The following is a 576,716-nucleotide window of genomic DNA, read 5'->3' as shown; positions in this document are numbered from 1 at the left end:
TGTATCTACCTCCCTGTTTCTCTTTATAGTATGATCTCTATGTTATCGTGTATTGTTTCTACCTCCCTGTTTCTCTTTATAGTATGCTCTAGTATCCCTGTTTCTCTTTTTGATCGCTTATATAAGACATAAGCAATATTTTGAAAGATGTTATAACAAACAATTACACAATTATCATTGTGTTCAACTAGTATCCCCCCCCCCCTTAAAAGCATTTAAAACAGTTAAAAGATTCATTATAGGGGTATGAACTCACCTTATGTGGTTGATTCAAACTAATATGCGCGTAAGGATGAGAAGTTCCACGAATCAAGTCCCGAGACACAAACGAGTCCTAAATGACATATATTGGCATAAATATAGTGTTTAGAACCAACCAAATGCAAGGAAACACCTTAAGGGACTAGGAAACACTTTGACCAAGTGTTGGAATCACATGTGATTCATCGAAGGGGAGTGTACGCCCACTTTGAGGAGTGTGTGGCCATGGGTGTGCGGCCAGGGAGTGTGCGGCCGCACACTCATGGTAATGAGTGCACAAAAGTGTTTTCCAAAGGTAAGGATGCTTGTGGGACAATTGTTCACCAAGTGTTGATGCTAGAAATGAATTTTGAAGGCCCCTTAAGGGTGTTTTTCTGGGTGTACAGCCACACATGGGTGTGCGCCCGCACACACCTTGTGTTCATGTGTTCTGGGCATTTTTAAGGTGTTAATCTAGTGTTCTTAAATAGATCTAAGCATAGGGAAGAAAGTACTTACGATCTGGAGGCTCAAGAAGGCTCAAAATCACCAAGAACAAGTGTGTGTTCTTGGTGTTCTTGGTGAAACGGATGAAGATTTGAAGATCTAGCCAAATATGATTTCCAATGGATGAAATCAAAGGGTGTTACTAGTTTAAAAGGATTAACAACAAATCAAGGGAAGAACACTTACAATCTTGAAGATCTAGGATGAAAATCGGATGGTAGTAGAGAGAGAAATCGAGTTCTTGGCTTGGGAGGGTGAAAAGAGTTAAAGGAAAGCTAAGTCCCACCTATATGCACGAGAGTGTGCTGCCAGGAGAGGGGTATGCGGCCGCACACCCAAGTGTACGGCCGTACATTCCTCATGTTGGAGTGTAAGGCTTGATTTCAAGGTTAGAAGTGTACACGACCCAATCCTATACTCAATGCTTGAATGTATTGAGATTTGAACCTTTATACAGACCCTAAACAAGGCTAAATGATAGTAGAAACGAGTCTGACACTCAGTTGAGTTGATTGGCTGGGCTTTACAAGGCAAAAATTTTCGGGTTGTCACATCATCCCCCCGTTAGATGGAATTTCGTCCCGAAATTAACTTTTTAAGCAGTACTACTAGGGTTGCACTCGTCTGATTGGCAGAATACCCACTCGTAGACCTGGCAACTTTTCCCTAATGTCCATGATAGGATTCATATTTGGTCCATCTATCATTACCTTGTGTATACAAGTCGTATATAATTAGGATTAGTAAGACGGTCGGATGTGCGACTCTGTCCCAAGTCCACAACCAAACAAGGAACAACAGATAGAGCGGAAGCACACATACTAGATCTGTGTAATCATAATCATATACCACCCTCGCGTATATACTGAATAGCGATAGGTGGGCTGTATTCGTCCTTAGCCTTTGTGCTTGAACTTGGTCTGCTGGACGAGTGGTATTTGGAAAGGCCTCCTGAACCTACGACGGCAAGGCTTCGGAGGGCAAAGTACTCTTCACACGAGTACTTTAGGGTTTAGAATACGAAAGACAAAACTGAGGTTTAGGTCGGACTGTCGTTACGAATGACGAAGATTTTGTGAACTTGATGGTCGAGGCGATAGGAACATGTGAACTTAGTATGGTGAGGACCATGCCAAGTCATGACGAACGATAGCAATACAATCTTTACTGAACAAAGTTTTGGCCGATTTGAAAGAAACGTTTGTTATACGATGATGTACTTCCCTAGTGTGCTCGAAAATGTTATGAATGTTCTAGTGCTTTCTGTTTTCCTCTTGGTGCTAACACTTCTACGTATCGCACCGCGATGAGCGAGTACATACCGTGAAAGTGTTTTGATAACTAGTGTCGATACTTTATACTACGATCCTCCTTGGTACCACTATGATCGCCTGTCATATACACGTTATGAATAATTAAGATAAATATGACGGTCGACTGAGTAACTCGGCCTCAAATCCACAACCAAACAAGGAACAGGAATTAAGGCGGAATCACTCACTCTAGGTCTGCAAAATCTTAGCTATGCACAACCCTGATGTACGTACTCAGCCATCATAGTTCTCTGAATGGATCTTTTAGTTCTCTTGAATAATGTGACTTGTTTCTATAAGTGAGTTATTATAATTACTTTTAAGTGTTTTCCCCAAATTTTAATCTTATATATTTATAAATTAATTTTTAAAGTAATTACTATTTCGAAAACGTATCGCTGCTTGCTGACGACTCCGGGGTTGATTCTCCTGCGGTGATCATCATAATCCGTCTATCCGCTCCTGAGTTCTTTGTTATCGTGCAGTCTCTCTGGTAGTGTCCAGTGTCACCACAGCCATAGCAGGCTTGGTTTTCTTTAACTTCGGGGACTTGGGAGATCGATTGAGCCGACGCCCTACAGAAACGGACTGTGTGTCCTTTTCTGTGGCAGTTCAGACACTACATTTCCCGACATACTCCGGTATGATGATAGTTGCACTTTCGACACTTCGGGAGAGTTCCACCATATCGACTGGCAGGTGCTGGAGTAGCAGGTGTTGTGGCGGCGTACATAGTACTCGTTTGTTGCTCTTGCGGGGGTTCCTGTGTTGTTTGCTTCTTCTTCCTCTTGTTCCTCGACTTTCATTTATATTCCTCTCCCTTCGATGGCTCGGGAACAGGGACTTCTACACCATGGCGGACTCCATGGTCGATGAGCCGCTGAGCCAGGCGTTTAGCACTATCGAACGTGGCTGGGTTAGAAGACAGTACATCTCCTTGGATCGGGGTAGTTAGACCCCAGATGTATCTTTCTATCTTCTTGCTCTCCGGGGTAACCATCCCGGGGCATGGTGCTGCTAGGTCGCTGAACCGGTCAGTGTAGGCCACTATGTATGAGCCGACCATCTTGAGCTCCCATAGTTCTTGTTCCAGCTTTTAAACTTCACCCATCGGGCAATATTCTTCCAACAATAATTCTTTTAGGTTCTCCCAACCTATTGAGTTAGCCACTGATAGGGTCAGTGACTTAACATAGCTATTCCACCATGTTAGGGCTCTGTCTGAGAAGGTGCAGGCAGCAAACTTCACTTTGCTCCCTTCTGGGCACGAACAGATTTCGAAGACCGAATCTGTTTTCTCGAACCATCGCATCGGAGATATGACTCCACCATTTCCATTAAAGGAATTGGGTTTGCAGTTCATGAAGTCTTTATACGAACACTCCCTTGGGTGTCCGTGAGTAACTCCAGGGTTGGTTAAGTGGGTACCTCTACCAGATCCGAGGGTACCACTTTCACCGAAGTGAGATAGAGCAGTTGCCACTGCGGAGGATATTGCTGCTTGGAGAGCAACATGATCGAATTGTGGCGTTGGAGTTGGAGTTATCGGAGTAGTGCGACAGTTTGATCTGCGAGGAGGCATCTTTGCTAAAAGAATACAAAGATGAGATGGAATAAGTCTAAGGCAGTGGACATAAGTCGAAAGCTGAAAAGACAAGGTTATCCTAGTTCTGAGTGTATCGGGTCCTGACTTCCATAGGGTTCTTGGAAACAATTCATAACCGAGTCTATACCTAATAAACTTTATGAATTTGGAATGGTTATCCTCGAATGAATATCTGTTACCAGCTGCATGTAAGAAAATAATCCTAACACATAATGTGAGTAATGTTTCCACTAACTCATTAAGTTAGACAAGATTATTATTTATTAATGTGACGCATAAGACGTTGTGGCTACTTCAGCTGATCCTTCTTTGAAAGCTTCTCATGAGGAAGTGTTTACATCTATCTGGGTTTGTCGTTCGAGAATGGAAGTGTCTAAAGAATCTATGAGATTTAAGTGAAACATTATGGGGTGATCCTTACAGAGTCCTCCTATAATTACACAATGTATACAGGTTGTATATAATTTAAGATTAAGTAGACCTTCGAATAAGTGATCCTACTCCAAAACCACAACCAAACAAGGAACAAGTAGTGAAGCGTAGATCACAAATTCTAAGTCTATAAAAATTCAATTATATATAACCTTGGGAGTATACATTGCAAGATTATAGACCTATCCGAAAGGGTCTTTTAAGTTATCACGTAAGTTATTTATACAGTGCCTAAAATACTCCTATAGTATTTTAATGAAATGTACTTGGTATGTTTTAAACTTGTTATCGTGTTATAGCATCATAAAATACTCCCATAGTATCTTATCTTTATGTTCTGATCTAGAATTCTCTTGAATAGAGTTAGGTAAGTTTTAAGACTGTTGCAACACCACATCACTCCCAAACACATGTCGGTCACATCTCGAATGAATATAGTTGATCATGCTATATTGATCCTAGATATGATTACATAACTGCCCAGGTTTGGCCACAGTGTTCAACCTTTAACTTCTACTGTTCTGTTCTTCTTGTGATACTTGTTCTAGTATGTATATATGTATAAGAAAGTATGTATACTTTTATAAGGTATCATTATATATTAAAAATATATTATTATCCAGAGCACTTCGTCCCCATTGTATTTATAGTTGTATATCTTTTATCGGTTGATGTACTTAGTTCACTACAAACAATGCTCTGATACCAATCTTGTTGGGTTTTGAGCATTCTAACACTCCTAAGTGTACATGCAACCCTAAATACCTTGGATCTATGTTTTCTCTATTATACATGCAAATATGAATATTCCAAGGTATTACCCTATCTAGCATACAATCCTTGATACTTGGGTAATATAACAAGTTAGAATACATACCTTTTAATGAAGCTTGAAGTCTTGAACTTTAAGAGCTTAGCCCCAATAGTGTGGAAGCCTCAAGTGGAATCACAAATAACCAAAACACCTTGGAAGACTTTAGAGAATATGGATACTTGGCTCACACTTATGAAATCGGTTATTGCCCTCTTTAGTGTATCCACACTAGCCACTAGCCTGATTTCATGAACCATAAGACCCTTTATATAGTGTGGAGGATTAGGGTTAAACCCTAATACCCATGACCTTTCATTTCCTAGGATCCATGGGTTAAAGCTCCATGGACTATCCATGAAGACTTAGCCCAACCTAAATGAACTTGGCCCACTACACATATATATCTAAGAGTCCATATTTAATTAGTTCCTTTTGATCACTTAATTAATTATAAATTAATTCTTGATCAATACTAATTAAATAATATGATTATATATTAATATATTAGAACTTATAATATATTAATATAAATCATAAATATACTATTCTCAAAAGACTATCCATATAAATTGTGCCGGTGAAGTGCAACCCAAATGGACCATGCCGGGTCGGGTCAAGTACATACCAAATATAGTTATGGACTTTGACATTAATCCAACAGTCTCCCACTTGGATAAGTCTAAAACTATTATTGAGTATGACTTCAAAAACCAACTGGAAATCGTAGCTCTTAAAGCCGCTGTCGAACTCTGATCTTGTCAACGAACTCTGACCTTTGTCAATGATTTGTCCATTAGATAAGGGATCAAATATTCCTCCATTCTAGATATCATATGGACTGAGACATGGATTATAATCATTCTCTCTGTCCATTTGTTGTTTCCCGATTTCTGATTTATGATGACTGACTGATTGAACAAATCAAATCAGTCCTGGCTTGGCCAAGCACTCATATGGCTTGTTCTACTACTTGTTGAATCATACACAAAGGCACGTTTTATAACATCGAGTTACCAATGCGTTTTCGTGAAATCAATGTATAACCAACTCATAGTAACAACTCATATCTCTAGGTTTTAAGAATATAAGTAATTATCGTCTCATGATCACTCGTGATAAAATCCATGAAGTGATTCAAATGAGCGTGGGTTGAATCCAATACTCAGAACTTATGAGCACTCATGAGTGTTGTAGCACCACTTTGTCCACCAACTTGGACCTCTACAAACCAACGCATGACAGTCTTGATTCATATCTACTTCCAACATATGACCGACTGTGGATGGTTTGAATAACTTAATCATTCAGGAAGAGCGACTTAGTTATTCTGGAAGTTAAAACATGCAAAGTGAAACACAAGAATAAATGAATCAAATGTGGTATCAAACCCTATGAATATAAATAAACACTTTTATTTATCACCATACTGATTACTCATTATTCATTGTTTCGGTTTTATCAACTTTATACTTGAATTAAAAACACTAGTTGTCCCATGCTCCAAGCATGTACACTATGTTTTTCTTAATCAATAGCTTTGCCATACACCAAGTATGCACTCTATGTTTTTCTATGATCCTTACTTTGTGAAATAAACCAATTGAACATAATTTCAATGATTCTAATTTCATACTCCCAAATCCTTATCGAAAAATGTGAGAATTTCAAATTCCTATCATTTATCGAAATCTGTTTAGATTTTAAACTTATATGCACTGACCCTCCTGTAATGAATATGTACAAAGTCACAAAGACTTGTCAACAGTCATTATAAGGTATTCCAATGGAGATCAACTCCATGGAAACTAAGTCTCATATTCAAAGTATATTGCTTTGGACATGCTTCTTGCATTAAGTTTTCTAATCTTACACAGATAACTTCCACCTATGGAGACAACTCCATATTCTCATTTTGACTATCACTTCTGAATAAGAGATGCCTCTTTTCAGAATATGTCAATATGGTCCTTCCAAAATTAGCACTATACTTCCAACTGTCCCTGAGCAACCAATCTTTGGTAAACCTCAGATTGTCCTCGACAATTGCTTAATCATTTTAGTCATATCCAATTCTAGACCTTTTCCCTTCTTAATGCCTCTGGGCATTTGGAAAAATTTAGAAATGACAAATATTATAGCACATGTAATCGATCTTGTACCCAAAGTAAATGGGACACGATTCATGATGTTTCACATAAAGACATGGTTCTAGTCTTTTGCCATAATAATTTTTTGTTTGCCATATTCTCAAAATTTGACTATGAACAGGGATGTCGTAATCATAATCGAATTTTGAGAACGCAATATATAGAATTTCCTTAAGTTGAACCAATCCAACATGAAATTCATATATATATATATATATATATATATATATATATATATATATATATATATTCTTGACTAAAGATGATTAAAATCTCAATCTAAGCTTAAAATCTCACTCTAAGCCTTTTAGAATTGACATGAAGTATAATATCCTCTCCCTTAATTATAGCAAAACAACTTTTTCAACCCCTGCAACCTCACGAATTGAAACTTTTGTTTTCTATAATTAACATTGCTAACTTGCAATACTTATCATAATTATCATACTCCCACTAACATGATGATTATTAGCATAACACTCATGCTCCCACTAGCTTTGACATGTATCCAGAAAACAGCTGGACTTCTAGAAGTCAATACTTAATTGACATTCTTACCAAAGTTCAGATTTATGATACTAGATTGCTTTGATAAGACTTTATCAAAATCATACACCTTATCTTAGATAGATCACAGGTGTGTCTAAACAATTTCAGAACTATGAAAAGGGATGCCATAATCATAGTTTCAATTGTTTAGACCTTTTGCCATTTCTCATAAGTCAATGTTAGTGTGCCGGTTAACCACGCACGCTCCACTAACGACTTTGAGAACTGCAAATATCACAATTGCTATCTACTTAAAATCTACTCAGTGAAAGAATTTCCTCACCATCATTTTCATGAATCGGAGAGAAACCTTATGACACTTAGATTTTATGGTGTATGTGTTCTTATCCATGTGAATTTGTTAAACCATAATCACAAGACTAGGTTAGTGACAAATCCTAACTCATATGGATTGAACTTGTGCAATCTTAACCTCTTGCCACCTGGCAGCACAAGGGCCTGCCATTACTTCTAAGTAGTTATGCAAACAACTGAGAACATGTAGAACTCAAATATATATATATATATATATATATATATATATATATATATATATATATATATATATATAGCCAACTTAACTGGAATGGGCACATAAATGTCAACACGATAGGTTATAAACCTCTAGTTGTGTGCTAGTGATGAAATACATGTTTTATTCTTGATTAATTCTTGAAACCCTTTCAGGATCTTTTAGACTCCCACTGTCTCCTTGACCTATAAGACTTTCTTGCCAAATATTCAAGAGATAGTGTGAATTCTAATCAAGACAAACACTTAACACAATTGGCCTAAGTTGGTCTCTGTTTTATCCAAAACATCACAACTTACCAAATTCAAATGTACAAGAGTAGAAAACCTTTTACTCTTACATTTCACTAGTGTTAATAAACCTTCTTTAAGATGTGTCACTCAAGTTACATTTGTGGTGGGCTTGATCAGTGCACAAGAATGTGTACTCGATCCCTTCGTCCTTTACTTGACTCACACATCCATGTGAACAAGTAATTAGTCTTAGTTTTCCAATGCTTGAAAGTTCTCATTCATCATAGTATACAACTTGCATGATTCCAAGTTTCTATCCAACTGAAACTTGGGTGATGAGAATCTTTCATTATTTGGAAAATTTAGACAATACCACAAATGAAAGAATCAAATTCATATTTCCACTCTTGCTATTAATGGAATCATATAAGCAACAATTTTTTTCCTTTTCACAAATGCCATTGTAAGGATATTTTAAAATAAATAAAATCAAAATATTTTTCTTTTATTTTAAAAACTTTGCGGAAAAACTATCCTTACAGTGCAAAAGCACATGAAAAACTTTGTTGTTATCTATTCCTAAGCAATATATCATAACTCCTAAGCAACAGCTCAACATTCTGATCACAGAACCATGCGATCGAGATCCATCTTCACGATCAGAATCAGCATATACATCCTTTAAGTTTCTTCACTTTTCTTTGATTCTTAAAACATCAACATGTGACCCAGTCACATCATGTAACAAGAATCTCAGAATAGAAACTTAACAGAGTTAGATAGTGGACTTTCACTGAAGTAGAGTCAATCTTCTTGACTTGATCAACCTTATGATCTTTCAAGTAAATAGGCTACTTCGCAATCAATGCCCCTTCCTTTGGCAAGAGAAACATAGGGACTCTTTGGGAATGGTACATGGGACTATCGCAGACTTAGCCTTTCTCTTTACCATTTGGTCAACCTAGTTGACTATGGTCAATCCCTTTCCTTGGGAAGAGAAGGCTTTTCTAGATATCCAATGTTACCATTGTCAATGTCCATGGTAGTTTGGGAAGTTGATATACTAATCAAATTTGCTCTCCCAGTGCTCCAAATTATTGCTGATTCAGCAGCACCAAGCAAATAGATAAGATCATTAAGGGTCATGTCATAGTCTGTTTCATAGTAGTCCCAAAGGAATTCACTATGTGACTTAGAAAGTGATTGAACCACCAACTTTCTCAAGAGTTTGAAACCCAACTCTCCCGGCTTGTCAATATGTGACTTCATCTCCAAGATGCGATCACACATAGACCTTGCTTGCCAATAGGGCTTGAGTGACCTTGAAGTTGTGGGTTAGGGAGAATAATTGGAGGAGGTGGAGGAAGTGAAGTTCCAAGAGATTTGGGAGGATCATAGATGTCTGAACCAGACATCTTTTTGGGAGATATTCAAGATAGTTGATCTAAAGTCCTTAATATAACACCCAATATGAAATATTAAGGCTAGGACCTAGCAAACTATTTTATAACTTGGAAGAGGGATGCCGTAATCCAAGCTATAAAATATTTGAAGGTAGGTGAATGACGATTCACCATCTTCCACCAAGATAAACGAAATGTATTATTAGGTTTTAATTGGTTTTGAAACTCCTAGATTCTTTTGAGATTCATTGAACTTTTCAAAGGCATGTTTCAATCTCGAGTATGCCCTTCAGGTTTTGTGACTGGGATGCCGAGGATCACAAAACAAGGTGTGAATAACCATGCAAATATACTTGGTACCCTTAATATTTACCCCTCAATCGATGTGCCGGTTAACCACACACGCTCCACCGATACTATGATAAACATTAAGTTACCCTTTGCCTACCTTGTTAAATCAAGCTAGTGTGCCGGTTAACCACACACGCTCCACTAACTGACTTATGCAAAGTGCAAAGTGTAATTTCATGGGTTAGCACCAAATTCACATTTTCCTAAGTAACTAAGATTGGGTATTAATAAGAGTTTAATTACTTAGTATTTATCATTAATACTTTTAATGAAGGGAGAATTATAGTCCTTGTCCTACCCGTTCGGCTAACGACCCTCCGCCGGTCAAGGAAGCGGTGGGTGAGAGTGGACACCCATTAAACTGCCATTTTATAGGCAGTAACCTTATACCCCCCCCCCCCCCTTATAGACCGGCTTCGTGAATGAGGCCTACTAATGGTAAGACGACTTTACTCTTATACATATATATAAATATTATTAACTTATAATATTATAAAGTATAAGGATTGAATTTTAACTTTTAAAATTCTAAGGGCTTAACTTGGAATTAAAGGATTCATAAGTGAAAACTTTACAAATTCCAAAACTTGAGGGCAAGTTTTTGAAACTATTCAAAACTTTTCATTTCATAACTTATGAGTTTAATGGTTCATTAAAATGAAGACTCTTCATTTTTTATGTAACCTCTTATTCTTTAATAACACTTTTAAAGAAGTGACTCTTAAACAACCATAACTTGAGAACAAGTTATGGAGTCATAATACTATTTAATGAAAAAGACTGTTCATTTTTTTTTCACTTTTATGAGTTTTAAGATTCATAAATGTGACCTCTTATGGTGGTTTCAAAACACTTAAGATTACAACTTTAAAAAAACTTTTGAGCTCCAAAATTTTATGACAAAATTTGTAACTGCTTAAAACATTTAGATCAAACTTTTAAAACTAATAAAATAATCATATCATTTTATCTTTTACTAAATTTGACCTAATTCAACTCATATAGCAAATGATTCAAATTTTACAAATAATTAGTTTTTCACAAAACAAGTAATTATCTTAAAATTTGACAAACTTCATGTTTTTTTTTTCTTTTTTTTTTCAACTTTGAAAATCAAACATTTGCATGAATATAACAGAGAACAACCCATGGCTCTGATACCATTGTTGGGTTTTGAGCATTCTAACTCTCCTAAGTATACATGCAACCCTAAATACCATGGATCTATGTTTTCTCTATTATACATGCAAATATGAATATTCCAAGGTATTACCCTATCTAGCATACAATCCTTGATACTTGGGTAATATAACAAGTTAGAATACATACCTTTTAATGAAGCTTGAAGTCTTGAACTTTAAGAGCTAAGCCCCAATAGTGTGGAAGCCTCAAGTGGAATCACAAATCACCAAAACACCTTGGAAGACTTTAGAGAATATGGATACTTGGCTCACACTTATGAAATCGGTTATTGCCCTCTTTAGTGTATCCACACTAGCCACTAGCCTAATTTCATGAACCATAAGACCCTTTATATAGTGTGGAGGATTAGGGTTAAACCCTAATACCCATGACCTTTCATTTCCTAGGATCCATGGGTTAAAGCTCCATGGACTATCCATGAAGACTTAGCCCAACCTAAATGAACTTGGCCCACTACACATATATATCTAAGAGTACATAATTAATTAGTTCCTATTGATCACTTAATTAAATATAAATTTATTCTTGATCAATACTAATTAAATAATATGATTATATATTAATATATTAGAACTTATAATATATTAATATAAATCATAAATATACTATTCTCAAAAGACTATCCATATAAATTATGCCGGTGAAGTGCAACCTAAATGGACCATGCCGGGTCGGGTCAAGTACATACCAAATATAGTTATGGACTTAGACATTAATCCAACAAATCTGTCACACCGCAAAACCGGAACGACGGAAACGTTCTGGGGTGGAGGACGTCATGTTTAGTATCACATGTCATGCATCATAGTAAGAAAAGTAATAAACAACCATTTCATTAGAAAGAAAGTGTTTACAAAGTATGTTATTCACATAATAGAGAGTACATAGCAAATAACAAAAAGACATGAAGCTATACTGCTCCATCTTCTGAATCCCAGTGCCCGTACCTGTCTACTGGTCTCCTGAGAATACAAGTTATTTTGAAAGAGTAGATCAGCATTTACGCTGGTGAGTTGATAAGATTTTAGTGATGTAAGTAAGTTGTAAGAAAGTTGTTGTAAGTTGTAATGTCTGTTTAGAAACGTTCGCCTGTTCCTCCAGAAAATCCTATATTTCCTGCTTTGATGAAAGATAAGTAAAAATGACTCTACAATCCTTTCTATGAGTACTAAATGGATACCAGTTATATAAAACTCAGAGTAAACAAACAATCGGTTGTGTGTATCCACCCTAAGCCCACAACCAAACAAGGAACAGGAAATAAGGCGGAAGACACACATCCCATTGTTTGTTAGATCATTGTTGTATATAACCCTGGCGTATTCACTTGGTACTCACAGATTTAACTGTAATAGTTCCTTTATAGTTGATGAAAAGATTCTTTAAGAAAACCCTTATTTCTTATAATAAAAATGGCAACCATAGTGGTTCCTTCTATAATCACTTAGTTTATACTAGCTATATATAATCTAATATCGAACAGATAGTTAATTGTGTGAATCTGCCCTAAGCCCACAACCAAACAAGGAACATGGAATGAGGCGGAAAGCACACATCCAACTACCTATCGGATATTAATTATATATAACCTTGATGTATAAACCAAGGTATTATGGAATTAACCTCCTAAGGTCCTTTAAGTTATATTGGTTTAATAAAATGGATTAAACCCTCTACTGGGTAAGTTTCTAGTTTTGTATACCAAAAGTTCTATTTGAAAAGTATGTTTTGTACTAGAATCTGGTGCATTGAATTAGTGTCCTATGACCTGGCCCATACCTGGTACCCCTTATGATTACTTGGTGTATACGGAACATATATATACCTAAGGTCGGATAGACAGTAGGCTGGGTGAATCTGCTCTAAGCCCACAACCAAATAAGGAACAGGAAATGAAGCGGAAAGCGCACATCCTACTACTCGGACCCGATTAATATATATCGCTGAATGCATACACTAAGGAATCATAAAGTTAGCATTATAGGCCTCCTTTCTACTGAATGTACTAGACTCGACTATTGTGGTTGTCGTTTGTAAAATGTAAGTTTTCCCTAGTTTATAACTATCTTGACTCGAAAATAGTTTGCATTAACTTTCAAGTGGAACTGTCACAAAATGAAAGCAATGGGAAATTATAAGTACTCAGTTGTCTTATGAACTGACATTCTGCAGTACTGATTACCTTAAAATATGTTTGTTTTGTTAAGGTCATAATGTGATGAATAGTCCCCATACTATACGCTCTCCCTACAAGAGATTTTCGGAACCAAACGCGACTTCAGCAAACCTGTTGCTGAGCCGTGAAGTAGGCTCACATTAAAGTTATATGATCATGTATACCCAATTTTACTATCACCTTTTGTTTGGAACAATGAGTTAGTGATTCATTGGTATAATTAGATTCTGAAGTGTTCTTATTCTATAGCATCTTAGTAAGTTCGTTCTGTTATTGTATCTTAGTATGTTCTCTTTGTTATAGTATAGTGTATGTCTCTCTGAAGTATTGTATCTACCTCCCTGTTTCTCTTTATAGTATGATGTCTATGTTATCGTGTATTGTTTCTACCTTCTTGTTTCTCTTTATAGTATGCTCTAGTATCTAGTATGAACTGAACCTCTAAACTATACCCCTTATAGTTTACTAGTGTTTTACTTGAACTGTTACTGAAAAGACTCATTTATCTAACTAAGTTATGATTGTACTTTAAAAACGAAGTTTTGTTAAACTATAAAGTAACATAACTTTAAAAGAGTTTTTGAAATGTTTTGATCGCTTATATAAGACATAAGCAATCTTTTGAAAGATGTTTATAACAAACAATTACACAATTATCATTGTGTTCAACTTGTATTCCCCCCCCCCCCTTAAAAGCATTTAAAACAGTTAAAAGATTCATTATAGGGGTATGAACTCACCTTATGTGGGTGATTCAAACGAATATGCGCGTAAGGATGAGAAGTTCCACGAATGAAGTCCCGAGACACAAACGAGTCCTAAATGACATATATTGGCATATATTGGCATATATTGGCATAAATATAGTGTTTAGAAGCAACCAAATGCAAAGAAACACCTTAAGGGACTAGAAAACACTTTGACCAAGTGTTGGAATCACATGTGATTCATCTAAGGGGAGTGTACGACCACTTTGAGGATTGTGCGGCCATGGGTGTGGGGCCAGGGAGTGTGCGGCCGCACACTCATGGTAATGAGTGCATAAAAGTGTTTTCCAAAGGTAGGGGGGCTTGTGGGACAATTGCTCACCAAGTGTTGAAGCTAGAAATGCATTTTGAAGGGCCCTTAGGGATGTTTTGAGGGGTGTACGGGCACACACACCTTGTTTTCATGAGTTCTGTGCATTTTTCAGGTCTTAATCTTGTGTTCTTAACAAGATCTAAACATAGGGAAGGAGTACTTACGATCTAGAGGCTCAAGAAGGCTCAAAATCACCAAGAACAAGTGTGTGTTCTTAGTGTTCTTGGTGAAATGGATGAAGATTTGAAGATCTAGCCAAATATGATTTCCAATGGATGAAATCAAAGGATGTTACTAGTTTAAAAGGATTAACAACAAATCAAGGGAAGAACACTTACAATCTTGAAGATCTAGGATGAAAATCGGATGGTAGTAGAGAGAGAAATCGAGTTCTTGGCTTGGAAGGGTGAAAAGAGTTAAAGGAAAGCTAAGTCCCACCTATATGCATGAGAGTGTGCTGCCAGGAGAGGGGTGTGCGGCCGCACACCCAAGTGTACGGCCGTACACTCCACATGTTGGAGTGTAAGGCTTGATTTCAAGGTTTGAAGTGTACGCGACCCAATCCTATACTCAATGCTTGAATGTACTGAGCTTTGAACCTTTAAACGGACCCTAAACAAGGCTAAATGATAGCAGAAACGAGTCTGACACTCAGTTAAGTTGACTGGCTGGGCTTTACAAGGCAAAAATTTTCGGGTTGTCACATATTTACAGTATAGATTCACAGTGTGAATATACACTGATAGAGGTTTTTTTTAACCTTCTCAGATTCACAATGTGCATAAGAGTAAGTCAGATTCACAATGTGAATCTGAACTGGTCGAGCTTTTTCACATTGTGAATGTTGAAAATTGAAATATTTACAGTTTAGATTCACAGTGTGAATCAACGCTGTTCGAGGTTTTTTTTTAGTCGCTGTTGATATTTATTAATAGAGTACTAAAATTCTAATATTTTTGGTATAATTAGTTTTTTTTTTTGATAAAAATAAACTTAAATATTGAAAAAACTAACAAAATTAAGTGGTGTTTTTTCGAAAAAAAAAATCGTTTTTTATATATCAACATATATCTCTATGGAAAGAGGACGAAAAATCTAGAACAACGGTATATTCGGTTTTTTTTGATAAAAATGTGGCCTAAAAAAATTTTAAACGAAAAAAAGAGGTGAGTTTTTTTGGTAAGGAGGTGAATTTTTTGGTATAATCCGGTGTGTATGCGTCCAATATAAAAGTGTACAACTATTTACTTGGCCGTTGATCATTACGATTTCCGACGCTCATGATTGGTTCATTGGTTTCTTGTTAATTATTGTTCTCTATTGAACCTCACTACATATATATATATATATATATATATATATATATATATATATATATATATATATATATATATATATATATATATATATATATAACAACCTTTTGTTTTTCTGAGACAACTTTTATGACTAAAAGGATGCATGTAAACTTCAAGTCCTAAAATAACAATTATAAACATTCTAAAGTTTCATAGAATATATGTATGAAATTTTCTTACAAAAAGAAAACCATCCACATGTTCCAAAAACAATGAATATACCAAATAATCGTATAATCTAACCATGCATGCAAAAATGGCTTTTATACCAATTGTCGGGTTTAATTCAATAATCGGTTTCGAAAAACACTAGAAACGATAATGTAAGCTTTAAAATGTTGAATAAACTTAATGCAATTTTAACCCACCAATGATCATTTTGTAAACATAGAAAAGATTCCTCTTTGGAGGTTGGATGGTGATGAAGAATGTAGAATAGAAGTCCACCTTAGAAGAGACACCAACAATTTTTCAACTTGAAAAAAATGCTAGTCTTTAACTCTTAAACTTTTAAAACACATATCAAATTTGGCTTAAAAGAGATAAAGATGTGAGTATCACTTTTATCTCCAGTCACTTAACTCCTTAAGAAGAACTAGATAGGAAAGAGGGTGAGAGAAAGTAAAATTTGGATTTTTACAACTATTAATGACAAGGAAGAAAAACTATATTTCATTTCTTTATTTTAACCCTTTGTCCAATGTGTCTTTTACCTTTAATACCACTCATACTTCTAAACATAAAGATATTGAAGGCCCATGTGTCTAAAGGATGTCTAACATCTTATAAGAATCAAAAGTCTTCACTTTTTGTCCCCCTATAGCTAGCCACAGTTTTGACAAGAAGAAGAAGACAAAATTAAATAAAATTTTCTTTTAGGTTTTATAAGATGTAAAACCTTATCCCTTTATCTAATATACAAAAGTCTTTCTTGTTAAATTAATGTACATGAATTAATAATTTTTACCTTATGATATATTTTGATAATTGACATTGGAAATAACTATTTTCATAAAGTAAATAATTTCCAATAAATTATAAGAGTTATTAATATTTTTCAAGCATCAATTCTTATACATATAATCAGTTCACACTGATTTTGATTATGATCAACCTTGAAATATCCATAAAAGAGTTGCATGGAAGGTTGAAACCCATTGGGACTAACTTGGACAATCATAGAAACTCCAACTTTGAATGTTCCTATATTCACTATCATGAATAGAAGTGTCAAGAAAAATATATTCAGTTGCCCATGTGTAAACAACGATTAGCGTAGTAATACCTAATCCGACCTTAAACGCCAAGAAGAAAAGGAAGGAAAATTCTAATACATGTTCTGATATGCTATTCGTTTCTATAAAAGAAAGGACCTAGAAAGAATTCATGGCCATCGTGTCTGGATGAGACTGAAACATGGAGAGAATGACTTGATCATGTATTACGAGTCCATGATACTATCCATAGGATCAAAAGACAACTTGTTCTCGTGAATATATAAGTCCGCAATCACATATACAAATGTATAATACCATTTGAAAATTACTTTCGGTCCTTTGAGTAATTTTCTAAGGATCGAGTACTAACATTTGCAAGAATGTGCAGTGACAAAAGGAAGTAAGAAGACTGAAACATGGATAGGGGTGTCACAACTAGCATTTTTGGCTAGGAAATTTCGTCCTCATGTAAAAATCGACTATTGTAAGAATTGTGCTAAAAGGTTAAGATTTACATTATGGTTCCTAATGAACCAAGTATTGTGATAATGCATAGCATGTATATCTCAAATCTCTCCCAAATCTCTCAATGTATCTCAAATCTCTCCCAAATCTCTCTATGTATCTCAAAACTCTCTCCAATCTCCCTATGTAGTTTTCTTTAGTCAAAATCAACTCAAAATGAAAGGAGAAAACTTGAAAGATCGAACCCATTTTGGAACACACTTTTCATTTTCGGAGTTCTCTTTCTCGATCCGGAACCCTCTTAGTTCGGAACTCCCTCCTGCTTCGAAACCTCCAATTGACTCCGGAATGTGTAGAGCGACTTCGAAACCTTCAGATTTGGCTACATAATTCCTTATCCGGACAATCTCGCATGTTACGGACCAGCCCTCTCGGAAGGCTATCCACTACGGAATGCCTCGCACACTTCAGAACGCTCGCAGCCTCGAAAGAAAAGGACTCTGGATAGGAACTAACTTCGCAACCCTCGACTCCGGAAGATGATGGCGACTCCGGAAACCTGAGAAGCGCTTCGGAACAATGGGTTTGACTTCGGAACTCATGCTTTGACTCCGGAATTCACTATTTGACTTCAGAATTCACCATTTGGCTCAGGATTTTGAACCATTTAGGACCATTTCATCATTTTGAGGTATTTTGACGATGGGAATCCCACCAATCATTTAAAATAATACTTAAGATTTCTAAAGATGTTATTTTTAGTCAAGAGGAGAATAAGATAAGGATGAAAGAGTTTGACTTTGTGATTTGATGTAATTCCCATTCCCCATGCAAATCACAGTAATCCATGCATTACCCACCAAATAACAATGCTTTGAAATTCCAGATTTCCATGCACATCTTTCCCCCCCCCCCCCCATTTTTCTTGTATTCTCTTAAAGCAACGACATAAGGGAGCTTTGAACTTCACCATTTTCTCACTCCTCTCATATTCTCTCCAATATTCCTCTCAAGAGCAAGAACAAGGATCTTGCTAAAGATTAAAATTCTCAAGTTCTGCTTAGAGTTTTTAAGTAAGTTTTTTTTTCACTCATCTAGTATTTGATATAATTTTCACGATAAATTCACATTATTTTTTCCCATAATAAAATGTGAGAAAAACTCTTAGGACAACATTCCTTCCAAGGAAGTTCCTCAACTCATCCAAGAGTTTAAGCTAGAGATCTTCACCCTCATCACTCCAACCAACTCATCAACCAACTCAAAGTGAGCTTCATACCCCTATCTTTTGAATTTTCATTGCTTTTGAGGGAGGATACAAGTCAACGGTCTTGTGAAATCGATGTATATTTGCTTGTCTATAATTGCATGTTATGACATATGTGTTTAGGATCATGAAACTCCTTATGAACCTCTTTATGAATTATCATTCATAAAATCTTATGCCAAAAGTCACAAGGATTTCTCAAGGAAATTGTTTAAACAAAAGGTTGGAACTAATATTTTGAAGATATTAAATTATGAAAATATTGATATCTTGGGCTATTTTCGGCCATATATATATATATATATATATATATATATATATATATATATATATATATATATATATATATATATATATATATATATATATATTTGTTTTGGAACATGAAATAGATTTGAGGAATCATTGAACATCTACATTTCTAAAGGTCCAAAAATGGAATTTTTGGATAGACAATGGCCTTTTTGAATGTTTCATAAATATAAGTATGAAATGAACATTTTAGAAGAAATGGGTCATTCTCAACAATTCACCTAGTTTTGAACTACTTATGACACCTTTTGACTAATATTGGGTTATTTTTGATAATTGTGATTCAAAGTGGATTATTTTCAATAAACGAAAACGATAGATCTAGTCAACGAGTACAACTATCATTATTTATTTAATAAATAATGGATTTCCGCGATTTGCCCAAAAATGTATTAGTATTCTAGTCACACGAATCTTCACAATACCTATATATATAAAGAATAGTGTACGCTTAAAGTCCTGTAAGAGTTATAACCAGAGTCTCCTGGAGGGGGAGCGGGAATTCGTGTATAAATCTATACGGGGTTGACACCCCACACCTTCGCTGTTCGCTACAGCTAGACCGGCCACTCTAGGGTGACAAATGTCTTCGAATCTGGCGCCTGAAGAACGCCTGGACAGGCACTCCGTCATATTAGTATGTCTATAACGACTCACTTAGAATATAACAGTATGATTTTAGAAATTTATACAAGTTACACCTCTCGATTATAAACAACTATTGTTTGGATACTATAAACGAAGCTTTCACCACACCAGTCTTAGGGTTTTAAGACCAGCATTTTATATATAAGAAAATATAGGATTCTCTGGAGTAAACGATTTGATATGATCTCGAAATCGATAAACTAAAACACTCACTCAACTATATGTAGTAAGAAAACAAAGCTTTCACCACACTAGTCTTAGGGTTTTAAGACCACCATATATATATATATATATATATATATATATATATATATATATATATATATATATATATATATATATATATATATATATATATATATATATATATATATATATATATCAGAAAATATAGGATTTTCTGGGGTAAACGATTTGATATGATTTTCAAAAAAGATAAACTAAAACACTCACTCAACTATACCTACTAAGGAAACGAAGTTTACAACTACATTCTTTTAAGAAAACATGGGATTTTCTGGATACTACTTATTGTTCCGACTCAAAAGAACTATTGTCAAATACAGCTTGCCTTTATAAATGTTAGGGATTTCCAAAAATCACTCTTTTTAAAGACGAATAAAAAGTAATGACGTGCATGCATATATTCACGATTTTCCGAACAAGACTCCAAACGATTTCATAGAAAATATCAGATTTTCTGAAAGTACAACAAGAACAATTCTAAACAAGTGTAAAAACTATTTTATACAAAATTGCTTATGAACTCACCAACTTCTTAGTTGACGCTTTTCAAAACGACTTGTATTCTCAGGGATCTAGTAAGCAGGTAATCATCCGATCGAGGACTGGCGTTGCTGCATTATGCTATTTCTACTTGTGTTGTTTCATGTTTAACTTTTGAACAGAACAAGTATTGTAAACAATGTAAGTTTAATATTAATGTATAATGTTTGGATTTGCTATGTTTCATTTATATTCAATTGTTATGATACTGCACATTGAAGTCATCCGCCTCCGGACGTTTCCGCCGTCTGGTCCGAGGGTGTGACAGATTGGTATCAGAGCGTTGTTTATAGTGAACCAGTGTATCTAGCCATACAAGATATACAACTATAAATACAATGGGACTAAAACACTCTAACTAAGAATATATTTTTAAAAAATTAGTATAAATATATACCTACATGCATACGTGCTAGGAGTAGTGTCATAATAAGTATGTTATAAAAGTAGTGATGAGCTGAACACTACGAGTAGGCACTGGGATATGTAATTAGACTTTGAATAAATGTATCCTGATCAACTACATTTATCTGAAGTGTAACTAGCATATGCTGGGAAATAGTCGTGGTGGACGGCAAGTCTGGAGCATAACAAAGGAAGTCCAAAATCAAACATAAACAATTAAAATACTATAGGAGTATTTTAGGATCCCATAGAACCTCCCACACTTAAATTCCCCTACATAACCCTCATGCCTCCATGATCCCTCAGACCACACAGTTGAAATTCCTCACCAAGACCTCTACTACCCTACTGCGATAACCGACGGGTGGGTTGAGGAGAGCCTAGAGTGAATTTTTAAGAACACCAAGAAATGGACTAAGAAGGGGGAGGACTCTGATAAAGGGCCAGACAAGGATGAAGATGCTAGAGAAATTCTCAACAAATCATACCCTATCAAAGGTAAGCAAGATACCTTTCACCTCTTCCTCCCAACATACGTAAGCACCCAATGTAAATACTCTTGGAGTAGACATACCTAGTAATAAAATATTGACCATGCAAGTACAAGTTTCCTAACCAATATCTACCGGATTCAAAACGCGATGCCGTCAGGGGGAAATCCAAACTGCACGCCTGATAGCCGACAATCCACCATAGATATGCGCCGTGTTCCGATCTCCAACACTCTCACAAATCAAGCATCACCTCCGTTTGGACCACAAGTAACTCGATTTGACTCCCGGTGTCCAACTCTCTGTCATGGATTAATGGAGACTGTAGACAAAGCCCGATACACGACAATGTAAATCCGATCCCCCACAAGTAACAAGAACACCATTCCAAAGTCTTACAAAACCCACAAGTAGGACCAGAAAACTATGCGGATCATCTACACTCCTTGAAGGAAAAAGTGGTCATATGGAGACCACAACTCATTGTAATCAAGGCTAAGATAGCCTTAGCAGCGTAAGGAACAAAAAGGGGCACTCATAACACAAGTGAAATGGCCAAGCACTTTGTGCACCATATCGGTATAGGAGAATCACCGCACTACTCGCCTTAGGTTCATAATGTCTTTAATCGCAACCAGTAGTAGTAAACCAAGAGGAGTACGCCCTCCAAGAACCCATACAACCAAATCTGCTAACTATATTGCTAACTATGTGCTATTTTGATAGACTTAACGTCATACAATATATGTTTCTACTCTCTACCATAACTACATCATGGGGATGTAGGTTGACGCAATTAGCATCATACACCCACACGTTATGATTATATGAGTAAACTCAATTGGAATTAACCACGATTACTTACAAGCTCACTTTTCGCATGCAACAGAATCATGTCTTCTCATGGATATAACCAGTACCTCGATGATACACCGGTCCTACGAATAGATTCCGCCACTTTCCAAGCCACCGTAACAGCTGCCGTGGTAGCTGTCATGGCATACCTCAATGCCAATAACGCATGCGAAAATGGAAGTAGTGTTGGTAATTTCAACTGTAATAACAACCAAGGAAACCAACGAAGGACAACTCACCAATGCACTGTAAAACCTAAACCTAAGAACAAGAAATGAAAGTTCGGGAACGAAAAAGGAGGCAATTCGACTCAGAGGCTTACCAAAAGGCAATAAGCGAGAGCACTCCCTACCCCTACTAACCCTACTCCTCCCACACCGAGAAAATCATATCTTGGAAACTTTCCACACTACAACAAGTGAAATTACCATCATCTTGGAACCTGCAATGAATTACGTTGCAATAGGTTCAACAAGCAGGGACACATCGCCCGTTTCTGTAGGACCTCGGTCCAATATATCACTCCAACTCCGGAGGTCAGAATAAGTCTAGTATGTCACAAATGTGGTGCAGTAGGATACTTCAAGAGGGATTGCCCAACAGAGAAGCATAACGGAGAGCCGGAGGATTTTGACAATTAAAAACATGATGAAGCAACAAGAATCCCTATCGGGAAAATTTTGGTACGTTACAAATAACAAAATTTAAGCATCAAATCTTTTTCACAACAGGTGTTGTCAATTAAAACATAATCCCCTATCCGAACAAATTACAACAATCACAGAGAAATTTGAAATCCTTCCGGGCGAACCAGGATGGTTCCGTGTAAAAGTTAGGGACATATATAATTAAGATTTTATGAACTAAGAGTGTGTGATTTCGCCTTATTTTCTGTCCCTGGTCCGATTTTGAGTTAGGATAGAACCATGAAGTCGATTATATTTTAAATCCTAATTATGTTCAGTTAGGTCACGCCCATCTATAATAGAAAAACCTAGCAGAATTCAGATTACGGATTCCATCGCTTTATACCAGATCTCTTGACTTACTAGGACACCCAACAAGTAGGAACAAAATAGACGCACTAGTAACAACGAAAACAAAACCTGTAGTGATAAGAACATTAACGTAGAACACCCTGTCATTCCTAACATCCATCCCTTCCCAATCGACGTAACATCTATTATAATAAGGAGTCCCGTGTCATCAATTGGCACGGACTGGCTTGATTCCCACCTTACAAACTTCGAGTACTGCAAAGAGACTTTCCGCCTTACCGAATCGATTAACAAAACTCTTTCAACCTATAATGACAAACCCCCAGCATTCAGGCACAGGAGTACTAAGGTAAGAAACATCACGCTCCTTCCTAACCCCCACAATAAAGATGGAAACAAGAAAAAGAAGACATGCAAAAAAATCCCAAAGGTTTATAACTCCCCCCCCCCCCCCGATAGTCCCTGAATTCGTTTGGAAACCTCAATCATGTGCTAAGCCAAGTTGGAATCAACTCAACTCTTGGAACCATCTCAATAACCAAACCCCCGATTCTACTTAGCACAGTCACAAAAACTGATAGTGTCTGATCTCAAGAACAATATAGTAGGTAAGGAAAGACATCAGACCAAGCTTTTAACAGCAAAAAGCACCTATCTGACTCATAAGGGGGAAAGGCAAAATACCCATAGAACCACTAACTACTAAAGAGCCAAACAAACCCATCCTCAAGGATCGATACTCCCATACTCCCTAACAAAGGCTTGTTTAACCAACAACAAGGAAATGGCGAAGGCCGACCTTTTTTTAGCTCGGAAAACCATAGGAAGAGAACTCCCAAGACAATTTAAGACTCATAAGGTCAACTACATCACACGCAAACTCAACCTTGGTGACCATAGTTCCAAATCTTAAGGCCTAAAAACTTTACTTCTAGGACACCAGGATCCCGATCCCTAGAAGACCATTCAAAAGTCCTTGCCAAGATAGGCTCGATAACCTATAGCATCTGATTATCCTGAGAACTCAGTTTCGTATATTTCACATTCCATGTATTCAACGCTCATAAGTGTCGGACCATCGAAGCTCTAGAAATCCCACTCGTCGAGATCGAGGTAAACAAGAACCCGCACCCCGAAGAGAAGCATGTGTAATAGTCATTGGCAAAGCTTGGGATACCCACCTGTCTCTAATCGAGTACTCATATAACAACAGCCACCACCCGAGCATAAGAGTTGCACCCTTTGAGGCCCTGTGTGGCCGGAAGTGCAAATCATCCTCTGTTGGGATGAGGTGGGAGACACGCAACTGGTATAAGGGAAAACGCCCAACAACATACTCACTGGACCCGAGATGATTCGAGAGACACCAGAGAAGATAATCCTAATCAGAGCACGACTCCAAGCATCGTGAGACCGACAAAAGGGCTACGCAGATAGTAGGCTAAAGCCTCTGGAATTCCAAGTAGGAGATCGAGTGTATTTAAAAGTCTCCCCTTGGAAATGGATGATACGATTTGGAAAGAGAGGTAAGCTAAATTCCCGATACATCGGACCATTCGAGATCCTTACCCGTATCGGTTCGGTAGCCTACAAACTCAAACTACCCTAAGAACTCAGTAATGTACACCATGTATTCCATGTATCAAACCTAAGGAAGTGTCTATCTGACAAAACCCTCCCAGTTCCACTAGACGAGATTGAAGTGAGCTAGAACCTTCTAATCATTGAGTAGCCTATCGAGACTATGTATAGAGGAGTTAAGCGCACGAAACAAAGCCGCATCCCGATTGTGAAGGTTCGATGGAACGCTAAGCGTAGACCGGAATTCACTTGGGAACGCGAAGGCCCCGATGAAGCAAAAGTACCCTCACTTATTCTCGCCTTCATGATCCTACCTTTCAAAAGAATTTCAGGACGAAATTCCCTCTAATGGGGGGATGATGTTACAACTAGTATTTTTGGCTAGGAAATTCCGTCCTCATGTAAACATCGACTATTGTACGACTTGTGCTAAAACTTTAAGGTTTACATTATGGTTCCTAATGAACCAAGTATTGTTATAATGCATAGCATGTATATCTCAAATCTCTCCCAAATCTCTCTATGTATATCAAATCTCTCCCAAATCTCTCTATGTAACTTAAATCTCTATCAAATGTCCCTATGTAGTTTTCCTTAGTCAAAATCAACTCAAAATGAAAGGAGAAAACTTGAAAGATCGAGCCCATTTTGGAATACACTTTTCATTTTCGGAGTCCTCTTTCTCGGTCCGGAACCCTCTTAGTTCGGAACTCCCTCCTGCTTCGGAACCTCCTATTGACTCTAGAATGTGTAGAGCGACTTCGAAACCTTCGGATTTGGCTCCAGAATTCCTCATCCGGACAATCTTGCATGTTCCGGACCAGCCCTCTAGGAAGGCTATCCACTCCGAAATGCCTCACACACTTCGGAACACTCGCAGCCTCGAAAGAAAAGGACTCCGGATAGGGACTGACTTCGCAACCTTCGACTCCGGAAGATGTTGGTGACTCCGGAAACCTGAGAAGAGCTTCGGAACAATGGGTTTGACTTCGGAACTCATGCTTTGACTCCAGAATTCACTATTTGACTGCGAAATTCACCATTTGGCTCCGGATTTTGAACCATTTCAGACCATTTCATCATTTTGAGGTATTTTGACGACGAGAATCCCACCAATCATTTAAAATAATACTTAAGATTTATAAAATTATTTTAAGTCATGAGGAGAAAAAGATAAGGATGAGAGGGTTTGACTTTGTGATTTGATGTAATTCCCATTCCCCATGCAAATCACAGTAATCCATGCATTACCCACCAAATAACAATGCTTTGAACTTCCAGATTTCCATGGACATATTTTTCCCCCATTTTCTTGTATTCCCTTAAAGCAACGACATAAGGGAGCTTTGAACTTCACCATTTCTCTCAATCCTCTCATATTCTCTCCAATATTCCTCTCAAGAGCAAGAACAAGGATCTTGCTAAAGATTAAAATTCTCAAGTTCTCCTTAGAGTTTTTAAGTAAGTTTTTTTCACTCATCTAGTATTTGATATAATTTTCAAGATAAATTCACATTATTTTTGCCCATAATAAAATATGAGAAAAACTCTTTGGACAACATTCCTTCCAAGGAAGTTCCTTAACTCATCCAAGAGTTTAAGCTAGAGATCTTCACCCTCATCACTCCAACCAACTCATCAACCAACTCAAGGTGAGCTTCATACCCCTATCTGTTGAGTTTTCATTTTTTTGGGGGAGGATACAAGTCAAGGGTCTTGTGAAATTGCTGTATATTTTCTTGTCTATAATTGCATGTTATGACATATGTGTTTAGGATCATGAAACTCCTTATAGAAGTCCAAAATTCGAGATTTTGGTCAAATGCCAAGAACTTAAACTATATCTCACTAACTATTGTTGATTTGAAGTAAAAAATAGTATTTATATGAATTATCATTCACAAAATCTTATGCCAAAAGTCACAAGGATTTCTTAAGGAAATAGTTTAAACAAAAGGTTGCAACTAGTATTTTGAAGATATTAAATTATGAAAATATTGATATCTTGGGCTATTTTTTGCCATATAAATATATATATATATATATATATATATATATATACATATATATATATATATATATATATATATAATATATATATATATATATATATATATATATCATTTTTGGAACATGAAATAGATTTGAGGAATCATTGAACATCTAAATTTCTAAACGACAAAAAATGGAATTTTTGGATAAACAAGGGTCTTTTTGAATGTTTCATAAATATAAGTCTAAACTGAACATTTTAGAAGAAATTGGACATTCTCAACAATTCACCTAGTTTTGAACTACTTATGACACCTTTTGACTAATATTGGGTCATTTTTGATAATTATGATTCAAAGTGGATTATTTCCAATAAACGAAAACGATAGATCTAGTCAACGAGTACAACTATCATTATTTATCTAATAAATAATGGATTTCAACGATTTGCCCAAAAATTTGTTAGTATTCTAGTCAGACGAATCTTCACAGTACCTATATATATATATATATATATATATATATATATATATATATATATATATATATATATATATATATATATAATAGTGTACGCTCAAAGTCCTATAAGAGTTATAACCAGAGTCTCCTGGAGGGGGAGCGAGAAGTTGTGTATAGATCTATACGGGGTTGAGACCCCACACCTTCGTTGTTCGCTATAACTAGACCGGCCAGTCTAGGGTGACAAATGTCTTAATCGAATCTGGCGCATGAAGAACGCCTGGACAGGCACTTCGTCATATTAGTATGGTTATAACGACGCACTTAGAATATAACAGTATGATTTTAGAAATTTATACAAGTTACACCTCTCGATTATAAACAACTATTGTTTGGATACTATAAACGAAGCTTTCACCACACCAGTCTTAGGGTTTTAAGACCACCATTTTATATATCAGAAAATATAGGATTCTCTGGAGTAAACGATTTGATATGATCTCGAAAACGACTACTAAAACACTCACTCAACTATACCTAGTAAGAAAACAAAGCTTTCACCACACCAGTCTTAGCGTTTTAAGACCACCATTTTATATATATCAGAAAATATAGGATTTTCTTGGGTAAACGATTTGATATGATTTTCGAAAACGATAAACTAAAACACTCACGCAACTATACCTAGTAAGGAAACGAAGTTTACAACTATATTCTTTAAGAAAACATGGGATTTTCTGGATACTACTTATTGTTCCGACTCAAAGGAACTATTCTTAAATACAACTTGCCTTTATAAATGTTAGGGCTTTCCAAATATCACTCTTTTTAAAGATGAATAAAAAGCAATGACGTGCATGCATATATTCACGATTTTCCGAACAAGACTCCAAACGATTTCATAGAAAATATCGGATTTTCTGAAAGTACAACAAGAACAATTCTAAACAAGTGTAAAAACTATTTTATAGAAAATTTATTATGAACTCACCAACTTCTTAGTTGACACTTTTCAAAACGACTTGTATTCTCAAGGATCTAGTAAGCAGGTAATTACCCCGATCGAGGACCGGCGTTGCTGCATTATGCTATTTCTACTTGTGTTGTTTCATGTTTAACTTTTGAACAAAACAAGTATTGTAAACAATGTAAGTTTAATATCAATGTATGATGTTTATATTTGCTATGTTGCATTTATATTCAATTTTTATAATACTGCACATTGAAGTCATTCGCCTCCGGACGTTTCCGCCGTCTGGTCTGGGGGTGTGACAAGGGGCCAGATCCTGGTCTTTCATACATTACATAAAATCATATGTGGTCATAGATCAGATAGACAGTCGAACAGGTGGTCCGCCCGAAAGCAATAAATCAAACAAGAACCATGCAATCACGCTTTAAACCAGAGTTCTCAGGCTGTCCAACTTAACCACCTACAATCATTACAAGCATTTCACTAACCAACCATGACACCTAACAGTATCATATAGTCCACAAACAAGACCCTACCAGTATAGCATACCATGACACTAAATTTACTACACTGCTCAAACCAATATTATCATACAATCAATAGGCAAAACCCTACCTGTATAGCATACCATGACACCAAGTGTCCTAAACCGCACATGTATAACATGGAGTTATTCTAGTCAACTAGCATGTCTATACCCTAACAGTACCTCTATCTTATCATGCAAATGATATACATTGTTATATGTGGCATAGTGAGAAACTCACCTGAGTCGCAAAAACAGAGAAACATAACAACACTCTCACTCCTTGAACTGAATCCCGCGAACCGACTAACACCAGAAAACGATAAATCCTAATTCACCACCCAAAACCTCCAATTTTGACCTAAATTCAAACTGGTCAAAAAGTGAACGGTCAAAAAAAGTGAACGGTCAACATGACGTGGTCACCTCTTGGCCACGTCGTGGGTACGACATGAAAAAGTAATCACGAATCTGAACTTCACCACATCCTGGTTTCTGGAAGATTGCTTTTTCTTCATTAAGACCTTAATCCTTACAGATCAAGGCTCATACTTCCAGATCTGGTTCTTCTAAATGACTTAATGGGTAGATTTCCCAACTATATCCATTAGGACCTGACCACAAGACTTGTGTATTATTCAAAACATAATATGACCAAAACGTGTCCATTATTCAAAAGGAACCATGACCTAACACGTTTTCCATCAAACAAGGCTAAGAAATGATCACCAAGCAAGTCTAAGGTTCTATATGTGACAACCCGAAAATTTTATCGTGTAAAAGTCAAACTCAATTCTTTTATTAACTTATATGGCTAAATTATTGTGTCACACCCCAAAACCGAAACGACGGAAACTTTCTGGGGTGAAGGACGTCATGTTTAATATCACCAGACATGCATCATAGTAAGAAAAGTAATAAACAACTAATTCATTAGAAAGAAAGTGTTTACAAAGTATGTGATTCACATAATATAGAATACAAAGCAAATAACAAAAAGAAATAAAGCTATAATGCTCCATCTTCTGAATCCCAGTGCGCGAACCTGTCTACTGGTCTCCTGAGAATACAAGTTATTTTGAATGCGTAGATCAAAATTTAAGCCGGTGAGTTCATAAGATTTAAGTGATGTAGTAAGTAGTAAGAAACTTGTAGAAAGTTATAGTAAGTTGTAGTAAGTTCTGTTTAGAAAAGTTTTCCTGTTCCTCCAGAAAATCCTATATTTCCTGCTTTGATGAAAGATAAGTAAAAATGACTCTACAGTCCTTTCTATGAGTACTAAATGAATACAAGTTATATAAAACCCAGAGTAAACAAACAATCGGTTGTGTGTATCTGCCCTAAGCCCACAACTAAACAAGGAACAGGAAATGAGTCGGAAGACACACATCCCATTGTTTGTTAGGTCATCGTTGTATATAACCCTGGCGTATTCACTTGGTACTCACGGAGTTAACTGTAATTGTTCCTTTAGTTTGATGAAACGATTCCTTAAGAAAACCCTTATTTCTTATAATAAAAATGGTAACCACAGTGGTTCCTTCGATAATCACTTAGTTTCTACTAGCTATATATAATCTAATATCGAACAGATAGTTAATTGTGTGAGTCTACCCTAAGCCCACAACCAAACAAGGAACAGGGAATGAGGCGGAAAGCACACATCCAACTACCTATCGGATATTAATTATATATAGCCTATATGTATAAACTAAGGTATTATGAAATTAACCACCTAGGGTCCTTTAAGTTATACTGGTTTAATAAAATGGATTAAACCCTTTACTGGTTAAGTTTCTAGTTTTGAATACCAAAAGTTCTTTATTTGAAAATTATGTTATGTACTAGAAAACGGTTCATTGAATTAGTGTCCTATGACCTGGCCCATACCTGGTACCCCTTATGATTACTTGGTGTATACGGAACATATATATAGCTAAGATCGGATAAACAGTAGGCTGGGTGAATCTGCTCTAAGCCCACAACCAAACAAGGAACAGGAAATGAAGCGGAAAGCACACATCCTACTATCTGTCGGATCCGATTAATATATATCCCTGAATGCATACACTAAGGAATCATAAAGTTAGCATTATAGGCCCCCTTTCTACTGAATGTACTAGAATCGACTGTTGTGTTTGTCGTTTGTAAAATGTAAGTTTTCCCTAGTTTACAACAATCCTGACTCGAAAATAGTTTGCATTAACTTTCAAGTGGAACTGTCACAAAAATGAAAGTAATGGGAAATTATAAGTACACAGTTGTCTTTTGAATTGACATCCTGCAGTACTGATTACCTTAAAACATGTTTGTTTAATTAAGGTCATAATGTGATGAATAGTCCCCATACTATACGCTCTCCCTGCGAGAGATTCTGGGAACCAAACGCGACGTCAGCAAACCTGTTGCTGAGTCGTGAAGTAGGCTCACATTAAAGCTATATGATCATGTATACCCAATTTTACTATCACCTTTTGTTTGGAACAATGAGTTAGTGATTCATTGGGACAATTAGATCATGTAGTGCTCTTATGCTATAACATCTTAGTATGTTTGTTCTGTTATAGAATCGTAGTATGTTCGTTCTGTTATCATGTATAGTGTATAGTATGTCTCTCTGATGTATTGTATCTACCTCCCTGTTTTTCTTTATATTATGATCTTTATGTTATTGTGTATTGTATCTACCTCCCTGTTTCTCTTTATAGTATGTTCTAGCATCTAGTATGAACTGAACCTCTAAACTATACCCCTTATAGTTTACTAGTATTTTACTTGAACTGTTATTGAAAATACTCATTTTACTACTAAGTTATGCTTGTACTTTAAAAACGGAATTTTGTTAAACTAGAAAGTAACATAACTTTAAAAGAGTTTTTGAAATGTTTTGATCACGTATAAAAGAGATAAGCAATCTTTTGAAAGATGTTTATAACAACATTTACACAATTATCATTGTGTTCAACTTGTATTCCCCCCCCCCCTTAAAAGCATTTAAAACAGTTAAAAGATTCATTATATGGGTATGAACTCACCTTATGTGGGTGATTCAACGAATATGCGCGTAAGGACGAGAAGTTCCACGAATGAAGTCCTGAGACACAAACGAGTCCTAAATGACATATATGGCAAGGATTGGCATGAATATAGTGTTTATAAGCAACTATATGAAAGGAAACACCCATATGGACTTGGACTAAGTGATGGAATCACATGTGATTCATCAAAGGGATGTTTATGGCCAAGAAATGGTGTTTACGGCCATGGAGTTTTGGGCCGTAAACTCATGGTAAAAGGTGCATAAGAGGGTGTTTGAAAGGTAGGGAAAGCTTGTGGGACTATTGCTCTACAAGAGGATGAGCAAAACTAACATTTTAGGAGGTGTTGAGGTGTTTACGGCCACACTAAAAGTGTATGGTCGTAAACTCTCCAAATGGTGTCTTTTTGGGTCTTAAAGGGAAGGGTTCTCAAAGGTGCATGTGTCCCAAAGGATAGCTAGTGTCTAGAAGTGTTTAGGGCTCAATACTTGGCCAGAATTAGGGTTTACGGCCAAGGGAGATTGCTCCTGGTCATAAACTCTCATTGATCTTGGAGATTGGTTGGTTTCAAGGATGTAGATCATGGACTTCTACTAGATAACAAGTGTAAGGAAGGAATACTCACTTTTTGAGGGCCTTTGAGGAGTTTTCGGCCACCAAGAACAAGTGTGTGTTCTTGGTGTTCTTGGTGAAAGATGAAGATCTAACCCAAAAGAGATCATTTTATGGATGGAATCAAAGGGGTGTACTAGTTTAAGAAGAATAAGAACTCAAAAGGTGGAAGAAATACTTACATTTTTGAAGATCAAAGTGAAGAACTCGATGATACTTGAGAGAGAATGGAAGTGTTCTTGAGTTGGAAGTATAATAATGAAAGAAAAGTGAAGGGAAGGAGACTTATAGGGGAGTTTACGGCCAGCCTTGACTTTATGGCCATAAACTCATGTGCTTTGGCGGTGAACTCCTTTTTAGTGGTCTTAAGGATTGAATGTTGCACAGTGTCTCTAGCAGGTACATTCTAACACTCATTCCTTAAGTGTACTAGGCTTAAAACTGTAAGTCCCCAATCTGCTTGTGTATCAATCAGATCCGTTTGATGGTGCAGAATCCTAATCAAACGGATGATGTCAGATCAAATAAAGAAGAAGGAGAAGAAGAAGAAGATGATGATGATGAATCTTGTATGAATTGATATGAATTAAGATCCAGATACAAGATTCACACACACACTAACACACACTAAAGCTCCTCTCTTCTCTCTCACTTTCTCTCTCTAGAACACCTTGGGTTTCACACACATAAGCTCTCCTCTCCTTTCAAGAATTCATTCCACTCCTCACCCCTTACACATATATTTATAGGAAGACAGACCGTAAACCTGATTACGGTCTGACCGTAAACCTGATTACGGTCAGACCGTCAACCTGATTACGGTCACAACAGACCGTAAACACCCCGCCTGGCCGTAAACTTGACCGTAAACTCATAAAACACTATAGAAAAATACAGTTGCCTAGAAAAGAAAAGTATAAACCATAATTTTAGACCCAACAATCTCCCCCTTGGTTTATATCTTTCTTTTCTTAATTGACCCAACAAGCTCCCCCTAAAAAGTAGCTGACTTTTCTTGTCAATCTTCATCGAGAGCTTGGCTTCAGCATTAATCTTCAAATTCTTCACAACTTCAAGACGATCTTGATGAATCTTCAATGGATGACTTCTTCTTGAGCAGTTGGGCTTTTCTGCAGAATTTGGCTTTGAACGCATGGTGGGTGAGGAGGCTTCTTGAAAAGATTCTTGAAAGATAGCGCTTTCAGCTTGAGAATGTTCAGAGAGAACATTAGAGAGAAACAATCTTCTGGATCACTTCAGCAGGTACAAGATAGCATCAAATTTATTGAGGAGGCTTCAATGCAATCTGTGACATAATCTTCAACTACAGCTTGACCTTGCTTCTGGGGTTGAAGGATTGAATGTTGAAAGAATAATCTTCATTTCTTGCTCCTTCAAATGAGAATTCTTCGATGCTCACGGATGAAGCCTTGGCTCTGAAATCTCGATACAGTCTCCATGAGTCTCATCTACACCTGAATTCACTTTTCAAGACAAAACAAAACTAAAAGAAAACTTCACACACAATATTTTTGGATTTTTCATATTTTCTGAAAAAGAAATAAAACAGAAATAACACTATTTTTGGATTTTTAATTTTCTTATTTTTTGTTTGGTTTTTAAAATTTTTAATTCTCCCCTAATATTTTTTAAATTAGAAGAAAACTATGAACAAATTCAACAAAAATAAAAATAATAGCTAACTTTAAGAGTGATTTGGGATCAAAGTTTTTAGACAGCCTTTTATATGTTTATCAGTACCTCTCCCTTCATGAATAGATCTGGTCAATCGCCGGTATTGTGGTCCACTTAAACACGAGAGATTGTGACAAAATTAGGACATACTACAAGTGACAAGACAATGTGATCCTATGTTCCTAGATAATATTCCTTAAGGACCCTTCAGCTGACGACGACCAAAGATATTGTTGTCCACCTAAATTGAGCAGCGAGATCTACAGACAACCTAGTGATTGTTCAATTTTAAATGTACTAGAACATGTTTCCCGCTTCCTGACATACCCCAATAATCAGGAACTTCCAAAGTACTCCTTACTTTAGGTGAGCAGACAATTATTATGAGAGAAGTCAGATTTAGAATGCATATGCTATGCACCCAGGTCGGATCTCTTCCAATCTCGCAGAGGGTGAAACATATGACTAAGCAGATTTAGAGGGATTGAGAAGTAGAACGGTGCATATACTGTGTACCAGGTCGGATGGTTAATCACGTAAAGGAGACAGCATATGGCTAACAGGAAAGAAGAATTGCATAGATAGAAGATGCATAGAAATAGAGTTGCATATGTTGCAGTCCAGGTCGGATGTATTTCAATCACACAGAGGAGGAAACAAATGACTAACAGAAAGAAATCAAGAAAATAATTTCCTACAGACCTACTTTATCGAAATTCCCCAGTCCCCCCATCAATACCGGAATTAAGGACAGAGTCCGTACATCGAGGAAGAGTTAAACCACAATTATAGATACGGATTACTTTAATGTGACCGGAGGATTATCATGTATATCTCCCTGCTCAACTTATCTGAGTGTCGTATTGTCAGGCTAAATGGATCTATCTAGGTCAAGATTTTTCAAGTCTCTAGATTCCATAAGTTCATTAATGCCTAGTCAAGTCCATTTTAATCTCTCGTGCCTACCAGTGCATCGAACATAGAGCCTAGACAATTCATATTCAGTCCCTTACACAGATTCAGATTGCCCGTTATCACTTGATTATATCACTTCCCAAAACATCTCCTACAAGCATATTCCATAACCAACATACTTTTGGATTTTTTGATTTTCTAATTTTTGTTTTGTTTTTATTTCTCCCCCTAAATTTGTGCATAAGAGAGAAACGAATGCAAATGCACAAATTTAAACTATCCTAAAACAAAAATTTGTCTTTGAAGCGAATCAGCTTAAGAAAAACTCAGGAGTATAGAGAAGAAAACTCAAACTGTAAGTCACCGATTGAATTTGCATCCAGAAGGTCTTAGAACAACACGCGTAATCCCAGAACAGATCCGAAAATTCTTCATGTCATTAAGCACAAACCCCATGAGTGATCCCTTCCTTTCTTCCCTTCCCGCAAAGGACACATACTCTCAAACAATGTTCTGAGTGTTGTACAGTTGAGAGATGTCTCCTATCATGTGCCTGGAACAACCACTACCAACAAACCGAAGTCTAATGATATGCCTCCATATCTGCTCCGACACCGAGCGGGATCAGTTGATCTTTGGGACGCAGTCCATTTTGAAACTGGGTCGACCATTGTCATCTTTGCATGGTACTCTCTCCCATGACATATCCTGTTTATCACAAACAGAAGATGAAGAAATATTAGAGTCATTCGGTGATTTGGGAGATTGAACCTTTGGTACCCATCTATAGTTGGGTTTAACCCATTTCTTTTTCGATCCGATGGGTGCCTCGGTACTTGTTTAAGAACTTGAAGCCGATCTTCGAGATGACTTTGACCTAACCGGTCTTGGCTTCACTGGAGCATCTCTTGGATTGGACTTCTTGGCCGACATTCCCTTCTTGACTTTGGGATTTGGATTCTTAGCCTTGTTGGTTTGATTCTTGGCCTTCTGGGCATTCCAGTCGCCAATGTCTGATCGTGACCTTGAGGGGTTTCTTTTGGAAAATCTCCCTCTTTGAGCGTTCTGCCACCCTTCTGTGTAGTAGGGAACGTACGCACGATTTGGACAATTTCTGGCAATGTGTCCAGGTGTTCCACAGTGAAAACATGTCTTTTTCTTCACTGGGAAATTGTTTCTTCCTGCCCCTAGTGGTGTGTCCTTGCCTTGTCTCTTATTGTTCCCACAAGCACACTTGCAGAAAGTCGGCTGTTTCACTTGGTTTGGTGGCCTGTACTTCTGAACAGCAGGTTGATCAGAAGCAATTGAGTTCGAAGCAACAGATTCAGAGTTCAAGGAGACATTGGTTAGTTCAACAGTTTTCTCCTTGTTGTCATCTTCCGTTACTTTACCTGCACAAGAAGTAGAAGCATTAGAATCGTTCAGCTCAACACTTTCTGGCACATCCACGTCAGAATTATCAAAGATATCATCAAATATATCAAAAAAATTTAAGTCATCAGTCTTTGATACAATTTCATTATCAGACACACTCTCTTCAGCTGCTTGCTTGCAATGACTTAGTGGTTGATCTGCAGAAGAAGTAGAAACATTAGTATTTTCAACCTGAATACCTCCTGATATAAATCCATACTTGAGAAATGGCTCTCTGTCCATTTCCTCTTTTGACAAAGGAATATTAGTATAAGTATGATTAAAAGGAGGAGGTACTTTGTCATAACCTAAGCCTTTGGACTGATTCTGTTTAAATTTCAGATTAGTTTCTATTATTGATGCAACTACTTCACTTGACACATCAAATTTTCTAAAAGTAAAATCTGCATTTTCAAATTTGTTTTTCAATGCGTCAAGCTTAGCAGTTACCTCAGCGAGTTGTTCAGTTATATATTTATAATGTGTACTCTTAATATTATACTCTTCCTGAAGTTTTCTAAAGTCTTTGGTTTTAGATTCTAATTCAGCCTTCAGGGGTTTCTGTCCTTTCCTAAGTTGATACATTTCGTATTTTAGGTCCTCGTTCTCTCTACGAAGTAATTCATAATGTTCACGTAAATTCTCCAAGGAAAGTTCATTGACATTGATGTTTGAAGAACTCATTGTTTACCAAAGATATGCCCTTTGACTAGAAATTCAAAAGTCAACCTCAAAAGTCAAATTTAAAAAGTTAAACTTAAAAGTCAAACATAAAAGTCAAACTTAAAAGACAAACCGAAAAGCTAAAATTGAAAATTTAAAGGTTAAATGAGAAAGTCAAAGTTTAAAGTCAAAGGTCAAACTTGAAAGTCAAAGTCAAAATTTTAAGTAAAAAGTCAAAATTAAAAGTCAAAATTTAAAAACTAAAATTTTTGGTTGAAAATGGAATTTTAAAATAAAAGAGTTTGAATTTTTTTGGTCTGAAATTGACAATTTTGCGAAAATAGATGCGAAAAGGAGTGTTTTTGAATTAAAATCGAGGGGAATGGAACAAGAAGCTTGGTAGATCAACTGGTAAGCCGCCTGCTTGTAGACTTAAGGGACCCGGGTTCGAATCCCGGCACCCCCAATTTCGTTTCCAATTTTTTTAAATAGGATGCGAGGATGCTGCTGCGAAGCGAGATGCGAGGATGAAGTGCGAGAACGAAGCAAAGATGCTAGACCGTACACGAGACCAAGGTGCGAACCGGAAACGCTGCTGGACCGCAAACCACCGAGGACCGCAAACTCTGACCGTACACGTGCGAGGACCGGACCGTAAACCTCGGACCATAAACTCTGGATCGTAAACATCGGGCCGTAAACTCCGGACCGTAAACCTCGGAAACCCTAGCTGCTGACCGTACACGCCGCCACCCCCTCGCTGGTTACGACCAAAAACAACGTTTTTCGACTTTTTAGCTCCAAAACTCGATCAAAAACCTTTTTTTATAAAAAAACACGAAGAACAAAACCCCCCTAATTTTCAAAAATCTATCCAAAAACCCAGGAATCCTTCCAAGATAAGATCAAATAAGCTCCAGATCTGGCCAAAATGATTGATACAATCCAAGCTCTGATACCAATTGTAAGTCCCCAATCTGCTTGTCTATCAATCAGATCCGTTTGATGGTGCGGAATCCCAATCAAACGGATGATGCCAGATCAAATGAAGAAGAAGGAGAAGAAGAAAATGATGAATCTTGTATGAATTGATAAGAATGTAGATCCAGATACAAGAGATTCACACACACAAAACTTCTCTCTAGAACACCTTGGGTTTCACACACTTAAGCTCTCCTCCTTTTTTGCCTCCCTTGCACTCCTCACCCTATATATAGTAGACATGGGCCGTGAACAGGTTCACGGCCGTAAACCTGTTCACGACCGTAAACACAGCCATAAACACGTATACGACCGTAAACACCAAGCTGTTTACGGTCCAAGACACAAAAATACATTTTCCAAGAAAAGTAAAGTATAAACCATATTTTTGACCCAACAATCTCCCCCTTGGTTTATAGCTTTCTTTTCTTAATTGACCCAACAAGCTCCCCCTAAAAAGTAGCTGTCTTTTCTTGTCAATCTTCATTGGGAGCTTGGCTTCAGCTTTAATCTTCAAATTCTTCACAGCTTCAAGATGAACTTGATGAATCTTCAATGAATGACTTCATCTTGAGCAGTTGGGCTTTTCTGTAGAATTTGACATTGAACGCACATTGGGTGAGGTGGCTTCTTGAAAAATTCTTGAAAATTTCGCTTTCAGCTTGAGAATCTTCAGAGAGAATAGAGAGAACTAATCTTCTGGATCACTTCAGCAGGTAGAAGATAGCAGCAAATTGATTGAGGAGGCTTCAATGCAACCTGTCACATAATCTTCAAGTGACCTTCACCTTGCTTTTGGGGTTGAAGGATTGAATGTTGAAAGAATAATCTTCCTTTCTTGCTCCTTCGAATGAGAATTCTTCGATGCTCACGTATGAAGCCTTGGCTCAGAAATCTCGATACAGTCTCCATGAGTCTCATCTACACCTGAATTCACTTTTCAAGACAAAACAAAACTAAAAGAAAACTTAGCACACAATATTTTTGGATTTTTCATATTTTCTGAAAAAGAAATAAAGCATAAATTACACTATTTTTGGATTTTTAATTTTCTGATTTTTGTTTGGTTTTTAAGTTTTTTTAATTCTCCCTAAAATTTTTAAATTAGAAGAAAACTATGAACAAACCAATGTCTCCTTGAACTCTGCATCAGTTGCTTCTGATCAACCCGCTATTGAGAAATACACACCACCAAACCAAGTGAACCAGCCGACTTGCTGCTCTGATACCAATTGTAAGTCCCCAATCTGCTTGTGTATCAATCAGATCCGTTTGATGGTGCGGAATCCCAATCAAACGGATGATGTCAGATCAAATGAAGAAGAAGGAGAAGAAGAAGATGATGAATCTTGTATGAATTGATACGAATTAAGATCCAGATACAAGATTCACACACACACTAAAGAGCCTCTCTTCTCTCTCACTTTCTCTCTCTAGAACACCTTGGGTTTCACACACTTAAGATCTCCTCTCCTTTCAGGAATTCATTCCACTCCTCACCCCTTACACCTATATTTATAGGAAGACGGACCGTAAACCTGTTTACGGTCTGACCGTAAACCTGATTACGGTCAGGCAGACCGTAAACAGGTTTACGGTCACAACAAATCGTAAACACCCCGCCTGGCCGTAAACTTGACCGTAAACTCATAAAACACTATAGAAAAATACAGTTGCCTAGAAAAGCAAAGTATAAACCATAATTTTAGACCCAACAAAAACGCAATAGAATGACCCTTAACATGGCTAGAAGGCAATAATTTTTCGGGTTGTCACATCATCCCCCCGTTAGATGGAATTTCATCCCGAAATTAGCTTTCTTAGCAGTACTACTGGGGCTGCGCTCCTCTGATTGGCAGAATACCCACTCGTAGACCTGGCACGTTGCCTTACTGTTCATGATAGGATTAATACTTGGTCCATCTATCATTACCTCGTGTATACAAGTCGTATATAATTAGGATTACTAAGACGGTCGGATGTGCGACTCTGCCCCAGGTCCACAACCAAACAAGGAACAGGAGATAAGGCGGAAACACACATACTAGATCTGCGTAATCATAATCATATACCACCCTCGTTTATACACTGAATAGTGATAGGTGGGTTGTATTCGTCCTTAGCCTCTGTGCTTGAACTTGGCCTGCTGGACGAGTGGTATTTCGAAGAGTTCTGCGGAACATACGATGGCAAGTCTTCGGAGGACAAAGTACTCTTCACATGAGTACTTCGGGGTTTAGAATTCGAAAGACAAAACTGAGATTTTGGTTGGACTGTCGTTAAGAATGACGAAGGTTTCGTGAATTTGATGGTCGCGGAGATAGAATCATATGAACTTAGTATGTTGAGGACCACGCCAACTCATGACGAATGATAGAAACAGACTCTCTACTGAACAAAGTTTGGCCGATTTGAAAGAAATGTATGTTATACGATGATGTACTCCTAGTGTGCTCGAAAATGTACTCTTTGTAAAAGTTCTAGTGCCTTCTGTTTTCCTCTTGTTGTTAACACTTCTACGTATCGTACCGCGATGTGCGCGTACATACCGCGAAAGTGCTTTGATAACTAGTGTCGATACTTTATACTACGATCCTCCTTGGTACCACTACGATCGCCTGGAATATACAAGTTATGAATAATCAAGATGAATTGGACGGTCCACTGAGTAATTCTTCCTCAAATCCACAACCAAACAAGGAATAGGAATTAAGGCGGAATCACTCACTCTAAGTCTGCAAAATCTTAGCTATGCACAACCCTAATGTACATACTAAGCCATCATAGCTTCTCTAAACGAATCTTTCAGTTCTCTTAAATACTGTGACTTGTTTCTATACGTGAGTTATTATAATTACTTTTAAGTGTTATCTCCAAGATTTAATCTTATATAAATTTAAATTAATTTTCAAAGCAATTACTATTTCGACAACGTACCGCTGCTCGCTGACGACTCCGGGGTTGATTCTCCTGCAGTGATCATTAGAATTCGACCATCCGCTCCTGAGTTCTTTGTTATCGGGCAGTCCCTCTGGTAGTGTCCAGTCTCACCACGGCCATAGCAGGCTTGGGTTTCTTCAGCTCCGGGGACTTGGGAGATCGGTTGAGCCGGTGCCCTGCAGAAACGAACTGTGTGTCCCTTTCTGTGGCAATTCAGACACTACATTTCCCGACATACTCTGGTGTGGCGGTAGTTGCACTTTCCACACTTCGGGAGGGTTCCAGCATATCGACTGGCAGGTGCTGGAGTAGCAGGTCTTGTGGCGGCGTACATAATACTCGTTTGTTCCTCCTGCGGGGTGTCTTGTGTTGTTCTCTTCTTCTTCCTTTTGTTCCCCGACTTCTGTCCATAGTCCTCTTCCCTTGATGGCTCGGGAACAGGGACTTCTACACCATGGCGGACTCCATGGTCAATGAGCCGCTGTGCCAGGCGTTTGGCACTATCGAATGTGGCTGGGTTAGAAGACAGCACATCTCCTTGGATCGGGGCAGATAGTCCCCAAATGTATCTCTCTATCTTCTTGCTCTCCGGGGTAACCATCCCGGGGCATAGTGCCGCTAGATCGCTGAACCGGTCAGTGTAGGCCACTATGTCTGAGCCGACCATCGCTAGCTCCCATAGTTCTTATTCCAGCTTTTGAACTTCGCCCAACGGGTAATATTCTTCCAGCATTAACTCTTTTAGGTTATCCCAACCTATTGAGTTAGCCACTGATAGGGTCAGTGACTTAACATGGCTGTTCCACCATGTTAGGGCTCTGTCTGAGAAGGTGCAGGCATCAAACTTTACTTTGCTCCCTTCTAAGCACGAACAGATTTCGAAGACCGAATCTGTTTTCTCGAACCATCGCATCAGAGTGATGACTCCACCATTTCCATCGAAGGAAGTAGGTTTGCAGTTCATGAAGTCTTTATACGAACACTCCCTTGGGTGTCTGTGACTAACTCCGGCGTTGGTTAGGGGGGTACCACTACCAGATCCGAGGGTACCACCTTCGCCGAAATGAGGTAGAGCAGTTGCCACTGCGGCAGATATTGCTGCTTAGAGAGCAGCAGAATCGAATTGTAGCGGTGGAGTTGGAGTTATCGGAGTAGTGCGTCTGTTTGATCTGCGAGGAGGCATCTTTGCTAAAAGAATACAAAGATGAGATGGGATAAGTCTAAAGCAGTGGACATAAGCCGAAAGTTGAAAAGACAAGGTTATCCTAGTTCTGAGTGTATCGGGTCCTGACTTCTACAGGGTTCTGGAAACAATTCATAAAAGAGTCTATACCTAATAAACTTTATGAATTTGGAATGGCTATCCTCGAATGAATATCTGTTACCTGAATAACTGTTACCAGCTGCATGTAAGAAAATAATCCTAACACATAATGTGAGCAGTGTTTCCACTCGCTCATTAAGTTATACCAGATTATTATTTATTAGTGTGATGCATAAGACGTTTTGGTTACTTCGGTTGATCCTTCTTTGAAAACTTTTCATGAACTTGCTCTTGTTTCCTCCTGATTCTTCTGTTGTCTACTATGAGGAAGTGGTTACATCTATCTGGGTTTGTCGTGCGAGAATGGATGTGACTAAAGAATCTATGATATTTAAGTGAAATATTATGGGGTGATCCTTATAGAGTCCTCCTATAATTGCTCAATGTATACAAGTTGTATATAATTCAAGATTAAATAGACCTTCGAATAAGTGATCCTACTCCAAAACCACAACCAAACAAGGAACAGGTAGTGAAACGTTGATCACAAATTCTAAGTCTATAAAATATCAATTATATATAACCTTGGGTGTATGCATTGCAAGATTATATACCTGTCCGTAAGGGTCTTTTAAGTTATCACATAAGTTATTTGTATAGTTCCTAATATACTCCTATAGTATTTTAATGTAATGAACTTGGTATGTTTTAAACTTGTTATCGCGTTATAGTATCATAGACTACTCCTATAGTATTCTAACTCTAATACTTGATCTAGTATTCTCTTGACTAGTATTAGGTAAGTTTTAAGACCGTTGCAACACCATATCACTCCCAAACATATGTCGGTCATAAGATTTAAGTGATGTAGTAAGTAGTAAGAAAGTTGTAGAAAGTTATAGTAAGTTGTAGTAAGTTCTTTTTAGAAAAGTTTTCATGTTCCTCCAGAAAATCCTATATTTCCTGCTTTGATGAAAGATAAGTAAAAATGACTCTACAGTCCTTTCTATGAGTATTAAATGAATACAAATTAAAAAACCCAGAGTAAACAAACAATCGGTTGTGTGTATCTGCCCTAAGCCCACAACCAAACAAGGAACAGGAAATGAGGCGGAAGACACACATCCCATTTTTTGTTAGTTCATCGTTGTATATTACCCTGGCGTATTCACTTGGTACTCACGGAGTTAATTGTAATTGTTCCTTTAGTTTGATGAAAAGATTCCTTAAGAAAACCCTTATTTCTTATAATAAAAATGGTAACCACAGTGGTTCCTTCTATAAACACTTACTTTCTACTAGCTATATATAATCTAATATCGAACAGATAGTTAATTGTGTGAGTCTACCCTATGCCCACAACCAAACAAGGAACAGGAAATGAGGCGGAAAGCACACATCCAACTACCTATCGAATATTAATTATATATAGCCTTGATGTATAAACTGTTGGGTCTAAAATTATGGTTTATACTTTGCTTTTCTAGGCAACTGTATTTTTCTATAGTGTTTTATGAGTTTACGGTCAAGTTTACGGTCGAATATTAATTATATATAGCCTTGATGTATAAACTGCTGTGACCGTAAACATGTTTACGGTCAGCCTGACCGTAATCAGGTTTACGGTCCGTCTTCCTATAAATATAGGTGTAAGGATTGAGGAGTGGAATGAATGCCTGAAAGTAGAGGAGAGCTTAAGTGTGTGAAACCCAAGGTGTTCTAGAGAGAGAAACTAGAGAGAAGTTTTGTGTGTGTGAATCTCTTGTATCTGGATCTACATTCTTATCAATTCATACAAGATTCATCATCTTCTTCTTCTCCTTCTTCTTCATTTGATCTGGCATCATCTGTTTGATTGGGATTCCACACCATCAAACGGATTTGATTGATACACAAGCAGATTGGGGACATACAATTGGTATCAGAGCTTGGATTGTATCAATCATTTTGGCCAGATCTGGAGCTTATTTGATCTTATTTTGGAAGGATTCTTGCGTTTTTGGATAGATCTTGGCAAAATAAGGGGGGTTTGTTGTTCGCGTTTTTCATAAAAACGAGTTTTTGATCGAGTTTTGGAGCAAAAAGGGTGAAAAAACGCTGTTTTTGGTCGTAACCAGCAAGGGGGTGGCGGCGTGTACGGTCAGCAGCTAGGGTTTCCGAGGTTTACGGTCCGGAGTTTACGGTCCGAGGTATACGGTCCGGAGTTTACGGTCCGAGGTTTACGGTCCGAGGTTTATGGCCGGTCCTCGCACGTGTACGGTCAGAGTTTGCGGTCCTCGGTGGTTTGCGGTCCAGCAGCGTTTCCGGTTCGCACCTCGGTCTCGTGTACAGTCCAGCATCTTTGCTTCGTTCTCGCACCTCGTCCTCGCATCTCCCTTCGCAGCAGCATCCTCGCACCGTACTTAAAAATTGGAAACGGAAGTGGGGGTGCCGGGATTCGAACCCGGATCCCTTAAGTCTACAAGCAGGCGGCTTACCAGTTGATTTACCAAGCTTCTTGTTCCATTCCCCTCGATTTTAATTCAAAAACACTCCTTTTCGCGTCTATTTTTGCAAAATTGTCAATTTCAGCCCAAAAATTCAAAATCTTTTATTTTAAAATTCCATTTTCAACCAAAAATTTTAGTTTTTAAATTTTGACTTTTATTTTTGACTTTTTACTTAAAATTTTGACTTTGACTTTTAAAATTTGACCTTTGACTTTAAACTTTGACTTTAAACTTTGACTTTCTCATTTAATTTTTAAATTTTCAAAATTAGCTTTTCAGTTTGACTTTTAAGTTTGACTTTTTAAGCTTGATTTCTTAAGTTTGACTTTTGAGGTTGACTTTTGAGTTTGTAGTCAAAGGGCATATTTTTAAAACAATGAGTTCTTCAAACATCAATGTCAATGAACTTTCCTTGGAGAATTTACGTGAACATTATGAATTACTTCGTAGAGAGAACGAGGACCTAAAATACGAAATGTATCAACTTAGGAAAGAACAGAAACCCCTGAAGGATGAATTAGAAGCTAAAACCAAAGACTTTAGAAAACTTCAGGAAGAGTATAGTATTAAGAGTACACATTATAGATATGTAACTGAACAACTTGCTGAGGTAACTGCTGAGCTTGACACATTGAAAAACAAATTTGAAATTGCAGATTTTACTTTTAGAAAATTTGATGTGTCAAGTGAAGTAGTTGCATCAATGATTGAAACCAATTTGAAATTTAAACAGAATCAGTCCAAAGGCTTAGGTTATGAAAAAGTGCCTCCTCCTTTTAATCATACTTATACTAATGTCCCTTTGTCAAAAGAGGAGATGGATAGAGAGCCATTTCTCAAGTATGGATTTGTGTCAGGTGGTACCATTAATGTTGAAAATACTAATGTTTCTACTTCTCATGCAGATCAATCTTTAAGTCAATCAAAGCAAGCAGCTGAAGAGAGTGTGTCTGATAATGAAATTGTATCAAAGACTGATGACTTAAATTTTTTCGATATATTTGATGATATCTTTGATAATTCTGACGTGGATGTGCCAGAAAGTGTTGAGCTGAACGATTCTAATGCTTCTACTTCTTGTGCAGGTAAAGTAACGTAAGATGAGAACAAGGAGAAGGTACTAAAATAAAGTAAAGAAGATCATTGACACAAGTGGTTTCCTTGGGGACAATTTCTCTCTTAACTGCGCAGGAAGATGAACATATATAAGGACCGCTACTCCAAAGAGTATTACATCTCAAGTGGCCCTTGAGGAAGACCTTCAGAAAACCCCTCTAACTCGGGGAAAGGAATTCAAGCCCATAAAATGAGTCAAGTCTATGATCTTTTTTCCTTTTGGAAGATACAGGAACGTACTGTTGAACAAACCAATGTCTCATTGAACTCTGAATATGTTGCTTCGAACTCAGTTGCTTCTGATCAACCTGCTGTTGAGAAGTACAGGCCACCAAATCAAGTGAAACAGCCGACTTGCTGCAACTGTGCTTGTGGGAATAATAAGAGACGAGGCATGGATACGCCACCAGGGGCAGGAAGAAACAACTCCTACATGAAGAAGCAGACTTGCTTTCACTGTGGAACACCTGGACACATTGCCAGAAATTGTCCAAATCGCGCGTACGTTCCCTACTATGCGCAAGGGTGGCAGAACGCGCCAAGAGGGAGATTTTGCAAAAGAAACCCCTCAAGGTCACGATCAGACATTGGGGACTTGAATGCCAAGAAGGCCAAGAGTTCAACTCCCAAGGCCAAGAATCCAAATCCCAAAGTCAAGAAGGGAATGTCGGCCCAGAAGTCCAATCCAAGAGATGCTCCAGTGAAGCCAAGACCGGTTAGGTCAAAGTCATCTCGAAGATCGGCTTCAAGTTCTGAAACAAGTGCCGAGGCACCTATCCGCTCGAAAAAGAAATGGGTTAAACCCAACTACAGATGGGTACCAAAGGTTCAATCTCCCAAATCATCTAATGCGTGTAATATTTCTACATCTTTTGCTTGTGATAAACAGGACATGTCATGGGAGAGTGTACCTTGCAAAGATGACAAAGGTCAACCCAGTTTCAAAATGGACTGGGTTCCAAAGACCAACTGATCCACTCTGTGTCGGAGCAACTATGGAGGCATATCATCAGACTTCGTTTTGTTGGTAGTGTCTGTTCCAGGCACATGATAGGAGGCATCTCTTAACTGTACAACACTCAGAACATTGTTTGAGAGTATGTGTCCTTTGCGGGAAGGGAAAAAAGGAAGGGATCTCTCATGGGGTTTGTGCTTAACGTTGTGAATAATTTTCGGATCTGTTCTAAGATTATGCGTGCTGTTCTCAGACCTTCTGGATGCAAATTCAATCGGCGACTTACTGTTTGAGTTTTCTTCTCGATACTCCTGAGTTTTTCTTAAGCTGATTTGCTTTAAAGACTAATTTTTGTTTTAGGATAGTTTAAATTTGTGCATTTACTTTCGTTTCTCTCCTATGCACAAATTTAGGGGGAGAAATAAAAACAAAACAAAAATTAGAAAATTTTAAAAAATCCAAAAACATTAGAAAATCAGAAAATCCAAAAATATGTTGGATATGGAATGTGCTTGCAGGTGATGTGATGGGAAGTGATATAATCATGTGATAACAGGCAATCTGAATCTGTGTAAGGGACTGAATCTGAATTGTCTAGGCTCTGTGTTCGAGGCGCTGGTAGGCACGAGAGATTAAAATGGACTTGACTAGGCATTAATGAACTTAAGGAATCTGGAGACTTGAAAAATCTTGACCTAGATAGATCCATTTAGCCTGACAATACGACGCTCAGATAGGTTGAGCAGGGAGATATACATGATAATCCACCGGTCACATTAAAGTAATTCGTATTTAGAACTGTGGTTTAACTCTTCCTCGATGTACGGACTCTGTCCTTTTTTCCGGTATTGATGGGGCGACTGGGGAATTCCGATAAAGTAGGTCTGTAGAAAATTATTTTCTCGCTTTCTTTCGGTTAGTCATATATTGCCTCCTCTGCGTGATTGAAATACATCCGACCTGGATTGCAACATATGCAACTCTATTTCTAGGCATCTTCTATCTATGCAATTCTTCCTGCCTGTTAGCCATATACTGTCTCCTTTGCGTGATTAACCATCCGACCTGGTACACAGCATATGCACCATTCTACTTCTCAATCCCTCTAAATCTGGTTAGTCATATGTTTCACCCTCTGCGAGATTGGAAGAGATCCGACCTGGGTGTATAGCATATGCATTCTAAATTTGACTTCTCTCATAATAATTGTCTGCTCACCTAAATTAAGGAGTACTTTGGAAGTTCCTGACTATTGGGGTATGTCAGGAAGCGGGAAACATGTTCTAGTACATTTAAAATTACACAATCACTAGGTTGTCTATAGATCTCGCTGCTCAATTTAGGTGGACAACAATATCTTTGGTCGTCGTCAGCTGAATGGTCCTTAATGAATATTATCTAGGAACATAGGATCACATTGTCTTGTCACTTATAGTATGTCCTAATTTTGTCACAATCTTTCGTATTTCAGTGGACCACAATACCGGTGATTGACCAGATCTATTCATGAAGGGAGAGGTACTGATAAACGGATAAAGGATGTCTAAAAACTTTGATCCCAAATCACTCTTAAAGTTAGCTATTATTTTTGTTAAATTTGTTCATAGTTTTCTTCTAATTTAAATATTAGGGGAGAATTAAAAATTAAAAAAAAAACAAACAAAAATCAGAAAATTAAAAATCCAAAAACAGTGTTATTTTTGTTTTATTTCTTTTTCAGAAAATATGAAAAATCCAAAAATATTGTGTGCTAAGTTTTCTTTTAGTTTTGTTTTGTCTTGAAAAGTAAATTCAGGTGTAGATGAGACTCATGGAGACTGTATCGAGATTTCAGAGCCAAGGCTTCATCTGTGAGCATCGAAGAATTCTTATTCGAAGGAGCAAGAAATGAAGATTATTCTTTCAACATTCAATCCTTCAACCCCAGAAGCAAGGTCAAGCTGTAGTTGAAGATTATGTGACAGATTGCATTGAAGCCTCCTCAATCAATTTGCTGGTATCTTGTACCTGCTGAAGTGATCCAGAAAATTGTTTCTCTCTATATTTTATCTCTGAAGATTCTCAAGCTGAAAGCGCTATCTTTCATGAATCTTTTCAAGAAGCCTCCTCACCCACCGTGCGTTCGAAGCCAAATTCTGCAGAAAAGCCCAACTGCTCAAGATGAAGTCATTCATTGAAGATTCATCAAGTTCATCTTGAAGTTGTGAAGAATTTGAAGATTAATGTTGAAGCCAAGCTCTCGATGAAGATTGACAAGAAAAGCCAGCTACTTTTTAGGGGGAGCTTGTTGGGTCAATTAAGAAAAGAAAGCTATAAACTAAGGGGGAGATTGTTGGGTCTAAAATTATGGTTTATACTTTTCTTTTCTAGGCAACTGTATTTTTATATAGTATTTTATGAGTTTACGGTCAAGTTTACGGCCAAGCGGGGTGTTTACGGTCTGTTGTGACCGTAATCCTGTTTACGGTCAGCCTGAACGTAATCAGGTTTACGGTCAGACCGTAATCAGGTTTACGGTCCGTCTTCCTATAAATATAGGTGTAAGGGGTGAGGAGTGGAATGAATGCCTGAAAGGAAAGGAGAGCTTAAGTGTGTGAAACCCAAGGTGTTCTAGAGAGAGAAACTAGAGAGAAGTTTTGTGTGTGTGAATCTCTTGTATCTCGATCTACATTCTTATCAATTCATACAAGATTCATCATCTTCTTCTTCTCCTTCTTCTTCATTTGATCTGGCATCATCCGTTTGATTGGGATTCCGCACCATCAAACGGATCTGATTGATACACAAGCAGATTGGGGACTTACATAAACTAAGGTATTATGGAGTTAACCACCTAGGGTCCTTTAAGTTATATTGGCTTAATAAAATGGATTAAACCCTTTACTGGTTAAGTTTATAGTTTTGAATACCAAAAGTTCTTTATTTGAAAAGTATGTTTTGTACTAGAAAACGGTTCATTGAATTAGTGTCCTATGACCTGGCCCATAGCTGGTACCCCTTATGATTACTTGGTGTATACGAAACATATATATAGCTAAGATCGGATAGACAGTAGGCTGGGTGAATCTGCTCTAAGCCCACAACCAAACAAGGAACAGGAAATGAAGCGGAAAGCACACATCCTACTATCTGTCGGATCCGATTAATATATATCCCTGAATGCATACACTAAGGAATCATAAAGTTAGCAATATAGGCCCCCTTTCTACCGAATGTACTAGACTCGACTGTTCTGTTTGTCGTTTGTAAAATGTAAGTTTTCCCTAGTTTATAAGTATCCTGACTCGAAAATAGTTTGCATTAACTTTCAAGTGGAACTGTCACAAAAATGAAAGTAATGGGAAATTATAAGTACACAGTTGTCTTTTGAATTGACATCCTGCAGTACTGATTACCTTAAAACATGTTTGTTTAATTAAGGTCATAATGTGATGAATAGTCCCCATACTATACGCTCTCCATGTGAGAGATTCTGGGAACCAAACGCGACGTCAGCAAACCTGTTGCTGAGTCGTGAAGTAGGCTCACATTAAAGCTATATGATCATGTATACCCAATTTTACTATCACCTTTTGTTTGGAACAATGAGTTAGTGATTCATTGGGACAATTAGATCATGTAGTGCTCTTATGCTATAACATCTTAGTATGTTTGTTCTGTTATAGAATCGTAGTATGTTCGTTCTGTTATCATGTATAGTGTATAGTATGTCTCTCTGATGTATTGTATCTACATCCCTGTTTTTCTTTATATTATGATCTTTATGTTATCGTGTATTGTATCTACCTCCCTATTTCTCTTTATAGTATGTTCTAGCATCTAGTATGAACTGAACCTCTAAACTATACCCCTTATAGTTTACTAGTATTTTACTTGAACTGTTATTGAAAAGACTCATTTTACTACTAAGTTATGCTTGTACTTTAAAAATGGAATTTTGTTAAACTAGAAAGTAATATAACTTTAAAAGAGTTTTTGAAATGTTTTGATCACTTATAAAAGACATAAGCAATCTTTTGAAAGATGTTTATAACAACATTTACACAATTATCATTGTGTTCAACTTGTATTCCCCCCCCCCTTAAAAGCATTTAAAACAGTTAAAAGATTCATTATAGGGGTATGAACTCACCTTATGTGGGTGATTCAACGAATATGCGCGTAAGGATGAGAAGTACCACGAATGAAGTCTCGAGACACAAATGAGTCCTAAATGACATATATGGCATGTATTGGCATGAATATAGTGTTTATAAGCAACTATATGAAAGGAAACACCCTTAGGGACTTGGACTAAGTGATGGAATCACATGTGATTCATCAAAGGGATGTTTATGGCCAAGAAATGGTGTTTACGGCCATGGTTTTACGGCCATGGAGTTTTGGGCCGTAAACTCATGGTAAAAGGTGCATAAGAGGGTGTTTGAATGGTAGGGAAGCTTGTGGGACTATTGCTTTACCAGAGGATGAGCAAAACTAACATTTTAGGAGGTGTTGAGGTGTTTACGGCCACACTAAAAGTGTATGGCCGTAAAATCTCCAAATGGTGTCTTTTTGGGTCTTAAAGGAAAGGGTTCTCAAAGGTTCATGTGTCCCAAAGGATAGCTAGTGTCTAGAAGTGTTTAGGGCTCAATACTTGGCCATCATTAGGGTTTACGGCCGAGGGAGATTGCTCCTGGCCGTAAACTCTCATTGATCTTGGAGATTGGTTGGTTTCAAGGATGTAGATCATGGACTTCTACTAGATAACAAGTGTAAGGAAGGAATACTCAATTTTTGAGGGCCTTTGAGGGGTTTTCGGCCACCAAGAACAAGTATGTGTTCTTGGTGTTCTTGGTGAAAGATGAAGATCTTGAAGATCTAACCCAAAAGAGATGATTTTATGGATGGAATCAAAGGGGTGTACTAGTTTAAGAAGAATAACAACTCAAAAGGTGGAAGAAATACTTACGTTTTTTAAGATCAAAGTGAAGAAATCGATGATTCTTGAGAGAGGATGGAAGTGTTCTTGAGTTGGAAGTGTAATAATGAAAGAAAAGTGAAGGGAAGGAGACTTATAGGGGAGTTTACGGCCAACCTTGACTTTATGGCCGTAAACTCATGTGCTTTGGCCGTGAACTCCTTTTTGGTGGTCTTAAGGCTTGAATGTTGCATAGTGTCTCTAGCAGGTACATTCTAACACTCATTTCTTAAGTGTACTAGGCTTAAAACCCAATATAATGACCCTTAAGAAGGCTAGAAGGCAATAATTTTTCGGGTTGTCATATATTGGGTTAAGTATATAAGCCTTGTAACTAGTGTGTTATGGTTTGGAGGGAAAAGCATTTGGACCGAGTACAGCAAACCTTCGCATGGCTGCAAACCCACTTCGGAGCCGTGAACCCCTTCAGATCGTGATCAGGCTTCAGACCGTGAACCCTCGGTTCACGGCCGTGAACTCCTCGGCCGTAAACACCCTCCCTATATATATGGGTATGATCGATTTTATTCTCATTTCTTCACTTCTAGCCGCAAACTCCATCATTTCTCTCTCAAGTATCATCTCTCAAACCTTCAAATCTTCTTGGAATATTGCTTGGATCTTCAAGGTGTTCATCATTTCATCATCATTCTAGGGATTTCTAGGCTGGAAACACTTGCATCTTCATCATTCTTCAAGCTTGTTGGGCCGTGAACCCTTCATCAGGCCGTGAACTCTCTTGCAGTCTTCAAACATTGCTTCTAACACCTTAATTTGTAAGTTAAACTTGCATATTAGTTCGTTTTCCTATCACTATTATGAGTATATTCATTTATAAGTATACATGTATTTTGTATGAATCCTGTTTAGGACTCGTTTTGTTAACAAGACTTCACTTGTGGAGCTAACGTCCTATAACCAAATCCTCAGTCAAATCTCCAACATAAGGTGAGTTCATACCCCTATAATCTATCTTTTTAAATGGTTTTAAATGCTTTTTAGGGGGGGGGGGGGAATACAAGTAAAACACAACAAATCTTGTGTTTAAAAATGGAATTTTACTTATTTCGTTATCTTGCTGTCAATATGAATGAAAACATGAAACTTGTTAAAATCATGGAAATCAACTTATAAACTATAATAGATATAGTTTATGGAACAAATGACTCTTTTTACAAAATTACTTGTTATTTAAAAGTGGTTTTTATTACTTTATGTAACTAATTAATATAGGATTGTGAACCACTCGATGTACCACTTATGGTACCCGTTAGAATCCTAATTATAACCAGAGTCTCCTTGAGGGAGAGCGCGAGTTGGTGTATAGATCTATACGGGACTAACTATGTATTAGTATGGTTATAATGAATATTCACAATAGTATTAACTAATTATTTACATAAAGATATACTTTTCCTAAACTTTCCCAAGAGATATTAACTATATGATACTCAATATATAAAATAAGGTTAGATAAAATTGAAATCTGATAGACAGTGGAATGTGTGACTTCCACCTCATTTCCTGTTCCTTGTTTGGTTGTGGGCTTAGGGAAAATTCACCCATTCAACTGTCTGTTGGATCTCGGTTATGTACAACTCGTATGTATTAAGTGATCATAGGAGGGTAATATTGTCGCATCAGGTTTTCAGGGCAACCAAGTCTTTAACCAGTTTAACTTATCAACAAAACTAAATATCATTAAATTAAGTATATTAATTATACTTGTGCTTTACGGTCTTGAAACGATTAAGACTACAAATCGGTTTTATAGAAAATATAGGATTTTCTACGGTAAACATCATTATTTTAAAGGTAAACAGTTTTCGATAGAACTTTCTGAAAACGATAACAATTATCACTGAAAACAATATTTCATGATAGAGTACGTGAAACAAGAAACTTATTTACAAAAGGTTTAATACTTATTATTAAACTAGTATAACATAAGGACCTTAAATGGTTAATTCCATAATTCCTTAGTTTATACATCCGAATTATATATAAATAATATCCGATAGGCAGTGGAATGTGTGACTTCCGCCTCATTTCCTGTTCCTTGTTTGGTTGTGGGCTTAGGGCAGATTCACACATTCAACAGTCCATTCGATATTAGGTAATATATAGTTAGTATAAACTAAGCAATTGTTGAAGGAACTATTGTGGTTACCATTCTACTAGGGAATCATTAATGTTAATTCTGTGATTACTTTGATGAATACATTAGGATTATATATAATAAAGATCTGGTAAACAGTGGAATGTGTGACTTCCGCATCATTTCTTGTTCCTTGTTTGGTTGTGGGCTTAGGGCAGATTCACACATTCAACTGTCTAATCGATCTGTATTATATATAATTTGTATTCACTAAATGATCACAGAAGGATTAACTACAGTCATATTACTTATTAAGAAAATATAGAATTTTCTGGAGGAACAGGAAAACTTTTCTAAAGAACCAAGAGTATACTTTTTATAAAAAAATACTTATGACCTCACCAACTTTAATGTTGACACTTTTTCAAACCACTTGTATTTTCAGGATCGTTAGTAGACATGTACTCTCTCTCAGGCGCTGCGAAGACGGAGTTTTATTTTAAGGATTAGACCTTCCAAAGATTACAAAGGACTCCAAGAACGTCCTTTCCAAGGATTACAAAGGACTCCAAAGCATAAAATAAGAACAAAAATGATAAAGGTGGAAGCTTTATACCTTCCAAAGCTCCATAAGATTTAGGACATGCAAGATCTAAAGTAGATACAACCTCTCAACCAATAAGCACACCACCTTCGTCTTCGCAAGATGTATTTTAAGGATTAGACATTCAAGAACATCACAACAACATCAATATCACTCAAGTGGGAGCTAGGGTTTAGAGTTAGGAAGGTCGAGGCTAAAGAGAATGACCTAGACCATGAGTTATAGCCTTTAAATATAGGGGAAACCTAAAAATCTTGGGGTTGGGCTGCAATAGTTGCCACGTCGTGGAAATCCTCTTGCCACGTCGTGGTAACCAAGCTAGACATGATTTTCATTAAATGATGTGGCCACGTCGTGGTGGACTCTTCACCACGTCGTGTCATAAGGTTTTCCTCAAAACCATATCTTTGAAATCCTCGAGTCCTCGTCAGATCAATTTCGGGAAACGGGCGTTACAACTCTCCTCTACTTAAATTAGATTTCATCTTTGAAATCTTTCGTTACTCATTATTCCTAAAACACACCCGAATCCTTAGTGGGTTCTCCAAGTCTACTCCCTTCTGCGAGACTTGATGCAACCCTAAGCACCAAAATCTGCAACAACCATTACCAGGATTTCAAAATCATGCGCATGAGCTATTCCCGAGCGGAAAATTTCAAAGGTAAAAATCTCATCCAACGCAACACTGGATCAAAACCCTAAACTGAAATCCTCTTTTTGACACCAAAATCTGAATCAATCCTGAGCGACAAACATGCGACTCAACGAAGAAACTAGTACCGGCACGCCACAACTATCCATCATCGAGAGGCACTCAATCCTCACACATAATTTGAAGACTCCAAAATGGTGCTTGGCTTCCAGGAAAATGATGTCACCCATTACATCAACTATGCTGGCTAAAAACTCGCAAATCTGATTTGATACCTCCCCCTCCTAACCTTGCGTTGTCTTACTGATAAATGGAGATTGGAATCCACAAAAAACCGTTGTAGCCGTCAACCTCGCATTCAGACGCAAAAGAAAAACCCTAAACAAAAGCCCAAAAAACCAAGACTAAACTAGCCTATACATCAACACGAATCTAATAGCCCTTCCATCTAAACTAAAGAACAACTAAACAAACAATAACAGGTCTGTTTCAACCCAAGTGAAATCTGGTCTCCCCTAATGGTCTTACAATCACCACTATAATGGCCTAATTCAAACAACGGCCTATTTCATCCCAGTGAATGTTACGGGTCAAACCTTAGTCTTATAACACTCCTAGACTTGCCATGGGATCCCTTATGGTCTTTCAAACAATGTGTGACAACCCGTAAATTCCTATCTTGTAAAGTCAATCCAATCAACCAAAAGTCAGACTTATTTCTATTGCCTTTTTAGCCTTGTCAATGGTCATTTTAATGAGTTCTAAGCCCAGTACACTTATGGATTGGATGTTAAGAAGTGTTAGCTTAGTATTAGAGGAATGAAATCGAACCAAAAAACCCATCAAAGGGTGTTCACGGCGGTGAGCCCAAGTGTGGTCGTGAACCCCTCCCATATAAGTACCTTTCTTTCATTTATTCATCACTTCTTCTTCTCTTGGCCGCAAACAACCCCTTTCTGTCTCAAGTATCATATATCAAGAACACCATTTTCACTCTTTTCACCCTTTTTCCTTTGTATCTCCTTAGAATACAACTTAGGATCTTCAAACACTTGCCAAAACACCTAGATCTTCAAGTGTTCTTCAAGTGTTCTTCACTTTTTTGGGCCGTGAACCACTCATCTTTGGGCCGTGAACATCAAGTTAGGCCGTGAACCACCTTGTTGGGCCGTGAACCATCATATTTGGCCGTGAACCACCCATCATTTGGGTCGTGAACCTTTTTGGGCCGTGAACACTTCATGTGTTCTTGGGTCATGATCACACCATAGGGTCGTGAACCCTCCTTCAATATTCTAACTCGCTTCTAGCGCTCTTTTGGTGAGTTATTCTTGCATCCTAGGTTGTTTCCCAATCTCCATTGTAGTTAGATACACTAATTACATGCCAATATATGCCTTTATATGCCATTTAGGACTCGTTTGTGCCTCGGGACTTCATTCGTGGAACTTCTCATCCTTACTCAAATCTTCAGTTGAATCACCCACATAAGGTGAGTTCATACCCCTATAATCAATCTTCTAAATGTTTTAAATGCATTTAAGGGGGGGAATACAAGTTGAACACAATGATATTGTGTAAATATTTACCTGTGATAACCATCACATTAAAGGATTTCTTATGCTTTTATAAGTGATCAAATCAATTCAAAAACTCTTTTTAAAGATGTTAGTTTGCTGTTTATAAAACTTCATCCTTAAAGTACATGTTTAACTCAGTAGATAATTGAGTCTTTTCTACAGGCCAGTAACAGTTCAAACAAACGTACTAGTAAACTATAATAGGTATAGTTTAGAGGGTTACTACTACTATTTCTAGAACAGTGAAACTTACATGAGTCAGTTCAAACATACTATAACTAGAACAATAAGGAACATACTATAACTAGAACGAGAAGGAACATACTATAAACAAGAAGTAACATACTATAACTAGAACATAAGGAACATACTATAACAAGAACAAGATAACATTAATGTGAGCCACTACTTCATGTCATAGCAATATACTTCTTGTGTCACGTTTTGTAACCAGAGTCTCCTGGAGGGAGAGTGTGAGTTTGTGTATAGATCTCTACGGGATTGACCATCCTACACCTTGGTGCTAGCTACAGTGGGACCTGCAGGTCTACGGGTGACAAATGTCATACCCATTTTGACGTCTTTTGACCGTCGTGTTTTATACTAGTCAATCGAGCATGGTTATAACCTCATCACATTTTAACCTTAATTATACTTTTTGGTTTTAAGGTAGTTAGTACTTCAATAGTTATTTTATACAATACTACTATATACTTTCATTTTTCCCATTACATTCATATAGTGATATTCTCACATAAAAGGTAATGCAAACTATTTTCTAGTAAAGATAGTCGTAAAACTTTGGAAAACATACATTCTTACGAGAGAACAAACAAAGAAAACAATTGGGTCATAGTACATTCAGTTAGAAGGGGGCCTATATTGCTAGCTTTATGATTCCTCAGTAGATACATCAGGGATATATATTAATCGGATCCGACAGGCGGTAGGATGTGTGCTTTCCGCTTCAATTCCTGTTCCTTGTTTGGTTGTGGGCTTAGAGCAGATACACACAATATACTGTCTATTCGAACTTAGCTATATATATATATATATATATATATATATATATATATATATATATATATATATATCCTGTATACACAAAGTAATCATAGGGAGTAACAGGTATGGGTCAGGTCATAGCATACAAATTCAGTAAATCGTTTTCTAGTATAAAAACATACTTTTCAGATAGAACATTAAGTAGATGAAACTAGAAAATTATCTGTAAAAGGTTTGATACGTATCACTAAATCAGTATAACTAAAAGGACCTTAAATGGTTAAGTCTATAATCCCTTAGCTTATACATCATGGTTATATATAATTAATATCCGATAGGAAGTTAAATGTGTGTTTTCCGCCTCATTTCCTATTCCTTGTTTGGTTGTTGACATAGGGCAGATTCATACATTTAACTGTCCGTTCGATACTAGATTATATATAGCTAGTATAAACTAAGTGATTATAGAAGGAACTATTGTGGTTATCATTTTTACTAAAGGAAATATATGATTTTCTTAAATAACGTTTAAATCAGATATAAAGGACCTATTACAGTTAACTCCGTAAGTACCAAACGAATACGCCAAGGTTATATACAATGAAGATCTAACAAACAATGGGATGTGTGACTTCCGCCTCATTTCATGTTCCGTGTTTGGTTGTGGGCTTAGGGCAGATTCACACAACCGATTGTCTGTTTACTATGGGTTTTATATAACTTGTATCCATTTAGTACTCATAGAAGGAATTGTAGAGTCATTTTTACTTATTATTCATCACATCTGAAAATATAGGATTTTCTGGAGGAACAGGCGAACTTTTCTAAAGAACTTACAGTTTACTTTACATCACTAAAATACTTATGAACTCACCAGCGTAAGTGCTGATCTACTCTTTCAAAATAACTTGTATTCTCTAGGAACTAGTTGACAGGTACGCGCTCAGGGATTCAGAAGATGGAGCATGGTAGCTTCATGTCTTGTTTTGTTATTTACTTTGGAGTCAATCTTTTGTGAATCTAATACATTGTAAACATTTGATTATTAATGCAATGGTTGTTTGTTACTTTGATTACTATGATGCATGTGTTGTGATACTACATATGACGTCCTCCGCCCCCGAACGTTTCCGCCGTTCCGGTTTGGGGGTGTGACAGATTGGTATCAGAGCATTGTTTATAGTGAACTAAGTATATCAACCTATAAAAGAACTTACAGTTTACTTTACATCACTAAAATACTTATGAACTCACCAGCGTAAATGTTGATCTACTCTTTCAAAATAACTTGTATTCTCTGGGAATTAGTAGACAGGTACGCGCTCAGGGATTCAAAAGATGGAGCATAGTAGCTTCATGTCTTGTTTTGTTATTTACTTAGGAGTCAATCTTTTGTGAATCTAATACATTGTAAACATTTGATTATTAATGCAATGGTTGTTTGTTACTTTGATTACTATGATGCATGTGTTGTGATACTACATATGACGTCCTCTGCCCCCAAACGTTTCCGTCGTTCTGGTTTGGGGGTGTGACAGATTGGTATCAGAGCATTGTTTATAGTGAACTAAGTATATCAACCTATAAAAGATATACAACTATAAATGCAATGGGGCCGAAGTGCTCTGACTAAAATAATATTTTAAAAATATAAGAATATTTTATAAAAGGACATATACATGCTTATACATATATACATCCTAGAACAAGTATCACAAGAAGAACAGAACAGAAGTATTTAAAAGTTGGACATTGCGGTCAAACCTGGATAGTTTTGTAATCATATCTGGGATCAATATAGCCTGATCAACTATATTCATTTGAGATATGACCAACATGTGTTTGGGAGTGATGTGGTGTTGCAACAGTCTTAAAACTTACCTAACTGTATATACGAAGGATTTCTAGATTAGAACATAAAGTTAAAATACTATGGGAGCATTTTTTATACTATAAGACAACAAGTTTAAAACGTACCAAGTTCATTACATTAAAATACTATAGGATTATTTTAGGCACTATAAATAACTTATGTGAAAACTTCAAAGACCCTTCTCGTAGGTCTATAATTCCGGAGTGTATACTCCCAAGGTTTTATATAAATGAGATTTTATAGACTTATAATTTGTGATCTATGCTCTACTTCCTGTTCCTTGTTTGGTTGTGGTTTTAGAGTGGGATCACTTATTCGAAGGTCTATTTAATCTTAAATTATATACAACTTGTATACATTACGCAATTATAGGAAGAGCCGGTAAGGATCACCCCATAATGTTTCACTTAATCTCATAGATTCTTTAGACACTTCCATTCTCGCATGACAAACCTAAATAGATGTAACCACTCCATCATAGCAGTCAGCAGAGGAGTCAAGGAGGAACAAGAAGAGGTTCATATGGAGTTTTCCAAGGAGGGATCAGCCGAAGAATCCAAAATGCCTTATGCGTCATACTAATAAATAATAACCTTGATTGACTTAGTGAGCTAGTGAATACATTGCTCACATTATGTGTTAGCATTATTTCTTTTTCGTACAACTAGTAACAGTTATTCAATTCATAGAAATTTATTCGAGGATAGCTACTTCTGATTCATAAAGTTTATTTTATATAGACTTCCGTTATGAATTGTTTTTCAGAACCCTATGAAAGTCAGAACAAGATACACTCAGAACTAGGATAACTTTGTCATTTAGCTTGCGGCTTATAACCACTGCTATAGACTTATTTCCGTCTCATCTTTGTATTCTTTTCAGAAAAAGATGCCTCGTGGTACACCTGTAAGGCGCGTAGTCAATACCACAACAGAGAATCCACCACCAAAATTTGATCCTGCTGCTCTCCAAGCAGCGATAACAGCCGTAGTAACAGCTACTATAACTTATATCCGCGCAAGTGGTACAAGTGGATCTGGTAGCGGTACCCACTTAACTAACCCCGGAGTTACCCACGGACACCCACGGGAGTGTTCGTACAAGGACTTCATGAACATCAAACCCAAATCCTTTAATGGAAATGGAGGAGTCATTGCTCTGATGTGATGGTTCGAGAAAACAGATTCCGTTTTCGAAATCTGTTTGTGCCTTGAAGGGAGTAAAGTGAAGTTTGCTGCCTGCACATTCTCTAACAGAGCCCTAACATGTTGGAATGGCCATGTTAAGTCACTGACCCTACCAGTGGCAAACTCTATAGGTTGGGAGAACCTGAAAGAGTTGATGTTGGAAGAATACTGCCCTTGGGGCGAAGTTCAAAAGCTGGAGCAAGAGCTATGGGAGCATACCATGGTCGGCTCAGATATAGTGGCATACACTGACAGGTTTAGCGACCTGGCAGCACTATGCCCCGCGAAGGTTACCCCGGAGAGTAAGAAGATAGAAAAGTACATCTAGGGTTTAGCTACCCCGATTCAAGGGGATGTACTGTCTTCTAACCCAACTACCTTCGATAGCGCCAAACGCCTGTCCCAGCGACTCATTGACCATGGAGTCCGCCATGGCGTGGTGGTCCCCGTTCCCGAGCCATCAAAGGGAGGGGACTATAAACGGAATTCGGGGAACAAGAGGAAGGAGCGAACGACACAGGAACCCCACAGGAGCAACAAACAGTTACTGTACACGCCGCCACAACACCCGTCACTCCAGCATCTGCCAGTCGATATGCTAGAACTCTCCCTAAGTGTGGTAAGTGTAAGTACCACCACACTGGAGTATGCCGAGAAATGCAGTGCGTGAATTTCCGCATGAACGGGAACACTGCCCGTTTCTATAGGGCACTGGCACAACCGATCTCCCAAGTCCCCGGAGTTGAACTAAACCAGTCATGCTATGGCTGTGGTGAGACTGGGCACTACAAGAAGGACTGCCCGATAACGAAGAACTCTCGCGCGGATGGACAAATTATGATGATCACCGCAGGAGAAACTACCCCGGAATCACCTGCGAGTAGCGGTACGTCTTCGAAATAGAACAATTACTTTAAAAAGTTAATTTATATTTAATATAAGATTAAAATTGGGGATATTAAAAGTAATTATAATAACTCACTGGTCTGAACAAGTCACAACATTTATAAGAGAACTAAAGATCTGTACAGGTGAACTATGATGGCTTAGTATGTACATCAGGGTTGTGCATAACTAAGATTTTGCAGACTTAGAGTGAGTGATTCCTCCTTAATTCCTGTTCCTTTTTTGGTTGTGGATCTAGGACAAAGTCACTCATTCGACCGTCTTATTCATATTAAATTATACATAACTTGTATATGTCAGGCGATCATAGAGGCACCAAGGAGGATCATAATATAGAGTATCGACACTAGTTATCAAAGCATTTTCACTATTAGTACTCCCTTATCGCGGTACGGCATGGCAGTGGTAATATCAAGGAGAAAATTGAAAGCACTAGAAAGTCTACACAGAATACATTGTTGAGTACACTGGGGATACGCCATCGTATAACAAACGTTTCTTTCAAATCGGCCTAACATTTGTTTCTGTAGAGAGTCCGTTATTATAATTTGTCATAGATTGGCGTGGTCCTCACCATACCAAGTTCATGTGTTTCGAAATTTCATCGCCTTAACCGACCGATCAACGAAACCCTCATCATTCGTAACGACAGCCCGGCCTAGACCTCAGAATCGTCTCCCTCATATTCTTGACCCCGAAGTACTCATGCGAGGAGTACCTTGCCCTCCGAAACCTTGCCACCGTATACTCAGCATACCTTCCCGAACTACCACTCGTCCAACAGATCAGGTTCAAGCATAGAGGCTAGGGACGAATACAGCCCACCTATCACTATTAAGTGTATACGCGAGGGTGGTATATAATTATGATTATGTGGATTTAATATGTGTGTTTCCGCCCTATCTCCAGTTCCTTGTTTGGTTGTGGACCTGGGGCAGAGTCGCACATCCGACCGTCTTACTAATCTTTATTATATACGACTTGTATACACGAGGTGATGATAGATGGACCAGGTATGAATCCTATCATGAGCGTCAGGGCAAAGTTGCCCAGATCTACGAGTAGATATCCTGCCATTCAGAGGAGCACGACCCCAGGTGTACTGCTAAGAAAGCTAATTTCGGGACGAAATTCCATCTAACGGGGGGATGATGTGACAACCCGTAAATTCCTATCTTGTAAAGTCTATCCAATCAACCAAATGTGAGACTTATTTCTATTGCCTTTTTAGCCTTGTCAAGGGTTATTTTAATGAGTTCTAAGCCCAGTACACTTATGGATTGAATATTGAGAAGTGTTAGCTTAGTATTAGAGGAATGAAATCGAACCAGAAAACCCATCAAAGGGTGTTCACGGCCGTGAACCCAAGTGTGGCCGTGAACCCCTCCCATATAAGTACCTTTCTTTCATTTATTCCCCACTTCTTCTTCTCTTGGCCGCAAACAACCCATTTCTCTCTCAAGTATCATATATCAAGAACACCATTTTCACTCTTTTCACCCTCTTTCCTTTGTATCTCCTTAGAATACAACTTAGGATCTTCAAACACTTGCCAAAAAACCTAGATCTTCAAGTGTTCTTCACTTTTTTGGGCCGTGAACCACTCATCTTTGGGCCGTGAACATCAAGTTAGGCTATGAACCACCTTGTTGGGCCTTGAATCATCATCTTGGGTCGTGAACCACCCATCATTTGGGCCGTGAACCTTGTTGGGCCGTGAACACTTCATGTGTTCTTGGGCCGTGATCACACCATAGGGCCGTGAACCCACCTTCAATCTTCTAACTTGCTTCTAGCAATGTTTTGGTGAGTTGTTCTTGCATCCTAGGTTGTTTCCCAATCTCCTTTGTAGTTAGATAAACTAATTACATGCCAATATATGCCTTTATATGTCATTTAGGACTCGTTTGTGCCTCGGGACTTCATTCGTGGAACTTCTCATCCTTACTCAAATCTTCAGTTGAATCACCCACATAAGGTGAGTTCATACCCCTATAATCAATCTTTTAAATGCTTTAAATGCTTTTAAGGGGAGGAATACAAGTTGAACACAATGATATTATGTAAATATTTACCTATGATAACCATCACATTAAAGGATTTCTTATGCTTTTATAAGTGATCAAATCAATTCAAAAATTCTTTTTAAAGATGTTAGTTTGTTGTTTATAAAACTTCATCCTTAAAGTACATGCTTAACTCAGTAGATAATTGAGTGTTTTCTACAGGCCAGTAACAGTTCAAACAAACGTACTAGTAAACTATAATAGGTATAGTTTAGAGGGTTACTACTACTATTTCTAGAACAGTGAAAGTTACATGAGTCAGTTCAAACATACTATAACTAGAACAAGAAGTAACATACTATAATTTGAAGAAGAAGGAACATACTATAACTAGAACGAGAAGGAACATACTATAAACAAGACGGAACATACTATAACTAGAACAGAAGGAATATACTATAACAAGAACAAGATAACATTAATGTGAGCCACTACTTCATGGCATAACAATATACTTGTTGTGTCACGTTTTGTAACCAGAGTCTCCTGGAGGGAGAGCGTGAGTTTGTGTATAGATCTCTATGGGATTGACCATCCTACACCTTGGTGCTAGCTACAGTGGGACCTGCAGGTCTACGGGTGACAAATGTCATACCCATTTTGACGTCTTTTGACCGTCGTGTTTTATACTAGTCAATCGAGCATGGTTATAACCTCATCACATTTTAACCTTAATTAAACTTATTGGTTTTAAGGTAGTTAGTAATTAAGTAGTTATTTTATACAATACTATTGTATACTTTCATTTTTCCCATTACATTCATATAGTGATATTCTCACATAAAAGGTAATGCAAACTATTTTCTAGTAAAGATAGTCAGAAAACTTGGGAAAACATACATTCTTACAAGAGAACAAACAAACAAAACAATTGGGTCATAGTACATTCGGTTAGAAGGGGGCCTATAATGCTAACTTTATGATTCCGCGGTAGATACATCAGGGATATATATTAATCGGATCTGACAGGAAGTAGGATGTGTGCTTTCCGCTTCATTTCATGTTCCTTGTTTGGTTGTGGGCTTAGAGCAGATACACATAATCTACTATCTATTCGATCTTAGCTATATATATATCATGTATACACCAATTAATCATAGGGAGTAACAGGTTTGGGTCAGGTCATAGCATACAAATTCAGTAAACCGTTTTCTAGTATAAAAACATACTTTTCAGATAGAACATTAAGTAGATAAAACTAGAAAATTATCTGTAAAAGGTTTGATACGTATCACTAAATCAGTATAACTAAAAGGACCTTAAATGGTTAAGTCTATAATCCCTTAGCTTATACATCATGGTTATATATAATTAATATCCGATAGGAAGTTGAATGTGTGTTTTCCGCCTCATTTCCTATTCCTTGTTTGGTTGTGGACATAGGGCAGATTCATACATTTAACTGTCCGTTCGATACTAGATTATATATAGCTAGTATAAACTAAGTGATTATAGAAGGAACTATTATGGTTATCATTTTTACTAAAGGAAATATATGATTTTCTTAAAGAACGTTTTCATCAAATATAAAGGAACTATTACAGTTAACTCCGTAAGTACCAAATGAATACGCCAAGGTTATATACAATGAAGATCTAATAAACAATGGGATGTGTGACTTCCGCCTCATTTCCTGTTCCTTGTTTGGTTGTGGGCTTAGGGCAGATTCACACAACCGATTGTCTGTTTACTCTGGGTTTTATATAACCTGTATCCATTTAGTACTCATAGAAGGAATTGTAGAGTCATTTTTACTTATTATTCATCACATCAGAAAATATAGGATTTTCTGGAGGAACAGGCGAACTTTTCTAAAAGAACTTACAATTTACTTTACATCACTAAAATACTTATGAACTCACCAGCATAAATGCTGATCTACTCTTTCAAAATAACTTGTATTCTCAGGGAACTAGTAGACAAGTATGCGCTCAAGGATTCAGAAGATGGAGCATAGTAGCTTCATGTCTTGTTTTGTTATTTACTTTGGAGTCAATCTTTTGTGAATCTAATACATTGTAAACACTTGATTATTAATGCAATGGTTGTTTCTTACTTTGATTACTATGATGCATGTGTTGTGATACTACATATGACGTCCTTCGCCCCCAAACATTTTCGCCGTTCCGGTTTGGGGGTGTGACACAAAGCCACTAATGGTGTATGGGGAACGACCCATAAACACATAGGTCGGTAAAAGACAAATCAAAAATCGCAAACAATACATACATGCCGGATACCTCTTATTCGGTCGAACAAATAATCTACATGATGAATCTTCCGTATAAGATTTCCTAAACAACATCCCAGGAAACACAGAAAAGGAAGGATTATTTTATTAAAAGAGTTCTACCCTTGTAACCGATGTATGAAAGAAAAACACGAATAGGAAAGCTATAAACTGTATTAGACTTCACCTATAAAAAAAGGTAATCTCGTCTCCTAAAGGGAGCAGTTCTTAAGCAACATATCTCTAAAATGTGCAAAGCAATATCTAATTTAGGCATCGGAGAGTAATACCGGGGTTCACCCCTCGGTATGGCTTTTTAGCCTAGTGTTTGTTCATTTCATGCAATGTGATTTCCTAAGCGTTCATTAGACGAAGTCCCAACAGAATAGCTATCAACATGCCTAGAAACTTCACGTAGCAACATTGGCTACATCTGTGGGAGAAAATGCAAGAGCAGCAACCAACCTCATGCCCTCAGTCCGGATCGCCTTTCAGTCCTATCAATCTGATCCTGAAATTCACGAAAATTAATGTAACGACACGAATGACAAGGACAACAATAGCTTCCTCATCCGAACCACCTGTACTACTACCTTCTCCACGGAATAGCCAGCCAAAAGAAGAGATAAATCATCATATATGAGGAAGAGGAAAGAAAGCTAGACAATAAATCCAGTATTAGTAGAGACAAGTAGAAGCTCAAGCACTAGGGGGCGGAACATATTCAACAGACCAACCAAGACGACGACCAAGAATAATGAGCTAGCGGTACAAGCCTTACCACCTTTACTACAATATCTTACAACGACAACACTGACACAACCACATGCACCACCATACATACCATTTCCACCTCCATTCCCATACGCACACTATCAAGCATATTCCCCCCCCCCCTCAACATCAGCAAACATGTACTTTGCAAACTATACCAAGGGACCAAACGATGTCGTATACCTGTCAAATAGCATAGACGACAAATAAAAGTGGCTAGAGGAACCTGCACGGGAATGATAATGTCGGCAGGGTTTTGAGGTCGCACAACTCATTCCTAGCAAAGAAAATAGGAGAGTACCAATTACTAGATGGAACAAACATACCAGAAATTTCAAAGTATGATGGAACGGGGGATCCCGATGATCACATTGAAAATTACAAGTGGGCGATGGATGCTTACTATTTAGACGAAAAGTATTGGTGCATTTTCTTCCCCACAATCTAATCAGGAGCAGCACGATTATGGTACAAAATCTTACTAGCAGAAAGCATACATGATTTTAATAAGTTAATGGAAGAATTTGTCGAACATTTCATTCAAAAATGAAGATACACGGCAGATACACAAGCTATCCTAGGATGTAGACAATGAGAAGGTGAGTCTTTAAGTGCATTCATGTGTCGCTTCACTATAGCCACACTAAACATAGTGGAGAAAGTAGATAATATGGTGATTGTTGCATTCACATATGAGTTACGAATAGGGGTAATGTTCAAGAAACTAGTAAGAAAAAACCCAAATCTATGAAAGATATGATGGAAAGAGTCCATCTCGATATGAAACAAGAATAAGTGGCAACAAAAAAGTTAAAAACCAACGAACGTGAAAAAATTAATAATAATCGCGCACCAGATGCAAGGACCCAATCCTCAGAAAACACGAGGTACCAAAATACGAGGAAAATTCCTCCTAATCGCCTCCCCAACCAAAGTCGTAGCCCCATGATGAAAAGGAATAATGGTCGCAATGAGGTGGCAATAGTTGGTGAGAACAAAAATAATGGGGGAAAAGACACAAGAAAAATCAGGAAATAAGGACCAGAAAAGGTACTGTGAATTTCATGAATCAACTGGGCATGACACCATCGAACACATTATGCTGGGGCGTGAGTTAGAAAATAGGATGCAATCAGGACAACTGACCGAAATGATAAAGGGACTTTGGTCCAAACACCTAGAAAGTATAGCAACCATTAAGCTAAAGGCGAAAGTACCGGGGAAGAATAAGATTTTCATGTTCCGAAAAGCAGACCAACATGAAGTAAATGGGGAATGAGTATACTATAAGTTCACATTTGACGAATGGGACTAAAACAATAACAATCACAAAGGGGATGAACCAACTATAATCAGAGGGTTCATGGGCAATAATTATGTAAATGAAATGTACGTAGACAATGGAAGCTCTACCATCGTCATGTACAAGAATTTTTACAAACAACCACCAAGATATGTGCAGAATAAGGTCGAACCACCTGATAGCCATTTGATTAGTTTTGCTAGCCACAATATGGGGCCAGAAGGTAGGATCACGCTACCATTAACCCTGATAGATCACTACATCGGAATAAAAACCACTAAACTCGTGCGTTTTGTCATCATAAATGCGTCATCACCATACGATGTAATATTTGGAAGGAAGAAAATGCATAAGTTCAAGGCCATAACATCAACCATCCATGGTGTGGTCAAATCTCACACAATGTCGGGAGTAGGAACGATACCGACAAAAAAAGAAGGGGAGGACAAACAGATCAAGTACATATTAAAAATAATACAAACGAAGGTTTCGACAACCTTAAAACGGAGAAGGAAAGTAGAATGTCAATAGTAAAAGGAAATTCGGACGAATCCAAGGGGGACTTTGAGGGAAATCGAAAGGCCAACATCAATACTTTCGAAGGTAACTAGTGTTTAATGTAAGTAGTATCAATGTTGGTGGAACAAGCAACATGGTATGTAAAGAAGAGGACACATCTGTAAATGTAAATGGATTCAAATGGACAATAAGTATAGTAAGAACTAACAATAGGGAACCTGAAGGAATGAAGAAGGGAGGCCAAACCGAAGTTGTAGAAATACAAACTAAAGTAAAATCCTCACTCAAGAATTCGGATAAGGTAAAGGACAACAAGAGGAATGAAAATAAAGACAAGATAGAATTATCGGACCAGAAAGCAAGGCATGGACAAGAAAGTTGGAACAAAAAAGCAAAACGACAATGAAGAATCTACTAGAAGTATATAATGAGGAAATGAAGCAAACAGTCGTAACCATCGAAGATAACTGATCGACGAAGAAACATACCATCGAAGTTCTATCTTGGGGGACTAAGCAACAATGAATAGAGAAGAAGTAAGTTGTATCAGCCAAACCTGCCGATGAAGAGTAAGCACAAGAGGAGCGAGGCGGTAACCTTCCACTTATAAGCATGAGCGGCCAAGTAAAAAGCAATAAGTAGGACCTACAAAGTGCAAGAGTGTAGATAAAAAAAGAGCGATAATCACTCTATTCACGAGAAATGAAAAGAAAGGTGTTCCCATAAATACATTGAGAAATACACTTATTCTTTACAGACAACTCGGTCAGCCGACTAGTCTGCTATAATGCCCAAGTACTACAACTTTACCAAGTCTACATGCTTAGCCCAAGAATACACTTATTCTTTTTACAGACAGCTCGGTCATCCGACTAGTCTGCTATAATATCCAAGTACCACAACATAACCAAGGCTACCTCCTTAACTCAAGAATAGACTTATTCTTCATAGATAGATCAGTTAGCCAACTAGTCTACTATAATGGCCAAGTACTACAACTTGACCAAGGCTACATGCTTAGCCGAAGAATACACTTATTCTTTAAACACAGCTTAGTCAACTGACTAGTCTGCTAGAATGGCCAAGTACTACAACTTAACTAAGGCTACCTTCTTAGCCCAAGAATACACTTATTCTTTACAGACATATCGGTTATCCGACGGGTCTGCTATAATGGTCAAGTACTACAACGTGACCAAGGCTAACTGTTTAGCCCAAGAATACACTTATTCTTCAAAGACAGTTCGGTTAGCTGACTAGTCTATTGAAATGGACAAGTACAGAACATGACCACGACTACCTACTTAGCCCAAGAATACACTTATTCTTTACAAACAGCTCGGTCAACCGACTAATCTACTATAATGGCCAAGTACAACTTGACCAAGGCTACCTACTTAGCCCTAGAATACACTTATTCTTTATAGATATATCGGTCAACCGACTAGTATTCTATAATGTCCAAGTACTACAACTTGACCTAGGGTACCTGCTTAGCCCAAGAATACACTTATTCTTTATAGACAACTCGGTCAGCCAACTAGTCTGCTATAATGGCCAAGTACTACAACTTGAAAAGGCTACCTTTTTAGCCCAAGAATACACTTATTATTTTACATACAGATCGGTAGCCGACTAGTCTGCTATAATGGCCAAGTACTACAGCTTGACCAAGGCTAGTTGCTTAACCCAAGAATAGACTTATTCTTCACAAACAGCTCGGTCAACCGACTAGTCTTCTATAATGGCCAAGTACTACAACTTAACTAAAACTATTATGAAAACAATAAAGGAAAGGTACCCAGACAAAAGTCGAATCATTTTCCAATAGCTAAAGACAGACAACAATACTATTCACAAAGAAAGATACGCACAAAACATAAACAATGATATACAATAAAAGCCACAATAAAAATCAATATCTAAGGCTTGGGTAGTCGCTTCAGCTATTTGAAAATGATTCGATAAACAGTCACAATAACAAGTAAAAAAAAATTACATATACACCGGCTTTTGAATCCTCAACGTCTTCTTCTTTGGTCACAACTGACCACGGAACAATAATCCATGCATAAACTTCATTCCTGAAAATGACCCAAACCCGTTATCCTTTATCCTTGAATAAGTAACTTTGGGATGTCCTATACTCTGAAATCTTTCCATCTGATAATGCGATTCTCCCCCACTTGGAATTGGCTAGACACTGATGACTTCATATCCATACAAAATTCCTAGCCAATAAAGTAACTTTGTCACTTGGTTCTTAACAACCACGCCTAAGATTAGAAGGCGTAAGAGAATCTGAATCCTTCAAAAAATGACCAAAGAAGTCCAACATATGTCTACAATACCAAAACAACAAGCCATCTAATCACAAATAACCATTTAATATAGAAACAAATTTGATTAAAACAATACCATTCAACATATCATCCAGGATTACAATTGAAACAACGAAAAAATGAATAAAAGGCGTTGATGACACCAAAAATGTTGCACCGACCGAACTAAAGAAACCGATAACACAAACCCCAACCCTTGGGAGTCCAGATATCTTGTACCGTCCATCCGGTAATTGCCAAGCTAAAGGTGTTGGATCCAAAACCATCTCAACGGCTCTTAGAGGACAATCATCCTTAACATGAACTAACTGAGTACAAATGAAACACACCCTCGAATCCCTCTAAATACAGTCCTGGTTGTAGTGACCCTCCTGACTGTATCAAAAACATCCAGAAATTGGTGCATGACAAATACCCCAGTGAGCCAAACCACATCGAACGCAAAACTCGTTAGTCTATCGATCTCCTAACTAAATGCTAGTCACCCTGGCCTCTTGATTGCTGCTGATGAGGTGTGAGTCTAATCCTGCCTCCTCTTCTATTGTTGGATCTCCAACTCCATCTCTTTGTCCCTAGCTGCCTCTACTAAACCGGAAAGAGTCTTATGCTAAGAAATGCTCATGAACTCCCGGATCTCCGCCCTCAGCATATCATGGTAGCGATTCATCCACATCTCCTTCATAGCTGCATATTGTGTGCAAAACAAATCTCTCACTCTAAACTTGGCGGTATTCTGAGCCACCGTCTCTATAGTCTGATCAAGTGCCAAATACTCTTGAGCCAACTGTTGAACCTCGATCACTAGCACAAACTATCTCTTGAACTTGGCAACAAAATCCCTCATGATATAGACTCAACTACACCTGGTTTGAGGCTTTCAACAACCTCACGCCACCAATCGATAGCTCGGTCAGCTGACTAGTCTGCTATTATGGCCGAGTACTCCAATGCATACAGATGAAAGGCTCCATCATCCAAAGAAATGAGGAGCTCCACAAGCATCAAAATCCTTGAAGGTAACCTTATGGCCCCATTGAAGTCCGACCTTCAACTAGACCCGTAAAATCCTAAGGTGCTTATCGAATTACGAAATCAAATCATCACTGATTGTGCTAACCAAACCAGATAGATCCTCTATTATGAACCTCGAAACGTATGCAGCGATGATGTTGCAGACATCTCTCTCACTTAGACTTGAATTTTCAACACGAAAGGTCGCCATCCCGAATAAAAAAGATAACAGAAATGAATCAAATTGATGCACAATGCTAATCCACACTATTCATACCTACCGGCAAGTTCCTTGGTATTCCTATAACACTTCCTTGACCCAGGTATGGATCCTGTGCTTTCATTAGTACATGCCTAATACTACCTTCCACACCTATCCATACTCTATCCAACGACTATTCCAAGACTCCCAAGTCACTTCGTATCACTCCACTAATCTCCTATCATGCATGCAAACATCTATCCATATGCATGCTACTACACTTCTTAGACTCTCTTTAGGATTCTTTGCTACTAGCATACTTGCAGTCGAATCAATCCTTCACTAACAATAATTAAATATTTCAAAAAACATATAATAGTACATGTATAAGGAATATGAGGCATCTATACAGATTAGGCAATTCTAGCATGCAGTTACTGAATAGATCCTTAACCTACAATCTAATGGGTTTTGATACAAAATATAAGTTTTTCTTTCACAAAAACCACTAACGGTAGTCTTTAAAAAATAACAAGTTTATTTTTAGTTTATAACAAAACCAAATCATCAAGGATCCATTTATAGAGGTTAGAATGAAATAAAAACAACCTAAGAGTTTTTAGAATGATAACCTTTGAAGCCTTTAAACCCACTTGGTTTTGGGGTGTTGATGAAGATGGAAAGATCAAAGAATATGATCTTCTCTACAAGTATCCACCATCAAGAGTAAGGCACTTAGAATGCTAATTCTTTCTTGTATAAAGTACTTCTTAAGCCTTTAAGTGCTTAACTCAAATAAGCACTAAAGGAGAAGCACTTTAACCTACCAAAGACTTGAATAATCTTCAAAAATAAAGCAAGAGAAGTAGGTCCATGCTACTTACGATTTTTCATGAGAAAATAGGGAAAAAGTGAGTGTTTTAATACATAAATCAACTAGCCAAAAACTCATGCAAGACACTTATTTAAATATCCCATGCAAAATAAATCCTCACCATTAAAAAACTCTAAAGTAATAGCTAGTACAAGGAGCATGGAAGACAAGGCATGGAGGTTGACAAGCAACCTCCATCTTTATTTAATATTTTCAGGCATACCCTTTAAAATAAGAAAGATTCTTTAATTTTTATAATTTCAAAGTTTATAAAATATAAAGTTTGTCTTTAGGAAAAAGACAAAAGAATCCAACTAGTCCAAAAGGTTGTGCATGACTTATTAATTAATACCATATTAAATAATAACTAGTATACTCCCTTATATTATTATTTTCACAAAAAAATAATTATTCCCTAATTAAATACAAGAATTGATATTATTTATTAATAATCACATTAATAATAAACATACAAAATGTGCCAACTTCATAAAGGTGTGACCCTATAGGATCATATATTATTAGAAATGCCACTCAATAATGATTCTTGGGCATATAGATTCAACAATCTCCCAATTGCACAACATTCATTATAGACTGACATAGACGGTAGCTGATGTCTAGCAATGAGCTACTGTGCCTAAGAACATATGAAGGGTACCATCTCATCAACAACCAAATCGATGAGCTCTAAGCTACAATTGTTACTAAAGGTGTGGTATCAATTATTCATTTGTATCAGAAATCATGTAGAACATGAGATATGGATGGCCATCAATCTGTTTCAGTGTTCAACTTTGAGTAAGGCCTTAGATGTTTAACTCTCAACAAATAAAAGGGACAAATCCCATCTTGATTACATACGCCCATCAATTTCGTTCATGTCATACCCAACAGTGGCCCTTATGACTGCCTTTTACGGAACAGCGTTAAACCATGTAAAGGCACAACAATCCCTACACTTCAAGTCCCAAATATGTACCTCAGGTCTAAGAATACAAAGGTACAACCTTCATCAAAACATCACTCTTGACTACGATCAATAAAGCGATTTTGATGTTGGTCAAGTCCAATACTTATTCTCCTAATCAAGTACATATGAAGTTGGTAGCAACTCTTTCTATTCTCATCTCCATGAGAATCCACCAATCCACTCATATTAGTCTTACCTAATAGATGTTCCCACAACTATGAACGATTATGGACATTTAGAATAACCTAGTTATTCAAGGATTTAAACATGCTAATATAGAACACAACAATTATTTAATGAAAGACTCATATCCAATATATCAATTCATTATAATAGATGTTGCTTTTATTGTTCCAATATCCAAATACTAAATTTCAATCAAATGCATATGCTTATATCAACAAGTTACTTTAGCACTAGCTTGACTTTCATGCTTTAGCTAAGGAGCTTTGCTAAGTAGATTTGTCAAACTTGATTTGTATAAACTTTGCGAATACAAACATATTCAGTTGTATATATATATAACTAATATATAAAGAAAACTATTGAGAATGTATTAGATGCTTAAATATGACTTAGATACCAATACTTGCGTAATGGGATTACTCATAGTCATAATGAAATAAACATTAAGCATCTTTGTATGTGGTTATCCAAACCACAATGTACTCTAACTCTGATGCGTAACCGTAATTAAAAACTACATGGAAACACTATCCATGTAAATTTCTAATCATTCATAATGAAAACACGCCCGATTGTGATTAAGAATCATCTGAATCTATTTGGAAGTTTAGCACATGTGTAACAGCTTTAAACATAGCTTTCTTTCACATACTCTGTAGATTAGGAATATGTCTATAGTTCTTGCAAGTACTTTAGAATGTTCCATTAAGTCACACAATGACTTATTCTCGAATCATACTGGTATCATTCCACATGCTCTAAGCATATGACTTATTTGGAATACAATCATATTATCTAGTTCAAAGCATTTTACTAGGATTTTGAGGAGTGTTAAAAATAATGTCATGTGGCATTCAACAAAATAAACTCTCTTAGAGTCTTATATCTTAAGATCTTTAAGATCCTTGACAATCAATGCAGTTTTAATTAATACTTTTAGTTGCCATGATCTATTTATATAGATATTTATTCCAAGAATTAGTATGTCGACTACATATAAGACTAGGAATGTTACTGCACCCCCACTACCTCTGTATAAAACACAAGAGTCTTCTTGATTTATAATTAAATCACACTATGTAATTATCTTATAAGAAAGAAGATTCTTACTTTGATATGTTAGCTTAAATCTAGAAGGATTTTCATTCATGTATGTTTTATCCTTTGAAAACTCACTTACTCTTTATCGTCAAACTATATCGCTGAAGATTAATCAAGCCCATACTTGATAATAAAACATGAATGCATCTCTATGTGTTTTATTAGTTTCTAATCAACTACTACAAAGATTCAACAACAGTTGAAAACTTGCTAGTTCCAAACTATGATGCATTTATCTTATGGATCTTTAGCTCTTAAAGTTCCAAATTTCTCCCACTTAGAAAAAAAACTTTCTAAGCACTTGTATTCTGGAATGAAAATTAGTGGGATTAGGAGAAACTTCATCCTAATCAATCATTTAGGATACTCTACATAAATATAATTAGTAGATGCTAGAGTGGTTAAGCTCATTGTCAAACATAAGCTCCATAACTTCATACCTTTTAGATAAGGACAAACCATTACATCCTTAGTCTAATGAAAATATTTAATCCACTTGTTTGGTTGGAAAATATATCTATTCAATATATATTTGTTGCAGTGAGCATAATTCCAAAATTTTATAAATTAAATAGTTCTTTTAAAACATAATATAATATACTGAAGGGTCTATTTTATCCTCTTGAAAAACTTGTACTATCGACATTCAGCTAGTGGCCAGGAGACCCTATCCCATTAGAGAATACGAAGGCTACCTCGAACATCAAAAGATAGATCCAAGTGACCAGGTGATCTTGTGCCGCAAGAAACATAATAATGACGAGTGAGTGTTTTTGTTGGAATGAGTTGTAAATCAATTCCATAACTCCTAAGATGTTCCAAGCAGACTTGGTTTACAAAACTCAATTTCTTAGCACAATGAAAGTTTAATGATGATTTCATTTTGTCGAAAATCTCAATCTTCACTATGAACAAATTTGAGCAAATCAAAAGTTTCAACAATAATGAATAAAAGTCGTCAGTGAAATTGATTAGAAATCGATCACCAAATCCATTCATGGATTGAAAAGTTCACAAGAGGGAAACAACATAAAAGATCGTCCAAATTCGAGAACGAATGAAGGCATCGCAAGACAGACAAAAGAGCTACGCAGATAAGAGACGAAAGCCCTTGGAGTTCTAAGTTGGGGATCGAGTACTACTAAGGGTATCACCTTTGAAGGGATTAATACGTTTTGGAAAACGTGGGAAATTAAATCCGAGGTATATCGGACCATTCGAAATCCTCACCAGGATTGGCCTGGTGGAATACAAGCTACGATTACCACAGGAACTCAATCATGTTCATCCTACCTTTCATGTGTCAAACTTAAAGAAATGTTTGTCGGATGAGACCCTTGTGATTCCTTTAGAAGAAATTGAGATCAATGAGAACCTCCACTTCGTAGAGGAACCTGTTGAAATCATGGATCGAGAGGTAAAATCGACGAAACAAAGTCGCATTCCCATCGTAAAGGTCCGTTGGAACGCCAAGCGAGGACCCGAATTTAATTGGGAACGTGAGGAGCAAATGAAACAAAAGTACCCACATCTATTTCCCAACCCTTGAATTCCCACTCAAAATGCAAATTTCGGGACGAAATTCCTTCTAACGGGGGGATAATGTGACAACCGACAAATTCAAGTCAAAGTCGACAAGTCAACAAGTCAAAGTCAACAAGTCAAACCGGTCAAACTTAACTAGTACGTGTATGTTAAAACTTATTCTATGTATAAGAAATGTGCATTTGTATGTCAAGAATTCAAGTGTCTCGGAGAATCTATGTGTTTATCAATGTAAAACCCTAAAAAGGGAGTTAAACGCATCGAAATACGACTATGGACCCTTTTGGGGACTTAAAACAATCATAAACGAAGCATAACGGGGTTCACAAACCTTGCATTGCAAGATTATACGATAATAATGGCTAAAATTAAATCTCTCCCAAATCTCTCTCATGATCTCTCACAACTTTTTATAGTCATCCGGGTCATCCCGACCCTTAACTTGGCCAAAAACCGCTTGAATCAGGGAGTTATATCGAAAAACAGCTAAATAGGGCCGAAACCCTCTTAGGAACCGAACCTCTTAGGAACCGAACCTCTTAGAGCCGAACCCTCCTATTAGGACCAAAGGTCCATCAGGACCGAACTGCTCACGACCGAACCGAACTGTCAGAACCGAACCTAGCATCTCAGACCGAACCCTCTTGCACCCGAAAGGAACCGAGCCCTCGGTCCATTTTGGTTCCCTCTCACCTTCGGGCCCGAGCCTTCCCCTTCGGTTCCTTCTCCCACTTTCGGTTCCTCCTTCTCCCTTCTCTCGGTTCTCACCTCCTAAGGACCGAACCTCGCAGGTTCGCTTCTATTGTCCGGTTTTCGACCACTTTCACTTCTTAAGCCCGTTTTTGACGTTTTTGACGGGGATTTTTCACCAAATTCATATTTTTATCATTCTGAACTCCCTAAACTAATATTTTATCCATTTATCAAGGATTTATTAATTACAAATCATTATTTTACATTAAGAGAAATATCTAAGGATATTTACACCACAAGTGGGTCAAGTGTGCCCACTTGCCTCCATGTATCACCTCCTCATTTGCCCAATATTATCCACATCACACAAACCAAGGTAAACATCATTTCAACTTTGCAACTTGCTCCAGCAACATCTATATAAAGAAACCCCTGGAGTAACTTCTTGAATTCCTTGATCATTCCCTTCACTTACACACTTCTCTTACCCCTCAAGAAAGCTTCTTTTCTCTCTACTTCCAACCACTTTTTGGAAGTGTTCTTGAGCTACTACTTCATTTTTTGGTAAGCATTTCATCTAAACTCAAGTGTTATTCCATATTTTCCTAACACTCTTGTATCATCTACCCACATTTTAACACCAAAGAATCGTTCTTAGGATCATCCAAGTTTTCACGTGTTCAATAAGTGTTCTTGACTTGATACTCCTCGTCTTCAACCTTCCACTCTTCAAGAAATCACTCAAGGTGAGTTCATACCCCTACATTTTCCAATTTTCTTTAGTTTTCAGGGGGGGAATACAAGTTAAAACATCAAAACATATTTAAAACTTAACTTGACGGCTTACAATAGAAAAGTTGTGACCTGTTCACGAACTGTTTTACCCAACTTAAACTTAATATTTTTCAAAATTGTTTAATATGCAAATAGTTCAGGTTTATAAATTTAAAATGACTACTTGCACATCTTCATACGAGTTTTCTACAATTTATGGTGATTTTTACAAAACTGCCTATCACTGCAGCAACAAAGTCGGACCAGGTTGTGAAGATGAAAATTTTCACACTAGTTTGACACCAGCAAAAATTATAGGAAAATTTATGAATACAGTAGACTATTTTTGCAAACTCTCAGAGTTTACAGATTCAGTTTTCTACTTAGGTTGATTTTTCTATAAATATTCTAAAACAGTGATAGTTAAGGGTAAAACTGTCAAACACAAGTTTAAGAGTTATTCACACCTTGTAACATGCTGAGCAAGGTGTGTAAGATTTACACTTAGTAGTTTCAATGTCATTTTCTTTGAAATACAAAGGCATGCATATCAAGGTTTCATTAAATCATAACACACAACTGATAAACTATAATAGGTATAGTTCGAACACCTCATTTAACAAATAAATGGTAATACAATCGATTTACAAAACGGGTATTTCATTACAAACAACGTGAACTTGTTAATGAATAAATTTGTAAGACATTCACCTTCGGGGTACTCTTAAGTACCACAGAAAAGTCTTGTAGTTGTAATCAGAATCTCTTGGAGGGAGAGCATGATAGTTGTGTATAGATCTATATTGGGTCTGACAAACCCGCACCTAAGCTGCTTGCAACAGCTAGACCGACAGGTCTGGGGTGACAAGTGTCATAACATTCCGACGCCTGAAGAACGTCGAGTACGAGGTCTTCGAGTTTTAGCATGATTATAACATCTCACTTGGGGAATTAACAAAACACACCGTTCACGGGGATTTAAGGAGTTTTATTTAAATATAAACCACACACACAAGTATGACGATTTACTTACATATACTAAGTCTTGGTTCAGTTAAGACTACAACAAACCTTTAGAAAATATTTGATTTTCTGGAAACAAACTTGTAACAAACTTATATGAACAACATTCATTTTTCACTCATAAATTGCTTATGAACTCACCAGCTTTATGCTGATACTCTTTCAAAAACAAGTTGTATTCTCATGTATTCAGTAATACAGGTAACCACAAATTTTTTTCAGGCAAGACGCTAAGGCGCAGATTTCTTTTGAACTATTTTGACATCATATGTAATTTATTTGGAAACATGTATTTTTTTGCAACGATGTAACCTTTTAAATTATATTTATGATGGTTGTGTGTTACTTTCTTCACTATGGTTATGATACTGAGCATGACGTCCTCCGCCCCCGAACGTTTCTGCCGTTCTGGTTTGGGGGTGTGACATGTTGTTTGTCATCTGGTTCTGTGGGAGTTGAGTCCTACAATACTTTGATGTATGGCCCTTCCGGTTGCACCTTGTGCAACTCATTTCTCTGCACTCTCCATGATGCTGGAAGTTGCATTTGTTACACTTGGGAAGAATTCCTGAATAATGCTTTGAAGCATTTGGAGTGGATGACGCTGGAGCATGTGGTGTGGTGGTAGCTTGTGTTGCAGCATGGACAGACACCGTTTGTTGCTTCTTAGACGATTTCGAGTTTTGTTTTCCCTTTCTCTTGTTGTTTCTCCCCTTTTTGTTATCTTCTTCCTTCTTAACCTCCACTTCCACTATTTTGGCACCCTTCTTATTGCCATGATCATACAGTTTCTTGGCCAGTCTCTTAGCGCTATCAAACGTCTCAGGGTTTGCCGCAATGACATTCCCTTGGATAGGTGCAGCCAATCCCCAGATAAACCTCTCAATCTTTTTCCCTTATGTGGTGACCATTCCGGGACACAGAAGAGATAGCTCACCAAACCGGGATATGTATGCGTCGATGTTGGTGTTTTGAACCATGCGGTTCCACAACTCTTGTTCCATCTTCTGAATCTCACCCCTAGGACAGTATTCTGCTAACATCATCTCCTTCAGCTCCTCCCAAAGCATCGCGTTCGCCACCGGAAGTGTCATGGCCTCTACGTGGCCATTCCACCAGGAGAGAGCTTGGTCAATGAACGCCCAAGCTACGAACTTGACCTTGCACTCATCCGGACATCCGCAGATTTCGAAGAAAGATTCTACCTTCTCGATCCATCTCTTTAGGGCTATTACGCCTCATGTCCCATTAAAGGTCTGAGGTTTGGCGTTGGTGAAGTCCTTGTAGGTGAATGCTCGTGCGGCTCCGTTGTTCCCATTGCGAATCTGTGCAAGCGCTGCAGTGACCGTAGTGGACACTGCTGCCTGGAATGCAACCGAGTTTATCTCAGGTGAGGTCGGTGTTGCGTTGTTTCCACGGTTGGTTCTTTGAGGCATCTTTCTGTCATGGAATGGAAAGATGTTGAGTGCCTATCGTTTTGCAAGTTTGTGATCCTATAGACTAGGGGTATAGTGTGTGTATTTAAGTACTTTCATGCATTAACATAAAACAAGGAAAATAAAACACAAAGCAGATGACACGTTACGATAAAACATAAAGCATTTTCATTAATACTAATAGTTTTGATACATGAAAATTTGCCAGAAGGCATACAGTACATGAGAAAATATAAAATCCGGCAGCGTAACGACTCTATGAGTAGTGTGATCACTTAAACATAGAGTCGGTAGTACATGGCATAGTACGCCTAAGAGAAACTTAATACTAATAAGGTACACTAATCTTGAGAAATATCAAAGGTAGTAGCGAAATCATATCCCAAAATGTTGTACCAATAACTGAGCCATCTCAGTCATTTCTCCGATGATCTCATCCCTCTCTTGCTCAGCTTGCACGACTCGTGCCTCCATAGCAAACAGTTGCTGCCGAAGTGTGGCGACCTCTTCCTCCGGAGAACGATCCTCGCCAATGGGATCCACTGGCGGAGTAGGGTGGTCCTGGTGTGCCTCATCGGTAGGTGGTTCGACAGGGGCCTCATTCGTGTCCCTATATTCCTCCATGTCCTCGTCAGTCCCCTCAAACTCATAGTCAGTATCAGTGTACTCGTCCGGCCCAACGTCATGGGCTCCTCCTTGTTCTTCTTCGGGATCCTCCTCAAGCATCCCTTGAACCACTAGTGCTTGGTAGAAATGCGCCCCTTGTTGATCGTCATCCATGGTGACTGCATGGGGGGTGCGGGAACAAGTCATGTTTTGATTATTCCTATAGTATATTTTAATTATTTAAATTTGAGTTCCCTAGAATTTTTGTAGTGTAAGGTAGGCTCTTGGATTCATTTCCCGCTATGATTACTCCCGAACACATGTTGGTCGTATTCTGAATAAATATAGTTGATCAGGCTATATTTATCCCTAATATGACTACATAACTGCCCAGGTTTAATCATAGTGTTCAATTTCCTCCGGAAGCTTTTATTAGATGTTGTTAGATTATTATCCTAGTATGCGCACATAAGTATGAGATTCTTGTTTTGTTCAGATTTATTTAGTCCCATTGTTATTATAGTTGCATATCATGTATGGTTAGATATGCTAGTTCACTATAAACATTGCTCTGATACCAACCTGTCACACCCCCGAACCAGACGGCGGAAACGTCCGGGGGCTCGTGTGACTAACAATTGAATAATCATCACAATGAATATACATGAATCATAACACGATCATCACCAACATTACATAATACAACTGGCATTGTTTACATCAAGTACATTGTTAAAAATACATAAGTTCACATTGTTAAAAGTACGATAAGTGCTGTTACATAAAACAAAACCCTACACACTTGCATATCTTCCAGCTTAACGATTACCTGAGAATACAAGTTATTTTGAAAACAGTCAACATATATAATGTTGGTGAGTTCATAAGTATGTTTGAGTAAAAGACTTTGTATCTTTCATAAAAACCCAGAAAATCCGATATTTTCTGAAAAAATGTCTGAAAATGTTGTGGAAATCAAGTATAAATGCATGTGCAAATTTCATAGTTATAGTTTATAAAAGAGTAGTTTAGTTTCATTGTATTGTGAATAAATGATAAATGTATATGAATAATTTCCCCCAGAAAATCCGATATTTTCTGATTTATAACAATGTCTAGATTCTTGTATCGTTAAATAAGTTGTTCTGCATTGACACGATCGAAGAGTTTATCTTCGCAAGTTTACTTTTGGTATTGAATCCCTATATGAGCCGTTATAACCATGCATGATAATGACTAGGTCTCCCGTCTTGGTATTTTTCCAAATGCCGGTCTTGCTAAGGATGTTGTCGCCCTAGACTGGCCTAGTCTAGTTGTAGCGAACAACTAAGGTGTGGGGGGTCACCCCATATAAATCTATACACAAACTCCCGCTTTCCTACCATTAAACTCTGATTATAACTACAGGCTACGATTGTACACTCAGAGGTGCCAACCGACAAGTCTCATTAGATTCTCAACCACTTTTTGTACTATGTTTAATGTTTACGTATTTGTGAGATGTTTTTGTATTCGAAAGGTACATGAATAAGTTGACGAAGTTTAATGATTACATAAGGGTATCGTTACGGCTTACTAACACATGAAATTTCCATTTCAATCCCTATTAGCATGAAATTTGGCCACAAAGGCCCAATCACATGTAAAAGAGTAATTTAGGCCCAATAGGCATGTAAATGGGCTACAAAAGCCCAATAAACATGTAATCCATAACTTAGGCTCAAATTAACATGTAAGTGGGCCACAAAACCCAATAAACATGTCATGGAAAACATTGGGCTCAATACACACTTAATTGGGCCCTTAGGGCCCAATGGCCAAGTAATGTGAATATTAGGCCCAATAAATAGTTATCGACGTATTTCGTTCGTTTTTTTGTTCCGTTGTTTGTTTTAGCTCAAGGTTTACTAGATGGATGATAAGAATGTTTCTTTTGTAAAAATGACATTTTTGCCTAATAATCCTCCAATTTTTAATTAAGACCCAAAGTTTTGTAAAAATGACACTTTAGTCCACAATTTATAAAAATTTATAATTTTGTTCCAAATGTCTAGAAACTTACGGTTTTAACCCAAAATGTTATATTTTCACATTTAAAACCTTGTTTCGCAGAAAAATACATTTTCAGCCCCTTGTTTGTAAAAGTTTACACTTTCGGCCTAATTTTTGGAAAACTTTACATTTTTGGTCCAATTTGAAAATAAATGATATTTTCACCACTAAATTTGGTTTATTTACATTTATGACTTAAACTTTGACCAAATATCATTTTTAAGCCTTAAAACTTCATTTTTTTCGCAAATTGGGCCCAAAGGCCGTGAGGCCCAAAAGTTTGGCCCAATAAGCTTAAATTTGCATTTTTGATCCTTTTAAAAGTATGTTTAGCATAAAAATAATTTTTTATACATGTAGGACCTGTTTGGCCCTATTAAAAACAGAATTTTCACTTTTTACCCTTATCTTTTGTTTTCTTGACAATTTTGACCTTTAAAAAGGTTTTTGTTGAATTCTTCTGCATCTTAAACATGTGTTCACTTTTAGCTTGATAATATGATGTATATAGTGTTGTAGTTCATAGATCTTTCCTACATAATATTTAAAATTTTGAGATTCACTAAGATCTAACACATTTTTACCAAATAAGCTAAGAATTCACACAAAACATGCATATAACACATAGATCTACACATTTTACTTGCATTCTCCCCCAAAAATCATATGAAAACCGAAAACAAGGGGGTATGAACTCACCTTTTGCTTGATGTTTTGGTTTTTGAAGAAGAAGTGGAAAAGATGAAGTGATTTTCGGCCCTAGCAACTCCCTTGAGTAGATCTCGAACTTAAGAAGATTTCTAGGAGTATGATCACCAAAAACTTTGTTTAAAAGAGTGATCTATCATGAAGATGGAGTTATAAAACTTGAGTGTGTAAAGGCTTACCAAGAATGATGATTATCTTGTGAAATTCCTCTTGAAACCTAAGCTAAATCTTGAGAATTTTGGAGGAAGAAGATGGATGATCCTTGAGAGAAATGGAGAGAATTTGGTGTAATGTGTGTGTGTGTGTGTGTTTGTTGTCTTCGGCCGAGAATAGAGGAGGAGAGGGGAGAGAGAGAGGTGAGGTGACTAGCTTGGTTGCATGGTGGTTTAAAGCCTAGATGCATGTTGGATTTTATGGAGGTGACACCTCCGAAGTCAACCCCCCCCCTTAATCTCTTCTTTTCCTTTTTTTATACATGGGCCAAGAAGAAAAGTTGGAGAAGATTGGGCCCATTATCTTTAGCTATGATACTTGGATCCTACACATAAAAATTTTCGGCCCATTGGGCTCTTGGAAGCATTCACGGCCCAATTAGAATAAAAGAATGGGCTTATGGCTCACTAATGGTTAATTGGATTAGTTGTGGCCCAATAAGGCCCATTAAGGTTAAAATGAATCATTCTAGACCAAATAGTCCAAAATGTTTTAGATTTATGAATTGGGTCCAATTAGGATCCAATTAGGGCTTCTAGGTCTGATAAAGTTGAATTGGGTGCTTATTGGTCCATTAGGCCCAATAAGGAAATTCTAGTCCAATATGGACTTAAACTGAGATCTTAGGGCTTCAGACTCTTTGATGAACATGAATGGTGAATCTAAATGAGCATTGAGTGAGATTTACTTAGAGTATATGTTTTACAATAGATGAATGGTTACACAGGAATAGAATTTCCTAGCTAAAATGCCAGTAGTGACATCATCCCCCCGTTAGAAGGAATTTCGTCCCAAAATTCTTTTGAAAACTAGGATCATGAAGGAAGGAATAAATGAGGGTACTTTTGCTTCATCTGGTCTTCACGTTCCCACGTGATATCCGGTCCGCGTTTCGCGCTCCATCGAACCTTCACGATTGGGATGCGACTTTGCTTTGTACGTTTCACCTCCCTGTCCATAATCTCGACTGGTTCTTCGACGAACAGGAGATTCTCGTTTATCTCTATCTCATCCAAAGGAACGTAAAGGGTTTCATCTGATAGTGACTTTTTCAGATTTAAGGCGTGGAACACTGGGTGTACGTTGTTGAGCTCGACGGGCAGCTGCAGCTTGTAAGCCACTGGACCAATCCGGGCAAGAATCTCGAATGGTCCAATGTACCGCGGGTTCAAATTTTCCCTTTTCCTAAATCGAATCATTCCCTTCCATGGAGAGACCTTTAATAGCACGCGATCCCCGACTTGAAATTCTAGTGGCTTTCGCCGCTTGTCAGCATAGCTCTTCTGTCGGTCTCGCGATGCCTGAAGTCGAGCTTTGATTTGGACTATCTTCTCGGTTGTTTCACGAATGATTTCGGGTCCTGTAAGAGGACTGGCTGGCGATTGCCCTTTTGCTAGTTTCGTGTCACCCACCTCGGCCCAGCATAGGGGCGATCTACACTTACGACCATAGAGGGCCTCGAAGGGAGTAACCTTGATGCTCGTATGGTAACTGTTGTTATAAGAGAATTTGATCAGAGGCAAGTGGGCATCCGATGATTTGCCGAAGTCAATCACGCAAGCTCGTAGCATATCCTCGAGTGTCTGAATGGTACGCTCACTCTGACCATCCGTCTGTGGGTGGTAGGCAGTGCTCATATCGAACTGTGTTCCCGTTGCCTTCTGAAGAGATTGGCAGAATCTTGAAGTAAATCTGCTATCTCGATCTGAGATAATAGATACTGGCACTCCATGGACTTTCACGACCTCCTTGATGTATATTCGGGTCAGCTTTTCCATCTTGTAGGATTCTTTTATTGGCAGGAAATGAGCGGATTTTGTCAATCTATCGACAATTACCCAGATAGTATCCAATCCATTTGCTGTCTTTGGCAATTTGGTCACGAAGTCCATAGTAATCCTTTCCCATTTCCACTCGGGTATCACTGGTTGTTGTAGTAGTCCCGAGGGCTTTTGATATTCTACTTTCACCTTGGCGCAAGTAAGGCACTTGCCCACAAAAGTGGTTATCTCTGCCTTCATATTAGGCCACCAATATTGCTGCTTGATATCCAAATACATTTTATCTTACCCCGGATGAATAGAATATAGCGTCTTGTGGGCTTCATGCATGACTATCTCTCTGAATCCCCCGGATGAATAGAATATCGCGTCTTGTGGGCTTCATGAAGTAATGGGTTCCGTCGTCTTTAACTTCGAGCTCCTTCTCCATTCCTCGTAGCGATTCACTAGCGACATTCTCTTGCTTCAATGCGTCCAATTGGGCTTCCTTGATCTGTGAAGGCAGATGAGATTGGATGGTGATTGACAGAGTCTTCACACGACGATTTGAATACTCCTTTCTGCTCAGGGCATCGGCTACCATGTTGTCCTTGTCGGGATGATATTTGATCTCACACTCATAATCGTTTAACAGCTCAACCCATCTTCGCTACCTCATGTTTAGTTCCTTTTGATTTAGAATGTGTTGGAGGCTCTTGTGGTCTGTAAATATGGTGCACTTGGTACCATAGAGGTAGTGCCTCCAAAATTTTAAGGCAAAGACAACCGTCCCCAGTTCAAGATCATGCGTAGTGTAATTTACTTCATGCGTTTTCAGTTGTCTGGATGCATAAGCAATTACTTTGTCTCGTTGCATGAGGACACAACCTAAACCATGGTTCGAAGCATCACAATAAACTATGAAGTCTTCGGTACCCTCTGGTAAGGATAGCACTGGAGCACTACAGAGAGCTTGCTTCAAGGTTTGGAAGGCAAACTCTTGCTTTTCGGTCCTTTTGAAGGGTACGCCCTTTTGGGTCAACGTGGTGAGGGGTTTGGCTATCTTGGAGAAGTTCTGAATGAATCTTCGGTAGCAGCCTGCGAGACCCAAGAACTGGCGAATTTTTGTTGGCGTTGATGGAATTGCCTAGTTTTCGATTGCTTTGATTTTGGAGGGGTCCACATGTATTCCTTCCTAGCTGACTAGATGGCCCAGGAAGTTCACACTGCGGAGCCAGAACTCGCACTTGGAGAGTTTCGCATACAACTTTTCATCCCGTAGGGTTTCTAAAATATGTCGAAGGTGTTGGCTATGATCTTTTTCACTTCGAGAGTACACGAGAATATCGTCGATGAATACGATCACGAATTTGTCAAGGAATGGGCGGCTGACTCGATTCATGAGGTCCATAAATGCAGCGGGGACATTTGTTAGACCGAAGGGCATTACGATGAATTCGTAATGACCGTAACGAGTTCGGAAAGCCGTCTTAGGAATGTCCTCATCTCGGACTTTGAGTTGATGATAACCGGATCTCATATCTATCTTTGAAAAGTAACTAGCTCCTTGAAGCTGGTCAAATAGATCATCAACTCGTGGAAGCGGATACCGGTTTTTGATGGTGAGTTTGTTTAATTCCCTATAGTCGATGCACATCCTGAAGGATCAGTCTTTCTTTTTAACGAAAAGAACCGGAGCTCCCCATGGCGAGAAGCTGGGTCTGATGAATCCTTTATCTAGGAGTTCGCTTAGTTGGCTTGATAATTCTTGCATTTCTGCAGGAGCCAACCTATAAGGTGATTTGGCTATTGGAATGGCTCCAGGCACTAGATCGATTCGGAATTCGATTTGTCGTTATGGGGGTATTCCGGAAGATCTTCTGGAAACACGTCCGGGAAGTCACATACCACTGGGATGTTGCGAATGCTTGCTTCCTCTTTGGTTTTATCCACCACGTGAGCAAGGAATGCGTAGTTCTTCCTTTGTAGACACTTTTGTGCCTTGATACATGAGATAAGGCGAAGGTTTGTGTCGGGTTTATCTCCGTAGATTATCTCCGATACCCTTTGCCTCGAATCGACGACCTCTTCGACCAGCTTCAAGGAGCAAGTTTCTTCTCAAAGATTGACCTTAGATCAGGGTACCATCAACTACGAGTTCAAGAGGATATTCCCAAAGATTGACCTTAGATCAGGGTACCATCAACTACGAGTTCAAGATTGACCTTAGACACTTTTGTGCCTTGATACATGAGATAAGGCGAAGGTTTGCGCCGGGTTTATCTCCGATACCCTTTGCCTCGAATCGACGACCTCTTCAACCAGCTGCAAGGAGCAAGTTTCTTCTCAAAGATTCACCTTAGATCAGGGTACCATCAACTACGAGTTCAAGAAGAGGATATGCCCAAGACTGCCTTCAGAACGCGCTATGGTCACTACGAGTTTGTAGTGATGCCGTTCGGCTTAACAAATGCACCCGCGGCGTTTATGGACCTGATGAATCGGGTGTGTCGACCTTACTTAGACAAGTTCGTGATTGTTTTCATCGATGATATACTAGTCTACTCCCGAAGTAAGGAAAAACACAGCCAATATTTACGTCAAGTCCTGGAGACACTGAGGGCGGAGAAATTATACGCAAAATTCTCGAAGTGCGAATTTTGGATTCGAGAAGTGAATTTCCTCAGACATGTAGTCAGCAAGGAAGGAATACATGTGGACCCTTTAAATATTAAGGCAATCGAAAGCTGGGCAGCACCAAGAACACCCACAGAAATCCGACAATTTTTAGGACTCGCCGGTTACTATCGAAGGTTCATTCAAAACTTCTCCAAAATCGCAAAACCACTCCCCACCTTGACTCAAAGAGGAGTGACTTTCGTCTGGGGGGGACAAGCAAGTGGCTGCGTTCCAAAAGCTGAAACGAACTATGTGCAGTGCTCCGATCTTGTCCTTACCGGATGGAACAAAGGACTTTGTGGTTTATTGCGATGCATCAAACCAAGGTCTAGGATGTGTGTTGATGCAACGAGGAAAGGTCATTGCCTACACCTCAAGACAGCTGAAGACGCACGAGGTAAATTACACGACGCATGATCTCGAATTGAGAGCAGTAGTTTTCACCCTAAAAATCTGGAGGCATTACCTCTACGACACCAAGTGCACTATCTTCACTGATCACAAAAGCCTTCAACATATCCTCAATCAAAAACGATGGGTGGAATTGCTAAATGATTAGGAATGCGAGATTTGTTATCACCCGGGAAAAGCTAACGTGGTTGCGGACGCCTTGAGCAGAAAGGAATACTCGGGCCGCCGAGTAAAAGCGTTAACCATGACCATCCATTCACACCTGTCCGCACAGATCAAAGAGGCACAGGAAGAAGCCTTAAAACCAGAGAACGTGGCAGGAGAAGCGTTGAGAGGAATGGACAAAAATCTTGAAGTCAGGGATGACGGAGTTCGTTGTCTCATGAACCGGATCTGGACACCAAAATTTGGTGGATTTAGGGACACTGTCATGAATGAAGCTCATAAAACTCGTTACTCAGTGCATCCCGGCTCAGAAAAGATGTATTTAGACCTCACGAAGTCGTATTGGTGGCCAAACATGAAAGCCGAAATAGCTACCTTTGTGGGCAAGTGCATGACATGCACCAAGGTTAAGGTGGAGTATTAGAAGGCATCGGGACTACTTTAATAGCCAGAGATACCCGAGTGGAAGTGGGAGTGGATTACAATGGATTTCATTACCACGTTACCCAAGACAACGGGTGGACTCGGCACCATTTAGGTAATCGTCAACAGATTAACCAAATCCGCACACTTCCTACCGATAAAGGAGTCAGAAAAAATGGAGATCCTGACAAGGATCTACATTAAAGAAGTAGTGCGACTTCACAGAGTACCGCTATCCATTATCTCCGATAGAGATAGTCGGTTCACGTCATGATTCTGGCAGTCACTGCAGAAAGCTATGGGAACTAGGCTGGACATGAGTACAACCTACCACCCACAGACCGACGGGCAGAGTGAAAGGACCATTCAAACGTTAGAGGACATGCTAAGATCTTGTGTGATAGACTTTGGTAAGGCTTGGGATGTTCATTTACCCCTTATCGAATTCTCATACAATAATAGTTATCATACTAGCATCAAAGTTGCTCCGTTCGAAGCCCTCTATGGCTGTAAGTGGAGATCACCCCTGTGTTGAGTTGAGGTGGGCGATACGCAACTAGCAAGAGGGCAAGTTCCTAACAGCACATTCACAGCCCAGAGATCATCAGGGAAACAATAGAAAAGATCGTCCAAATTCGAGAACGAATGAAGGCTTCTCAAGACAGACAAAAGAGCTACGCGTATAAGAGACGAAAGCCCTTGGAGTTCTAAGTTGGGGATCGAGTACCACTAAGGGTATCACCTTGGAAGGGATTAATACGTTTTGTAAAACGTGGGAAATTAAATCCAAGGTATATCAGACCATTCGAAATCCTTGCCAGGATTGGCCCGGTGGCATACAAGCTACGATTACCATAGGAACTCAATTACGTTCATCCTACCTTTCATGTGTCAAACTTAAAGAAATGTTTGTTGGATGAGACCCTTGTCATTCCTTTGGAAGAAATTGAGATCAATGAGAACCTCCACTTCATAGAGGAACCTGTTGAAATCATGGATCGAGAGGTCAAATCGACGAAACAAAGCCGCATTCCCATCGTAAAGGTCCGCCGGAACACCAAGTGAGGACCCGAATTTACTTGGGAATGTGAGGACCAAATGAAACAAAATTACCCACATCTATTCCCCAACCCTTGAAGTCCCACTCAAAATGCAAATTTCGGGACGAAATTCCTTCTAACGGGGGGATAATGTAACAACCAACAAATTCAAGTCAAAGTCGACAAGTCAAACTCAAAATCAACAAGTCAAACCGGTCAAACTTAATTAGTACTTGTATGTTAAAACTTATTCTATGTATAAAAATGTGCATTTGTATGTCAAGAATTCAAGTGTCTCGGAGAATCTATGTGTTTATCAATGTAAAACCCTAAAAAGGGAGTTAAACGCATCGAAACACGACTATGGACCCTTTTGGGGACTTAAAACAATCATAAACGAAGCATAACGGGGTTCACGAACCTTGCATTGAAAGATTATACGATAATAATGGCTAAAATCAAATCTCTCCCAAATCTCTCCCAAATCTCTCTCATGATCTCTCTCAACTTTTTATAGTCATCCGGGTCATCCCGACCCTTAACTTGGCCAAAAACCGCTTGAATCGGGGAGTTATATCGAAAAACAGCTAAATAGGGCCGAAACCCTCTTAGGAACCGAACCTCTTAGGAACCGAACCTCTTAGAGCCGAACCCTTCTATTAGGACCGAAGGTCCCTCAGGACTGAACTGCTCAGGACCTAACCAAACTGTCAGAACCAAACCTAGCATCTCGGACCGAACCCTCTTGCACCCGAAATAAACCGAGCCCTCGGTCCATTTCGGTTCCCTCTCACCTTCGGGCACAAGCCTTCCCCTTCGGTTCCTTCTCCCACTTTCAGTTCCTCCTTCTCCCTTCTCTAGGTTCTCACCTCCTAAGGACCGAACCTCGCAGGTTCGCTTCTACTGTCCGGTTTTCGACCACTTTCGCTTCTTAAGCCCGTTTTTGACGTTTTTGACGGGGATTTTTCACCAAATTCATATTTTTATCATTTTGAACTCCCTAAACTAATATTTTATTCATTTCTCAAGGATTTATTAATTATAAATCATTATTTTACATTAAGAGTAATATCTAAGGATGTTTACACCACAAGTGGGTCAAGTGTGCCCACTTGCCTCCATGTGTCACCTCCTCATTTGCCCAATCTTATCCACATCACACAAACCAAGGTAAACATCATTTCAACTTTGCAACTTGCTCCAGCAACATCTATATAAAGAAACCCCTGGAATAACTTCTTGAATTCCTTGATCATTTCCTTCACTTACACACTTCTCTTACCCCTCAAGAAAGCTTCTTTACTCTCTACTTCCAGCCACTTTTTGGAAGTGTTCTTGAGCTACTACTTCACTTTTTGGTAAGCATTTCATCTAAACTCAAGTGTTATTCCATATTTTCCTAACACTCTTGGATCATCTACCTACATTTTAACACCAAAGAATCGTTCTTAGGATCATCCAAGTTTTCACGTGTTCATCAAGTGTTCTTGACTTGATACTCCTCGTCTTCAACCTTCCACTCTTCAAGAAATCACTCAAGGTGAGTTCATACCCCTACATTTTCCAGTTTTCTTTAGTTTTCAGGGGGGGGGGGGGGTGGAATACAAGTTAAAACATCAAAACATATTTAAAACTTAACTTGACGGCTTACAACAGAAAAGTTGTGACCTGTTCACGAACGGTTTTACCCAACTTAAACTTAATATTTTTCAAAACTGTTTAATATGAAAATAGTTCAGGTTTATACATTTAAAATGACTACTTGCACATCTCCATACGATTTTTCTAAAATTTATGGTGATTTTTATAAAACTACCTATCACTGCAGCAACTAAGTCGGACCAGGTTGTGAAGATGAACATTTTCCCACTGGTTTGAGACCACCAAAAATTATAGGAAAATTTATGAATATAGTAGACTCTGTTTCCAAACTCTCAGAGTTTACAGATTTAGTTTTTGACTTACGACCATTTTGCTATAAATATTCTAAAATAGTGATAGTTAAGGGTAAAACTGTCAAACACAAGTTTAAGAGTTATTCACACCTTGTAACATGCTGAGCAAGGTGTGTAAGATTTACACTTAGTAGTTTCAATGTAATTTTTGTTGAAATACAAAGTCATGCATATCAAGGTTTCATTAAATCATAACACACAACTGATAAACTATAATAGGTATAGTTCGAACACCTCATTTAACAAAGAAATGGTAATACAATCAATTTACAAAACGGGTATTTCATTACAAACAACGTGAACTTGTTAATGAATAAATTTGTGAGACATTCACCTTCCGGGTACTCTTAAGTACCACAGAAAAGTCTTGTAGTTGTAATCAGAATCTCTTGGAGGGAGAGCGTGATAGTTGTGTATAGATCTATATTGGGTCTGACAAACCCGCACCAAAGCTGCTTGCAACAGCTAGACCGACAGGTCTGGGGTGACAAGTGTCATAACATTCCGACGCCTGAAGAAGGTCGAGTATGAGGTCTTCGAGTTTTAGCATGATTATAACATCTCACATGGGAAATTAACAAAACACACAGTTCACGGGGATTTAAGGAGTTTTATTTAAATATAAAACCACACACGCAAGTATGACGATTGACTTACATATACTAAGTCTTGGTTCAGTTAAGACTACAACAAACCTTTAGAAAATATTTGATTTTCTGGAAACAAACTTGTAAAAAACTTAAAGGAACAACATTCATTTTTCATTCATAAATTGCTTATGAACTCACCAGCTTTATGCTGATACTCTTTCAAAAACAACTTGAACCACTAGTGCTTGGTAGAAATACTCGTCCGGCCCAACGTCATGGGCTCCTCCTTGTTCTTCTTCGGGATCCTCCTCAAGCATCCCTTGAACCACTAGTGCTTGGTAGAAATGCGCCCCTTTTTGATCGTCATCCATGGTGACTGCATGGGGGGTGCGGGAACAAGTCATGTTTTGATTATTCCTATAGTATATTTTAATTATTTAAATTTGAGTTCCCTAGAATTTTTGGAGGGTAAAGTAGGCTCTTGGATTCATTTCCCGCTATGATTACTCCCGAACACATGTTGGTCGTATTCTGAATAAATATAGTTGATCAGGCTATATTTATCCCTAATATGACTACATAACTGCCCAGGTTTAATCATAGTGTTCAATTTCCTCCGGAAGCTTTTATTAGATGTCGTTAGATTCTTATCCTAGTATGCGCATATAAGTGTGAGATTCTTGTTTTGTTCAGAGTTATTTAGTCCCATTGTGTTTATAGTTGCATATCATGTATGGTTAGATATGCTAGTTTACTATAAACATTGCTCTGATACCAACCTGTCACACCCCCAAACCAGACGGCGGAAACGTCCGGGGGCTCGTGTGACTAACAATTGAATAACCATCACAATGAATATACATGAATCATAACACGATCATCACCAACATTACATAATACAACTGGCATTGTTTACATCAAGTACATTGTTAAAAATACATAAGTTCACATTGTTAAAAGTACGATAAGTGCTGTTACATAAAACAAAACCCTACACACTTGCATATCTTACAGCTTAACGATTACCTGAGAATACAAGTTATTTTGAAAACAGTCAACATATATAATGTTGGTGAGTTCATAAGTATGTTTGAGTAAAAGTCTTTGTATCTTTCATAAAAACCAAGAAAATCCGATATTTTCTGAAAAGTGTCTGAAAATGTTGTGGAAATCAAGTATAAATGCATGTGCGAATTTCATAGTTATAGTTTATAAAAGAGTAGTTTAGTTTCATTGTATTGTGAATAAATGATAAATGTATATGAATAATTTCCCCAGAAAATCTGATATTTTCTGATTTATAACAATGTCTAGATTCTTGTATCGTTAAATAAGTTGTTCTGCATTGACACGATCGAAGAGTTTATCTTCGAAAGTTTACTTTTGGCATTGAATCCCTATATGAGCTGTTATAACCATACGTGATAATGACTAGGTCGCCCGTCTTGGTATTTTTCCAAATGTCGGTCTTGCTAAGGATGTTGTCGCCCTAGACTAGCCTAGTCTAGCTATAGCGAACAGCTAAGGAATGGGGGGTCACCCCGTATAAATCTATACAAAAACTCCCGCTTTCCTACCAGGAAACTCTGATTATAACTACAGGCTACGATTGTACACTCAGAGGTGCCAACCGACAAGTCTCACTAGATTCTCAACCATTTTTTGTACTATGTTTAATGTTTACGTATTTGTGAGATGGTTTTGTATTCGAAAGGTACATCAATAAGTTTACGAAGTTTAATGATTGCATAAGGGTATCGTTATGGCTTACTAACACATGAAATTTCCATTCCAAGCCCTATTAGCATGAAATTTGGCCACAAAGGCCCAATCACATGTAAAAGGCTAATTTAGGCCCAATAGGCATGTAAATGGGCCACAAAAGCCCAATAAACATGTAATCCATACCTTAGGCTCAAATTAACATGTAAGTGGGCCACAAAACCGAATAAACATGTCATGGAAAACATTGGGCTCAATACACACTTAATTGGGCCCTTAGGGCCCAATGGCCAAGTAATGTGAATATTAGGCCCAATAAATAGTTATCGACATATTTCGGTCGTTTGTTTTGTTCCGTTGTTTGTTTTAGCTCAAGGTTTACTAGATGGATGATAAGAAGCTTTCTTTTGTAAAAATGACATTTTGGCCAATAATCCTCCAATTTTTAATTAAGACCCAAAGTTTTGTAAAAATGACACTTTAGTCCATAATTTATAAAAATTTGTAATTTTTCCCAAATGTCTAGAAACTTACGGTTTTAACCCAAAATGTTATATTTTCACATTTAAAACCCTGTTCCGCAGAAAAATACATTTTCAGCCCTTTGTTTGTAAAAGTTTACACTTTCGGCCCAATTTTTGGAAAACTTTACATTTTCGGTCCAATTTGAAAATAAATGATATTTTCACCTCTAAATTTGGTTTATTTACATTTATGACTTAAACTTTGACAAAAAATATTTTTAAGCCTTAAAACTTCATTTTTTCGCAAATTGGGCCCAAAGGCCGTGAGGCCCAAAAGTTTGGCCCAATAAGCTTAAATTTGCATTTTTGACCCTTTTAAAAGTATGTTTAGCATAAAAATAATTTTTTATACATGTAGGACCTGTTTGGCCCTTTTAAAAAACAGAATTTTCACTTTTTACCCTTATCTTTTGTTTTCTTGACAATTTTGACCTTTAAAAAGGTTTTTGTTGAATTCTTTTGCATCTTAAACATGTGTTCACTTTTAGCTTGATAATATGATGTATATAGTGTTGTAGTTCATAGATCTTTCCTACATAATACTTAAAATTTCGAGATTCACTAAGATCTAACACATTTTTACCAAATAAGCTAAGAATTCACACAAAACATGCATATAACACATAGATCTACACCTTTTGCTTGCATTCTCCCCCAAAAATCATATGAAAACCGAAAACAAGGGGGTATGAACTCACCTTTTGCTTGATGTTTCGGTTTTTGAAGAAGAAGTAGAAAAGATGAAGTGATTTTCGGCCCTAGCAACTCCCTTGAGTAGATCTCGAACTTAAGAAAATTTCTAGGAGTATGATCACCAAAAACTTTGTTTAAAAGAGTGATCTATCATGAAGATGGAGTTATAAAACTTGAGTGTGTAAAAGCTTACCAAGAATGATGATTATCTTGTGAAAATCCTCTTGAAACCTAAGTTAAATCTTGAGAATTTTGGAGGAAGAAGATGGATGATCCATGAGAGAAATGGAGAGAATTTGGTGTAATGTGTGTGTGTGTGTTTGTTGTCTTTAGCTAGGATACTTGGATCCTACACATAAAACTTTTCAACCCATTGGGCTCTTGGAAGCATTCACGGCCCAATTAGAATAAAAGAATGGGCTTATGGCTCACTAATGGTTAATTGGATTAGTTATGGCCCAATAAGGCCCATTAGGGTTAAAATGAATCATTCTAGACCCAAATAGTCCAAAATGTTGAGATTTATGAATTGGGTTCAATTAGGATCCAATTAGGGCTTCTAAGTCCAATAAAGTTGAATTGGGTGCTTATTGGTCCATTAGGCCCAATAAGGAAATTCTAGTCCAATATGGATTGAAACTGGGATCTTAGGGCTTCATACTCTTTGATGAACATGAATGGTTACACAGGAATAGAATTTCCTAGCTAAAATGCCAGTTGTGACAATATGCAATCGATCTTATACCCGAAGCATATGGGATACGATACGCAATGGAAACGTGATACTTTACCAGTCTCTTGCCATAATATTTTCATATATAGAATTCCTTATGTTGAATCTTTTCAACATAACATTTATATATGTCCTTTGACTAAATTTGATTAAAATTTCTTGATCGAAGCTTTTAGATTTGAAATGAAGTATAATATTCTCTCCCTTAATTATAGCAAAACAACCTTTCAACCTCTGCAACTTTGCGAATTGAATCCTTTTGTTTTCTATAACTAACATTGCTAACTAGCAACAAAATAATCATGCTCCCACTAACATGATAATTATCAGCATAACACTTATGCTCTCACTAGCTTTGACATGTACTCAGAAATCAGCTGGACTTCTAGAAAACAATACCTATTGACTTTCTTTCCAAAGTTTAGATTTTTGATACGAGATGCTTCGATAAGCCTTTATCTATGCTTCTCAACCTTATACACCTTTCCTTAGATAGCTCACATGTGTCTAAACTATTTCAGAACTTACAGCAGTAAGTCCTGATTGTTCAAACTAATTGCCAAATCTCACAATTTCAACTATGAAGAGGGATGCCGTAATCATAATCGAATTTGAGAATGCAGATTACTCAATTGCTATCTTCTTAAAATCTTCTTAGTGAAAGCGTTTCCTCACAATCATTCTCATGAAGCGGAGAGAAACCTTGCCACTTAGATTTTATTGTGCATGTGTTCCTATCCATGTGAATTTGTCATAATCATAATCATAAGACAATGTTTGTTACAAATCCCAACTCATATGGAATGAACTCGTTCATTCTTAATTTCTTGCCACTTGGCAGCACAAGGACCTACCATGTCTTCCAAGTTGTTGAGCAGCTCACCTTTACAGATTAATGTACTTTCATTGATCAAGGTGCTTTTCCCTATATGCAGTCAAATGAGAACTCATAGAACTCACATGCATAGCTAACTTAACTGGAATGGCACAAAAAACAAGAATATGTCAACACGATAGGTTATAAACCTCAAGTCGTGTGCTAGTGATAGAGAATAGGTTTATTCTTGATTAGTTCCTGAAGCTATTCGATACCATTAAGACTCCCACTGACCTTTTGACATATAAGATTCTCTTGTCAAGAAACATTCCTTGACAAACAAATATTCAAAAGTTAGTGTTGGTTCTTATCAAGACAAACACTTCACACAATCGGTCTTAGTTGGTCTTTGTCTTACCCAGGACACCATAATTTACCAATTTCAAATGTACAAGAGTAAGAGACTATTCTAATCTACATTTGATGAGTGTTATAAACCTTCTTAAGATTGCGTCACTTAAGTTACAATCTTGGAGTATGACTCTAAGACTCGATTTTGGTTCGAAGTATGATTCACCTTTTTGATTTAACCATTTCAACAATTCTTGATTCCTCTTCTTAGCCATGCTAGTGTACTAAGGTGTCCTTATAGGATCAATTGTGATATGGTTCTATAATTACTAAGATGATCATAAAACATGATACAAAAGTACTCTCCTTTCTTTTCAGATTGGAGAAACTTTTTATCTTTCTGCTTAATTTATTCTTCTTATTCGTTTTGCCATTCATTGAAACCTTTCCAATGTTTTAGAATTACACCTAATCTTGTAAGCATAACCATATTTACTAAACGTTTAGTAAAACATGACAAATAGCCTTCATTGTTATTTGTGGTGCACCTGACCGATACACAACAGTGCGTACTAGATCTCCTAGTCCTTCACTTGACTCTTTGTCAACGAATTTGTCTTAATTTTCCAAATACGAAGGTTCTCATTCATCATATAAAACAAGTTGTATGATTCCAAGTTTTTGTCCAATTGAAACTTGGGCGATGAGAATCTTTCCTTATTTAGTAAATTTCTAACACTATCACAAATAACATAATAAAGAATCACATCCATTTCATTATTGCTAATTTTCACAAGTGCCATTGCAAGGAAATATAAATAAGATAAAAACAAAATTTATTTTATTCATGAAAATGCGGAAAAACTTGTGCTTACAACGCAATTACAAATGAAAACTATGTTACTAAATATTCCTAAGCAATCTATCATACCTCCTATGCAGCAGCTCAAAAATCTGATCATCGAACTATGCGATCGAAATCCATTTCTTCGTGATCAGACTCAGCATGCTTCTTCCTTTAAGCTTCCTTTCTTTTCTTCGATCCTACAAAACATCAAAATGCAATCTTATCACATCATGTATTAAGAATCTACAAACAGAAACTTAATACAGTTAGATAGTGGATTTTACCTGAATCAGAGTCATACATCTTGACTCTCCCATCTTTGCGATCTCTCAGGTAGTCAGGGCAGCTTCGCAACCAATGAACCTTCTCTTGGAAATAGAAACAAATGGACTCTTTTGGAACAGCACATGGGACAATTTCAGATTCAGCCTTTCTCTTTACTATCCGGTCAAACGGTTTGACCTTGGTCGATCTCTTCCCATTGAGAAGAGAAGACTTTTATAGACTTCCAATGTTGCCATTATCAATAACCATGGAAGTTTGGGAGGTTTATCTAACAGTCAAATTTGCTTTACCAGTGCGCCAAATCATTTCTGATTCAGCAGCAATAAGCAAATAGGTAAGATCAATGAGGGTCACGTCGTCGTCCATCATATGGTACTCTCTAATGAACTCACTATATGATTCGGGAAGTGATTGAAGAACCAAGTCAACAGCCAGCTTCCTTGAGACATCGACACCCAACATTCCCAACTTGTCAATATGCAACTTCATCTCCAAGACGTGAGCACATATGGACTTTCCATCTCCGTGTTTGCTTGCCAATAGGGCTTAAGTGACCTTGAACTTTTCAAGTCGTTGAACATGTGGGTCAGGGAGAATTATTGGAGGAGGTGGAGGAAGTGAAACAAGATTTCCATTTCCACGATCCAATCGTGGAACATCATCTTCTTTTTAAAGCTTTTTCCAAAGGGTTCAGGAAGACCATACTTGTTAGAGTTTGACATCTACAAAAAGGGAGAAATTCAAGTTAGTTGATTGGATCCTTAATATAACACCCAAATGAAATATTAAGGCTAGGACCCAACACAATATTTTATAACTTGGAAGAGGGATACTGTAATCCAATTGAAAACTATTTGCTGGTAGGTAAATAACGATGTACCAATTCCACCACGAAAAACGAAAAAGAATATTTAGTTTTAAATGAATTGAAAATCCTAGATCTTTTGAGATTCATTAAACTTTTTAATGGCATGTTTAATCTCGATTATGCCCTTCAAGTTTGTGACTGGGATACCGAGGATCACAAACAAGGTGTGAATAACCATGAAAATTAGCTCGGTACTCTCGATGTCAATTACCACCTAATCAACGTGCCGGTTAACCACACACACTTCATTGATCAATGATAATCTTACGAGAAACACATTGTCATCCTTCGTTAGTCCCATATTAGTGTGACGGGTAACCACACATGCTCCACAAAATACCAACAAGGTGCAATGTGCAATTTCATGGATTAGCACCAAATTCACATTTTTTCTAAAGTTACTAATATTTGGGAATTTATAAAAATGTTTAGTTACTTCGTATTTCATTATACTTATAATGGAAGGTTGTGTCCTATCCCACCCGTTCGGCTAACGACCCTCCACTAGTCAAGAGTGCGGTGGGTGAGAGTGGACACCCATTCAATCGCCATTTTATAGGCAATTTCCTTAAACACACCTTATAGACCAGCTTCGTGAATGAGGCCTACTAACGGTAAAACTGACCTTTTACTTATACATATATAATATATTAGACCTTTAATTTTATATAGTATAAAGGTGTATTTTACACATTTAAAATACTAGATGGTTTATCTATTACTAAATTAGACTTTTAAATTAATTATACTTAAACCATATTATTATGGATTTATTAATTCTCTTTTAACTAAACACTTAATTAATTTAATAAAATCATAGGGTGTAATTTGAACTTTTCAAAACACTAGGGTTTTAGAATTTCATATTTCAAAAATTAATACCTATTAATTAAATTTTAAATTCCAAAACTTGAGAACAAATTTTGAAACTTTTCAAAATATTAGGGTTTAACTATTTAAATTTCAAAAACTAAAACTTTTTAATTCCAAATTTAAACTATGAAACCTAAAAGGTGTAATTTAAAACTTTTTAAAAATTACTAGGTTAAATATTTGAATCAAAATAATCCTATATTATCCATATTTAACCAAATCCACCAATTTTGATAAGGATATCCATACCAATCATAAAAAATCGATTTTAGGCAAGAAAAACGAGTTTTGGTAGTTATCCTAATAAAAAACTGGCCAAAAAATCGAAAATCCCGGCACCAGACCCTCCAATTCGACTTTTTGATCCTTTGGCAGTTCACTTTTGCATCTATTCAATAGAAAAACGGCCTAGGCTCTGATACCACTGTTGGGTTTTGAGCATAACATCAGTCCTATGGTGTACATGCAACCCTAATTGGTTTGGATCTAGGTTTTTCTAATTTGAACATACAACTATGAATACCAAAGCAATAACCCTATGACTACTATACATATATCGAAAATCACATATGATTAGGGTTAGAATCTTTACCTCTCTTGTAATGTAGTAATAACAAGTTTAATCCTTCTTGATCTTGACTTCTGAAAGCCTTGTGCCCCAAGTGTTGCACCTCTAATGGAGTCACAAACACCCAATGCAAGAAGATGACTTAGGAGAGAGGTGAAATCGGCTAGGGCAACTCAAAGAAGATATTACGCTGAATTCCACATGCAGAGGGGTTTATTTATAGTTGAGGCTATTAGGGTTTTAAGGTGGAAACCCTAACTTCGTTGCTTACGCCTTAAGCAATCCATGGAGCCCTTCTAGAAGGCCCCTTTGGACGAAATCTTTATGGGCTTCCATAGATTTTGTCTAATCCCTTCTATTAGGAATCCATAGCCTAACTAGCAACTATCAGATAATTGCAATATCAGTCCTCTTTATTTAATCAGTCTCTTTTGATCACCAAATTAATATATGATCAATACTAATTAAATAATACGATTTCCAAATAATATATTAATCTTGTAATATATTAACCAAACCATTTTGAGTACCAATTTATTATTCACATAATAATTCTACTCTCTCTCCTCTTGTCATCCTATCAAGTTGCATGAGTGAAGGCAACCCAAAAGGACCATGCTCATAATCAAATCAAGTACATACCAAAAATAGTTATGGGCTTAGATACCTAATCCAACACTTATATGATTTGTATGTGGGTGGGGCCCGTTAAGCGAGTTTGGGCGGGGCCCGTTATACTCAGTGGGCGGGGCTCGTTATATTCAATGGGCGGGGCCCGTTATACGAGTGTGGGCGGGGCCCGTTGTGTGTTTATTTATCTATGGTATGTGGTATTTTGGGGAACTCACTAAGCATTGTGCTTACGGTTTTTATGGATATGGTTTCAGGTACTTCCGGTTCTAAAGGGAAGGGCCCGACTTGATCGCATCGCATCTACCCATGTTTCCACGTTATGATGATTTTGGGATTGTACTCTGATAACTGTTTTCTTATAAAGTACTTTTAAATATTTAGAAAAAGGATATTGAATGTTGACTTGAAGATGATTAATGTTTTGGTTGTATTAAAAATGATATTTTTACCTCATAATATTGGGACGTTACAAGTTGGTATTAGAGCTTTGGTTTGAGGGATTCAGGCACACTCTCAGGTATGTCTGAACTTAAACTGAGGAATTGATAATCTTTTGAAAGAAAGTGAGTTGCTAAAAGGATTTTGAAAAAGGGAATAGATTCCTAAAAGGATTTTATAAAGACAAAGGGGGTGTGATGCATGCAATCAGCCGAGCTCAAGTAAGTGATTCCCAGAATACCCATACATGTTTGTTATGATTATATGTTATGAGAATTGCATGCTAGGATAAGGCAAGGGATACTTTTAGGAATTGCATGATAGCTTGGCCTGATATGTGATGCCTTGTAGTCTAGGGAGCATTGGATGCTATGCTAGATTGGGAATATGTATTGGTATCAGTAATTGTTAAGTGTATACTTTAAAATTGTATACGGTTAGGATCATATAGCCCTGGAATGATTGATTTGGCCTTATTTTCTGTTCCTCGTTTGGTTGTGTTCCTAGGGTAGATCCTTTTATTCGATAGTCTATTTGATCATGTACTGTGTATAATTTGCATGTATAAGGCAACCGCAAGTGAGAGTGGAAGTTCCTAGCAGGAGTTGTAGTATGCGAGTTTGAATGTTCTTTGGTTATTCTACGGATTGAAGTGCTACTGCACGAATGATTCTTGCTTTGTGCTTTATGGAACTCCTAAGTGATGTATGTTAGCTACTAAGTGAATATGTTAAGTCACATGTGACAAAGGTTGAATAATCTCAGAGTGATGGATTTGGCCCTATTGCGTGGCTCTTGTTTAAGTCTAACCGTTGTAGGGATGAGTCTGTTACTCGAAGGATTATCTAAACTTTGTTGCATGTGATTGTATTCATGAGGAGGTTAACTGACATTATGGGGAGTTCTTTAGCAGCTGATGGCAGGGTGAGGTCGGAAACCTAGGAAAGCCTAGGAAGTACTTCAGTGGGTTTAGTTGTGCTGTTTAGTAAGCATTTGGAGTATCAGTTGAGAAGGTGACATAAGGGATTCAAGATGATTCTTAAGGGAAGTATGGATAGGTGTGGAAGGTAGTATTAGGCTCATATTACTGAAAGCACAGGATCCATACTCGAATTGGGGAGAGTCTTTGAGAATCTAGGAAGCCTGTGGGATGAGGATTCTTGAATATTTTCTGATCATTTGGATGCTTGTTTTATCAGAATGGTGATGAGCACTCAGGAAAGAGGTTCAGGTTCGGGTTCAGGCTTAGGTGCAGGTACTGAGCCGATCGATGAGTGGATGCGGGAGTTCATCTCGTCGGAGATTACCCGCGGTATTTTGGAGTGGACTCCTGTGATCTTTGGTTCGGTCAAGGAGGGGATTTTGGAGCTCTTGGATGGTCGTATCGGGTCTTTTCAGATCGAGATTGTAGTAGGACAGTTGGGGGCCCATCAGGAGCTCAAGGCTTGTGGAGCTCTAGAATCTTTTAGGAAGGAGGATCATATTACTAGCTCTTGTCGAAAGGGATCGGTGGTAGGTTATGCATCATGTCTTCCGGGAGATCGATCCCATGATTGGATTGCCACCGAGGTTTCGCGAGCTTTTCGCGAGGAGTTACCCAACATCATTGGTCGTGTCACTGATAGATTGGTTGCCAGGTTTGAGGGTCAGATCTTGGTTGTTCAGGCGGTTGATGGGGTGGTCGAGGTGACTCAGGAGCAGGAGATTGGTTTGGAGAGGCGATTGGGGAAGAGGAAGCAAACTCATGGTCCGACCCAGCTAACAACACCTGAGTAGTTGCATGTTGCCATGTGTAGTGTTAGAGGCACAGTGGGCATGCGATTTTCACAAAGGGTGAAGGAGCACATAAGCGGGCGCACGTTAAGTCTAAATGTGGCAGGTGTGTATCGAAGGGCCATCTCCGCCAAGATTTGACCCTGGAGCTAGAATTGTGTCATCGTTGTCATCATTCTGGCCATATCATGGCGAATTGCCCATGCTTAGTGGTTGGGGAAGCTTGGGCCCCATCGCAGGTGCTTCGGCAGGAAGAGGAGGTCAGGGTTTCATCAGATGCTATTGCGGGTACATTATCTTTTGCTTTCCTCTTGATTATTATCAATATTTATATTGCTTTGGAATCTTGTTTGGGTATGGGTAAACATTATCTTTGGTTTAATGTGACAACCCGAAAATTTTTGCCTCGTAAGTCCAGCCATTCAGTTCAACCGAGTGTCGGACCCGTTTCTTCTATCAGTTAGCATTGTTTAGAATCTGTTTAAGGGTTCTAAGCCTAGTACACTTAAGGATTGGGTGTAGGGTTGTATCAGCTTAAATTCTTCGAGTTGAAATTGAGCCGGAAACTCCATGACAAGGAGTTTACGGCCGCAAACTAGGAGTTTACGGCCGTAAACTATCCTCCATATATGAGAGTTTACTTCATTTTTCTTCATTTCTTCAAGTCCTAGCCGCAAACTTCCATTCTCTCTCAAGTATCATCGAGTTCTTCATCCCCGATCTTCAAAAATGTAAGTAATTCTTCTATGTAGTTGTTGTAATTCTTCTTAATCATGAATCACCCTTTGATTCCATCCATGAAAATCGTCTTTTTGGTTAGATCTTCAAGATCATCAACTTTCACCAAGAACACACACTTGTTTTTGGTTGTCGAAACCTCTTTTAAGGCTTCAAAATCGTGAGTATTCCTTTCATACACTTGCTACCTAGTAGAATCATTAGCCTAAATACCTGGAACAAACGATTTGAGGGTGATCTCCAGGCATTTATGGCCGTAAACTACCTTGTCCGTAAACCCCTTGGCCGTAAACACCCTAGACCGTAAACCCCTTGGCTGTAAACACCCTAGACCGTAAACATCATGGTCGTAAACACCTATGTGTGGCCGTAAACTCCCCTTTGATGAATCACATGTGATTCTAACACTTAGTCCAGGTGTTTCTTAGTCCCTAAGGGTGTTTCCTTGCATGTTAGTTGCTTTAAACACTAAATTTATGCCAATATATGACATTATATGTCATTAGGACTTGTTTGTGTCTCGGGAATTCATTCATGGAACTTCTCATCCTTACGCGCACATTCGTTTAAATCACCCACATAAGGTGAGTTCATACCCCTATAATCAATCTTTTAAACTGTTTTAAATGCTTTTAAGGGGGGGGGGGAATACAAGTTGAACACAATGATAATTGTTTAAATGTTTGTTATATACATCTTTCAAAGGATCGCTTATGTTTTTATAAGTGATCAAAACATTTCAAAAACTCTTTTTAAGTTATGTTACTTTATAGTTTATAAAACTCCGTTTTTAAAGTATAATCATAACTTAGTAAATAAATGAGTCCTTTCAGTAACAGTTCAAGTAAACATACTAGTAAACTATAATAGGTATAGTTTAGGGGTTTAGTTCATACTAGATACTAGAACATACTATAAAGAGAAACAAGGAGGTAGATACAATACACAATAACATAAGAGAACATACTATAAAGAGAAACAGGGAGGTAGATACAATACACAATAACATAAGAGACCATACTATAAAGAGAAACAGGGAGGAAGATACAATACACGATAACAGAAAGAACATACTAAGATACTATAACAGAAAGAACATACTAAGATGATATAGCAGAAGAACAAACCAAGATCTAATTATACCAATAATCACTAACTCATTGTTCTAAACAAAAGGTGATATTAAATTGGGTATACATGATCATATAACTTTAATGTGAATTTACACGGCTTAGCAATATGTTTGCGGAAGTCGCGTTTGGTAACCAGAATCTCTTGCAGGCAGAGCGTATAGTATGGGTACTACTCATCACATTATGACCTTAATAAAACAAACTTGTTTTAAGGTAAACAGTACTTCAGGATGTCAATTTAAAAGACAACTATGTACTTACATTTTCCCATTACTTTCATATTGTGACAGTTCCACTTGAAAGTGAATGCAAACTATTTTCGAGTTAAGATAGTTATAAACTAGCGAAAACTTACATCTTTTCAAATGACAAACAGAACAGTCGAGTCTAGTACATTCAGTAGAAAGGGGCCTACAATGCTAACTTTATGATTCCTTAGTGTATACATCATGGATATATATTAATCGGATCCGACAGGTAGTAGGATGTGTGCTTTCCGCTTAATTTTCTGTTCCTTGTTTGGTTGTGGGCTTAGAGCAGATTCACCCAGCCTACTATCTATTTGATCTTAGCTATATATATATATATATATATATATATATATATATATATATATATATATATATATATATTCCGTATACACTAAGTAATCATAAGGAGTACCATGTATGGGTCAGGTCATAGGACACTAATTCAATGCACCGTTTTCTAGTACAAAACATACTTTTCAAATAGAACATTTGGTATACAAAACTAGAAACTTACGAGTAAAGGGTTTAATCCATTTTATCAAACCAGTATAACTTAAAGGACCTTAGGTGGTTAATTCTATAATACCTTAGTTTATACATCAGGGTTATATATAATTAATACCCGATAGGTAGTTGGATGTGTGATTTCCGCCTTACTTCATGTTCCTTGTTTGGTTGTGGGCTTAGGGCAGATTTACACAACTAACTATCTATTCGATATTAGATTATATATAACTAGTATAAACTAAGTGATTATAGAAGGAACCATTGTGGTTACCATTTTTTGCTATAAGAAATAAGGGTTTTCTTAAAGAATCTTTTCATCAAATATAAAGGAACTATTACAGTTAACTCCGTGAGTATCAAGTGAATACACCAAGGTTATATACAACAATGATCTAACAAACAATGGGATGTGTGCCTTCCTCCCCATTTCCTGATCCTTTTTTGGTTGTGGGATTAGGGCAGATACACACAACTGATTGTTTGTTTACTCTGGGTTTTATATAACTTGTATCCATTTAGTACTCATAGAAAGGATTGTAGAGTCATTTTTACTTATCTTTCATCAAAGCAGGAAATATAGGATTTTCTGGAGGAACAGGCGAACTTTTCTAAAAGAACTTACAACTTACTACAACTTTCTTACAACTTACTTACATCACTAAATTCTTATGAACTCGCCAGCTTAAATGCTGATCTACGCTTTCAAAATAACTTGTATTCTCAGGAAACCAGTAGACATGTATGCGCACTGGGATTCAGAAGATGGAGCAGTATAGCTTCATGTCTTGTTTTGTTATTTACTTTGTAGTCTATGTTATGTGAACCGCATAATTTGTAAACACTTTCTTTCTAATGAAATGGTTGTTTATTACTTTGATTACTATGATGCATGTCTTGTGATAGTAAACATGACGTCCTCCACCCCCGAACGTTTCCGCCGTTCCGGTTTTGGGGTGTGACATTTAAGTTCTCTGTCATTGCCTGGGTTATATCATTAAGAATTGTTATATTCCATTTTGCATGTTAAGAGTCATTAGTGGGTCATATCATGCTGAGCGGAATCCAGTTTGTTTGGTTGTTGTTCCGGTTCTTTTATGGGTCGATTCGGGGGTATCTTTGGAAGGTCTATAGTCATATTAGTTGGTTAATTCTCCAATGAAGTCAGAGTTCAGTCATGTTAGCATTTTTTCTACTAGGATCGACCATCATCAATGGAAGAATCTTTGGGTTCAATCACTACCGTCGCTAGGGAAGGAGCGGTAGCAAGAAGATGGCGGTGGCAACCGTATGAGTTTTTTTGGTCATTGGAAGTTCCAGGGGAATTTTATTATCGCAAGGGTTGAAGATGGTTAGAATTCAGAGATCCTATCGAGGATGGGAAGTTGGAGTGAAGATTCGCCAGTTCAGAGCAAGGGTTATGATCTTTGTCATTAGCATAAAGGACTTAAGGATTTTGTGTGGTATCATAGGAAGCGATTGGGGTTATCGGGCTTGCTCAGATTTTGGGGAGTATTCAACTGGATTTCAAGAGTTGTGCGATCATTAGGATTGGCTAGTAATAGAATGCTAGTTCTTGGTAAGCTTAGGTTGTCACCGGTTCGAGTTATAAGGAGGTAAGATGAGTTAGGAATCCATCAAATTTCTTGGGTTGGGAGAGTTTCGTCGAATCCAAGTGGGGGAGAATCGTTTAGAATTCCGGAAGCTGAATCAGGTGTGAAACTAGGGTGAGTTTTACATCCCAATCGGGAGGTAAGACGACTCAAGTGGTCGTCTGGATTGAAGTTGTGTAAGTTGGGAGTTCAGGAAACTTCCAACAGCTGATTGGCATCTTCTTTGTGGTATAGCAGGCATGTGGATGGATGCAGGTGAAGGTTGTGTTCGAGCCTTGCTTCCTATTCTTGTTTGATGAAGGCTTTGGGGTTCAAAGCAAGACCCGAACACCTGATTGGGATTCAGTTGGATGCAGGTCTGACTTGGGGTGATTTGGGGTTGATATGGTAGCGGTATGGTAAGAACATGGGCGGTAACCATGGCGGGTTAGACGTGTGTAAGACTGCGGGATCACCGTGGCATTCATTGGATTGGCAGATGGTATGGAAGTGTTGTAAGTCTACGATGGGATCGTAGCATTCACTAGATTGAGGTAGACCATCATTAAGGTGGTTGTGAGTATGAAGAAGGATCAACTCGTGCCTTAGGCAAGGCGGACAGTGGGGTCGGAGAGCATCTATCTCTATTATAGGAAGAGGACCATTGGGATCCGAGGCGAGGTTGGGCCTGTGTAGCTCTCGAAGGGGTGAGATCCGTGGGCAAGACCCGTGTGATTATGGAAATGCAGGTGAAACATGGTAGAGAACGGTTAGGTCGAGGAATTAGATTATGGTTTTAGTAGGATGATTATGTGTCCAAGGTGTGGCATAGTGTGGTGCATAGGCTAGGGTAGCCTTATCGGTTAGACTCTCAGGAACCTGGTGGCAGGACCAAGTGTGAGTCTGGTAGTCTCAACGGTGGTTTGGAGATTTAATATCCTGGTCTAGTGAATTGATGCAGTGAATCAAAATATTTCAGGTGAAATGCAAGTGTAAATCTGTGGATCTGCGATTATGAGTGATGTACCGAGTTAGCTATTGATCGAGACTCTTGTGATTATGTTTTGGATTGGTTCCAGCTGTGTGGAGGCTAGCCAAGTGATGGGATTTTGGGATTTTAGCAGTATCGCGTTGGATCGTTAGTTATGGGTTCAATGTTTTGTTCATCATGAGATCGTTTTGATCAAAGCGTTGGTATCCATGTGGTTGGTAAGGAGTGATTTCGAGGAAGAAATCTAATTTAAGTGGAGGAGAGTTGTAATTCCTTGTTCCGAATCATTTCCTAATGCGGGGTGGTGACCGAAGAAACGGGTATCATCAGGCTTAGGGCCTTTGAGAAAAAGAGATTTAGACCCATTTGGGTGTGGGTAATGTGATTTAAATGATCTGGGAGTTCGGTTGGTGTTTTGGAGCCAAGGGGTATTTGGGAAAAGTGTCATTTTGGGATTTTATGGAAATTGGATTTTTGTTCGGGAAGTTTTAAGGCAAGTATGAGTTGAGATAAGTGTAGAGCTTCTTTTTACCTTTTCATGGATATAAGGATCGTCAGAAACTGACTTATAACGAAGAAGTTATGACGTTTTGAAGTTTGGTGATTTTTAGGGTTTAATCGAGTACGCGGGGGTATACATGTGTACGCATGGTATACTAGTGAGAAGGTCAGTACGTTGGACGTACAATGGTGTACGTTGGGCGTACTAAGCAATTTGATCACAGTTGCCCTAATTTAGGGACTTAGACCCAATTTAAGCTCCTTAACTCACCACCAAAACCTATTATCTTCAGCCTCCATCCCTCTAAACCCTAGAATAGAAACCCAAGCCCCTATTTGAGTGGTTTTTGAGCTTTTGGTGGTATTTCATGCTTTTTGGTGTTCATAAAAGAAGATGGAACGTCTTGCATAAGTGTGGGATTGCTTGAAGATTTTGGATCCAGACTTATTGCATCTTGATCTACATTTTTGAGGTATAACGTTTCTATCTTGATGACTCCATGTGTTAGATCTAGTTTAAGGAGTATTTTGGGGTTCTTTTGGTCCTTAGAGTCATCATTGTGAGTATGAGCTACTCCAAGAGCTTAGAATGTTGGATCTTGGCCTTTGGGAGGTCCTTTGTTCATAAAAATGTCATCTTGATGAATTATTGTGGTGCATACATGAGTTTTGGTGATTATTATGGATTGTATTAAGGTTTTGGTCCCATTAAGCCTTACAAAGGAGTAAAGTTTCCAACTTTACATGTTAAGACATCTCATTAGGGTCATATCCAAGTTTGGAAGTCATTGCCTTAACCATTAAGAGCTTATTTGGACCCTAGAAAAGTACGATGGGCGTACGCAAGTATACGCTCAGCGTAATACTGATTTTGTGCATCAGGGACTTGTACTCTATGCTTTGAGGGTGAGTACGATGGGCGTATAATTCTGGTATTAGGGGCGTACTCCCTAGTTTGGCATTTTGGGCTTTTTAAGACTTGGGCCTTGTTAGGCCATTGGAGTTTGGACTTTGGGCCATGGATGGACTTAGGGTTTTCTTGGATGTAGGTCCATGATGGTTTTGGGGCCTAATCAGGTTATTGGGCCATAATGGACTTTTGATGCTTTTGATTTGGGTTTTGGATTGCCATTTTGGATTTTTGGGCTATTTATGCATTTTGGGTTGGGCTTTGTTAATGGAACAAGTAAGAAAAGGGTAAAATGGTATTTTACCCTTTAGGAAGTTGGTTTATGGAGTGGGCCTCAGATTTTGGGTTATCGAGTTAATTATTGATTAAGATTGTATTTATTGATTAGTTGGCGCGAGGTTATCCGATTCCGCGGTCCGCGCAGTTATTTGATTATCGACGGATTGAGGTGAGTTTTCTCACCATGTTTAGCGGGTCGAAGGCACCAATGTCGGCCAATGATCTATATGCTAGAATACTAGAGTGTGTGTGACTCGTGTATGTGTATATGCTTGTATTCTTACTAGGCGGGGCTGGATGGTTATTATGTATGCTATTTATCTTGTTATGCTTATAATATTTGTATGTGGGTGGGGCCCGTTATGCGAGTTTGGGCGGGGCCCGTTATATGAGTTCGGGCGGGGCCCATTATACTCAATGGGTGGGGCCCGTTATATTCAGTGGGCGGGGCCCGTTATGCGAGTGTGGGCAGGGCCCATTACACTCATTGGGCGGGGCCCGTTATGTGTTTATTTATGTATGGTATGTGGTATTTTGGGGAACTCACTAAGATTTGTGCATACGTTTTTTATGGTTATGGTTTCAGGTACTTCCCGTTCGAAAAGGAAGGGTTCGGCTTGATCACAGCGCATCCACCCATGTTTCCGCATTATGATGATTTTGGGAATGTACTCTGATAATTGTTTTCTTATAAAGTACTTTTGAATATTTAGAAAAAGGATATTGAATGTTGATTTAAAGATGATTAATGTTTTGGTTGAATTGAAAATGAAATTTCTACCACATAATATTGGGACGTTACAATCAATTTAATGAAAGATTATAGAGCTACTTCATAAATGACATTATGAGAAAATATTCTTTAACACAGAATACATCGTTTCAGAAAATGAATATGAACATTCATTAAAAAAAGTAAATATAGATTTATTCATAAATTTACAATTGTTACATGTCCCTATAGAATAGGTACAAAACATCTATTGTTTAAATAAAGACTATAACAACACTTGTTATATCTTCAGCACGAAATATCATATGTTTGTAATCAGTTGATTATTTCTTCCAATCATCAACACATAATATCAATTATTTGTGTCACCTGATGTTACACCCCCAAACCGGATGGCGGAAACGTCCGGGGGTGGAACGAGAACACAGTATCACAATAATTGTATACATTGAAACACAAGTACATAAACAACCATCATGTCATATGATTATATCAGTTACATGACCCAAATGTTACTTAGTATCAAAAAAACATTACAAGGTTTGCATGTTATCAAATAAAGTAGTTCCCGTAATGATATTTGGTGTCTTGTCTTCAAAAGTAGCTCCAGTGATCAGAGCTTAATGGTTTCCTGAGATTACATGATGTTTTAAAAGTCATAATAAAGTTTGTGAGTTCATAAGAGTTCAGTTGTAGAAAAATCCGATATTTTTCCTTAGATGAAAATCGTATCTTCATGTTGTAAAAAGTTTTGTATTTGTACGCCTTCAGCGTAAAAGAAGAATGTATATGTGTAGTATGTATCCAAAAGCATTTATATAATAAAAGTTCCCATAACTTCTAAACTTATAAAAGGTGTGGCTTGTCATGTGATTTTTATTATCCAAAAATCGAGTGCATAACTACATAACCATACTTTTAAATGTTGTATATAAGTAAATAACCATACTTATAAATGTAATGTATAAGTAAATAACCATACTTATATATGTAGTGTATAGGTAAATAACCATACTTATAAATGTAGTGTATAAGTAAATAACCATACTTATAAATGTAGTGTATAAGTAAATAACCATACTTATAAATGCTTTTTGCACTAGAATTTCACTATTCAATGTTATAGTGAGCCCCTATAATCGAGCTATCGACTGTAATGCTGCCCGCCACGACGCTTCTTCGGACGTCGTGAAATGCTAAAACAATTGTCACCCTTGACCCGTCGATCGTGGTTGTAGCTAGAAACCATAGGTGGGGGTTGTCAATCTCATATAGATCTATACACAATTCTCCGGCTCATTTAAGATTTAATGATTATAAGGTCGGGACTTAGCGTAATGCTTGAAGAAATATCTCACATAACCTGTCGAAAGTATGTTATTCTAGGTTCTAAATGAAATCGAAGCTTTCCTATGTTCAAAGTGTTGTTCTACATGTATGTTAGGTACCCAGTGTGTAATAGTATTACCCAATGGATAATGGTATTATCCAAGGGGTAATGGTTTTATCCAATGTGTAAACACAAAGTTTTAATCTTTCAAAACTAGACTTTTGGTAAAAATGTTAGTTTGTGTTTATCCAATATGTAATAATATTATCCAATGGATAAAGGTATTATCCACCATACAATAGATCCAATATTAGAAACTTGTGCATATGTATATATTTTCATAAATAGAACATAAACATGCATGTAATAGTATTACCCAAAGGTTAAAAGTTTTATCCATATATTAGATCTAGGACCTTTGTGTAAAGTCATTGTCCAAAATTTATTTTGTTTGCATGGCATGTAACCTCCCCCAAAAGTGTAAAATGAGTGAAAACTAGTAGAAAATGGGGTATGAAATCACCTTTTGTGCTTTTCCTAGAAGATGGCAAGAAATGGTGAGAAAGATGAAGTAGGAAATCAAGCTTTCGAAGACAACACCTCCTTGAACTTCAAGATCTTGCCTAGGGTTTTTGATTCAAGATTATGAGTAAAAATAACAAAAATATGATGATGAATGGTGGTAAATCTCTAAAATTAGGAGGAACACTTACCAAGAGACTTTCAAAAACATTTGGAAACAACTTGGAACTCTTGGAAGCACTTAGAGAGAGTATGTGAAAGTTTGAAGATGTAGAGGGGGTGGGAGAAGGGCCATTCGACCGTAATTTATAAAGGAATAGATGGGGAGGAGGGTGATGAGTGTTCTTGCATGGGGAAGGGGCAAGGTAAGCCCTTTCCATTAAAATAATAAGACATGGTGTTGTGATTATTTTAATGAGGGTAGGGTTCTTTGATTAAAATAATCAAGGTAAGCCTCTTTGATTTCTTTAATATAAAGAGATCATGATTATGTTGGATGATAGGATATGGTGGGGAAAAAGGGGACACCATTTGTCTCATACAGGTATTTATAAAAAATAGACTCTTTTATAAAAGATTAGCATTTTTATAAAAGTGTGGTGTAATATGAGAAATTGGTAAGGTTTAATAACTAATAAAAATGATGTTATTTAACATTATCAATAAAAATATTAAAACCTTATAATTTGACAATTTCCCAATTCGTTATATAAAATATGAGTGTTAAATCGAGATAACTTTCGTTTTCTTGATGTATGAACTTTTTCCAGAACAACCACCGGAGTATCAACTAAATACTAGGTCATATGATGTTTAAAACATGTTTATGGATTTGTGAACACGTAACCATCGTGTCAGGAATATTACCCAATACCCAGAAATATTTGTGTGTTTTATAAAATTGCGACATTACCGTAGTTTATTGTTCGCAATTAAAGCGTTTATTCGATAATTTATTCAAAATAGCATACGCAGCATTATAATATTCGATAATAAATTAGGCATGATACAAAAATCACATTTCTCCTCTTTGACCTAGTATACGCACAATTGACTTTTGTTGACCCTTGTTGACTTTTCTTGACCAAGATTTGACGAATGTTACACCTGAAGTATAACATACTCAAGTGAATGATGGGAAAATAAATAGTTCTATCATATAGATATTTGAAGTCTTGTCCAAGTCATACTTCTTCAACTCAATGAGATGAGAGGAGCAATTCCTCCTTTAGTGTCTAGTTTCTTCTATAATAGAAACAACACTAATCATTTGGTCATTTCTTGATTTCTGGGTTTATGATGTATTTCCCTTAAGTGAATTATAAGTCTATTGAAGCACATAATCTCTTAGACTCACTTTTATTCAATGCTTGAACAAACCTAACAAACTTTCCAGTGTTCTGATTGAATCTGCTTTACCTGATGAGATAGCTGATATGTTTCATAATTAACCAAGACTTTCTGCAAGTCAAGCTTAATTACTCCAGTATGATGTGAGACACATCAACATCAGCACAATAATACTTCCATCAAAGTATCATGATCAGACAGACTGGCTTGCAGAGGTTATTCAGGTATGGGATCTTTCAGTATATATAATTTCTATTTATCCTTAAGGTGGAACCTCAAGATATTATACCAGTTGTAGAAATTATAACCATCAAATGTTACTATCTCTTGAAACTCAACAAGAAATGGATTTTGCAGGGCGTAAAATTATTAACAGTTATCAACAGAATTTAACAAAGTTTCATTTAGTAGTTTCAATATTTAGTCTTTAAAAATTAATACCTTTTATTGTATCTTAAAACATTAATTTATTAAAGTCTAGGATCCAAGTAACGCAACAAGTAAATGGTTAGGTGACATTTATCCATAAACCTAATCAAACTCGGTAGGTAGCGATTACCAATTGCATACGATATGTAACTCCTAGATTATGGGATCCTAAACAACTATTGTTTAACTTGGCATGTTTATCCCATCTATGCCTCGAACCTCTCATGCTTAGGTGACCTTTATTACACAAGATTCCGATCAAGTCATCCTACTTGAAACAACTTTTAGTATTGTAACTAACCAGTGACAAGGTGACCCTTTAGAAACCAGAATCTAGAAAACTACCCCGAACATCATATGACAATCCTAATGACCAGGTGACCCTGTGAAACTAAGACCATACAAATGATAACGAGTGTTCTGCAAAATGAAGGCAATGACTTGCATTTTTATAAAAGGTTTTATATATGTTTTACAATTATAGTTTATAAAAACATGGTCTCATGAATATTCCATGCATCCAACAATTCATGTAACCTTTTGTAAAATTCATATCACTTATTATGAGGTTCTTTAGGTTCCAAATAAAACTTCATTTTACTTTCCATTAGCCACGATCAATTATAAATTAAAATCCATTATTTTAAAGTTTAGTCGTAGATCAGTTTTAAGAACCGGTAATAGTCTTAATAAAGCTTTATTTTATACTTAAAACTTGGAGTTTTGGATGAGTTATAAAATCACTATTTTGAATATCCTTTTAACAATCAAAAACTTATGACTTCATGAATTTATAGAATAAACTCATTTTATTTTATAAACTCAATTTTACGCATCTTATGATAAAAATCATATTTTGATAAACCAAACTTAGATGATCATGTTTATGTTTTAAATCTCATTTGGCATGCTTAAAACATAATATCAACATGTTGCGTTATGTTTAAAACATCAATATCATATATTAAGTTTCGATGAAAAAAAATAATCACTAGTTTTATTATTTGCCGTTATAACACTATTAACCGATTTTAGTATTTTTAATAAAACTTTTATTTATTATAAATACATGGAGTTTATATAATGTTTAAACACTTTTTAAATATTTATAAGTTTTACAATAAAACATTTTTCAACGAAAATCGGTTTTTAACCGCTAATCGGTAAAAATATTTTCATAAATATCAATTTATAAACATCTTATGTTATCTTTTAAATATTTTTTACTCAAACTTCAAGTGATATTATTTTATGAAAAAATGTTATTTAACATGTAAAAGCAATTTTCATACATCAAATATAACATACAAGAATATAAGATAAACATCACAAACATGCGTTAAAACATATATGCATAAACCAACCAATTCTAGTGACATTTTGTGATCCAACACAAAATACCAAGTCCATTCCTAAGGGACTTTTAAGGGACCAAAATCTTCTTGTAATGTTGTTGTTGAAGCTCCCACTTGATGAAACATCCACTGCTTGCAAAGGTAGAAAAGCTTCTTGAAATGTAAATAATTCATCAATGCAACACTTTTCAGAAAAGGTTGCAGAAAGTGTTGCATCAGGAGCAACAGCCCTTTTACAACAGCTATCAGTGACAACTTTAGCGACACTTTTCAGAAAACTATCCCTAACATTGTTGTACACTTATTAAGGACGAAAATCACCTTTTGGTCTTCAAAATATGGCTCAATCTTCATTTCTTGTTACATTTTATACAAATAAGTTTTTTATAATAACTAATCTATTACTTTACAAAATAAACGAAGAAAACTAATCTATTTAATTTATTCCATACCATATGAATAAATCAATATTACAACCATTTTTAACTACACAACCAACACAACAAACACAATGGTCCATGGCTAGTTTATTCACATCATACACATATCAAATATTAACAAACAACTATTTGTTTTTTCTAAGGCAACTTTATATAACCAAAATGCATGAAAAATGCTTATATATAAACAATTTTAACCAAAAAGTTGCCAAAGAAGACAAGTATGGATTTTTCTTAACAAAAAGAAATCCATGCTTGTTTTCCAAAAACCAAATATTATCAAACATAAAAAATCATTCTAAAATATAAAAGATGGCTCTGATACCACTGATGAGTTTTGATACAAAATATAAGTTTGTTTTTTACAAAAACCGGCAACGGAAGTCTTTAAAAATAACAAGTTTATTTTTAGTTTATAACCAAAACTAAATCATCAATGATCCATTTATAGAGGTTAGAATAAAATAAAAACAACCTAAGATTTTTTAGAAATGATAACCTTTGAAGCCTTTAACCCACATGGTTTTAGGGTGTTGATGAAGATGGAAAGATCAAAGAATATGATCTTCTCTACAAGTATCCACCATCAAGAGTAAGGCACTTGAAATGCTAGTTCCTTCTTGTATAAAGTACTTCTTAAGCCTTTAAGTGCTTAACTCAAATAAGCACTAAAGGAGGCGCACTTTAACCGACCAAAGACGTGAATAATCTTCAAAAGAAAGCAAGAGAAGTAGCTCCATGCTACTTACGGTTTTTGGTGAGAGAAGAGGGAAGAAGAGATTGTTTTAAGACATAAAACAACTAGCCAACAACTCATTCAAGACACTTCTTTAAATACCCCATGCAAAGTAAAGACTAACCATTAAAATACTCTAAGGTAATGGCTAGTATAAGGAGCATGGGAGACAAGGCATGGAGGTTGACAAGAAACCTCCATCTTTGTTTAATATTTTCAGCCATACCCTTTAAAATAAGAAAGATTCTTCAATTTTTATAAGCTCAAAGTTTATAAATATAAAGTTTGTCTTTAGGAAAATGTAACATATACGTTTTGAAATCGTGTTATGTAATTTGAAAAGTTAATAATATTATAATATATTATGTGAAATTGCGTGTTGAGTTCTATTAGATAGTTTTTACTAGAAATGAAGTAAAACTATGTTTACAATCACTCATAAAATATTGGAAGTCTTATGAGATTCCAATTAAAAGGCAAATAGTAAAATTTAGCGAAAATATAAAATTTTAAATAAGTAAAATTTTATTATTGAAAGTTGTAAAGAATCTCGTTAGAAACATTTTGGCGAAAACCTCGTCGAAATCCGAGTTATAACGAAGAAGTTATGACCAATCGAAGATCCGCGACAAAACCGACACGACACTGAATGACGTAAAAAGTGAGTTTTTGATAAACTACTTTTCAGCCTTGGTGATCTAAATGAAAGTCGTAGTATTTGTTAAACCGAGAATTTTGATAAAAAGAACGCCAAAATCTGACTTCGTATGAGGAAGTTATGATATTTCTACGTTTCAGCTTAGCAATAGACAGCTAAAAACTCGAATTTTAGATCGAGTGATTTTTAGCCGACACAACATAAACGAGAATTGAAGATCTCGTCAATAGTAGTACAACGGTAAAAAGTCTGACGAAAACGGATGTCGGATGAAGAAGTTATGAATTTTTAACGGATTTTCCTGTCCCGGTCTGTTAAAAATAATAATATTAAAAATAAAGTAAAAGTTAGCCGACGAAGTCTAAACAAAATTTGTAGAGAATAATTTTACCTACGCGAGCATATAAAGAACGTAAAAAACGGAGCCCGTATGCGAAAGTTATAGATTTTAGAAGGTTTGAGCACAAAATCCGAGAATTTCGCTTGGCTGGTGTTCCGCCACGTCACCCCTGTCCGGAACTCGACCCGTGTCCGATGCTGAAAGCCCCGTATCCGACATCGTGAGTCATCCTCGCATGCATTCGACGCGTGCCTAGATGCGTGCTGCTTCCGGATTTGACCGAAGTCGCAGCCAACCAGCGTCCGACGCGCCTCGCAGCTTTGTCCGAAGCCTCGCCCTTCTGCCGCGTGTACCAAGCCTCGCATACGTGTCTCTCTCCCTCGCTGCCACCTGCCTTCGCTGACTCACCCTTCTCGGCCGAACCTTCGGATCTCACCCTATAAATAGGAGGGCTGCGAACCCTCCCGAGTAAAATGGGAAATTAGCCATTTTCACCCCCCCCCCTTTTAATATTTTTATTATTTTGACATCCCCCGAAGCCCCGATATCATTTTTAACACCCGAAACACGCCCCGAAGTGCCCGTGAAGCCCGAGAAATTTATCTTTTCGGTTTGAAGCTCTACCTTCGCAGAGCCCGGTTTTTCAATAAATCTCCCGGTTTTCAACGAATAAAGTGATATTTAGAGCCGAAATGCTGCTCAAATTACTATTTTAACCCCCGGTTATTTCACGGTGAGTTTAAGATATAGGAACGATTGTATGTTATGTGTTGTATGTGCTAGGTGCTTTTCATTGTTATTATTCCGGGTTATTTTACCGTGTTATTTTTATTCGCTATTTTTAATAGCAAAGTTATACCTTTGACCATGTGATCAGTGAAAGGACTTAGATTCACATTGGTACTGGTATGTAGCCTCTGGCCATGTAGAGCATGTCTCCGTAAGAGAATGACTTCTATTCTATGGCATTGGCAAAAGGTTAGACACGGCTGAAAGCCTGAAATCTACCAAAATATTTAATCAGAAAGTGTATGTCTTCTATGCCATTTGGGCCAAAGCTTTATTGATGTATATCAAGTATGGAAATTGTTATGTCTCATTGATTGTGTATTTTTGAATCAAATCAATGATTGATATGGAAAGTTTGTCACATGTTTCACATATGCCTTTGTTGTTCCTTGTTCCTCTTTGCTTCTGCCATATTGAAGTATATATATGGTATAACGTTATATTGTATCTATTATTGAACTCACTAAGCGTCACCGCTTACCCTCTCAATGTTTTAATATATTGCAGGCAATAAGCACCCTGTATAGCTTTATACTGTTGGAAGAATTAAAATAGTCTATACTATTACTTTTGTATTTAAGTTTTAGTATGTATAAAATATACACTATCCTGGGTAGTTTTGTAATAAACTTAAACGTAGTCGGTTTGTATCCAGTCGTTTGTAAACAAGTTATCAATATAAAATATTGTTTTTATGAATATGCAAGTTGCATGTTTTGGGAGTAACTATATTGTCAAGTATGAAAGTGTGGGTCTTTCAATCATGGTATCAGAGTAATAGTTTAAGTGAACTAAATACCACAGATTGGTATTTAGACTTAAACTGTTGGAAGTTCAATATATGAACTGGATTCATAATAATTATATGGATACAAACCATAGGAAATACTTAAGTGGGGTAATGGGTAGTGATAAACCCTAGTATTCTAAGATATTAAGTTACTTCAAAATTTTCAGAGAATTAGTTTAAGTTAACTAGGAATTTTGAGAATTTCTAGACTTAAACATGAGTTGTGAAGTGAAGATGATACGATATGTATCTGGTATACTTTAGGTTGAATACCTAATAGAGACAAGCAATAGAATATTAAGATGAGATATGCCTTATATTCTAATATGTGCTAAATGATAAATGAATATAGCATGCCTTAGAGTGCTTATCTATAATTGTTATTATTCGAGAAAGTTTAAGGTCTGTTGCCGACCTTGGTTTAGAAGAGAAGATTTTTATGTTTAGAATTCCAAGAATTTCTGTATTAGAATTTACATGAAACTTTTTGAAGTGATAAAGAGACTTATGATAGTCGACATCGATAAGTTTGTAGATAGACGATCGGGGGATATCGTGAAATAATATTTACCAAGTGAAATCGTAAATAGTGTATTAATACCAATAGAGTGGTGTTGTACATTCAAAGTATAAATTTGATGAAATAATAACATCTTTAGAAGAATGATGTGCGTTTGAAACACATTTGGACAAGATAAATGTGTTGGTGCAAATCCATGAAGTTGTTCCACCGCTGTCCAGATTGAAGCAGTGATTGTTTATAGTATCGGAAGAACCGAAGATGGTGATAAATACTTCGACAGTATTGAAATTAATGTGGTACAAGATTTAGAAGAATTAAATGAAGATCAAAGGAAAGGCTAATGAAGTTTTCAGACTCAATAGGCCAAGACTTTGTGATGTAGTGTGTAGTTCGAGTAGTAACCCTTTACAAGATGTTCAGACTTAGTATTTAATAATACTGAGTGATGATTCACTTCTATCACATCCTTATGAAAGTTCCATTGTGTGTTAATCCGACTTTAACATACATGATTAGGATGGTGAATTAAGTCATTTAGTAATAAAAGGTTAAGTAACTTACTTGTTTAAGTAAGATATAATGCTTAGTTGAAGAAGCAATACAACCATAGTATCGTATGAGAAGAGATGTTGTAGTCAGGAATGACAGAGAACCAAGTTGAAGCTAGTAGAGCTTGCTGAGATACAACTATAATGTAGACTTATTAGGATAGACTCCTATGAAGTAGACTTAGACTTACTCAGATACAAGAATAACAATGTCATGGAATGATAATGAAATAAACAAATGTGCTTGGTGAATTACATAAGTTAAAAGATGATGCAAGTAGTTGGAGACCGTTTGTCTGTACACTGATAGAGTAAATTTTGGGTGTAGTATGTCTTGCAGAGTAGACACTACCCGAGAAAGAATTTATATGAAGAATTGGATGTAAAATTCTATCGACCTATGAAAAAGTATTAGAATATGCTAGATCGAGCATATGCCTGAGAAGAATCTTAGAAGGCGAGTATAAGTAATCCAAGATATGTTTGATAGAAACGCGAAAACCCTAGTTGAATCTAGGAGAAATTTGAACACATTCATCTGTGATAAGTTGTTTTGTAATTTTGAATGGTGACTTGGAAAACTGCGAGACAATACTATTGGATTAGGTGTCTAAGCCCATAACTATAATTGGTATGTACTTGAATTGATAGCAACACAGTCCTTTTGGGTTGCCCTCAAACCTAGCAATTGGACAAGGAAATTATGAAAGGAGAGATATTGATTTATTATAAGATTAATAAATTAATATAAATGATTTATTAATATGTTAAAAGATTAATATATATTAATTAGAAATCATAAGGTTTAATTAATAGTTAGCGAGAAATTAATTAGAATTAATTTTGGGGTTAATTGTATTAATTATAAAGTCAGGGACTAGTTTGCAATTATCAAATAGTTGAGTGGAAGGTTCCAGAACCCCCTTGGAAGGGGGTGGACGAAATCTATAGGCGAAACCCTAGTGATTTCGTCCAAGGGGCTTGGATAAGGCCTTTGGATTAGCTTAGGCCCCAAGCAAAGGAGTATTAGGGTTTTCCTTAAATCCTAGATCCCTCAGCTATATAAGGAGCCTCCCAGCTCCTAAATTCGGCCACTCCTTCCTTTGTGAAAGCCTAGGGCCGATTTTTGCATACCCTACTCTCTCTCCTTCAAGTTTCCTTCTTGCTAGCTTTTGGGTGTGACTCCATTAGAGGCATTACATTTATGGTCCTAGGCTTCCAAGAAGATCAAGTTCAAGAGGATTAACAGTTGTTTGCTATAACAATTGAAAGGTATGTAATTCTAAAACCCTAGTTTGTTAATTTCGAAAATAGCCTCTCTCCTCTAGGGTTCTTGTTTTGCAATTCAAAGTTATATGTTCAATAGTTAAAACATAGATCCAAAGTAGGTTGCATGTGAACTTAGGAATTGTTTTCTAGTTTATTTGTTTCTCCTAAAACCCTACAGTGGTATCAGAGCCATTGTTTGTTTTAAATTGAATTGCAATAATAGTTGAATTGCAAATTAGGGTTTATAGCTATTAAACCCTAAAGGCCAAAATTTTCGATTTTTAGGGTTTTGGTTCAAAGGGTTTTCGAAAAACCCTAGCCTCCATGAACCCTAATCGAAATTAGGGTTAGGGTTTTGGAAACCCTAGCCTCCTCCCTTGATTTTCGAAATTTGCATGGTAATTTAGGGTTTCTTGTTTTGGGATAATTGTTGCCTTATTGGATAATTGAGAAAAATAAGGAAATTATCCTATCCCCTTAATTTCGAAATCTAGAAGGGATATGGATTAGGATTAAATTAATTGTTTAATTTAATTAGATAATCCTTACAAGATTTAATAAATTAATTAAAAGTTAATTAATAGATAATTATTAAATCTAGTTATTTGGTTTATTTTAAATTTAAATTAATAGTTTACTTTTTTGAAATTTATATAAACCCTAAAGTTTTAAAAAGTTTAAAACACACATTATATATATTATAATTAAAAGTTAAATATTATATTTGTATAAGAATATGGTCAGTCAAATCGCTAGTATGCCTCATTCACGAAGCTAGTCTATAAGGGGGGTTTAAGGAAACTGCCTATAAAATGGTAGTTGAATGGGTGTCCACTCTCACCCACCGCTTCCTTGATTAGTGGAGGGTCGTTAGTAGAACGGATTTGATAGAACAACTACATCTCATTAAAATTATAATTTTAGAAAGTACTAGAACATTATTTTACAAAAATCCCAACTCTAGTTACTTTAGGAAAAATGTGAAAAGTATGCTAATCCATGAAATTGCACATTATGCTTTATTGGTCGTTAGTGGAGCGTGTGTGGATTACCAGCACACTAATAGGCACTAATAAAGAGTAGTAATGGGTATCTCATAATTATCATTTTGGTGGAGCGTGTGTGGTTTACCGGCGCATCAATAGTTAATGATAAAGAGAATGAGGTTACCAAGCACATTTGCATGGTTATTCACATCTTGTTTGTGATCCTCGGTATCCCAGTCACAAATAGAAGAGCATAATCCAAGATTAAAACATGTCATTGAATAGTTTCGATGTATCTCAAAAGGAATTAGGAATTTCACTTCGTTTATTTCGTCTAATGGTGGAATTGGTGAATCGTCATTCACCTACCTTTATGAAATTTACACTTGGATCTCGGCATCCCATTTCTAAGTTGTGAATCTTCATAGTTGGATCCTAACCTTGATATTATATCTTTAGGTTATTATCTTGAAATCTAACTAAAACTTTCCTTCTTTTCAGATGTCTACTCCTGGAAACACTTCTGCTTCATCATCCTCCAACCACAACTTCTCTTTGCTCAACATTTGCTCCAAAGTCGTTATGGATGGCTCTAACTATAACGATTACATGCGTAACATCAAGATGGCGCTTCGATTTGAGGACAAAGAATATGTCCTTGAAAAGGAGCTCAAAGAGCTTGATGATTCTAAAGCTACTCCTGAAGAATATGCTGCCTACAAGAAACAATATGATGATACTACCAAAGTGGCATGCATCATGGTCGCAACCATGTCCCTAGAACTACAGAGGTACTATGAGGACTACTAGCCCTTTGAGATGAACAAGGACCTTATGGAAAAGTACCATAAGCGAGCCCGTCAAGAAAATTTTGAAGTAGTCAAGTCACTCATGGCTTGCAAGATGAAAGAAGGGGAGTCGGTTGTATCTCGTGTGCAAAGAATGCAACGCTACATAAAGCGTTTGGTCAAGCTCAACATTCACTTTGATGAGGAATTGGCCATTGACATGGTCTTGAACTCATTACCTGATTGTTATGGTCAGTTTATCCTAACTTACCATTTGAACAACACTGAGCAGACACTGGGCCAATTGCACAACTTGTTGCAGACAGCTGAAGCAGGGATGAAGGGTAAAAGTATAGCCTCCACTCCTGCAAGTGCCCCTGTCTTGGCTATTGGACATGGAAAGGGGAAAAAGAAGAAAGGTCCTCCTAAGCAAAATTGGAAGAGCAAGGCTCAAGCTGGGTCATCTACAAATGGCCAAAAGGCTAAGCCCAATGCTACCATTCCCCATGTTTCTGATCCAAAGGATGTTGATTGCTTTTATTGCAATGACAAAGGGCACTGGAAGAGAAGCTACCCAAAATATCTGCAGCATATCAAAGATGGCAAAGAGAAGCCATCTTCAGCAGGTATTTACACTATTTCTTCTAATAACTCATTATCTTCTCGTTCATGGGTCCTTGATACAGTATGTGGTTTTCACATCTGTTCTGATTTGCAAGGGCTAAAAGAAAGTGAGGAGATAGAGCGAGGGAGGATAAACTTGATCATGGGAAACATAAAGTCTTCACCAGTAACCAAGATCAGAGTTTATCAACTTTTGCTTAATAATGATGTTAGATTAGACTTATTGAATTTTTGCTATTCGTGTGAGATGCCGAGAAACATTATTTCATTTCATGCATTGTTCAGACAAGGTTTTAAGTATTCTTTTAATGATTTGAATGGTTCAATTTCTGTTTATAAGAATGGTGTTTTTGTGTTTGAAGCTTTACCTTGTGATGGTGTGTATGAAACAGTGACTTGTGTTGATAGCTTAGGAAATAGTGTATTTAATATTGACTTATCTAATAGTGTAGACAAGGCATGCTTGTGGCATTGTCGTCTTGGACACATTAACAAGAAACGCATAGCCCAACTCCAAAAGGATGGAGTGTTGGAATCATTTGACCTAAAATCAGATGATATGTGTGAATCTTGTCTTTTGGGAAAGATGACGAAATCACCATTCACAGGGTCTTGTGAAAGTGGTGAAGGTCTGTTGGACCTCATACATACAGATGTATGTGGGCCCTTCAGATCAACGACAAGGGATGCTAATCGATTTTATGTGACTTTCACTGATGATTATAGTAGATATGGCTATATCTATTTAATCAAACATAAGTCAGAAACCTTTGAAAAATTCAAAGAGTTTAAACATGAGGTCGAAAATCAATTGGGCAGGAAAATAAAGGTACTTAGATCCGATAGAGGCGGAGAGTATCTTAGTATGGAGTTTAACGACTATCTAAAAGAATGTGGGATAGTCTCACAATTAACTCCTCCTAGGACACCACAGTTAAATGGTGTAGCTGAGAGGCGTAATCGAACCTTGTTAGACATGCTTCGTTCTATGATGAGTCGTGCTTCGCTTCCTATTCACTTCTGGGGGTATGCCTTAGAGACAGCCACCCACATCCTCAATCTTGTCCCTACAAAGAAGGTTGCCAAAACACCTCACGAAATGTGGACGGGGAAAGTTCCCTCGTTAGCACATATTAAAGTCTGGGGTTGTGAAGCTTTCGTAAGACGAGAGACTCACGACAAGCTAGCAACTAGAAGTGAGAAATGTGTTTTCATTGGTTACCCAAAGCAGTCTTTTTGGATATTTGTTCTACAGACCTAGTGAAAACGTGGTCTTTGTAGCAAGAAGAGGAGTCTTTCTAGAAAGAGAGCTCATATTCAAAGAGGACAGTGGGAGCACCATAGATCTTAAAGAAATTCAAGAGTTGGCCAATAAAGGAACCTTAGATGACAGGTGCACTCAACCAGAGGAAACAGTTCCTGTTGAACCAGTTGATAACTCATTACCTCTTCGAAGATCCACTAGGGTGAGTGTGCCGCCTGAGTTGTATGGTTTTCATATTACTTCAGATGGTGACACATTCATCGGTGATAGGACGCTAGTAAATTTAGATGAACCAGTCACTTACAAGGAAGCAATGGCAGGCCCAGAGGCTTCCAAGTGGAAAGAGGAAATGGATAGCGAGATTAAGTCTATGTATGACAACCAAGTTTGGAATTTGTTTGATAGTGCACCAGGTCGTAAGACAGTTGGGTGCAAATGGATCTTCAAGAAGAAGACATACATGGATGGAAATGTGCACACATTCAAAGCTCGACTGGTTGCAAAAGGTTTCAGTCAAACCCCAGGGGTTGACTATGATGAGACCTTCTCACCAGTAGCTAAGATTAAATCTATTAGGATATTGCTCGCCATAGCTGCCTTTCATGACTATGAAATCTGGCAGATGGATGTCAAGACTGCTTTCCTTAACGGGAAATTGGCTGAGGATGTTTACATGAATCAGCCAGAGGGTTTTGTTGATGCAAAGTTTCCCAATAGAGTGTGCAAGCTTGAGAAATCCATTTATGGATTAAAACAAGCATCTCGCAGCTAGAATCTTTGCTTACATGAGAAAGTCAAAGAGTTTGGTTTCTCTAGAAGTGAAGATGAGTTTTGTGTGTATATCAAGGCTAGTGGGAGTATAGTAACTTTTCTGGTGTTATATGTCGATGACATATTACTCATTGGTAACGACGTTCCAACCTTGAAAGATGTTAAATCGTGGCTTGGAAAGTGTTTTGCCATGAAAGACCTTGGAGAAGCTGCCTATATTCTTGGGATTAGAATATTGAGAGATAGAAAGAAGAGACTAATTGGACATAGTCAGAGCACATACTTGGATAAGGTACTAAAGAGGTTTAGTATGGAAAATTCAAAGAAGGAAGAGCTACCATTCCAAAGCAATACCAAATTGAGTAAGACTCAATGCCCGAGTACAGATGAGGAAATAGCTGACATGAGTCGTGTACCTTATGCTTCTGCTGTATGATCGATCATGTACGCTATGACATGTACTCGCCCTGATGTGGCATTTGCTTTGAGCATGGTCAGTCGCTATCAGGGAAACCCGGGTAGAGCTCATTGGATAGCGGTTAAGAATATACTCAAGTATTTGCGAAGGACAAAGGACTGGGTCCTTGTGCTTGGTGGCAATGATACTTTGAGAGTAGATGGTTACAGTGATGCCAGCTTTCAAACGGATAGAGATAACTTCCGTTCTTAATCAGGCTGGGTATTTTTACTAAATGGAGGAGCAGTTACTTGGAAAAGTTCCAAGCAAGATACGGTGGCTGATTCTACTTGTGAATCAGAGTACATAGCAGCGAGTGAAGCATCGAAAGAAGCAGCTTGGTTGAGGAACTTCATCGGAGATCTCGGAGTTGTTCCAACCATCCAAGAGCCTATGGAACTGTTCTGCGATAATGAGGGAGCGGTTTCCTTAACTAAGGAACCCAGAGATCATGGTAAAACCAGGCATATCGTCAGAAAGTACCATTCCATCAGGCATAGAGTAGAAGAAGGCCATCTTGTAGTAAAGAGGGTGTCATCTGAAGATAACCCAGCAGACCCCCTCAGCATGTTCATCATATTCAGCATGCTCAGAGCATAGGACTGAAAGATGATATTAGTTTTAGTAGTTAGATTAGTCTAGTTTAGAAACTTGTTACAAAGTAAATGTAATTGACTTTTGGTGATTAAATAATAAAGTATTATTTATGAGTTTGTTTACTGCCTTTTGTCAATTGCTTATTATTGTGTTTCATATTTTTCATGTTTTTACTTCCCGAATAATATGATTATTCAAACTCCACAGTCGCTCATACTTTTGGAAGTAAGTAGTGAATTAAGACTGTCGTGAATTGGATTGCAGATTGTCTAAGGATAGACATAGCAATAGAATTGTTGTAATGTTCATGAGTACTCAGAAATTGAGATTTGAGTATTGGATAAACCCTCTCTCAGAGTATCACTTCATGGAATTCATCACGAGTAATACTGAGACGATAATATCTTATAATCTTGAAACGAAGATATATGAGTTGTAATTTACAAAGTCGGTTATATATTGGTGATACGAAAACGCATTAGTAACTTGGTGTTATAGAACGTATTGTCATGTATAATTTGATGAGTAAAAGATACAAGCATATGAGTCAACGTTTATTCGTTCGTTTTGCCCTAACCGGAAAAACGATATATGTGGGCCCCTCGATGATTTTGGTGTTGACTTATGTGTTGGGCCCAGCCAGGACTAAATTGATGTGTTCAATTAAAAGTCCTACATCATCACAAATCAGAAATCGAGAAACATAGATTCTTGACAAAGAGATTGATTACATTCCATGTCTTATGTCTGGGGATATCTTGCAGAACGAATGATTATATGATCACTTATCTAAGGACACGTAACTGACTGGGTCAGAGTTTAGCAGCAGCTTTTGGAAGCTACAATTTGCTGGTCAAATTTAGAAGACATACTAGCAATCATAGTTACAGACTTATCCAAGTGGGAGACTGTTGGATTAGGTGTCTAAGCCCATAACTATAATTGGTATGTACTTGAATTGATAGCAGCACAGTCCTTTTGGGTTGCCCTCAAACCTAGCAATTGGACAAGGAAATTATGAAAGGAGAGATATTGATTTATTATAAGATTAATAAATTAATATAAATGATTTATTAATATGTTAAAAGATTAATATATATTAATTAGAAATCATAAGGTTTAATTAATAGTTAGCCTGAAATTAATTAGAATTAATTTTGAGGTTAATTGTATTAATTATAAAGTGCAGGGACTAGTTTGCAATTATCAAATTGTTGAGTGGAAGGTTCCAGAACCCCCTTGGAAGGGGGTGGATGAAATCTATAGGGGAAACCCTAATGATTTCGTCCAAGGGGCTTGGATAAGGCCTTTGGATTAGCTTAGGCCCTAAGCAAAGGAGTATTAGGGTTTTCCCTAAACCCTAGATCCCTCAGCTATATAAGGAGCCTCCCAGCTCCTAAATTCGGTCACTCCTTCCTTTGTGAAACCCTAGGGCCGATTTTTGCATACCCTACTCTCTCTCCTTCAAGTTTCCTTATTGCTAGCTTTTGGGTGTGACTCCATTAGAGGCATTACATTTGTGGTGCTAGGCTTCCAAGAAGATCAAGTTCAAGAGGATTAACAATTGTTTGCTATAACAATTGAAAGGTATGTAATTCTAAAACCCTGGTTTGTTAATTTTGAAAATAGCGTCTCTCCTCTAGGGTTCTTGTTTTGCAATTCAAAGTTATATGTTCAATAGTTAAAACATATATCCGAAGTAGGTTGCATGTGAACTTGGGAATTGTTTTCTACTTTATTTGTTTCTCCTAAAACCCTACAAATACTTGGGACGAGTATGAGTAGCTGTGAATGGTAGTAGAGGCCTATACTATCGAAAGCACAGGACTTACGCTTGGATCAGGAAAAGTCACAAGGTTACCAAGAAGCTAGTAAATGATTCCGTTTTATTCATGTGTATCGTTACCTTCGTTTCAGTAATGACTAAGAAGATAATTATCGTTCAAATCTTAATGTCATAAAGAGTGGAGTCCGATTAATATAAATCTACAAAGATAAAGTTGATTGGTTTAGAAAGCCATATATTGAGTAATGACGAAACTTCAGTCAAGAAGGAGATGATCGAGATGGTCGATAGAAATATAACGATCTTCATTAATGAATTGAACAACCATTAACTAGAGATGTTACCTCTTATGAAGGCGATGAAGAATTTAGTTATTTATGGAAGGATTACAAAATGAAATCCGTGATTTCGTAATCAATCGAAATATTCTGTCATTTGACAAAATTGATGTGTATGTCCGAAAGCACGAATTAGAGATACGTGGTGCTATTCTTTCTGTTCCGAAGCATCCACATGTTGATCAAACTCTTTTTGTTTTCTCTATTCCATCAGCTCGATTTATTCGATCTGATTCTAATACAAGAGTTTGGTTCGCCATGTGTCTTGTGCGTTATAAAATCAAAGGTCATTAGAATATGACCATTCGAGTTGTTGTTATATCAAAAGTAAAGACCTTATCTTGGGTTTAGTCTATAAACCAAGAAGGAGCAGGAGTCTGCAATGAGAATTGAGTTTTAACTCAAATATTAGGATCGAAGGCCCAATAGAGAATGATGAGCGGGTGCAGGTTTGAGCACCGCTAGTAACTAAGAAGTTTGAAGAGTTTGACAATCGTTTGGCAAACCAAAAGTTAAATATCGTACATTTTAGATTACCACAGAGGAAGTAAGTTAGGACTCGAATGTTGTGACTAGTAATTTTCTCGTAAACTTTAGATCTGCTCACATTTTATTTGATTGTGATGCCTCAGATTCTTTCGTGCCTTATAAATTCGCACATTCTTTTCAAATTGCTTGTTACGCAATTGTCCAATCATTTCATATTGATAACATAGGAAATATATCATTACTTGCTGATAAAGTCTATAGAGATAATGTCATAGGAATTGAAGGTTATAATCTTCTTGCTAACCTAATTCCTACCTCCTTGCCCAACTTTGATATTATTCTCGGCATGGATTGGTTGTCAAAGAACCACACAAAACTCTTCTGCTACAAAGAGATAATATGCATCCCTATCAAAGAAGAGGATTCTATTTATGTCTACGTTGAAAATAATAACTTCTTTCTTAAAAACTCGTAAATTTATATCGAAGGGATATTCTACTTATCCGGCTAATTTAGTTTATATCTCAAGAAAGGGGAAGAAAATTGTAAATGATGTTTCCATTATTAATGAAAATCTTGATGATCTTCCCGACGAATTGCCTGGACTACCGCGAATAGGCAAGTAAAATTCTAAATTGACCATATGCCTAGTACTACTCTAATTGCCAAAGACTGCTATATAGAATGATAGCATTTGGGTAATTGTCGACCAGCTGACTAAGAGTGCATATTTTCTCGCCATACGTACAACGGTTCTAATGGAGAAATACGCACAAGTTTACTTAGACGAAATCATCGCGAGACATAGTGTGCCACTAAAGATTATTTCCGATCGTGATACTCGCTTCACTTCTCACTTTTGGGCAAGTATGAAACGTGAATTGGGATCTCGAGTTGCTCTCAGCACAGCTTATCATTCCCAGACAGATAGTCAAACGGAGAGAACGATCCAAACAGTAAAAGATATGCTTCGTGCATGTGTCTTGGAGTTCGGTCGTAACTAGGATAAGCACAGCTTCAATCAAAATGCCACCATGTGAAGCATTATATGGTCATAAATGTCGTACGCCATTATGTTGGCGATACATAGGACAGAAGATCCTTGGAGGCCCTGAAATGATTCAATATACCAATGATAAGATTCAATTGGTATGAGAAAGAATGAAAGCGGCCCAGGATCGACAGAAGTCCTATACAGAAAAGAGAAGATGACCCATAGAATTCCAAGTGGGTGATACTGAAGGTAACCCCGTGGAAAGGTATTATGAAATTTGAGAAAGAAAGGAAAACCAAGTCCTAGATTTGTTGGTCTTTTCAAAATCATCCAGAGGATTGGTAAACAAGCATACCGCTTGGAATTGCCTGAAGATTTGACAGGTATTCATGATGTATTTCATGTAAGATATCTACGTAAATGCTTGAGCGTATATGATGAAACAGTTCCGTTATCCGAGGTGAAATTGGATAATAAGTTAAGTAGAAGAGATCGTAAATGAAAGAACGACTAATCTACGTAATAAAGAAGTGAAGTTGGTGCTTGTCAAGTGGAAACACCATCGAGCCCAAATTATACTTGGGAAAATAAGAATGAGATAAGAGCGAAATATCCTCATTTGTCTAAATCGTTGTGATTTCGGGGACGAAATCCTCAAAAGGAGGAGGTATTTGTAACATACACGTTTTGAAATCGTGTTATGTAATTTGAAAAGTTAATAATATTATGAAATATTATGTGAAATTGAGTGTTGAGTTCTAATAGATAGTTTTTACTAGAAATGAAGTAAAACTATGTTTAGAATCACTCATAAAATATTGGAAGTCTTATGAGATTCCAATTAAAATCCAAATAGTAAAATTTAGCGAAAATATAAAATTTGAAATAAGTAAAATTTTATTATTGAAAGTTGTAAAGAATCTCGTTAGAAACATGTAGGCGAAAACCTCATCGAAATCCAAGTAATAACGAAGAAGTTATGACCAATCGAAGATCCGCGACAAAACTGGCACGACACCGAATGACGTAAAAATTGAGTTTTTGATAAACTACTTTTTAGGCTTGGTGATCTAAATGAAAGTCGTAGTATTTGTTAAACCGAGAATTTTGATAAAAAGATCGCCAAAATCTGACTTCGTATGAGGAAGTTATGATTTTTCTAAGTTTCAGCTTAGCAGTAGACAGCTAAAAACTCGAATTTTAGATCGAGTGACTTTTAGCCGACACAACCTAAACGAGAATTGAAGATCTCGTCAATAGTAGTACAACGGTAAAAAGTCTGACGAAAACGGATGTCGGATGAAGAATTATGAATTTTTAACGGATTTTCCTGTCCCGGTCTGTTAAAAATAATAATATTAAAAATAAAGTAAAAATTAGCCGACGAAGTCTAAACAAAAGTTGTAGAGCATAATTTTAACTACGCGAGCATATAAAGAACGTCAAAAACGGAGCCTGTATGCAAAAGTTATGGATTTTAGAAGGTTTAGGCACAAAATTCGAGAATTTCGCTTGGCTGGTGTTCGGCCACGTCACCCCTGTCCGGAACTCGACCCGTGTCCGATGCTGAAAGCCTCGTGTCCGACATCGTGAGTCATCCTCGCATGCAGTCGACACGTGCCTAGACGCGTGCCGTTTCCGGATTCGACCGAAGTCGCAGCCAACCTGCGTCTGACGCGCCTCGCAGCTTCGTCCGAAGCCTCGCCCTTCTGCCGCGTGTACCGAGCCTCATATATGTGTCTCTCTCCCTCACTGCCACCTGCCTTCGCTGACTCACCCTTCTCGGCCGAACCTTCGGATCTCACCCTATAAATAGGAGGGCTGCGAACCCTACCGAGAAAAAAGGGAAATTAGCCATTTTCACCCCCCTTTTAATATTTTTATTATTTTGACATCCCCCGAAGCCCCGATATCATTTTTAACACCCGAAACACGCCCCGAAGTGCCCGTGAAGCCCGAGAAATTTATCTTTTCGGTTTGAAGCTCTACCCTCGCAGAGCCCGGTTTTTCAATAAATCTCCCGGTTTTCAACGAATAAAGTGATATTTAGAGCCGAAATGCTGCTCAAATTACTATTTTAACCCCCAGTTATTTCAAGGTGAGTTTAATATATGGGAACAATTGTATGTTATGTGTTATATGTGCTATGTGCTTTTCAGTGTTATTATTCCGGGTTATTTTCCCGTGTTATTTTTATTCACTATTTTTAATAGCAAAGTTATACCTTTGACCATGTGATCAGTGAAAGGACTTACATTCACATTGGTACTGGTATGTAGCCTCTGGCCATGTAGAGCTTGTCTCCGCAAGAGAATGACTTCTATTCTATGCCATTGGCAGAATGTTAGACAGGGCTGAAAGCCTGAAATCTACCAAAATGTTTAATCAGAAAGTGTATGTCTTCTGTGCCATTTGGGCCAAAGCTTTATTGATGTATATCAAGTATGGAAATTGTTATGTCTCATTGATTGTATATTTTTGAATCAAATCAATGATTGATATGGAAAGTTTGTCACATGATTCACATATGCCTTTGTTGTTCCTTGTTCCTCTTTGCTTCTGCCATATTGAAGTATATATATGGCATAACGTTATATTGTATCTATTATTGAACTCACTAAGCGTCACCGCTTACCCTCTCAATGTTTTAATATATTGCAGGCAATAAGCACCCAGTATAGCTTTATGCTGTTGGAAGAATTAAAATAGTCTATACTATTACTTTTGTATTTAAGTTTTAGTATGTATAAAATATACAATATCCTGGGTAGTTTTGTAACAAACTTAAACTTAGTCGGTTTGTATCCAGTCGTTTGTAAACAAGCTATCAATGGAAAATATTGTTTTTATGAATATGCAAGTAGCATGTTTTGGGAGTAACTATATTGTCAAGTATGCAAGTGTGGGTCTTTCAGAAAAAAGACAAAAGAATCCAACTATTCCAAAAAGTTGTGCATGGCTTGTTAATTCACACCATATGAAATAATAATTAGTTATACTTTCTTATAATTATTATTTTCACAAAAAAAATAATTATTCCCTAATTAAATACAAGAATTGATATTATTTATTAATAATCACATTAATAATAAATATACAAAATGTGTTAACTTGATAAATGTGTGACCATATAGGATCATATATTAACAACAATGTCACTCAATAATGATTCTTGGGCATATAGATTCAACACAATTTAACATGCATAGCAATCCATACACAAATACAAAATCATATGGGTATATTGGGAATCACTTACTTCATGAGCTACAAATGACTATACACATCACATCATTTTTCATATTTTGAAGTTAAATTAGGAAACCGTGTTCACGATATCATGCCAACAATCAAACAAGAACATGGAAAAGTACCGAGCTCATGCTTATGATTCAACTAATTTCTTACTTTTCCTTGAGTAAAACATTCTCTTAAGAAAAGCTTAGTTTAGAAAATCTCTCACTCCTCAGTTTGAGTTCAGACACACCGTAAGGTGCGCCTGAACCCCTAAAACTAAGGCTCTGATACCAGCTTGTAACGTCCCAAAAATTACAAATAGATTTTTCATTTGAAAATAGATTAACCAATTAAAACCTTTAACATAAAAACAATAAGTGACATTCATTTGTTTCAACCCATAGTGTTATCAGAGTTGAATTATAGGACATTGAAAATCATTATCTTGGATACATGTGTATAGTTCCACTAAGCTCTTCTCATGAACAACATGCAAAACATTTTATCCATAGCTATAAGCATAAACATTAGTGATTTCCTTAGTATACCACATATTCCATCATATACACAATCCATCCACACAAAGTCCTCGGCTCTAAACTCGACCTACCTTCTCTCCCTACCACAAGTATACATCACACGGGCCCAACCTAAACATACATAATGGATCCCGCCCACATACATAACAGGACCTACCCACATACATAAGGGGCCCCACCCACATAACGGGTCCCACCCAAATAGTATAACAGGGCCAACCCTAATTCATATAACGGGCCCAACCCAACGTACAACACAAGGCAATGTCAGGTGCCAGATCCTGGTTTTTCATAAAATACATAAAATCATATTTGGTCAGAGATCAAATAAACACTCGAACAGGTGGTCCACCCGAAAGCAATAAATAAAACAAGAACCATGCAATTTCGCTTTAGACCAAGAGTTCTTCGGCTATCCAACTTAACAACATACAACTATTACAAGCATTTCCTTAACAAACCATGACACCTAACAATATCATATAGTCCACAAGAAAGACCCTATTGGTCTAGCATACCATGACACTAAATGTCTTAAACTGCTGAAACCAATAATATGATACAATCAATAGGAAAAACTCTACCAGTGTAGCATACTATGACACCAAGTGTCCTAAACTTCACATGCATAACAAGAAATTATTCTAGCCAACTAGCAGGTTTGTACCCTAATAGTACATCTATCATATCATGCAAAGGATATATGTAATTCATATGTGGCATAATGAGAAACTCACCTGAATTGTAGAATCGGAGAAGCGCAAAAATACTCTCACTCCTTTCACTGATCAATCCCGTGAACCGACTAACACCAAACAAAGATAAATCCTTAATTCATAACCCAAAACCTCCATGTTTGACCGAAATTCAAACTGGTCAAAAGTCAACGGTCAACAAAAGTCAACCATCAAACCATGTCAATGGTCACCACGACGTGGTAACCTCTTTGCCACATTGTTGGCACAACAGGAAAAAATAGTCGCAAAGTTGAACTTCTCCATGTCATGGACCCTCCTTGGCCATGTCATGGTTTCTGGTAGATTTCTCTCTTCTTCATTAAGAGCTTAATACTTAAAGATCAAGGCACAAACTTCTATATATGATTCTTCTTACTGACTTAATGGATAAAGTTTCAAACTTTGTCCATTAGGACCCTACCACAAGACAAGATCTACAACCCTAAGTTTATTAAGCACTTAATATTACCAAAAATTGTGCATGGTTCAAAGTGAACTAGGAACTAACACTTTTTCCATCAAATAAGTCAAAGAGATGGTCACCAAGGAAGTATAAGGTTCAAGAGTTGCTCAAATTCCAAGAACATCCTTTCTAAGGATTACAAAGTACCCCAATGCATAAAATGAGAACACGAATGGTAAAGGTGGAAGCTTTATACCTTCCAAAGCTCTACAATATGCATGATATGCAACATCTGAAGTAGATACAACCTCTCAACCAACACGCACACCATTTTCTTCTTCCCAAGATGTATTTCAAGGCTTAGAACTTTAAGAACATCAAACAAACGTCAAGAACATTCGAGTAGGGGTTAGGGTTTCAAGTTAGGAGGGTAGAGGCTAAATAGAATGACCTAGACCATGGGTTAGAGCCTTTAAATATAGGGAAAACCCTAAAAATCATGGGCTTGGGCTACAACTGCTTCCACGTCGTGGCAACCAAGCCATATGTGATCTCCATTAAATGATGTGGTCATGTCGTGGTGACCTATTCACCATGTCATGGCATAACGTTTTCCTCAAAACCTTATATTTGAAATCCTAGAGTCCTCAACTGATCAATTCCGGGAAATGGGTGTTATAGGAAATCATTTTACCGCAAGTCTTATGATCAATGCAAATCTTGTTTATCAAGATAGATGAGAGTTACAACACTTGGTGATGTGAATATTTGTTAGAATTAGTTAAAACTTATAGACCGTTCAGGTTAACCACAATTAATTATAATAACAACTTCGTTCGGTATGATCATGTTCATTTAAATAAACATAAATCGGGAATCGTTAAGGTGTTTAGAGCTCTCAAATAATGAAATTTAGAATCAACTAGAGAAATAGGATAAGATACTCAGATCCAATATAGATATTGAGCATTTTAATCAATACTATCTTGATTGTCTAAGGAATTATGAAAAAGTTTCATAAGTTGTCTCCACCCAAAACACTTCCACACGTAGTGTAGTTGGAAAGAGAAAAAAATTATTGATAGAATTGGCACTTTATGAGTTGTATTACGCTTTCCAACAGTTCATGGATTTTACAATGAATAGTTTTGCAAGAGTCCTTGGTCTTGCACCAACTAAGAGAGATTATGAAACATTCTCTGAGATGTATAGCAAAGGTTTATCCCATATAAGCACATTTGGAAGTCTACGATTATGAGGAATACGTTCTTCGTGAATAGCTTGACAATCTAGGACTTAGAATAGAGATGTGTTATCTCGTTGGACGTCCAAAAGATACCCTATCTATCTAACTAACTCTCCTATATATATTGTGTGATAAGAGAGTCGGTTAGGCTTTGATAATGAGGTCAGGAAACCTATGTCAACATCCTGTCACTTAATTAACAAACTGTCAACGTAACTAATAATGAGAAATAACGACATGCGAGATGGAAATATTCAAATTACATATGAAAAGTAAAGACTAAAGCATAAAAGACTTGTGAAACTATTTGTATATAGAATTGACACTATCTAGTCATTCTACGAGACCTAACAATCTCCCCCTTTGTGTTAAGAAGTCTTAACTTCTTTTTATCAATTTATTTGAATCATTCCAATGAGAATATTGTGAACAGTTATCCACCATTTCAACATATTCAATAAATACTTTATGTCATTTTTTTTGTTTAATTTTCATATATATGCCCTTGAAAGAATAGTTGGAAGAGTTTCAAATTGGAACATATGTTTATCTCTTAAGTGCATCATATGGTTTCATTGAACACCGTTCTCATTTTCCATGTAAACAACACCCCATGGATCATTCTGAATAAAACCAACCTTAAGCTTTTCCAAACATTCAGATTGTAGGAATGAATTCAGAATAGGCAACCTTTTCAAAACAGTTGTAATCTCCACATCCATCTTAGAGATCTCTTGAATATAGGTTATGATCATTCTTCTCAAGGTTGAATAATGGGTTCATATTTCGTTTGATCTTTAGAAATATAATGTAAATAATGATCCAATCATGAGGATTCATAAGAGGAAGATCAGCAAGAGTGAATTCAAACAATTCATGATTTACTCCTCTTTGAGCCTTGAAAGCAATATTTTTGAACTTGTCAGCTTTAAATGGTTTACCAACTTTCAAACCAGATATCCTCTTCAAGCTCCATATATCATATTAGGGTTTTGACTGCTTCACATAAAACGTGAACAATTTCTTATTAACCGAAGCATTGATCATTGGAACTTTTATAAAATTCTTAAAACATTGAAACAGAAACGCCTTCGTAGTCATCAAAAAATTTAATTGGCTATCATGATTATTACTTACCAGGATAGAAGTATTTGGTTCAAGCCAAAAGATATTAACCTTTTTAATTGATTCCTCTTGTATTATGTCAATAGTCCAAGCAAGCCACAATTCTCTTCTTGAGGCTTCAGGATCTTCTTTGTTTCTCTTTTTAGCATCCTGTTGGTCAAGTTTAATTCTAAGTTCCTTCCACTGATTAGGCTCTTCATCTATTTTACGATGAGCCTCATCATCAGTAGGCTAAATGTCTTTCTTAGAAACAATCTTCATTTCCCTATTTCTGAACGAGAAGCTACATTAACATTTTGTGGAATTGCTTCAGTAAAATCCTTCATCTATTCACATATTGTTCTTTTTCCAATCACAACCTTAGGTGCAACACAATACTTCTTCATTTCACTAGTCTGATAAGGATTTGAAATATTGAAATTAGGAACTTCTTTATTCGAAACTTCATCATTCATAGGCTTTTCAATAGATACCTCTTCTCCTCCTTGTTGCGATGTAGTCTTGCTACTTGAAACACGAGAAATTTGATTAAGCTTTGAAAGAATAGGATGAAGTTACTCATCCGTGATCTCAGAAATATAATCCACATGAGGAGCATCCTTATGTTCAATAATCCAAACAAGACTTTGATTTATTTCAAAATTCCTGTTTTTTAGAAATAATATATCTTCATCCATGTTCACAAGATTTTGAATGAAAATATTTAACTCTTGCTTAAGAAGCTTAATATTCCGAGTCTTCTCAGCAATAGTATCCAATAACTTTGCTTCACCTTGGTATTCATGGCTAAAGTAAGAATTGAATTGGAAACTTAAGTGTGGTGATCTGTATTGGCCTTTTGAAGCATATAAAAAAAACTCTTTATTCTCCTTGACAAGTGAAGCACAAAGTGTTGTAACTTCTGAAACAATACAATTCAGCATTGTGTGAAAAGATTCTTTAACATCCTTTAGACACCCTCCACTTTCTCAGATAGCATTTTGACTCCCGAAACAGCTGCATCAACTTTCGTAGTTGTGTTTGAGATTAGCTATTGTTTGCTAACCAAAAATTCTTGCAGTTTCGGAGTTGAGCTTTTTCCTAACACTTTGATGACTAGTCACCATATTCTTAAAGTATGTAGTTGAAATGTACCGGCATAATGGACAAATGAGGTCAACATCATATTCAAAACTTTGTAATCCCGACGAGTCATCGAATCATTGGAAGTTACATCATCAATATCACTATCCTTATCAACAAACATTATTGCCACATGAGGTGCAACATGTTAATCTAAAACGTCTTGTTCATCAGCAACCATAAAATCAATATTTGATTCATATGGTGACGCTTCATGTCCCAATGGAGAATTAGGGATTGAGGATAGTTTAAGCACTAAATCAAGTGTTGAAACGAGGTATTATACTTTGTAGGATCAAAATCGAGAATCATGTTCTAATTATGTTTAACATAGAGAGAAATGGATGAAGCAGTTTGATCCATGAAATAAATACGATCACCAGAAGTAGCCATTTGATTTTAATTAGAAAAAAGAAGTGAGAGAATCGAATACATGCTTGAAAAAATATTTGAATGTCGTTGAATGTTCTATGAGCGTAAAGAGAAAATTGGAGAAAAATTTGGGTTTTCATAGTTTTGGAAACCTAAGCGGTTCTTTTTGAATTTGAATTGGTGAGAGAGAAAACCGCCTGCTCATACAATTAATGCCAGTCGCTTCACACGCCAACATAAAATCCCATGCCAATCATCACATAAATATGATCCAATAAGAACGCTCCAGCTCATCATCTTGTCCAACAGAAAATTATGGCAAATAATGACAGTTGATAACGACATATTCCCTTAAAACACATCATTTCAATTTGCAGCGGTTTATAATCACTGATCCACCCTTAAATTTTGCAAAAATTAAAATAAAGTCCATTGGAATTACGAACATGATTATCTTCATAAATATAAATTCTTAGAATCGAAACCGAAGTAAAGTAGAGTTTCATCCAATCATGGGTAGAATGATTAGAATCATAAACAACAATTTGTGAAATGCTGGTTCAAGTTGGTTTATGATGAGTTGAGAAACTCTTAGATCGATTAGATCTTCAACATGCTAAACAATAAAAGCAAACAAACACAATAAACACGATATAGAATCAAGTAATGCTTAATGATTCAAATGTAGTCACGCCTCAGCAGAGCTCGATGAAGAACTTCCACTGTAGAGGCGAGCTAGGGTTTTTAGTACAGTGATCGGAATAATACTTAAAGCGATACTAACAAAGGATGCATGCATGCACCTTAAATACTAAACCCTAATAAAATAAACACGGTTGGACAGGCCCAAACCGGATAACAAAACTGGGCTATGGACCGAGCCCAAGGACGCAACCCTACTAGACCCAACAATCTCCCCCTTTGCGTCAAATGGGGCGAGACTTCACTTCGGTCTTCACTTCGGTGGAGGTTGAGTAGTTCGCTTCACAACCTTGAACAATTTTGGAATGATGGCAAAAAGCGTTTGTCTGAATGCCATATACCACCGAAGCATATCTGAGAACAGCTTCTTGTCTGCTTCACTATTTTGATCACACCCATGGATCGGCTCAAGAATGTGCTCCAAACAGGAATTGGAGAACAGATGTTTGTCAGCCAGAGCAAATAAGCATCTTTGACCTTCGCCTCTAACAAACATGACAGTGTGAGACTGTTGATCAATTTTTTCCTTCACCATCAGCTTAGTGTCACCATCCTTCCCAACAGGCTTGATTAAGGGCCTCTTGCGTATAGCAGTGGCAATCTCCTGATCCATCTTCGCCACTTCATGAATGTAACACACTAGCATATGCTTGATGTGATCAATGATAGGCTCATATTTTTTCTGATTGGAGAGTAGGATGTTGTTCATAAGAATCCAATCGTGTGGATTCAGATTTGGCAGATCAGCAAGCGAGATCATATGGACCGAACCATCTGATCCTCGAGTCACATTGAATCTGATGTTAATGAACTTCCCTGCTGCAGTAAGTTTCAGCACCTTAATAGTTGTGATCTTCTTTTTACTCCAGGTAAGGTACTGAGGTTGAGAGAATTCATGATAATATTCAAGAAAGTCTTGATCAACCTTCGTGTCAGGAGAAGGAACCGCCACCGTAGACTCGAAGCAGTGAAAGATGAAGGCTATATGAGTGATTGGCATGTCAAATTGAGAATCTTTAGAATTCTCGACATTAAATGAAAGAATAAGCTCCAACCAATGTGAACTTGGATTTTCAATAACCTCCTGTTGTAGCCTTTCCAACGTCCATAGAGGAAACATCGATTTCCTTTGGTTAAGCAGATTCTCTTCTCTCTTCTCATTCTCCTTATTAAGGGCCGCAGTGACTTTATCCTTAATCTCCTGAGCAGTGGGCTTGGCTTTGAGAGGACTTGGTTTAGGAATCGTTTCTTCAATAACAACATCATCCTCATCATCAGTATCATCAGCAATTCCTTTTCCCCTATCCTACATGCCCGAACCCGAAGCTTCTTTCCCCTTCGGTTCAGTAACCACATTCGGCTGTTGTGGTTTCGGTTTCGGTTGTTGAGGGTTCGGTTGATTTGGTTTCGGTGGTTGAGATGAAGACATCTGCTCTTCTCCCCCTTGTTACGGAGAGACAACGGACTCCGGAACACCCTCTATCCGGTTTAGAATATCCAGAGCAGGCCGTAACTTCTCAGCCAAATGACGGCGAACCGTGATGGTAAGAACGGAATCGTAGGCCTCAAGAAGATGAAGGAGAATAGCATGAACATTACCAACATAGTTTTTAACCACAGACCGCTCCGAACGTAGTGCTTCAAGTTCCTTGTTCGCTTGATTGAGCTTGAGAGTCTGGGTTTTGAGTTGAGTGGTCCTCAGAGCAAGTGCATCCATCACTTTGTTTTCCAAGGCAAGATCTACCTGAAGTTTATTCAAAAGTTCAGAGACAGAAGCTTGATGTTTGATGTGATCAGAGGTGAGGTCCTTGCGAAGCACCTCAAATAGCTCTTTATCTTGTTGACGATATTGAGTGAGGGACTTAACTGAGGAATTGACCTTGTTAACATTCTGCTCTGCAGCGCCCTGTAAAGATTCAAGTAAATTGTTTGCGTTAGAAATTAGTTTATCGAATTTTTCGGTCGCCTCCGTGCAAACTTTTGTTGAAGCATCAATAGCGGAAGTGGCTTTGGTGATGGAAGCTTCGTGTTCCTTGACCCAGGTGGCCATCAATCCTTTTATAGCAGACTCAGAAGAGGAATCCTGAGTAGAGGAGGAGGCCATCAGCTTATCTAGCTTCTCATTCAGCTCCTTGAGATGGCGCTTGGTGACAGGGGCATGATCATCATCGTCGCTTAGCACCCTGTAGGGACTGTAGTAGAAGGTGTCATAATCAACATTTTCACCACCAAGAACAGTATTGGTCTCTGTCGATTGGGTAGGTGATGGAGGTTTGGTAGTAACAGGGGTTTCGGGTGCTGAAGTACGAACCCCCGTATCAAATACGTTGGTCTGAACTCCAGTGGTGGTTGTGGTTGTAGCTTCAGAGAAAATAGGTGTAGGAATGGGAATGGTAGAGGAAGGTTGAGAGGTGATTATTGGGAAAGTGTGAGTTAAGGAAATAGGAATGGAAATAGGCCATTTTCTTCGCAACATCATCGATTATATTCTTCAAGTTATTTACCTTGTTGTCTGCAGCTTCAGATTCAGAGAGAATAGCCTTTTCTGGTTCATCAAATAGCAGCATGTACTACTCAAAGAGGTTTGAAATTGCTACCGTAACTTGACCAGAGATTGGAAATATTTCCTCCACGGAGCCTTCGGTTGTCTTCAGTTTCTTGATGTAGTTATCATCGAAGGTAACATAATAGGTCTCTTCAATTTTCTTTGAACGCTTGTTGAGAACCCTATATGCTTTGGAGGTTAAGGAATAACCCAGAAAGATTTCTTCGTCTGCTTTGACATCAAACTTGTTTCGATGTTCCTTCGAATTGAAGATGAAGCATCTTGAACCGAACACATGGAAAAACTTTACATTAGGCTTCCGGTTGTTCAAGATCTCATAGGGAGTGATAGAGAAACGTTTGTTGAGATAAGATCTGTTCTGTGTAAAACAAGCAGCAGCAATGGCATCAGCCCAGAAATATAAAGGTAGAGAAGCGAAGCTCAGCATGGTTCCGGCTGCTTCACATAAAGATCGGTTTCACCTTTCGACAATTCCATTCTATTGTGGAATATATGGAGCCGAGAAGTTGTGAGTTGTCCCCTTCTCTGCAAGAAAATCTTTAAAGTCTTTGTTCTTGAACTCCAACCCGTTGTCGCTTCTTATGTTTCAAACTATCTTCGGTAGTTGAACTTCTAACTGCTTGATAAAGAGGTTAAGCTTGGGAGTGGCCTCTGATTTCTGCTTCAAAAAGAACACCCAAGTAAACCGAGAGAAGTCATCAACTATTACAAGTATATACATGTTACCACCAATGCTCTCGATTGAAGATGGACCACATAAATCAATATGAAGCAATTCTAGTGGTTCAATAATTTTTGTATTGACTCGAGAAGGATGAGTTTGTCGACTTTGCTTTCCCATTTCACACGCAGCACACGAATGTTCTTTGTCGAACTTCAGAAAAGGAAGACCTCGAACATGATCCCCAAGCACCAGTTTGTTGATGTCTTTGAAATTGAGATGGGAGAGTCTTCGGTGCCAAAGCCAGCTTTCGTTTGAGTGAGCTTTTGTTATCAAGCAAACTGCTGGTTTCCCTCGTATGGCATTGAGATTCAGAGGGTACATCTCTCCTTTTCGCTTCGATTTCAGCAGAATATTGTTCGTCTTCTTTTCAATAATCTCAGAGCCATCGTCATCGAACGAAACTTTTAACCCGGTACCAACCACTAGTTGAGAAACACTGATAAGGTTCTGTTGTAAACCTTCAACGTACGCCACTTTTCATATCGATAAATCGCCATTGGTGATCATACCATAACCTTTGATCGTGCCAAAAGAATTATTACCATACTTGACACTTACACCATCTTGAAGGGACTGAAATTCCCTCAGCTCTTCCTTTCTCCCTGTCATGTGACGCGAGCAGCCACTATCTATGTACCATTCATCGTCAAACTACTCATCACGTATAACCTGCAAAGATTAAGCAGATTTAGGAACCCAAAGTTTCTTGGGTCCTTGTGAGCCTTTTACAGAATAGGGAATTGTAAGAGAAACATCAATTAAAAAGGTTCTTTTTATTAAGGTTGTTTCATCTTTTCTTTTTAAGGTGAAAACTTTGATTTTATCTGATTTGAGTACTTTAGGTTGAGTTTTTGAATTTGAGATTTTGACGTTGGCAGACTTTCGGTTCTCGAAATCGGATATAAACGACGTCTTCTTTTCGTTTTCCGGAAAGAGCTTTCCTTTTCCTTTTCGATCATTATGTGAGTGAGAGTGAGAATGAAAAAGATGAGACTTGGGAGCAGAGTTAAGCTTTCGGTCATTACTCTTACTTGGTTGAGAGCCGAAACTATTATCCCTTTGGTTCCTCTCATTGGTTGGTCTAGGGCCGAAACCACCCTTTTGGTTTCTCTCATCCTGAGGACCGAAACTTCTCTTTTGGTTGCGGTACCTTTGTGGACCGAAACTCTGTTTTCGGTTGTTTTGATTCTGAGGACCGAAACTCTTCTTTCGGCTGTTTTCATTATGTTGAGCGCGAGAAGCTGAGTTTGCGTTTGCTTCTTCCTTTGAGTTAGAGGGCTTTTCATAGAAAACATAATTAGGGTTTTGAGAACGCCATAACTGTTTCCTTCCAGTGAGATTCTTCTTGTATCTCAAATTTCGTTGATGCTTTCGTTCTAACACCTGTTTTGGATTTTTGTGGATGTTGGACTTTTTCTTTGGTCTTTGAGCATGAGTTTCGCTCTTTAGCGAAGAGGTTTTGCTTGACACCATGACCGGTTCGCCTGAAGGAGTTTTGGTACCACTTGTGCTTGGCACATCAAAGCGTGCAGGATCATTAATTGGTTCTGCCACATACCTACCTTTTACTCTCCATGATGTTTTCTTTGATAGACCTTCTGTTTCATTACCGTTATCAATCGGTGCTGACCAGAAAAACTCATCACATCCATCAGCATTATCTTCTGCTACTAATGCTGTCAGTTCGGCTGTCTGTTGCTGAGTAACTCCTTGAACTGCATAAACATGGTTTGCAGTCGTTTGGACCTTTTGATATACAACAGCCTTTTCCTTGAGGACTTTGGTCTTGTCTTTGGACAAACGAGCAAACTCAACAGAATTTTCAGAAATAAGATTTTTGTTGGTTTCGGGTTCGCTCTTGACAAATTCGGAACAATCAACCACATCTTCTACAAATATTTCACTCATATCATCATCCTCATTGAATTCAGAAGTGTTTTCAATATCAATTTTATTTTCTGAACTCAACTTGGCATTCAAAGAGTCAAATTTCTGTACAGTTTCGGTTTTGATTTTTAATTTGTCATTTTCATCCAACAAATTTTTGAGCATGTCCTTATGGTCTTTTGACTTTATGAAGGACTCTATTTTGTCAAGACCAATTTTGTAAGCGGGAGAAATATCATCAGAAGAAACAACGTTTTCAAAGTTATAAGCATCGGCATCGATTTCATCCTCCTTTAACTCAAGGAAGGGTAAAATCATACGATGTATCTTCTTCCCTATTTCACAATCAAGATGCAATTGAGTAATGTTGGAATATAATCGTTTAGCAATTAAACAAAAAACATTTCGTTGTTTTAAAAGCTTTAAATTATCTCTTTGCAAATAAATTGTTTCATCCTTAGACCTAATCAACTCCTTCTCCTTCTGCTCAATCCACATACGCCTTGTCACACCCCGCTAAAGCGGAAATACGGGGCGTGGCAGTACAAAGGGTCTCATAGCAAAAGTTAAAAGACAACACCAACCATAGTATTAAAAATCATTACAAATTTACAATGAGTTTGAACAACTTTTTAAAAGAGATTACAATGTATTTAAAAGTCAACACATGCAAATGCTCCTACAAGTGTTGTGTCTCTACGTGCCTCTTACTAGATGATTCCTGAAAAAGCATGTAAAACGAGCGTCAACTACAAAAATTGTTGGTGAGTACTCACATATTTAAAAATAATATTGGTTTCATAAATCGAAATAAAAATTTTGATAAAAGTTTCCACGAATAAAAATATATTGCCAAAATAAGTAATAAATAAGTTTGCATAAACAAAGTTCGTTGTCATCATGAGAGATAAAGTATGTTGCTCAAATGAGATGCAAGGTTCATATTCTCATGGGAAATAAAGTTCGTTACTAAAACGAGTAAACAAGTTTCATTGCTAAAATGAGTATATAAGTTTCGTTAATAAAATGAGTATACAAGTTTCGTTACTAAAATACGATATAAGATTCGTATATGCATCAAGTTTCCATTCATGAGTTCACAACCCAAGCCTAATGACCGTTCCTGCCCCCATTCCATCATGTCCATGGTTCCCATGATGTCAGTTCATGGAAATATGCACTCGCGGTTCCGGGCGAGTGGGGGCTGTCGACCCCAAATAGCGCTATCCATAAGACCATCGGCTCGAATATGAGTTAATAGGTTGTATCGGTTCTCCGGGGACTTAATCGTACAAGTTCATAACACCAAATTCATAGTACAAGTTCATAATACAAGGTTCATACAACAAAGTTCATATCATATAGTTCACACCCCGCCAAGGTTCATACAACAAAGTTCATATCATATAGTTCGGATCCCTCTCTCCCCATATCTCCTCGTGAGTCGAATCCGGAATGCCCGCCAATGGTATCCAAGTGATTACTTAGTGGCGACTCATCTACCTCCTTACGCGATGCTCCAATTATCATTCATGTCGGTATCGAAACGCTTTTTTTCCTAGTTGTAACTCTAGTAAGAAGACGATGAAGTGGTATCGAGGAATAATTGATATAGGTTTCGACTTAAGATTATTAGTAGTGTGTATCTAGCTGCTAACCTTACATCTAAAGTCAAAATCTACCGAGGAATACTCATTCTCAGTACTAAGTGCATTGCTCCTAGAGTGGCAAGTGATATAACCTATGTGGTTAACCTAGCACTTGATAAGGGATAAGAATATTTCTGAATAAAGGCATTGTTATAAAAGTGCACTTAGTTTCTAAGTGTATCTAGATGAATGCCTATAATATGCAATGCCCGTACGCACACCAAAAAAATTTTGTTTTTCAAAAGTTTAAGTTGAAAATTGTTTTGAACATAATTCTACTATAACCATTCCAGCCTCACATTAACTTTCCTTAATTAAGCATAATTGGCCAGACTATACTTAATTAAAGTCCAATAATGCGTACTCGAATTAGTTATACCAGTAGTATGTTCAGTATTTAAAAAAAACGTTTAGAAAATTTTTGGCTATAGTTGTGGTTCTCCAAAGGAAAACCGGTATTCTCTATAACCTTCGGCTCTGATACCATTTCTGTCACACCCCGCTAAAGCGGAAATACGGGGCGTGGCAGTACAAAGGGTCTCTTAGCAAAAGTTAAAAGACAACACCAACCATAGTATTAAAAATCATTACAAATTTACAATGAGTTTGAACAACTTTTTAAAAGAGATTACAATGTATTTAAAAGTCAACACATGCAAATTTTCCCATGATGTCAGTTCATGGAAATATGCACTCGCGGTTCCGGGCAAGTGGGGGCTGTCGACCCCAAATAGCGCTATCCATAAGACCATCGGCTCGAATATGATTTAATAGGTTGTATCGGTTCTCCGGGGACTTAATCGTACAAGTTCATAACACCAAATTCATAGTATAAGTTCATAATACATGGTTCATACAACAAAGTTCATATCATATAGTTCATAGCACAAGTTCATAAAATAATGTTCATAGAAATTGTAGCATGCTTTCCACCCCAAAACATTAAAAACGTAAAATATGGGCTATGAATACTCACAATATGCAAAATATAGCAACCAAGTTTATACGAGTCAAATAAATACAATGAACATAGATAGTTTAAGACATGCTTTCCCACCCCCAAAACATTTAAAAGAAACCGAAAATAGGGGAGTCGTGAATACTCACAATACATTGAGATGATGCTATTGGAGCCTTGAACTACGTTCCACGTGTATCACTCCCGATTCCTACAATAATGGTATTCGCTAGTGAGTCTCTAATCGAAATCTAACACTAGTATACTTACTACTACAATAGAATTATGCCAATATTGTGTCAAAATTTAATAATGATAAGTTACAAAAAAAATTTCTGTGAAAATTAAATTTCAATGAATCAATTGTTATATAACAATTTAAGTGGAAAATTATCATTATTGAAATGTTAATATTTAACATTTTAAGAAGTGTTCTAATGATTAAATATTCAAAAACTAAATCAATTTAGTTCTAAATTTCCCAAACTTTGTATTTCAGTTTTAATTGAAGTCAAAGACCTTAAGATAAATTTTCTTGAATTTTTGATTTGTCTAACTATTTTTCACCATTTAATTCCTTGAATAATCATAAAATCATGGAAAAATAGTAAATTATCATGAAAAATTCTTATAATTTTTGTGTAACTGTTTTATAGTGTACATAATCTGGGAAAATTATTAATATGTGTTTTCAAAAAATTTAACACAATTTTTATGATTTTTGTACATTTAAGTGTATTAAATCTTGGGAAAATAGAAGAAAAATAGCATACAGAAGATAAAAATCATCAAAATTTTTATTTATCATCCTAACATATTATAAGAGTTTCTGGTAAATTTTTATTAATTTTGGATGAGTAAAACTATTTTTCCTGTTTTTAATCCATTATAAACACAAAAATCATGGAAAAATAGATATACATTTTGAAAAATTCCCAAAATATTTTTCTGAGTCTTAAATACAGGGTACAAGCTGTGAAAAATAAGAAATAATATTTTCACATTCCCTAAAGTGGTTTTATGTTTTATTAGAGCTAAATAAAAAGAAAATTAAAAACCATACTAAACAGTAACAAAAGTCATTGAAACTTCATGGGGAATGTTTATTAACTTAAAGGATCATCCAAGAATTTTTCTAGAACTTATTTACTAGTATAAGTATTTTATATGATTTAACACTCTATTTTCTTATTATTTTCATATAAAAATAAAGAAAATATATATTGAGCTGAAAATTTCTAGAATGCATCTTCATACAATTTAATAACAATGAAAAATTGTTTTCTTATTTTTGATGTTGAAAACCATGCCTTAAGGCTCAATAAATTATAGAGAAAACTTGGTTCTTGTGATTTATGTAAAGATTATTGATGTTACTATGACAATTTTTGCAACATGTTACAAAGACTTTTGAATCAAGATCTTTTTGTACCTATTAATACATGATATTAAGAGTTCAAAATAATTTTTGAATGACTTTTAGTGATGAATAAGTCCTTTGAACATGCAACACAAAACAAATGTTCATAAGGAAAGTGCTGTTTGAGCAACAGTTTTGTAAAAATTGGTAAAAATCGAAATATTAGAATTTTCCAGTGAGGTCAGATGGGTTTGAAAGCTAACTCAAAATATTATATTTCAGAAAAAGAATCACGAATTTTGGTTAAGAAATGAGTGAGATATGGCAGTTTAAATTCAGGTAAAGAAATCTGGCAGATTGCATGCATGATGATTGGTTAGAAAAGTGAGTTTTCATCATTTCCTTGAGTAAATATTTTGAAGTATTTTAAATATATCATGATAAACTCATATTTTAGTCATGTTTCCAGAGATCAAAAGATTAAAACTTATCAAAATGTATACATGCATTTATGAACAAAATTTTGTTTCTCGAAAACTCTTAACTTGATTTTGATGTTTTAATCCTTAAAATCGATTTTTGCACTAAGATCATGAACATGCAACCTTGTTTATACTACATGCATGGTGTTAAAACACATCCATCATGTTCTAAAAACCATTTTAATAAAAATAAAACAAGTTTGAAGAAGATGAAGAAGGAGAAAGTGTAAGAAAAAGAGCAAAACTTGAAGGAAAAGTGAAGTAGAAATCGATTTTACCTTCAAGAATACCACAAGATGATGAAGATTTCGAGTTTGAGGAGTGTTCTTGGGTTTGTTTTCTGGAAAATTTCATGGTTCTTAGAGGGAGGAAGAGAGAATGGAGTGGTGTTTGGAGAGAAAAATTAGAGAGAAGGTAGAGAGAGTTTTCTAGAGAGAGAAAGAAGAGAGATGTGTGTGTGTTGGAGAATGAGAGTGTGAGAGAGAGATACGGGGAGAGAGGGATCCGAATTTTTTTAGTATAATACCCCTTTCTCATTCATTTTCTTTTATAAAATTTAAGTTCTTTTATAAAATATCTCAATTTTTATATAAAATGTGCACTAAAATCAAGTTTTTATTCATAAAACCTTGATTTATAAATTAAGGGTAAATGTTAATGAGTTAAATTTTATTTTCCTTGATTATATTTCCCTGAATTAATTGTTTTAGGATAATATTATGAGTTTCATAACTATTTTTATAGAATTCTTGATGTCAAATTTTATAAAATTTAGGTTTTACGGTTTTTAGGGTTTTGAGAATTAATAAATCTTTAGATATCAAAATCAATAGAATCTTTGAGACTTCAATTTATCTTATGGTATTATAACTCTTTTATAGTTATAAATAATATTTGTAACTTATTTTATCGGTTTATTGGCATTCTATGTAGTGGTTTCGGGATTCAAACGAAATTGAGGAAATCAAGTATACTAGTCCTAGTTTTCAACTCTGACTTAAGTTTCTATGAGGCTCCAACCTAATTTCTACTGCTAGGTCAAGTGCATAATGTGTGTATATGTTTCATGAAAAGGTGTTTGAGTCAAAGAGTGACCCAAATATGGATAGTCACTACAGTTAAGTAGTAGTAGAATTCACATATCAATGTGAAATCTAAGTACACTATCATCCGATCCTACTTGTTTCCAAGTTTCTAGTAGGTTATAACTTAGCTTCTAGTTACTAAGTCTATTATGTGTCTTGCCTATATGTGCAACTAAATTTATTCAAATCTAGAACCGACTCGAATTTTGACGGTTGTCACATTCTCCCCCGGTTGAAAGAATTTCGCCCCGAAATTCAATTCGTGACGTGTTCTATTAGAACGCAGTCGAATACAATTATATAGCTGGAGAGGTGGTGACTTGCAGTGTTCTTTGATTATTCCGGGTTTATTTCCTCAAAGGAAGAACCCAATTCTTTAGCTATAGTCAAATTAATGTTTCCTTAATTTGAGTTCTACAATTTAGATTGCGAGAAATTAGGATCATGGAAATCATGATCCAAACATGGCGACCTAGTCGAAAAAGATCATCTAGTTAGATATTATCTGAATTAAGAGAGCTATAAGTTTTGCTGAAGCACTAACTGCACTGAGCGTTAAATCCGCATTGATCCTTAAGTCGCGTTCTAAATTAGCACTAAGTGTAAATTCGCCATCTAATAAAGAAGGGATTAAGAACAATTTATTCACTTCCGGGTTGGCTACTAAATATGGAAAATATATATAATCTGAAATAAGAAGGGGTAGCACGAATGAAAAAGAAGCGATCGAGGGTAAGTTCCTAAAGATACGCACTACGGGTAAGCAACGAAGTTTTGGTACCTCTCGAATGTAAAGGCTATTTAAGTGTCGTCTATAAAATAAGTTACGAAACGATCGAGGATTTCCGAAGCAATATTTACTACCACGATTACTCTTACAATAATAAAACCTTATTCAAAAAATAAATATATTTAGAAAGTCATTTTTGCAAATGGAGGCGATGAAAGTTTATGAGAAATTAAATCATATTGTGTAGATAGCATTTTAAGTGCTTAGAAGTGATAAAAATCTCACTGTTATCAAAATGTGTGTTTAGAAATGATAATTAATCTCACTATTATGAAAATGTGTAATAATTCCAAGATAGTAAAGATACATGTGTGGCGATCCAACAAAGTAGTAAAATAATATAGAGATTAATTAAGGTTAAAGGTTTAAGTCGTCATTAAAGGAATTTGTATAGAAATATTTGTATTAAACTTTTGAGAAATTGTCCAATTGTCTAAGTCAGGACAAATTCAAGTTTACGAGGAGTCAGAATACTTATGAAAACAAGTTTGAGAGTTTAGGAACTCACTGAAAACTGCAAAGTAAAATACTATTTTAAGAAAGGTGTGAAAATGTTAATCTTTGAAAATAGTGCATTCATAGTTTAGTGTTTCTACAAAAACAATCATTTAGAGAATAGATAATCGTAAAATTCAGAACTTTTGATGTATTTAAAGAAAAAAAGAAACATAAGGAAATATATCCTTCACATATATGTTCCGGATATAGAAAAATTATAAGCATAAGAGTATTCATCTTGTGTATTATTTATAAGGAAAAATACAATGAAACTTACATTTTAAATCAAATTTCCGAATTTGGAATGAAAGAGCGAATGCAAATAAGGATTACTTGTTTACTGTAGATTTCAAAATAAAAACAAGATGTATATGATAAAAGGCGTAATTGAATATATTAAAGTTGACTAAATCAAAAGTATGCCTTACGACTATATACGTATTAATCGCTCAAAACGAAAGGGTAGACTTCTAGTGTTTATGTATACGAACATGATACTAGGAGAAGCAAAATAGACAGAAACAAAGTTAGACAATGTATTATGTTACTATTATGGGCGTGTGAGATCTAAAATCAAAAAGAGAGCGAAAAATCAAGTTCGGGGGAAAGAAAAAGGAAAGTAGCGGCGGCAATGATTGTTATTGTTAAAATTATAAGAACAATACATATAGGTAGATTTAAAACCAGATTGAGATATATTTCAAACTTAAATATTTGATGTATGTTGATGATTAAATAGACATGCGGGAGTTTTAAAGTGTTTCCTAAATTTTTATGAGTTATCTATTAAGTTAAACTCCATTTGTGAATAAGAAGAAACACTAAAACTTGTAATTGAAAAATCTGACAACTTTGACCTTTTAGACTGAAGTTTAACCGTAGTTAAAATGGATAAGGTAAAGAATCAATATATTTAGAAGAGTAATTATACGTTGTTGAGAGTGAATCACTAGAAATTTAACATTGAACACTATGTTTTGCAATGCAGTAAACATCTAGAAACTTTATAGATTATATAAATAATTTGTAATAAAATATACAAATATGGTAAGTTTTAAAATGTAGGCATTAGTGATGTCTTGTAAAAAAATTCTGAAGTGAAAGGTTGTAAAAATACTATGTTGGGTTTCAAGAAAACACATTTAAGTAAAGTACAATGCCTTAATGAGAAAGTGGCCAAAAGAGCCAAAACAAAACTGGTTCGAAAGATCCGATGAAACTTATTCATATAATATGAACTTCAATGTCATATGTTTAAGTTTTCTAGCATAGCGTTTAAACACTTTTATAAAAGAAAATGTTTCAATATTTTTCGAAAACATGTCAAAATGGTAAGCAAGGTTGAAAATGGTTTATATGCCCTTAAAAGCACATCTATCCATTGAAATGGATTTGAAATAGCAATGTTAAAACCAATATTGGTTAAATTGAGTTTTGAAGAAAGGTGTTAAGTTAAAGCAAGTTGTCAAAAGATTTTTAGCGAGAATATGGATTACACTGTTAGGAAATGTCTACTAAGTTGAATGAAGTGGTTATAAAATATTTTATTGATGATAAATAAAACCGATGAAGCAAAATAACTTTTCGATGGAAGATTAAGAAGTAAGGAATAAGTATGTTAGTGTAGCTAATCGTACCTAAATACTAAGGCGAGTACAAGGCGAGTATAAGGCGAGTACCGATGTCTTTTTCCCAAGATAAAGGACAAGAAGAATTGTTTGAAAAATGTTTTATGGCGTCAATGCAGTTTACGACCTTTTATAGAGGTCAAAGGGGCATCCTATGTTATGTTTTAAGCTCAAGGTGGAAACAACGTAGAGCTAAATCATAGCGTAGTAATAAGGTCTCACGTATGGGTTAAACCTCCGTGTCTCCTCGTGAGTCGAATCCGGAATGCCCGCCAATGGTATCCAAGTGATTACTTAGTGGCGACTCATCTACCTCCTTACGCGATGCTCCAATTATCATTCATGTCGGTATCGAAACGCTTTTTTTCCTAGTTGTAACTCTAGTAAGAAGACGATGAAGTGGTATCGAGGAATAATTGATATAGGTTTCGACTTAAGATTATTAGTAGTGTGTATCTAGCTGCTAACCTTACATCTAAAGTCAAAATCTACCGAGGAATACTCATTCTCAGTACTAAGTGCATTGCTCCTAGAGTGGCAAGTGATATAACCTATGTGGTTAACCTAGCACTTGATAAGGGATAAGAATATTTCTGAATAAAGGCATTGTTATAAAAGTGCACTTAGTTTCTAAGTGTATCTAGATGAATGCCTATAATATGCAATGCCCGTACGCACACCAAAAAAAATTTGTTTTTCAAAAGTTTAAGTTGAAAATTGTTTTGAACATAATTCTACTATAACCATTCCAGCCTCACATTAACTTTCCTTAATTAAGCATAATTGGCCAGACTATACTTAATTAAAGTCCAATAATGCGTACTCGAATTAGTTATACCAGTAGTATGTTCAGTATTTAAAAAAAACGTTTAGAAAATTTTTGGCTATAGTTGTGGTTCTCCAAAGGAAACCGGTATTCTCTATAACCTTCGGCTCTGATACCATTTCTGTCACACCCCGCTAAAGCGGAAATACGGGGCGTGGCAGTACAAAGGGTCTCTTAGCAAAAGTTAAAAGACAACACCAACCATAGTATTAAAAATCATTACAAATTTACAATGAGTTTGAACAACTTTTTAAAAGAGATTACAATGTATTTAAAAGTCAACACATGCAAATTTTCCCATGATGTCAGTTCATGGAAATATGCACTCGCGGTTCCGGGCAAGTGGGGGCTGTCGACCCCAAATAGCGCTATCCATAAGACCATCGGCTCGAATATGATTTAATAGGTTGTATCGGTTCTCCGGGGACTTAATCGTACAAGTTCATAACACCAAATTCATAGTATAAGTTCATAATACATGGTTCATACAACAAAGTTCATATCATATAGTTCATAGCACAAGTTCATAAAATAATGTTCATAGAAATTGTAGCATGCTTTCCACCCCAAAACATTAAAAACGTAAAATATGGGCTATGAATACTCACAATATGCAAAATATAGCAACCAAGTTTATACGAGTCAAATAAATACAATGAACATAGATAGTTTAAGACATGCTTTCCCACCCCCAAAACATTTAAAAGAAACCGAAAATAGGGGAGTCGTGAATACTCACAATACATTGAGATGATGCTATTGGAGCCTTGAACTACGTTCCACGTGTATCACTCCCGATTCCTACAATAATGGTATTCGCTAGTGAGTCTCTAATCGAAATCTAACACTAGTATACTTACTACTACAATAGAATTATGCCAATATTGTGTCAAAATTTAATAATGATAAGTTACAAAAAAAATTTCTGTGAAAATTAAATTTCAATGAATCAATTGTTATATAACAATTTAAGTGGAAAATTATCATTATTGAAATGTTAATATTTAACATTTTAAGAAGTGTTCTAATGATTAAATATTCAAAAACTAAATCAATTTAGTTCTAAATTTCCCAAACTTTGTATTTCAGTTTTAATTGAAGTCAAAGACCTTAAGATAAATTTTCTTGAATTTTTGATTTGTCTAACTATTTTTCACCATTTAATTCCTTGAATAATCATAAAATCATGGAAAAATAGTAAATTATCATGAAAAATTCTTATAATTTTTGTGTAACTGTTTTACAGTGTACATAATCTGGGAAAATTATTAATATGTGTTTTCAAAAAGTTTAACACAATTTTTATGATTTTTGTACATTTAAGTGTATTAAATCTTGGGAAAATAGAAGAAAAATAGCATACAGAAGATAAAAATCATCAAAATTTTTATTTATCATCCTAACGTATTATAAGAGTTTCTGGTAAATTTTTATTAATTTTGGATGAGTAAAACTATTTTTCCTGTTTTTAATCCATTATAAACACAAAAATCATGGAAAAATAGATATACATTTTGAAAAATTCCCAAAATATTTTTCTGAGTCTTAAATACAGGGTACAAGCTGCGAAAAATAAGAAATAATATTTTCACATTCCCTAAAGTGGTTTTATGTTTTATTAGAGCTAAATAAAAAGAAAATTAAAAACCATACTAAACAGTAACAAAAGTCATTGAAACTTCATGGGGAATGTTTATTAACTTAAAGGATCATCCAAGAATTTTCTAGAACTTATTTACTAGTATAAGTATTTTATATGATTTAACACTCTATTTTCTTATTATTTTCATATAAAAATAAAGAAAATATATATTGAGCTGAAAATTTCTAGAATGCATCTTCATACAATTTAATAACAATGAAAAATTGTTTTCTTATTTTTGATGTTGAAAACCATGCCTAAAGGCTCAATAAATTATAGAGAAAACTTGGTTCTTGTGATTTATGTAAAGATTATTGATGTTACTATGACAATTTTTGCAACATGTTACAAAGACTTTTGAATCAAGATCTTTTTGTACCTATTAATACATGATATTAAGAGTTCAAAATAATTTTTGAATGACTTTTAGTGATGAATAAGTCCTTTGAACATGCAACACAAAACAAATGTTCATAAGGAAAGTGCTGTTTGAGCAACAGTTTTGTAAAAATTGGTAAAAATCGAAATATTAGAATTTTCCAGTGAGGTCAGATGGGTTTGAAAGCTAACTCAAAATATTATATTTCAGAAAAAGAATCACGAATTTTGGTTAAGAAATGAGTGAGATATGGCAGTTTAAATTCAGGTAAAGAAATCTGGCAGATTGCATGCATGATGATTGGTTAGAAAAGTGAGTTTTCATCATTTCCTTGAGTAAATATTTTGAAGTATTTTAAATATATCATGATAAACTCATATTTTAGTCATGTTTTCAGAGATCAAAAGATTAAAACTTATCAAAATGTATACATGCATTTATGAACAAAATTTTGTTTCTCGAAAACTCTTAACTTGATTTTGATGTTTTAATCCTTAAAATCGATTTTTGCACTAAGATCATGAACATGCAACCTTGTTTATACTACATGCATGGTGTTAAAACACATCCATCATGTTCTAAAAACCATTTTAATAAAAATAAAACAAGTTTGAAGAAGATGAAGAAGGAGAAAGTGTAAGAAAAAGAGCAAAACTTGAGGAGTGTTCTTGGGTTTGTTTTCTGGAAAATTTCATGGTTCTTAGAGGGAGGAAGAGAGAATGGAGTGGTGTTTGGAGAGAAAAATTAGAGAGAAGGTAGAGAGAGTTTTCTAGGGAGAGAAAGAAGAGAGATGTGTGTGTGTTGGAGAATGAGAGTGTGAGAGAGAGAGATATGGGGAGAGAGGGATCCGACTTTTTTTAGTATAATACCCCTTTCTCATTCATTTTCTTTTATAAAATTTAAGTTCTTTTATAAAATATCTCAATTTTTATATAAAATGTGCACTAAAATCAAGTTTTTATTCATAAAACCTTGATTTTTAATTTATAAATTAAGGGTAAATGTTAATGAGTTAAATTTTATTTTCCTTGATTATATTTCCCTGAATTAATTGTTTTAGGATAATATTATGAGTTTCATAACTATTTTTATGGAATTCTTGATGTCAAATTTTATAAAATTTAGGTTTTACGGTTTTTAGGGTTTTGAGAATTAATAAATCTTTAGATATCAAAATCAATAGAATCTTTGAGACTTCAATTTATCTTATGGTATTATAACTCTTTTATAGTTATAAATAATATTTGTAACTTATTTTATCGGTTTATTGGCATTCTATGTAGTGGTTTCGAGATTCAAACGAAATTGAGGAAATCAAGTATACTAGTCCTAGTTTTCAACTCTGACTTAAGTTTCTATGAGGCTCCAACCTAATTTCTACTGCTAGGTCAAGTGCATAATGTGTGTATATGATTCATGAAAAGGTGTTTGAGTCAAAGAGTGACCCAAATATGGATAGTCACTACAGTTAAGTAGTAGTAGAATTCAAATATCAATGTGAAATCTAAGTACACTATGATCCGATCCTACTTGTTTCCAAGTTTCTAGTAGGTTATAACTTAGCTTCTAGTTACTAAGTCTATTATGTGTCGTGCCTATATGTGCAACTAAGTTTATTCAAATCTAGAACCGACTCGAATTTTGACGGTTGTCACACGCCTCTCCTCACTCTTCGATGATACCCTGCTGATTTGATCAGTTAGGTTAGAGTTTGTGACGCGAGTTTTGAGTTAAACTACCACTTATAATAGAAAATTTATATTTTAATCCATTTACTTCTTTTTCATAGTTTGTGATGGGAATTTGTAATGAAACAAGAATAGATTTTACCTTCTTGATGAACTCATCGCATTCGTTGATCTGCTCACTGACAGGTTTCGCTGCAAAACGCCTGTTTTCTTTCTCAGCATACAATCTTTGGCGAAGTGATTTTTGCCATCTTTCGCATTCGTTGATGAACTCGTCCTCCTATTCATTCTTTTCTGACATCTTTCTCAGCATATAATCTTTGGCGAAGTGATTTTTGCCTCCGCAGTAGTGACAATTAATGCCCGAGTCACCACCAAGTTTTACTTCCTTCTTTGGTTCTTCGGTCTGAGAAACACTCTTCGGTTCCTCCTTTGCTTTCTCGGCACTGTAGCTACCTTGCCAGTTTCGGTTCTTATTTGTTGGGAACCTTCTTTTGATGAACTTCTTGGGATTTGACACCATCAAAGCATACTCTTCACTTGTTAGATCATATTTAGAAAGATCCAAATCTTCTTCTTCTTCAGCAGCATTCTTTCCTTTGGAGATTAGGGCCAAGGAACCCATGCCAGATATCACATTCGTTTCTTTAGTCACGACACTCTCATGTGACTTTAATATTCCCACCAGTTTTGCTAGAGAATAAGTCTTGAATTGTACATGAACCTTCATAGTAGACACCACAGCCATCCATTCAGGTCTAAGGCCATTCATGAATGTCACCTTCTGTTTAATGACTTTCCTTTCAATCCCATGCTTTATCATCTTACTTAGGAGATGATTAAAGTGATCGAAGGCTTGAATAAGCTTCTCTTCGGGCTTCTGCTTGAAGTCACCAAATTCTGAGAGCAACAATGTTTGGATTGAATGCTCAAGATCTTCATCCGTAGAATACAATTCCTTCAATCTGTTCCATATTTCTTTTGTCGTTGTGCATGAGCTAACTAACCGAAATGTGTCCGATCGTAAAGCAAACCTAATCATTCTTAAAACTTTGATGTTGCACTGAAACTTTTCCTTCTCATCTTGGGGAATGTATTTCACATCACTGACGAGTTGATTGTACTCCTTTTGAGTTTTAACAATTCTTGAAGTACTTGAGTGAGCGAATGGACCTATAGTAATCGCCTCCGAGATCAAGTCACCATTGTCTTCTGAGCCAATCACGTAGTCTTCAAAGTGATGCGTCCAAACCTCATAATCTTGAAGTACTTGAGTGAGCAAATCAGTCCTGGCTTGGCCAAGCACTCACATGTGTCATCGCTAAATCATCGAGGGCCCCACAGATATCGCTTTTATCCCGAAGGTAAAAGGAATGGATAAACTACGACTCATATGGCTTGTTCTACTACTTGTTGAATCATACACAAAGGCACGTTTTATAACATCGAGTTACCAAATGCGTTTTCGTGCAATCAATGTATACCTAACTCATAGTAACAACTCATATCTCTAGGTTTGAAGAATATAAGATATTATCGTCTCATGATCACTCGTGATAAAATCCATGAAGTGATTCAAATGAGCGCGGGTTGAATCCAATACTCATAACTTATGAGCACTCATGAGTGTTGTAGCACCACTTTGTCCACCAACTTGGACCTCTACAAACCAACCTGTGACAGTCTTGATTCATATCTACTTGCAACATATGACCGACTGTGGATGGTTTGAATAACTTATTCATTCAGGAAGAGCGACTTAGTTATTATGGAAGTCAAAACATGCAAAGTGAAACACAAGAATAAATGAATCAAATATGGTATCAAACCCTATGAATATAAATAAACACTTTTATTTATCACCATACTGATTACTCATTATTCATTGTTTCGGTTTTATAAACTTTATACTTGAATTAAAAACACTAGTTGTCCCATGCTCCAAGCATGTACACTATGTTTTTCTTAAACAATATCTTTGCCATACACCAAGTATGCACTCTATGTTTGTGTATGATCCTTACTTTGTGAAATAAACCAATTGAAATCTGTTTAGATTTTAAACTTATATGCACTGACCCTCCTGTAATGAATATGTACAAAGTCACAAAGACTTGTCAACAGTCATTATAAGGTATTCCAATGGAGATCAACTCCATGGAAACTAAGTCTCATATTCAAAGTACATTGCTTTGGATATGCTTCTTGCATTAAGTTTTCTAATCTTACACAGATAACTTCCACCTATGGAGACAACTCCATATTCTCATTTTGATTATCACTTCTGAATAAGAGATGCCTCTTTTCAGAATATGTCAATATGGTCCTTCCAAAATTAGCACTATACTTCCAACAGTCCTTGAGCAACCAATCTTTGGTAAACCTCAGATTGTCCTCGACAATTGCTTAATCATTTTAGTCATATCCAATTCTAGACCTTTTCCCTTCTTAATGCCTCTGGGCATTTGGAAAAATTTAGAAATGACAAATATTATAGCACATGCAATCGATCCTGTACCCAAAGCAAATGGTACACGATTCATGATGTCTCACATAAAGACATGATTCTAGACCAGTCTTTTGCTACAATATTTTTATTTGCCATGTTTTCAAAATTTGACAATGAAGAGGGATGCCGTAATCATAATCGAATTTTGAGAACGCAATATATAGAATTTCCTTAAGTTGAACCAATCCAACATGAAATTCATATATATATATTCTTGACTAAAGATGATTAAGGTCTCAATCTAAGCCTTTAGAATTGAAATAAAGTATATCATCTCCCTTAATTATAGCAAAACAACTTTTTCAATCCCTGCAGCCTCACGAATTGAAACTTTTGTTTTCTATTGTTAACATTGCTAACTTGCAACACTAACAATAATTATCATGCTCCCACTAACATGATGATTATTAGCATAACACTTATGCTCCCACTAGCTTTGACATGTACTCAGAAATCAGCTGGACTTCTAGAAATCAATACTTTATTGACTTTCTTACCAAAGTTCAGATTTCTGATACGAGATGCTTTGATAAAACTTTATCAAAATCATACACCTTTCCTTAGATAGCATGCATGTGTGTCTACACAATTTCAGAACTATGAAAAGGGATGCCGTAATCATAGTCTCAATTGTTTAGACCTTTTGCCATCTGCTTCAAATCTACTTGGTGGAAGTGTTTCCTCACCATCATTTTCATGAATCGGAGAGAAACCTTATGACCCTTAGATTTTATGGTGTATGTGTTCTTATCCATGTGAATCGTCAAAACCATAATCACAAGACAAGGATAATGACAAATCCAAACTCATATGGACTGAACTTATGTAATCTTAACTTCTTGCCACCTGGCAGTACAGGGCCTGCCATTGCTTCCAAGTTGTTATGCAACCAATTGAGAACTTTCAGAACTCCTATGCAAAGCCAACTTTAACTGGAATGGGCAGAGAATATGTCAACATGATAGGTTATAAACCTCAAGTCGTGTGCTAGTGAAGAACCTCAGGTTTTATTCTTGATTAGTTCTTGAAATTATTTTTAGGATCTTTAAGACTCCCACTATCCTCTTGACATATAAGACTATCTTGCCAAATATTCAAGAGATAGTGCAGATTCTTTATCAAGACAAACACTTCACACAATTGGCCTTAGTTGGTCTTTGTTTTATCCAAAACATCACAACTTACCAATTTCAAATGTACAAGAGTAGGACACTTTTACTCTTACATTTGACAAGTGTTTTAAACCTTTCTTTAAGATATGTCACTCAAGTTACAATTTTGGAGTATGACTCTAAGAATTGTTTTGGAACGAAGTATGACTCATCTTCCTGATCTAACCATTTCAACAATTCATGATTCCTCTTCTTAGTCATAAGAATGCACTAAGATTACCTTTAGAGGACTAATTGTGATATGATTTCTAAATCATTAAGATGATCACAAACATGATACTAAAGTACTCTCCCATCTTTTCAGATTTGAGAAACTTTTATCTTTCTGCCTAATTTGATTCTTCCCATTCGTTCTGCCATACATTGAGACTTTTCCAATGTTTCAAAATTATACTTAAACTTGTAAGTATAAACATATTTACTAAACTTTAGTAAATCAAATATTCTTTAACGAGCTTTGTGGTGGACATGACTAGTGCACAAGAATGTGTACTCGATCCCTTTAGTCCTTCACTTGACTCACACATCCATGTGAACAAGTAATTAGTCTCGATTTTCCAATGCTTGAAAGTTCTCATTCATCATACTATTCAACTTGCATGATTCCAAGTTTCGGTCCAATTGAAACTTGGGCGTGAGGAACTTTCCTGATTTGGTAAATTTAGACACTACCACAAATGAAAGAATCAAATCCATTTTCCAATATTGCTGTCAGTGGAATCATATAAGCAACAATTTTCCACAAATGTCATTGTAAGGATACTTCAAATAAATAAAATTAAACAATTTTCTTTTATTTTAAAACTTTGTGGAAAAACTTATCCTTACAATCCTCATGGAAAATTGTTGTTATCTATTCCTTAGCAATATATCATAACTTCTTAAGCAACTGCTCAAAATTCTGATGCGATCGAAATCCAACTTCGCGATCAGAATCAGCATATACTTCCTTTAAGATTTCTCTCTATTCTTTGATTCTTAAAACATCAACATGTGACCCAGTCACATCATGTAATGAGGATCTCAGAATAGAACTTAACAGAGTTAGATAATGGGCTCTACTTGATGTAGAGTCAAACTTATTGACTTTAACATCCTTAGGTAAATTTGGCAGCTTTGCAATCAACGCCCCTTCCTTTGGCAAAATAAACATATGGACCCTTTGGTAATGGGACTATCTCAGACTTAGCCTTTCTCTTTACCATTTGGTCAACCGGGTTGACTATGGCCAATCCCTTTCCATTGGGAAGAGAATGCTTTTTCTGGATTTCCAGTGTCACCATTGTCACTGTCCATAAAGTTTTTTGGAAGTTGATCTTCTAATCAAATTTGCTTTACTATCGTTCCAAATCATTGCTGATTCAGCAGCACCAAGCAAATAGATATGATCATTAAGGTTCATGTCATAGTCTGTTTCATAGTAGTCCCAAAGGAACTCACTATGTGACTTAGAAAGTGATTGAACATCCAACTTTCTCAAGACTTTGACACCCAACTCTCCCGGCTTGTCAATATGTGACTTCATCTCTAAGATGTGATCACACATAGACCTTTCTTGCCATTAGGGCTTGAGTGACCTTGAACTTGTGGGTTAGGGAGAATAATTCGAGGAGGTGGAGGAAGAGAAGTATGACTTCCATGAGCCAAACTCGGGAAGTCATATTCATTAGGAAAGCTTGGTTTGGGAAGATCATTGTTGTCTAAACCAGACATCAACAATGGGAGAAATTCACATAAAGTTGATTTAAGTCCTTAATATAACACCCAATATGATATATTAAGGCTAGGACCCAACAAACTATTTTATAACTTGGAAGAGGGATGCCGTAATCCAAGCTATAAAATATTTGAAGGTAGGTGAATGACGATTCACCAATTTCCACCAAGATAAACGAAATGTATTATTAGGTTTTAATTGGTTTTGAAACTCCTAGATTCTTTTGAGATTCATTGAACTTTTCATTGGCATGTTTCAATCTCGAGTGTGCCCTTCAGGTTTTGTGACTGGGATGTCGAGGATCACAAAACAAGGTGTGAAGTAACCATGCAAATATACTTGGTACCCTTAATATTTACCCCTCAATCGATGTGCCGGTTAACCACACACGCTCCAACGATACTATGATAAACATTAAGTTACCCTTTGCCTACCTTGTTAAGTCCAGGTTAGTGTGCCGGTTAACCACACACGCTCCACTAACAGCTTAAACAAAGTGCAAAGTGTAATTTCATGGATTAGCACCTTATTCACATTTTCCTAAGTAACTAAGATTGGGAATTTATAAGTGTTTAGTTACTTAGTATTTATCATTATACTTATAATGAAGGGAGAATTATAGTCCTTGTCCTACCTGTTCGGCTAACGACCCTCCACCGGTCAAGGAAGCGGTGGGTGAGAGTGGACACCCATTAAACTGTCATTTTATAGGCAGTAACCTTATACCCCCCTTATAGACCGGCTTCGTGAATGAGGCCTACTAATGGTAAGACGACTTGCTCTTATGCATATAATATATTACACTTTTAATATTATAATAGTATGAGAGTGTATTTTAGACATTTAAAATACATGGTGGTTTAATCTATTAATTAAACTATACTCTTAATTTAATTAAATTTAAACCATGTCATTATGGAAATATTAATTCTCTTTTAATTAAACACTTTACTTATCTATTAATAAAGTCCATAAGAGTTAATTGAATTATTCAATAAAAACATCATAATTCCAATTATTAAATTCAAAATTAAAACCATTTAATTAATTGTTTAAGTTATGAACCCCAAGAGTTTTAGAATTCAATTCTTTTTTTTTATCATAAAAAAACTTTTTCCAAATTCCAAAACTTGAGGGCAAGTTTTGTAACTCTTGAAAACTTTTGGATTCCATAACTTATGGAGTTAAATACTTGTTTTATGATGAAACTTTTCATGCTCCATAACTTAAGAACAAGTTTTGGAATTCTTTAAAACATTAAGACCAAGTTTTGTAACTCCATAAAAAACTTTGAATCAATTTTTTTTAAAAACCTTTTCATAACCATAACTTATGGAGGTTTCAAAAAACTCTTTAGATCAAACTTTTAAAACTAATAAAATAATCATATCATTTTATCTTTTACTAAATTTGACGTAAGTCAACTCATATAGCAAATGATTCAAATTTTACAAATAATTAGTTTTTCACAAAAACAAGTAATTATCTTAAAATTTGACAAACGTCATGTTTTTTTTCCTTTTTTTTCAACTTAAAAATAAAACATTTGCATCAATATAACAGAAAACAACCCATGGCTCTGATACCACTGTTGGGTTTTGAGCATTCTAACACTCCTATGGTGTACATGCAACCCTATAAACCTTGGATCTATCTTTTCTCTACTATACTTGCAAATATTAACTATTCCAAGGTTTCATCCTAACTAGCATATTATGAAGCACCTATACTACAAAGTTCTAGTTAGATGACATACCTTTTGATGTAGCTTGAGGTCTTCAAGCTTTAAGAGCTTAGCCCCAATAGTGTGGAAGCCTCAAATGGAATCACAAATCACCAAAACACCTTGGAAGAACTTGAGAGAATATGTATGCACACTAAAATCGGCCCACTCTTATTTTCACACACTTGTGCCAATTTTGTGAGCCAAGGACCCCTTTATATATTATGGAGGATTAGGGTTACATCCATGTAAACCCTAATACCCATGACCTTTCATTTACATAGGATCCATGGGTTAAAAGCTCCATGGACCATCCATGAAAGCTTAGCCCAACCTAAATGAACTTGGCCCATTCCATATATATAAGAGTCCATATTTAATTAGTTCTTTTTTATCACTTAATTAATTCTTGATCAATACTAATTAAATAATATGATTCCATATTAATATATTAGAACTTATAATATATTAATATAAATCATAAATATACTATTCTCAAAAGACTATCCATATAAATTGTGCCGGTGAAGTGCAACCCAAATGGACCATGCCGGGTCGGGTCAAGTACATACCAAATATAGTTATGGACTTAGACATTAATCCAACATAAATAAGGTTAGGGTAAGATCGAATATTTAAAGAACTACGTCAATAGAAAATGACGGCTCTAACAATATAAATCAAAGCGGAAAACCCTAAGATATTCTTCAACAGAAGAGATGTGTATGAATTACACAGTCTCATGCTCTGATACCAATTGATGAGTTGATAAACTCTTAGATCGATTAGATCTTCAACACGCTAAACAATAAAAGCAAACAAACACAATAAACACGATATAGAATCAAGTAATGCTTAATGATTCAAATGTAGTCACGCCTCAGCAGAGCTCCATGAAGAACTTCCACTTTGGTGATGGAAGCTTCGTGTTCCTTGACCTAGGTGGCCATCAATCCTTTTATAGCAGACTCAGAAGAGGAATCCTGAGTAGAGGAGGAGGCCATCAGCTTATCTAGCTTCTCATTCAGCTCCTTGAGATGGCGCTTGGTGACAGGGGCATGATCATCATCGTCGCTTAGCACCCTGTAGGGACTGTAGTAGAAGGTGTCATAATCAACATTTTCACCACCAAGAACAGTATTGGTCTCTGTCGATTGGGTAGGTGATGGAGGTTTGGTAGTAACAGGGGTTTCGGGTGCTGAAGTACGAACCCCCGTATCAGATACGTTGGTCTGAACTCCAGTGGTGGTTGTGGTTGTAGCTTCAGAGAAAATAGGTGTAGGAATGGGAATGGTGGAGGAAGGTTGAGAGGTGATTATTGGGAAAGTGTGAGGTAAGGAAATAGGAATGGAAATAGGACATTTTCTTCGCAGCATCATCGATTATCTTCTTTAAGTTATTTACCTTCTTGTCTGCAGCTTCAGATTCAGAGAGAATAGCCTTTTCTGGTTCATCAAATAGCAGCATGTACTGCTCAAAGAGGTTTGAAATTGGTACCGTAACTTGACCAGAGATTGGAAATATTTCCTCCACGGAGCCTTCGGTTGTCTTCAGTTTCTTGACGTAGTTATCATTGAAGGTAACATAATAGGTCTCTTCAATTTTCTTTAAACGCTTGTTGAGAACCCTATATACTTTGGAGGTTAAGGAATGGCCCAGAAAGATTCCTTCGTCTGCTTTGACATCAAACTTGTTTCGATGTTCCTTCGAATTAAAGATGAAGCATCTTGAACCGAACACATGGAAAAACTTTACATTAGGCTTTCGGTTGTTCAAGATCTCATAGGGAGTGATAGAGAAACGTTTGTTGAGATAAGATCTGTTCTGTGTAAAACAAGCAGCAGCAATGGCATCAGCCCAGAAATATAAAGGTAGAGAAGCGAATCTCAGCATGGTTCCGGCTGCTTCACATAAAGATCGGTCTCGCCTTTCGACAATTCCATTCTGTTGTGGAATATATGGAGCCGAGAAGTTGTGAGTTGTGCCCTTCTCTGCAAGAAAATCTTCAAAGTCTTTGTTCTTGAACTCCAACCCGTTGTCGCTTCTTATGTTTCGAACTATCTTCCGTAGTTGAACTTCTATCTGCTTGATAAAGAGGTTAAGCTTGGGAGTGACCTCTGATTTCTGCTTCAAAAAGAACACCCAAGTAAACCGAGAGAAGTCATCCACTATTACAAGTATATACATGTTACCACCAATGCTCTCGATTGAAGATGGACCACATAAATCAATATGAAGTAATTCTAGTGGTTCAATAATTTTTGTATTGACTCGAGAAGGATGACTTTGTCAACTTTGCTTTCCCATTTCACACGCATCACACGAATGTTCTTTGTCGAACTTTAGAACAGGAAGACCTCGAACATGATCCCCAAGCACCAGTTTGTTGATGTCTTTGAAATTGAGATGGGAGAGTCTTCGGTGCCAAAGCCTGCTTTCGTTTGAGTGAGCTTTTGTTAGCAAGCAAACTGCTGGTTTCCCTCGTATGGGATTGAGATTCAGAGGGTACATCTCTCCTTTTCGCTTCGATTTCAGCAAAATATTGTTCTTCTTCTTTTCAATAATCTCATAGCCATCGTCATCGAACGAAACTTTTAACCCGGTACCAACCACTAGTTGAGAAACACTGATAAGGTTGTGTTGTAAACCTTCAACGTACGCCACTTTTCATATCGAGAAATCGCCATTGGTGATCATACCATAACCTTTGATCGTGCCAAAAGAATTATTACCATACTTGACACTTCCACCATCTTGAAGGGACTGAAATTCCCTCAGCTCTTCCTTTCTCCCTGTCATGTGACGCGAGCAGCCACTGTCTATGTATCATTCATCGTCAAACTACTCGTCACGTATAACCTGCAAAGATTAAGCAGATTTAGGAACCCAAAGTTTCTTGGGTCCTTGTGAGCCTTTTACAGAACAGGGAATTGTACGAGAAACATCAATTAAAAAGGTTCTTTTTATTAAGGTTGTTTCATCTTTTCTTTTTTAAGGTGAAAACTTTGATTTTATCTGATTTGAGTACTTTAGGTTGAGTTTTTGAATTTGAGATTTTGACGTTGGCAGACTTTCGGTTCTCGAAATCGAATTTAAACGACGTCTTCTTTTCGTTTTTCGGAAAGAGCTTTCCTTTTCCTTTTCGATCATTCTGTGAGTGAGAGTGAGAATGAAAAAGATGAGACTTGGGAGCAGAGTTAAGCTTTCGGTTATTACTCTTACTTGGTTGAGAGCCGAAACTATTATCCCTTTGGTTCCTCTCATTGGTTGGTCTAGGGCTGAAACCACCCTTTTGGTTTCTCTCATCTTGAGGACCGAAACTTCTCTTTTGGTTGCTGTACCTTTGTGGACCGAAACTCTGTTTTCGGTTGTTTTGATTCTGAGGACTGAAACTCTTCTTTCGGCTGTTTTCATTATGTTGAGCGTGAGAAGCTGAGTTTGCGTTTGCTTCTTCCTTTGAGTTAGAGGGCTTTTCATAGAAAACATAATTAAGGTTTTGAGAACGCCAGAACTGTTTCCTTTCTGTGAGATTCTTCTTATATCTCAAATTTTGTTGATGCTTTCGTTCTAACACCTGTTTTGGATTTTTGTGGATGTTGGACTTTTTCTTTGGTCTTTGAGCATGAGTTTCGCTCTTTAGCGAAGAGGTTTCGCTTGACACCATGACCGGTTCGCCTGAAGGAGTTTTGGTACCACTTGTGCTTGGCACATTGAAGCGTGTAGGATCATTAATTGGTTCTGACACATACCTACCTTTTACTCTCCATGATGTTTTTCTTTGATAGACCTTCTGTTTCATCAGCGTTATCAATCGGTGCTGACCAGAAAAACTCATCACATCCATCAGCATTATCTTCTACTACTAATGCTGTCAGTTCGGCTGTCTGTTGCTGAGTAACTCCTTGAACTGCATAAACTTGATTTGGAGTCGTTTGGACCTTTTGATATACAACAGCCTTTTCCTTGAGGACTTTGGTCTTGTCTTTGGACAAACGAGCAAACTCAACAGAATTTTCAGAAATAAGATTTTTGTTGGTTTCAGGTTCGCTCTTGACAAATTCGGAACAATCAACCACATCTTCTACAGATATTTCACTCATATCATCATCCTCATTGAATTCAGAAGTGTTTTCAATATCAATTTTATTTTCTGAACTCAACTTGGCATTCAAAGAGTCAAATTTCTGTACAATTTCGGTTTTGATTTTTAATTTGTCATTTTCATCCAACAAATTTTTGAGCATGTCCTTATGGTCTTTTGACTTTATGAAGGACTCTATTTTGTCAAGACCAATTTTGTAAGCTGTAGAAATATCATCAGAAGAAACAACGTTTTCAAAGTTATAAGCATCGGTATCGATTTCATCCTCCTTTAACTCAAGGAAGGGTAAAATCAGACGATGTATCTTCTTCCCTATTTCACAATCAAGATGCAATTGAGTAATGTTGGAATATAATCGTTTAGCAATTAAACAAAAAACATTTCGTTGTTTTAAAAGCTTTAAATTATCTCTTTGCAAATAAATTGTTTCATCCTTAGACCTAATCAACTCCTTTTCCTTCTGCTGAATCCACATACGCCTCTCCTCACTCTTCGATGATACCCTGCTGATTTGATCAGTTAGGTTAGAGTTTATGACGTGAGTTTTGAGTTAAACTACCACTTATAATAGAAAATTTAGATTTTAATCCATTTGGTTCTTTTTCATAGTTTGTGATGGGAATTTGTAATGAAACAAGAATAGATTGTACCTTCTTGATCAACTCATCGCATTCGTTGATCTGCTCACTGACAGGTTTCGCTGCAAAACACCTGTCTTCTCGCTCCTTTGCTTCATCCAGTCCCCCATCAGTGGTATAGCCTCTCATTTGTGACACCCCAGAAGTCACCATTAGACACTTTCCTGCAACTTCCTCTTCTTTCACCAACAAAGCCCTGCCATGAGTAGGCTTCCTCACTTCTTCATCTTTTGAATCAGTGGACCAAACTTCAACACCTCCGAACTCATCGTCAACAATATTTCTCTGTACAATAAGAGCATTCATAGTGTTATTAGATCCAGCTTTCTTCTTCTTGATTTCTTCCAATCGCCGTGTGAGGTTCGCTTCCTCGTCCTCCTCTTCATTCTTTTCTGACATCTTTCTCAGCATACAATCTTTGGCGAAGTGATTTTTGCCTCCGCAGTAGTGACAATTAATTCCCGAGTCACCACCAAGTTTTACTTCCTTCTTTGGTTCTTCGGTCTGAGAAACACTCTTCGGTTCCTCCTTTGCTTTCTCGGCACTGTAGCTACCTTGCCAGTTTTGGTTCTTATTTGTTGGGAACCTTCTTTTGATGAACTTCTTGGGATTTGACACCATCAAAGCATACTCTTCACTTGTTAGATCATATTTACAAAGATCCAAATCTTCTTCTTCTTCAACAGCATTCTTTCCTTTGGAGATTAGGGCGGAGGAACCCATGCCAGATATCACATTCGTTTCTTTAGTCAAGGCATTCTCATGTGACTTTAATATTCCCACCAGTTTTGCTAGAGAATTAGTCTTGAATTGTACATGAACCTTCACAGTAGATACCACAGCCATCTATTCGGGTCTAAGGCCATTCATGAATGTCACCTTCTGTTCAATGACTTTCCTTTCAATCCCATGCTTTATCATCTTACTTAGGAGATGATTGAAGTGATCTAAGGCTTGAATAAGCTTCTCTTCGGGCTTCTGCTTGAAGTCACCAAATTCTTAGAGCAACAATGTTTGGATTGAATGCTCAAGATCTTCATCCGTAGAATACAATCCCTTCAATCTGTTCCATATTTCTTTTGCCGTTGTACACGAGCTAACTAACAATTCTTAAAGCTTTGATGTTGCACTGAAACTTTTCCTTCTCATATTGGGGAATGTATTTCACATCACTGACGAGTTGATTGTACTCCTTTTGAGTTTCAACAATTCTTGAAGTGCTTGAGTGAGCGAATGGACCTACAGTAATCGCCTCCCAGATCAAGTCACCATTGTCTTCTGAGCCAATCACGTAGTCTTCAAAGTGATTCGTCCAGACCTCATAATCCTGAGTGTGCAATATATGAATCCTTGTCGTCGATCCTATGTTGTTGGAAATATTGATTGGGTTAGACTGAGAATCATCCATGGACATGACGATGTTTGTTCAAAAACCTGCTTAAGATCAGACTTGTAAATAACGTTAGGGTAAGATCGAATATTTAAAGAACTACGTCAATAGCAAATGACGGATCTAACAATATCAATCAAAGCGGAAAACCCTAAGATCTTCTTCAACAGAAGAGATGTGTATGAATTACACAGTCTCCTGCTCTGATACCAATTGATGAGTTGATAAACTCTTAGATCGATTAGATCTTCAACACGCTAAACAATAAAAGCAAACAAACACAATAAACATGATATAGAATCAAGTAATGCTTAATGATTCAAATGTAGTCACGCCTCAGCAGAGCTCGATGAAGAACTTCCACTGTAGAGGCGAGCTAGGGTTTTTAGTATAATGATCGGAATAATAATTAAAGTGATACTAACAAAGGATGCATGCATGCACCTTAAATACTAAACCCTAATAAAATAAACACGGTTGGACAGGCCCAAACCAGATAACAAAACTGGGCTATGGACCGAGCCCAAGGACGCAACCCTACTAGACCCAACAGTTTACTTTGAGACCTCAAGGAATCCAAGGGAAAGTATGTGAAATCTGTGAGAGAATTTTTTACAAAGAAGTAGGTGTTGATAGGAACCTGATATATACGATGGTGAAAATGGTATATAATCATAAGTCTAGTTTTTGTGAAGTCGTGGCTCAAGTTGTTTTATACCTAAAACCTTATGGACCCTGAGTGATGTGTGTAATTTTGCTAGAGAATTGAGATTTTGGAAAATAGGTAAGGTTTGTGGTGAATCACGTTACCCATTCTGAAAGTAGGACGATCATCACACCAAATTTTATAACACCGTATGTTTGAAGTTGGTATAGACCTGAAACCGCAAGGATGTTATGCAAAATGTGAGTAAGATATGTACGAAAGAAATTTATGGAATGAAGTTGGTACATTGAAACATAGACCATTTCTTCTATCAATTCGTAGTTTCATGCTAGAATTTGTAAACAAATTCATCGTCAATTCATATTGGTTTAGAAATTATGAAACCTATGTTCAAGTTGGTATAAACCTGAGACATCATTCTTTTCAAGATTAGTTAAGAAGAATCATAGTACCTCTATTATAAAATAGTGACTAAGCAGTCATCTCTAAAATCCAAACATGAGTATAGAAAGGTAGCTTGACGATTTCTGTTAATACAGCCTATTAGGAAGAAATTCTCATAATTGAGAAATTTAATTAAGTCTTCACAAATAGAGAATCTATAAGGCTTTTGACAACATGCTGTAACATGCTTCTAGGGACACTTAACTAATCAATAACATCATGAAACATAAGTTCCCCATCAATTCCTTAGTCGCGTACTAGAACAACAAGTGTTCACTGTCAATTCCTTCAAATGAAAAGTTGAAAGAAAAATCTTTTTGATTTTTTAGAAATTTTAAAGTACAAGAAAATATTTTTGGATTTTTCAAAATTTTAAGAAATGCAAATCTTTTTATATTTTTGAAAATTTTCAAAACAAAGAAAAATATTTCTGGATTTTTGAAAATTTTTCGGAATTTTTTTTAAGACTATGATGAGCTATGATGGCTCGTAGTTCGTCGCATATGAGCAGTAATAAAAATAGTTAAACTACAAACGGTAAATTAACTACAACGAGGTGTGATCTTTCGCAAGTAATCATAGGTGAATAGTAACAAAATTAAGACGCGAAAGAAAATAGCAAAAGCAACTATGACAGGTTCCGACGTCTCTCAACTCATTGCATGATAAAAGAAAATAGAGTCTTATTTCAAGCCCAATCAATGTTCATCTATCACGGCTACGTTCCATATTTTGCATATGGATTTGTTTGGCCATGCTCTTGTGTAATCTCGAGCTGGAAAAAGATACTCACTTGTCATTGTTGATGAATTCTTTAGATTTAGCTGGGTAATGTTTCTACATAACAAGAATGATGCAGCTAATGAGATTATCTCCCTGATAAAACACTGTGAAGTGTTATATGATCTTAAACTCAAACAAATCTAAAGTTATCATGGCACTGAGTTTTGTAATCACATACTGGAAAGCTTTTGTGATGAAAAATGGTTGCTTAGAACTTTTCATCAGTTCATACTCCTAATAAAAATAGAGTTGCAGAAAGAAAAAACATGACACTCATTGAAGTTGGTTGAACTATGGTTAATGGATTTGGTCTCTCTCTCTCTATCTATCTCTCTCTCTCTCTCTCTCTCTCTCTCTCTCTCTTTACGCTAAAGTTTTTAACATTGCATGCTACACTCAATATCAATCAACAATTGTTAAGCGTCATGGAAAAACTTCTTATGACTTGTTAAAAGGTAGAAAGTCTGTCATTTCTTACTTTCATGTTTTTAGTTGTGTTTGTTTTATTTTGAACCAGAAGGACCAACTCTCAAAGTTTCAAACCAAAGTTGATGAAGGAATTTTCTTGGGCTACTTGCTAATCTCTAAGGCTTTCAGGGTGTTTAATCAAAGGAAACAAGTCATTTAGGAATTTATTCATTTGAATTTTAATAAAGACTCTTATTCTAAGGATTCTATTGATCATTCAGGTTCTATTTTGGATGAGCTCGTCTCATTTCATCCCCTATATCCCATGATTCTGATCTTTCATTCACTCCATCTATCCCTGTTTTAAGCCATTCTATTCCAGCAAATCCTGATTATGAAGATAGTTTCTCTCTCTATCTTGAATATGAAGTCTATGTTGATCCTAATGAAGATTCCTCTCACCCTAAGATTGAAGTGAAACTCATCCACGTCTGATTTCTCTAACATTCAAGGTGTTCGTGATCATCCTATTTCTCAAGTCATTGGAGATATTGATGTTGGGGTTCGCACTTGTCATGAAGTGTCATCAAACTTTTTCATCTTCGTAAACTTTATCTCTCGAATTGAGCCCGATAAAGTTGATGATGCACTAAATGACACTGATTCAATTAGAGTAATGCAAGATGAGCTGCATGAGTTCAAAAGGTGCAATTTTTAGACCTGGTTTCCTTGTCAAAAGGGAAAAAAAATTTGGAACTCGTTGGATCTTTATGTAGGGTCACACATTATGATCTGATGAGTCAAACACTCTACAATATCTATCAGCGTCAGCATCAACTACATCGATAGTGCCAACGTACGTAGCTTATCAGCGTCAGCATATGGCATAGTTATTCTTTGTAATCTTTTGTATATTAGGTAATGATATAGATAAGTAGAGAATAGATCACAAATCTGGTATCTTTATGATAAGATCGGTATATATACATCATTAGGGAAAATCCTAATGTTGTACAACACGGCTTGGTGTCGTAATCGTCTTTGTGACAAACCATCTTCTTGGTGAAGACAAAACTCTTTCTTGGTGAAAGAACAATTTAGAGAACTCTTTGTGTCTTTCAATTTTTGTTATTTGTTTTTGTTGATTAACTTTCTATTTCGTCTTTATACTTGAAGTGTATCCAATCCATACAAACCTTCAATTGGTATCAGAGCAGGTTTGTGATACACTCAAGTAATGATGTCAATCTCCCTCACTCCAAAATCAACTGTCTACAACAAGATTCCTCCATTTGATAAACAAATATTTTCTACTTGGAAACCAAAGGCCATGCAAGCTCTCGGTTCATGGACTTTGACATGCTCGATGCCAACAATAAAGGTCCTATCGCCGCCATGCATAAATCAACCAATGATGGTGCTTCTGGTAGTAAGCTGAAAGGGAAATCTGTTCTCGGATACAACAAGGAAGAGAAAAGGGTGATGAATCTTGTTGTAAAGGCGAGAATTGCTATTGGGAACTCACTTCCTTTTTCTATCTATCATTTGGTCCAAAACTGCTCAACCGCTCAAGAGATGATGATCACTTTATCATCAGCCTTTGAAAAGGGAAAGTCTTCAGACGATGAAGGTAAGTGTCTCATGGCTAAGATTGTTGAATCTCACACTGACGATTCACTTGACAGTGTTGAAACCCTTGATGTTAATATTGTTGGATTAGGTGTCTAAGCCCATAACTATAATTGGTATATACTTAAATTGATGGTAGCACAGTCCTTATGGGTTGCCCTCAAAACTAGCAACTAGAAGGATGATTTTGGAGAAAGAGGTTAATTTATTATTTGCTTAATAAACTGAAATAAATGATTTGTTAATATATTGAGAATAATATATTAATTACAAATAGTAATATTTAATTAATATTTAATCAAAAATTAATTAGAATTATTTTTGCGATTAAAAGAATAAATTAAAAGTGCAGGGACTGAATTGTAATTGTTCAATAGTTGAGCAAGAGGCAATCTAGAACCATCGATATGGTGGGGACGATTTCTTGGGGCCTAAGGATTTCTAGAATTATCCCTGGTGGATAAACAGGAAAGTGGATAATTACCCGGTTTAAGATTATCTTGGATTTGGGCTTATCTAGGGATTCCTGACTACACTATATATAGGGAGTAACCCTATGAATTTCGTCCATCTGTTTCTTTTGGAAGACCTAGCTGGAAATCTGATCCTCTCATCTCCTTCTCAATCATTCTTACTTGCTAGTGTTGGGTGTGAGCCATTAGAGGTGTGACATTTGTGACACTTGTTCTCAAAGCCTCAACAACACAAGGAATTTTAATTACTGGAACTATATCTCAATTGATCCTCGAAGAACATCTTAGGGAAATTGTGTGACTAAGAAGAGGAATCAGATATTGTTGAAATAATTCAATCAAGAGATGAGTCATACTTTGTATCTAATCAAGTTTTGGAGCCATGCTCTAGTAACTACAAATCGTATCTTGAAGCTTGTTTCGTACTAATTAGGTTTATAACACCTCATGAAATGTGGAGTAATAATGTTTTCTTACTTTAGCACATTGGAATTGGAAGTTGTGATGTTCTAATTAAAACAAAGGACAAGCTAAGACCAATTCTGTGAAGTGTTTTCTTGTCGAGAATCCATACTAACTTTTGAATATTTGTTTTTGCTTGTCAAGGAATGTTCCTTGAGAGATAAGCTTATATGTTAAGAAGTCAGTGGGAGTCTTAATGATCTTGAAGAGTTTCAGAAGTCAATGGAGAATAAACCTTTTAGTTATCAGTAGCACACAACCTGAGGTTGATAACCTATCGTGTTAATTTGACATTTTCTTGTTTTTGTACTTCTTCTAGTTAAGTTGGCAATGCTTGTGAGTTCTATGGTTCTCATTTGACTGCAAAAGGCAGAGCATGTTGGTCAGTGATAGTACATTGGTCAATGGAAGTAAGCTGCTTAAATAACATGGAAGCGTTGGTAGGCCCTTTTTGCTACCGAAAGACAAGAAATTAAGAACAAGTAAAGTTCAGCCCATGAAAGATAAATTAGAATTTGAATTTGTCATAAACCTTGTCTTATGATTGTAGGTTGGAAATCATAGATTCACATGGATGGGAACACATAAACCATAAAAACTAGATGGAAAAAGGTTTCGCTCTAATTCATGAAAATGATTATGAGGAAATACTTTCGCTAGTAGATTTTAAACATTTTATAAATATCATTATGATTAGTGGTTGTGACAATTGCATTCTCAAATTCGTTATATGATTACGACATCCCTTATCATAGTTCGAATTGTGAGAAATGGCAAGGAACTGTTCAAACGTCTAGGACTTTTGGCTATAAGTTCTGAAAGGGTTCAAACACACACATATGCTATCTAATGAAAGGTGTATAAGCTTGAGAAATCTGACTGAAGACTTATCGACGCATTACGTATCAGAAATATGTACTTTAGTAAGAAAGTCAAAAAGTATTGATTTCTAGAAGTCCAGTTGATTTCTGGATACCAATCAAATCTAGTGGGATCATAATTTGCTGATAAGTGTTTCAATTTGGCAATACTAATTGTAGGAAACAAAGACTTCAAATTTGCAAATTGCAAAGTTTGGGAACTGTTTTCCTACAGAAAGTATTAGGGGAGAGGGCACTCATACTTCGTTTCGAGTTTAAAAGTTTAGATTGAAGTTTTTAATGGAACTTAGTCTTGGACATATATGAATATCGTGTTGAAATGGTTCAACATAGGAAATTCGATGTATGAAAGTATTCTAGCAAGAGACTGATTAGATATCAGGTCTTTATATAAGACATTATATATCGAGTCCCATACGTTTTGGATATTGGATTGTTTACACATGCTATAATATCCACTTGTTCTGATTTTTCTAAATGTCTTGGGTAATGAGAGGGAAAAAGGACTAGAACATGGTGTGACTAAAGTTGTTAAACAACTGTCAAGAACAATCTAAGGTTTACTGAAGATTGATTGCTTGTGGCCAGTTGGAAGTATAGTATTAATTTGGACAGACCATAGTGACATATTTTAGATTGAGATGATTCTTGATCAGAAATGATGGTCATATGGGAATATGGAAATGTTTCCACAATGGGAGTTGATGATTGGAATCTACATGTGAGTTAGGAACTTTAATGCAAGGAAGTTGTTCAAGTAGTATACCTTGAATTTGAGACTTCATTACCATGGAATTGTTTTAAGTAACAAAAGATCCAATGTAACATTTTGTAATATCCTTGGCAAAGTCTCTGTGACTTTGAAGCCTCGACATCACAAAAGGATATTGCATGTGAGGTTGGACTATAACACAATTAGTAGTAACAAAATTTGGAATTGTGAAATGACCATCATTGGAATAATGTCCAATCGATCTGTTCACAAAGGAAAGACCATAAAGAGACATAGTATGCATGTTTATAACATGGCATGACGGATGTTTAATTCAAGTGTTTACTTGATTACTCGAAACATTATATAATGAATAAAGTCTAGTTAATATGGTGATTAAATAATAAGATTTTTTTTATATTCAATAGTTTTGAGACCATAGTTAGTTAGGTTATTATTGTGTTTCACTTCGCATGTTTTACTTCCTGAATAATTGGATTATTCAAACATCCACATTCGTTGGTACTTTTGGAAGTGAGTAGCAAATTAAGGCTGCCATGAATTGAATTGTAGATTGTGTATGGAGATTAGACATAGCAATGGTTTTGCTACAATATTCATGAGTACTTGGAAAAATAGGATTTGAGTATTGGATAAACCCACGCTCAGAGAATTACTTCATGGATTCTATCACGAGTAATTCTGAGACGATAACATCTTATATTCTTAAAACAGAGATATATGAGTTGTTGTTTACAAGTCAGTTATGCATTGATAGTACGTAAACGCATCAACAACTTGATGTTATAAAATGTATTTTTGTGTGTGATTTGATGAAAGTATAGTGCAAGCATATAAGTCGAAGTTTATCCGTTCCTTTTTCCCTAACGGGAAAAGAGATATTTGTAGGCCCCTCGATGATTTGATGTCGACATCTAAATTGCTTGGCCAAGCCTAGACTGAATTGATGTGTTCAATTAGTAATCTGATTTCAATCATCATAAATCAGAAATCGGGAAACAAATCTTGGACAGAGAGTTTGATCATAATCCATGTCTCATGTCCTTATGATATCTTGCAGAACGGAGGAATATTTGATCACTTATCTTAGGACATGCAACTAACTAGGTCAGAGTTCGACAACGGTTTTGAGAGCTACAATTTGCTTATCAAAAATGAACTTATACTGACAACTATAGTTATTAGACTTATCCAAGTGGGAGACTGATGGATTAGGTGTCTAATCCCATGACTATAATTGGTATATACTTAAATTGATGGTAGCACAGTCCTTTTGGGTTGCCCTCAAAACTAGCAACTGGAAGGATGATTTTGGAGAAAGAGGTTAATTTATTATTTGATTAATAAATTGAAATAAATGATTTGTTAATATATTATGAGAACAATATATTAATTAGAAATAGTAATATTTAATTAATATTTAATCAGAAATTAATTAGAATTAATTTCGGGATTAAATCAATTAATTAAAAGTGTGGGGACTGAATTGTAAATGTTTAATAGTTGAGCAAGAGGTAATCAAGAACCATCCATATGGTGGGGACGATTTCTTGGGGCCTAAGGCTTTCTAGAATTATCCCTGGTGGATAAACAGGAAAGTGGATAATTACCCGGTTTAAGATTATCTTGGATTTGGGCTTATCTAGGGTTTCCTGACTGCACTATAAATAGGGAGTAACCCTATGAATTTTGACCATCTGTTTCTTTTGGAAGAGCTGGCCGAAAATTTCATCCTCTCATCTCCTTCTCAATCATTCTTACTTGCTAGTGTTAGGTGTGAGCCATTAGAGGTGTAACATTTTTGACACTTGTTCCCAAAGCCTCAACAACACAAGGAATTTGGATTTCTATTACTATATAGTGATCAAGGCATGATTACACTATCCCTATTTGTGAATTTCGATATATATAGTAGGGTTTCTACTTTGTTGTTTAATTTGTTTGTTCAATTAGAGAAAACGTAGATCAAATTACTTAGTGTTGCATGCACACATAAGATTGTTTGTTATGCTAAAAACCCATCAAATCTTTCTTATGTTGATAAGGATCTCAAGTCAGAATGGAACGACACCTCAATGTATCAGGTAAAGAATCATGTTGAATTTTCTTCCGTTGAACATATCGCAAACATGACTCAATTGATCTCTTACGTTTTGATTAATTTGTCTCAAATAAACAAAAATATGCTCTTAATCTTCAGCTAAGGAAACTCAAGGAAAATCTCTCTTTTCTAGAAAAATCGTTGTTTATATTAAAAATGGAAAACACATGTATCTCGCTGACCAATAACTTTCTTCACACTGAAAAAGAAAAAGTTATTGATCATGCTAAAAGCGTTCAACTTGTTTTAAAAAATCGGGCATCTTCTCACTTTAATGTCACAATAATTATTAATGCTTAGATTCCAGATCAGTGTGAGAAAATTCTTGGAGGTGATATAGAAGGTGTTGTTTCCTTAATCAAAGTTATTGAGCCTAAACAAACCTTCTATAAAGCTGATTGTTTAAAAGAATATTTTAAGTATAGATTCGTGAGTTCTTATTTTATAAATTAAACTTTAATTGATACTCATTGCTCTACTGATTCTAATGGCATTACTAAATGTGTTTCTAAGTTATCTGCTCTTGATCCTTCTCACCAACCTCCACATCATGAGTGTGTTCTTCCCTCCATTAAGATTTTACTAAAGTTTCCTATATGTAATGGTGAAGTTCATTCTGTGAATGAAATTCTTAGCATGTTTCATTAGTGCTCAATTAGCAAATCTAAACCTGAAGATCAATCAAAGTCTTCTACTTCTGATGAATCTTCAATGCATCATGAGCATCATGACAAAGTAATATTTGAGCATACCATTGATGACATTCTTTGTTCCAGAACTAAATCAAGAACTGTTAAATAAAAAAATCAAAGTTTTTCAGACTCATCAGTTGAAAAGAAATCAAAATCTAACGTTAAGGAAAAGAATTCCAGAATCAAAGTTTGTTATCGATGTGGTGATGCCTCTCACAAATTCAGCGAGTGCACATTTGAAAAGAACTCCATTCGCACTGACAACATCATGACTCGCAATGATAAGTGGATCGAAAAGGGAAACTCGTTGAACTGTCTCCCTGATGACTGTTATAATATCTATTCCTTAGTAACCCCTTGTAAATGGGTCAGTGTATATTGTGTACATTTTTTTAGGACTTATTGTGTATTTTATTTTCAGGGTAAAGGTCATATTTGGTATTTAGACAGTCGATGCTTAAGACATATGATCGGATTCAAGTCACTTTTGGAAGACTTTGTAAAGAAAGATGGTCCGACTGTTACTATGGTGATAATGGCAAGGGAGCTACAAAGGGATTTGGATCTATCAAGTGCAACTCCGTTTTTTTCAAGAATGTATCTTATATGAAAGGTCTTTAGCATAATCTCATTTATATCAGTCAACCATGTAACGTTGGCTATGAAGTTCTCTTTAACAAGAGAGAAGGAAAGGTTGTTGATCAAAAGAGTGCCACTGTTCTTTCTACAAATTGACAAAACAATATCTATGTTATGGATATGTTTTCTTCTGATAACTCTCTTATTCGTTGCTTCTTTTCTCATGCTCAATATCATCTAAATTGGCTTTGGCATAAGAGGCTATCGCATCTGAACTTCAAGAACATTTCGAAGATTGCAGGGAATCGGCTTGTAAGAGGAATTCCTAAAGTGCAGTTTGTCAAGGACAGGTTGTGCTCAGCATGTCAAAAAGGGAAGAAAACCAAGTCTTCCTTCAAGCCAAAGTCCCGCTTTTCTATTGTCAAACCTCTTCATCTTCTTCACATGGATCTTTTTGGACCAGTTCAGGTTAAGTCAAGGCTGGAAAGAAATACACTCTTGTCATCGTAGACAAGGTTTACATGGGTTGTCTTTTTTAGAAAGAAGATGCATGCTACTGATGAAATCATTGCCCTCATTAAGCAGTTGGAAGTACTATATGATAACAAAGTAAGGCGATTACATAGTGATCATGGAACTGAATTCAGAAACTCCTTTCTGGAAGATTTTTGCTCAATTGTAAGAATTTCTCAGAACTTTTCGGCAGTTAGCACTCCTCAGCAAAATGGTATTGCAGAGAGAAGAAATAGAACTCTCATTGAAGTTGGAAGAACTATGGTCATTTAAGCTAGTCTTTCCTTGTCATTTTGGGCTGAAGTTGTCAATACAGCTTGTTACACCCAAAACCGGTCTATCATTGTTAAGCGTCATGGGAAAACTGGTTATGAGTTACTGAAAGGAAGAAAATCGGACATCTCTTATTTTCATGTGTTTGGATGTGTTTGTTACATAGTGAATCAAAGAGATCAGCGTTCGAAGTTTGAAGCTAAAGTTGATGAAGGAGTGTTTCTAGGTTACTCCAACGTATCCAAGGCTTTCAGGGTATTCAATTTTTCAAGGCAATTTGTTGAAAAAACAATTCATGGTACTTTTGATGAAGACTCATTCATTCATGATCGAGTTGATCATCCCTCATCAATTTTGAATAAACTTACTTACAGTCCCTCTGATCCCATTCCTGATTTTTTTTCCAAGTGACTCTGAGCCTGTTGTACCGAACGTTGATCAATTAATCAGTTCACAACCTATCTCTAAAGATCAGGCTGCCATCCCTGAAGAAGCTAAACCATCAAATCATGATAACTTTGCTCAAAGTAATACAAACGAAAGTTCAAATCCAAGAATTCTCCGAGATCATCCTGAATCTCAAATCATTGGAGATGTAAATTCTAGAATTCTCACCTGCAACAGAGTCACCAATAACTTCTGCATGTTTGTTAATTTTGTCTCAATGATTAAACCAAAAAATGTCACTGAACATTGAAAGAAGCTGACTGGATCAAGGCTATGTAGGATGAGTTGAATTAATTTCAAAGACATCGTGTGTGGACTCTTGTTCCAAAACCTCAAGGGAATACTATGGGATTGTTATAATAAATAAAGCTACTCTTGTGTCTCAAGGTTTCTGTCAGCTTGAAAGGTTAGACTATGATGAAACTTTTTCTCTTGTTGCTAGAGTTGAAGGAATTCTCCTGTTTCTTGCTTTTGTTTCTTTCAAGAACTTCAAAGTTTATCAGATGGATGCCAAGGCTGCTTTTCTACATGGTGATCTTCAAGAATAAGTTTTTCTAAAGCAACCTATAGGGTTCGAAAGTGAATAATTTCCAAACCATGTGTATCGTCTTGATATAGTTGTCTATGGTTTAAAGCAGTCGCCTAGGGCATGGTATGACACACTAGCAAGCTATCTTCTTTCAAATGGATACAATCGAGGAAAGATTAACAATACTTTGTTCATAAAGATGTCAAAATCCCATATTATTCTTGCCCAAGTGTATGTGGACGATATCATCTTCGGATCCACTGATGAAAAGCTTAGTTCAGAATTCGCAGAGATTATGTCCAGAAAGTTCTAGATGAGCTTGATTTGTGAAATAACTATCTTTTTGGGTTTGCAGGTCAAACATCTAACTGATGGTATTTTCGTTTGCCAAGATAAATATATTGCACATATGATGAAGAAGTATGGATTCTCTGATTGCAAGCTGGCCAAGAATCCAATGTCCTCTCAGCGTCTATCGGCGTTGATCTAAATGGTGATGATGTGAATGCAACTCCGCTTTGAGGAATGATAGGCTCTTTACTTTATCTTACTGCTGGTGGCCCTAACATTATGTTTGCTACTATATTATGTGCTTGTATCAGGCCAGTCCTAAAGAACCTTATCTACTCGCTGTGAAAAGAATATTTCAGTATTTAAAGCATACACCCAATCTTGGGTTATGATATCCTCGCGGCTCTGATGTCAAGCTGGTGGGATACACTGACTCCGATCATGGTGGATGTGGCATCAATCGAAAAGGTACTTCAGGAGGAGCTCAGATTCTTCGAAATACAATGGTAAGTTGGTCTAGCAAAAAGAAGACATCAGTGGCTTGTTCTACCACTGAAGCTGAATATGTTGTCGCTGGAAGGTGTTGTGCCCAAATTCTTTGGATTTAGAATCAGCTCTTAGACTATGATCTAAATTTGTCAAAGACTCTCATTTGTTGTGACAACACCAGTGCCATTCAGATAATAAAAAACCCAGTGCAGCATTCCAAGACCAAGCACATTGACATCCATCATCATTTCATCAGGGACATGGTTCAAAAGGGAAAACTGGAGTTGTTCTACATTCCATCCACTAATCAGCTGGCTGATATTTTCACTAAGGTGTTGGATGAAAAGAATTTGAACAAATTGATTGCATATCTTGGCATGCTTTCGATGATATAATTGTTCTCTAACTTTTAATTTAACATTGCTTCTATTTGCTTGCTAAAAAAACACAAAAAAACAAATGCTACTTTTATTATATTTATAGACGTTTACATAGTATGTTTCAGTTTTCTTTATAATATTTACAAGTATTCTTTTCTCTCTTATACATCTTTCTAGCCTATTTAAGATTTATCCACATCTTCTTTCTTCAGATTTTGCAAGAGCTGAAAGATTTCAACGCTCTTGGTGTTGAGAAAAAAAAGTGGCATCATGTCCTCTTCTTCTTAAGGATTCTCTGCTTCTCCTCCACTCACTTTTATGGATGCAAAGAGCAACCATCAGTCCAGTAAGTCTTGTTTTCATCTATTGACTCATAGTCCAATAAAACCTTGAATGTCCTTGTTTTGATCTTGAACACACGCTGGTTTTATGGATTCAAGTCAGTTAACTTGTTGGTTACAAAGACTGTTCTCTACTTCTCTTTTGCTCTTGATAAATATGAATCTTGGAGTTCATCGGGAATGTTTCAGTGATTAATGGCTTCATATTGAGATGTATTGTATATTTATCTTCTATTATGTTCTCTTTTATAGCTAAATATTCAAGGGGTAGATATCTTGAAAAATGGAAATGCATTTATGACCATTTAATTCCAAAGATTTGATGGAACAAGTCCAACCTACACATATTTCCCTGTTTAAACTATTTTCTTGTTTGACTAATTCTTTTCTTTGTATTCTTATATTGTTTATTTTGTACCATTTTTTAAAGAAAATTTGACGGTGACAACTTTAATCCTAGTATGCAACTTTTCACACATCATCATCCCAAGAAGCATGTTCCTGTATGTAACAAAATCTCTCTAAGTTTCTCATCAGTGAGACCATCTGCTGAGAACATTGTGACAACCGTCAAATTCAAGTCAACAAGTCAAACCGGTCAAACTTAATTAGTATTTGTATGCTAAAAGTTATTCTATGTATAAAAATGTGCATTTGTATACCAAGAATTCAAGTTTCTCGAAGAATCTATGTGTTTACCCATGTAAAAACCCTAAAAAGGGAGTTAAACGCATCAAAATACGACTAAGGACCCTTTCGGGGACTTAAAACAATCATAAATGAAGCATAACGGGGTTCACGAACCTTGCATTATGATATTATACGATAATAATGGCTAAGATTAAATCTCTCTCAAATCTCTCCAAGTATATGAAATCTCTCCCAAATCTCTCCAAGTATGTGAAATCTCTCCAAGTAAGTGAAATATCTCCAAGTATGTGAAATCTCTCCAAGTATGTGAAATCTCTCCCAAATCTCTCCCAAAATCTCTCTCAACTTTTTATAGTCATCCCGACCCTTAACTTGGCCAAAAACCGCTCGAAACGGAGAGTTACATCGAAAAAAAGCTAATTAGGGCCGAAACCCTTCTTAGGAACCGAAACCCTTCTTAGGAACCGAACCTCTTAGGAGCCGAACCCTCCTATTAGAGCCGAACTTGTCAGAACCGAACCCACCTTCTCGGACCGAAGCTCAGTAGACCGAACATGCATGCAGGACCAAAACTCCCTACAACCGAAATAGGCCGAACCCTCGGTCCATTTCGGTTTCATAGCCATTTCGGACCGAGCCTGCCACCTTCGGTTCCTCCCCTCGCACCTTCGGTCCCTTCTCCCTTCTCTCGGTTCCTTCTCCTTCCCTCTCGGTTCTCACCTTCTAAGAGCCGAACCTCGCAGGTTCGGTCCATAATGCCCGGTTTTCGACTACTTTCGCTTCCTAAGCCCGTTTTTGATGTTTTTGACGGGATTTTTTCACCAAATTCATATTTTTACCATTTTTAAACCCCAAAACTCATATTTTATTTATTTTTCAAGGATTATTAATTAAAAATCATTATTTTATAATAAGAGGAGTATTCTACCCCACAAGTGGGTCAAGTGTGCCCACTTGCCTCCATGTGCCATCCTCTCATTAGCCAACCTTATCCACATCACACAAACCAAGGAAAACATCACTTCAAACTTACAAGTTGCTCCAGCAACCTTCAATATATATAGAAATTCCTGGAGGATTTCTTGGCTTACTTGATCATTTCAAACACTTACACTTCTCAAAACACCAAAAGAGCCTCATTTTCTCTTTACTTCCCACCACTTTGTGAAAGTGTTCTTGAGCTACTACTGCACTTTTGGTAAGTATTCCATCTAAACTCAAGTATTATTCCATAATTTCATAACACTCTTGGATCATCGACTCATATCTTAACACCAAAAATCGTTCTTAGGATGATCCAAGCTTCCACGTGTTCATCAAGTGTTCTTGACTTGATATTCCTCGACTTCAACCTTCCACTCTTTTAGAAATCACTCAAGGTGAGTCCATACCCCTACATTTTCCCATTTTCTTTAGTTTTCAGGGGCGGAATACAAGTTAAAACACCAAAACATATTTGAAACTTAACTTGACAGCTTACAACAGAAAAGTTGTGACCTGTTCACGAACTGTTTTACCTAACTTAAACTTAATATTTTTCAAAACTGTTTAATATGCATGTATTTAAGGTTTATACATTTAAAATGACTACTTGCACATCTCCATACGATTTTTCTACAATTTATGGTGATTTTTACAAAACTGTCTATCACTGCAGCATCAAAGTCGGACCAGGTTGTGAAGATGAACATTTTCACCCTGGTTTGAGACCACCAAAAATTATAAGAAAATTTATGGATACAGTCGACTCGTTTTCAAAATACTCAGAGTTTACGGATTCAGTTTTCGACTTACGATGATTTTTCTATAAATATTCTAAAACAGTGACAGTTAAGGGTAAAACTGTCAAATACATGTTTAAGAGTTATTCACACCTTGTAACATGCTGAGCAAGGTGTGTACGAATTACACTTAGTATTTAAAATGTCATTTTATGGAAATAAAAAGACATGCATAACAAGGTTTCATTCAAACACACAACACTTTTGATAAACTATAAAAGGTATAGTTTGAGCGCTTCGTTTGACAAAAAAAACAATAACTCAATCGACTTACAAAACAAGTATTTCATTACACACTACGTGAACTTGTTAATAAATAAATTTGTGAGACATTCTCCTTCGGGGTACTCTTAAGTACCACAGTAAAGTCCTGTAGTTATAACCAGAATCTCCTGGAGGGAGAGCGTGATAGTTGTGTATAGATCTATATTGGGTCTGACAAACCCGCACCTAAGCTGCTTGCAATAGCTAGACCGCCAGGTCTGGGGAGACAAGTGTCATAACATTTCGATGCCTGAAGAACGTCGAGTGTGAGGTCTTCGAGTTTAGTATGGTTATAACATCTCACATGGGAAATTAACAAAACACACAGTTCACGGGGATTTAAGGAGTTTTATTTAAATATAAAACCACACACACACAAGTATGACGATTTACTTACATACACTAAATCTTGGTTCAGTTAAGACTATAACAACCCATTAGAAAATATTGGATTTTCTGGAAACAAACATGTAACAAACAAAAAGGAACATCATTCATTTTTCATTCATAAATTTGCTTATGAACTCACCAGCTTTATGTTGATACTCTTTCAAAACAACTTGTATTCTCAGGTAATCAGTAAAACATGTAATCACAAGATTTCTGAAGTCAAGACGCTAAGGCGTAGATTCTTTTGCTATATTTTGACATCATATGTAATTTATTTGGAAACATGTACTTTTGAAACGATGTAACCTTTTAAATTATATTTATGATGGTTGTGTTTACTTTCTTCACTATGGTTATGATACTGAGCATGACGTCCTCCGCTCCCGAACGTTTCTGCCGTTCTGGTTTGGGGGTGTGACAGATTGGTATCAGAGCTTTGTTTATACTGAACTAAGTATATCGAACCACGTAAGATATACAAACTATAAATACAATGGGACAAAATTCTCTGACGTAGCTTTTCAAAAATACTTTAAAATAAAAAATTAATATTTTTATAAAAGTATTCGCACAATCGCACATACTAATTCAGTATCATAATGGCAATAACATAAAAGTATCAAGACAAGTTGAACACCATGATTCAGCTTCGGGGTATGTAGTCAGATCTTGGATGAATATAGCCTGATCAACTATATTTAGCCAAGGTAGGACCAACGTATGCCGAAGAAGGATCATGATGAGCAACAAGTCTTCAACTTACCAAAAACTTCGAAAATCAAACATAAAAATACTATAGGAGTATTTTAACTCAAAAACCGTAATAAGCACATTATAAATTGCGATAACTAACTTCTTATTCCCAAAAGTTCTTGCGATATCGTTCTTATCCCTATTCTCGTACAGGCGCAATGGCAGGATTTCACTTACCAGGTGATCCCTACTTTCCCAACCAAGGGAATGTCGGTTGGATTATGGAAGACCCGGAGGAAGAACCCGAAGAAGAGCCCATGGAGGATGAGGAACCCATGGAAGAGGAAGAATCCGTAGACGGTGAAGAGGAAGAAGACTCAGATGGAACCGAATCCGAACCCGAAGTTTACAATCCAGACCCTGCCCCTATTCCTCCGCAACACTTCCAGGGCCCGACGCCCCAATGGGCCGAAACTATACATCGATGGAGCCGAGAGCAAGGTCAACGACCTCCCTATGGCATGCAACGAGGTTTCTACGATCTCAGCAGAGGAGGGTCAGCCAACCGAGCCCTCCCTGTCATAGTTCACCGTGTCACACGCCACGAAGAGCAAACAAGAGTTAACACCCGACATCTCATGGAAGTTGGTGCCACCAGCCAAGTCAACTCCGTTCGCATTCACCGGTTGGATGACGACCACGATTGGACTCGAGACCGCACCGAGCTTCTTCGACGGGAAATGGCTGCAACCCGAGCTGAAGTGCAAGAACTCCGAGAACACCGAGCCACTCTAGAAGGACATTTGGCTGAAGCAGAGCACCAAGCGGCGGAATCCAGAACCGAAATGAGGAACTTCGTGTCTACACTTCGTGATCCTCAAAGCTTCAACCGCCGCAAGTAGTGTTGCACTGCTCGCTCCAATTTAATCTAGTTTTGCGGATAAATAATACTATTATTTTCTAGTATTTTATGTCCGATCTCACGATTTAAGTGTTTACACTTCCAGGATCAGTTAGGCAGTCAAAATTTTCCCATGCATTGATGTAGCATAGACCCCTAGTCGGGTCAAATTTTCCCCAATATTGTATACTAAGTTATATCAATGAAATTGACACGCTATTTGCTTTACTACATCAGATTCATAACATGAGCTATTTTCAGATTAAATTTACTGGTGTCCGATTTATGATAGTTTGGTGTATAAATCAAAGTTATATATATGATTAAGACCATGTCGACCTAGAAATGGTGGTTCCGCCTTGGATCCTGTTCCTTGTTTGGTTGTGGGCCCAGGGCAGACCCATTAGATTCGAAAGTTTATTTAATCTTAATTATATATAAATATTATACCTCAAACGATCGTTGGATGGGCCCGGTATGGATTCTATTACAGACATTTCATGTGGATCAAAACTATCAGCATTCATAAAGTCTATATTTCATTATCTATAGACCTCTAGTATGAATGGATCCATACAAAATCTTTACAAGTCGGAATCATGATGCATATAAAGAACTAATAATGTTTAGTTTTAAACTCTCGACTTGTGAGTATTATCAAAGACTTATTGTCTTTTCATTCTTGATATGGCAGAAAATGCCACCTCGTAGAAATCCTAGACGCGGCGGCGCCGCAGGAGCTGCAGCGCCACCACCACCTCCATCACCCCCTCAGTTCGACCCAGCAATGTTCCAGGCTGCCGTGACGGCCGCAGTGGCAGCCGCGATAGCCCAAATCAACCCCAGTAATTCAGGAGGTACGGGTAGTGGTGCCTCAAATTCTAATAACGGGGACGGCCAGGGACGCTCGAGAGAGTGTACCTACAAAGACTTTACTAACGGCAAGCCCAAAACCTTCAACGGAAGTGGAGGTGTCATAGCATTGCTACAATGGTTCGAGAAAACCGAGACCATTTTCGAAAAATTTGTTGCATGCACATTCTCTGAAAGGGCCCTCACCTGGTGGAAGGGCCACGTCAAGGCACTAACGCTTCCGGTAGCTAATTCGATAACATGGGAAGATCTGAAAACCATGTTAATGAAGGAGCACTGCCCCAGGGGCGAGATATAGAAGCTGGAAGAAGAATTTTGGGGTCTCAAATTGACAGGCTCTGACATCCTGTCGTACACCTCAAGGTTCAGCGATCTAGCCATGATGTGTCCCGGGATGGTTCCTACTGAAAGCAAGAAGGTGGAAAGATACATATGGGGATTATCTTCCCAACTTCAAGGAAACATATTGGCCTCGAAGCCAATTACCTTTGACAGTGCCAAGGAACTGGCACAACAACTTATCGACCATAAGGCCAGCCATGGCACTATGACGACCACCTCCGAGCAAGCAAAAGGGGGAAACAACAAAAGGAAGTTCTGGGATAAGAAGAAGGGCCAACCTGCTCAAGACCCTGCCAAGAAACAACAAGTGGTTGATGTGCACGCTGCAACAACAACTACCAACCCAACTCTGATAAGGCAATACGTCGGGAACCTACCCAAGTGCAACAAGTGCAGCTATCACCACAACGGTGCATGCCACGAAATGCATTGCACCAACTGTAACAAAAAGGGGCACACCGCCCGGTTTTGTAGAACTCCGGCCCAACCGAACGCACAAGCTGCCAACGCCGGAGCCTGTCGAACCTGCTATGGATGTGGAGAAGCAGGACACTTGAAGCATAACTGCCCAAAGGCAAGAAACCCCAACTCCGGCGAAGTGGGCAGAGTTCTGGTGATAGGTCATGAGGAAGTTGTCGCAGATCCAACTGTGGTTACCGGTACGTTCCTCCTCAACAATACATATTCATGCATTCTTTTCGATAGTCGCGCGGAGAAAAGCTTCGTGAGCCACCAATTTAAACGCTTGCTTAATCAAACACCACAAAGACTAAAAGACACATTCACCGTAGAAATGGCTAACGGAAAAACAGAGAACACTAACGACATTTACACCGGGTGTACCCTCACCTTAAACAATCACTCTTTCCAAATCGACCTTATGCCGGTCACCATAAAAAGTTTTGATGTTATCATTGGCATGGATTGGTTATGCCCTCACCATGCTGAAATCCTATGTGACGAAAAGGTCGTTCGCCTTAATCTGCCTAGTGGTGAAACTCTCGTTGTCTATGGCGACAAACCTAGTTCAAACTTTCAGATCATCTCTTGTGTCAAGGCTCAAAAGTATCTCCGCAAGGAGTACCACGCCTTCCTAGCCCACGTCGTAGACAAGGAACAAGGAGTGAAAGACATTAAGGACATTCCGGAGGTCTGTAATTTACCCGATGTATTCCCGGAAGACCTTCCAGGAGTGCCCCCTCCTCGACAAGTCGAATTCTGAATCGACTTAATTCCTGGAGCTACCCCCGTAACCAAGTCGCCATATCGCCTAGCCCCGTCCGAAATGCAGGAACTGTCCAGTCAACTGAACGAAGTTCTGAGCAAAGGTTTCATTATACCAAGCTTCTCGCCTTGGGGAGCACCGGTTTTGTTCGTCGAGAAGAAGGAAGGATCGTTCTGCATGTGCATTGACTACCGGGAATTAAACAAACTCACCATTAAAAACTGATACCCTTTGCCTCGAATCGATGACCTCTTCGACCAGCTTCAAGGGGCAAGTTTCTTCTCGAAGATTGACCTTAGATCTGGGTACCATCAACTACGAGTTCAAGAGGAGGATATTCCCAAGACAGCTTTCAGAACGCGCTATGGTCACTACGAATTTGTAGCGATGCCTTTCGGCTTAACAAATGCACCTGGAACGTTTATGGACCTGGTGAATCGGGTGTTTCGACCTTACTTAGACAAATTCGTGATTGTTTTCATCGATGATATACTAGTCTACTCCCGAAGTAAGGAAGAACACAGCCAGCATTTACGTCGAGTCCTGGAGACGCTAAGGGCGGAGAAATTATACGCAAAGTTCTCAAAGTGTGAGTTCTGGATTCGAGAGGTGAATTTCCTCGGACATGTAGTCAGCAAGGAAGGAATCCATGTGGACCCTTCAAAGATCAAGGCGATTGAAAGCTGGGCAGCACCAAGAACACCCATGGAGATCCGACAATTTTTAGGACTCGCCGGTTACTATCGAAGATTCATTCAGATCTTCTCCAAAATCGCAAAACCACTCACCACCTTTTCTCAAAAAGGAGTGACTTTCGTCTAGGGGGATAAGCAAGAGGCTGCGTTCCAAACACTGAAACGAACTCTGTGCAGTGCTCCGATCTTGTCCTTACCAGATGGAACCGAAGACTTTGTGGTTTATTGCGATGCGTCAAACCAAGGTCTAGGATGTGTGTTAATGCAACGAGGAAAGGTCACTGCCTACGCCTCAAGACAACTGAAGACACACGAGGTAAACTACACGACGCACGATCTCGAATTAGGAGCAGTAGTTTTCACCCTAAAAATCTGGAGACATTACCTTTACGGCACCAAGTGCACCATCTTCACCGACCACAAAAGCCTTCAGCATATCCTCAATCAAAAAGAACTCAACATGAGACAAAGACGATGGGTGGAATTACTAAACGATTATGAATGTGAGATTCGTTATCACCCCGGAAAAGCCAACGTGGTTGCAGACGCCTTAAGCAGAAAAGAATACTCGGGCCGCCGAGTAAAGGCGTTAACCATGACCATCCATTCCCACATGTCCAAACAAATCAAAGAGGCTCAGGAAGAAGCCTTGAAGCCAGAAAACGTGACAGGTGAAGCGTTGAGAGGCATGGACAAAAATCTTGAAGTCAGGGATGACGGCATTCGTTGTTTCATGAACCGGATCTGGACACCAAAATTTGGTGGATTCAGGGACGTTGTCATGAACAAAGCTCATAAAAATCGCTACTCCGTACATCTCGGGTCATACAAGATATACTTAGACCTCAAGAAGCTGTATTGGTGGCCGAACATGAAAGCCGAAATAGCTACCTTTGTGGGCATGTGTCTAACATGCGTCAAGGTTAAGGTAGAGTATCAAAAGCCCTCGGGACTACTTCAACAGCCAGAGATACCCGAGTGGAAGTGGGAGCGGATTACAATGGATTTTATTACCAAGTTACCCAAGACAACGGGTGGACTTGACACCATTTGGGTAATCGTCGACAGATTAACCAAATCCGCACACTTCCTACCAATAAAAGAAACTGACAAAATGGAGAAACTGACAAGGATCTACATTAAAGAAATAGTGCGCCTTCATGGAGTACCGATATCCATTATCTCCGATAGAGATAGTCGGTTCACATCACGATTCTGGCAGTCACTGCAGAAGTTTATGGGAACTAGGTTGGACATGAGTACAGCATACCACCCACAGACTGATGGGCAGAGTGAAAGAACCATTCAGACGTTAGAGGACATGCTAAGAGCTTGTGTGATAGACTTTGGAAAGGCATGGGATGTCTATTTACCTCTTATCGAATTCTCATACAATAATACTTATCACACTAGCATCAAAGTTGCTCCGTTCGAAGCCCTCTATGGTCGTAAGTGCAGATCACCCATGTGCTGGGTTAAGGTGGGCGATATGCAACTAGCAAGAGGGCAAGTCCTTAACAGTGCACTCACTGGCCCAGAGATCATAAGGGAAACAACCGAAAAGATCGTCTAAATTCGAGAACGAATGAAGGCTTCGCAAGACCGACAAAAGTGCTACGCGGATAAGAGACGGAAACCTTTGGAGTTCCAAGTTGGGGATCGAGTACTTCTAAAAGTATCACCTTGGAAGGGATTAATACGTTTCGGAAAACGTGGGAAACTAAATCCAAGGTATATCGGACCATTCGAAATCCTCGCCAGGATTGGTCCGGTGGCATACAAGCTACGATTACCACAGGAACTCAATCACGTTAATCCTACCTTTCATGTGTCAAACCTGAAGAAATGTTTGTCTGATGAGACCCTTTTCATTCCTTTGGAGGAAATTGAGATCAATGAGAACCTCCACTTCGTAGAGGAACCTGTTGAAATAATGGACCGGGAGGTCAAATCGACGAAACAAAGTCGCATTCCCATCGTAAAGGTCCCGTGGATCGCCAAGCGAATACCCGAATTTACTTGGGAACGTGAGGACCAAATGAAACAAAAGTACCCACATCTATTCCCCAACCCTTGAAGTCCCACTCAAAATGCAAATTTCGGGACGAAATTCCTTCTAACGGGGGATAATGTGACAACTGTCAAATTCAAGTCAACAAGTCAAAGTCAACAAGTCAAACCGGTCAAACATAATTAGTAGTTGTATGCTAAAAGTTATTCTATGTATAAAAATGTGCATTTGTATGTCAAGAATTCAAGTGTCTCGAAGAATCTATGTGTTTAGCCATGTAAAAACCCTAAAAAGGGAGTTAAACGCATCAAAACACGACTAAGGACCCTTTCGGGGACTTAAAACAATCATAAACGAAGCATAACGGGGTTCACGAACCTTACATTACGATATTATACGGTAATAATGGCTAATATTAAATCTCTCCTAAATCTCTCCAAGTATGTGAAATCTCTCCCAAATCTCTCCAAGTATGTGAAATCTCTCCCAAATCTCTCCAAGTATGTGAAATCTCTCCCAAATTCTCTCTCAACTTTTTATAGTCATCCCGACCCTTAACTTGGCCAAAAACCGCTCGAAACGGAGAGTTACATCGAAAACCAGCTAATTAGGGCCGAAACCCTTCTTAGGAACCGAAACCCTTCTTAGGAACCGAAACCCTTCTTAGGAGCCGAACACTCCTATTAGAGCCGAACTTGTCAGAACCGAACCCACCTTCTCGGACCGAAGCTCAGTAGACCGAACATGCATGCAGGACCGAAACTCCCTACAACCGAAATAGGCCGAACCCTCGGTCCATTTCGGTTCCATAGCTATTTCGGACCGAGCCTGCCACCTTCGGTTCCTCCCCTCGCACCTTCAATCCCTTCTCCCTTCTCTCGGTTCCTTCTCCTTCCCTCTCGGTTCTCACCTTCTAAGACTATAACAACCCATTAGAAAATATTGGATTTTCTGGAAACAAACTTGTAACAAACAAAAAGGAACATCATTCATTTTTCATTCATAAATTTGCTTATGAACTCACCAGCTTTATGCTGATACTCTTTCAAAACAACTTGTATTCTCAGGTAATCAGTAAAACAGGTAATCACAAGATTTCTGAAGTCAAGACGCTAAGGCGTAGATTCTTTTGCTATATTTTGACATCATATGTAATTTATTTGGAAACATGTACTTTTGAAACGATGTAACCTTTTAAATTATATTTATGATGGTTTTGTTTACTTTCTTCACTATGGTTATGATACAAAGCATGACGTCCTCCGCCCCCGAACGTTTCCGCCGTTCTGGTTTGGGGGTGTGACAAACATTGAGTCACCTCCTCGCGCTGACTAACTAGCAATGTCTAAACTTTCTAAGTGAGATTGCCTTATCCAATTAAAAATTTGATAAAAATGCTTGGGCGCTCATTTTTTATTTAAATTATCTCTCACCTGACCCTGTCCCTGGAATCATGTGTGTCGTATGCATCAAGCCTCATGTTCTGCTGACACATTGAGCAAAACCCAAACGCTTACTTGATTGCATAGTTATCAGCGTAAGAGATACTTGTTTGGTCCTTAAATGAAAAAGGGTTGTTCATGTCCCTGACCTCCTAGAATGAGGTATGACATGGTACCATGATGATTGAACCGTGAATCTTTGATTCTAGATTGCAACTTACTTACTCTATGATACGGAAGTTTAAACCACTTCTTGTTGATGAGTTAAATTGTTAATGATTTATGTTGATTTCACCTCAATGTAACTAAAACCATCCATTCTCTCCACAAGTCTTATAATATTGAACTTGATGATTCACTGTGTAAAACCACACACTGATAAGTCTGTGTCGATGCTTAGTCTATGTACCGTATGGTATCACACGCACCAATCCATTCTTGTCCTTATATTCTTCTTTAAAGTTTTATGATTCAGCGTAATGTACCATACGCTGATGGGAGCATGAAAAATTTGTGTCGATAGGTATATCATTGTCCGTGATATGTTACACGCACCTATCCATTCTTGACATTTTTCTTCTAATAAAAGAGATTTATGATTCAGCATATGAAACCACACGCTGGTGAGATCTCGCAATACTATGTCGATGAATGATAGTTTAAACCCACATTATCAAAAGCCATCACAATCCTATGCTACACTACAAAGCTGCATCACTGATACTCTCCTTCAGTTTTGTTCTCATGCTAATGTCAAAAAGGGGAGAACTGGATATTCAACCCGAAGTTAAAGGGAACCGAACTCAATCTAAGGGGGAGTAAAGGGATTCGAGCTCAATCTAAGGGGGAGTTAAGTTGATTGCCGATATATGCTGATTGCAGATATATTCATCCTCGGCTTATCATTTCTTCCTTCATCCGCTGCTCTTCAAAACCAAGCCAGATCTCTTGCCTCATCTGCTTGAAAAAAAATGGGAAGTCACTCTTATTTTCAGGGGGAGTATTCGTTAAAGCTGAAGAGTTAAACATTCATTCTTATTCTCAAGGGGAGCACGAGCTAAAGAATTCATTGAAGATTAGTTTTGACATCATCATATAGGGGGAGATTGTAAGGTCACACCTTATGATCTGCTGAGTTTAACACTCTACACTATCTGTCAGCGTCAGCATCAACTACATCGACAACACCAACGTACCAAGCTTATCAGCATCAGCGTATAGCGTAGTTATTCTATGTAATCTTTTGTTTATTAGGTAATGATATATATAAGTATAGAATAGATCACAGATCCAGTATCTTTGTGAAAATATCGGTTCGTAGCATATATTAGATATAATCCCTTTAATCATGGGATTGATATGTGTAGATTAGTATATATACAACATTAGGGAAAACCCTAATGTTGTATAATACGGCTTGGTGTCATAGTTGTCTTTGTGACAAACTGTCTTCTTGGTGAAGATAAAACACTTTCTTGGTGAAAGAACAATTTGGAGAACTCTCTGTGTCTTTGAATTTTTGTTCTTTATTTTTGTTGATTAATTTTCCCTTTCGTATTTATACTTGAAGTGTATCCGATCCATACAAACCTTCACTTTAGAAATAAGATGGATGAAAAAGGAACTATTACAAGAAACAAGCCAAGACTTGTAGCTCAGGGGTTCACTCAACTGGAGGGTTTGGATTATGATGAAACTTTTTCCCATGTTGCTAGACTGGAAGCTATTATATTTTTTCTTGCTTATGATTCTTAATTGAATTTTGAAGTGTTTCAGATGGATGTTAAGACTGAATTTCTTCATGGAGATTTGGAACAATAATTTTTTCTAAAGAAGCCCCCTGGATTTGAAAGTAAAGAATTCCTTAACCATGTCTACAAATTATATAAAGTTGTCTATGGTTTAAAGCAAGCTCCCAGGTCCTGGTATGATATGATGATTGCTTATCTTCTTCAAAATTGGATAAAAGGGGTGTTATTGACAACACCCTATTCATCAAGAAATCTAGATCAGATCTTATTCTTGCCTAAGTATATGTCAATGACATTATTTTTTGTTTTACAAATGAAGAAATGAACAAAGAGTTCTCTAATGTTATGTCGAAAAAGTTTGAGATTAGTATGATGGGAGAGCAGACCTTCTTCTTAGGTCTACAAGTCAAGCAACTACCAAAAGGCATCTTCGTTAGTCAAATCAAATATATTATTCATATATTGAAGAAATTCTCATTCGCTTATTGCAAACCTGCAAAGACTCCCATGTCTTCCTCTCTGAAAATCTCAGTTGATTTATCACACCTAATGTCAACCCAACGTTATATACATGAATGATTGGATCTATGATCTATCTCACTATTAGTCTGCCTGATATTATGTTTGCAACAAGCATGTGTACCTATTATCAAGAAAATCCAAAAGTTTTGCATCTTGTCGCTGTCAAGTGCATTTTCATATACCTAAAGCTTACACCCAATCTTGGGCTTTGGTATCCTCGTGACTCTGAATTTAATCTAGTTGGATATATTGATTCTGATTATGCAAGTTGTTCTTTATACATAAAGATTACTTCAAGGGAATGTTAACTTTTGGGAAATAGACTGATCAGTTGGTCAAGCAAGAAAGAGTCCTTAATGGCTTATTTGACCGCTAAAGCTAAACATGTTGATGTTGGTAGATGTTGTGCTCAAATTCTCTGGATTCAAAAATAGCTTCTAGATTATGTTTTTAAGCTTTCAAAGACTCCCATATGTTGTGATAATATTAGTGCTATTCTTATCACCCAAAATCGTGTTCGTCACTTCAAGAAAAATAATATTAAGATAAGGCATCATTTCATCAGGAACAACGTGCAAAAAGGAAATATGATATACATTCCAGCTGACAATCAACCCGTTGATACCTTCACTAATCCCCTGGATGAACAAAAGATAGTTTTTTTTCACTAGTTAATTGTGCATTCTCCCTTTGTCTTAAGGTTCTTTTTCTTTTAAGTTTTATTATATGTCTGCGTGTTTTCAATTTTTATGTGTGGCTGCTTCTCATTTACTTCAGTCAAAAAAATCTCAAACATACAAAAAATAAGTTTTTCATTTATTTTTTGTTGAGTGAGTACATTTTTTTACCAAAGGATTATACATTTCCAGCGAAATCTTCTAACGCTAAAATCTTGATGTCTTCATTTTCTGAGCTACATGGTTCAGGATTCCGCCCCATTCATGAGAAAATAGTGACTCTCTATCTTCAAAGCACGTCATGTTACTTTCAAATGTGGAGATGATGTTTGGGGATATTCAGGAAGGGAATCATCACTGATAGATATGTTGAGAAAGAAAGGGTGGCTAGACTTATTTCCAGAGAAGTTCTCTTCGCCATCCATCTGTTAAACAAATCTAAGGACTCATTAAAAAGATAACGATGCTCGTCTCTTTTTTTGTTCATAATATTTTGTCCCTTTGAGTATCTTCATGTTGACTTTCATAACTTGAAGGTTACAAAGATTACAAACCTTAACTAAATGTTTACAAAGACTGCCTTTTATCTAAAATAGCCATTGATGTTGAACTTGAAGCTTGCAATCCATCAAAAATATGTTTTCTTCAAAAAGAAAGAGCATTTCTGCTCTCATTTTTAAGTAAAAGGGATGATAAAATATTTTGAAACAAGGAAAGAATGCAAACATGTTTCGTTACAATAAACAAAATTTGGAGTTAGGTGTTTTGAAAATTGAAAATTTTCAATCAGCATTAAATTCAAAAGATTTGAAAAATCTGCAAAGTTAAGATCTTCCTAAAAAAGATACAATTTACTCTCATTGACTGTTTCCTTTTTAAAATAATCCTTTTTATTTCAATGATAATCTCATCCTTTGGTAAATTGTACCTCTAGGAATTAATGGTGAACTTTAGTGTTCAAGAATGAAACTTTGACTAAGTAATGTTCCTAGAAGCATGTTGTTGTATGTGTCTAAATCTCTCTAAGTATCTCATCAGCGAGACCAACTATTGGGATATCATTGAGTCATCCACTCATGTTGATTGATCGCTATGACTAAATCACCAGTGTGAGATAGCCTGGTCCATTTAAGAAGATTCAGCATATGGCCTAGGTGATTATTGTATGATTTTATTTATCTAACCAAACTCTATCCCTAGAAACATGTTTTCATATGTATAAAGTATCATGATTTGTTGAGTCACTGAACACAACCATGTGAGTCACCCTGATAGCAAATTCTATAGGCTGAGAGATACTTGCCTCGAGCTTAATGATGAAGGGTTTATTATTTCCTTGACCCTGTCTATTACAACCATAGACTAGATATAACACACCATGTACTTGATGTCCCTGACTCATTTCTTTTTTAACCATAGACTGTAATATGACATCAGAAAATCCTTCTCCCTAATGCTTGTGATCTTCTCTATTATAACCATAGTTTATGGGAGGCAATTCTCCAAGATGTCTAGGATCCACTACCCATATAGTGTGTGAGACATGCCAAACGATACTGTTGTATAGGATCCAATGTAATATTGACATTAATGTGTGAGAATCAAAATACTTATGTCAAGGAACTCTTGTATCACACCATATTATGAATGATACATAAAATATCCCACATTACTTTGTTGCAATATGATATGTTATCTCACCATGTTCTGAAGGATTTTCCTAATCATCTTCATTTATCAAAGACGTTCACCAATGGTAACTTTTTCGATAAGAATGGAACCGTCAGTTGGGCATTCCAGAATTAAGGCGTTTCTTTTTCATGATGATTACAAATCACATCATCTGATAAGGAGATCTTTTCTGAAATTATTCATCTTGCAAGTATAAAAGGCATTTATTTCTTCATTCAGTGGTTTACAACTTCTCGATCATGAATTTCTATCACGAAAAAACCTTGAAAAACCCTAAAATCTACAACTATGGCTCCTCTCTTCACCTATATTCCAACTGTTGGTGCACGTAAAGCTTGCAATACTCCATAAACTCTAATTCTAATCAATGCTACCAATGTTGCCTTCTCATATGCTATTCTACATACTTCAGAAACAGTGGGTTAGAGGCTTTTCTTGAGTTTGTAAGAGGTCATCCTTTAAGATATGCTCGATTGCGTTGTTTCATTCTTCTCTAAGCATGTATATGATCCGCAATCAAAAACTATTTGAGGAACAACTGGAAACGAAACTTATGATGTTATCTTCATTATGGAAGCTATCAGGGATGCACTTCATCTTCCCAATCTGGATAAATACTCAAATCTTCCTTTAGAATATCAATGTAAGAAAGTTCTACCAGATTTAGGTTATGATCCCTCGTAACAAGGTAATCGCCCTATCTTTTTTCTTTGATAATGTATTACTACATGGTGGAAATATCTCATGGTCATTATCGGCAAGTGCCTAGGGTAGAAAACTGGAAATATGGACAAGTTGAATATGTTTGAAATACAAATTTTGTATGCAATGATGAAGAAAAAGCATATGGAATTTGCTCAATTGATTTTTGATCATCTTCTCAGCTTAACCACGGGGAAGAAAAGGTCCTCGTATGTTCCTTATCCTCGTTGCTTCTCACTTGTGCGTGAGCATAGTAACTTAGGGTATGTTGGAGATATTGATGATAGTATAGAAAAGTCTTTTATGTCATCAAAGTTGGTTAATGCAACTCCCAAACGTAATATCGATCCTCCAACCACTCAGTGGATTTCTAAGTAGTTTTTGAACTCCTATCATGCTGATTGATGTCCATATACTCCATTAGGCATCCAGGCCATTCTATATCCCTCTGATGAGGATGTTTCTGAAGTTGTGTATGAGTTTAAGGAAGATGAATCTAAAAAATAAGAAATTTATTCAAAAAATAATGAAGATGAAGATGAAGATATGTAAGATTTTGATGCAGACGTTGAATTTCCTGATAGTGAATTCTCCTCAGGAGCCTCATCTCGGTATCCAGCCATTACTATCAAGCAGTCTATAATTCATCGTACTGATCCTATTGTTACATCTGCTGCCATTCAGTCTCCGTCTCGACCTAACAAGCATATTTATTTCAAGTCTTCGTCCTTCTCATCTCAAGGTATTCCTACAAAACCTACCATATATGATCATCATTTTGGGGTTGACAAATATCCTTCCCCTGGTCCACAACATGGGGAATCTCAATCACTGCATAATATCCCAATCCATGCTCAGCCATAAGGGGAGCATGGACCTTCTAAACCAAATTCACAATCTCAGATTCTCTCATATCTTCGAACACTTATTGAGCTTTCAAATAGATTTGGTCAGCGTGCGGAACGCATGGAGTGTGATATTGTTGTTATCAAAAGAGAAGTCGTCCCATCAAAAGCTACCATTCCTCCTAGACAACCACCACCACCTCCACCATCCAACAATAAACAACTACCATAATATCCTCCAATTCCACTACCATCTCGTGCTACGCCTCCATCTAAATATCAACAACCTCCTCCTAACAATGTTATAGCTCATGCACAAGCTCTTTCTTCTCCGAATCCTACCGTGGATGATGATTTCAAAAAGGGGAGAACTCACCTGCTAATATGTTTAATGAAGAAGAAACTGATTCACTTGATGAAGAAGGTTTCCTGGAACTTGATATTCTGGGTGACTTTATACATGCTCATGCATAGCCCATTCCCATCTGAATAGTCTTTCAGTCATGATTACATGCTAAGGGGGAGTCTCGGACTTAGGGGGAGCAACATGTCAAAAGTAACATTGAATCCAATCATGACCGACCCCTATCAAAGAAAAGGAAGTCATCAGCTCTTGCTTCAGACGTTGGTACCTATTCTACTGACAAACAATAAACGGCCCCCAAGGTTACAAAGCTTTTTGAAGTGACTATTGAATGGCATTTATCTATTAAAGAAGCTAGAGGCATTTTGCTGAGCATAATGCAACTACACATAACAATTCCATTTTCAAGCAAGATTCGGCTAAAATTGTTCTGAAAATGGCTTCTGATGAAGGAAGTATGGTTGAATACAGAGCATCGCTTCAACAGTTCAATGCTACAGTTAAAAAGAAGAAAAATGTTGAAAATATTCTTTCAAAAAATGACCTCTCAAAGTATGATGACGTGTTCACAAAGAGAATTTCTCCAAATGTAATTATGAAGGTGAGGTGCACTAAGCCTAAATGGCGGAAGATTCTTACAGTGCATTTGACCAGAAAAGACTCCAAGGGTGAATACCCTAAAATAATTCTTGTATCTGGTCTTGTTAAATATAGATACAATAAGAAGTTATAAATTCAAGGCAATATAAACAACCACAAGGGAATTCATGCATACGAACTGAAGCTTGATCTTATCCCGATGATCAACAAAATTAGGAATCTCAATTTGGTTCCTCTTCCAAATGCAGCTTCTACATTTATAGTACCAGGTGCTTCTAGTGTAATAAGAAAGTCAAAACATCCAAAGTTCCTTTTGCCTTTTGGAACTGTTTATATAAATAATTATATGCCAGTGCGAGTAGATCATATTCAACATCTCTTCATAAGAGAACCAGGGCATGGAATATTCTTTGTTGATGATAAAGACCACATGTGTTTTCAAATATTTGTTGATCTCTACAAAGTTCCTACATAACACTTGTTTCATCTAAGGCTAGAATGTAAGGATAAACCAGAAGCTGATAATTATCACTGGTTTGTGTCTTTTTTGTTCGATAAAAAAACAAGAAGAACTCTTGTGTGATGATTTCAAATGGATTAAGCCAGAGATTATAGTTGAAGCTGATAAAGTTTTCTTTCATGACTTTCAATTCGATTACGTTTTTGCATCATCAGATTGGGGGGGGGGAGAATGTAAGGTTAAACCTTATAATCTGATGTGCTAAAGCTATGTCACATTGATATTTATTGACAGTGTATATAGCCAATGTTCAAGGTCTTTCAATATAGTGTGACAGTTGCTTCTACAACAAGGTTCCAAATTATTTATCTTAGTGATAGGATCTTCTTTTGTATAGTATATATCTTATTGTATTGGAATCGATGATATATATGTATCGTATTTTAGAATAGTCTTACCCTAGTATATAAGTTACACAAGGGTTGAATGTAAAATATGTCGCTTTGTGCATTCTCTCTTTGTGAGAGTTCATAATCAAAATTGGTTTTTAATTACCTTTTGTTCGTCATTCTTTGATGTAATGCTTTTACGTTCCTACAATAATATATAATTCAAAGGAAACGATGTGTTAACTTAGCAAGTGTAACAACTTGGCTTTATTTGGGCAATGATAATGCCCTAGTTCCACTATTGAGTAATGATAACGTCCTAGTTCTACTATTGAGCTAGATGAAGTAAGTCGTGTCCCATATGCTTCTTCTTAAGGGATCGATCATGTATGTACTGGATCTGATGACTGGTATGCCTTGAGCATGACAAGGTCTCGATGGATCAATATTCTAACTTTATCCATTAGGAAGGTCCGAACCACCAAGATGTAGACTTTAAGTCTCAAAGGGACCCAAAAATGTATCTTTCTTAGCTTAATCCATTAAGTCCAAGTCTCCAACCTTCAGATCTGAATCAACATGATGTTTAGATGGATAAAGTTTCCAACTTTATCCATAATAATGTCTCAAACGTTCAAGATCTAAACTTTAATATGACAAAATGACCTAAATGGCCTAGATAACTTGCATGGCTAAAAGGGAAGGCAAAATATCATAACTTTCCTAGTCCATGAGGTCCAAGAAGCATTCTAAACTGATCAAAAGGTGTTGGAGTCCAAATCTAAAACATATAATGTTCTTGGGACCTTGGAGAGTAATAAAGTTGCAAACTTTATTCCCAACTCTCACTCAAAACTCATTAAAATGGACCAAAACACCACATACACTTAGATCCAAGATGAAATGCAATAAAGCTTGGAACTTTATAACTTACAAAGGTCTAGAAGGTAGATGAAAGTTGAGATCTTCAATTGCCAAGCTTCAAGGATCAATCTTGCATGAAAAAATTGTTCCAAAACCACAAAAAGCTCCAAAAAATAATGGATGAGAGAGGAGAGGGGAGGCTTAAATCTTGAAAATTGAGGCTAGGTGTAACGTCCCAAATATTAAGACCAAAAATTTTGATTTTTATATTGATAAAACCATTACCCAAAACAATATCATAAAACCATAGTGAAATCAGAGTGTGTCAATAAACATCGAAGTACATCAGAGTCATATAAAATGCATAACAATGTGGTGTGTGCAATGCAGTCATCCCGAACTCTTCCCCTTCGAACCATAGGTTCCTGAAACATAAACTGAAAACCGTAAGCACAAAGCTTAGTGAGTTGCCCAAATACCACACACCATACATATCAAACATATAATGGGTCCCGCCCGGCGTCAAGCCCCGCTCGGAATAGATCTGTCAGTAAATAATGGGCCCCGCCAGTCATCGGGCCCCGCCCAGCATACATACAAACACATAATCACATGCAAGAATCACAAAGATAATAGTATACAAGATAGTCATCAGGCTTCTCCTGGCATCGGGCCCCGCCCGGTAAACATATAAGAAACCATTCATGCAGAGTCACGCAGACAACTAGCATCCTCATCCTAATAAACCATGCGCTGACATTGGTGTCGTCGACCCGCCAAACACAGTGAGGAAACTCACCTCAAGCTCCTGAATCTCAATAAAATCTCGGATGGCTGATCAATTAATCTAATTAATAATTGGTCCATAATCCTCAGGGTAAAAGTCCATTTTAATAATTGAACCATAATCCAAAACAGGAATCCTAGTCCGAAGTCCAATCCTCAGGTAAAAATCCATTTTACCCTTTCCTCACTTGGCGCAAATTCCGAGGCCCAATCCAATAGTATCAAAAGCCCAATATGGCTCAACTTCCTAATTGGGCCCAAAACCCAACATGGGCATGATTCCAAGAAAGCCCGTAGCCTAGCAATGGCCTAAAGTCATAAGTCCAATGGCCCAACAAGGCCCAAACCCTAAAGGTCTAAAATACAGCCCAAACACGCGAAAGTCAACCGAAAGTCAAACTGCTAAGTACGCTTGGTGTACTCAGACTTACTCTCAGCGTATTCCTTCCGGGGCCAGTACGCGCAGCATACGAGCTGGGTACGCCCCGTCTACTCCGCAAATGACCAACACAACCCATTAAGCACTTAATCGGTTAAGCCATTAAGCCAAACTCTTAGATCTGATCCTAAATGGTCACTTAACCCGTAAAGTTTGCAACGTTACTCCCATGCATGACTTAATGGGACCCAAAACTCAAAAAGAAGTATATTAAGGATCCTAACACATGCATGGACCAATATAACTCATAAAGGTTGCATTTTTATGGACAAGGGACCTCAAAGGTGCTAAGATCTAACATCCATGGCTTCTAATTAGGCCCCTAAGTTGGATCTAGCATAAGGAACCATCAAGTTGAGAGATTTTTACCTCAATTGGCTTGCAAAGATGAAGATGACTTTGGATCTACAAGCTCAAGCCACTCCCAATCAACCTCCAAGTGTTCTTCTTCCTTTACTTCTCCAAAAATACCACCAAAACTCACTTCCAAGCTCAAATCTCACAAATCGCACTTAGGGTTTCGATATTAGGGTATAGGGAGATGGAGGTTGTTCATTAGGGGGTCCAAGGGTGTCATAAATTATTTAAATAGGGTATAAACCCTGAAAATTAGGGTTTGCCCATGCATTACATATGCCCGACGTACTCCCGCGTATGCCCAGCGTACATGGGTGCATACGCGATCCAACCAACGAGCTAGTACGCTAAGCGTACTCATAGAGTACGCCCCGCGTACTGATCTAGGGACTAAAATGCTCCCTTATCAATAATCTTGATTGTTACAATTCTCCTCCACTTGAATCAGACTTCGTCCTGAAGTCCGCTGCCCCAAATAACTCTGGGTACTACTCCCTTATCTCATCATTTGTCTCCCACGTCCATTCTGAACTCTTGCGGTGCTGCCACTAAACTTTCACCAACTCAACAACCTTGTTCCTCAAGGTTTTCGTCTTTTATCAAGAATCATCACCGGTCTCTCGATATAGTTCAGGCGATCATCCACCTGAATATCCTACAATGGAACCACCACGGAATCATCCACCAAACATTTCCGCAACTGAAAGACCTGAAACGTGTTATGGATCTAACTAAGCTCCTCAGGAAGATCCAAGCGATAAGTAACCCGGCCCACCCGGGCCAAAACCATGAAAGGACTGATATACCTGGGGACCAACTTGCCCTTCTTCCTGAATCAGATGAGAGCTTTCCAAGATGTCACCTTCAAGAGAACCATATCCCCAACCTGTAACTCTAGGTCTGATTAGCGCTTTTCGGCGTTGCTCTTCTGCCGACTCTGTGTTGTCTGGAGTCTACCCCGAACCTGCTGAATCAACACGATAGTCTTGAGTACCACTTCGGTACTACCCATGACCCGCTGGCCGACCTCACCCCAACATATCAGGGTCCTACATTTCCTCCCAGAGAGCATCTGAAACGGAGGTCGATCGATGTTGGCGTGACAACTATTGTTATACGAAAACTCCGCCAAAGGGAGATACGTATCCCAACTCCCACCGAAATCCAATACACACGCCCGAAGCATATCTTCCAAGGTCTAGATAGTCCGTTCGCTTTGTCCTTTAGTCTGTGGGTGGAAAGTCATGCTGAAATGCAGACGAGTACCCAACTCTTCATGGAACCTATTCTAGAACCTGGAAGTAAACCGGATGTCCCTGTTTAAAACCATAGAGAACGGTACCCCATGATGTGCCACAACCTCCTTGGTGTATATGTCGGCAAACTTCTCTGCAGAGATACTCTCCTAAATCGAAATAAAATGTGCGCTCTTGGTCAATCGATTCACGATGACCCAAATTGAATCCACTTTGCTCGCTCTTCCGGTGATCTTCAGGAAGATATGCTAACCCATTGGCTCGCTCCTCTCCTAAATCGAAGGAAGCCGCCTAACCCACTATACGCTCGCTCTTCCGGTGATCTTCCTTCATATCCTCAACCTGAGCCTCTCGAATCTCCTCTAAGAATGGAGTAATCATAGTCATCCTCATACAGATATCCCTGATCGGAGCTACGACCGCCTTGTGGCTGAGAGTATCAGCCACCACATTGGCATTTCCTGGATGTTAAAGGATCTCACAATCATAATCCTTCCCCACATCTAACCATCGGCGCTGCCTCGTGTTCAGATTCGGATGATCCATCAAATACCTCAGGCTTTTTTGATCTGTGTAAATAGTACAGCGAACCCTATAGAGGTAATGTCGCCAAATCTTGAGGGCAAAAACCATAACTCCCAGCTCTAAATCATGTGTCGGATAATTCTCCTCATGAGGCTTTAGCTGCCTCGAAGTGTAAGCATTAATGCGACCCCTCTACATCAAAACTGCACCTAAACTCGTGATCAAAACATCACAATAAACCTAGAAATCCTCAACACCCTCCGGCAGGGTCAAAATCGGTGCCTCACACAATCTCAGTCTCAGGGTCTCAAAAGTTGCCTGCTGCTCAGGCCCCTAATGAAAAGTGACAGTCTTCTTCGTCAACCGAGTCAGAAGAACTGCTATCTTGGATAAATCCTAAGTGAACCTTCGATGGTAACCCGCCAACCCAAGGAAACTCTGAATCTCAGATGAAGACTTCAGAACCTCCCATCCCATTATTGCCTCAACCTTGGCCAGATCGACCAGAATACCGTTGTGGTTGACAAGGTGCCCCAGAAACTGCACATCGTGCAACTAGAACTCACACTTGGAGAACTTCGTGTAAAGTCTCTACCTCCTCAGAGTCTCCAATACCTCCCTCACGTGCTCATAATGCAGCTCCTGGGTCTTGGAATAGACCAGGATGTCATCAATGAATACAATCACAGACCGATCCAGCATCGGCCGGCATACACGATTCATGAGGTCCATGAATGCGGATGGAGAATTAGTGAGCCCAAAGGGCATCACCACGAACTCGTAATGACCATAACAGGTCTGGAAGGTCGTCTTCTGCACATCCTCCTCTCTAATCCTCATCTGATGATAACCTTAATGTAGATCAACCTTGGAAAACTAAGATGCGCCCTGAAGCTGGTTAAACAAATCATCAATCCTCGGGAGTGGATAACAGTCCTTCACCGTTAGCTTACTCAGCCCCCAGTAGTACATACACATCCGATGCGACCCATCCTTCTTCTTCACAAACAGAATCGGTGCTCCCCATGGTGAACCGCTCGGTCGAATGAACCCCTTTTTCTAACAAATCCTGCAGTTGTGTAGACAACTCCGACATCTCTGGAGGAGCTAACTGATATGGTGCTTTGGCTATCGGAGCTGAACCCGGAACCAAGCCAATCCTAAACTCCACCTGCCTCTCCGGAAGCACTCCAGGAAAGTCCTCCGGGAACACATCCGAGTATTCCTGGAAAATCAGCACATCATCCATAGTCTACCCTTCTCCCGTGCATCCATAACATAGGTAACATATCCGGAATAACCCTGCTGAAAATAGCGTCTGGCTCTAGTTGTTGAACATAGAATCGGCCCATGTTGGGCACTTTCTCCATGGACCACTAACTCTCCCCCGCTTGGGGTCTGAATGCATAACAACTGATGCTCACAATCAATCACCACCCCATTAAGGCTCAACCAGTCCATCCCTACAATAACCTTGTTCCCGTGCAAAGGAATAGGAACCAAATCAATCGGATAGTGCTCGCCGAACATCTCAAGAACACAGCCCCGATGAACACTCGATACCCAGACAGATCGATCATCTGCAATCTCAACCTCTAAGGGACAATCCAGCTCCCCCGGAGCTCCAACAAACCTCTTGCTAAGCACAAGCTATACAAAAGATCGAGTAGCCCACGAATCAAACAATATCAATGCAGAGATACCGTTCAAGAGGAACGATCCTAAAATAAAACACACAAATATAAGCAGACAAATCAATACAAATAAAGAGATAAGGAGAATATACATACCCATCACCACAATAGGTGTTGCGCGAGTCTCCTCGGCTGCCAGCTGAAAAGCCCTGCTCCTCAAAACAGGTGCATCCGACTTGCCCTGGCGGCCATCAGTAATACATAGAGTCGCTGGAGCGGGTGCTGCAACTGGTCCTACCACTGCTAAGCTCGGGCAATTGGACTTCTTATGGCCCCTCTTATTGCAATGGAAGAAAATCATGTTAGATGTCTGGATGGTGGGGGTAGTAGCAGTGCAATCCCTGCTAATATTACCCGTCTGGCCGCACTTGAAGCAGCCCGAACCACCCACCATGCACGCCCCATCGTGCGTCTTTCCATACTTTCCACAGCGGCTCATGGCCCTACTGGCCTCTCGATCTAAAATCAAAAACCTTGGGCCTCTTTCCCGAACCCTCTGAACCCTGAACCTGCTCCTACTTTCTCTTCCTCTCCATCTCCAAGTCAATCTCTCTCTCTCTTCTCTCTCTCTCTCTCTCTCTCTCTCTCTCTCTCTCTCTCTCTCTCTCTCTCTCTCTCTCTCTCTCTCTCTCTCTCTCTCTCTTCTCTCTCTCTCTCTATCTATCTATCTATCTATATATATCTATCTCTCTGTCCCTCGCTATCATATCATCCAGTGTCTTGCAACTGGATCGGCTCACAAACTGTCGGATATCACTCCTCAGCATCTCATGGTATCTCGCTTTCTTCATCTCCTCGTCTTCCATATAATACGGAACTATCAATTCCCTCTCGCGGAACATCACGGTGATCTCACCCATCGTCTCGGTAGTCTACCAAAGACACTGAAACTCCTGCGCCAACTGTTTGACCTCAATCACAGGTGCAAACTCGGCCCAAAATCTCATCACAAAATCCTCCCAAGTCATGGACTTAATCACCTTGCCTCCCAAGGAATGTCCTACCTCCTCCCACCAATCTTGAGCTCTGTCTTTCAGAAGACAAGAAGCAAGTCTGACATTTTCCCTATCGGGACAACTGCTAGTGTGGAATGCATTAGGGACATCCGCTAACCAACATCTTCTCACGGTCGGGTCCTTTTTCCCGAAGACCTATGGGGCTCCACATGCCCAAAACTCACGGAAAGTCAAAGTGCGAGCTCCCATCATCTCTACCATCTCAGAACGAATTGAGCCCAAACGCTCCTTTAAAACCTCCATGATACCCTCCTTGATCATACCGATGATCACAGGAATCTTCTCGAGTATGGTGCGGGTAATATCAGACAAAATGAACTCCCGTATCTAATCCTCCACCTGTCCGGCTCTAGAACCCGAACCTGAACCCTCACAGGTACCAGAACCACTACTCGGTCTTCCTCGAAGGGTCACCATACTAAAAATAGACCATTCAAACCATCAGAACATACATATATATATAGTCTCAACAATATGTAACTTAGCATATTCGCTTACTAGTTAGCTGAAGTTAATGGAAACTTCTAAAAGCACAGAGCAAGCAGCATTCAAGCATCAAGTAATCGGAACAAGCATAACCTAAACAGGCTATCCTATCACTAACTCATCAGTACTAGCATGCAAGTCTACAAGCTTATACAGTAGGCATATAAAGACATCTCTCCAAGCATTCTATCATTCAAATCCTAAGCAAATCCTTAGCCCTAACTAGCATGTGATTCACAGATTCACAACTCAAAGCATATCATAAAACATGTATGGGTATTTTGGGAAAACTTACTTGAGCTCGGTCGATTTCATGCACCACACCCCTTTTTATTATAAAACTCTTTTATAAAACAATTCTTTTTGAAAAATCTACCAAACCCTCATTTTGAGTTCAGAAACACCCTAGAGCATGCCTGAATCCCTCAAACTAAGGCTCTGATACCAACTTGTAACGTCCCAAAAATTAAGACCAAAATTTCGATTTTTATATTGATAAAACCATTACCCAAAACAATATCATAAAACCATAGTGAAATCAGAGCGTGTCAATTAACATCGAAGTACATCAGATTCACATAAAATGCGGAACAATGTGGTGTGTGCAATGCAGTCATCCCGAGCTCTTCCCCTTCGAACCAGAGGTACCTGAAACATAAACTGAAAATCATAAGCACAAAGCTTAGTGAGTTCCCCAAAATACCGCATACCATACATATCAAACATATAATGGGCCCCGCCCAGCATCGGGCCCCGCCCGACATCAAGCCCTGCTCGGAACACATCTGTCAGTAAATAATGGGCCCCACCCACCATACATGCAAACACATAATCACATGCAAGAATCACAAAGATAATAGCATACAAGATAGTCATCAGGCCCCGCCTGGCATTGGGCCCCACCCGGTAAACATATCTGTCACACCCCGAAACCGAAGGCGGAAACGTTCTGGGGTGGAGGACGGCGTGTACAGTATCACAACAATGCATAATAGTAAAGACAAGCAACAACATCCATTGCATTAGTATAATAATTGTAATACAAGCGTGTTCTATATAGTTTGTAAGACACCAAAAGTATAATCAAAATAAAAGATGAGTCTTGTATGTGCTCCATCTTCTCAAAAGCTTCATCTGTACCTGTCTACTGATGACCTGAGAATACAAGTTATTTTGAAAGAGTTTATCAACATAAAGCTGGTGAATTCATAAGTATTTAGTGTCATTGCTTGTATAAAATGTTTACAACAATATAGTATAATAGCTGACATCAATGTTGACAATAGTATACTCCCTAGAAAATCCTATATTTTCCAGTAAAAGTAGTCTTCTACCAAGACCCGTTTGTTTGCATGTTTGATCCTTTGAAAATGTAAAAGTTTTCCCCAGTGAAACTATCAGTAAGAAAATATAGTTTTAGACTTTATTCATGTAAAGTAATTGGGAAAATAAGATTTTACCCCAGCAGTGGCACTGCCGGCTAAATGAAATAAAATGCAGACTCCAGGTAGTATTAAATGTACAATACACCTCGGGGAGCCTGTTTGGCCTTTAATTCTTAATGTGTAATTAAAGGTTTGAATGTGAACTCGTATGTAACCATGCTGATAGACGATCGAATAACTGATGACCCTCCGAGTCGTATGTAGTGATGTGACATTTTGTCACCCCTTGGCCTTTCGGCTGGGACTGTAGCTAGCAGTCGGGATGTGGGAGTGTCTGTCCCGTATAGATCTATACACATAATGCCCGCTCTCCCTCCAGGAGACTCTGGTTACACTGTGATACCACTGTGAAGTGTCGTATCGAGAAGTAGTATGTCACATTCTAATTATAGTATATTCTCTTGTATATTATATAATGTATTTTCTGGTATAATGTATAGAGTGTTCTCTTGTATAGTATATAGTATTCTCTTTGTATAGTATTTAGCATGTATTGACTCATAACTGTACTTACTCTGGTAGGTGTCATTGTAATAGTAGTAACGAGTAGTAATCCTTAACTATACCTATTATAGTTAAATAGTAATGTTAGTTGCATGCCTTTGATACACAAAGGCACTGAACTGAAGTGAAGACTTTTATATTCAACCCAAATATATATGATATATAACTAAGAATTCAACGACAATCGGACAAATAACAGAATACCCTAAGTCCACAACCAAACAAGGAAGAGGAAATAAGGTGAGCTATCAGTCTTAAGTCCTTCAAGTCTTACATATATAAATATATTTGTATAGATATGGGTTTGAAAATAAAGCAAGTTTAAAAGAGTTTGAAAATAGTTTTGTCATTTAAAGAGTTTGATAAAAGGTTTGAAACGCTTGAAATCCAAAGTTTGATGGTAATTTGAAAGCAATAGCAAATCTTGTAATTTGTTCTAGTTATTAATCACATGTGATTGATACAATAACTATAACAGTTCAACTTGTATCCCCCCCCCCAATAAAAGCATTTAAAATCATTTAAAAGGTTGATTTAGGGGTATGAAATCACCTGCAGTGAGTAACACGAATGGAAGATCGATATAGGATTGTTGGGTGTCAAACGGAATCTCGAGCACAAAGGGATCCTATTTAACATATAATTACATATATGTGAATACATTAGTAGATATCACCACTAATGGTGATAGGGACATGTCTTAAGGACATAAAAACACTTAGAATTAAGTGTTTCCAACTCATATGGTTGCACATAAGGAGTGTAGGGCCCTATAATGGGGTGTAAGGCCACAAAAGTATAGATTTTGTGTGTGTGCGGCCAGAGTGTGTGGCCAAGCCTGTGTGCGGCCGCACACTCACTATGGAGTGTGTCAAAAACGTGGTTCCAAGCCTTTGGGATGTTCTAGTGAAGGTGTTTTGACCATTGCTTAACCGGATTGGGGGTTTGTTGTCATTTTGGACCCTTAAAAGGGTGTGTGCGGTTGCACATGGCGTGTGCGGCCAGGTGTGTACGGCCAGGCCTGTATGCGTCCGTACACCCCCATACAAATGTGTCCAAATCGATTTTCTAAGGCTTGGGTATGATTCTAAGAAGGTGTTTTGGTCGATGCTAAGCTTGGATGGGTGTTTAAGCCCATTTTAGGACCAAAAGATGTGTGTGCGGTCACACATGATGTGTGTGCGGCCGTACACACATGAAGATCATCTAGAATGATGATTTCATGGATCAAACTCGAGGAAAAAGGCTTTCAAATGTGTTGTAGTAATGATCTAAGGATGTTTACTTACTTGTTTTGATGATTGGAGAGGAAAACGTGAAGAACTCTTGAGAGAAAATGTTCCAGCTTTGAAGGAGTGTGAAAAAGGGTGTATGGTTGACTTAGGGTCCTTTATATAGGCTGGAGTGTGAGGCTAGGACGGTGTGCGGTTGGCTGTGTGCGGATGGCTGGCCGCACACTCGGGTGTGCGGCCGCACACACCTTGTTGGGTGTGTTTGGCTCGTTTTAGTGATGCTACACACATTCTCACCCTTCCTAAGACTCATATCAAGGTTATACTAAGCCTCAAGCACTCATATAGACCCAAAACTTCATTACAAAATAGAGAAACGAGGCTAACTTTAATAAAAATGAAGAATGTATAAGTTAGAAATTTCGGGTTGTCACATCATCCCCCCGTTAGAGGGAATTTCGTCCCGAAATTAGAGTTCAAGTAACTAAGTTATTACAAATAACTAAGTAAAAAGGTGAGGATATTTAAGTTTCATTTGATCCACGCGCTCCCATGTGAATTCCGGTCCTCGTTTGGCGTTCCAGCGGACCTTCACGATCGGGATGCGGCTTTGTTTCGTTCGCTTGACCTCTCGGTCCACGATTTCTACAGGTTCTTCCACGAAGTTGAGGCTCTCGTTGATCTCGATCTCGTCGAGTGGGATTACAAGAGTCTCGTCAGAAAGGCACTTTTTCAAGTTCGAGACGTGGAAGGTGGGATGTATATTTACTGAGTTCGCGGGGTAGATTAAGTTTGTAAGCTACGGGGCCGATTCTAGCGAGAATCTCGAAAGGCCCTATGTATCTTGGATTTAGCTTTCCACGCTTTTAGAAGCGTATCAAGCCCTTCCAGGGTGAGACTTTCAAAAGGACCCGGTCTCCCACCTGGAATTCCAATGGTTTCCTTCGTTTGTCTGCGTAGCTTTTCTGTCGGTCTCTAGAGGCTTTCAATCGTTCACGAATTTGAACGATCTTCTCTGTCCTTTCCCGAATGATCTTCGGACCCGTGAGAGTGCTGTCAGGAACTCGTCCTTTAGCTAATTGAGTGTCACCCACCTCAGCCCAACATAGAGGGGATCTGCACTTCCGGCCATAGAGGGCTTCAAATGGAGCTGCCTTGATGCTCGTGTGATAACTGTTGTTATAAGAGAATTCGACAAGGGATAAGTGGGTATCCCACACCTTCCCAAAGTCGATTACACAGGCTCGCAACATATCTTCCAAGGTTTGAATAGTCCTCTCACTTTGTCCATCGGTCTGTGGATGGTAGGCTGTACTCATGTCCAGCCTCGTTCCTAAGGAGCTTTGTAGTGACTGCCAGAACCTCGAAGTGAATCTACTATCTCTGTCCGAGATAAAGGATATGGGAACACCGTTTAGTCGTACAATCTCCTGTATGTATGTTCGTGTGAGCTTTTCCATCTTGTCAGTTTCTTTGATAGGCAGGAAGTATGCGGACTTGGTCAATCTATCGACGATGACCCATATGGTATCAAGTCCACCCGTAATCTTGGGTAGCTTGGTTATGAAGTCCATAGTGATCCGCTCCCACTTCCATTCAGGTATCTCCGGTTGCTGAAGTAAACCTGATGGTTTCTGGTATTCGACCTTGACCTTAGCGCAACTAAGGCATTTACTCACGAAGGTAGCAATCTCTGCTTTCATGTTAGGCCACCAGTATGATTTCTTGAGATCCAGATACATCTTATCTGAACCTGGGTGGACGGAATATCGAGTGTTGTGGGCTTCCTTCATAACCAAGTCTCTGAAGCCATCGTGATGCGGTGTCCAGATCCGGTCCATGAGGTATAAGGCTCTGTCACCCTTGACTTCCAAGTTCTTATCCATTCCACGCACGGATTCTCCCGCCACATTTTCAGGTTTTAAGACTTCGAGCTGAGCCTCCTTAATTTGTGCGGATAGATGCGAATGGATAGTTATTGTTAATGACTTGACTCTTCGACCAGAATATTCCTTACGACTTAGGGCGTCTGCTACTACATTGGCTTTACCCGGATGATAACGAATTTCGCATTCGTAGTCATTGAGTAGTTCGACCCACCATCGTTGTCTCATATTGAGCTCCTTCTGGTTGAATATGTGTTGTAGGCCCTTGTGGTCTGTGAAGATAGTGCTCTTTGTACCGTACAGGTAGTGTCTCCAGATCTTCAAAGCGAACACAACCGCTCCTAATTCGAGATCGTGCGTGGTGTAGTTGACCTCATGTGTCTTCAGCTGTCTCGAGGCATAGGCTATGACCTTTCCTCGTTGCATCAGAACACAACCGAGTCCTTGATTTGACGCATCATAATAGACTACGAAGTCTTCTGTTCCTTCGGGGAGGGATAGTATCGGTGCGGTGCACAAGGCTCGTTTTAGCGTTTGGAATGCTTTCTCCTGCTTCTCTTCCCAGTCAAAGGCCACGCCTTTCTGGGTCAATGTCATAAGGGGTTTCACGATCTGAGAGAAGTTTTGAATGAACCTTCGGTAGTAGCCAGCGAGGCCTAGAAATTGACGAATTTCCGTAGGCCTCTTCGGTGCTGACCAGTTCTCAATGGCCTTAATTTTGGATGGGTCCACGTGGATTCCTTCTTTGCTAACCACGTGTCCTAAGAATTTGACTCTTCGGATCCAAAATTCGCATTTAGAGAACTTCGCATAGAGCTTCTCTGATCGTAAATTTTCCAGGACTTGTCGCAAATGATCGCTATGCTCCTCCTTACTTCGAGAGTAGATAAGTATATCATCAATGAAGACGATGACGAACTGATCCAAGTAAGGACGGCATACCCTATTCATTAAGTCCATGAATACTGCGGGCGCATTGGTCAGTCCGAATGGCATCACTACGAACTCGAAGTGTCCGTAACGAGTTCGGAAGGCTGTCTTTGGAACATCCTCCTCGAGCACTCGTAACTGGTGATACCCGGACCTAAGATCAATCTTAGAAAAGTAGCTCGCCCCTTGCAGCTGGTCAAATAAGTCGTCTATGCGAGGAAGAGGGTAACGATTCTTGAGTGTGAGCTTGTTGAGTTCCCTATAATCGATGCACATACGGAACGATCCGTCTTTCTTCTTTATGAACAAGACTGGTGCTCCCCAGTGTGAGAAGCTTGGTCTTATAAAGCCCTTGCTGAGCAGTTTGTTAAGTTGACCGGACAGTTCCTGCATCTCAGCAGGTGCTAGACGATAGGGCGATTTGGCTACGGGGGTAGCCCCTGGAATTAAGTCGATTCGGAACTCGACTTGACGTTGTGGGGGTAATCCTGGGAGTTCTTCCGGAAAGACGTCGGGGAAGTCGCGTACTACGGGGAGGTCTTTTAAGTCTTTTGTTTTCTGGCTTGAGTCAACGACGTGCGCCAGGAATGCACGATATTCCTTACACAAGTACTTCTGGGCTTGAATACTTGAGATGATACGAAGGCTCGTACTGGACTTGTCTCCGTAGATCAATAAGGTTTCGTTATTCGGTAGATTCAGGCGGACTGCTTTTTCGAAGCACAGAATGTCGGCACGATAAAGACTCAGCCAGTCCATGCCTATGATGACGTCGAAACTCTTGATCGATACTGGTATGAGGTCGATTGGGAATGAATGATTATCTAGTGTGAGGGTACAACCTATGAAAATCTCGTTAGAACACTCTGTCTTACCGTTATCCATTTCTACGATGAAGGTTTCTTTTAGTGTTTGTGGTGATTGTTTAAGTAAGTGTTTAAAGTTTTGGTTTACGAAGCTCCTCTCTGCCCTACTATCAAATAGGATACAAGCATAAGAGTTATCGAGAAGGAACGTACCCGTGACTACTGTGGGGTCTGCCACGGCTTCATTGTGGCCAATAGCAAGTAGTCTTCCTGTTCCTCCTGAATTCCCAGCCTTCGGACAGTTTCTTTTGAAGTGCCCTGTCTCGCCGCACCCGTAGCAAGCTTGACTCACTCCGGCACTGGGAACCTGCGTGATGGGCTTGGGTTGAGATCTGCAAAACCGGGCGGTATGGCCCTTCCGGTCGCAGTTAGTGCAGTGCATCTCACGGCAGGGGCCGTTGTGATGGAAGGAGCACTTGGTGCACTTGGGTAGGCTTCCTGCATAAGTTTTGGCTGATACATGGGCAGCAGGGGTAGTGGCAGCATGGACAGCCACGGTCTGTTGGTTCTTGAAAGAGGACTGAGCTGATTTGCCCTTCTTTCGGTCTCCCCGCTTCCTTTTGTTGTCAGATGTCTTGGTTGATGTGGGGGTAGTTGTTGGGGTTGTTGATGGAGTAGAAGGAGTTTCGTGATCGATGAGCCTTTGGGCCAATTCTTTGGCACTATCGAAGGTCGCAGGGTGTGAGGCTAGAACGTTCCCTCGATATGGGGGTACCAGACCCCAGATGTATCGTTCAATTTTCTTGCTTTCGGCGGGAACCATGTTAGGACATAGAGCCACCAGGTCGCAGAACCTGGCTGTATAAGCCACTATGTCGGAACCTTGCATTTTAAGGTTCCAGAGTTCTTCCTCAAGCTTCTGAATTTCGCCCCTCGGGCAGTACTCCCTTGTCATAAGGTCCTTCAGTGTGTCCCAGCCCATGGCGTTAGCAGTTACCAGGGAGAGTGATTTGACATGGCCATTCCACCATGTCAGGGCTCTTTGGGTGAAGGTGCAAGCAGCAAATTTTATCTTGCTTCCTTCAGGACATGAGCACATCTCGAAGATGACTTCTGTCCTTTCGATCCATTGGGATAGTGCAAGGATCCCTCCAGTCCCATTGAAGTATGTAGGTTTGCAGCTGATGAAATCTTTATAGGTGCACTCCCGTGCACGCGGATGGATTTCACCTTGGCTGGAGTTTGTGCCAGTCCCCGTTCCACTAACACCACCAGAGTTTACTTGAGCCATGGCGGCGGTCACAGTTGCGGTTACAGCTGCTTGAAACATCACCGGATCAAACTGCGGTGGGGGTGGTGGTGGTGGAGTTTGATTTGCAGGCGTGTTTCTGGTTGGACGCTTGCGAGGCGGCATCTTTTACTGAAAATTTATGAAAATGATAATAACAATAAGAATCGATTGTAAGCCTGATGAGAGTGTTTCATGGACTAAATCACCATAGTCTAACTATCAGATAGAGTCATAACAATAGAGTAGGGAAAACACAAGAGTAAGAACTTCCCAATAGATTAGATAACTGCCAAGATTACTGGTATTAATGATATAAAATAAGTTCGGGAAAATGACCTAACAGTAGGTCTTACATCAAACCATAAGGGAAAATGTTGGCAGCCTAGAAGTTTAGTTAGGGTACTTTCAGAGTTAGGAATGTTTACAGACAAGTGCTCTACGGAGCATAGAAAGGAAAAAGGCTATTCCTTAATCAAAAGAGAAGGATGAGTTGACATCTCCTACTGGCGACGGGTAACCCTTGGGCGAACCCTCAGGTCTGCCAGTTGACGTACAACTTCCTGAAGATGTCGTTCATGAGTTCTCTGACGCACTCGGAGTTCCATGACTTCGGCTCGGGATGCAGCAAATTGTTGCTGCAGAGCCTCATTGGTCCTCCTAGTCCTATTCATAGCTTCTTCGAGTTGATGAATACGGATAGTGTTAAGGCCAGAGTTGGCGTCAATTTCCACTACTCGCTCGATAGCGGCATGACCTTGCTCGACGTTCCTAGCAATCCTACGGACCATGATGGGCAGGACTCGGTCAGCTGAACCTCCCTCACTTATATTGTAAAAGCTTCAGTCTCTGTTGAAAGGTAAGGGCTGACCCTGCTCGTCACTCCATCGATTCAAGGTTGTTGCCCACATGGGAGTGGGACCTTGAAATGTCGAACGGGGGTTGGGGTTTGGAGCTACTGGGGGTAGGTTGCTGACTTCTGGTTCAGAGTCGGAGCTATCCGAAAAGCCTTATGCACGGTGATCATCCAAATGGATCGGGTGATCATCTTCTGGCTCTTCATCAAGCCATCCTCCAATGCCTTGGTTTGGATAGTACGGATCGCCGGGAAGATGGAAGTCAGCCATGCTATCTACGCGAGAATAGGGGAAAGAATAGTTAATAGACGTACTAATCTAAGATACTTATAAGATGATCGTTATTAGTTGATTCAATACTTTCATAGTGCATACCAATTACATGCAACCGAAACAGGATAGACCTTCGAATAAGTGACTCTAACTCTAAATCCACAACCAAACAAGGAACGGGAAGTAAAGCAAAGATCACAGATTCTAAGTCTATAGTGCCTTAGTCACATGTAACCGTAGAGTATCCACTTAGCAACTATTGCCCTACTAGTAACGACCTTTTTAGTTCTCACATATGTAGTTCATGGTAATGCAGAATACTCCTATAGTATTCTTGTTCTAATGCTCTTGTAGTAGTGTGGGTAAGTTTTTAGACTTGTTGTAACACCACAATTATTCTTAGGCACATGCTAGTCACTCCTCATAGAATATAGTTGATCAGGCTATATCCCTTAGGTTCGACCATATGTCTCTAAGCCTAATTGTGTTGTTCAACAATCGTAATACTTTTGTTATGTTCTAGTATGATACTGACACTGATATGGGTAAATGTATATATCTATACTTAGTTAAATATTTTATTATTGTTTGGCCTTTAATTCTTAATGTGTAATTAAAGGTAGACTCCAGGTAGTATTAAATGTACAATACACCTCGGGGAGCTTGTTTGGCCTTTAATTCTTAATGTGTAATTAAAGGTTTGAATGTGAACTCGTATGTAACCATGCTGATTGACGATCGAATAACTGATGACCCTCCGAGTCATATGTAGTGATGTGACATTTTGTCACCCCTTGGCCTTTCGGCTGGGACTGTAGCTAGCAGTCGGGATGTGGGAGTGTCTGTCCCGTATAGATCTATACACACAATGCCCGCTCTCCCTCCAGGAGACTCTGGTTACACGGTGATACCATTATGAAGTGTCGTATCGAGAAGTAGTATGTCACATTCTAATTATAGTATATTCTCTTGTATATTGTATAATGTATTTTCTGGTATAATGTATAGAGTGTTCTCTTGTATAGTATATAGTATTCTCTTTGTATAGTATTTAGCATGTATTGACTCACAACTGTACTGACTCTGGTAGGTGTCATTATAATAGTAGTAACGAGTTGTAATCCTCAACTATACCTATTATAGTTAAATAGTAATGTTGGTTGCATGCCTTTGATAAACAAAGGTACAGAACTGAAGTGAAGATTTTTATATTCAACCCAAATATATATGATATATAACTAAGAATTCAACGACAATCGGACAAATAACAGAATACCCTAAGTCCACAACCAAACAAGGAACAGAAAATAAGGTGAGCTATCAGTCCTAAGTCCTTCAAGTCTTACTTATATAAATATATTTGTATAGATATGGGTTTGAAAATAAAGCAAGTTTAAAAGAGTTTGAAAACAGTTTTGTCATTTAAAGAGTTTGATAAAAGGTTTGAACCACTTGAAAATCCAAAGTTTGATGGTAATTTGAAAGCAATAGCAAATCTTGTAATATGTTCTAGTTATTAATCACATGTGATTGATACAATAACTATAATAGTTCAACTTGTATTCCCCTCCCCCCATAAAAGCATTTAAAATCATTTAAAAGGTTGATTTAGGGGTATGAACTCACCTGCAGTGAGTAACTCGAATGGAAGATCGATATAGGATTGTTGGGTGTGAAACGGAATCTCGAGCACAAATGGATCCTATTTAACATATAATTACATATATGTGAATACATTAGTAGATATAACCACTAATGGTGATAGGGACATGTCTTAAGGACATAAAAACACTTAGAATTAAGTGTTTCCAACTCATATGGTTGCACATAAGGAGTGTAGGGCCCTATATTGGGGTGTAAGGCCACAAAAGTATAGATTTTGTGTGTGTGCGGCCAGAGTGTGCGGCCAAGCCTGTGTGCAGCCGCACACTCACTACGGAGTGTGTCAAAAACGTGGTTCCAATCCTTTGGGATGTTCTAGTGAAGGTGTTATGACCATTGCTTAACCGGATTGGGGGTTTGTTGTCATTTTGGACCCTTAAAAGGGTGTGTGCGGTTGCACATGGTGTGTGTGGTTGCACATGGCATGTGCGGCCAGGTGTGTGCGGCCAGGCCTGTGTGCGGCCGTACACCCCCATACAAATGTGTCCAAATCGATTTTCTAAGGCTTGGGTATGATTCTAAGAAGGTGTTTTGGTCGATGCTAAGCTTGGATGGGTGTTTAAGCCCATTTTAGGACCAAAAGATGTGTGTGCGGTCACACATGATGTGTGTGCGGCCGTACACACATGAAGATCATCTAGAATAATGATTTCATGGATCAAACTCAAGGAAAAAGGCTTTCAAATGTGTTGTAGTAATGATCTAAGGATGTTTACTTACTTGTTTTGATGATTGGAGAGGAAAACGTGAAGAACTCTTGAGAGAAAATGTTCCAGCTTTGAAGGAGTGTGAAAAAGGGTGTATGGTTGACTTAGGGTCCTTTATATAGGCTGGAGTGTGAGGCTAGGAGGGTGTGCAGTTGGCTGTGTGCGGCTGGCTGGCCGCACACTCGGGTGTGCGGCCGTACACACCTTGTTGGGTGTGTTTGGCTCGTTTTAGTGATGCTACACACATTCTCACGCTTCTTAAGACTGATATCAAGGTTATACTAAGCCTCAAGCACTCATATAGACCCAAAACTTCATTACAAAATAGCGAAACGAGGCTAACTTTAATAAAAATGAAGAATGTATAAGTTAGAAATTTCGTGTTGTCACAATATCAGAAAACATTCATGTAGAGTCACGCAGACAACTAGCATCCTAATAATAATAAACCATGGGCCGACATTGGTGCCTTCGACCCACCAAACAAAATGAGGAAACTCACCTCAAGCTGCTAAATCTAAATAAAATCTCGGACTACTGATCCAGAAAAATTCCCGCGCTACCTCCATCTAATAATATCCAGTTTATAATTGGTCCATAATCCAAAACTGGAATCCTAGTCTGAAGTCCCACCCTTAGGGTAAAAGTCCATTTTACCCTTTCCTCACTTGGCCCGAAATCCGAGGCCCAGTCCAATAATATCAAAAGCCCAATATGACCCAATTTCCTAATTAGGCCCAAAACCCATCATGGACCTGATTCCAAGAAAGCCCATAGCCTTGCAATGGCCCAAATTTAGAAGTACAATGGCCCAACAAGGCCTAAACCCTAGAGGTCCAAAATATGTCCCAAACCCACGAAAGTCAACCGAAAGTCAAACTACTGAGTACGCTTGGTGTACTCAGACTTACACTCAGCGTACTCCTTCCGGGGCCAGAACGCGTAGCGTACGAGCTGGGTATGCCCCGTGTACTCCGCAAATTACCAACCCAACTCATTAAGCACTTAATCAGTTAAACCATTAAGCCTAACTCTCATATTTGACCCTAAATGATGACTTAACATGTAAAGTTGGCAACTTTACTCCCATGCATGACTTAATGGGACCCAAAACTCAAAAAGAAGCATATTAAGGATCCTAACACATGCATGGACCAATATAACTCATAAAGGTTGCATTTTTATGGACAAGGGACCTCAAAGGTGCTAAGATCTAACATCCATGGCTTCTAAAGTAGACCATAATCTCAAATATGGCTTAAAGGACCCAAAATGCACAAATAAAACCCTAAGTTGGATCTAGCATAAGGAACCATCATGTTGAGAGCTTTTTACCTCAAATGGATTGCAAAGATGAAGATGACTTTGGATCTACAAGCTCAAGCCACTCCCAAGCAACCTCCAAGTGTTCTTCTTCCTTTACTTCACCAAAACCACCATCAAAACTCACTTCCAATCTGAAATATCACAAATGGAAATTAGGGTTTCGATCTTAGGGTATATAGAGATGGAGGTTGTTCATCAGGAGGTCTAAGGGTGTCATAAGTTGTTTAAATAGGGCATAAACCCTAAAAATTAGGGTTTGCCCCTGCATTGTGTACGACATGTGTACGCCCAGCGTATGTGGGTGCATCCACGATCCAAATAACAAGCCAGTACGCTAAGTGTACTTATAGAGTACGCCCCACGTATTGAGCAAGGGACTAAAATGCGAGAATTTACATTAAGGGTTAAAAAGGAACATACCAATAATCTCGAGTGTTATACTAGGGTTCTCCCAAGGTGTTCTATATATGATGGAGGCTAAGAAACTACCCTAAAACATGAATCCTTACCTTTAAATACCTTAAAAACCCTAAAAATTCGTGGGCTTGGGCTGCACAGTTCTCACGTCGTGAGAATATACTTCTCACCTCGTGAGAACGGGTTTTCACCCAATTTCATTCCCAGTTCAATCAATCATAACTTCTTTGTTTCTACTCCGTTTTCGGCAATAATTATATACACGAAAAGGTATTGATGAGACCCACAATCCTATCTAATTATTTTTTACTTAATATATGTCGAACTAAAACCATAATCCATGCAAGAAGCCCGGAATATTACTTTTCCCATTTTACCCTTTTTCTTCAAAGCACAATTCGAAGGCTTTAATCACTTAACCAACATTATCAACATCGAAATAGGTATAAACCCTATTCCTTTGAAGCCCAATGCCTTTACTCGATCCATTTATTGTCCACAATCTTGAATTAAGAAACTTCTCGACACAGGATGTTACAACTCTCCCCTACTTAAACTGGATTTCGTCCTCGAAATCCGTCTTGGTTAGGATCTATGAAAACAATGCCAACCTATTCCATAAGCTCCATCTAACCATTTTTAAATCAAGGCATAAACTCGAGAGGCTTCTTGGAAATCCACGGCTGCCAACAAACAACCCAATAATTTGAAAATACTCAACCGCAACAACTATCTTTCTCTCTGTAACTGAAAAAGCCAACTTCCAGTGAAAATCACCTAACCTGGGAACTCTCAAAACTACAACCACAGCCCAAATCCATTAATATACTCCCCGCAACTGGGAACCCATCAGTCTAAACTTTAGAAACCATATCCTAAGGCTGATGATCATCCATTCGTTGTACCTACCCCTAGTTCCCGAACTAGGAACGCCACCAAATCATGCAGAAAGAGTACTCAAAACATCCCGATCGCAAATTTCACCCAATCCCAAATCCGGAAATTTTGCCCAAAACCTTAAATACACACTTGACTTCCTGACAAGTCATCACCAACACGCTTCTTCCACGAGCATAATGATGGTCAAACCAAGAATCTCACGTTACATCCAAATCCCTCATCAGCTCAGGTGTACATCCACCTGATAAATCACTCGATACATTATCAACGATCCTCATGACCCAAAGTTTCAAATCCAAAACCCATCTCTGGTAATCCCGATCCTAATAATAGCCCATACGCAAATAGAGACCCATAAATGCAACCATTCAACAAGAGACTTCTGATGCACAACTAATACTCCCAACAAACTTTTACTGTCCACATGATCCAAACCAGCTAGTCACTGAGTCTCCCGACTCTAAAAACACACAAACGCCCAAACATGCCAATAAAACTAACGATCCGAGACCGAAGAGTCTCAATCAAATGACTACCGGGTCCCACCCATATGATTCATACAACCATTGGTTCACGATACATCGTGTCACCATCTAACCACTAGGACAATAAGCTCATGATACCATGCAGATATTTCCATCATTCCATCACTGACTTAAATACTTGTGACCAGCACCACAGGGGTCTAAAGTACTCAACCATCAACCCACCAACTTGTAGTATCCCAATCAATATACATCTCAACACAACACGAGCCATACCTTCTATAAAACATAATTCCTTTCACAGTACAGGCTGCTTACCAACGCAAAATCAGACGAAAACATGGTTGCACAAAACCAACAAATGAGATAGGCGATTGCACTCTTGCTCCAATTCAAAGGCTACTAACCAAATAAGAACCACACCAATAAATTTGTACCAAGTGTTCTCATGTTGTCTTACTCCGCCTACATATCCCCAAGGGAAACACCTAGCCAACCACAGATCTACTGCATTCCTTCTTCCTCACAACCTTACCTAGAGGGTGTGGTACCATTAGATCTAACCAAAATATCGAACCTCAACCGCTAACAGATCACCCTCATGAATGGCCAAAACAAAGATCCACACCTTGATTGAAACTAACCAGATCCTACCAATATGTAACTTAGCTCCATGAAGATTCAAAAAAAATCAAAAATGCTGTCAAAACCCTGGTCAACTCAATCCAGATACCAACCCTACCAACGCGATTTATCAAAATTAGATTATGCGCGGATCCAAATCCACACCTGAAAAACTAAACAACGCTTCCCCAACATCTGAATTTCCAATAACCATGGACATCTGCCAAACTTGGTCCTGCTATGAACAATAATTCTGCAACCAACAATTGAGGGTACCCATACCTAGAAACCAAAATGTATAATGTACAGATTTTGACGATGAACGGAATGACCAACGATAGAGAATACATTGACAACAAATCCAATGACCCAATACACTAATGAACAAAACCCATGTGAAACTAATCATATCAAACTCTGAAGTTGATTTACCGATCAACAACTGCCCAGCCTAGACTGTGGATAGCAATCTATACAACGAGCTAACAAATCCCTCAACAACCGATCCTCAACCTGAACGACCCAAACGCCTCTTGACCTATTCATTGGCATTCCCGAAAGAAACCATTATATGCAATGAGCTCCATGTCCACAGCTTTATTCCATGAAGACAACTCATGCAATCCTGAGCACATACATCTGATAGCAACTTGCTCTACGCCCCCATCTTGACCAAATCTTGAACCAAAGTCTCGCATACCCAAACCGCAGATCCCTATAACCCATTCTTCCGAAACCATAAACTTGAATAGATCATTGATCCTCCAAGCAGAATACCTATTTCTCCCCCACTTAGGGTTTGAACCACCACCAACTGACATTGCAAACAGACCAAAACTCAAACCGGCTCAACCAGATACATAGCATCCCTAGCCCTTGGAATGTATAACACAATGCAAGATGATCTTCCACATAAAGACCAAGCAAACTCAAAGAGATTTTGAATCTCAGATGGACACCTCAGAAACTCCCAATCATAACCGCCTCTAACATCAAGAATCCCATGTAGATGCACAAGCAATAATTCTGACAGCCCATTCATAGCACCAATTCTCTATCTAGAAACAAATGAAATACCACTCACCTCTTCCACAAATCCCCAACCATCAATTCATCGCGAGGATCATTCATAAATACAAGAGACATCATTCTCATACTCAGGATACATTAGAGATAGCAAAAGTTTTCGCTCCCGATTCACTTCCCTACTCACCTTAAACAATCAACTAGCACCTAACCTAACTAACTTCAAAGAAATCAAACCCTTGATCTCATCTCAAGGAAAACTTACCATAAGAATCCACTTGTGCATTCCCACACTGCCATACTTATCGTCAAAAACTGCAACTATGTAACCACCTACATGCCAACTCTGAAAATCACATGTCTGCTTTCTCTTTCCTCCGAACATAGAAAGTTGGATCATAACTCCCATCATGGATAGTGACATCCCAATCCATCTGCCAATCACTCATCCTCCGGATTCAATCCTTGATTCGATCATCACAATCACTTCTTTCTTTAGTCTCGCGACTCAGCTGGCACTACCTCAAGCAAAGCCCTCGAAACCTCAAAATCAACTAACTCACCTAGGTCAGCACCATTCAAACCCCAACTGACGTGGCCACTAAGGCCCAAACAATCACCAAACCCGTCCTCAGCTTGAACAACCATAACCGATAAACTTAATAATACAAAAACACATTACCATGAATCATGGTACCAAACCATACAATCTACCCTCAATCAGCTTCTTATAATCCCCAAAAAATTTCTTCGACTCGAGTACGGATCCTGTGCTTTTAGCAGTACGGGCCCAATACTACCCTCCACACATATCCGTACTTTACTCAAGAATCGTTGCAGATCCTCTAAGTAACTAATAGCTTGCCCGAACAGGACCCTAGCTTTATTGCGAGCCAAAAATATTCATAAATTTCCTCCCTCCAACACCAGACCGTGGACATTTCGTCCGAATTCCTTCAATCCTACCAGCCATTCCTTTCGGGACCCCGGACAAGGAGGGAATAAAGGCAAGCTTTGAAGAGTGAGAGTGGAACTTTACTGTTCCTCGGTAGGGCTAAAGGGAGGATGCTGGTGTTACACAACACCGCACACGAAAGCGAAGCCAGGCCTACAGCTTTCAAAGAGCTATAACCAAGTTGCTATTTCGAGGTTAAGGAAATGAATTGTAAGTCGCGTAATCCCCATTCCTCCCTTGCAGTCGGGGTAAAAAACGTTGTCATTTATGGACGGTTTATCAAGATACAACCAAAGACGGTTGGCCGAGAAAGACCAAAAGAAGACTTCATGTCCACTACTATCCGATCCAATCACATATACCTGCTCTCAACCAAGTACACACTGCTAATCTTCCTAAATTCTCCTTCTAGGATCACTCTTCCGAAGATGCTCATACAAGCAAATTCTAACATTCTTCCTAGGCTTTCCTAGGGTTCCCTTCACACCACTCTCCGCGATCAATTATAGAAAATACTCCCTATAATACCTTCTAACTGCCTCACGAATACAATTACATGCCTCAAGCACTAGATAATTCTTTGACTGCAAGGTCTCACACTACAACAGTTAGACTCAACCAATATTTCACTCTTATTGAAAATAAACGAAAAATTGGAATTTGTCCTTACAACGCATGAAATGAAAACTATGTTTCTAGACATCTCCTAAGAGCAATAGCAATATATTAAATTATCCTAACTTCTATGTAGTAGCTCCAAATTCCGATCATCGAACCATGTAACTGAAGTCCATTCCCACGATCAGATTTAGCTCAGTCTGCTTAAGCTTCCTTCTTTTTCTTAGATCCTGAAATAACATCAAAATGTGATCATAACATCATGTATTAAGAGTCTATGAATAGGAACCTTTTAAAACAATGGAGTTAGATAATGGATGTACCTGAAGTAGAGTCACACAACTTGACTTCACTATTTCTGAGATCTTTCAGGTACTTTGGGCAGCTTCGCAACCAATTTCCCTTCAATTGGAAATAGAATCAAATGGACTCTTTGGGGTTAACACATGGAAATGTCTCAAAACTAGCCTTTCTCTTTACCATATGATCAAACTATTTGACCTTGGCCAACCCCTTTCCATTGGGAAGAGATATATTTTCTGGACCACTATTGTCAATGTCCATGAAAATTTTGGAATCAGACCCTTTAAGCATTTCTGCTTCAGATCTGTTCTTAAGCATTTCTACGTCAGCAACCATCAACATTTGGGTCAGATCAATTAGGGTCACTTCGAGGTTCTTCATATAAAAGTTCTAAATGAACTATTTATATGACTTTGGAAGCTAAAGAAGAACCAAATCAATGGCTTGCTCCCTTGGGAAAACGACAGCCATCCAATCCAGCATGTCAATGTATGATTTCATTTTCAGAACAAGCACACACAGTTCCATCATTTTTCGATCTTGATGGCTTGCTCCCTTGGGAATTTCCATCTTGATGTCTACATGCTAATAGGGCTTGAGTAGTTTTGTATCTTTCAACTCGAGGAAAACGTGACATTGGGAGAGTCAGTGGTGGTGGAGGTGGAAGGGTTGAAGAAGCATGGCGTCCAGTTCCATCATTTTTCGAAAAAGGGAAGATACTTTCACCTTGATCAGAATGTGGAAGATCATCTTTAGAAGGAAGAGAAAAAACATTTCCAAAAGAATGAGGAAGACCATTATTATCTTCATAAGACATCTAAAGTGGGAAACAAGAGAATTCAAGTTAGTTGATTTAATCCTTAATTATTAACCCAAAATTTAAATTAAGGCTAGGATCCATATTTTCAATTCGAACTTTGAAGACAGATTTCGTAATCAAATTTGAATCTATTTTATTTAGGAAAGGCTTTTACCAATTTCAATCTTATAAAACTCCTAGATCTTTTGAGATTCATTGATTCTTATCAATGACATGTTTAATCTAGGATTATGCTCTCACTTTTGTGATTGGGATGCCGAGGATCACAACGAGATGTGAATAACCATGCAAACCCGCTTGACAACCTTGATGTCATTTATCATCTCACATTGATGTGTCGGTTAACCACACATGCTCCATCAACAATGATAATTTTCAAGATGACCATTATCTCTCTTTATAGTCCCTATTAGTGTGTTGGTTAACCACACACGCTCCACTAACGACATATAAAGAATGATGTGTGTTTTTCATGAATTAGCATACTTTTCACATTTTTCCTAAAGTAGCTAGATTTGGGATTTAATAAAATAATTCTAGTACTTTAATAACATTATACTTTTAATTGAGATTTAATGTCCTATCAAACCCGTTCAGCTAACCACCCTCCACCATACAAGAGAGCGGTGGGTAAGAATGGATACCCAATGGCGGTCATTTTATAGGCCGCTTCTTTAAACTCTCCTTATAGTATGGCTTCGTGAATGAGGCCAACTATAGATATGACTGGCTTGTTCTTATACATATAATATATATTAAACTTTTAATGATATATAGTATAAGGTGTATTTTAAAACTTTTCAAAATACTAGGTTTAAAATTTAAATTTCGAAATTAATATTCAATTAATTAAATTTAAAAATTAAACTAATTTTGATTTAATATTTATCTTTTAATTAACCATTAATTAAATTAATTTAAATCATATAATGATTAGATAATTATTTACTATTAAACTATTAATTAAATATTTTGAATTTGATCCTAATCCTTATGGATTAAATAATTATCTTCAATTAAATAATAATTCAAATTCAATCCTCATCCTTAGGGATTAAATAATTATCTTTAATTAAACAATGATTAAAATTTTAATCCTTATCCTTACCCTACTAGATTTTCGAATTTTAGGGTGTAGGGATAATCCAATTTTAATTATTCTAGTTTATCCAATTAAAACAATAATTATCAATTAGAAAACCCTAACAACCTACCAAATTTTCGAAAATTAAGGGAGGAGGCTATGGTTTCGAAAACCCTGGCTCAAGTCAAAATTCATAGCCTTTTAAGGTTTAATTTCTATAAACCCTAATTTGATATATTTAACTATTATGCAGATCAATTGAAACCAATTAGGCTCTGATACCACTGATAGGTTTTATAGGTAACAAAAATTCCATATGGCGGAAAAACTTAACACTTAAGTTCACATGCAACCTATAAAAGATCTATGTTTTCTCTATTGAATGTTATAACTATGAACATCAATAAACCCTAATGAAACCCTAGGTATTTCGAAAATAATAAAAGTGATTAGGATTTACATACCTTTTGGTTGTTATTGTAAACAACTAAGAATTCCCTCTTATAGATCTCTTGGAAGCAAGCACCACAAGTGTCGTGCCTCTAATGGTTCACACCCAAGCCAGAAACTAGGAGGCTTAAGAGAGAGGAAAGGGGAGGAATGAAATTTTCAGCTTTCTCTTCAAAGAAGGAGTGGCCAAAATTCTAAGGGATATGGTCCTTTATATAGGGGTACAAGGAAACCCTAGATAACCCTGATTTGAATATTAATTAATAATTCAAATCTGGTATTTATCTCATTCCTTATATATCCACATGGGATATTCTAGAATCCCTAGAATATCCCTTCAAAACCGTCCAACCCTAATGGTGGAAGGTTCTGGAGCCTTTTGTTCAACTATTAAACAATTGCACTTTAGACCCTGCACTTTTAATTAACTCCATTAATCCCAAAATTAGTTCCAATTAATTTCTGACTAATTATTAATTAAATAATACATTTTCTAATTAATATATTATTCTAATAATATGTTAATAAACTATTTATTTCAATTTATTATTCATATAATAAATTAACATCTCTCTCTCTCTCTAAAAGTTATCATGTCCAATTACTAGGTTTGAGGGCAACCCAAAAGGACTGTGCTACTATAAATTCAAATATATACCAGTTTTAGTTATGGATTAGACACCTAATCCAACAAGAGAAACACTACATTAAGGACATAATTTGGAACCCAAAATGACATTGCTTGAGATGATGGAGGATGTACCTAGAAAATACTCAGTTGAAGTGTCAAAGGGGAAATGTCATAGAGCTAGGGTAAGGGCAAGGGAAATGATATAAGGTAAACTAGAGGAACACTATGCTAAGGTATGGGATTATTCCAATGAAATCCTTAGATCTAACCCTGGAAGCACATGCAAAGTAGGAGTGACAGTAAATCCAGATGGCAAGAACTATTTTCAACATTTTTATGCATGTTTTAAGGCATTCAAAGATGGTTGGAATAGAGGGTGCAGACAGGTGATTGGATTAGATGGATGTTTCCTAAAGGGACAAATAAAAGGGGAGATTTTTACTGATTGGAAGAGATGCTAACAATCACATCTATCCAATTGCATGGGTTGTAGTGAACGCTGAGAACAAAGACAAATGGACTTGGTTTTTACAACTTTCGGTTGATGACTTGGATGTTGATTGTGGAAGGGGTCTAGGTTTCATTTCAGATCAACACAAGGAAAACTTAAATAGGTTACAAACTTTTTCATTTATTCATTTATATTGACTAACCAATATTAATGTTTTATTTACTGGTTTCAGAGGCTTATAGAATCTGGGAAAGCTATCCTTCCACATGTTGAACATAGGCAGTATGCAAGACACATTTACGCTAACTTCATGAATACTTATACAGGTTTAGAGTTGAAGAACTTGTTATTGGCTACAGAAACTAATACTGTTGAAGGGGATTTTGTGCTAAAATGGAAGAAATTAAGAAAATCACTTTGAATGGGTATGCTTGGTTGATGTCTAGGAATCCAGAATCTTGGTGTAGGGCATCTTTTCACAAGGGTATGCATGTGAGGCAATGGAAAATGGCATTTCTGAGTCCTTAACTCCATGATCAAAGATATTAGGAAAAAACCACTTCTAACAATGTTAGAGGAAATCTAAATCTATGTCATGGCTAGGTTTTATTTGTTAGATGATAAAGCTTCTACATGGACAACTGAATCTTGTCCAACTATCTTAGAAAATATGAAGGAGTTTGGAAAAAGGATGAGGTAAATACTTACCATTAAGTTGTTACTTTTAATTATTTATGTTGTGCTTTATACTTAACATTAACTTGTTTTTAATTTTTATTTCTAGGAACTTGAAAGTGATAGCAACTGGAGGATCTGTATTTGATACAATGTATGGATGTGCATCTTACAAAGTGGATTTAGAAGCACACTATTGCACATGTAGACTATGGGAGATATCTAGAATATCATGTGTGCATGGTCAAGCAGCAGTAAACTACACTCACATGAATCCAACTGCTTTTCTAAGCATTTGGTTCCGAAAGGAGAAATTTGTGGTTGCATATACCACAAATATATCATCAGTGGATGGCAGCAACATGTGGGCACCCACTGAATATATAAAGCCATTACCTCCATTGATAAGGAGAATGCCTGGTAGGCCAAAAACCATGAGAAGAAGGCATGTGTCTGATGTACATGATTCCAAGTCCCCAACTTTTAAAGTTATAGTTTGTAGGAATGTTAGGTGTAGCAAGTGTTTATAATTGGGCATAACTTGAAATCTTGTAAGAATGAGCAAGTGAGTAGGGACTATGTGCCACCTAAAAAAACAGGAAGGCCAATGAGGGATGGAAATGGAATACCAAACAGGGATTGAGAGGGAACTTCAAATCAAAGTAAATCTAAACTTATAGTGAAAAGAAACATGAAGAGAAACGGGGATGGAAGAAGGATCCTCAAATCAAGCAACTGTTGAAGCAACTACAAAGCATGATTTTCAAACTATTGGGGTTAATGCAACAATTCAGAATGATGTTCAAGCAAGTGAAAATGTTGAAGCAACTGCACAGGATCAAGTGCAAGGGGTTAATGCAAGTTTTTAGGATGATGTTCAAGCAACTGGTGATGTTCAAGAAACTGTTGATGTTCAAGCAAGTATAGATATTCAAGCAACTTGTGAAAATATTGAAGCAGGTTCTGATGTTTAACTAAGTGTAGATGATGTTCAAGAAACTGATGATGTTCAAGTAAGTAATAATGATGTTTAGGAAGTTTTACAAGAGGATGATCATTATTAGGAAAAACCAAGATGAAATGTTTTAGGAGGGCCCCCTAGAAAATGCAATCCAACCTCCAATCATTGCTTACAATGATGATGTATTGATGTTGTAAGAATGTGTATATGAACCTTGTGAGATTGTACAAGCTTTGGAAAGGGTAAATGTGATGCTTGACCCTATGTTACCAGTGGAAATGGTATGCCAAATTCCATTTTAATTTCCTTATAAATGCCTCATTTGTGTTTTAATTCATAAATGCATCATATGATCCAGGAAATAGATGTTAATAAGATTGAAGATAACTTGGAAGGGGATGTGGATGTGATACCTGAGGTATGCCAACCTCCATTTTTAATTTCTTATAAATGTATCATTTGTGTTTTAATTCATAAATGCATCATATGACACAGGATATAAATATTAATGAGATTGAAGATAACTTGGAAAAGGATGTGGAAGATAACTTGGAAGGGGATGTTCAGGATGTGATACATGACCCTGTGCCACCAGTAGAAATGGTATGCCAACCTTTACTTTAAATTTCTTATAATAATGTGATTTAAAAAGGGTAATTAATTGCATCATGTGTTACATGGTGTAGATGTTAATGAGATTAATGATCACTTGGAAGGAGACTTAGAAGGGGATTTGATACCTGACCTTGTGCCACCAGTGTAAGTAGAGAATGACTTCATTAAAGCTACACAAGTTGGGAGGCCTAGGAAAAGGAAGTTTTATGAGAGAATTGTGAAGATCAAGCTCAAGAAGGCAGTTTATGAAAAGGATGGAGAGGGTTCTAGTGTGGAGAAACCCTATAGTTTGGAGTAGGAGTATTTAGGAGGGGGTATCATGGGCACTATGTATTTTTCTTGCCCTTTTTTTTAACATTGCATCAACTTTTGGTAACACCAACCAATTGCAAATCAACATCTAGTATTCAGGTAGGCCTTTTTGAACATTGATAGTTAATGGCCATTTGTAACATTGTTGAGCAATTGGATGTTTGGTTCTAATTGTAATACCTCCTTTTATGTGAGTAACAATGCAAGTATTTAAAGTACGTTGCCTTTACTTGTCATTTCAGTTTAAGCAAATTGCCATAAGTTAATTATTTAAAGTACGTTGACTTTACTTCTCCTTTACCAAAACTACATTGTCATAACTACATTATCATTGCAGTGAATCACTATAATGTAATACCAAACAGATGGGTCATAAATAGCATTGGATTACCAGTAATATACTTTTATATAAACATTACAAACCGAAATCAACAATTAACCAACTACTTCTTACATCAAACTACAACACCTTTACAATAACTACTTTTACTCCAATGCCTTAACCCTACCAAAATACCAACATTACAACAGCTGCCTTAACCTAGGGAAATGCATTAAAATACAATGCCAAATATAAGAATTACACCAACAATCACCATCATCACCAAAACAAACTTCAGCAACATGATCACCTGCAGTACACCATTGGCAACAATTTTGTTATATGGTTCCCTTTCATTATCATTAAAATCCAACTCCTTTGTGTCAAACCACTTGAAATATTTACACCCTTTTTTGGTACCCTGCCAACAAAATCTTCATTTAATAACTCTTGAAAGATAACAAAATGGAAATACAAAATCTCTTAATTTTACCTTATAGTTAGGGCATGCTTTGAACTTTCTTCCTGGGTTATTTTCGGTTCTTGAAATTAAGTATTTCATTTGATCACCACAATCACACTTGGTGTGATAACTACATTTGCCGATAGAAGATGTTGAAGATGTCACACCCCGCTAAAGCGGAAACACGGGACGCGACAGTATAAAGGGTCTCATAGCAAAAGTTAAAAGACAACACCAACCATAGTATTAAAATTTATTACAATTTACAATGAGTTTGAACAACTTTTCAAAATAAATTACAATGTATTTGAAATATAACACATGCAAATGCTCCTACAAGTGATGTGTTTCTAGGTGCCTCTTAGTAGATGATTCCTAAAAAAGCATGTAAAATGAGCGGTCAACTACCAAAATAGTTGGTGAGTTCACAAGTTAAAAATAATATTGGTTTCACGAATCGTAATCAAAGTGTTGATAGAAGTTTCCATAAATAAAAGTACATTGCTAAAATGAGTAAATAAGTTTGCATAAACAAAGTTCGTTGTTATCATGAGAAATAAAGTATGTTGCCAAAATGAGATGCAAAGTTCATATTCTCATGGGAAATAAAGGCCGTTGCTAAAACGAGTAAACAAGTTTCGTTGCTAAAATGAGTATACAAGTTTCGTTGATAAAATGAGTATACAAGTTTCATCGCTAAAATGAGTATACAAATTTCGTTGCTCAAACGAGTATACAAGTTACGTTGCTAAACTGCGATGTAAGATTCGTATGTGCATCAAGTTTCCATTCATGAGTTCACAACCCAAGCCTAATGACTGAATCATGCCCTATTGACTACTATGTGTATCGCAAACATAGTGTATAAGATGGTAAAATGCACTCAAGCGAATCGTGCGAGTGAGGAGTTGTCTACCTCCTAATAACGTTATCCATAATGACCATGGGCTCAAAAGAGTTAATGAGTTGTGTCAAATGATTCCAGGGACTTAACCGCGATACAGTCCTCATGAATTAAAGTAACATACACATACATGCAAAATATAGCAACCAAGATTATACAAGTCAAAATAAATACAACGAACATAAATAATTGAGGACATGCTTTTCCACCCCAAAACATTTAAAAACCGAAAATAGGGGGAGGCGTGAATACTCACAATGCATTGAGATTATGCAAATGATGCCTTGAACTACGTTCCGCTTGTACCACTATGGATTCCTACAACGACGTTACACACTAATGAGTCTCTAATCGAAATCTAATACTAGTATACTTAACTTTTACAATAGAATTATGCCAATATTGTGTAAAAATTTTGATATTGATAAGTTACAAACATTTTTTTGTGAAAATTAGATTTCCATGAATCAATTGTTATATAGTAATTTAAGTGGAAAATTCTCATTATTGAAATGTTAAATTTTAATATTTTAGGAGGTGTTCCAATGATTAAATATTCAAAAAGTAAATCAATTTAGTTCTAAAATTTCCCAAACTTTGTATTTTAATTCTAACTAAAGTCAAAGACCTTATGATAAATTTTCTTGCATTTTTCATTTGTCTAACTATTTATCACCATTTTAATTTCATGAATAATCATAAAATCATGAAAAATACTAAACCATTAATAAAACTTACCAAACTTCTGATTTTGGTTCTAACTGTATTAAAAGAGTTCCAGATACGTTTTCATGGATTATAGATAAGTATAGCCATTTTTCCTATATTTAATTCTCTAAATCAATACAAATTCATGAAAAATAGAAATAAGTTAAGAAAATTCCCCAAACTTTGTGCACCACTGTTATGCAACATATATAATCTGGTAAAAATATAAAAACTGATTTTCAAACTGTTTAACATGATTTTTCTGATTTTTGTGTATTTATTCCATCAAAAAAGAGATAAATAGAAAACAGCTTCAAAAATTCCCCAAACATTTTGTACTAGTGTTATTTGATATATAAAAGCTGGGAAAAATATAAAAGTTGGTTTTCAAACATTTTAGATATTTTCTTTGTTTTATTCACTTAAATAAGCATTAATTCATTAATAATTACTAAAAAGTTAAGGAAAATTATCAAACTCTTTTTTAAAATTCATATACAGTATAAATAAGCTGGGAAAAATACCAAATGTGATTTTCATATACTGGAGTCCGAGTTTTGGATTTATGTGTATTTAACCTTAGAAAAATAGAACAAAATAGTAAGGTTGTGCATGGGTCGGTTTGGGTCAGTTTTGGACCCAAACCCAGCCCAGCCCATAAATGGTCGGTTTTTGGTTTTCAGAACCCAATAGGATTGGTTTCTGGTTGGTTCGGTTTCTTGGGTTCTGAGGTCGGTTTGGGCGGTTTTTCGGTTTCTTGGGTTCAACCCATACACTCACGGGTTCTGGGTTTAAACCCATGGGTTTTGGGTTTTAACCCATTTTCCATAAATGAAGCAACAAGTTAAATACTTCAAAAAACACCAAATTTAAGTTAAATACTTCAAAAAACATGAGTCGTACAATAAATAGTCTATTACAAGTTACAACCAAAAACCGAAATAGTCTATTAAAACCAAAACACAATCAAGTATGGGTCGGTTTCGCGGGTTGGATGGGTCGGTTTCTTGGGGTGGTTTGTCGGTTTTAAGTATGGGTCGGTTTCTTGGGTTGGATGGTTCGGTTTCGGGGTAAAAACCGAAACCGAACCTGATTTTTCGGTTTTTAAAAAATTCAAACCCTAACCGTCGGTTTTGCTTCGGTTTCGGCTTTTTTGGTTTCGGTTTCGTCAGTTTTAGTCAGTTTCTCGGTTTCTTGGTTTGGGTTTGCTCACCCCTACAAAATAGCATAAAGAAGAAAAAATCATACAACTTTTTATATAGCATCCTAATGTCATATAAGATGTTCTAGTAAATTTTCATGAATTTTGGATGAGTAAAACAGTTTTTCCCGATTTTAGTCCATTATATACCCAAAAATCATGGAAATATATAAATACATTATCAAAAATCCTCAAAATATTTTTCTGAGTATTCCACATGATGTAGAAGTGGCAAAAAATCGTATATGGGCTTTTCACACTATTTATCGTGGTTTTATGATTTATTGGAACTAAACAAAATAAAATTCAAAAATCCTATCAAACTGTAACCATAATCGATGAAACTTAATGAGAAGCGTTTATTAGCTCGAGTGGTCATCCACGAATTTATCCAGGATTTATAGACCTACATAAGTATTTTATATGATTTATGGCCTTGTTTCCTTGTAAAAATTACAATAAATCAAAAAAATGAAAACAACTTTTGGGATTTTCCAGATCTACTTATTTTCTTATTGGGATTCTGAGAAAAATTTGTTTTGAAAAGAAAATGAGATTTAGATTTTTTTGTGAATAAAATCCTTTACATGCACTATTAACAATGTACTTTGATCATCAAGCCTTTAAGCTTGATGTTCATCACATGCATCACGGTTTGAAGACCATGCATGGACATATTTTGTTCATAGTGATGTTTTCAAAGGAAAACTTGGATGCATGTGGTGAATGAACATTTAAAACTAGTAAAAATCTGTATTCTAGGGTTTGACATAGGCTTTGGTCCTTGGATTTCACCATCAAACAACATTCATGTTGTTTTTGGGTGAAATCTTACCACCATCATCATCAAACTCGATATCCATGGTTATGAAAATGAATGTTCATAAAGAACGGTGTAGAATAAGAAGAAAGTGCAAGAAAACTTGTAAAACTTTAAAGAAAAGTGAAGAAGAATGATAGAGAGATTGAGGTATTTTACATAGACTCCGATTTTGAGCTTCAAGAACACCCATGAATTTTCAAAATTTCAAGATTAAAGGTTGTTAATGACTGATTTTAGAGAGTGTTTTGAGAGAGAGAGAGAGAGAGAGAAAGAGATAGAGAGAGAGTCTTCTTGGAAGGTGGAAGAAGTGGTGGAGTGAAGTGTAAGAGAAAATTAATGAATATGTGGGTGTCCAAGTAAGAGAGAGAGATAGAGAGAGAGAGAGAGAGAGAGAGATGAACGAATTTCTTGGAGAGAGATAGGGTTTTAAGTGGCTTTGAAAGCTTTAATTTGAATAAATATGGCCTCTTAATCACTTTTATAAGATCATCTTTAGTTTTTATAAAAATTCTTAGTGTATTTACAAGGTTCAATTGTATTTTTGGTAATGACCTCAAATTTATTTTCTTGGTTATATTTTCCTGAATTTAATTATTTAAAATTGATATTGTAAGGTTCATAATTATTTTCATATTATTTTTGATGTTAAAGTTTATAAAATTTGGTATTTAGGATTTTTAGGGTATTTCGGGTTTTGCTAACCTTTGAATATCAAAATAAATTGAATCTTTGAGACTTCAAATTATTTTTGTGTTTCCTAACTCTTATTCAAGTTAGAAATAATGTTTGTAATTTATTTTTATTGGTTTATTGGCATTTCTATGTAGTGTGTCACAACTAGCATTTTAGCTAGGAAATTATGTACTCATGTAAACATCATCTATTGTGATACATGTAATTCTTGTTTGACATCATGCACTATACTCAATCAATGACAACTAACCTAATCAAGATTCACAAATAAAGTTCAAAACTCTATACAAAATGTTTCAATAGTCAACTAAGGGTTGAAAACCTTAAGAATCCCGGTTCAAGTTTATGATTGGACAAGGATTTTCTGATTGGGCCTAATGGACCAATAAGCATCCAATTTGTCTATTTTGGGCTTAGAACCCTTAAATGGGCTCTAAATGGACCCACATTTACAAAACTTAATATTTTGGGCCATGTGGGCCTAAAATGGATTAGTTTACCTCCAATGGGCCTTGTTGGGCAAAAATAAATGATTTCATTTACCCTTATGGGCCATATACCCATTCCTTTATACCATATTGGGCCGTGAACCACCTTAAGAGCCCAATGGGCCGAAAAATATTATTAGGTCTCTTAAAATTCGAACAAGGCGAAGGTTGAGCCCAAATTACTTATTTCTCATCTCTCTAGCCCATATCTCGGCCCAATAGAAAATATATACATAAATGTGTAAAAAAAAGAAAGAAAGATAGATTAATATCATGACAACACATAATTATCTAACATACATCTAGATAATCACATGTATCCAAGAAGTTTATTAACCACCATGCAAAAAATCTTTCTTCTCTCCTCTCCTTATTACTCTCGGCCAATACCAACACCCCACCACCTTCATTTCTTTTCAAAATTCTCTCAAGAATCCTCTCAAGAACACTCCTCTTTTCCTCCAAACTTTCGAGTTTTGGTGTGTGTCTTCAAGAGATTTTCATTTAAATCATGAATCCTTGGTAAGTCCTTATATATCCAAGTTCTACAACTTCATTTTTATGTTAGAACACCCCTTCTAAACAATTGTTTGTGATCATACTCTTAGAAACTTCCTAAGTTCGAAAATCACTCAAGAAAGCTTGCTAAAGGCCAAGATCTCTCCATTTCTTCTTCAAAACTGAGAACAACAAGCAAAGGTGAATTCATACCCCCTTGTTTTCGGTTTTATCTTGTTTTTGGGGGAGAATACAAGTCACCATGTGTTAGATCTATGTATTTATGCATGCTTATGTGTGTTTTCTTGATTTAAATTGTGATTATGTGATGCAACACTATAGATCTCGAAAATCTATAACCAAAAGTAGTGGTTTTGTAAACTAAACACTTCATATAACTTACTATAAAGATGAATGTGATATACATGTAAAGATCCTTAAGGAACTTAACAATCTTGAAAAAGGGACCATTTTTGGCACATAAACAAAAAGTTGAGGTTTTTAGTTTATTTCGACTTTTATAAGGGTCCTAAGAGTCATTTTCTTTTTAAAAATGGGTCTTTATGATATTTATGACTTTAAAGGGGCTAAAAGTAAAATTTTTCGCATAATGGGCCATAATATGGGCCATTACGGTTTCCTTGGGCCTAAAATGTAAAAATCTTGATTTTTATGGATAAAATTGTCATTTCATACAAATTTGAGCTAAAAATGTAAATTTGTGGAATTAGGGGCATAAAATGGCACTTTAATAGAAACGGGGCCAAAAATGTTCTTTTTAAAAAAATTGGGCCGAAATTGTCATTTTTATGAAAAATGGGCTGAAAATGTAATTTTCGTAGAAATGGGTCGAAAACAACAAAATTTATATATTTGGGCCAAAAATATTCATTTAGATGTATTTGGGTCAAAAATGTTAACTTATATTTAGTTGGGCCGAAATTGTAAATATTTATGAATTTTAGGCCGAAAGTAAAATTTTAACCAAAATGGACCACAAATGGTCATTTTATTTGAATTAAGCCCATAAATTGAAGACTTTTAATCTTAAGGGATCTAAAGTGTCAGATTTTCCAAAAATGTGACTAAAATGTATATTTTCGGTCTAGTGGGCCAAAAGTGTCACTATTACAAAATTTTGATATTTTTGTTGTCTTGGTAAACCTCGAGCTAAAACAAACAACGAAATAATAACGAATGGACGAAATACATCGATAATAATTTTTATTGGGCCTAATACTCTCGTTACATGGCCAATGGGCCTTAAGGGTCCATTTAAGTGTATATTGGGCCTAATATTCTCCATGACATGTTTATTGGGCCTTGCGGCCCATTTACATGTTAATTTGGGCCTGAACTATGGAACACATGTTTATTGGGCCTTAGTGGTCCATTTACATGCCTATTGGGCCTAAATTACCCTTTTACATGTTTATTGGGTCTTAGTGGTCCATTTACATGCTAATTAGGCTTGGACTGAAAATCACATGCTTAGTGAATCTTAGCTAAACCTCAACATATTTATTGAACTTCATATATTCATATACATACTTTTAGATTTGAAAACTTAAAACATACACGTAAACATTATACTTGGTGAGATACATTACTCGTGAACAAGTTGAGAATCTAGTGAGATTTGTCGGTTGACATCTTTGAGTGTATGATCGCAGCCTGTAGTTATAACCAGAGTTTCCTGGAGGGAGAGCGGGAGTTTGTGTATAGATCTATACTGGGTGACCCCCCACGCCTTAGTTGTTCGCTACAGCTAGACTAGGCCAGTCTAGGGCGACAAACCTTACCTACATCAGACTGGCGCCTGAAAACGCCAAGACAGGCGAATTAGTCATTATCAAGCATGGTTGTAACGACTCACTTAGAGACTAACTTCATCAAAGATTTCGGTATATTTATACAAATCTTGACTATACAAAAAACATACATCGATACACGGTCTTGGGATTTTATGATTACGATACTTTTGTAAGCAGAAAATATCGGATTTTCTGGGATAAATACATTTATACACTACCATCTACTTACAACAGAAAATACAGGATTTTATCTGGATTACATTTTTGTTTATCTATACATTCCAAAAGCAGCAAACACACATGCATTAATACTTGATTTTGACACATTACTTTCAAACTACTTTATAGAAAATATCGGATTTTCTGGTGTTTTACGAACCATACAAAACTTTTCATTCAAACATGCTTATGAACTCACCAACATTATATATGTTGACGTTTTCAAAATAACTTGTATTCTCAAGGACTCGTTAAGCGGAAGAATCAACAAGAATATGGGATTTTGTTTTGTGTACTCTTAAACATCATACATTGAATGTTTTGGTCATGTAATTTAAAAGATTATACTCGATGTAAACAATGGCAGTTGTATTATATTATGCAAGGTGATGATGATGTTATCTTTCATTTATATTCACTGTAATTATATTTCAAGATGAAGTCATGCACAAACCCCCAGACGTTTCCGCCGTCTGGTTCGGGGGTGTGACATAGTGATTCTGAGATTCAAGCAAAATTGAAGAATCAAGTATACTAGTCCTAGTTTCTGTTGGATTAATGTCTAAGTCCATAACTATAATTGGTAAGACTTGACCCGACCCGGCATAGTCCATTTGGGTTGCATAGCATCATGCATTTGGATAGACTATAATGAGAGAAATAACACTTAAGGTTGGTTAATATATTATAAGTTCTAATATATTAATAAGGTTATTTAATTAGTATTGATCAAGAATTAATTTGGAATTAATTAAGTGATCAAAAGGAGACTAATTAAATATATGGGTTGATTGTGTAAATCATTCATTCTTATATATGTGGGCTTGTGATCCAAGATTCCTTATGTTGGACTAAGTCCATGGGGTGACCCATGGATACTCCATGGAGGTTAAAATCCATGGAGCATAAGGAATGGGTAAAGTTATGAGTTACATGGTGTAACCCTAATAGCCACCATATAAAAGAATCCCATGGCTCAAGAAATCGTGCACTAATGTGTGAGTGTGAGGGCTAGACGATTTCAAGGAGTGTTCAAGTTTCTCTCAAGTTATTCCAAGTGTATTTGGTGTTGTGTGAACCATTTGAGGTGTCACACTTGGGGCACTAGGCACTCAAGCTTAATTAAGACATTCTACATCAAAGAGGTATGTATTCTATCTTGTTATATTTATTATTTTGTATGCTAGATTAGGATAATACCTTAGATGTTCATAATTGTATGTATAATAGAGAAAACATAGATCCAAGGTATTTAGGGTTGCATGTACACTTAGGAGTGTTAGAATGCTCATAACCCAACAGTGGTATCAGAGCCTAGGCTTGTTTTCTTGTTATACTTGCAAAAGTAGCTGAAAAATCGAGTTGGATGCATATATTCGATTGTTTTGGCTGGAATTGGACTAGGAACATTACCCTAAGATGTTTTTGGACTTATAAACTTGTTTTTGATGTAGTAATGTTCATGCTAATCCAATTTCTAAGATAATTGTCATAATTTCAAGATTTGTATTAGTTTCTATGTTCATGCTAATTTCTTGAAGATTGATGATTTGAATTATCTTGTTCTTATGAGGTTCTTAGATTAATAGAAAAGTTGTGTGAAATAGTTGTTTTCAATCCATTTTAATCTAAGAGTTGATTCCAAAGTGTGTTTTTGTAACTTGTCCTCAAGTTATATGAAAAGTCACATTTAAGAATCATAAAACTCATAAAAGTTGGCAAAGGTTACAAAATGAAGAGTCTAGTTCTAATTAAATGGTTTTATGACTCCATAACTTGTCCTCAAGTTATGGAGGTTCAAGAGTCTCTTCATTAAATTAAAAAAAAAAAGTGTAACCTTAATTAGTTCCATAAGTTACAATAAAAAAAAATTATTTTTTTTTATTAATTAGTTTAAAGTCTTCCATAACTTGTCCTCAAGTTATAGAACTTGAAGAGTTTTTTTTTTTAATTAAAACTACTTTAAACTCATAAGTTATGGAATTAATTAGTTTTGAATAGTTTCAAAACTTGCCCTCAAGTTTTGGAATTTGAAAAGTTTTCACTTATGAATACTTTAATTCCAAGTTAGCCCTTAGAATTTTAAAAGTTAAAATTCAACCCTTATACTTTATAATATTATAAGTTAATAATATTTATATATATGTATAAGAGTAAAGTCAGTCTTACCGTTAGTAGGCCTCATTCATGAAGCCGGTCTATAAGGGGGGTATAAGGTTACTGCCTATAAAATGGCAGTTTAATGGGTGTCCACTCTCACCCACCGCTTCCTTGACTGGTGGAGGGTCGTTAGTCGAACGGGTAGGACAAGGACTATAATTCTCCTTTCATTAAAAGTATTAATGATAAATACTAAGTAACTAAACTCTTATTAATACCCAATCTTAGTTACTTAGGAAAATGTGAATAAGGTGTTAATCCATGAAATTACACTTTGCACTTTGTTTAAGCTGTTAGTGGAGCGTGTGTGGTTAACCGGCACACTAACCTGGACTTAACAAGGTAGGCAAAGGGTAACTTAATGTTTATCATAGTATCGTTGGAGCGTGTATGGTTAACCGGCACATCGATTGAGGGGTAAATATTAAGGGTACCAAGTATATTTGCATGGTTATTCACACCTTGTTTTGTGATCCTCGGCATCCCAGTCACAAAACCTGAAGGGCACACTCGAGATTGAAACATGCCTTTGAACAGTTCAATGAATCTCAAAGATCTAGGACTTTCAAATCCAATTAAAACCTAATAAATTATTTCGTTTTTCATGGTGGAAATTGGTGAATCGTCATTCACCTACCTTCAAATATTTTATAGCTTGGATTACGGCATCCCTCTTCCAAGTTATAAAATAGTTTGTTGGGTCCTAGCCTTAATATATCATATTGGGTGTTATATTAAGGACTTAAATCAACTTTACGTGAATTTATCCCATTGTTGATGTCTGGTTTAGACAACAATGATCTTCCCAAACCAAGCTTTCCTAATGAATATGACTTCCCGAGTTTGGCTCATGGAAGTCATACTTCTCTTCCTCCACCTCCTCCAATTATTCTCCCTAACCCACAAGTTCCTAAAAGTTTAAGGTCACTCAAGCCCTATTGGCAAGGCAAGGTCTAGGTGTGATCACATCTTGGAGATGTAGTCACATATTGACAAGCCGGGAGAGTTGGGTGTCAAAGTCTTGAGAAAGTTGGTGGCTCAACTACTTTCTAAGTCACACAGTGAGTTCTTTTGGGAATCCTATGAAACAGACTAAGATAAGACCCTTAATGATCTTATCTATTTGCTAAGATCAACTTCCTAAAACGCTATGGACATTGACAATGATGACATTGGATATCCAGTAAAGCTCTCTCTTCCCAATGGAAAGGGATCGGCCATAGTCAACTCGGTTGACCCAATGGTAAAGAGAGAGGCGAAGTCTGAGATAGTCCCATTATCAAGGGTCCATAGGTAACTATTGCCAAAGGAATGGGCATTGGTTACGAAGCTGCCAAATTTACCTAAGGATGTTAAAGTCAATAAGTTTGGCTCTACTTCAGGTAAATTCCATTGTCTAACTCTATTAAGTACATGCTGATTCTGATCGCGAAGATGGATTTCAATCGCATGGTTCGGTGATCAGAATTTTGGGCTATTACTTAAGAGTTATGATATTTATATTGCTTAGGAATAGATAACAACAAGGTTTTCATATGGATTGTAAGGATAAGTTTTTCCGCAAAGTTTTAAAATAAAAGAAAAAAGGTTTTGATTTTATTTATTTTAAGTATCCTTACAATGGCATTTGTGAAAAGTTGTTGCTTATAAGATTCCATTGATAGCAATATTGGAAAAATGGATTTGATTCTTTCGGTTGTGGTAGTGTCTAATATTACCAAATAAGGAAAGATTCTCATCACCTAAGGTTCAATTGGACCGAAACTTGGAATCATGCAAGTTGTATAGTATGATGAATGAGAACTTTGAGCTTGGAAAATTAAGACTAATTCCTTATGTGAATAAGGAAAGGACTAAGGGATCGAGTACACATTCTTGTGCACTGGTCAAGTCCACCACAAAAGATCAAGAAGACTATTCGTCATGATTTACTTAAGTTCAGTAAATATGGTTATACTTATAAGTTTAAGTATAAGTCTGTAGCATTGGAGAAGTTTCAATGTGAGACAGAACGAATAAGAAGAATCAAAGTATGGCAGAAAGATAAAAGTTTCTCAAATCTGAAAAGATGGGAGAGTACTTTAGTATCATGTTTATGATCATCTTAATGATTAAGATACCATATCACAATTGGTCCTCTAAAGTCATCTCTTATGACTAAGAAGAGGAGTCATGAATTGTTGAAATGGTTAAATCAAAAAGATGAGTCATACTTCGTTCCAAAACAATTCTTAGAGTCATACTCCAAGATTGTAACTTGAGTGACATATCTTAAAGAGGGTTTGTTAACACTAGTCAAATGTAAGAGTAAAAGGTTATCTACTCTTGTACATTTGAAATTGGTAAGTTGTGATGTTTTGGATAAAACAGAGACCAACTTAGGCCAATTGTGTAAAGTGTTAGTCTTGATAAAGAATCCGCACTATCTCTTGAATATTTGACAAGGGAGTCTTATATGTCAAGAGGACAGTGGGAGTCTTAAAGCTCTTGAAAGTTTCAAGACTTAATCAAGAATAAAACCTAAAGTCCTTCACTAGCACACGACTTGAGGTTTATAACCTATCGTGTTGAAATTTTTGTGCCTATTCAAGTTGGCTTTGCATAGGAGTTCTGAGAGTTCTCAATTGGTTGCACAACTACTTGGAAGCAATGGCAGGCACCCGAGCTGCCAAATGGCAAGAATTTAAGATTGCACAAGTTTAATCAATATGAGTTTGGATTTGTCACTAACCTTGTCTTGTGATTATGGTTTTGACAAATTCACATGGATAAGAACACATACACTATTAAATCTAAGTGTCATAAGGTTTCTCTCCGATTCATGAAAATGATGGTGAGGAAACACTTTCACTAAGTAGAATTTAGCTAGATAGCAATTGTGATATTTGCATTCTCAAAGTCGTTAGTGGAGCGTGTGTGGTTTACCGGCACACTAACATGGACTTGTGAGAAGTGGCAAAGGTCTAAACAATTGAGACTATGATTGCGACATCCCTTTTCATAGTTCTAAAATTGTTTAGACACACATGTGAGCTATCTAAGAGAGGTGTATGATTTTGATAAAGTTTTATCAAAACAATCTAGTATCAGAAATCTGAACTTTGGTAAGAAAGTCAGCTGATTTCTGAGTACATGTCAAAGCTAGTGGGAGCATAAGTGTTATGCTAATAATAATCATGTTAGTGGGAGCATGATAATTATGACAAAGGTTGCAAGTTAGCAATGTTAATTATAGAAAACAAAAGTTTCAATTCGTGAGGTTGCAGGGGTTGAAAAAGTTGTTTTGCTATAATTAAGGGAGAGGAAATTATACTTCATTTCAATTCTAAAAGCTTAGATTGAGATTTTAATCGTATTTAATCAAGGATATATATATGAATTTCATGTTGGAATGGCTCAACATAAGGAAATTCTATATATGGGTCCATTATTTGCGTTCTAAAATTCGATTATGATTACGGCATCCCTTTTCATAATCTGAATTTTGAGAACTTGGCAAATTGAAATGGAAATATTATAGCAAAAGACTGGTTTAGTCTTTATGTGAGACATCATGAATCGTGTCCCATATGCTTCGGATATAGGATCGATTACATGTGCTATATTCATCCTTTCTAAAATTTTCCAAATGTCTGGGGCATTATGAAGGGAAAAGGTCTAGAATTGGATATGACTAAAATGATTAAGCAATTGTCGAGGACAATCTAAGGTTTACCAAAGATTGGTTGCTCAAGGACAGTTGGAAGTATAATGTTAATTCTGGAAGGACCATATTGACATAATCTGTAAGGAGGCAACTCTTGTTCAGAAGTGATAGTCAAAATGGAATATGGAAATGTTTCAAAGTTAGAAATTATTCAATCTGTGTAAGATTAGGAAACTTAATGAAAGAAGGATGTTTCCAAGGAGCTGATCTCCTTTGGAATGCTCTGTAATGATTGTTGTCAAGTCTTTCTGACTTCGTGCATAATCATTAAGAGGATCAATGCATATAAGTTTAGAATCTAACAGATTTCAGTAAATGGCATGAATTTGGAATTCTTGCATTTGCAGTAAGGATTTGGGACTGTGAAAAGAGGATCATTGGAGTGATGTTCGATTGATCTATTTTACAAAGTAAAGATCATAGACAAACATAGTATGCATACTTGGTGTATGGCATGACTAGTGTTTAGAAAACATAGTGTACATGCTTGGAGCATCGGACAACTATTGTTTTAAATTCAAGTATAAAGTTGATAAAACCGAAACAATGAATAATGAGTAATCAGTATGGTGATAAATAAAAGTGTTTATTTATATTCATAGGGTTTGATACCATATTTGATTCATTTATTCTTGTATTTCACTTTGCATGTTTTGACTTCCAGAATAACTAAGTCGCTCTTCCTGAATGATTAAGTTATTCAAACCATCCACAGTCGGTCATATGTTGGAAGTAGATATGAATCAAGACTGTCATGGGTTGGTTTGTAGAGGTCCAAGTTGGTGGACAAAGTGGTGCTACAACACTCATGATTGCTCATAAGTTCTGAGTATTGGATTCAACCCGCGCTCATTTGAATCACTTCATGGGTTTTATCACGAGTGATCATGAGACGATAATATCTTATATTCTTCAAACCTAGAGATATGAGTTGTTACTATGAGTTGGTTGTACATTGATTGCACGAAAACGCATTCGGTAACTCGATGTTATAAAACGTGCCTTTGTGTATGATTCAACAAGTAGTAGAACAAGCCATGTGAGTCGAAGTTTATCCATTCCTTTTACCTTCGGGATAAAAGCGATATCTGTGGGCCCCTCGATGATTTAAAGATGATACATGTGAGTGCTTGGCCAAGCCAGGACTGATTTGATTTGTTCAATCAGTCAGTCATCATGAATCGGAAATCGGGAAACAACAAATGGACAGAGAGAATGATTGATAATCCATGTCTCAGTGCATATGATATTAAGAATGGAGGAATATATTATCCCTTATGTAATGGACAAGTCATTGACAAAGGTCAGAGTTCATCGACAAGGTCAGAGTTCGACAAAAGCTTTTGAGAGCTACGATTGCTGATCGGTTCCTGAAGTCATACGCAATAATAGTTTTAGACTTATCCAAGTGGGAGACTGTTGGATTAATGTCTAAGTCCATAACTATAATTGGTAAGACTTGACCCGACCCGGCATGGTCCATTTGGGTTGCATGGCATCATGCATTTGGATAGACTATAATGAGAGAAATAACACTTAAGGTTGGTTAATATATTATAAGTTCTAATATATTAATAAGGTTATTTAATTAGTATTGATCAAGAATTAATTTGGAATTAATTAAGTGATCAAAAGGAGACTAATTAAATATATGGGTTGATTGTGTAAATCATTCATTCTTATATATGTGGGCTTGTGATCCAAGATTCCTTATGTTGGACTAAGTCCATGGGGTGACCCATGGATACTCCATGGAGGTTAAAATCCATGGAGCATAAGGAATGGGTAAAGTTATGAGTTACATGGTGTAACCCTAATAGCCACCATATAAAAGAATCTCATGGCTCAAGAAATCGTGCACTAATGTGTGAGTGTGAGGGCTAGACGATTTCAAGGAGTGTTCAAGTTTCTCTCAAGTTATTCCAAGTGTATTTGGTGTTGTGTGAACCATTTGAGGTGTCACACTTGGGGCACTAGGCACTCTCTACATCAAAGAGGTATGTATTCTATCTTGTTATATTTATTATTTTGTATACTAGATTAGGATAATACCTTGGATGTTCATAATTGTATGTATAATAGAGAAAACATAGATCCAAGGTATTTAGGGTTGCATGTACACTTAGGAGTGTTAGAATGCTCATAACCCAACAGTTTCAACTTTGACTTAAGTTCCTACGAGACTCGGACCTAACTTCTACTACTAGGTCAAGTGCATTATGTATGTGTATATGATTCATGAAAAGGTGTTCGAGTCAAAGAGTGACCCGAATATGGATAGTCACTACAGTTAAGCAGTTTTAGAATTCACATATCAATGTGAAATCTAAGTACACTATCCATTGTTTCTAATTGTTTCCAAGTTTCTAGTAGTTTATAACTTAGCTTCTAGTTACTAGTTCTAGTATGTGCCGTGCCTATACGTGCAACTAAGTTTATTCAAATCTAGAACTGTCTCGAATTTTGATGGTTGTCACAGTCTCCCCCGGTTGAAAGAATTTCGTCCTAAAATTCAATTCGTGACGTTAACTATTAGAACTCAGTCGAATACAATTGTATAGTTGGAGAGGTGGTTACTTTGAGAGCTCTTTGATTATTCTGGATTAATTCCTCAACGGAAGAGCCCAACTCTTTAGCTATAATAAAATTAGAGTTTCCCTAATTCGAGTTCTACAGTCTAGATTGTGGGAAATTAAGATCATGGAAATCATGACCCACCCATGGCGACCTAGTCGATAAAGATTATCTAGTTAGATATTATATGACTTAAGAGAGCGATATATGTTTTGCTGAAGCACCAACTAGATTGAGTGCTAGGTCCGCATTAATCCATAGGTCGCATTCTAAATCAACACTAAGTGTAAATTTGTCGTCTAACAATGAAGAGATTAGGGACAATTTTCTCACTTTCATGTGGGCTACTAAATCTGGAAAAGATATATTCTAAAATAAGAAGGGGTAGCACGAATGAAAGAGAAAATATCAAGGGTAAGTTCCTAAAGATACGTACTAAGGGTAGGCAACGAAGTTTTGGTACATCTCAAATGTAAAGCCTATTTAAGTGTCGTCTTCAAAATAAATTACGAAACGATCGAGGATTTCCGAAGATATAATTTCTACTACGGGTACTCTTACCATAATAGAACCATAACTGAAGAATATAGTTAGAGAGTCGTTGTTTCTAATGAAGACGGTGAAAGTATATGATATTTTAAATCACATTATATAGGTAGCATCTTGAGCGTTTAGAAATGATAACTAATCTCATTGTTACCAAAATGTGTAATAATTCCAAGAGAACGAAGATATGTGTGTGGCGATCAAACGAAGTAGTAAAATAATAAAGAGATTAACTAATGTTAAAGGTTTAAGTCGTCAATGAGAGAATTTATATAGAAATTTTTTTTTGAAAAATTCTCCAATTGATTAAGTCAAGACAAATTCAAGTTTACGAGGAGTCAAAATATTTATGAAAACATGTTTGAGAGTTTAGGCTCACTGTAAATTGCAAAGTAGAATGCTATTTTAAGAAAGGTGTAAAAATGTCGATCATTGAAAATAGTGCATTCTTTATTTAGTGATCCTACAAAAACAATCATTTGAAGGATAGATAATCGTAACATTTAAAACTTTTTATATTTTTAAAGGAAAGAAGAAACATAAGAAAATGTATTCTTCACATATATTTTCTGGATTTAGAAAAATGATATGCACACGGGTAGTCATCTTGTGTATTAATTGTAAGGAAAATACAATGAAAATTGTGCTTTTAATCGAATTTTTAAATTCAGAACAAAAGAACAATGAAAATAAGGATTACGCGTTTACGGTAGGTTTCATAATAAAAACAAAATGCATATGATAAGAGGTGTAGTTGAATATATCAAGGTTGACTAAATCAAAATTATGCCTCGTGACTATACATGTATTAATCGCTCAGGTTGATAAGGGTAGACTTCTAGTCTGTATGCGTATGAACATGATACTAAGGGAAGCAAAATAAATAAAAACAAAGTTAGACCATAAATTATGCTATTTTTATGGGTATGCGAGATCTCAACCCAGATAGATAGCAATAAATAAAGTGCGGGGGAAAGAAAAGGAAGGTAGCAGCAACAATGATTGCTATTGTTTTAAGGACAATATCCGTAAGTAGATTTAAAACTTAGGTTGAGATATATTTCTGAAAGACCCACTTCCTACTTAACAATATCATAACGTCAAAAACATGCTACACGCATATTTATAATTTACATTTGTGGTCTTATTACAAAAGACTGGATACAAACCGACTATTAAGATTTTTACAAAGTTTTATATATTACATAACTTCCCAGGAATTTATACACTAAGTACAAAAGTGATAATATTAACTATTCTACATCTTCTTACAGTACATAACTATATTGGATGCTTATCACCTGTAATAGTTAAACATTGAGGGATAAGCGGGTGATGCTTAGTGAGTTCAATAACAGTTACAATATAACGCTATGTCATATATATATATATATATATATATATATATATATATATATATATATATATATATATATATATATATATATCAATATGACAGTAGCAAGGAGGGACAAAGAACAACAAAAGCATATGTGAGTCATATGACAGACTTTCCATATCAATCAATAATCTGATTCAAAGATTTACAATCAATGAAATACAACAATTTCAACATGATATATATCAATAAGACTTCAGCCCAAGTGGCATAGAAAATAAACAATTTCTGATTATCATTTTGCTAGAATATACAGGCTTTCAGCCCTACCTAGCCCGATGTCGATACCAAAAGTGATACGAGACATGCTCTACATGGCCAAAGGCACAAAGCCAATACCAGAAGTGATGTGAGACATGCTCTACATGGCCAAAGGCATAAAACAAGAATAACACAGAAAAGCACATTGAACATATAACACATAACATATAATTGTCCCTATAGTGAACTCACCGTGAAATAACCGAATGATAAAATGATAATTTGGGCAGCACTTCGTTCCTAAAAATGACTTTGTTTGATGAAACCGGGAATTATAGTTGAAAACCGGGCTTTTGTGGGTAGAATTTCGACTGAAAATATTATTTTCTCGGGCTCTTCGGTGCGCCGGGACTTGCTTCGGGTGTTGGGGTAGTTCCCTAGGCTTTGGGGAGTGTTACGGTAATTTGAGAGAGAGTAGAGGGTGAAAGAGAGGCAAAATTGTAAAAAAATTCGGAAAACCTCACTTCCTTTTATAGTGGTCCGAAGCACCTAACTACGTTGGGCGTACTGGCTTCTGATGCTCTACGCTGAGCCTAACTCCTCGGTACATCGGGCGTAGAGTAAGACGTGGCTTCTGATCGAAACCCGGGCCTCGGACGTGGCTGAGTTAGGACACGCGTCCATCATGCGAAAGAGCTAGGTGGCTGATACGTGTCTTCGTAGTACGCTGGGCGTACTTCTCCGGTCCAGCCTCGTAATTTGTGCCATAAACTTCAAAATTTCATATCTTTCGCATACGAGCTCCGTTTTTTACGTTCTTTATATCCACGCGTAGGTGCGATTATACTCTACAACTTTCGCTTAGATTTTATCGGCTAATTTTGACTTTATTTTTAATATTATATTTTTAACGGACTGGAATAGGAAAAGTCCGTTAAAAATACATAACTTCTTCATCTGACATCCGTTTTCGTCTGTCTTTTTACCGTTGAACCACTATTAACAAGATATTCGATTCTCGTTTAAGTTGTGTCGGCTAAAAATCACTCGATCTTTATTTTGAGTTTCGGGCTGTGTACTGATATGCCGAATCTTAAAAAAATCATAACTTCCTCATACGAAGTCAGATTTGGACGTTCTTTATATGAAAATTCTCGGTTTAACGAATACTACGACTTTCATTTAGATCACTAAAGCTAAAAAGTAGTTTATTGAAAACTCACTTTTTACGTCATATGGCGTCGCGTCGGTTCTGTCGCGAAACTTTAACGAATCATAACTTCTTCGTTATAACTCAAATTTCGATGAAGTTTTCGCCTAAATGTTTCTAACGTGATAATCTACAACTTTCAATAACATTATTTTTACTTATTTCCAACTTTATCTTTTCGTTAATTTCAATAGTTGACTTTTGATCGGAATCTCATAAGACTTCCAATATTTTCCGAATGATTCTAAACATAGTTTTACTTCAAGTCTCATAAAACTATCTTGTTAGAACGCAACGCTCGAAATCATATATTATATAATAATATTTACTTTTAAGCTATCAAGCTTACAAAACACGATAATTATACATGATTATAAACGTGTATGTTACAAATACCTCCTCCTTTTTAGGATTTCGTCCCCGAAATTACAACGATTTAAACAAATGGGGATATTTCGCTCTTATCTCATTCTTATTTTCCCAAGTATAATTTGGGCCTCGATGGTGCTTCCACTTGACAAGCACCAACTCCACTTCTTTATTACGTAGATTACTCGTTCTTTCGTTTACGATCTCTTCAGGTTCTTCTACATATCTTAATTTATTATCCCGTTTCACCTCGGATAACTGAACCGTTTCATCATATATGCTTAAACATTTACGCAGATAGCTCACATGAAACACATCATGAATACCTGCCAAATCTTCAGGCAATTCCAAGCGATACACTTGCTTACCAATTCTCTGGATGATTTTGAAAGGACCAACAAATCTAGGACTTAGTTTTCCTTTCTTCCCAAATCGCATAATGCCTTTCCATGGGGATACCTTCAGCATTACGAAATCACCCACCTGGAATTCTATGGGTCATCTTCTCTTTTCTGTATAGGACTTCTGTCGATCTTGGGCCGCTTTCATTCTTTCTCGTACAATTTGAATCTTATCAGTGGTGTCTCGAATCATTTCAGGGCCTCCAAGGATTTTCTGTCCTACATCACGCCAACATAATGGAGTACGGCATTTACGTCCATATAGTGCTTCATATGGTGGCATTTTGATTGAAGTGTGGTAACTGTTATTATATGAAAATTCGACAAGAGGTAAGTACTTATCCCAGTTACCACCGAACTCCAAGACGCATGCACGAAGCACATCTTCTACTGTTTGGATTGTTCTCTCCGTCTGACCATCTGTCTAGGGATGATAAGTTATGCTGAGAGCAACTCGAGATCCCAATTCACGTTGCATACTTGCCCAAAAATGAGAAGTGAAGCGAATGTCACGATCGGAAATAATCTTTAGTGGCACGCCATGTATCGCAATAATTTCATCTAAATATACTTGTGCATATTTCTCCATTGGAGCTGTTTCACGCATGGCAAGAAAATGTGAACTCTTAGTTAGTCGGTCGACAATTACCCAAATTCTATCATTCTGTCTCGCGGTCTTTGGCAATTTGGTAATAAAATCCATGGACAAATCCTCCCATTTCCACATGGGGACATTAATACCTTCTGGACTTTCGTATGGCTTTTGGTGTTCCGCTTTGACTTGTAATCATATTAAGCATTCCTGCACGTATCTTCCAATGTCTCTCTTTAATCTAGGCCACCAATAATCAGCCCGTACATCATAGTACATTTTATTGTACCAAGATGTATTGACAGTTTAGACTTATGGGCTTCATCAAAAATCTTCTGTCTTAATCCACCAATCTTTGGAATCCATAGCCGATTCTTAAATACTTTCAGTCCATGTGGATCATCAAGTAAAATATCAGCATAATGTACCATCCCTTCCTTCTTCACATTTTCTGGCTTTAAGGCTTCTACTTGCCATTTTTTAGTTCACCAAGAATAGTGAACTTTACGGTAGTGTGGGTAATAACATAGCACACACTATTATGATAAATCTTCCTGCTAAGTGCATCGGCAACTACATTGGCCTTTCCAGGATTATACAGGATTTCACAGTCATAGTCTTTGATCGGCTCCATGGCTCGCTGTTGTCTCATATTCAAAGTTTGCTGATTGAATATATACTTGAGACTTTTGTGGTCAGTAAACAATTGACATTTTGTACCAAAAAGATAATGTCTCCAAAGTTTTAGAGCAAATACTACTGCAGCGAGCTCAAGGTCATGGGTGGGATAATTCTTTTCATACTCTTTCAGTTGTCTTGAAGCATAGGCTATTACTTTACCACGCTGCATCAATACACAACCGAGTCCCAACCTTGAAGCATCGCTATACACGGAAAAATCATTATCACCTTCTGGGAGTGATAAGATCGGAGCATGAGTCAAAAGATCTTTTAGAGTTGAGAAAGCTTTTTCTTGGGCTTCACCCCATTCAAACTTTACTTCCTTTCGTGTAAGACTTGTGAGAGGTACAGCTATGCGTGAAAAGTCTTTAATGAATCTCCGTTAATACCCCGCGAGACCCAAGAAACTGTGAATTTCAGAAGCAATACAGGGTGCTTCCCAATTCTGAATGGCTTCAATTTTGGTAGGATCTACTGATATATCGTCGCCAGAAATCACATGGCCGAGAAATTGAATTTGACGAAGCCAAAATTCACATTTGAGAATTTAGCATATAGTTTCTCCTTTCGAAGAAGTTCTAATATTTCACGAATATGAATGGCATGATCAGCTTTAGACTTGGAATAGATTAGAATATCATCAATGAATACGATGACAGATTTATCGAGCATTGGACGGCATACCCGATTCATCATATCCATGAATATAGCAGGAGCATTTGTCAAACCGAATGGCATGACAAGGAATTCAAAATGCCCATAACGAGTACGGAAAGCAGTCTTCGGTACATCCTGCTCGTGTACTTTCAACTGATGATAGCCAGACCTCAAATCTTTGAGAAATAGCTAACACCCTGAAGTTGATCAAACAAGTCATCTATGTGAGGTAATGGATACTTGTTCTTGATAGTTACCTTATTTAGCTCGCGATAATCAATACACATTTGCATCGATTCGTCCTTCTTCTTGACAAATAATATTGGAGCACCCCAAGGAGAGGTACTCAGTCGAATAAATCCCTTGTCAAGTAATTCCTACAGTTGAATCATCATTTCCTTCATCTCAGCTGGTGCAAGACGATAAGGAGTCTTTGCAATCGGGGCAGCACCAGGCACAAGGTCAATTCGGAATTCTACTTGCCTATCCGGAGGAAGTCCAGGCAAATCATCGCGAAAAACATCAGGATATTCATTAACAACGGGAACATCATTTACAGTTTTCTTCTCCTCTTTTGAGATATCAATTGTATAGGCCAGATAAGTAGAACACCCCTTCGATATAGATTTTAAGTCTTTGTTCACCGTAGACATAAATAGGATTCTCTCCTTCAATAGGAATGCGTACCATCTTTTCATAGCACAAGAGTTCTGCACGGTTCTTTGACAACCAATCCATGCCGAGAATAATATCAAAGTTGGGCAAGGAGATAGGAATCAAGTTAGCAAGAAAATTATAACCTTCAATTTCTATGACACAATCTCTATATACTTTATCAGCAAGTAATGATATACTTCCCGTTGTATCTACATGAAATGGTTGAGCGAGTGCATAGCAAGCAAATTGAAAAGAACGCGCAAATTCATGAGACACAAAAGAATCTGAGGCACCAGAATCAAATAAGATGTGAGCAGGTCTAGAATTGATGAGAAATGTAACAGTCACAACATTCGGGTCTTCGCGTGCCTCCTCTGTGGTAATCTGGAATGCACGGCCTTTAGCTTTTGGCACCTCCTCCTTTTTAGTTGGAGTACTCTTTGGTTGTTGAACAGAATCTTGACTTCTCGCCGGTTGTTGAATAGAAGCTTGAATTCCCGCCATTTGGCTAGTAAGAGTAGGGCAGAAGCGCTTCCTGTGGCCAGTAATACCACAAGCAAAGCATGTAACATTCTTCATCGGGCAAACGGGCTTCATGTGGCCCATTTCTCCACATCCATAATAGATCACCGATTCTTTTTCTGTTCTGCATTGGCCCTGGTGATTCTTTCCACATTTTTGACACGATGGTGACTGAAGAGAAAAATATTGTAACCTACCGCGGCCACGAGAGGCATTATGAGATGGTACTTGTTTTCCAGGATCAGATCGAATGGATTGAGCTGATGGAATAGAGTAAACAGGAACAGTTCGATCAACACGTGGATGCTTCGGAACAGAAAGAGTGGCACCACGTATCTCTAAGTCATGCTCGCGCTTTCGGGCATACTCAACAGCTTTATCAAATTATAGAACATCTCGATTTCTGACGAAATCGTGGATTTCATATCGTAATCCTTCCATGAATAATTGAATTTTATTGTCTTCAGTTGGAATATACTTTGTAGCATACCGTGCTTTTTGATTGAATTGAGTTTCATATTCATTCACAGTCATTCCTCCTTGCTTAAGTTCGAGGAAATCTTTCTCCAGTCTTCCCCTCATGTCTAGAGGACAATACTTTTCTAGCAAGCGAGTTCTGAACATCTCCCAAGATAAATTCTCATGGTCATACTCGTTGAGAGCTTCAAATGTTGCTTCCCACCAGACCAAGGCTTCTCCGTTGAACATTGCGGAAGCATAATTAACCTTGTCTTCATTAATCACATGAGAGATACGAAATACTTTTTCTGTGTTCTGGATCCAGGTAAGAACAACAATGGGATTAAGGGCACCTGAAAACTCCATTAAATGAGGGACGTTTCGCCTTCTCTCTTGAAGATTCTTCGGTGGCTTTCTCTTTACCCTTATCATTATCCTTTTTGTGTTCTTCGAGAGTCTGCCGAATAACACCAGTAAGTTTACCCAAGAATCGCTTCTCACGAGGGGATACTGGAGTATCTCCTTCATCAGGATGAGGATCTCTACCCACTTCTGGTGTATGGCTACCCTCCTGTTCAGCCATTGTTCTGAAAATTTGGAGTAACATAGTATTTTAGAATATTAGGATTTATTATTACCTAATACTTTACTTAAGGCTTTCCTATGGTTTCTATCCATATACCCACAATGAATCCGTTCATATATTGAATTTATGACGGTTTAAGTCTAAATACCAATTTGTGGTATTTAGTTCACTTAAAGGACTGCTATGATACCATGATTGAAAGACCCACTTCTTACTTAACAATATCATAACGTCAAAAACATGCTACATGCATATTTATAATTTACATTAGTGGTCTTATTACAAAAGACTGGATACAAACCGACTATTAAGATTTTTACAAAGTTTTATATATTACATAACTACCCAGGAATTTATACACTAAGTACAAAAGTGATAATATTAACTATTCTACATCTTCTTACTAAACATAACTATACTGGATGCTTATCACCTGCAATAGTTAAACACTGAGAGGGATAAGCGGGTGACGCTTAGTGAGTTCAATAATAGTTACAAAATAACGCTATGTCATATATATATATATATATATATATATATATATATATATATATATATATATATATATATATATATATATATATATATATATATATATATATATATATATATATATATATATATATGACAGGAGCAAGGAGGGACAAAAAACAACAAAAGCATATGTGAATCATATGACATGCTTTCCATATCAATCAATAATCTGATTCAAAGATTTACAATCAATGAAATACAACAATTTCAACATGATATATATCAATAAGACTTCAGCCCAAGTGGCATAGAAAATAAACAATTTCTAATTATCATTTTGCTAGAATATACAGGCTTTCAGCCCTACCTAGCCCGATGCCGATACCAAAAGTGATACGAGACATGCTCTACATGGCCAAAGGCACAAAGACAATACCAGAAGTGATACGAGACATGCTCTGCATGGCCAAAGACATAAAACCAGAATAACACAGGAAAGCACATTGAACATATAACACATAACATATAATTGTCCCTATATTGAACTCACCGTGAAATAACCGAATGATAAAATGATAATTTGGGCAGCACTTTGTTCCTAAAAATGACTTTCTTTGACGAAACCGGGGATTATACTTGAAAACCGAGCTTTGTGTGGGCAGAGTTTCGACTGAAAATATTATTTTCTCGGGGTCTTCGGTGCGCCGGGACTTGCTTCGGGTGTTGGGGTAGTTCCCTAGGCTTCGGGGGGTGTTAGGGTAATTTGAGAGAGAGTAGAGGGTGAAAGAGAGGCAAAATTGTAAACAAAATTCGAAAAACCTTGCTTCCGTTATAGTGGTCTGAAGCACCTGACTACGTTGGGCGTACTGGCTTCTGATGCTCTACATTGAGCGTAACTCCTCGGTACGCCGAGCGTAGAGTAAGACGTGGCTTCTGATCGGAACCCGGGCCTCGGACGTGGCTGAGTTAGGACACGCGTCCATCATGCGCAAAAACTAGGTGGCTGATACGTGTCTTCGTAGTACGTTGGGCGTACGTACGAAGTACGCTGGGCGTACTTCTCCGGTCCAGCCTCGTAATTTGTGCCATAAACTTCAAAATTTCATATATTTCGCATACGATCTCCGTTTTTGACGTTCTTTATATCCACGCGTAGGTGAGATTATACTCTACAACTTTCGTTTAGATTCCGTCGGCTAATTTTGACTTTATTTTTAATATTATATTTTTAACGGGTCGGGATAGGAAAAGTCCGTTAAAAATTCATAACTTCTTCATCTGACATCCGTTTTCGTCTGTCTTTTTACCGTTGAACCACTATTAACAAGATCTTCGATTCTCATTTAAGTTGTGTCGGTAAAAATCACTCGATCTTTATTTCGAGTTTCGGGCTGTATACTGATATGCCGAATCTTAGATAAATCATAACTTCCTCATACGAAGTCAGATTTGGACGTTCTTTTTATGAAAATTACCGGTTTAACGAATACTACGACTTTCATTTAGATCACTAAAGCTAAAAAGTAGTTTATTGAAAACTCACTTTTTACGTCATATGTCGTCATGCCGATCCTGTCGCGAAACTTTAACGAGTCATAACTTCTTCGTTATAACTCGGATTTCGATGAGGTTTTTGCTTAAATGTTTCTAACGAGATAATCTACAACTTTCAATAACATTATTTTTACTTATTTCCAACTTTATATTTTCGTTAATTTCAATAGTTGACTTTTGATCGGAATCTCATAAGACTTCCAATATTTTCCGAATGATTCTAAACATTGTTTTACTTCAAGTCTCATAAAACTATCTTGTTAGAACTCAACGCTCGAAATCATATATTATATAATAATATTTACTTTTAAGCTATCAAGCTTACAAAACACGATAATTATACATGATTATAAACGTGTATGTTACAATTTCAAACTTCAATCATTGATGTATGCTGGTGATTAAATAGACATGTGGAAGTTTTAAAGTGTTTGCTAAAAATCATGAGTTATCTATTACGTTAAACTCCATTTGTGAAAAAGAAGAAGCACTAAAACTAGTAATTGAAAATATAACAATTTTGACTTTTTAGACTGGAGTCCAACAATGTTTAAAACAGATAAGATAAAGACTCAATATATTTAGAAGAATAATTATACATTGTTTAAAGTGTGTCACCGGAAATTTAAAAGTAAACACTAAGTTTTGCAATGCGGTAAAATCTAGAAACTTTATAGATTATATAAATAATTTGTAATAAAATATAGAAATAAGGTATGTTTTGAAATGTATGCATTAGTGATGTCTTATAAACACATTTGGAGTAGAAAGTTGTAAAAATATTATGTTGGGTTTTAAGAAAACACATTTAAGTAAAGTATAATGCCTAAATGAGAAAGTGGTCAAAAGAGTCAAAACAAAAGTGGTTTGAAGATTCGATGAAGCTTTTACACATAATATGAACTTCAATGTCATATGTTTAAGTTTTATAGCATAGAGTCTAAACACTTTTATAAAAGAAAATGTGTCTAAGTTTTTCGAAAACATGCCAAAATGGTAAGAAATGTTTAAAATGGTTTATATGCCCTTAAAAAGCACATCTATCCATTGAAATGGATTTGAAATAAAAATGAAATAGCAAGGTTAAAACCAATATTAGTTAAATTGAGTTTTGAAGAAAAGTGTTAAGTTAAAGCAAGTTATCAAAAGTAAAGTTGGTTGTTTTTAGCGAGAAATATAGCTTACATTGTTAGGAACGGTCTACTAAGTTATATGAAGTGATTACAAATTATTGTACTTACGGTAGATAAAACCAGTGAAATGAAATAGGTTTTTGATTGAAGATTAAAAAGTAAGGAATGGGTATATTAGTGTAGTTGAGCGTACCTAAATACTAAGGTGAGTATAAGGCGAGTACTGGTGTCTTTTCCCCAAAATAAAGGACAAGAAAAATTGTTTGTAAAACGTTTTATGGTGTAGATACAGTTCCATGCCTTTTATCGGGGTCAAAGGTTATGTTATAGGTTTGGCGTCTGGCTCACGTTCGTAGGAGGATGTAATCATTTATAACGATATGAATGTTAGTAATGTCGCTAAGGCCCAAACGAATGTATGAAAATAATAAGGTTCGAAGGAGGATTTGAAATTTGTAGGAAGGATTCGTACAACGAAGTAGTGCGGTGTTTGATCGGGTCATGAAAATTTAAGGTTAGATGTTGGGTGTGAAATATGTTACTAGTTTGGAAAGTGTAAGATGATAGTATACTTGTGATAATCACCAGTGCATCTGGGGCCTCGAACTAAGCCTTGTAAGTTTTTGTCATAAGGGGAATGGTTTGTGCTTGAATTAGGATATTCGAAGTAAATATGGTAGGGTAAGAACTACATAAAGAAAAACTTTTGGGTCAAAGGGATATCCTATGTTATGTTTTAAGCTCAAGGTGGAAAAAACCTAGAGTTAAATCGTAGCGTAGAAAGAAGGTCTCACATATTAGTAATAATAGGTTAGACCTCCGTGTCTCCTCGTGAGTCGAATCCGGAATGCCCACCAATGGTATCCAAGTGATTGCTTAGTGGCGACTCATCTACCTCCTTACGTGATGCTCCAATTCTCATCCGTGTCGGTATCGGAACGCTTTTCCTATTTGTAACTCTAGTATGAAGACGATGAAGAGGTATTGAGGTATAGTTGGTATTGGTTTCGACATAGGATTATTACTAGTGTCTATCTAGCTACTAACCTTACGTCTAAAGTCAATAGCTACCAAGGAATACTCATTCTCGGTACTAAGTGGATTGCTCCTAGAGTGGTTAGTTATATAACCTAACTGGTTAGCCTAGCACTTGATAAGTATAATAATATTTCTAAATAAAGACATTGTGATAAAAGTGCACTTAGTTTTTAAGTGTACCTAGATGAATGCCTATAATATGCAATGCCCATACGCACATCGAAAAATTGTTTTTTTTTCAAAAGTTTAAGTTGAAAATCGTTTTGAACATAATTCTACTATAACCGTTTCCAGCCTCGCATTAACTTTCCTTAATTAAGCATAGTTGGCCAGGCTATACTTAATTAAAGTCCAATAATGCGTACTCGAATTAGTTATACCAGTAGTATGTTCAGTATTTTAGAGCGTTTTGAAATTTTTTAGCTATAGTTGTGTTTCTCCAAAGGAAAACCGGTATTCTCTATAACCTTCAGCTTTGATACCATTTCTGTCACACCCCGCTAAAGCGGAAACACGGGACGCGACAGTATAAAGGGTCTCTTAGCAAAAGTTAAAAGACAACACTAACCATAGTATTAAAAAGTATTATAATTTACAATGAGTTTGAACAAATTTTCAAAATAAATTACAATGTATTTGAAATATAACACATGCAAATGCTCCTACAAGTGATGTTGGAACATCCCAAAAATATAGTCCAAAAATTTCATTTTAATTCATTAGTAAAAACCATAAATATCATCCATCACTATAGTTAAATAGTTGTAGAACTCACATATCAATATGAAATTTAAGTACACTATCCATTGTTTCTAATTGTTTCCAAGTTTCTAGTAGGTTATAACTTAGCTTTTAGTTACTAAGTCTAGTATGTGTCGTGCCTATACGTGCAACTAAGTTTATTTAAATCTAGAACTGTCTCGAATTTTGATGGTTGTCACAGAAGACGAAGCCATGGGGAAGAAGACGGATGATGCGTGAGGAAGAACACCAAATGAAAAGGGAATGAAAGTATTTGGGACGAATAACGATTTTGGGTATATAAAGAGTGAGGCTTACATGCTAAACCAATGACAACGGCTACCATTGAGTCATTGACTTTTCATAAAGTGTCAACACAAATAATGGCAAATAAGTACAAAAAAAAAAGGGTTAAATCAAAACGAGTGTATATAAATAATGATTTTTATGGTATTAACGCTATATTTTCTAAAAAAATTAACTTTGTTGGATAAATCATAAGAAAAGGAACATATGGTTACACTTAACCCTAGTTTCAATACTTATTCAAATCTAAGTTCAATATGGCCCTGATGATAATACATATACAACTTGATCGAAGCGGTCATGCAGTTATATGCTTTTACTCGTAGTCATATACCATTTGCGTCATTTCAATCCAAATTTTAATTAAAATACAAGACAAAAGTCATCAATAGTGACAATTAAAAGCAAGCAAAAACAAGCACAATATTTCCCATTTTAGCAGACTTCACATATCAGCTACCGACCACAAGTAAGCTTCTCTTTCTGTAGCTTGTTTCTCATTTTGTCTATTGAACATTTGCTTCTCAAATCCTGCAAAACAAACAAACATCAATTCAAAAATAAATTCAATTAATGAAAATATTAAAAGTATAGCAAAGTACTTTGATTTTTTACTAATGATAGCAATATGTATTATGTAACAAAAAAAAGTACATTGCTGATATAAGTTAAAAAAAAAAAAAAAAAAAAAAAAAATTGACTAACCGTTGCTGCGGTCAACCCCATCCCAGTGTCGTCCTGGTCTGATATTATAGCGATTTGGTGCAGCCTCAAAGCCTCTCTTCAACCAGCTGTGATTAGGGACTTGTTGAGGAACTATAAACCCTGATTCTTTCATCCTCTCGTTGTCTCCTATATCTGGAAGAATCACTTCTGATTGCTTCTTCTGAAACATTACACAAATAATATCAGTTCAGTCGGTTGAATTTTAATTAGGGTTTAGGGTTTAACTTAATGACCTTCACTAGATGTGCCATGGGGTCACCCCATCTAACTCTGTCCTTCAGCATATTATCAAGATCCGGATCATCTCTGAAGAAATAGAAAAAAAAAAAAAAAAAAAAAGATGCATCCAGTAAGGGTGTGTATGTTTTTTATAGTAAAATGTTAATGTTTGATTGACAATTAATTTGATTAGTTTTTTCTTAAAATGTAAAATATCTCAAAATATAATAGAGATAAATAAGAACATGCAAACATCCTTGATCTTACTAGTCTTAACAGTCGGACATGATTTTCAGATTTGTTGTTCAGTCCATTGATATGTATTATGATTATAAAAGATGTAGAGATCTCCAATAAGAATCTTTAAGATGTGTTGTACATGAAATATAATTAAAGCTTTTAAAAATAGACATTATTTACCTTGTTCTTGCAAATGGTTTAGCCTTCTCAAGTTCCAATTCCTGCAGCCTTGCCTCTGCTTCCCGTTTCTGAGCCAAACCCTTGCCCCATTCCAGTTTTATCTCCTGTTCAAAATACTTCTGTTAAATAAGAATACAACTTAAGTAACATTATGTATTAGAAATATAATAATTGCACCATAATTAACAAATCAACTACAGATTATTATACAAGCAGGATTCCTTCTTATTTGTTTAGTGTTCTTATCAGTTGTTTTCCGTGCTTAAAATTTTTTTAGTATACTTCAATAACATAATGTTAAAGATTAAAATTAATTTTGCACTATTTTAAGTCTGTTTAGTACGTGAAAATAATTCTACAACAACATGAACAGAAATGCACAAACCAATTTGAGAATTGAGACATTTCAAAATATAAAACTTTATACATGAAAACTAACAGTGGAGTACCTTTGGCTTCTCATCTTCCTTTTGAAGTGCTTTGATCTGGTCCTTTGTCAGGCGTTCCCCTGAAATAAAATAAAATAAAATAAAAAAAAACCACAAGTGGAATTAAAATTTTATTTTTAACAAGAAATAGTCAAAAACATTGTATTGTATAGTGTATACAAATAGTATTTAGGAATTTAAAACTAACCAGTTCTCTTATCACGACGTACGCCTTCAGCATTTCGCCCACTTATAGAAGGATCCATTTTCTGAAACCTGCAAGTAATATAATTCAGCAAGTGGAGAGGGGTAATTCTGACCTTCTACAAGACAAGAGTTTGATTGGGACAAAAATGTAATTTTTTTTGACCCATCTAAAAAAGTGGGCCAGGGACTAGCTCACAATCTCTCATATGTGCAAAAGACGTTAATGCCCTCCACATTCTCATCATCGAAAATAGCCCTTAAAAGATTATTTAATCCCTTCCAGATCTATTAAGTGCACTTTCAATACTAAGGATACGGAGGGTATCAATGTCTTTTGCACAGACGAGAGCGAGTCCACCTTTATTGTGGGACAAAAAAAAACCCATTAGCAAATAACAAAGAAGAGATATGATTACCTCAACCAATCTTCCTTTTTTGTTTTAGCAATTTCTTCTTTTATATCTTTACCACTGACTAAACCAGTTTTTGGCCTCTCCGATTCCTTGATAGGTTTTCTAGGGGGAGAAAGATCTTCATTTGGACGATTATGCCCCCGTCGAGGAGGAGAAATATCAAACTCTCGGCTGCGGCCCTTCCGAGGAGGAGAAAGATCGGGATCGGATTCCGGTTCCGGTGTATCATTCCGGGCCCTTCGTTTACGGGGTGGGGACATGTCGGAATTCAATTCCGTTATATGTTGGGATTCTGATTCCGGTTCCGGTGTATCATTCCGGGCCCTACGTCTACGTGGCGGAGAGATGTCGGAATTTTTAGCAGTATCAGACACGGGAACCCAACCGCTTCCATCTTCAGAAATAGCACCAAAAGGGCGCCGGCTTTTAAGTTGCTCTAATCTTTTCATTCGTTTCACTTCAATATCTTCATCAACTTGTGGCTTCTCTTCATCTGTACATTACAAGGGTGATTATAATTGGGTAGCAATGTACATTTATTTATAAAGCATCTTCCTATTACATTATTGTACTTTGAAAATCTACCAATTATATTTATAGCAATATCATCTAAAGACAAAGCAATTTGCATTGCTATGAATATAATTGGGTAAATTCATCAAAGTACAATACATTTACAAGAAAGAACTGAAAGTACATGTTATTTCTACCTTTTATTTTAGTACTTTATATTGTGTTAAATGCAAGAAGTAGCAATATAATTTCATTTGATTTGTTTACTATAGCCTCCTACTTCCATTTTTTCCTGTTACAACATTGTACTTTAAAAAATCTACATATTAAACTAAAGCACCATTATCCAAATACAAAGCAATTTTTAATTGGGTGGATTTTTTAAACTATAATGTCCTAAGAAGAAAATAAACTGAATGTACAATGCTATAATCGGGTTGTTTTGTTCAAAATCCAATACCTTAATAAGAAAAGAAGTGAAAGCACCATGTTGTTATAGAATGAAAATGGAAGTAGGATGCTATAATACACAAATAAATGAAAGTACACATTTGGCCCTTTATATTTTAACAAAGAACATTAAAATCATAGGTGAAGAAATCTACTGAACAAGAAATTTTATTGGCATACCTTGTGACTCATCATCTTCTTCTTCAACCTGAAATGGCTTTTGCCAAACAGGATCCTCATCAACAACAAGAACACCATTCATATCAGGCTTAGTTTTCATCTTCTTTTTCTTTTTCTTCTTCTTCTTCTCCTCCTCCTCATTATTTTCGTATCTTTTTAAATACTCCTTGAGTGAACTGGACCCTGAAGATGGCGCTACCATGGTTGTTCTTCAAGCCCTGCTCCCAAAAAAAAACATTATGTTTTATGTTTTAAGGTTCAATCATATAAAATATGTAATAGAGCTTGTTTCTTTTCTCTTTTCCATCAAGTGTTGTCAAGAATCAAGATAAATGATGGTTGTCTCGAGAAAAGCATTGTATTAACAAAGGTTGTTTCTTTTTTGGACCGGATGAACCAACCCTCTGAATGATGGTAAGTGACCATTTTACCCTTCTGTCCAGACGTGATGGTGAACAAAAAATGGTTGTTCATTGGAGAACTGTCATGAACCTAGTCTCCTTGGAGCAAGATCACATACTTTAAAAACTGATACAAAAATCTGTATATTACTGACTCAGAAAACTTAAACTTAAGTGCAAGAGTATATATGAAAGCAGTGACAACACTGAGTCATTAAAAGATGCTGAGTGTATCAAATTTCAGCCAAGGGATCTTTGTCTGTAGATGGGAAATTACAAGCTGTCTATGACTACAGTTATATATGTTGAGAGCAATATAAAACCTACACAAATTGTTCTACCTTCTTGCTTTTACCATGTTTGAAGACAGATTCGGTAATAACATTGTCATTTTGTTAACAAGTCTATCGCCTTTCAAGTCATATATGGAAACCCTAAAACAGATAAACGAAAATATAAATGCCAAATCCAAAATCCAAAATCGAAAATGATGAGAACGATGACAACAGGCGACCGGTCGGTGGTAGAGGGGCAGATGAATGTATAACAGAAGGTATGAGTATTATCGGGATAGAAAGAGACGGGAAGATGTGAAGCATCAGGTCGGTGAAACAGGGAGGCGACGATGGCGGGGATGTCGGAGGCGGTGTCGCTGGCGGGGCAAGCAGCAGCGGTGTCGCTGACGGGGCTGGCAGCGTTGTCGTTGGCGGAGGGTTGAAGATTGGAGTGGGAGGGAGAAGGGGCGGTAATGTCGTGGAGTAGATTGAGAGCGAGAGAAGAAAAGAGAAACGAGAGAAGAGAACGAAGAGAAACAGAAAAGACCGTACCTGATCGGCGGCGCTGGTGATGTGGAGCGACGGAGGCTGAGCAAGGACCGACGTCGGCCGGAGGGATGGCCGGTGTGGAGAGACTGACGGGTGGAAGGATGCAATCGATGAAAGGAAACAAACATCTTTGACAGATAATAAATGCCAAAAAAAAGCCTTTCGTAGAAAAGAAAAGAAAAGAAAAAGTGTCATGACCTAAGTTTTTTTTATTGATTCATATGGCTTGTTTCACTTATACCCTGCTCCCGAGTTCATTAGAGGAAAGAAAAGAAAAAGAAAGGAAGAACAAGGAGAGAAAAGAAAAGAAAGGAAGCGAAAAGAGTAAAATATTCCGTGCTCCCGAGTTCGAAAGAAAGGAAAATAAAATATTCATTTTAGGTGCTCCCGGGTTGAAAGGAAAAGAAAAGAAAGTAAAAAAAAGACAATTATACCCTTCATGTTATTAAATAAATGGTTGTTCTTTGTAGGTATTCTTCTATATGAAATGTTTTATCGGTACACTGCCTTCAAACATAATATCATTCAACCCAATCATAATATTATTCAACCCAATCAGATTTTAAGTTTAGCTATTATCAAACATAATATCATTCTTGAAACCGAAAAGAATTTGAATGTAATCCAGGTAAGCCTTCAAGCCAAACAGTTGATTTATAGATTATTGCATAGAGATCCAAAAAATGTTATTTAAATTACTTAAGTACAATGTTCTTGTGGTACACATCATTCACAGATTTTGTCAAAGGAATTGGTTGAAATACATTTTTTAAGCAGGGGCAAAACAGTCATTCTGATACAATGTTATGGAGGCATCTCAATGACAAAGAACACCCTGCCCAGGAAGTTAAATTTATGCAAACCTACAATAACTATGGTTGATTGACAATTATCCATTCCAACCACCATTTGAGTGTACAAACTCACACTATCATAATTCCAACACACCATCAAACCAAGAACAAACAGTTGACTAAGAAGAATCAACAAGAAATCATGTTCAATTTCGAAAAGAAACCAAGAACTAGCTGTAAAGATGCAACATCTCAAGGACAGAGTAACAACACAGACTAACAAAAAAAAGGTGAACAGAGAATAGAAGAATAACAAAAAAAAAATGAACACAAGAAGAACAAGAACTTTCGTATCAGTTTGTAACAGAGAACAAGGCAGAAGGCGATCAAGAAGGTAGAACAGAAGACAGGGAACGTATCCCTTTATTATTAGGTTAAGGGTATTTTCGTCATAATGCAACTTTTTATCTTCCATGCGTTTCTTTTTTTCCAATTCCTCCTAATTTGGGAGGAAAGTTTGGAACGATACAAATCTGCTCAAATTCCTTCTCTTCTTTTCTTCTCTTCTAAAAAAAACTAGGGAGCGCCAATCTTCTCTGTTTTCCTTCCAAATCCTCTGACTTTCGTTCTCTTCTTTCGTTAAGTGATACTCGGGAGCAGGGTGTTATTTCCATTTAACATTATTGGAGTTGAGTTGATTGCTTTTTGTGTATTTATATTGACCACTCAATAAGCATCTAACCCCTTCTACTTTTTGTGTATTTATATCTGTTTTCACAGGGGTGCAAGGGGGAGAGAAGAATGTTGGTGGTACGAAGGCTGGTGGTGAAGATTTGCATGTAGATGCAAAGGTTGTTTGGAAAGGTGTTTTCTTCGAAAATTCCAATAACAAAACCAATCATGTCAACTGCTGAGCCAGTTACTTCGACTATTGTAACAACAATGCCAATTTCAACGAAGCCAATTTCAAGACCTATTTCCAAAGGAATTGTGATTGGGGAAGGTGGCAGCAGTTCGAATCCTAAGGAAGTTGTGAATAATCCCTCAGTTAAAGACAAAGGCAAAACGATTGTGGTCGAAAAGTCAAAGGAGGAAAAGAAAGCTGAAGCAGAGGTTGAGGTTGAAAAGCTACGAATTGTGCAATCTTTAATTCTGCATGCCAAACCATGTTCTATAACCACTACAATTGGTATCAGAGCGGGTGTTCTTGATTGGATCAAGAATTGATCCTTGATGGCAATCTTGATTTGGTGATTCATTTTTTGATCATTGATCTTCGTGATTTGGAGAGTTTGGATTCTAGAAATCGAATTCATCTTTGATTCTACTCATAATTCGATTTTCTTCACTAGAATTCAAGTGATTTTTACTTTCTCTCTCTAGAAAACCCATTTAAAATCACTTTCTCTCTCTAGAAATCTTCAAGTTTTTGTGATCATGGTGAATTTGCCTTACAATTCTTGGATTGTGATCGTTGAAGATATCAAATACAAAGTCAATAAAGATCAATATTATGGGTTGGTGTTAAACAAGTTGATTTCATTGGATTCTATGGTTTCTTATGGAGGTTTGAAGGATGTTCATGGAAGATTGGTATTTCAACCACTTTCAAAGATTGAATGCTTGTATGATCTTTTCATTATCATGTTAGTTCGTAGTGATAACCAAAAAGAAGGAGAAGAAAGAGATTTGTTTAATAAAAGATACATTTCTCTTGTTGAAAACCCAAGTGATCTTAATGATCTTAAGTTTGTTGAAGATGTTCTTGATGGTGATCATCATGTTCTTGATGTTCGAGAAAAAGAAGTTCAATGTGATGTTCTTGATGTTCTTGAAGTTCATGATAAGAAGATTCAAGTTGATTCTCATGATGAAATTTTTTTTTTGCTCGATTGGAGTTCAAACCGATGATATTTTGTGTTCTTGTGATTCGTTTGAAGGAATGATTCCTTATCGGAAGCCGGTGATCCAAGAAATTCACAAGTATCAAACTCCAAAAGATTTGATTCAAACTCACAAAGTTCAAGTTGTGGAAAGTGGGTTTGTTCATGAAATCAAGTCTTCAAGATGCAAAAAAATGAGAAAGAAAAAGAAGAAGAAGATCAAACGTAAAAACAAGCGGGTTTACTCACAAAAATCGTCAAATGTTGTGAAGCCGAAATCCGTAAAACAAATTTGGGTTCCAAAGCAACAATCTCCAAATGTTGCATTGAATTTGAAGTCAAAACCCAAATGTGTTGGTGGTTCTTTTGAAGATGTTCTTGGATCGTTGAAGAACACGAAGAACGAGTTGTACATCTCGCATAATGGGTGGTACAATGTTCAAATTTGAGATTTTCTCATTCCAACAAAAGAACCAAGATCTTCTAAATTTGATTCGTTCGTTGAAAATGGAACACGATTCGTCAAAAAGGTATCTCAAATTCTCAAATGGATTCCAAAACGTCCATGATTTCGATTCATTCTTTGCGTTTTTCATTTTTGATCGATTTGCCTCATTGGATCTAATCTGTTTTAACCCAATTGTTGATCCAATTATTTTTTATGAGATCAAGCCAATACAAACATGATTTTTGTTTTGATTAAATCGTGAGCCCAAAATCCAACTTGTTACTGTTCATCTGATCTATTTTTTTTTAATCGATATAGATCTCGTTACTGTTCATTGGATACAATTTGAGTCCAATGTTATTATTCACTGTTCATTTTTTGTATCACTTAGCCCAAGTCACTCTCGTTGAATATTCCAATTCACGATTTTTGGTTTCACCATCTCAATTTTCTTTCATTGATTCTGATTGTTGATTTCCACTATCAATATCATTATAATAGATTGATATTTGGATAAAATGAACATCGAAGTGGATACTAGGTAGAATCGATTTGATGATTACCGTGGTCAACGAAAAGAAAAGTCAAAATTGAAGGTTCTACACTGAGATGCGAACTGGAATCGAAATTTATTTGAAAATTGCTTTGTTCAATTACTGGATACTGAATTGAGATCGAATGGTGGATTTCGGTGTGTTGGTCGATGTCAATGTTGATTTTAATCGATGGTACTCAGATCGATAGTGAAAGCTTGTTGTGTGATGTTCTAAGGATATTCGATTTCAAATATTGTTACTGGAATTGATAATCGATTGATGAAGTTTTGGTGTCGAAATTGGTTGATTGGGTTATTTGATTTCGAAATCAGGTTCAATTTGGTGTTAATTGTTGATTTCGATTTTGGTTGGAGTCCATTTCTGCATTTGATTTGGAGATTGTCGACTGATGAAATACAAGTCAACCTGGAAAGTCAAAATTGGTTATTTAGCTTTCGTTTCAGTGACTGATGATTCGAAATTGTGATGGATTCGATGGTTGGTGTTGCTTGGTAAGGTCGAAATTGATTCTGAAAACTTGATTGAGTTTGAATTCGTTGGACTATTGGGTTAATAACGAATCGACTGGGGAAGAACAGATGGATTGACTGTCGACGGTTTGAAGGTCAAACAGCCTTCATTGTGGAATTTTGGAATCGATTTCAAAGGAGTAATAGTCGAATGTTTGAGAAATCTAAAAATCGATATTGGGTAGATGATTTGTATTTTGGATTCACAGAACGAAAGTCGGAGTCGAGAATCTGATAACGAAGAGTTTGGAGTCAGAGTATTAAGGTTCGAATGGTTGATTTGCCTCACTGAACTAACGAAGTGAAGAAGATGCAAAAATTTCGTTAATCAGTGTGAAAATTTTTCGTTAGATCGGTGCTCTAATTGAATCTAACGAAGAGGAGAGAGAAAATTTTGGTGCTGTGAATTCGTACGAAGGGTGCTCTGATTGAACGAAGAGGAGAGAGAAAATGGGAAGATGATTTCGTACGAAATTTCATACGATGGGTGCTATGGATTTCTAACGAAGTGATGAAGAACAGACATTCGTTAATATGGTGCAGTGAAGTTTCGTTCATATGGTGCTGGATTCCTACGAATTGGGGAATTGGGGAAGAAACTCAGAATTTTCGAAAATGACCCCTGACCTTACGAAAGTTTGACATCTTTTACAAAACTTGGTACGAATAAACAAAGTTTTGTATGTTTTGAATGAAAAAGAAGAATTTTCGACATTGGCCCTTGAACTTTCGAATGTTTGGCAACTTTGACAATTGGGGTTATTTTTCGAATGTTTTGAAGAAATAAGACAGAAATTTCGAAGTTAGCCCCTGAAGTTTCGAAAATTTGGCAAATTATACCCAAATTCGAAAATGGGCTGAGATAATGAAGATTTTACAGTTCTGGTCCCTGCAGTTTGTGCGAATTTACGCTTTATGCCCAGTTTCGCAAATGGGGTAGAGTTTCGCATATTTGACTGTTTTTGGCGCAACGGGTCCCTGCAGAATTCAGAAAGTGACGATTTTAACCCGGATTTTGGAAAATCTTGCAACTTTCACCGAAAAAGTCAAAAAATTTCACAAATTGAAATTTTTTTGAGGCTTTTTCGTGATTGTTTTTCCGTGCAAGATTTTTGGTGATTCATTTTTGGTACACATCAAGGGGAGTATTGTGAAGTTTATTCCTCAGGCACTTCTCACCCTTAATGGGTTTTATAATCATTTTTTGATTATAAAAAGGGGGAGAATGATGGGTATTCGAAGCTTCTCGGGTTTGTCGAATATTCATTTGTGGATTTGAAGATCGGTGTTACTTCGAGGGGGATTTTGGTCTTGATCGCGCTAGCTCGTTGGAGACTAAAGCCGGGACATCCAATCCTAACTTTGAGGGGGAGAATGTTAGGGTGCAAAGTCACTCTTGGATGTAGTGTTTTAGGCTTACCCTCTTGTATGTGTAAATGGGTTGAGTCTTTCCTATAAATAGGAAGTGAGTGACTCCCATTATGTAAGGAACCATTTGGAGTGTTAGACTAGAGAGAGAAACTTTGTACAAACCCATTTGTATATTCTTTCTAGATCTAATATGAGCTTACACAAATTTATTTACTCATTGTGTTCTTGATTTTACTTGATGATTCACTAGATCTTTTCTAATTCCGCACATGCCATCATAATCAACACCACTACAATATTGTAGTTTTAAATGTTTTTCATTTATTTAACTATTTAATTATTTCTACCATAGTTTTTCATTTATTAAATGTTTATATACTAATTTTTAGTGATAATCTTAATTTAAAATATTTCCTATTCAAGTATAATATGTTTAAACACTATTAATTAAATGAGGAGATTGTATGAACATTTTAGATAGATAAGGATAATAAGTTAAATTTATAAATAAATAAAAAAAAACTATGGAAAAAGCTTAACCATCGGAGAGCCCATTTAAATAGAAGTCAAAATATTAGATTAATGATGTGGCAAAAATATTAAGTGATAGGATAGGTTAACCATTGGAGATGCTCTAAGAATAACCAAATTTTTTTTTTCAAATCTTTAGGTAACTATGTTTTTTTTTCATATATGTTTCACTATTAAACATGTTTGATCTGTTCAAAATATAGTAATATGATTGGTAATTACCAGTGATATTATCGTATTATAAAAGTTCAAACAAGTTTGTCGGTTAAATGTATACGGAAAAAACATGATTACCTAAATGTGGACAAAAACCAAAGTTTCTTATTCGTTTTGGTAATATTAGGTTATTTATGCTTAGTGCACTAGTCATAAGACACGCTGATGTGACATGGAATCGGGTCATCGGGTCTTGGTGTTAGATCTAGATTGTAGATCTGAAGTAGGTGTAGTTAGTGAGTTCCCGACTTGATTCCTAGTTGTCATCATATAACAAAACCATTAGACCGCCTCAATGGGTCTTATGGCTACTTGTGATTAGCATAAAGAGCCTAATATTACCAAAACCGGTAACGAACTTTGGTTTTTGTCCATATTCAGGTAACCATGTTTGTTTCCTATACATTTGACCAGTAAACTTAGTTGACATGTTCGTAATAGGGTGATATCACCGGTAAATGCTAGTTATATTACTCTTTTTTGAACATGTTAAACAAATTTAATGGTCAAACGTGTACGAAAAAACATGGTTTCTAAATGTGGACAAAAACCAAAGTTTGTTACTTTCCTAGGTCATTAACCGAACACACCTAAGTTGTAACACCCGTTCTTTTTACACACATTAAATATTATGTTTTGGGAATTTTAATATATATATATATATATATATATATATATATATATATATATATATTGTAACGCCGCATTTCTCGCTTTGCATAATTATAAAAATTTGTATTTACGTCAGTCGACGATTGTAACCTTTTATGAATAAGTGAAATGAATTATTCAAGTATATGTGAGGAAATTTGACAAATATTATGTGTATATAATAATCGTAGGGCTGAATAAACGTTTAAAAATAAAAGATTATTTAGCATAAATAATCTAAATGAAGTCGTAGAAACCGTAATTACGAGTCTGTCGATATAAAGAAGAGAACTAAATATATATTTTATATATTTTCGAGATATAACTCCCGAAAATAATTGTCTAAATATATTTTACGACGTTAGTTATCGATTATAAGTTTGGATAGAACGAATTAAATGATTTGGATAAGATTTTTTTATAAAGGGTATAATGTTTTTATTAATAAATAGTTAAGGGACTATAGTGTAACTTGAAGGATATATTATGTTAATACATGAATAACTGAGGGACCATAAATGTAATTATAGTTGATTTATGAATTGCAAATGATCCAACCAAACCAACCACCAACATACGTGTAAGAAATATAAGAAAGATCCAACCAAACCAACAACCAACATACGTGTAAGAAATATAAGAAAGGTCGTACATACTTTATTAATTAAAAATAACACGTGTTGTTTAAATATGTGATCGTACAACTTCATTTAATAAAAAAAATATACGTGTTAGTTTTACAAGATGACTAAGATAATTATAATCATACATACGTGTCCAAATTTATGTTACGTGTTGATTTTGATAAGATTGGGGATCACGTTTCATCATGGGTATAAATAGGATGATTTTTTTTTATATTTCGCAACATACAATTCACATAAATTTAGAAAGAAAGACTAGAAGATATTTTGAAAAAGGGAAATTTCAGCTAATAAGAGATCGGGAAGTTACTCTCAGAACTAATTACGATCTGTAATATACACTTCTTATATCAAGTGCGTGCATAGTTACTTTCAACTTACACATAGATATGAAGTATTTAATATAAATTACGTACTATGTGTGCATATTATATGTGTTCTTGATATCTATGCTGGATGAACAAAATATACATGTTTTATTTGATTAAAACTGTATATGTATTTTATACATATAATTATGATGGGTAAAGATGAGTAGATGTTATAGATGATGAAATAAATGATGAGCGATGAATTAAAATGATGAGAGGCCTCGATGTTTAAGCTGACTTAGTCATCTAACGGAGTATAGATGACGACCACGGACTATTCTAGACAGTCTAGTGGAACGCTGGCAGGCTCGCAACCTGTAGGTGTTTGTGAACGATGTGTTCACCAGTGTACTCCATCCCCCTCATGGTTGCCTTACTGACATATATTGCTGAGGAATCCTGTAAGTCCCCAATCTGTTTGTGTATCAATCAGATCCGTTTGATGGTGCGGAATCCCAATCAAACGGATGATGCCAGATCTAATGAAGAAGAAGGAGAAGAAGAAGAAGATGAATCTATGATGTATTCAATAAGATTGATTCTCCAGCACATAAGATTCTCTCACACACACTCTTCTTCTCTCTAACTTTCTCTCTCTACAATATGCTCATCACCCTCTCTTCACCCCTAACACCTATATATATATATATATATATATATATATATATATATATATATATGGGGAACATGGGCCGTGAACAGGTTCACGGCCGTGAACCAGTTCACGACCGTAAACATAACCGCAAACACATATCACATGACTGAAAAATATATTTTCCTAGAAAAGTAAAGTATAAAACAATATTTTAGACCCAACAATCTCCCCCTTGGTTTATAGCTTTCTTTTCTAATTGACCCAACAAGCTCCCCCTAAAAAGTAGTTGGCTTTTCTTGTCAATCTTCATTGGGAGCTTGGCTTAAGCATTAATCTTCAAATTCTTCACAACTTCAAGATGAACTTGATGAATCTTCAATGAATGACTTCATCTTGAGCAATTAGGCTTTTCTTCAGAATTTGACTCTGAACGCACGTTGCGTGAGGAGGCTTGATGTACTGGTTCTTGAAAGATAACGCTTTCAGCTTAAGAATCTTCAGAGAGAACATCAGAGAGAACGAATCTTCTGGATCACTTCAGCAAGTACAAGAATAGCAGCAAATTGATTGAGGAGGCTTCAATGCAATCTGTCACATAATCTTCAAGTCAGTTTCATCTTGCTTCTGGGGTTGAAAGATTGAATGTTGAAAGAATAGTCTTCATTTCTTGCTCCTTCGAATGAGAATTCTTCGATGATCACGGATGAAGCTTTGACTCAGAAATCTCGATACAGTCTCCATGAGTCTCGTCTACATCTGAATTCACTTTTCAAGACAAAACAAAACTAAAAGAAAACTTAGCACACAATATTTTTGGATTTTTTTTATATTTTTTGAAAAAAAAATAAAACAGAAACAAAAATATTTTTGGATTTTTGATTTTTTCTGAACAAGAAATAAAACAGAATATTAGACTATTTTTGGATTTTTAATTTTCTGATTTTTGTTTGATTTTTGATTTTCTGATTTTTTTTTTTTTGATTTTTGATATTTTTAATTCTCCCCCTAAATTTGTGCATAGAGGAAAACTATGAACAAATTTAACAAAAACAAAAAATATTTGGGATCAAAGTTGTGAGACAGTCTTAACTTGTTTATCAGTACCTTCGCTTTCATGAATAGATCTGGTCAATTGCCGGTATCGTGGTCCACTTAAACATGAAGGATATTGACAAACTTTCTAAATAAACCATTCAGCTGACGACGACCACATGTATTGTTGTCCACTTAAATTAAGCAGCGAAATCTACAAACAACCTCTAAATGGTTCAATTTTAGTTGCACTAGAACGTGTTCCCCACTTCTCGATATACCTTGATTATCAAGAACTCCTTACTTTAGGTGAATAGACAATTATTAAGGAGGAAGTCAGATTTAGAAATAGGTGCATATGTTGTGTCCCATGTCGGATCTCTTTCAATCACGCAGAGGGGACAACATATGACTAACAGAGATAGAGGGACTCAGAGGTAGAATATTGCATATGATGTGTTCCAGGTCGGATCATTTCAATCACGCAGAGGAGACAACATATGACTAACAGATAGAAAGAATTGCATAGATAAAGAGGTGCATAGAAATAGAGTTTCATATGTTGCATTGCAGGTTGGATCTCTTCCAATCACGCAGAGGAAGCAACATATGACTGACAGATAGAAAGCAAGAAAATAATTTCCTACAGACCTACTTTATTAGAACCCCGCAGTTGCCCTATCAGAACCAGAATTAAGGACATAAGTCCATACATCAAGGAAAAGTTGAACCACTGTTCTAGATGCGTATTAATTTAGTGTATCCTGTGGGTTCCCATGTTTATCTCACTGCTCAATCTACCCGAGCGTCGTATGGTTAGTCCAAACAATCCTATCTAAATCCACACTATCAAATTCTTCGTGCCTACCAGCATATTGAACACAGAGTCTAGACAATTCAGATTCAGTCCCTTACACTAGTTTAGACTGCCCGTTTATCACTTTCTTGATATCACTTCCCTATAAACATATAAGAAAATAAAAATTGTCTAAAAAATTGTCTTCAAAACGAATCAGTTTAAGATAAACTCAAGAGTATAGAGAAGAAAACTCAAACCGTAAGTCACCGATTGAATTTGCATCCAGAAGGTCTGAGAACAGCATGCATAATCTCATAACAGATCCGAAAATTCTTCACATTGTTAAGCACAAACCCTATGTGTGATCCCTTCCTTTCTTCCTTTCCCACAAAGGACACATACTCTCAAACAATGTTCTGAGTGTTGTAAAGTTGAGAGATGCCTCCTATCATTTGCCTGGAATAGCCACTATCAACAAACCGAAGTCTGATGATATGCCTCCATAGCCGCTCCGACACAGAGTGGGATCAGTTGGTCTTTGGAACCCAGTCCATTTTGAAATTGAGTTGACCTTTGTCATTTGTGCAAGGAACTCTCTCCCACGACATATCCTGCTTATCACAAACAGAAGATGTGGAAATATTAGAAGCATTAGGAGATTTAGGAGATTGAACCTTTGGTACCCATCTATAGTTGGGTTTAACCCATTTCTTTTTCGATCGGATGGGTGCCTTGGGACTTGCTTTTGAGCTTGAGGTTTGCTGTCGAGATGACTTTGACCTAGCCGGTTTTGGTTTTGTTGGAGCATTTCTTGAAATTGGCTTCTTGGTCGACATTCCCTTCTTGTTGTTGGGAGTTGATTTCTTGGCCTTGGGAGTTTGATTCTTGGTCTTTTGCGTGTTCCAGTCGCCATTGTCTGAACGTGACCTTGAGGGGTTTCTTTTGGAAAATCTCCCTCTTGGCGCATTTTGCCAGCCTTGTGCGTAATAGGGAATGTATGCGTGATTAGGACAATTTCTGGCAATGTGTCCAGGTGTTCCACAGTGAAAGCAAGTCTGCTTCTTCACGTAGGAGTTGTTTCTTCCTGCCCCTGGTGGCGTGTCCTTGCCTTGTTTCTGGTTGTTCCCACATGCACACTTGCAACAGGCACTCTGTTTAGCTTGAATTAGTGGCCTGTACTTACCAACAGCAGGTTGATCAGAAGTAACTGAGTTAGAAGCAACAGATTCAGAGTTCAAGGAGACATTGGTTTGTTCAAAAGTGTTCTCCTTGTTCTCTTCTTCCACTACTTTACCTGCACAAGAAGTAGAAACATCAGTATTTTTCATCTCAACACCCTCAGTTGGCCCTGATTGTTCAGTCTTAACTGAAGCTGAAGCAGGGGGTTGGCCATACTTAAGGTGTGCTTAATTTTCAATTTTTTTCCTTAGTTAGAGGGGTGAAAGTGTAGTGATCATTGAAAGGAGGTGGAACATCATGATACCCTAGACCATTGTTTTGATTATCTTTAAATGTTAATTGTTTTTCTATCATGGACACAACTACCTCACTTGACACATCAAATTTCTTAAAGTTGTTGGGGTGCAAAGTTATTCATGTTTGACTTTGTAATGTGTTGGCTTTTGTAAAACCCACTTGCATGTGGTGCATTAGCCTTTTGACCCATGTGTTAGAGAGAGTGAGAGAGAGAGACATGTAAACACCTCTATATAAGGTGGGTTTAGTCCACTTGTAGAGGTGTGCTTGAGAGGTGTAAAAGTGAGTGTGTACGTGTATGTTACTTATGTAGACTAGATCTAGATCCTTTTTTGTAACACAATACATAATCAATACATCTCTTGAACACCCAAATCACCATGTTCATTGTGCAATCTTTAATTCTGCATGCCAAACCATGTTCTTTAGTCACTACAATTGGTATCAGAGCGGGTCTTCAAGATCAACGTGATTTTTGAAGAACGATTCTCGGTTTAGCAACATTTCTCACAATTAAAGCATTGTTGGTGAGTTGTCTCTATTATCTCTCTTTATTTCATTGAATCGTGCGTTACGTTTTTTATTTGTGATCATTTGACTCATTGGATCATTTTTTTTTTGAAAAACCCATTTGTTGTGATCCAATTATTTCTTTTTGATCAAAGCCCGATCTAATCTCATATTTGTGTGATTGATTTGATTTTAAATATGCAATAGTCCAAATTTTGATTCAGATCTTGTTCAAAAATTGAGTCCAGTTATCATTCGAAGTCCATAAATTCATTTGAACCAAATTCGAATGTTACTATTCATATTATTAAATTGATTATCATTCAAGCCCAAGTGATCATAATATGATACTGTTCACAATTCTTGAGCCCATACGTTTTTGTTATTTGATCCAACATCTTGAAACGAAAAGCCCATTCATCAAAATCATATATACTATACGATCGTTCACTGTTCGTCGTTATGTGCATATACAAGTTGTACATTGACACTCCAAGCGTTGCTTCATCGTTCTTTACCGATTTTGATTGATCACTTTCATCGTTCTTAAGTTCAGATTTAGTTTTATCGATTTTAATCGATCGATTGGTTTTGAGATTCGATTTCAAATGAATGACATATGATGAAATCGATTATGATCAAGTCATATTTGAAAAACGTCAAATTGTATCTTTGATGTTGATAAAGTCGATCAATAACACTTGAACGAGATGAAGAACTGTTGTTTGAACACTTTTTGATCTGAAGTTGGACACTAGAAACATCGATTTCGTGTTTTTGAAATTGGACACTAGAAGACTTTGATGACTTGATTTCGATAATTTGGAGTCAAAGGATTTTAAAGAACGAACGCTAGACTGGGTTGGTGATATTGGGGCGATAATGAACGAAAGGTGTGTGTCGACTGGGAAGCTAAATTGATGTGGATGATTTCAATGATCGATGGAAAGTAACGAAGGGTTGGTTGGATCTGATTTCGAATATTGTTGTTTTTGGATTGATGTTGACGAAATAGATTGTGATGTTGATTTTGGAATCAAAGTTCGACTGTATTGGTGATCGATTTGGGATAATTTGTTTTCGATGTAGTTTGTATCGGGATTCAATAGTCGAAGCTTGGTTGTTGAATGGGTTGTTGGAATCGACGATGTTAATGGCACGAGATATAAAAATCAAATGGTTGATTGATTGGAGTAATGAACGAACAGAAGGGTTAAACGAACGAAAGTTTTTGGTTTGGGAAGAACTGAATGATTAAGAAGTTACTGTTCACGATTAAGCGTTCGTATGCCTTCAATTTTGTTAATCAGTGTCAAAAAGTTTTGTTATTTTGGAGATGAGGATTTCTAACGAAGTGATGAAGAATTCGTTAATATGGTGAAGATGCAGTTTCATACGAAGAGGAGAGAAAAATTTTGGGTATGAAGGGATGAAATTTCGTACGTTTGTATGAAATTTCGTATGTTGCTATGAATTTTTCGTTTGATTGGGGAAGATGAAGCTTCATACGAAGGGGAGAGAGAAAGAAAAAGTTTCATGCGATGAAACGAGATTGGGGAAGAAGAAACCCAAAAGTTACGAAAATGGCCCCTAAACTTTGGACAGTTTAACACCTTTTCCAAACTTTCGTACGAATTGGCACAATGCTTCGTATGAATTGAAAAAAAAATGTCAAAAATAGCCCTTGAACCTTCGAATATTTGGCAACTTTGACAATTAACTGAAGTTTCGAATTTGTGACACTTTTCACCCAACTTCGAAAATTGGCTGAAGTTTCGTATGTTTGGGGTAATCTTCGTATGTTTGGAGAACAAGAGGCTGAACTTTCGAAAATAGTCCCTGAGGTTTCGAACATTTGGCGGTTCATACCCAAATTCGAAAAAGGACTGATTTTGCTGAGAAAGTGAAGAAAATACATTTCAGGCCCCTGCAGTTTATGCAAGTTGACGCTTTCTACCCAGCTTTTGAAAAGGGGGAGAGTTTTGCATTTTTGGTTGTTTTGGGCGCACCGGGTCACTGCAGAATTTTGAAATTAACAATTTCTACCATTTTTTGAGAAATTTTGTCAAAGGCGGTCCGTGAACGAAGCTAAAAATTGAAGATTTTTTGGGTTTTCCGGATTAAAGCACAAAGTTTATGTCACATGTTAAGGGGGAGTTTTGACACGAAAAATTCCGAATAGAGCACGTTCTCTTTCCTTGAAGGTTTTATAATCAAATTTCGATTATAAAAAGGGGGAGAAATTTATATGGAAATTCGAACTTGAATTTTTCATATTACGCGGATTTGAAGACCGAAGTGATCTTGAAGTTTTGAAGCTTACGAAATGATGCAATTGGAAGTTCGGAAATGATTTATTTTCGAAATGGGTTTGGAATTATTGAAGATTTTTGGGATGTGTTTTTATGCTCAACTTTTGGGTGATCAATTTGGAGTTTGAGAAGCTCGTGATCATTCGTTGATGCTCGGTTTGTATGGTCTCACATCCTAGAGCCCAAATTGAAGAATCATGGAAGAATTGAAGATTGAAGTTCGTTTCGATATGTGTCACCTTTGAGGCTCGAACCGCGTAGTTTCTTGATTTTAGATGATTTGAAGTGGGTCATCCATTCCTAACTTTGAGGGGTAGAATGTTGGGGTGCAAAGTTATTTATGTTTGACTTTGTAATGTGTTGACTTTTGTAAAACCCACTTGCATGTGGTGCATTAGCCTTTTGACCCATGTGTTAGAGAGAGTGAGAGAGAGACATATAAACACCTCTATATAAGGTAGGTTTAGTCCACTTGTAGAGGTGTACTTGAGAGGTGTAAAAGTGAGTGTGTAAGTGTGTGTTATTTATGTAGACTAGATCTAGATCCTTTTTTGTAACACAATATATAATCAATACATCTCTTGAACACCCAAATCACCATGTTCATTGTGCAATCTTTAATTCCGCATGCCAAACCATGTTCTATAATCACTACAAAAGTTGAATTTAGCATCTTTATATTTTGCTTTTAATGCATCAAGTTCGACAGTCACAGTATCAAAATCTTTCTTAAGATATTTATAATGAACACACTTGTCACTATATTCTGCCTGTAATTTCTTATAATCATTTGTTTTGGCCTCTAATTGATCTTTCAATGGTTTCTGGCCTTTTCTAAGTTGGTACCCTTAGTATTTTAGTTCCTCGTTCTCTCTACGTAGTAATTCGTAATGCACACGTAAATTCTCCAAGGAAATTTCATTGACTTTGATTTTTGAAGAACTCATTGTTTACCAAAAATGCCCTTTGACTAAAAACTCAAAAGTCAACCTTAAAAGTCAAATTTAAAAAATCAAACTTAAAAAGTCAAACTTAAAAGTCAAACCGAAAAGCTAAATTTGAAAATTTGAAAGTTAAACGAGAAAGTCAAAGTTTAAAGTCAAAGGTCAAACTTGGAAGTCAAAGTCAAAATTTTAGGTCAAAAGTCAATTTAGAAAGTCAAAAATTAAAAACTAAAATTTTTGGAAGAAAATGGAATTTAAAAATAAAAGGAAATTGATTTTTGGGTTAAAAGTGTTAAAAATGCGAAATTAGGTTTGAAATGGAGTCCTTTTGAATTAAATTTGGGAGGAGAAAACCATCTAGCAAGCTAGATCAAAGGGAAAGGGCGCTTGTAACGCCCGTAGATCCGGGCTAGTCAATTTAGAGATAATAGGGGTCGAAAACGACTTTTTGACAAAAGATTATTTAGAATAAATAATCTTAACCAAGTTGTAGAATACGTCTCAAGGGTTCCGTACATATAAAGAACGTTGAAATCCGAGTTATAACGAAGAAGTTATGGTCCGCCGAAGTTTTACGGCAAAACCGGCACGACACCGGGAGACGTAAATAGTGAATTTACGATGGAGAAATTTTTAGCCTTAGAAATCTAAACAAAAGTTGTAGTATACGTTAAACCGAGAACATACAAAAAAAAAGAACACCCAAATCTGACTTCGTATGAGTAAGTTATGAATTTTCTAAGATTTGGCTTAGCAGTGCACAGCCCGAAACTCGAATTTTAGATTGAGCGGTTTTTGGCCTACGCGACCTAAATGAGAATTGAAGATCTTATTAATAGGAACTCAACGGTAAAAAGACAGACGAAAACAGAGTCCGTATGTAGAAGTTATGAATTTTACGCGGACATTTAACAGTATAATCTCCTCGTACTGTTAAATTTAAGATCCGTCGAGAATTAGCCGACGAAGTCAAAATGAAAGTTGTAGATCTTATTTTTACCTACGCGTGGATATAAAGAACGTAAAAAACGGAGGTCGTATGTGAAAGTTACGGATTTTAGAAGTCGGAAGTGTGCTGTGCGAAAATGGGTGATGTGGCACAATCTTGGCCATTGCTTTCTCCCCAAGTCTTGCCACTAGATGGTGACATGTGGCACCAAGTTCAACCATTTTTCACCCTATAAATAGAACCTCTCCCACCCTCATTTTCTTCACACCTTTCCCATTCTTTCTTCTCTTTACTCTCTCTCTAGAACCTCTCTCTAGCCCCGAAACCCCCCGAAAAGCCTAGGGAACCTCCCTAGCACGAGGCGGAAGCCCCGGAGTGCTCGACGGCTCCGAGAAGAAGAGCTTTTCGGCTCGGGAACGCTGCTCCAAGCAAAGTCCGGTTTTCTATAAAACCCGCTGTAAGTGAGCTACGCCTACGCTATTTTTAATATAGCTTTTATTTAATTATAGTAACGTTATTAGGAACTTATAATAAGTACTTGGGCTATTATTATGGGTTATATAAGTATTGTTAAACGCTTATATAATAGTAATAATAGCTAGACTATTAATTAGTCTCGGCGAATAATAGACTAAACTCTAGTGGTAATAATACTAGGTTTCGTCGAAGGAAATTATTTTTAAGAAGCGAAGCGCTGTCTGAGTTCGGAATCACCACCTTTTCAAGTGAGTGCATGGTCCCTTTCAGCTTACACATAGATATGAAGTATTTTATATAAATTACGTGCTGTGTGTGCATATTATCTGTATACTTGCTATCTATGCTGGATGAATGATTTTATACATGTTTTAAATGATTTAAACTGTATATGTATTTTATATCTACAAAATGTGTTGGGTAAAACATAGGTAGATGAATAGTTGCTGTGTGACAAAATAAAATAATGAGAGGCCTCGATGTAGATGTTATTGATGATCCAGTCATCTAGCGGAGTATATATGACGACCACAGACTATTCTAGACAGTCCAGTGGAACGCTAGCAGGCTCGCAATCTGTAGGTGTTTATTTGAACTGTGTGCTCACCAGCAGTACTCTATCCCCCACATGGTTGCCTTATTTGACATGAATTGCTGAGGAACCCCCGAAACATGTGTTGTCACCCCGATGAAAGTCCTTAGACTAGGTCCCTTGTGTTAGATGTTTTAGGGACGTAAAGTGAGGATAACGGGAACGGGTAATCGGGTTTGTTTGGTTTGATAAAATTAATAAACTTATTTATTGTGGGTTGAAAACCCTATGTACTCACCAGATTTCCCAACCTGACCCACTGAGTTTATTTATATCACATGTGTTGATATGAAGTCACATTACACTAAGAGATTAAGGAGATATAAATCACTAGTGATAATGAATGTAAGTTCTGTTTATGCTTATGTTTCTGTATTGACGATGACATCCCAAATGTTTTAAAATGAATAAAAATACTTTTCTTCGGAAATGCTTTGATAACGTATTTATCATGTTTTACTGGGAACAAATTCCACAACATTTTTATTAAAAGAGATACTCTGATTTTTATAAAGCATAAACAAAATCGGTCTTTTCTGGCCCTGAAAATGGGGATGTCACAGCACTGGACTGATGAATTAGGGGGACCTGGCTTCGAAACTCGGTTGCCCCAAAAATCCCTCCCTTTTTTAATAAGCACTGAACGAGAAAGAGGCTACTGCTGATCGAGACCAAGGCTGCTGAACGAGCAAGTGGGCCGAACACATGCTGGGCCGAGGTGTTGTTGGGCCGCAAACTGCGAGAAACCCTAGCCGCAAACGCCTATTCGGACTCGGGGCCGTAAACGGGCTTACGGTCGTAAACCCTTCAATGGTCGTGAACACTTCAATGGCCGTAGACCCTTCAATGGTCGTGAACATTGCTTCAGATGACGTGAAAAACAACGTTTTTCACCACTTTTTGCTCCAAAACTCGATTAAAAACTCGTTTTTATGAAAAACGCGAAGAACAAACCCCCCTTAATTTTCAAAGATCTATCCAAAAAGGCAAAAATCCTTCAAAAATAAGATCAAATACGCTCCAGATCTGGAAAAATTGATTGATACAATCCAAGCTCTGATACCACTTGTAAGTCCCCAATCTGCTTGTGTATCAAAAAAATCCGTTTGATGGTGCGGAATCCCAATCAAACGGATGATGCCAGATCTAATGAAGAAGAAGGAGAAGAAGAAGAAGATGAATCTATGATGTATTCAATAAGATTGATGCTCCAACACATAAGATTCTCTCACACACACTCTTATTTTCTCTAACTTTCTCTCTCTACAATATGCTCATCACCCTCTCCTCACCCCTAACACCTATATATATATATATATATATATATATATATATATATATATATATATATATATATATATGTGTGTGTGTGTGTGTGTGTGTGTGTGGGGAACATGGGCCGTGAACCAGTTCACGGCCGTAAACACAACCGCAAACACATATCATATGACTAAAAAATACATTTTCCTAGAAAAGTAAAGTATAAACCAATATTTTAGACCCAACAATCCCTAAGCAGTATTGTCATCCCGATGATGATCCTTAGGCTAGGTCCCTTAATTTAGATGTTTTAGAGACAGAAAGCGAGGATAACGGAAATGGGTAATCGGGTTGATTGATGTGATGAGATTAATAAACTTAGTTATTGTGGGTTGAAAACCCTATGTGCTCACCAGGCTCCCAAGTCTGACCCACTCAGTTTCTTGTATTACAGGTAGTGGCACAAGAGCATATATGTGATGATCTGATGAGGGATTATGGATTATAGGCCGGTAGAAATAAATAGAATGTTCTAAGGCCTATGTTGTTTTTGTTTATGCTTTTGGGAACAAATTCCACAACATATTTCTTCAAAAGTATACTCTGATTTTTAAATAAAGCGTAAACAAATCGGTCTTTTTTTGCCGTGAAATTGGGGATGTCACAGTTGGTATCAGAGCATTAGTTTAAGCGAACTAGGAATTTGTAGGATTTCTAAACTTAAACTTAGAATGCTAAGCGATGATTGTGAGATGAGTGTCTGCTATATTTTAGACACGAGCACTAGCTTATTTTAGGAAAGATGCCTAAATTGCTTTTATGTGCTAAATGATTTATGTTATAGATATAAAGATGCCTTATATGCTATTATTTGATCGGATCTATGGTCTATTTCCGACCAGATCTGGAAACTTTATGTGTTCAGAATTCTAAACGTATAATTACGGTATTAGAACTAGCATGTAACTTTTCGGAGTGACAAGGAGGATTAAACGTCAATCGTAAACAAAGATCTAAATTCGCCTACTTTGGTGTATAGATCGACATGGTGACAACATAAAGCGGAAACGCTAATGGAAATGTTAACCATCGGCATGTGATTGAGCGTGCACCAGAGGTAGCGGCTGCACCCGAGCCAATCACTATGGCAGGAGTACAAGAAATGATTCAAATGATGTTGGATCGCCAGATGGAAGAGACAAGGCATCTACTTCAACAGAATATGGATGAACCTACTATGCCTGTTGAACAGCCTGAACTGAATGAGGGACAGTCAGAAGAAGGAAACGATAGTAGAACCGTTGGCCAAGCTGAACCGCTAGTGGTTGGAAGGAATAACCAATATGGAGGGATTGACAGGGATGGGCGTATGTATAAGAACTTCTTGGGTGCTAAACCACCGAGTCTTTCCGGAAGCCCGAAACCAATAGAGATTATGGACTAGATCTCCGAAATGGAGATGATGTTTGAAAGCTTCAACTGTAGCGACAAACAGAAGACCGTCTTTGCAGTCAGACAACTGAAGACCGGGGTTTTGAGTTGGTGGAAGTTGTTGGCAGATACGATGCGGAGGGTATCAATGTCTTTTGCACAAACGAGCGCGAGTCCCTATTCTACCTTTATTTGTGGGACAAAAAAAAACTGAAATTTATGTCCTATTAGCAAATAACAAAGAAGAGATATGATTACCTCAACCAATCTTCCTTCTTTGTTTTAGCAGTTTCTTCTTTTATATCTTTACCACTGACTAAACCAGTTTTTGGCCTCTCCGATTCCTTGATAGGTTTTCTCGGGTTAGAATGTTTTTTTCTCGGGGGAGAAAGATCTTCATGTGGACAATTATGCCCCCGTCGAGGAGGAGAAATATCAGAATCTCGACTGCGGCCCTTCCGAGGAGGAGAAAGATCATATTCGGTTCCGGTTCCGGTTCCGGTTCTGGTGTATCATTTCGGGCCCTTCGTTTACGGGGTGGGGACATGTCGGAATTCAATTCTGTTATATGTTGGGATTCTGATTCCGGTTCTGGTGTATCATTCTGGGGCCTACGTCTACGTGGCGAAGAGATGTCGGAATTTTTAGCAGTATCAGACACGGGAACCCAACCGCTTCCGTCTTCAGAAATAGCACCAAAAGGGCGCCGCCTTTTAATTTTCTCTAATCTTTTCATTCGTTTCACTTCAATATATTCATCAACTTGTGGCTTCTCTTCATCTGTACATTACAAGGATGATTATAATTGGGTAGCAATGTACATTTCTTTATAAAGCATCTTCCTCTTACATTATTGTACTTTGAAAATCTACCAATTATATTTATAGCAATATCATCTAAAGACAAAGCAATTTGCATTGCTATGAATATAATTGGGTAAATTCATCAAAGTACAATACATTTACAAGAAAGAACTGAAAGTACATGTTATTTCTACCTTTTATTTTAGTACTTTATATTGGGTTAAATGCAAGAACTAACAATATAATTTCATTTGATTTGTTTACTATAGCCTCCTACTTCCATTTCTTCCTGTTACAACATTGTACTTTAAAAAATCTACATATTTAAGCATTATTAAACAAACACAAAGCAATTTTTTTGGGTGGATTTTTTAAACTATAATGTCCTAAGAAGAAAATAAACTGAAAGTCCAATGCTATAATCGAGTTGTTTTTTTTTCAAAATCCAATACCTTAATAAGAAAAGAAGTGAAAGCAGAATGTTGCAATAGAACGAAAATGGAAGCAGGATGCCAAAATACACAAATAAATGAAAGTATATGGTTATTTTTCACATTTGGCCCTTTATATTTTAACAAAGAACATTAACATCAAACGCGAAGCAATCTACTGAACAAGAAATTTTATTGGCATACCTTGTGACTCATCATCTTCTTCTTCAAGTCGAACTGGCTTTTGCCAAACAGGATCCTCATCAACAACAAGAACACCATTCATATCAGGCTTAGTTTTCATCTTCTTTTTCTTTTTCTTCTTCTTTTTCTCCTCCTCCTCATTATTTTCGTATCTTTTTAAATACTTCTTGAGTGAACTGGACCCTAAAGATGGCGCTACCATGGTTGTTCTTCAAGCCCTGCTCCAAAAAAAACATTATGTTTATGTTTTAAGGTTCAATCATATAAAATATGTAATAAAGCTTGTTTCTTTTGTTTTTTTCCATCAAGTGTTGTCAAGAATCAAGATAAATGATGGTTATCTCGAGAAAAGCATTGTATTAACAAAGATTGTTTCTTTTTTGGACCGGATGAACCAACCGTCTGAATGATGGTAAGTGAACATTTTACCCTTATGTCCAGAAGTGATGGTGAACAAAAAATGGTTGTTCATTGGAGAACTGTCATGAACCTAGTGTCCTTGGAGCAAGATCACATACTTTAAAAACCGATACAAAAATCTGTATATTGCTGACTCAGAAAACTTAAACTTAACTGCAAGAGTATATATGAAAGCAATGACAACACTGAGTCATTAAAAGATGCTGAGTGTATCAAATTTCAGCCAAGGGATCTTTGTCTGTAGATGGGAAATTACAAGCTGTCTGTAACGACCCAAAAACTCCTTGTTAACGATGTTAGTCTTCCGTTATAAAGGCTTAAGCCGGATGTGTGTTTTCGCACGGGATTATAATAATAATAATAATAATAATAATAATAATAATAAGGAGGTTAATTTAAATAGTAATTAAATAATTAAAAAATATTTAGTTAGTATTGTGATTTAATTAATAGTTAAAATATATAAAATGTTTTTAAGTGATATCATGATTTAGTTAATAATACTCAAAGTTTTAAAAGAGTGTTTATGTTATATGAAAATGTTAAAGGATTATAAAGAAAAAACAACAATAAAATAAAATCATATTAAATATTATTAGGGTTATTAATGAAATAAGTATCAAAGAAAAGGGACTAAAGTTGAAAATTTTGCAATTGAAAAGGCTATGAACGTATACACTTAAATTACGTGCGTTTCCATCTTTTCCGTCTGTTTCGTGTCGTTTGGGCTGCCGTGGGTTAGACTTAAGGGATACGCGATTGCTTTGTGGAGTTGCTGCATCACATCGGCAATAAGGAGAGAGATCAGAGAGAGAAACCAAGGGCCGGGGCGTGTTCCGGCAAGGGTTACGTTTTCCGCCGGCCTACTCCTGCAAACCAATCACCATCTCGTGTTCTGCTACATCTCCGACGAAAAGGAAACAAGAGAGAGCAGGAATAGAGTTACGTGACAAGATGAAGAGATAGAGAGAGAGAGAGAGAGAGAGAGAGAGAGTTCAGAAGAGAGTTATTTGTGGCTACTATTCTTAAAAGTTTACTGTCGCTTGGATTTTGATTGTAACAAAAAAACCCGAGAGAACGCCAACTGGTAATTTTTATCCTATCGCCTTTCCTTGTGAATTCGACTACATGTGATCTTCCCGTTTTTCTTTATTTTCCTGTTTATAAACCTTGCTGTTGATTTTATTTTTATCCAATCAAATGTATTTCTAAACCCAAATTGCATACAGATCACCTACATGTAATAATCGAAGTGTTTCCATGGTTTTATCTTCCCTTAGCCTTAAGGAATCATGAAATATTGAGGCTACTAATTTAGTGCACCAAGTTCCCTTTACTTTGTTGCCTGCAAGTTTGTAACTTTAATAATCCCTTTCTCTTGATTTACTATGATGCCCCACTCCATCTTTTGCTAGTCACAAGGAAATGATATGTAATTAACGTAGGTGAGTTGTGGCTTCATACGAATCGTACCCAGACATAATACATATGTAGGCTACTAGTGCAGTGGTGCTATGCAATTATGATAAGAATTGAAATGGTTTATACTTGTGATTGATAAGAACTAAATGAATCTGTAAGTCATGGTTATCATTGATTCTTAGTCAACAAGTGAGTTGGAGCCATTCAATTAAAGACCATTTAGACGATATTATACTTATTTCTTTTACTTGTTTCCATCGTGCATTAGGGATTAAAACACAAAACAAGACAAGATTATTAAAAGCACGTTGAACATTAATTATTTAAATATCATAAGTGCTTAACAATTAGGAAATTCTACTTTATGATCTCATAAATGTAGTAAAATTATGAAAAAATGGTTATTAAGGTGTAAACGCTATTAATTTGCTATTGCTTTTTATTATAAGTAGTTGGTTAATTAATATTAGTTATGTAAATCAATAAAATGGAAATATGAGTATATTTACATATACTATATATGTTTAGGTTCTTGACGACATAACAAGATTACGAGGTGACGGCTAGGACAACCAAATATATCGAAAAAGATAAGGTGAGTCGATAGACTTTTCATAAACCTTGTACATAGTCGAAAACTACTTTTCGGAAACGGCTCGATTAGTCAAATTAGAATATTATTAATTTTTGATTATGCCTATATGTGCAGTATGAGATATGTCATTGTTTTGCCTTCTGTGACACTTGCATGCTTAGTAAATTTGGTTGATATGCCTATCTTGGTACTTGATACGATTAATTGCAACTATGATATGCTATATGAAATATTTGATATTTGACTATGACCTTGTTGAGTATCTTCTTGGTATAAATGTTTTGAATCTTGATTATGATAATACAAATATTGCATGCTTGTACTTGATTTACGATCGATTATGCGGGGTTATGCATAGAGGGCAAGGGTAGAACCTAGCACTTAGCATGAAATCCTATTCAGATACCTTCGAGCCTGGTTGGTTAAAAAATACCTTCTAGGAAAAGAGCTTAAGCCAATTAAAGAGTTGCTCGGTCTTTCTAGAGGCCCGTGTGACACATGGTACACGAACACTTCGGTGTTCATGGACTGGAGTGATGTTGGCCATTCGATCGAGGCCGGATCAAGCATCACGTGGGATTCGGGAGGTGTATCGTGAAATTGGCACCGTTTGAACCAATCCTAAACGACATCGCAGGTCCTCGTGTCTTGCAGGGCGGAGTAGCGAAAGTGGAGTCTTGGGGTCGGTGTGACGGGCGGGAGTCGCGGACCACCTAAAGCATTTGGCTGGCCAAGCACACAAGTAGCGAACGGGTTTTTCCCTTGGGGTTAGGTATCATTATGAGACTACCTACACCTATACGATTATGATATATTCCTTTGATATGATGATATACGATTACGATATGATTATGCATGAAATACAATTGACGTCACACAAATGAATGATATGTGAATGGATGATACAAAGTTGAATAATTGAATTTTATGTGAAAGATGATTGATTATTGATTGATATGGGAATTTTGTTTATATGATTTGAATGATTGACCCGTTAGGGGATGGTATGTTTTCCCTTTGATTGTGTACAAACTCCTATTGGCTCACGAAGCATTTGCTGACACTTGTTTCTTTGCTTTGTGCCTTTATGATTGGTACAGGTAGCTTAGAAGCTTGGCTTGGTGAGATGGGGTCATTTTTGGGTAGTTTATCCTTAGAATAAAGATGTCACTTGGAAACGTTATTTAATTTTTGATACTTATGCTTCCGCTACAATTAAATATTTTTGATATTTTGGTTTTGAATTGAACGTAACGTTGTGGTTTGAAATGTTTTTGAAATAAACAATGTTTTCAGTCTTCCGTTGCATTTTCCGTTAAAAGATTTTAGAATAAATGAAAAAAAAATTGAGCAAAAATCATGACGTTACAAGTTGGTATAAGAGCCATGCTGTGAGTGAACTGAATACAAATGCCAGTGTTCAGACTCACAGTTTGGTTGGCTCAATTAGGACCTTTAGGTACTTAAGGGGGGGAGAGTGTGTGTTGAGCGTTGTAGGATAGCTGCTTATATACTTTCCCTTCCTAATATTTGTATATGCATCTAAAAAAAGAGAAAACGCTTTATAAATTAGGATAATGTCGAACACTAAGGAGAATGTGAATGCTGGAGGAGCAGGCGGCAGCCAGAACAACCGCACTCCCGGGACACCGCCGTTCATGTTTCAGACCCCACCCATTAACCGGAAGCTACGAGCCCAACTATCGCAGAGCGCACGCAGCACAACGAGTGCCGCCATCATTGCTGATCTTCAGGAGCAGCTCCAAGAGCGGGATAGGACGTTGGAGCAGATGCGACAAGCGATGCATGCCGCCAGACTATTCCCAGTTGATGGTGACAACGAGGGTAGAGATCCATCGTTTGATGACGAGGCACATAGTCGTTCGGTGCCAAGGCAGGAGTTCGTTGGAGCTGTCAGACACCGAGGGAGTTCATTCAAAACCTTCATGGACTGTAAGCCGCCTACTTTTGAGGGAGGCGAGAGTGTTGTGGCGTGCCTTCGTTGGATTAGGAAGATGGACCAAACCTTCCGATCTGGTGAATTTACTGAGGACCAGAAGGTGAACTATGCTGTGCGAATGTTTGACAAGGAAGCACTCGAGTGGTGGGACACTATTGACGCACGACTCACTGAGGCCACTCGGAGGGCAATGACTTGGGCGATTCTTAGTAAGAAGGCGAAAGATCGTTTCTGCAGTAAAGGTAGCATACAACATGCCTAACGAGAGTTTTTGACTCTGCAGAAAGGTAGCATGACAATTGCTAAGTATAACACTACCTTCACTGAGAAGTCACAATTTGCTACTGATTACTGCCCGACCGAGGAGAAGTTGATTCGTCACTATGTCGAGGGGTTGCCATTTGAGTACCGTGCAGTTGTGAGATTGAAGACCACTTTAGTCGAGGCCATGGATGAGGCCCGCAAGATAGAGAATGATATAGCCATTCGGGATCGTACCACAGCAAGGTCCGTGGAAAAGCGCAAGTGGGAGGCTTCATCTGAGTCCTCAAAGAAGAAGGGTCACCTAGATCAAAAGAGTGACAAGCCAGAGTACTGCAAGAAATGTCACTCTTCACATAGAGGTCCATGCAACGGTAGTACCGTGAGCTGTAGACGTTGCGGTAAAATGGGACATCGTCATGAGGATTGTAAGAGTACTGAGCTGATGTGCTACAACTGCAGACAAATGGGTCATATCAGTGCCCAATGTCCAAATCCCAAGGGTGAAATGGGTGCTGGTGGGAAGAAAGATGAAGCACCAAAGGTGAAAGCTCGTGCTTTTAATATGACAACTGATGAGGTAACTTTCAGAACTTTCTTAGTTACTTCTATACATGCTTATGTGTTATTTGTGCTTGTGTGTTATCGGTGCTTGTGTGATATCTGTGATCTTGTGTTATCTGATGCTAGTATTAGTAAATATTTGGTATCATTTCATTTATGTGCTCATATGTAGTATACAACGAACTCCAAAAGTTTTGAAGTTAGATATTATGGTATCTGTTTTGAACCAGTCGTAACACGGAAAATTTTTGATATGTGTATTATCTCTTTGGGTGAACACAATTTTCCTATGACATTGATTCGTTTGGGGATTATAATTTGATGAGGCGACTTAGGAACAAAACGATGCAATTATTTAGAGATTCCGAGGACGGAATCATTTTAAGGAGGGTAGAATTGTAACGACCCAAAAACTCCTTGTTAACGATGTTAGTCTTCCGTTATAAAGGCTTAAGCCGGATGTGTGTTTTCGCATGGGATAATAATAATAATAATAATAATAATAATAATAATAATAATAAGGAGGTTAATTTAAATAGTAATTAAATGATTAAAAAATATTTAGTTAGTATTGTGATTTAATTAATAGTTAAAATATATAAAATGTTTTTAAGTGATATCATGATTTAGTTAATAATACTTAAAGTTTTAAAAGAGTGTTTATGTTATATGAAAATGTTAAAGGATTATAAAGAAAAAAAACAATAAAATAAAATCATATTAAATATTATTAGGGTTATTAATGAAATAAGTATCAAAGAAAAGGGACTAAAGTTGAAAATTTTGCAATTGAAACGGCTATGAACGTATACACTTAAATTACGTGCGTTTCCATCTTTTCCGTCTGTTTCGTGTCGTTTGGGTTGCCGTGGGTTAGACTTAAGGGATACACGATTGCTTTGTGGAGTTGCTGCATCACATCGGCAATAAGGAGAGAGATCAGAGAGAGAAACCAAGGGCCGGGGCGTCTTCCGGCAAGGGTTACATTTTCTGCCGGCCTACTCCTGCAAACCAATCACCATCTCGTGTTCTGCTACATCTCCGACGAAAAGGAAACAAGAGAGAGCAGGAATAGAGTTACGTGACAAGATGAAGAGATAGATAGAGAGAGAGAGAGAGAGAGAGAGTTCAGAAGAGAGTTATTTGTGGCTACTATTCTTAAAAGTTTACTGTCGCTTGGATTTTGATTGTAACAAAAAAACCCGAGAGAACGCCAACTGGTAATTTTTATCCTATCGCCTTTCCTTGTGAATTCGACTACATGTGATCTTCCCGTTTTTCTTTATTTCCCTGTTTATAAACCTTGCTGTTGATTTTATTTTTATCCAATCAAATGTATTTCTAAACCCAAATTGCATACAGATCACCTACATGTAATAATCGAAGTGTTTCCATGGTTTTATCTTCCCTTAGCCTTAAGGAATCACGAAATATTGAGGCTACTAATTTAGTGCACCAAGTTCCCTTTACTTTGTTGTCTGCAAGTTTGTAACTTTAATAATCCCTTTCTCTTGATTTACTATGATGCCCCACTCCATCTTTTGCTAGTCACAAGGAAATGATATGTAATTAACGTAGGTGAGTTGTGGCTTCATACGAATCGTACCCAGACATAATACATATGTAGGCTACTAGTGCAGTGGTGCTATGCAATTATGATAAGAATTGAAATGGTTTATACTTGTGATTAATAAGAACTAAACGAATCTGTAAGTCATGGTTATCATTGATTCTTAGTCAACAAGTGAGTTGGAGCCATTCAATTAAAGACCATTTAGACGATATTATACTTATTTCTTTTACTTGTTTCCATCGTGCATTAGGGATTAAAACACCAAACAAGACAAGATTATTAAAAGCATGTTGAACATTAATTATTTAAATATCATAAGTGCTTAACAATTAGGAAATTCTACTTTATGATCTCATAAATGTAGTAAAATTATGAAAAAATGGTTATTAAGGTGTAAACGCTATTAATTTGCTATTGCTTTTTATTATAAGTAGTTGGTTAATTAATATTAGTTATGTAAATCAATAAAATGGAAATATGAGTATATTTACATATACTATATATGTTTAGGTTCTTGACGACATAACAAGATTACGAGGTGACGGCTAGGACAACCATATATATCGAAAAAGATAAGGTGAGTCGATAGACTTTTCATAAACCTTGTACATAGTCGAAAACTACTTTTCGGAAACGGCTGGATTTGTCAAATTAGAATATTATTAATTTTTTATTATGCCTATATGTGCAGTATGAGATATGTCATTGTTTTGCCTTCTGTGACACTTGCATGCTTAGTAAATTTGGTTGATATGCCTATCTTGGTACTTGATACGATTAATTGCAACTATGATATGCTATATGAAATATTTGATATTTGACTATGACCTTGTTGAGTATCTTCTTGGTATAAATGTTTTGAATCTTGATTATGATAATACAAATATTGCATGCTTGTACTTGATTTACGATCGATTATGCGGGGTTATGCATAGAGGGCAAGGGTAGAACCTAACATTTAGCATGAAATCCTATCCGGATACCTTCGAGCCTGGTTGGTTGAAAAATACCTTCTAGGAAAAGAGCTTAAGCCAATTAAAGAGTTGCTCGGTCTTTCTAGATGCCCGTGTGACACATGGTACACGAACACTTCGGTGTTCATGGACTGGAGTGATGTTGGCCATTCGATCAAGGCCGGATCAAGCATCACGTGGGATTCGGGAGGTGTATCGTGAAATTGGCACCGTTTGAACCAATCCTAAACGACATCGCATGCCCTCGTGTCTTGCAGGGCGGAGTAGCGAAAGTGGAGTCTTGGGGTCGGTGTGACGGGCGGGAGTCACGAACCACCTAAAGCATTTGGCTGGCCAAGCACACAAGTAGCGAGCGGGTTTTTCCCTTGGGGTTAGGTATCACTATGAGACTACCTACACCTATACGATTATGATATATTCCTTTGATATGATGATATACGATTACGATATGATTATGCATGAAATACAATTGATGTCACACAAATGAATGATATGTGAATGGATAATACAAAGTTGAATAATTGAATTTTAAGTGAAAGATGATTGATTATTGATTGATATGGGAATTTTGTTTATATGATTTGAATGATTGACCCGTTAGGGGATGATATGTTTTCCCTTTGATTGTGTACAAACTCCTATTGGCTCACGAAGCATTTGCTGACACTTGTTTCTTTGCTTTGTGCCTTTATGATTGGTACAGGTAGCTTAGAAGCTTGGCTTGGTAAGATGGGGTCATTTTTGGGTAGTTATCCTTAGAATAAAGATGCCACTTGGAAACGTTATTTAACTTTTGATACTTATGCTTCCGCTACAATTAAATATTTTTGATATTTTGGTTTTGAATTGAACGTAACGTTCTGGTTTGAAATGTTTTTGAAATAAACAATGTTTTCAGTCTTCCGTTGCATTTTTCGTTAAAAGATTTTAGAATAAATGAAAAAAAATTGAGCAAAAATCATGACGTTACACTGTCTATGACTACAGTTATATATGTTGAGAGCAAAATAAAACTATAGTGGTGTTGATTATGATGGCATGTGCAGAATTAGAAAAGATCTAGTGAATCATCATGTAAACTCAAGAACACAAGGATTAAATAAATCTGTGTAAGCTCATATTAGATCTAGAAAGGATATACAAATGGGTTTGTACAAATTTCTCTCTCTAGTCTAACACTCCAAAATGATCATCCTAAATATGAGTGTCACTCACTTCCTATTTATAGGAAAAACCTACACAAATTGTTCAACCTTTTTGCTTTTCCCATGTTTGAAGGCAGATTCAGTAATAACATTGTCATTTTGTTTAACAACTCTATCGCCTCTCAAGTCATATATGGAAACCCTAAAAACAGATAAACGAAAATATAAATGCCAATCAAAAGTTAAAACACACCCTAACCCTAAAACTCAAAAGTTAAAATCGAAACCCCTATGAACAATAGAATGGAGGATATATACTTAACTGAGAACTTAAAGAATCAAGATGATTATACCAAAGAATCAAAGGCTGCTCCCAAGATGGAGAAGAAAAAGACTCGCGATACTGAAGAAAATAAATGCCAAGGGTAAGGTAGTGTCTGCTTTTGAAGTGGTAAAATGTATTTTTCCATGCCTTCATACAAAGGGGCTGTTTGGCCGGATCTAAATTTAAGAGGTAGGAATTTCTAGGAGGGTCTGAATTTCTAAAAGGTCTGAATTTTTAACATGCTGTTTGGTTGGAACCTCTATATTTTTGTGTTGGATGGTAAAAATGACCATTTTACCCTTCTGTATCATTTATTTCAATTACAACATTGTACTTTCACCATTTACATTTTTCTTATTAAGACATTGTACTTTGAAAACTATAATCAATTCTAGCATTCTACTTTCAATTACAACATTGTACTTTCAGCATTTTCCTTATTAAGAGATTGTACTTTGAAAACTATAACCAATTCTAGCATTCTAATTTCAATTTAATCTCAAAAATCAGAGGATCAAACATACATTACTTTACAAAAGTCACAAAATCAAACATACCTTTACTTCACAAAAATCACAAAATCAAGATAATTGACCTGTGAGGAAAGGAGGCCATTTTCTTGTTAAGAGGAGGAATGAGAAGTATAGAATTCAAAGTAATTGAAACAGATCCATGAGAATACAACAACACCTCGTTCATGCATTAGCTAATTTTGTATCAATCTAAATCATTAGTTAATTATAGTGCAATAACCAAATAAGAAACAAAAAACATCCACCACTAATCCACACACAAAATCTGCAAATCACAGGAGAAATGAGCAAATCATAAACAAAAAATGATCTAATCTGAATCCAATCCTACATCAGGTCATTTGGGCTATTGAACGAAAAAGAAAATCGAAAATAAAAACCCACAAATCCAAAATCCAAAATTAAAAATGATGAGAACAATGACAATAGGCGACCAGTCGGTGCTAGAAGGGCAAATGAATGTATAACAGAAGGCATGAGTATTGCCGGGATAGAAAGAGGCAGGAAGATGTTGAAGCATCAGGTCGGTGAAACAGGGAGGCGACGATTGTGGGGATGTCGGAGGCGGTGTCGCTGGCGGGGCTTGCAGCAGCGGTGTCTATGGCGGGTCTGGCAGCGGCAGTGTCGCTGGCGGGGGGAGGCAGGCGAAGGGTTGAAAATTGGAGTGGGAGGGAGAAGGGGTGGTAGTGTCGTGGAGTAGATAGAGAGCGAGAGAAGAAAAGAGAAACGAGAGAGGAGAACGAAGAGAGACAGAAAAGACCGTACCTGATCGGCGGCGGCGGTGATGTTGAGCGACGGAGGCTAAGCAAGGACCGACGGAGGCCGGTGTGGAGAGACTGACGGGTGGAAGGATGAAATCGATGAAAGGAAACAAACATATTTGACAAATAATAAATGCCAAAAAATCCTTTCTTAGAAAAGAAAAGAAAGGAAAAGTGTTAATGACCCTCATATATGTTTCACTGTTAAACATGTCTCATCTGTTCAAAATATAATAATATGATTGGGTAATTAACGGTGATATTATCATATTATGAACATGTCAAACAAGTTTATCAGTCAAATATATAAGAAAAAAAATGATTATTTGAAGGTGAATAAAAACTAAAGTTTCTTATCCGGTGTGGTAATATTAGGTTCTCATGCTTAGTGCACTAGTCATAAGACACACTGATGTGACATGGAATCGAGTCATCAGGTATTGGTGTTAGATCTAGATTGTAGATCTGAAGTAGGTGTAGTTAGTGAGTTCCCGACTTGATTCCTAGCTGCCATCATAGAAGAAAACCATTAGACCGCTTCAATGGGTCTTATGGTTGCTTGTGATTAGCATAAAGAGCTCAATATTACCAAAACAGGTAAGGAACTTTGGTTTTTGTCCATGTTTAGGTAATCATGTTTTTTTTCTTACATATTTGACCACTAAACTTGATTGACATGTTCATAATAGGGTAATATCACTGGTAATTATTAGTCATATTACCCTATTTTGAATAGGATAAACAAGTTTAATGGTCAAACGTATACGAAAAAACATGGTTTCTAAATGTGGACAAAAACCAAAGTTTGTTACCTTCCTAGGTCATTAACCAAACACACCTAAGTTATAACACCCGTTCTTTTTATACACATTAAATATTTTATTTTGGGAATTTTAATAGTGTGTGTATATATATATATATATATATATATATATATATATATATATATATATATATATATCTTTATCTACATCTATATCTATCTTTATCTTTATCATCATTATATACTTATAAATGATGCATTTTTCCTTGAATCTCATGCATTTGAAACCCCCACAAAAATTTGCAAACACCTCATACATTTGAAACCTCCTATTTTAATGAATACCACTCAAATGTCTTTTAATAATGATTAACAATTCAAAGGTTTTATAAATTATATAATATATTTAATAAACAATTAATGGATAGTCTGCTATAAAAAGGTCAATCTCTTTGAGTAGACACACAAATACAAATCACATACAAAATTCACAAAGAAAACAAGTTTAAAGGTTTTTGTGTTGGTTTAAGGGCTTTGGACCATTTTTCGAGCCATGTTATTATGTTGAAGTTTTTAATTTTTAAGTTTGTTATATACTAATTCTTTTTTATATTTTCTTGGTTTCAGTATTCTTTTAAGAATATCATTGTATGTTGTGGTTGAAATTTTGATGTAAATCAGATTAGGTTCATGTTATCGATCATATGTTATTGAAGGTGATATATATAATATTTAATTAACTATTGTATACATGTTTGTATGTTCGTGTTGCTTCAAAACAATAGACACACAAATACAAATCACATACAAAATTCACAAAGAAAACAAGTTTAAAGGTTTTTGTGTTGGTTTAAGGGATTTGGACCATTTTTCAAGCCATGTTATTATGTTGAAGTTTTTAAATTTTAAGTCTGTTATATACTAATTCTTTTTTATATTTTCTTGGTTTCAGTATTCTTTTAAGAATATTATTGTATGTTGTGGTTGAAATTTTAATGTAAATCAGATTAGGTTCATGTTATCGATCATATGTTATGGAAGGTGATATATATTATATTTAATTAACTATTGTATACATGTTTGTATGTTTGTGTTGCTTCAAAACAATAATTAATTAAAAATCATGGATATGTCATATTATCCACGTAAGTCTCTTTTAAAATGCAAATTATCTATCTTATCACTTTATATTTTAGTGTATGTTTAACATTTTAATTATAATAATAAGTGTTTTTTAAAAGTTTTTTTTCACTTATTAACAATAATAAGTGGTTTTAAAATTAACGAACAATAATTATAAATAATAAAATCAAATTATAAAAATCATATATATGTGATATTATCCATGAAAATCTCTTTTGAAATGCAAATTGTCTATCTTATCACTTTATTATTTAGTGTATGTTTCACATTTTAATAATAATATTAAGTGTTTATTAAAAGTCTTCTTTAACTTATTATTAATAATAAATGGTTTAAAGTTAATGAATAATAACTTTAAATGATAATAACATCAAATTATAAATTACATTTGGCTACAAATAAATTGTATTTTAAATGAACATCATTATTGAAATTAGAAAATGATCGCATAAGTAAAAATATAATTAATCAATCATAATAATTGTTAAAAATAATACTAAATAGATAATTATAATTAATTCTATTAATGAGGAAGGTGGGTTGATGTCAATAAATATTATTGTTCAAAATAATTAAGATTATATATATAAATTAGTGTAAAAATATTATCTCAAAGTTAATGTTAATAATATAACCATTTTAAACATATATTTTTCAATATTTTAACAATATATTTTAACCTGCGTTACACAACGCGCGGGAATTCGTCTAGTATACTTATAAAGGAAGCATTTTTCCTTTCACCACATTCATTTGAAACTCCCATGCATTTTTTTCTTTCACCACATTCATTTGAAACTCCCATGACTTTTCAATTTCTTTCTAATAATGATTATAAGTTGGTTAATAAGGTTAAATAAATATCAAATCTAAAATGTAATCATATATAAACTAAATTTAAATATTAAAAGAATATCTTTACTTCTACTTATAAAGTTATGTTTTTTAACTTTTAACATATTATACTTAATTTATTAGTTTTAATATATTTTTGAATGCAAACCATTATAATTTTAAAACTACAACTTTTGAACAATTTGTATAAAATATTTTAATTATTAATTTAAATATAACATTATAGGGTCAACTTAAATATAAATTTTAGTTTAACTTAAATAACCCAAAGAATATTTTGTAAATAGTTAAAAGTGATAAATTGTAACGTCTTTCTGATAATGATTATTAGTTGGTTAATAAGGTTAAATAAATATCAAACCTAAAGTGTAATTATAAATAAACTAAATTTTAATATTAAAGTAATATATTTATTTCTACTTATAAAGTTATGTGTTTATCTTTTAACATATTATACTTAATTTATTAGATTTAATATGTTGTTGTATGTAAACCATTATCAGTTTAAAGCTACAACGTTTGAACAATTTTGACAAAATACTTCAATTGTTAATTTAAATATAACATTACAGTGTCAACTTAAATATAAATTTCAGTTCCACTTAAAAAATCCAAATAATATTTTGGGAAAAGTTAAAAGTGATAAATTGTAGTGCTAAATGCAAAAACTAAATTGTAATCTCAATTTAACTAAAATATTTCCTAAATATATTTTTATAATCATTAAAAATTTTCAAATAAGTAGCTTAAAATAACTTACAATAACAATAGTTTAAAATAATTCTATATAAATGATTATATTGTTACCTTTAAAATCAAAAATCAATGTTTGATGTTTTAAATAATTATAATGATAGAAATTAAAATGTTAAACAAATAAACTTTAAAAAAATAATTAACAATAACAATAAACCTTATATTATATTTAATTTTATTCATGAATGACTTGCAGGTAGAAGTCATTCAAACGATTGACATTATGCAGCTATAATAGATGTATATATTATCATATAATTTAAAATAATCAATATATTATATTAATTTAGTATATGGATTGTTATAACAAATTTAACAACAACGTTATTATTATATTTTAAAAAAACATATATTTGTATGGATTTCAACTATATAGGTGTTTCTGCGCAACGCGCTAGCATTCGACTAGTATATCTTATAAAGCTAGCATTTTTCCTTGAACCTCATGCATTTGAAACTCCCAAGGCTATTCAACTTATATTTTTTACTTAAACCATATTCATTTGAAACCTCCTATTTAAATGAATACCACTCAAAAGTCTCTTAATAATGATTAACTATTCAAAGGTTTAATAACTTATATAATATGTTTAATAACCAAATAATAGATAATCTACTATAAAAAGGCCAATCTCTTTGAGTAAAAACACAAATACAAATCACATACACAATTCACAAAAAAAACAAGTTTAAAGGTTTTTGTGTTGGTTTGAGGGCTTTGGACCATTTTCGAGCCATGTTATTATGTTTAAGTTTTTAATTTGTAAGTTTGTTATATACTAATCCTTGTATATATATATATATATATATATATATATATATATATATATATATATATATATATATATCTTGGTTTAAGTATTCTTTTAAGACAATCATTGTATGTTGTGGTCGAAATTTAAATGTAAATTAGATTAGATTCATATTATCGATCATATGTTATGGAATGTGATATAAATAGTATTTAATTAGATATTGTATATATGTTTGTATATTTGTGTTGCTTAAAAGAAATAATTAATTAAAAATCATGGATATGTCATATTAGCCATATTATTCATGTAAGTCTCTTTTAAAATGCAAATTGTCTATCTTATCACTTTATATTTTAGTATATGTTTAACATTTTAATTATAATAGTAAGTGATTTTTAAAAGTTTTCTTTCACTTAATAATAATAATAATAAATGGTAAATTAGAAAAATCATGGATATTTTATATTATCCATGAAAGTCTCTTTTGAAATATAAATTGTCAATCTTATCACTTTATTATTTAGTATATGTTTCATATTTGAGTAATAATATTTAGTGTTTCTTAAAAGTCTTCTTTAAATTATTAATAATAATAAGTGGTTTAAATTAATGAACAATAATTTTAAATGATAATAACATCAAATTAAAAATTATGTAACGTTAGCTACAAATAAATTGCATTCTAAATGATCATCATTATTAAAATTAGAAAATAACCGCATAAGTAAAAAATTTAAATTAATCAATCATAATATTTTTTTTATAAATAATACTAAATAGATAATTATATTTAATTCTATTAATGAGGAAGGTGGGTTGATGTCAATTTATAATATTGTTCAAAATAGTTGAGATTATATATATATATATATATATATATATATATATATATATATATATATATATAAAATTTAGTGTAAAAATATTATTTCAAAGTTAATGTTAATAAATAACCATTTTAAACATATATTTTTCAATCTTTTAACAATCTATTTTTAACCTACGCCGCGCAACGCGCAGGAATTCGTCTAGTATACTTATAAATGAAGCATTTTTCCTTTCACCACATTCATTTGAAACTCCCATGATGCATTTTACTCAAACCATAGTCATTTGAAACCTCTTATTTTAATGAATACCACTCAAAAGTCTCTTAATAATGATTAACCATTCAAAGGTTTTATAACTTATATAATATGTTTAATAAGAAATTAATGGATAGTCTACTATAAAAGACCAATCTCTTTGAGTAGACACACAAATACCAATCACATACAAAATTCACAAAGAAAACAAGTCTAAAGGTTTTTGTGTTGGTTTGAGGGCTTTGAACCATTTTTCGAGCCATGTTATTATGTTAAAGTTTTTAATTTGTAAGTTTGTTATATACTAATTCTTTATTTTATTTAATTTTTCTTGGTTTAAGTATTCTTTTAAGACAATCATTGTATGTTGCGATTAAAATTTTAATGTAAATTAGATTACATTCATGTTATCGATCAGATGTTATGGAATGTGAGATAGATAATATTTAATTAAATATTGTATATATGTTTGTATGTTTGTGTTGCTTCAAAGCAATAATTAATTAAAAATCATGGATATGTTATATTATCCATATTATCCATGTAAGTCTCTTTTAAAATGCAAATTTTCTATCATATCACTTTATATTTTAGTAAATGTTTAGCATTTTAAGTATAATAATAAGTGTTTTTTAAAAGTTTTCTTTCACTTATTAATAATAATAAGTGGTTTTAAAATTAACGAACAATAGTTATAAATAATAAAATCAAATTATAAAAATAATGGATATGTGATATTATCCATGCAAGTCTCATTTGAAATGCAAATTGTTAATCTTATCACTTTATTATTTAGTATATGTTTCATTTTTGAATAATAATATTAAGGTTTCTTAAAAGTCTTCTTTAACTTATTATTAATAATAAGTGGTTTAAAATTAATGAACAATAATTTTAAATGATAATATCATCAAATTATAAATTACATAATGTTAGCTACAAATCAATTGTATTTTAAATAAACATCATTAATGAAATTAGAAAATAATTGCATAAGTAAAAATTTAAATTAATCAATCATAAAAATTGTTAAAAATAATACTAAATAGATAATTATAATTAATTCTATTAATGAGGAAGGTGGGTTGATGTCAATGAATATTATTGTTCAAAATAGTTGAGGTTATATATATATATATATATATATATATATATATATATATATATATATATATATATATATATATATATATATATATATATATATATAAGTGTAAAAATATTATGCCAAAGTTAGTGTCAATAACATAACCATTATAAACATATATTTTTCAATATTCTAACAATATATTATTAACATTCACTGCGCAACGCGCGAGAATTCGTCTAGTATACTTATAAAAAAAACATTTTTACTTGCACCACATGCATTTGAAACCTCCATGACTTTTCAATTTCTTTTTAATAATTATTATAATCTGGTTAATAATGTTAAATTAATGTAAAAACAAAATTCTAATAATAGAAGCATAAATCCAATCACCATATTGATTTGAAACTCCCATGTCACAATTCCAAGCACCATATTGATTTGAAATTCCCACGTCTTTTCATATTCTTTATATTAATGATTATAATGTTAAATAAATGCAAGGGCTATATAAACATTGTTTGTGAAGTTCAATGATATCTTATATATATATATATATATATATATATATATATATATATATATATATATATATATATATATATATATATATATATATATATATATAAACATGTTAGTTTGTCACTTTGATCTTGTAAAATCTCATTTTGTCACTTTCATATAGCTCATATTATAATGTTTGTTTTTTCAGTAGTATCTTCAAGGTCGATGACACACCTGAAGCTAAGTTTTGCGGTTCGTAAAAGAGAAAAGGTATCTTTATATTTTTGATGATTGTTTTGGATTGTTGGGTTATTTACAAACTCACTTAGTTTTCTATAAAATATTTTTGTACCTTTGTGTTTGTTCATATATCTTTTTGAATAGCTGATTGTAACACATGTTTCCTGGATTGCATCGTTTTAAAGCATCAAGTAGTCAAAAACTTGGTTTTTGGGAAAACCGAGTGTCACGACGTGACAAATGGAGTTGAGGAATATGCGTTTGGAAGAGCAGTCACGACGTGACAAGGGCTGTAGCCCAAGCCCATGATCTTTTAGGGTTTGCTTCATATTTAAGCACCCTAAACTTAAATTTAGGGTTCACTTCTCAACCTCCATCTCCCTTAAACCTCAGAAACCCTAACCCTAGTTTATCTTGGAGGTTTTGGCTCATTTTGAGTGGTCTTGGTGCTCTTTGTTGAAGAAGATGGTCCCTTTGGTGCGTTGTTTCAGCAATCAAGCCTCTTCCTCACCACCTTGTATTGTTTATGGACCTTTATAAGTCCTAAAGCTCTTGCCTTTTTTCACTTAATCATGCTACATCTAAGTTTTATTCACGTTTCTTCATGATTGGGTTGGGTAGCATGCATGAGATCCATAAAGTTAGCAAATTTATAGATCATTGAGGCCTTTTAATTAACATATGTCTCAGATATGAGGATTTGTGGTGGTTTGGACTCCAAGCATGAGCTTTGGCCTCATTTTCCTTATTTTGACCTAAGATGGGTAGAGGACATGCATGAAGCATGCAAGTCCGTAAAGTTGTCATTTTTATGGACCTTTGGAGTCCCCTAAAGCTTATGGAAAAGTTAGGGTTGATGAATTAATGGATTAAAGGTCTCAACCATTAGGATTTTGCTTCAGACAGTTGTCACGACGTGACCAGGAGAGTGTCACGACGTGACGAAGGGAGGTCCTTCGACTAAATTGTCTTGATGTGTTCACGACGTGACCATGGAAGGTTCATGTCATGGCGTCGACTGTTGGACTATCCGTGACCGAGTAGCTGAGTTGGAGCGTGGGCGAGTTGGAACCTGGTTGAGTACATTCTCACGACGTGACCAAGGGTTGATCACGATGTGAGGGTCAACTGATGGCATTGTTGGTTGTTGAATTTGACTTTGACCGTTAACTTTCGGCATGGGTTGACTTTTGGTCAATTAAGGGTTTTAGTTTTTAGAGTGAGAGGGTACTCTTTATTGCTGTTAAGACCATGTAGGATCAGTCTTTGTTGGGTGAGAGTTGTGGTGTTTAGCTGCTACTTGCGAGGTGAGTCTCCTCACTATACTTGCATGTGTGGTAGTATATGCTTGTTGACCAACAGGGTCTTATTTTGTTTATTGTTGTTATATATGAATCGATTTGTTGATAACTCCTAGACTATTGTGAGTCAATGGAACTACTGATAGTCCCCATGGTTGCTAATAACCTATGAGGTGTGTTGTTAATCCACAGGGCGTGCTGTTATGTAACATCCCGAAAATTATGACATAAATTTTTTTTGTCTTTAGATTAATAAATCATTAATACATATCTTTTCCATAAAACTAGAGTAACTAAGTTTTAGCAAAACATCAACAAATCAGAGTAATTCATAGAAGGCGGAAACATACGGTGTGTGCTCTGCAATCATCCTGAGCCCTTCCATTTGAAAACCAGAGTACCTGAAACATAAACTGAAAACCGTAAGCACAAATCTTAGTGAGTTTCCCCAAAATACCATACAACATACAACCACATATTATCATGCACATACATATAGTTGCCATGGGCTCCCCCATGGTCTTTATCTAGTATGTCATGGGCTCCCCCCATGGTCTTTACCTGGAATGTCATGGGCTTCCCCCCATGGTCTGACATCCAACTGCCATGAGCTCCCCCCGAGGTCTTCCATGCAAGTACCACAGAGACAACTAGCATACCACATAACACGTAATGGGCCCGCATTGGTGCCTTCGACCCATGGATAAAGTGCGAAGACTCACCTCGCACTGCTGAATCATACAGAAACACCCTTGGCTGCTGGCTGGCAGATCCCTGAACTATCAACAACAAAACAACACCCAATTAATAATTGGGTTCCAATCCATAACCACAACTCCATACCTGGGGTAAAAAGACCATTTACTCCTAACCTAGCCTTGTCCAAATCTAAGACCCAAACTTACAATCTAAAAAGCCTAAAGGCCAATTAATCAACCAATGGCCCAATTTTCCAAATTGGGCCCAAACCCCTTACATGGGACTTACCTTAAGGTCCAACCATTCTTTCTAGTCCAAAACACTTTGTATTCCGATGACCCATTAATGACTCAAACACTCAAGGCCAAAATACCAAAAAAATCACTCGTAGCCCAAACCATCGCCCAATTTTCCAAATTGGGCCCAACCCCTTCGTGGGCCTTCTCAAAATCACTATCATACCAAAACCTGATGGCCAAACAGGGCCCAAGACAACTAACCCCAACAGATGGCCCACACCAAAGCCCAATAAGCAAAACTTCCCCTAACTGAGTACGCGGGGCGTACTCAGCTGTACGCTAAGCGTACAGGTTGTTTGCCTTGTACGCTGCGCGTACAGACTTGTACGCCCATCGTACTCCTCCATGAGCCAAAACCTCCATTAAGCTCTTAATGCTTGATCCCATAAGTCCAAACCACATATCCACTTCTAAATGAGCGTCCGATTCCATAAAGTCGCTGACTTGGTGACTTTGCATGCCCCAAGAAGACCCAATCTCAAAGTGTAGCATTCTACTTTCATGAAAAGGACCCAAACTCCAACATGGATGGTTTTAAACTCTAAAGGTGCCAACTTTATGGACCTTGAACCTCGGACACACTAAAAGGGGCAACTCAAAGCTCCTGGAGTGGAATCAAGACCACTAGATCTCATTCTTGGGACCAAAATGAATCAAAACTCATAAATGATAGATCTAAGACATCAAAGATCAAGTTCAAATTTTTTTACCTCCAACAAGCTGGAAATGAGACACATAATCAAGATCCATAAGCTCTTCCTTGATTCCCATCCTTGCACCAAACTCCATCTTCTTGGAAATGGACCAAACACACCAAAAATGGACACCATGAGCTCAAAATGCCACCATGAATGCTAAAGGACGATTTCTAGGTTTTTTCGAGGGTGGGGACTGACTTAGAAATGAAGAAAGAGGCTAACATTATGCTTATATAGGGTACAAACCTAAAATTAGGGTTTTCAACCTGACCCTCGTACGCCCAGCATACCTCCTCGTACACCCATCGTACGAGGTCTCGCACCCCGACCCAACCTCGCACCTACATTGCACGTCCCTCCAGATACGCCTCACGTAACCTCCCTCGCCTCGGTACGCCCTGTGTACCACCTTGGTACGCTCCACATACTAGGGTTTTCCCCAAACCCTAAATAATCCGAAGATCTTAACTTCCTCGATACAACTCCGATTTCGACCATCCTTATATCCATGAAAAGGTAACGAGACGCTTTACACTATTATCAAATCGTACTCGCCTTAAGATATCCCGATAGATTTCCACTTTCCATAAAATCCCGAGCTGACAAATTACCGAACTGCCTTTGATTCCAAAACACAAACTGAATACCCGAAACATCTGAATTACATTATCCAACTCCAACTCGGTCCAAAACTCAATTCCTCAAGGATCCGAAGCCTGGTAATACTCATTCCCTGATCACCATCCCCAAGATGGGAACAATTCGAAACAAGGCGTTACAACTCTCCCCCATTTAAATTAGATTTCACCCTCGAAATCCTTCTATGCCATCTCCGGTACGCCCTACAATTTGAGCAACACAGACACAACCCCGAGCATACTCCTACCTTCCCAAGGCAACCGAAACCGACCCTCGCATGGCTCTACAAACCTGAAGAAGAGCGAACCTTAAACCCTTACGGAAAACCACCTCTACCTTTCCCGAAACCCGAAACCTCAAATTGATCTGACTTCCCGACATACCGCCCATACTGAACCACTATCATACCATTTCCTCATGAATACGAGACTAGACAAAATACTTCCAACCCTGATTATCTTGATGCTTACATAGGTACTGATCAACAACTACAAAACGCTACACTTGACAGAAGGCTCATATATTCGTTCGAGTAGAAGATTCCTCCCTGTAGCGGTTAGACTCATACAAGAGCTGCGCAACCGGGTCCAATCAACCACTCTGAGATTATTTAATCCCACTGCGAGTGACTTAGCATATGCCCCGAATCACAAGCGACTCCACACACGAATCCCAAATCACTGAAACCACTCTGACTTATTTTGTTGCCACCTAGATGCTTCCCAAAAGCAGTCGAGACCTCCCTGGTCCCAACTTGCCTGCCAACTATCTGAAACACCGGACTCCTACCCGATTACTGAGCCAAAAGACACACAAACACACAGTAGCCCTACGCGACTCCCAAGAGAAACCTTATCTGGTGATAATAGCCCAAACCACCTCGTCACCAATCCTACTACTAAAAGAATGCCACAAGATCAACTGCAGTCTCATATCATACTCGGTCTCCAAAGACCTACGTTCTCCTGATTCCAAACATGATGTGGCCCTCCCACAGACAGAACCAACCCAAGACACAACACAATGGCTCGATTTGTCATCAAAACTAAACCCATTCATTAATTACCCTTGAACCCTGCGATCGATGCCCTTGGCATATAGATACCCCAATTCTTATTCCATTGAAACGACATCCTGCACAAAAAACGTGCGATACCCGACTCGAGATATTACCCAAAATCAGTTTAATACTCCCCTCACAACCTGGGATTCATGAATTTACACTTGCATTTCACACCACAACCTTCCGATTCCCGTCGACCCCTCACCTGAACGATAAATAATTACTCCCAAACCAGCTCTGAGACTACCAGTTTCGCACCTGATCCAACCAACAGGTTCCCAAGAGTCCAAACAACAAGGCTACCCAACCTAAAACCCCTATGCGTCACACACTGATCCCCCACATGATCCTGCAACTCAAGATCCAAAACCTTGACCCAACGGTCTTTAACAGGACCTACCTGAACTACCATAATCACATGGGCCTCACCCACGGGCCCCACTCATCAAGAGCCACTCAAGCCCGACTCTGCCTCGGACCCCAATGGCCCTCAACCTAGAACTGTCACACCCCGAAACCGATGGCGGAAACGTTCCGGGGTGGAGGACGTTATGTGTAGCATCAGAACCAATAAATAATAGCAATCATAGCAACACAACCAGTACAATGCATACTAAAATAAAAATGTTTACATCAGTTCTGAAACCTGTTTGAATTACATCATATAACTTGTATGAATATAAACATTAAACTCTTATTGCTTCAACTCTTCAAAAACCCAGCAGGTACCTGTCTACTGATTTCCTGAGAATACAAGCAGTTTAAAAGAGTATCAGCATAAAGCTGGTGAGTTCATAAGCGGTGGTTTGTAGTGAAAATCGTTGATGAGTTCGGAAAATATTTGAATAGTTTCAAGAAAATCCGATATTTTCCTTAGTGAAAACATAGTGTTATCAGTTCTGTAATAAACCATGAATATCTGTATGTTTCCAAGAAAATCCGATATTTTCTTTAGTGAAAACGTAGTGTTATCAGTTCTGTAATAAACCATGAATATCTGTATGTTTCCAAGAAAATCCGATATTTTCTTTAGTGAAAAGGGTAGCGTTATCGATTTCGTATAAAACCATGAATGTTCGTTACTGAAAACTGTAGTGATATGAGAGAATACTACCTCATGTGACTAGCTAAAACTAATCATGAAGTAAAAGTATTTTATATATGAGACCATTGCATAATCGGTTCTGTTTGAAAAACCCTGGCCTTAGCCAGATTACATAGTGTGTATCAGTTCTATTTAGTAAAAATAGAACTGTTGAAGAGCGTTAAGTTGTAAACTAAAGGTGATTTATACATATTTTGAGGCGTATAACCATGCTTGATATGACTAGAGACCTTTCCAACGTTCTTCAGGCGTCGAGTTAAATGACATTTTGTACATCTCAGGCGTGCCCGCCTAACTGTAGCTAACAGTCCAGATGTGGGATTGTCAGTCCCGAATAGATCTATTCACAAATCTCACGCTCTCCCTCCAGGAGACTCTGGTTATACAGTGGTAGGATTTATCCCTGTACACCTAAGGGTACAGTAGTGAAGTAGCGCCTCACAGTATCGTACAATCTAGTTTACATGCAGTGTAGTAGCCTTCTACCGTAGTGAAAATCCGAATGTATACCGTATATAATGATAATTACAGTTATGAAAAACCATGATAAAGTGGTGATGTAACTGTAAACTATTTCTGTCTTCGTGCATATGTTTAATAGTGAAAGTTTCTGTACTCGTGATGTTTAGAAAAATCCCAAACTATGCCGATTATAGTTTGCATGTATAGTGATTATCGTGTCCGGAAAACTATGAAATTTTTTGTGAAAATGTCCCTTATGCTCAACATAGTACAAAAGGGTTAAAGTATGAGATTTGCATAAGTTTTGAAAACATTTATGATTAGCTTGTATTCCCCCCTGAAAACATTAAAAGAATACGGAAAATGTAGGGGTATGAACTCACAGTTGTTGCGTGAAATCGTTGACTGAAAATGAAGATCCTCGAGTTGTTGCACGACACTTAATGAAATCCTATTATCAAATAAATACGTATATGTATCTAAATTAGCGATTTCGTTAGATAACGTGTTAGAGGTATACTTGAATTCGGTTGAGGAATGTTACCGGGACTTGATCGAATCGAAGAAGATGAGTTTTCAGCCAAAAACACCACTTAAAAGGTGTTTACGGTCGAAGAGGAGTTTACGGTTCTTGAAGGCTTGGACCGTAAACTCAAGAACAGAGTTAACGGTTTCTGAAGTTTGGACCGTAAACTCAAGAACAGAGTTTACGGTTTCTGAAGGTTGGACTGTAAACTCAAGAACAGGGTTTACGGTTCTTGAAGGTGGATCGTAAACTCAAGAAAAATGGTTATGCTTGCTGATTTTGAAGAGATAGCCGTTTCCAGGCGTTCCCAAGTGACTCCAAACGTGGTTTCTCGATGTTTTCCGAAGCTTGAAGGCGTTTTGAGTGTTTACGGTTAAGATTCTTAGAGAGAGAAGGAGAGAGTTTTTGGCCAGAAATTTTCTAATGAAGGTGGAGGCATCGTATTTATAGGGGTGTTGTGGGGGTCCACTCTTCACTGACCGTAAACAGGTTTACGGTCGTAAACGAGTTTACGGTCGTGAACTAGTTTACGGTCGTAATCTTCACTTAGACCGGAAATGTTGATTTTTCGAGATTTTTGGGTTTCCGCGCGATTTTTGGTTCTGACTCGTAAATAATTTAATTAAATATAACTAGATTATTTTCTAAACCAAAAAGTTTGACGGAAAAGTTAACAAATTCGAAATTTTATGAACGAAACTCGCGTAATCGGAAACGGACAAAGTCTCGGGTTGTCACAAGAACAGAGAATAATTCCCCGACCATCCTGGCCGGCGCGCCCAAGGCATGAACTAATTCTTCTTCCACGCTCGTGACCATATCTATTCTCTAATAATAGTTTACCTTGAACTGATGAATGCTACGATCCCATCGTAGTCTTACAACACTTCCAACCAACCATGGTTACTACCCATGGCCTTACCATACTCAAACCATCACTGTACCACTCTTCCTGAGCCAAATCCTGCAACCAATCAGGAGTTCGGGTCACACATTCGAATCCCAAAGCCTACTATAAATAACAATAGAGATGCCGACCTGCGGTTGGGATTTCCTGAACTCCTACCAACACAACCTCAATCTGACCAACCACTTAATTCTCCCCCACTTTGACTCGACAAAGCTCTCTCACCTATTAATCCTTATGGATTTCCGATCCATGTCCCTCAAAAGTATGAACCGCCCATACTTTGTGCTAAACAATACTAGCGTTCCATTGCTAGCCAACTCCATGATCACCCAACTCCTGAAACCCTGAAGGATAATCTTGAAGTCTTAACCAACCTGATAATCCAGATCACCTCCCATGACACCATTCCTAAGTCCTTATGTTGGCGACTAAAACTATAACCCTTTCCCTGAACCGACGAATCTTTATCCCAACTTCCAAACTCAAAGAATCATTGAATTCTAACTGACTACAACCCATGCGAGTATAAAGCTCCTCTGACACTTTGGATGACCAAACGACCCATGCAACTGACACTACCATCTTCCTGCCACCGCTCCCCTCCTAGCAACAGCAGTGCTTGAACCCAAAAGTTCTTCCATAGGCAACCGCCGCTCCTACCGAAACAAATACTATAACCACTGAACCCTGAAGATTACTATAGAACTAACTCACTAAATCCTGACCATATACCTTCCACACAATTCCCCTGAACCGATCTTGACCAAACCCAGAATATCAACCGAACACATTAGAACCCGCTACACAAGATACAACCCCTCAATAACCCACTAATAATTCATGGCATGCAAAAGACATAAAACAATTCTCGAAGATATAATCCAACGATAACATAGTAATAAAGCGAAGATAACGCTTACCTAAGTCAATCAAAAATTCCAAGCAACATGAAAACTGATAACAACCAAAAAGAACACAAAAGATAACATGCCCGCAAAAGCACCTGCCGAAGCACAACCTCCCCTGACTGACACTGCAATTAACGGTTCCTACCTTAACCCTTACGGCTTTCAGAGATCCGCAAGGTAGCCGGGGCAGGTGCACTCACTGCTCCTCCCCTCCTCAGCGGACAGACGACCCTCTTGTGGCCCACTTGGTCGTAGAGAAAACATAACGGGCTCCCCCCCTCGAGGACAATCCTTGTTGATATGATCAACACTACCATACTTGTAGCAACCCATACCCCTGGTACGATAAACTCCATCGTGTAGTTTCTCACACGTGCTGCACTGACCCCGACCCTGCTGGCCCCTCAATCGCCGATTCGAAGTCTTGGTTCTCTTCCCGGGACCCTCCCCTGCCTGCACCTGATCTGGCCCCCTCTTCCCCAGGTGCTTCAAATCGATCTCTCGCTCACAAAAATATAGAGTGCGAGCTCCAACGATAGCCATAACCTCAGCACGGATCGCACCCAATCGCTCATCCAAGATCTCTAAGATCCCCTCCTTGACCGCACAAAAAATCACAAGAGTCTGCTACAAAATACCGTGAGTAATATCCGATGAGATGAATTCCCACATCTGCTTGCTAATCGACTCAGTACCCTCACCTGAGCCGTCACCAGAACCAAAACCTCCTCCCTGAGTGCTCATCACCAAACTGAAATATAACATGCCACTGATCAGACATACCCAAGAATCCTCTTCCACAGGCTTCTCATTTTCTCTAAGACTCTCCCTGGTTCGAGTATGGACCCTGTGCTTTTAGTAGTATGGGCCCAATACTACATTCCGCACTTATCCATACTTTCCTCAAGAATTATCATGGATCCTCTAAGTCACCTTCTCAAACTGATGCACCAAAACTCACTAAACAACGCGACTACAACCGTTGCAGCACTCCCTAGGCTCTCCTACGTCCTCGACCTCACCCTGCCATCAGATGCTGAGGAACTCCCTATAATTCCAGTCATCCACCTCATGAATACCATCATATTCACTTAGTAGCTGACTCCCATCATCCAAGAGTTCCACAAAGCACAAAGCAAGCAGCATTCGTGCAATAACACTCCAATCCATAAAACTATCATAGAACATTCAACCCACACACCACCACTTATGCTAGAAATTCCACCCTTACTGTTGGTTGCCTTATGCATGCAAATTATACACAGAACAAGATCAAATAGACTGTCGAATAACAGACTCTACCCTAGAACCACAACCAGACAAGGAACAGGAACTAAGGCCAAATCAATTATTCTAGGGCTATAAGATCCTAACCGTATACAATTTTTAAAGCATACACTTAGCAATTACTGATTCCAATAGATATTCCCATATCGGCATAACATCCATTTCACTCAATGCAACAAGGTATCACATATCAGGCCAAACAACCACGAACTAATCAGCGCTAGCATGCAAGTCTACCAGCTCCTATAATATACATACAAAGGCATCTTTCCTAGCATTCTATCATGCAAGAGCTGAGCATATTCTTAGCCCTAACTAGCATGCAATTCATAAATTCATAAATCAAATCATAACAGACAACATGTATATGTATTCTGGGAAAACTTACTTGAGCTCGACTGATTGCATGCACCACACCCTTCTCTTATCTTAGAAAACAATTTTCTTGAAAATAATTTTCTTTTTTAAAACTTTACCAATCCTCAGTTTGAGTTCAGACACACCCGGGAGTATGTCCGAATCCCTCAAACCACGGCTCTGATACCAACTTGTAATATCCCGAAAATTATGACATAAAATTTTTTGTTTCAAATTAATAAATTGTTAATACATATCTTTTCCATAAAACCAGAGTAACTAAGTTTTAGCAAAACATCAAAAAATCAGAGTAATTCACAGAAGGCGGAAACATGCGATGTGTGCTTTGCAATCATCCCGAGCCCTTCCAGTTGAAAACCGGAGTACCTGAAACATAAACTGAAAACCGTAAGCACAAAGATTAGTGAGTTTCCCCAAAATACCATACAACATACAACAACAGATTATCATGCACACACATGTAGTTGGCATGGGCTCCCCGCATGGTCTTTATCTAGTATGCCATGGGCTCCCTCCATGGTCTTATAGGGAATGACATGGGCTTCCCCCATGGTCTGACATCCAATTGCCACGGGCTCCCCCCGGGGTCTTCCATGCAAGTATCACAGAGACACCTAGCATACCACATAAAACGTAATGGGCCGGCATTGGTGCCTTCGACCCATGGATATAGTGAGAAGACTCACCTCGCACTGCTGAATCATACAGAAACACCCTTGGCTGCTGGCTGACAGATCCCTTAACTTTCAATAGCAAAACAACACCCAACTAACAATTGGGTTCCAATCCATAACCACAACTCCATACCTAGGGTAAAAAGACGATTTTACACCTAACCTAGCCTTGTCCAAATCTAAGACTCAAACTTACAATCTGAAAGGCCCAAAGGTCAATTACTCAACCAATGGCCCAATTTTCCAAATTGGGCCCAAACCCCTTACATGGGCCTTACCTTAAGGCGCAACCATTCTTTCTAGTCCAAAACACTTTGTATTCCGAAGGCCCATTAATAACTCAAACACTCAAGCCCAAAATACCAAAAAAATCACTGGTAGCCCAAACCATGGCCTAATTTTCCAAATCGGGCCCAACCCCTTCGTGGGCCTTCTCAAAATCACTATCAGACCAAAACCTGGTGGCCGAACAGGGCCCAAGACAATTAAGCCCAACAGATGGCCCACATCGAAGCCCAATAAGCAAAGCTTCCTCTGACTGAGTACGCGGGGCGTACTCAGCTGTACGCTAAGCGTACAGGCTGTTTGGCTTGTACGCTGCGCATACAGACTTGTACGCCCAACGTAATCCTCCATGAGCCAAAACCTTCATTAAGCTCTTAATGATTTATCCGAATAAGTCCAAACCACATATCCACTTCTAAATGAGCGTCTAGAACCATAAAGTCACTGACTTGGTGACTTTGCATTCCCCAAGAATACCCAATCCCAAAGTGTAGCATTCTACTTTCATGAAAATGACCCAAACTCAAACATGGACGGTTTTAAACTCTAAATGTGCCAGCTTTATGGACCGTGAACCTCAGACACACTATGAGGGGCAACTTAAATCTCCTGGAGTGGAATCAAGACCACTAGATCTCATTTTTGGGACAAAAATGAACCAAAACTCATAAATGATAGATCTAAGACATCAATGATCAAGTGTAAAGCTTTTTATCTCCAACAAGCTAGAAATGAGACACATAAGCAAGATCCATAAGCTCTTCCTTGATTCCCATCGTTGCACCAAACTCCATCTTTTTGGAAATGGACCAAGCACACCAAAAATGGACACCATGAGTTCAAAATGCCACCATGAAGGCTAAAGGACGATTTCTAGGGTTTTTAGAGGGTGAGGGCTGACTTAGAAATGAAGAAAGATGCTAACATTACACATATACAGGGTAGAACCCTAAAATTAGGGTTTTTAACCTGACCCTCGTACGCCCAACGTACCTCCTCGTATGCCCAGCGTACGAGGTCTCGCACCCCGACCCAACCTCGCACCTACGCTTCACGTCCCTCCAACTACGCCTCGCGTAACCTCCCTCGCCTCAGTGCGCCCTGCATACCACCTTGGTACGCTCCGCGTACTTGGGTTTTCCCCAAACCCTAAATCATCCGAATACCATAACTTCCTCGATACAACTTCGATTTCGACCATCCTTATATCCATGAAAAGGTATCGAGACGCTTTACATTATTATCAACTCATACCCGCCTTAAGATATCCCAACAGATTTTCACTTTCCATAAAATCTCGAGCTGACAAATTACCGAACTACACTTTGATTCCAAAACACAAACCGAATACCCGAAACATCCGAATTACATTATCCAACTCCAACTGGGTCCAAAACTCATTTCCTCAAGGATCCGAAGCCTGCTAATACCCATTCTATGATCACCATCCCCAACATGGGAACAATTCGAAACAAGGCGTTACATGTTAGCCACTGGGGCCGCTTATAGTCTTCAGGGTTGTTGATAACCCGTAGCTCATTGTTATGATGTGTTGTATGTGATATTTGGGGAACTCACTAAGCTTTGTGCTTACAGTTATAGATTAAATATTTTGCAGGTATTCATCAGACGGCGAAGCCATGACTGCACACACACACACAGAAGATTCTGCGTTGTCTTCATTATAACTCTGATTTCTAACTAATGGTTTATGAATAAAAGATTTATCCTTAATGTAACTTTATTAAAAATGGATGTTATATTATTTTAAAAATGAAAATTTTAGCCTGGATTTTTTGGATATTACAAGTTGGTAGCAGAGCCCTAGCTTAATGGGTTTGGATGAACACTCGTGGGTTTCCAAACTCAAACTATGGAACTGAGAGTTTTACTAAACATTTTTGGAAAAGATTAATTTCAAGAGAAGAAAAGAGAATATGTGATGTGTACAATCAGCTGGAAAAGTGATTTCCCAAAATATCTATACTTGCTTATTATGTTGTATTTGACTTGCTGTTATATGTGTTATAGTATGATGTGGATGCTATAAGTTAGGATACGAATCTATTCAGGGATTGCATGCTAGAGTTCCTACTTGGGAGAGATGACTTCGTATGTGATATATGAGCTGTTAGAAATGAAGGATAGTGTGTAAGCTAAGGATCCTCAGGAATTGTGTATTAGAATTGCCTGATCTTTATGATGACTTGTTTCTTGTTGATTTTTTTACGCGAATGAGGCTTTCTTTGTGCTATGTGAAACTTATATTGATGTTACTTAGATATTTAGCTAATATGTTAAGTTACATGCTACAAGGATTAAATAGTTTAGAATGTTTGATTTAGCTTATTCCACAACTCTTGCTTGAGTCCAACCGTTGTAGTGTAGGATCTTTTCAGTCAAAAGAATGTTTAATCCTTGTTGCATGTAATTGTGTTCGTAAGATAGTTAGTTGACATTGGTAGAAGTTTCTTTCGCAACTGATAGTGGGGTGGGGGTGAATATTCCTAGTGATCTCAGGGGAGTGCTAGAGTGTACTGATGTGAGCACTTGTGAATGAGGAAGTGTACGTTGGGAATCTAGACAGTTTGTGAGGGCTTTTATAAGCTTTTGGATGTGCTGATACACCTGAAAATGACAGAGTTTCTAGAAAAGCATTCTAGTGCGTGATCATGAATGCGAAGAATCCTAGAGAGAGAGAGAGAGAGAGAGAGAGAGAGTCTAGGATGAGCGGTAGTATGTGCCTGTGATGGCACATGTATCTGAGATTGATAGTGGTCTGATGTAGTGACTTAGGGACTTTGAGACACTTCTTGGAACACATACAGATAGGTGTGGAAGGTAGTATGGGCCCATACTACTAATAGCAGAGGATCCGTAACGGGATCATGAAGGGTCAAAAAGGTTTCTAAGAAGCTAGTGGAGGGTTGATAATATGGTATAACACTAGCATTAATTGTAGTTGTCCCAGTCGCTGTCAGCCTGTCGACTATGATAGTGTTGTATGAGACCAGTAATCATTTGGTCCTTAGTTTCTATGGCGTTTTGGGTCTAGTTGGTGCTATAAGAAGGTGAAGTTTGATTCGCAGTAAATCGTCTCTGTGTCGCAACGAAGGGATGTTTGAGATTCAATGGTTCTTGTGATTCGATGGCCAAGGTAAAGGCCATGTCACATGTAGAATATGTATTGCAGATCCTTGAAGTTCAGGTGTATCCGAGAGCGGGGCATCGAGTGGTTCTGTTTTTGGACTAGAGAGAGTTCTGTAGTTATGTTGGGTTTGTCTAAGCTATGTTGTAAGCATCTATATGGGATTATTGAAGTTTCAAGAGGAGGATGAGGTTATGGATCAACTATCCAAGTGTAAGGTTTTCTGTGTATAAGTTCAGTTCGGAAGGTGCTTAGTTTATCTAGTGATGTTCTGATCATTTTCGCCAAGTTTAGTTGGCGATGTTGGGGGAAAGGACTCTAAAGTCTACATCTGAGATTCCAAGTGTTCTTGTTCGAAGGATCATCTTGTGTTGTTTCATGCATTCTGAGAGTCATGTTGAGTGTGTTCAAGGTTAAGCCAATATGAGGCTTTGGTGTTGCCGACATCAATCGATGATGGTCTGAACCCTAAGTAGGGAAGAACTTGACATTTTGCTTGGAGGATCATCGGTCGGTCCGATTTTATGGTTTCATCGTGATGGTTCAGAGTAACCTGCATTTCAGGAAAGTTAGGTTTTGGTTCAAGGTTTATGACTGGCTGGGGAAAAAGAAAGGGGTTATCATAAAAGTGTTCATGGTTAGGAAATTTGTTAGTGTGTTCTTAAGGATCTATTGGCATCCTCCATGGTCACGAAAAATTTAAGGTTTTGTTGAATCGTGGGTGCAGAGCAAGTTGCCGTTAGGTGTGTGTAATGTCCTCGCAGCTGGAAGCTAGCGGGTAAGGAATTTGTTGTGGTAAGTAGTTCCTTTGTGGTAGCTCCGGGGACCTGGATAAAGGAGCTTAAACCACTCTAACTGTGTAACGGGTATGGGAAGCATGGTTAGCCCACGATATGGGTTTGTCATTTTTGGTTGATTTGGGTAATAGTGGATCGGTCTCAAGGTTCGTTGAGGTTATTCGAAGGTTTCAGGTGGTATCATCTGAGGGTGCATTTGATTTGTCAACCCTTAGTCAAACTTAGTAAAGTTTGTATCCCGACCTCTATGTATATGTTCTGTAACACCCAACCCATCAGGTATTTCTATTATTAGCACAAAGTATTAAATTATTGCAAAAATGGTCCCTACACCGGGCGTACTTGGGTCATACGTTGGGCGTAGGTCATTAAAGAGTTTGAGCGCTATATAATGTCATTATCTGCCTTGAGGCCCTCCCACCTTCAGCCTTCATTCTCCCATTCAACTCCTTGCAAACCCTAACCATCATTTGTGAAATATTGACCGCATTTTGGTGTTTAGTGTTCATCTTTGAAGGAATAAAGTGCTTGGAAAGCTAGTGAGAAGTTTTGAGCCTTGTAGATCTGAGTTTTTCACCTTTCAAGCAACCTTTAGAAGGTATAAAGTTCTGAACTTGATGAATGCTTCACTAGATCTTGTTAGTTCTTGAGTTTTGGTGCATTTTGGTCCCACAATCTTGGTATATATGAGTATGACCTACTATAGACCAAATAAGTTGTCCTTTTCAGATGTTTTTGAGTGTTTGTAGTCATAAAATGTGATCTTGATCTCTTTCTCCAATCCATGCTAGAGTTATGAAGCTTAGGTTTTAGGTAGTAAGTTAGGGTTTGGATTTTGAGCACTTCTAGTCACGAAAAGTCATAAAGTTGGAAACTTTATGATTAATGAGGTTATTTGGGACTAGATCCGAGTTTTGAACGTAAGGTCTTAATGGAATAAGCACTTAAGGAGAATATTAGAAGATGACCGAGTATGAAGGGCGTACCAGGGGAGTACATATAGTGTAGTGCTTTGGAAGCCTGTAATTTGGGGAAGACACTCTCTATACCATGCATAGAGATGGAGTACACATGGTGTACTCAACTTGTGTTGACTTCTTAACTTTTGAATTTGACCTTACCATGGATTTTAACCAAAGTATGAATTAACGGCACTTTGGGTAATTTGAATAGTAGTTTGTGATTGGGTCCTTGTTATTTGTATAGGTGATATTTAGAGGCAGTATTTGAAGCGGTGATATGTTCATCTATTTTTCAGATTGTGAGGTGAGTTTTCCTCGTAGTACTTGTGGGTCGAAGGCACCAATGTCGGTCCACTTGGTTATGTATCCTAGTATATAGGATGTTGCTATGTTGTAGTGCTATGTTAGATTAGTATGTTGTTGTTACATGATTTATCTATTGCATATGTCGACATAGTGTGGTTTGGGTTGAGGCTTTACTTCTATGTGCGTAAGCCAACAGACTGGGGCATTCCAGTCCGAGGACTGATTAGGTCGAGGCAATCCAGTCCGAGAACTATGATCCAAGGTTAATGTAGTCTGATGACTGTGGACCCGAGGGTAATCCAGTCCGATGAATGTGGACCCAACATGCATGAATGTATATGTTCTGTTGTGTGAGGTATTTTGGGGGAACTCACTAAGATTTGGCTTACAGATTGATTTTATGGTTTCAAGTACTTCAGAGGACAGGGAAAGGCAAACGCTTGATCGTGCACTTCATCTTGGATTTTATGTGTTTTTATGATTTTGGGATACTCTGATTCATGATAGTGACTTTTGAGAACTTATTTTGTAAAACCTATGGATTTTTGGAATGGTTTTAAAAATGAAAATTTTTCCTTGATTTTTGGGATGTTACAAGTTGGTATCATAGCCCTGGTTTGAGAGAATTGGATAAACATTCATGTGAATCCAGACTCAAAATAAGGATCTGCAAAAGTTTTCAAATTATTTTTAAAACTGTTTTCAAAAGTAACCAAGGAGGGATGAGATGTGCGATCAACATGAGCAAGAAAGTATTCCCCAAGATACCCACATTGTTATTTGCTGATGATGATTATGATAGAATTGCATGCTGGTTGTAGGCTAGGGAACTTCAGGAATTGCATGATAGTATTTCCTAAATGATGATGCCTAATAGCCTAGGGTATTTTCTTGTATGCTAGATGGAATTGATATCATTACTATAGTTGCTTAGTGCATGCACCATAATGGTACATAACTAAGATTTATAGCCTGAGAATGTTTGATTTAGCCTTATTTCTTGTTCCTTATTTGGTTGTGGGCTTAGGATAGAATCAAGTATCCGACTGTCTATGAAATCCAACGTTACGTATGATTAGCATGCGCGAGTGGCTGCAAGGTTGGTGGAAGTTCCATGAGTGACAGTTATCTAAAGAAAGACCTAGCTAACGGTCGCTACTAGGATTAAGTGCTAGGCCTGGGCCCTCACCCTCAGACCTTATCCAATAATTGGCTCCGGTCTATAACAGGCCAAAACAGTACCAACCACTCCCCAGAGCGACATGTATAGTGCTCAGAGCACTGCTCTTCGGTGGTTGTACACCAATATCAGATAACCGCTAGTGGTTCACGATCCGCCAATAGGATGTCTCCACGTCCTGGTTGTCCAGACAAGATAAAAAGTACTGTCAGGAACATGCTCCCACAACGAAAGCTATAAAAGAGATCCTTCTTCTCAAGAAGAAGGGATTGTCTCTCTCTCTCTCTCTCTCTCAAACTAAACCCTAATTCTCTCATATAACTTCTAACTAGACCATTGGGGACTCGTTTACGCACCCCCTCCCGGACGACGACTAACGTCGGCTCTTTCTTTGCTATGATTCTCAGGCTTAACTCAGGAGGAACCACCACAAACGGTGTTAAGCTTGAAGACATATCAGAACATTTGGCGCCATCTGGGTGTGTACCCAGAGTTACACAACCTGAAAACGACCCTAGACGGCGGAAATGACGGGAAAGACACATGCGGCGTCCGACGGGGGAGAAACAAGCCCACTCAGATCAATGTCATCGCTCGATGGCACACAACCATCTGCCTCAGACAGACAATCCTCCACCCATATGCCAACAACACAGACGCCATGTCCAATAACAAGAACCACAATGGAAGCAATCGCCTCCCTATGGTGACCGTCGCTCGTCACAACAGAGCAGTCGGTTACAATCGCAACCGTATCGCCTCAGTCGACAGTGGCTCAACAGTCGCAACCATTGACCTAGCAGTACTAACTGTCGACTCAGCAGTCGCAACCGGCGGTTTATCAGCCGCAATCGCAACCGCAACAGGCGGGGATGAACACTTGGTCCCCATGGACCATACTATCTTCCACACCATACCCAATGTTAAGTTATTAGTTCTCTGAAATAACAAGAATGTCGCATATCCTGTTTTTTGCTCAACAACCTCTGATGTTCAATCCCTATTTCCAACAGTCGCATAGATCCAACCACCAAACACCGTTGTCGCAAGAGTCTAACCCTCAATTGTCATCGGCGTAACAACTCAACACCTTCGTTCAACAGCCTCAGGGGTTATTTCTGTACATGCTCTAACAGATAGAACAAAGATCATAACTGCAGCAAAGCACACAATCGAGCTCCTAGTAGCAACCATACATCTTGCAAGAAGCAATGTACAATCAAGCATACGGGAACCCGTATTACGCACAACAGTTTGCGATGTACGGTGGTTTTACATACTCTCGCATGGAAAACCTGGTGAGAAGCACCAGTTCTGCATTTTGCCAGGAGCTCTTGCTGTATGAGATCCCACATTCGGCGATGATACCAAATTCCCCAAGTATGACGGAACAACTGAGCCCTATGAGCACATCGGCGCTTATGAGTGGACAATGACTTCAATAAGGATGGACAAGCGGTTAATGTGTACGTATTTCCCTGTTATGTTATCTGAAAATGCCGGAAAGTGGTTCAAGGTGCTGCGACCGGGCAGCATCGTGAGTTTCGTACAGCTAAGATACCTTTTCCTCAACAATTTCGTGCAACTGAGGAAGGGGAAGGGAGATGCAAACTCCATAATGGCATGCAAGAAAAAAGGAGAGTCGATACGGGCATATTACGATAGATTCACGCTAGCAACACTCAACGTCCTAGGACATAAAGAGTTCCTTGTAATTGGCGCCTTCGCCCAAGGTCTACTCCCCGACCCTTTGTTAGAGAAGTGCAGGGGACGGTACCTCAGTCAAGAGACGAGCTCAAATACAGAGTCAAGAAATACCTCTAACAGATCAAAGGTGAGGAACGGAAGGAAGCCAACCTAAAGGTCGCCACAAACGCGTATATCAAGCAAGAAGAAGCAAACTCCCACGTAAGCCCCAATCATCAAGATCACCATGAAAGAAGCCATGACAGAAGCCACGACAAGCACACCCGGCACTCAAGACACCCATCTTGTATATTTCACCCTTTTGGCAAAGATGAGCCCAGAGCGACCAGGATGAGGTGCATGCGGTTGAGAAAACACCTCCAAAGGTGGACAAAGAGAAAAGGAAATAATATGAGTACCACAAGAGCAAAAACCACCATACCGACGAGTGCATGGTTTTGAGGACGTAAATGGATGAAAAACACCTAACGGGCAACCTCACAGCAATTGCAAAGGACTTGAGGTCCAAGTTCGGCGTTGACCACAGGAATACCCGAGATCAGAAAGATGCCGAAAAACGCAAGTTAAGGAGGAGATCCTTACCATCACGAGGCCCTATAAGAGGAGTGGGTGCTGCGAAACGGATGCTGACATCTAGATACTCCCTAAAAACATCCTCAATATTAGCTTTTCGTCAAAGGACCCAAGGATTCCAGGCTGGAACCCCATGGATTCACTCTTGATAACTGCCCACAAACATCAAATACAAATTAACCGTATCTATATAGACAATGGCAACGGTACCGACATCCTTTATGAGCACTATTTCCAATAATTACTGGCCTCCTGAAAGGAAAGCTTAACACCTCCAAATTCTGATCGCTTGACAGGGTTTACAGGACACAGTATGCGGCCGCTAGGAACGATACATCTCCCTCTTAATATAACCAGCCATGACGGGAGAGTCAGGGTCACATGTGTGATAAAGTTTTCTGTAGTATGCTCCTCAGCAAATCACGACATCCTGCTCAAGCGACCGACGCTTTCCTAATTACGACCCATACCATCGACAATCCACGTGATCCATGCATGGATCATGAAAGCCCAGTAGGTGGTTTGGGCTCAATGGTTGAGTTATGCATGGTAACCCTCAAATTAGATTAGGGTTGCATGAAGGCTATGGAAACTTTTTTAAGGCTTCTTAAGTGCTCAAAACCATTACTTTTTTCTTCATAAAGTCTCCTAGCCGTTTTTGATATTATTTGGTGGATTAGGGTTACACTTTAATGCTTCTTATGGCTCCTTAATGAAGCATGGGTGTTTTTTTTCATTCTTAAGTGTGTTAGACGTTTTTTGTGTTGTTTCATGAGTTTCCTTAATTTTCATGTACTAGATTTGATTAGTGGTTGGTTGGTTTGCTTGTAACCACTAAAAATGTAATAAGGCTTCATATAAGCCACGATTTTGCATGTGTAAGAGATACACACAAACTTTAATCAAAAGAACCTTTTGTTCACTTTGAGATATTGTTATAATTCACTACTTATCATTGTGTGGACGTGTTCTTGACTTGATACGAATTCAATCCAATAGGTCTTGGATTGTTTTCATCGGTATTCAACTTAATAAGTCTTGAGTTGTTACTAATCTATCCATTTCTTTCTATACACGTATCATTTGTGGTTTCCACTCTATCTCAATTTACCTAAACACTACCCTATTCACTAAATCAATCCCATATTCGTATCATATGTCGTATCAAAGCCCAAAAGATCATGCTGAGGGATTGTTGATTTAAAGCTAGAAGTTCCTGCGAGACCAGAAGTTCTTGTCAGAGCTATAAGTTTTTGTTCAAAAAAAAGTTTCCTGCCAAGTTGTTCAAAAAAAACATGTTACGTAAGTTACTTATTGAAGAAGACGAAGAAATAGATGAGAAGACCTACATCTACAATGTTGAATTCTTTTATGAACCAGAATTTGACATTGACAAGATTACACTCTCCAACTCTGATCCGTAAGTAGAGGATGAAGATTCAGGTCCTATCTACGACACTGATGGGGAAGAAGAAATAGAGGAAGAGAAAATTGAAGAAGATGAGGAAGAAGATTCCGGTCCCATCTACGACACCGATGGGGAAGGGGAAATTTTTGAAAGAATCAATTTCGTGGTTGGAGACGAAATTGTTGAAACAATAGTGGAAGAAATCAATTTTGTTGATATGGCCAAAATTGTTGAAAAAATGGTGATTTTTTTTAACAACAAAAATCATTCCAAGAGCTCACAACCTCAAGAACCAATGAATATAAGTTCTACAAAAATTCAGCTTCTCATATCTTTTATGAACATGATTCCTTTTCTAAAGATCCTAAAAAAAATCCAAATTGGAAGCTTCATTGATCAAGAAGGTTTATTCGTTTTTTATATTCATGTTCGTTTCAAAGTGTGGGAAATTTTTACATTTTGGAGACCATGGAATGCTTATATTTTGCATTTTGAAGGCCTTTATGAGAGGAGGAAGTATGGTGAGAGGTTGGATTTTACTGATCATGATCTTACCAATGATGTTTCTGTTTTGTCTTCATTCATTGATCAAAAAGAGAAAAAAGACTTGCATATTACTTTTGATAAAAAGTTTTGTGCAATTGAAGATGGAGACTTTTCATTCGTGACTCAAAAACAACAAGACCAATTATTTTTGGATGATGGCAGAATTTTGTACCCTCGAAAAGACGATATGAAGATTTCCAAAAAAAGACGTGTTCATGATGGTAGCAATCAATCACGAAAAGAGGCATTGTATGGCAATTCTTATGCCAATTTTTTGAGTTGTCCACAAACAAAATACATTTTTATTAATTCTTCATTCATTGTTCAAAAACATCAAGAGCGATGGTGTGAAGTTTGTGGTGAAACAAAAAAGAAGGATGGTATCTATCTTTTTACAAACCATCTTTCTAACAGTAAAGAAGAAGGAATTAATCGATATAAAGATCCAAGTCCCAAGTATTTACGTGGGAAGGAGCTCGTGGTGTTTGGACTCATATTCTTTTGCCCTAACATTGGGGCGTACTACTCATCACCTTGCTGATGTAAACCATGATCCATTATTTCAACTGACTGCGATTGACATTTAAATTATTACTGGGTTAATTTGCACTGTCCTAATCTTGTTCATGGGAATATACGAAGGTGGTTTTTGATCCACAAATGGAAGGCATGGTTAGGATTGATTTCAGTGAATTCTTTGAGTTGTTTGAAGAAAGGAGCTTTTATATGGGGGGGGGGGGGGAGATGCCCAAAAGGCATTTGAGAAGATTAAAGAGTTGTTGTGTGCTGCTACTGTTTTGGCTCTTCTAGATTTTTCTCAACCGTTTGAAGTTGAGTGTGATGCAAGTGGAGTTGGTATCAGTGTTGTTTTGATCCAAGCTAAACGTCCCATAGCTTATTTTTCAGAAAAGTTAGGAGGTGCTCGTTTAAATTACTGCACTTATAACAAGGTGTTATATGCCATTGTTAGAGCATTGGATCACTAGAGTCATTATTTGTGTGCAAATAATTTCATTTTTCATTCAGATCATGAATCTTTGAAGTATATTAATGGGCAGCAAAAGTTGATCCCAAGACATGCCAAGTGGGAGGAGTTGTTCTTAAAATCCTTTCATTTTTCATGCAAATACAAGGATGGCAAGAGCGATATTGTGGCGGATGCCTTATCAAGGCGTTATACATTATTGACATTTTTGGATGTTCGTTTATTGGGGTTTGAGACCCTAAATGATTACTATGAATCCGATGTGGACTTTGGAGATTTGTTTTTAAAATGTGCAGGTGGTCCTAATGGTGAATTTGTGATGCAAGATGGCTTTCTATTCAAAGGCAATCGCCTTTGTATCCCAAAACATGTAATACGGGAGTTGCTGATTTGTGAAGCTCATGGTGGTGGTTTCGCTGGTCATTTTGGCGTTACTAAAACTTTGGAGGTGCTTAAAGAACATTTCTTTTGGCCTAAAACGTTGGGGGATGTAACCAACATAGTGGGCAAGTGTGTTGCATGTCACATGGCGAAATTTTTTTTCTAGCATAGTGTTTACACTCCTTTTCCAATTGCTATTCGTCCTTGGGAAGATGTATCCATGGATTTCATTGTGTCTTTGCCAAGAACTCGAAGGGTGGTGGGGGGGGGGAGGATTCCATTATGGTGGTGGTAGATAGGTTTTCGAAAATGTCATAAAACCAATGATGCATCTAATATGGTTGATTTGTACTTTTAAAAAGGTGATTCGTTTGCATGGTATTCCTAAAACTATTGTTTCTGATAGGGATTCCAAGTTTTTGAGTTACTTTTGGAACACTTTGTGGAGGAAAGTTGGTACTAAGTTATTTTTTAGTACGTCCCGTCATCCACAAACGGATGGGCAAACGGAGGTGACTAATAGAACTTTGGGTACTTTGTTGAGGAGGTTGGTTAGCAAAACTCAAAAAGATTGGGACATCAAACTTGCACATGCTGAATTTGCCTATAATCGTTCTCCTACTTATGCTACAGGTCACTCTCCTTTTGAAGTGGTGTATGATGTGAATCCTTACATGCCTTTCGATTTGATTCCATTGCCAAATGGTGAATTGGTTCACAAGGATGCTAATGACAAGTTGAAGGCCGTAATGAAACTACACCAACAAAATCCTGAGAAGATTGAAGGCGTGAATGAGGTGTACAAACAGAAGACCAACAAGCATAGGAAACCACGTGTCTTTCAAGATGGTGACTTGGTGTGGGTGTACATGAGGAAAAACATTTTCCTAACAAAAGGAAAAACAAGTTGATGCCAAGAGCTGAAGGTCCTTACAAAGTAGTGTCACGTGTCAATGATAATGCTTATAAGGTGGATTTGGTAGGATACCATGGAGTGCATGCTACCTTTAATGTGGGAGATCTTTCACCTTATCTTGATGATGATGACCTTGATGAATTGAGGTCAATTCCTTTCAAAGGGGGAGGGGATGATCCGTGCATGGATCATGAAAGCCCAAAAGGTGATGGATTAGTGATTACTAGTGGGTTAGAAGGGGGTTTAGGCTCAATGGTTGGGTTGTGAATGGTAACCCACAAATTGGATTATGGTTGCATGAAGGCTAGGGCAACGTTTTTAAGGCTTCTTAAGTGCTTAAAACTATTACTTTTTTCTTCATAAAGTCTCCCAGCCGTTTTTGATACTATTTGGTGGATTAGGGTTACACTTTAATGCTTCTTATGGCTCCTTAATGAAGCATGAACGTTTTTTTTTCAGTCTTAAGTGTGTTAGACGTTTTTTTTTTGTGTTGTTTCATGAGTTTCCTTAATTTTCATTTACTAGCTTTGATTAGTGGTTGGTTGGTTTGCTTTTAACCACTAAAATGTAATAAGGCTTCATATAAGCCACGATGTTGCATGTGTAAGAGATACACACAAATTTTAATCAAAAGAACCTTTATTCACTTTGAGTATTGTTATAATTCACTACTTATCATTGTTGGGACGTGTTCTTGACTTGATACGAATTCAATCCAATAGGTCTTGGATTGTTTTCACTGGTATGCAACTTAATTGGTCTTGAGTTGTTACTAATCTATCCATTTATTTCTATACACGTATCATTTGTGCTTGCCATTCTCTCTGAATCTACCTAAACACTACCCTATTCACTAAATCAAGCCCATATTTATATCACCACAACACCGTGATATTTAGCACGAAAAATGGATCGGCCACTATCGTTGCCTTTAGCCTATGCACAAGCCATTACCTTCAGGCCCTCGCTGCCCCAGGGCTAGCCTGAACCCCATTAGACGAACAAAAAGGGGGCAAGCAGGCGAGGAGAGCAAGACAACAAAACCCGAAGTCGTAAGTCCAGTAGGTGCAAGCACCCCTGGGAACCGAGCTCCTCTAGCGGGGTCACAAGCCAAATGGAAACAAGCAAAATGGCAAGCCACAACGAAAGTGCATCGATTACCTTGACCTAAATGAGGCAGTTCTACCCCATGACACCACGAGAAGGAAGACGATGCCAAGTCCATGCAAGTTCATTCTAAAGGGGAGGAGTATCCAACCTTCGGATGACCAAGTAGAAACCATTTTGAATCAGATCAAGATTCGAGAGTCCCTCATAGAGAACGAAACAAAAGACAAAAAAGGACTTGGAACAGGCCTCTGCCAGGCATGAGAAACTGGAGTAGAACTCTGTCCAACCCCCGATGAGTCTATATCTACCAACAACAAGGTTAGAGATCAAAAGGGCCAAAAATACCAAAACGCAGGGCAAGAATTGACACAATCCAACGGGGATCCAAAAGTTGAGCAGACCCCCGAAAGAAAGTCCCAGACACCGACACCCCAAACAGGCTGCCCTTAGCCCCTTTCAACCACCAAATCAAGAAGGTACCGACCGAAGCTCTCTGGGGAAGAGACGTCGAAGCATAATAGACCAGCAATGCCACGGAGAGCCACAATCGACTCAAACATTCGCCAGACTACTTCTTGTGCGACCCCTTTCCAAGCAACCCCCTAGACGATAAAAGGACCAACGCTAAAATCGAGCGACTGCGCAATAGAGAAGGTGAAACCAGGAAAAGAAAGGTAATTACCTATTGATTCGACCTGATTTTCTGGGGATGTTCCTCGGTGGTTCTATGCATTCCGGTGAATCTACAAGGTCACAAGAGGGAGAAGCCATCAGCCGTTCTCCGGGAGGAGGTCCAAGGAAAACGCTCCGACGATCAAGTCAGTAGGTAGACTTGGATTGTATAGAGTGAACTGATAGAGAAAACTACTCTTCCAGGTGTTGGAGGAAGTCTTTTATACTGAGGTCCCCTGCCAGTCCATATGAGACAGGAGTGATAGAATCGACAGGATCGGGCGCACTGATTGGAAAATCATGCTCCTCGTTCTATCAGAGCCAATGATTGATTCATGTGGTAATGCGCTGAGCATACCCTTTATCGTCTGGATCTTTTATGCTTTGTCGCGGAGTAGAAGGCGCCCCTGGCGGGGCTGGACGTTCTTTGCGTGCGCCCTATCCTTAGGGGGTGCCCGCGGGCGCAAGATTCCATCGGGTTGGCTACACCGGTTGTAATTATGCCTTGGGGTATTCTTAGAACGTCTGAGCGCAGCTTCTGGCCCGTGCTGGAGGGCACGTTATCAATTCCCCTAGTCCAGTAGTCGTAACATTGCTCGACTAGCTATGATGCTTTGGACTTAACTATTTTGTACACGCATCGATTCTAGATTCAATCGACGCTTCGATTTTTCTGGTGATGTGACCGCCCATCATGGCATTGTATTTTGAATATTTGCTTTTCCTTATTCCTTATAAGGGTGATGATTTCCTTATCGGCTTATGCTTCTTCTTTTGTCTTCCCTTATTCTTTTCTTTAAGAATTCCTCCACCTTTCCCATCTATTTTAATGGTTGTTCAACCTGGTATCATTCCTTCCGATTCCGAGTTCAAACTTCTCTGGGACACTTACGGTTTCTCCTCGGCCGATGTTGTGGAGTTTCTGGTGGTTGACTCAATGATCCTTTCTCTTCCTGCTGGCAAGGTCAACATTTATTTGAAGACTTTTGACATCGGTCCGCGCCTTTCTCTTACTGACTTCCGGGAGGAGCTTCTCCAAAAGAACGGTTGCAGTGTTCAAATGCTTACCCAGTACACCGTTAACAAAATGGTGGCGTTCGAGATGATCTGCTGAGCCAATGGTGTGCTTCCTGATTCCTTCGTCTTCATGTTCTTTTTTCGGTTCAGCACTACTGGCGACAAGTATATGTTCTCCGCTCGCCGCGGTGGTCACGTCATTTTCCCTGACGGCAAAACCCCTAAGAATTGGCAGGACAAATGGTTGTGGTCAACTAGGAATGAGTGCGCCGTGGACACTATTGGGCGAATAACATCTCCGATGAGCCCTTCCTGGAGGCGTATTCGGAGTATTCAGAGGTTATGCTTGTCTGAGGAGTATTCAGAGGTTATGCTTGCCTTCTGAAGACCATGCTAACGTTGACCTTCTGAAGACCATCCAGGTCCTGACTGAGGAGTATTCGGAGGTTATGCTTGCTGGTGTCGGGATGAGCCCTTCCTGGTGGCGCCGGGAAAAGATGCCCATCTTTTACATTGTTATTGATGGTAAGCAGCTTTGTTCTATTCTCCTCCTATCCCCCCTTTTTTCTTTACAAAAAGATCTTGATTTGAGAAAATGGTTGTCGCCTCTCTTCTGAAAACCTTCTCTGCAAGGTGTTGAGTCCCCATTATCCATGGATTCTGTCCTGCAGAAACGGTACCAAGGGAAATTAGAGCATCGGGATACTAATCTCTTCGAGGCTCTCCTGCCACCATGCCGTGCTGACCGACTCGCTATGAACCCTGCTCTAGTTATGTTGGCCTTGGAAGGTTCTTCAGTGACCGTCGGTGAGCGGCCTCTGGTTGCTTGGCCTATTACCACAGCTACGTTGTCTCTGATTGTTGACTCTGGTCTTACTGAAGTGGTTGAGGATAACAAAGTGATGGGTTTTGAGCATCCTAACACTCCTATGGTGTACATGCAACCCTAGAAACCTTGGATCTATGTTTTATATGAATACATGTAAATTTGTTTTTCCAAGGTTCATAACCTATCTAGCATGGCATGGGATACTTTAAACATAAAAGCTAGAAGAATTACATACCTTTTTCAATAGTGAGTTGATTCCTTGGAGTTTGAGAGCCAAGCACCAATAATGTGGATGCCTCAAATGGAAATCACAAATCACCACAAAGTTGGAAAAACTATGAGAGTGTATGTTTGCTTATAGAAATCGGCCATCTTCTTACACACACCCAACTAGTGCCATTTCAAGCATTATAAGCTCCTTTATATAGTGTGGGGAATTAGGGTTACATCCATGTAAACCCTAATACCCATGACTCTTCGTTTCCAAGGATCCATGGGTTAAAAGCTCCATGGACTATCCATGGACTCCCATGCATGCCAAGCCCATTCCAAATGAGTATTAGCCCACACTTATATAAATACAAGAGCCCATATTCAATTAGTCACCTTTTTGATCACCAAATTAATTCTAAATTAATTTATGATCAAATACTAATTAAATAATATGATTTCATATTAATATATTATAACTTATAATATATTAACAAATCATAAACATACAATTCTCAAAGGTTTAACCATACAAATAGTTCGGGTGAAGTGCAACCCAAATGGACCATGCCGGGTCGGGTCAAGTATATACCAAATAAAGTTATGGACTTAGACACCTTATCCAACAGTCTCCCACTTAGATAAGTCTAATAACTATGTTTGCCTATATGACTTCAGGAACCAACCGGCAATCGTAGCTCTTAAAACTCTGTTGAACTATGAAGCGCCATTTTAGATAAGTGATCATATAATCCTCTGTTCTCAAGATATCAGCCGGTCAAATACATGGAACAACGTCGTACTTATTGTCCAACAGTTTTTGTTTCCCGATTTCCGATTTGTTTGACATTGAACTAAATTGAACACATCAATTAGGTTCTGACCGGGCCCGGTACATGGGTCAAAACAAAATCATCGAGGGGCCCATATATCGCTTCTAATCCTCCAAGGACTAGAAGGAACAGATAAACTTCGACTCATATACTTGTTTCTACTACTTGTTGAATTATACACAAAGGCACGTTTTATAACATCAAGTTACTGATGCATTTTCGTGCAAGCAATGCATAACCAACTCATAGGCCACAACTCATATCTCTAGGTTTGAAGACTTATATGATATTACCGTCTCACGATCACTCAAGATAAATTCCATGAAGTGATGCAAGTGAGCGTGGGTTTATTCCAATACTTAGAACTTATGAGCACTCATGAATGTTGTAGCAACCATTGCTATGGCTAAACACCTTTAGTCATTTACAAGCCCAATTCATGACAGTCTTAATTCATACCTACTTCCGACGTATGACCGACTGTGGAAGTTTGAATAAAGTAATTTATTTTGGAAGTCAAAACATGCAAAGCTGAAACAATAGTAAATAATTGACAAAAGACAGTAACACCTTACTCATAAATAAACACACCTTTTATTCATCATTAAATGTCGATTACATTTTACAAGTTTCAGAAATAGCTATCTAATCTGTAAAACTAATATCATCCTTCAGCCCGATGCGCCTCGCATGCTGTAAATGCCTAACCCTCGTCAGTCCCTTCGTGAGGGGATCTGCAGGATTCTCTTCTGATGATACCCTCTTTGCCATGAGGAGTCCTTGTTATATCTTATGTCTTATGAAGTGATATTTTCTGTCAGTGTGTCTGGATCTGGCATTATCTCTCGGTTCCTTGGCTAAGGCAACCACACTATTTTTGTCACAGAAAATCTCCATAGGCTCCTTAATAGCTGGTACAACTCCAAGGTCTCCGATGAAGTTCTTCATCCATATCGCCTCCTTTGCTGCTTCACTCGCTACTATGTACTCTGATTCACAAGTCAAATCAGCTACCGTCTCCTGCTTGGAACTCTTCCAAGTGATTGCCCCTCCATTTAGGGTAAAGACCCAGCCCGACTGAGAGCGGAAGTTATCCCTATCAGTCTGAAAGCTAGCATCACTATAACCTACTACTCTCAAGTCATCACTTCCACCAAGGGTAAGAATCCAATCCTTAGTCCTCCACAGGTACTTGATAATATTCTTTATCGCAGTCCAGTGAGCCTTGCCAGGGTTCCCCTGATATCTGCTGACCATGCTCAAAGCGAAGGCCACATCAGGGCAGGTACAAGTCATAGCATACATGATTGAGCCAACAGCGGTAGCATATGGTAATCGACTCATCTCAGCTATCTCAGCCTCTATACTCGGGCTCTGAGCCTTGCTCAGTTTGACATTGCTTTGGATCGGTAGTTCTCCTTTCTTGGAATTCTGCATGTTGAACCTTTTCAACACCTTGTCCAAGTAGGTACTTTGACTAAGTCCAATTAGTCTTTTACTCCTGTCTCTTAATATCCTTATCCCTAGGATATAGGCAACCTCTCCTAGATCCTTCATAGCAAAACACTTCCTAAGCCAGTACTTCACCTCCTGCAAGGTTGGGATGTCATTTCCTATGGCATTATGTCATCCACATACAACACCAAGAAGCTAACTATACTCCCACTAGCTCTGACATATACACAGGACTCATCTTCACTTCTCGAAAAGCTAAACTCTTTGACTTTATTATCGAAACAAAGATTCCATCTGCGAGGTGCTTGTTTCAATCCATAGATGGATTTCTCAAGCTTACACACTCTATTAGGGTACTCTGTGCTGACAAAACCCTCTGGCTGACTCATGTAAACATCCTCAGCCATCTTCCCATTGAGGAAAGCGGTTTTGACATCCATTTGCCATATTTCATAGTCATGAAATGCAGCAATGGCTAACATAACCCTAATTGAGTTAATCTTTGCTACTGGTGAAAAGGTCTCATCATAATCAACTCCCAGAGTTTGAGAAAAACCCTTTGCAACCAGTCGCGCCTTATAAGTGTGTACATTACCATCCATGTCGGTCTTCTTATTGAAGATCCATTTGCACCCGACTGTCTTACGACCTGGTACATTGTCAACCAAGTTCCAAACTTGATTGTCATACATGGACTGTATCTCGCTGTCCATAGCCTCTTTCCATTTACAGCCTCAGGGCCTGCCATGGCTTCCGTGTAGCTGTTAGGTTCATCCATATTATCAGTGTACTATCACTGATAAGTGTATCACCTTCCGCAGTAATATGGAAACCATTGTAATGCTCAGGTGCATTCCTAACTCTCGTGGAACGCCTCAGAGGTACAGACTCGTCAGTCGGATCAACATGAGTTTCCTCCTCAGGTTGATTGCTAGGACTTGAGGTTCCTTCACCACTTGACTCTTGAAGTTCTTCAAGGTCAATTTGCCTCCCACTGTTTCCTTGGCTCATGAACTCTCTTTCACGAAAGACCCCTGTCCTTGCCATAAATACCACCTTCTCACTGGGTCTGTAGAAGAGGTAACCAAAGGATTTCTGTGGGTAGCCGATGAAAATACACCTCTCACTTCGAGGTTCGAGCTTATCGTGAGTCTCGCGCCTCACAAAAGCCTCGCAACCCCAAATCTTGATGTGGTCCAAGTTGGGAACTTTCCCAGTCCACATCTCATGAGGTGTTTTGGCAACTTTCTTTGTAGGGACTAGATTAAGGATATGGGTGGCAGTCTCTAAGTCATACCCCCAAAAAGAGATTGGTAGCGAAGCTCGACTCATCATGGAGCGAACCATGTCCAACAAGGTCCCCCCATGGACTCGGCGAGTCCACTGTCCAGACAACTCAATTTTTCGATTTTTTTCACAGTTTGCATCAAGTATTCAAGAAAACAATCCTAGGCTCTGATACCACTGATGGGTTTTGAGCATCCTAACACTCCTATGGTGTACATGCAACCCTAGAAACCTTGGATCTATGTTTTACTATGAATACATGCAAATTTGTTTTTCCAAGGTTCATAACCTATCTAGCATGGCATGGGGTACTTTAAACATAAAAGCTAGAAGAATTACATACCTTTTTCAATAGTGAGTTGATTCCTTGGAGTTTGAGAGCCAAGCACCAATAATGTGGATGCCTCAAATGGAAATCACAAATCACCACAAACTTGAAAAAACTATGAGAGTTTATGTTTTCTTATAGAAATCGGCCACCTTCTTACACACACCCAACTAGTGCCATTTCAAGCATCATAAGCTCCTTTATATAGTGTGGGGAATTAGGGTTACATCCATGTAAACCCTAATACCCATGACTCTTCGTTTCCAAGGATCCATGGGTTAAAAGCTCCATGGACTATCCATGGACTCCCATGCATGCCAAGCCCATTCCAAATGAGTATTAGCCCACACTTATATAAATACAAGAGCCCATATTCAATTAGTCACCTTTTTGATCACCAAATTAATTCTAAATTAATTTATGATAAAATACTAATTAAATAATATGATTTCATATTAATATATTATAACTTATAATATATTAACAAATCATAAACATACAATTCTCAAAGGTTTAACCATACAAATAGTTCGGGTGAAGTGCAACCCAAATGGACCATGCCGGGTCGGGTCAAGTATATACCAAATAAAGTTATGGACTTAGACACCTTATCCAACACAAAGATGGTATTATTTTGTATGTCCGGTAGGCCATGGCCAAGAGGAGAGCCATCTTGGCGACAAGAGAGGCCTCCTCTGATATTTTCAACATCAGGAGGCGTGTTCAGTCGAGATGGAACTTTACCCGTCTATTGAGGTTGATCTCCTCCACTTCGGAGGCGGTCGTGGTGATACCCGATGATGATGTGTACTAGTCTGAGGGGCGTCTATGTAGCCCATAATTCAAGCTCAATTTGTTTCAGAGTCCAAGCTCAACCTTACTTCTTCTGGAGGCTTCATTGGAGCTTCGCGTCATCAGACTCCTCCAAGAGAGGTTTCCAGGGCCAAGCTGGCCCCTTCGTTCTCGCCTGGAATCTTCATAATGACTCTTGATTGTCTGTATGTGCCAATGCTAGGGAGTTTTCCTGCCATGCTTTTCTGCCTGCTGCAATCACTGATATGGATGTGATGGGTAGCCCTGCACTGTCCCACAATATCCCATACACTGCTGCATAGGCCATTTTACTTAGTCGCCGACTCCCGACGTATCCAACTTCTGAGTGAGATGGAGGAGATTTATGCTAGCTATGCTGCTCGGGAGGCTGAGTACAAAAACTGATGTGTGTTAGAATTTATTACAAACACAAACGATTATGACATTCAAATATGTAAATGAACACAAGATCTAATTAATGTCTGTTTGGCTCGATTAGTCTGAATGAGTACACGAGAGAAAAGAGTACAAGTGAATTCTGCAAGTGTTCGAATGATACTGTACTCTATGCACCTATCCTATTTATAGGATACATCAGACTCATAAAATTACAAGGACTAAACATTAACGTATCGAAATAACAATGCCTTAAAAAATAGATAGAGTGTCGAAGTCATGCTGATTTCGACACTTTACAGACTCAGACAAATTCGACTCCTCATTATTTACGTTCGACCCCTACAATGTCCCACTTAGTCAGAGAACTCGAAATTATGCAATCAACTTCATCGTCTGTAAAAGCTCCCTTCTGATCTCCATATACCATAAAATGGTTTTTTGAATCTCAGCCTTGTCTTCACAACCATTCTTCTTGCAGTTATTGATTCGAATAAGGAGATCTGTATAGTGAGAGTTTGTGTACCTCTCAATATCACAAACTTGGAACAAAAACTTGGTGATTTACCATTTCTTTTTCTTTCCAAGAAATACAACACCCAACGGTTGATGTATAATTTCTCCATCTTCAAACTCATTGATATTCAACTTTCCTTTTAACAAAGGCCGAGGAACTTTCGATTTCTTATTTATAGCAATTTCAAGTTCGATATCAGTGACTGCTGTAACAACCCGTTGCTTTGAATTAATAAAAGTCTAGACTACAACTATGTACAAGTAAATTCACAACCTAACTTGTTGTTATAGGAACATTAAATGCCAAGAGTGCATGCTTATTTAAATTTAAGCTAAATTAGTGTGTTATAAATAAACATAAGTTGAAAGACTAAGGGTTTAAAACATAAATAAACCTCATATATGTGTTTTCGCCCAAAGTAATTAAATAAATATAGGGTTTACGGTTTGGAAATGTTCCAAGCTGGTGTTTTCGTTGACCAAAATCCGAAAACACCCCATTCTAGAATGCCAAATCCGTAAAAACCCCTTCTAGAAGACCCAATTCCGAAAACCCTTTTCACCTTGACCTTAAATCCGAAAACTCCTTTCCATTTGACATTAGGGGCGAAAACCCAATAAGGAGGCCCATTATGAAGCGTAAACCCTCTTCCTTGTGGACAATAAGGAGTGAAAACTCATTACTTGGAGTTAATAGATCCGAAAACCCCTTAATATATATTGTTCATCCGAAAACACTCCTAAATATCTTGATATCTTATCCTTAATTCAACTTCCCAATGTGATTTGATTCAACCTCCTCATTTCTTCATTTATCACATCCAGTAAAAAAGAACAATCCCATTCTCTCTCAAATAGAAAACCACATTTCTTTCCTCTCATGCTTAAAAGTTAACAACTCCACGAAAAGCCTTCTTTCATATAACTATAGCTATAAGTTTGGTAAGCATTCTCCATTGATTTAGTAGTTACTCAACACATGAATTCTTAACTTTTCAAATATTCACACATTAATATGTGTTTAAACATTAGGATACGGTTATTGTTTCGTGTCCTAAATCGAACTTCACCGTTTCTATTATGTTATCAACCTCGTTATCACACTCGAGGTGAGTTCATACCCTTATATTTTCATAACTTTTTCTATGTTTTAGGGGGGGGGGGATACAAGTAAAACACAAGAAACTTGTGTTAATATACAAATTATTGTTTTATATTTTATTACGTTAAGGTATCTTTACGTAGAAATATCAAACATGCGGAACAACGTTATTACAAAATTTATAAACGGTTACATGCAAAACACGTTCAAACGAAAGAATTATTATTTTCAACGGAATAATATCTTTTAAACTATATTAAGCATAGTTTGAGAAACATTTACATCATTTTACCCTTTCAGGGCAAATAAACGATTATATAGAAAAACGATTATTTTTATACATTATAAACATAATGAAAGGAGTAACAATTTCATGTATGAATATTTCCATTAACAAAACACTTATCTCGTTGGAAATTTGTGAGTCATTAACAAACACCCCATTCTAGAATGCCAAATCCGTAAAAACCCCTTCTAGAAGACCCAATTCCGAAAACCCTTTTCACCTTGACCTTAAATCCGAAAACTCCTTTCCATTTGACATTAGGGGCGAAAACCCAATAAGGAGGCCCATTATGAAGCGTAAACCCTCTTCCTTGTGGACAATAAGGAGTGAAAACTCATTACTTGGAGTTAATAGATCCGAAAACCCCTTAATATATATTGTTCATCCGAAAACACTCCTAAATATCTTGATATCTTATCCTTAATTCAACTTCCCAATGTGATTTGATTCAACCTCCTCATTTCTTCATTTATCACATCCAGTAAAAAAGAACAATCCCATTCTCTCTCAAATAGAAAACCACATTTCTTTCCTCTCATGCTTAAAAGTTAACAACTCCACGAAAAGCCTTCTTTCATATAACTATAGCTATAAGTTTGGTAAGCATTCTCCATTGATTTAGTAGTTACTCAACACATGAATTCTTAACTTTTCAAATATTCACACATTAATATGTGTTTAAACATTAGGATACGGTTATTGTTTCGTGTCCTAAATCGAACTTCACCGTTTCTATTCTGTTATCAACCTCGTTATCACACTCGAGGTGAGTTCATACCCTTATATTTTCATAACTTTTTCTATGTTTTAGGGGGGGGGGATACAAGTAAAACACAAGAAACTTGTGTTAATATACAAATTATTGCTTTATATTTTATTACGTTAAGGTATCTTTACGTAGAAATATCAAACATGCGGAACAACGTTATTACAAAATTTATAAACGGTTACATGCAAAACACGTTCAAACGAAAGAATTATTATTTTCAACGGAATAATATCTTTTAAACTATATTAAGCATAGTTTGAGAAACATTTACATCATTTTACCCTTTCAGGGCAAATAAACGATTATATAGAAAAACGATTATTTTTATACATTATAAACATAATGAAAGGAGTAACAATTTCATGTATGAATATTTCCATTAACAAAACACTTATCTCGTTGGAAATTTGTGAGTCATTCGTCTTCATCATACCTACCAAAGGTATCCATGGAAGTCTTGTTTTATAACCAGAGTCCCCTCCCGGAGAGCGTGATACTTAGATCTATACGAGACATATGATCCCGCACCCTGACTGTTAGCTATAGCACGACCGACAGGTTATGAGTGACAAACATCATATCATTTCGACGCCTGAAGAACGTCGAGGCAGGCAATTCATTAATAGCACAGTTATGAAAACTCACATGATAAACGACAATACGTTATTTTTACGTGAAATCGATATTATGTTTATTTTACGTAAATACCAGCTCTTCAAACGGTTTTATTCACGAAAAAAACTACATGTTATTAAATTAAGTATGACATTTATACTTGTACTTCTGGTCTTGGAACAATATAAGACTACAGTCCAGTTTACAAATATGCTTTATGGAAAATATAGGATTTTTCGGGATAGATACGATTAGTTTACAGATAAACATTTTACAAATCAACTTTATGGAAAATATCGGATTTTCCAGGTTAAACACTCTCAATTTACAAACAAACGAGTTACTACTCATTTTATAGAAAATATCGGATTTTCTAGAAACAAACGTGATTTCATCTCATTCAATGGAATACATTTATTCATACAAATGCTTATGAATTCACCAACTTAAATGTTGACACTTTCTCTCAAATAACTTGTATTCTCAGGAAATCTGTAAAAACAGGTTAGCAACAGTTTTTGAAGATATGACGCTAAGACGTTAAACAAAACTTTTGAACATCATATTGTAATTGACTTTTGGAAATATGTAACGCATACAATGATGTAACTTTTCAATTATGTATATGATGGTTGTGTTTACTTTCTTTACTATTCAATAGTTATGATACTGCACATGACGTCCTTCGCCCCCAAACGTTTCCGCCGTTCAGGTTTGGGGGTGTGACAACTGGCAAGTAGTCATAATAGCTGTCGAGGAAGGCTTTGATGTGAGCAAACCCAATGACAAAATCATATTTGTTGGTCTCTGTAATCTTCGCCACATCAACCGCACTCGAAATCTTTGTGACCGAGATTAAGTCATTCAAGTTCTTCAAAGGAAAATCTGCTATTGTGAACTCACAAACAATGTTATTTACCCATACAACAACATAACAAAAGTTTTGTAGCAGACCTTCGAACAGGCTATCTCGACTGATAGTCATCACTTTAACTATCTTCACCGCAAGCCACATTTCCTCTTCATTCTTCCCCAAGATTGCATGAAAGTGAATCTTCAAACTTTTAAACTCTTCTTTATCATTAAAGTTGTCTGCAATCTTGAATTGCGAAGAAGTAAACAACATATGGTAGATAAGGAAGTCAGGCTGATTAAAATCAGTGTTCTCTATGTCGTATCTCTTCTTGGGAATCTTTTGAAAATCATCATTTGATCCAATAGCTACAATGTCTTCAATTGTTTCGTAACACCACTGCTTATTGGGGTCACCCTTGTTCAAGCCAGGTGGGTCATTTGCTCTTCGCCTTAGTATGCTATTGATATGCCTTTGCTTTTTGATTTCTAAGGCTTGTTGGCTTTTCTTTTCTTCATCATATGGAGTAACAACAATAGATTTCCCTCTTTCTTTAGGATCAACATTCGAAGTTGATTTTGTAGGGACTGAAATTGATATTCCTGCTCCTTCATTTATTGATATTCCTTTTGACACCGTTTTCGTTGTTGTTGTAGTAGTAGTTGAAGTAGAGAAAGAAACTATCAGATTCATCATAATCAATGTTGGTATTTGAGTACTTATGACTTTACCCACAGCTGCCCCTGAATCTTCATTTGCATCTTTCGACGGATAACTACCACCTTCTCCCCCTTACGACACTTGCACTGTACGAGGAGCATTAGTTGGAAGTCGAAGAAATAATCTCCTGATAGGATCTAGTTTAGCTTTGATGTTTTTCTCGATAGTCAAAACCATTTGAGAAATGAATTATTGCGTGATTGTTGATTGTGACAGATCAACCTTTGATAGACTTTCCTTGATACCAGAGAAGAAATCCTCCATCTGGTCAAATACCTTTGTATCCTTCTCTGACTTCGTTGCAATCTGTTTGTATACTCGTTGTGAAATTCTACCATTTGAGTAACAGAACCAACAATCACATCAACTTTGACATGTAACAACTTGTGGTTGTCCTACACTTTCTTCACTTCATATGAAAGCAAGGACTTCATCTCAGTAACCTTATCAACAAGAGAAAGCTTCGTTGCTATGACTTTTTCCATGAGAAGTGCATGACGTTCTTGAGCAACATCACGAAGCTGTTGAACTTCAGAATCATAAATCTTGGAATGAAAAGCCATTATTTCTGCTTGTTTATTCTCAATTCCCTCATTCAAATCTCGCAAACAAGATTCTTGAGCATTTGTCATATACTCCACTTTCACCCCAGTCACATAGTGCTTTCCTCCAGTATCTGTTGTAACTTGAAGAAGAAAATTGATTTTTGAATTTAGGATTTTGAATTTTTTACCAGACATAATCAATTCACCGGGAATATTTTATTCTTCTGGGTTGAATTAAATATCAGCGAATGAAACCATGGCATCGTCATCATTAGGTTCCTCGTCTTGATTCACTTTCTCAGGCTCAGTGGATTGAGATGAGAAAAGAGTGATGATTGGTTCTTGTATGATGCTAGAAAAAGTTGGTGAGATAGTCGAAGCTAGAATAGAAGTAGGAACGGGTGATGATGGTGGTGGTAATGTTATGGAAGGTTTGACTGTACTTATCCCCTCATCCATGATGACATTTGCATCCTTATTAGATAAGTCCACAGGGATGTATGGAATTTCGACCTCCTCCCTACAGGACTCGGTATTCGAAACCCCAGATGGGTTGACAAAGTCTTTTCAGAGATAGTAGTGGTTTGTTGATCACTCAAATTGATGTTTGTATCCGTATTAGATACATTTACATTGACATCAGAATTCCCTGTCTCCTTGAAATTCAACTCGATAGGAGAATCCCTTCGACGTGAACCAATATACGAATCCTCGAAGTGAACTTCAGGCCTTTCACTTTCACTATCATTTGTGGTTTCGACTACGAGTCTTTTCTTGTTTAACTTTCTAGCCATGCCCATAGCTTGACGTTTCTTGGAGGCTGTTGAACTAGGAGCCGAAACCTCACGAAACATAACACCTTTCCTTGTAAAATGGGGCCTCGTGATTTTCTTCAAACCACCCGTAGAAGAAGCAATATTCGAGGGTTCATCAAAACTTGGTTCAACATTTTCAACTACTGGCTTAATGCTTTCGAATACATGCTCAGTAGTAGTAGCTTTGATTGGAGAATGAGAAGGCTTCTTTGCTGGTTTCTTAGTTTGCTTAAGAACCCCAGATTTCGATGGTATAGTTTATTTAACAAATTCATCCTCCACAATGAGTGGTTTTTTGACTTGTTTCTTCTTCCGTTGAACCTTTGAAGCTTTAGAAGTTCCTTCTGCCCCTTTTGTGGAAGCACCCCAGTTTGAATAGATGAATCAATCGATGCTAAATATTGCACAAAAAGTTGATTTTTGGGATCTACGAGCCTTAGCATCGCATCCGGAATGCGAGCAACAGTGGGAAAACACTAGCATCATCGACAAAAATCCTTGGAGCAGCCATTGTTGAAAACTCAACAGTTTCGACACCAGATGGAATTAGAATATTCTCTTGTTCATAAACTTCTTGTAAAATCAAGCTCCAAAATCGAGCACTCGACACACCATTTTTGAGATTCGTATTTGAAATCGATGTTCCAAATTCCTCCCATAAATTTGAAGCATAATCCACATTTAGACTATAGATTACTGAATAGACTTCAAGCTTGGCTTTGTCGAGACCAGGGCTTCTTCGTGTTAAACATCGTAGCACAATCCCAAAAAAAAAACTACACATACAAAGAAGAACAGACTTCTTACAATGACTTATTCCATTGAGAGGTGGTTGCTTCCCCATTTCGTTAAACATATGGACCACCTAATCATTTGTGACTTCATATAATGTACCTGAAACTGGTAACTTCAGAATTTGGGCAAATTGATTTCGAGTGAGCTTCTTGTTCTCTGAACTCAACAACTAAAATGTAACCACCTTAGTGGTTTATTTTGAAGACAACAGTGAAAGAAGCAAGTGAAAGCCATTGCATCGGAATTGCAAACGAAGATGATAGAGTTGTCGATAGTACAAAGTTGTTCAAAGTTTGAACAAGCATCCGTAATTCCTCTGGATACTGATCAAGTGATAGAACAAGACGAAGATTAATGGTCTGGATCTTCATCATCGGTTGCAAGACTTCTTCATCATTAGTGGTTGTTTAAGCAGCATTGTGTTGAGAAGCGGCCATTGCAAAGAATTTTGGAGAAAGATGGAAACGATGAACAGTTAGGGTTCTTGAGGTTTGATCAGAGAGCATAAAGTTTGATAAGTAAATTATCAACTTCCTTTTATAGTCGATGTTATTTTTGAATTTGAACCGGTTTCCATTAAGAAATAGCCATGTATTGTGTTGGTTACTTAACTGACACCGTAAAAATCGCCACGTCAGAAAAAGTGATCATCACGTTCTCCTTGATTCCCGTGAAAATCCCGAACCGTCACGTCAATATGATCTTTCGTTATTCCCAAGTGAATAAGAATCGTCACAATTTTCGTGCCTCAGATAAGTATGCCATGTGATTCAACACCATGATAAGAACAATCCTTCGGCATGGAGGTTGGTCTCATTCGCTTTGGGATTTGGAAGTGAAATCATATGCCAGACTTTGAAAGATCTTAGTTTTGAGTTGTAAGACCCAAAAACCTCAAGGATTTCAGTGCATTCATGTGCCAAAGAATGAGATAGAAGCAATTAAAACAAAATGTAGATATTGTGATATCAAAGTTTGTCACAACCAGGAAATTCTATGTTTATGTAAGCATTAACAATGGCAACAATTGTACCCATGACTTGAAAACAAGTGTGATGTTTATTCGATGAAAACAAACTTCCATCAAAATACAATTGAAAAGCCTAAAAACTCTATACAAACACTTTAAATAGTCGACTACAGATTGGAAACCCTAAAAATCCCGGTTTAAGTCCATTATGGACTAGGATTTTCTTATTGGGCCTAATGGACCAATAAGCCTCCAATTTGACTATTTTGGGATTAGAAACCTTGATGGGATCTAAATGGACCCACATTCATAAAACTTAGCATGGGCCATGAGGGCCTAAAATGGATTGTTTTACCTACAATGGGCCCAATGGGCCGAAAAGTAATAATTTGGGCTTTGTAATTTCAAACTAAAAAAATTAATGGCCGAAAACTATTCAACTCTTTCTTCTAGCCCAAACTCTCGGCCCAACATCACTTAACAAAAAAAAGAGAAATTGCATGGGAAAGAGGTTGACACCTCATTTTTACATATGGGATTTCCATACTAATTATACCTCATGTATCTAGATTATGATCCTAATCCATCATGCAATAACCCACTTGGAAATCCTCCCCTCTCTCCCTTTATCTCTCTCGGCCAAGAGCAACAAACACACACACATCCTCAAACTTTTCCTTCAAACTCTCTCTAATATCTCTAGAACACCTTCCTTCCTCCACCAAAATCTCGTGACTTGGGTTGTGCTTCAAGGATCTTCACAAGTTTTTCAACCATTGGTAAGTTGTTATTAAAAACAAACATCTATCTTCCATCTTAATGTTAAGAACTCCTTCTTACATAGCTTTACTTCATGATCTAACTCTTAGAAACCTTCTATGTCCGAAAATCACTCAAGAAAGCTTGCTAAAGGTCAAGACTCCTTCCATTTCTTCTTCAAAACCGCAACCAAAAACCCAAGGTGAGTTCATATCCCCTTGTTTTCGGTTTTTACTTGTTTTTGGGGGGAGAATACAAGTGTTATGTGTTGATCTATGTGTGTTTGCATGTTATATGTGATATCCTTGGTTTGTGTTGTGAAAAATCATGTTATTATTTGCTATACTTCGAGATCCATAATAAAAGTGTGAAAGATTCATAAACAAGAACATAACTAACAACATAATACAAAGATCTAAGAGTCTTTATGGTTAAAGAAGTGAAAAACAAAGCCAAAGATTTTATAAGGGTCATTTTTGCAAAAACAACAAAGATTTGGTTAAAAGATGACATTTTCGGTTTTTATGAGGGTAATATGGTATTTATTTAAATAAAATCTGATTTTATGAAAATAATACTTTTCAAGGGGTCAAAAATATAAATTTAATCCTATTGGGCTTAAAATTGGGCCTCACGGATATTTGGGCCCAAAATTTCGAAAATGAAGATGTTTGGGGTTGAAATTGTAAATTTATTAAAGTATGAGTCTAAAATATAAATAAACTATTTCAGGGGCTGAAAATGATCTTTATTGCAAAAAGTTGGACTAAAATGCAAAGTTTTTGGAATTTGGATCTAAAGTGTAAACCTTACGGAATTTGGGCCAAAAGTGTAAATCTTTTTCAATTAAGGGCCGAAAATGTCAAATAATATATTTTGGGCTGAAGTTGTAATATAAATTATAATTGGGCCGAAATTGCAAAGAAAATGGTTTAAGGACCAAAAATGTCATTTTTCATTAAAAAGGACTAAAAATACTAGTTTTATTAAGAAAGGGCTGAAAGGGTAACTTTATATGAAAAAGGGGCTGAAATGGTCAAATAAATATTTTAAGGTCAAATATGTTGATATTTAAACAATTGGGCCAAAAATATTAAATTATAGCATATGGATTTTTAACGATATATATATATATATATATATATATATATATATATATATATATATATATATATATATATATATATATATATATATATATATATATATATATATATAACCAAAGTTTCGTTATAAATCAAACGTCAAAGTATTTTTAACATTGCGAATAAACATTTAGCATACAACAAATACCTACACTACGAACTGAAAATCGATAAACTACAAATGATTCAATGATTGGGCCTAAAATCTTCGGGTCTTTGTGGCCCAATATCATGGTTATTGGGCCCAATATAATCAAAACATGTTTATTGGGCCTTGGTGACCCAATTACATGCCTAATGGGCCGTTATCAGCTTTAACATGCTATTGGGCCTTAGTGGTCCATTTGCATTGCTAATAAGACCCTAAACATTCATAATATGCTTAATGGACTATAACGTGTGCGTAGCATACTCGACAATCTATAATAATATACATAATTAGTGGACCACCATTGTCCTCTTTCATGTTTGTTAGGCTTACTTCTTATTCACGTAAACATCATTCGGGTTGTAAAACAAGGTTATTCAATTTCATTGGGATTTAGTGAGAAATAACGGGTGGCACCAATAAATGTCGGCAGTAGCCTGTAGTTATAATCAGAGTCTTCTGGAGGGAGAGCGAGAGTTTGGGTATAGATCTATACGGGGATGACTCCCCCACACCTGAGCTGTTCGCTACAGTTAGACTCGGCCAGTCTAGGGTGACAAAATCTTGATCAAAACCGGCGTTTGGAAAAATGCCAAGACAGGCGAATTAGTCATTATTATGCATGGTTATAACGACTCACATAGAGATCCATTACCATCTAAGTATTCATGGGAAATCATATTCATACACTGTAACGATGCAATGTGATTTATACAACAATACAAAACTATCATACTATTTAAATTGGAAAACGTCGGGTTTTCTGGGGAAACGACATTATTCACTTCTACATACAACAACTACAATACAAAGAACAATTATGAAGAACATTCGCTTTTACATGTTTTGAAATCACATACGTATACACTTATGGGATCATCACATCTTTTTCGTAAACAATTTTTGTTACAGAAAATATCGGATTTTATGGGTTTTACAAACAATACAAACTATTTTATATCAAACATGCTTATGAACTCACCAACATTATATATGTTGACCGTTTTCAAAATAACTTGTATTCTCAGGTAACTGTTAGAATGAAGAATCATCAAGCGTGTTTCTAAAATTTCTTTTGTGCAATGTCAATCGTTAAAAAATTTATGTTCTGTGATGTTGTGATGTTAACAATGTACTTGATGTGAACAAGGTCAGTTGTAATGTATTAATGCATGGTGATGTTTATGTTATGTTTCATGTATATTCATTGTGATGATATTTCAATTTAAGTCACATGAGCCCTCGTACGTTTCCACCGTCTGGTTCGGGGGTGTGACAGGTTGGTATCAGAGATTTGTTTATAGTGAACTAGCATATCTAACCATACATGATATGCAACTATAGACACAATGGGGCTAAATACATCTGAACATAGTAAATAAAACACTTACCTATGTACGCGTTTTAGGATAACATCATAATACTAAACAATAAAAGTCTTTGGGGGATTTGAACGTTGCGATTTAACCTGTGCAGTTATGTAATCGTATTGGGGATCAATGTAGCCTGATCAACTACATTCATTCAAAGTACGATCAACATATGTTTGGGAATAATCGTGATGGTCAATAAACCGAAAACTTACCATCTAACTATCCAAATAGGTTAGAGGAACTAAACTTAAGAAAATAAACACTGTAGGAGTATTTTAAGAATACTATCCTTATACACCCCAATGCACACACTTTTCACACCTACACTTCCCACGCAGGCGATATGGCAGGAATGCAGCAAGACGACCCCTACTATCAAGCTCTAGTAGTCTATGGGGAGATTGAGGTGGGTCTAGATGACAATCCTGAAGAAAACCCTGAAGGAGGCCCTGCAATGGGTCAGGAGGTGGGACCCGGAGTGGAACTGGAAGAGTACGTGGTAACTGATTACGAATATGACGAATCTGACCGGGTGTCAGATGAAGGAAAGGACGTTAAGGAGACACCTAGTAAGCACCACCCATCAGAAGCCCTATCAGACCCACACACGATTCAGGAAAGTGATACAGACTACATACGCTCTCTTGAGAAAGAAATAACCAATCTCAAGCGCCAACTCTTTGCGGCCGAAGCTAGAACCGTTCGAGCCGAGCAAAGGGAAGAAGTAATCACCCAGGAGGTGAATGACTGGCTGAACTCCTGATACGCCAGCTTGACGATTAAGTGTCATCTTCATCATAACTGATAGAACGTACTCTACTACTTGCTATTATAGGTTCTACAGTATGTAGAACCAGCCGTATCTCCTACTAGTATTGTGTTTCTATGGATATTATGTCGTAATACTGTCGGATCGTACATTTTCCCCATGGAATGTACGCCCTTCAGGAAAATTTTCCTGTATCAAAAATGGCTATTTCTAGTAAGAAATGCTATGTGTTTCAATATGGGGTTTCACTTATGTGCACAAACAAACCATCGAAACCATTAGATACTCAAGAACCTTGAAACCAAAATAACCTATGAACTCTATGAATAAGACTTAATATTCCTGACAAGGTTACAAATTACCTACTATCATAAACACACCATAGGGATATAGATCGAAACATTATGAATCATACGACAGAACGCGAAAGTTACAGAGTACCACCGGAAATGACCGTCGTTACTTACGATCCTGCTTATCATCATGCAACAGAATATGTCATTCCACAGAAATAACAAGCACACCCGTGAAACACCACTCTTGCAGATGGACTTTACTACATTCCAAGTTGCTGTCACCGCCGCAGTAACCGCTGCTATGGCACAACTCAACGCAAACAACACCAACAGAGGTGGAAATAGCGTCGACAACACCAGTCGAAGTAACAACCCCAAAAACCAACGAATGACAGCTTATTAAGTGTGACAACCCGAAACTTTTTCCGTTTCTGTTATTTGATTTCCGTTAATAAAATTTGAGTTTTATTAACCTTCCGTCGAACTTTTGATCTAGAAAATCCATGGTTTTATATAATTAAATTTATATATACGAGTCGGAACCAAAACCGCACGAAACTCGAATTATTCTCGAAAAACATGTTCACGGCCTGCCTGGAGTTCACAGCCGTAAATCTGTTTACGACCGTAAACTCATTTGCGGCCAGCGTCGGGTGGACCCCACCCACCGACCACAAAATCCCCTATAAATATCAGACCCCCACCCTCAATTGAACACTTTTGACCGGAAACTCTCTCATTCTCTCTCTAGAACCTCTGACCGTAAACTCCTAAAACTCCCCTTTTCTTCCGAAAAACACCAAAAATCATCACTTGGGGTCGATTGGGAGCATCTGGAGCACGTTTTACGCGAAAACAAACACCCTTGTTCTTGAGTTTACGACCAACCTTCAAAGGCCGTAAACCTGTTTACGGCCAATCTTCAAAGACCGTAAACCCTTGTTCACGGCCGTAAACAGCCTGTCGACCGTAAACTCCGTTCACGGCCGTACACACTTCTTAAGTGGTGCTTCTTGGCCGAAAACCCACTTTCCTCGATTCGATCAAGTCCTGGTAACATTCCCTAACCGAACACAAGTGTTTTTCTAACGCTTTACTTAACGAAATCGCTAATTTAAATGCATACGTGTATTTATTGATATTAGGACTCCGTTAAGTGCCACGTACAACAACCCGAGGATCTTCATTTCAAATCGACATTTTCACACAACAACTGTGAGTTCATACCCCTACGCTTTTATGATTTTTAATGTTTTCAGGGGGTGGGGAATACAAGACAAACACAAATGATTTTCAGAAGTTTTAAACTTATGGAATTGATACAGTCAAATTATTTCCACGTTTTATAAAATATTTCCATACTTTATCCCTTTTGTACTCTATGGAGCATACGGGACACTTTTTGGAAATTTAATTGCATAATATCCAGAACGAGAAACAAATCAATCACATAACATTTCAAGCAAACTATAATAGGTATAGTTTGGGGAATTCAATACATAGCTTTTCTGATTCAGATTGCATACACATGAAAACATATAAACTACGACGGATTTAGTTTATGATATACATATTACAAGGGTACAACATTTAATAATTATTTAAGTATAATTATTACCTTATACAGTATACAATGGATTCAGATACCAGAGAACAATATAGAACCATATGTAAACTAGTTAATACAGGATTGTGAGACAACTATTCATTTGTACCCTTCTGGTACCGGTTAAACCCTCAACATTTAGTGTAACCAGAGTCTCCTGGAGGGAGAGCGTGATATTTGTGAATAGATCTATTCGGGACTGATAATCCCACACCTAAACTGCTAGCTACAGTTAGGCAGGCATGCCTGGGGTGACAAATATCATACCGTACGACGCCTGAAGAACGTCGTAGAGGTCATAAGTTATATCAAGCATGGTTATACGACTCACAACAGTATTAATTAACTTTTGTTTACGGGATTTCATTCTTCATTAGTTTTATTTAAATAAAGAAACTACTATACATACTGGTGATAGCCAGGGTTTTCCAAACAGAATATGCTATACATATTGGTGGTAACCAGGCATACAAACTGATATGTTATACACTACTACGGAATACAGTATTCAAACATATATGTTAGAAAATATTGGATTTTCTTGGGAAGCATGCAAACATTTGTCATAGTAAATGATAAGTTTTTATTACAAAAACATGCTTATGAACTCACCAGCTTTATGTTGATACTCTTTCAAAACTGCTTGTATTCTCAGGAAATCAGTAGACAGGTACCTCACACAGACTTCGAGAAGACGGATCGTATAGAGTCTCATCTTTCACTTTTGTATATGCTTTTGATGTATAAAAACAAGAATCAAACAAATGTAAACCTTTTTCATATACATATTCAATGTTTGGTTGTGTTTACTATGATTGCTATGATACAATTGTTGTGATACTATGCATGATGTCATCCACCCCCGAACGTTTCTGCCGTTCTGGTTTGGGGGTGTGACAGATTGGTATAAGAGCTATTGTTTATAGTGAACTAAGTATACCGAACCTTACATGGTATACAACTCTAAACACTAAGGGACTGAAGCACTCTGAACTAAAAGTATACTTTAAAAATATAAGTATTTTATAAGAAGTATACAAGTATGTATATGTACCAGGAACAGTAACATAAGTAGAACAAAAAAAAAGTATTTTGGATGTTGGACACCGCGGTTAAACCTTGGCAGTTATGTAATCATGTCTAGGATCAATATAGCCTGATCAACTATATTCATTCGAGATATGACCAACATGTGCTTGGGAATGACTGTGGTGTTGCAGCAAGCCTAAAACTTACCAAGTATGTACACATCAGATATCGATTGAACAAAACATTCAACTTAAAATACTATAGGAGTATTTTAGCTAGAGTCGAACACAGTATAGAGAATTCATTCCAAGTGTTGCTACATATTTCTTCTTAGCGATAGTTTACTTGCATTAGTAACCTTTCTCTAATTATCGCTTAGTAGAACACTTTACCTATCAGACTGAGAAATATTTCTGTGTTATATCTCTTGATTCTAAAAATTCTAGAGGACTTATCATCCTCTTTTTCTTCATTACTTTTTAGAACAAGATGCCTCCCAGAAAGAGACCCAACAAGAAGAACAACGATCCCCCAACTGATCCAACGCCACCACCTCCACAGTTCGATCCTGCCATGTTCCAAGCAGCAGTTACAGCCACCATGACTGCAGCAATGACGCAAATAAATCAGGGCAGCTCTGGTGGATCAGGAGGTGGACCAGATCCCCAAAATCTTGGTGGAGGCCAGGGACACCAAAAGGAGTGTTCCTACAAGGACTTCATGAATGCGAAACCCAAATCCTTCGACGGAAATGGATGAGTCATTGCCTTAACTCGATGGTTCGAGAAGATCGAATCCATTTTCGAAATTTATGCTTGTGCGGAAGCTAATAGGGTGAAGTTCGCTGCCTGTACCTTCACCGACAGAACACTGACCTGGTGGAATGGTCGAGTCAAATCCCTAACCCTGTCAGTGGCGAATGATATGGGTTGGGAAAGTTTAAAGGAACTCATGCTCGCAGAGTACTGCCCAAGGGGCGAGATGCAGAAATTGGAGCACGAGCTCTGGAACCTGAAGATGAAGGGTTCCGATATTGCCACTTACACAACTAGATTCTGCGATCTGGCTCTTCTCTGTCTGGGGATGGTCACCCCGGAAAGCAAAAAAGATTGAAAGGTACATTTGGGGATTGACGCCCCCAACTCAAGGGAACGTGTTGGCTGCTAATCCTACCACATTTGATAGCGCCAAGTGTCTGGCGCAGACCCTGATAGATCACGGGGTTGATTTGGATAAGGTAACAGCTGCTCCTGAACCACTGAAGGAGGGTGGTGGGAAAAGAAGTTCTGGAACAAATGCAAGGGGCAATCTTCTCAGGAGCCCTCCAAGAAACAACAAACCATAGCAGTCCACGCTGCTACTACCCCTGCTGCAAATCCCACGACTCCAACAACCCCCAGCCGCTATGTTGGAAACCTACCCCTGTGCAACAAGTGCAACTATCATCATCATGGACAGTGCCGGGAGATGTTGTGCAACAACTGTGGTAAGAAAGGACACACAACTTGATTCTGCAAAACACCAGTCCAACCAACCAATCAGGCTCCTAGAGCAGGCGCCGGTCAAGCCTGTTATAGCTGTGGGGAGGTTGGGCACTTCAAGAGAAATTGCCCCATGGCAACAATAGCTGGCAACACAGGGAGAGTGCTGGCGATGGGCCAGGATGAGGCAGTTGCTGATCCCACAGTTGTTACGGGTACGTTCCTCTTTGACAACTCTTATGCATGCATTCTTTTTGATTCTGGTGCGGAGAGGAGCTTTGTTAGTCATGCATTCAAACATCTACTTAAATGTAAATCCCAACCTTTAACCGAAACATTTAGCGTCGAGATGGCTAACGGAAAGAAAGAAAGCACTAACGACATATTCATAGGTTGTACCTTTACCCTAAACGATCATTCCTTCCCCATCGATCTTATGCCAGTCTCTATAAAAAGCTTTGATGTTATCATTGGTATGGATTGGTTGAGCCCCAATCGTGCTGATATTATTTGTTACGAGAAAGCCATCCGTCTCAATCTACCCTCGGGCGAAACTCTCATAGTTTATGGTGATAAACTCAGCTCAAACCTCCGTATCATTTCCTGCATCCAAGCCCAGAAATATCTGCGAAATGAATGCCATGCATTCCTAGCCCATGTCGTTAACGAAAAGCAGAAAGCTAAAGACCTCGAGAGCATCCCCGAAGTCTGCAACTTTCCTGATGTCTTCCCCGAAGATCTTCCAGGAATTCCTCCCGAGCGCCAAGTCGAGTTTCGTATCGACTTAGTCCCCGGAGCTACTCCTGTAGCTAAATCTCCATATGGTCTAGCGCCGGCAGAAATACAAGAGTTATCCAGCCAGCTGATCAACAAAGGATTCATAAGACCGAGTTCCTCACCCTGGGGAGCCCCAATCTTATTCGTGAAAAAGAAAGATGGATCCTTTCGGATGTGCATTGATTATCGAGAACTGAACAAGCTTACCATCAAGAACCGTTATCCCTTACCCAGAATCGACGACCTCTTCGATCAACTTCAGGGAGCTAGTTACTTCTCAAAAATAGACCTAAGATCAGGGTACCATCAGTTGCGAGTTCATGAGAATGATATTCCCAAGACAACATTCCGAACTCGTTATGGACACTACGAGTTTGTAGTAATGCCCTTCGGTCTAACCAACTCACCGGCGGTATTCATGGATCTGATGAATCGGGTGTGCCCTCCTTTCCTAGATAAGTTTGTAATCGTGTTCATCGATGATATACTCGTCTATTCCTGAAGCGAAGAAGATCATAGACAACACTTGAGGCTAGTGTTAGAAACACTAAGGACAGAGAAGCTCTATGCGAAATCCTCTAAGTGCGAATTCTGGACCCGAAAAGTAGCTTTCCTTGGTCACGTGGTAAGCGAGGAAGGCATACACGTGGACCCTTCTAAAATCAGAGCGATTGAGAATTGGTCAGCACCAAAGACGCCTACAGAAATCCGTCAATTCTTGGGTCTTGCTGGCTATTATCGCAGATTTATCCAAAATTTCTCCAGGATCGCTAAACCTTTAACCACCATGACTCAGAAAGGTGTACCCTTTTGTTGGGGAGAAAAGCAAGATACTGCGTTTCAAACATTAAAGCAGACCCTATGCATGTCACACCCCAAAACCAAGAACGGCAGAAACGTTCGGGGGTGGAGGACGTCATGTATAGTATCACAACAATGCATAATAGTAAAGACAAGCAACAACATCCATTGCATTAATATAATAATTGTAATACAAACGTGTTCTGTATAGTTTGTAAGACACCAAAAGTATAATCAAAATAAAAGATAAGTCTTGTATGTGCTCCATCTTCTCAAAAGCTCCATCTGTACTTGTCTACTGATGACCTGAGAATACAAGTTATTTTGAAAGAGTTTATCAGCATAAAGCTGGTGAGTTCATAAGTATTTAGTGTCATTGCTTGTATAAAAATGTTAATAACAATGTAGTGTAGTAATTGATTTCAAATGTTTTGTAAATAGTATACTCCCTAGAAGGCCCTATGTTTTCCAGTAAAAAGGTAGTCTTCTACCAAGACCCGATTGTTCGTATAATTGCTCTTTTGTAAATATAATGTTTTTCCCCAGTGAAATTATCTCTATGAAAATATAGTTTTAGACTTCACTCTTGTAAGGTGATTACAAAATAAGCGTAATAGGGGAAATTAATATTTTTCCTCAGCAGTGATACTGCTGATCGTAAAGTAATAAAATACGGACTCCAGGTAGTACTAGATGTACAGCACACCTCGGGGAGTCTAAAGTAATGAAAATGTAGACCCCAAGTGGTATTAAATGAATAATATGCCTCGAAAAGTCTATTTGTGCCTTAAATTATTATTTAGTTAATTTAAGGTTTGAATGTGAACTCGTATGTAACCATGCTGATCGACGGCTGAATAAAGGATGACCCTCCAGGTCATAAATAGTGAGGTAGCATTCTGTCACCCCTTGGTCTTTCGGCTGGGACTGTAGCTAGCAGTCAGGATGTGGGAGTGTCTGTCCCGTATAGATCTATACACACAATGCCCGCTCTCCCTCCAGGAGACTCTGGTTACAAAGTGATACCACGATGAAGTGTCGTATCGAGAAGTAGTATGTCACATTCTGTTATAGTATTCAATGTTTGTATAGTGTATAGTATATTCTCTTACATAGTGTATTGTATATTCCCTTATATAGTGTATACAAAATAAGCGTAATAGGGGAAATTAATATTTTTCCTCAGCAGTGATACTGCTGATCGTAAAGTAATAAAATACGGACTCCAGGTAGTACTAGATGTACAGCACACCTCGGGGAGTCTAAAGTAATGAAAATGTAGACCCCAAGTGGTATTAAATGAATAATACGCCTCGAAAAGTCTATTTGTGCCTTAAATTATTATTTAGTTAATTTAAGGTTTGAATGTGAACTCGTATGTAACCATGCTGATCGACGGCTGAATAAAGGATGACCCTCCAGGTCATAAATAGTGAGGTAGCATTCTGTCACCCCTTGGTCTTTCGGCTGGGACTGTAGCTAGCAGTCAGGATGTGGGAGTGTCTGTCCCGTATAGATCTATACACACAATCGATGGGTTTTGAGCATTCTAACACTTCCTAAGTGTACATGCAACCCTAATAACCTTGAATCTATGTTTTCTCTATATACATGCAAATTTCTTTTTCAAGGTTATTTCCTAACTAGCATGGCATGGGGATTACATAGAACATAAAACTAGTAGAAATACATACCTTGTTGTTGCTTGGATTCCTTCAAGACTTTGTGAGCCTAGCACCCCAAATGTTGTGCCTCAAATGCTTCACACAACACCACAAGACTTGGAATAACTTGAGAGAATACTTCTAGCACTCAAAATCGGTTATGCCCTCTCTAGTAACACTAGGTCACGATTTTACTAGCCATAGGGTTCCTTTTATAGTGTTGTCACAATTAGGGTTTACATATGAATGCCCTTAATTGTCATGACTCTTGATTTCTCATGACCCATGGGTTTGTAACTCCCATGGACTATCCATGGAGCTCCATATGGTTATAACCAAACCCATAAACCATGGATCATTAATCCACCATAAAAGAATTGATGATTGTCATAATCAACCCTATATATTTAATTAGTCTCACTTTGATCACCAAATTAATACTAGATTAATACTTGATCAATACTAATTAAATAATACTATTATTAATATATTAGAACTTATAATATATTAATAATCATAAGTGCCTTATTCTCTCATCTAGTCTATCCAAGTATTGCAATGCCATGCAACCCAAATGGACCATGCCGGGTCGGGTCAAGTACATACCAAATAAAGTTATGGACTTAGACACTATATCCAACAGTCTCCCACTTGGATAAGTCTAATAACTATATTTGCAAATATGACTTCAAAATCCGACTAGCAATCGTAGCTCTTTCAAAGTCTCTCGGAACTGAGATGATGATGATACGCCATTTAAGATAAGTGATCATATAATCCTCTGTTCTCATGACATCAGCCGGACAAACACATGGAACATGGTCTTACTTATTGTCCAGCATTTGTTTCTCAATCTCTGATTTGTTTCGACATAGAACTAAATTGAACACATCAATTAGGTTCTGACCAGGCCCGGTACATAGGTCAAAACCAAATCATCGAGGGGCCCAGATATCGCTTCTATTTCTAGAAGGAACATATAAACTTCGACTGATATGCTTGTACTAAGTACTTGTTGAATTATTCACAAAGGCACGTTTTATGACATCGAGTTACCAATGCGTTTTCGTGCAATCAATGAATAACCAACTCATAGTCAACAACTCATATCTCTAGGTTTGAAGATTTATATGATATTACAGTCTCACGATCACTCGAGATAAATTCCATGAAATGATGCAAGTGAGCATGGGTTGGATCCAATACTCAGCCCTTATGAGTACTCATGAATGTTGTAGCAACCATTGCATTGTCCAAAGCACTTTTAGACAAATCATACAAGCCAAATTCATGACAGTCTTAAATCAATACTTACTTCCAAAGTTTGACTGACTGTGGATGGTTTGAATAATAACATAATTATTCTGGAAGTAAAAACATGCAAAATTGAAACATAGTAAACAATCAACACAAGATAGTAACACCTTACTCATAAATAAATAACAACTTTTATTTATCATCAAATGTCAATTACATTTTACAAGTTTCAGGAATCTAATTATTGAAACTAATATCATCCTTCAGCCCAATGTGCCTCGCATGCTGTAAATGCTTAACCCTGCTCAGTCCCTTCGTGAGGGGATCTGTCGGGTTCTCATCTGATGATACCCTCTTAGCCACGAGGAGTCCTTCTTCTATTCGATGTCTGATGAAATGGTAATTTCTGTCAATGTGCCTAGATCTCCCGTGATCTCTTGGTTCCTTAGCCAAAGCAACCGCACTTTCGCTGTCACAGAAAATTTCCATTGGCTCCTTTATAGCTGGTACAACTCCAAGGTCTCCGATGAAGTTCTTTAGCCATATATCCTCCTTAGCTGCTTCACTTGCTGCTATGTACCCTGATTCACAAGTAGAATCAGCTACTGTCTCCTGCTTGGAACTTTTCCAAGTAATTGCCCCTCCATTTAGGATAAAGACCCAGCCTGACTGAGAGCGGAAATTATCCCTATCAGTCTGGAAGCTAGCATCGCTATATCCTTCCACTCTCAAGTCATCACTGCCTCCGAGGGTAAGGACCCAATCCTTAGTCCTCCGCAGATACTTGAGAATGTTCTTTACTGCTGTCCAGTATGCCTTGCCAGGGTTCCCTTGATATCTACTGACCATGCTCAAAGCAAAGGCCACATCAGGGCGAGTACAAGTCATAGCATACATGATCGAGCCCACAGCGGAAGCATATGGTATATGACTCATTTCAGCTATCTCAGCCTCTGTACTCGGACTCTGAGTTTTACTCAGCTTGGCATTACTCTGGATTGGTAATTCTCCTTTCTTGGAATCTTGCATATTGAACCTCTTCAGCACCTTATCCAAGTAAGTACTTTTACTAAGTCCAATTAGTCTCTTACTCCTATCTCTCAATATCCTTATCCCTAGGATATAGGCAGCTTCCCCAAGGTCCTTCATAGCGAAACACTTCCCAAGCCAGGACTTAACCTCCTGCAAGGTTGGGACGTCGTTTCCTATGAGAAGTATGTCATCCACATACAACACCAAGAAGCTAACTATGCTCCCACTAGCCCTGACATACACACAAGTCTCATCCTCACTCCTAGAAAAGCCAAACTCCTTGACTTTCTCATCAAAGCAAAGATTCCATCTGCGAGATGCTTGTTTCAATCCATAAATGGATTTATCAAGCTTACACACTCTATTAGGGTATCTTGTATCGACAAAACCCTCTGGTTGAGCCATGTAAACATCCTCAGCCAACTTTCCATTAAGGCAAGCGGTTTTGACATCCATTTGCCATATTTCATAATCATGAAATGTAGCTATGGCTAACAATACTCTAATAGACTTAATCTTAGCTACTGGTGAGAAGGTCTCATCATAGTCAACTCCCAGAGTTTGAGTAAAGCCCTTCGCAACCAGTCGCGCTTTGTAAGTATGTACCTTCCCATCCATGTCGGTCTTCTTCTTGAAGATCCATTTGCACCCAACTGTCTTTCGACCTGGTACATTGTCAACCAAGTTCCAAACTTGATTGTCATACATGGACTGAATCTCGCTGTCCATAGCCTCCTTCCATTTAGCAGACTCAGGGCCTGCCATGGCTTCCCTGTAATTATTAGGGTCATCCAAATCTATTAGTGTACTATCACTAATAAATGTATCACCTTCAGTGGTGATGTGATAGCCATAATAAAAATCAGGTGTGTTCCTCACCCTTGTGGAACGTCTTAGAGGTACAGACTCATTTATCGGATCAACAGGAGTTTCCTCCTCAGGTTGGTCGATAGCATTTGAGGTTCCTTCACCACTTGACTCTTGAAGCTCTTCAAGGTCAATTTGCCTCCCACTGTCCCCATGGCTTATGAATTCTCTCTCACGAAAGACTCCTTTTCTTGCTACAAAGACCACATTATCACTGGGTCTGTAGAAGAGGTAACCAAAGGATCTCTGTGGGTAGCCGATGAAAATACACCTCTCACTTCGAGGTTCAAGCTTATCATGAGTCTCACGCCTCACGAAAGCTTCACAACCCCAAATCTTGATGTGGTCCAAATTGGGAACTTTCCCAGTCCACATCTCGTGAGGTGTTTTGGCAACCTTTTTAGTAGGGACTAGATTAAGGATATGGGTGGCAGTCTCTAAGGCATACCCCCAGAAAGAGATTGGTAACGAAGCTCGACTCATCATGGAACGAAACATATCCAACAAGGTTCGATTGCGTCTCTCAGCTACACCATTCAACTGTGGTGTTCTGGGAGGTGTCAATTGTGAGACAATCCCACATTCCTTAAGATAGTCAAGGAACTCAATGCTAAGATACTGTCCTCCCCGATCGGATCGGAGCATCTTGATGTTCCTGCCCAATTGATTCTCCACTTCTTGCTTAAACTCTTTGAACTTTTCAAAGGTTTCTAACTTATGCTTGATTAAGTAAATATATCCATATCTACTGTAATCATCAGTGAAAGTCACATAATAGCGATTAGCATCCCTTGTAGCAACTCTGAAGGGCCCACACACATCCGTGTGTACAAGGTCCAACAAACCTTCACCCCTATCACAAGTACCTGTGAAGGGTGACTTTGTCATTTTTCCAAGCAAACAAGACTCGCAACTATCATCTGACTTGAGGTCAAATGATTCCAAGACTCCAGCCTTTTGGAGTTGGCCTATGCGCTTCTTGTTAACATGTCCAAGACGACAATGCCACAAGGATGCTTTATCCAAGCTATCTGAAGAATCAATATGCAACACATTATTTCCTAGATTGTCTACAACATTCACGGCTTCATATACACCATCACAAGGTAATGCTTTAAAGTAAAATACATCATTGTAATAAACATTAACAACACCATTTTTATTATCAAATGAAAAAGAAAAACCTTGTTTGTACAAGCCATGAAAAGAAATAATATTTCTCGCCATTTCGGGCGAGTAACAACACTTATTCAAATCTAACATTAACCCATTATTAAGCAATAAAGAATAAACTCCTATCTTGGTAACAGGTGATGCTTTCCTGTTGCCCATGACTAAGTTTATCTTCCCGTGCTCCACTTGCTCACTTCTTCTTAGTGCCTGCAAATCAGTACAAATATGAATACCACAACCTGTATCAAGCACCCAAGAATTAGCATTAGAGGAGTTATTAGACAATATTGTGTAAATACCTGCATGGGTGGGTTTAACCTTCCCATCCTTTACATCTTGCAGATATTTAGGGCAGCTTCGCTTGAAGTGTCCCTTATCCTGGCAATAGAAGCACTGTGCTTCCTTTGGGTTTGAAGAAGGAGTAATGGGACCTTTCTTTGTCCCACTTGAAGAGGAACCATCAAGAGTCTTACCCTTGGTACCCTTCGAAGGGCTTTTCCTCTTCTTACCCTTTCCCTGCCCAATAGCCATAACAGGGGCTGTTGAAGGAGTAGAAGTAGCAACCGCTTTACCCTTAAGGCCATTTTCAGCTGTCCTTAAGAGTCCTTGAAGTTTGCTAAGTGTGACTTCCTCCTTGTTCATATAATAAGTCATACGAAACTGATCATAACTTGGAGGTAAGGAATGGAGAATGATGTCAATCGCCATTTCCTCAGGAAAGTCAACATTTAGCTTCAACAACCGGTCAACGAACCTTTGCATCTTCTGCAAGTGACCGGTGATGGGTTCACCATCCTTCATCCTTGCGGTTATCATGGAGGAGATGATTTCATACCTCTCCTGACGCGCGCTCTGATGGTACCTTTCCATCAGATCCAGGTGCATCTCATAGGGGTAGAATTCTTCATAGGATTTTTGAAGTTCAGGAGTCATGGTGGCCATCATGATGCATGCTACTTTAGTAACATCCTTTTCACGTGGAACAAACTCCGCAAACTTTTCAGGAGTAGCAGTGGCTTCATTATGATGTTTCTGATCCACTCATTGAAATTGGATCCATCAAAGATGACCTTACCACACAAGGTCATAAGGGAAAAGGAGCCTGTTGGGTTTGAGCCAGAAGCATTGTTGGAAGACATCTGAAAGGAAAGAAAGACAAGTTTCATTAGATTAGGAATCCTTAATAATTCACCCAAATGAAATATTAAGGCTAGGATCCAACAAACTATTTATAGTTGGAAGAGGGATGCCGTAATCCATACTATAAAATATTTGAAGGTAGGTAAATGACGATTTACCAATTTCCACCATAAGAACGAAATATTTTATTATTAGGTTTTATTGGTTTTGAAACTCCTAGATCTTTTGAGATACATTGAACTTTTCAATGGCATGTTTGAATCTCGATTGTGCCCTCTTAAGTTTGTGACTGGGATGCCGAGGATCACAAACAAGGTGTGAATAACCATACAAATTGACTTGGTACCCTCAACAATATTACCTAATCGATGTGCCGGTTAACCACACACGCTCCACCGATCTATAATAAGGTCAAGTTACCCTTTTCCACTCTTACTAGTCCATGTTAGTGTGCCGGTTAACCACACACGCTCCACTAACGACTTGGTAAGGTACAAAGTGTAATTTTATGGGCTAGCACCAATTTCACATTTTCCTAAAGTAACTAAGATTGGGAATTTATAATGTATAGTTACTTTATAATTCATTATACTTTTAACGAGTATTTAAAGTCGTATCCTACCCGTTCGGCTAACGACCCTCCACCGATCAAGGAAGCGGTGGGTGAGAGTGGACACCCATTAAGTCACCATTTTATAGGCAACAACCTTATACCCCCCTTATAGGCCGGCTTCGTGAATGAGGCCTACTAACGGTAAGAATGACATATTCTTATACATATCTATATAATAAAATTATAATAATAGTATAAGTGTTGATTTTTTAAACTTTTTAAAAATCTAAGGTTTAATTTGGAATTAAAGTATTAAAGTGTAAGACTTTTCAAATTCCAAAACTTGAGGGCAAGATTTGAAACTATTCCAAGTCTCTTCAATTTGTAACTTATGAGTTTTAATGGTTCATAAAAATGAAGACTCTTCATTTTATGAAACCTCTTTAGTTCTTTAATCACAATTTAAAGAAGTGACTTTTGGTTATCCATAACTTGAGGACAAGTTATGGACACCATCATAGCCATTAAGATCATGAATTAAACACACATGGAGGTTACACATAATTCCTATGATCTTCTAAACTCATATGAACACAAATTCATGTCAAGCAATTTCAAGAAAATCATATAAACATATACAATACTTGAAAATTGATAAAAGTCATGTAAAATGGATTAACATAATCATTATCATTTTGAAAAACAGATTTTACAAGTCCAAAACAGATTTGGATAATGATCTTAATCCATTCTCAGCAACAAAACTCGAAAAAACTGCCCAGCACGCTACTACTCGCCGAGTGCATTATTCTACTCGTCGAGTAGGATGAGTTTGTTCATGGACTCGGCGAGTCCTCCCCATGGACTCGGCGAGTCCAGTCGTCAAATGCAGAATTTTCGATTTTTAAGTAGTTTTGCATCAAGTATACAGAAAACAATCCTAGGCTCTGATACCACTGATGGGTTTTGAGCATTCTAACACTTCCTAAGTGTACATGCAACCGTAATAACCTTGAATCTATGTTTTCTCTATATACATGCAAATTTCTTTTTCAAGGTTATTTCCTAACTAGCATGGCATGGGGATTACATAGAACATAAAACTAGTAGAAATACATACCTTGTTGTTGCTTGGATTCCTTCAAGACTTTGTGAGCCTAGCACCCCAAATGTTGTGCCTCAAATGCTTCACACAACACCACAAGACTTGGAATAACTTGAGAGAATACTTCTAGCACTCAAAATCGGTTATGCCCTCTCTAGTAACACTAGGTCACGATTTTGCTAGCCATAGGGTTCCTTTTATAGTGTTGTCACAATTAGGGTTTACATATGAATGCCCTTAATTGTCATGACTCTTGATTTCTCATGACCCATGGGTTTGTAACTCCCATGGACTATCCATGGAGCTCCATATGGTTATAACCAAACCCATAAACCATGGATCATTAATCCACCATAAAAGAATTGATGATTGTCATAATCAACCCTATATATTTAATTAGTCTCACTTTGATCACCAAATTAATACTAGATTAATACTTGATCAATACTAATTAAATAATACTATTATTAATATATTAGAACTTATAATATATTAATAATCATAAGTGCCTTATTCTCTCATCTAGTCTATCCAAGTATTGCAATGCCATGCAACCCAAATGGACTATGCCGGGTCGGGTCAAGTACATACCAAATAAAGTTATGGACTTAGACACTATATCCAACAACAATTCCCGCTCTCCCTCCAGGAGACTCTGGTTACAAAGTGATACCACGATGAAGTGTCGTATCGAGAAGTAGTATGTCACATTCTGTTATAGTATTCAATGTTTGCATAGTGTATAGTATATTCTCTTACATAGTGTATTGCATATTCCCTTATATAGTGTATAGCATGTATTGATACTCAATGTAGTACTTATGTAGTGACTCTTAAATGTACTGACTCTTGTATGGGTCATTGTAATAGTAGTAGTGAGTAGTAATCCCTTAACTATACCTATTATAGTTAAATAGTAAGGTTGTTTGGATGCCTTTGTTACACAAAGGTACTGAACTAAAGTGAAAGCTTTTATATCCAACACACACACACACACACACACACATATATATATATATATATATATATATATATATATATATATATATATATATATATATATATATATATATATATATATATATATATGATATATAAGTAAGAATTCAACGACATTCGGACAGATAACAGGATACCCTAAGTCCACAACCAAACAAGGAACACGAAATAAGGTGAGCTATCAGTCCTAAGTCCTTCAAGTCTTACTTATATAAATATATGGGTGTAGATATGAGTTTGAAAATAATGAAAGTTTAAAAGAGTTTAAAAGCAGTTTTAACATTTGAAGAGTTAAATAAAAGGTTTGTAACACTTGAAAATCCATAAGTTTGATAGAAATTTGAAAGCAGTAGTAAATCTTCCTGTTTGTTCTAGATATTAATCACATGTGATTAAAGCAATAACTAGAAATGTTCAACTTGTATTCCCCCCCATAAAAGCATTTAAAATTATTTAAAAGGTTAATTAAGGTGTATGAACTCACCTGTAGTGAGTGGTTTGGATGGAAGTGCCGGCTAGGATGCTAAGTGTTAAGTGAGGACTTGAACACACACACGGATCCTAGTTAACATGTAATGATACATAAATGTATCTAATTAGTCTTTTAAAAACTAATTTGGTAATCCTACATGTGTTTACGGTTTTTGGTCATTTCCCCATGAGTTTACGGCCGTAAACTCATGGTAATTGGCACATTTGTGTGTTTGAAGGTCTTATACCCCTCAAGGAAGTGTTCTAGGTTTGAATCAAAGGCTTAGGAAGGGACTAGGGCTCAAAATGGCTCATCTTTGGAGTTTACGGTCCTTGGACCACTCCTTGGGAGTTTACGGTCGTAAACCCATGTGTTTACGGTTGTAAACCCATGAGTTTACGGCCGTAAACTCATGGTTACTCCTACCATTTCGTGATTTGGGGTTTCTAGCTCATGCATGAAAGGTTCTAGTCCAATATCCCAGCCCTAGAAGGTGTTAGTGGCACTTAAACACCACTTGATGGTGTTTACGGTTCAAGGATATCCCTTGACTGTAAACACATGTGTTCTTGGGGATTTTTGATGTTTTCCAATGGATTAACAAGTATACTAAACAAATAACTAGTTAGGAGGAGTGTACTTACTTATAGGAAGCTTGTAAGAGTGTTTAGGGCCCAAGAACACTAGTGTGTGTTCTTGGTGTTTTGAAGAACACTTGAAGATCTAAGTAGAAATGAAGAATTCATGGATGAAATGATGTATAAACACTAGATAAGGTGTTATAACAACAAAACAAGTGAAGAAACACTTACATTTTTGGAAGATTTGGAAGATGATCCTATGATAGTTGAGAGAAAAAGTTGGGTGTTCTTGAGCTAGGAAGTGAGAAGTCGGTAAAATGAGGAGTAAACTCATGCTATATGCATGAGTTCTTGGTCAAAGAGGTGTTTACGGTCCAAACTCCCCAATTTTGGCCGTAAACACCTTGTTATGGTGTTAATTGTTTATTTGCTACACATCACTTCTAAACGATACTTCCATTTATTTGTTCGTTTGACGAAAATTAAAATAAAAACAACCAAACAGACTTAAAACCGGCCAAAAATGTACTGAAATGAATTTGACTAATATTTGTAGTGCTTGACTGTAGAGTTTATACAAATGAAAATTTCGGGTTGTCACAATGCAGCACACCCATCCTGTCTCTGCCCGAAGGGACGGAAGACTTCGTTGTCTACTGTGATGCATCCAATCAGGGCCTAGGCTGTGTGCTCATGCAGCGAGGAAAGGTTATCGCCTATGCCTCGAGGCAGTTGAAAACCCACGAAGTCAATTACACAACTCACGATCTAGAGTTGGGAGCAGTGGTCTTTGCGTTAAAGATTTGGAGACATTATCTCTACAGAACCAAGTGCACTGTCTTCACCGACCATAAGAGCCTACATCATATCCTTCATCAGAAAGAGTTAAACATGAGGCAACGACGATGGGTAGAGCTACTCAGTAATTACGAGTGCGAAATACGCTATCATCCCGGCAAGGCCAATGTTGTAGCAGATGCCCTCAGTCGAAAGGAGTATTTAGATCGTAGAGTGAAGGCACTGACAATGACCATCCATTCCCAATTATCCGCGCAAATCAGAGAGGCTCAGCTGGAAGCCTTAAAACCAGAGAACATGCCGGATGAAGCCCTGAGAGGAATGGAAAAGAACTTAGAGGTCAAGGTAGACGGAGTTTACTATTTCATGAACCGGATCTGGACCCCGAAGTACGGTGGTTACAGGAAGGTTGTCATGAATGAAGCTCACAAGACTAGATACTCCGTTTTCTCCCAGATTCAAATAAAATGTATATGGATCTCAAACAACTTTATTGGTGGCCGAACATGAAAGCAGAAATCGCTACCTTCGTGGGCAAGTGCCTGACTTGCGCCAAGGTGAAGGTAGAATATCAAAAGCCCTCAGGTCTACTTCAATAGTCGGAAATACCTGAGTGGAAGTGGGAAAGGATTACAATGGATTTCATCACCAAGTTACCCAGATCTCCGAGTGGGCACGACACCATCTGGGTAATTGTCGATCGACTGACTAAATCCGCCAACTTCCTGCCAATCAAGGAAAACTTCAAAATGGAGAGGCTGGCACGAATCTATATTCGAGAAATAGTCTGCCTTCATGGTGTACCTGTATCCATTATCTCCGATCGAGATAGCAGGTTTACCTCAGGATTCTGGCAATCGATACAGAAAGCTCTTGGAACTAAGCTGGATATGAGTACGGCTTATCATCCGCAGACAGATGGCCAGAGTGAGAGAACAATTCAAACATTGGAAGATATGTTGAGAGCCTGTGTCGTCGATTTCGGCATGTCATGGGACATTCATTTACCCTTGGTCGAATTTTCCTACAACAACAGCTATCATACCAGCATCAAGGCTGCACTGTTCGAAGCCCTCTATGGCCGTAAGTGCAGATCCCCTCTATGATGGGCTGAAGTGGGTGACACGCAGCTAGTCAAGGGTCAAATCCCAGACAGCACTCTCACGGGTCCTGAAATCATCCGAGAGACGACCGAAAGGATCATACAAATCCGGGAACGATTAAAAGCTTTAAGAGATAGACAAAAGAGATACGCCGATAAGAGACGAAAACCCTTGGAATTCCAGGTTGGTGACCGTGTTCTTTTGAAGGTCTCACCCTGGAAAGGCATGATACGCTTCGGAAAGCGTGAAAAGCTGAATTCAAGATACATCGGACCATTCGAGATCCTCGCCAGGATCGGTCTCGTAGCATACAAACTCCAGTTACCTCGAGAACTTAGCAACGAACATCCTGTCTTCCACGTCTCGAACCTAAAGAAGTGTCTGTCCGACGAGACACTTATGATTCCTCTCGATGAGATCGAGCTAGACGAGAGCTTACACTTTGTAGAGGAACCAGTTGAAATCATGGACCGGGAAGTCAAACGAACGAAACAAAGTCGCATCCCGATAGTGAAGGTTCGCTGGAATGCCAAGCGGGGACCTGAATTCACTTGGGAGCGTGAGGATTCAATGAAATAGAAGTACCCTCATCTTTTTCCAAGTCCATAAATTGTATCTCTATTCTTGAATTTCGGGACGAAATTCCCTCTAACGGGGGATGATGTGACAACCCGAAACTTTTTCCGTTTCTGTTATTTGATTTCCGTTATTAAAATTTGAGTTTTATTAACCTTCCGTCGAACTTTTGATCTAGAAAATCATCTGGTTTTATATAATTAAATTTATATATACGAGTCGGAACCAAAACCGCACGAAACTCGAATTATTCTCGAAAAACAACATGTTCACGGCCTGAATCGAGTTCACGGCCGTAAATCTGTTTACGACCGTAAACTCGTTTGCGGCCAGCGTCGGGTGGACCCCACCCACCGACCACAAAATCCCCTATAAATATCATACCCCCACCCTCATTTGAACACTTTTGACCGGAAACTCTCTCATTCTCTCTCTAGAACCTCTGACCGTAAACTCCTCGATTGGGAGCATCTGGAGCACGTTTTACGCGAAAACAAACACCCTTGTTCTTGAGTTTACGGCCAACCTTCAAAGGCCGTAAACCTGTTTACGACCAATCTTCAAAGACCGTAAACCCTTGTTCACGGCCGTAAACAGCCTGTCGACCGTAAACTCCGTTCACGGCCGTACACACTTCTTAAGTGGTGCTTCTTAGCCGAAAACCCACTTTCCTCGATTCGATCAAGTCCTGGTAACATTCCCTAACCGAACACAAGTGTTTTTCTAACGCTTTACTTAACGAAATCGATAATTTAAATGCATACGTGTAGTTACTGATATTAGGACTCCGTTAAGTGCCACGTACAACAACCCGAGGATATTCATTTCAAATCGACATTTTCACACAACAACTGTGAGTTCATACCCCTACGCTTTTATGATTTTAAATGTTTTAAGGGGGGGGGGGGGAGGGGGGGGGGGGAATACAAGACAAACACAAATGATTTTCACAAGTTTTAAACTTATGGAATTGATACAGTCAAATTATTTCCACGTTTTATAAAATATTTCCATACTTTATCCCTTTTGTACTGTGTGGAGCATAAGGGACACTTTTTGGAAATTTAATTGCATAATATCCAGAACGAGATACAAATCAATCACATAACATTTCAAGCAAACTATAATAGGTATAGTTTGGGGAATTCAATACATAGCTTTTCTGATTCAGATTGCATACACAGGAAAACATATAAACTACGACATATTTAGTTTATGATATACATATTACAAGGGTACAACATTTAATAATTATTTAAGTATAATTATTACCTTATACAGTATACAATGGATTCAGATACAAGAGAACAATATAGAACCGCATGTAAACTAGTTAATACAGGATTGTGAGACAAATCTTCATTTGTACCCTTCTGGTACCGGTTAAACCCTCAACGTTTAGTGTAACCAGAGTCTCCTGGAGGGAGAGCGTGAGATTTGTGAATAGATCTATTCGGGACTGACAATCCCACACTTAAACTGCTAGCTACAGTTAGGCAGACATGCCTGGGGTGACAAATATCATACCGTACGACGCCTGAAGAATGTCGTAGAGGTCATCAGTTATATCAAGCATGGTTATACGACTCACAATAGTATTAATTAACTTTTGTTTACGGGATTTCATTCTTCATTAGTTTTATTTAAATAAAGAAACTACTATACATACTGGTGATAGCCAGGGTTTTCCAAACAGAATATGCTATACATATTGGTGGTAACCAGGCATACAAACTGATACGTTATGCACTACTATGGAATACAGTATTCAAACATATATGTTAGAAAATATTGGATTTTCTTCGGAAGCATGCAAACATTTGTCATAGTCAATGATAGGTTTTTATTACAAAAACATGCTTATGAACTCACCAGCTTTATGTTGATACTCTTTCAAAACTGCTTGTATTTTCAGGAAATCAGTAGACAGGTACCTCACATAGACTTCGAGAAGACAGAGCGTTTAAAGTCTCGTCTTTCACTTTTGTATATGCTTTTGATGTATAAAAACAAGAATCAAACAGATGTAAACCTTTTTCATATACGTATTCAATGTTTGGTTGTGTTTACTATGATTGCTATGATACAATTGTTGTGATACTACGCATGATGTCATCCACCCCCGAACGTTTCCGCCGTTCTGGTTTGGGGGTGTGACATCAAGGCACTCCAAACCCCAAACCTAAGAGCAGGAAGCGAAAGTCTGGGGGTAAGAGAAAGGGGCAGCGAACCCAAGAATCCTCAAAGAAACGACGTGTTGTAGCTGTCCCTATGGCCATGACACCTGCTACATCGACACCAGCAAGACCATATGCTGGGAACCTTCCGAAATGCAACATGTGCAATCTCCATCATCAGGGAGCCTATCTAAAGCCGTATTGTAATAGATGTAACAAGAAAGGACACACCACCCGGTACTGCAGATCTCGACCATAATAGAACTAACAGCCAAACAACAACAACAAAAACATCAACCGCAATGCTGGGGTTAGCCACACCTGCTATGGGTGTGGGGGAACCAGACATTTCCGCCAGATCTGCCCCAACATTTATAACCAAGGAAATGGAGGAGCGGGAAGGGTTTTGGCTATGGGTCAAGGTGAGAAAATTCAAGACCCAACGGTTGTTACTGGTACGTTCCCACTTAACAACTCTTTCCCCTCGCATCTTACTCGATAGTGGAGCTGAGCGAAGTTTCGTTAGTAACAAATTCGAACATATACTAAAACAACAGTCCCAGAAGCTAAACGAAGCCTTCATGGTGGAGATGGCTAATAGGAAAAACCAAATCAACCAAAGAAACTTATGTAGGGTACACCTTAACACTAGACAACTATTCATTTCAAATAGATTTGATACTAGTAAATATTAGGAGTTTTGATGTGATAATCGGCATGGTTGGGTTAAGCCCCCACCATGCTGATACTATGTGTCGCGAGAAGGTCGTTTGCCTTCACCTCCCTAATCACGAAACTCTAATAATCTATGGTGATAAACCTGGCGCCAATCCTCGTCCTATCTCGTGCATCAAGGCATAGAATTGCCTGCATCAGAAGAACTACGTTTTCCTCGCTCATGTTGTGGACAAGAGCAAGGAAGAAGTAAGCATACAAGGTATTCCAGTAGCATGCGCTTTTCCGGATGTATTTCCCGAAGAACTTTCGGGAATACCCCAGAGAGACAGGTCGATTTTCGAATCGACCTCATACCGGGAACCACATCAATTGCCAATTCACCCTATAGGTTGGCTCATGCGGAGATGCAGGAATTGTCAAGCCAATTAAGTGAACTCTTGAGCAAAGGATTCATCAAACCCAACTTCTCGCCATGGGGAGCTCCGATTCTTTTCGTTAAGAAGAAAGACGGATCCTTCAGGGTGTGCATCGACTGTAGAGAGCTGAACAAGCTCACTATCAAGAATCGCTACCTACTCCCTCGGATTAACGACCTATTTGACCAACTCCAAGGAGCTAATTACTTCTCCAAATAAATCTAAGATCCGGTTATTATTAGCTCCGAATCCGAGAAGAGGACAATTCCAACAACTGTTTTTCGAACTCGATATGTCTATTTCAAATTCGTTATGATGCCTTTCGGTCTAACGAATGCCCCCGCGACATTCATGGACCCTATGAACCGAGTTTTCCCAACCATCCCTAGTCAAACTTTTATTATTCTCATTGATAACATACACGTCTGCTCGCGAAACAAGAACAAACACTGTCAACACTTACGACCGGCTTGGGAGGCATCGAAGCCGGAGAATATCGTGAAGGAAGCATTGCGTGAATTGGATAAAACTCTCGAAGTCAACAAGACGAAGCTTATTATTACAAGAGTCGGATTGGGCACTATCTGGGTGATCGACAATAGGGTAACCAAATATTCCCATTTCCTACCAATAAAAGAGTCCTATAAAATGGAAAGATTAACCAGGATATATATCAAGGAGGTAGTGAGACTTCATGGAATGCCAATATCTATCATCTCGGACCGAGATAGTAGATTCACTTCACGCTTTTGGCAATCACTTCAAAAGGCTATGGGAACACAACTCGACATGAGCACTGCTTACCACCCACAGACGGATGGTCAAAGTGAGCGAACCATTCAGACGCTTGAAGATATACCTCGAGCATGAGTGATAGACTTTGGAAGGTCGTGGGATACCCACTTAACTTTAATTGAATTTTCGTACAATAACAGTTATCACACAAGCATCAAAATTGCTCCTTACGAAGCGTTATACGGTCGCAAATGCATGTCACCTCTATGTTGGGCTGAGTTGGGTGACTCTCAGATAGCAAAGGGGTAGGCACCGAACAGCACTCTAACAGGACCAGAGATTATCCGCGAAACAACTGAGAAGATAGTTCAAATAAAAGCTCGACTACAAGCATCGCGAGACCAATAGAAGAGCTACGCTGATAAACGACGAAAGCCTCTGGAATTTTCAAGTCGGAGATCGGGTGTTATTGAAGGTATCTCCCTGGAAAGGGATGATTCGTTTTGGGAAACGGGGGAAACTAAACCCATGATACATTGGGCCATTCGAGATTCTAGCCCGAATCGGCCCAGTGGCCTATAGACTGCAGCTACCTGCCGAGCTCAGTAGCGTACACCCCGTGTTCCATGTTTCCAATCTGAACAAGTGCTTATCCGATGAAACTCTTGTCATCCCATTGGCAGAAATCGAAATCAACGAGAAACTCCTGTTCATCGAGGAACCAGTTGAAATCATGGACAGGGAAGTGAAGCGTACTAAGCAAAGTCGCATTCCGATTGTGAAGGTTCGATGGAACGCAAAGCGTGGACCGGAATTCACATGGGAACGTGAAGACCAGACGAAACAAAAGTACCCTAACTAATTCTCGCATTCTCAAATCTAGCGTCAAAAAGAATTTCGGGACGAAATTCCCTCTAACGGGGGGATGATGTCACAACTAGGAAATTCTATGTTTATGTAAACATTAACAATGGCAACAATTGTAACCATGACTTGAAAACAAGTGTGATGTTTATTCAATGACAACAAACTTCCATCAAAATACAACTGAAAAGCCCAAAAACTCTATACAAACACTTCAAATAGTCAACTACAGATTGGAAACCCTAAAAATCCCGGTTTAAGTCCATTATGGACTAGGATTTTCTTATTGGGCTTAATGGACCAATAAGCCTCCAATTTGACTATTTTGGGATTAGAACCCTTGATGGGATCTAAATGGACCCACATTCATAAAACTTAGCATTTTGGGCCATGAGGGCCTAAAATGGATTGTTTTACCTACATTGGGCCCAATGGGCCGAAAAGTAATAATTTGGGCTTTGTAATTTCAAACTAAAACAATTAATGGCCCAAAACTATTCAACTTTTTCTTCTAGCCCAAACTCTCGGCCCAACATCACTTAACAAAAAGAAGAAGAGAAATTGCATGGAAAAGAGGTTGACACCTCATTTTTACATATGGGATTTCCATACTAATTATACCTCATGTATCTAGATTATGATCCTAATCCATCATGCAATAACCCACTTGTAAATCCTCCCTTCTCACCCTTTATCTCTCTCGGCCGAGAGCAACAAGCACACACACACATCCTCAAACTTTTCCTTTAAACTCTCTCTAATATTTCAAGAACACCTTCCTTCCTCCACCAAAATCTCGTGACTTGGGTTGTGCTTCAAGGATCTTCACAAGTTTTTCAACCATTGGTAAGTTGTTATTAAAAACAAACATCTATCTTACATCTTAATGTTAAGAACTCCTTCTTACATAGATTTACTTCATGATCTAACTCTTAGAAACCTTCTAAGTCCGAAAATCACTCAAGAAAGCTTGCTAAAGGTCAAGACTCCTTCCATTTCTTCTTCAAAACCGAAACCATAAACCCAAGGTGAGTTCATACCCCCTTGTTTTCGGTTTTTACTTGTTTTTGGGGGGAGAATACAAGTGTTATGTGTTGATCTATGTGTGTTTGCATGTTATATGTGATATCCTTGGTTTGTGTTGTGAAAAATCATGTTATTAATTGCTATACTTCGAGATCCATAATAAAAGTGTGAAAGATTCATAAACAAGAACATAACTAACAACATAATACAAAGATCTAAGAGTCTTTATGGTTAAAGAAGTGAAAAACAAAGCCAAAGATTTTATAAGGGTCATTTTCGCAAAAACAACAAGGATTTGGTTAAAAGATGACATTTTCGATTTTTATGAGGGTAATATGGTATTTATTTAAATAAAATCTGATTTTATGAAAATAATACTTTTCAAGGGGTCAAAAATATAAATTTTAGCCTATTGGGCTTAAAATTGGGCCTCACGGATATTTGGGCCCAAAATTTCGACAATGAAGATGTTTGGGGTAGAAATTGTAAATTTATAAAAGTATGAGTCTAAAATATAAATAAACTATTTCAGGGGCTGAAAATGATCTTTTTGCAAAAAGTTGGACTAAAATGCAAAGTTTTTAGAAATTGGATCTAAAGTGTAAACCTTACGGTATTTGGGCCAAAAGTGTAAATCTTTTTCAATTAAGGGCCGAAAATGTCAAATAATATATATTGGGCTGAAGTTATAATATAAATTATAATTGGGCCGAAATTGCAAAGAAAATGATTTAAGGACCAAAAATGTCATTTTTCATTAAAAATGAATAAAAATGCCAGTTTTATTAAGAAAGGGCTGAAAGGGTAACTTTATATGAAAAATGGGCTGAAATGGTCAAATAAATATTTTAAGGTCAAATATGTTGATATTTAAACAATTGGGCCAAAAATATTAAATTATAGCATATGGATTTTTAACGATATATATATATATATATATATATATATATATATATATATATATATATATATATATATATATATATATATATATATATATATATATATATATATATATATATATATATATATATATATATATATATATATATATATATAACCAAAGTTTCGTTATAAATCAAATGTCAAAGTATTTTTAACATTGCGAATAAACATTTAGCATACAACAAATACTTACACTACGAACTTAAAATCGATAAACTACAAATGATTCAATGATTGGGCCCAAAATCTTATGTCCGTGCTATTGGGTCTTTGTGGCCCAATATCATGGTTATTGGGCCCAATATAATCAAAACATGTTTATTGGGCCTTGGTGACCCAATTACATGCCTACTGGGCCTTTATCAGCTTTAACATGCTATTGGGCCTTAGTGGTCCATTTGCATTGCTAATAAGACCCTAAACATTCATAATATGCTTAATGGGCTGTAACGTATCCGTAGCATACTCGACAGTCTATAATAACATATATAATTAGTGGACCACCGTTGTCCTCTTTCATGTCTGCTAGGCTTACTTCATATTTACGTAAACATCATTCGGGTTGTAAAACAAGGTTATTCAATTTCATTGGGATTTAGTGAGAAATAACGGGTGGCACCAATAAATGTCGGCCGTAGCCTGTAGTTATAATCAGAGTCTTCTGGAGTGAGAGCGAGAGTTTGTGCATAGATCTATACGGGGATGACTCCCCCACACCTGAGCTGTTCGCTACAGTTAGACTCGGCCAGTCTAGGGTGATAAAATCTTGATCAAAACCGGCGTTTGGAAAAATGCTAAGATAGGCGAATTAGTCATTATTATGCATGGTTATAACGACTCACATAGAGATCCATTACCATCTAAGTATTCATGGGAAATCATATTCATACACTGTGACGATGCAAAGTGATTTATACAGCAATACAAAACTATCATACTATTTAAATTGGAAAACATCAGGTTTTCCGGGGAAACGACATTATTCACTTCTACATGCAACAACTACAATACAAGGAACAATTATGAAGAACATTCACTTTTACATGTTTTGAAATCACATACATATACACTTATGGGATCATCACATCTTTTTCGTAAACAGTTTTTGTTACAAAAAATATCGGATTTTCTGGGTTTTACAAACAATACAAACTATTTTATATCAAACATGCTTATGAACTCACCAACATTATATATGTTGACCGTTTTCAAAATAACTTGTATTCTTAGGTAACTGTTAGAATGAAGAATCATCAAGCGTGTTTCTGAAATTTCTTTTGTGCAATGTCAATCGTTAAACAATTTATGTTCTGTGATGTTGTAATGTTAACAATGTACTTGATGTGAACAAGGTCAGTTGTAATGTATTTAATGCAGGGTGATGTTTATGTTATGTTTCATGTATATTCATTGTGATGATATTTCAATTTAAGTCACACGAGCCCTTGGACGTTTCCGCCGTCTGGTTCGGGGGTGTGACAAAGTTCATTTGATACGAAAGCAAAATGATCCCAGGAAAATATCTCTTCTTTAGACATCAAGAGAGATGAAGAACTGCTTGTGTGGTATCCCGTGAATTACAATTGAATACTCGTTGATAAGCATCGAAGGGCTTCTTTTGCATTGGTTTCGAAGGCGGCTTCAATTTTTGCACAGTGTCACAACTTAACATAAGTGTGATCCAATTGAGCAAAATTACTTGGATGACCAGTGTAGTCAAGAACAAGTATGGCTGGTGATTATTATATGTGACAAAGGTTCGGAAAAAATATTAAGACTGAAATATCATTCCAAAAAAAAAAATTAAGTACCGGATCTTTTTGGGCAAAAACGTCTTGGTGTTAGAATATTTTATCAAGATCACTCAATTCTAATGGAATGAGATTTTGAATATCGAAATGGTACAAAAACAAATGTTTTGTGAAAATCTTGAACACTGATGTTCACCATCAATTCCTTGATAGTTAGGTTCTTTAGGTTTCACCATCATCACGGAAGAATGACTGAAGATCATAAACACAGATATTTGACATATTTACATTCTGGTGGTTTCGACCAGAGATGTCGAGGATATGTAGTGAAGTGTGTGACTGTGAAAGAAATTTTGGTGAAAAAGATTTGGTTATAGAACTCATTGTACCTCTACTATAAATGTGGACTAAGCAGAAGACTCTCGACTCAGTCAGGAGAAGAGTAATGTAGCTCTTTGACTAATGTGAATACATCTTGATTGGGTAGGTACTTCGTATGAAAATTTCATTAAGGCTTCAAACACACAGAGTCATTAAGGCTTTGAGGACAACATGCAACAACATGCTTCTTGGGACACTTAGCTAGTACATAGTTTCGAATAATACCTGTTCTCTTGAAGAATGTGATCATTTGGCATGCAAAATTGCATCATGTTGTTACAATGAGACTCCATCGATAATAGTTTTGTATTTTTGGATTTTTAATTTTTAGAAAGCAAACAAAAATAAGAAAATCTTTTTGAATTTTTGGTTTTTAGAAATCAAATACAAAAATAAGAAAATCTTTTTGGACATTTGGATTTTAGAAATCAAACACAAAAATGAGAAAATCTTTTTGGATTTTTGATTTAAAAAAAAACAAAAATAAAACTAAATGAACGGTAAAATATTACTTAGTGATGTTCGACCCATAGTCTAGCAGTCATCAATCATGGATTGTACAACAAATATTTTTCATCAAATGCTTGTGTTCTGAACGATTAAGAGAGAAGTCGAATGCGAAGGCAGTTGAACGCTGAACGTGAATATTAACCTCTGAATAGAACACAAACAGTCGAAATTGAGTTAAAACATACAAAAAAAATACCTACTAGTCGAAAGTAAGGTAAAATGTATGTTCGAGTCAGATTCAAGAAGAATGTGGAACAGAAGATGCGTCCATCATTCCTAGACCATTCAAAATCCTTAAGAATGATTTTTCATCTAAAGGTTTTGTGAAAATGTTAGAAATCTGATATGTTGTTTTGACAAAATGGACTTCAATGTTTCCATCTTCAACGTGGTCTTTGATGAAGTGATAACGAAGAGCAATATGTTTTGTTTTCGTGTGATTGACCGGATTATAACAAATTCGAATTACATTTTGGGAATCACAATACAACGGTATTTTCTTCATGTTGATTGCATAGTCTCGCAATTGGCGTTGAATCCAAATTACTTGTGATGTGCATGCAGCAACAACATGATATTCTGTCTCAACAGTTGAAATAAAACACTGGTTTGCTTCTTTGATTACCAACTCACAAGCTTCCCATCCAAAAATTGACAGCCTCCAGTTGTGCTTTTTTGATCCAATTGACATCCACCTAGGTCCGCATCAGAAAATGCTTGGATAGAGAATCCTGTCTTCGAAGGATACCACAATCCTAATGAAACTATTCCTTGGGGTATAAAAATATATTTTTAAGTGGAGTAAGATGAGGTTCTCTTGGGTTCGATTGGTACTTGGCACAATTACACACAATAAACATAATATCAGGTCGACTTGCAGTTAAATACAAAAGCGAACCTATCATGCTTCTATTCGTCGTTAAATGCATGGCAAGATTATCCAACAAAGAACTTAAGCTCGTGCCAACTACCATAGGTACTTTGACTTTTGTGTTATTCGTCATGCCAAACATTTCAAGTATGTTTCTCTTTATTGATAAGAATGCCTTCCCTATTTTGAAGAATATGCAAACCTAAAAAATTATTGATTTTACCCATCATACTCAATTCGAATTGACTTTTCATGAGTTCCTCAAATTTCTTAGGAAATGAAGGATCTGTCGAACCAAAAATAATGTCAATGACATAAATTTGAACGAGCATCAGATGATCCCCTACTTTCTTTCAAAATAAAGTAGGATCAACTGATCCTTGTTTAAATTTAGCGATTTTCAAAATTTTTGTCAAAGTTGCATACCAGGCATGAGGTGCTTGTTTCAACCCATAGACTGCCTTGTCTAAAATATAACAGTGATAAGGATACTTATCGTTGATGAAACCCTGTGGCTGTTCGACGTAAATCGTTTCTTCCATAACACCATTGAGGAATGCACATTTGACATCCATCTGATAGACATCGAAATCCTTGTGAGCTGCATAGGCAAGAAAAATTCGTACTACTTCGATTCTTGCGACATGAGCAAAGGTTTCCTCATAATCAATACCTTCTTGTTGAGAATAACCTTTTACGATTAGTCTCACTTTATTTTGAATGATATTGCCTTCCTTATCAGTTTTGTTTTTGAAAATTCATTTTAAACCAATTAATGAAACATCTTCAGGTTTAGGAACTAATCACCAAACCTTTTTTCATTCGAATTCAGCAAGCTCAGATTGCATTGCAATAACCCAATCAAAGTGTTCTAATGCAATCTTTACTGTTTTTGGTTCTAATTTCGAAATGAAAACATTAAACATATAGAATTCTTGATGAACATTCAAAACCTCATTTCTGGCTCGAATCTGGGCTCGAGTCAAGAATCCAGAATTTGGATCACTAAGAATCTATTCTCTAGGATGATTTCTGGTCCATTTGTCTATTGGTGGAAATGAAAGATTAAAGTCTAAAGGTGCATCTTCAAGGATGTCATCAACTTCTGATCCTACTCCTACAATTGAGATATTATCAACTACATAATGGAATTCATTATCTTGATCATTACCGTTAACATGATTCGATCCACTTGGCTCCCCCTCGACTAATGGATTTGAGATGTGATGCTCCCCCTTAACATCAACATGGATATGCATACACGCCCCCTCGACTTGAGCTTCAGGTGTCATATGCTCCCCTTCAACATGCGAATCATGACTTTCATTTTGAGATTTCGAGATCAAGTGCTCCCCCTCCACTTGATCACCAGTCGAAACAGGTATTCTTTCGACATTTTCTCTTGAAGTTGATGAAGAATGTGCTTCATTTTCTTAATTTGTGACTGTCGAATCATCAAAGAATTTCGATGCCTCAGGAACTTGATTATCATGAGCATTGATCTCTACATTGATTACCCTATCAGGAATACCTAAAATTAAATCAAAATCAATATCAAAAGAATTCATTTGTCCAGATTCAATATTTGATTAAGCAATAATAGGATTTTGAACGAGAGACTGTTCAACTCTTTTGACATAATAGTCATCGAATGTGATATTGAAAGTTTCTTCTAGATTCCTTGTTTGTTTTTTCAACACCCTATAGGCTATAGAGTTTTGAGAATTGTTGAGAAATTATTCTTTTATATCAGCTCAGATACCGATTGTTGAAAATATAAAAATCTGATCACCACAACAAAAGGCTCGGATACCAGTTACTGTGTGACAGATATTTAAGTTAAAGATATAAAATGTAAATATAAATAAAGAATAATAATTGCGGAATAAGTATAAATATGAAAGCTATAATAATATGAATGACTGTATTTAAATGACGTAAAGCTATAAATAATATAAATGACTGTATTTAAATGACATAAAGCTATAATAAAGTATATAAGTATATAAATATATATCAAGTAGGTTCGTCAATAAATTGACTGAACTGGACTGATGGAACGACTGGTCGATATTTGGACTCTTGGAATGACTGGTCGATATTGGGACTCTTGGAACGACTGGTCGATATTGAGACTCTTTGAATGACTGGTCGATATTGGGACTCTTGGAACGACTGGTCGATATTGGGACTCTTGGAACGACTGGTCGATATTTGTTCAAAGATCAATCCGGTATTTGATAAGTAACAAAAAGTTCATTCAAAGCTCGGTTTTTATGTAAAACAGGTGTTTACATAAAAGTACAAAATACATGAGTTTATGTATTTGTATTTGAGGTGTTTTTGGGTAAAAACATGCACACGGGTCGTGTAAGATAAGGCACAAGTAACACGGGTCGTGTAGGAAGCTTTAGGAGGGTTTTGGAGGGTTTTCTTGATGAGGATCCTGAACACGGGCCGTGTTGGATTTAAGCTTGGATTAACACGGGCCGTGTTGAAGTACCAGAGGCAAACAGATGAGTACACGGGCCGTGTCTAATATAAGGCATGCTAAACACGGGTCGTGTTCACGCAGGAGTCAATTTCGGGATTTTTGTAATTTGAAGGTAAGTTTTGTTTGTGATGTTTTGGCTAAGGTAATGGTGTTATGGTGTTTTGAGGATGTTTTCTAGGTTGTTTAGAGGTTGGAAGGAGGTTGATATAAGGTGGTGAAAGTTTTATGAAGATGATGATGAATAGTGATGGGTTTTGTTGTTGATCTTAATGCAGAAGGTTTTAAGGTGTTTTATGGTTGTGTTTAGGTGTTTTGATGTAAGGGAGGTGTTTTGTGGTGTATGGTGTGATGAACAAAGATGGTGAAGATGAAGAACCTTGAGTTTCAATGAAGAATATGAAGATGGTTGATGGTGTTCTTCATTTAGCTTGTTGATGATCTTGGTGTTCTTCACTTCATTGTTGTTTGATCTTTTTGTTCTTCACTTTCTCCAGGGATGAAGATTGAGATGGTGTGGTTTTACAAAGGAAAACTCACTATAACATATGAATCTCTCTTACTCTCTTCTATTCTCACCAACACTAACACACACTGCATACACATGTATATATATGAGAAACAAATATCTTCCAGCACTTGATTTGTTAGTGAAAGAGTAATGGCTGGTGATGCAAGTTGTGGTAGAGGTCTAGGAGCAAAAAACGTGTGATGGGGTTTTGCTTCTCATATCCTTTGCTTTGTTGACTTTTCTTGGTTTGACTATTCAACATTGTTGACTTCTCAGTCGCACAGCTAATTTTCTCGTCTATGCGTTTTCGTCATTCGCGTGTTTTCGTATTTTCCGTTTGATCACGAATTTATGCAACCTGAAATAACTGATAATATTTGTTAGATAATACAAAAACAGCTCGTCTTATTTCAGTGATGGTCACATACAAGGTCACATAAAAAAACATTTTTCAACAATTTCCCCCTATGTGATCATTGCTGGAATATGGACAGTTATGATTTACTCATATTGACAGTTTAGAACTTTTGAAGATTCGAGATAAAAGATTTGTCAATAGATAAGATATATAAAACATAGTGATTGTTTTGAAAGGTTGTGACTTGGTTTAACATATATTATGTAAAATATTTTCAGAAATTTGTTTCCGAATCAAAGTCTCGGGTTCGGTTATCAAAGGGTAGCCATATATGTATCTAAAGAAATTTCCTAAGATTTTATAGCATCATTAACGACGATAAGTGGTCTAACAGGTCGATTCAGATGAACGCTCATAGGTATAGCTCACACTTCACTTGGGTGTTTGGTTGTTCTGGCAGCAGAACAAGTTAATGATCACTAAAAATGAGTGATATCTCTCTCTGACAACTCACATTCATATTGGAGGTGTTCAACTATGCTTTTCCTAAAAGTCACATAAGACTGGTTTCGGCATTACTCAGCGGGTTTCTTCATTCATGCCATTAAAGTTCACTCTCTCTCCATCGAGAAATACATGTAGAGGGGTTTAGCAATTTGCATAGTGCAGTTTGCATCTAAGAATCTTCAGTGATGAAGGCTACAATATCCCGAGAAATCCATTGTTGTTGCAGCTTCTTCTTTGATGGTATCCTGTTTTTTGATCAATATCGATTTATTGTAAAAAAGATATTTTGTTTTAGCGTCGAGAATTTGCTACGTTTGAGAAAATTGGGTTTTTTTGAGAGTATCTGTCTTGCGGGATTAAGATATCTTCTTTTGTGAAAAATGGTTAAAAACAGATCACGGGATCTTATGATGTTTGTTTTGAAATAATCATTTGGTTGAAAAGTTTGTTTGAAAATACCAAATGTAGAATATTTTTGTTTTCTTTGGTATTTCTTCAGTGAATGATTTGGCTTTTTTGTTGATTCGTCTTTATCTTGATTCATCCTTGACGATTGGATGTGGATAGATCTTTGTTGTTCTTTGATAAGTGATTGTTGAAGTCCTTTTCGTTTCATCTTTTCTTGTTGATGGATCACGGGATCTCAAGACTTCATTTTTGGTTGGCTTATATCTAGGTAGGGATTGGTGGCATAAAAGACAGTTTGTCTAGTATGTAAGAAGTGAATGTATCGTCCCTGGTCATTTTGATATCTAAGCAAAAATGAGACCGTGACAAGGTATAATCGGGTATACCTTATAAGCAATAGTGACACACCTAAGCTCACAAGAAATGAATTCCACAGTGATATAGATTGACGAGGCACAAATTCTCACATGGGTTTTTGTTTTCATCTGAACCTCCTTACCTTATGTCCCTTGATTGTTTAAAATTGTCAATAATGAAATGAAATCGAAGGAAATAAAGTTATATACATTATGAAAAGTAGGAGATTTGAACCTTCACTCCAATTGAGAATCAATATGACTTAAAATCTTCATCGAGCATAAGCATCTGAAAATTAAGTCAAGAGACGATTAATCACAAGGTTCCATAAAATCTTATTATGGCAATTCTTTTATTATATTTTTGAAGATGTGTTTTTCTGAATGTTTTTGGAAATATTGGTTATTTGAATGTTTTTGGTATTTTTGAAAAGAAAGCAATTTTCAATTGTTTTTGAATTTTCTTTTTGAATGAAAGTAAACACACTTTTGTACAAACAAAAAGTAAAGGTTTAAGGATGGATGTTATCTGGATTTAACATTCGTAGATGGCCTAGGAAGTATTGAAACTTTGTTTCATCGAGAGGCTTAGAGAAGACATCAGCAATTTGATCTTCGGAGTTGATGAAGTGTAGTTCGATATGACCCTTTTGAATGTTGTCTTTGATAAAGTGATATCGAATGTCGATGTGCTTTGTCATGGAATGGTGAACGGGATTGTGAGAAATGGCAATTGCAATGGTTGAGTCACAAAATATGGGAATTTGTGAGATTTTGAAGCCATAGTCACGCAATTGAGTTTGCATCCATATGACTTGTAAACAACAGCTGGCGGCAGCGACATATTCAGCTTCTGTTGTTGATGTGGACACACAAGTCTGTTTCTTTGAAGTCCAACTCACTAGTCTACCTCCTAAGAATTGACAGCTCCCAGATGTACTCTTCCTATATAGCTTGCATCCTCCGTAGTCTGAGTTGGTGAAGGCGTTCAGCTGAAAATCAGATTTAGGTGGATACCAAAGGCCAAGTTTGGGAGTGCCTTTCAGGTATTTGAAGATGCGTTTCACAGCATATACATGGGATTCCATACGATTTCCTTGGTATCTAGCACACACACACATGTAGAAAACATGATGTCAGGTCTGCTGGCAATGAGGTATAAGAGTGATCCGATCATTCCACGATATATTTTTCTGGTCAACGGGTTTGCCATTTAAGTCTGCATCGATTTTGTATCCAAAAGCCATTGGGGTTTTTGCGGTATTGGATTTGTCCATTGAAAAGCAAGTGAATAGGTTTTTGACATAATTCTCTTGGTTGATGAAAATGCCATCAGTTGACTGTTTGATTTAAAGTCCGAGAAAAGTAGTCATCTCCCCAATCATGCTCATTTCAAATTTTCTCTTCATTAGATCTGCAAACTTAACACTTAAAGATTCATCAGTAGAACCGAAAATAATGTCATCAACATATATTTGTACGATTAACAGATGTTTATTAAAGATTTTACGAAAGAGGGTTTGATCGATTGAACCTCTTTTAAAACCCGATTCTTCGAGAAAGGTTGATAACGTGGCATACCAGGCTCGGGGTGCTTGTTTCAAGCCATAGACAGCTTTCTGCAATTTAAAGCTGTGATCTGGAAATTTAGGATCTTCGAAACCTGGTGGTTGTTGGATGTATACTTCGCGATCTATCTCTCCGTGTAGGAATGCACATTTAACGTCCATTTGGAATACTTTGAAGTTCTTATGTGCAGCATATGCAAGAAAGATGCGAATTGCTTCAAATCTAGCAACTGGAGCATATGTTTCATCGTAGTCGATTCCTTCTTGTTGTGAATATCCTTTGACTACAAGACGTGCCTTGTTTCTACAAATGATTCCTTGATCGTTAGTCTTGTTTCTGTATATCCATCTTGAACCTATAAGAGTAACATCGGGTGGAGTAGGAACAAGATTCCATACGTTGTTTCTTTCAAATTCTGCTAGCTCTTCTTGCATAGCTTTTACCCAGTCAGGATCTTTTATAGCAGAATGTATGGTTTTGGGTTCAGTCATGGATAAGAAGACTCCAAATAAACATTCATTTGTGGATGCGGCTCTAGTCTGAATGCCTGAGTTGGGTTCTCCGATGATTTGATCTATAGGATGATTTCTGGTCCACTTTATCAAGCGATTCTCTTCCGCTATAATAATTGGAGTTTTGGTATCCCATTGTTCTTCTCCGGGGGTTTCATATTGGAATAGGTTTGAAGGTTCCCCCATAAATGATGCATCAGGATTGTTTTGGCTATTTGGGGATGGGGTATTCAAAGGAGGATTTGGTGTTTGTTCCAAAGAGGAAGTATGTGTTGGTGGTTCCCCCTCGAATTGATCTGCATCATTTTGGTTTGTTTGTGGAGTTCCTTCAGTGGGTGTTCCTGTAGGATCAATTGAAGTAGTTAGAAGTTCATAATTGTAAGCGGTTTTTGGTTGTTCAAAAAGTAAATCAAGATCGATTTCAATGTCTATGTCAGGAGAAGGTGTTTGTTGAATTGGATTTTGAAAAATATTATCAATCATTTTAGAACCAAAATGTTCACGATCCAATTTCCTAACATAAAATTCATCGAAATGAACATCGGTACTTTCTTCAATTACTCTGGTACGTCTGTTCAGTACTCGATAAGCAGCTGAGGAAAACGAGTAACCAAGGAAAATTCCTTCGTCCGACCTTGATTCAAATTTTGAAAGGTGATCTTTATTGTTCTTTATGAAGCATCGACAACCAAAAATATGGAAAAATTTGATGTTTGGTTTTCGGTTGTTAATGACTTCATATGGTGTTTTATGAAGATGTTTATGGATTAAGGAACGATTTTGAGTGTAGCAAGCTGTGGCTATTGCTTCTGCCCAAAAGTATTGTGGCAGATCAGCGAAGATAAGCATTGATCTTACAGCTTCACATAGAGTTCTATTCCTTCTTTCGACAACACCGTTCTGTTGTGGAGTGTATGTGGCTGAGAAGTTATGTTCAACTCCTTTGTCTTTGAGAAATGAATCTAGAGTCTTGTTTTTGAACTCTAAACCATTATCACTTCAGATTCTTCGAACAGGTCTTTTGAGCTTCAGTTCGATTTGTTTGATGAAGTTGATCATCTCTTCAGGTGCTTCTGATTTTAGTCTTAAGAAAAAGACCCAAGTAAAGCTCGAGAAACCATCAACGACAACAAGAATGTACTTCTTCCCTTGTATGGTTTGGGTTTTGGCAGGGACACAAAGGTCTATGTGCAACAATTCTAGTGGTTCGGATACACTAGATTCTGAGATGCTTTTGTGAGTTGATTTGGAAAGTTTTCCTTTTTCACATGCAGCATAAAGAGTTTCGTTATCGAGCTTCAGAAGTGGTAGCCCTCGAACAAGATAATCGCCGATCAATTTGTTGATGTACCCAAAGTTTAGATGGGAAATGTGGCAGTGCCATAACCAACTAATATCTGCTGGGGCTTTAGATAGAAGACATATATCGGGTTTACCATAGATAAGATCCATGTCAAGTGGATACATATTTCCGGCACGGTCAGAATCAACTATAACATCTTTGGTTTTGGCGTCCATGATCAAGCTTCGTTGTTTGGTGAACAGAACTTCAAGATTGTTATCACACAGTTGAGAAACACTGATGAGGTTCTGTTTCAGGTCATCGACGAAGGCAACTTTCTTTATGGTGAAATTACCATTTGTTATGTTTCCATAACCCTTGATTTTTGTTGTCATGTTGTTGCCGAAGGGAACATCTTGATTGGTTTGTGTAGGTTTGAAGTCACGTAAGTAGTTCCGGTTTCCTGTCATATGCTTGGAGCAGCCACTATCGATATACCATGTATCATCATTGGGTTCTCCAGCATTAAGTACCTGCAATCAGACAGAAGGTTTAGGTACCTAAATCTGAATGGGTCCTGGTTTGTCAGTTGTTACGACATATTCCTCAGTCTCAATTTCATTGATATTGTCAGAATCATCTCTGATATCAACAAAAGTTTCTTGAGAACCAAGTGTGGACTTCTCAATCATGTTCAAAATCCTAACTTCACTTTTGGTTAAGGTCTCATTTACAATATTCACAAGATCACCAGCATTCAAATGTTCATTAATATTTACAATCCCATGCACATACAAATCATTTGGAACTTTATCATAATATGCTATCTCGCTTTCACAATCATAAGTAGTTTCGTCTATTTGTTCTCTTTTGAAAGCAAGAAAATGAAGTAGTTTACGATGCTCTTAACAACAAATCTTAGCAGAATGATGAAGTTCAGTGATTTTAGCATACAATGTCCTGGCAGAGTTACAATAAATGGTGCGTTGTTTAACAAGCATAATGTTGTCCGTACGATAATATCTCTATCAATAAACAAATTTGTGATTCTTAAATCTAGAGATTCTATTACACCATTATTTTCTTCTAATTTGTGTTTAGCTTCATAGTAAAGGGACTTGGACCTTTCTGCTTCACTACTCATGGAGATTAAGATGTCATTAAGATAAGAACATGTATTATTAAACTCAGATAAAACATCATTATAAGAAGATGAAGGAATTTTAAATAAGTTAATAAGATCACGTACCTTAGCAGTCATCCGTGATTTCGTCGAGTCAGTGGACACGAAACGCCGACTAGTAATCTGTTCCTCTTCACTCATCACATCCGAAACAACTTCCTCCTTTTCATCTTCCCCCAACTTTGCATGCATCACCCCATGAGTTGGATTTCGAATCTCATCATCATCTGATCTTGAAGACCATATTTGATAAGTGTCTTCTTCCTCATTACCTCCTCTCGCCATCAAAGAGACTCCCTTAGTTCGAGCATGAATCTCTTCCATCTTCTCAGCATAGAGTGCTTCATCTTTGATTATCTCCTTCTTTTCTTCCTTCTTCCTCGGCATGCAATCCTTGGATAAATGATTTAACCCATTGTAATAGTTACAATCGTAACCTAAGTCACCTTTCAACTTTAATTCCTTATTCTCAACCAAACTCTTTACATATTTCTTCTCCATTTCCGATTCAACCTTCACACTTTTTCCTATCGAACTATTTCCTTTAACCTCATTATTGTTCTTGAATTTCGGATTAAAAGGCTTCTTGAAGATTTTCTTCACTTTGTTGTTCGAATAGTAAGAGATTGCTTCATCATCAGAGTTAACCAAGAAACCTTCATCATCATTTTTGGCTCCTTCATCAGATTCGACTTCTGATTCCTTTGTAGTCACTTTCGACATCAGTGCTAAGGGTCCTCCCAAACTCAATTTGATTTCTTCAACAATTTCATTAATTTCACTTTCGTGTGCTTTCAGTACATGGTACAAATTTGCCAATAAGTAACCATCAAAACTTTCTTGAGTCTTAATCATCAAGCTGATGTTTCTCCACTCATTTCGTAAGCCCATAAGAAAAGTGAGATTGAACTCCAGGGACGAACGAGTCACTCCATATCGATAACATTAAAAAATAAGTTCATTTAATCGATCATAGTAAGATTTGATTGATTCATTATCCTTCTGCTTGAACTCTCCCAACTCACAAGAATTATTTTACAGAACTTTTCTTTGTTTTCTCATTACCTTGATACTTCTCCTTCAAGGTATCCCAAATCTGCTTGGCTGTAGAACATCCACAAACATAGTTGTAAACTACTGGTGGTAGAGCACCACATAGTTCACGTAGACATTTCTTATCATTCGCCTTCATCTTCTTTTGATGGATCACATCAGATCTTTATCAATTCCATTCGGATAATCTTTCATTCTATCAGCCAATTGCTCATAGTACTCTGGAATTAACATTGGAATCTTAGTTGATAATCCAAGCAAGTGAGAGAAACTAGACACCATGTTCATGTTGAAGTTCGCCATTGTTGTAAACAATCGATCAAGACAAGTTTCCTGATTCAACTTGCAAAAATTTTTGAATCAGAAGGAGCGATTAAAAAAATGAAAAACTCGAGAAAACTTCAATCGATTGATTGAATCCTGCTCCGATACCAATTGATGTGTATTAGAATTGATTACAAACACAAATGATTGACATTCAAAGATGTATATTTGGCTCGATTAGTCTGAATGAGTACACGAGAGAAAATAGTAAAACTGAATTCTGCAAGTGTTCGAATGATGCTCTACTCTATGCACCTATCTTATTTATAGGATACATCAGACTCAAAAAATTACAAGGACTAAACATTAACGTATCGAAATAACAATGCCTTTAAAAATAGATAGAGTGTCGAAGTCATGCTGATTTCGAAACTTTATATACTCAGATAAATTTGACTCCTTACTATTTATGTTTGACCCCAACAAACACCGAATCTCCGAGCTTGAGAAGGACATATGTAGCTTCAATAAAAAATATAATCTTTTGGCCTGGGAGAAAGCCGCTGCTAAAGAAATCCTGACTTCATTGGATGCTAAGATGGATTCCTTGGTGCAGGCCAATGAAGGGCTAATGACTCAAAATAAGAGCCTTGAACGAGACGCCGTTGATTGTGATACGCTTATCGAGGAAATTCAAGCTGAAGCGGAGGCTCTGCTTGAATTGTGCGTATTATGGACAAATTAATCGAGCATCCAAATTTTACCAGCAGAGTCATCCAGATTCTACATGTTGCCTTTGTTGCCGACGAGGAGTCTAGCCGTGTTGGGTTGAAGGCGAAGATAGACTATGGAGCTCATGATCCTAAAGCTAGTGATTCTCGGTCCAGCCATACTACCAGTCTTAATGATGCTTTGCTCGCCTTTGCCACGATAAACTACGCTTCTATTCTGGGCTTGGGTCATCTTGACATGGCCAGGACACGACAACTTTGTGTGTTAGATGACGCTGGTGAGCATACAGATGATGCTCTGATTGGGGCAGCAGGTGGTGACGGTGCAGGAATAGATGGTGGTGGCGGTGCAGGAGCTAGTGGTGGTGATGAAACAGTTGGCGGTGACGATGATGTTGTTGGCTCATAAGGTACATTGTACCGTGTACAACCCTTCGGGGTGTGAAGAACTTGTGAAGCTTGTTTTTTACCCTTTTCGTTTGTGTTTGTTTGTTTTTATGGATGTAGCCCTTTGCGGCATGAACTGGTGGTAGCCCCTCGTGGCCTTGGTTGTAATGAATCTTTTATCTTTTGATGATCTTTCGATGTATGACACTTCTTTATGTGTGTTGTAATTGTTTTTTGCTTGTTTGTTTTGCCTTTGCAATAAGATGCATGTTTTGGATTTTCTAAATGTCTTTTTAGATGACGTAAGCGTGTGTCGAGCCTATATCGCTTGTTTCGTTCTATCTGGCTTGCGGTGGTGTGAAAACGGACTCTCTGAGTGAGGTTCATCAAGTTTCCACCCTGTCAAGAATGCGTTTGGCCCGTGTTTTTTCTTAGTTTTCTCATAATCCATTAAGTGCTTAAACGTTTAGGAGCCATTTTGAGCTCTAAGGCCGAGTATGCTGAGTATTTAATTTACATGGGCTAGCCCTGCCCTTTGGGCGAGATACATTGAGTATCTAAGTATTCCATGGCTGTTCTGAGCCTTCCTAGTTGCAACATATTTCTTTTAAGCATAAGGTAATTGTTTAAGAATACACCGAGTATCCGACGAAAAATGACTATTTCTGAGTCCAATGAATACATTGAGTATTTAACGTAAGATGGATACTCTGAGCTCAATGAATACACTGAGTATTTAAAATAAAGGTGGCTGTTCTGAGCCTAATGAATACGTTGAGTACTGAATATGCAAGTGATACACTAAGTATTTTAATCTTACAAAAGGTATGCTAAGCCTTGGGATACACTAAGTGTTTAACTTAAAGGTGGCTATTCTGAGCTTACTGAATACATTGAGTATTTAAATATGAAAGTGATACACTAAGTATTTTAATCTTGTAAAAGTTGCGGTAAGCCTTGAGATACATTGAGTATTAGTTGCCATTTTGGGTGATCAGTCCGGATGGTGAGTTATCACAAAGTTATTTGTTGTTTATTTTTGAGTAGGATTTTTATTTGTGTTTCCTTTCTCGGGATGGTGATGCTATTGACTGCCTTCCTTGGGTGATGGGTACCTTTGTTTGGTTTTAGCCCCGCAGGAATCCTCCCTAGAAGTGGAATTTCTTTAGGTTCCTAGCGTTCCATGTTCTAGGGATTGGCCTCCCCTCCATCATCTCGATAGTGTAGGACTCGTTGCAATATGCTTCGATTACCTTGTATGGTCTTTCCCACATGGGACCTAGTTTCCCTCGTGGCTGGCCATGGCTTGCCGCGTTTCTTCTCAAGACGTAAAGTAGTCGACCACAACTACCAGGAACTTCACTTTTCCAGGAGCTTCTGGAAATGGTCCGACAATGTTGATTCCCTATTGGTAGAAATGCCACGGACTGGTGATGCTCGTCAGCGGCGCCGGGGGAACTTCTTGAACTGGGGAGTAAGTTTGGCACTCTACACATGTTTGTGTTATTGTCATTGCGTCTTGATGGATGCTTGGCCAGTAAATGCCCATTCGAAGTATTTTCCCCGTGAGGGCCTTTGCTCCTTCGTGCACGTCGGCTGGCCTGGCGTGTGTTTCTCGAAGCGCTTCGTTTCCGCTAGCTTCGTCTATGTACTTTAACCATGATTTCATGAACCCTTTTCGATATAGTACCCCATCTATGATCGTATATTGTGGTGCTTTGATTCTTAATTTTTGGCTTCTTCATGGCTGTCGGGCAGAACACCATGTTGCAGATATACGATGATCGACGGTATCCAACTATGTCATGATGGGGTCATTGTAACACCAGCAAAATTTAGGTCAAAAATAAACTGTTCAATAACCTTAATTGGGATAAATGAAGTGATAGAGATCGTATCTAGGTTTCCAAAAATATAAAGAACACTAAAATCCGAGTTATAACGAAGAAGTTATGACCAATCGAAGATCCGCAACAAAACCGACAAAACACCGTTAAGCGTAAAATGCGAAATTCCGATAAAATACTTTTTAGCCTCGGGTATCTAAATGAAAGTCGTAGATATCATTAAACCGTAAACATACATAAAAAGAACGCCCAAATCTGACTTCGTATGAGGAAGTTATGATTTTTCGAAGTTTCGGACATAGCAGTAGACTGCTAAAAACTCGAATTAGAGATCGAGCGACTTTTTGCCAACATGACCTAAACGAGAATCGAAGATCTCATCAATGGTATTACAACGGTAAAAAGTCTGACGAAAACGGACATCGAATGAAGAAGTTATGGATTTTTAACGGACTTTTCCTGTCCCGGCCTGTTAAAAATGTAATATTAAAAATAAAGTCAAAATTAGCCAACGAAGTCTAAACGAGAGTTGTAGAGAATAATCTCACCTACGCGTGGATATAAAGAACGTCAAAAAAGGAGCTCGTATGTGAAAGATATGAATTTCTGAAGTTCGAGGCACGATTTTCGACGTTGTGTCAGAATTTGTCAGTGTTCACGACGTGAACACTAAAGTTCACGACGTGAACAGTCTGAATGACCCTTCCAGAGCAAGTTGACAAGTGATGCATGCCATGACGATTCGGGACCAAACTCACGACGTGAGTTATGCAAAACTCACGATGTGAATGTTAAAATGGTGGCTATATATAGAAATCTAAGCCTTCCGACTTTGGTTGCTCAACCCCATCCTCTCTCCCACTTCTACTCTGTGTTAAGCATCCCGAGACCACCCCGAAGCCCCGAAACAACCCTAGCACACGACGCAAGGCTCAAAGTCCCGTAGTTACCGAGGAACTTGCTTCTTTCTAGTCGAAGTATTGCCCGAGTTTAGTCTCGCCTTCTTCAACTCACCACTTCTATCAAGTGATTTCATACCCCCATTTCTACGCTTTTAACTGATTTTAAATGCTTTTGAACTCTTTACAGGGGGGATACAAGTAAACACACGGTCAACCCCATGTGAAAACATCTATCTTTCATTATACATTTCAGATTTGTTTTTAATAACTATCATATGGATCATGTCTAACATACAAAACATCTTACCTTACTTTACCCTCACGGGATAAAACATAAGTATAAATATCATAAGCTCTATTTATACGTTAGCATCATATAAAGGGTAACAACTTTCGTTATGACATCTTTTATACATACAAGAACATCCACCTTTTATTATGCCTTTGTTAACATTGTGAAAAAGGATAATCATTTCAGAAACAAACATATACATTTTAATACGGGACTTAATTGAGAATTCGTGAGGCATTCATCTTCAATATACCTTTTAAGGTACCACTAGAAGTCCTGTTTATAACCAGAATCTCCCGTCCGGAGAACGTGACAAGTGTGTATAGATCTATACGGGACTAATGATCCCGCACCCTGACAGCTAGCTACAGTCCCCGGGGTGACAAGTGTCATCTCATTTCGACGCCTGAAGAACGTCGCTACAGGCAAACTATGATAGTACGGTTATAAAAACTCACTGGATAGACAATTATTATGGTATTACGTTTTAATGGGGAAAAGTAACAAATGCAGTTTTTTTCACATTCAAATACAAATCTTCTTGTAGTTTTGTTTTATAATAAGACTATACATCATCTTTTGAGCATGTCATATTTGCTTACAGGTTACGGTCTTGGACATTTGAGACTACATTTCACTTTTAGGAAAATATAGGATTTTCCTGGTTCAAATACATACAGTTTATACAACGATCTTTCATACTCATATCATACATTTGTTATAAAATATCGGATTTTCTGGAAAACATACACGAACTTTCGAATGGCATACATTTTATCAAAACACTACTTATGAACTCACCAACTTTATTGTTGACACTTTTTCTTTGAAATAACTTGTATTCTCAGGAAAACGCTAAATCAGGTAGCAACTACTTTTGAGGACTAACGCGCTGGCGTTAGTAACATATTTTGGATCACCATATTGTATTTGATATTTAAACATGTAACACATACAATCATGTAAACTTTTCAAATACATTTATATTATGGTGGTGTGTACTTTCTTTACTATTCAATTGTTATGATACTGTACATGACGTCCTCCGCCCCCGAACGTTTCCGCCGTTCAGGTTTGGGGGTGTGACAGATTGGTATCAGATCGTTGTTTATAGTGAACTAAGTATATCAAAACCATTTATTTTTGATATACAACTATAAACACAACTGGGTAAAAACACTCTGACTGAGAGTTATACTTTTAAGATGAAATTTTTATAAAGTATACACGCATACATCATATAACAGGGTCAGTATCATGATGAAAACTATATAGAAGTATTATAGATGAGTTGTGCACTACAGTCATGCCTTGAGATTTGTAATCGGAACTGGGATGAGTATAGCCTGATCAACTATATTTGTCCGAGAGCCGACCAACATATGACAAGGGATAGCTACAGTGGACAACAAGTCTAAAACTTACCAAACTTATAAACCTTAGAATCAAACATAACATTTAGAATACTATAGGAGTATTTTATGCATACAATAGTTTAACTTTGATGTTCAACCTTATGTGCCTTAGTTCTAGACAATTCTTATATCCCTATTCTCGCACAGACACTATGGCCGGATTCCATCTACCAGGGGATTCCTACTACCCGAACCAAGACAATAGAGGATGGGTAGAGAATGATCCGGAAGAAGAAGTCAAGGAAGAAATGCACGAAGACTCCGACTCAGATCCCGAAGACAATAACCTACCCTTAGCGGCTTCGATCCAAAATCCTAATCCTCGACCGGAATTTCATGGCTCGACACCTCTATGGGCAACCAACCTGAATAGGTGGAGTCGCGAACAGGGTCAACCCCTTCCATACAATGGAGACCGAAGCTTCTACAATCTGAGCGAGGGAAGCTCAGCAGACAGAGTCCTTCATATATTGGTTCACCGAATTTCTCGCATTGATGAACAAGGAAGGACAACCATCCATCGAACTGAGGAGAATGATGCGAACATTGGAGTCAATACAGTTCGCATCTGACAGTTAGGATTAGCTCATGGAAGAATCGTAAATCAAAATGAGGCTTGGCAGAGAGAGCTAACTGCAACTCAAACTGAAGTTAGGGAACTTAGAGCATGCCAGGCAAGGTATGAAATGCGTATGCTCGAGATGGAGCGTCAGTTGGCAGAACCAAAGGATCACCAGAACAGTTCCCGTCACGAGTAGAGGATACTCTACTCGCTCCTTCTTTTGGTTTGTGGAATAACCTTCGTACGTAATCCATGAAGTACTCTTTTCATGTAAATATTCCCGTCTAGCAATTACCGTTTCACTAGATCTCTAAGCTGTCAAGTTTTTCCATGTGTGGTATATTGTAGACCTACTTCAAGGTCAAATTTTCCGAATTCAATGTAACTTCTATACCAACTATTATGACAGACTTCTTGTTTCTTCTAAAAAGATCATCATTATCAACCCATGCTTTGGGCTGTGTAAACAGTTCGTGTCATAAACTGCTATAGCAACTCACTACACTGTCCCTGTCGATCTAAACTATTGTTGTTCAATGTTATTGAGCTCAACAACACCGGCAAAGTCTTGCCACCATTTCATCTGTAACCCTATAGCTGGAAATGCCTTCTCGCTATTCAAACAGAATCAAGCCTTCAATAAATCCAACTTTTCTATCACCTACACTCTTTAGAGAAAGAGACCGTTACAATAGAATAACAAACCTTTACAACTTCAACTAAGGTGTGACAACCGTCAAAATTCGATTCGGTTCTAGATTTGACTAAACTTAGTTGCACGTATAGGCACGACACATACTAGACTAAGTAACTAGAAACTAAGTTATAACCTACTAGAAGCTTGGAAACAATTAGAATCAATGGATAGTATACTTAGATTTCACATTGATATGTGAATTCTACAACTACTTAACTGTAGTGAATATCCATATTTAGGTCACTCTTTGACTCGAACACCTTTTCATGAATCATATACACACATCATGCACTTTACCTAGTGGTAGAAATTAGGTCAGAGTCTCATAGAAACTTAAGTCAAAGTTGAAGACTAAGACTAGTATACTTGATTCCTCAATTTCGCTTGAATCTCGGAATCACTACATAGAATGCCAATAAACCGATAAAAATAAATTACAAACATTATTTATAACTATAAAAGAGTTATAATACCATAAGATAATTTGAAGTCTCAAATATTCAATTTATTTTGATATTCAAAGTTTATTAAACTCCAAAACCCTAAAAGCCCTAAAACCTAAATTTTATAAAGTTTAACATCAAGAATTTTATAAAATTAGTTATGAAACTTATAATATTATCTTAAAATAATTAAATTAAAAGGAAATATAATAAAGGAAATATAATAAAGGAAATAAAAATTTAAGTCATTAACATTTACCCTTAATTTATAAGTCAAAAATCAAGATTTTATGAGTAAAAACTATATTAAGGTGCATATTTTATAAAAATTTGGTGTTTTTATAAAATAATTAGAATTTTATAAAAATGGAAGAGTGAGGGAACCTCTCTCCTCATCAAAATTCGTCCCCCCTCTTTCCTAGGCACCCTCTTCCCAAAATTTTTAATCATTCACTTCACCCTCACACTCCATCTTCTCTCTCACTCTACCCCTCATTCTCTCTCACACTCTTCATCACCACCACTCCATTTCTCTCTTCATTTCTCTATACCCACGAAATTTTCCAGAGAATAAGTCCAAGAACACACCTCAAACTCAAAATCTTCATCATCTAGTGGTGTTCATTAAGGTAGAACACGATTTCCTTTCATTTTCCTCCATGTTTTCAAGGTTTTTCTTGCTTTTCCTTCTTCTTCTACACCTTTCTCTTAGAAAATTTGTGTGAATATTCATTCACTTCAGTTTTGATGATGATGGTGGTAGATTTTCACCAAAAACATCTTGCATGTTACAAAATGGTGAAGATCCATGACCTAAACCTAAGTCAAAACCATGGAAATGCACTTTTCTATATGTTTTGGTGGAAAAACACCACATGCACCCTATATTTTCTATCAAAAACGATTTTTGAACATTTCAAACTCATGAATGATCTTCAAACCAACATGCATGTGATGATCTTCAAGCTAATATGCTAGATCATCAAAGTATGTTGTTAAAAGCTTTCAAATATGTTCATGAAGGATTTATTTCCAAATAAATATCTAAAACTCTTTTTCTGACCAAATCCGATTTTTCCTAGATTCCCATCAACAAAATAAGATGATCTGTAAATTTCCAGAAAATAATTCATTTTTCTAGAATTATTATAATTAATGCAAGAAAATAGGGCAATAAATCATATAAAATACTTTCTGGGGTCTATAAATCCTAGTTAAATTCGTGGACGACCCTTATGCTAAATAATGATCCCTCATTAAGTTTCATCGATTTTTGTTACTGTTTAATATGGTTTTGAATTTTCTTTTTGTTTAGCCCCAATAAATCATAAAACCGCTTTAGATAATTTGAAAAAGTTATATAATAATTTTCGCAGCTTATATTCTCTGTGGAAGACTTAGAAAAGTCTTTTCAGAATTTTTCATAATGTATTCCTATTTTTCCCCGATTTTTGTGTATATTATGGACTAAAAACAGGAAAAATAGTTCTGCTTATCCAAAATTCATAAAAATTTACCAGAACACCTTGTAGTACATTAGGAGGCTACATAAAATTTTTTGATGACTTTTCCCTTCTGTATAATATTTTTCTCCTATTTTCTAAGATTAAATACACTTAAATATACAAAATCGGATTCCAGTAGATAAAAACCACATTTGGGATTTTTCCCAGATTATTTACACTGTACATGAACTTTACAAAATTTTTGGTAATTTACTTTAACTGTTTAATAATTATTCTCCAATTAATGATTATTTAAGAGGATAAAACAAAGAAAAATAGAAAGACTAATTGAAAAATATCTTTTATATTTTTCACAGCTTCTACATGTATAATAAAAGTGTTACAAAAATTTTGGGCAATTTTGGAAACTGTTTTCTATTTATTTCAATTTTTATTAGAATAAATGCTCAAAAATCATAAAATTTGGTTAAACAGTTTAGAAATCAATTTTTATATTTTTCTCAACTTAAGAATGTTTAATAACAATACCACAAAAAGTTTGGGTAATTTTGGAAACTGTTTTCTATTTATCCCCATTTTTATTAGAATAAATGCATAAAAATCATAAAATTGGGTTAAACAGTTTAGAAACCCCTTTTTATATTTTTCCCAGCTTAAGTATGTATAATGACATTGTTATAAAAAGTTTGGGGTATTTTCATAACTGATTTCTATTTTTCATGAATTTGTATCTATTTAGAGAATTAAATATGTGAAAAATGGTTATACATATTCATAATCCATGAAAATTTATCTAGAAGTCTTTTAGTACATTTAGAACCAAAATCTGAAGTTTGGTAATTTTTATTAACTGTTTAGTATTTTTCATGATTTTATGGTTATTCAAGAAACTAAAATCGTGAAACATGGTCAGACAAATCAAAAATTCAAGAAAATTTATCTTAAGGTCTTTGACTTCAATTAAAACTTAAATGCAAAGTTTGGGAAAGTTTAGAACTAAATTGATTTAGTTTTGAATATTTAATCATTGGAACACCTCTAAAATGTCAAATATTAACATTTCAATAATGGAAAATTTCCACTTAAATTGTTATATAACAATTGATTCTTTGAAACTTAATTTCCACAGAAAAATGTTTGTAACTTATCAATATTAAATTTTGACACATTATTGGCATAATTCTATTGTAGTAGTAAGTATACTAGTGTTAGATTTCGATTAGAGACTCACTAGCGAATATCATTATTGTAGGAATCGGTAGTGGTACACGTGGAACGTAGTTCAAGGCACTATTTGCATCATCTAAATGCATTGTGAGTATTCACGCACTCCCCTATTTTCGGTTTTTATGTTTTGGGGTGGAAAAGCATGTCCTAAACTATTTATGTTCGTTGTATTTATTTGACTCGTATAAACTTGGTTGCTATATTTTTCATATTGTGAGTATTCACGCACTCCCCTATTTTCAGTTTTTATGTTTTGGGGTGGAAAAGCATGTCCCAAAAACTATTATTTGAATGTTGTATTTAAATTGATTTGTATCAAACATGATTGCTATTTTATTGCTATGTCTCTCTATGTATGTCTATGCAACACAGAACATGAGAACTTATCGTACTAAGGCCCTTCCCTTATCTCTAACCATTAACTCTTTGAGCCAATGGTCATTATGGATAGCGCTATTAGGAATTGACAACTCCTCACTCGCCCTATTGCTGGAGTGCATGATACCATATTCATCTATGGAACGATAAGCATAGATCTTGATAGGGCTTCAGTCATAGGTTTGGTTGAGACTCATTGTTTGCTCATACACATACAAACTCGTTTCTCGTTATAGCAATAAACTTGTTATTAATTATAGCAATGAACTTTGTTTCTCATTACAACAACGAACTTTTATTACTCAAAACTTATATACATGTTTTAGCAATGAAATTGTTTGCTTCTTGTAGCAACGAAATTGATTGCTCATTTTAGCAATGAAACTTGTTTACTCGTTTGAGTAACGAACTTTATCTTCCATGAGAATATGAATGTTGCATCTTATTTGGGCAACATACTTTATCTCTCATGATGACAAAGAACTTTGTTTTTACAAACTTATTTACTCATTTTAACAATATACTTTTATTATTGGAAACTTTTATCAAAACTTTGATTTCAATTCATGGAACCAATATTATTTTGTTTATCTGTGAGTACTCACCAACTATTTTTATAGTTGACGCTCGTTTTACATGCTTTTTCAGGAATCATCGAGTAAGTGGCACTTAGGGACACTTCACTTTTAGGAGCATTCGCATGTGTTGTATTTCAATTTACATTGTAATTTCTTTTAAAAATTGTTCAAACCCATTGTAAAATTTGTAATGATTTTTAATACTATGGTTGGTGTTGTCTTTTAACTTTTGCTATGAAACCCTTTATACTGCCACGCCTCGTGTTTCCGCTTTAGCGGGGTGTGACAGAAAATGGTATCAGAGCCGAAGGTTATAGAGAATACCGGTTTTCCTTTGGAAAACCACAACTATAGCCAAAAATTTTCTAAATGTTTTTAAAATACTGAACATACTACTGGTATAACTAATTCGAGTACGCATTATCAGACTTTAATTAAGTATAGCCTGGCCAACTATGCTTAATTAAGGAAACGTAATGTGAGGCTTGAAACGATTATAGTAGAATTATGTTCAAAACGATTTTCAACTTAAACTTTTGAAAAACAAAATTTTTCGGTGTGCGTACGGGCATTGCATATTATAGGCATTCATCTAGATACACTTAGAAACTAAGTGCACTTTTATAACAATGCCTTTATTTAGAAATATTCTTACCCCTTATCAAGTGCTAGGTTAACCACTTAGGTTATATCACTAGCCACTCTAGGAGCAATGCACTTAGTACTGAGAATGAGTATTCATCGGTAGCTATTGACTTTAGATGTAAGGTTAGTAGTTAGATATACACTAGTAATAATCTTAAGTCGAAACATATGCCAATTATTCCTCAATACCTCTTCATCGTCTTCGTACTAGAGTTACAACTAGGAAAAAGCGTTTCGATACCGACACGGATGAGAATCAGAGCATCGCGTAAAAAGGTAGATGAGTCACCACTAAGTAATCACTTGGATACCATTGGCGGGCATTCTGGATTCGACTAACGAGGAGACACAAGGAGGTTTAACCCATACATGAGACTTCTCTACTACACTACGAATTTAGCTTTAGGTTGTTTCCACCTTGATCTTAAAACTTAACATAGGATGCCCCTTTGACCTCTATAAAAGGCCACGAAACTACATTGACACCATAAAACGTTTTACAAACAATTTTTCTTGTCCTTTATTTTGAGGAAAAGACACCGGTACTCGCCTTAGACTCGCCTTAGACTCGCCTTAGTATTTAGGTACGATCAGCTACACTAACATACTTATTCCTTACTTCTTAACCTTCCATCGAAAAATTATTTCGCTTCATCGGTTTTATTTATCATCAATAAAATATTTCATAACCACTTCAATCAACTTAGTAGACATTTCTTAACAATGTAAGCCATATTCTCGCTAAAAATCTTCTGACAACTTGCTTTAACTTAACACTTTTCTTCAAAACTCAATTTAACCATTATTGGTTTTAACCTTGCTATTTCAATTTTATTTCAAATCCATTTCAATGGATAGATGTGTTTTTAAGGGCATATAAACCATTTTAAACCTTGCTTACCATTTTGACACGTTTTCGAAAAACTTAGAAACATTTTCTTTTATAAAAGTGTTTAAACTCTATGCTATAAAACTTAAACATATAACATTGAAGTCCTATTATATGTAAAAGCTTCATCGGATCTTCAAACCACTTTTGTTTTAAGACTCTTGACTACCTTCTCATTTAGGCATTGTACTTTACTTAAATGTGTTTTCTTGAAACCCAACACGGTATTTTTACAACTTTCTAATTTAAACATGTTTATAGGAAATCTCTAATTCCTACATTTTCAACATACCTCATTTTCTTTATTTTTATTTTTTTCAAATTAGTTTTATAATTTGTAAAGTTTCTAAAATTTAAAGAATTGAAAAACTTAGTGTTCACTTTTAAAATTCCAGTGACGCACTTTCGACAATGCACAATTATTCATTTAAATATGTTAAGTCTTTACCTTATCCGTTTTAACCATTGATGGACTCAAGCCTAAAAGGGTCAAGACTGTCAGATTTTCAATTACCAGTTGTAGTGGTTTTTTTTTTTCCACAATTGAAGTTTAACTTAATAGATAACTCGTGAATTTTTAGCAATCCTTAGCAAACACTTTAAAACTCCCACATGTCTATTTAATCATCAACATACATCAAATATTTAAGTTTGAAATATATCTCAACCTGGTTTTAAATCTACCTATAGGTATTGTTCTTATAATTTTAACAATAGCAATCATTGCCGCCGCTATCTTCCTTTTTCTTTCCCCCCGAACTTGATTTCTCGCTCTCCTTCTGATTGTAGATCTCGCACGCCATAATATTAACATAATACATCGTCTAACTTTGTTTCTGTCTATTTTGCTTCTCCTGGTATCATGTTCGTATACATAAAGACTAGAAGTCTACCCTTTCGTTTTGAGCGATTAATACGTGTAAAGTCATGAGGCATACCTTTGATTTAGTCAACTTGGATATATTCAATTACGCCTTTTATCATATATATCTTGTTTTTATTTTCAAATCTACTATAAACAAGTGATCTTTATTTACATTTGCTCTTTCGTTCTAAGTTCGGAAACTTGATATAAAATGCAATTTTCATTGTATTTTTCCTTATAATTAATACACAAGATGAATATTCTTATGCTTATCATTTTTTTCTATATCCGAAAAATATATGTGGAGGATATGTATTCTTATGCTTCTTCTTTTCTTTAAATACATCAAAAGTCTTGAATTTTACTATTACATATTCTCTAAATGATTGTTTTTGTAGAAACACTAAATTAAGAATCCACTATTTTCAATTATCGATATTTTTACACGTTTCTTAAAATAGCATTCTACTTTGTAATTTCATTGAGTTCCTAAACTCTCAACTTTGTTTTTAAAAATATTCTGACTCATAAGCTTGAATTTGTCCTGACTTAGAGAATTAGACAATTTCTCAAAAGAGTAATCAAAATATTTTCGTATAAATTCCCTTATTGATGACTTAAACCTGTAACCTTAATTAATCTTTATATTATTTTACTACTTCGTTTGATCGCCACACATGTATTTTCGTTATCTTGGAATTATTACATATTTTGATAATAGTGAGATTAATTATCATTTCTAAACACACATTTTAATAACAGTGAGATTTTTTTATTCACTTCTAAACACTTAAAATGCTATCTACACAATGTAATTTAAAATATCATAAACTTTCATCGCTTCCATTTGCAACAATGACTCTCTAAATATATTTATTCTTCGAATAAGGTTTTATTATTGTAAGAGTAACTGTAGTAGTAATTATAGCCTCGGAGATCCTCAATAATTTCGTAATTTATTTTGTAGACGACACTTAAATAGCCTTCACATTTGAGATGTACCAAAACTTCGTTGTCTACCCTTAGTACGTATATTTAGGAACTTACCCTCGATCGCTTCTCTTTTATTTGTGCTACCCCTTCTTATTTTGGAATATATCTTTTCCAGATTTAGTAGCCAACCCGAAAGTGAACAAATTGTTCATAATCTCTTCTTTATTAGGCGGCGAATTTACACTTAGTGCTAATTTAGAATGCAACTTAAGGATCAATGCGGATTTAACGCTCAGTGTAGTTCATGCTTCAGCAAAACTTATAGCTCTCTTAATTCAGATAATATCTAACTAGATGATCTTTTTCGACTAGGTCGCCATGTTTGGATCATGATTTCCATGATCCTAATTTCTCGCAATCTAAATTGTAGAACTCGAATTAAGGAAACATTAATTTGACTATAGCTAATTAATTGGGTTCTCCTTTGAGGAAATAAACCCAAAATAATCAAAGAACACTTCAAGTCACCACCTCTCCAGCTATATAATTGTATTCGACTGAGTTCTAATAGAATACGTCACGAATTGAATTTCGGGACGAAATTCTTTCAACCGGGGGAGACTGTGACAACCGTCAAAATTCGATTCGGTTCTAGATTTGACTAAACTTAGTTGCACGTATAGGCACGACACATACTAGATTAAGTAACTAGAAACTAAGTTATAACCTACTAGAAGCTTGGAAACAATTAGAATCAATGGATAGTATACTTAGATTTCACATTGATATGTGAATTCTACAACTACTTAACTGTAGTGAATATCCATATTTAGGTCACTCTTTGACTCGAACACCTTTTCATGAATCATATACACACATCATGCACTTTACCTAGTGGTAGAAATTAGGTCAGAGTCTCATAGAAACTTAAGTCAAAGTTGAAGACTAAGACTAGTATACTTGATTCCTCAATTTCGCTTGAATCTCGGAATCACTACATAGAATGCCAATAAACCGATAAAAATAAATTACAAACATTATTTATAACTATAAAAGAGTTATAATACCATAAGATAATTTGAAGTCTCAAATATTCAATTTATTTTGATATTCAAAGTTTATTAAACTCCAAAACCCTAAAAGCCCTAAAACCTAAATTTTATAAAGTTTAACATCAAGAATTTTATAAAATTAGTTATGAAACTTATAATATTATCTTAAAATAATTAAATTCAAGGAAATATAATCAAGGAAATAAAAATTTAAGTCATTAACATTCACCCTTAATTTATAAGTCAAAAATCAATATTTTATGAGTAAAAACTATATTAAGGTGCATATTTTATAAAAATTTGGTGTTTTTATAAAATAATTAGAATTTTATAAAAATGGAAGAGTGAGGGAACCTCTCTCCTCATCAAAATTCGTCCCCCCTCTTTCCTAGGCACCCTCTTCCCAAAATTTTTAATCATTCACTTCACCCTCACACTCCATCTTCTCTCTCACTCTACCCCTCATTCTCTCTCACACTCTTCATCACCACCACTCCATTTCTCTCTTCATTTCTCTATACCCACGAAATTTTCCAGAGAATAAGTCCAAGAACACACCTCAAACTCAAAATCTTCATCATCTAGTGGTGTTCATTAAGGTAGAACACGATTTCCTTTCATTTTCCTCCATGTTTTCAAGGTTTTTCTTGCATTTCCTTCTTCTTCTACACCTTTCTCTTAGAAAATTTGTGTGAATATTCATTCACTTCAGTTTTGATGATGATGGTGGTAGATTTTCACCAAAAACATCTTGCATGTTACAAAATGGCGAAGATCCATGGACTAAACCTAAGTCAAAACCATGAAAATGCACTTTTCTATATGTTTTGGTGGAAAAACACCACATGCACCCTATGTTTTCTATCAAAAACGATTTTTTAACATTTCAAACTCATGAATGATCTTCAAACCAACATGCATGTGATGATCTTCAAGCTAATATGCTAGATCATCAAAGTATGTTGTTAAAAGCTTTCAAATATGTTCATGAAGGATTTATTTCCAAATAAATATCTAAAACTCCTTTTCTGACCAAATCCGATTTTTCCTAGATTCCCATCAACAAAATAAGATGATCTGTAAATTTCCAGAAAATAATTCATTTTTCTAGAATTATTATAATTAATGCAAGAAAATAGGGCAATAAATCATATAAAATACTTTCTGGGGTCTATAAATCCTAGTTAAATTCGTGGACGACCCCTATGCTAAATAATGATCCCTCATTAAGTTTCATCGATTTTTGTTACTGTTTAATATGGTTTTGAATTTTCTTTTTGTTTAGCCCCAATAAATCATAAAACCGCTTTAGATAATTTGAAAAGGTTATATAATAATTTTCGCAGCTTATACTCTCTGTGGAAGACTTAGAAAAATATTTTCAGAATTTTTCATAATTTTTCATAATGTATTCCTATTTTTCCCCGATTTTTGTGTATATTATGGACTAAAAACAGGAAAAATAGTTCTGCTTATCCAAAATTCATAAACATTTACCAGAACACCTTGTAGTACATTAGGAGGCTACATAAAAATTTTTTGATGACTTTTCCCTTCTGTATACTATTTTTCTCCTATTTTCTAAGATTAAATACATTTAAATACACAAAATCGGATTCCAGTAGATAAAAACCACATTTGGGATTTTTCCCAGATTATTTACACTGTACATGAACTTTACAAAATTTTTGGTAATTTACTTTAACTGTTTAATAATTATTCTCCAATTAATGATTATTTAAGAGGATAAAACAAAGAAAAATAGAAAAACTAATTGAAAAATATCTTTTATATTTTTCACAGCTTCTACATGTAGAATAAAAGTGTTACAAAAATTTTGGGCAATTTTGGAAACTGTTTTCTATTTATTTCAGTTTTTATTAGAATAAATGCTCAAAAATCATAAAATTTGGTTAAACAGTTTAGAAATCAATTTTTATATTTTTCCCAACTTAAGAATGTTTAATAACAATATCACAAAAAGTTTGGTAATTTTGGAAACTGTTTTCTATTTATCCCCATTTTTATTAGAATAAATGCATAAAAATCATAAAATTAGGTTAAACAGTTTAGAAACCCCTTTTTATATTTTTCCCAGCTTAAGTATGTGTAATGACATTGTTATAAAAAGTTTGGGGTATTTTCATAACTGATTTATATTTTTCATGAATTTGTATATATTTAGAGAATTAAATATGTGAAAAATGGTTATACATATTCATAATCCATGAAAATTTATCTAGAAGTCTTTTAGTACATTTAGAACCAAAATCTGAAGTTTGGTAATTTTTATTAACTGTTTAGTATTTTTCATGATTTTATGGTTATTCAAGAAACTAAAATCGTGAAAAATAGTCAGACAAATCCAAAATTCAAGAAAATTTATCTTAAGGTCTTTGACTTCAAGTAAAACTTAAATGCAAAGTTTGGGAGAGTTTAGAACTAAATTGATTTAGTTTTGAATATTTAATCATTGGAACACCTCTAAAATGTCAAATATTAACATTTCAATAATGGAAATTTTCCACTTAAATTGTTATATAACAATTGATTCTTTGAAACTTAATTTCCACAGAAAAATGTTTGTAACTTATCAATATTAAATTTTGACACATTATTCGCATAATTCTATTGTAGTAGTAAGTATACTAGTGTTAGATTTCGATTAGAGACTCACTAGCGAATATCATTATTGTAGGAATCAGTAGTGGTACACGTGGAACGTAGTTCAAGGCACCATTTGCATCATCTAAATGCATTATGAGTATTCACGCACTCCCCTATTTTCGGTTTTTATGTTTTGGGGTGGAAAAGCATGTCCTAAACTATTTATGTTCGTTGTATTTATTTGACTCGTATAAACTTGGTTGCTATATTTTTCATATTGTGAGTATTCACGCACTCCCATATTTTCAGTTTTTATGTTTTGGGGTGGAAAAGCATGTTCCGAAAAACTATTATTTGAATGTTGTATTTAAATTGATTTGTATCAAACATGATTGCTATTTTATTGCTATGTCTCTCTATGTATGTCTATGCAACACGGAACATGAGAACTTATCGTACTAAGGCCCTTCCCTTATATCTAACCATTAACTCTTTGAGCCAATGGTCATTATGGATAGCGCTATTAGGAATTGACAACTCCTCACTCGCCCTATTGATGGAGTGCATGATACCATATTCATCTATGGAACGATAAGCATAGATCTTGATAGGGATTCAGTCATAGGTTTGGTTGAGACTCATTGTTTGCTCATACACATACAAACTCGTTTCTCGTTATAGCAATAAACTTGTTATTAATTATAGCAATGAACTTTGTTTCTCATTACAACAACGAACTTTTATTACTCAAAACTTATATACATGTTTTAGCAATGAAATTGTTTGCTCCTTGTAGCAACAAAATTGATTGCTCATTTTAGCAATTAAACTTGTTTACTCGTTTGAGTAACGAACTTTATCGTCCATGAGAATATAAATGTTGCATCTTATTTGGGCAACATAATTTATCTCTCATGATGACAAAGAACTTTGTTTTTACAAACTTATTTACTCATTTTAACAATATACTTTTATTATTGGAAACTTTTATCAAAACTTTGATTTCAATTCATGGAACCAATATTATTTTGTTTATCTGTGAGTACTCACCAACTATTTTTATAGTTGACGCTCGTTTTACATGCTTTTTCAGGAATCATCGAGTAAGTGGCACTTAGGGACACTTCACTTTTAGGAGCATTCGCATGTGTTGTATTTCAATTTACATTGTAATTTCTTTCAAAAATTGTTCAAACCCATTGTAAAATTTGTAATGATTTTTAATACTATGGTTGGTGTTGTCTTTTAACTTTTGCTATGAAACCCTTTATACTGCCACGCCTCGTGTTTCCGCTTTAGCGGGGTGTGACATAAGGGCAATCAAAACAATGACGTAGATTAAATATGCCTGAGGAAAAGCAAGGACGACGTGTACATAGATACCAGGCTATAACAAATAAGTACCACCGAGGATAGGACAGAGAACAGAGGAAACCACTCGGGAAGCATACGAGGTGGTAGAGAACCTGATACGTCAGACTAATAAGTAATAGTTATTATTATCAAATGAGTTGGTAATTTTATTACTCACGCTATGAGATAGGTACGTCACATCCTCCTTCATAACTTGAGATAGTAAGAAAGATACCCTCTCCCAAAACCCATGAAACTAGATCAACTTAAGATTTCAACATCCCTACCCTAAATTGCTGAAACTAAACTTAAAATATGATACCTATTCCAACCCTCAATCACAAATACATCATAAGAATGTAAGTCGAAACATTAGAAACCAAATAACAAAAACAGGAAATTGTACTTATAGAATCCAACTAACAACGATCATAGTTATCTGAGCAACTCGTTTCGCATCATGTATCAGAATCATGTCTTCACATGGAAATAACCGACCAACCAACGAAACACCACTCCTGCTTATTGACTCAGCTACTTTTCAAGCTGCGGTCACAGCCGCCGTGACAGTCATCATGGCACATCTCAACGCAAGAAACACTAGTAAAACTGGAATGGATGTCAAAAATTCAAATGTTTGTGTCAACTAAGGAAACCAACGAATGTCTACCCACAAGGATACTCCAAACCACAAACCTAGCAACACGAAACGAAGGTTTGGGAATGAAAAATGGGGCAGTTCAAAACAAAGGTCTACCAAAAGACAACAGGTAGTGACAGCTCACGCTGTTACTGTTCCTATCACCCCCACACCCACAAGGTCGTACAACGGCAACCAACCTAAGTGTAACCGATGCAACTTTCATTATCACGGACCCTGCCGTGAAATGCATTGCTCTAGGTGCAATAGTAAGGGACACACCGTCCGCTACTGCAGGGAACCAACCCAACCGACCGCTCCAGCCACAAATGTCGTAGTAGACCGAACTTGTTATGAGTGCGGAGCAACGGGGCACTTCCGAAGGGACTATCCGAAGGCAAACAACAAGAATACTGGGGGAAGTGGCCAAGTATTCGCAATAGACCAGGAGGAAGCCGTTGCAGACCCCACTGATGTTACAGGTACATTTTTCCTCGATAGAACATTAACATGTATTTTGATTTATTGTGGAGCGGAAAGGAGTTTTGTGAGTCTTAAATTTAAAAGTCTTCTTAAACAAACACCCCAATCATTAAGCAAAACCTTCATAGTAGTAATAACAAGGATAGACTAAAAGCACTGAAAACACACATGTAGAATGCACTATCCCACTAACGAACACTTTTACTGATCGACTTCACTCTTGATACGATAAGAAGTTCCCATATAGCTACTAGAAACGAATTGGCTTGGTCTTCACCATACCAATTGCATGTGCTATGAAAAGACCCTTTGTGTTAACCACCGACTAATGAAACTCTTCTAACCTATAACGACAAACCCGACACAACTTCCAAATCGTCTCCCATTTCAAAATTCCGTAGCACTCATGTGAGGAGTACTATCTCCTTTACAACCTACCCAAAGTATTCTCGACAGACCACTTAGGAATAAGCACGTATACAGTGAGTCAAGTTGAAACGCAGAGGCTAGGAATAAATACGGTTAACCTATCACTACAAAGTGTGTATGCCACTTGCATACACAAGGCGACGATAGACGGACCAGGTGTGAATTCAGCCATGAAATTCAAGACGAAGATGACCTGTATTACGAGTAATCAATACTAACATTTAGATGAATATAGACAATTAAACCCAAATCCACACGACCTCTACCGATCAAAACAATAGACAGGATAATGAATATCCGATGGAACACCCACGCTAAGAGTTGGAATCAGTAGAGAACAAGAAGATTCAAATGGAACAGGAGTACGCTCACCTTTCCTCAACCATCGATGTCCCATTCAAATGCGAATTTCGGGACGAAATTCTATCTAACGGGGGGATGATGTAACACCAGCAAAATTTAGTTTAAAAATAAATTGTTCAATAACCTTAATTAGGATAAATGAAGTGATAGAGATCGTATCTAGGTTTCCAAAAATATAAAGAACACTAAAATCCGAGTTATAACGAAGAAGTTATGACCAATCGAAGATCCGCAACAAAACCGACAAAACACTGTTAAGCGTAAAATGCGAAATTCCGATAAAATACTTTTTAGCCTCATATATCTAAGTGAAAGTCGTAGATATCATTAAACCGTAAACATACATAAAAAGAACGCCCAAATCTGACTTCGTATGAGGAAGTTATGATTTTTCGAAGTTTCGGACATAGCAGTAGACAGCTAAAAACTCGAATTAGAGATCGAGCGACTTTTTGCCAACATGACCTAAACGAGAATCGAATATCTCATCAATGGTATTACAACGGTAAAAAGTCTGATGAAAACGGACATCGAATGAAGAAGTTATGGATTTTTAACGGACTTTTCCTGTCCCGGCCTGTTAAAAATGTAATATTAAAAATAAATTCAAAATTAGCCAACAAAGTCTAAATAAGAGTTGTAGAGCATAATCCCACCTTCGCGTGGATATAAAGAATGTCAAAAACGGAGCTCGTATGCGAAAGATATGAATTTCTGAAGTTCGAGGCACAATTTTCGACGCTGTGTCAGAATTTATCAGTGTTCACGACGTGAACAGTCTGAATGACCCTTCCAGAGCAAGTTGATGAGTGATGCATGCCATGACTATTCGGGACCAAACTGACGACGTGAGTTATGCTAAACTCACGACGTGAATGTCAAAATGGTGGCTATATATAGAAATCTAAGCCTTCCGACTTTGGTTGCTCAACCCCATCCTCTCTCCCACTCCTACTCTGTGTTAAGCATCCCGAGACAACCCCGAAGCCCCAAAAACAACCCTAGCACACGACGCAAGGCTCGAAGTCCAGTAGTTCCTGAGGAACTTGCTTCTTTCCAGTCGAAGTACTGCCCGAGTTTAGTCTCGCCTTCTTCAGCTCACCACTTCTATCAAGTGAGTTCATACCCCCATTTCTACGCTTTTAACTGATTTTAAATGCTTTTGAACTCTTTACGGGGGGAATACAAGTAAACACACGGTCAACCCCATGTGAAAATATCTATCTTTCATTATACATTTCAGATTTGTTTTTAATAACTATCATATGGATCATGTCTAACATACAAAACATCTTACCTTACTTTACCCTCACGGGATAAAACATAAGTATAAATATCATAAGCTCTATTTATACGTTAGCATCATATAAAGGGTAACCACTTTCGTTATGACATCTTTTATACATACAAGAACATCCACCTTTTATTATGCCTTTGTTAACATTGTGAAAAAGGATAATCATTTCAGAAACAAACATATACATTTTAATACGGGATTTAATTGAGAATTCGTGAGGCATTCATCTTCAATATACCTTTTAAGGTACCACTAGAAGTCCTTTTTATAACCAGAATCTCCCGTCCGGAGAACGTGACAAGTGTGTATAGATCTATACGGGACTAATGATCCCGCACCCTGACTGCTAGCTACAGTCCCCGGGGTGACAAGTGTCATCTCATTTCGACGCCTGAAGAACGTCGCTACAGGCAAACTATGATAGTACGGTTATAAAAACTCACTGGATAGACAATTATTATGGTATTACGTTTTAATGGGGAAAAGTAACAAATACAGTTCTTTTCACATTCAAATACAAATCTTCTTGTAGTTTTGTTTTATAATAAGACTATACATCATCTTTTGAGCATGTCATATTTGCTTACAGGTTACGGTCTTGGACATTTGAGACTACATTTCACTTTTAGGAAAATATAGGATTTTCCTGGTTCAAATACATACAGTTTATACAACGATCTTTCATACTCATATCATACATTTGTTAGAAAATATCGGATTTTCTGGAAAACATACACGAACTTTCGAATGGCATACATTTTATCAAAACACTACTTATGAACTCACCAACTTTATTGTTGACACTTTTTCTTTGAAATAACTTGTATTCTCAGGAAAACGCTAAATCAGGTAGCAACTACTTTTGAGGACTAACGCGCTGGCGTTAGTAACATATTTTGGATCACCATATTGTATTTGATATTTAAACATGTAACACATACAATCATGTAAACTTTTCAAATACATTTATATTATGGTAGTGTGTACTTTCTTTACTATTCAATTGTTATGATACTATACATGACGTCCTCCGCCCCCGAACGTTTCCACCGTTCAGGTTTGGGGGTGTGACAGTCATGGTGTGTATCTGGTGCTCGTCTATGTTTCTTTCTTTGAGCACTTCCACCAAAACGTTCTTGGACAACTGCCCACAGAACGTTGATGCCTGTTTGCTGAGGGTGTCTTCCCTCCTGTTCTCCCCTCTCGGGATTTGCTTAATGGTGAAAATTTTAAGCGGTTTGATGAGCTTCTAAACGGCTTTCACATACTTTTCGATCTGCTAGTCCTTTTCTTCAAACTCTCTGTTTACTTGATTGGCCTCCAAACTTGAGTCTGTCAGGGTTGTCACTGCATTCGCTCCCATCTGCTTTTCCAATCTTAGGCCGACCAACATGGCCTCATATTTGGCTTTACATATGAGTTCCGAGAGTTCTCAATTGGTTGCATAACAACTTGGAAGCAATGGCGGGCCCTTGTGCTGCCAGGTGGCAAGAAGTTAAGACTGCACAAGTTCAATCCATAAGAGTTTGGATTTATCACTAACCTTGTCTTGTGATTATGGTTTTGACAAATTCACATGGATTGGAACACATACACAAGAAAATCTAGGTGTCATAAGGTTTCTCTCTGATTCATGAAAATGATGGTGAGGAAACGCTTTCACTAAGTAGATTTTAGGTAGATAGCAAGTGTGATATTTGCATTCTCAAAGTTGTTAGAGGAGCGTGTGTGGTTAACCGGCACACTAACATGGACCTGTGAGGAATGTCAAAGGTCAAAACAATTGAGACTATGATTATGGCATCCCTCTTCATAGTTCTGAAATTGTTTAGACACACATGTGTGCTATCTAGGGAAAGGTGTATGATTTTGATAAAGTTTTATCAAAGCATCTCGTATCAGAAATATGAACTTTGGTAAGAAGGTCAATAAAGTATTGATTTCTAGAAGTCCAGCAGATTTCTGAGTACATGTCAAAGCTAGTGGGAGCATAAGCTTCATGCTAATAATCATCATGCAAGTGGGAGCATGATAATTATAATAAGTGTTGCAAGTTAGCAATGTTAATTATAGAAAACAAAAGGTTTCAATTGGGAAAAAGTTGTTTTGCTATAATTAAGGGAAAGGAAATTATACTTCATTTCAATTCTAAAAGCTTAGATTGAGATTTTAATAATCTTAAGTCAAGGATATATATATATATATGAATTTTATGTTGGAATGGCTCAACATAAGGAAATTATATATATGGGTCCATTATTTGCGTTCTAAAATTTGATTATGATTACGGCATCCCTCTTCATAATCTGAATTATGAGAACTTGGCAAATAGAAATGGAAATATTATAGCAAAAGACTGGTCTAGTATCATGTCTTTATGGATCGTGTCCCATATGCTTCAGATATAGGATCGATTGCATGTGCTATAATATTCATCTGTTCTAAACTTTTCCAAAATGCCTAGAGGATTTAGAGGGGAAAGTAGTAGAACTAGATATGACTAATTTGATTAAGCAACTGTTGAGGACAATCTAAGGTTTACCAAAGATTGGTTGCTCAGGGACAGTTGGAAGTATAGTGTTAATTTTGGAAAGACCATATTGACATATTCTGAAAATAGGCAACTCTTGTGCAGAAGTGATAGTCAAAATGAGAATATGGAAATATTCCCATAGGTGAATGTTATTCATTAAATATGTTTAAGATTAGGAAACTTAATGCAAGAAGAATGTTCAAAGCAATGAACTTTGAATATGAGACTTCGTTTCCATGGAGTTGGTCTCTATTAGAGTACTCTGTAATGTCTATTGACAAGTCTTTGTGACTTTGTGCATAATCATTACAAGAGGACCAATGCATATAAGTTTAGAATCTAACAGATTTAAGTAAATGGCAGGAATCTGGGATTCATGCATTTGCGGTAAGGATTTGGGATTGTGAAATGAGTATCATTAGAATTAATGTTCAGTCGATCTATTTCACAAAGTAAAGATCATAGACAAGATTAGTGTGCATGCTTGGTGTATGGCATGACTAATGTTTAGACAAACATAGTGTGCATACTTGGTGTATGACATGACTAGTGTTTAGAAAACATAGTGCACATGCTCGGAGCATGGGACAACTATTGTTTTAATTCAAGTATAAAGTTGATAGTTTGAAACAGTATACAATGAACAATGTGTAATCAATATGGTGATAAATAAAAAGTGTTTTTATTTATATTCATAAGTTCTGAGACGATAGTTGATTCAATTATTCTTGTGTTTCACTTTGCATGTTTTGACTTCCAGAATAACTAAATCGCTCTTCCTGAATGACTAAGTTATTCAAACCATCCACAGTTGGTCATATGTTGGAAGTAGATATGAATCAAGACTGTCATGGGTTGGCTTGTAGAGGTCTAAGACGTTGGACAAAGTGGTGCTACAACACTCATGAGTGCTCATAAGTTCTGAGTATTGGATTCAACCCACGCTCACTGGTATCACTTCATGGAATTTATCTCGAGTGATCGTGAGACGGTAATATCATATAAGTCTTCAAACCTAGAGATATGACTTGTTGCCTATGAATTGGTTATACATTGATTGTACGTAAACGCATTGGTAACTCGATGTTATAAAACATGCCTTTGTGTATGATTCAACAAGTAGTAGAACAAGCATATGAGTCGAAGTTTATATGTTCCTTCTTGGATTAGAAGCGATATCTGGGCCCCTCGATGATTTTGTGTTGACCTATGTGATGGGTTTTTGAGCATTCTAACACTCCTATGGTGTACATGCAACCCTCGAAACCTTGGATCTATGTTTGACTAAGATACATGCAAATATTATTTTTCCAAGGTTCTTATCCTATCTAGCATGGCATGGGGAACTTGAATCAAATAAAGCTAGTAGAATTACTTACCTTGTAGTTGTAGTTGATTGCTTGGAGTTTTAGAGCCTAGCACCAATAATGTGGATGCCTCAAATGGAAGACACAAATCACCACAAACTTGGAAACTTGAGAGAATAGTCACAAACTTCTTGAAATCGGCCCTCTTAGTTTACACACATCAACTAGTACAATTTCAAGAACCAAGGCCTCCTTTATATAGTGTGGTGGATTAGGGTTACATCCATGTAAACCTTAATACCCATGTCTTTTCATTTCCATGAGATCCATGGGTTAAAGCTCCATGGAGTATCCATGGACTTTCCATGCAAGCCTAGCCCATTCCAAATAATCATTAGCCCACACTATATAAATACTAGAGCCCATATTTAATTAGTCATACTTTTGATCTCTAAATTAATTCTAAATTAATTATAGATCAACACTAATTAAATAATATGATTTTATATTAATATATTAGAACTTATAATATATTAATAAATCATAGCTTATACTATTCTCAAAAGATTATCCGTAAATTGTTCGGGTGAAGTGCAACCCAAATGGACCATGCCGGGTCGGGTCAAGTACATACCAAATATAGTTATGGACTTAGACACTATATCCAACAGTCTCCCACTTGGATAAGTCTAATAACTATAGTTGCAAGTATGACTTCAGGAACCGATCAGGAATCGTAGCTCTTTAAACTCTGTTGAACTATGAAGCGCCATTTTAGATAAGTGATCATATAATCCTCTGTTCTAGATATCAGCCGGACAAATACATGGAACATGGTCTTGCTTATTGTCCATCATTTGTTTCCTGATTTCCGATTTGTTTGACATAGAACTTAACTGAACACATCAATTTAGTTCTGACCGGGCCCGGTACATAGGTCAAAACAAAATCATCGTGGGGCCCAGATATCGCTTCTAATCCTAGAAGGAACAGATAAACTTCGACTCATATGTTTGCTCTACTACTTGTTAAATTACACACAAAGGCACGGTTTATAACATCGAGTTACCAATGCGTTTTCGTGCAATCAATGCATAACCAACTCATAGGCAACAAATCATATCTCTAGGTTTGAAGACTTATATGATATTACCGTCTCACGATCACTCGAGATAAATTCCATGAAGTGATACAAGTGAGCGTGGGTTGAATCCAATACTCAGAACTTATGAGCACTCATGAGTGCTGTAGCCCCGCTTTGTCTAATATCTTAGACCTCTACAAGCCAACCCATGACAGTCTTGATTCATATCTACTTCCAACATATGACCGACTGTGGAGAGTTTGAATAATATGATATAAACCATAACATAATTATTCTGGAAGTCAAAACATGCAAAAAGAAATAATAGTAAACGATTGACAAGAGATAGCAACACTTTACTCATAAATAACAGCTTTTATTTATCATCAAATGTCAATTACATTTTACAAATTTCAACATTATCTAACTACTAAAACTAATATCATCCTTCAGCCCTATGCTCCGAGCATGCTGGAGATGCTTAGCCCGAGTTAGTCCCTTCGTGAGGGGATCTGCTGGGTTCTCATCCGATGATACCCTCTTTGCCATGAGGATTCCTTCTTCTATTCGATGTCTGATGAAGTGATATTTTCTGTCAATGTGTCTGGATCTCCCATGATCTCTTGGTTCCTTGGCTAAGGCAACCGCACTATTGCTGTCACAGAAAATCTCCATTGGCTCCTTTATAGCTGGTACAACTCCAAGGTCTCCGATGAAGTTCTTTAGCCATATAGCCTCCTTTGCTGCCTCGCTTGCTGCTATATACTCTGATTCACAAGTGGAATCAGCCACTGTCTCCTGCTTGGAACTTTTCCAAGTAATTGCCCCTTCGTTTAGAGTAAAGACCCAGCCCGACTAAGAGCGGAAATTATCCCTGTCAGTCTGAAAGCTAGCATCATTGTACCCTACAACTCTCAAGTCCTCACTGCCACCGAGGGTAAGGACCCAGTCCTTAGTCCTCCGTAGGTACTTGAGGATATTCTTTACCGCAGTCTAGTGTGCCTTGCCAGGGTTCCCCTGATACCTGCTAACCATGCTCAAAGCAAAGGCTACATCAGGTCGAGTACACGTCATAGCATACATGATCGATCCTACAGCTGAAGCATAAGGTATTCGACTCATTTCTGCTATCTCAACCTCAGTACTAGGGCTTTGTGTCTTACTCAATCTGGCGTTACTCTGGATGGGTAACTCTCCTTTCTTGGAGTTATGCATGTTGAACCTTTTCAACACTTTGTCCACATAGGTGCTTTGACTAAGTCCAATTAGTCTTTTACTCCTGTTTCTCAAAATCCTTATCCCTAGGATATAGGCAGCTTCTCCAAGGTCCTTCATAGCGAAACACTTCCCAAGCCAGGACTTTACTTCCTGCAGGGTTGGGATGTCATTTCCTATGAGTAGTATGTTATCCACATACAGTACCAAAAAGCTGACTATACTCCCACTAGCCTTGATATAGACACAAGATTCATCTTCAATCCTTGAAAAGCCAAATTCTTTGATTTTCTCATCAAAGCAAAGATTCCATCTGCGAGGTGCCTGTTTTAATCCATAAATGAATTTCTCGAGCTTACACACTCTACTGGGGTACTCTGTACTGACAAAACCCTCTGGCTGAAGCATGTAAACATCTTCAGCCAACTTTCCATTAAGGAAAGTGGTTTTGACATCCATTTGCCATATTTCATAATCATGAAATGCAGCAAGGGCTAACAGAACCCTAATAGACTTAATCTTGGCCACTGGAGAAAAGGTCTCATCATAATCAACTCCCGGAGTTTGAGAATAACCCTTTGCAACCAGTCGTGCCGTATAAGTGTGTACATTACCATCTATGTCGGTCTTCTTCTTGAAGATCCATTTGCACCCAACTATCTTACGATCAGGTACATTGTCAACCAAGTTCCAAACTTGATTTTCATACATGGACTATATCTCGCTATCCATAGCCTCTTTCCATTTAGCAGCCTCAGGGCCTGCCATGGCTTCCGTGTAGCTGTTAGGCTCATCCAAATTTACCAGTGTGTTATCACTGATAAGTGTGTCACCTTCTGCAATAATATGAAAACCATAATAATGCTCAGGTGCATTCCTAACTCTGGTGGAACGCGTCAGAGGTATAGATTCTTCAGTCAGCTCAACAGGAGTTTCCTCCTCAGGTTGAGGGCTAGGGTTTGAGGTTCCTTCACCACTTGACTCTTGAATTTCCTCAAGGTCAATTTGCCTCCAACTGTCTCCTTGGCTCATGAATTCTCTCTCTCGAAAGAATCCTCTTCTTGCTACAAAGACCACATTATCACTGGGTCTGTAGAAGATGTAATCAAAGGATTTCTGTGGGTAGCCGATGAAAATACACCTTTCGCTTCGGGGTTCGAGCTTATCGTGAGTCTCGCGTCTCATGAAAGCCTCGCAACCCCAAATCTTGATGTGGTCTAGATTGAGAACTTTTCCAGTCCACACCTCGTGAGGTGTTTTGGCAACCTTCTTTGTAGGGACTAGATTAAGGATATGGGCGGCAGTCTCTAAGGCATACCCCCAAAATGAGATTGGTAGCGAAGCTCGACTCATCATGGAATGAACCATGTCCAACAAGGTCCGATTGCGCCTCTCAGCTACACCATTCAACTGTGGTGTCCTAGGAGGTGTCAATTGTGAGACAATCCCACATTCCTTAAGATAGTCAAGGAACTTAGTACTAAGATACTCACCACCATGATCGGATCGAAGCATCTTAATGTTCCTGCCCAACTGATTCTCCACTTCTTGCTTAAACTCTTTGAATTTCTCAAAGGTTTCTGACTTATGCTTGATTAGGTAGACATATCCATATCTACTAAAATCATCAGTAAAAGTCACATAAAACCGATTAGCATCTCTTGTGGCGGTTCTGAAGGGTCCACACACATCCGTGTGTATGAGGTCCAACAAACCTTCACCCCTAGCACAAGTGCCAGTAAAAGATGACTTTGTCATTTTACCAAGCAAACAAGATTCACAACTATGATCTGACTTTAGGTCAAATGACTCCAAGACTCCATCCTTTTGGAGTTGGCCTATGCGTTTCTTGCTTACATGTCCAAGACGACAATGCCATAAGGATGCTTTATCTAAGCTAGTGGAAGAGTTAATACACAATACATTATTTCCTAGATTATCTACAACATATACAGTTTCATACACGCCATCACAAGGTAATGCTTTAAAATAAAGAACATTATTAAAGAAAGCATCAATACTACCATTATTATTATCAAAATAAAAGGTAAAACCTTGTTTATACAATGCATGAAAAGAAATAACATTTCTTGCCATTTCTGGCGAATAATAACATTTATTCAAATCTAATGTAAACCCACTATTTAGCACTAAGGAATAAACTCCTATCTTGGTGACAGGTGAAGCTTTCCTGTTTCCCATGATCAAGTTTATCTTTCCCTGCTCCACATTATCACTTCTTTTTAGTCCCTGCAAATCACAACATATGTGAATACCACAACCTGTATCAAGGACCCAAGACTTAGAATGAGGTGAGTTATTAGACAATATAGTGTATATACCTGCATGGTTGGGTTTTACTTTCCCATCCTTTAAATCTTGCTGGTACTTTGGGCAGTTTCGCTTCCAGTGCGACTTTTCATGGCAATAGAAGCATTAAGCCTCATTAGGGTTAGCAGAAGGAGTGACAAAACCTTTCTTGGTTTTGCTTGAAGAGGAGCCTTCAAGGGTCTTACCCTTGGTACCCTTAGAAGGGTTCTTTCTCTTCTTCCCTTTGCCATGCCCGATTGCCAAGACATTGGCCGCAGTTGGAGTAGGAGTAGGAGTAGTAACAACCAACTTACCCTTTAGACCACTTTTGGCGGTCTTCAAGAGTCCTTGAAGTTTGCTGAGGGTGACTTCTTCCTTGTTCATGTGATATGTCATGCGGAATTGATCATAACACGATGGCAAGGAGTGAAAAATGATGTCTATTGCTAACTCCTCAGGGAAGTTCACATTCAGCTTCAGTAAACGGTCCACATACCTTTGCATTTTCTGCATGTGGCCCGTGATGGGTTCACCATCCTTCATTCTGGTTGTTATCATGGAGGAGATTATTTCATATCGCTCTTGACGAGCACTTTGATGGTATCGGTCCATCAAGTCCTAGTGCATCTCAAAAGGATAATAGTCCTCATAGGACTTTTGGAGCTCGGCTGTCATGGTGGCCATCATGATGCATGCCACTTTTGTAGCATCTCTTTCATATACCTCATATTCAGCAAGCTCTTCAGGAGTAGCAGTTGGCTCGGGTACCTTCAGCTCCTTGTCGAGAACATATTCTTTGTTCTCATACCGAGTGACCATCCTGATGTTTCTGATCCAATCTGTAAAGTTGGACCCATCAAAGATGACTCTCCCACAAAGATTCATGGGAGAGAAGGAGCTAGTAGGGTTTGAGCCAGAAGCATTGTTATTGGAAGACATCTGAAAAGAAGAGGGAATAGATTAGATTAGATATAGAGATAGTCCTTAACAAAACACCCAAATGTAATATTAAGGCTAGGACCCAACACAATATTTTATAACTTAGAAGAGGGATGCCGTAATCTAAGCTATAAGATATTTGAAGGTAGGTGAATGACGATTCACCAATTTCTACCATGAAAAACGAAATATTTAATTAGGTTTTAATTGGTTTATTAACTCCTAGATTCTTTGAGATTCATTGATCTTTCTTTAATGGCATGTTTCAATCTCGAGTGTGCCCTTCAAGTTTTGTGACTGGGATGCCGAGGATCACAAAACAAGGTGTGAAGTAACCATGCAAATTACTTGGTACCCTTAATGTATTACCCCTCAATCGATGTGTCGGTTAACCACACACGCTCCATCGATACTATGATAAACATTAAGTCACCCCTTACCTACCTTGTTAAGTTCAAGTTAGTGTGCCGGTTAACCACACACGCTCCACTAACGACTTAAACAAAGTGTAAAGTGTAATTTCATGGATTAGCACCTTATTCAGATTTTCCTAAAATAACTAAGATTGGGAATTCAATAAAGTTTAGTTACTTTAGTATTATCATTATACTTTTAATGAGAATTTATAAGTCCTTGTCCTACCCGTTCGGCTAACGACCCTCCACCGATCAAGGAAGCGGTGGGTGAGAGTGGACACCCATTAAGTTGCCATTTTATAGGCAACAACCTTATACCCCCCTTATAGACCGGCTTCGTGAATGAGGCGTACTAGCGGTAAGACGACTTGATCTTATACATATATAAATATTATTAAACTTATAATATTATAAAGTATAAGGGTTGAATTTTAACTTTTAAAATTCTAGGGGTTGGAACTAAAGTTTTTAATATGACTTTACATGTTCCAAAACTTGAGGGCAAGTTTTGTAAACTTTCAAAACTTTTCATTTCTCATAACTTATGAGTTAATGGTTATTAAAAATGAAGACTCTTCATTTTTTGTAACCTATGTGTTCTTTTAATGGTTATTTATAAATGTGACTTTTGGTTATCCATAACTTAAGAACTAGTTATGGACTCCATTAAAACACATAAAGATCAAGAATTAATCTAATCAATTATTAGCACATAATTTCTATGATCTTCTAAACTCATATGTTTATGAATGTTCATATCAAAAATTTCAAGAATCGTAAGTACATATACAAAACTTGAAATTTTGATTACGAGCTTTCGAACAAAACTTCGATTTTCAAGTTTTTTTTTTTTTTTTTTTTTTTTTTTTTTTTTTTTTTGCATCAAGTATCAAATAAACAAACCTGACTCTGATACCACTGATGGGTTTTTGAGCATTCTAACACTCCTATGGTGTACATGCAACCCTAGAAACCTTGGATCTATGTTTGACTAAGATACATGCAAATAATTATTTTTCCAAGGTTCTTATCCTATCTAGCATGGCATGGGGAACTTGAGTCAAATAAAGCTAGTAGAATTACTTACCTTGTAGTTGTAGTTGATTGCTTGGAGTTTTAGAGCGTAGCACCAATAATATGGATGCCTCAAATGGAAGTCACAAATCACCACAAACTTGGAAACTTGAGAGAATAGTCACAAACTTCTTGAAATCGGCCCTCTTAGTTTACACACATCAACTAGTACAATTTCAAGAACCAAGGCCTCCTTTATATAGTGTGGTGGATTAGGGTTACATCCATGCAAACCCTAATACCCATGTCTTTTCATTTCCATGAGATCCATGGGTTAAAGCTCCATGGAGTATCCATGGACTTTCCATGCAAGCCTAGCCCATTCCAAATAAGCATTAGCCCACACTATATAAATACAAGAGCCCATATTTAATTAGTCATACTTTTGATCTCTAAATTAATTCTAAATCAATTATAGATCAACACTAATTAAATAATATGATTTTATATTAATATATTAGAACTTATAATATATTAATAAATCATAACTTATACTATTCTCAAAAGATTATCCGTAAATTGTTCGGGTGAAGTGCAACCCAAATGGACCATGCCGGGTCGGGTCAAGTACATACCAAATATAGTTATGGACTTAGACACTATATCCAACACCATGTACCGGGCCCGGTCAGAACTAAATTGATGTGTTCAATTAAGTTCTTTGTCAAACAAATCGGAAATCGGGAAACAAACTGCTGGACAATAAGTAAGACATTGTAACATGTATTTGTCTGGCTGATATCGAGAACAGAGGATTATATGATCACTTATCTAAAATGGCGTATCATCATCTCAGTTCCGCGAGACCTTGAAAGAGCTACGATTGCTGATCGGTTCATGAAGTTATTCTTGAAGATATAGTTATTAGACTTATCCAAATGGGAGACTGTTGGATTAGGTGTCTATGTTCATAACTATTTCTGGGATGTACTTGACCCGGTTGGCATGGCCCATTTGGGTTGCATGGCATCATGCATTTGGATAGGCTAAAATGAGAGAAATAACACTTAAGGTTTATTAATATATTATAAGTTCTAATATATTAATAGTATTATTTAATTAGTATTGATCAAGAATTAATTTGGAATTAGTTAAGTGATCAAAAGAAGACTAATTAAATATATGGGTTGATTGTGTAAATCACTCATACTTGTATAGTGGACTAATGCTCCATGGATTATCAAGTTGGGCTAAAACCCATAGGATGCTCCATGGATGCTCCATGGTGATTATAGAACCCATGGGTCATGGAAATGAAAGGTCATGACAATTAGGGTTTACATGGTGTAACCCTAATTGTAACACACTACATAAGGATCCTTATGTTCACCAAAATCGACACTTAAGCAAGAAAGAAGAGGGCTAGCCGATTTCAAGTAGTGTGACATTTCTCTCAAAGTTTATTCCAAGTGCATTTGGTGTTGTGTGAGACATTTGAGGTATCACACTTGAGGTTCTAGGCTCACAAGGTTTTCAAGGAATCCAAACTACTACAAGGTATGTTTTCTAGCTAACTTTTATGCTCAAAAGTTCCCCATGTATGCTAGATAGGATTATGAACCTTGGAAAAATCATTTTGCATGTATCTTAGTCAAACATAGATCCAAGGTTTCTAGGGTTACATGTACACCTTAGGAGTGTTAGAATGCTCAAAACCCAACAGTGGTATCAGAGCCTAGGCTTGTTTGTTTGATACTTGATGCAAAATAGCTAAAAAAGTCGAAATTCTTGCTGTCTGCACATAGGACTCGCCGAGTCCATGGGGGGACTCGATGAGTCCAAGCGTATCTTCAACCAACTCGGCGAGTCAGTTCTTGCACTCGACGAGTTGGCTAGGCAGAGTGCAAATTTTCGACTTTTGCTGCTGGAAATGGACTAGAAACATTACCCTAAACTGTTTTGGTCTTATAAAACTTGTTTTAGATGGTGTAATGGTCATGCTAATCCATTTTGCAATAGCTATTATAAAAAATTTCAAGTTTTATATGGTTAATTTTATGATTATTGAAATAGATGATATGCATGTTCATGAACTTATGAGTTTAGAAGATCATAGGAATTATTTGTAATTTGCTTGTTAGTTTAATTCTTGATCATTATGTGTTTTAATGGAATCCATAATTTGTCCTCAAGTTATGGATTACCAAAAGTCATTCTTTTAAAGTCCATTAAAGAAACACATAGGTTACATAAAATGAAAAGTCTCTCATTTTAATAAACCATTTAACTCATAAGTTACGAAAGATGAAAAGTTTTGAAAGTTACAAAACTTGCCCTCAAGTTTTAGAACATGTAAAGTCGCTTTAAAAACTTTAATTCCAATCCCTAGAATTTTAAAAGTTAAAATTCAACCCTTATACTTTATAATATTATAAGTTAATAATATATATATATATATATATATATATATATATATATATATATATATATATATATATATATATATATATATATATATATATATATATATATATATATATATATATATATATATGCATAAGAGCAAGTCAGTCTTACCGTTAGTAGGCCTCATTCACGAAGTCGGTCTATAAGGGGGGTATAAGGTTGCTGCCTATAAAATGGCAGCTTAATGGGTGTCCACTCTCACCCATCGCTTCCTTGATCAGTGGAGGGTCGTTAGCCGTACGGGTAGGAAAAGGACTAGAATTCTCCCCTCATTAAAAGTATTAATGATGAATATAAAGTAACTAAATGTTTTATAATTCCCAATCTTAGTTACTTTAGGAAAAAGTGAATAAGGTGCTAACCCATGAAATTACACTTTGCACTTTGCTTAAGTCGGTTAGTGGAGCGTGTGTGGTTAACCGGCACACTAGCTGGACTTAACAAGGTAGGCAAAGGGTAACTTAATGTTTATCATAGTATCGATGGAGCGTGTGTGGTTAACCGGCACATCGATTGAGGGGTAATACATTAAGGGTACCAAGTAATTTGCATGGTTACTTCACACCTTGTTTTGTGATCCTCGGCATCCCAGTCACAAAACCTGAAGGGCACACTCGAGATTGAAACATGCCATTGAAAGTTCAATGAATCTCAAAAGATCTAGGAGTTTCAAATCCAATTAAAAGCTAATAATTTATTTCGTTTTTCATGGTGGAAATTGGTGAATCGTCATTCACCTACCTTCAAATATTTTATAGCTTGGATTACGGCGTCCCTCTTCCAAGTTATAAAATATTATGTTGGGTCCTAGCCTTAATATTTCATTTTGGGTGTTATATTAAGGACTTAAAATCAACTAACTTGAATATCTCCCATTACAGATGTCTGGTTTAGACAACTGTGATCTTCCCAAATCTCATGGAAATCATATTTCTCTACCTCCACCTCCTCCATTTATTCTCCCTGACCCACAAGCTCGAAGACTTGAAAAATTCAAGGTCACTCAAGCCCTACTAGCAATGATTCATAAAGATGGAAGACCTGTGTATTCTCATGTATTAGGAATGAAGTCATACTTTGACAGGTTGAGAAAGTTGGGTGTCATTATCCCAAGGAAGTTGGCTATTGATTGGGTTATTCAGTCACTTCCTGAGTCTTATAGTGAGTTCGTTAAGAACTACTATGTGACAGATCACGACATGACCCTAATAGATCTATCTTATTTGCTTGTTGCTGCTGAGTCAGAAATGATGTGGCGCAATGGTCAAGCAAATATTGGTGGAAGGTCTGTTTCTCAAAATTCCATGGACATTGACAATGGTAACATTGGAAGTCCAGAAAAGCTTTCTCTTCCCAATGGAAAGGGATCGGCCTTGGTCAACCTGGTTGACCAAAAGGTAAAGGGAAAAGCTAAGTCTGTGATAGTCCCGTGTACCATTCCCAAAGAGTCTATATGTTTTCATTGTCAAGAGAAGGGGCATTGGTTGCGAAACTGCCCTAACTACCTGAAAGATCTAAGAGAGAAGAAAAAAATCAAAAGGATTTGACTCTGCTTCAGGTAAGTCCACTATCTAACTCTGTTAAGTTCCTTATTGATGATTCTTAATACAAAATGTGACTCGATTACATTTTGGTGTTTGGCAGGATCAAGCAAAGGGAAGGAAACTTAAAGAAAGTGTATGCTGAATCTAATCACGAAGATGGATCTCAATCGCATGGTTCGAAGATCGGATTCTTGAGCTACTACTTAGAGAGTTATGATAGATTGCTAGGAAATATGTAATAGCATAGTTGTCATTTAAAGCTGCATTGTAAGGAAATTTTTTTTTTCTGCATTTTTATAAATAAATAAAATTTTGTTTTTATTTTAGTTTATATCTTCTTGCAATGGCTTTTATGGAAAATTGATGTTTATATGTTTCTAGCAATAATGGAAATATGAATTTGATTCTTTCATTTGTGGTAGTGTCTAAATTTACCAAATAAGGAAAGATTTTCATCAACCAAGTTTCAATTGGACCGAAACTTGGAATCATGCAAGTTGTATAATATGATGAATGAGAACTTTCAGCTTTGGAAAATTAAGACTAATTCCTTGTTCACATGTATATGTGAGTCAAGTGAGGGACTAAGGGATCGAGTACACATTCTTGTGCACTGGTCAAGTCCACCACAAAAGATCAATAAGACTATTCGTCATGATTTACTACAGTTTAGTAAATATGGTTATACTTACCAGTTTAAGTATAATTCTAAAACATTGGAAAAGTTTCGATGTATTGCAGGACGAATGAGAAGAATTAAATTAGGAAGAAAGATAAAAGTTACTCAAATGTGAAAAGATGGGAGAGTACTTTATTATCATGTTTTGTGATCATCTTAATGATTAAGAAACCATATCACAATTGGTCCTCTAAGGATATCTTAGTGCATTCTTATGGCTAAGAAGAGGAATCATGAATTGTTGAAGTGGTTAAATCAAGAAGATGAGTCATACTTCGTTCCAAAACAAGTCTTAGAGTCATACTCCAAGATTGTAACTTGGGTGACATATCTTAAAGAAAGGTTTATAACACTTGTCAAATGTAAGAGTAAAATGTATCCTACTCTTGTACATTTGAAATCGGTAAGTTGTGATGTTTTGGATAAAACAAAGACCAACTAAGGCCAATTGTGTGAAGTGTTTGTCTTGATAAAGAATCCATACTATCTCTTGAATATTTGGCAAGTGAGTCTTATATGTCAAGAGGACAGTGGGAGTCTTAAAGATCTTGAAAAAGCTTCTAGATCTAATCAAGAAGAAAAAAACCTATAGTTTAGCACTAGCTCACGACTTGAGGTTTATAACCTATCGTATTGACATATTTCTATTTCTATGCCCATTCCAGTGAAAGTTGGCTTTAAATATGAGTTCTGAGAGTTCTCAATTGGTTGCATAACAACTTGGAAGCAATGGCAGGCCCTTGTGCTGCCAGGTGCAAGAAGTTAAGACTGCACAAGTTCAATCCATAAGAGTTTGGATTTATCACTAACCTTGTCTTGTGATTATGGTTTTGAAAAATTCACATGGATACGAACACATACACAAGAAAATCTAGGTGTCATAAGGTTTCTCTCTGATTCATGAAAATGATGGTGAGGAAACGCTTTCACTAAGTAGATTTTAGGTAGATAGCAAGTGTGATATTTGCATTCTCAAAGTTGTTAGTGGAGCGTGTGTGGTTAACCGGCACACTAACATGGACTTGTGAGGAATGTCAAAGGTCAAAACAATTGAGACTATGATTACGGCATCCCTCATCATAGTTCTGAAACTGTTTAGACACACATGTGTGCTATCTAGGGAAAGGTGTATGATTTTGATAAAGTTTTATCAAAGCATCTCGTATCAGAAATATGAACTTTGGTAAGAAGGTCAATAAAGTATTGATTTCTAGAAGTCCAGTAGATTTCTGAGTACATGTCAAAGCTAGTGGGAGCATAAGCTTCATGCTAATAATCATCATGCAAGTGGGAGCATGATAATTATAATAAGTGTTGCAAGTTAGCAATGTTAATTATAGAAAACAAAAGGTTTCAATTGGGAAAAAGTTGTTTTGCTATAATTAAGGGAAAGGAAATTATACTTCATTTCAATTCTAAAAGCTTAGATTGAGATTTGAATAATCTTTAGTCAAGGATAGATATATGAAATTTATGTTGGAATGGCTCAACATAAGGAAATTATATATATGGGTCCATTATTTGCGTTCTAAAATTCGATTATGATTACGGCATCCCTCTTCATAATCTGAATTATGAGAACTTGGCAAATAGAAATAGAAATATTATAGCAAAATACTGGTCTAGTATCATGTCTTTATGGATCGTGTCCCATATGCTTCGGATATTGGATCGATTGCATGTGCTATAATATTCATCTGTTCTAAACTTTTCCAAAATGCCTAGAGGATTTAGAGGGGAAAGTAGTAGAACTAGATATGACTAATTTGATTAAGCAATTGTTGAGGACAATCTAAGGTTTACCAAAGATTGGTTGCTCAGGGACAGTTGGAAGTATAGTGTTAATTTTGGAAGGACCATATGATGGGTTTTGAGCATTCTAACACTCCTAAGTGTACATGCAACCCTAAATACCTTGGATCTATGTTTTCTCTATTATACATGTAATTATGAACTTTCCAAGGTATTACCCTATCTAGCATACAATACTTGATACATGGGTAATCAAATGGATAGAATACATACCTTTGTTTGATGTAGCTTGTCTCCATGAAGCTTGAGTGCCTAGTGTGTTGGGTTATGAGCATTCTAACACTCCTAAGTGTACATGCAACCCTAAATACCTTGGATCTATGTTTTCTCTATTATACATACAATTATGAACATCCAAGGTATTATCCTAATCTAGCATACATAATAATAAATATAACAAGATAGAATACATACCTCTTTGATGTAGAATGTCTTCATGAAGCTTGAGTGCCTAGTGCCCCAAGTGTGACACCTCAAATAGTTCACACAACACCAAATACACTTGGAATAACTTGAGAGAAACTTGAACACTCCTTGAAATCGTCTAGCCCTCACACTCACACATTAGTGCACGATTTCTTGAGCCATGAGATTCTTTTATATGGTGGCTATTAGGGTTACACCATGTAACTCATAACTTTACCCATTCCTTATGCTCCATGGATTTTAACCTCCATGGAGTATCCATGGGTCACCCCATGGACTTAGTCCAACATAAGGAATCTTGGATCACAAGCCCACATATATAAGAATGAATGATTTACACAATCAACCCATATATTTAATTAGTCTCCTTTTGATCACTTAATTAATTCCAAATTAATTCTTGATCAATACTAATTAAATAACCTTATTAATATATTAGAACTTATAATATATTAACCAACCTTAAGTGTTATTTCTCTCATTATAGTCTATCCAAATGCATGATGCCATGCAACCCAAATGGACCATGCCGGGTCGGGTCAAGTCTTACCAATTATAGTTATGGACTTAGACATTAATCCAACAGTCTCCCACTTGGATAAGTCTAAAACTATTATTGCGTATGACTTCAGGAACCGATCATCAATCGTAGCTCTCAAAAGCTTCTGTCGAACTCTGACCTTGTCGATGAACTCTGACATTTGTCAATGACTTGTCCATTAGATAAGGGATCATATATTCCTCCATTCTAGATATCATATGGACTGAGACATGGATTATCAATCATTCTCTCTGTCCATTTGTTGTTTCCCGATTTCCGATTCATGATGACTAACTGGTTGAACAAATCAAATCAGTCCTGGCTTGGCCAAGCACTCAAATGTATCATCTTTAAATCATCGAGGGGCCCACATATATCGCTTTTATCCCGAAGGTAAAAGGAATGGATAAACTTCGACTCATATGGCTTGTTCTACTACTTGTTGAATCATACACAAAGGTACGTTTTATAACATCGAGTTACCAATGCGTTTTCGTGCAATCAATGTATAACCAACTCATAGTAACAACTCATATCTCTAGGTTTGAAGAATATAAGATATTATCGTCTCATGATCACTCGTGATAAAATCCATGAAGTGATTCAAATGAGCGCGGGTTGAATCCAATACTCAAAACTTATGAGCACTCATGAGTGTTGTAGCACCACTTTGTCCACCAACTTGGACCTCTACAAACCAACCCATGACAGTCTTGATTCATATCTACTTCCAACATATGACCGACTGTGGATGGTTTGAATAACTTAATCATTCAGGAAGAGCGACTTAGTTATTCTGGAAGTCAAAACATGCAAAGTGAAACACAAGAATAAATGAATCAAATATGGTATCAAACCCTATGAATATAAATAAACACTTTTATTTATCACCATACTGATTACTCATTATTCATTGTTTCGGTTTTATCAACTTTATACTTGAATTTAAAACAATAGTTGTCCCATGCTCCAAGCATGTACACTATGTTTTCTAAACACTAGTCATGCCATACACCAAGTATGCATACTATGTTTGTCTATGATCTTTACTTTGTAAAATAGATCAATTGAACATCACTCCAATGATCCTCTTTTCACAGTCCCAAATCCTTACTGCAAATGCAAGAATTCCAAATTCATGCCATTTACTGAAATCTGTTAGATTCTAAACTTATATGCATTGATCCTCTTAATGATTATGCACGAAGTCAGAAAGACTTGACAACAATCATTACAGAGCATTCCAAAGGAGATCAGCTCCTTGGAAACATCCTTCTTTCATTAAGTTTCCTAATCTTACACAGATTGAATAATTTCTAACTTTGAAACATTTCCATATTCCATTTTGACTATCACTTCTGAACAAGAGTTGCCTCCTTACAGATTATGTCAATATGGTCCTTCCAGAATTAACATTATACTTCCAACTGTCCTTGAGCAACCAATCTTTGGTAAACCTTAGATTGTCCTCGACAATTGCTTAATCATTTTAGTCATATCCAATTCTAGACCTTTTCCCTTCATAATGCCCCAGGCATTTGGAAAATTTTAGAAAGGATGAATATAGCACATGTAATCGATCCTATATCCGAAGCATATGGGACACGATTCATGATGTCTCACATAAAGACTAAACCAGTCTTTTACTATAATATTTCCATTTTAATTTGCCAAGTTCTCAAAATTCAGATTATGAAAAGGGATGCCGTAATCATAATCGAATTTTAGAACGCAAATAATGGACCCATATATAGAATTTCCTTATGTTGAGCCATTCCAACATGAAATTCATATATATATCCTTGATTAAATACGATTAAAATCTCAATCTAAGCTTTTAGAATTGAAATGAAGTATAATTTCCTCTCCCTTAATTATAGCAAAACAACTTTTTCAACCCCTGCAACCTCACGAATTGAAACTTTTGTTTTCTATAACTAACATTGCTAACTTGCAACCTTTGTCATAATTATCATGCTCCCACTAACATGATGATTATTAGCATAACACTTATGCTCCCACTAGCTTTGACATGTACTCAAAAATCAGCTGACTTTCTTACCAAAGTTCAGATTTCTGATACTAGATTATTTTGATAAAACTTTATCAAAATCATACACCTCTCTTAGATAGCTCACATGTGTGTCTAAACAATTTTAGAACTATGAAAAGGGATGCTGTAATCATAGTCTCAATTGTTTAGACCTTTGCCACTTCTCACAAGTCCATGTTAGTGTGCCGGTAAACCACACACGCTCCACTAACGACTTTGAGAATGTAAATATCACAATTGCTATCTAGCTAAAATCTACTTAGTGAAAGTGTTTCCTCACCATCATTTTCATGAATCGGAGAGAAACCTTATGAAACTTAGATTTAATAGTGTATGTGTTCTTATCCATGTGATTTTGTCAAAACCATAATCACAAGACAAGGTTAGTGACAAATCCAAACTCATACTGATTAAACTTGTGCAATCTTAAATTCTTGCCATTTGGCAGCTCAGGTGCCTGCCATTGCTTCCAAGTAGTTGTGCAACCAATTGAGAACTCTCAGAACTCCTATGCAAATCCAACTTGAATAGGCACAAAAATTTCAACACGATAGGTTATAAACCTCAAGTCGTGTGCTAGTGAAGGACTTTAGGTTTTATTCTTGATTAAGTCTTGAAACTTTCAAGAGCTTTAAGACTCCCACTGTCCTCTTGACATATAAGACTCCCTTGTCAAATATTCAAGAGATAGTGCGGATTCTTTATCAAGACTAACACTTTACACAATTGGCCTAAGTTGGTCTCTGTTTTATCCAAAACATCACAACTTACCAATTTCAAATGTACAAGAGTAGATAACCTTTTACTCTTACATTTGACTAGTGTTAACAAACCCTCTTTAAGATATGTCACTCAAGTTACAATCTTGGAGTATGACTCTAAGAATTGTTTTGGAACGAAGTATGACTCATCTTTTTGATTTAACCATTTCAACAATTCATGACTCCTCTTCTTAGTCATAAGAATGCACTAAGATGACTTTAGAGGACCAATTGTGATATGGTATCTTAATCATTAAGATGATCATAAACATGATACTAAAGTACTCTCCCATCTTTTCAGATTTGAGAAACTTTTATCTTTCTGCCATACTTTGATTCTTCTTATTCGTTCTGTCTCACATTGAAACTTCTCCAATGCTACAGACTTATACTTAAACTTATAAGTATAACCATATTTACTGAACTTAAGTAAATCATGACGAATAGTCTTCTTGATCTTTTGTGGTGGACTTGACCAGTGCACAAGAATGTGTACTCGATCCCTTAGTCCTTTCCTTATTCACATAAGGAATTAGTCTTAATTTTCCAAGCTGAAAGTTCTCATTCATCATACTATACAACTTGCATGATTCCAAGTTTCGGTCCAATTGAACCTTGGGTGATGAGAATCTTTCCTTATTTGCTAATATTAGACACTACCACAACCGAAAGAATCAAATCCATTTTTCCAATATTGCTATCAATGGAATCTTATAAGCAACAACTTTTCACAAATGCCATTGTAAGGATACTTAAAATAAATAAAATCAAAACCTTTTTCTTTTATTTTAAAACTTTGCGGAAAAACTTATCCTTACAATCCATATGAAAACCTTGTTGTTATCTATCCCTAAGCAATATAAATATCATAACTCTTAAGTAATAGCCCAAAATTCTGATCACCGAACCATGCGATTGAAATCCATCTTCGCGATCAGAATCAACATGTACTTAATAGAGTTAGACAATGGACTTTACCTGAAGTAGAGCCAAACTTATTGACTTTAACATCCTTAGGTAAATTTGGCAGCTTCGTAACCAATGCCCCTTCCTTTGGCAATAGTTACCTATGGAGCCTTGATAATGGGACTATCTCAGACTTCGCCTCTATCTTTACCATTGGGTCAACCGAGTTGACTATGGCCGATCCCTTTCCATTGGGAAGAGAGAGCTTTACTGGATATCCAATGTCATCATTGTCAATGTCCATAGCGTTTTAGGAAGTTGATCTTAGCAAATAGATAAGATCATTAAGGGTCTTGTCTTAGTCTGTTTCATAGGATTCCCAAAAGAACTCACTATGTGACTTAGAAAGTAGTTGAGCCACCAACTTTCTCAAGACTTTGACACCCAACTCTCCCGACTTGTCAATATGTGACTACATCTCCAAGATGTGATCACACCTAGACCTTGCCTTGCCAATAGGGCTTGAGTGACCTTAAACTTTTTAGGAACTTGTGGGTTAGGGAGAATAATTGGAGGAGGTGAAAGAAGTATGATATCCATGGGACATCATCTTCATTTAGGAAAGCTTGTTTCAAGAGATCTGGGAAGATCATAAATGTCTAGACCAGACATCTTTTTGGGAGATATTCAAGATAGTTGATTTAAAGTCCTTAATATGACACCCAATATGAAATATTAAGGCTAGGACCCAACAAACTATTTTATAACTTAGAAGAGGGATGCCGTAATCCAAGCTATAAAATATTTGAAGGTAGGTGAATGACGATTCACCAATTTCCACCATGAAAAATGAAATAATTTATTAGGTTTTAATTGGATTTGAAAGTCCTAGATCTTTGAGATTCATTGAACTGTTCAAAGGCATGTTTCAATCTCGAGTGTGCCCTTCAGGTTTTGTGACTGGGATGCCGAGGATCATAAAACAAGGTGTGAATAACCATGCAAATATACTTGGTACCCTTAATATTTACCCCTTAATCAGTGTGTCGGTTAACCACACACGCTCCACCGATACTATGATAAATATTAAGTTACCCTTTGACTACGTTGTTAAGTCCAGGTTAGTGTGCCGGTTAACCACACACGCTCCACTAATGACTTAAGCAAAGTGCAAAGTGTAATTTCATGGGTTAGCACCAAATTCATATTTTCCTAAGTAACTAAGATTGGGTATTAATAAGAGTTTAGTTACTTAGTATTTATCATTAATACTTTTAATGAAAGGAGAATTATAGTCCTTGTCCTACCCGTTCGGCTAACGACCCTCCACCAGTCAAGGAAGCGGTGGGTGAGAGTGGACACCCATTAAACTGCCATTTTATAGGCAGTAACCTTATACCCCCTTTATAGACCGGCTTCGTGAATGAGGCCTACTAACGGTAAGACTTACTTTACTCTTATACATATATATAAATATTATTAACTTATAATATTATAAAGTATAAGGGTTGAATTTTAACTTTTAAAATTCTAAGGGCTAACTTGGAATTAAAGTATTCATATGTGAAAACTTTTCAAATTCCAAAACTTGAGGGCAAGTTTTGAAACTATTCAAAACTAATTAATTCCATAACTTATGAGTTTAAAGTAGTTTTAATTAAAAAAAAAACTCTTCAAGTTCCATAACTTGAGGACAAGTTATGGAAGACTTTAAACTAATTAATAAAAAAAATAACTTTTTTTTATTGTAACTTATGGAACTAATTAAGGTTACACTTTTTTTTTAATTTAATGAAGAGACTCTTGAACCTCCATAACTTGAGGACAAGTTATGGAGTCATAAAACCATTTAATTAGAACTAGACTCTTCATTTTGTAACCTTTGCCAACTTTTATGAGTTTTATGATTCTTAAATGTGACTTTTCATATAACTTGAGGACAAGTTACAAAAACACACTTTGGAATCAACTCTTAGATTAAAATGGATTGAAAACAACTATTTCACACAACTTTTCTATTAATCTAAGAACCTCATAAGAACAAGATAATTCAAATCATCAATCTTCAAGAAATTAGCATGAACATACAAACTAATACAAATCTTGAAATTATGACAATTATCTTAGAAATTGGATTAGAATGAACATTACCACATCAAAAACAAGTTTATAAGTACAAAAACATCTTAGGGTAATGTTCCTAGTCCAATTCCAGCCAAAACAATCGAATATATGTATCCAACTCGATTTTTCAGCTACTTTTGCAAGTATAACAAGAAAACAAGCCTAGGCTCTGACACCACTGTTGGGTTATGAGCATTCTAACACTCCTAAGTGTACATGCAACCCTAAATACCTTGGATCTATGTTTTCTCTATTATACATACAATTATGAACATCCAAGGTATTATCCTATTCTAGCATACAAAATAATAAATATAACAAGATAGAATACATACCTCTTTGATGTAGAATGTCTTCATGAAGCTTGAGTGCCTAGTGCCCCAAGTGTGACACCTCAAATGGTTCACACAACACCAAATACACTTGGAATAACTTGAGAGAAACTTGAACACTCCTTGAAATCGTCTAGCCCTCACACTCACACATTAGTGCACGATTTCTTGAGCCATGGGATTCTTTTATATGGTGGCTATTAGGGTTACACCATGTAACTCATAACTTTACCCATTCCTTATGCTCCATGGATTTTAACCTCCATGGAGTATCCATGGGTCACCCCATGGACTTAGTCCAACATAAGGAATCTTGGATCACAAGCCCACATATATAAGAATGAATGATTTACACAATCAACCCATATATTTAATTAGTCTCCTTTTGATCACTTAATTAATTCCAAATTAATTCTTGATCAATACTAATTAAATAACCTTATTAATATATTAGAACTTATAATATATTAACCAACCTTAAGTGTTATTTCTCTCATTATAGTCTATCCAAATGCATGATGCCATGCAACCCAAATGGACCATGCCGGGTCGGGTCAAGTCTTACCAATTATAGTTATGGACTTAGATATTAATCCAACATAGTGCCCCAAGTGTGACACCTCAAATGGTTCACACAACACCAAATGCACATGGAATGACTTGAGAGAAATAGAACACTCCTTGAAATCGTCTAGCCCTCATATTCACACATTAGTGCACGATTTCTTGAGCCATGGGATTCTTTTATATGGTGGCTATTAGGGTTACACCATGTAACTCATAAATTTACCCATTCCTTATGCTCCATGGATTTTAACCTCCATGGAGTATCCATGGGTCACCCCATGGACTTAGTCCAACATAAGAAATCTTGGATCACAAGCCCACATATATAAGAATGAATGATTTACACAATCAACCCATATATTTAATTAGTCTCCTTTTGATCACTTAATTAATTCCAAATTAATTCTTGATCAATACTAATTAAATAACCTTATTAATATATTAGAACTTATAATATATTAACCAACCTTAAGTGTTATTTCTCTCATTATAGTCTATCCAAATGCATGATGCCATGCAACCCAAATGGACCATGCTGGGTCGGGTCAAGTCTTACCAATTATAGTTATGGACTTAGACATTAATCCAACAGTCTCCCACTTGGATAAGTCTAAAACTATTATTGCGTATGACTTCAGGAACCGATCAGCAATCGTAGCTCTCAAAAGCTTCTGTCGAACTCTGACCTTGTCGATGAACTCTGAACTTTGTCAATGACTTGTCCATTAGATAAGGGATCATATATTCCTCCATTCTAGATATCATATGGACTGAGACATGGATTATCAATCATTCTCTCTGTCCATTTGTTGTTTCCTGATTTCCGATGCATGATGACTGACTGATTGAAAAATCAAATCAGTCCTGGCTTGGCCAAGCACTCACATGTATCATCTTTAAATCATCGAGGGGCCCACAGATATCGCTTTTATCCCGAAGGTAAAAGGAATGGATAAACTTCGACTCATATGGCTTGTTCTACTACTTGTTGAATCATACACAAAGGCACGTTTTATAACATCGAGTTACCAATGCGTTTTCGTGCAATCAATGTATAACCAACTCATAGTAACAACTCACATCTCTAGTTTTGAAGAATATAAGATATTATCGTCTCATGATCACTCGTGATAAAATCCATGAAGTGATTCAAATGAGCGCGGGTTGAATCCAATACTCAGAACTTTTGAGCACTCATGAGTGTTGTAGCACCACTTTGTCCACCAACTTGGACCTCTACAAACCAACCCATGACAGTCTTGATTCATATCTACTTCCAACATATGACCGACTGTGGATGGTTTGAATAACTTAATACTTCAGGAAGAGCGACTTAGTTATTCTGGAAGTCAAAACATGCAAAGTGAAACACAAGAATAAATGAATCAAATATGGTATCAAACCCTATGAATATAAATAAACACTTTTATTTATCACCATACTGATTACTCATTATTCATTGTTTCGGTTTTATCAACTTTATACTTGAATTAAAAACACTAGTTGTCCCATGCTCCACGCATGTACACTATGTTTTTCTTAAACAATAGCTTTGCCATACACCAAGTATGTACTCTATGTTTGTCTATGATCCTTACTTTGTGAAATAAACCAATTGAACATAATTTCAATGATTCTAATTTCACACTCCCAAATCCTTATCGAAAAATGTGAGAATTTCAAATTCCTATCATTTATCGAAATCTGTTTAGATTTTAAACTTATATGCACTGACCCTCCTGTAATGAATATGTACAAAGTCACAAAGGCTTGTCAACAGTCATTATAAGGTATTCCAATGGAGATCAACTCCATGGAAACTAAGTCTCATATTCAAAGTACATTGCTTTGGACATGCTTCTTGCATTAAGTTTTCTAATCTTACACAAATAACTTCCACCTATGGAGACAACTCCATATTCTCATTTTGACTATCACTTCTGAATAAGAGATGCCTCTTTTCAGAATATGTCAATATGGTCCTTCCAAAATTAGCACTATACTTCCAACTGTCCCTGAGCAACCAATCTTTGGTAACCCTCAGATTGTCCTCGACAATTGCTTAATCATTTTAGTCATATCCAATTCTAGACCTTTTCCCTTCTTAATGCGTCTGGGCATTTGGAAAAATTTAGAAATGACAAATATTATAGCACATGCAATCGATCCTGTACCCAAAGCAAATGGTACACGATTCATGATGTCTCACATAAAGACATGATTCTAGACCAGTCTTTTGCTACAATATTTTTATTTGCCATGTTTTCAAAATTTGACTATGAAGAGGGATGCCGTAATCATAATAGAATTTTGAGAACGCAATATATAGAATTTCCTTAAGTTGAACCAATCCAACATGAAATTCATATATATATTCTTGACTAAAGATGATTAAGGTCTCAATCTAAGCCTTTAGAACTGAAATGAAGTATATCCTCTCCCTTAATTATAGCAAAACAACTTTTTCAATCCCTACAGCCTCACGAATTGAAACTTTTGTTTTCTATAATTAACATTGCTAACTTTCAACACTAACAATAATTATCATGCTCCCACTAACATGATGATTGTTAGCATAACACTTATGCTCCCACTAGTTTTGACATGTACTCAGAAATCAGCTGGACTTCTAGAAATCAATACTTTATTGACTTCCTTACCAAAGTTCATATTTCTGATATGAGATGCTTTGATAAAACTTTATCAAAATCATACACCATTCCTTAGATAGCATGCATGTGTGTCTAAACAATTTCAGAACTATGAAAAGGGATGCCGTAATCATAGTCTCAATTGTTTAGACCTTTTGCCATCTACTTCAAATCTACTTGGTGGAAGTGTTTCCTCACCATCATTTTCATGAATCGGAGAGAAACCTTATGACCCTTAGATTTTATGGTGTATGTGTTCTTATCCATGTGAATCGTCAAAACCATAGTCACAAGACAAGGATAATAACAAATCCAAACTCATATGGACTGAACTTATGCAATCTTAACTTCTTGCCACCTGGCAGTACAGGGCCTGCCATTGCTTCCAAGTTGTTATGCAACCAATTGAGAACTTTCAGAACTCCTATGCAAAGCCAACTTTAACTGGAATGGACACATAATATGTCAACATGATAGGTTATAAACCTCAAGTCGTGTGCTAGTGAAGAACCTCAGGTTTTATTCTTGATTAGTTCTTAAAATTCTTTTTAGGATCTTTAAGACTCCCACTGTCCTCTTGACATATAAGACTATCTTGCCAAATATTCAAGAGATAGTGCGGATTCTTTACCAAGACAAACACTTCACACAATTGGCCTTAGTTGGTCTTTGTTTAATCCAAAACATCACAACTTACCAACTTCAAATGTACAAGAGTAGGACACTTTTACTCTTACATTTGACAACTGTTATAAACCTTTCTTTAAGATATGCCACTCAACTTATAGTCTTGGATTATGACTCTAAGACTTGTTTTGAAACGAAGTATGGCTCATCTTCTTGATTTAACCATTTCAACAATTCATGACTCCTCTTCTTAGTCATAAGAATGCACTAAGATGTCCTTAGAAGACCAATTGTGATGTGGTTCTTAAATCATTAATATGATCACAAAACATGATACTAAAGTACTCTCCCATCTTTTCAGATTTGAGAAAACTTTTATCTTTCTGCCTAATTTGATTCTTCTTATTCGCTCTGCCATACATTGGAACCTTTTCCAATGTCTTAGAATTACACTTACGCTTGTAAGTATAACCATATTTACTGAGCTATAGTAAATTATGACGAATAGTCTTATCGATCTTTTGTGGTGGACATGACCAGTGCACAAGAATGTGTACTCGATCCCTTTAGTCCTTCACTTGACTCACACATCCATGTGAACAAGTAATTAGTCTTGATTTTCCAATGCTTGAAAGTTCTCATTCATCATACTATTCAACTTGCATGATTCCAAGTTTCGGTCCAATTGAAACTTGGGCGATGAGGAACTTTCCTGATTTGGTAAATTTAGACACTACCACAAATGAAAGAATCAAATCTATTTTCCAATATTGCTGTCAGTGGAATCATATAAGCAACAATTTTCCACAAATACCATTGTAAGGATACTTCAAATAAATAAAATTAAACAATTTTCTTTTATTTTAAAACTTTGCGGAAAAACTTATCCTTACAATCCACATGGAAAATTGTTGTTATCTATTCCTTGCTCAAAATTCTGATGCGATCGAAATCCACCTTCGCGATCAGAATCAACATATACTTCCTTTAAGATTTCTCTCTATTCTTTGATTCTTAAAACATCAACATGTGACCCAGTCACATCATGTAATGACGATCTTAGAATAGAACTTAACAGAGTTAGATAATGGGCTCTACCTGATGTAGAGTCAAACTTATTGACTTTAACATCCTTAGGTAAATTTGGCAGCTTTGCAATCAACGCCCCTTCCTTTGGCAAAATAAACATATGGACCCTTTGGTAATGGGACTATCTCAGACTTATCCTTTCTCTTTACCATTTGGTCAACCGGGTTGACTATGGCCAATCCCTTTCCATTAGGAAGAGAATGCTTTTTCTGGATTTCCAGTGTCACCATTGTCACCGTCCATAAAGTTTTTGGGAAGTTGATCTTCTAATCAAATTTGCTTTACTATCGTTCCAAATCATTGCTGATTCAGCAGCACCAAGCAAATAGATATGATCATTAAGGTTCATGTCATAGTCTGTTTCATAGTAGTCCTAAAGGAACTCACTATGTGACTTAGAAAGTGATTAAACATCCAACTTTCTCAAGACTTTGACACCCAACTCTCTTAGCTTGTCAATATGTGACTTCATCTCTAAGATGTGATCACACATAGACCTTGCTTGCCATTAGGGCTTGAGTGGCCTTGAACTTGTGGGTTAGGGAGAATAATTGGAGGAGGTGGAGGAAGTAAAGTTCCAAGAGATTTGGGAAGATCATAGATGTCTGAACTAGACATCTTTTGGGAGATATTCAAGATAGTTGATCTAAAGTCCTTAATATTGTTGCATTAGTGTCTAAGCCCGTAACTATATTTGGTATGTACTTGACCCGGTTGTGCATGGTCCTTCTGGGTTGCCTTCACCAAAGCAACTTGACAAGGTAATTTGATATGAGAGAGAGGATATTATGGTTTATCAGTATATTATAAGAATAATATATTAAAGAAGAAATCATATTTATTTAATTAGTATTAGTCATAAATTAATTAGGAATTAATTTGGTGACTAAAAGAGATTAATTAAATAAAGGGGTATAAACTGTCAAATGTGTGATAGTTGGATTTTGGGCTAGGAAACCTAATGGACAAGAGGGGAATGAAAATATGATGAAAGGATCATCATATTTCGTCCAAGGCCCTATTCCAGAAGGTTCCTTGGGCTGCTTGGTGGCTAAGCTGTCCATTAGGGTTTAGACTGAAACCCTAGTAGCCTCCAAGTATAAATATGACCCCTAGGCTATGGAAATCGGCTAGACATTATTCCAAGAGAAACCCTAGGCCGATTTCTAGCATCCTCCCTCCTCTCTCTTATTGCCTTCTTGCTACTTGGTGTTTGTGATCCATTAGAGGAATTACAATTGTGATTCTAAGCTCAAGCAAAGAAGATTCAAGCTATTTGAAGAGGTAAACATCTAGATCTGATGTTGTTTGTTATTTTGATAATATGTATGCTAGTTTAGGGTTTGCAAGACTTGGATTCAAAGCATGTACAATAGAGAAACCTAGATCCAAGCATTAGGGTTTGTATGAGCACATAGGATTGTTTCTTATGCATAAAACCCATCAGTGGTATCAGAGCCTTGATTGGTTTCAATTGTATGTGATGCTTAACTGTTTTGCTTGCTAAAAATCGAGTTTTTTTTGCCTCTGCCCGACTCAACTCGGCGAGTCAATATCTGGACTAGGCGAGTTGTCCCCTACTCGGCGAGTTCAGAGCTGACTCGGCGAGTACGAGCGTCAGACAGAGGATATTTCGGGATTTAGTTGCTGTTTTGACTTGGATACAATGCCTAAATTGGTTTTTGAAGTTAAAATTCGAATTTTATCTTAATTAAATGATTATCCTTGCCAAAACAATAGATAATTTCAAATCTTTTGAATATTGGTTGTTTATATGATAAATATGGATTATTTAAAATTATTTGGTAATTATCTTATGACTAAATAAAGCTAGATCAAATATAGATAATTATGAAATTAATTGTTTAATTTGAATTATGTGTTATTTGATCCCTTATGTTTTGAAAAAAATTCAAAACTTGCCCTCAAGTTTTGAAATTTGAATTTTGTGATTAAAAGTTTAATTTGAATGATTTAAATTTCAAACCCTTAGAATTTTACAAGTTTAAAATTCAACCCTATGCTATTATATTATTACAAGATTAATTAATATATATGTATAAGCATAAGCTAGTCTTATCGCTAGTAGGCCTCATTCACGAAGCCAGTCTATAAGGTGGGTATAAGGTTGCTGCCTATAAAATGGCGCTTAATGGGTGTACACTCACACCTACCGCTTGCTTAACTGGTGGAGGGTCGTTAGCCGAACGGATATGATAGGGCATTTAATTCATCATTATAAGAATAATGGAAATATTAAAGTAACTACATTGTTTTATAAATTCCCAATATTAGTTACTTTAGGGTAAAATGTGAAAATGATGCTACTCCATGGAATTACACTTTGTACCCCTGTCAAACGTTAGTGGAGCGTGCGTGGTTAACCGGCACACAAATTTGGGATTGACATTGGTGACAAAGAGTGGCTCGATGTTTTATCATAGATCAATGGAGCGTGCGTGGCTAACCAGCACATTGATTAGGTGATGAAGACATTGAGTGCACCATGTTGATTCGCATGGTTATTCACAAACTTATTTGCGATCCTCGGCATCCTAGTCGCAAATCTGAAGTGCATATCGAGATTTAAATATGCCATTGAAATGTTCAATGAATCTCAAAAGAAATCTAGGAATTTTCAAATACATTTAAAACTTAATTCTTTTCGTTTTGCATGGTGAAAATTAGTGAATCGTCATTCACTTACCTTCAATATTATTTACTTTTAGATTACGGCATCCCTTTTCTAAGTTGTATATACTGTTGTTGGATCCTAGCCGTAATTTCTCATTTGGGTGTTTAATTGGGGATTCATTTCTAATCAAACTTTGTTCCTTTCTATTTCAGATGTCTAACGTAAACGCAAACAACAACACTTCTGGGTCATTCTCGTTGATGAACCTGTGTCAAAAGGTGACATTTGATGGCTCGAACTTCAATGAGTGGATGAGATACATTCGCATGATAACTCGCTACGAGGACAAAGAATATGTCCTCGACGAGAAGCTAGAGAAGATTAACCCAGAAGAAGCTACTCTTGAAGAGCTGGCTGCCTTTGAGGCCCACGAGCGTGATGCAACGAAAGTTCATTGCATCATGTTGGCCACCATGAACCTCGAACTCCAGAAGTCCTATGAGGACATGTATCCATATGAAATGCATCAAGATTTGCTGGATAGGTACCACCAGAGCGCGAGGCAAGAGCGCTATGAGATCATCACCAACATGATCACCGCTAAGATGGGAAGTGGAGAATCCCTAACATCTCATTTGCAAAGAATGCAAAGGTATGTTGATCGTCTTCTCAAACTTAATGTTAAGTTTGATGAGGATTTGGCTATCGACATCATCCTCCACTCCTTGCCTCCTTGCTACAACCAAGTCAGGATGACCTACCACATGAACAAGGAAGAGGTCACCCTGAGTAAACTCCAAGGGCTCCTGAGGACAGCTGAGAGCAACCTCAAGGACAAATCTGTTGCATCATCCTCTACTATAGTTGCTCCTGTGTTGGCAATCGGCCAAGGAAAGGGTAAGAAGAGGAAGGCTCCTTCCAAGAGCCACCATAAGGGTAAGACCTAAGATGGTTCCTCTTCTAGTGGGACCAAAGCAGGTTCTGTTAAGCCCTCTTCTGACCCCAAGGAAGCAGAGTGCTTCTACTGCCACCAGAAGGGCCACTGGAAACGAAGCTGCCCCAAGTATCTGCAGGATATCAAGGATGGGAAGATAAAGCCCACCTTCGCATGTATGTATTTAATTAAATCTGATAACTCATCACTTGCTACTTCATGGGTCCTTGATACAGGATGTGGTTACCACATTTGTTCTGATTTGCAGGGGCTAAGAAAAGGTAGGGAAGTGGAGCATGGAAGGATAAGCTTGATCATGGGAAACAAGAAGGCTTCACCAGTAACCAAGATCGAAGTTTATTCCTTAGTGTTGAGTAATGGGTTAGGACTAGATTTAAATAATTGTTGCTATTCGCCAGATATGGCAAGGAACATCATTTCTTTTCATGGATTGTTTAGACAAGGTTTCAGATATTCGTTTGAAAATATTAATGGTTCTATTAATGCTTATTTGAATGGTGTCTTTTATTTCAATGCATTACCTTGTAATGGGATTTATGAATCTGTGTTAGTTATTGATAATTTAGGAAATGATGTTTTGAATATTGATTCGTCCACAAGTTTGGACAAAGCATGCTTGTGGCATTGTCGCCTTGGCCATGTTAACAAGAAACGCATAGCCCAACTCCAAAAGGATGGAGTCTTGGAGTCATTCGACCTAAGGGACGATGACGTGTGTGAGTCTTGTTTACTTGGGAAGATGACCAAGTCACCCTTTACTGGCATATGTGAAAGGGGTGAGGGTGTATTGGATCTCATACATACAGATGTATGTTGACCCTTTAGATCCACCACAAGGGAGGCTTGTCGCTTCTACGTGACTTTTACAGACGATTATAGCAGATATGGATATATCTACTTGCTTAAGCAAAAGTCAGAAACCTTTGAGAAATTCAAAGAGTTTAAGAATGAAGTGGAAAATCAACTGGGCAGGAAAATCAAGATGCTTCGATCTGATCGAGGGGGAGAGTACCTAAGTCTTGAGTTTCACGACTATCTAAAAGAGTGTGGAATAGTTTCACAATTGACGCCTCTTAGAACGCCACAATTGAATGGTGTGGCTGAGAGACGTAATCGAACCTTGTTGGACATGGTTCGCTCTATGATGAGTCGTGCTTCGTTACCAATCTCATTATGGGGGTATGCCTTAGAGAGTGCCGCCCATATCCTTAACTTAGTTCCCACCAAGAAGGTTACCAAGACACCTCACGAGATGTGGACAGGGAAAGCTCCCTCGTTAGCACATATCAAGGTTTGGGGTTGTGAAGCTTTCGTAAGACGAGAGACTCACGACAAGCTAGAACCTCGTAGTGAGAAGTGTTATTTCATCGGCTACCCACATAAGTCTTTTGGCTATCTCTTCTATAGACCAATTGACAATGTTGTCTTTGTTGCTAGGAGAGGGGTTTTCAGAGAGAGAGAACTCATAAGTCAAAGAGACAGTGGGAGTCAGATTGACCTTGAAGAGCTTCAAGAGTCAGGAGATGAAGGAACCTCTGACACTGGCATGCAACCTGAGGAGGAAACTCCGGTTGAATCAATTGACCAGTCCTTACCTCTTAGACGTTCAAGTAGAGTTATTGTTCCACCCCAGTTTTATGGTTTCCATATTACTACTGACGGGGATACATTTATTAGTGATGGTACACTAGTAAATCTGGACGAACCTAACAGCTACAAGGAAGCCATGGCAGGCGTAGAGTCTGATAAATGGAAAGAGGCAATGGACAGCGAGATTCAGTCCATGTATGACAACCAAGTTTGGAATTTGGTTGATAATGTACCAGGTCGTAAGACGGTCGGGTGCAAGTGGATCTTCAAGAAGAAGACAGACATGGATGGGAAAGTGCACACTTACAAAGCGCGATTGGTCGCAAAGGGCTTTACTCAAACTCCTGGAGTTGACTATGATGAGACCTTTTCGCCAGTTGCCAAAATAAAGTCTATTAGGGTAATGCTCGCAATAGCTGCGTTTCATGATTATGAAATCTGGCAGATGGACGTAAAAACCGCTTTCCTAAATGGGAAGTTAGCTGAGGATGTTTACATGAATCAGCCAGAGGGCTTCGTCGATGCGAAGCATCCAAATAGAGTGTGCAAGCTTGAGAAATCCATTTATGGATTAAAGCAAGCATCTCGCAGATGGAATCTTTGTTTTGACGAGAAAGTCAAAGAGTTTGGTTTTCTGCAAAACGAGGATGAGTCATGTGTGTATGTCAAGGCCAGTGGGAGTATAGTGAGCTTCCTCGTATTGTATGTCGATGACATACTACTCATAGGAAACGACATCCCAACCTTGCAGGAGGTAAAGTCCTGGCTTGGGAAGTGTTTTGCTATGAAGGACCTCGGAGAAGCTGCATATATTCTGGGAATAAGGATAGTGAGAGACAGAAGTAAGAGACTGATAGGACTCAGTCAGGATACATACTTGGAAAAGGTACTAAAACGTTTTAGTATGGAAAATTCCAAGAAAGGGGAGTTACCAATCCAATGCAATACCAAACTGAGTAAGACTCAGAGCCCAAGTACAGAGGCAGAGATAGCAGATATGAGCCGAGTACCTTACGCTTCCGCAGTTGGCTCGATTATGTATGCTATGACTTGTACTCGCCCTGATGTGGCTTTCGCTTTGAGCATGGTCAGCAGATATCAAGGGAACCCTGGTAGAGCACATTGGATTGCTGTCAAGAATATTCTTAAGTACCTACGAAGGACCAAGGAATGGTTTCTAGTCCTCGGTGGGAGTGATGACTTAAGGGTGCGAGGGTACAGTGACGTTAGTTTCCAGACGGATCGGGATAATTACCGATCACAGTCGGGCTGGGTCTTTACCCTGAATGGAGGAGCAGTGACTTGGAAGAGTTCCAAGCAAGAGACCGTAGCTGATTCAACGTGCGAATCAGAGTACATTGCGGCAAGCGAAGCGTCAAAGGAGGCTATATGGTTAAAGAACTTCATAGGAGACCTTGGAGTTGTGCCAACCATAAAGGAGCCCATGGAAATTTTCTGTGATAATGAAGGAGCGGTTGCCTTGACTAAGGAACCAAGGGATCATGGCAGATCTCGACATATCGACAGGAAATATCATTTTATTAGACATCGGGTAGAAGAGGGACTCCTTGTTGTGAAGAGGGTATCGTCAGAAGATAACTCAGCAGATCCCCTTACGAAGGGACTGAGTAGGGTCAAGCATTTGAAGCACGCTAGGAGCATTGGGCTAAAGGACGATATTAGTTTAGATTAGATAGGTAGGAAACTTGTAATAGATAATTTTATATTCAACATTTGATGATTAAATAAAGGTGTTTTATTTATAAGAAAGTTACTATCCTATGTTGATTATTTATCTATTGTTTCAATTTTGCATGTTTTGACTTCCTGAATAATAAGATTATTCGAACAGTCCACAATCAATCATATGTTGGAAGTAGATATGAAAGAAGATTGTCATAAATTAGTTTGTAGATTGTCTAAAAGGTTTTAGACATAGCAAAGTTTTGCTGCAAAGTTTATGAATGCTTACGAAATATGTTTTGAGCATTGGAATAAACCCGCACTTGCTAGTATCACTTCTTGAATGTTATCATAAGTGATCGCAAGATGATAATATCATATAATCTTAAAACCTAGAGATATGGTTGTTGTTTGCTAGTTGATTATATATTGATAATACGAAAACACATCAGTAACTTGATGTTATAAAACGTATTATTGTGTGTAACTTAGCTAGTAGATAATAAGAGCATATAAGTCGAAGTTTATCTGTTCCTTTTATTCTAAGAGGATAAAAGCGATATCTTGGCCACTCGATGATTTGGTTTGACTTATGTGCCGGGCCCGGTCAGGATGACGTTGATGTGTTCAACTGAATTCTATGTCGAACGAATCAGAGATCGAGAAACAGAATGCTAGACAATAAGTATTGTCTGCATGATATCTAGAACAGAGGATTATAGGATCCCTTATCTGAAGGACAGGATTTTGATCAGAGTGACAGAAGCGTATAAGAGCTAAGATTGCTAATCGGATTCTGAAGACGTATGTGAGATATAGTTACTAGACTTATTCAAGTGGGAGACTGTTGGATTAGTGTCTAAGCCCGTAACTATATTTGGTATGTACTTGACCCGGTTGTGCATGGTCCTTCTGGGTTGCCTTCACCAAAGCAACTTGACAAGGTAATTTGATATGAGAGAGAGGATATTATGGTTTATTAGTATATTATAAGAATAATATATTAAAGAAGAAATCATATTTATTTAATTAGTATTAGTCATAAATTAATTAGGAATTAATTTGGTGACTAAAAGAGATTAATTAAATAAAGGGGTATAAACTGTCAAATGTGTGATAGTTGGATTTTGGGCTAGGAAACCTAATGGACAAGAGGGGAACGAAAATATGATGAAAGGATCATCATATTTCGTCCAAGGCCCTATTCCAGAAGGTTCCTTGGGCTGCTTGGTGGCTAAGCTGTCCATTAGGGTTTAGACTGAAACCCTAGTAGCCTCCAAGTATAAATATGACCCCTAGGCTATGGAAATCGGCTAGACATTATTCCAAGAGAAACCCTAGGCCGATTTCTAGCATCCTCCCTCCTATCTCTTATTGCCTTCTTGCTACTTGGTGTTTGTGATCCATTAGAGGAATTACAATTGTGATTCTAAGCTCAAGCAATGAAGATTCAAGCTATTTGAAGAGGTAAACATCTAGATCTGATGTTGTTTGTTATTTTGATAATATGTATGCTAGTTTAGGGTTTTCAAGACTTGGATTCAAAGCATGTACAATAGAGAAACCTAGATCCAAGCATTAGGGTTTGTATGAGCACATAGGATTGTTTCTTATGCATAAAACCCATCAAATATAACACCCAATATGAAATATTAAGGCTAGGATCCAACAACCTATTTATAACTGGAAGAGGGATGCCGTAATCCGAGTTATAAACTAGTTGAAGGTAGGTAAATGACGATTTACCAATTTCCACCATGAAAAACGAAATAATGTAATTAGGTTTTTAATTGGATTTGAAACTCCTAGATCTTTTGAGTTTCATTGAACTTTTCAATGGCATGTTTCAATCTCGAGTGTGCCCTTCAGGTTTGGTGACTGGGATGCCGAGGATCACAAAACAAGGTGTGAAGTAACCATGCAAATATACTTGGTACCCTTAATATTTACCCCTCAATCGATGTGCCGGTTAACCACACGAGCTCCACCGATACTATGATAAATATTAAGTTACCCTTTGCCTACTTTGTTAAATCCAGGTTAGTGTGCCGGTTAACCACACACGCTCCACTAACGGTTTAAACAAAGTGCAAAGTGTAATTTCATGGATTAGCACCTTATTCACATTTTCCTAAGTAACTAAGATTGGGAATTTATAAGTGTTTAGTTACTTAGTATTTATCATTAATACTTTTAATGAAGGGAGAATTATAGTCCTTATCCTACCCGTTCGGCTAACGACCCTCCACCATTCAAGGAAGCGGTGGGTGAGAGTGGACACCCATTAAACTGCCATTTTATAGGCAGTAACCTTATACCCCCTTATAGACCGGCTTCGTGAATGAGGCCTACTAACGGTAAGACTGACTTGCTCTTATACATATATTTATTATTAACTTATAATACTATAAAGTATAAGGGTTGAATTTTAACTTTTAAAATTCTAAGGGCTAATTTGGAATTAAAGTATTCATGGGGAAAACTTTACAAATTCCAAAACTTGAGGGCAAGTTTTGAAAATATTCAAAACTAATTAATTCCATAACTTATGTGTTTAAAGTAGTTTTAATTAAAAAAAACTCTTCAAGTTCCAAAACTTGAGGACAAGTTATGGAAGACTTTAAACTAATAAAAGAATGTAACTTTTTCTTTATTTTTGTAACTTATGGAACTAATTAAGGTTACACATTTTATCATTTAATGAAGTGACTCTTGAACCTCCATAACTTGAGGACAAGTTATGGAGTCATAAAACCATTTAATGAGGACAAGACTCTTCATTTTTGTAACCATTGCCAACTTTTTATGAGTTTTATGAAACTTAAATGTGACTTTTCATATAACTTGAGGACAAGTTACAAAAACGCATTTTAGAATCAACTCTTAGATTAAAATGGATTGAAAACACATAATCAATTAACTTTTCTATTAATCTAATAAACTCATATGAACAAAGATAATTCACATCAAATTTTTTTTCAAGTAATTAGCATAACTTTTAAACTAATACAATTCGATTTCTTCAGCTAATTTTGCAAGTATAACAAGAAAACAAAAACCTGTCTCTGATACCACTGATGGGTTTTGAGCATTCTAACACTCCTAAGTGTACATGCAATCCTAAATACCTTGGATCTATGTTTTCTCTATTATACATGCAATTACGAACTTTCCAAGGTATTACCCTATCTAGCATACAATACTTGATACTTGGGTAATCAAATGGATAGAATACATACCTTTGTTTGATGTAACTTGTCTCCATGGAGCTTGAGTGCCTAGTGCCCCAAGTGTGACACCTCAAATGGTTCACACAACACCAAATGCACATGGAATGACTTGAGAGAAATGGAACACTCCTTGAAATCGTCTAGCCCTCATATTCACACATTAGTGCACGATTTCTTGAGCCATGGGATTCTTTTATATGGTGGCTATTAGGGTTACACCATGTAACTCATAACTTTACCCATTCCTTATGCTCCATGGATTTTAACCTCCATGGAGTATCCATGGGTCACCCCATGGACTTAGTCCAACATAAGAAATCTTGGATCACAAGCCCACATATATAAGAATGAATGATTTACACAATCAACCCATATATTTAATTAGTCTCCTTTTGATCACTTAATTAATTCCAAATTAATTCTTGATCAATACTAATTAAATAACCTTATTATTATATTAGAACTTATAATATATTAACCAACCTTAAGTGTTATTTCTCTCATTATAGTCTATCCAAATGCATGATGCCATGCAACCCAAATGGACCATGCCGGGTCGGGTCAAGTCTTACCAATTATAGTTATGGACTTAGACATTAATCCAACACCATATTGACATATTCTGAAAAGAGACAACTCTTGTGCAGAAGTGATAGTCAAAATGAGAATATGGAAATATTCCCATAGGTGAATGTTATTTATTAAATATGTTTAAGATTAGGAAACTTAATGCAAGAAGAATGTTCAAAGCAATGAACTTTGAATATGAGACTTCGTTTCCATGGAGTTGGTCTCTATTGGAGTACTCTGTAATGTCTGTTGACAAGTCTTTGTGACTTTGTGCATAATCATTACAAGAGGACCAATGCATATAAGTTTAGAATCTAACAGATTTAAGTAAATGGCAGGAATCTGGGATTCATGCATTTGCGGTAAGGATTTGGGATTGTGAAATGAGTATCATTGGAATTAATGTTCAGTCAATCTATTTCACAAAGTAAAGATCATAGACAAGATTAGTGTGCATGCTTGGTGTATGGCATGACTAATGTTTAGACAAACATAGTGTGCATACTTGGTGTATGGCATGACTAGTGTTTAGAAAACATAGTGTACATGCTCGGAGCATGGGACAACTATTGTTTTAATTCAAGTATAAAGTTGATAGTTTGAAACAGTATACAATGAACAATGTGTAATCAATATGGTGATAAATAAAAAGTGTTTTTATTTATATTCATAAGTTCTGAGACCATAGTTGATTCAATTATTCTTGTGTTTCACTTTGCATGTTTTGACTTCCAGAATAACTAAATCGCTCTTCCTGAATGACTAAGTTATTCAAACCATCCACAGTCGGTCATATGTTGGAAGTAGATATGAATCAAGACTGTCATGGGTTGGCTTGTAGAGGTCTAAGACGTTGGACAAAGTGGTGCTACAACACTCATGAGTGCTCATAAGTTCTGAGTATTGGATTCAACCCACGCACACTGGTATCACTTCATGGAATTTATCTCGAGTGATCGTGAGACGGTAATATCGTATAAGTCTTCAAACCTAGAGATATGACTTGTTGCCTATGAATTGGTTATACATTGATTGTACGTAAACGCATTGGTAACTCGATGTTATAAAACATGCCTTTGTGTATGATTCAACAAGTAGTAGAACAAGCATATGAGTCGAAGTTTATCTGTTCCTTCTTGGATTAGAAGCGATATCTGGGCCCCTCGATGATTTTGTGTTGACCCATATACCGGGCCCGGTCAGAACTAAATTGATGTGTTCAATTAAGTTCTTTGTCAAACAAATCGGAAATCGGGAAACAAACTGCAGGACAATAAGTAAGACATTGTAACATGTATTTGTCTGGCTGATATCTAGAACAGAGGATTAGATGATCACTTATCGAAAATGGCGTATCATCATCATCTCAGTTCCGCGAGACCTTGAAAGAGCTACGATTGCTGATCAGTTCATGAAGTTATTCTTGAAGATATAGTTATTAGACTTATCCAAATGGGAGACTGTTGGATTAGGTGTCTAAGTTCATAACTATTTCTGGGATGTACTTGACCCGGTTGGCATGGTCCATTTGGGTTGCATGGCATCATGCATTTGGATAGACTAAAATGAGAGAAATAAGACTTAAGGTTTATTAATATATTATAAGTTCTAATGTATTAATATATTAATAGTATTATTTAATTAGTATTGATCAAGAATTAATTTGGAATTAATTAAGTGATCAAAAGAAGACTAATTAAATATATGGGTTGATTGTGTAAATCACTCATACTTGTATAGTGGACTAATGCTCCATGGATTATCAAGTTGGGCTAAAACCCATAGGATGCTCCATGGATGCTCCATGGTGGTTATAGAACCCATGGGTCATGGAAATGAAAGGTCATGACAACTAGGGTTTACATGGTGTAACCCTAATTGTAACACACTATATAAGGATCCTTATGTTCACCAAAATCGGCACTTAAGCAAGAAAGAAGAGGGCTAGCCGATTTCAAGTAGTGTGACATTTCACTCAAAGTTTATTCCAAGTGCATTTGGTGTTGTGTGAGACATTTGAGGCATCACACTTGAGGTGCTAGGCCCACAAGGTTTTCAAGGAATCTAAACTACTACAAGGTATGTTTTCTAGCTAACTTTTATGTTCAAAAGTTCTCCATGTATGCTAGATAGGATTATGAACCTTGGAAAAATCATTTTGCATGTATCTTAGTCAAACATAGATCCAAGGTTTCTAGGGTTGCATGTACACCTTAGGAGTGTTAGAATGCTCAAAACCCAACAGGTACATCCATCAACTCATCGACTTTGAGCGGACTGGGTTGGATTCCTTCTATGGCACGGATTACCCCAGGAACTGCACTTCTTCTATGCCAAAGGTGCACTTTCCAGGGTTCAACTTCATTTTTACCCTTTCCAATGTTCTGAGTGTCTCATCTACATCTTTCGGTAAACTTCTTTCGCCGGGGCTCTTTATGACGATGTCTTCAACATAAAATTCAATGTTTTTTCCGATTTGTTTGGCAAAGACGAAGTCGACGAGGCACTGATAGGTTGCTCCAGCGTTCTTTAGACCAAACAAAATTTTAGTGTAACAAAATGCGTCATGGTCCGTATAGAAGGCGGTCTTTTCTTTGTCCTCCTTACTCATTAGGATATGATGATACCCCTTGTATGCGTTTAAGAAGCATGCCGAACTCTAAAGCCGATCTTTAGATCAACAACTACGCATCCTTGACAAAAAAAAAACCGACCCATACTACGAGCTAACCATATCTATAATATCTGATACACAGCCTCAGCAGCTCAAACACTCCTCTTTTCAGATCCATGGCACTTCCAAAAAAAGGAACTATTAACCACAACGAGTTCCTTGCCCATCAGCTTTCACATGCACTGCTGAAGACATAATCATGACAGAAACTTGCTCTACACTTGATCTGACCAATCCTTAAATTCTTCCAGACCAGGAAGGATTTTAGTAGATCCTTGATAAACACAACAAGAGGACTTCCTACCCAGGAGAACTTTGATGTTAGCTTACTTCCTTCTCTCATGCAACAATACCCATGAACCAAAAACCTTGCACTCTTGAATCGTAGGTTCCCTTGACTCATAGTACTTAAACCACAAAATCGAACCGATCAATGATCCTCCAAGAAGAATACCTAGCTCTCCCCACTTAGGTTTCGAACCACCATCCTGTGATGTCTACAACATCGAAGCCTCAGTCTGACTCAACCATATACATACTAACCTTGACTATCGGAATGTATAAGATAACACAAGATGATCCTTCGAATAATAATTTAACATTTGCGAAAATCATCACCGACCGTAAATTACTAAACATAACGAACTCCAAATATAATAGAGTTAATATGCAACATTCATCAATCTATGATGAAAATAAAAGATTTCATATCCCAATACAAAAGAAAACTAGTCAAATCGTCTGTAAACTAAAAATTAAGTGCGCGGAAAATTGTGTTATTTTGTATAAATAATAACATATTCCGAAAGTACATGTCATCCCGATCCCAGAAATTTAAATTTCGTAAAAATCCGATTTCATTTGAAGGAGATATGAAATTTTATCAAAAAAATCAACTGCACACAATGAATGTGTGTCGTAAAAAGTTAAAGGAAAATCAATTGAGTTTTTGCCAAAACTCTGTAAAGGAGAACCGAAGTACTCCTCGATACAAAATCGATAAGACAAAAAAAATACCAAAATAGGAGCCCATATGAGAAATATATGATTTTTGCAAAATCATTAGAATTATAAAAATATAGGATAAATATAAATTCAGAATTAGCCAATGCAACCTAAAGGAAAGTTGTAATACTCGTGGATAACACCGTATGGACATAAAGAACGTCAAAAACAGTGCTCGTATGAGGAAGTTATAAGTTTTACAAAATCAACGTTTTTTAGTGTGCGCGCGACACACACGTCTTCTAGAAGGGGGGACGCAGACTAGCATGAATCGGACATGTGGCAGTAGCCGAATCGAGCCCGATTTATCCCAAGTCCCGACCCCACCAACGACAACCTAGGGTCTACTAATGCACTCTACGAGGGTGAGTTTTACGGCCCTTTTGACAAAGCTTTTCTTAATTTTTTTTTTGGGGGGGGGGGGGGGGGGAATACATGTTAATTATTTCCAAGTATTATAGTTATTATCATTGCATTATAAATATCGTTATCTTTACACAACATATTTTATTGGTACTCTGCTCAGATAATATAATAGTATTGTACATAGTCATTTCTCTACTAAAATTTTAAGGGTAATATTACGCCTGGTAGATACCCTGTCCAAATTTTATGGATAACATTATACCTAGTCGTTATTATGGCCAAATCTCTCGGATAGCATTATGCCTAGTCGTTACTCTGCCAAATTCTCATAGATAATATTTATATATTAGGTAATTATTCCACTCGTTACAAATCAATAATTGTTGTATATTATGTCGTCACTCCGCTCGTTTCAAACAGGATAACTATATCGAGTTGTCACTCTACCCGTTGGCTTTGATAAAATATCTATAATCATAAAGTAATAATAATTATCTAATGCAATATCGAAATTATTCTTACGTTAATACTAGTCACACAGTTGTTAAATGAGACATATTCACTTATCTTAGCTAATTAGTTTTAGCTAAGACTCCTGCCTATAATCGTTTATCATAAATGAGCGGGAGAGTTATATAGAGATCTATACGGGGTTGACACCCCCACCTGCGGTTGCTAGCTACAACCCTGGCAGGGATAACTTTCTAAACTTTATGGCGAAGCATCATGCGGGGAAAACCTCTAGCCAAAAGCTTTATTATGGGAACTCATTGTAACTTTGATATTCACGTCTTAAGTAAACAGTTATAAAGTTTATGTTTGGACGGTATCCAATTAACCTACATTGAGTTTGAAAGTTCAATCTCGGTCAATCTATTCTTAAGAATAGAAGTACACCTTTCCATAAGCATACTACTGAGATAAGAATACCCTAATATTTCAGTAGTATATAAGATGAATGATGAAAGAAATAGAAAAGCAATAATACCTATAATTAGTAGAATACTATTTTCAAATTAAAGGTATCCTAACAATATAAATCACAATACTTATACAACTTAACAAAGTTATGTATAAAAAGTATTTTTCAAAGTATAATATTCAAACCTATGAACTTACTGACATTATGTTGACGTTTTCAAAACTACATGTATTCCTAGAAAACCAATAGATGAAAGCTTGCACTGCCTGAAGTAGCAGTTGATCGATGGAGCTACTGAAAGCTTGTTGTCATCTATGGTTATGTCTAACTATTAAGGCCCCCTTTTTTATTAAAAAGTCTAGTATTTTTTAAAAAAAAAAACAAATTATTTTGGTGTAATGTTTAATCCATAATGGAAGTGATATTTATATTAGGGAAATCTTCGAAAAAGTCTTAAAATTTTACACTAATTTACGGAAAAGTTCAAAACTAAAATTTGTTTACGAAAAAGCATGAATTACCGGTAAAAATAGAGATTGGACCACTTTTTCCCGGTTTACCGATTTCATTACTTACCTGTTTCATTAAAGTCCCATTATTTTACCTAATTTACGAATAAGTCCCAAACTAAAATTTAGTGATGATTTGACCCTTTTCTTCATGTAACATACATTTTATCAGTTTCATTGCTGATTTGGACACCTAGACATTAAATTAGTTGATAAGATGGATACGATAAGTTATATAATGCTACATTTATTGTAAAAATGATACCCATCTCATCGGCTCATTTATGACTATGTATCTAGGTCAGCAATGAAACCAATAAAATGTGTGTTTCCAGGGAAAAAACACCAAGAAATGAGTTGATGTCTGATGAGATGGATATATTGGGTTACATAAGCTTACATAGACAATTTGAAATTTCTTATAAACGTAAAAATGACGAAGTTGTTGCCAGTTTATGTAATTATTGCAGTCTTCGTTGGATGCATTTTATATTCCAAAAAATATACAATGCATCAGGATATCAAGTTTTATGGTAAACATAGCATTATATAACCCAACATATCAATCTCATCGGCTCATTTAATGACTAGGTGTCCAGATTAGCAATGAAACCGGTAAAATGTATGTTACAGGGAGAAAAGTGTCAAATCATCTCTAAATTTTAGTTTGGGAATTATTCGTAAATTATGGTAAAATAACGGGACTTTAATGAAACCAGGTAATTAATAAAACCGGTAAACCGGGAAAAGGGGGTCAAATCACCATTTCTACCGGTAATTCATGTTTTTTCGTAAACAAATTATAGTTTGGGACTTTTTCATAAATTATGGTAAAATTTTAGGATTTTTTCAAAGATTTCCCTTTATATTATATATTGTTTTGTATTGTTCAATGTATGTTCAATGTATGTGATCCAACATTCTAACGTCGCACAGCCTGGTGTTTCCGCCGCTGACTGGGGTGTGACAGATTGGTATCAGAGGTATTGACTATAGTGAGTAGTAGTTTCTTAGGAAATTACGACTATAACCTAGGACTTATACACCGATTACGTTTGTCCTCAAACTTACAAATAAAAGTATTATTATTGATTACACTACTAATTGACTACTTACAGGTGAGGTGTCAAGAACATACTTGCCGCTTTAGGTTGCTGGATTTCAGAATGGCTATATGCTAAAATGATCCTGCCCTCCGACTTTTCCTATGTGGCTGATCCTTACTTTATAGTCTTGAAGTGGATAACGTGAATTAATAAAACACATAAACAAACTTCGGATATAGATTTATATATGTAAACTCTGTTGCTCAATGTGAAACACCTAAGTATATACAACAAAACCCATAGAAACCAAACTCAAGGGTTTAGGTCAAATACGATATCTAAGGTTAGCATAATATATGGGCCGAACCAGAACTAGGCATAGACTGCGCACATATGCTTAACTATTGTTAGACTGATATACAACTAATCTTAAATATAATAGTTGATAGACTAAACTCTCGAGAATCCCATGGAACCTCGAACCCCACTATTTAGACCATCACTAACTAAGATGGATAAATCTTAGGATCCACAAGATTGCCACACGAGTATGGTAGATCTTGGAAACAAAGTAACAAAACCATTTCCAGAAAAAGATCAGGTCGTGCCACATTCTCTTCAATTAAGGACACCCATTTTTCCTAAAAAGCCATCATTTGACCCTCGACAAGGAACTGTACAAGGAAGATGGTTCCTCTGATGCAACTGAAGAGCCAACCGAGTCTCCATAAGAGCCCTATGAGGACCTTTCTGAGTCCTTCGAGGAAGACGATACTACTGAGGAATAGACGAATCCTGCTAAGGAGTAAGTCGGTTACTTAGAGTATGAAAGTAAGAAGGATGAGGTTGACGATGAACTATTTACATAAAGAGGTCGAACGACATTCAAAGGAGGAGTCAGAAGAAGAAAGGCCCAATAATGAGGAAAAGGCTCTACTACCTATCCCTCCCCTCGAGACATAATCTAATTTCGCCATACCTACCCTAGCCACTCGTGCAACGCCAATCAGAACCACACCATCAATGATGAATTGGGAATCATCGAATAAATCACCATGGGCCTATCTAACATGACCCAAAGCTTGGAGGTGGAAGTATAAGATGAAGAGGAATAAAACCCCATGAACAAGTTGTGAAACAAAAATCAATTGGCATAAAGTGTGACAAGTCGAAATTTCTATCTTGTACAACCATTCACTTAAATAGAAGTCAGATTGTTTCTGCTAACTTTTAAGCTATTTGGAGTCAGTTTGAGTGTTCTAAAGCCTAGTACTTCAAGAGATAATTATAGGAAGTATACTTTAGAGTTTATTGTGCATCATTTAAGTCTCAAAACTCCAAGAGTTTGGAGTTTACAGCCCTAACATGGAGTTTACGGCCGTAAACTCTAAAGAGTATAAATATGACACTTAGTCATTTTTGGCTCATTCTTCACCTTCCAAGCTAGAGAAATCGGATTCTCTCCCAAGGATCTTCAAGATTTTCCTTCCAATCCTCACAAATGTAAGTGTTTCTTGCCTTGATTAGTTGATATCCTTCATCATCTAGTGATCTTACGTGATTTCATCCATGAAATCATCCCCTTTACTTAGATCTTCAAGCATTCTTCATTTCACCAAGAACACCAAGAACACACACTAGTGTTCTTGGGCCGTGAACCCCCTTACAAGCTTCTATATTGTAAGTACTCTTACCTTGGCTTGTTATAGGCTTGATACACTTGTTAAACAACTAGAAAACATCAAGAAACACAAGATCATAAGGTGTTTACGGCCAAGGCAATCTCCTTGGGCCGAGGCAATCTCCTTGGGCCGTAAACCCTAATAAGAGGGCCATTATGAGCCCTAGTCCCTTCTAAAGCCTTAGAACCAAGTCTAGATCACTTCCATGAGGAGTATAGGACCTTAAACAAACAAAAGAATCAAGCACACATGAGTTTACGGCCGTAAACTCATGGAGAATGATCATGGGCCGTAAACTCTACAAAGTGGTGCATTAGTGCCACTATTCCTTCCTATGGCTTAAAAACTTGGTCTAGAACCCTTACAACTTGAACTAAGGACCTTGAACATCAAAATGGTAGAAGTCACCATGGGTTTACGGCCGTAAACCCATTAGGGACGCAAACCCTAGGCCGTAAACTCATGGAGAGTTTACTCTTGGACCGTAAACTCAAAAGCAAAGCCCTACAACCCTTAGATGCAACCCTTTGTACTTCTAGCACTTGAATCAAAGTGTTTTACATGTCCTAGGGTGTCTTTGCTTGCTTAATTAGTTGCTTAAACACTAATTAGATACATATATGTGTCATTATATGTTACATAGGATCCGTGTGTGCTCAAGTCCTCACTTGGCACTTAGCATCCTATCCGACACTTCCATCCAAACTACTCACTGCAGGTGAGTTCATACCCCTTAATCAACATTTGAAATGATTTTAAATGCTTTTATGGGGGGGGGGGAATACAAGTTGAAACATTCTAGCCATTGTTTTAATCACATGTGATTAATGACTAGAACAAATAGAAATATTTTCTATTACTTTCAAATTGCTATCAAACTTATGGATTTCAAGCACTTCAAAACCCTTTATTAAACTGTTTTTGATCTTAAAACTGTTTTCAAACCTTTTTAAACTTACATTATTGTCAAACTCATATCTATACTAATATATCTATATAAGTAAGATTTGAAGGACTTAGGACTGATAGCTCACCTTATTTCATGTTCCTTGTTTGGTTGTGGACTTAGGGTATACTGTTATTTGTCCGGATGTCATTGAAATCTTAGTTATATATCGTATATATGTGTTGGATAAAAAAGCCTTCACTTCAGTTCAAGTACCTTTGAGTAGCAGAGGCATACAAACAACATTACTATTTAACTATAATAGGTATAGTTAAGGGATTACTACTCACTATTACTATTACAACGACCCAAACCAGAGTCGGTAGATTCACGAGTATGAACATACTATACATTATACAAGAGAACATACTATACACTATACAAGATGATATACTATATACTAGTACAGAGAAAACATCACTACACTATGACATACTATACCAACATTTGAATACGATAATCACAATGTGACATACTACTTCTCGATACGACACTTAATTGTGGTATCACTTTGTAACCAGAGTCTTATGGAGGGAGAGCGGGCATTGTGTGTATAGATCTATACGGGACAGATACTCCCACACCCCGACTGCTAGCTACAGTCCCAGCCGACAAGGCCAAGGGGTGACAGAATGTTACCTCACTACATATGACACCGGAGGGTCATCAGTTATTCAGCCGTCGATCAGCATGGTTACATACGAGTTCACGTTCAAACCTTTAATTAACCAACTAAGAATTAAAGGCAAACGGACTCCTCGAGGTGTATTGTACATTTAATACTACGTGGAGTCTGCATTTTTTATCATTTTCAGCCAGCAGTGTCACTCCTGAGGTAAAACATTATTTCTCCCCTATTACAGTTATTTTGAAATCATCTCGCATAAGTGAGGTCTTAAACTATATTTTCATAATGATAGTTTCACTGGGGAAAGCTATTACTTTTACAAAAGAACAAACATACAAAGAGTTGGGTCTTGGTAGAAGACCACATTTCACTAGAAAATATAGGATTTTCTAGGGAGTTCGAACTTTTACAAACATTTACAAACAACTACGAAAATTTACACTACGTTGTTACAAACATTTTCATACAAGCAATGACACTAAATACTTATGAACTCACCAGCGTTATGCTGATAAACTCTTTCAAAATAACTTGTATTCTCAGGTCATCAGTAGACAGGTACCGATGAGGCTTTTGAGAAGATGGAGCACATACAAGACTCATCTTTTATTTTGATCATTCATTTTGGTGTCTTACATACTATACAGAGCACGCTTGTATTAAAATTATTCTATTAATGCAATGGATGTTGTTGCTTGTTTACTATTATGATTTGTTGTGATACTGTACATGACGTCCTCTACCCCAGAACGTTTCCGCCGTTCCGGTTTTGGGGTGTGACAGATTGGTATCAGAGCATTGTTTATAGTGAATCGAGTATATCAACCCATAAAAGATATACAAACTATAAACACAACGGGATTAAAACACTCTGACCAAGAGATTATACTTTTAAATAATAAAATATTTAACTAAGTATATATACATCTATTCATACCAGTGTCAGTATCATACTAGAACAGAACAAAAGTATTACGATTGTTGAACAACACAATTAGGCTTAGAGACATATGGTCAAATCTAGGGGGATATAGCCTGATCAACTATATTTTCCGAGGAGTGACTAGCATGTGCCTAAGAACGATTGTGGTGTTGCAACAAGTCTAAAAACTTACCAATACCACTACAACCAGAACATTAGAAACATAACATAAACCTAAAATACTATAGGAGTATTTTGTGTTACTATAATTACTTATGTGCAAACTGAAAAGGGCCGTCTTATAGTTATCATATTTAGTACGTCTACAAACTATTCTTATACCCCTTTTCTCGCGTAGACATCATGGATGGCTTCCATCTCCCCGACGATCTGTATTTTCCCAACCAAGGCAATGGTGGGTGGCTCGATGATGAGCCAGAAGAGGAGCATCCAATCCCTTTGGATGATCACCTCGCAGAAGGTTTTTCGGATGTATCTGACTCCAAGCCAGAAGTCAACAACCTGCCCCAACAGGCTCGAGTCCCAAACCTCAACCCCCGACCAGCATTTCAAGGCCCCACACCCTTGTGGGCAACAACCTTGAACCGTTGGAGCGATAAGCAGGGTCAGCCCTTAGCCTTCAACGGAGACCGAAGCTTTTACAACATAAACGAGGGAGGCTCAGCTGACCGAGTCCTGCCCATCATGGTCTGTAGGATTGCTCGGAATGTAGAGCAAGGTTGAGCAGCCATCGACCGAGTAGCTAGCCGCATCCGGAGCCGAAGTCATGGAACTCCGAGTACGCCAGAGGGCGCATGAGCGACATCTTCAGAAAGTTGTGTGTCAACTGGCAGACTTGAGGTTTCGCCCAAGGGATACCCGTCTCCGGTAGAAGATGTCGACTCATCTTTTCTTTTGGGATAAGGAATAGCCTTTCTTTTCGGTGCTCTTTGGAGCACTTGTCTGTAAATTATTCCTAACTTTTGAAGTACTCTAACTAGACTCCTAAACTGTCAACATTTTCCCTTATGGTTTGATGTAAGACCTACTGTTAGGTCATCTTTCCCGAACTCATTTTACATCATTAATACCAGTAATATTGGCAGTTATCTAATCTATTGGAAAGTCCTTACCCTTGTGTTTCCCTACTCTATTGTTATGCCTCTATCTAATAGTTGGACTATGGCGATTTAGTCCATGAAACACTCTCATCATACTTGCAATTGATTCTTACTATTATCATCATCTCTATAAACTTTCAGTAAAAGATGCTGCCTCGAAAGCGTCCGACCAGAGGCACGCCTGTAAATCAAACTTCACCACCACCACCACCTCCGCAGTTCGATGCGGTGATGCTTCAGGCAGCTGTAATCGCAGCTGTGACCACAACCATGGCTCAAGTAAATTATGGGGGTGCAAGTGGAGCTGGAACGGGCACCAACTCTAGCCATGGTGAAATCCACCCACGTACACGGGAGTGTACCTATAAAGATTTCATCAGCTGCAAACCAACATACTTCAACGGAACCGGAGGGATCATTGCACTGTCCCAATGGATCGAGAGAACAGAAGCAGTCTTCGAGATGTGCTCATGCCCTGAAGGAAGCAAGATAAAGTTCGCTGCTTGCACCTTCACCGAAAGGACCCTGACATGGTGGAATGGCCATGTCAAATCACTCTCACTGGTAGCAGCTAACGCTATGGGCTGGGAGACACTGAAGGATCTGATGGCGAAAGAGTACTGCCCGAGGGGCGAAATTCAGAAACTCGAGGAGGAACTGTGGAACCTTAAGATGAAGGGTTCCGACATAGTGGCTTATATGGCCAGATTCAGCGACCTGGTGACCCTATGTCCCAACATGGTCCCCACTGAAAGCAAGAAAGTCGAGAGATACATCTGGGGTTTAGTGCTCCCGTACCGAGGGAACGTTCTAGCATCACACCCTGCGACCTTTGACAGTGCCAAGGAATTGGCCCAAAGGCTTATTGATCACGAGGTTCCTTCTACTCTAACAACGACTACAATGGCTGCCCCTGCACCAACCAAAACAGCTGACAACAAGAGAAAGTGTTGGGACCAAAAGAAGGGCAAATCAGCTCAACCCTCTTCCAAGAACCAACAGACTGTGGCTGTCCATGCTGCCACCACCCCTGTTGCCCCTGTACCAGCCAAACCATATGCAGGGAGCCTACCCAAGTGCACCAAGTGCAATTTCCATCATAACGGCCTCTGCCGGGAAATGCACTGCACTAATTGCGACCGGAAGGGCCATACCGCCCGATTTTGCAGAGCGCCTCCCAAACCTAACACCCAGGTCCCCGGTGCAGGAGTCAGCCAGACCTGCTACGGGTGTGGCGAGACAGGGCACTTCAAAAGAAACTGTCCGAAAGCTGGGAATGCGGGAGGAGCAGGAAGACTACTTGCTATGGGCCATAATGAAGCCGTGGCACACCCCACCGTAGTCATGGGTACGTTCCTTCTCGATAACTCATATGCTTGTATCCTATTTGATAGTGGGGAAGAGAGGAGCTCCGTAAACCAAAAATTTAAACACTTACTTAATCAAGCACCGCAAGCACTAAAAGAAACCTTCGTCGTAGAAATGGCTAACGGAAAAACAGAGAATTCTAACGAGATTTACATAGGTTGTTCCCTCACGCTAGATAGCCATTCATTCCCAATCGACCTCATACCAGTGGCTATCAAGAGTTTCGACGTCATTATAGGCATGGACTGGTTGAGTCTTTATCGCGCCGATATCCTATGTTTCGGGAAAGCAGTCCGCCTAAACCTACCGAATAACGAAACCTTGTTGATCTACAGAGACAAACCCAGTACGAGCCTTCGTATCATCTCAAGTATTCAAGCCCAGAAGTACTTGCGTAAGGAATATCACACATTCCTTGCACACGTACTCGATGTGACCCAGAAAACAAGAGACCTAAAGACCTCCCCGTAGTACGCGACTTCCCCGACGTCTTTCCAGAAGAACTACCGGGTGTACCTCCCCAACGCCAAGTCGAATTCAGAATTGACTTAATTCCAGGGGCTACCCCCGTAGCCAAATCACCCTATCGTCTAGCACCTGCTGAGATGCAAGAACTGTCCGGCCAACTTAACGAACTGCTCAGCAAGGGCTTTATAAGACTAAGATTCTCACCCTGGGGAGCACCAGTCTTATTCGTGAAGAAGAAAGACCGGTCGTTCCGTATGTGCATCGACTATAGGGAACTCAACAAGCTTACAGTCAAGAATCGTTACCCTCTACCTCGCATAGACGATTTGTTCAACCAGCTGCAAGGGGCGAGCTACTTTTCTAAGATTGATCTATGATCCGGGTATCACCAGTTACAAGTGCTTGAGGAGGATGTTCCGAAGACAGCCTTCCGAACTCGTTATGGACACTACGAGTTCGTAGTGATGCCATTCGGATTGACCAATGCCCTCGCAGTGTTCATGGACTTGATGAATAGGGTATGCCGTCCTTACTTAGATCAGTTCGTCATTGTCTTCATCGATGATATACTTGTCTACTCTCGAAGCAAGGAGGAGCATAGTGATCATCTGCGATAAGTCCTAGGAACCTTACGATCAGAGAAACTCTATGCGAAGTTCTCTAAATGCGAATTTTGGATCCGCAGAGTCGAATTCTTAGGTCACGTGGTTAGCGAAGAAGGAATCCACGTGGACCCCTCCAAAATTAAAGCCATCGAGAACTGGTCCGCACTGAAGACGCCTAAAGAAATTCGTCAATTTCTAGGCCTCGCTGGCTACTATCGCAGATTCATACAGAACTTCTCACGAATTGCGAAACCTCTTACGACATTGACCCAGAAAGGTGTGGCCTTTGATTGGGAAGAGAAACAAGAGAAGGCGTTTCAAACGCTGAAGCGAGCCTTATGCACCGCATCGATACTATCCCTCCCCGAAGGGATAGAAGACTTCGTAGTATACTGCGATGCATCCAACCAGGGGCTCGGCTGTGTTCTGATGCAACGAGGTAAAGTCATCGCCTACGCCTCAAGACAGCTAAAGACACACAAGGTCAACTACATTGTAACGCCCGTAGATCCGGGCTAGTCAATTTAGAGATAATAGGGGTCGAAAATGACTTTTCGACAAAAGATTATTTAGAAGGATTAATCTTAACCAAGTGATAGTATATGTTCCAAGGGTTTCGTACATATAAAGAACGCCGAAATCCGAGTTATAACGAAGAAGTTATGGTTCGTCGAAGTTTTACGGCAAAACCGGCACGGCACCGGGAGACGAAAATAGTGAATTTACGATAGAGCGACTTCTAGCCTTAGCAATCTAAACAAAAGTCGTAGAAAACGTTAAACCGAGAGCGTCCATAAAAAGAACGCCCAAATCTGACTTCGTATGAGGAAGTTATGATTTTTCGAAGTTTCGGCTTAGCAGTGTACAACCCGAAACTCGAATTTTAGTTCGAGCGGTTTTTGGCTTACGCGACCTAAATGAGAGTTGAAGATCTCATTAATAGGAACTCAACGATAAAAAGACAGACGGAAACGGAGTCCCTATGAAGGAGTTACAAATTCTTCGCGGTCATTTAACAGTCTAATCTCCTCCTACTATTAAATTTAAGATCAGTCAAGAATTAGCCGACGGAGTATAAATGAAAGTTGTAGATATTGATTTTACCTACGCGTGGAAAAAAATAACGTTCAAAATGGAGCTCGTATGCGAGAGTTATGATTTTTCTAAGTCGGGAGGTTGATACGCGAGTTTGGGTGACGTGGCACCACCAGAAAGAGGACACGTGGCACCACCAGAAGGCTGCCACATGCACCAAATCGGCGAGTTTGTGTCAAGACTCGGCGAGTCCATCAAATATTTTCACTATAAATAGAGGTGCCGGGTCTTTCCATTTCTTCACACCTCCCAAACTCACTTTCTCTCTCTAGTTTCTCTCTCTAGCCTCCCAAACCCCCCCTAAAGCCTAGGTAAACCCCCTAGCACCCGAAGGAAGCCTTGAGGCTCCCGGAGTCCCAAGCAAAGAGCCTTTCGGCTCGGGAACGCTGCTCCAGCGAAGCCTGGTTTTTGCGAAAAACCCGCTGTAAGTGAGCTACGCCTAACCTATCTTTAGTATAGCTTATGTTTTAATATAGTAATGTTATTAGGACCTTAAAATAATTGTTTGGGCTATTATTATGAGTTATATAAGAGTGTTGCTTAACGCTTATATAATAATAATAATAGCTAGACTATTAATTAGTCTCGGTGAATATTGAGCTAAGCCCTAGTGGTAATGATACTAGGTTTTGTCAAGGGAAATTGTTTTAAGAAGTAACAAAGCGTTGTCCGAATTCAGAATCACCACCTTATCAGGTGAGTGCATAGTTACTTTCATCTTACACATAGATATGAAGTATTTTATATAAATTACGTGCTATGTGTGTATACTGTCTGAATACTTGCTGTCTATGCTGGATGAAACATTTTATACATGTTTTAAATGATATAAACTATATATGTATTTTATATCTACAAAATGTGTTGGGTAAAACATGGGTAGAATAGAGGTGAGATAAATGATGAGCGATGAAAGATGAGATAAATGATGAGCGATGAAAGATGAGATGAATGATGAGCGATGATATATGAGTGATAAAATATGGTGCGAAGCGATGAGCCAACGCGATGAGCCAAAGCGATGACCTAAGCGATGAGCCAAACGATGACCCAAGCGATGGCCCCGTCATCTAGCAGAGTATGGATGACAACCAAAGACTATTCTAGACAGTCTAGAGGAACACTAGCAGGCTCGCAACCTGTAGGTGTTGTGAACGATGTGTTCACCCGGTGTACTCTAAAAACCCATTGACAGGTATTACGAGTGGACTCTTAAAAACGATGTTGTCAATAAACGAGATAAACCCTGGTGACTATGCAGACTTAGTACCGATTCCTTAGGATACTCCTTAGGAATGAATGAACGAGGAATAACTGAATCTTAGGATAGATCCTTAAGAGTAAAGAAGATAATTGGGGATGGGTAATTAGGTTGATTGTTTGATGTTTAACATAATAATTATATTGTTGTGGGTTGAAAACCCTATGTACTGACCAGGTTTCCCAACCTGACCCACTCAAGCTTATTTGTATCACAGGTGTCGATATGAAGCTACTTTACACTGAGGGATTTAAAAGAGATGTAGATCACTAGTGTAAATAAATGTAAGTTGTGTTTATGCTTATGTTTCTGTATTGACAACGACATCCCAAGGTTTTGAAAATGAATAAAAATACATTTCTTCGGAAATGCTTTGATAACGTATTTATCATGTTTTACTGGGACCAAATTCCGCAACACTTTTATTAAAAGAGATACTCTGATTTTTATAAAGCATAAACAAAATCGGTCTTTTCTGGTCGTGAAAATGGGGATGTCACAGTTGGTATCAGAGCATTAGTTTAAGCGAAATAGGAATTTGTAGGATTTGTAGACTTAAACTTAGAATGCTAAGCGATGGTTGTGAGGAGTATGTCTAACAAAATTTAGGTAATACACCTGAATAGACACAACCACTAGCTAATTTAGGGAAAATGCCTAACATGCTTTTATGTGCTAAATGATTTATGATGCTAAACGTCTGATCGGATCTATGGTCTGTTGCCGACCGGATCTGGAAATTTTATGTGCTCAGATTTCTAAACGTTTAATTACGATATTAGAACTGGCATGCAACTTTTCAGAGTAATAGGGAGATTTACACGTCAATCGTAAATAAAATCTTTCCTATCTAAATTCTCGTCACTACACACCAAACGTTTAAATTGGTGTATAGATCGAAATGGCAAGAACCCGAAGTGGTGTCGGGAACGCGAATGGAAACAGGAATCAACCTCCAGTGGTTGAGCAAATACCTGTTGTAGTAGAAGCTGCATCCGAACCAATCACCATGGCTGGAGTACAAGCCATGATTCGGGCTATGTTAGCTGAACAAAGGGAAGAAATGAGGCAGATGTTGCATGAAAATAGGGACGAACCTACCATGCCCATTGAGCAACCTGAGCCGATCCCCGAGCAATCTGAGGAAGGGAACTACAGCAGGACCGTTGGTCAAGCTGACCCGCCGGTGATTAGGAGAAACAACCAAGATGGAGGAAATGACGGACGTGGATGCAAGTACAAGGATTTCATGGCATCCAAACCCCCGAGTCTTTCTGGAAGCCCAACACCGGTGGAAGTTATGGACTGGATCTCCGTGATGGAGATAATGTTTGAGAGTTGCGAGTGTAGCAACAGGCAAAAGACCGCTCTCCCGGTTCCTCTGTTAAAGTCTGGAGTACTGAGTTGGTGGAAGCTACTAGCTAATACGATGCCCAAAGGAGAAGCAAGCAAGATGTCTTGGGAAGATTTCCTGGTGCAACTGAAAATGCAGTACTGCTCTGAGCAGGATCTTCTGGAGATCAACAATGAGTTCCAAAATCTAAAGAAAGGAAGGATGAGTGTCACTGAGTATGCTGCAAGTTTTACGGAGAAGATGAAGCTTGTTCCTTACCTAGTTCCAATTGAGCTCTCCAAGGTCAACAAGTTTGCCCATGGATTACCAGCGGACTTTGGTCCAATGGTCAAGCAAGCAACCACCTTGAAAGCTGCCATCTGGGCTGCTAAGAATGTGGAGACCCAGATAATAGAGAAGGGTCTGGAGAGAGCTGAAGTTGGCGAGAAAAGGAAGCATGAAGGATCTTCAAGGTCCAACAAGGAGAAAAAATTCCTGAAGTCTGGAGGAGGGGGGAAGTGAAGCAAAATGGTGTGATAAATGCAAGAAGAAACAGTTAGGAAAATATGGCGAAGAGGTGATATGTTTCAAGTGTGGAAAGTCTGGCCATTACGCCAACGAGTGCATATTCAACAAGAAGGTATGCTTCGGATGTAACAAAGAAGGGCATATTTCTGGAGACTGCCCAAAGAAAAACGAAGCAGCAAGGCCAAATGCACGACCAAAACCAAGGGCATTTCACATGATCCTCGACGAAGCAGATAACAACGCGAGGAGTCAAGGATGAGGACTTCACATCCGAAGATCAAGTTATGTAGTAGCCATAGTATCGTATGATGTAGCCTGTTAGAGGCATAGTCTAGGGTGAGCTTGAACACCTATGTAATCGTTTCAAGGAATAATATAAGACCTTCGTTTTGCTATCTGATGTGTTAAGTTGTTATGTGATTTTCTTGAATGGTGACTTGGAAAACTGCGAGACAATACTTGGGACGAGTATGAGTAGGTGTGAAAGGTAGTAGATGCATATACTACCGGAAGCACAGGACTCACGCTTGGATCAGGGAAAGTCACAAGGTTACCAAGAAGCTAGTAATTGATTTCGTTTTATTCAAGTATGTCGTTACCATCGTTTCGGTAATGACTAAGAAGATGAGTGTGTTTCCGACCCTAGTGGTCATAACGAATTGAGTCCGACTACGATGAGTATGATACGTGTTTCAGAGAACCAAGTTTGATGTGGCATAAGCCGAAAGATTAAAATAAAAGCGATCGGTAGAGGTATCGCAATAATTGCTTGTAGCTAGAAATGCTACCTTTTAAGATATGATCAGAACATGAAGGAAAGTATATTCCATTCCGGAATTTGACTCTAAGAGACATGAGTCTGAGCGTTGCAACATACGATGATAGGTAATTAGAATATGACACATCGGTCCATTGTAGTAATCAAATAAACTTATCTTAAGTTTCTTAAGAAGAAGAAGGAGTCTCTGATAAAGAGCGAGGTTGTCACATGAAGGTCATGATTAAAGGTCTAACATGAGACAGATACGGGAGCAAGATTGAGCACCGCCTGCAGTCAAGGAGTCCAAGAGTTAGATACTTATTCGAATCAACATAGAAGTTACAGTTATTACCTAGGATGAAGATATAACGTATGGAGTCATTATACAATCCTGTTTCCTTGATGATTCTGGGACGTAATCATCCTAAGGGGGAGATAATTGTAACGCCCGTAGATCCGGGCTAGTCAATTTAGAGATAATAGGGGTCGAAAACGACTTTTCGACAAAAGATTATTTAGAAGGAGTAATCTTAACCAAGTGATAGTATATGTTCCTAGGGTTCCGTACATATAAAGAACGCCGAAATCCGAGTTATAACGAAGAAGTTATGGCCCGTCGAAGTTTTACGGCAAAACCGGCACGGCACCGGGAGATGTAAATAGTGAATTTACGATAGAGCGACTTCTAGCCTTAGTAATCTAAACAAAAGTCGTAGAAAACGTTAAACCGAGAGCGTCCATAAAAAGAACGCCCAAATCTGACTTCGTACGAGGAAGTTATGATTTTTCGAAGTTTCGGCTTAGCATTGTACAACCCGAAACTCGAATTTTAGTTCGAGCGGTTTTTGGCTTACGTGACCTAAATGAGAGTTGAAGATCTCATTAATAGGAACTCAACGATAAAAAGACAGACGAAAACGGAGTCCGTATGAAGGATTTACAAATTCTTCGCGGTCATTTAACAGTCTAATCTCCTCCTACTATTAAATTTAAGATCGGTCGAGAATTAGCCGACGGAGTCTAAATGAAAGTTGTAGATCTTGATTTTACCTACGCGTGAAAAAAAGAACGTCGAAAACAGAGCTCGTATGCGAGAGTTATGATTTTTCTAAGTCGGGAGGCTGATACGCGAGTTTGGGTGACGTGGCACCACCAGAAAGAGGACACGTGACACCACCAGAAGGCTGCCACATGCACCAACTCGGCGAGTTTGTGTCAAGACTCGGGGAGTCCATCAGATATTTTCACTATAAATAGAGGTTCCGGGTCTTGCCATTTCTTCACACCTCCCAAACTCACTTTCTCTCTGTAGTTTCTCTCTCTAGCCTCCCAAACCCCCCCTAAAGCCTAGGTAAACCCCCTAGCGAAGCCCGGTTTTTGCGAAAAAACCCGCTGTAAGTGAGCTACACCTAACCTATCTTTAGTATAGCTTATGTTTTAATATAGTAATGTTATTAGGACCTTAAAATAATTGTTTGGGCTATTATTATGAGTTATATAAGAGTGTTGCTTAACGTTTATATAATAATAATAATAGCTAGACTATTAATTAGTCTCGGTGAATATTGAGCTAAACCCTAGTGGTAATGATACTAGGTTTTGTCAAGGGAAATTGTTTTAAGAAGTAACAAAGCGCTGTCCGAATTCAGAATCACCACCTTATTAGGTGAGTGCATAGTTACTTTCATCTTACACATAGATATGAAGTATTTTATATAAATTACGTGCTATGTGTGTATACTGTATGAATACTTGCTGTCTATGCTGGATGAAACGTTTTATACATGTTTTAAATGATATAAACTGTATATGTATTTTATATCTACAAAATGTGTTGGGTAAAACATGGGTGGATTAGAGGTGAGATAAATGATGAGCGATGAAAGATGAGATAAATGATGAGTGATGAAAGATGAGATGAACGATGAGCGATGATATATGAGTGATAAAATATGGTGCGAAGCGATGACCTAAGCGATGAGCCAAAGCGATGACCTAAGCGATGAGCCAAAGCGATGACCAAACGATGACCCAAGCGATGGCCCCGTCATCTAGCAGAGTATGGATGACAACCACGGACTATTCTAGACAGTCTAGTGGAACACTAGCAGGCTCGCAACCTGTAGGTGTTGTGAACGATGTGTTCACCCGGTGTACTCTAAAAACCCATTGACAGGTATTACGAGTGGACTCTTAAAAACGATGTTGTCAATAAACGAGATAAACCCTGGTGACTATGCAGACTTAGTTCCGATTCCTTAGGATACTCCTTAGGAATGAATGAACGAGGAATAACTGAATCTTAGGATAGATCCTTAAGAGTAAAGAAGATAATGGGGGATGGGTAATTGGGTTGATTGTTTGATGTTTAACATAATAATTATATTATTGTGGGTTGAAAACCATATGTACTCACCAGGTTTCCCAACCTGACCCACTCAAGCTTATTTGTATCACAGGTGTCGATATGAAGCTACTTTACACTGAGGGATTTAAAAGAGATGTAGATCACTAGTGTAAATGAATGTAAGTTCTGCTTATGCTTATGTTTCTTTATTGACAACGACATCCCAAGATTTTGAAAATGAATAAAAATACATTTCTTTGGAAATGCTTTGATAACGTATTTATCATGTTTTACTGGGAATAAATTCCGCAACACTTTTATTAAAAGAGATACTCTGATTTTTATAAAGCATAAACAAAATCGGTCTTTTCTGGCCGTGAAAATGGGGATGTCACATACACCACACACGATCTCGAATTAGGAGCGGTTGTGTTCGCCCTGAAGATCTGGAGACATTACCTGTATGGTACGAAGAGCACTATCTTTACAGACCACAAAAGCCTACAACATATATTCAACCAGAAGGAGCTCAATATGAGACAACGACGGTGGGTCGAACTACTCAATGACTACGAATGCGAAATTCGTTATCATCCGGGTAAAGCCAACGTAGTAACAGACGCCCTAAGTCGGAAAGAATATTCTGGTCGAAGAGCCAATTCATTAACTATGACTATCCATTCACATCTGTCCACACAAATTAAGGAGGCTCAGCTCGAAGCCTTTAAACCTGAAAATGTGGTGGGTGAATCTTTACGAGGAATGGATAAGAACTTAGAAGTCAAGGGTGGCGGAGCTTTATACCTCATGGACAGGATCTGGACACTGAAACACGGTGGCTTCAGAGACTTGGTCATGAAGGAAGCGCACAACACTCGATATTCCGTCCACCCGGGTTCAGATAAGATGTATCTAGATCTTAAAAAGTCATACTGGTGGCCTAACATGAAAGCAGAGATTGCTACCTTCGTAAGTAAATGCCTTACTTGCGCCAAGGTCAAGGTCGAACACCAGAAGCCATCAGGTCTACTTCAGCAATCGGAGATACCTGAGTGGAAGTGGGAGCGGATCACTATGGACTTCATAACCAAGTTGCCCAAGACAACGGGTGGACTTGATACCATTTGGGTCATCGTCGATAGGTTGACCAAATCCGCACACTTCCTGCCCATCAAGGAAACTGACAAAATGGAGAAGCTCACAAGAACATACATTCGGGAGATAGAACGACTGCATGGTGTCCCTATATCCATTATCTCCGATAGAGATAGTAGATTCACTTCGAGGTTCTGGCAGTCGCTGCAAAGCTCCTTAGGAATGAGGTTGGACATGAGTACAGCCTACCTTCCACAGACCAACGGGCAAAGTGAGAGAACTATCCAAACCATGGAAGATATGTTGCGAGCCTGCGTGATCGACTTTGGGAAGACATGGGATACTCATTTACCCCTTGTCGAGTTTTCCTACAACAACAGTTATCACACGAGCATAAAGGCTGCTCCATTTGAAGCCCTCTATGGCCGGAAGTGCAGATCCCCTTTGTGCTGGGCTGAGGTGGGAGACACTCAGTTAGCTAAAGGACGAGTTCCTGACAACACTCTCACAGGTCCGGAGATCATTCGGGAAACGACAGAGAAGATCGTTCAGATTCGTGAACGATTGAAAGCCTCTAGAGACCGACAGAAAAGCTATGCAGACAAACGAAGGAAACCTTTGGAATTCCAGGTGGGAGACCGAGTCCTTTTGAAAGTCTCACCCTGGAAGGGCTTGATACGCTTCGGAAAGCATGGAAAGCTAAATCCAAGATACATAGGACCTTTCGAGATTCTTGCCAGAATCGGCCCTGTAGCTTACAAACTCAATCTACCCCACGAGCTTAGTAACGTACATCCTACCTTCCACGTCTCGAACTTGAAAAAGTGCCTATCCGATGAGACTCTTGTAATCCAACTCGACGAGATCGAGATCAACGAGAGCCTCAATTTCGTGGAAGAACCGATAGAGATCATGGACCGAGAGGTCAAGCGAACGAAACAAAGTCGTATCCCAATCGTGAAGGTTCGCTGGAACGCCAAGCGAGGACCAGAGTTCACTTGGGAACGCGAGGATCAAATGAAACTGAAATATCCTCATCTTTTTACTTAGTTATTTGTAACTACTTATTTGCTTTAACTCTAATTTTGGGACGAAATTCCCTCTAACAGGGGGATGATGTGACAACTCGAAATTTCTATCTTGTACAACCATTCACTTCAATAGAAGTCAGATTGTTCCTGCTAACTTTTAAGCTATTTGGAGTCAGTTTGAGTGTTCTAAAGCCTAGTACTTCAAGAGATAATTATAGGAAGTATACTTTAGAGTTTATTGTGCATCATTTAAGTCTCAAAACTGCAAGAGTTTGGAGTTTACAGCCCTAACATGGAGTTTACGGCCGTAAACTCTAAAGAGTATAAATATGACACTTAGTCATTTTTGGCTCATTCTTCACCTTCCAAGCTAGATAAATCGGATTCTCTCCCAAGGATCTTCAAGATTTTCCTTCCAATCCTCACAAATGTAAGTGTTTCTTGCCTTGATTAGTTGATATCCTTCATCATCTAGTGATCTTACGTGATTTCATCCATGAAATCATCCCCTTTACTTAGATCTTCAAGCATTCTTCATTTCACCAAGAACACACACTAGTGTTCTTGGGCCGTGAACCCCCTTACAAGCGTCTATATTGTAAGTACTCTTACCTTGGCTTGTTATAGGCTTGATACACTTGTTAAACAACTAGAAAACATCAAGAAACACAAGATCATAAGGTGTTTACGGCCAAGGCAATCTCCTTGGGCCGTAAACCCTAATAAGGGGGCCATTATGAGCTCTAGTCCCTTCTAAATCCTTGGAACCAAGTCTAGATCACTTCCATGAGGAGTATAGGACCTTAAACAAACAAAAGAATTAAGCACACATGAGTTTACGGCCGTAAACTCATGGAGAATGACCATGGGCCGTAAACTCTACAAAGTGGTGCATTAGTGCCACTATTCCTTCCTAAGGCATAAAAACTTGGTCTAGAACCCTTCCAACTTGAACTAAGGACCTTGAACATCAAAATGGTAGAAGTCACCATGGGTTTACGGCCGTAAACCCATTAGGGCCGCAAACCCTAGGTCGTAAACTCATGGAGAGTTTACTGTTGGACCGTAAACTCAAAAGCAAAGCCCTACAACCCTTAGATGCAACCCTTTGTACTTCTAGCACTTGAATCAAAGTGTTTTCCATGTCCTAGGGTGTCTTTGCTTGCTTAATTAGTTGCTTAAACACTAATTAGATACATATATGTGTAATTATATGTTACATAGGATCCGTGTGTGCTCAAGTCCTCACTTGACACTTAGCATCCTATCCGGCACTTCCATCCAAACTACTCACTGCAGGTGAGTTCATACCCCTTAATAAACCTTTGAAATGATTTTAAATGCTTTTATGGGGGGGGGGGAATACAAGTTGAAACATTCTAGCCATTGTTTTAATCACATGTGATGAATGACTAGAACAAACAGAAAGATTTTCTATTACTTTCAAATTGCTATCAAACTTATGGATTTCAAGCACTTCAAAACCCTTTATTAAACTGTTTTCGATGTTAAAACTGTTTTCAAACCTTTTTAAACTTACATTATTGTCAGACTCATCTCTATAGTAATATATTTATATAAGTAAGATTTGAAGGACTTAGGACTGATAGCTCACCTTATTTCTTGTTCCTTGTTTGGTTCTGGACTTAGGGTATCCTGTTATTTGTCTGAATGTCGTTGAAATCTTAGTTATATATCGTATATATGTGTTAGATACAAAAGACTTCACTTCAGTTCAAGTACCTTTGAGTAGCAGAGGCATACAAACAACATTACTATTTAACTATAATAGGTATAGTTAAGGGATTACTACTTACTATTACTATTACAACGACCCAAACAAGAGTCAGTACATTCACGAGTCAGAACATACTATACATTATACAAGAGAACATACTATACACTATACAAGAGGATATACTATATACTAGTACAGAGAAAACATCACTACACTATGACATACTATACCAACATTTGAATACGATAATTAGAATGTGACATACTACTTCTCGATACGACACTTCATTGTGGTATCACTTTGTAACCAGAGTCTCCTGGAGGGAGAGCGGGCATTGTGTGTATAGATCTATACGGGACAGACACTCCCATACCCCGACTGCTAGCTACAGTCCCAGACGACAAGGCCAAGGGGTGACAGAATGTTACCTCACTACATATGACACCGGAGGGTCATCAGTTATTCAGCCGTCGATCAGCATGGTTACATACGAGTTCACATTCAAACCTTTAATTAATCAACTAAGAATTAAAGGAAAACGGACTCCCCGAGGTGTATTGTACATTTAATACTACATAGAGTCTGCATTTTTTTATCATTTTCAGCCAGCAGTGTCACTGCTGAGGTAAAACATTATTTCTCCCCTATTACAGTTATTTTGAAATCATCTCGCATAAGTGAGGTCTTAAACTATATTTTCATAATGATAGTTTCACTGGGGAAAACTCTTACTTTTACAAAAGAACAAACATACAAATAGTTGGGTCTTGGTAGAAGACGACATTGCACTAGAAAATATAGGATTTTCTAGGTAGTTCGAACTTTTACAAATATTTACAAACAACTACGAACATTTACACTACGTTGTTACAAACATTTTCATACAAGCAATGACACTAAATACTTATGAACTCACCAGCGTTATGCTGATAAACTCTTTCAAAATAACTTGTATTCTCAGGTCATCAGTAGACAGGTACCGATGAGGCTTTTGAGAAGATGGAGCACATACAAGACTCGTCTTTTATTTTGATCATTCATTTTGGTGTCTTACATACTATACAGAACACGCTTGTATTAAAATTATTCTATTAATGCAATGGATGTTGTTGCTTGTTTACTATTATGCTTTGTTGTGATACTGTACACGACGTCCTCCACCCCAGAACGTTTCCGCCGTTCCGGTTTTGGGGTGTGACATAAAGGCTAGTGCGTGTGCGACAAAGATAAGAATCCACTCCATTCAGCAGCAAATGTCTACCCTAGTACCTTTACAAAGTGCTCTTTTTTAAAATAGTAGACTTACTTAGACAAGTTGTACCCTAAGATTCTTGGATTACAAGTACATGAATTCAGTTTATGCAATAATATAGTGTCGTCACTATATCTCTAAACATAATCTTTTTAGTTTTCCACTCCTAACCTGGAAATTTTTATGATTTTTGTTTGTACACTAAGCCATTTTCTTAGTCATTATCATAGAACTAATCAAAGGCATCAATGACTAACACTATCAATTTTTCTAAATATAATAGGATCTAAACATACCTCAGAGAAGAGTCACTAGAAGGAACCCAAGGCCCCAACAAAACCCAAACCAATAACCATGGGCTCAACAGCCATCAAGGCGTTCGTCGCCTAACGTGCCGCGGATACTCTAGCTAACTTTGAAGCCAATAGGAACGTCGGATCCGGAAATGGTTGAAGAACCGAAAGAGAGAGTACTCAAGGTGGTAACTAAGGTCACCCAAGGGCCCATACTTATAAGAAATTCATGAACTGCTAGCCCAAGCCCTTTTTCGAGATTGAAGGGGTAATTGGACTGACTTGCTGGATTGAGAAGATGGAGTCAGTAATTGAGATCAGCTTCTGTGCTAAAGTTTGCAAGGTTAGATTTGATGCATGTACCTTCGAGGATGTACCATTTTCATGGTGGAATAGCCATGCCAAAACGATGGGTATTAGCATAACTAATGCCATCTCCTGGGATAAACTAAAGCAGCTGCTGATTGATGAATACTGTCCCACAGAAGAGATGAAAAAGATGGAGCAAGAGCTCTGGAATCTTACCATGCGAGATATAGACATTGCATCTTATGCCAACCATTTCAATGATCTCGCTATTTTCAATCCCAGCCTCATCATCCCAGAGTACAAAAAGGTAAAAAATTATATATGGGGTTTGGTTCAGCCTATTCAAGGACTGGTCAATACCTCTAAGACTACTACATATAATAGTGCCAAGAGGCTGGCCTTTAATATGACCAATCAAGAAATCCGCCAGCTCACTATGATTCATAAAGTTGATGAATCGGAAATCGGGAAACAACAAATGGACTGAGAGAATTATTGATAGTCCATGTCTCAGTCCATATGATATCTAGAATGGAGGAATATATGATCCCTTATCTAATGGACAAGTCATTGACGAGATCAGAGTACAATTACAACGTCAGAGTTCGACAGCGGCTTAAAGAGCTACGATTGCCAGTCGGTTCTTGAAGTCATACTCAATAATAGTTTTAGACTTATCCAAGTGGGAGACTGTTGGATTAGTGTCTAAGTCCATAACTATATTTGGTATGTACTTGAACCGATTGGCATGGTCCATTTGGGTTGCATGGCATCATGCATTTGGATAGACTAAAATGAGAGAAATAACAATTAAGGTTTACTAATATATTATAAGTTCTAATATATTAATAAGATAATTTAATTAGTATTAATCAAGAATTAATTTGGAATTAATTAAGTGACCAAAAGGAGACTAATTAAATATATGGGTTGATTGTGTAAATCATCCATACTTGTATAGTGGGCTAATGCTCCATGGATTATCAAGTTGGGCTAAAACCCATAGGATGCTCCATGGTGTTTTTGTACCCATGGATCATGGAAATGAAAGGCCATGACAATTAGGGTTTACATGGTGTAACCCTAATTGTGACAAACTATATAAGCATCTTATTCTTGTCAAAATCGGCCACCAAGAGAGAACTATGTGTGTATGGTGAGGGCTAGCCGATTTCATGAAGTGTATCATTTCTCTCTAAGTTATTCCAAGTGTATTTGATGTTGTGTGAACCATTTGAGGTGTCACACTTGGGGAACTCGACTCTTAAGCATCAAGGAATCAAGCTACATAAAAGGTATGTCTTCTAACTTGTTTTTATTACCCAAGTATCAAAGATTGTATGTCAGATAGGGTAATACCTTGGAATATTCATATTTGCATGTATAATAGAGAAAACATAGATCCAACGTATTTAGGGTTGCATGTACACTTAGGAGTGTTAGAATGCTCAAAACCCTACACCTATCCTACTCCAGTATAAAGTAAGATCAACAACAGGTGTGTCTAACGAAGGTGTTAGCCTTGTTCCAACCGCCATTGGTACTCTTAACTTCGTGCTATTTGTCATTCCAAATTTTTCGAGCAAATTCCTGGTATATTTTTCTTGAATGATGAAAATTCCTTCTCTACTTTGATGAATGTTTAAACCAAGAAAATTATTGATTTTACCCATCATGCTCTTTTCAAATTGGCTTTTCATCAAACATTCGAATTCACTAAACAAAGCAGGGTCAGTAGAGCCAAAAATAATATCATCGACATAAATTTGAACAAGCATTAGATGATTCCCAACTTTCTTTCGAAATAACGTGGGGTCAACTGATCGTTGTTTAAATTTCGATTGTTTTAAGAAACTGGTAAGAGTTGCATACCAGGCTCTTGGTGCTTGTTTTAACCCATATACTGCTTTATCTAAAATATAAACATGATTAGGATATTCTTCATTGATGAAACCTGGAGGTTGTTCAACATAAACTGTTTCTTCAAGTTCACCATTGAGAAAAGCACATTTCACATCCATTTGATAAACATCAAAATCTTTGTGAGCTGTATAAGCCAAAACTATTCGAACAGCCTCGAGTCTTGCGACAGGGGCAAAGGTTTCTTCATAATCGATACCTTCTTGTTGCGAATATCCTTTAACAGCTAATCGTGCTTTATTTCGAACAATATTTCCATCCTTGTCGGTTTTGTTTTTGAAAATCCATTTTAATCCGACAATTGAAACATTTTCAGGTTTAGGAATTAACCTCCAAACCTTGTTTCTATCGTACTCAGCAAGTTCAGATTGTATTGCTACAACCCAATCTGAGTGTTCCATTGCAACCTTAACTGTCTTTGGTTCTATTTTCGAAATGAAAACATTAAACATGCAAAATTCTTGACGAGCATTCAGTAGCTCATTCTTTGCACGAATTTGAGCTCTAGTCAAAACTCCATCTTGTGGATTCCCATGACTTGTTCTTTTGGATGATTTCTTGTCCATTTTTCAATGGTGGATATGCTGGATGAAAGTCCAATGGTGCATCTTCGTATATTTCTTCATTTTCGGATCCTGCAACAGAATTATTATCATTTAGTTCATGAAATTCATCATTTTCATCAAGATTTATGGTTTCAGTATCATCATGCCCCCCCTCAACATAATTGTTATTCTGATGCTCCCCCTCGAAAACATCATTCATACTGCTCTTCTCCCCCTCGAAAGGATGCTCCCCCTCAACAGTTGAAGGTATATTCAAGTGCTCCCCCTCCACTTGTGCATCTAGCATACTTTTGCCATTAGCAGTTGTATCTGATGTGATTGTCGAATCATCAGTATGTTTCGAAGATTCAGGAGTTTGATTATCTGCAGCATGGACTTCAGCTTTTCTTGTTCGCTTATTCAACACTCTGTATGCAACCAAATTATTTGAATATCCCAAAAATATTCCTTCATCAGCCTTAGCTTGAAATTTTGAAAGATTATCTTTGAGATTCATGATAAAACACCTGCAACCAAACACATGAAAGAATTTGACATTAGGTTTTCGGTTATTTATGATTTCATACGGAGTTATATTAAAGCGACGATGAATGAAAGATCGATTCTGAGTAAAACATGTTGTCGAAACTGCTTCTGCCCGTAGATATTGAGGAAGATTCGCATATGTCAACATTGTTCTTGGTGCTTCGCAAAGAGACCTATTCCTCCTTTCAACCACACCATTTTGTTGTGGTGTATATGGCGATGAGAAATTATGCGAAATTCCTTTCTCAGTTAAGAACGAATCAAGCACGTTGTTTTTAAACTTGGAACCATTATCACTTTTGATTTTACGAACAATCTTTTTGAGACTTTTCTCAATTTTCTTGATAAATTCAATCATTGTTTGAGCGACTTCAGATTTTAACCTGAGAAAATACACCCAAGTAAATCGTGAAAAATCATCAACAATACCCAAAATGTACCGTTTCTTGTTGATAGTTTCAACAGTTGATGGTCCACAAAGGTCAATGTGAAGAAGTTCCAGCGGTTCAACAATTTTCGAATCTATTACAATTGGATGTCCTTTACGATGCTGTTTTCCTTGTTCGCAAGCTGCACATAAAGTATCATTGTCAAACTTTAGAACAGGTAAACCTCGAATAAGATCTTCTACTACCAACTTATTCAGATTTCGAAAGTTTAAATGAGATAAACGTCGATGCCACAACCAGCTAACATCAGATGAAGCTTTCGAAAGTAAACAAACTGAGGGTTTCCCAACAATAGGTTTGATGTCAAGAGTGAACATATCGCCATATCTTTTTGATTTCAGCAAAACTTCGTTCGTCTCAACTTTAGAAATGATACTTCCTTCTTCGTTAAACACAACTTGATTGCCAGTGCCCACAACAAGTTGTGAAACACTTATCAAATTATGTTTAAGACCTTCAACATAAGCAACACGATTCACTGTAAATTGTCCATTTGTTACTTTGCCATAACCTTTAACTTGACACTTGTGATTATTTCTAAACTTTACTACTCCTGCATTTTCCAAACTTCTAAAATCTCTCAAAATTTCCTTCCTTCCAGTCATGTGACGTGTCACACCCCCAAACCAGAACGGCGGAAACGTTCGGGGGTGGATGATATCATATATAGTATCATAACAATTGCATCATAGTAAGCATAGTAAACACAACCATTACATTGAATACATATGAAAAAGGTATTTACATTTGTTTTCTTTCATGTTTTTACACATCAAAAGTATAATCAAAAGAAAAAGATGTGACTCTATACGCTCCGTCTTCTCAAAACTCCAGGAGGTACCTGTCTACTGATTTCCTGAGAATACAAGCAGTTTTGAAAGAGTATCAGCATAAAGCTGGTGAGTTCATAAGCGATGTTTTTGTAAAGAAAACCTATTGGTGGCTCTGTGAAAATGTTCGTATGTTTCCAAGAAAATCTAATATTTTCTTTAGTAAAAGTGTGATAATATCAGTTCCATCTATTATCACTTAGTTCATGCGAGCCATGTATAAACCAATATCGAACAGACAGTTGATTATATGGATCTGCCCTAAGCCCACAACCAAACAAGGAACAGGAAATGAGGCGGAAACCACACATTCTACAGTCTATCGAATATTCTCCATACGTAGCCCTGATGCCTAAACTAAGTAATTATAGAATTAACTATGAAGGTTGGTTATTGTATCCTGTTGTAGTATAAGAAAAAGTTAGTTTGTATGTTTAGTTACTATCAATCGTAGTATGAGTGTATTCTTGTACAAAACCTTTGTATAGTATGTTCTGTTTGAAATCCCTGGCTACCACTAGTATGTATAGTAGTCTCATTACTTAAAATAAAACTAATGAAGAATGAAATCCTATAAACAAATGGTTAGTTTATACTATTGTGAGTCGTATAACCATGCTTGATATGACCTAGTGACCTTTACGACGTTCTTCAAGTGTCGGTTAAATGACATTTGTCACCCCAGGCATGCCTGCCTAACTGTAGCTAGCAGTTCAGGTGTGGGATTGTCAGTCCCGAATAGATATATTCACAAATCTCACGCTCTCCCTCCAGGAGACTCTGGTTATACTATGATAGAATTTAATTCAGTACACCTAAGGGTATAGTTTTGAAGTAGGGTCTCACAACTTTGTATAATCTAGTTTCTGTAGTGTTCTCTTGTATTTGAATCTGTTGTATACTGTATAAGGTAATAATTATACTTAAATAACTATTAAATGTTGTATTATTGTAGTAATGTATATCATAAACTAAATCTGTCATAGTTTATATGTTTACCCATGTATGAAATCTGAATCGGTAAAAGTTGTGTATTGAATTCCCCAAACTATACCCATTATAGTTTGCTTGTAATGTTATGTACTTGGTTTGTGAATTGTTCGGAAAACTATGCAATTAGGTTTCCAAGATAAAAGTGTCCCTTATGCTCAGCATAGTACAAAAGGGATAAAATATCTAAATATTTTATAAAACGTGGAAATCGTTTGACTGTATCAATTGCATAAATCTTTAACTTGTTAAAATAATTTGTTTTTGGCTCGTATTCCCCCCTGAAAACATTAAAAATCATAAAAGTGTAGGGGTATGAACTCACTGTTAGTTGTGTACAAGCGTCGAATCAACGGACTGAAATGAAGACCCTCGAGTTGTAGTGTGGCACTTAACGGAATCCTAATAACAATTAAATACATATATGTATCTAAATTAGCGATTTCGTTGGATAAAGTGTTAGAAACACACTTGCTTTCGGTTAAGGAATGTTACCGGGACTTGATTGGATCGATAAAAGTGAGTTTTCAGTCTAATGCACCACTAGGAAGTGTGTATGGCCGTGAATGGGGGTTTATGGTCGTGAACAGGTGTACGGTCGTGAACAGGATCTTGAAGGGTGTACAACCTTTGAAGGTTTGAAGTATGTATGGCCGTAGACTGGTGTACGGTCAATGAAGATTTGCAGACTTGAAGGGTGTACGGTCGTACACTCAAGAACGAGGATGCCGGATTCGACGAAAAACGTGTTCTAGTTGCTCCGAAATGACTCCCAATGACGATTCTTGATGATTTTCGGAAGGATAGGAGTGTTTTAGGGGTGTACGGTCACAAGTTTAGAGAGAGAAGGAGTGAGTGTTCGGCCAGAAAAGTGTAAATGAGGGGTAGGGTCTTGTATTTATAGGGGTTTTCGTGGTCGGTGGTGGGGTCCACTAGACGCTGGCCGTAAACGAGTGTACGGTCATAAACGAGTGTACGACCGTACACGGGTTTACGGCCGTAAACTTAGTCAAGCCGAAAACCGTTTGATTTTTCAAGAAGGTTCGGGTCTTTCGCGTGATTTTTGGTTCCGACTCGTATACAAATTTAATTATATAAAAGTAGATGATTTTCTAAACCAAGAAGTTTGACGGAAACTTAATAAAATTCAAATTTTATTAATGGAAATCGGTTAGTTGAAACGGAAAAAGGTTCGGGTTGTCACATGATGTGAGCAATCACTATCAATGTACCTGCAAACATTAAAAAGTGAAAGAAATTTAGGTACTCATCATATTGCTCGTCACACAGTACCTTCAAACATTAAAAGAATTTAGGTACCCAAGGCTGTTTGGGTCCTTGGTCATTAGTTTGAAAAAGTGAATGAAATTTAGAACCTAAAGCCCAATGTCGAACTTTGGTTTTGAAAGTATCAATTAAGTCAACATCATCAGTTAAAGATATCGAAACATAATTTTTCGATAGTTTTGGACTTTCGCTTACTTTCTTCTTGTGCTTCTCGGTGTGTTTGTCCTTTGAGATTGGTTGCCATTTTTGAACTGAAGTATTTGATTCTTTCGAAGATGAACTTCCAGATGAAGTAGAATTCAAATACTGTTCATAGGCCTTCTTGATTTGATGTTGAGAAAACTTTCCCGATTGATACTTTTTCCCTTTGTCCTCAAGCCAATGATTGATGATTTCCACCCCAGATGAACCTTTTGTGTACAAAACTTTAGTGGCTTTGTATGCAGAGGGATTTGGAAAATTTGGTTTTTGTGGAATAAACTTTGCAGATGTTTTGGATTTATTATTCTCAAATGTTTGATTGTCTGCAAACTTTCGAACATTTTCAAATTTTTGAACATTCTTAAATTTTTGAACATTGTCAAATTTTCGAACATTATCAAATTTTCGAATATTCTCAAATTTTCGATCATTGTCAAATTTTCGAACATTCTCAAATTTTCGAACATTCTTAAATTTTCGAACATTGTCAAATTTTCGAATATTCTCAAATTTTTGAACATTTTCAAATTGACGAACATTAGCAAAATATCGATTTGTTCTATTTGAAGAAAATCTGTTTTGATCGTTTGTTGGTTTTGGAAAAGATGAATTTGAAGTTGAAAACTTTTGTTGGCTTTTTGAATGAAAATTCTTTTGTTGCACATTTGTTTGAAAAGTCTTTGAAGATATTGATTTTAAAAACTTCGTTGAATTATTTTGATAATCAGACGAAATTGGTTGAGCGGGATTTTCCTTTTTATCCGAGCGAGTTGAAAACTTTGTTTGGTCTGATTTAGACACCCCATTTTCAGACATTTTCTTGGTTGGTATTTTTGATTGCTTTTCATTTGACACTATTTGCCAAAAAAAATTCTTTCGTGCCTGTCTTTTTGAAATTCCTTTTTCATTCGAAAATTGTTCAACAAGATCCTTAACTCTTGTGAATTAAGTTTGACATTCTCATTTGTTTCATTAGATTCTTGTTTCAAAATCTCTTTTGTATTTTCTTGTTTTTCATCACATTTTCGTTGTGGTTTTTGTCTTTGAAAAACACACGAATTCTTTGTTAGATTATTTTCGACAGTGCTTTGGTTTGAAAAGAATCCTTCATTTGTTGTTTTCTTGTTATCCTCTTCCACCATTTTGTTGAACTCATGTTTGATATTTTCAACATTTCCAGTAGTGACAAACACTTGATTCGGAAATACAACATCATCTGAACACTTAAAATTTGGATACACTGTCTGTATTGGTTTCCAAATAATGAGCACCTTTTTCAGATAAGACTTTGTTGAAATTTTCAGTGTCTCCAAACACTTGATCAACAACAACTCGTGGAATGGATGTTTCATTCGAAACATTCTTTTCTGTTTCAGAATTGTTCGACATTTCTTCTTCATTCTCATCATCACTACTATCCGTTTGACTGTCTCTTACACTCACATGATCAAAGTCACAAACATTCGAAGTAGATGGTCTATCAGTGTCATCCTCAACCATCGAATCATCACAAATTTCTTTACCTTTTGACTTAGATGTGACATTAATGACAGATAACTGAGAACAATCAATACTTTCCTCCTCTTCAATTTCACTGATCGCTAAAACTATCAGAATTATCATCGATATCAGCAAAATTAGATTGAGATGCAAGCTTTGAATTCTCAGTTCTTTTCAAAATTTTGATTTGTTCACTTTTGTTCAAAGTATCATTGACTATCTCAACAAGTTCATCAGTATTCAAATATTCGTCTATCTTAACAATACCATAAGCAAATCGATTAGCAGGCACTTTATCGAATTCTGCTATGCTTTTCTCACAATCATAGGACAAACTATCAACTTTCTCTCTTTCGAAAACAAGAAAAGGAAACAATTTCCTATGTTGTTCTTTGCTTATATCAGATGAATGATGCAATGAAGTCAATTTAGCATAAAGTCTTTTTGCTGAGTTACGGTAAATGTTTCTCTGAGCAAGTAACATTCCAACTTCATTATCTAGAGATTCCCTATCATTATTCACATTATTCAATTGCAACTCCAGATACTCTACCCTGCTTCTTTTCGAATCTAGCAATTTATGGGTCTCTAGCAACTGGATGTTTAGTTTCTTAGCTTCATTACTAGCAGCACCACAATTGTATCAAAGTAAGCAACAGTATCATAAAATGCAATTATTTGAGAATCATAAGTTTGTAAAAGGAATGTGAAAAGACTGGAGAATAGAACGTACCTTCGTTGTCATCGGTGATTTGTCTCCTGATTTGGTCATGAAACAATGACCGGTCACCATTTCGTCCTCATCCTCTTCAAATTGTGCGAACATAGCCCCATGCGTCGGATTACGCATCTCTTCGTCATCAGACCCTGAAGACCAGATCTGATACGTGCCATCTTCCTGACCTTCACCTCGTACAACCAAAGACATCCCTTTCGCCTTTGTACAAACTTCTTCCAATCTTTCAACATAATAGGCTTCGTCCTTGACCCTATTCTTTTTCTTTTCTTTCTTACGAAGCATACAATCATTTGCCAAATGATTTGCTCTATTACAATCACCCACATTTTTATTATTAATGAAACTTCCTTTCACATCACTCTGCTTCACCTTGGGATTGAAAGGTTTCTTGAAAAACTTTTTAACTCGATTGTACGAGTAAAAAGCAATGGCTTCATCATAATAATTCATTATAAAGCCTTCTCAATCAGAATCATCTTTTTCAACAGCTTCTTTCTCAGACACTTTCGAGACAAGAGCTAAAGGACCTCCCAAACTAAGTTTCGACTCTTCAGCCATCTCATTCACTTCACTTTCGTGAGTTTTCAACTGATTATACAAATCATTCAGAGATGAAGTATCGAAGCTTTGTTGGTTCTTCACCATCATGCTGACACTTCTCCAGTCCTTACGAAGTCCCATAACAAAAGTGAGATTGAACTCTATTGATGACCTTGTGATTCCATAACGATTGCATCTATAGATCAGTTCATAGTAAACTTCAATCGTTTCATTCTCTTTTTGTCTGAACTCTTTCAGCTCCACAAGACACTGCTTAACAGAATTTATCTTCGTTTTCTCACTTCCCTGATACTTTTCCTTAAGAGTATTCCAAAATTCCTTTGTAGTTTTACAACCACGGATGTAATTATAAACAACAGGTGGCAAGGCACCTCGCAATTCTCTCAAACAACACTTTTCGTTGTTCTTCAAGACCTTCTCAAAACCCTAATCAATGGCTGCTGATCCCACCAACACCACTGACGATGCCTCATCTCAACAACCCATCATGGAGATTCAAAGCACCAACTATCAAGTTGAGGATGATGTTTCGTTGTATCCAGAAGAACTCAAGATATTGATTGTTGCTCTTCAACATTCAAGTCTTGCTACTGCTATGTTCAACGCTTTCTATGTGTCGATGTCCTGGTTGTCAATGGCTGGTTCAACTGCTTCATACAGAAAACCTGTAGATGTGATTACATTCAACTTAGTGAATGATAAGAAGGTTCGTCTTTCCAAGAAAATGTTTTGTCAAATTCTTGGAATCCCCAATTCTCCACCGTATCATACTCTCACCAATGCTCAAGTCATTCACATGTTCAACGAGATGGGTCATCAACCCCCACTCACCAAGATTAGTGATTTCAAGAAGTCAAGCCTTCCAAGCATTTGGAACTTTCTGTTTGGTATTTTTCTCCGTTTCTTGACTGGTAGGAGTGTTGGATTAGACAAAGGAAGAATGGAAGTATATGTCATGGTTGCTGGCATTTACTATGATCTTGCAGTTGATTTCTCAACTAAAATGTGGAAAGAGTTTCTGAAGAGTGTGGAAAATACAAATGTGGTACAGGGGATTTCGTGTGCTCGATACTGGAGTTTAATACTTCAGTATGCTTATGAGAAGGAGGGTATTCCAGTTCCTGTTGATGAAGATAAAGCAGAATTTATGAAGTATCACTTTCCGAAGTCAGTGGAAGATGATTCAGAAGTTTTCCCCAATGTTGCTAGAATTCCTGATGGTATGCTTAAGAAGATTGATCCATCAAATTCTTTCTTGGTGGCTTATTTGAGGAATGTGAATCCTTCCATTACAACTGGTGTTTTGTTAGAAAGCACTAATCCAGGTTCATCCAAGAAGTCAAAGAAGTCAAAGAAGGAAGATGATAATGTTGTTCACGAAAGCCCCAAGAAACAAGCTACGTCTAAGTCTCCTAAGAAGATTGCAAACGAAACTGAGAAGCCTAAGGAGAAGGTTGTTCCTAAATCTTCGAAGGACTTGATCCCTTCGAAATCTGGTGTGTTCAAAAGGTTAAGGAATTTCTCTTATAAGAAATGAACTTCATCCGAAGATCAATCTCCTACTATTCGCAAACCTCAGCTTAACCGACAAGGACTGAAAGTTCGTGAGATTCCTGCACCAGTTTCACCATCATCCAAGAAGCAAAGAGCTGAGGATATGGCGAAGCACATCAACAAGAAGAGAAAGAAACGAAAGATGGTGGTTCATGAAGACTCATCAGATAGTAAGATCGTCCCAGAAACACCTTTGGGTTCGAATTCCCCAAAACTCTCACAACCACTAATTCTCACAAATGTTTCGTTGCCAACAACAACAGTTCCACTCGAAATTGTTGTAACCAAATCAGTTCTTAAGAAGGTTCCAATTTCTCCCATTGTTGCAAACGTATCTGATACGGGTGCACATGTTGTGGTGAGTGTTGATCCATCATCTCAATGTATTCCTACTAACATTTCTTCCACCTTTGTTTCACTTCCACCTTTTATTCAACCCATTTCCACTACCACTACTTCACCAACTTTCGATCACGTATTACAACAACCCTTCACTACACTTTTTCCATCACAATCTACCAATACACCAAAACCTAATTCTGATGATGAAACAAATGGCGGAGGTTTCGGAGGAACGTTTGATGATCTTCATTTTGTTGGTGCATGGAAATGCTCCACAAATAATGAGTGTTTATTAGGTTGTATTTTCCCTTTATTGTATTTATGGTGTAAATACTCTCCCTCCTATATAAAGGGAGAGTTGGTCATATCTTATTAAAGCTAGCTCATTTACTTTTCTTAGAGTTACACTTTTCTCACAATGTAATCTCTAGAGAGAGAAAGTGGTGGGTTCTCCCACCCAGGGAGAGTTTCTCTCCCACCATGTTCTTCATGCAATATTATGATTATTCTCTCTTGTTCTTGGCCTTTTTCTTGTGAACTCATAATATGTTCTTGGTGTTCATACTTACAAAAGCACGATTAATCTCGAGATATCCTTCTTCCGCACTCACCGTTCGTTATAAAAATGGGTCTCAACAATTGGTATCAGAGCCGTACCTTGAAGATCTCACGATTATTTCAAGGGAACGACTCCCGTTCGGTGATTATCTTGTGATTTTTCTGTGTTTCTGCAAGAAATTTTTTTCGGGTTTCTTACCGGAATTTTTTTTATGATTTCGTTCTTAGCTCTATTTTCTGGGTGATTCTATCTTAATAAATAAATTGTTGCTGCTGCTGCTCGTTCTATTTATTGCTGGATGAAGATGTTCTTAAAAAGTTATTATTGTTGCTGTTGAAGAAATGAAGAAAAATGGGAGAAGAAATTATTTTTGCGGTCTCCATATTGTTGAAGATATTGTTCCAGGGAGTTCTTTTTCTTGGATGAGAAGACACAAAAATTATGGGCTTATTATATTCTTGAAGATAGTGGAGGAAAGCACTTTTTCTAGAAGTTTCTTTTTCTACAGCATGTTTATTATGATCATCAAAAAGGTATGATATTCATACATTCTACCTTTTACTTGTTGCTGTGAATCTTCAAATTAGTGCATATGGACGTGTTTAAGTGTTTGCATAAAGCATATTGTCCTTGTTACTCTTTTGGGTAAAGAGTATTCCACTATTTGCTCCCTCAAAAAGACAAAAACCATGTGACATTGTCCAATCCCATCACCTTTTGTCCCTAAAAACCCCCTGCACACTCTTCTTTTTGCCTTCCCAAGACCCACCTTTGACTTAGAATGCTTTATAAAAAGATTCCCTTATTAAAATATGAATAAATGGCCTTTGCGGTACCATTTTTAATGAAAAAATAGCAATTTTCGTCACCTGTTCAGCCCTTCTCAGCCTCCCGGACCGCAGCCAAAAACTGCCTACCGGAGTCCCCTTAGAAGCCTACCCGCAGCCACTTCTTAGCCTTGAGCCGAGGTCCTCTCAGGCCTCTATCCGCAGCCGAGGTCAGCAGCCGAAAAACCGCAGCCCTCCCTTACCTTTTTCTGCTGACCGAAGTCACTCAAGACCGCAGCCTCGGATTCCTTCTTGGCTCGGACCGCAGGCGCTCCTACTGCAGCTCGTATCCGCAACTGCCTAGCCTTCGCATACTGCAGCTGGCCTCCTTTGCACCGCATCGCAGCTACTGCAGTCACGCCTTCCATGCGTCCGCACCCAAGTCAGTCCATCCGCGACCAGCGACCAGCGCCCTTCCATCCGCACCCAAGACCCCCACCTTCCCCTTTGATCCGCAATCACCTCCTACCGTAACTACCTCCCACCCTAGCCACCCTCTCTCATCCGCAACCTTCCTCCCTCCTTCTTCCTTCTCCTTCCTTATTCCTCCCCCCTCCTCCCCTCCTTTTTTTTCCTCCCCTCTCATCAGCCCCCCCCCCCCTTTTTTTTTCTTTTTAGCCTTCTTATTTTTTTTAAGCCTCATTTTTTTTTATTTATTCAGTTTTTTTTTGTATTATTTTTTTTTCAGTTAATTTTTTTTTAACGATTATTATTTTTTTTAACACCAATTTTTTTTAACACCATTTTTTTATTTAGCCAATTTTTTTTATTAAAACCAATTTATTTTTATTAAAACCAATTATTATTTTTTACACCAATTTTTTTTTAACACCAATTTTTGCCACAACCGAACCTTGGATTGTCACATTGGTTCATTTCATGCCGGTTATTATTATTGGAAGAATACTCCTACCGCAGTCGGACTTCATATTATTTTTTGTGATGCTTGCACCGCAACGGCGATTGATCAACAAAGTTGTTTCACATTCTTCACTTTATGAGATTTTATGACTTGTCGCTCTTGATTTTTGGTTGACGAATCATGTATCTTGAGCATGTGGACTTTATTCTCTATTGAAGACCACTTCAAGTGTTCCGGCACCGCAGTTTGGATATTTGGATATATTTTTGGCACAACAGATTATTCTCAGCACAACATCAGCAACTATGTCACCCGCTTCCTCATGACCGCAAGAGTATCTCTTTTACTCTGTCTCATTTCTTATCGAGACCCTTCATACATCTAGGGAGAGCTTCTCTATTAGCTCTTGGTATCAGACACTCTCCATCCAATGATTTGTTGATTTTTGATATCCGGTCATTGGTTATCAAAAATAGGGAGAGAATATCATCCGGATTTGGTTATTATGATTGTTTGAGTTTGGACTTTTGAAGACTTCTGAAGACGATTATTTATTTAGTGATGTGATGTGACACTTATTTTTGGTCTTTACGGATCAAATTTTTGGCATTACTCGATGTTTTCCGATTCAGATTATTTATTATTCGGACTCTACCACAGGATGATTTTGTGTTCGCATCCGGTTCAGATTTTATGGTTTCACGAGTTTGGATTTGTGATATGTTGAAGACGAAGATTATTTTGGCAATGTGACGTGGCACTTATTTTTGGTCCTTGGATCAAATTTTCGACATTGCTAGACCATGTTTTTGTACTCACATTATAGTTATCCGGACTTCATTTTATGGATGCTTCACATTTTTAGCAGGTTATTTTTTGAAGAATTTCGGTGTATTATGATTCGAGAACTCGAGATGTTTTTCAGACATTTGAAGCCGAAGTGTTTCTTTTATTGGATCTTTTACTTGCTCATGGTGACCTCCTTCTTCGGGTGATTATGACTGGTTTGAAGATTTGGATCTTATTTTTTCTTCTTCATTGGTTGTACTTTGAAGCCGAAGACCTTCATTGTTAGAGATTCATGGCCAGTTTCAGACTTCACAGACACTTCAGAGTTTCAGAGACATTTCAACACTTGGTTTCATTTTATTACCACACTTGCTTGTCGGATTACTGTATTATAACCTTATATCACTTATTGGTTCTCTCATCATTTGTAAGCATTTAGCGAGAGAATGTTGGTGCATGGAAATGCTCCACAAATAATGAGTGTTTATTAGGTTGTATTTTCCCTTTATTTTATTTATGGTGTAAATACTCTCCCTCCTATATAAAGGGAGAGTTGGTCATATCTTATTTTAGCTAGCTCATTTACTTTTCTTAGAGTTACACTTTTCTCACAATGTAATCTCTAGAGAGAGAAAGTGGTGGGTTCTCCCACCCAGGGAGTGTTTCTCTCCCACCATGTTCTTCATGCAATATTATGATTATTCTCTCTTGTTCTTGGCTTTTTTCTTATGAACTCATAATATGTTCTTGGTGTTCATACTTACAAAAACACGATAAATCTCGAGATATCCTTCTTCCGCACTCACCGTTCGTTATAAAAATGGGTCTCTACACATTTTAATTCGGAAGAAGAAGATATACGAGATCATATGTTGATGTCTGGTAAGCAGTTTAAAATTCTGAACAGGAAGCTTAACTCTATTCTTTAATCATAAGCTGATTCTAGTGCAAAGAATTCGGTTTCGGGAATAGAGGTTGATGTTATGTTGAAGGCAATGGAGCTTCAACTGCAGAAGCAATTGAATGTTATGGATAAAAGTAATGAGTTTAGGGTCAAGGCTCAGACTGATTCGTTTAATAATGAAATCAAAGATCTTCGTTTGACAACAAAAGAACGACATGTTCTTTTTGTTAAAGATGTCAAGACAGTACGCGAAGATGTCAATCGAAAACTTGAGGAGCTGAAGGTTGAAATCTCAAAAGAGATTAATGAGCTGAATTCCAACTATTCGATAATCAAGTCGAATGTTGACACCATAGCGGCTGCAGTGACAAAGATTGTCGAATGGTATCAATCATTATCTCCTCAGTTCGAAGCAAGGGCTAAAGAAGATGCTCAAAATTTCGACAAGATGGGAACTTTAATTGGTGAACTGAAAGAATTAGTTTCCAGACCTGTTCCCACTTCCTTTTTAACTCCTGAGTTTTTAACTCAGAACTTACACAGTTTGGATCAAGCTATTCAGAAGGCTGTTGCTCAAATTTCGAAGTTTGCAAATATGCTACCTACTGGTGCCCCACCTGTTATCACAGGGGTGCAAGGGGGAGAAAAAGAGAAGAAAGCTCAAGTAGGTAAAACTTTGAAGGTTTTGAACGAAGGAAAAGACAAGTCCACAACTGTCGAAAAAGTGATACCTACTCAAGTTTCAACAAAGGTAGTATCAACTCAAATTGTCACTCCAATTGTTTCAAAAGTCAATACAACTCAAGCCATAAAAACCACAACAAAGTTGATAGTGAAAGGGATTATGTTTGGTTCAACAACTGAAGGAGGGAGTTCAAGTTCTTCAAAGCCAAAGGGTCTGGAGATGTAAAAGATAAAGGGAAAGTGATTGTGATTGAAAAATCAAAAGAAGAGAAGAAGGTTGAGATAGAAGCTGAAATGGAGAAACAGAGACATATACAGAGCATACTAAGACTTCGTGAAAGTGATCCACCTGGTATGGATAAGGGAGATCCTAATAAGTTGCATAGTTACGAAAACATTGAAGCCAGAGTGTCATACAATCAAATATATGCATTCGAGAAGAAACTACGAAGGAGTTATTCTATCAAAAATTCTGATATGAATTAACTCGACTTTCCTGTTAACAAAATGATGTTCATTACTGCTCAGTATAAGGTAATAGAGAAGTTTAAGAACGAAAATGAATTTCTTCATATGAAACTTAGGTTTCATGCTGTTGTGGGAAAGGAACAAGAAGAAGTGTGGTCACTCATCAAGATCATAAGGGTGTTGAGTATCACAAAAGATGTAATGTTTGAAAACATGATACAGAACTTTCGTTATCATGTTGTTAGAGAAAACAAGGTTGCATGTGATTTCTCGATAGCATATTTCCCTCTCATGAACTTGAATGATCTTATTCAAGTTGCATTAATTCTGAAAGACATGGATGCTTCTCAACTTCAAGGAACTGATAAGGAAACTTTGAGACTAGGTCTTGGTCATATCAAAATTTTCATAGACAATTATTATGATTTTCTAGCCTTGACTGATGTTGAATTGTCAACGGCACTTGGGAAGGAAGTGAAAGTTTCTATGGAATTGTCGAAGACTTAAGCTGAACTGAACAAATATGCTGATGGGGAGATATGCTTAAAGCCGTTTGGATTGGTATTTGCTGGAAAAGACAAGAATGGGAAAGCTAAAAGATTTTTGTTTCAAGCAAGTGAAGTGGAAAGATATACTACAGCTCAATATACGAACTTCATTTTTCGTATGAATAACTACAAAAAGAACATTGAGGGTGATAAAGCGGAGCTAAAGAAGATGATGAGCTGGTACTCGGAGATACAAAGAATGATGCACTTTGCTGCACAGATTCTCACGAAATGAGAAGTTCGACATGATTACAAATGAGGAGATTGTAGAGTCGAAATGTCTTGTAATATGTCGAAGTCTGTGTATTTGTCTATTTCGTATGTTTTTATGTATTTTCTAAGGCTTCTTTTTAACGAAGCGTAATGACCATCCTTAGTATTTTTTGTACTTTCAGCCTCCTATAAATAGGAGCTAAACATAGAGTTTATAGTAGAGTTTTCCCATGTTTACTATCAGTTTTGTACTCTTGTTCTCTGAAAGTAATATGAGCTGAACCAGACCTTATTTACTTCTCGTGTTCATCTTTTACTCTGATTTGATTCTCATACTCGATTAATCACAACTACAGAAGGTTCCCTCATTAGACCACATCGAGGTTTGGGGTTGCGAGGATTTTGTAAGATGAGAGACTCACGACAAGCTCGAACCTCGTAGTGAGTGATGTATTTTCATCGGCTACCCACAGAAATCCTTTGGATATCTCTTCTATAGACCGAGTGACAATGTTGTCTTCATTGCGAGGAGAGGAGTCTTTCGCGAGAGAGAACTCATATGCCAAGGGGACAGTGGGAGGAAAATTGACCTTGAAGAGCTTCAAGAGTTAAGTGATGAAGAAACCTCAAACACTAGCACTCAACCCGAGGAGGAAACTCCTGTTGAACCAATTGACGAGTCCTTACCTCTAAGGCATTCCGGTAGAGTTAGGTAGGTACCTGAGTTTTATAGTTTCCATATTACTTCTGAAGGTGATACATTTATCAGTGATAGCACATTGGTATATTTGGATGAGCCTAACAACTACAAGGAAGCCATGGCAGGCCCTGAGTCTGCTAAATGGAAAGAGGCAATGGACAACGAGATTCAGTCCATGTATGACAATCAAGTTTGGAACTTGGTTGAGATTGTACCAGGTCGTAAGACAGTCGGGTGCAAATGGATCTTCAAGAAGAAGACCGACATGGATGGGAAAGTACACACATATAAGGCGCGATTGATTGCGAAGGGCTTTACTCAAACTCCTGGAGTTGACTATGATGAGACCTTTTCAACAATGGCCAAAATCAAATCTATAAGGGTTATGCTAGCCATATATGCATTTCATTTATTATGAAATATGGAAAATGGATGTCAAAACCGCTTTCCTTAATGGGAAGTTGGCTGAGGATGTTTGCATGAATTAGCCAGAGGGTTTTATCAATGAAAATTACCCTAATAGAGTGTGTAAGCTTGAGAAATCCATTTATGGATTAAAACAAGCATCTCGCAAATGGAATCTTTGTTTTGATGAGAAAGTCAAAGAGTTTGGCTTTTCGGTGAGGATGAGTCCTGCGTATATGTCAAAGCTAGTGGGAGTATAGTTAGCTTTCTTGTGTTGTATGTGGATGACATACTGCTCATAGGAAATGACATCCCAACCTTGCAGGAGGTTAAGTCCTGGCTTGGGAAGTGTTTCGCTATGAAAGACCTCGGAGAAGCTGCTTATATTCTAGGGATAAGGATATTGAGAAACAGGAGTAAAAGACTAATAGGACTTAGTTAAACTACCTACTTGGACAAGGTGTTGAAACGTTTCAGCATGGAGGAATCCAAGAAAGGAGAATTACCTATCCAGAGCTATACCAAACTGAGTAACACTCAAAGTCCGAGTACAGAGGCTGAGATAACATAAATGAGTCGAATACCATATGCTTCTGCTGTTGGTTCGATCATGTATGCTATGAATTGTACTAGCCCTGATGTAGCCTTTGCTTTAAGCATGGTTAGCCGATATCAAGGGAATCCTGGTAAAGCTCACTGGACTGCGGTAAAGAACATTCTTAAGTACATGCGGAGGACTAAGGACTGGGTCCTCACCCTCGGTGGGAATGATGACTTAAGAGTGACAGGGTATAGTGACGCCATCTTTCAGACCAACATAGATAATTTCCGCTCTCAGTCGGGTTGGATATTTACCCTAAATGGTGGAGCAGTAACTTGGAAAAGTTCCAAACAGGAGACTGTAGCTGATTTAACGTGCGAATCAGAGTATATAGCAGCAAGTGAAGCATCGAAGGAGGCGATATGGATGAAGAACTTCATCGGAGACCTTGGAGTTATACCAGCCGTAAAGGAGCCTATGGAGATTTTCTGTGACAATGAGGGTGAAGTAGCCTTAGCCAAGGAACCAAGGGATCATGGCAGATCCAGGCACATCGACATAAAATATCACTTCATAAGACATCGAGTAGAAGAAGGACTCCTCGTAATGAATGGGGTATCGTCAAAGGAGAACCCAACAGATCCCCTGACGAAGCACTGAGTAGGGTCAAGCACTTGCAGCACGCTAGAAGAATCGGGCTGAAGGATGATATTAGATTTAATGATTAGATATAATTTTTGAAACTTGTAATAGTTAAAATGTAATTGACATTTGATGATTGAATAAAAGGTGTTTTATTTATAAGTAATGTTACTGTCTTGTGTCAATTATTTGCTATTGTTTCATTTTGCATGTTTTGACTTCCAGAATAATAAGATTATTCGAACTATCCACAGTCGATCATACTTTGGAAGTAGGTTATGAAAGAAGACTATCATGAATGGGTTTTTTTATCATTGTCTAAGGTGTTAGACATAGCAAAAGATTGCTACAAACATACATGAGTGCTCTTGAAATAAGATTTGAGTATTGGACTAAACCCACGCTCACATATCACTTCATGGAATTTATCACGGGTGATTGTGAGACGATAATATCGTATAATCTTCAAACCAAGATATATGAGTTGGCGATTATTCGTTGGTTGTACATTGATAGTACGAAAACACATTGGTAACTCGATGTTATAAAACGTGCTGTTGTGTATGATTCAACAAGTAGTTAGTACAAGCATATAAGACGAAGTTTATTTGTTCCTTTTATCCTAAGAGGATTAAAAGCGATATCTTTAGCCCCTCGATGATTTTGTTTTGACTTATGTGTCAGGCCCGGTCAGAACTCTATTGATGTGCTCAATTAAGTTATATGTCAGACAAATCGGAAACCGAGAAACAAACTGCAGGACAATAAGTATGATTATGTTCCATGTATTTGTCCGCATGATATCTTGTAGAACAGAGGATTATATGATCACTTATCTAATGGACGCATCAGAGTATGACAGTGGCTTTTTGAGAGCTACGATTGCTAATCGGATTTTAAGTTGCATTGTTAATTATAGTTATTAGACTTATCCAAGTGGGAGACTGTTAGATTAAGTGTCTAAGCCCATAACTATAATTAGTATGTACTTGACCCGATAGTAGCATGGTCCATTTCAGGTTGCCTTCACCAGAACAATTTGATAGATGGATATTTGAGTAAGAGGTTATTTAGGATTTATTAATATATTATAAGTATAATATATTAATTGATGAATCATATTATCTAATAAGTATTGATCAAGAATTAATTTATTATTAATTTAGTGATCAAAAGAGACTAATTAAATTGATACATATGAGTTGGGCTAATGATCCATGGTTTATTTTGTGATTGGGCTTATGGGTTAATCCAAGAAGTGTTTATCCAAATCAAATGGATGGATCATGGGCTAATGTGTATGGATTAGGGTTACACATGACCCTTGATATTCTACACACACACATACACACACACATATATATATATATATATATATATATATATATATATATATATATATATATATATATATATATATATGTTGTGCTAAGCCCTAAAATTGACCATTACTTGCATTCCAAGAGAGAAATCGGTTTTAGAGTCTCCTTAGCTTCTATCACATCCATCTAATTGTTACTTTGTGTTTGTGACTTGTTTGAGGCACAACACTTAGGGTGCTAAGTTCTCACAAGGCCAAAGTTTTTCTAGCAACATCAACAACATCAAGAGGTAACTCTACAACTTGTTTTATGATTCATATATTAAATTTTGTATGCTAGTATTAGGCATCATGCTTTGGAACCAATGTTGCATGTATAGTTAGAGAAAACTTAGATCCAAAGCATTAGGGTTGTTGTGCACCATAGGAATGTTAGAGTACATAAAAACCAACACAACATTCTCTCTGACCTTCTCCCTTTTCATTTCTTTAAGAAAATTTTCTTTTAAATTATATTTATTTATTTTATCTCGAGCCCGATTAATCCCGAGCCCCGATGCCACCAACACCAGCCCAGGGTCTAGTAAAGCACACTACGAGGGTGAGTTCACTACCCCTTTTTCAAAGCTTTTTATTAAATTTAGAGGGGGTATGTGTTAATTTATTTCTAAGTGTTATAATTATTACCATTGTGTTATAACTAGCGTTATTTTTACACAACATATTTTATCGCTACTCTACTCAGATAATATAATAGTGTTATACCTAGTCATCGCTCTACTAAAATTTTAAGGGTAAATTACGCCCGGTAAATATTCTACCCAAAATTTATGGATAATATTATACCTAGTCGTTAATCTGGCCAAATCTCTCAGATAACATTATACCTAGTCGTTACTCTGCCAAATTCTAATAGATAATATTTATATTAGGTCGTTATTCTACTCGTTTCTTAACAGATAATGTTGTATATTATGTCGTCATTCCGCTCATTTCAAACAGGATAATTATATCATGTCGTCACTCTGCCCATTGGCTTTGATAAGATATCTATAATCATAAAGTAATTATAATTATCCAATACAACATTAAAATTCGTTTTACATTAAGACTACTCACGCAGTTGCTAAATGAGATAGATGCACTCATCTTAGCTAATTAGTTTTAGCTAAGACCCCAACCTATAATCATTAATCTTAAATGAGAGGGAGAGTTATATGTAGATCTATATGTGGTTGACATCCTCACCTGCGGTTGCTAGCTACAACTCTGGCAGGGATAACTATCTAAATTTTACAGCGAAGCATCATTTAGGGTAAATCTCTAGTCAGAACCTCAATTATGGGAACTCATTGTAACTTTGATATTCAGGTCTTAAGTAAAGAATTACATAGGTTAAGTTTGGACGGTATCCAGTTAACCTACATTGAGTATGAAAGTTCTCGGGTAGTCTATTCTTAAGAATAGGAGTACACCTTTCCATAAGCATACTTCTGAGATAAGAATACACTAATATTTCAATAGTACATATGATGAATGATGAAAGAAATATGAAAGCTATAGTACCTATAATTAGTAGAATACTATTTTCAAATTAAAGGTTTCCTAACAATATAAATCAAAATACTTATACAACTTGACAAAGTTATGTATAAAAAGTATTTTCAAAGTATAATATTCAAACTTGTGAACTCACCAACATTATGTTGACATTTTCAAAAACCACATGTATTCATAGGAAACAAAGAGATGGAAGCTTGCACTCCCTGAAGCAGCAGTTGATCGATGGAGCTACTGAAAGCTTATTATCGTCTATGGTTATGCCGAGCTGTCAAGGCCCCCTTTGTTTTATTAGAAAGTATAGTATTACAAAAACATATTTTGTTGTAATATTTACTCCATAATTGATGCAATATTTATGTTATATATTGTTTTGTATTGTTCAGTGTATTTTCAATATTTGTGATCCAACATTCTAATGTCGCACAACCCAGTGTTTCTGGCGCCGGCCGGGGCTGTGGCAGATAATCAACCAAATCTCAAAGAAACTCATAATCTAATATGGACACCTTGAAACCTCCCATAGCATCGCCGCCTCAATATTAGAGAAAATCGACCAGAATACCATTTATTGACGAGGCACCCTACGAACTGAACCTCTCGTAATCAAAGCTTGTAGTTGGAGAAATGATCAACAACCTTATATTCTTCTGAAACTTGAAGAATCCCTTGAAGATACCCAATTTATAGCTCCAAAAATACCCAACATATAAATAGAACCCTCCTACCCAAATCAGTAACATCTCGATACCTCCTCGGATACACCCGATCTTGTCAAATCATGTCACATACCCGACACGCGACATGATCTTCACCTCGACCACCGAACCAAAACGAGTCTAGAACATTCCTTTTCCATGAGATAAAACAATTTAATGCGAACCAAACTTTACCCCCTTGCGCTAGAAACTGATGTGGTGTCTATCTATTGACTTAAAAACATCTAATCTCTTCTCCCTCGAACACGGAAGGCTGGAAGAACATAACCATATCGTAGAAGACGACATACCAAGACTTCAGTCGACCACCTAGACACATGCTGAAATCCCCAAGCCGAGCAACACAATCGCTTCATACTGAACTCCTACGACTCAAACTGTCGCTACTTCGAACAAGGTCTTTGACACCTCTAGATCAACTAACTCGTACAGGTCTGCACCATTCATGTCCGAACTTCTATGAACACTTAGGCCCGAACAAGCATCAAATTCACTATCGTCCAAAGCAACCATAACCAAAAAACCGAAAACACGAGGACGGGCTACAACTAACCCTAGTGCTATACCAAATTATCTGCCAACAATCAGCTCCCTAACATCCTTGTGAATTTTCATGATCCTCGTATGAATCCTATGCTTCCAGTAGTACGGGCTAGGGATGAAAGTGGGTCCAAACCCGGTCCGGATGGACTCGGACCAGGAAAACCCGAAACTAGTTAACGTGATTTTGTAGAATCGGAAACCGAACCGGTATATAGGAACCGGTTCCGGTTCGGTTCCGGGTACGGGATCGGCTAAAGTGGGTCTAGAACCGGAAAACCTGGAAACATCAAAGTGGGTAGTTTAGAACTGGATAAAGTGTGTTTAGAACCGGAAAACCCAGAAAAACTAGAATTTTTGGTAATTACTTACTAGTTAGTGGGTTGAACTTTGAAAATTTTCATATTGATATCCCGACTTTGGGGGACTGTAACTCATTGAATTTGAAACCAAAATTGACAAAATTATAGTATAAAATCATGTACAAACTTTAAACTACACTCTGGAAAAAACCGCATGTCAATCCGATTTTAAACGAATGAGATATGCATGTGTTAACATTTTCACAGAATACAAAGTACAAAAACAAATAGCTGAAAAGTTGAAATTTTTTAGTTTTGATATCCCGACTTCGGGGAACTGTAAATCATTGAATATTAAACCAAAAATGACAAAATTATAGTCTAAACTCATGTACAAACTGTAAAATACAAGTTGTCAAAAACAACATGTCAATCCGACTTCAAACGAATTAGATATGCATGTTTTAAAACTTCACAGAATACAAAAACACTGAAAAACTAAAAACTTTCAGCTTTGATATCTCGACTTTGGGGGACTGTAAGTCAATGAATATAAACTAAAAATGGAAAATTTATAGTCTAATATCATGTACAAACTCTACACTACATGTTGGAAAAAACCGCATATCATTCGGAGTTGAAACGAATGAGATATGCATCTTTTAAACATTTCACAAAAACCGGTTCCGGCCCTAAAAGTGGTTCCGGTTCCTAACACCGGTTCCGGTTTTTAGACCCGGTTTACCCGGACCCGATGGACCCAAACCCAGATTACCCGGAATCCAGATAAAGCCATTCTTTAAAACCGGAACCGGAACCGGTTTTATATATTCCGGTTCTAACGGTTCCGGTCTCGGTTCGATTCCGGTTCCGGTCCGGTTTTCTGGTTCTAAATCTCATCCCTAGTACGGGCCCATACTACCTTCCACACCTATCCGTATTTGTTTTAGGAATAATCCCAAATTCCTAGGTCGCTACACTTGACCATAACCCGATGTACTAACATACACCTATACGCTCAAAAGAGCCACGCTATGCACTTCCTAGAATCTCGCCATAGGATTCTCCTCAACCGTGCTTTAGCTCTGCTAGAAGTCTCTACTAACACCGTTGGCAGCTTCGTGTATGCAAGTTATACAAAATACATTATCAAATAGACGATCGAATAAATGATCCTACCCTAAGCCCACAATCGGACAAGGAATGGGAATCAAGGCTAAATCAAGAATTCTAAGGCTATGCAACCCTAATCATGTACGACTATAAAGCATACACTTAGCATCTAAGAGTATCAATCTAAACTTCAAATAGTATAAAACAAGCAACTCCCTAGGCTACAAGGCATAATAGAGATCAGACAATTCTAACATGCATGTCTTGAAGAGATACTTAGCTTATCCACTAGCATGCATTTCTAACAACCCACATCAAAAAATATATACAAATAACATGGATATTTTGGGAACCACTTTCTTGTTCCAGCTCCAGCTGACTGTACACATCATATTTTCCTTATTAAAACTAAAGTTAGGTCAGAGATCCATGTTCACGATCTCATGCTAACAATCAGACAAGAGCATGACAAGGAACTGAGTTCATGTCTCTAACCCAAAAATTTTCTTATATTCTTTTTGAAAACATTTGTGAAAATTATCGAATCCTAGTTTGAGTTTGGATTTACACAAGTGTTCATCCAAATCCCTCAAACCAGGGCTTTGATACCAACGTGTCCCATCCTAATTTTCAGAATAATTTTTTTTAAACACATATTTTCATAAGATTTTTTCAAAGCAAACCCCTTTATTTGTAAACCGTAGTTCAAATCAAAGTTATAAGGAAAAGTGTCACGAAATTCCAATCGTTAAACTGCTTACGGGTGTGTCTAATTACACCTACACCTTCTCACAAACTGTCAAAGTACCAAAAAAATTAATCCACAACTGTAAGCCAAACCTTAGCGAGATCCCCAAAATACCTCACACAACAATACATATATAATGCATGCACACATGAGCCTACAGTATGACTGGACCACCACGTAAGGCCTACAGTACACCTAGACCGCTCTCCTAAGCCGACAATATACTGGATCGACCCTCGAGGCCTATAATAGTAAATAGCCTCAACCCAACCATAATATGTCGACATATTCAAACAAATAGATAATAAATAGCAAACACATGTAATCATAATAGATCAACCAGACTAACTATCACTATAGCATAACGACGTCCTACACAGTAGGATACATATTGCGGTATAAAGTATACTGAGAAAACTCACCTCGCAACAGACAAAAATTACCATAGCTCACAGAAAGAGAAGGTTAGTTCAATAACCACCTATTCACATAAATCAAGGTCAACCACAACCCAAGGCCCAAGACCCTAAAGTTTGACCAAAAGTCAAGCCTAATCAAAAGTCAACAAAACTCAAAGTATGGTGAAAAAGCACATCATGCTTTCTAAGAGCGCCTAACATTCACTATGGGACAAAACATTCGATTAAATGCACCCAACAAGGTTATATCAGAAATCGCGAAAAAGCGCCCTGCGCCCAGAAGAAACACACCACTCTTAGGCTGAATCCAAAGGGTAAAATGACTTAATCCGATAAGTCAATTCCCCAAATTATACATCTGAATTCCCATAAGGTCCAAATGGATAAAGTTTCTAACTTTACCCATTAAGCCTTTCCAAAATAAACAAGATCTAAACTTTAAGTCCAAAACATCCAAGAATGCACTTTTAACAACTTAATCTATTAAGTTCAAGCCTCCTACTTTCAAATCTGAGATAACATGATGTCAAGATGGATAAGGTTTCAAACTTTATCCATAACAATGCCACAACTTACAAGATCTAGACTTTAATGCACTAAAAGGCTACAGACCAAAAAGCTAGATCTAACAAACTATAAAGAAAGGTGGAAGCTTTTTACTCATAATGGTCCATAAATGAAGTATTGTTGCTAGATCCAACCTTGATCTCTTCACCAAAGCACCTTGCAACAACCTTGATCTTAAAGCTTCAAACTAAGGTATGAGTAATAAGCCTCCAAAAGTGGTTTCAAGTTTAAAATGGGAGAGAGAGAGAGAGAGAGAAAGAGGTCTAGGATTTCAATTGTGGTCGTCTTAGAGGTGATGGAGGTTGAGAAATGAAAACCCTAAGGGCTAATGGCCTCTCAAAAACCCAAAAAATGTGCATCCCACTGGGCATGGTGCTCGCCGCACTTTCTTAGATAACTTCCTGATTTCCAGTTTTCAACTTCAAGTTCAAACGATCACAACTTCTTCGTTCCAACACCATTTTCGGTGATATTTTTATACACACAAAGGTATTGAGAAAACCTACAATCTATCTACTTATTTTTTACTTAAAACATACCAAACTAAAATCATTAATTCATGGAACAAACCTAAAATATCACCTTTCTCATTTTACCCCCTTTTGCTTCAAAGCACAATTCGAGGGATTTAACCACTTAACCAACATTATTAATATCCGATCAAGTCTAAACTATATTCCCTTGAAGCCCAAGACTTTAATTTATCAAATTAAAGCCCGTTATCTGGAAATTAGAAACATCCCGAAACTAGCTGTCACAAAGTGCTTGTTCTTGCATAACCTCGTTGTAAAAGGATTTGCAAGATGATCCTGTTTTGATACTCGATTCACCATGAGGTCTCCATATTTAACTATATGTCGGATGTAAAGCTAATTCTATAGAATGTGCCTCGACCTCACATGATCTTTTGGTTCTTTTATTAAAGCAACCACACCTTCATTGCCACATAAAATTTCTATGGGTTCTTGGATTGATGGAACAACTCTGAGATCACCAATGAAATTCTTCAACCAAATCATTTCCTTTCCACCTTGCTTGTTGCAATGTACTCAAACTCACAAGTAGAATCAACGACCATTTTCTGTTTGGAACTTTTCCAATTTACCGCTCCATCATTTAATAGGAATACCCAACTGGATGGTGAACAAAAGTTATCTCTATCCTTTTGAAATATGGAATCACTATAAGCACTCAGTCTTAACTCGTCTTTGCCAATTTAAACTAAGAACATTTCCTTGGTTTCCTGCAGATACTTTAGAACATTCTTTACTATTGTCCACTGAACTCTGCCTGGATTATCTTGATATCAACTAACCATGCTCAAGCCTTAAGACACATCAGGACGAGTACCATTCATAACATACACGATCGATCCAATAGCCGAATCGTATCACACTCGACTCATAACATCTATTTCTTTATCACTACTGGGACATTGAGTCTTGCTCAATTTGACAGTATGATCTATGGGAAAATCCCCGTTCTTAGAATTCTCCATACTTAAATGCTTCAATATTTTATCTAAGTATGTACTCTGGTTAAGTCCTATTAGACGTTTCTTTCTATACCTATAAATCCTTATTTCAAGAATGTATGTCGCCTCTCCTAGATCCTTATGACATCCCCAATTTTCAGAACTGATTTTTTTCTTGATGATTTGAAAATCATAATATCTTTTATTGCAGAAATTCCCAGTACATTAAAACAATTTGAGTACAAAAGATTGTCTCAAAATAATAAAACTATAAGGATTTCATAATCGATACACAACATATGTTATAGAGTAAAGACCTAACGACCCTAAACACTATTGCAAGTCTTCTCTTCAATCACTCAGCATCCTACTCAAGTCTTTAGCAGTCTAAACGCCGTCTACCTGTGATGCATAAAAAATAAGTGGGTCATGTTGGGAAACATTGTGAGATACATAGGGTTTTCAATCCCATAATGTTTTAGTATTGATATATCTCAAACCTGTAAAACCAATTGTTATCATTAACATATATATATATATATATATATATATATATATATATATATATATATATATATATATATATATATCATATCTATGAAACATTCTACCCCATCCCGTCGACCCTCACATATTGATCCTATACAATGATCTTACGAGATCTAACCTAAAGGTTCAATGTCAACAATAAGAAGACTACGCTGCTTCAGGGATTCCTTGGGAACAAACAAGGATCAATAAAGATAAGAAATGAGGGGAATGGAATAAGTTACACCATGAACCTCTGTTCATAAATACCATGAGACAGTTAAGTCAGGGGTGTTTATCTAGATAATTGTGCCTAGCAGTGGTCTTGCCGTAAGGTATATTACCCCCAGACTCACCCTATCCGGAAAAATAACATCATATATACCTATTAATGGTCTATTACCGACTTACTTTATTTCGTAGTCTACGAAGTTCCCTCAATTACTTCGTGAAAGTAAACACTAGCTCATCAAAAGAAAAGGGAGGGCAATACTATTATAGTACTCCGGTATGCTCTTGTACTCCGCTGTGTAATACTTTCAAAAAGGACTTTGTACATGATAGTACTTTTGGCACATTATAGTACCCTGGTATGAGTAGGACCCATGCCCCACGACACAATAATACCCCATCATAAGTATCACCTCATACATAGAGCTTTGAAAAAGACTTTGTACATAAAAAGTACATCTGTACGACGGACGTACTCCACCAATCATCAATCTCATCACACACGTACTCTTAATAAGATGCTACCCAATATCCAAAATTAATCAAACTAAGCATCCATTAGGGTATAACTAAGCAAGGTTGTAATACCCATAATCATCTCAAAATTCCTGTATATGTAATATCTGTACAATACAGGGTAAAAATCTAACATCTTTTCAACTTAAATCAAGCTAAGCATCCTTTATAAGCCTTATCATTTCACTAGGCAAGATTACCATGCTTCAAATCAACATCCAATACCTACTCTATTTAGGCAACACTATTCTAACCTAGTGCATGCGTTTAACACAGAGTATTAGGTATTAATATACATTTACTTTTTTATAATTAATACTTATATTATTATTATCATGTAATAATTTTATATATAAATCTTATCACATCTAGAACCATATCTAGTTTGCACATCATATATACATCTAATATATATTCCAAGCATTAGGCATCTAATTTACATTTAAACTTTCGATAGATATTTAAAACATTTAATAAATAGTTGTACTAAAATCATGTCCATGAAAGTAATAATGGAATCACCTAACTTAGGTGGAAAATCCCGGGAAAGCTAGCTCCTCTTCTATCTCCTCATCTTATACCTTCCAACATCCTAAATACGAATATTACTTATGCATAAGTATCCGTTCATATTTATACTATATACTGGATTCCTCAAAAATTCCAATGAATACATCGAGATCTATCAACTAAGGAATAATCATGTAAGATCATATCATAGGTAGGTTCCGTTTAGTATACAGGGTATACTGTTTTGAAATCCCATTTTAAACACCTCACTAGATCTAGTCTAGACATCACTTCCATAAGTAGATCAATCAGTATTATGGCATAAGATCACTGATAAATCTTGTTTATAGGTTCATAATAACGATAATGAACTTAAATGTAAGTTATAGTTAAAGCATAACAAGTATAGCTTAACTTACAAAATTTCAAGCGAAAACGGGATCCTAGATATCTCAAAACCCCGCTAAAATGCTCAGAAGTCTGAAAAAAGTCGGACTCAATGAGGTAAATGTCTCAAAGAGAATGAGATTGAATGGTGTGGGAGAAATGGAAGAATTCACATCCTACTTATATGGATTTTGGAGTGGCGCACCGCGTCTGGTGACGTGTCGCGTCTGGTGACGTGCCCGTCTCTTTCGTCCGCATCCACCCTTCTAGAAGCTCCCACATGTCATGCTCTTGTGGTACCACATGTCCCAATCTTTTGGTGTCACGTTACTCGGTCGGTGGAAGATATGGCGCTCTCTTTGCCATGTGGCGCCTCCTGGTGGTGCCACATCATCACTCAACAAGTATTTTTTGCAAACTTCAAAAAATCATAACTTTTGCATACTAGCTCCATTTTTACGTTCTTTATATCCCCAGAATCCTCTCGACGAGCTCTAAAACTTTCCTTTCTACATCAATAGCTAATTCTCACTCTATTTTAAATTCATATATTTTATAGAGATTAGACTGTTAAAGTCCATGTGAAATTCATAAATCATTTATACGAACTCCATTATCGACTATCATTATATTGACGGGTTCATATTTAAGAGATCTTCAATTCTCGTTTACATTGTTTTGGCTAACACTCAACCAATTTAAATTTTGATTTTTGAGTCGCAAACTATTGAACTGAAACTTCGAAAAATCATAACTTCCTCATACAAAGTTAGATTTAGGCATTCTTTATATGAACTTTCTTACTTTTACATTTACTACGACTTTCAATTAGATTGATTTGGCTAATAAGCAACCTATTCCCGATTCGTATTTTACGATGCACTTTGTCGTATAGGGCTGAACGTAAATCTACGAACAACCATAACTTCTTCATACGAAGTTAGATTTGAGAATTCCTTATATCTACGGAATCATCATCGCAACTACTACAACTTTCATTAAGATTATTTATCCTAAATTGTCACACCCCGGCCGTCGGCGGAAACACCGGGCGGTGTAACGTCATTTCTCGTATCATAGTTATCAACTTTCTGAAAACACATGCAATTTAAAATACGTCAACATAAAGTTGGTGAGTCCACAGGTTGTGACTCCATATAAAAGTAATACATTTTCCAAGTTCAAAAGTATAGTTTTGAAAATATCATTTTGACTCTCCAACGTTTAGTATATATATCCTAGGTATAAAATTTTACTTACCAAATAAGTAATTTACCTATAAGTCTTATATACTATGAATATAAGTGTTTGTAATTCAATACAAACGAAAGTTGCTACGTATAAATCTTATTTCAATTCTATACGAGTAAAACCGCTACGTATAAATCTATTTCAATTCTATACGAGTAAAACCGCTACGTATAAATCTATTTCAATTCTATACGAGTATGTGTGTTAGGTATAATTATCTACTTAATATACAAGTATTATACCTACCAGTTTCTTGTACCTAGAGTATAAGTGTTTGGGAAACATATACTTAACATTAATACTTGTATAACGACAAAGTATAATGCTTCTAACAATTTGCTACCATGAGTCCGTAACCGCGGCTATATGACTAGTTTCAAACCTCTGCTTGATGCTACAAGTTTCACATCTTGAGATAAGTTCCACACGCTTCATCAACGTCGGAAATAAACAAACAAAAGGACAGTTCGTCACTCGCACGCGGTTTTGTTGTAGCTAGCAACCACGAGTGGGGTTGTAAACCCGTATCTTATTCATACACGACTTCCTCGCTCACACGGGATTAACGGTTACAGGTCAGAGGATTTTCCCTAAGATTTCCAATCTTAGTTGATGAATACAATAGCTCATGTAGACTTGTCGAGTTCCGTTAGTTCTAGTAGTAAAATCATATTCGTGTCTAAAACCCTAAGTTATTAGACTATGCTTTTAACATTACTCCTAATATTTATAATACTTAGGTAGTAAAACAGCTATAATTAGAATTAAAACCAGGTTTTATCTTGACATAAAACCAATAATAACAACATATAACGTTCCTAGTTTTATCTTGACATAAAACTATCAATAACAATATATAACATACTAAGTTTTATCTTGACATAAAACTAAGAATAACAACATATAACATACCAAGTTTTATCTTGACATAAAACCAATAATAGCAACATACTTTATAACTTAACATATAGAACTTCCGAATATAACTTCGGAACTATATCGCACACAAAATATATATAGAATCCTAAGTATAACTCAAGATCTACATTAATATACTACTATAACAATAACATGCTAACAACTTTACGATAGTTGTATACTTTCAAATATGAAATAACTATATCCCGGTTATTATAACTATCTACGTTGATACTAATATACTATCATATAGACATAATAATAACGTATATATAATATTTAGCATGCGTTTCCCCCGAAATATTAGAAAGTGGTGCCGTGAAACTCACCTTAGTAGCGTGATTTTATGTAATCTAAGCAGAAACGGTCAGCGTACGAGGTCATCGGGGCTCGGGATGCAAGAGGGCTTCAGCAAAGGAGAGAGGAGAAAGAAGTTCAGGTGTAAGAATGGTTGGGGTCGATCTTGCTATTTATAGTAAGATTTTTGGCCCTCACGACGTGAAAAACTCATTGTTCACGTCGTGAGTTTGGATCTTATCTGTTCGTAGACTTGTCATTCGTCTTCTAGCTTCCGAAGGTGGCAAAATGACTCCTCACGTCATGAAATATCAATATTCACGTCGTGAGTTTGGATCTTATCCCCTCCCAGCCTCGTCACACCTTCTAGATCCGAAATATGGTGGTTTGACTCCTCACGTCGTGAGTTTTTGTGCTCACGTCGTGAGTTCAGTCAAATTAGGGTTTCTGACAGAGAAATCTTCGGAAGGCCATAACTTTTGCATACGAACTCCAATAGCTAATTCTAAGTCTATTTTAAATTCATCTTATTATAGAGATTTATAGTGTTCGGTTTATCATAACTTCTTCACGCGAAGTCAGATTCAGACGTTCATATTTATATTAGAATTATCATGAAATACATAGTAAGTTTACTACATTACTAGTTTTAACAAAATCACATTTACATGATTGGTATAATCACATGTGATTGTTATTGACCTACTTTTGACTAGTGTTACATAAATAACCTTCTATCAAAACGTTATTTTTATCGCTTAGTGATAAAGGTCTGTATAGTTTGTAACGGATACGACTAACAATTAATAAAAAGAATATTATTTGTTATAATCACCTAAATCATCTAGCCCTAACTTACGGGCATTACAATCCTTCATATCGAAACATTTCCTAAGCTAATAGTTCACCACTTGTAAAGTTGGAATATCGTTTCTTATAAGGATTATGTCATCAACATACAAAACTAGAAAGGTCATACCACTCCCACTAGCTTTGCCATACTTGCAAGACTCATATTCACTTCTAGAAAATCCAAACTCTTTGAACTTCTCATGGAAACAAAGATTCCAGCTACAACATGCTTGTTTATGTCCATAAATGGACTTCTCAAGCTTGCACACTTTATTAGGATATTTGGCATCTTTAACACCTACTACCTGAATCATATAGACATCCTCAATAAGCTTCCTATTATGGAAATAGGTTTAAACATCCATTGGCCATACCTCATAATCATAAAAGGAAGCTATGGAAAGCATTATCCTAATCGACTTGATCTTAGCTACTGTTGAGAAGGTCTCATCATAGTCAATCCCTTGGGTTTAAGTATAGCCCTTCGCCACCAACCTAGCCTTGAACATGTGTACATTCTCTTCTATGTCGGTCTTCTTCATGAAGATCTATTTGCAACCCACCATCTTCAGACCGGTTGTATGATCAACCAAATTCCATACTTGGTTATCATTCATGGATTGAATCTCGCTGTTTATAGCATCTTTCCATATAGCAGCCTTGGGGCTTGCCATCGCTTCCTTGTAGCTAGTTGGCTTATCCAAATTTACTAGTTTATTATCACTAATAAATGTTTCCCCATCCGCAGTTATATGAATCCATAAAACTCAGGTTGCATACTAACTCTACTACAACGAAGAAGAGGTAATGAATTGCCAATGGACACAACAAGGATTTCATCATCAGGTTAAGCGCTAGTGTATACCAAAGTTTCCTCATCGGTTGACTCTTGAATTTCTTCAAGATCAATTGTACTCCCACTGCCCTCTTTGAGTATGATCTCTCTCTCTCTCTCTCTTTCTCTCTCCCCCCCCCCCCCACACACACACATAAAAGACTCCACTTCGAGCTACAAAGACCACATTTTCACTTGGTATATAAAACAAGTGTCCAAAGGACTTTTGTAGGTAACCAACGAATTTACATTTCTCAGCTCTAGCTCTAGTTTGTTATGCGAGTGAGGGAGGTTTTCCACTCCACAATTCATGAGGTGTTTTGGAAACCCTTTTGGTAGGAACAAGATTTAGGATATAGAAAGTATTCTCTAAGGCATACCCCCAAAATGATATAGGAAGTGAAGATTGACTCATCATGGAAAGAACCATGTCTAGAAAGGTTCGATTTCTCTTCTCATCCACACCATTAATTTTTGGTGTCTTAGGAGGGGTTCATTGTGAAACTATTCCACATTCCTTGAGATAGTCGTTGAACTCAATACTAGGATATTTTCCACCTCTATCAGATTAGAGCATCTTTATCTTCCTATCCAGTTGATTCTCTACTTTGTGCTTAGACTCTTTGAACTTTTCAAAAGTTTATAACTTATGTTTAATCAAATAAACATAACCATGTGTAATAAAATCATTAGTAAATGTCATATAGTAGCAATTAGCATCCCATGTGGTGGATCAGAAGGGTCCACACACATCCATGTGAATTAAGTCCAACAATTCCTCACCTCTTTCACAAGTCTATGTGAAAGGTGATTTAGTCATCTTGCCTAATAAACAAGATTCACATTCATCATATGTCCTTAAGTCAAATGATTCCAACACTCCATCCTTTTGGAGTTGGGCGATGTGCTTCTTATTTATATGCCTAAGATGACGATGCCATAAGCATTCTTTGTATAAATTATTAGAAAAATCAATATTATATACACCATTGCCTATATTATTCACACACATAATAGTTTCATACACACCGTTACAAGGGTAAGCTTTGAAAATAAAGACACCATTCTTATAAACCAAAATTGCACCATTATCATTGTAAAATGCATAATGAAATCCTTCTATAAATAAATTACGAAATGAAATAATGTTTCTCTTCATATCAATAAAAATAACAGCAACTAACCAAATCTACTCTAACACCACTATCAAACATAAGATCATACATCCTGATCCTCGTGACAGGCGTAGTATGTTTATTTCCCATGATCAGGTTCAACTATACATTCTCAACTTTCTTACTTTCCCTTAGTCCCAACATATCAGAACAAATGTGAAAACCACATCTTGTATCAAGGATCCAAGAATTATAAATTTATGTGTTATCGATTTCGATCGTATATATATACCTGGTGAAGATCCAGACACCTTGCCTTTTCCTTCTTTCATTTCTTGTAGGTATTTCAGGAAGCTTCTATTCCAATGCCCCTTTTGGCGATAGTAAAAGAAAATGGCCTCCTTCAGATCATTGACTGGAGGAACTTAATTGTTGGCTTTCCCCTTTGACCCACCACTAGACTCACCAATGTGGGCTTTCCCTTTCCACTTAGGATCGACGATATCCTTCTTTTTCTTCCCCTTTCCATGATGAATGGTCAGGACAGGAGAAACAACAACACTAGTGGGATGAGACTTCTTCATTCCCGCTTCAATAGTTTGCAGCAAATTATGGAGTTGCATCAATGTCGTTTCAGTGTTGTTCAAATGATAACTCAAGATAAACTGATCATAACAACTAGGCAAAGAATTAAGAATCATATCAATGGCCCACTCCTTGTCGAAATTGACATTGAGCTTCTCAAACCTGTCTACGTGTCTCTGCATCTTTTGTACATGAGTGCACACAGATTCTCCTTCTTCCAGCATGCATTTCATCAGGTCCTTGACGACATTATAACGTTCTTGTCTAGCTTTCTTGTGAAACATTTCACCAAGTGCTTGGTTTAGTTCATATGGCCAGTAGTCCTCATAGGACCTTTGCAGTTTTAGCGTCATAGTGGCTATCATGATACAAGAAACCTTTGTATCATCGTCAACATGTTTAGCATTGGCAAAAATTTATTTAGGGGTAGCAGTTTCCATGTCGATTTTAGGATTGGGTATCGAGAACATACTCATTGTTCTCATAATAAGGATTCATTTTCAGATTCCTCATTCACTCCATGTAGATCGGACCAATAAGCTTTTCCATCGACACAATTGACAGAAGAGTGAAGTTTGAACTTTGAGTGGTAGAAGGAGGAGGGGGAGGAGGAGGAGGAAGAAGAAGAAGAAGATCACTATTTCTAGACATCTATATATAAGAGAAAGTTTTAGGTAGTATATTTCAATCCTTAATATATTTTAACCTAAACTTTATATACTTAAGGTTAGGATCCATATTTTTAATTGGTAATAAGAAGAGTGATGTCGTAATCAAATTGCGAATCTATTTTAGGTAGGTAATACACTTTACTAATTTCAATCAAAATGAAATTCCTAGATCTTTTGAGATTCATTTAAGAGCAAATTACACAAATTGTCCCTATGGTTTGGGGTGATTTGCACGTTTGGTCCCTAACTTATTTTTTTAACTCGGAAGGTCCCTACTGTTTGTTTTTGTTGCGCGTTTGGTCCCTGTCTTACCTAAAAAGACTATTTTGCCCTTGATTTATTATTTTATTTAAATAAACACACTCCCAACCCCACTTCCACCTCACTTTACCTTACCTACCTCATTTTATTTAAATAAATTAAAAAATCAAGGGTAAAATAGTCCTTTTAGGTAAGATAGGGACCAAGCGTGCAACAAAAAGAAATTATAGGGACCTTCCGAGTTAAAAAAATAAGTTAGGGACCAAACATGCAAATTACCACAATCATAGGGACCATTCGTGTAATTTACTCTTCATTTAAATATCAATGGTGTGTTTAATCTCAGATTATGCTCTACTTATGTGACCTGGATACCAAGGATCACAAACAAGATGTGAATAACCATGCTAACCTATATGACACCCTCGTTGTCATTTATGATCTCATATTTGACGTGTCGGTTAACCACACACGCTCCATCAACAATCATAAACTCAAGTTTTTGCATCATTTCCACTTTAGAGTTCCAAATTAGTGTGTCGTTTAACCACACACGCTCCATTAATGACTCACAAAGAAATGATGTGCGATTCCATGCATTAGCATACAACTTAACATTTTTCCTAAGTAACTAGATTGGGAATTTTGTTGTGTTCTAGTAATTTATGTTACACTTTTAACGAGATTTACGTCCTATCAGAAACCTTTCGGCTAACAACAATCCACCACACAAAGAAGCGATGACTAAAAATGACACTCATTCAACGATCATTTTATAGGCCGATCCTTATTACTCAATATAGACTGACTTCATGAATGAGGTATAGTCTTAATTTGACTGACGAAGTATTCTTATTTTACATATAGTATTATATATTCTTATACATATATGTAAGGGTGTATTGTAAACTTTTTATAAGAATACAAGGTTTAAATCTTATTAACTTAATTAACTTTTAATTAATTAATATTTAAAACATTTAAGATTTATACTTATCTTTTAATGAAATATTTAATTAAGAGTAAATTACATGAATGGTCCCTATGGTTTAGGGTAATTTGCGCATTTGGTCCTTCACTTATTTTTTTAACTCGGAAGGTCCCTACTGTTTGTTTTTGTTGCGTGTTTGGTCCCGGTCTTACATAAAAAAAACTATTTTTCCCTTGCTTTTTTTATTTATTTAAATAAATACACCCCAACACCACCCCCTCACCTTACCTTACCTACCCCACCATTTTTCCCTATTTAAATAGTAGTCTTTTTAGGTAAGACAGGGACCAAACGCGTATAAAAAACAAACAGTAGGGACTTTCCAAGTTAAAAAAATAAGTTAGGGACCAAGCACGCAAATTACCCAAACCATAGGGACCTTTCGTGTAATTTACTCTTTAAATAATTATATTAAATCTTTTACGAATTAAGTAATTATGTTAATTAGACTTTTAATTAAATAATATTAATTCTTTTTCTTTCTTCCTCAATTTTCAAAATTAGGGTTTATCTAATTACCTAGTTTAAATGTTTAGATTTTAAACAATTAAAATAATCACTTATATCTAGTAATTATCGTACAATTCGAAAAGCAAAGAAAATCCCGAGACCCGATCTGCCAGGCATGACACGTCACACCAGTAGAGTGGTGTGTCATGCCTGCGATTCAACATGTATTTTTCTGTTTCTTTAGTTTTTCACGATGCGGATATAATAGAAAATCTTAGGCTCTGATACCACTGATAGATTTTCTAGGTTACAAAACAAAAGATTTATGCAACGGAATCATAAAACTATTTTATGCGCATATACAACCTAGAGATCTATGACATTTTCTTATTATAGCAACACATTAGAGATCTAATCCACTTATTATTGAAAATAAAATAGATTAGAGTACATAACTTTTGCTATAATCGAATATAAAAACCTTGAATCTTCAATCCTTCATTTGGAAAGAAAGCACTAATGGTGTGCATGCCTCTAATGGTTCACACATAATACCGTAGAAACCCTAGGAATGAAAATAGGACAGAGGAGGGTGGAGAGAAATATGATTTCTTGCTTATGTGGGCTAGGGATCGATTTTTCATTGGTTATGGTCCCTATTTATAGCTGGTAGATCTCTAGGATAACCCCTTATTTGAATAATTAGATATTTAGATTTAATCTATTCAAGTTCTTATCCTTATCAGCTACCAAGAATCTAGGAGGCTTCCAAAATTAATTTTAGAACATCTAAACTATCCAAGCCTATGAAGGGTTCTAGAATTGCTTTCCTTGCATAATTATGAACAATTACATTCATCGCTTGCACATTTAATTAATTCTAATCAATCCAAAATTAATTTCCAATTAATTATGATTAATTCTAAATTAATTTTAATTTATTTATGATTAATTTTCTAATCATATCATAAATTAACAAATAATTTCCTGACCCTCCTAAGGCCATTTCTAGTTATTAAGGGAAACCCAAAAAGGACTTTGATTTTATTCCATAAAGTTATACTAATTTAGTTATAACCTTAGACACCTAATCCAACAAATAGCAATTATTGTCATTCATAATTTGGAAATACAACAAATGCATGTGAAAACTGCATTTTTGAATGGTGAATAAGATGAAGAGATATATATTTGAATCAACTTGAAGGGTTTGTGGTTAAAGGTCAAGAAAACAAAGTTTGTAAGTTGGTCAAATCACTTTATGGACTGAACATGAGAAGTTTGACAACACACTACTTTATAATGGATTTATGAGTGTGATAAATGTGTTTATGTCAAACAATACAAGAATGCTTGTGTTATCATATGCTTGTATGTAGATGATATGCTTATAATGGGTACTAGTTTGAACGTGTTAAATCAAACCAAGAAAATGCTACACTCCTCCTTTTCCATGAAGGGCCTGGGAGTAGTAGATATGATCCTTGGTGTGAGAGTTAAGAGAAGTACAGAAGGAGACACTCTTACTTAGTCCCATTATATTGAAATTGAATTAAAGAAATTTTGGACACTATGATGACAAGCCGGTAGTCATCCCTTTTGATCATTCTAGTCATCTTAAGAAGAATAAATGTGATACTTAGAATATACTCGAGTTCTTGGTGTATTAATGTATATTATGAATTGTACTAGACTAGACTTGGCATTTGTGTAAGTCGATTGAGTCGTTTCTCCCACAATCTTAGGAAAGATCATTGGTATGCATTAGTTCGAGTTCTTATTTATTTAAATCATACAATGAACTATGCATTCCAATACATGAGGTATCCTCCTATTCTTGAAGGGTATTGTGATGCAAATTGGATTTCCAATACTTTTGAGGCAAAGTCCACAAGTGGCTATGTATTTACTCTTGGTGGTGGTGCTATAGCTTGGAAATCATTTAAACAAAATGTGAATACCTATTTTACAATGGAAGCATAATTTGTTGCTTTAGACAAGGTTGTTGAAGAAGTTGAATGGCTTAAGAGCTTCTTAGAAGGTGTTCCTTTGTGGCCTAAACATGTTATTGTCATTTGTATACATCGTGATAGCATGGTTTCTCTCACTAGAGCACAAAATCAAATATACAATGGCAAGTCGAGACACATTAGGCACATACACATTACAATAAGAGACTTGCTGGAAAATGGAATCATTTCCATTAGTTATATAAAGTCAAAGAAAAATATATCTGATCCTTTGACAAAAGACCTTAGTAGAGAGCAAGTTCTCTTCACATTAAGGTGAATAAGCTTAAAGCCAACACAATGATTACCAATTGGCAGAAATCTAACCTAGAAACATTGGAGATCACATGGTCTAGGTTTAATGGGACAAGTAGTTGGGGAAGACTCAAATGGATGCTCACTCATACGATATTTTTTTTCGTTGATGATATAGGGATGAATATTTATTTTTAATAATGTTGATAGCTTTTATAGTATAATAGTATGAATTATTCTAGATTAGAACTACCTGTGTGAGATAGATGTGAGGTCACATTTTTGCGAGTTGAGATGGCTAAGCTCTCTAAAAGTCTCATGAAGAAAGAATTGCTCACGACTGAAATGAACACAATGGTAAGAAATGTACCATGTTTTGTTATGATATGTGTGATACCATTTGTCAAATTCTACTACACAAAGTGGTTAGTTCAAGACTTTAGTTCACTACCCACAAACTAGATTCAAATGATACTCACTAGGAAAGGTTCAAGGTCATCAACACCTTTTTAGATGCATATCATATCTTATGTCCCTTATTTGAATATCAAAGTTCACTTAATTTCTATTCAGATGTGGGGTATACTTGAAGTTTGAATAAACAATGTGGGGTATTGTTGGAACTTTTTTCTACAAATACAAATATGGGACTTGTCCCAGATAGGAAGAAGAGAAAACCTTTTCCCATTTTATAAGACTTTTACCTCTCATTTAATTAAATGGACTAAGTTATGAGTCAAGCCTACTGGGTTTTGCTTGTAGTGGTGGACTAGTCATACTATGCTAGAAAAGAATTGCATATATTACATATTAATGGTCAAAGATTTGGGCCTTGTGGCTCTTGGGATCTTCTTCACTAAAATATTGTTAACTAGAGAATTAACTGCATGCTAGTTTCTAAAAGTTATTTTCGCTTGGTGGTCTACAACCACTATTGGAAGCCTAAAAAAATACTTGGAGTCTAATAGAATTTGAAGGCTAATGAAACATACACACATTCTCTTAAAATTGTTCTTGATATAACATGAGATCATGGTGATTTTCGATATATTCAAGATTTGTTCTTGAATTTATTGTTATATCATATAGAAAGATCCATACCCTGAAATTTTTTATCTTTGGACACTACAATTCACAGGCCTCAATCTACAATTTTTCGTGGTTGTAATGATGTTTTAAACATCAACATTCAAATATGTATTCTGATTTATGAATATTTGATATATATATATATATATATATATATATATATATATATATATATATATATATATATATATATATATATATATATATATATATATATATATATCTTTATACCTTAAAAAGCATTTAGCATGTTTTGTTGAATTTTAAGAGGTACATCCCTTAAAGCATCGTATACAACAAGTTTATGCATTACAAACTCTTATCCCGTCAAAATTATATGCAAAATGAATCAGTCAAAGCTATGTGCAAAAGAATCGGTCAAAGCTAAACCTATATTCCTCATTTTCGGTATCAACTGAATCAGTCAATGAGAAATTCGCTTTATAAATCATCTCCTCTGTTCAACACGTTCTCTTTACCGTCTCTCCTCTCACTAAGTATTCAGAACCCTAAACGCATCTCTCAATCCGCCACCATCACTCTTCTCGATGGTGTTGATGTTTGTATCTGGATCTAGATCTGCTCACCAACATCATAGATTTTTTTTTCTGATTTAGTTTTAACTTGGCTTGCAGGTATAGATGAGATGAGATTTTCATGGGAAAGCATGGTTAGGGTTGTGGCGTCTGATAAGGTCGCACCTACTTCCCCACTCTCCGATAATGAAACCAGTACCAGTCCCCGGAAACAAGCACTGAAGCCCGATTCAGAGAAGAATTAGATCATGTTTGTGTTTCCTTTTCTTTTCCCCGCTTACTATTGTACATAAAAACCCCCATTTTTGATTTTAGAGTTTGTATTTTTGTTTAATATTTTACTTCAATGTGGTCGGTTATGGCTTTATCAATGTTTACAGGTGCATCATTCTTATTTGAAGCAGAAAGGGTATACACAATCAAATTGTCAAAGGTACCCTGTAGAACCTAGAAGTCTTCGAAATGTATAAATGGAGGGAGCTTACTACCCAAAAGAGATCAAGTCTCAAAGACTACCCAATGCGTCAATTATCTTAAGGAAGGAAGGTTAGATTGGTCTTTTCACACAATGATTTTATCATTTAATTTAAATTTAAAACACATAAATGATAAGCTTTTACCTGTTGATCAGGATCATTGCACCTTACATGATGTTAAAGAGAGGTTACTAGCAGGAAAACTCAAAAGGACATAATAAGGTTTGCTTAATTTCATCTTTATGTTTTTACTGTGATAAGCAACTAAGCCTGGTACCTTAAAGCTACTTTCATATTTCCTTCTTAACTTACACCTTCAGTAAGGTATGCATGTCTTTTTACGGTTAGTTTAGATGGAAATATGCCCCTAATTTTATAATTTGTGAGTTTGATGTCTCTTTGTTGGTTGACATTGCTTTTTAAAGGTAAGTAGAGTCTTTATATACAACTGGGACATTGTGGATAATGTGAAAAGTATGTTTTTACAAGCTCTGTTAATATTGGAAATTTAATTTTTGATTTTTTAACATAAAATTTTACTATTAGAATTGGTTTATGCTCAAATCCTTATTGTTCAATATATCTTCAAAATATTACCATTTTTATCACATATGAACCGTCTATCAACATCAATGTTGTTGGAATTGAATTTTTTTTATTTGGTATCAAATACTCTGAAAGTTGCTTTAAATTTGGAAAAGAATGTTGGAAATATACCATTTCTTTCTGTATTTTGATTTTCGTTTTCTAAAGGACAAGATGTCAATACTTTGTTATTTTGTTACAGAAAAATGAAAATGAAGGTGGAAAAGATGCCATGAGGTAACTACTTTCTGCTACAAATCTCAGATTTCCATGCCTAAACTCCCAAGTTGTTCTAATCATTTACTTTGAATTTTGATGCCCTTTATATTGACCATATTCATCATGTGTGTACTTAGGTTTTCTGAATTTAGGTGTATTCGTATGATTTTTAGTGAAAAATGATGTTGTGTTTTTGTTGCAGCAGCAGATGATGAACATAAATAAGAAGGTGGTGGGTTTGTGAGTAAAGGTTTGGATTTGTCTACTTCACTACACCAAATAAGTAAAGCTAGCATCTTTTTTTGCTCTGATGCTTAGAGTCTCTGGTTCGATCTATTGATTTTATTCTTTAGTTATCGATTTGTCTTCTCATAAAAGTTTTCATCTTGTACATGATGACCTATGAAGTCACTGTTGGCTAAATCTTCTTGACCACCTTCACCCCCATCTCACTTCATCTCGCCACCGTTCACAACCACCATCTCTCTTTAACAGCCAACGAAATCTATGTTGCTTCAGGTTTCCAATTTCTCTCAAATGTTCTCAATATCTCCTTTTTCTCATGAAATTTATGGTAACTCAATTTAGGTTCTCTATTTAGATTGTTTCATATAAAAGTTTCTTTTAATATACTGTTTTGTGGCTTACATGCTTTATTGTTGGTGGTTCATGTGTTTCTCCGGTATGTTTGGAGAAGTAATAATGAGAAATCTTCGTTGACAAGGTCTGAGACAGAAGGAAGAGGAAGGACCACATGAAACTATTGGGCTGAATAACAATGAAAATGAGTAAATCTCCATGAACTTTCATCTCCATTAGTCTTTTCTCCTTTTTGTTCATCATTTTACTTTTACACTGGCTATTTTTTATTTGGTTTTAGGTTTATGAAGAAGAAGCAGATCTAAAGAATAAGAAATCCTAGAGAAGAAGCAGACATGTACTCTGAAACTCTGTCTTTTCCTAGGGTTTACCCCAAATGATCAAATCACAGTTTTTTATGTTTGTATAGGAAAAGGAACGGGTTAGATGATGCTTTTACTCAGTTAAAGTTATTTAAGCTGGGATTTAGTTTACAAACTGATAACTAAATAAACATGATTTTTTTTATTTCCATGTTAATTTTGGTTTTAAGAGGTTTCTGCAAATTCTTCATCATTATGTGCATATTGAAAACTACCCATGCTCTTCCTTTGTACGTTTATGTGCTTTGTAAGTTTGTGTGTGTCTATGTATATGTGTTTTATGTATAATGTAAGGTTTGCATTCTCTGTCAAATGATTTTGGCTTGAATATTAAGATCTACAAGGCATACTTAACAGATGTTTTTTGTGTTCAAAGTTCAATTGTATACATGAGGAATACGACGAGTCAATACTTAATAATAAATATAGACTTTAAAACATTTTTTTTTAAATTTTACTATTGATAAGTTACTCTGGATCAGTCATTTAATATTTTTATATTACATGTATGGAAAGGTACTCATGTTTCTTTTCTATGTTGATATGTGACAGTGGATGACATTGTAGAAAGAGGGAGTTGCTCTGAAGTTAGTAGTATCCTTTTTATCTTTTATGCGTGGGAAGAAAAGCTTCAGGAAGAAGTTCACAATAGATTGATTTTCTTAATGTAACAATCGTTGGGTATTTTACCATTTATTTTCTTGGTATTGAATTATTTTATCTTCTTTGTGTGCATCAAATGAAAGAAATAAAGAAGAAAGCATTTGCTTAATTCAAAGAAACGAGAATGCATATTTAAATTTTTATTAATACTTTTGTTGGATTTGAAAGAATAAAGCATTTGTTTAATTTAAAGAAACGAAAAGTAAAGTTGTATATCACCATTGGTCAGGAAAAGTTGAAGGCTACTGCTAAATAAATATATTACAGAAAAGTACTGTAGTGTATTAAAAGAAAATTTTGAAATGTGGTTATTTCGAGACAAAATAACAAAAATAAGAAGAAAAACATGATAGAATAGCATAAGAATTAATAATATAATAAAATATTCATATTCATATATTTGTTTACAATAAAGTACACATTCTTTATTAAAAAGAATAATAAATAAGACAATATTATCGTTTAATAACGTTTTTTTTTGTCTATTATGCTCATGGTAATGTAAACTTTAAGCTTGAACGATAAAACAATGATATGATCATTCACATGTTTATTAATATTATTATTATTATTATTATTATTATTATTATTGCATGAAAAGGAAATATACATTGATTATTTTTTAGTTTTCTATTACTTGGTATGATTTTTCCATAAAGGACAATGTACTTTGATTTTTGTTTTGTTTTCTGCCACCTGTATGGATTTGTGTGTGAAAAGGGCAATGTACTCAATAACTTGTAAACATTTGAATAAATATTTCAGGTACTTTTGAGATGTTTAACATATTTCATTTTAGCCAAGTTTATAAAATATATACAGTTGCCTTATTGAAAGTAACTTGTGTTCCATGAAATATAACATGTTTTCGAATGTAATTAATTTTCAAAACTAATTATTTGCATGACCAACTTTATGTGGCAATATCCATAGATATAATGTGTCAATACAAAAATATCGGTGAAATCTGATGAACAATTCAATGGCAGTGAACTCTATATACCAAATGTGGTCTATAAAGATATGTTGCACGATTAATAATGTAAGATCAATAATATGTTCGTACATATTTGTAAGCAATCTGAACTCTTCGTTTTTTATTCTTACTGATTTCGTGTTTGCTAGCATAACTCTTATTGATAATTATTTAAATGTAGTAAACTGTTTGCACAACAGATTAACCGCCTCTAGAAACTAATTTCTGAAAATACTATTAGCACCTGTCCCTTGGCACGAGTAAACGGCTAGTATATATATATATATATATATATATATATATATATATATATATATATATATATATATATATATATATGCAATTTATTTATGTTTCTGTTTGTTAAATTTCGTATTTGACTACTTTTGTCATAACAATAAGTGCTTGAATTGCATTGTTTTAAAAAGAATCAACTTGAAATAGCTTAAATGAAAAATACATTTTTTTATGAAAAAAATGACTTTTACATACCTAAAACTCAAATATAATGACTTTTACCATCTAAACTTTGAAATGAAGCCGTGTAAAAGATTGTAAGGGTCAAAAATGTTGTAATTAGTCGAAGTATATTTTGCACTCTTCGAATGTTTTGTAATCTATTTTACTAAGGCGTTTTTATTCGAAGCTTAAGTGTCTATGCCTTAGTATATTTTTTGTACGCTTTGTGATTCCTATAAATAGGGATATTTACTAGAGTTAGATAAGAGTTTTTTGCAGACGTGTCTTTGTACTCTGTAAATATTCGAAAGCGTAATAGAGCTGAAACAAGATCATAGTTACATCCGTTGTTCCATCTCGCATTCTTAATTCAATTTTAACTCTGATTCGCAGCAGATGAAGGAAGTTTCTTGGGATATTCGCATAATTCAATCGCATATCGTGTGTTGAACAAAAGAACACGAAAAGTGGAAGAAACTTATAATCTTACTTTTGATTATTACTATGTTAAACAAACTGAAACGCATTTTGAAAATCATCCTATTCTAAATGAAATACAAGATGAATCTGAACCTTCGCACTTGTTGGATATTGATTATGATTTAATTTTTGGTATTTCAGATCATGATGTTGATGTTGAAATTAATGCAAATGATAATCATCTTCCTGAATTAACGAAGCTTACTGATGATTCAACATCAACTTCTCAAGAGATAGGCGAAAGTATGCAAAATAATCCAGTGGAGGGGGAGCACTTGGATTCGAACACTCTAGTTGAGGGGGAGCATTCTTTCAAGGGGGAGAATGAGAGATTGAATGCTGATGTTAAGGGGGAGCATAATGTTGAGGGGGAGCATTTAGAAAACAATGAAAATAATAATGATTTTGATGATGTTTGTTCGATTGCAGGTTTAGAGAATGATGATTTATATGAAGATGCACCTTTGGACTTTGATCCAGCTTATCCGCCAATGGAAAAGTGGACAAGAGATCATCCGAAGGATCAAGTAATTGGGAATCCACAAGAGGGTGTTTTAACAAGAGCTCAAATTAGTGCAAAGAATGAGGTATTGAATACTCATCAAGAATTTTGCATGTTCAATGTTTTCATCTCTAAAATTGAACCAAAGACAGTTAAGGTTGCAATGGAACACTCAGATTGGGTTGTTGTGATGCAATCTGAATTGTCTGAATTTGAACGAAACAAGGTTTGGAGATTAATTCCTAAACCTGAAAATGTTTCGATTGTCGAGTTAAAATGGATTTTCAAAAACAAAACCGACAAAGATGGAAATATCGTTCGAAACAAAGCCAGACTTGTTGTTAAAGGATATTCACAACAAGAAGGAATTGACTATGAAGAAACTTTTGCCCCTGTCGCAAGACTCGAGGCTGTTCGTATATTTCTGGCTAATGCAGCACACAAAGACTTTGATGTTTATCAAATGGACGTGAAGTGTGCATTTTTAAATGGAGAGCTTGAAGAAACAGTTTACGTGGAACAACCCCCAGGTTTTTTTAACGAAGAACATCCTGATCATGTTTATATTTTAGATAAGGCAGTTTATGGATTAAAACAAGCACCACGAGCATGGTATGCAACTCTTACTTCATTTTTGAAGTAATCTAAATTTAAACAAGGATCTGTTGACCCCACATTATTTCGAAAGAAAGTTGGGAATCATCTAATGCTTGTTCAAATTTATGTTGATGATATTATTTTTGGCTCAACTGACCCTGCCTTGTCTAGAGAATTCGAAGATCTGATGAAAAGTAAGTTCGAAATGAGCATGATGGGAAAAATCAATAATTTTCTTGGACTGAATATTCGTCAAAGCAGAGAAGGAATTTTTATTAATCAAGAAAAATATACGAAGAATCTGCTAGAGAAGTTTGGATTGACGAATAGCACAAAGTTACGAGTTCCTATGGCAACTGGCATAAAGTTGAAACCTTCGTTAGATAAACCTGCAGTTGACCTAACTCTTTACAGAAGCATGATTGGTTCATTACTTTATCTTACAGCTAGTAGACCTGATATCATGTTCTCTGTGTGTAATTGTGCTAGGTATCAGTCAAATCCACGAGAACCACATCTCACTGCTGTGAAGAATATCTTTCGTTATCTTAAGGGAACAATTTCGTTAGGATTGTGGTATCCTTCGAAAACTGGGTTCTTTGTACAAGCTTATTCGGATGCAGACTTGGGTGGTTGTAATCTTGATAGAAAAAACACAAGTGGCGGATGTCAATTTCTCGATGGCAAATTGGTGAGCTGGCAGTCGAAAAAGCAAACATGTGTATCAATTTCAACGGCTGAAGCAGAATATGTGGCTGCTGCTGCTTGCACATCACAAATTATATGAATCCAAAGTCAATTGTGTGATTATGCAATTAATATGAAAAAGATTCCATTATATTGTGATTCTCAAAGTGAAATAAGAATTTGTCATAATCCTGTGCAGCATTCGAAGACTAAACATATAGCTCTTCGTTATCATTTCATCAAGGATCACGTGGAGGATGGAAATATTGAAGTACATTTCGTGAAAACAACTGATCAGTTAGCTGATATTTTCACGAAACCTTTAGATGAAAAATCCTTTGTAAAATTTTTAGAAAGACTTGGAATGATCGATGGAAATTTTGTTCCATGCGAAAAAGGAGAATGATGGTTGACCAGGAATGATTCAGAGGCACTGAATAAAAGACAAAGCAAAGTCATTCAGCGTTCAGAGGTTACTGTTCATAGTCAACGCTTCGACCCCTTCAAATTCGTAGATTTATCACTTTTCATGGGTTGATAAAATTTCGTGTATTTGCAACAAGTTCAGTTCGTTTGTCATTTATTTTCGAAAAATCAAAAATACAAAAAGATTTTCGTTTGTTTTGTCATTTAATTTTCGAAAAATTAAAACTCCAAAAATATTTTCCTTTGTTTTGTCATTTTATTTACGAAAATTTCAAAATTCCAAAACTATTTTCGTTTGTTCTGTCTTTATTTTCGAAAAATCAAAAACATCAAAAAGATTGTCTCTTTATTTCGTTCTTTATTTTCGAAAAATCAAAACAACAAAAATATTTTGTTTTTTTATTTCTTTTTTAGTACTTTGTTGCAGATATTCATGATGCTACACAGTGGATAATGCTTACAGTTCTAGGTTCAGGTAAATCTATCATACGAATCTTAAATTTTTTGAATATTTTGAACTAGTTAAGTTGTCCCTAGAAGCATGCTACATCATATTGTCCAGCCTCCATTGATTCAATGTGTGTATACGAAAGCCTTAATGAAATATTTCATACGAAAATTTCTTCCCAATCAGGCTTGTATTCACATTAGTCTCCTGAGCTACCTGACTCTTTTCACAATGAGTTAAGAGTTTACTGTTTTGTCCAAATATAACAGAGGTACATTTCGTGTCTTTCATCCATCTTTTTCATTCAAAAATTTCTTACACGATCACACACGAAGACATATGTTCGAGAGGTCTCTGATCCCACCAATCGAGACTTAGACATATCAAAAATCTTTGTTCATGATCTGACATCATGAGACCGTGATGAAAGTGAAACCCAATTTTCTAAAATTTTAAGGAATTGACGAGGAACTATGTTCCAGATTTTCACGAAACCTTTATTTCAGTACCCAAATTCAAAACTCCAAATCATATTCATTTCGTATAAGTGGTCTTGATCAAACATTCGAAACCCATGATGTTTGTTACCCAACAAGATCCAGCACACATTTTTTTTCCATGAATATGCTTTCCGTGTGAGTTTCATTCGAAATCCAAAGTCACTTAAAATTTTTCAAAGCAAACTTGTCACTGACTACACTGGTCAAACAAGTAATTTCTGTTACAATTTATCACCTTATGTTTAGGATGATATGTAACAAAATTTTTATAGCTACCCATGAAACCTTATAAAAGAAGCCCTTCGATACTTCTCTTCAAGTATTCGATTGTATTTCACGGGAACATACACAAGCTATTGATCATCTCTCTTGGTGATTAACGAAGCAATCTTTTCCTGGGGTTTTATATGCCTTCGTGTCAAATTGATATTTTGACATCACAGTATCCCAAAATTTTCTTATTATTGCTTCTTGTCTAAATTCTTTGGAACACTGCACTCACGAAATCCTTGAGGTTCTGAGTAATACCAACTCAGGCTGATGATTTCAAACATCTGGCATATGACTTCGCTTTTCATCCCAAAAGTGAAAGAGCCTTTCCTCCATCCGAAGGATGCTGACGGTTACTATTCCTTGGCGAGACACGAACAGACTGTGGGAGGAGACGTTTCCTTGTTTCAAGGAGATGTGACAGTTACTTTTTGACACCTGGAAATTTTTTGGCAGACTGATGCGACTTTTAAGATGCCACGTCGGATATCATTAATTGCACATCCCGCTTCAAATTCAAATTCTAGGGTTACATATAAAAGGGGATTCAAGGGTCTATTATCAGTTTACGCGTTCAAAGGAAAATTCCCAATTCTCTCTGATCTTCAAAGCTTTCAAACCCTAATAATGGCGGCTTCTGTTCATGTCGATGCTTACCCTTCTCAAACCACTGAAGATGTGACTTCATTACTGATTATGAAGATTCAAGGAACTAACTATCAATTGGAGGCCGATGTTTCTCAATACCCTGAAGAATTGAAGATGTTAGTTGTTGCTTTAAAGAGTTTTGTTCTGTCAAAGGCTATGTTCAGTTCGTTTTCAGTTCCGATGTCATGGCTTTCTCAAGCAGGATCAACGGCTACATACAACAAAGCTTTTGATGCCATTACTTTTAATTTGGTTAATGACAAAAAGGTGAGATTGTCCAAGAAACTCTTTTGCCAAATTCTTGAAATTCCAAATTCACCACCATATGTTGATTTCTCATTCCCTCAAATTGTCCATATGTTTAATGAGATGGGTTATCAACCACAACTAACTAAGATTAGTGAGTTTAAGAAATTTGGTCTTTCTAGTATCTGGAATTTTCTATTTGGTATTTTTCTGAGGTGTTTAACTGGTAGAACTGTTGGTCTCGATAAAGGACGAATGGAAGTATATGCCATGGTTGCTGGGCTATACTATGACCTTCAAGTGGGTTATTCTACACAGTTATGGAAGGAATTTCAAAAGAGTGTAGAACACACAGATGCTCTTCATGGTATTTCATGTGCAAGGTACTGGAGCTTGATTCTACAATATTTCTACAACAAGGAGGGGATTTTGGTACCCAATGATGAAGAAAAAGTTGTTTTTGAGACATACCACTGTCCGAAGGATGTCACAGATAATGTTGAAGATTTTCCATTTGTGGCTCGTATTCCTGATGCTATGCTAAAACGAGTTGATCCTAAGAATTCAGTCTTGGTGGCTTATTTGAAAAACATTGATTCTACTGTAGAAACTGAGAAATTATTGCCAAGAGAAGAGAAGAAATCCAAGCGTTCGAAGAAGAATGAACCTGGTTCTTCAGAAACGAAACTCCAGGAATTGAAATTTACGAAATCTTCAAAGAAGAAGCCAATTACAGTTGAAGAGCCAGTGGTACACGAAGTGTCTGTTGCTGAGACTAAATCGATTGAGCCTGTTATTGAAGATACTCAAGAGAAAGTGGTCATTCCTTCGAAGACTGGTATTTTTCGAAGAATCAAAATGAAGCCTAAGCATATACGCAAGTCTCCAACACCTAACGTGGTACGAAAACCTCAGGTTACTCATCAAGGTGTCTTAATTCATCAAGTACCAGCACCTGTTTCTCCATCGTCAATGAAACGAAGGGCTGAGGATATGGCCAAACATCTTTCACAGAAGAAGAAGAAGAAGAAGAAGACTCGAAAGCTTATGCTCTCTACTGAATCTACAGAAGATGAAGATGAACAAATTCCTGAAACACCAGAGGTAACTCTTCACAAAGAAAGTTCAACTCCTGAGCAGACAATAGTCATACCACCCGAAGATTCGGTTGCCAAATCAGTTTCTGAGGAGGTACGAACTTCAGGCATCACTGCAAACATATCTGATACGGATGCAAATGTCAATATGGGTGAAGGAGATTCGAAGAAAGAAGATCAAGGTCATCCTACTTCTATTGCCTTCGAAACTATTGTTTCTTTACCTCCACCAATCACTCCGATTACTTCAACCACTGATTCATCTACATTCGAAAATATCATCAATCAACCCTTTACTTCCATTTTTTCTTCTCAATCTACTGATCCACCCAAAATTAATTCGCCTATTCAAGAAACCATTCGTATGGAAACAGAAACTGACAACGAGGGTTTTGGAGGTATGTTTGATGAATTAGAATTTGATGTCGAAGAAGAAGATTTTCCAAATCATATGCTGATGACGATGAAGCAGTTTAAAATTTTGAATACGAAATTGAATTCCATAATTCAATGTCAAGCTGATCTGGGGGGTGATTCATTGGTTTCGAGTTTGGAAGTTGATACGATGTTGTAAATGTTCGAAGCCAAGATAGTGAGTATAGTCTTTGGGATGTTTAGAGACTCGGAGTCGATAATTTTGGAGAAGGTTGATCATATTGATCAAAACAATGAGCTACGCATAAATTCTCAAAATTCGAAGTTTGCAGGAGACTTGAAAGAATTGAAGACAGTTGCCAAGGAAAGACATGTTCTCTATGTTCAGGAAGTTAAGAAAGTCAGGGTGGATGTTAATTTGCAGATTCGTGAACTTCGCGAAGACATGCAAAAAGAGATTGCTAGTGTTCAACAGGATTATGTGTCTCTGAATCAGAAGATTGACATAATTTGTGATGCTGTCACGAAATTTGTCAAGTTGTACGAAAGTTTGAGTCCTCAACTTACTCAACTTTCTACAATGGACAGTAAAAACTTTGTGGAAGTGATTACGTTACTGAAGGAGTTAAAAGATCTATCTGTCAAGCCAGTTTCGTCTTCTCTGATTACTCCAGAATTCTTATCCCAGAAGTTCACCCAATTCGAAGTTATTCTACACAAGCAACTGGCCCCTCTTTCTCGTATATCAAGCCTTCTAACAACAACAGATGCCCCACCTGTTTTCACAGGGGTGCAAGGGGGAGAAAGAAAAGTTGAAGATACGAAGGCTGGTGGTGAACATGCGAAGGTCGTGGGAAAGGTATTTTCTTCGAAGATCCCATCAACGAAGCTAATTGTAGCATCTGCTGGGCCGGTTACTTCAACAGTTGTAACAACTATGCCAATTACAAGACCAATTTCGAAAGGAATTGTGATTGGTAAATCTGTTGATACTAGTGGGAGTGGTTTGAAAACAAAAGAAGTAATAGATGATTCAGCTTTGAAAGATAAAGGGAAAACGATAGTTGTGGAAAAGTCGAAAGAAGAAAAGAAAGCTGAAGCAGAAGCTGAAATTGAAAGGCTAAGGTTGATTCAAAGCATAATGACTCAACGTGCGACTGATCCTAAGGGTATGGACAAAGGTGATCCGTCCAAACACCACAATTACGAAACAATTGAAGCCAAGGTTGCATATAATCATATGTATTCGTTTGAGAAGAAACCAAAGTAGAGTTACATGGTTACGAATACTGATACAAGTCAACTTGACTTTCCAGTGAATGAGATGATGTTCTTCATGCCACAATTTAAAGCAGAAGGAAATTTCAAAGAAAAGGATGATGGTACTCGCATGAAAATTAGATTTCATGTTGTTCTTGCAAAAGCCCCTGAGCAAGTTTGGTCTTTGGTGAAGATCAAGAAAGTTATCAGTATGAAAAAGGAAATGGTGTTCGAAAACACAGTCCAAAATATTAAGTACGTGGTGGCCAGGGCAAATGGAAGTATTTGCGAATTTACAATTGCAGATTTTCCATTAATGAACTTGTATGATCTTATACAAGTTGCATTGATTCTGAAAGACAAATCTTTTTCATATCTTCAAAACACTGAACCTGATGAATTTAAGCTTGGGTTGCTCACATCAAGATTTTCATCGAAAATTATTATGAGTGCTTGGCTCTAACTGATGTGTAGTTAGCTACAGCTAAAGGTATGAAAATAAAAGCTCCAATGGCACCTCTGAAGACTCAAGCAGAATTGAAAAAGTATGCTGATGGTGAAATCTGCTTGAAGCCTTTTGGGTTAGTCTTCGCAGGAAAGGTCAACGCTGGAAAAGCAAAACGTTTCTTATTCCAGGCATGCGAAGTGGAGATATATTCAACGTCTCAATATACAAACTTACTTGTTCGTATGAATAATTGTAAGAAGAACAATGAAGGAGATAAGAAAGAGCTAAAGAAGATAATTTCCTGGTACACGGAAATTCGAAGAGTGATGCTGTATTCCATCCAGCTTCTTACAAATTAAGAAGTTCGACTATGATTACAAAGGGGGAGATTGTAAGGGTCAAAAATGTTGTAATTAGTCGAAGTATATTTTGCACTCTTCGAATGTTTTTTAATCTATTTTACTAAGGCGCTTTTATTCGAAGCTTAAGTGTCTATGCCTTAGTATATATTTTGTACGCTTTCTGATTCATATAAATAGGGATATTTACTAGAGTTAGATAAGAGTTTTTTGCAGACGTGTCTTTGTACTCTGTAAACATTCGAAAGCGTAATAGAGCTGAAACAAGATCATATTTACATCCGTTGTTCAATCTCGCATTCTTAATTCAATTTTAACTCTGATTCATTTTATACTCGATTTGTTGGTTCATCAAAGATCATATGTTGTTGAGGATGCTTCTAATTCCTTTGCAACTTTTTTTTAAAATGCCATCTTTTTGCAAGATAATAATAAAAATTACTTCTAATTCTTTCACCCTCTTTCTAATTAAAATATTAAATCACACATGAAAAAATCAAAGTTTATGGCTAACCTAGGTTACATGAACATTATTGGTCATTTCTATCTATGCCTCATTGTATTCTATCATCCATGCAGTTCAGTTTCAACATTTGAAAAACTAAATATATTTTGATAGTCGATGGCAACTTAAATGATTCAAAGTTGATAAAATGAATTTAAAGAATCACAATCTCAAAAACATCTTATTGAAATCAGAACTGATAAGTTAACCAGAAGCACAACTGGTTAACCTTTACAAACACATGCATCTCAGCAATATAATATGATCTTTCAAAAATTAAAAGAAGCTATAACCTCATCATTTTGTATTAAGTAAACCAATTACATAAAGAAAGGTAAGTTACAATTAAATTTGTATATGGTGAAACAATGCTATTCGACATCTAAAAGGAGAGCATTTCCGAAGGCAACATACAGTGAAACCAACTACCCGAATTAGCCATATTGCACATAATAGGGTCTAGTCAGTTAACAAATAATTATAAAGATGCATCCGATCCCACATGAATCATTTCTTATGTGAATATGCTTACTTGTATAAATAAGATCAAGATAGTTGATAGAATCCAAAAAACAGAAATTACATAATATCCATATTCAAAAGATAGAAAAAAGTATTATGATGCCATATCGTTCTACCCATTGGTCCAATCCAAGACATGGGCCAAGCTACTCATTCTAAGGTAATAGCAGTTGATGAAACAACTCTCCCTTGTTCGTCTACCATCTCTAGTCTCCATCATTCTTAATGCTTTATTCCATTTCTTCAAAGTAGATAGAATAGAAACAATGAAAACAACAAGAATGCATTAAGAAAGTATGTCCATGTTACATAGAAATAGACTTCGGTTCATATAGTAAGCTACACAATGTACTTTCTTTCTTGACCATCATACATTCCTATAATTGGTAAGATTTTCAAAGGTATAATGGTATAATAAAAAGAAATAAAAGTAGGTTGCTATAATGAAAAAAATCAAGCAAAGTATGTTGTTCTTTCTTACATATAACCATTCATTTAAATATTTATAATGAACAACTTGTAGGGACATAATGTAGCAGGAAACAACAAAGGAAAAAAAGTTGCCTCTTTTACATGGACTACAAAAGTAACGTGATCCGCTTTTATACATGCAACTAATCAAGAAAGGTTCAACTGGATTTCAATTTTCAAATATGTATGTCACTTGCAATAGGCATAATAGGTTATAAATTACCAAAACATCCCACCAACTCTCAAAATCTCAAAGTACAATGCCTTATTAAGAAAAATACACACACGTGCACTAGATACATATACATAATCACACACAAAATCTGACATACATTCATATAATATTAGAAAATGAATGTAAGCTGCAATAAAAAACAATTAAATGAAAATACCTTGCTATTTCTTGAAATTATAAGAAAGTGTGAAGCTCTTTTTGTGTCATGCCTCCTAGCTTCAATATGGGGCTTTGATCCACTGTTAGATATGTTGCAGAAATCCCGTCTACCATGAACATATAAGATTAGATTAATGCATTTGGTTATCCATATTATGGTTCTGAAAACCCTAAGTTCTATTTTTTTTTGCAAAACTTAATATTCAATTTTAGTTATTAAATAAACAAATTAGAAATATATTCTTAGAAAATTATTAAAATTCATGTTTAGATGCAAATATTACATGTATTATCTACTAAATAAAGAACATTTAGTTTCTGCTATTATCTACTAAACAAACCACAATTATGATCACTAAAATATCCAAAAACATCATACTAAACATTATTATGCAAAAAAAGAAAATAGAAAATCAAAATTTCAGAATAGAACATACATTTATCTTATCTGTAACCTCAAAGGTGGTGCTTGTCAAGGTTCCACATCTACATATATCATATCTATAACCACAAACTATATAAAAAATATATTTCCAAGAAACATCAAATTAGAAATTCAAAATCAAGGTAAGAACACAAAATAAATGAATGATTGATGCAGGCTTACACCGGGTAAACACGTCTAGCTAGGAAGAATCCTCCAAGGGAAAACTACAATATACAATCCCGGAAAATAGACAAAACCTCCCATATTTTCCAATCTTTATGACATATTTCAAACAAAGTCACCACCTACAACTAGATACATATTGGAATGGTATAACTAACAATTTCAAACTAATATTCCTGGTGATAATTAACACCAAAAATAGAAAAACAAAGTACAAATTGAACATCAATGATCACAACCTAGCTTATTATTTCACTTTGAAGAAGAAGAAAAGAAAAACAAAAGTCATAGCAAAGTCAATGCCATGGGAAATGGAACTGCATCAAAAATGTGAAAATGTAGTTAGAAACCAACATATAAGAAGGAAAAACATACAAAATATATGTAATGAAAATTAATGCGGCCTTCAAGTAGCAATCAGTAATTTCAGCCAAAACTCCTCACTTTAGCTTTCCATTTCACCCTTTTACCTAAATTACATAGAAATAACAAACCTATAAGATACCAGGTAATTTGCCTAAAAAAAGATATACAAAAATTTCTAAAAACCTTATTTCCTCATAGAAAATGTTGATAGGATCTCCAACTTTCTTTAATCTTTCCTTAAATCCCCTACTTTTATTGGAATCAGATAAAGAAGAGGAGATGGCGTCACACTCATATTACGCACACAATCACATTACATATAGTTACATACACATAATTTCTGTTTTTGACACAGGTACCCACAATAACATAAATACCACAACACACATACACTGACACACACCTTCTGTTTTTTGACACATACACACATCACATGACACTTTCACAAACACAATAATACAGATACACATGCTGATAATTCTACAAAATATTAAAAAAAACATACAATATGTGTTCAGTTTTACTTATATGTACACAAACATTTCCCTACACAAAAAGAATTATAAATTGTGAAGATTTATGAGCTACGACCTTTCTAATCATCCAACAGATCATTTTCTTAACTATGAGGTTCCAAAGTTCAAACCTAATCATAAATCATATACACATAAACACAAATAAGAAGCTGAAAGATGAAAAATAACATTTTTAAGGATTTAAAATCATATATGCAGTTCGTTTATATGTGTGCTTGAAGATTTATGAAGGAGATTTCAGACATTTTTTAAGGGGATAAGCGATAACGAATGAGAGAGATATAAAGGTCGACACCAATTTCAAGAAACAAGTGATGAAGCCAATGTGGTTTGGGATGTTATAAAGAGAAACGAAGGGTGGTAGTGGTGAAGATGTAGTTTTTGTTCGATTGTGTGTTGGTGGTTGTTGTATGATGGTCTCCAATTGATGAAATTGGGATGTTAGAGTTTTAATTTTGGTTTTTGAAATTTAAAATGTTGAAATTGGTGTAGATATGCATTTTGATTGGGATGACTGATTCATCCGTTTGTTAACAAACACGGGTAAAAGATTGATATATCGGTTTGTTGATGATTTAAAATTATAATAATATAACATTGATGATTTATTGTACTTTTAGTTTAAATGTTCGAATGTCTTAAAATTATATTATTACTATTACATTCAATCTATTTATAGTAGGAAAAATTTATTTTATAATATAGTATATATAATGTGGATATTTTGGATAGGTAAGTTAGTTTTATTCAAATACTAGGCTACACAACCATGTAATATATTTTTGGCAAATTAAAATAGTTTAGATGATAAGAAAAAACATAATTATTAGTCATAAAATTGCAAACAATTATCTATATATCATAATGAATGTTTATTGATAAGTCTATGGTTTTTATATATAATTAATATCTTAAATGGTTTTAAAATGTAAGAAATTTTCTTTAATTCATAATTAATGAGAAAAACATCAAGATGTACCATGAAACATTAAATTTTAATAGACCAAAGATAACAAAAACAATTATACATGATACTACGTCTATCTATTATAAAAAAATATACAAATAAAGCAATCAGACAAAGTTATATGTCAAGATGCTAATCATTGAGCACAATATCATTATTATATGACTGATCAAGAAATTTTATTGACCACATGTCATCCCATAAATGTAAGGTCAAACCTTATGATCTGATGAGTCAAACACATGATATGCTGATGTATCAGTGTTAGTGTCTATAAGTCGACAGCGCCAACGCCAGCTTCACAAGTTCAACAACGTCAGCTTATATTATAGTTGTCCGATTATAATCTTTTGTATATTAGGCAGTTATTATAGATAATTACAGAATAGATATCAGATCCCATATCTTTATGATAAGACCGGTTCTTAGTATAGATTAGATACAATCCACTCAATCAAGGGATATACATGTATAGATTAGTATATATACTACATTAGGGAAAACCCTAATGTTGTAGAGGTAAAGGTCGAGTAGTTTTCTTTGTGGCTTTGTGTCAGTTGTCTTGGTGACAAACCCGTCTTCTTGGTGAAGACAAAACCTCTTTTCTTGGTGAAAGGAACATTTGCAGAACTTCTGTTTTATTTACTTTCTATTGATTATTTCATTTAGATTAGTTTTGCTTTTCTTCTTCATACTTGAAGTGTATCCGATCAAATACAAACCTTCAATTGGTATCAGAGCATGTTTGTGATAAACTCAAGTAATCATGTCGTCTTCCTTAGTTCTTAAGTCATCTGTTTGTAACAAGATTCCTCTATTTGACCAATACAACTTATCTGATTGGAAATCAAAGGCCATGAATGTTCTAGAGTTCATGGATTTCGATATGCTCGATGTCGTCAGCAAAGGTCCAATAGATGCTTCACATCAATCATCAAAAAATGGTGCATCTGGAAGTAAGCTGAAAGGCAGGCGTGTTCCATGTTATAACAAGGAAGAGAAAAGGATGTTGAATCTTGATGTAAAAGCTAGAACTGCTATTAGAACTCACTTCCTTTTTCTGTCTATCGTTTGGTCCAAAACTGCTCAACTGCTCAAGAAATGATGATCACTCTATCATATGCTTTTAAAAAGGAAATCTCTTGAGACGATGAAATTAAAATGTAAGAGATTGATTGTGTCATCTCGTTGGTGAGGCAAACTTAGGCAAATAAAGCGGCACAAAGTTATGGACAATATCTCTACAACATGCGGAGCCCACAAAGAAACCCACATGCCTTTAAACCAGCTCATATTGCATATGAAGTCTGGAACTCCTGGCAATTAAAATGGAATACAGATAAATACAAGCTAAAATCCAAGCAGAACAAGAAAAATAGGCATAAAGGTGTGGCTGATGGAGTAGCACAACCTACCCATAACGCTGGATCTGCAAATCATTTGAAGATAGCTTCTGATTTGGTAATTTTTTTATGGTACATAAGTGTTTATGTTTATCTGTATATTTGACATTTTATGGTATTTATGCAGAAGAGGAAATTAGGACGTGATCCACCCCATAGTGAATTGTTCCTGTATACACACACGAAGAATCACGATGGAGTCACTTTCACAAATGAAAAAGATAGACAAATTCATGTAATATTCATTTCAATTCAATTGAACTTTTATATTGTGCTAGTCCATAGTGTCATTCATAACTTTGATATCTTTTAACTTATACTATTTTTATTTTGTAGGCGGCCTATACAGAAAAAACAGGAAGATTTGGAAGCTGAAGGTGCTGAATTTGATGAGGACAAACTATTTTATGATGTTGTTGGTGGTCATGACAAAAAAAAAGACTTTATGGATTAGGCTATTTTGCAAAGGCGGTTCCCAATATTAACTGTAAAACGGATGTATCTTACATTCCGGAAGAAATGATGAAATGGAAGAAATGAGGGAGCTTGTTGCTAAACAAAAAGAGCAAAACGAAGAGCTTAAACAAATAATGAAGCCCCAAGAAGAACAAAACAACGCAAGAGTCGGGAAACTTGAAAAACAACTTAAAACGACAATGGATCTTAATAATGTCATTACAAAACAACAACACTAGTAGGTCATAAAGTGTTGATATGTTTATTGCAAAGTATTTATTTTAGATTAGCCACTTTCCATTTTCCATGTAATAAATAATTATTGTATTATTTTATGATGTAATGTTATTTGATTTTTTAGTTATTTTTGTTTTTCATATATTACTACAAAATAATTTTGATTTAATTTATAAATCAATTATCCATCCGTACATATGGAATCTTTGATATGGAATCTGCTATATAATATACACCACGAAAATTGCTAGGGATTCACCACCACAGAATTTGCTAGGAAGTCATCAAACGGAAGTTGCTAGGGATTCATCACCACCAAATTTGCTAGGGATCCATAACCATGGAATTTACTAGGGATTCATCACCACAAAATTTGCTAGGGAATCATCACCACAAAATTTGCTAGGGAATCACCACCATGGAATTTACTAGGGAATCACCACCACGGAATTTATTAGGGATTCACCACCACAGAATTTGTTATGGAATCATCACCATTGATTTTTCTAGGGATTAACTACAATGGAATTTGTGATGGAAGAACTACCACATAATTTGTGATGGAATCCTAATACGAAATACACGACGGAATACCATCTACCACAGATTTCATTCCGTTGTCACAATTACGATGGAATGATTGTTTCCCTAGCAAACGCTCGCTACGGGGTTTTTTGGGACGAAAATCGGTCTTCGTGAATTCCATCGCTATTCGTCTTTTGCAACGGAATTTTAGGTTTTTGCAACGGATTCCTTCTGTAGCAAAATCGTGTTTTTCTTGTAGTGTAGGTACACTGCCTATTTGTGTTTAAGACTGGTTAGATTAGATAGGACTTTATAAATTTAAAACTAGTGTATAAATAAACACAATAAAGTTTTTGGCGCCGTTGCCAGGGAACGGTTGCATTTAGTTCAGATTTTTTATTTGTTTATTAAATTTTGTTTATTGTTTAGTTTATAGTTTATAGTTTTAGTTTTTTAAATGGATACGAGTGATGCTACTCTTGAGCGTGAGTTGCAGGCACTAGATGATCTATTTGATCCAAAAAAAAAAGATTTGGAGGGGCTGGAGAGATTGCTAGCAGAGGGGTTACAGGAAGAACAAGAGCAAGCTAATTTGTAGGAACCATGTCGTGGTGTGATCATTACCACGACGTGGACCCCTGTTTTTCCGGTTTGTGTTTCGAAGCATGGGGTGACGATTCCAACTTTGGAAAAAGTTCTGAAGTGCGATCCATTTTTTATGAGTGTCCAACCAGTTCCAACCCTTGTCAACATTCTTGGATTTTATGGATTCAAGCTCGGCCGCCTAATTTTCTAAACAAAAAGTCAAATCTTACAAATTGGTCTAAAAAGAATATTAAATGCAATGGATGAATTGACATCAATTTTATTAGAAGTTTATTAAGTTGAGAGTCCAACTCAAGACTCACACAAGAAGAAGTGATTATCGGGAGGCAACCCAACTTTTAAATTAGTTTGCATTTTCTTTTCGTTTTAGTTTTTATTTTTTATTTTTAGTTTTAATTTTATTTTTGAATAAAAGTGCTTTTTATGATTCTTATTTTTTTTTGCAAGAGATTTTTTAGCTAAGAAATTGATGATGGGTAAAAATGCAAGCGTGAGGTGGAGTATTACGAGAAGAAGGGAAGAAGCGTGACACACAAATAAGTGTGGGGTATACATTCGACATGGAGAAAACTGAGGAGTCTTTTGGGCTATCAATGCTATATATGGGAATAATTTTAGACGAGGGCTTAGCTGAGAAATTAGCTACTTCGAGACTATTTGATTCATTCAGCGATGAATAATTAAGAGTTTTCATGAACACGCGGTGCGAGCATAGCTACCTCGAGACGCGACTTTTTATTACATCGCGACTACTTTCCTAAAATTTGAAGACCGCGATGTGCCAATTCTCACTACACGTCGTGGCAAATATTATCTTGCGGTTGACATTCCAGATTTATATAGAGACTACGTTGTGGCCCTTTATTTTCCATGACGTGGCAAACTATTAGCTCGGGATTGAAGTTCCAGAGACCATGTGGTGGCCAACAACTTGCCACGACATGGCAACGCCCTAGTCAAATTTTTGATCTATGAAGATTAGTTGCTTATGCCAAGAGTCTTCCAATTTCAGCAAGGATGTTGAGTTCAACGAGATTTCCGGCAGACAAATTCAAGCTAGTATCAACAACCAACCCATGACAGTAATCCGATCTCGCGACTACATAACCAACGCAAGTTTGTTCCTTTTGTCCCTCTTTAATTTTATGTTCTTTTATTGTTTACGCATGCAATGGGGACATTGCATCATTTAAGTGTGGGGTAGGGGGTTGAGTATAGGAATGCAAGCTTATTGATAAATATTGAAAAAAAAAATGACTAGGATTTTAAAAAAATATATATATTAGAAAGATTTGAAATAATAGTCTAAAAATTGAATCTAGTTAAAAAAATGTTATGTTGAAATCTAGGTTGCTAGTGTTGTGTGGGACGATCCGATGCGAGTTCAATGATTATTTGAGCCAATAGATATTATAGTGTATTTGTGGCTTCCCTATCCAAGTGAAATCATGGAACAAAAACACGACATTGCTTAGTTTTGAGGGCCATAATATGTTTAGCATCGTGTACCAGAAATGTATCCAGGAGAGCTTATGTAGTCATTGCACTTAAACTAATACTCAAACCAATAAGGGTTGAAGTTAAGTTCACTTGCTTAATCACATGCTTTTGTAGGATTTTTAGTTTTGAGTGGACAAAAAAAGGTAGAAAAAAATAGAAAAAGAAAAAAAAAAAGTTGTTGAAAGAATAAGAGTCTACAAAGCTATGAAGATCAAGAAATATGAAGAAAAGCTCAAAAATTGAAGACTCAAGAATAAGGCAATTTTCCAAGTTATTATTTATTGTAACTTTTCTTTCTAGGTTATTTTTTCATATGTATGCTTGGGGGCTTAACCAAAAATTACCTTGACGTTAAGAAAGATTTCTGAGGATAAACTCACAAGGATGCATAAAATGAATGTTGTCCAAAAAAAGTGGGGAAGTGTTGATGAAGATCGTGAGTATTTAGGATTGGGGAAGTTCTTAGAAAAATGTAGAGACAAATACATGCACTGCGGTCTTGATGTAACAGAGAGACTCAAAATGGATTTTCTTGTGCGATGTTGGTAGCTGTGGTTTTGATGAGGTAATAATAACAATATAGTTTGCTTCAGGACAAGCAAAAGATAAGTGAGCGGTATTTCATATGGCTTTATTTAACTATATATTTTAGGCCATTATCTTAATATATTTTATTAAAATTTATATTGTTAGATATATGATACTTAATATGCGTGAAAATGTTCAATTACAGTTGAAATGAGAGTTGGGATGCAAAAGGAGGAGAACGGATTTGAAAAAGACACAAAAAGGGTGTTGATGGCAGCTTGACCCCGCATCAGTGTTTTGGCCATATCTCATGACTCGTAACCCCAATTCATAAGATTCAAAATGATCTTAAAACTAGACAAAATTTCAGACGACTTTCGTGCTTTGAGAAAATGCTTATTCCCAACGACTACGACGTGGTGAATGGAATCTTTATGATTCTTGATGTTGACTTGGAAAATACGGGATAAACATGAGGACCACAACGTGGTGGTGTCCAACCACGATGTGGTCTCCAGAATTTGGAAAGTATATATATTTCAGACATTAGTTCGATTCCAGAAGGTAAAGGCCTTAGGGTTGTGATTATTGACGAAGAAAAACCCTGCCAAGAACCCTTTGGAGTCGGATCCGGAAAGTATATATATTTCAAGCGCTATTGTATTGAGATTTCACTTCGGGTTTGCTTGATGATCGTGTCTTGAATTCTTTTGGTGATGTTTTTCTGCTTTAGTTTGTTGAATATGGTGTGAAAACCTTTACCTTCACTAGATATTGATGAACCCTTGTTGATATGCTTTGGTTTCGTTTGTAGGATTACTTGAATTTGGTTATTACTTGTGTTCGATTGATTGATTTACCTTTAATTTTAAAGTTATGACTTTTATTGTTTATTTGTGAGTATTATTAGGATTAGATGATCATTCTATCTTGATGTACATGAATCATATGAATTTATGATCATTAGGTTTGTATGACTAAGACATTGATCATAAGCCTAGGGTTAGATAATATTAATCGGTAGCCTTGATTGTGTTAGAGAGCATTAGATATACATGCTATGCTTAGATTGACTGTGATGATCATTGACAAGAAATCACTAGATCATATCATTCATAGTTTGAATATATTTAATTAATTATGTGTTCACTAATTGCATGATCATTATGTTAGTTGTTCATTAATTATTAGTACTAGGAAATCCGATCAAGATAACTAGTCATATTACAATTTGTTAATCAATTCATTAATCCACTTCACTTCTAATAAATCATTCATAAAAACTTGGGGGATTCGTATTCTATGGGAAGTACTTCTTATTTATTGTTTCCATTTAGTTTCGTTGATTAATAGAGCGTTAAAATTATTTTAATTTAGTTTACACAAAAACCATCTTTTACTTTACTATTATTAATTTAATTAACATTTGAATCATTTGATCTAAACCATTCCCGTTCCATGTGTTCGGCACCCTTTCTTACCTTAAACTATATTACTTTACGACTAGGTACACTGTCTACTTGTATTTAAGACTAGTTGAGATTACATAGGACTTTATAAATTTACAACTAGTGTATAAATAAACACAATCAGTGAGTCTCTTCACTATACACATGGGTCGAAGACACCAATGTCGGCCCAATAGATTATGCTGTTTGATGCTAGTTGTATGTGTGATACTTGCATGTTTTGTATGTTGGGCGGGGCCCTTAACGCGAGTTAGTGTGACGCCTGTTATACTCATTGGGCGGGGTCCGTTATTCAAGTTAGGGCGAGGCCCGTTATTCGAGTTACGACGAGGCCCATTATACTATTTGGGTGGGGCCTGTTATGCTAATTGGGCGGGGCTCGTTGCTTGTATGGTATGTGGTATTTTGGGGATCTCAATAAGCTTTGTGCTTACGGTTCAAGTTTATGTTTGAGGTACTTCTAATTCGAAGGGGAAGATTCGGCCTGATCGCAGTTCATCCACTCGTGTCTAACTTTTTATAATTTTGGGATTTGTACTCTGGTAACTATATTCATATTGACGTACTTATGATGGTTTGACATGAATGATTGATGGTTTTGGATGAATTAAAAATGAAATTTTTCTTATGATTTTTTGGATGTTACAATTTGGTATCAGAGCCTTATTTTGATGGATTCGGACACACTCTCAGGTGTGAACTCAAACTGAGGATTTGGTATAAATTTTCATAAAAGAAATGATTTCTAAAAAGGATTTTTACTATAAAGAAGGGGTGTGATGCATGCAATCGGCCGAGCTCAAGTAAGTGTTCCTAAAATATCCATACATGTTTGTTTGATTCAGTAGGTGAATATGTGAATAACATGCTAGATTAGGGCTAAGAATCTGCTCATGATTGTATGATAGGAGAAATGTCTTGTGTGCTTATTGTATGAACCCCTAGAACTGCATGCTAGTTTGGATTGCATATGATATGTTAGGATGGCCTGTTAGACAGTGCTTTGGTTAGAACTCGATGCTCGAATGATGCTTGTTTTGTGCTTTTAGGAACCACTGCTAATACTAGTTAACTATCAAGCGAATATACTAGGTTACATGTTACAAAAATTAGATAATTTTAGAAGGCCATGTTTAACTCTATTGTGCAGCTCTTATTTGAGTCCAACCGTTGTAGTGTAAGACCTTACAGTCAAAGAATTATCTATTGACTGATGCATGTAATTATATTCGTAAGGTAGTTAGCAGGTGTTAGTGGGGGCTTCTTCTTTAGTTGATGGCAGAGAGTGGAGGGAGAGGAAATCCTAAGAGAACCTAGGAAGCATTTTAGCATTAGCAGATGCATTGTTTAGGTAGTGTTAGGGGAATCGAGACGACTCTTGAGGAAAGTACGGATAGGTGTGGAAGGTAGTATTGGGCCTATACTACTGGAAGCACATAATCTATACTCGATTGAAGGGATTCACGAGGATACGAAGGGGACCGCTCGGTGTGAGATTCTTCGAGTATTTTTTGATGGTTTGTATTGTTATTTTTCAGTATGGTGGTCACTCGAAGTGGTTCAGGTCTTGGAAAGGGATCGGGTTTGGGCTCTAGAGCCGGAACCTTCGATGATCAGATGCTGGAGTTCAGTTCGTCTGAGATTGCCTGCACCATTCTGGAGCAGACTCATGTGATCTTTGGTACGATCAAGGAGGGTATCATGGAGATTTTGGATGACTGTCTGGGCGCTTTTCGCACTGATATGGTGGCTATGGTGGGTGCACGCTCTCTGACTTTCTGTGAGTTTCGTACATGTAGGGATCCTCAGTTCTTTGGATTGAAGGACCCTATTGCTAGTAGGAATTGGTTGGCGGACATCGGGAATGCCTTCCGGACTAGCTTCTGCCCCGAGGGGTCGAAGGTCATATTGGCATCCTGTCTTTTAAAGGACAGAGCACGTGATTGGTGGGAGGTGGTGGATTATGCCTTAGGAGGCGAGGTTGTCGAGACGATGTCTTGGGATGACTTTGTTACACTACTATAAAAACAAACTTTTACAACACGCAATGCGTGTCGTAAAACGCTCAGACGACACGCAAATGTGTGTCAAGGAAGGCCCTGTCATAACGAAAGACGACAGGCTTTTACGCGTCGTCTATTTACGACACACATTTACGATGCATAATTATGACACACATTTACGACGCTCATTTACGACACGCAATGCGTATCAATGAAGGACCTGTCATAAAGGAATACGACACGCATTTTCGTGTCGTAACCTTACGACGCGCGTTTAGGACACACATTGCATATCATTAAAGCCACTGTCACAAATGAAGATGACACGCATTTGCTTGTCATAAATTTCAGCAACCATTTACGATATACATTTACAACACGTCTTTACGATACTCATTTATGCATAATACAAACATATGGAAACAAATATATACCAAAACAATCAATTCATCCAATAACATCACGTCAAAAAATTGTAATACATTGGTATTAAGGGGATCTGATTGTACATTGTTATTAAGTGGTTGTTGTCCGCCGGGTGTAGATGGCAAATAATATTTCCTTAATTTTAACCATCACTGCTGACCATATATAATCATCATTAGTGATCTTCCTGAACAGGTCTGCATCTTCTTTTCCTTTGAAATCTTTGGCCATGTCTAATGCAATTGGGATCTTATGTTGCAAAAAGTCAAAACCAATAACAAAAACAAATGTACCTTACTGGCAAGAAAGAATGGTGGCCAGTGGACAACTGGAACATCACTTGTAGATCAAGTCTCACTTGAAAAATAAAAGAAATGTCAACAGAACATCACTTGTAGATCAGGTCTCACTTGAAATCTTTGGTCATGTCTAATGCATTGGGGAAGTATTTGCTGAGAGCCCAAACAGTTATATAAATCAATCAAAGTAAAACTCAGAACTTTTCTAGTTTTCATAATCCTAACAATAGCAGCATCAACCTGCAATATTTATAAAAAAATGTGGTTATAAATTTATACTTACAAAAAAAATTAAAGCAGTTTCTAAAAAAATAATTGGACCTGATATTGTCGATCTTGGAATACTCTCTCTGTGGTTCTTGCGTTTTCTTCCACAGTTTTCTTCAATTGGATAGCATTCACCAGTACATGGAATGGAATGGAATAATGAAATAAGAAAGGGAATGGAATGAGTCATTCCATTCCAATTTCATATGAACTTCACATTATATATTTGTAAAAAAAAATTAATTGATCTCACCTTTATACGATAAAGAGGAGCAGTAAATACATCATTAAACATGAAGGTTTCAAGAAAGTTACAGTTGGGTAGCAACTCCTCACTAAATTCCTAACACTCAACTTCAGGTAGCCCGAAATGCCCCTCGCTCGTAACCATGCAATTCCTGTAGTTTTCCTTTCCTAAAAACAGAAGATAAATCCATCCATCAACTCCATACACCAATAAAAACAGAAGATAAATCCATCCATCAACTCCATACACCAATAAAAACAGAAGATAAATCCATCCATCAACAATGTAACATATCCTTGAACCTATCTTGGGTCATCAATTGCTTTATAAAAAGTAAAGTAAGAAAAATAAATATCAATAAATCCATGCAAATATTAATAATATCCTTTGGATGTAATAAGAAATGAAAGAAAAGGAACTAAACTTTGCTAGACCTAATATTGATTACCCGCTTCAGTGTTGCTAACCAGAAGCTACACTCATCCCAGTCACTAGTCGTAAGATCCACCTATTTAAAAAAAAAACATTTTAATTTTTAACCCCTCAAGTCGTATGATGTTGATTGGAATGGAATCAGAAAAGATTACCTGAATCTTGAGGGCAGTAGTAAAGTCACCACGATCCAATGACTGACAAAGATGCACAAGCTTTTCACCATCATTTTTGAAAATATCACCACTATTAAGTTTAGCAAACAACGCCCCGGGTTTCTTTGAGTTGTCATCAATTTCATATTTCTTAGCTGGAACCGCATTCGCCCCTCCCAATGCTTCCGATGTCTCATTAAAAAAGTCTGGTCAAAGTCCCAATAACTGGCCTTTGTTGGACTATCAACACATAACAACACTCAACACTCAACATGCATTTATAAAACATAACCATATATAACTATTATTAATTAATATACCTGGGACATTGGACACGTCAGCAGTCTGGACAGTTGGAGGGGTAACAGAAGGTGGAGCAGGGTGTGAGCGACTTGGTGGTTGCTTTTGATTTTAGGAACTTCTTTGTAATCTTGTGTTGTTGTTATTGTTGTTGTTTACAGGCATGAACCCCCTGACTGGTGGTGCTACACCCTGTATGATTTTCGGCCCGCTGGTGGGGACCATTGGAGATGGGACACGCCCGACTGAAACCGGTCCAGGTGGTCCCGCTTGGTAACCAGGGTTAGCATTCACCTGATTCTGATATTTATTGTGCATCAGACTAATAATTATATAAATATACTTGACATTAATTAATTAATTAACTAAAGAAAAACATACATACAGGATATAGCTGAGAGCCCAAGGTCGGGGTTTGCTGGTATTGGTCGGCATTTCTCATGATAGGTGGAGTTGAAGGAACAAAGACTTTCAGGGCAGCTTGAGTTGCAACTAGAGCTGGATTGAACCCCGTCTAAACAACATGAGGGGTGTAAATTGTAAGTTTAAGTAAGTTAAAGGGAGTAAAATAGAAGTTTTGAAAGAAATACATACAGGTGGAATTTGAGCTGCAGGAGATGGAACAAACATGGAGGGATGTTGTGATTGTTGATATTGTGTGGTGTATAAAGGAGTAGGTGGTTGTTGATAGCTTTCACGTTGATAAGAATTCTCATCCTAAAAACACAAAATATGATTCCAAGATTAATTAAATCAACCTACGTGTACACTATAGTCTGTACATTTAAATAAAAAAATAAATACCTGATAATAGTTTCTAGTAGGTTCGACCATAGAGTTTGTATGCTGGTTTGCACCATATACAACTCCCATTTGTGGTTGAGAGTAAGCAAAATCAGCAGAACCATTTGCCTCTTTTTCTGCAAAAATAAATAAACACAAGGGAATTATTAAAAATAGCAATTTAGCATGAATTGAATATAACTATAATAATAATGCAGCATAACATACCTGGTTGAGAGGAAAGGGTAATCCGATCTCTTAAGATCACAAGTTCAGGAGACAAATCTTTTGTACCCATTAGCTTCAAATACTCCATAGTTGTAGTCAAAAGTCCTTGACTTAATAAAATCTCAGCATACTTTTCAACAAGTTTACATAAAGAAGCATTGAATCTTTTTTGTCCAGTTGCTAAAGCAAGAACCACAGTCCTCTCCATCAAATCCTAAGACAAACAAAAAAGAAAACACAAATTAACACTTACTATTCAAATTTTAACTTAAATCTTTTCAGAAACAAGTGTTTACCTGAAGAAGGGGCACATATGATTCTCCTTTGTGCTCAGTGGTAACATTATTTGACCATATTTCAACTGTTTTATCAATGTTCCCAGCACATATATAACAAAGGGTTGCAGCTAATGTCTTTCCAGAAGATACAAGTCTAGAAGCAAGGGTATCCCAAAGTAAAGACTTGTCACACCCCCGAACCGGAACGGCGGGAACGTCCGAGGGTGGATGACGTCATTTCACAGTATCATAACAATTGAATATAAATGAATCATAGCAACCCAAAACATCACACATTGAGATTACAAGTTTACATTGTTTACAAACGTTGTTTGTACAAAAGTCAAATACAAGTAACTGGAAAGTAGAATTCATGATACAACAACGCCTGCTCTCAAAATAGTTTGAATACCTGTTTATTGATTTCCTGAGAATACAAGTGATTTTGAAAAGTGTCAACATTTAATTCGGTTAGTTCATAAGCATTTTGTATGAGAAAATTTTGAAACAGTTTCGTGTAAAATGATTTTTGTATACTTCTAGAAAATCCGATATTTTCTTTAATGACGAGTTGTAAGTTTCATACTCAAGACTAGAATGCATGTATTTGTTGGGTTTTATGTACTCTAATATTCCTATGGTGCACATACAACCCTAATGCTTTGGATCTAAGTTTTCTCTAATTATACTTATTTTATTGGTTTCGAAAGCACGAAGCCTAAACTAGCATACAAATTTGGTACATGAATCATAAAATAAGTAAGAAGATTACCTTTTGATGTAGCTAGTAGAACTTTGACCTTCAGAGAGCCTATCACCCCAAGTGTTGTGCCTAAAATGTCTTACAACAAACCAAGAACAAAAAGAGGAACTTTAGAGAGAGGCTTGGAGACACAAAAATCATTTTTAGCTTCTTAGAATCACTAGTGCACGATTTTTAGCTTAGGGGCTACATATATAGTGTAGAATTCCAAGGGTCATTTGTAAACCCTAATCCATACACTTAGGCTTATCATCCATAACACACATGGACTAACTCTTCATGGACTCTCACATAAACTTAGTCCATCATCGATCAATAGCCCAAACCATATGTATCACTGATTTACATAGTCCCCGTTAATTTAATTAGCATCTTTTGATCACTAAATTGATTCCAAATTAATTCTTGATCAATACTAATTAAATAATATGATTTCTCAATATATTATACTTATAATATATTATAAATCACAATAACCTCTTTCTCAAATATCCATCCTATCAAATTGTTCCTGAGAGTTGCTGTGGCAACCCGAAAATTTTTGCCTTGTAAAGCCCAGCCAGTCAACTCAGCTGAGTGTCAGACTTGTTTCTGCTATCATTTAGCCTTGTTTAGAGTCCGTTTAAAGGTTCAAAGCTCAGTACATTCAAGCATTGAGTATAGGATTGGGTCGGGTACACTTCTAGCCTTGAAATCAAGCCTTACACTCCATCATAAGGAGTGTACGGCCGTACACTTGAGTGTGTGGCCGCACACCCCTCTCCTGGCAGCACACTCTCATGTATATAGGTGGGACTTAGCTTTCCTTTAACTCTTTTCACCCTCCCAAGCCAAGAACTCGACTTCTCTCTCAACTACAATCCGATTTTCATCCTAGATCTTCAAGATTGTAAGTGTTATTCCCTTGATTTGTTGTTAATCCTTTTAACCTAGTTACACCCTTTGATTTCATCCATTGTAAATCATATTTTGGCTAGATCTTCAAATCTCACCAAGAATACACACTTGTTCTTGGTGATTTTGAGCCTTCTCGAGCCTCCGGATCGTAAGTACTCTTTTCCCTATGCTTAGATCTTCTTAAGAACACTAGTTTAACACCTTAAAAATGCCCAGAACTCATGAACACAAGGTGTGTGCGGCCGCACACCCATGTGTGGCCGTACACCCCTCAAAACACCCCTAAAGGGCCTTCAAAATTCATTTCTAGCTTCAACACTTGATGAGCATTAGTCCCACAAGCCTCCCTACCTTTGGAAAACACTAATGTGCACTCATTATCATGAGTGTGCGACCACACACTCCCTGGCCGCACACTCCTCAAAGTGGCCGTACACTCCCCTTAGATGAATCAGATGTGATTCCAACACTTGGTCAAAGTGTTTCCTAGTCCCTTAAGGTGTTTCCTTGCATTTGGTTGCTTCTAAACCCTATATTTATGCCAATATATGCCATTATATTTCATTTAGGACTCGTTGTGTCTCAAGACTTCATTCGTGGAACTTCTCATCCTTACGCGCATGTTCGTTTGAATCACCCACATAAGGTGAGTTCATACCCCTGTAATCAATCTTTTAAACTGTTTTAAATGCTTTTAAGGGGGGGGGGGAATACAAGTTGAACACAATAGTAATTGTGTAATTATTTGTTATAAACATCTTTAAAAGATTGCTTATGTCTTTTATAAGTGATCAAAACATTTCAAAAACTCTTTTAAAAGTTATGTTACTTTATAGTTTAACAAAACTCCGTTTTTAAAGTACAAGCATGACTTAGTAGAAAAATGAGTCTTTTCAGTAACAGTTCAAGTAAAATACTAGTAAACTATAAGGGCTATAGTTTAGGGGTTCAGTTCATACTAGATACTAGAGCATACTATAAAGAGAAAAGTGTGGTAAAAACAATACGCGATAACAAAGAGAACATACTAAGATACTATAACAGAACGAACATACTAAGATACTATAATAGAACGAAATTACTAAGATGCTATAGCGTGAGAACAACTACATGATCTAATTATACCAATGAATCACTAACTCGTTGTTATAAACGAAAGGTGATAGTTAAATTGGGTATAGATGATCGTATAACTTTAATGTGAATTTACACGGCCTAGCAACTGTTTTCTGAAGTCGCGTTTGGTCCCCAGAATCTCTTGACAGGGAGAGCGTATAGTATGGGTACTAGGCTTCACATTATGACCTTAATAAAACAAACATGTTTTAAAGGTAATCAGTATGTCAGGATGTCAATTCAAAAGACAACTGTGTACTTATAATTTCCAATTACTTTCATTTTTGTGACAGTTCCACTTGAAAGTTAATGCAAACTATTTTCGAGTCAAGATAGTTATAAACTAGGGAAAACCTACATTTTACAAACGACAAACATAATAGTTGAGTCTAGTACATTAAGTAGAAAGGGGGCCGATAATGCTAACTTTATGATTCCTTAGTGTATGTATCTAGGGATATATACTAATCGGGTCCGACAGGTAGTATGATGTGTGCTTTCCGCTTTATTTCCTGTTCCTTGTTTAGTTGTGGGCTTAGAGCAGATTCGCCCAGCCTATTATTTATTCGATATTAGCTATATATATTCCGTATACACCAAGTAATCATAAGGGGTACCAGGTATGGGTCAGGTCATAGGATACTAATTCAATGCACCGTTTTCTAGTACAAAACATACTTTTCAAATAGAACTTTTGGTATACAAAACTAGAAACTTTCCCAATAAAGGGTTTAATCCATTTTATTAAACAAGTATAAACTTAAAGGACCTTAGGTGGTTAATTCTATAATAACTTAGTTTATACATCAGAGTTATATATAATAAATACCCGATAGGTAGTTAGATGTGTGCTTTCCGCCTCATTCCCTGTTCCTTGTTTGGTTGTGGGCTTAGGACAGATTCACACAATTAACTATTTGTTCGATATTAGATTATATATAGCTAGTATAAACTAAGTGATTATAGAAGGAACCACTGTGGTTACCATTTTAATTATAAGAAATAATGGTTTTCTTAAAGAATCTTTTCATCGAATACAAAGGAACTATTACAGTTAACTCCGTGAGTACCAAGTGAATACGCCAGGGTTATACACAACAATGATCTAACAAACAATGGGATGTGTGTCTTCCGCCTCATTTCCTGTTCCTTGTTTGGTTGTGGGCTTAGGGCAGATACACACAACCGATTGTTTGTTTACTCTGAGTTTTATATAACTTGTATCCATTTAGTACTCATAGAAAGGATTGTAGAGTCATTTTTACTTATCTTTCATCAAAGCAGGAAATATAGGATTTTCTGGAGGAACAAGCAAACTTTTCTAAATAGAACTTACAATTTACTACAACTTTCTTACAACTTACTTACATCACTAAAATCTTATGAACTCACCAGCTTAAATGCTGATCTACGCTTTCAAAATAACTTGTATTCTCAGGAGACCAGTAGACAGGTACACACACTGGGATTCAGAAGATGGAGCAGTATAGCTTCTTGTCTTTTTGTTATTTGCTATGTATTGTATATTATGTGAATCGCATACTTTGTAAACACTTCCTTTCTAATGAAATGGTTGTTTATTACTTGCTTACTATGATGCATGTCTTGTGATACTAAACATGACGTCCTCCACCCTAGAACGTTTCCGCCGTTCCGGTTTTGGGGTGTGACAGTTGCAACCCAAATGGACCATGCTATTTTCGGGTCAAGTACATACCAATTATAGTTACGGGCTTAGACACCTAATCCAACAGTCTCCCACTTGGATAAGTCTAATAACTATAATTGCAAGTACGACTTGAAAAACCGACTAGCAATCGTAGCTCTCTAAAAACCGCTGTCGAACTCTGAACAAATCAATGACGCGTCCATTAGATAAGGGATCATATATTCCTCCATTCTACAAGATATCGTATGAACCGAGACATGGATTATAATCATTCTCTATGTCCATGTGTTGTTTCCCGATTTCCGATTTATGACGACTGACTAATTGAACAAATCAAATTAGTCCCGGCTTGGCCAAGCGCTTAGGTTTGTCATCACTAAATCATCGAGGGGCCCACATATATCGCTTTTATCCCACATTGGGTAAAAGGAACGAATAAACTTCGACTCATATGCTTGCTCTACTTACTCATCAAATCACACACAACAATGTGTTTTATAACACCAAGTTACTGGTGCGTTTTCGCATCATCAATGTGCAAGCGACTTGTAAGCTACAACTCATATATCTCTGTTTCAAGAATATAAGATATTATTGTCTCATGATCACTCGTGATAAAATCCATGAAGTGATTCAGTGAGCGTGGGTTTAGTCCAATACTCAAATCTTATTACAGGAGTACTCATGAATGTTTGTAGAAAGCTTTTGCTATGTCTAACACCTTAGACAATCTTACAAAAACCCATTCATGACAGTCTACTTTCATAACCTACTTCCAAAGTATGATCGACTGTGGATGTTTGAATAATCTTATTATTCGGGAAGTCAAAACATGCAAAGTGAAACACAAGAATAGTCGAATCCAATATGGTTTCAAAACTTTTGAATATAAATAAAACACTTATTATTTAATCACCATATTGATTACTCATTATTCATTGTATAATGTTTCGGCTGATCAACTTAATACTTGAATTAAATCAGTAGTTATCCCATGCTCCAAGCATGCACACTATGTTTATCTATGATCTTTACTTTGTGAAATAGATCAATTGTATACATTTCCAATGACTCTCATTTCACAATTCCAAATCCTTATGGTAAGTGTAAGAATACTAAATTCTTGCCACTATTAGAATGTGTTAGGGTCAAACCCTTATGCAATGATCCTTTTGTAATGTCAATGCACCAAAGTCACAGAGACTTGGATAATGAAATTACAAAGTATTCCACTGGAGATTGTTACAAGACAATTCCATAGATACGAAGTCTCACATTCAAAGTACATTCCTTTGAACATTCTTCTTGCATAAAAGTTTCTAACATAGATTCTTAATATTAAAACCCCATTATGGAAACATTTCCATATTTTTCATATGACAACCCATTCTTAATAGAATCCTATCTATTCAAAATCATGTCAATATGGTCCATCCATTACTATACTTCCAATTGTCCATAAGCAACCAATCTTCGGCAAACCTTGGATTGTTCTTAGCAATCGTTTAACAACTTTAGTCATATACAGTTCTGGTCCATTTTCCCTCTTAATGCCCTAGGCATTTGGAAAATTCAGAACACATAAATATTATAGCATATGAAATCGATCATATAGTCGAAGCATATGGGACACGATTCATAATGCCTTACATAAAGACGTGATACTTTACCAATCTCTTGCTATAATATTTCCATATATAGAATTTCCTTATGTTGAATCATTTCAACATAACATTCATATATGTCCTTAACTAAATTTGATTAAAATCTCAATCTAACTCTCAGATGTGAAATGAAGTATAATTTCCTTTCCCTTAATTATAGCAAAACAACTTTTCAAACTCTGCGACTTTGCAAATTGAGACTTTTGTTTTCTATAATTAACATTGCTAACTCGCAACACTTAACGTAATAAATGTGCTCCCACTAGCATAATAATTACATTCTTATTAGAATAACACTTATGCTCCCACTAGCTTTTACATGTACCCAGAAACCATCTGGACTTCTAGAAATCAATACTTGTTGACTTTCTTACCAAAGTTCAGATTTCAGATATGAGATGCTTCGATAAGACTTTATCTAGCATAATAATTGTGCTCCCACTAGCATAATAATTACATTCTTATTAGAATAACACTTATGCTCCCACTAGCTTTTACATATACCCAGAAACCATCTGGACTTCTAGAAATCAATACTTGTTGACTTTCTTACCAAAGTTTAGATTTCAGATATGAGATGCTTCGATAAGACTTTATCTAGGCTTCTCAAACTCATACACCTTTCCTTAGATAGCTCACATGTGTGTCTAAACAATTTTAGAACTTACAACAATAAGTCTCAAATGTTTCCTTTTTGTCATTTCTCACAATTCGAACTACGAAGAGGGATTCCGTAATCATAATCAAAATTGAGAATGCAAATGTCACAATTGCTATCTCCTTAAAATCTACTTAGTGAAATCGTTTCCTCATAATAATTTTCATGAAATTGAGAGAAACCTTATGACACTTAGATTTTATGGTGTATGTGTTCCTATCAATGTGAATTTGTCATAACCATAATCACAAGACAAGGTTAGTGACAAATCCAAACTTATATGGACTGAACTTTTTCAATCTTAATTTCTTGCCACCTGGCACCACAAGGGCCTACCATGTCCTCCAAGTTGTTTAACAGATCACTCTTACTAATCAATGAACTTTCACTAATCAAGGTTCTTTGCCTTATGCAAACAATTGAGAACACGTAGATATGTAAACAATTGAGAACACATAGAACTCACATGCATAGTCAACCTTAACTGGAATGGGCACAAAAACAAGAATATGTCAACACGATAGTTTATAAACTTCAAGTCGTGTGCTAGTGAACTCACATGCATAGAACTCCCACTAACCTCTTGTCATATAAGATTCTCTTTGTCAAGAAACATTACTTGACAAACAAATATTCAAGAGTTAGTGCGGTCACTTATCAAGATAAACACTTCACACAATTGGTCTTAGTTGGTCTTTGTCTTATCCAAGACATCAAAACTTACCAATTTCAAATGTACAAGAGTAAGAAACATTTTATTCTACATTTGATGAGTGTTATAAACCTTTTTTTAAGATTATGTCACTCAAGGCACAATCTTGGAGTATAACTCTAAGATTTGATTTTGGAACGAAGTATGACTCATCTTTTGATTTAACCATTTCAACAATTCACGATTCCTCTTCTTAGCCATACAAATGCACTAAGATGTCCTTAGATGATCAATTGTGATATGCTTTCATAATCACTAAGATAATCATAAAACACGATACGCAAGTACTCTCCCTTCCTTTCAGATTGGAGAAACTTTTATCTTTCTTCCTAATTTGATTCTTCTTATTCATTCTGCCACACATTGAAACTTTTTCAATGATTCAGAATTACACTTAATATTGTAACTACAACCATGTTTTACTAAACTTTTAGTAAATCATAACGAATAGTCTTATCATTCTTTGTGGTGGACTTGACCAGTGCACAACAAAGTGTACCCGATCCCCTAGTCCTTCACTTGACTCACATATACATGTGACCAAGGAATTAGTCTTAATTTCCCAAAGATGAAGGTTCTCATTCATCACACAATACAGGTCGCATGATTCCAAGTTTCTATCCAATTGAGACTTCGGTGATGAGAATCTTTCCTTATTTGGAAAATTTTGACACTACCACAAACGAAAGAATCAAATCCATTTTCCAATATTGCTAACAATAGAAATATACAAACATCAATTTTCATAAATGCCATTGCAAGGAAATATAAAACAAGATAAAATCAAATTTTAATTTATTTATAAAAAGTGCGAAAAACTTGTCCTTACAATGGAATTACAAATGAAAACTATGTTACTAAATATTCATAAGCAATCTATCATAACTTCTAAGCAGCAGCTCAAAAATCTGATCATCGAACCATGCGATCGAAATCCATCTCTTCGCGATAAGACTCAGCTTACTCTTCTTTTAAGCTTCCTTTCTTTTCTTCGATCCTACAAAACATCAAAATGTAATCTCATCACATCATGTATTAAGAATCTACAAATAGAAACTTAATAGAGTTAGAAAGTGGACTTACCTGAAGCAGAGTTAAACATTTCAACTTTACCATCCTTGTGGTCTTTCAGGTAAATAGGGCAGCTTCGCAACAATGCCCCTTTTCTTGGCAATAGAAGCAAACAAATTCTTTTGGAATGGTACACGGGACAATCTCAGACTTAGCCTTTCTCTTTACCAATTGGTCAAATGGTTTACCCATGGCCGCTCCCTTTCCATTGGGAAGAGAAAGGTTTTATGGACTTCCAATGTTGCCAATATCAATGTCCCTGTAAGTTTGGGAAGTAGATCTTCCAATCAAATTTTCTTGACCAATGCGCCAAATCATTGATGATTCAGCAGCAATTAGCAAATAGGTAAGATCGATAAGGGTCATGTCGCGGTCTGTCATATAGTAATCTATAATGAACTCACTATATGAATCAGGAAGTGATTGAAGAACCAAGTCAACAACCAACTTCCTCGAGACATCGACTCCTAACATTCCCAGCCTGTCAATGTGTGACTTCATCTCCAAGACATGTGCACACACAGACCTTCCATCTTGGTGTTTGCAAGCCAATAGGGCTTGAGTGACCTTGAACTTTTCAAGTCTTTGAACTTGTGGGTCAACAAGAACTATTGGAGGAGGTAGAGGAAGTGAAGTTCCACTACAACACGAAGGAGGGATTAATCTTTCACCTTGATCGTCTTGTGGAATATCATCTTTATGAGGAAAGGATTCGGGAAGACCATAGTTGTCAGAACTAGACATCTACAAGGGAGAAAATCAAGTTAGTTGATTTAAGTCCTTAATATAGCACCCAACATGAAATATTAAGGCTAGGACCCAACACAATATTTTACAATTCGGAAGAGGGATGTCGTAATCCAACTGAAAAATATTTGAAGGTAGGTAAATGACGATTTACCAATTTCCACCATGAAAAACGGAAATGAACATTAGGTTTTTAAATGAATTGAAATTCCTAGATCTTTTGAGATTCATTGAACTTTTCAATGGCATGTTTAATATCGATTATTCCCTTCAAGTTTGTGACTGGGATACCGAGGATCACAAACAAGGTGTGAATAACCATGCAAATTAGCTTGGTACTCTCAATGTTACAAATCACCTAATCAATGTGCCGGTTAACCACACACGCTCTATTGATCCATGATTAACATCAAGCTACCCTTTTCCACCCTTGTTAGTCCCAAATTAGTGTGTCGGTTAACCACACACGCTCCACTAACGACTTAGCAAGGTGCAAAGTGCAATTTCATGGAATAGCACCATTTTCACATTTTTCCTAAAGTAACTAAGATTGGGAATTTATAAAAGTTTAGTTACTTTATATTTCATTATACTTTTAATGAGGATTTAAATCTCATGTCAAACCCGTTCGGCTAACGACCATCCACTGGTCAAGGGTGCGGTGGGTAAGAGTGGATACGCAATGACGGTCATATTATAGGTCGTTTCCTTAAACACCCCTTATAGACCAGCTTCGTGAATGAGGCCTACTAACGGGAAGACTGACTTTTAACTTATACATATATAATATATTAAACTTTTAATTTTATATAGTATAAGGGTGTATTTTAAACATTTAAAATACTAAGTGGTTTAATCTATTAATTAAACTAGACTTTTAATTTAATTAAACTCAAACCATATAATTATGGATTTTTTAATACTCTTTTAAATAATCTTTTAATTAATTATCAACAAAACCATAATTAAAACTTTTAATTCTCAATTGAAGTTATGAAGTCAATAAGTTTAGTATTGAATATGTTGAAACATAAAAGTGACCCTCTTAAACTTGAAGAGATCCGAAGCTATCAACTAGATCTGCAGTCAAGCTCCACACCGCAATCAAGAACTGCATCCGCAATAGAAGTCATCAAGCTTAGCCTTAGTTTTATCTGTTTTATGTCTTTACATTCCTTTGTCCAGTGTGCCTTGCATGGCCACCCTAGACAGATTTAAATTTGTAATCTTCGAGACTCTATAAATAGAGTACTCTTATTCTGAATGAACACATCTCTCAATTATCTCTGTCTTGAATATCGTAATCTATTTACTCTTTCACTCTCTCATCTAAAAGATCTTCCGATTCTAATATTAAGATCGTTATCTCTTCCGAGCAAGTCAGCTAGACTTAATCACTAAGCTTGATCTCACTTACTAACTTGGATTGTCTGCAATCCTTGTTAAGAATTAGCTTATAGTGTCTTCTTGATATAAATACTTGTTGTCATTTATATTTCCTTATATTTCCGCACCTAATTATCTAACTATCTAACTCTAACTTATTATTATTGTTGAGCTTTATGATCCACTGAGTTAAACTTCATTCCACATTATTACTTGTTCTAACGTTTGTTCAAGTGTGTTGCTCACGTTTTTCTCTCAACAATTGGTATCAGAGCCAAAGTGGTTGCTTTTTAAAACAAGAACTCTGATTTTAAAAGGCCTTCTATACCACTGGAGCTCATTTCTTAAAAAAAAACAAAAAAAACAAATCTTTTCAAAAAAAAGGAAAAATGTCACAAGCATTATCTCTAAATGTTTCTAACAGTGTTGGAGGTTCGAATAGAGCTCCAATACTGGTGGCAAACGAATATCATCACTAGTCTCAAAGAATGGAGAGGTATCTGCGAAGACTTGGAAGAGATGTATGGAGATCTGTAGAAGAAGGACCTCATGTCCCTGTTCTTACTCCAGTTCAGAATGATGGCACACAAGCTAGACTAGGAAGAGGTCAACCAGCGATGAATCGTCCCACCAAAGATGATCTTGATAAGATGGAAAACGATGTTGTTGCCTTTTATGAGATATCTTGTGGAGTTGCTCCTGACAACTTCGACATCATCATAAATTGCAAATCAGCTAAAGAAATCTGGGATGTTCTAAAAAACCTATATGAAGGCACAGAACAAGCTCAAGATAAGAAGCTTACAACTGCACTCAACGAATTCAACAACTTCAAAGCTCATGCTGGTGAAAGTCTGGAAGACTCCTTCAAGAGGTTCAACTTAATTGTCACAAAGTTATCTAATGCGGGCACCATCCGAAGTAACCGTGAGACCAATCTTCAGTTTCTCAATGGATTGGATAGACATTGGACCACAGCTAAGATGATCGTCCCAGGAGATAGAAAAATTCACTCTCTATTTCTCTACAAGCTCTATGGTGAACTGCAAGCACAAGAATCAACCATACTCAAATACTGTGCTGACTTCGGAGGACCACTCGCTCTTGTAGCACAAGCACCTCACACTCAATCTTATTCACCCTTGTATGACAATCCTCCGCAGTCATACGAAGCCGACTCAGAATACGATGATGAAGAGGAATTCCAAAACGCCATTGCTCTAGTTAGCCACCAATTCAACAGGCTACCACCCTCATCTTTCCACAAAAATCAGCAGTTTACTAAACCTCCTTTCAACCGCAACTTTAATTCTCAGAACCCTCAATCACGATATCCCAAAAATCCTCACCCAGCACCGCAATCTCAAAACACTCAACTCAAAGAGGCACCACAACCTATTAAGCCAACTGACTCCGGTGCCTCAGCAGAAGAAAAATTTGATGTTGTAATTTGTCACAAGTGCAACAAGGAAAACCACTTTGCTAGAGATTGTAAAGCAAACGTAGTGAAAGACAGAGCATTCTACCTCAAAATGGCTCAAGAAAAGGAAGAAAAAGAGAACGCAAGGGTATACGTAGCCCAAGTCAAGAGAGACCATCAAGTGTGGTCATCCGGAGATGAGGATGAAGATATTAACAACATCAAGGGTAAAAGCAAAATCTGCATGATGGCTACTGCGGACGAGGATGGATTAACCAATCTGGAAAAGAATTACTGCTACATGGCAAAGGATGGAACTCTAAGCATCGTTGAGCAGGTAAAACTTATGATCCAAACTCTTAACTATAGCATGCATGATTGTCAACCATTTCTCGACAACCTTAATGACACATGTGCTGCCGTCCTTTCAGACTATAACAAAGCCTTAGATGAGAAAAACATTGCATCCCAGGAAATGTTTCATGTTAGAGGACGATTAGAAGACAAAAGACTCAAAGTTTCTATGCTAGAAAAGGACTTAGAATTAGAAAAGGATGCGATAATGTTATGTGAAACTCAATTAGGCATAGCATTAAATCAGAGTGATTTAGCTCAAACCAAAATTGTACGTTTAAATCTTTTAATAGAAAAACTGTTCAATGAAAGTGAAGCTATTGAAAATCTCGTGAACAATGCAACCATAGATAACACCTATAATTCGGGTTGGTCCAATGGGTATCCCACCGCAAGGGACTCCTCACCCCTGACCGAGAGTTCCAATTCCCAGTCAATGACAAAACCTTTCCCGAGGACATCAAAACTCATTTTGGTCGACTTCATAATCTGAATAATAATTGTGTCATTGAGGAAATTCTTCCTGAATTTTCGGGTCACTCAGGTGATCACATTCCTGTTTTTTGCACAATTTATCCCAACTCTCAGACCTCATCAGTTGTTGATGAAGAAATTCTTATGGACAAACCCAAAGTTCTTATGAACTTCCTGGACCTGCCCTCAGACCACAGTGTATCTGACTGCAGTCCTGAACCGCAGTCTGACCATCTACCTCTCATCAAATGTCCCACAAAGAAATTAACTCAGACCTACTCGGCGGTAGTCCAATCTTCCCAACCGCAGACCTCAGTCAAAAGTTCAGTGACAATTCAGCCAATTCATTATGATTTTCCCATAGAAAATTTCGAGTATGATCAATGCTCCCAGAATCCTGAACCTTCTAGTTCAGATGAATCAAGTCGCCGTATTCAAAAGCAATCTAATGGATCTAAGAAACCACAGTTAAATCTCAATGATTGCGGTTCTCCAAAAACTCAGGAAAAAATGGCCTTCAAAGAGGAATGTCAATCTCGTGGTAAAAAGTGGGAATTTTTTTTTTTAAAAAACAAGAGACAAATCAAAGTTTCAAAACCCAAGAGTCCAGAAAAACTTGTTTTCTCAAATTACTTTTCTAAAAACTCGGCAGTCAAGAAAACCAACAAAAATGGATGTACAGTTCTTAAAACCTTTTCAAACTCTTCTGACACAATCCAAAAGAAAGTAAAGTCTTTTCGAAACAATGGTTTTTAGATTTATTCCTCAGATGATCCAAAATGGAAGGGGATTTTACCAACTCCAACACTTTTAAAGTCACCTCAAACTTTTAAGAAATCACATCCTAGGAAATCTACACGTGCTCACACACTCTCAAATCGTACTTTTTCAAATTCCAAGAGCACCGCTGACAAATCTCACTCTTCTCGGACTAGTCACAAAACTGTTCCCACACCCTTCAGACCGCTGACCAAGCAGAATGTTAGGGTAAATGAAAAAAATCTTTCATGTAAATTTCATTGTCAAAAGGGATCATCTCCAGTCATATCTCGCACTTTTCAAAAACCTCGTAACTTTTCTAAATCTCACAACACTTCAAAAGTTCACAAACACCCAGGTTTCGGTCTCAAGATTGACACAAAACCTATCCCTACAACCTCGGTTCATGCATCTTTGAAAAACCCACCAGTCGCCTCGGGCTCCAAACTTGTTTGGTGCCCAAACTAACCGTATAATTTTTAGGCAATGTGCAAGGAGGATCAAGAAGAGGAGTGATTAATAGATAGTGCCTGCTCCTTGCACATGACTGGAAGGTTAGAGTACCTTCGAGATTTAAGGCCTATTTGCAATGGTGGAAACGTTACATTTGGCAACAATGCGAATGGAACAATCCGAGGTTACGGTGTACTTACTACAGGAAACTTCTCTATTCAAAAGGTTGCTTACGTAGAAAGCCTCAAACACAATCTCATCAGTGTAGGCCAACTGTGTAAAGCAGGACACAGGGTTGAATTTGATAATGAATACTACTACATAATGACAAGTGATAGAAGAACCTGTTTGATCAAATCCAAGTCCGAAGGGACCATGTATCCTCTGGACGTTTCTCTGATCATTAGCAAACCGCAACTATGCTTCCTATCCAAAGCAGTATCTGAAGTCAGCTAGCTATGGCACCGTAAGCTAGCCCATCTTAACTTCAGGTATATCAACAATATGGTTACCGGAGAACTCGTCCGAGGTCTTCCCATTCTCAAATTCAACAATGATACTCTTTGCTCAGCCTATGAATGTGGAAAACAATCAAAAGCAAGCCATCCTATGGTGATTGATTCTTCAATTTCTGAACCACTGGAACTCTTACATATTGATCTCTGCGGTCCATCTACCGTAGCCAGTCTCCATCACAAAAAATACATACTGGTTATAGTTGATGACTTCACTCGTTTCACTTGGGTCTTCTTCCTGAGACTCAAATCAGAAACTCCACAGATGCTGATCAACTTTATCAAAGAAATTGAACTTAAAATCAAATTACCAGTGCGCCGCATCCGAAGTGATAATGGAACCGAGTTCACTAATCATCTTCTAAACAGTTTCTTGGTTTCAAAAGACATCAGTCACAATTTCTCAGCTCCCTACACACCGCAGCAGAATGGATTAGTAGAGCGAAGAAACCAAACTCGGGTAGAAGCAGCCAGATCTATGCGTAACTTCGCACACCTTCCCCTCTACTTCTGGTCCGAAGCAGTGGCCACAACATGCTTTATTCAAAACCGAAGCATTGTCTGTAAGCGTCTCAACAAAACTCCATATGAAGGCCTTAACAACCGCAAGCCAAATGTCAGATTCTTTCACATCTTTGGGTGTAGATGTTTTGTGATCAACAAAAAGGATCATCTAAACAAATTTGCACCGAAGTCGGATGAAGGCATTTTCCTTGGCTACTCAACAAACAAAGTAGCGTATAGGGTTCTCAGCAGACGCACGAGATTAATAGTGGAAAGCTTCGACGTCAAATTCGACGACTATTACGTCTGCAACACTGCTCCTTCAGATAAAACCAAAGCAATCCTGGAAAGTGATATCCCAACCTCCTCGGGTCCTCTAAACATAGTTGAAGTAAACTATGATGATCTTTTCGACCCCGTAGAGACTGCTCAACTCTCTGAAGTTCTTGTATCTTCGGAAGCTCAACAGCAACATGCCGAAGTTTCTGGACCGACTTTATCCGATGATATGTCACTCAATACTTCCACCTCGCCGGTTGAGGGGGAAAGCTCCACTCCGGATCAAGAGACAACCATCGAGGTTCCAGTACCTAAGGAAACAGCTCCGGTCCCTATCCGCAGAATTACTCTTCCATCAAATGTCTCCTCAGATTCAGACGACGAAGATATAGAAAACATTGACACAGAAACCGATCCAAGGATTATCACTCTTTCAACAATCCAGGGGGAACCTTCTCAGGTTCAAGGGGAACTCCCATCCGCAATCCAGGGGGGACCTCTCTCACTTTCTCAAGAAAACTCTAATCCCACTTTCCCAAACCAAGACAATTCAGCGGTCTATTCACAAGTCCAAGGGGAACTGCCGTCTCCTGCCGCAGAGTCTTCAGTTATTAAAGAATTCCATCCACCGCAGCTGCTGATCATCTTCAACCACGTTTACATGTATGGACGAAGGACTACCCACCAGGACAAATCATCGGCAACCCGTCTGCAGGTATTCAAACACGATCCTCAACAGATTTATCTGATCATTGTCACTATGCAGCATTTATGTCTTCGGTCGAGCCCAGAACCATCAAAGAAGCATTAATGGAGCCCGACTGGATAACTGCAATGCAAGAGGAACTGGAAGAGTTTAAAAGAAACAAAGTGTGGCAACTCATTCCTAAGCCAAAAGGTCACACTGTTGTTGGTACCAGATGGGTGTACAAGAATAAATTGGATGAATCCGGTGCGATCGTCCGAAACAAAGCGAGACTAGTCGCTAAGGGGTATAGTCAACTTGAAGGTGTTGATTATGATGAAACATATGCCCCAGTAGCCAGGATGGAGGCCATACGCATCTTCTTAGCGTATGCTGCTCACAAGAATATCAATGTACATCAAATGGATGTAAAGAGTGCCTTCCTGAATGGTGAATTGAAAGAGGAGGTTTATCTTCAGCAACCTCCGAGCTTCGAATGTCTTGATTTCCCAGATCACTGTTACAAGCTTGAGAAAGCAGTTTATGGTTTAAAACAAGCACCAAGAGCGTGGTACGAGACTCTCTCCAAATTTCTTGTCTCGTCCGGATACAAAAGAGGAGTGATTGATCCCACTTTATTTAGAAAGGAAAATGGTAATCACCTTATGCTTGTACAAATATATGTGGATGATATCATCTTCGGATCAACTGATCAGGGGATGGTGGATGAATTTGCAAAGCTCGTGACCAACAAGTTCCAAATGAGAATGAATAGAGAGATTAATTTCTTTCTACGACTTCAAGTGAAACAAGTCCCTCAAGGGATATTCATCCATCAAGAGAAATACACCTCTGAACTACTGAAGAAATACTCAATGGACAATTGTTCCTCTGCCAAGGTCCCTATGGCCTTCGGATATAAGATTTCTGCTGATCCTTCTTGAGAATCAGTAGACAACAAAACTTATAGAGGAATAATTGGCTCTTTGATGTACCTCACCGCAAGCCGACCAGACATTGTCTTTGCAACAGGTGTATGCGTAAGATACCAAGCCGATCCGAAAGTATCTCACATGACCGCATCCAAGCAGATTCTCAGATACTTAAAGGGCAGCAAGACTCTAGGCCTCTGGTATCCCACAGGGAATGACTTCAGCCTACACGCTATCACCGATGCGGATCATGATGGATGTAGATTGGATAGAAAAAGCACTTCCAGTGGCTGTCAATTTCTTGGTGGAAGACTCGTCCGCTGGTCATCAAGGAAACAAAACTGTGTCTCACTGTCTACCGCAGAAGCTGAATATGTGGCCGCAACCAGCTGTTGTTCACAAGTCTTGTAGATGAAAACACAACTTATGGACTATGGATACAGGATGCTGCGGATACCGATTTACTGTGACTCAGAGAGTGCGATAGCAATTTCCCACAATCCAATTCATCACTCTAAGACGAAGCATATTGAATTACGGTATCATTTCATTAAATACCTCATTCTGAAAGGTAACATTGAACTGGTTTTTCTTAACACTCATGAAGAGATTGCTGATGTATTCACAAAAGCACTTTACTCTACAAAGCTCAACAGTTTCTTACAAATGTTAGGAATGATGAATCCGGACCCGCAGTTCTTTTTTAATTGATAGGTACCGCATACCATCTCTGGTCC

The 576,716-nt window shown here is 36.9% G+C and overlaps 3 protein-coding genes across 4 annotated transcripts; 1 reads left to right on the top strand and 2 right to left on the bottom strand.

Annotated features, from left to right (window-relative positions):
- Positions 1-235,432: 235,432 nt before the first annotated feature.
- LOC145121992 (uncharacterized) lies at positions 235,433-236,042 on the top strand. The gene is made up of 2 exons (XM_079057670.1): positions 235,433-235,533; positions 235,622-236,042. Exons 1-2 carry the CDS (start codon positions 235,433-235,435, stop codon positions 236,040-236,042), a joined length of 522 nt encoding a protein of 173 aa, XP_078913796.1.
- Positions 236,043-267,710: 31,668 nt separating this feature from the next.
- LOC145120641 (uncharacterized) lies at positions 267,711-272,432 on the bottom strand. Of its 2 annotated transcripts, XM_079056445.1 has the most exons (10): positions 272,284-272,418; positions 271,798-271,890; positions 271,056-271,273; positions 269,916-270,405; positions 269,501-269,568; positions 269,314-269,372; positions 268,865-268,968; positions 268,459-268,531; positions 268,205-268,385; positions 267,711-268,030 (listed from the first exon to the last, which is right to left on the bottom strand). In XM_079056445.1, the coding sequence occupies exons 3-10, from the start codon at positions 271,255-271,257 to the stop codon at positions 267,945-267,947; spliced, it is 1,263 nt and encodes a 420-aa protein (XP_078912571.1). In that variant the 5' UTR covers positions 271,258-271,273; positions 271,798-271,890; positions 272,284-272,418; the 3' UTR covers positions 267,711-267,944. The 2 variants fall into 2 exon arrangements, with proteins under 2 accessions (XP_078912571.1, XP_078912570.1); XM_079056444.1 differs by lacking the exon at positions 271,798-271,890 and having other exon boundaries at positions 272,284-272,432.
- Positions 272,433-292,948: 20,516 nt separating this feature from the next.
- LOC145121991 (uncharacterized) lies at positions 292,949-294,288 on the bottom strand. The gene is made up of 2 exons (XM_079057669.1): positions 294,071-294,288; positions 292,949-293,412 (listed from the first exon to the last, which is right to left on the bottom strand). The coding sequence occupies exons 1-2, from the start codon at positions 294,270-294,272 to the stop codon at positions 292,949-292,951; spliced, it is 666 nt and encodes a 221-aa protein (XP_078913795.1). The 5' UTR covers positions 294,273-294,288.
- Positions 294,289-576,716: the final 282,428 nt, after the last annotated feature.

Source organism: Lactuca virosa, chromosome 6 (assembly GCF_052849685.1).
Source record: "Lactuca virosa cultivar CGN04683 chromosome 6, Lactuca_virosa_CGN04683_v6, whole genome shotgun sequence".
Lineage (NCBI taxonomy): Eukaryota > Viridiplantae > Streptophyta > Magnoliopsida > Asterales > Asteraceae > Lactuca > Lactuca virosa.
The sequence above is the reverse complement of the archived record's forward strand: the minus strand, read 5'-3'. Positions and strand labels throughout refer to the sequence as shown.

Bases quoted from the DNA above. Each gene is read 5' to 3' on its own strand.
- LOC145121992 (XM_079057670.1), top strand. From the start codon at position 235,433: ATGGCTAGGTTTTATTTGTTAGATGATAAAGCTTCTACATGGACAACT. The intron at 235,534-235,621 runs GTAAATACTTAC...TTTTATTTCTAG, and splicing joins GAGTTTGGAAAAAGGATGAG to GAACTTGAAAGTGATAGCAA.
- LOC145120641 (XM_079056444.1), bottom strand. From the start codon at position 271,257: ATGGTAGCGCCATCTTCAGGGTCCAGTTCACTCAAGGAGTATTTAAAA. The intron at 269,373-269,500 runs GTTAGTTTTAAA...ATTTTATTTCAG, and splicing joins ACGTCGTGATAAGAGAACTG to GGGAACGCCTGACAAAGGAC. The intron at 268,969-269,313 runs GTACTCCACTGT...TATTTTGAACAG, and splicing joins AGGAAGATGAGAAGCCAAAG to GAGATAAAACTGGAATGGGG.
- LOC145121991 (XM_079057669.1), bottom strand. From the start codon at position 294,272: ATGGTAGCGCCATCTTTAGGGTCCAGTTCACTCAAGAAGTATTTAAAA. The intron at 293,413-294,070 runs GTATGCCAATAA...TGTAATGTACAG, and splicing joins AGAAGATGATGAGTCACAAG to ATGAAGAGAAGCCACAAGTT.